This window comes from Leguminivora glycinivorella, chromosome 21 (assembly GCF_023078275.1).
Source record: "Leguminivora glycinivorella isolate SPB_JAAS2020 chromosome 21, LegGlyc_1.1, whole genome shotgun sequence".
NCBI lineage: Eukaryota > Metazoa > Arthropoda > Insecta > Lepidoptera > Tortricidae > Leguminivora > Leguminivora glycinivorella.
In genome coordinates, this window is record NC_062991.1 from 15,375,621 (window position 1) to 15,911,504 (window position 535,884).

Genomic DNA, 535,884 nt, shown 5'->3' on the forward strand with positions numbered 1-535,884 from the left:
AAAATGATATAATTTTGACGTATTCTCATAAATTTTTCGGAAATTATGTGTGAAATGTCATTTGATATTTGCCAGTTGCTTTTCGGTGAATGAAAACATCGTGAGGAAACCAGACTAATTCCATTAAGGCCTTGTTACCCTTCGGGTTGGGAGATCAGATGGCAGTCGTTTTCGTAAAACTAGTGTCTACGCCAAATCTTGGGATTAGTTGTCAAATCAGACCCCAGGCTCCCATGAGCCGTGGCAATATGCCGGAATAACGCAAGGAGGATGATGATGTAAAGCCCAAAGTGACTTTTGGATCATACTATCTTGGTAAAATACACAGGTCAAAGAAACATTGATTTAAATGTTTCATTTGATCAAAATATCTAGATGAAACGTCGGTACCCAATTTAGGTGGATATTTTACGGTGGATCGCTCTCGACTGTTGTGATATGAAACGCGATATGGTCCGTGGGTCTACAAGGGGCCAACTAGTATATAAACCAAACCAATCATAGATGGACTCATATCTAGAGCTGCCAATTTTACCCCAGGGTCTTAGCAGTCCTATCAGAGGCCATACGGGTTTTAAAAAGTGTCTGAGTATAACCCAGTCACTTAAATATTAGGGCAATCCCCTACATCTTTATTTTTGTAATAAAAACATATTCTTAACTTCTGAATCTTTTAGCTATGGCAGCTCTTCTCGTATCGAAACAGTAACGGCTTAACAGCCTAAGTATTGGCTTGAAGTAGACCCATTCTTATGTGATAGGAAAGAGGACTGTGTCAAGTATGCACTGAATTCTAAACTGTACTTCCTTTAGACTTAAATGTCAGCAGTTTTATTTGTCTAACTTTGGCTGAAAACTTGATGAGGTTGCAGTGTTTATAGTGATTTAAAATAAAATTTTCCTTAACATGGTTTTGGTAAGTCAAGTCATAATATTGTAGACCATCATACTGGTTTGAAAATATTTCGTACTTATCAAAGTGGCAATTGTTTTTTGTTTTGCAATTATCAACGAAGGTAATATCACAGTATAATAAAGAGTACTTTCGTACAGTATGGCCACTCCCGCTCCCCACTGAAAGTGCCGCCCACCCCCTCTCGGTTACCTCACAGAAAACGCGGAGAGTCGACCTGTCATATTTCACTCATACAAGCATAGTACGCGTTCACATACACGAGCTTAGACTGTGTGCTAGGAATGCGCCTCTTTCATATATTTGATCGCCAGTGTCCGAGGTGTGGTAATATTGTCTAAAGTGCTTGAGCACCCTATAGATTCTATTAATTAATTTCAATTTTTTTATATACGTATTGGTTTATTATGATTTGATATAACTAATGCAAAAGGTTGTCACAGTAACTTTCTAATGTTAGCTTACCCATCAAGTTTAAAGGCTAAAGTAAGACAACTGCTTCCAAAACTATTGATCCACCAAATATTTGTATAGAAACAAATTCCCAAATAAGACAAAAATCTCCAGACTGTTTCGTATTGAGTTATATTGTTACCGAATGTGATTTATAAAGAGAAAAATTAGGTAATTAATAATAATAGGAGTTCCAATTGTATATTATACATATATATTGCTATATCAACCATTCTAAATATCAAACAAAGTTATAACTAGAATTATCAAATAAATTATTGAACTAAATTTCTTGTTAAAAATTATACTTCCGCTGCAATTCATACTTTTCTATAAATAATTGGAAGTTTTTAATTTTTAATGATAAATTAAGTTAAATAAGGAGACCACTGTACGATTTGTAATTGTTTGTTAAGCAATTTTTTTTTAAGTATCTCGAGTGAGTGAAATTGGTTCAACATTTCTTGGCCATCTACTATCAGGGAAATGACAAATTTTACAGATTTTTATACTAATATGAAGTGGTTGTGTAAGTCATGTAATATGGCATGAGTATTACCTATATTATAAGTACAATAGATATGATAATGTTACGTTTTATGCATCAAGTCCTTAAACCAATGTGTTCAAAAATCCTTTTATGATTCAAGTATTTAAATACTGTTATTTTCACTGATAGTATTTGGCTAATTATTTGTGACATTACTGACACATTTCTTCCATCTTTCCATTTTACGTTTTCGTCTCTATCTTACTAGTCCAACACGAGAGAGACTATAGTAAAAGTTATATGTCACATTTATTGCCATACATTTTATGGCAAACATTCACCGCCTTATTCATAAACGTTCACTAAAGTTATCAAGCCGATAAAGTTCGTTTGTCCCTTTCTAACACGCCAATACGTCGGAAAGGGACAAACGAACTTTATCGGCTTGATAACTGAGTTCGTTTATGAATAGGGGGGGCTAATATTCGTCGAATAAATGCTGCTATTATAAATGTGGTAAAACACAAAATTCATATCAAACATATGAATTTGTTTGTATTATGACCATTGTGACAGGGTTCATAGTGTCACATAATTCAGTTATTTAGTACACTGCAAAATAATCTAGTCTTTCAGTTTCATACATAGGTACTAACTATCAAGGACTAAAGGTATAATGTTGGTTGCCTGGTAGTGTTGAAAATGATTTAAATGCAAGTTTCGTCAACAGGAATCAAGTTTTTGACAGAAATTTGTCGCCGAATTATTTTCAGCGATCACTTTAATTTTATCTATCTAGTTAGTTGAGAATTGCTTTTAAACATGATTCTAACATAATAATTTTGTGAATCTGGCAATTTGAATGGTGTAATGTATATATAAAGTAAGCTAGAAATTATACAAGAAAAAGCACTCTGAATTTGACAAATCCGTTACGAATCAGGCCTTACTATAGCATTTTTTTCATCCATCACCTAAAAGCAAAGTAAAAGTACAAGTGTAGTGCGAAAAAATTGCCTTCGTATTGTTATGGAAACGTACGAACGTGTCATGCTATTTCAGTCAGTCTCAGTACAAGATGTACTGACTTTGATTGAACTAGCACGACAAATAAGAACGTCTTCGGATTAATTCGAAGGAAGCTACATCTGTACATTAAACATATGTATTTTTATATGTTTAAACCAAACAAACGCATTTATATTAGTGCCTTGATATTTTAAGATCCATATTTGAAGAGAAAAATCTTCATAACACGCTTTCGTTCCTAAAACTATCATTTTAAGTGTATACTCATACTATTTAAGTTTATGAATGTATCAGTAATGTTGCAACTGCCAACGAGTTGGTATAAGGCGCTTATTTACCACCCTTCCTTAGAACTTCAACTATCTGATAAAATAAAGTATAAAGTAAGGATTCTTAGCACAATGAATTTCATACATTGACCTTTTACCTATCTTTTTCGTTCGTGTATAATTATATTGCTATCTCTATTGTTACGGTTAATGCTACAGAGTGTGATAGCAATATAATTAATTTACTCGTGCGAAAGAGTACACACACGGGTCAATGTACGAAGTTCTTGATACAGTCGATTTTATTTACATCTACACTTGAGAACAAAAATATCTGAACATGTAAGCTTATAATCAAAATCTAGAAATGACTTTGCTAATCCTCGAATTGATAATGCCCTAGTCAATCAGTGCTAACCCGTTACACTTATAGATTAGTGGGAAAAGTGTTTCCTTCGCATTTTTCCGGAAACGTTCGTGTTTGTCATGCTAGTTCAGTCAATGTCAGTACATCTTGTACTGAGAGTGACTGAAATAGCATGACACGTTCGTACGTTTCCGTAATAATACGAAGGCAAATCTTTTCGCACTAGATCTGTGTTCTGTGTTGCGTATTTTTTACGGGCAATGAATCATCATCATCATCATCATCGTCAAACAAGAAGGCTCAGTCGAAGTTTGAATAGCCTTATCCTTTATAAACCTTTGGTTTAGATATTTTTGACGTGTGTAGATGTAAACGAACTCGACTACATAAAATAGAGTCCTTAGTTAAGAAGAGTGGTAAATGAGTGTCAAAATGAGAGGTCCCGGGGTGGTAACGTAGTGTTACCGCCTACGGGCGCGTGCGGCGCAGTGAATCTGTCATGACATGTGTGTCAATTGTTTTTGTATTATCATTTGGGCTAAGATGGTAGTGATCAAAGATCTTGGAAACTTTAATTTTGCTTTTGACAAAGAGTTTCTGAGGTAAACTTGCAATTTCCTGTTTTCAAATAACACAATGTGTTTGTCACTGTCACAGGTAGATAATAATCTAAAATATTTGGATTATTGTAGCAAACTGCGATGTTGAAATATTATGTTTTGAACCTTATGTTATGTTTTTTCCCTACTTGATAGGAATGGCAGAAACATCATACTTAGGTTTCTAAATTTAAAAAAGTATGTACTTGATTTCTGTCATCTCTTTTCAAGTAATTTGGTATTTTTCTTTTCTATGATTTGAATTCAAAAAAATGTTAAATTGTGTTTATGTTAAGTGTTAACAACAAAAACTATTAAGACGTACAGTTCACTCGTTTGCTCAAGTGCTATAAATACGTGCGGTATTATTTTCGAGTTGAACTGTACACGAAAAGCCAAATTAGTTGTTATATTTGTACATATTGCATTCATGTTTGTTTATTATTATATTTTAATTTGTTTTATTCGTACTCTTTTATCTTCTTTTTTAATGTTATGTTATCTAAATAGATATTCTTGGTACAATTTCTTACCAAACTGATATAATTCATACCAGGGGTCCATTTCTCAAAACTGAAAGTTACAAGTTACAAGCGGAAGTCTCTTTCCAACTTGTCATATTAGACATTGACAACCACTTGTAAATTGTAACTTGTCACTTCGAGAAATGGGCCCCAGGATATACTAGAATTCTCTTCGAGCTCTCTTCTTCCATAATTTGTATTTCAATATTTTCTCAACTAGGTACAATCCGATGCAATGAGGTCTCTGATAGTCAGACTGTATAAAGTCCTTTCAAGTTAGACTGTGTACTTGTGTAGCAGCCCTAAAATATTAACCCCCTTATTCATAAACGTTCACTAAAATTATCAAGCCGATAAAGTTCGTTTGTCCCTTTCCGACGTATTGGTGTGATAGAAAAGGACAAACGAACTTTATCGGCATGATAACTTTAGAGTACGTTTATAAATAAGAGGGTAAGAGTCCTATGTACAGTCGACTACAAAGAGATGTATCCACTTTTTCACTTTATTACAATGTAATAAGATGAAAAAGTGGATACATCTTGTAGTCGACTGTACAGTTAGCGTGAGATCTTCAAAATGTTATATGCCTACTTTGTTTAACCTGACTTTTTAAATGTGTATAGGCACAGTCTGAAATGCCACATATAGACGGTCAACCAAATCTTGGAACTAAAATATTTTTAAAGTATACTTTTACGTAATCAGGCGAAAACAACACAGTTATGTTCTGACTTTTAAGTAAGAGGCATAAAGTTCATTGTGTCAGTGATTGATTTGACATGAAGTGAGTTCGAGTGCAATGACGTCACTACATCGCTGAGAGCGTTTTCGGTGGCCAAAATAAATAAAAAATTACACATTTTTAATCGAAAATACGTAGTCATACACTTTTAATACCTAAAATGTATAAATATTGGTTTTTATGTCAAATACTACAGAAGACAATCATTTATTGTGCCAAATTAAATATGAGTGTAGTAGCCTATTGACCGTTGAGCCCTACATGTTTCCAAGCCGCCTTTTTTACTGCTAAGAATTTGGTTGGCCGTCTCTGTGTAGTTAGAAAACACTGAGAAGGAAAGGACGCGGGCCAAATGCTGTCCGGCCCATCATGTGCTTACCTTAGGCCCACTTGCACTAACCACTTAACACTTTCGAAACCGGGCTCTACGCGGCGCTACGACATTTTCGCTACATACGGGGAAACCCATGTAATCGGCTACGCTTCTACGAGCGGTGTACCCGACAGTCGGGTTCTTGGTAGCGAAAGTGTTAACTTAAAGTTAGTGGGCTGTCAGTCAAATTCCATATGAAATGGTGGGTTGATCCTCAGGTTAATCCACCATTATTACCTATTATTAATACCGCCCTGTACACTATTGTCAGTTAACCTTACTACTGCTCAGGAATGAGGTTTAAAATAATCGTTTTGTTAATAGTATGTAAGACAGATTCACTGCGCCCTGTATAGTTGGCCTTAGAGCCGCCGCGCGCGGTCGTATAACCCGCTGAATGCCTTGCTGGACGAGCTCCGTTTTGGTAAACAAAAGCAAAATATATGTGTTTTTATTACGATATATTGTTTTATTTCCCGTCTTCGAGATAGTTACATTATTTCACATGTAAGTAGTAGTAAGTAGGTAATGAGGAGACACACACTCAAAGGTTACGACAGATGTCGCCACCTAATAAGTCCATTGCACAGATAAAGAATTTCATACGTGAGAGCGAGAAGATATTTTTTTCTCTCTCATATGAATGACAGTGACATGCCTAGACAGGCGCCGCCTGGCGGGATAAAATCTCAGTGTGCCTCCTCATTCATTGCCAACTGCTGCTATGATATTGAAAAGTCACAAAATACCTACCAGACCTACCTACTGAATTATTTTAGGATTTTAGGCTGAGTAAGAAAACTAATTTCGTTAATAAAATTTATTAATAATAAAATTACACTTCATTTATACAACATTTGTAATTGACACTTATATTTAAAATATCAGTAATGGCACTTTTGTTAGTCGCATTGTTTCGAGTTTAGGTATATTCAATATTCTATTTATAAAAAATCGACTTGAGATTCAATGTTATTATGTTACTTGCAAGTTAGGTATTTTTTAAGTTATACATTTCTGACTATACTTGCAAGTTCTCATATACTATCTTCTTGAGAAGTATAGAGACTTATTTATATTACATAAAACTACGATATAAAATGACGTTTAAAAAATTTAGCACCTTTTTGGGAAACTTTAAAAGTCAATGGCAGTTAAGATTTTTATGATAATTTTGTTATATCCATTAAATACATCCGGCAAGTCATGTTTTAGCACTTACATACTATGTTGTCAATTACATACAACTTTCATACAACAAAAAATCTTATAATGTTGACATAATTCACATGACATCCATGATGACATTTGACATCAAAAATATTCCCCATTTTTTTTAATGTTGACATTTACTTACACTAAGATTCCAAATGGCATCCACGATTAAAAATGACATCCAAGATTCCAAATGACATCATTCAACTCATTTTTTCACAAAATAATATTTAAGGTCAGTCTGACATACAAAATACTAAATGTGAAAATATTTTTTAGAAGAAATTGCCTAATTTTACGAATACCTGTCATATTTGGAAAAACTGGATGCAGCTTTAAACAGACCCAGGCCTTCTTTTGAAACGTAGGTAAAAGTTGCTTTGGTCTTCGCATTTTTTATTTAATTTTTGGGCGAATAGAGTTTATTTCCACTTGGAATCTTGATACCATTAGACTAATCAACGCCTATATTTGTTTTTACATGATGACGCAAGGCATGGCGCAGCAGAGCGGCAGGCAGATAGGCACGGCGGTTTTCTTCTCAGAGTGCTTTTCCTTGCTGCGCGCGCCGCTCTCGTACTCGTACATACCGCGGCCCGATGCGTACGCGCCGCCGCCTTGCGCTGCTGACTGTTGGTGAAAAAAACAAAAATATTTCAAATTCAAGCGGGATGACCTACCAACTGGCCGAGAGAGGCACTAGAGAGCAAGGGGCAACCTTTAAGGCCCAATAGGGAAGGCGTAATAGGGATTCACTTAAAGGAAACCGTCTTCTGTAAAAGTATGAATAATTGGCTATACTCAGGTAGGAGATGCAAGTTTCTATAGTGTTCTGTTACTGTGTTGGTAGCATCAGCATCAATTTGCTCGTTTGTTGTTATCAAAAGAAGCAAAGCAATTGACATCTCATCGTATAGAGACTAATAAATAATGGGGGAAACAAAAGAAGTCAGATAATAGACCAGCAGGTACAATCGACCACTTAGCAGCACAATTATTTCATTTCTTGTGTGCAAAATTACGCTTCCACGTATCGTCAATATGCCTTTTTAGTGACATGACATAATAGCCAGTTAGAAAAATACTTATTACTGTTTACTTTTAACAATATTGTACTTACAGCGCTTCCGCCAGCGGTATAAGCAATAGGAGCATCCTTCTTGGCGAACGGCGTGTGTCCGGGCGGGTAGTACACCGCTGGGCCGGCGACGTTCTTGCTGCCCACCGCTGGGGCCTTCGCAGTGGGCGTGGGCGGCGGGGACGAGGCTTGGTGGGACTCGCGGGTCACTTCTACCTTGCGGCGTACTACGCCGTCCGTTTGGGTTGTTGGGAATCTCTGGTAAATGAAAAAAAAAATGTTGGTTTTACAGTAGAGCCGGGTTCGTAGTACCTATTAGTTCCTCGAGAAGTATATTTATTTAAATATAAAAGTGGAAAAGTACTGCATTGGGTGAGATTTGAAATCTCGGCCACTGGATCTATATTCCAGCACTCTGCCAATTAAGCTACCAAGACCAAGACAGCGAAATTTTCCACCATATTGGTCAATGGGACCTGGTTTCAATTGCAGTGTATTTTGCTTGTCAAAAAGTTAAAATTTATACTTATTTAGTACAGAAAAAGTTGGCAAACCGCGGCTAATTATAAAAAGCCACTGCTTTGTGGAAATTGTATAAATGATAAATGTTCGACATGGTAAGATTGTAATTTCTTTTGTCAAATTTGGATAATTTTTATTTGCTTCAACTTTCTGTAACTTGGAAATATCATTCTAAAAATGTAGCGATAGAAGAATAGAATCAATATTCATTACCGCTTCAGGGAAGTCGGCCAGCAGGTCGTCGAGCCGCTTGGGGGGCTGCTGGTCGCGCTGCGGGGGCGAGGCGGGGCGCGGGAACGGGGAGGGGGAGGCGCGCTCCGTGGTGTCGTGCCGCGAGTACGTCGTCTCGCTGTACTTGTACGTCGATGGAGCCTGGAAGGAAGGACAAGTTAGTTTTTTCCATACTTTTATTTCAAGAGTAGCTATATATCACTATCACGCTAACCGAAGACAATATTACATTAATATAATAATTATTTTATATATTATTTATTTATTTATTAGTAAAAACATGTTTACATGACATTACAGTAACACCAATGCGTCACGAAACTTAGATAACATAAAAGAAAAAAACAGTATGTAAGAACATGAAAAAAAAAAAAACAATAAAGTTTAAAACTAAACAATTGATTTGGGCGATGACGTAACTGCGTGGCTCCGTTGCGTCGTTTGCCCCGGTGTAGGATTATATATTGGGGACGCCTTACACAGATCAACTTAGCCCCAAACTAAGCAAAGCTTGTACTATGGGTGCTAAGCGACGATATACATGCTTAAATAGATATAAACATAGAAAACATCCATGATTCAGGAACAAATATCTCTGTTCATCGCACAAATCAATGCCCTTACCGGGATTCGAACCCAGGACCGCGGCTTAGCAGGCAGAAGAAACGAAGAAAAAATATTGACAGTGTCTTTTAACGACATCAACGTTCTTACACTTTTTGTACGTAAACCTCGTCATTTCTAGAATCAGTAAGAAACTATCTCTTTATTTTGAATTAATCGTCTTAAATATTATCTTCTATGTGCAAGTCAGAAATATTATAAAATCACGTTAGATTCCAACTAACATCCGAGATTCCAAACAACATCCCCGATTAGACAGACGGATTGTTTGTTTGCGGACTAGGTTTGACATTGTCACGGCGATCTGTCCTGTAATCACGTTAGATTCCAACTGACATCCGATATTCCAAACAACTCCCCGATTAGACAGACGGATTGTTTGTTTGCAGACAAGGTTTGTCAAAGTCACAACGATCTATCCTGCAACTGGTCTGTTAACTTACAATTTACATTAGTATAGTGGGTAAATACATATACGTCGGATATTAAACTTACATAAGGGCCGTGTCCATTCCGCTCCGGCGTCAGATGTGTGGTGACAGGAGCGGGGGGGTTGGACGGCAGTAGCTTCACTTCGTTGGCTGGAGACGGGTACACCATACGCTCTGTCGTGTGCTCCGACACTGAAATATATAGGTACAATTTATTTAGGGATCATCCATAAATTACGTCACACTAAAAAACATGATTTTTGACCCCTCCCCCCCTCCTTGTCACAGCTAGTCACATTTGTTAGACTCCCCCTTCCCTAGTGTGACGTCACATATTTTGCAAATTTACACGTAGAAATTATTGAATGAAAACAGCGGTTTGAAATCAATCTTATTTCCATTTATGTACTTAAATTATTCTTCACCACACCAGCAGATAAAGGCTCTCTTGATAGGTACTTCAAAAACGAATGACAAATATGTATAAAACGAATGGCTTTTCATCCGGTTACCGAACATCCTGTATTTGTATATGTTTATGAGGTTTTCATAAAGTAGCAGTTTAAAGTTCGTCTTTTAACACTTAGATTATGATAGATTTTGAAATGTGACGTCACGAAATTTAGGACACCTCCCTCCCCCTTGTCACAGATTGTCACACTTCGTCGACCCCCTCCCTCCCCCTTAATGTGTGACGTAATTAATGGATGATCCCTTATTACGGCAAGCGGAACCATGGCGGTCAGCATCTGCGATATAAGGATGTGCTCAAACGGCACCTGAACGCTTGCAGCATTGACCCTGAGCGTTGGGAGGAGCTTGCTACAAATAGGTCATCTTGGCGATCAACCATATTTAAGAATATCAAAGTATTCGAGGAAAGCCGCCTCAATACTTTAGATGCCAAACGCCAGCAACGCGAAGACAGACCGAAGCCCTCCTACGTATATACACACAATACCTCTGGCCAACTCTATTGTAGCACTTGCCAAAGAGTCTTTAAGACGAAGTTCGGCCTGGTCAGCCATATTTAGAGCCCATAACAGGCGTAATCCATAGTTGCTGAGGTCGCCATCGCCGAAATCGGTGAGGACTATATACAATTTATGTTTAAATAAAGAAATATCACAAGACTTCAAACCTCCTTATGGTACTACTAGCCGTGCTTGTCATACTGATGTGCCGACGGAAAGTTTCCAAAATTATGAAATTTTCACATTGGAAAATTTTGGAAACTTTCCATACTTTGTATGGACAATTGTATGGATGGAAACTTTTCGGGTTACCCTCATCTGGTAGAATAATTTTAGTCCGAAACGCACTTCGCATAACATGTTTCGCAGAAACACTTTCAGTCGAATGGTAATTTTTCATAAAACTTAGTTGGCATTATTACTACCACACATAAGACACATTTGGCAGAATATTGTTTTACAGAACATTACTTTGGTCGACTTTGATTTAGCATAATTTTAAGGACCATAATAATCTTATAGCATAATATTACATTAGCAGAATTATTAAACGCTATCATAAAAGAAAAACTGCCCTAGAGTCACCGTTAGGTACGACGACGAGCGAAGCGAGGAGGAGTGTTAGGTATCTTGCATCCCCAACACATCCAACTCGCTATCAAATAGCAAATTGCAACTTTATGCCGCCTAAATATTATCTGCAAAAGTATTGTTCGACTAGAAGACTATTATGCTCATCAACATTATGACAACAGATGATTCGGTATTACAAAAATCTGCGAACGTGACTTCTGCCAAGAATTATTATACGAATCAAATATATGCGTAAAAATTTTCTGCCAGATAATAGTGAACCAAACTTTTCATTTCATAAATTTAAATTCCCAAAAAATTTAAGATTTTTTTGGAACTTGCACATCATTAGCTTGTCATCAAAAGGGTTGTTGTCTTGGTGCAAGGTATTTTAATCGGTATGCTGATACTTATATTGAATGCACCAGTTAGTTACTGTATGTTTTTTACTCAGTACAAGTAACTGAAGCAAAGGAAGACATAAGCTACTTGAGTACCTAATTTATTATTGTGTCTAACTAAAGCAAATGAAGACATAAGCTACTTGAGTAATTATTGTGTCTGAAATAATTTGTGTAAGGTCGTGGCTTTATCTCTTCAAGCGAAATTGTCCTTTCTGTGCGTTAGTTCTCTGTTGTGTAGTAAGTATGTACTCTTGGCTGTTGCCAGACGATGGCAGTGATGGCACTACTAGGATGTTGCTCACTACAGAGGGCGCTGTATGATGATTGTTGTTGAATTAATGAATTCATGAGTGGATTCATTTGTCAAGAGTGGTTTTACAAAAATGGTCATTAAACTATTTACAGTGTGTTATTAACTAGATGGCGTTTTACTCTTATTGTTGTAACATACCATCAGTGGCGGAATATTGATCACGGCGCACTCTGGTGCTGGTGTTGCAGTGTTGGCAGTACTGACAGCCGCCGGGAGATGGCGCTACTGGTACACCAGTTGTAGTTCGGCTCAATCTACAAACAATCAATACAATTTATTAATTTATTTAGGGATGTTGAATCTAGGAAGGATAACTGTGACGAAGGGTAAGAGAAATAGTAGATTTTTCTATAAAACTAGGCACTCAGAAGTTGTCAAGACTCTAAAATTAATAATTGATAATTGACCTATGGTTATGTGGTTATAGGCTCCGATTTCCGCACTTAGCCTCATAGAGAGAGATGATAATTGACCTATAGCGACATCTAATGAAAAAGTAGGAAAAATTATTTCCTCGCGTTACAATAGATGGCGTAAACTCACGTGCGGACGTTCTCAGTGTCGCTGACATAGGTGTGGGAGTCGTGGGTGGGGATGGGCACGGTAGTCGGGTCTTGATCGGCGGGCACTTCGTATGTGTACGTCTTCACTGTTGTCGTCACCTTGTTCATGGGCGTGCTGGAGCGAGATAGCTGTAATGTTAAGTTGATATGTCGAATCATTCGTTAACTTATTAAATTTAACTCTCACTTCAAGGTTAAGTCAAATTAAAATAATATCTTCTATTCGACTTGGTTAGCAACGGATAAGTATATTGAACTGGTAAAACGGGTATACCTAAAAAATTGGCATCTACTGGAACGAGTTTAGAAGCGTTCATACCGAAAGTTATTATTGTTATTAATTTTCGTCATCCTCATCATGACTATAAGATAGCAGTGAGTCAGTGATTGTTAGATATATTTTGCAGTTTTTGCACAGTTGCTCATACTACTTTGCATTTATATATTATAGATTATTTCTAGGTCCCTGGTCATAATATGGCTACCCTCTTATGACCAGGGACCTAGAAATAATCTTCACGTTGGCATTTTGTAAGCCTTTCACAGCAAAAACCAAGGGTTTTCCGAAGTTTTACTGCTATGCCCAAAGCAGTAAAATACAAGAATTTATTCAATAGGCTACTAGACTCATATCTAATTTGGCACAATAAATGATTGTCTTCTGTAATATTTGACATAAGCAACCAATATTTAATGATTTTGGGTATTAAATGCGTACGATGACTACGTATTTTAATTCAAAAATGTAAATATTTATTTTTTTAATTTTGGCCAACGAAAACACTGTCAGCCATTAGTGACGTCATCACAGAAAATCTATAGATGACATGGCTGATGTGGTTTTTTTCGCCTGATTACGTAAATTCTATAGATGACATGTATTCTTTAAAAATATTTTTTGCGGTTTATAAGTCATAATAAAATATAGTGATATTTTTTTCGGTTAATTGGACAGTAAGTAATAATATAAGACAAACTTTAAAAAAAAACCGGCCAAGAGCGTGTCGGGTCACGCTCAGTGTAGGGTTCCGTAGTTTTCCGTATTTTTCTCAAAAACTACTGAACCTATTAAGTTCAAAACAATTTTCCTAGAAATTATTTACAAAATTCTACTTTTGTGATTTTTTTCATATTTTTTAAACATATGGTTCAAAAGTTAGGGGGGGGACGCACTTTTTTTTCCTTTAGGAGCGATTATTTCCGAAAATATTAATATGAACAAAAAACGATCTTAATAAACCCTTATTCATTTTTAAATACCTATCCAACAATATATCACACGTTGGGGTTGGAATGAAAAAAAATATCAGCCCCCACTTTACATGTAGGGGGGGGGGTACCCTAATAAAACATTTTTGTCCATTTTTTATTTTTGCACTTTGTTGGCGTGATTGATATATTGGTACCAAATTTCAGCTTTCTAGTGCTAACGGTTACAGAGATTATCCGCGGACGGACGGACAGACAGACATGGCGAAACTATAAGGGTTCCTAGTTGACTACGGAACCCTAAAAAGGGTCAAGTAGCTTATACAGTGGGTAAAGTGTGTATGCACTTACAGTTCCTGTGGAGCTGGACTGATGGTGGCAGTGCGTGCAGCTCTGAATGGGCGCCAGCACCGGCGCGGGCACCACCTGCGGTATCACGCGGGACTCTGTGAATGCAAAGTCAGACTTGTAGTCGTAAGTTAAATCCATACTAATATTATAAATGGGAAAATGTGTGTGTCTGTTTGTTTGTCCGTCTTTTACGGCAAAACGGAGCGACAAATTGACGTGATGTTTTAAGTGGAAATAGTTGAAGGGATGGAGAGTGACATAGGCTACTTTTTGTCTCTTTCTAACCCCCCACTTCCCTAAAATGGGGGGGGGGGGGGGGGGGGGGTTATCGAACATTCCGCAATTTTAGAATTTAACGCGAGTGAAGCCGCGGAGAAAAGCTAGTAAGTAATACATTCTTAGATGGTAGCGAGCTGTGATGCTAATTGACAGTGACAAAATTTAAGAGACATCGTAAAGTCTACAGAGTTTGCCGCAGTAAAGTCTACAGGCTCTGCCATATACCCTCCTATCCTAAATCCTCCTTTTACCACTATTCGATGGTGAAAGAAAGATAAACCATGGGATTGTAACCAGGGCCAGATTTCTCGCTAAGCCTATAAGTCGCGGGCCTTGAAGCCCAGGTATTGACAATAATTTTGAGATGAAGAATGCCTCGATGGACCTTGAACACTGTACCGTACCAGGAGTCTCTAAATGATGTTCGTACCTGTTTTCTCCTCCCGGTACAGTTCCTGCCTGATCTCCGCGGCCCGAGTGGTGGTGGGGGGAGGTGGAGGACTAGAACCCCACGAGGATGTCTCCACGCGTTCGTCTCGCTTCAGGGTGGAGTACCCGCTGGATGGAGCCTTTGCTGGGGTGCTGGAAATGTAGACATTATATTAGTAAGTAAAAACTGTAATTTGAGTTACATGTACCGTATATTCAATATTCGTAATAATATTTCCGAGGTGGGCATAAATAGCTGCGACACAGTTTATACCAATGCAGCTGATTACGAACAATTTTATTACTAAATGTATGTTATTATGTTCAATAAAAGTCTTAAATCTTTAAATTTTGACATTAGTCGTGCGAAAATGCATCACATGAACAATAAACATTTGTTTAATAAACAGCGCCATCTAGCGCATTATGCATATAATGTCGTTGTCTTAATATAACAGACGGCGCCATCTAGTGAGCCATTCTAAAACTAATAATATTTAATAACAAAATAAGAAATAATTCTGATATTAATTAATTACCCGCGCTTGTAGTCGAATGATGTGCTCTCAGCTGTGTCTGAAGTGTAGCCACCTGTAAAACAAAACAGATTTAAAGTTATTGACGCAACATATATTGAGTGTTCATTTTCAAGATATTAAAATCCGTAAAATAGAATCTGTTAATTTAGCCCTTGAGCTAAGATTGCCAGTCATGTGCAATGAAAAAATTAATTATAGATATATCGTGTCTTGGTTTGAAACATTGAATATCACTAGATATGACAATAAATGGTTTACAGATGCAGTGCAAAAAGATTTTTCCCCTCACTAGCTCAGAAACACGTGTTTTGTCCTTTAATACCAGCGGGTAAAAACGCATTTTATCCACTAGTGGGTAAAGTAATTTGACCTTGAATAAAGTCTAATTAACTGCTTTAAAATTGATAAAAGTAGGTGAATCAAGTAATAAAGATGATGGAACTACTGGAAGCAGTGATAAACGCATTTTTTGCGTTGTAGTTTCCTCGCTATAGTGAGGGGAAAAGTTTTGTGTTACACTCGGGTGCAAATGTATTTTACTTCTCGTGTGTTATCAATCAATCAATCAATTATTTATTCGTGATAACTACAAAATACACAAGCCAGCAAATAAAAGAAATTAAACATATAAGTTACCACGAAATTCCCGACTAGCATAAAATGCAAATGGTCTTCCGTCGGGACCATTTTGTTGGTCACGAACGCAGCTGTATTCGCAGCGCAATTTTATAACTAAACGTATTTTCTGTCGCTAAGACGTCAAACGTTCGTTCTATTTGTCATGCTGGTTCAAATAACTATTCCTTCGGCGTTCGTGTCATGCTGGTTCAGGCAGTGTCAATACGTCTTGTACTGAGAGTGACTGAAATAACATGACAGTGATACGTTCGTACGACGTTTCCGAAGGAAAAGCTTTTCTCTCTACATCTGAAACTCACTCTTGTACAGCTGTCGCTCCTGGTCTTTTTGCAGGTCGTCGAGAAGGGAGTCCAGCTCTTCCACGTTGTGCGACAGGTCTTTGGTCACCTTGCTGCTCTTCACTTTGGAGTAACCTGCAAATATCGTTTCAGGGTTTGAATCGTTAGCAAATCATAAACTGGTAACGAAGCTGATAGGAACAAAACTGTCACACAAACCAATTCTAATTAACACAAGTCAAAATATATTCAATTGAAAATATTTCAACTTGTGCTATCTTAAAATAGTCACACCACTATACATATGAATTGAAACCGAAATAAGGGCGCTACGAGTCCTTGTATAGATTACTCATATGAGAAATAATTTCGACCTCAGCAGCTGTGACCTGGGTGGCCGAGCGGAAACAGGCATCTGCCGCAATTGCAGGTACGCTGGTTCGATTCCAGCCTCAGGCACTGGAGGCCTTGGTAACTTTTTCTTTCATATGTGTAATTTATTTCGGTTTTAATTTGTCACACAAACAAACAATAATTGTAAAATCAGTAAGAACTGAGGGTATCACCTCTCTATAGCTCGAAAATCGTGACATTTTCATAAAGGTCAAATTTGCTTAATGTGATAGCTAACGAGATGTCCTATCGCCCCTTTTCATTTTGGCATTGGTTTTGGGGACATACACTCCGCCTATTATGAATGGTCAAGACTTCCTTTCCTGTAGGGACGCATTACGCAACGTTGCAGAAGGGTAAAGAAGGCGTGAGGGTTCGACAGTCTCGACGTAGATTTCCTGTGCTTATGTCATTCATTCATTCAATCATTTATTCCTTTATAAAACATAGTTTTACATGTCAACAAAATTTTTACATCAATACAATATTAAATACTAGTTTTTGCCCGCGGCTTTGCACGCTTTAGAAAGAGACAAAAAGTAGCCTATGTCACTCTCCATCCCTTCAACTATCTCCACCTCAAAATCACGTCAATTCCTCGCTCCGTTTTGCCGTGAAATACGGACAAACAAACAGACACACACACTTTCCCATTTATAATATTAGTATGGATTACATAATATTCATTTTTGTAAGAATAAGGGTTTATTTACCTGGCGTGGAACTGGTGTTGGACTCATAGTTGTATGTCCTGGTGCCTGAGGTAATGGCGGGAAGGTCACGTTCCTCACGCTCGTAGTAGTAGCTGGCTTCTGACTTCGGCAGCGTTTTCGGTGGTACTGTGTACTCCTGAAAAGTAAAATTAAAGATCATTAGTTAAACAGGCATTTATTAATACCTACAGCACAAAAATCTCTGGACAACGAGGTCGTAAGATATCTAGTGGGGATTGCGAAATGGAGGTGAAACGATAATCTTCTTCTTCCTACCTTTATCCCACGTTGTGTGGGGTCGGTGCAACATGTCTTCCATCCATTCCATCCATCCATTTTGTCCATTCTTCTATATCTTTCGTCATCTCAGCTCTCACTTCGTTCTTTCTCATATCGTCTTTCACACGCTCCATTTATTGTGGAACGACAAAAGATTTAAGAATTCAAAGAACAACAGAAAACTGTTAACCACCTGGCTGGCTGATCTATGCAGCTTACAGAAAGGTGGGAAAGGAAAAATACGGCCGAATTCTTGAGGAAGGCTAGTTTTTCGGCTAATATTAGTAACTATACAAAATGCAAAAAATAATTTTCACCACACCAACTGATAATGGCTTACTTTGCTATTCAAAAACAGATAGCACAATTGCATTTTATCCACAAGAGTGCAAAGTAATTTCATACAAATTTTAACTTAATATCTTGAGCTGGCTGGTAGAAATTACCTATAAATGATGATTTTGAATTATAAATATTGAACAAATTGATATATTTGATTTACTTTAATGTTTTATAATCATTATTTTGTTCGTGTGTTGGTGAGGTGAAAAATTTTGTATTTCACTCGACGGCAAAGTTTGTTTAACCTTCGTGCCTTGAAACCCTCGCAACGCTCAGGATTCCACTTCTTGAACCACTCGCTACACTCGCGGTTGGAATCTTTCGCTTGCTCGGGCTTCAATATTGGCAAGTGCGGTTAAACAACAACTTTGCCCCCTTGTAAAACAAATAACTAAGTATTGTAACAAAAGGACAGATTTCACAAATTCTATCAACCTCCTTGGTAGTTAAGGTGTCGTTCATGTGCTGTTCTTAAAACAAATTAAAAATATTGGTGAAAATATGATTTTTGCTACTTCTAGGCTGTGAAACAGCGCCATCTAGTAATATCCATGAATTGTGGGCCATTTCGGAGGTACACTTTTTTGTATATTGTTAGCCCCGGTATATATCGTTGGTGCTAGTTATATCCACAATGGCCGCTATGCTACATGCTGTTCAGATATATATGCTCACCTCGACCGTGTGGAGATCTTTGCGGTCGTACTTCCCGTGCGGCAGCTTCTCCTCGCGGTACTCGTAGTGGTACTCCCGGTGGCCGCCGCCGTTGCCGACGTTCTTGAGCTTGCTGTTCGCCGGGATCAGTTCGGATTTCAACATGTCTGCGGAAAAATAAAGTCAAAATGTCTTAATTTCATGAATGTCGAAGGAAAATGATCTATCTTACTTAATATCAATCGGTTCCGTACTCAAGAAAATACATAAGACATACATACGATCATGTCTGTATCCCATAAAGGGGTGGGCAGAGCACATGAACCTACTCAAGTTTCAGTGCTACTCTTGGCAGATAAGGGGTTGAAAGAAAACGAAACTGTGACATTGCAGTGAGAGGATGCCAGCCTCTCGCCAACGCCACAATTGAACCCATATCATATCCCACAGTCGCCTTCTACGACACCCAATGGGTGCTCAAGAAAATAAATAAATAATTAAAATTCTATTTACAAGATGTTTTGCAATACATTCGAAAGGCACAATTTTTTAAGGTTTACAATAGTGATAACCGCCTGTTCAATAGATGGCGTTGCTAACGTTGTATTTAAATAAAATGATAATTTGATTTGCGAATTCATCAACAGATGGCGTTAGTAACCAATCACTATATGCTGCATTTGTGACTATTTTAGTGAAATCCCTTCGGCCGTGTTTTAATTTATCGTCAATCGTTTCCCTCTGTTCAAAATTCTACCTATAATTCTACCTACCTAACCATATATATTTAAAAGATATGTTTCCCCTTTCGCCCCGCCCGCGCGGCCCTCTAATTAGTTGTTGACACCTGACAGACTGTTATAAGACATGTGCAAAAACGGTTGTGCTTCCGTGATGAAGTTATCCTGCCTGCAGTTCCTGACTCGTTTGCATGACCACCTTGACAGATTTTTGTATTTCTATTTTGCCCCCTCTTGTCCGTTCATAAACACCCACACTCCGCACTCGTACCGTAATGTACTAATAGTTTACTAACCGAATTGTTCCCCCGCGAAGGGCGCATTGCCGCTGCTGCTGCTGGAGAACTCTTTGAACTCCTTGTGCTTGCTGTAAGACTTCGTCGTCATCTTGTCGCCAGTTTATCTGCAAATAAACAAACATATTGTTAATAACATTAATTTACTAAAACTCCTTCCACGTTGAAAAGGCTTAACCCTTAAATGCATGACCTTGACAAAGATTTATTCAAATTTGAATTTTGACATGCTGTCAATAAAGGCAAAAATGCATGATGCATATGTATACATCACTATGCATTATTATGCATTGAGTTAAAGCGTGAAATGAACTTAAGTCCTTCCCAGTAGTATTAATTTAGCATATCCTACCTATTTTACCCAGCCTCTTCCAAAAAAATCGCGGACTATTTTGACTCCCAATGTTGCCATATACCTTAAAATCGTGCAAGCAATTATAAATTCGAACCTCGATAAATATGTACCTAGAGGTATGCATTCAGTTCCTACCTACTTGAAAGAAATGGGCAAATTGCTAATTACGTTTGTAATTTAATATAACTAAAGACAGTAGAAACTATATCTAAACCTGTAACAAATTGCTCTAAACATACCTATTGCCGTATCCAAATTTACATAATTTGCTAAAGAATCGTGCCCGTCTCATTCACAAGTTATGTGTGAATTGTTTACTAGTATGTGTGTGTGTGTGTGTGTGTATTACGTAACTGCCTCTGTTCTTTCACACCTCACACCTATGGGTAATTTGAGGTGTCGGTGTTCACACTTACACGAAGCAATAAATTTTATGATAAGAACAGTAGGTATACCGTGTACATGGAACAGTATACCGACATAGATTTATATTGTTTCCCGCAATGAATAATGCGTACCTACTATACTAAGCATGTTAATTCAAGTGAAATCAAGTGTGTACTACAAGGAGTAAATATTAGGACACTTTACGAGTACTAACGCTCGGAGTTCTACCATAGATTAATAAATAGTTGCATTAAGGTAATTCCGAATGACAAAAATGTTCTGGTAATAAATTCCGAAAGGGGAATCTTAAATGATGGTGATTTTTGTGCAACTTTCGAAATTAGATGACTTTCGTAATTACCCTAGTGCACCTTACTGCGTAGGTAAGTTCTCCGACTTGCACGAGGCCATGCGCTTGGCGAGGATCAGATGCCTAATGGAGTATGGAGGGATCTAGTCTTCAACAGAATGACACGATGTCACGATCCTCAGCATGGAGGGAACGACTAAAGAAGACGAAGTTCTACGACAGATTAGAATTTCAGTTTTCAATAAGGATTTAAGGTCACTTATGTGACACCCACAATTTATTCGTAGATTTTACCATAGATTAAATATAAGAAGATCATACTATCCCATATATTAAAATGCGACCGCCTAAGAACGCGCATACACTACACCACACATAGATGGCGCTACAAAAAATGCCTTGTTGCCATCGAATATTTGTAGATTGGCGTTAAGTGTCACTTTCGAGCCAATCTATGTCAAAAGTGACACTTAACGCCATCTACAAGTATAATCTACAAAAAAGAAGCTACAAGATATTTTTTGTAGCGCCATCTATGTGTGGTGTAGTGTATGCGCGTTCTTAGGCGGTCGCATTTTGATGTATGGGACGGTATGATCTTCTTATATTTAATCTATAATTTTACTAATTATACGAGTACAATTTCATACAAAGACACATGTTACGCACGTCAATGTCGTCAATACAAATGTAAATAGAATATGATAGAATACAGGGCCCAATGTCTGGTCAGATGAAAGACCCGCTTATTAATGATATCCAGCTATAGTAATAACAGCTTAATATTCATAGAAATACACTACATATTAGCTTGTAGATGACTCCAGCTGGCCGTATCTTCATAAAGTTAGCGAGCGTGTATTTAGAACGCGAACTATATGTTATAAATACATTTATGATAATCTACCTACTTAGTTGAAATTATTTGGGGTAATTCTAAACATGTGTACGGTTTTCAGTCTGCAGTAACCTGCAAATAATTTTTCCCCTCACTAGCTCGGAAACACGTGTTTTGTCCTTAAATATCAGCGGGTAAAAACGCATTTTATCCACTAGTGGGTAAAGTAATTTGACCTTGAATAAAGTCAAATTAACTGGTTTAAAATTGACAAAAGTTGGTGAATCTAGTAATAAAGATGATTTACTACTTGTGGAACTTCTGGAAACAGTTATAAACGCATTTTTTTGCGTTGTAGTTTCCTCGCTGTAGTGAGGGGAAAAGTTTTGTGTTACACTCGGGTGCAAATGTATTTTACTTCTCGTGTGTTAAAAAACTCGCAAGTTCAGGATTCTAATCTCGAACCACTCGCTTCGCTCGTGGTTCAACTATAGAATCCTTTCACTTGCTCGTTTTTCAATTCCACACTCGGCGTTAAAATACAACTTTGCCCCCTTGTATAACAAATAACTATAACCTGCTCTAACGCGTTTCCGTTGTGGTACTGCAAATTCTTTGTGAAATTTAATCAGACTACTCCGACTCTACGAGAAGGAAAACCTACAAAAGAAAATGGATTAGGTACTAAAACGTCTAGTCATAGCTGGGCACCGTTAATCAAATAGTTAACTTCGATAATCGTTAATCAGTTAATAAAAAAGTTAACTTCGTTAATCGTTAAAGCGATACATTTGGGCAAACCTAACGGAAGTTAAAGTTAATCGATAATCCGTTAACACGTGATAAAAATTGAATTTTACTTGCATCAATAATCCACTATATTGTATTATGTTACTGTACAGTACAGCAAAGCCTCTCAAAACATCCCTAAAGGGAGGCCTAGGTCAAAGCCCGAAATGTTAACAAATGTGAGTGTGTTTATTAAAACATCCCACTTTGTCGGTTACCATTAAGGCAAGATTTACTTGTATATTTATATGAATATACTGACAACGTGGCTTTATAGCAATCAACAAAGTGGGACGTTTTCCAGTGTACACTCACAAATATCGTTTTGAACTGAATGTGGTCATAAATTGTGCTCCAATTAGGGGCCCTGACACAATCGCCACGGTAAAAACCTAGGATTTACTGAGTCAACGTTGATAAAAAGCGAAGCAAAGAGAACAATACTAGCTTAATAATTTCGTATTTTTAACGATCGACATCGGGTTTTTTCAGTAGCGTTCACAACGTGTTTTTCACTGCGCCGCTGGCGCCTGCCATGCTAGATTAACGATTAACGGACTAGGATAAATTTAACGGAAGTTAACAAATCCGTTAACATTTTTTAAAGTTAACTTAAAAGTTAATCCGTTAATCGAAATGTTAACTTCGTTAATTAACGATTAACGGATTAACGAGTTAATGCCCAGCTATGCGTCTAGTCACAGTGCTTTTACTGCCATCTCTCGACAATTTCTCCACTTTTGACAATTGATCCATATACTTAATCTCGCCATCTAACCAACTGGCGCCATCTGAACAAGCATATTTTTTTCTTACACTTTATTTATAATAATTAAGGGCAAGTCTGCCAGAGCTCAACGAGGGTTCGGTGTGCTGATGACGGGAGGACTTACGGAACTAACTTGTTCCGTCTATTGTCCTTTGAGTCGTCGGCAACCCGAACCCTCCTTGGAACTTGTGCATTCCTTTTTGCTGTGTACTTAACAAAGCAAAAGGGAGTGTACAAGTTTCTAATAGGGTGGCAACGCGCTTGTGACACTGTTTGAGTTGCAGGCGTCCATATGTTACGGTGACCGCTTTACATCAGGCGGACCGTATGCTTGTTTGCCACCGACGTAGTATAAAAAAAAAGTCAATAAATAACGTGGTCACCGTCTATTTAGATGTAGGTAATTGAATAAATCGTACAAGCGGCTACTTAGCAAGGGCCGGCCTAAGCCGTATTTGGTGGTGAAACCTTAGCCCGCGTGGGACGGGCTTTCTTGGGCCCTTCTGACGTTGCACACTTGGCTAGGATAAAATGTACATGTACACATACTTACTTCTCTTCGGGACCAATTTATCACGTTCACAAAGAAGTCTATAGATCCATACTAATCTTATAAATGGGAAAGTGCGTGTGTCTGTTTGTCCGTCTTTCGCGGCAAAATGGAGTGACGAATTGACATGATTTTATATAAGTGGAGATAGTTGAAGGGATGGAGAGTGACATCTAGGATACTTTTTGTCTCTTTCTAACCCTATTCCCTAAAATGGGGGGTGGAAGTTTGTATGGAAAATTCCGCAATTCGGGAATTTAACGCGAGCGAAGCCGCGGGCAAAGGCTTCTCAAGTGTTTTTATATTGTAGTATGGTGTACAGTCGCCATCAGATATATAAGAGCGCCCGAGGTACTCAAAAATATCTGAACACGCCTCTAACGCCTAGGCAATAGAGGCGTGTTCAGATATTTTTGAGTACCTCGGGCGCTCTTATATATCTGATGGCGACTGTACCTAGCAGTGACGGCTGGTGAAAATTTTGTTAAGCAACACTGAGCAAAAAGAAACCAAATTTTACATTAGGTACTTTACCTAGTAATCAATTTTAGGCAAGCCTGTGGAAATCGGCTTGTATCCTGGATCAGCCGCTGCTGGTATGTACCCACCTACTACCTAGCTACATATCATGAACGACTCATGTTTCGTTTTCATGTGAAACTTCCAAAAGGAAGTTTTACATGATAACATTGATAACGAAAATCAAGTATTTAATCCAAAAATTACTTCATTACAGCACCGTTATATTTGGATACCGACATAGCGTAGGAGGCAGGCCATAGCCGAAAAGCCAAATCAAGTCAAAAACGATAAAAATATTATTGATGCCAAACAGAACGACCACCGAAGGCTTGCGTGGGCGGCAGTCGTAAACACAGTTCTTGTACAGAATTTGTAAAATCTGACAAGTGCGAGACTAGCTCGCGTTTCGAGGGTTCCGTGCCATTGCAGTTAAACATTTTTTTTATAAAATCTATGTAATCTGGCTTTTGTATGTAATTTCTGTTTAAGCAACGATAGATTCGGATGGTTCGTCGTACCTTTGTTGTCAAAGGCAAAGGTACCAACACGTAGAAGCGGTTTGAACGTTTCAATAAAAAGCTACTCTGAGCCCCTACTGTGTGACATGGAATTGGACATTGGAGCGCACGCAGAGGCGAACATACTAGCAAAAATACTTAACAGTTTTGTGTAAACAGAGACAGTGAATTATTTCTTTGTTCTTTTTTTTGCGAAAATCGATGGACGACTGGTTAACCGTTGATAGCTAAGTCGCTAAGTAATTTAGTTTAATAGTAAAAGATGTCAAATCCCAAAAATATATTGTTGTTGTTGTTGTTTATTTGAAACAGCGAAATAATTAACCCAGTCCCCAAAGTACCGAAAATCCATATTGCATCGGTACCGAAAATCCCGGTTCTTTAAAACAGTACCGGTACTGCAATCCCTAATAGCTATACATAGGTGTAATGAATAATGAACTACAAGTCAGGTTATGTACAGCTTCCTACAGAACCCTAGAAACGAATATATCTTGAATACATTGAACGCAAGTTCGTTTACTTGACTTGTTATGCAAACATTTGCTCAGCCGCCAAATCTGTCCTTACTGTGTCACGGTTCTTAGTCTGCGTCGCGAAATGGCAACCAGTTTGTGGTAAAACCTTGTCGAGGTGCATTTGTGTGGGTATTACAGGTGTGACTAGAATAGTGACGTATATGGGCCGAAATACAATAAGGAATAGGAGAGGCAAGGTGTTAGAACACAGCTGATTCGGCTCGACAACTTTTTCCTGAACATTCTGAAAGGTAGTGTTGAAAAGGCGGTGAAAAGCTTAGAACCTCTGAGTGAAAAATAATGTAGGTACTTAAGGTATTGTACCTTAGGTACCTACGTTATTTTTCACCTACGAGTAAATCAAAAACCGAATTGGCCATTAGGTACTCCACCGACAAGAATAAAGTTCTAAAATGATTATCCTAGTGGTAATGGGCGGTACTTACCGACTGCAACTTGAATGGATACTCCATACCTATAAGTAATAAGTATGTATAAATAAATTTAAGTTGGGTTTTCAGTTCGTCTTATTTAATGACGAACCGAAGCCAGATTTTTTACCGAAACCGACGCGACGGTTTTGGCAGCAACATGAATTTTACGCTAAAATCTAATGCCGAAACAGAAAAAGGACGCGGCCAGCCGGCGTATCATGATGCTTCCAATTTTATCACTTATCGGCGTGGATAAAACACCTGTCCCTCTCACACTGACATAATATATACTTGCCAGAACGTGACGGATGCTTTGCGGATCCACGCAGATAAGTGATAAAATTGGAAGCATATATTACGCCGGCAAAATGATATAAATTCACTAAATTCAGCTTCTTGTGGAATCAACAACATAGTACATACAACCATTAACAATGACGTGTCATGAATATAGTTATTTTAGTTACGTAATAGTTAACAGATAAAACTTACGTATTCTTATAGCACGCGAACCGTGTGCAGAATATAAACAAAATCATACTGTCCAACAGGCATAAAAGCTGTAACAAACTGTAACCATGCGCTTATCCTAGGGGGGTGGCATGGGGGACAAGCACCCCCCTGAGCCTAGGCTGGCCATACAAATAGACCACGTGACCCCCCCGGGGGGGCCTGGGCCTTTACCACGTGACCCCCCCCTGGGCACGAAGCTGGATCCGCGCTTGACTGTAACTGTAAACTTAGGAAATAAAGTCCGAAATTAAATATATTTTTCGATGGCGGTAGGTGGAGTTTGTTAGTTTCTTCGGTGTCAGCTCTTGAACTATGTTTGCTGATTGCCAACGTTTTCGCACCTTATTTGGGGCGGGCATAGATTAGAATATTGTTATGAATGAATCATTTTGTGGCTGATATGTTAATCATATTAAGCTATTGGCTTTACTAAAATTGTATGTCAACTGCAGAAAAAAGTGAACCTCGGCTGTGCAAGTTGCAGAAACTTTCCAAAAAAATCTTAAATTTCTTGAAAAATTCACGAAACTTTCACGAAAAATAAAGGGAATTTAAATTTATGAAATGGAAAGTTTCCATCCATCCATACATACAAAGTATGGAAAGTTTCCGAAGTTTTCCTATGTGAAAGTTTCAGAATTTTGGAATCTTTCCGTCGGCACATCAGTACCGTCGGCTCGTAAACGAATAGTAATTGCAGACTGTTCCAGAGATCCAGCTAGAGACAGCTTGTTTGCTTGCTTTGTGATAGTTGTTAAAAATAAATAGTCGAATAAATAGTCTTTCTCTCATAGTAGATATAAGTTAAAAATATCTCATCTAAAGGAACAGGTGTACCACAGACACGGATAGTTCAAAAGCTCAGTTAAATATAAACCGCATCGACGGTAACCCAATTTCTCAAGCGGTTAGATGAGCGCCGCTAATTAGTTGAAATACGTTTTAATTATAAATACATTAGTATGATTTTAAAGTTTTTAGACGGCTAAAGAATAGAATAGAATAGAATAGAATAAACGTTTATTCGTGAACACAGGTAAGACAAAATACACATAATAACAACAAGACAGAAAGGAATGAAGTGCATCTCATGTTGCTGGTGACTTCCAGCGCTGATCTTCCGATGAGACCATCAAGTGAGAAAGAAAACCTAAAACGACCAAAGATCGATCTTTGAGTCTTCGTAAATATCTATCTTCTACTAAGTTTATTTGTCAAAGAAACATCATTATATTACAAACAAAACAAGAGTCATACCTATGTCATTAATTAATTATAATAAATTTAATCATCACCGGCTTTGATTCATCATAATTCATAACCACTATGACCATATGATCGATTTGTATATTTTGTATGAACTAAAACCAAAAAGCATAAAAAATACCATTCAAAATCACTCTTATGCCTTTTGGTCTACCAAACGCTCCAAGGCTCAGTAGAAGAAAGTCTTTAAATCATTTCAAAAAGTTAAGAATCGGCCATTGCAAACTAGTGTAGTAATCTAGGTAAACCACAGAGCCTTATACAGTTGTGTTGCGTCGGCGGGCCAGCGTCACCCATTCAATACGCCCACACATAAAAGGTTAAGCCTAAAAGGTCGTAACACCCTATGTAGATTGGGTAACTTATGACCTTTTAGTTCGGAGTATAATTGTACTACGGCGACGATTGACGGTGGTCGGTGGTTTATGATTGAAAATAGCGCCGGCGCATGAGACGGTCGCGTGATTCGCATGCATCCTGCAGTGTTAGGAGTGTTCCAACGCCTAAGTCCGTTTTCACATTATCCGATCCGATATCGGATGTCGGAAGGATTTCAATGGAAAGAATATAAGATGGCGCCTGTAATGTATGGGATTTCGGTCCGACATCCGATATCGGATGGGATAATGTGGAAACGCACTAAGTCCTAACAACACACGCCAATTTTGGGGTCCCGACTTTTAGCGCTAAAATATCATTGTTAGCTCCTGTGGTAGCAAGCACTCAGTTTTGATTACTTAAGTTATTAGCGTGATCGGAACTAAGGGAGTAAAACTTTAACAAAACCTTAGAGCTGACGTAAATTAAAAAAAAACAAGATTATTATTTTCAGATCTGTGTTAAATTTGATTCTATACCTGAATCCAAGATTTATAATACTTTACTACAAGGATATTAATATTTTCAGGGCTGTATGCACTCTATAATGTCCACTTAGCAAGTTTTGTTAAAGTTTTGCTCCCATATACCTCTAGTTCCGATCACTGGTTAAGGTAACTGTCCCATATTACGGGAACTTAAGACGTTTCCTACTTTGAGTGAGAATTGTACAAAAAATGCGACGTTTCTAGTCGTGTTAATTATTTTATTTTAAGGATAAGTCTTCTACGATGGATTTAAGATATTATTTTGCTTCGTAACTTCAAATTTATAGAAATTACCGTAGTTTTACTTAACCCTTAGTTTGCCCATTATTCCGGGATACAATTTTGGTATGGCTTCAATTCCGGGAGTCGTTGTACGTAATTACGGGATACCTTTAAAGTCCACGTTGTTGAAGCATAATGTAAAAAAACGAATTAAAAATATTGTTTACGTAAATATATAAATGCTCATATCGTTTTGATAGATGCTTATACAGAGTGTATTTTTTATAATTGGCAATGTTTTGATGGGTTGGGGTGGGATGGGAAATTAATATGATATTTTACGGTATAACTATTGTATGATATAATGACAGGGTGTTATAAGTTTTACTGTCTGTCTAAGGCATCGCTTTCGAATGGATGAACAGATTTAAATTAGTTTTTTTAGTTTGAAAGCTGAATTAGTCGAGAGTATTCTTAGCCATGTTTGATGAAAAACGCTTAATAATGTCGGGGTTTTTTTTTCAAAATTTAATTTCAATCCAGAAGCTATTGCCGGATATAAAAATTGCACGGCACTCGTGAAAATTTCAGTTTTTTGGTACTGGTGATCACTGAGCTACACCGTATACATATATGGTGGTGATACGTTATTCAAGTATGTATACATACATACATACATACAATCACGCCTGTATCCCATAAAGGGGTAGGCAGAACACATGAAACTACTAAAGCTTCAGTGCCACTCTTGGCAAATAAGGGGTTAAAAGAAAACGAAACTGTGACATTGCAGTGACAGGTTGCCAGCCTCTCGCCTGCGCCACAATTTAACCCATATCCCATAGTCGCCTTCTACGACACCCACGGGAAGAAAGGGGGTGGTGAAATTCTTAACCCGTCACCACACAGGCTTCAAGTATGTATATATAAATAAATAGTACTCAGTAAATAAATATTATAGGCCGTTCTTACACAGATTGACTGTCTGACTAATTTGTATTATTTTATATTTATGTATGTCTATCCTATTATGTATTATCCTCATGTAAATTTTAGCTTTCTAGTACTAATAATGATTGAGATAAATCGTAGACGGACAGACTGACTGACGGACAAACCAATATGCGGTATAAAGATTTTTAGCTAACTAAGGAAGTTGAAAAACATAATAGTCGGATCTCTATACCTTATTTTGTGTTTTTATATTTTAATATACTTTATATAGGCATACCGGAATAAGATACACTCATATAAAGTCGTGTACTTAATTACGGCAGTCAAGACGAAGGCTATGTTAAAAGACAAACAAGATTGTTTTCTTAGTACATTGGAAGATTATATAACAATTATACTCAAAACATCGAAATAAGTAACCTTTGTGCTTTAATAATTTTGTGAAATAAAACAAATTTAATGTCGATGCCACACTCCAATATTTCGCACGTATTACTCAACGAGTATACATTTCGTACTCAATTATGAGACTAAAATCTAAAAAATATATGTACCGTAATTATGTCACTATAATCTGTAATCTTTACTCATTACATCAAATATATAAATATACTTCACCGCAAATAGTAATAAAACATAAAAAACATTGCGGACTGTGTTTCCGTTATTCCGGGATACTCCCGCAATTATGTACACCGCGTCAAAATGGTGTACATTATTCCGGGAGCGGGTATTTTAATTAAAATATGCTTTAAATTAATTTGAAAAGATGATATAAATGTCTTTTAATAACTATAAGACAATTATGATACAAATTTAATATAAATAAACTTACCTGCATCACAGTAAACCCTTAAGAAGTTCCGCTGCCGCGTTAAGCTCACCGTCAAACACGCCCATAGAAACCACTGCGTGGTTGCGACTGACGCGTTTGGAGATACCTCACGGCTTCAAAAGATATGATAGATATTCGAAAATCGACTTTTTCGGTTCTATTTGATCTATAGTTAATAAAATACTGCCTTAAATTAAGATTTTACTGATAGTTTCCTTATTTTGCGACAAAAACCAAAGTATCCCGGAATAATGTACCACATTTTACTATCCCGGAATAGTGTACAGTTACCTTATTAGTAGTTTCAGGGTTCAAATACTAAATTCTGAACAAAGTTGCAAGAGCAGCTATAGTCAAATTCAACAAGATTGTCTAATAACTAAATTTAAAATATCAACTGCACGTAAGTACCTAGGTACATATAATTACAAATTCATACGTTTTTATCGCGCCGTCCCCAACTGTCAATGTTTCTGAAAAGTAACCGTGCCGTGCCCACTTCTTTCTACGAAACAGTGTAGCCATTCAGTTCTGCCATGAAGTAAGTTCCTTTTAAGGGATTAGTGGAACTAGTTAACAGCTCTACACATTCTCTATGGGAGGTGAAAGACCCGATACAAAATAAGCTTCATGAGAACCATGATACTAAAAGTTAGCAGATGTCGACAGCTACCTACTAACGTAACACATCCCTCACTTGCCCGCAAAACGACAAATACCTACGCTTTATTGAACTAATACTAATAAGTTGCTACGTAGTACGTAAAACTCAGAAGAATAGTAGGTACGTGAGACGCGACTACACAGGCGGGCGCAAGGCGCCCCTGGGCCACTTGTTCATTCGAATGAACGGCTAGCGTGTAGGTATTTAACGCGCGACCGCGACCGAGTGACATTAGCCCTGGCTATATGTTATTGTGTGAGGGGTGAAAGTCATGTGACGAGAAGGGTATTACGAATGAATGTGGAAGGAAATAACGAAAAACCGAGGAAGAGGTGGATATTCTGTATGTGACATGATATGAAACGGAAGCAAGTTAATGAGGTGACAGGTGATAGAGAAAAATGGAAGAGGAAGATATTCTGCGCTGATTCCAAGAGAATGATGATGCCCCGCTAGAAAACTTTCTTCGGAAAAATGTACGTGATTTGGATAAAGTTTAAAATGTGTTTACTTACTTTATTTTTTTAACCCCCGACGCAAAAACGACGGGGTGTTATAAGTTTGACGTGTCTGTCTGTCTGTGTGCGTGTCTGTCTGTGTATCTGTCTGTCTGTTAGTCTGTCTGTCTGTCTGTGTGTGTGTTTGTCTGTTGCATCGTAGCTCCCGAACGAATGAACCGATTTCGATTTAGTTTTTTTTTTTTGAAAGCTGAGTTACTCGGGAGTGTTCTTAGGCATGTTTCATGAAAATCGGTCTACTATGTCGCAGTCGGGGGTTTTTTCAAAATTTTAATTTTGTGGTTAGATTATTAAAGACACCATATTATTTACTGTAGTCTTTGTGAAAAGATCAGCAGGGACGTTGAATCTCACATCCATACTATCCATACTAATATTATAAATGCGAAAGTAACTCTGTCTGTCTGTCTGTTACGCTTTCCCGCTTAAACCACGCAGCCGATTTTGATGAAATTTGGAACAGACAATCTTTAGACCCTGAGACAGAACATAGGCTACTTTTTATTTCGAAAAAAGGGATGAAGGGGTTGAAAAAGAGGTTGAAAGTTTGTATGGGATTTCTTAATTTTAAAAGATAAAACCATACTAATATTATAAATGCGAAAGTAACTCTGTCTGTCTGTCTGTTACGCTTTCCCGCTTAAACCACGCAGCCGATTTTGATGAAATTTGGAACAGACAATCTTTAGACCCTGAGACAGAACATAGGCTACTTTTTATTTCGAAAAAAGGGATGAAGGGGTTGAAAAAGAGGTTGAAAGTTTGTATGGGATTTCTTAATTTTAAAAGATAAAACCATGAAACTTTATATTTTAGCACTTGATAAGAAATCATTAAACATATATTTAAAGTCACATACAGGTCGAACGCGATTAATTAACATTATTTTTACCTTTAAAATAAACATGGTGGGAAATAAACATTAACTAAAAGCGGGTAGAATATATTTATTTGTCTACCCCGAACATTTATATAAATTAATATCGGGTAGTTTTGTGTTGTTTACATCTCCGGTGACATTTTGCTGGGACGTCAGTCTTCCGCGACCACGGCCAGTGCAACCTGGCCGAAACGTTGGGAAAAAAGGTAAAAATAATGTTAATTAATCGCGTTCGACCTGTATGTGACTTTAAATATGTGTACAAAGCGCGAGAACTTAAAGTGTTATATCATTAAACATCTTGATAAGGGATAAGGATAGGGATAGGGATACTAGGGATAGGGATAGGGATAAAGCAAAAGTATTATGTGAAATCGAAATAATCGCAGATAAATATACCTACAGAGAAACCTAAGGATCCAAATGAAAATCTTAATGAATACTTTTATTACGCGGGCGAAGCCGCGGGTAAAAGCTAGTAAATACATATATCGAATATTTTTTCTCCTTTATCACAGTACCCTTGACCGCTATCCGCATGACATCATCGTCTCTCTCGACTTTTATTTTTACACTACCCCTCTCTTTCAATCCCGTTCAGGAGTTTTTTGTCTCGCTCTGTCGGTAATTAAACTCGCCATTTTTAGTGTACAATAAAAGTTTCAAGGGTTTCTTGAGGTTAATAGGATGAGCTGTTTTAAAGTCGACCGTGTGTGGGTTCATATCGTTCAGGATATATTTTAATTCATGGTCATTTAAAATAACGAAAACTTCAGCAGTTTATTACTGTTGAAAATAGAAATACCTGGAGATAAAGGAAGCTGTAGTCCATTTAACGATTATGATTGAATGCCTCTATTGAGGCTATCCTAACTTGAACTAACCTTATGATTGAGATCAATTTGACGACCGGTCTGGCTCAGTCGGTAGTGACCCTACCTGCTAAGCCGTGGTCCTGGGTTCGAATCCCGGTAAGGGCATTTATTTCTGTGATGAGCACAGATATTTGTTCCTGAGTCATGGATGTTTTCTATGTGTATATAAGTATGTATATCATCACTTAGCACCCATAGTACAAGCTTTGCTTAGTTTGGGGCTAAGTTGATCTGTGTAAGGTGTCCCCAATATTTATTTAATTACAGTGATGTTTCATTAAATTGTCAAATTCCATGTTCTGGCCAGGCCATCGTCTCCTTCATAGGAATAAAACAAGTATGAAGTTTCTGTCTAAGATACTTTATACCTGGTAAGCTGGTACTTAGTTTAGTTAGCCTTATAAATAATTGGGACTTTAATAGAGGTTATCAAGTCCAACGAATTTGCCTAGTCTACAAAGAATATATTAGAAAAGTCTAACCCTAGATTGAAAATTACACCGATCTAGACTCAAAATGCACCTAACTAATTAAAAACAATTGAAGATTACGAGGTCGGCGCAATTGGATGAAATTCGATTAAAACGTTAATGAATTTACCCTCTACTCTTGACATAGGTGGCATGGCATACGTTTAGAGTGGGATTACATAATATGACCTATGTCTCTTCTTTCTAGCTTAATTTCGGCATTGTTGCCATGGCCACAGCCCGTGAGAGTTCCATGAGTTTACGAAAGCGACTGACGACCATCTGAACATTCTGAACTTCCAGCCCAGAGGATAATATATACCCTATTGGGATTAGTCCGGTCTGCTCACGATGTCTTCCTTCACCGAAAAGCGATTGGCAAATATCAAAGTTCGGAAAAACATTGCCGACTATGTATCACGTGTATTTTATTAATATCCGGTGTTCCTAGAACTTAGATCGCGTCTCGTGCCGTAGATCGTGACTAAACTGAAAACACAGCTGTTCTGTTCTGGGATGATGAGACACGATGACATATTAAGACATAAAAAATATATAACTTAGGTACTACTTTTATTTACTTTTCCGCGAGGAGGGCTAGGATCGACAAACTCTAACGTCTTGATAGTTATAATTGTTATAAACGTCTAACCTTTAGGTTAACACTACAAGTCAGACATTACAGTGCTAAGTAAAAAAGTCGTAAAGTATTTGATAGGTCATGTTTCTTATGCTCTTTTGAAATGGTAGAGTAGTAGAGCAATGGTCGGGCAATTAGCGAAACAAACGCGCTGTTGTTAATTAAAGTCTGACTCACTCTAAATTCGATGAAAAATTTATATTGTCGGCAGGTGAGTCTAGTAAACCTTTATAGAATAGAATAGAATAGAATAAACATTCGTGAACACAGGAAAGACAAAATAAACATAATAATAACAAGACATAAAGTAATGAAGTGCCGCGAAAGGCCTCATCTCAGCGTGTTGCTGGTGACAGTGGTGACTTTCAGCGCTGATCTTCCGACCACCAAGTGAGACGAACGAAGTTATAGACGTATTTGACTTAAAATTGACTAGCTGCTAGACCGATTCTAATAACTAGGTACTTATCAGTGGTGCCTCAGTTACAAGTGTTAAAAATTTTGGTAATTTTAGGTAGTTTTCCGCTAAGTTTAGAAAATCAAGCTAATCTTTCATACTCCAAGGGTTTTACGACATACAATGAAATAGATAAGACACACTTAATTTTTTACAGAATAGGGAACTATAATCTATCTGCTGTCGATTCTGTCGTGGTAAGTTAACTGGAAAAGAATTACCTATAGGTAGGTATAGGTAGGTAAGGTACTATAGTCGTTACAAATCTCAGGGCGCGTAGACCCGTGGACGCTGCCTGTTCTGAATACCCAATTAATATCTAAATTAGCGTTGATTGATATCAGCAAAGTAACACTTTGTTAATGAATATTTTGTGCCCATTATAGTATAACGATCCAAATACCACCCTTATCTTAACTTGCTCACTAATGTTTGCAAGGAACTGCGATTATTACACTTCCTGCTCGATATCGCAACGTGTACCTAAACTAAAACTATATTAAGTATTGTTAAAATATATCTTATCCTATAGGGAATCAGATCATTTCTAAAGCTTGGAGCTAAGTTCCTAATGCTCAATTTTATATGGTTTTATACAGAACGTACGTTTTATACGACGTATACAGAACCGAGTCATCGCACGCGATTGACGATCGTATCATAACTATTATAAGTATCTAAACATTCCAAAGTATCTAAGCCCTTAGTGCGTTTTCACATTATCCGATCCGATATCAGATGTAGGAAGGATTTCAAAGGCAAATATCAAAGATGGCGGATTAAATTATATGGAATGTTGGTCCTTTACATCCGATATCGGATCTGGTAGCGTGCAATGAAAACGCACTTAAGCATGCCGTTGAGTGTTCAAAATTCGAAAATGTATTCTCAAGGGCTTTTTACGAGTAATTTTCACCCCAAGGTACTCTAGAAAAAATATTTAAAATAAATATAAGGGTAAGGACATCAAAAATAACTCTAATTTTTCGCAAGGTTTGTAAAGACACAAGGAAATTAACTGCATATATGAATACAATATAGGATTATGTATTAGCAAGAGCAAGGCAAGCAAAGGAACTGCGATAAGAACTTCCTGGCCGATATCGATCGTCGCGAAGGCTGCGCGGGCGCCGGCGCGCATCTCATTACTGATTACGTACGTCATGCTAATATTTTAACACTATTTTAATGTGTCTCCTTTTAGAGGACTGAGGAGTTTTTGAGAAAAAATATAAATAATAACCGGTTAAGTGTAGAGTCAGTCTGCGATACATTAGCAACGATTTTTAACCCCCGACGCATAAACGTCGGGCGTTATAAGTTTGACGTGTCTGTCTGTTTGTCTGTCTGCCTGTCTGTTTGTGTGTGTGTCTGTCTGTGGCATCGTAGCTCCAGAACGGATGAACCGATTTTGATTAAGTTTTTTTTTGTTTGAAAGCTGAATTAGTCGGGAGTGTGCTTAGTCATGTTTTATTAACACTTTCGCTACCAAGAACCCGACTGTCGGGTACACCGCTCGTAGAAGCGTAGCCGATTACATGGGTTTCCCCGTATGTAGCGAAAATGTCGTAGCGCCGCGTAGAGCCCGGTTTCGAAAGTGTTAAAATTGGTACACTATGTCAGGGGTTTCTCAAAATTTTGATTTTTTGGTTATGACATATTTGCTCGTGCAAATGTGTCAACTAAACTTTCCATTCTGCTTTAAGTTGAAAAAGATAATCAACCTTATAGTGGATTTACAAATTAAGCGACAAATGTCAAATAACTCTCATCTATCTCTCATCTTTCCATCAGTAGAAAGGTAGACAACAACCTTCCTACAAAATCACAAGAAACTTTTTCAACCAATCTCTCCCACTGTCATTGTTCAACGCAAGAGACACAAGGCAGAGCCATGCCACTTTATTCGCGACCAGATAAATAAAAAATGGCTATGTTAAACTTGACCTGGTTATTATATGTTATGGTCGCGCCAACCACCTGGCGACCTCGTGATGTCATTGTGATGTGATGTCTTTAACGTTCGTGCCTGAAAATTCATTTCACGGGAGGTATGAAATTAGGTCGAAGAATTTTTGGGAGGTGTGAGAAAACGTGATGAGTAAAGCACGGGGTTTTAAATTAACAAAAATCTTAGCATAGACTAGAGCTTAATGTATCAATCTGGGACTCGATTTCGTCACTAGAAAATCTCCGGAAAAGGATGAGTTTATTTTATTATTATATGGACTTACTCAGGGCCACAGACAGACTAACCGAAGGCAAAGACGTGGCCTACGGAGTGAGCTCGCCCAGAAGATGCCTGTTCACCCTAGATTTTAAGATTGCCGGGCTTGGTTTGGGCGCTAGAAATCGAGAATCTAGTGAAGTTGTAGTGGTTTGAAATCCAACAGTAGATAGGTAACAAGTATAGAATAAGTACGTATGTATTACCTTATATATAGCATTCGCGAAATAGGTATAACTTGTACAATTTCAAACCTCTGGCCCACGTTCACACATGAAAAAACAATTGCTTAAACACCTGTTTTCCAGAAAATACTAATATGTAATGGTAATAATGTCAGAATTTTCTCAAACTACGTAAAATATGCGTTCACAATTGTAAAATTTCATTCATTATTCAGCGGACGTGAATATCATATGTAACACGGCCTTGTCAACGCCTCACGTGCCTATTACATTACTTGCCTACACACATCCTACGTCTTCGCTATAGTACTACCGCTTACTCGGACGAGAATCAAAACGAGTATACTACCGATTAGTGCGTTTTGACATTATTCGATCCGATATCGGATGTAGAAACGATATCCTATAAGTACCTATGTTATAATAAAGGCGCCATTCCGCCATTTTTAACATTTGCCTTTAACATTCTTCCTATATCTGTGGCCTATTTCACAATAGTGACACTTCCCCGTTCATCAACGAGGAAATATCGACGCTGATCATTAACCCAGAATTAGGCACAGAATTGTCAGTGTCAAGTATCAATGTCACTGCCACAGTATAATAAAGAGATAAAGACAGTATCGTACAGATGGCCACTCCCTCTCCCCGCTGAAAGCGCCGCCCACCCCCTCTCGGTTACCTCACAGTTACCGCCTGTCAAAAACGCGAACAGTCAACCTGTCATATCTCACTCATACAAACATGGTACGCGTTCACCTACACGAGCTTAGAATGTGTGCTAGGAACGCGCCTCTTTCATATATTTGATTGCCAGTGTCCGAGATGTGTCACTGCGGTGAAATAGCCCACTGATATCGAATCGGATAATCACATTATTCGGACGCTATTTTTCGGATGCTTTTATTCGGACAAGGATCAAGACGAGTACTACTTAGCTACTTACTTAATACCTATTTATAAATTTAAGACCTATTGTAATACCATGGAAAAGCAATAAATGTATATGAATATGAATATTTTGCATTATGTACCATTTTATAACTCCTCTTCTTAGTTTCTGATTTTATTTTTTACTCGAGAGTATAGATAGACAAGATTTGAATTTAATTTAACCTACTTGAACGCCAACTTTCAATACATATCAAAGTAAGAATATGGGCCAAATTGTCAAAACAGGTTCAAAAGTTCTAAGCTTGTGTCGAGAGATGGCAGTCTATGCAATGTGATTACACATTTTACTTTGACAGTAATTCTCTATAATACTCGATCCTCTTTGATTCTTACTAATATTCTTGTTACCGCATGTCAAATAAACTTAAACATACAATCAAGAGAAATCCTAGCATATCGCACGAACAACCTTAGTCATTGCAATCCCTTCCCTCGGAGGCCTCGGAGAAAGTCCCTTGAAATCGAACTCGTTCCATTCAATAGTTCACATCACAAACTGTATCTCCATACAAATCCCACTAACATACGGCCTTTTGCCCAGCAGTGCATGGGCGGAGTGGGCAGAATGCCGCCCGCCCACGCGCAGCTGGCCCACATGCCCTAAACAGTACAGTCGAGAACATTTACATAATCATTGACACATTAGCGGGCAGTTTGTTGAGTTAACACATTATTGGGATCGTTTTGTTTTTTGGATGTTTTTTCTACTTTTTATCTGCGTTTAGATAAAGACGGCATATAAATGGGTAGGTATAGGTTCCAATTTGTATCACTTGTTCAGTAAATAATATTATTAAAACAGATTTATTCATCAAAAGTGAGTAAAGTGACAATTTTGAAAAGCTGATTCTAGTTTTAGGTAGAAATTAAAAACATAATTAAAAATTAGACGTGGCGTAAAATGTGCATGTGAATGAGTATACATAAAATCATTTATCATTATCATTTACAAAAATGTAAATAAATGTACATTGGTACAACCACACCACCTGGTATAACATTAGTCATTTATTGTTTTCTTATGAAAATGAAAATACAAAGTACCAAGAATATTATGCACAGGACGACCTTAACCTGCAATTATTAAGAACCGGGAAAACTTTTCATTGAAGTTTGCGGTTTGAGAAATAAGGTCATAAACATATTCACACTGTTTGCAGTACGCTCTCCAAGGTTGGCATTCCGTTCTAAATTTAATCCACAAAATCAAGCTTTCTCAATCTTACACAGATCTTTGGATTGGGTATTCGCTATATGCAAGACTGGCGCTGGCGTGATTTTATGGGCTCTTCTATATTAAATCTTATAGTCACGTTAGTTCCCAAGGCCGCCGCTCTGTGACAATCAGCGCCACTTATTCACGCACGTTGCCAATACAACCAACTTGGTTGGCCGAGCAGTAAATTTTGCTTATTTCAAATACCCTTGGTCCTAGTAGTAACAAATCTTTTGAAGGCGAGTTTGCTGTGTACGTACAACACAGTAGGTAATTATATATTTTTATTACATTTCGGAGTCTAAGTGAACTTGAATTGTTTTTTGTGACTGTGATCATGACATGCTACGCACAGCAAAGACTCAGAGCTCAGAAAGAGAAAAGTCGTGTAAATTATGGGACCCTTAACAAGTTTACATTTTGGCGCTGAATACCTCCTAAACCCATCGTAAATTTTTACCTCTAAATATTAATTGTAAAATTTATGTAATACTTACGTGTTTACCATGAATAAACTATTGAATCTGAATCTGTCACTCTGCTCCATTCGCACAGAATAACTAATTTGTTGACACGAAAAGTTTTAAATATAAATGCTGACGACATTACATTGTTTAATTATAACAGTTGTGAATGTGAAACCGGAAGTTTTCCCAACGAACCCATGTCTTTGTCAACCACCTGTGTGAGTAAGAGGATGACTAACGAAAGTGTGTTGCCAAACACTCCACACATGTGGGATTGGGTCCAGAGTGCGTAGCCAAATGTACAAACGCTCTCTAAACGAAACGCTCGTACATATCTATCTCTATCGCTCTTGCGTATTGGCGAGACAGAGCCAGACTAGCTATCGCGGGGTTTCGTTTTCGTTTCGCGTCGTAGAAATGCCATTCGGCTACGGGACCTGAAACTTGAAACTGCCTTATGGCCTGATTGTAAAGAAACAAGCCCGCCCTCACACAAAACCTGTCGACATTGTCCTGGTGTAAAATGATCTGCTATCCTTCTCTGATTCTGACATTTTCTGACTCGAAGACACCAAAATGACGCCATATGACGCGTTGTTTATTATGCATGCATATTCAAATGTGGTTACAATCTTAACTTTATGCTTTCTGCGATGGAGTTAGAAAACCTGTTCCGATAAGAAACCCGGATAATATCAGATAAAGTTGAAACTCGTAAATATGGCCGCGGCCACAATGGACTCATAAATAAGCAAACGTTATATTTATAGCCAATATTGTGAACAATCAATCGTCATTTGACATGTATGTACAATATGATTGTGTATTTTAACTTAGCAATGACTTGGTGCTAATGAATACGAGTTTACATAGAGTCGGACTGGCTAACCCTAGCTGTTAGCCTCCAAATAGACTCATGGAGAATATGGAGATGATACTGTAAAAGGTTCCCTTACGATACTTTACTCATACGTCACATTTTTAGACATAAGTAGTACATAGTACTTGGTAGTTTATGTCAATTGGTAGCTAGGTTAACAGTTTTATCCTTAAAAAGTTTAGTTAAAGATTTCTGAGATCTTTCATCTAAAACGTCTTTAATATGAAGCACAACACAATGCAGTAAATATTGTATTTGAGCAAGTAATCCTTTAACTGATGGCACTGATGCCAATTACGTAACGTCTGATGCCAATTACGTAACGTCTGTATCCGCACAGATTTTAGCTGAGAGTAAGGATAAGAGTTTTGAATATTTCATGGTTGTTTCACTTGGTGTGTTGGGTTGTGTCTAATCCCTGTTAATATAAGTCTAGCGAAGAGTAAACATATGAAATTCCACAAGAGTCTACTTTGATTATGATTAAAGATGTTTTACGTGAATGTGTTAAATTTATGACCACCAATCAAGTTCATTATATGGTTCACATAGTAGATATACGCTAGTAGAGACCGCGTAGCATATTTCTAGTGTGTCGTGTGTTAGATATGGTCCAATTTTTCTCTGTATTAGACACAAGATTGTCCTTGGACACAACTAAACTACAATTGCTTTTTTAAATTGCTGATAATTTTATTTCTGTACAGTCACCGGCATAAATATGTGATGATTTCTGTACCTTGTCATTGTCACTTTAACCACAGTATAATAAAGAGTACTATCGTACAGTATGGCCACTCCCGCTCCCCGCTGAAAGTGCCGCCCACCCCCTCTCAGTTACCTCACAGTTACCGCCTGTCAAAAACGCGAACAGTCGACCTGTCCTGTTTCACTCATACAAGCATAGTACGCGTTCATACACGAGCTTAGACTGTGTGCTAGGAACGCGCCTCTTTCATATATTTAATCGCCAGTGTCCGAGTTGTGCTTTAACGCCGTGTTTGAAATGTCATAAATTGTCAAACGATTAACAGCGACCGTACAGAAATCATCACTTATTTATGCCGGTGACTGTATGTGTTTTATAGCTACAAGGGTGAAGGGTAAGACGGGGTTAAAAGGTTCAAGGTGAAATTCAACTTACTCCCGACCCGACTAGACTGCAACACAAACCTCATTGAGCGTACCAAAATGTATTGTATACCTAGCTCTACCCTTTTGCTCAGACATAACTCGTCTGTTGTAGTCGCCAAGGTAACTATTTTTAAGAAAACCAAAATAGTCTAGCGGACGTGCGAACTCACACCCACAGTCGTGTATGTCTGACTGTCTGTGTTGGTGTCGCCGAGGGCACGAACCAAGGAGAACCGCATCGTAAAACTATGAATGAACGACGTATTAGTATTATAAGGATAATGGATTGAAAACTAATAGAATCGTTGAGATGGGTGACTTTAAGACATGTGCGATATTAGAATATGTCTAGGAAAATACTCGTGTCTACAGAGTACTGCAAAAACTATAGTCCTAGTCAAAACTAGTCTGGCAATTCCAATATAAATAATAATATTTATACCGAATATGTTATCGCGTGCTTGCATATTAATTTAGTGTATATTGACGTGGTAAGATTGGTAAGAATCGTAGACATTAGAAGCTACTTTAGCTACTCCCCGAGAATTTGTGAAGTTTTTTGCAAACACCGATTTACCTTACCTATGTAACTTTTGACAAAATGTCCATTTGCATTTTACAGGATGCTGGCATATAACTTGACTCTACTATGGAGCTGCTCCGTGATTTTGGTCCTCTACAAGACGTCACTCCTCTTAATTACATCCATTGAATTAATTAGCACTAGTGTTAATTTACGAAAATAAACAAAATAAGATGGATTGCCGTCTCGTAATTTTGGTCCTCTACAAGACGTCACTCCTCTTAATTATATCCATTGAATTAATTAGCACTAGTGTTAATTTACGAAAATAAACAAAATAAGATGGATTGCCGTCTCGTAGCCAAGGCCGCCGAAACTTGGGTCTGACCGGAATTTTAAGCAGGCTGACTGCCTGACTGGTTTAGATTCAGGTTGAATTTTTATATCGGCTTATCTTGGGAACAGAAACGCCTTGAGTTAGACGCTCTAGTCTTTTTTTAAAGTTTAGGACATTGTTTCTTAGAGCTGATTTAGAGACTTCCAAACGCTCCAAATACATAACGAATGTCGTTTTTCTTCGAAATTCATGGATAACAATCTGATAAATCTTTCTAAGAGAAGACAAAGTTTTCTTCATGTTTACCAAGCAGATGGGATCTATATTTGCGAAACCTTACCTATGTAACTTTTGACAAAATGTCCATTTGCATTTTACAGGATTCAGCTGGCATATAACTTGACTCTACTATGGAGCTGCTCCGTGATTTTGGTCCTCTACAAGACGTCACTCCTCTTAATTACATCCATTGAATTAATTAGCACTAGTGTTAATTTACGAAAATAAACAAAATAAGATGGATTGCCGTCTCGTAGCCAAGGCCGCCGAAACTTGGGTCTGACCGGAATTTTAAGCAGGCTGACTGCCTGACTGGTTTAGATTCAGGTTGAATTTTTATATCGGCTTATCTTGGGAACAGAAACGCCTTGAGTTAGACGCTCTAGTCTTTTTTTAAAGTTTAGGACATTGTTTCTTAGAGCTGATTTAGAGACTTCCAAACGCTCCAAATACATAACGAATGTCGTTTTTCTTCGAAATTCATGGATAACAATCTGATAAATCTTTCTAAGAGAAGACAAAGTTTTCTTCATGTTTACCAAGCAGATGGGATCTATATTTGCGAATGCGAAGTTCAAAAGATATTGAAAGATCGACGGTAGCTTACGTTTCGATAGATTCCTAAAGAAATAAACACCATCCAGGCTAAACTCGTACCATCTCAAATGTATAGAAGTATGGATACGTACTTCTAAGCTGTTTTTGTATATCATTACTTGAACTATGAAATGTAATATTTACATATTTAAGTAGATGAGGTTACACAAATGTTTTGATATTATTTTGTACTGTAGAGATTCAACAATACATACAAAACATACAAGATTTTTAGCTATAGAGCCTAATAGTCTAAAATGACACAGAAAGATATGTAGGTAATCATTTATTTGGTATTACAGGCCTAAAATGGTCATACAGGTACTTCTAGTGCAATAAGATAAATATACGAGTACCATGTTCATCTGAAATCCAACAGGATTTCTTCCTTATTGCCGATAAAGGATCCTTTAGACGTAGAATATCATATATTATGCAGTCTGAAACGGAAGCCAAGATAGATGGACTACTTAGTGCCATTTACATAATACATATTCTTGACTGACTGACGAGACAAGGTTCCTCGTGCACCCAAGATGACGGGTTCCGTCAGCCGACGTTCTTGGACTGGCAAGGATATTTGTGGCGTTGCATGCCCTTTGGTGCTGGATCTACAATTTTATTAGAATTTCTGTAGGAAATTGGGATGAAATGACCTTATACAGTTATACCTACACTTATAATAAAGGGACTCAAGCGCAAATATGCAGTCTGAAGCGAAAAAGTTTGGCCAAGATAGAGGGACTGGTGCAATTTACATAATATAGGATTTATAATCTTCATACTAAGAATCGTACCTCAATTTTTAGCGCCACCTATTAAATACTATCATAACTACTGATGACGCCTACAATTTTTTTTTCAAATGTGTATTGACGTGATAGCATATTATTAAAATAAAGAAGCATGTCATTTGTTCTTATGGAAAATAAAAATGCAAAAATAATAGGGGAAAATATGATTTTGGCCACTTCCAGGCTGCGAAACAGCGCCATCTAGTTTTAAGCCTAAAAGGCCCATACATTTTGGGGTCTTTTTTGTAAAAGCTTTGTATGTCCCGGTATTATATCGTCCTTGATGTACATTCATCGCGACAAACAGGAGAGACAAGGTTCCTCGGCTCTTGGGTAACTACTCTGTAACACACTTCTATGAAACTTGAGCAGTTTCATTCCTGCCTACCTCTCTTGGTAGGTAGGCGTTTATGTATGTATGTTTAAAGCGTAAATATTGTATTGTCGTGAGTCAGCCCGTGCCAGCCCAGTTGGCACGCTCAGGTGGATCGAAATAGCCGGTCGTCACTTCCGAACGAGCCCAGCCGCGTAGACAAGTAGCCAATAAGGATATGGCAGATACGGCTATGTTTTGCCGTATCTGCTATATCCATAGATTAACTTTATACGCACTAAATATGCCTTTAAGAAGTTTTTGATAAGTCCATACATTGATGCGGCAAGGCGGTTTGTTTACAGGGGGCCTACCGCAAACCATGTTTGACGTGCTCTATCCCTGTCACACTTACGTGCGAATTTTATAAGTGTGACAAAGAGGCAACGAAGGTACAAAAACACATTGAAAATAACATACATTAAGTTGTGAAGTACAAAGGCGAACTTATCCCTTAGAGGGATTTCTTCCAGTTAACCTTTGAGTAATATACCAGTGGCGCCATCTTGGCAATGTTAATTTAAGGAGTAAAATAAAGAAATATATATTTTTTCAACTCTCTTTATCGCTCTTCCATATTACTGTTACATACCTATCGCTGGCCAAGGAGTTGATTGACCATTTGCTTACGGGACTGTATCGCTAAAGGATGTTATGACACCGTTCTGCTATTATAAAACGTTACTAGTGTTCTAATTTTACGTGTTTACCTATTTGTTTCACGTGGGTGCCTTCCCTTAAGATTGTTTTGCCAAATGATGATAAATTGGTTCCTTGAGGCGAGTAAATTTGTTATTATGCGAAGGTGGAGCAAATTATCTACATAAGTATGATATTATTCCATACTTACAGTACATGTATTATTTTACTGGTGATAAATTGACAGAAGTATGCTTATCGAAATGGGTGTGCCTAAATATGTATGTATTACCTATACCTATATGATATATATCTTACTAAAAATAAGAAAGTCGGTCTAAGTCAACTTAGCATTCATTTGTTTGTGAAATTATGATACATTGATGTATTAAAAATAACACTTCCACGCTCTGTGCTATCCATCTCGCTGCATTTTCCTTTCATTTTAAACTCCTTTCATAGTAAATTAAAAATACAATTACTTTACGGATCACATCCCAGCACCTCCACCATAATTGAAGCATAATATAAAAATATGTATTTTTTTTATAAATATGCAAAAATATTTGTTTACTTATTAGATCATACTCTTAAAAGCACCTTGTTTTCAATATAGCGATGAGTCGATGACTAGACTTAAACAGAAAATCCACCATTCGGCATTGAGACTCATATATATCTCATAACGCCTTCAGAGACAGTCAACAAATGACACATCTGTATTCCTAGTACAGCTGTTCTACTATTAAAGACATTGAATATACGAATTGACCTTAACCGGTTACGATAGCCAGTTTTAGCATTTCTAAGAATCGACTATGAATAATAATAATACAGTTAAAGGGTACGTAAAACAAAAAGAGAGACACATGAAGAATTTAAATATAAAATAGACCTAGATCTAGGCCTAGATTTATATATCTTTTTGTAAAACGTATTTGTAACGTTTGTATTGGCTGTTTGTTCTGTAAATAAACTAAAAAAAATTGACACAAACTGCTTACAGCCTGACAAAAAGGTTGAAATTAAATCACCAAAGCTGTCCGTGTTGCGATGACGCGGCGTGATCGTGCGTTCCGTAAATTTAAGCGTGATCGTTGTGATGAAAATTGGTCGGCTTTTAAAGTGGCTAGGAACAGGTGTAACCAGATGGTAAGAGCAGCGAAACGGAAACATATTCATGACAACATTGCTATGTCGTCCTCAGCTGAGACTTGGAAATTTCTAAAATCTATTGGAGTGGTAAAGTCCAACAACAGCTCTAATAACTTTCCTCTTTCTACTTCTTCGTTTTCACTAAATGACTTGAACGTACATTTTGCCAAACCTTGTTCATTAGATCCTAGTACTAAAGTCAATAGTATTTCACATATTAATGCCCTGCCTTGTAGTTGTAATAATACTTTCTCTTTCGCCCCGGTCACAGATGATGAAACTCGAAAAGTAATAATGTCTATTAAATCTAATGCTGTTGGTCACGATGAGTTAAGTAGGACGATGATTCTGTGCATCTTAGAATGTATCCTCCCGGTTATAACTTATGTTATTAACCTTTCCATGTCTTCTGGGGTTTTTCCTTCATTATGGCGCAATGCCTATGTTATTCCACTAGCTAAAGTTACAAATCCCAGTACAATTAAAGATTTTCGCCCTATTTCCGTTCTCCCCTTTTTGTCAAAAATCTTAGAAGCTACAGTTCATCAACAGTTATCTCATCACATCTTCTCTAATCAGTTGCTTTCACCTCTTCAGTCTGGATTTCGTCGTGGCCACAGTACGTCTACCGCGTTGCTTAAGGTAGTTGAAGACGTGAGGGTCGGTATGGACTCTTCACTGCTCACAGTGCTGGTCCTTATCGACTTCTCTAATGCATTCAATGCGGTAGATCACGATTTACTTCTGGCTTCACTTAAGCACATGAAAATCTCATCATCTGTGACTGATTGGTTTACTTCCTATCTCCAACACCGCCATCAGTTAGTTCGTGCTGATAAATCTTCTTCGGACTGGTGTGAACTGCAATCTGGGGTTCCACAGGGCGGCATTCTCTCCCCTCTGCTTTTTTCAATATTTATAAATTTCATTACTACCAAAATCAATTGTTCTTACCATCTATATGCCGACGACTTGCAACTTTACACTCAAGCTAGCGTGGACGATCTAGATCAAGCTGTCGCCAATTTGAATGCAGACTTGGCCAACATTTCTACCTGGTCACGTTGTTTTGGCATTGCAGTGAACCCTGTTAAATGTCAGGCCATCATTCTCGGTAGCCCACGCTTGCTTTCTTTGACTGACACCAGTCAATTGACCCCTATCCAGTACGAAGAAGTAGTGATACCTTTCTTGCCGAAAGTAAAGAATCTGGGGTTGACTATGGATAGCGGTTTGACTTGGGACCCTCAGGTGTCTGATGTTTGTCGTAGAGTGACGTACACTTTAAGATCTCTCTATAGGTTTAAATACTTTCTCCCGTCCTCCACCAAGACCCTTCTGGTCCAAGCCCTTGTTCTGCCCATCCTGGATTATGCTGATGTGTGTTACAGCAATATCACCCAAGCTTACTTATCCAAGTTCGATCGGTTACTCAATAATTGCATCAGGTTTGTCTTTGGGCTCCGAAAATACGATCATATTTCAACTTTTCGCAAAAAACTGAACTGGCTTCCTATTCGTGAACGTCGATCCTTGCGCATTCTCTGTACCTTATTTTCAATATTATTTGATCCTTCAGCCCCAAATTATCTTCGATCCAATTTTAAATTTGTTACCCCGCGCTCGGGCACGGAACTCCGAACCTCCCGTAGTCTTCAACTTATTGTCCCCCGACATCGTACAGGTTTCATGTCAAATTCGTTCACCATCCAGGCAATCCGGCTGTGGAATGATCTTCCTCTCACCATTAGGCAGGCTCGGAACAAATTCGCCTTCAAGCGCATGCTGCGTAAGTATCTGTTTGATAAGGTTCGATAGTCACCCTCAATGATCTTTCACAATGGGTATATTTTATATTATATTTATGTATTGTATGGTTGACATGTGACATGACGGTGTTGCCACTTTTTTATTTCTACTTTTTCTCTTTTTTGTCAATTTATAGGTCTCTTCTAAATCTTCTAATGGTTAGGTGAACATGCAGCAGAGTAAGCATTGTTTTTTTTTTCGAAAGGCCAAGTGACTAAGATACGGAATCCAACAGGTCACTGATTTTGAAAATGCTGCAATGGACTTCATATTATTTTTAAACTTTTGAAAAGCAAAGAGGTATACCTATGTTATCTCATGAAGTAAAAGTATGGAAACGGATTATATCACGTATAATGAATTTACGATTCACCCCGACGTTTCGAACACTTTACTTTGTATTGTGGGTAGTTTTTGCACATTTTAATTTTTCCTCAGTTACCCGTTGACCACGGACGCTGTAAAGTGTTCGAAACGTCGGGACGAATTGTAAATTAATTATACGCGATATAATCCGTTTCCATAGTTTTATTTCATGAGTAGGTAACTATCGCGGTAACCGAAGACAATATTAAGTATATTACTTATCTGTATATGTTATTATCCGGCAGAAAAGGTCAACTTCCAGGTAGTTTCGGGGTCAAATTTAATCACTGTAGGACCGATTGTGTAGTACAGACAAGTTTAGTTTTAAATGTGGAAACAAGGACGCTACGAGGAAATTTTTTGGCAAATCTTCGCGATACTCGTGCGGAATACAAACATGCTAAAAGCATCAACTCATTGATTACTCAGCTCGGAAATATCTTTAACGCGAAGAGGTTAATGCAAGGACATATATTCGAGATTTATGATCAACGGTTGGACAATAAAAAATGTCCTACGTAATGTAAAATAATTAACACAACACAACATAGAATTAATAGAGGTATATCCACAATGACGCTACTTATAATATATTCAAATGCAATTAATAAATAATAAGCACAGTATATAAGCATCATAAAGTTGCAAAGTCATCGTCATAAATATATTAGTATACCTAAATCTTCTCAGGATAAACAACCTAATGGAAATATTATAATAAGAGGATTAAGAGGTATAGGTTTCATATAATAACCTAACCACAAAATTAAAATTTTGAAAAAAACACCCGACATAGTGGACCGATTTTCATAAAACATGGCTAAAAGCACTCCCGACTAACTCATCTTTCAAACAATAAAAACTAAATCTAAATCGGTTCATCCGTTCGGGAGCTACGATGCCACAGACAGACACACACACACAAAGACAGACAGACAAACATACACGTCAAACTTATAACACCCCGTGCGTCGGGGATTAAAAACAAGGTCTACAAAATTGCAAATGTCATTTGACATTTGCAATGTCATTTGTCATTTGTCAGAGCCTTGGCATTTTTTGGACCTTAAAATGTGAATTTTAAACGAAATCAGTTGAATACATACAGTTATTTTGGACATACCTACTTTAAGCTTATTAAAGTTAAAAGATAACCTTAACCACCTCAACGTCCTTGACAAGATAAGTTTATTTTTGCAAAGTTATTTGCGACGTTCATTACAAAATTACGTTTCGTCTTTACATTTTAGGTTTTCTCTTATCCTCCTACGAGAGTACCTGTTTCTTTATCCAAAGACTCTTCCACCTAAGCCTAGCTCTACTCTTGTGGGTGGGATCAGTCGAACTCTTACCTATGATATCTACACCTCCACATCAGACATCTACCTCTTCTACCTCTGTCCACATTATCCGATCCGATATCGGAAGGATTTCAATGGAAAAAATCCAAGATGGCGCCCGTAATGTATGGGATATAGGTCCTACATCCGATATCGGATCGAATAATATGAGAACGCACTAAGGTCATTGGTCGTAGCTCGGATCCTACTCTCGTGAGTGCAAATAACTCTCAGCAACTTTGATTCTCTTTAACTTCTTACACATATAATAGCAGAGAGAGACCTCTTCTATCTAAAGTCTAATGTCATTGGTCCTTGCTCTCACTTCCATGGGTGGATTGGATGGGATCTACGAAGTCTTAACCTATGTCATATCGACATATCCACAGTGCGGCGCTGATGGCGAGGCGCCAACTTTAATATTAGCTCGTCTGATGTCATCGGCCCGAGAAAACATTGTTTTTGGAGTAACAGGGATTTCGTAAAACTCTGTTTTGCGGTCAGTGATAATTGTCTGCGGTTTGTGACCACAGAAGGGAGTAGGTAACTACTGCCTCAGGACTCTCAGGAGATTTAGTACTTAAATGTCTTTATATTTTTCAAAAATCTACTTATTAAGGAAAAGGAGGAGATACAGATAACCCTGGTTTAGCATTTATTTTCGGTACCTATTTTTGCTTCACGCGCTGTAGGTTCCAACCTAAATAAAGGGTTGAGGATCATTTTCCTTGACCAATTTTATTATGGAATGGAATGGAATGGTTGATTCGAGAAGTCGAGCAAAGAAGCCTTTAAAATGCAGACTGCAAGTGATGACTCAATAATAAACATTAATTTAAGTTATTAAGTTGTACAATACTCTTAGTTGTGGCAATAAATATTTTTTTTATTTTTTTTTTTATTTTTATTTAATAATTTTCGCGTGTGGTCATTGTTTTTCGTCGTCTAACTTTTAATAAATTACCAATTGTATGACTCAAACAAATTGTAATTCTATAGATCGTTAACCACAAGCTACGAGAACCATGAAATGAAATGAAATGATTAAGTTTCTTTGAAGGAGGCAAATTTTAGCATTGTGTTGTGAGGAAATAAAATGGACAGAGTCTTTGTCCATCCAAAAATAAATTTTGGTCTTTTGAAACAGATTTACGCATGCAACAAGCATGTTTTTCTTTTGAATTGGGCAAGGTCAGTGAAGTGGCAGGCAACTGCTTCTTATCTTGTATAAGGAATACCTATCTCTAAAACACGAACGGAGACTCCAGACAGACTGAAACTTTCGAAACTCCGTTTTCTATGACAGGTGATCCTGATCGATGATCACGTGATGAGTTAGAAAACTGTAGTTTGACACCAGGACAAGCAAGGCCTATCGAAAACACTGAAGTCCACAAATTGCGAGCATCTTTCTGTTTAATCACTATCAACGTTCACAGTAGGGTATCAGACGACCATATGAAAGAGGCACGTTCCTAGCACACAGTCTAAAACTCGTGTAGGTGAACGCGTACTATGCTTTGTATGAGTGAAATATGACAGGTCGACTGTTCGCGTTTTTGACAGGCGGTAACTGTAAGGTAACCGAGAGGGGTTGGGCGACACTTTCAGCGGGGAGCGGGAGTGGCCATATTGTACGATAGTACTCTTTATTATACTGTGTTTCAACCATCCTATAGCTTGACTCATCTTTTAGAATTGAAACCGCTAAAATGTTTTCACAAAAGGGATTTATTTGTCAGTGTTGCAATAAAGTTCCTCACATTATGGGGATGAGCGCATCTCTGACGCAGCCGTTTGAGATGTTTTCTCAATCACTCGCTCACGAATAGCCGTGAGTAAGGAGCACAAGGACATTTCGATCCTGGGATGTGGCTGGTGGATTTCAAAATAATGTTGAGCTCATTCGGATTGCACATATTATCCGATCCGATTCATCCGATATTCGCGCGGACGTAGGACCGATATCCTATAGGTACTTTAAAGGCGACATCTTTGCCTTTGACATCCTTCCGACATCGGATCGGATAATGTAAAAATGCTTTTAGAGTTTCCCCAAACCAAAGAGGATCGAGTATTATAGAGAGTTACTGTCGAAGTAAAATGTGTAATCACAGTGCATAGACTGCCATCTCTTGACACAGGCTTAAAACTTTTGAACCTCAGTTTTGACAATTTGGTCCATATTCTTAGCTCGATATGTGTTAAAATGTCAGATATTAATATTAGCGCCACATCTAGCTGAGCGTACGCCAAAGGTGTAATGCCATCTAGGCTACCGTACCTTTTTCTGTATAGTACTGAGGTACGTTTTTTTCTTGGACTTTATCTGTCTATACGCGCGGAGTTATATGTCTTTGCCCAAACCCATCGACGCGAAATCGGTTCTAGTCGACCAACAATCACTCGTAACGTTAGTATGAATAAGACGCTTACGCATCGTCCTCGCTGAACGCATGTTTAATACTCATCATCATCATCATAAGCGATTTTTGGTCAGCGAAAGCTTTTCCGCGTCAGTGATACGGTAGTACGAGTTAGTGCGTGCATTGTAGGCAGTCGCCCACATTACACCTGTTAAACCAATGTTAAATAATGGGTACCCCGAGGCATTCAATCATAATACTCGTACAAAGGAAAAATTTATATGAATTACACAAAAAATAACAAATTATAATTTCAGAGTTTGAGATAATTTATAATTGAGATGTTTATGTAAGCAACTAACTACGTAATAGGTACTTTTACTACACAGCATTTATTTTTAAGTAGGTAAGTACTCATTATTCAACGTTGACGTACATTTTAAAAGTTCACTGATCTTTGAAAGCTCTACAATCTACAAGTTGGACCTTTTAGTAAACTCTGCCGTAAATCTGTCAAAATCAAGTACTTAACACTCCGTATGTCCAAACAGTGCATGTAATGTGTAAGTAAGTAAGTAAATTTAAATTGCAATAAATGTGGTTTACAAAAGGTCTTAAGACTCTTAAGTATAAAAATAATGTAAGTATATTATGTGTACCTAATTACCTATAGTCCATATAGGTACTCTGGGGTTTTTTTTATTTTTATGTCACATGACAAAACGGCTCTACAACAAAACATGTCGAGCGTGTGTAGATAGAGTAGAGACGCCAGCAATGTATTTCATTCAACAATCGATGCATTCTTCACGGAGATGACGCATCCACAGTTTCAGTGTTCTATCATAATTCGCAAACAGCCGTGAGTAAAGAGCACAACCTATCCTGGCGTGTGACTCATTATTCGAATTAAAGTCATCAATTAAAATTAATTCTCTAATTGAAAGGATGGCTATGTTATGAAAACAACCCAATTGACTTTGACATTTGCTTGATTACAAGTCTGACCAAAAAAAGTACTAAATTAAAAACCGGCCAAGAGCGTGTCGGGCCACGCTCAGTGTAGGGTTCCGTAGTTTTCCGTATTTTTCTCAAAAACTACTGAACCTATCAAGTTCAAAACAATTTTCCTAGAAAGTCTTTATAAAGTTCTACTTTTGTGATTTTTTTCATATTTTTTACACATATGGTTCAAAAGTTAGAGGGGGGGGACGCACTTTTTTTTCCTTTAGGAGCGATTATTTCCAAAAATATTAATATTATCAAAAACGATCTTAGTAAACCCTTATTCATTTTTAAATACCTATCCAACAATATATCACACGTTGGGGTTGAAATGAAAAAAAAATATCAGCCCCCACTTTACATGTAGGGGGGGGTACCTTAATAAAACATTTTTTTCCATTTTTTATTTTTGCACTTTGTTGGCGTGATTGATATACATATTCGTACCAAATTTCATCTTTCTAGTGCTAACGGTTACTGAGATTATCCGCGGACGGACGGACGGACGGACGGACGGACGGACGGACGGACAGACAGACATGGCGAAACTATAAGGGTTCCTAGTTGACTACGGAACCCTAAAAAGTGGCAACATATCTTAGTGTCGTCTCGTTTTCTCACACACTGATTCAAAAGGGATGACACTACAATGTTGCCACTTTTTCATTTCTACTCTTTTTGGTCAGATTGTACTTAGGTACCTAATTACGATGATGTTACGTCGTCACTGTCGCGATAAAAGTGTATTTTATCGGGAGCACAAAATATATAGGTATCGGGAGATTGACAGGGACTCTCTCTTAAACATTAAGGGATTTTTTTACCATTAAGGGATAAGTCCGCCTACATTGTATATTACTGACTCTGTAACTGTGTCTCTTTTGTTTCCTTTAAGTATGTATAATAAAGCTTTTAATTGCACACATACTTTTAGAGACATTAACTCGCCGTACTTTTCCCCTCTCCTAGCGAGAGGGAGGAAATGACCCTACCCCTAAACCCACTTCAGGGTTTCAACCTATTTACCGTCCGTGAGGGCTCACTGGGATTCTAGTTCATTCGATCATATAATATATGCCGCCTTCAACTGAAACTTCACTCTGAAGGTCGACGCTACCAAAAAATTTAAATACCTATGAAATTAATGCAGTAAATGCATGTAGGTAGATCCAATGGCATTGTACTACCAGTTGTAGGTACGGTTAGCGACATAACCTAAGTAGTAAGTACCTTTAATTTGTTTTATTGCTTTATTCAAGTCAAAAATTTGACATCATCTGATAAAACACCTTTGAGACATTTTCATTTTGCACATCGATCAACAAAAACACGTCGTTTAGAAAGCCAACAGAGATCCCATCAACTTAATAAGTTATTTAGTACAATACCGTATCGTGCTAGTCAGCCTCCGGCTAGAAAACTAGTATACCTAGGTACCCCAGCATCCTAGGCAGCCTAGATCGCGGCTAAGCCTTATTTGAAGATCTAACGGCGCCCAAGACGCCATACAAGGCCGATATCTAAAGAAAAACCTTTTCCGGTCGCATTTTTGGTTAAAAACACAAAAAATATCTTTAAATATGGTTTAAATCGTAAATTTGAAACATTTCAAAATTAAATTACTTACGTATCGATTATCCTTTAAATAAATGGCACAACACTAAAACTCACTTTTTAAAAACTAATCACAGACAAAATATTCCTATTTTTTTTATTTACACAGATGGCACAAGTTTTTAATTCGGCGGGTCGTCGTTCGAAAACGTTCGCGCGTGTGTTGCGCGCGCACTCGGTGGCTGCGCGGGAAAACTGAACAGAAATATCGGAGGCGGCGAGATGACGTGAATGGAGGTGGCCGGCGCTTTCTTGGAAGACAGACATGAATTTTGTTTCAAAAATAACAATTTGTTTTTTAATAGATTACACACGCTAATGTTTTGGATGGTCTTTTTCTATTATTTTATGGAGACTGGCAAACACAAGTTGTCAGTCAGTAAGAACCAGGAAAAATTGCGCTCTACCTTTCAATCTGATTTAATCTGAAAAACGAACTGTAGTTTGAATTTTAAGTTTGACGCCATAACTAAGATGTAGCCTATAAGAAGACAAAGGTAGTATGATTAATTATTATATGCTGAAAATGAGAAGCTTAGAGTCTGACGTGAGTCTGACCAAGCTAAGTTAGCAGCGATTTTGATAGCACAGGGTGAGCAACTGTTATGGCAAGTGTACACAGTTACGAACTCGTCCTACTCTATAAGTTTGAAACTATCAAAACAAAAAGTTTAACGTCTAATAGTATAATATAAGTATACCTACTGCAAAACATACATATATTATGTATTAAAAGTGGCGCTCCCCAACTCCTGTCTTAACCTTGGACGGCTTGGACATAAGAAGCTTTTGTTTTTTATGTCCGAGACGAACCCAGTCGGCAAGAACTTGATAAATTGAAACTCCCGTGGCTTCTTATCAGGCTCAATGTGGTGCAATAGGGCCCGCAATATATTTCTCATTAATACACAAAGAGGGCGCTAATTCACTACCTCTGTAGTTCGCTACGCTAGCTGAATGATGACCGGACTGCGTAGCATGGCGTACCGTACCGTCGTCGCGTCGTAGTTCGATAATCTTATGATAGATGGCGCTATACACAAGATTTAAAAAATGCAGTAAATGGTAAAGTAAAAAGAGTGGCCTTCAGAATTGCTTGTAATTAAATTGTATCTTATATTAAATTTTAATTAATTCTTTCATTAAACTATTTATCACCTGTACTGTAATTCCTGTAAAGTGAATTTCAAATGGATTTAATAGTTGTATCATAACATAATGTTGTAGTTCAACTTTCCATTTAACTTTTTCAACTTGGGATAAACTTTTAAACAATTTATAAAAGAGATATTTATGTCATACAGACCTACCTATGTCCTATTTTAGCCTGGCTGGGCCGGCATCGGCACCGCCATATATGGCAATGAAATCGTCCGGCTAACCACAAGTTGTTGTTTTGCGCATGTGTGTAAATAAATATGGTCGTATGATGTAACGCAGGCTCATCTGTAATTGCTGGACTCAAAAAGATCTCAATAATAATAAGTTGAATCTTTGTGTTAAAAGCCCCCCTTTAAACGAAATAATAAACAATGAGAATAACGAACTTTATAGTGATGTAACTAGGTGGCGCAATATTTATCGATATCGATGAAAGTTTACTACTTATTAGTAACAAATAAGATAACAATGCGTGCGTTGTATCTTAAATATGGGACACGTACCTTGGGTTAACCCCGCATTCACCACGGCTTATGGGAGTCCGCTTTGACAACTAAGATTTAGCGAAGGTAAGGTACTAGTTTTACGAAAGCGACGCGACTGTCATCTGCAACGCAAAGAGCAAAAAGACCTAATTGGGATTAGTTCAGTTTTCTCACGATTTTTTCCTTTATCTAAAAGTGACTGGCAAATATCAAATGATATTTCACACAGTCGCATAAGATCGCGAGTGAAAGTCGCACGCTCTTACCGCGAAGCCACAGCCACCAGCGCGCAGCGCTATAGATATTCCAAATAATTATTATAGTACCCAGCGCTGGGCCGAGCACTCAATTGATATACAATACAAACCAGGTATTTTTTATTGTTTGCCATTTTGGCTCCTAGAGCGGCCACTCCACTCGCTCTACTACCGTAAGTAGATGCATGCTGCGACTGGGACATTGCAAAAGTAAAAAAAGTATAAGACATTCAAGTTTTAAAACGCTTAGCGATAGAACTTTTACATGTATCAGTGAAATATAAAAAATAGGCAAAATTTTTATTTTAAACTGTCCATGATTGGGTCCGTCACCTAGTTAAATGGATGATGATCAACAATATGATAATGTATTATAAGAATAGTGGCAAAGAAAGTAAACTTTCTATGTATTTGAATGAATAGGAAAGTGCAGTATTTATTGACAAATATTTTAATGATTCACTCGATATCGATAAGATCACATCCCTAAAGTTGAATGAATCACTCACCCCATATTCCCGCAATGGTGAGATAATGCAGGCTTGTCCTTATTGGCCAGTCCGCCCATGCGGCAGCCGTATCGACCAATCACAACGCCGCCTGAGCGGCGTCGCTCCCCCGTGAAACCGTCACTATATAAGCGCGCCTAACGGATTTTTCTTCATAATTTCCGTTTGGCAAGCCTCCTTACCGGCTGCGTCAAACGAAGACAAGACTTATTTAATTAACTTATTTCTAAGTTACACAAAACTCAAATCAAAATGGTGAGTACTGCATTATTTTATCCCTATTTTCATTCCCCTTAATAATTTCTTGTGAAAATCTTATCTATTCCGTCGTATTTTCCGTTAAATGACACCGGGTGGCCACGCCGCCATTTCATGTAGGCGCCGGCAGATGAAATTTTTTATATTAATTTTCTCGTAGTTTTCTACTTTGCTTGACATTCTTCTTTCAAATAGTGTTATTCTAGTCCCTAATTAAATTGTTTGAATTGCGTTCTATAATTATAGTTGCTCTTTTGTTTCGCTAATCATGGCTACCGGCGGCCAATGGTATTTGTCACCACGAAATCTAGCGGATGCCACGCCCGTCAAATCTGCACAATTTTCTTTTCAACAACATATTTCTAATCCATCCTTTATTATTTAATGCTCTCTAAGTTACTTTTCCAATTGATTTTCGTTGAAAAACCGGTGACGTGTCCGCGACCTCATACAAGGCTATTTTGATAAATGGATGATCTCACTTGTTGACCGATAGCTGGAGCAGAAACGAATTAGCATATATCCAAAGGCTTTTCTTAGCTTAGCAACTGCAATCGATATTTGTTGGTCGTTTTATGGAAAGTAACGGAAGACGAGTAGGGCTTGATTGCTAGGTGCCTTTCACCTTTCTCTCGCGAAGGTATTATTGAAAGTAAGTGTAATGTGCTACTTTTCCCATTGTTAGTTAGTAGCATCAAACTTTCCAAGTACTGACCTTTCTTGCTGATATTACTTGATAAGATAAAGAAAGATATCATAGCGTAACATCAAATGACTGTTAAAATTATGAATAAAAATGACTGATTTGGTGTTCAAATTATCAGATGATAATTGACATCAAGCAATAACATGATCTTGTTTCTGTAAATATAAAAAAAAGTTACTTTATAGGAACTCTGTTTTAGTTCGGTCTGCCATCACTCGCTTGCTATTATCCCAAATACTTGGGGTCGGCGCAGCATGTCTTTCTTCCATACATCTCTATCGGACGTCATTTCTTCAGTCACTTGCATTAGTTCCATATGAGATTGTTAGGTCTGTAACTAATTATTAGAAACTAAAAGGAACCATTATTAAACCAAAACCTTTCTCTACAGCGTGAGTGCATCTCAGTACACGTTGGCCAAGCCGGAGTCCAGATCGGCAATGCCTGCTGGGAACTGTACTGCCTGGAGCATGGCATCCAGCCCGATGGCCAGATGCCCACCGACAAGAACATCGGAGGCGGTGATGACTCCTTCAACACCTTCTTCAGTGAGACTGGAGCCGGCAAGCACGTGCCTCGCGCAGTGTTTGTGGACTTGGAACCCACTGTAGTCGGTAAGTTTCCAAAAAAAAAACTTAAAATTTTCATGAAAAATTAACTCTGTTAATAATCTCAATTTGTGACAAAAAGTACTTCCTCAATGGTGGAATAAATCTAACAATACATTTCTAATAGATTGTATCTTTTGCCAACAGATGAGGTCCGCACTGGCACATACAGACAGTTGTTTCACCCAGAACAACTTATCACTGGTAAGGAAGATGCGGCCAACAACTACGCTCGCGGCCACTACACCATCGGCAAGGAAATCGTCGACCTAGTGCTCGACCGCATCCGCAAGCTCGCCGACCAGTGCACCGGTCTCCAGGGCTTCCTCATCTTCCACTCCTTCGGCGGTGGTACCGGCTCCGGCTTCACTTCTCTCCTCATGGAACGCCTCTCGGTCGACTACGGAAAGAAGTCCAAGCTCGAGTTCGCCATCTACCCTGCGCCCCAGGTCTCCACCGCTGTGGTAGAGCCCTACAACTCCATCCTGACCACGCACACCACCCTGGAGCACTCAGACTGTGCCTTCATGGTCGACAACGAGGCCATCTATGACATCTGCCGCCGCAACCTGGACATCGAGCGCCCACCTACACCAACCTCAACAGGCTCATCGGCCAGATCGTGTCCTCCATCACGGCCTCCCTGCGCTTCGACGGCGCCCTCAACGTCGATCTAACCGAGTTCCAGACCAACTTGGTGCCGTACCCGCGCATCCACTTCCCGCTGGTCACCTACGCGCCGGTCATCTCCGCCGAGAAAGCTTATCACGAGCAGCTCTCTGTGGCGGAAATCACCAACGCTTGCTTCGAGCCGGCCAACCAGATGGTGAAATGCGACCCTCGGCACGGCAAGTACATGGCCTGCTGCATGTTGTACCGTGGCGACGTCGTGCCCAAGGACGTAAACGCGGCTATCGCTACGATCAAGACCAAGCGTACGATTCAGTTCGTGGACTGGTGTCCTACCGGTTTCAAGGTGGGCATCAACTACCAGCCGCCTACCGTGGTGCCGGGTGGTGACTTGGCGAAGGTGCAGCGTGCCGTGTGCATGTTGTCCAACACGACGGCCATCGCTGAGGCGTGGGCCCGCTTGGACCACAAGTTCGACCTGATGTACGCGAAGCGCGCCTTCGTGCACTGGTACGTGGGAGAAGGTATGGAGGAGGGCGAGTTCTCCGAGGCCCGCGAGGACCTGGCCGCCCTGGAGAAGGACTACGAGGAGGTCGGCATGGACTCCGCCGAGGGAGAGGGCGAGGGTGCTGAGGAGTATTAAGTCAGTCCTGCACTCACACCGGATTACATTCCGGTGACATGAATAAACATAAAATTATGTGAATTTACTTTGTTTGATTCCCAATTATCCCACCACCCTATCAATTTGAAGCAAATTGCTATCTATAGAATTTATGCTTAGGTATAAAATGGCTATGAAAATAATAATCATAAATATGACAACATAGTCATCGTGATTGATAGTGTACACACTGCACACTTGCACAGGCCCTAAGTAATATCAAAATGAATAGTAAAGGGCAAACAAGTATCCAAACCAAAGGCCATATTTGACTACTAGAACTTCGAAAGATTCCAGCAAATGGGGAACTGTAGTGGTCTCAAATTATGTCTAGTTAAAAGTATCAGCGCATCAGCCTCTCTCCAATCATTCATTATTTTAAGCAATATGCATAGCATTGGTACCTAATGCAATGGTTTGCTAGGGGACCCAAATGTCCAATTTAATAAAGGAAGTCTCAAAGCTGCAAAGTAGGTTTCAGCCTGAAATTACACCTGACGCAAAACGCGATCGACCTTCGCTACTACTAGTATGTTATCTAACCAAGAAATCAATCCATCCAGTCTCATATGACAAGAAACACAACCCACGCCACATACTGAAATGAACACTAGCAAACCAATTCGTCATATCGTGTATCCTGCCTTTCAAAAGCCGTCCCACACGAGACCTTGCCTGCCTACATCCAATATGAGGTGGGTAGCTGTTTGCAATTCGACAAGTTTCGTGGCCTTATGAGTGAAGTAGTTTATACACCATCCTTATTTGGCGTGAGACTTGTAGTCGCGAGGAATAAAATAGGGTCACTTGTATTGCATTTCTCTCCAAACCTTCAAGAAAAGAGCTACACCCATCTTAAAGGCCGATAACTCACCTCCAACAGCCTTTCTGCCGTTTTGGGTGTCCATGGACGGCAGTGATAACTTACCATCAGGCGACCTGACTGCCCGTTTGCATTTTATCCCATAAAAAGTTTTGAACTGACAACTAGACTCAGTAATTAGTCACAGTGATCCGTAGTGCTGTGATAATAAGATTGGTATTTTACCCACTTTGGGTTGAATTGGAGGCATTCGAAAATTATGATTACGTAGGTATTAAAATATAGGTACTATTGACATACCTCATACCCAAGTATTTCAATTAAGTAGGTACATAACTTAACCGGCTAACAACACTGTAGTCACTTCATAATTTGGTCAAACAACTCCTAATAAAATTGGTAACGTTATGGGCCCAAGAGCGCCTACTCGCCCGATATGGCTCACTCGGAGCGGTGACATCATCGCGGTGTCACCGCCTGTGGTCGATAATGACCTCATTTTTGAGGAAGACTGGCGGATTATACGCTGAATAAATAAACTTGTATTTATATCATAGTGACCACATATATTAATAATTAGAATTTCAATCGAAGTTGACAATAATAAACGAGGTCTTCTGTTGAACTTTATTCAATTGACCTGGTTACAATTTAATTTGTTTTTTATGACTTTGGTTAAAAATATAATGAATGGTCGGTTTGGTATAAATTCTTTTTTATTGCATAATTTTTATTAAGTAACAAAAAATACAACTGGAACTAATCAAATGATTTTATTGAACATTTTTTGATTTGTTCTTTTGTGGCGGGCGGGCGGTCTAGTGGTAAAGACGTTAGCCGCGTAAGCTGAAGACCCGGGTTCGATTGCCGGCTCGGCCACCAGTGGGCCTTGACGTTTTTTCTTTCGTGTATGATATCTATTTCAATTTATACTAAAAAATATCTGAGTTTCACATTTTCCTACCCTATTTAACTTTCCAGAGTATGTTTTCCCGTAAAACAACGATTGCCACTGAAGAACTATATTGTTTAAAAATATCACCATACCACTAAAAATACGAAATACGACAACAGCTAAACTAAACTATAGTCCGGACTGATACGACTTACAACAAAAGCATTCTCCCACCTTAAAGTTCGGCAACGATTTTCAAACTTCTCTAGTGCTGCAGGTGTCCACGAGAACAGGAACTGAGTAACTGAGAGAAGGAAATTACCTTTATTACCATACCATCAGGCTATCCTTCTACTCTTAAACGGTGAAAAATAATTAAAAGTACTACCACAAAATCTTATATATCAACATCCAAAAGTAGGTTTCAAAAAGGACCTGCCATCACGGAACCGCATCCCGCCGGCATATTCCTCGACCCAGTCATCCCGCGTATTTCGGACGGCAACAGGAACAAATCTAAACTTCTCACATCAAAACAACTGAACCACTTACGACCTTCTTATGTGGATCAATGAACTCCCGTCTTGTACGGAATTAACTGAGATGAGTGACCTTTCTGGAAATATCTCGTGTCGACGGTGGCATACTGTCGTTGGACCGTCTGGGAGATTATAGTTCTATTTTGTGTACAAGGATATTTCGTACAAAAGTCAAGTGTAAAATATCTACAAAAGTTGTTCAAAAGTATATAACCCATTCGCTCTTCATTCGTCGACAACGACATATGTAAGAACAACTTTTCTTCACCCATATGTTTACACAAGACATGTCAATTAAACTAAGAGTCGTAATGAGTTGTAAATTGTCACCTCGTTGTAACTCAGACTCAGGGCCGTAAGCCAGAATTCAGTTTAAGGTAGGGTGCTGTGGGGTAAGTAGCTGTAAGTAGGTACAGGTAGGGTATAATACTGTGCAATAATGTAGTGCTTCATTATTATAGGCGATGGTGATTCTTAACGTAGGAGGTAGTCCACAATGCCCACCTTATAGTTACGGCCCTGCCCAGCCTGCCATTTACGAGTCGCCTCCAGAAATATTTTCTAAATTGCGATGCACTAAGATTTACAGATTGGTACCAATTCAATTGTACGTACAAATAGTACATCATGTACATGGGTGAATCAACTTTTTCTTGCCTGTTATTGCCATGGTTCCAGTCCCCTGAGTCACGCTGGTTTTATGCAAAATTATGCTACTGAAATTATGCAAGCATGTAGTCCATGTTTGTAGGTGGCAAATTAAGGAAAGGGCTTGTTAACACCAGAAAAATGCATGTTTGCATAGTTAAAGTACCATAATTTTTCATAAAACCAGCGTGACTCAGGGGACCGTAACCATGGCAGGCAAGAAAAAGTTGATTCTCCACGCTGTTTCTCTTCTCTTTAATGCTCTTTTTACACCTTCTTCTCCTTTATACCTCTCTGAAAAATTTACATTTCTGGCTGATGGCAGTGGCCACCGTCTGCGTTCTAGCGCGAATTTATCTCTTGCCATTCCTCCTCACAAATCTCGTGGATATCACAAGTCTTTTGCTGTCCGTGCAGTGAAACTATGGAATGAACTGCCCGTCTCGCTTAGGCAGGCACAATCGGTCGCGTCGCTCAAGGAGAGGTTAAAGAAGCTATGGGGCAAAGCAGCTGACATACAGACTATCTTTGTATTACAAAAGAGAGCCATTCGTTCTATTTACAACTTAGGAACACGTGAATCAGTAAGAGAACTCTTCAAAGAAATTAATATCTTAACTGTAGCTTCCCAATACATTTATGATAGTATAATTTATGTTGTTAAGAATTTAGACTGTTTCACTAAGAATTCTGATATCCATAATTATAACACTAGAAACAAAAATAAGCTTGCCATAAAGAAGTTTCGTGTCCGTAAAGTACAGAAGTCATTTGTTGGGCAATGCATTCATTTTTATAATAAGTTACCTGACACTGCTTTGAGATTACCCCTCCCAGCTCTTAAGAACTACTTAAAAAAATCATTGATGTTAAAGGCTTATTACAGAGTCGAGGACTATTTGACAGACAAACATGCATGGCCCGAACCAGAAACTACAAAAAACGAATAGCAATTAAAATAATTGTATTATGTATAGAGGACACAGTTCAGATAAGAAAGCACATCAAATATTTTATATTTTATGTTGTGTAGGTAAATTACATATTTAATGATATTGAGATTCATATTATCTTTTTCTTCTATGACAATTTGATATGTTTTCTCTGAAGAAGAACGACGTATTATTAAGCAATAATATAATTTATTGAAATTGATTTCCATAGAGTACCTAGTCTGTTCATATTCTTTGATGAATACTTTTGCATGTTAAATTGTATGTTGTTATTTAATGCATGTTAATTATAAGATGTAATGTTTTGAAAAGAAGTTGCCCGCCGAGTTTCTTGCCGGTCCCATAGTGGATACCCCCCTCCCAACTGAGGGGGGACTGAAATCTTCTCGAGGCTGAGGCGTAGGGTTAGAGCCGGCGTAGCTTTATTTGACGTTCATATGCGCATTGTAATATGCCTACTTGAAAAATAAATATTTCATTTTCATTTTCATTTTCATTGGTTATCTGACTGACTAATTTCCTTGTTGCTTTGTTTGTATATATTTTGTGTTCCTTGTCAACTCTTTAGTGTATCTTTCACATTCCTTTTTGTGTGATATAGTTAGGTTTATCCTATTACTGTATGTGTATTTATTAATTAATTAATTATTTATATATTATTTGCCTATTATCTTTATGGTACCATGTTGTACAAATTGCGGAATTTGTTACCCTCTTCAAGCTTTCTCTCTCATTTACTCAAAGGTTAACTGGAAGAGTTCCTCAAAGGGATAAGTTCGCCTTTGTACTTTACATCTCAATGTATGCTTTTTTATGTGTTTTTGTACAATAAAGAGTTACTACTATACGTACACGTACTACACGTACTATACGTACGTACACGTATTAGCAAAAGCAGAAAGTCGTCTGATGGTAAGCGCGATAACCGCCGCCAATGGCCACTGTAACAGCAAAAGGGTTGTAGGTGTTTGTTATTATAGGAATTTAGAAAATTGAAACCAATACCCTATCACACTGAAGTAAACTTCAAAATTAGATAAGAGTAAATACAAATATAAGTACTGTTCATTTCATTTATTCAAATAACAGCAACGCACCAAACATAACTTAATTTCACAAACTAAGCACTTCACTCTTTAATATACAGTCCATCGCTGCCATCTCTACTCATTGTCTCTCACTCGTAGTAAGAATAAGAACAAAGAACCATGTCGCACTAAAATAACCAGGATACAGTCAATATATTCAATATAGATGGTGTCACGTAGCGGCGTATTTTTCCAATAAATAAAATAATATTTTCTAGTTAATTAAATTCATGAAATTTAATTCCTATAGGTACTTTTAGTCTATTTTATAGTTACAGCATAAAGGCTTTGTTCATCTAGCTCATACAGTGAAAGCAAAGAGGATCGAGTATTATAGAGAGTTACTGTCAAAGTAAAATGTGTACTCACAGTGCATAGACTGCCATCTCTTGACACAGGCTTAAAACTTTTGATCCTCAGTTTTGACAATTTGGCCCATATTCTTGGCTTGATACGAGTTAAAATGTCTAACATTAATATTAGCGCCATCTACTTACTATTTGGGGTACGCTCTGCTGAGGTTGAATGCCATCTAGGCCACCGTACCTTTTTTTGTATGGTACTGAGGTACATTTTTTTCTTAGACTTTATCTGTCTATACGGAGTTATATATGTCTTTGCTTACGTTAAGTTTGTGGATACATATTTTGGCAGTTTGTCAGCATATATATTTTATATCTTGACTGTACCTAGCCAACGTCGCAATCCCTTACTTTTCGAAGCGTGCGTACTTGCGTAGCCCTCACTCTTCCTTAATGGCGCGACAGTGGCTTTTAGTTCGACGTGATTTTTGATGCAAACTTTTCTTTAAAACCTCATTTCTGCTGATATTGTTGAAACCTCACCTTATTGGTAAACTATGTGCAAATTGAAATCCTTAATTTAGACATACATGTTCTGTGTAAGTTTTCAAACCTGTTAAAAAGTTTATAAACATTAAACATACTATCATATGATTTGAAATGTTTTTTTTAAAGCCCCCGACGCAAAAACGACGGGGTGTATAAGTTTGTCTGTCTGTGTGTGCATCGTGGCTCCCGAATGGATGAACCGATTTAGATTTAGTTTTTTTTTTTGTTTAAAAGCTGAGTTAGTCGGGAGTGTTCTTAGCCATGTTTCATGAAAATCGGTCCACTATGTCGGAGGCTTTTTCAAAATTTTAACTTTTTAAGGTGTCCTTAGCAGAGTAAACGATGAAGTACTGTATTGTAAATCTTTTTTCTCTAATAAAACAAATCTACTGCTTATCTATAAAATTACAAACTCTTGTAAATCGCTTGAACTACGAGCAAAACAATTGATTATTCATATTTACTTAAGTTTACTTGGCTAATTAAAAAACCTACTGTTAAATATTGCGATGCAATTTTATTACATCAGATAATTAAATTAGATAAGTTTTTTATAAAATTATTCATAAGTGAACAGTATGGAAGGTTTTCCGCCACTGAGCATAATATTCCTTCTGTATAAAAACGAGATTTGGTTGCATATATTTAGTATAAACTTGAAAATTGCTACACCAGTTTTGATGTGATTTAATGGACCTCGAGATATTAAACATTGCCAAGTCTCGTTTTTACCACATTTTATATAAATAATAGCTACAATTTTTAACATGAAATAAAATCTAATGATTGGTAAAAATGGAAGCTTATGTCACTTGAGTTGTAAAGCTATTATGGCTACGCTACAAATAATACGATAATTTAACTAATATGGGTTGTTAACTTGTTACTAGACGCTATTAGAAACCCGTTAGGTCTAGGGTCACTGTAATAGTTTCCGTCCACTCGACTTACTTAATTACAATTGAAATATTTAATATTTAACTAGCTATTTGCTAAATATCATTGTTAAGTAGATTATTTAGACTTCAAGGATGCTATTATTATTACTTTTTTTTACATTTTTTCTTGTACAACGATCTGTTAGTGACCTGGGTTCTAGCAGAATTACCAGTTGCTTCGCCCGAAAGAGTGGAGCATATAACTGAGCCAGGACCCTTTTGTTTTTGCTGCAACGCACACAGCAAACCCACCCATATTTTAATGTATGCTATTGTTGTTTTTTCTGTAGTGTTAGTACTTTTTATTGTTTATTTTTGTTTTAATTGTTTAATTTTGGTGTGTATTGTAGCAAACAAATAAATGATTATCTTATCTTATCTTATCTTATCTTATCTTATTGCAGCAAGTAGGTTCACATTCAAACGTCAAACGTAAAGCCGAAAATTAGCACAATGACCCTATTATTCTTATGTTTTTTTATGTCAAAGTAAATAACTGAATTTCGATTTAATTTTGACAGTAAAAAATATAAGTAATTCTTACTGAATAAAAATATATTATCAATTAAACAAGTCAAATTTGGCATAGCATAGTATTACGATTAGGCTTGTGTCGTTCACGAACTATGAACTGTTAGGAATAAAATCCCATCAATGACCGAAATGAACTGAATCTTTCCGTGGTCTGTGAATCGGTCTTTGCTCATTTAGTTCAGTATAGGATCGGCGAGCGCGAGCGGTTTGGATCGAGAACGAATTTGTGACTGCGCCGACCGAGAGCGAGAGCTACTTAGCAGAGCAACAAAAAAAGTCAAGTTTTCATATTAAACTTCGGTTACTTACAACCTTTCGACCCGGAATGTTACTATCTGTAGACTATTCGTATCATTTTGACACTATTCGGTCCCATTCGTTCTGATCTTTCTGACCGCAGTGGTCGCTGGTCTGGCTGAACTAAATGAGCAAAAGACCTAAAAGAGCGAACTAGTTCGTGGGAGCGATTGAACGAGATCGGAGCGCTCCGATCAACGAACGAAACGGCACAAGCCTAATTACGATAGATATAAATACTTGTAGTTATACTATTAGGATTATCTTAAGCTAAAATAATAATTTGGAATAAATAATACTTTGTAACATCATAGGATATTTTTGAATAATTATTGCCGAAAAATATAAATTTAATATTTACCTAATGTAATGATGAGTTGAAATTTTTGGATAGACATAAAATAGCATAGAATGAGCGAAATTTAAAAAATTAAAAATAATTTTAATGAATAAATAAGAGGGGGCCAACCCTTACCATCAGTTTTAATATCTGTCTAGTACTAACCACCAAAAACCGTGAGTTCAAGTCTCGCAAGAACGCAAATTTTTCACATTTAAATTTGTTCAATGTGTTTTAGATTATATTGATATAAACTAACACGATCATCACTCATATTATTAAATTAAAACTAATTAATGAGTCTACCTGTAACCACGGACGTAATGTCACGTCCGAAAAGTCGGGTTAAATACAGGGTCAAAGAAAAAAAAACCGTTCAAACTTTTCATTGTGACTTTTGAGGTCATAATGAACAACTTATATTGTGTGACTAATGCTGAAATCACGAAAGAAAATTTGACCGTTCCATAGAAATGAGTGGCAACATGAGAGTCGAAATGTGTGAAACAGCCAATTTTTTTTGCGATTTCACCGTGTCTAAACGTAAGTTTTACGCGTTTAAGTCCCGCTTTAATTTAATAATATGGGTGTTTTAGATTGGCAGACATTTATGTGTAATATAATGACATTAGTGTATAAAACAAAGAAATATTCTAGCCAAACGGGTAACTTGCGGCACATCTATTAAAATACAAAACTACATCTAGCTATGCTACACTAAATGTCATATTCTAGCTATTTTTATTTGTCGATTATTACATATGTGACTATATTTATAAATTGGAAAAAAAAATCTTTTTTTAAATTAGGGTGACTCAAAATGACATTATATTATCATTATCACATATTTTTCTAAAAGTTGAAGCAATACAGGAACTATTTTAGTCTTTAATGACACATTAAGCCTTTTATTGAGTCACTATTGTTACTTATGGTAATCAGAAGATGAAATCTAATAATAATTGAAAAAGCACTAGATTTTAGTATTTTGTGTCACCCTAAAATCTAAAAAAAGTATAATAATACATACAATGAAATAAATATAGAACCGATCAAACTTTGCATAGTGACTTTTAAGGTTATAATGAACAACTTTTATTATGGGACCAATGCTTAAAATTGGCTGTTTGTAGTTCATACATTTCGGCTGTCATGATGCCGATCATTTCTATGGAATAGCCAAACCTTTTTTCGCGATTTCAGCATGGGTCCTATAATATAAATTGTTCATTATGACCTTAAAATTCACTACGTAAAGTTTGAACAGACCTTTGTATTTGATTCTGTATAATATTCGAGTGATATAATTAGAACATTTGAAAGGTCAAATAATTTAACAACAGTTTTTTTTAATAAATCCATGAAAGAAATTACAAAAATTATATTTGCGATTGGATTTTGTATGTAAAGTGTAAACACATATTTAAAGACACTTATGGAAATGGCATTATATTAATAAACGAAAAAAAAAAACGTTAAATTATTCCATAATATACAAAATAAACAAAATGGGGTCAAAAGATATATTTATTGCCATATAGATGATTTCTAACTCGGTGCTCATTTTACATAAGTTAAGTGCATAGTTATTTACAAATATTTCTAATCATAATCAACATTTCGTGTAACTTGACAATCAGATTTGGAAGTCCGATTTTGTCAGTCAGTCGCAAACATGTTCGAATTTTATTTTTCGATTTTCCTGTAAGATATAGAGTCTATGGTAAGACATTTCAGTTTGATTATATTTTTGGCTGACTGTACTGATTTAATAGATTTTATTATATTAAACATTATCGGTCCGAATAAGGTCTACTTTTGCTGTAATAACCGACTTTTTACATTCAGTAATAGCACAAGTTTGACACAAACACAAATTCACATGACTCCCAAAAGGTACATATTAGTTAACAACAGCCTTCCAAATTTGATAGCAGTATAATACAGTACAGTCTAGTATTCATACTAACAGTACTGATGACGCTTGGCTTCATGTCGCGTTGCCGTCAGGAATGTGTAGCGCGCTGGTCTCGCCATGTGATGTTTTCTGTTCAAGATTGAATGTATTAGAAATATTTATTAGTTGTATAAGGGAACAGAATTGTCAATTAATCTCTCGAGATAATATTGATATCTAAAGACTTGAAAATTCGTATATTGACCCCTGAGGATAGCGTGTGGCTCCGCGATCCGTTACATACCAGCGACATATGATCAACACACCAGCATCCTACTAGTGACGCGCCAGCAGCAGTTACTGTATAGACTAAGACCTAATACCTAGCGACATAACATCGACACATTAGCGACACAACGGCGACATACTAGCGACACGTAATGATATGTTTTATAGTAATACCTAGATGTGTATGGTGTAGACGGTCCGGCGCTAGAGCGGCGCGGCGAGTAGGGCTCCGTACTGCTGTAGGGCCTCGCGCAGGGCTCCTCGGGCTGCTGCCGCGCGCCCGCTGCACGCCAGCGACACCAGAGATGGGTATAAACCTGTGAGAAACAAGATGGTTACAAATAGCTGTGTAAACGTAAAAGTTAAAAGTGTGTACATTTCATTTAAAGAATACGCTTATTTGCGGAAGGCTTACTTACAAACTGTTTTACGTAACTACGAATTACGACTATAGCTCATTGTATTTTCGCGAAGCAATGCGCTCGCGCGCCAATCGTCCAACGTAGCCTCGGCCGAGATCTTTGCCTTGCTAGGACATTGCCTCGCGCTGTGTGTAACCCACCTATTTATAATAGTAACAGTTTATGCGCTACTTGCCCAGGTATGTAACAAGTATGATATTTTCTTTCTTGATATAAAACTATGGAAACGGATTCAATCGCGTATAATGAATTTACACTTCATCCCGACGTTTCGAACAATTTACAGCATTCGTGGTCAACGGCATAGTTTTATTTCATAAGTAACTATCGCGGTAACCGAAGACAATATTATTTTCTTTCTTTTTTGCGGAATTGAAAATTACAACGAAAATGTACCCTAAGATGGAAATATATAATCTCTACCACAATTTCGACAAAAACAATACTAATTACCTATGAGCTTTTGCCAAGCCGCGGGATCGACTTTGTTCCTCGGCGCTTGTTGCATTGATTCTGCTAACGTCGCCACGGCTTTTAGCACAAATGAGATCTCCGATAGTTGATGCCTGAAAAAGAAAGTTATAATGTAGATCTAAATTCAATTTCTTCACTTTTTGTACCAAACTAGTCTACGAATCAGTGACTTCAGTAAGTAAAACATATCATACAACACATTTTTTTTTTTTTAGTTTTTTATCATGTATGACTTGCCTAGGTAGAGGTTCGCTGTTGTCTTCGTCTCTCGAGTATTTCGATACGACTTCTTGAAACCTATCGAGTAACGCCGCTATCGCCAGAGGGTCTTGCTCATCTGCAACAAAAATATTTGTTATAATTAGTAAAGAGGATCGAGTATTATAGAGAGTTACTGTCAAAGTAAAATGTGTAATTACAGTGCATATACTGCCATCTCTCGACACAAGCTTAAAACTTTTGAACCTCAGTTTTGATAATATTTGGCCCATATTCTTAGCTTGATATTATGTGTTAAAATGTCAAATATTAATATTAGCGCCATCTAGCCGAGCGTTCCCCAAAGATGTAACGCCATTTAGGCCACCGTACGTTTTCCTCTAGGGCTATGAGGTACGTTTTTTTCTTAGACTTTATCCGTCTATACGGAGTTACATGTCTTTGTAATTAGTCACCATTTTCTGTTCAAAATGTTACTTACACTTCTAATATTAAAAACGCCGCCCAAATGCCGCGCCAGGGCTACCTGCTCCGACCCAGGCATACTTGTTTACACTGACCGTTAGCCGCGCGAGGATATTTCCTCGAGACACTATACTCACTATGTGTCGATTTGCCTATCTTTATCAACCTGGGAGTACCCTTATAACAAGCGCTTTTATGTATGCGACTAAAGTCCTTCCACCTTATATTCCAAATTAGTATAAAAAAAGCAAAATCACGTCTGTTTCCTAGAGGGGTAGGCAGAAGTCAGGGTTTTCCATTTGCTACGATCCTGACAAAATACTGTCGCTTCACGCACTTTCATAAAGTTCCTTATATATGCTCGTCGCTTTCGAGTACTTCTGACCTGGCCTTTTTGCAATATTTCCCAGATCTTTTTGCAGATTTTTTTTTTCGAATCCGGCCTTTATTACCAGTTTTTTTTTAATATGTAGCATCTTTAGACTTATATTGACCGAAATTTAAACCGTGATTACCTTTTTATTTTTATTGAGTTTCCGACATTTCGACGCAGTTGCATGTTGTCTAATGAAACTAACCGTGAATCATTAAAACTCTTATACAGGGTGTATTTTGATAGCGGGTCAGTAAGGGCAGCTATGAGATCCCGTAGTCCTACGCGAAAATGGTCTAAGGAGATTCCTTCCCTTGATTTCAAATTGATCAGAAATGGCATTTACAGATTTTGGAATAAACATACAGGGTGCGAGAAAACTGGCATTTTTGACAAACTTTTTTTTTGACGTCAATCGATCCCATTCCTACCCAGGATCAAAAGCTTGTACTTATGGGAAAACTTTTACCATACAATTTGTATGAAAAAAAAAATATTTTTCGCATGGTGTTTTTCTGATGCCAATCGATTCCATTCCTATTCAGTATCGATAGTTTCTTTGGGCTCAACTTGCGGTAATGAACTAAAGAGCCAGAGCAAGAGGTTCAGAATCCAAACATCATCATCATCCTCCTTGCGTTATCCCGGCATTTGCCGCGGCTCATGAGAGCTTGGGGTCCGCTGTGACAACTAAACCTTAGATTTGGCATAGGCACTAGTTACACGAAAGCGACTGCCATCTGACCTCCCAAAGGGTAACTAGGCCTCTTATTGGGATTAGTCCGGTTTCCTCACGATGTTTTCCTTCACCGAAAAGCGACTGGCAAATATCAAATAACGTTTCGCACATAAGTTCTGAAAAACTCATTGGTACGAGCCAGGGTTCGAACCCGCGACCTCCGGATTGAAAGTCGCACGCTCTTACCGCTAGGCCACCAGCGCTTCAGAATCCAAACAGCTACTATAATAATCAAACTTTACCTTCTACGCCAGACAGCGCGACGTCTTCGAGCATAGAGAACTGCAGTAGAGTCTCGAAGCACGCCCGCGCAAACTCTTCTCTCTCCCGAAGCTCCAATTCGTTCTCTGAAAAGACATTTTAATATCTGTAAATTATAGCTACACTATTTATTTATTTATTTAAGACTTTATTGCACGACATAAAATTGTACAAATGTGAGTCCATATTACCAAAGTAGTGAGTCCATATTACCAAAGAGGATAGAGTTTTATAGAGAGTTACTGTCAAAGTAAAATGTGTAATCACAGTGCATAGACTGCCATCTCTCGACACAGGCTTAAAACTTTTGAACTTCAGTTTTGACAAGTTGCCCCATATTGTTAGCTTGATATGTGTTAAAATGTCAAATATTAATATTAGCGCCATCTAGCCGAGCGTACCCCAAAAATGTAATGCCATCTAGGCCACCGTAACTTTTTCTGTATGGTACCATAGATTAAATATAACAAGATCATACCATCCCATACATTAAAATGCGACCGCCTAAGACCGCGCTTACACTCCACCACGCATAGATGGCGCCACAAAAAAAATGTCTTGTAGCTTTCGATTATACTTGTAGATGGCGTTAAGTGTCACTTTGACATAGATTTACGGCTCGGAATTGACACTTAGTGCCAATCTACAAATAATCGATGGCAACAAGGCATTTTTTAGTGGCGCCATCTATGTGTGGTGGAGTGTAAGCGCGTTCGTAGGCGGTCGCATTTTAATGTATGGGATGGTATGATCTTGTTATATTTAATTTATGATGGTACTGAGGTACGACTTTATCCGTCTAATACGGAGTTACACATGTGTTTGATATGACTTACGAGGCGGCGGCGGCTGCGTGTGCAGCGAGCCCGCGCGGACCAGCGCCAGCGCGGCGCGCACATGCCTCGCGGGGACCCGCGGGGAGCCTCGCAGGATCTCGTCGCGGATCACGCCGACTAACGCTCGCGCGCACCCATCTGTTCCAGTGCCACTATACAAGGAACAAAGGTTAAAATACATTGTATTGTTGTATTTTATCAAGGTGTGCAATAAAGAGTATTGTATAATATTGTATTGTATTGTACATTGAATTTTCATAGATAGGCAAAAACTTTTATAATATTGTCTTCGGTTACCGCGATAGTTACTCATGAAATAAAACTATGGAAACGGATTAAATCGCGTATAATGAATATAAAATTCATCACAAATGAATGGATGAATTTTAAATTCATTATACGCGAATAAACTGGTTCCATAGTTTTATTTCATGAAAAACTTTTATATTAAAAAAGTTTTTAATGAGGAGGCACACTGACATTTTATCCCGCCAGGCGGCGCCTATGCAAGTGTCTGTCTAGGCATGTCACTGTCATTCATATGTGTGAGAGAAAAAACATATCATCTTCTCGCTATCACGTTTGAAATTCTTTATCTGTGCAATGCAACTGCAATGGCAAAGAGTGGCGCCATCTGTCATAATCTTTGAGTGTGCCTCCTCATTGGGGAGTTTAGGAAGAACGCGATGTTTGACATGGTAAATATAAACGTCATTTATTCATTTTCTGTAAGCAAGTGATTACCATACTTAACATTTTTTTTAAATTAAGAATTAAATCGATCAAAACCTGTACATCATATTAGGCGGAAATATACAGAAATATGAACTTACGGCGCTTCAAACATGAAGGTTTCTAAAACGCCAGGCAGTGTTTCCCAGAATTCTTCGTATACGTCTGGTTGTTCCCTCGCTAGCGGCAGACCCGTCGCTAACACCTGCATTGAAATATATGAAATTACTCATTTTATTTCACAAAATCTATCTATCAATTACGTAGATCATGGCACCTTTCGAGGATACCAAGATAAGCAGCTTTCTGTAAAATTATGCCTCCTGCGAGGCATTGCCGAGTGGGTATTTGCCTTGGTCAAAACTGGTTGATAATAGCTGCTAGTGTGATGGGGACCTTTAGTGTGATGGGGACCTTTTGGGCCCGGCATGGCCCAGAACGGATTTCTATAGGCCAATTTTATAAGGCAAAGCTTAAAATATTAGGTGGTATATTACATTTTATATGTATATTATTTTAATTTTATACAATTATGTTTATTGAAATAAAATTATGTTATAAATTGTAAAAAAGTTAAAAATTAAAAACAGCTATCGCCTAAAATATTAGGAAGTATTACACAAAAATATTGTTATTTTGTTAAAGAAGGTGGTTGAAACTTACTTGTAACAATAACGTGGAGATCTGTGATGTGTCATCCGGTGTATCTACGGTCTGTCTTCTCTTATCCGCTATTGACTTCCTCACTGCTGCATGCAGGGCCTGCATAGAAAAAACAATATTTTTAAATAAATAATAAATATTGGGGGACACTTTACACAGTTAAACTTAGCCCCAAACTAAGCAAGCTTGTACTATGTAGTGCTAGCTAACGATATACTTACTTATAGAGATAAATACATACTTATATACATAGAAAACATCCATGACTTAGGAACAAATATCTGTGCTCATCACACAAATAAATGCCCTTACCGGGATTCGAACCCGGGACCGCGGCTTAGCAGGAAGGGTCACTCCGCGCTTGGCCAGACTGGTCGTCTAATATTATTGTACTTGCATGTTAAAAAGTGTCCTCCTATAAAATAAGGTGGGTCCACACAGGAGTTGCCTCGAGTGCATTTGCTTCATGGTCGTTCTATGTGTGTTCAAATTTGAACCGATCATGAAGTAAAGCATAAAGATGGAATTTCATGAAAATTATTAAATTAAATGGCTTATTGTTCTATATTGTGCCCCGTTCGTCAACGGGTAAAGAATTTCACCGTCCCTTTCCCTCTCTGGGTGTCGAGACTGGCTAGCAACTTGTTATTGCAATTTCCCTTAATTGTTATGTAAGGAACTAAAACGAACAGTTTGATGAGCTCTGCCTACTCCTTTACGTATGTATTACCTGCAGCAAGACCTTTATACTCGCGTTGACTAGTCACAGCACTGCTGCTTTTCGGGGTAGCTTCATATATCCGGCTACCAAGTGCTGGAATAACTTGCCGCCACCCTTACGTGGCTGTAATAGTACTGGGAGTTTCAGCCGTAAGTTTAGAAATCAGCAAGCGCAGTGCGCCCGAGGAAAGTGGGTCTTTATAACGGGTAACTATACCTGTAGCAAGTGTGGTGCGGCGGGTGCAGAGGCGGATGGCGCGGCCTGGTATAACTGCGCTGCGGCGGCGAGGCAGCGCGTGCGCGCGGCGCCCGAGCAGGTCCGTGCTAGCGCGGTTAGTGCGGAGAACAGGGCTGGCAGGAGCTCGTGTCGAGATAACGCTTCCTAGGAACAAAACAAGAGGTAATATCACTATGATCAGCAGTTCTTAAAAAGTTTATACCAACATTTAGTAAATAAGTAGACTTTCGTAAGATATATACAGGATAATTGTTATAATTAAAAAAATATAGATACTAGGGAACCTTAATGACGTAATAAAAAGTACTAAAATCTCAAGTCATCAAAAAAAATTTTGGTAACAAAATAGGAAAATAAAAACTAATTTAACTTTTTCCTTAATTTTTGTACAAAATTTTGAGAACTGCTGTTATACATATACATCAAGCAAAGACACACAAGGAGCTCCGGAGCACTATCTGTAACAATTCAATATGTTTTTCATTGTAACTACCAATACTAATAACTAAACAATAGACATGTATGTATATAACCACAACCTGACTTGTAAATGTATCATTTATGAATAACTAGCGACCCGCCCCGGCTACGCACGGGTACTATACCTACATGTAAACCTTCCTCTAGAATCACTCTATCTATTGAAAAAAACCGCATCAAAATCCGTTGTGTAGTTTTAAAGATTTAAGCATACATAGGGACATAGGGACAGAGAAAGCGACTTTGTTTTATACTATGTAGTGAAGCATTCATTCATTCATTCTGTTTTAGTATTTTTCGTTATAGCGACTATCACGGTAATGACAGACGGATGGTCAGTGGGGTCTTAGTAATAGTGTTCTGTTTTATCCTTCTAGTAAAGAACCCTAAAAACTCGGCCACACATGCGCGTTTTGAGAGCATAGGCGGAGCGCAATGATAGCGGTGCGCCGGACGAACGCTGGCGTTGCGCCCAGCGGACGCCAGCGGGAACTAAAAGGCGCTGAATGCGCGCGCATTCCGCTCCGCTGACGCTACGCTATCAAAACGCTTTATGTGCGGCGGAGGCTTTAAAAGTGAGCAACCCATGTTTCGACTACCGTTTCGGCTGGATTCATCATAAAAACGATCTTTTAACTATCGCAATCAAGAACCCTTGTGGTGGGCAGTGTGCACTCGTAAACATTGCTCAGATGTCGGAAAACCCGCTGAGCGGGTTCTCACCGTACAAACGGGCGGTTATATATTACGACTGGTGTCTAACGTCATAGTGCGCCATTTTTTGTCTGGTAGTGAATGTGTTAAATGAAAAACTCACCTTATGGACTGTGTCTATGGCATGTAGAGCGTGTAGACTGACGGGGGCGCACGCGGCGGGTGCCGGTAAGGAATCTAGAGCACAAGGAGCGGGCTGTACGCTGCATATGCGGCATAGGCAAGCGCCTAGTTTCTCTACGTCCGCGCCTGTGAACCTGTTGACAAAAACACACACACATCTGAAATAAAAAAAACCGGCCAAGAGCGTGTCGGGCCACGCTCAGTGTAGGGTTCTGTAGTTTTCCGTATTTTTCTCAAAAACTACTGAACATATCAAGTTCAAAACAATTTTCCTAGAAAGTCTTTATAAAGTTCTACTTTTGTGATTTTTTTCATAATTTTTAAACATATGGTTCAAAAGTTAGAGGGGGGGGACGCACTTTTTTTTCCTTTAGGAGCGATTATTTCCGAAAAAAATAATATTATCAAAAAACGATCTTAGTAAACCCTTATTCATATTTAAATACCTATCCAACAATATATCACACGTTGGGGTCGGAATGAAAAAAAAATCAGCCCCCACTTTACATGTAGGGGGGTACCCTAATAAAACATTTTTTTCCATTTTTTATTTTTGCACTTTGTTGGCGTGATTGATATACATATTGGCACCAAATTTCAGCTTTCTAGTGCTAACGGTTACTGAGATTATCCGCGGACGGACGGACGGATAAACAGACATGGCGAAACTATAAGGGTTCCTAGTTAACTACGGAACCCTAAAAATATTAAAACCATTATTATTTACGGACAATTTAAACGCGGCCATTTTCGCGCGCTAGATCGAGTGATATCTTACGTCACACGTCTGGCCGTACACACGAGAGGGAGCGAGAAAAGAATAACTCTCTCTCGCTCCCACTTACAGACGTCAAGCGTAACATGACATTGTGTTTTGAGAACATGACGGGAATTAAAAAAAAACATACATACAACATACATACAATCACGCCTGTATCCCATAAAGGGGTAGGCAGAACACATGAAACTACTAAAGCTTCAGTGCCACTCTTGGCAAATAAGGGGTTGAAAGAAAACGAAACTGTGACATTGCAGTGACAGGTTGCCAGCCTCTCGCCTACGCCACAATTTAACCCATATCCCATAGTCGCCTTCTACGACACCCACGGGAAGAAAGGAGGTGGTGAAATTCTTAACCCGTCACCACACAGGCCAAAAACACTCTATGAAAAAAAAAAACACTCTTTGAAAATTCAATTTCACTATTAAATTACGATAAATCTTAGAAGTATTTTGTATATTAACGGATGTTTTTTTAGTAATAAAGATTACTTACTTCGCTGGCTCAGTGACTCCAAGTTCTTTGGCGAAGTGGAGCAATAAAGTTTACGAATAAAAATGCGAGTGTGCACGGGAAAACGTCCCACTTTGTCGATTGCTATAAAGCCGCTTTGTCATTTTATCCATATAAAGATACAAGCAAATCTCGCCTTAATGGTAACCGACAAAGTGGAACGATTTACTAAATGCACACAAATATTTTGGCCTTTTTTGAGTTACGTGCATATGCCCTATAGTCACGGTAGTCGTTTTAAAAAAAATCGGTACAATACTCACGTTGGCCGTATGTGTTGGAAGATGAGCGGGAAGATCTGGACGAGAGTTGTGAGGAAGTTTAGCGACGGCGCGTATGTGTCCACTGGCTTGCCGTCCTCTGGCACTGTTCACGAAAAATATACATTTAACTGACAAATCGGCTTTATAGCGGCTTTATCAACACATTGGGACGTTTTCCGTGCACACTCACATCTCACATATGTTGAATGTTATAAGATAACACTTATAACTAATAATGTTTAGGTTAAGATATTTGAATTAAGGAAACTGTAGGTCTACAATATTAGTACTTTACACTGTAACAATATGAAGGTGGAGACAATGGTAGTGGAAGGGCTAAGAAAAGATTTTTTTATTTTTTTTTATTCATAATAATTAACACAGCATTACAGATAAACCAAAGCACTGTGAAAATACATATATGATCCCTATATATACATAACGGGAAAAGTTAACATACAATAAACACTAATAAGGCACAGAAGAAGGACGAACATCCATCATCTCGCTGAACCTCAGACATTCATCACGTACAACCATCCATCTACTAGCAAACACATCACATTCAGGCGCTGATGCGAGGAGTAAATTCAAGCTGTGTAATGCTCGAACAAAAGGAGAGTTCCTTCTCGACACTGTTCGGGAACTTGGCACTGACAGAAGACAGCGGTTTCGAGGCCGAAACTCAAATTTAGACGGTATCGGGACAAGCAGCCGTACTACTTGTGGTGTCAATTCGACACAGTCAGAGTCACCGCGTAGGATGGTACAAATTGCAATGAGAAGTGCCGAACTGCGTCTTACCTCGAGTGAGTTATATCCCAGCATTCCTAACAAAAATTTGGTGGGATAGAGAAATGGGTAATACCCGTACAATATCCTGTATAGGAAGCGCAAGAAAACTTTCTGCACTTTTTCAAGTTGCAAGACATATGTTGTCTCGTAGGGACTCCAAACGACAGAGGCCGTCTCAAATGGATGGAATGTGTGAACAATGATATGAGAGTGAAAGGTATTAGTATGGAAATGACGGCTGATAGAGAGGAATGGAGGAAGATGATCTGCTGTGCCGACCCCAAATAATGGGAAAAGGGCAAGGGAATGATGGTGATGACACTGTAACAATTGTCAAAATATGAGATTACTAGCTTTTGCCCGAGGTTTCGCTCGCGTTAGAAACAGACAAAAAGTAGCCTATGTCACTCTCCATCCCTTCAAGTATCTCCACTTGAAACATCACGTCAATTGTCGCTCCGTTTTGCCGTGAAAGACGGACAAACAAAAAACACACACTTTCCCATTTATAATATTACTATGGATTTGTTTCTTTAAAAAAAAGATTGAGCAGGAATGCTGACCCTGGCCCTAGGCCGGGAAAATGCTAGGTTGAAGAAGAATGTACATATAGTAGTAAGGTTAGCATAATTGACACTAACAAATCTGTTAGTAAATACCATTAGGTACTGAATTGTCAATTAATAAATTTAAGAATTATGTAAAGCGTGTACTCATTTCCAAAGCTAATACAACACAAGACTACATGAGTGATAAAACAACGTGGGATTAATTGTTATTCGAAATCACTTCGAAATGGTTCAATATTTTTTATGTTTTTATTATTGTTGATGAAATGAATATTGTATTTTTTTTGACATTAGTATTATTATATATACATATAATTAACTTTTTTGTTTACCGATTATGAGGTATATTATATGTAATGACTATTCATAAGAGCTTGTATTTAGGCCTACATGAATAAAGATATTTTTGAGTTTGAGTTTTGAATGCAAGTAGACAGTAACCTGGATCTGTGGGCACCCCCTGCGCTATCCGGCTCCAGGCACTCCAGGCGTAGCTCCACACTCTTCTGCAGCTGCAGCAGCTATCTACTGCAACATTAGAGACACTAGTCACCTGTATCTGTGGGCACCCCTTGCGCTATCCGGCTCCAGGCGCTCCAGGCGCAGCTCCACTCTCTTCTGCGGTTGCAGCAGCTGTCTACTGCAACAGTAGAGACACTAGTCACCTGTATCTGTGGGCACCCCCTGCGCTATCCGGCTCCAGGCGCTCCAGGCGCAGCTCCACACTCTCTTCTGCAGCACGCTGTCGGGGTCGGCCTCCGCGGCGCGCCCCGCTGCTGACACCACTTCTTGGAACGACTTGAGTGCTGCTACGGACACCTGGGCAGACAATGTACAGTGATGAATTTCAATTAACATTTTGAAAAAAAAAACCCCGACATAATGGACCGTTTTTTATGAAACATGGCTAAGAACATTCCCGACTAACTCAGCTTTCAAACAAAAAAAAAAATCTAAATCGGTTCATCCGTTCGGGAGCTACGATGCCACAGACAGACAGACATATCAAACGTTGTTTTTGCGTCGGGGTCGTCGTTACTTCCAATACTTTGTACAAACTTCCACCCCCCATTTTAGGGAAGTTGGGGGTGAGAAAGAGACAAAAAGTAGCATATGTCACTCTCCTTCAACTATCTCCACTTAAAAAATAACGTCAATTCGTCGCTCCGTTTTGCCGTGAAAGACGGACAAACAAACAGACACACATTCCCATTTATAATATTGATATGGATATGTGTGTATGTTTACCTCATGACTCTTCCTCAAGGAAAAGTCAGTGATATAGTCGAGCAGGGCTGCCCAAGACCTGTTGAAGTCGCCGACTGTCACTAGCAGCTGGAACCGCGAGTGGAACACCCGCGACACCCCTGATAATGTCAGCACCTAAAGAGAAATCCACAATTGTAATCATAATTAACGAGAAATGAGTAAGCACAAACACCTTTGATCAAATAAATATCGTGACTACCTACTTTGAAAAATTTCGTATCTCACACTGCTACCATACCTCGGACACTGGCGATCAAATATATGAAAGAGGCGCGTTCCGAGCATACAGTCTAAGCTCATGTAGGTGAACGCGTACCATCCTTTCAATGAAATATGACAGGCCGACTGTCCTTTTTGACAGGCGGGTAACTGTGAGGTAACCGAGAGGGGGTGGGCGTCACTTTCAGCGGGGAGCGGGAGTGGCCATACTATGCGATAGTACTCTTTATTATACTGTGCTGCTATTCAAAGTTGAAACGCAGTAACTCCATAACACTAGCTTTTGCCCGCGGGTTCGCTCGCGTTAGAAAGAGACAAAACGTAGCCTATGTCACTCTCCATTCCCTCAACTATCTGCATTTAAAAAGTCACGTCAATTCGCTCCGTTTTGCCGTGAAAGAAGGACAAACAAACAGACACACACACTTTCCCATTTATAATATTAGTATGGATTTGTGTTTTGATTGATAGAAGAAGATATGAGTTTTTTTTTTTCAAAGTAGTGACGATATCTAATATAAAAAATTATATGCCTGTTTAAAAGAATTTCATTTTATTTTTTACAATTTTCATGTCCATTGGATTGATTTAATCCATAACAATTTTTAAACATACTTATAATTTCAAACGGGGATAGAACGGCGTTGTCTGCTCCGAAACCACGAGGACAAAGTCATCCTTGAAACGTCGGAGGTTAGTTTAATACGTAACTTTTGACGACCGGTCTGGCGTAGCGTGTAGTGACCCTGCCTGCTAAGCCGCTGCCCCGGGTCGAATCCCGGTAAGGGCATTTATTTGTGTGATGAGCACAGATATTTGTTCCTGAGTCATGGATGTTTTCTATGTATATAAGTATTTGTATATTATATATATCGTTGTCTGAGTACCCGCAACACAAGCCTTCTTGAGCCTACCGTGGGACTCGGCCAATCTGTGTGTCCTATAATAATTATAAATAAAACTTAGTTGTACACGATTTAATCCCGTTTGCAACTTTAAGTACCCACAAGTCTCTACACTTATGCTATTCTAGTTTCAATTTTGATTGTAGATGTTGTTCTCTGTTATATAATATTTTCTTGCTCCGTGATAATTTCATGATATTGTAACTTAATTTATTAATTTTGTTTAGCTTGGCATGTGTATTTTCTTTCTTTGTAAATGACGATCCTTATTGGGAGACACAATTATTTTTATTTGGAATCTATTATGTAATTTTTGACGATCATGATGAGAAGATAAACATAATTTTGACATGTAGCAAATTTATAGTGTAATTTTTATCATGAAATAAAGAAATCTAATCTAATCTAAGAAAGTCTTTGTAATAACTACCTGTGTTTCAGCCCACTGCTTTTGGGCTGTATTTCTTGTGTGATGTATTAGTATATGCTCGCCGGTGTCCACTTTTTCTGAGCTCGCTATGTTCGATTGTTTTTGGACCTGTAAAAAGGTATTGCTGTAAAATATGATTTTTAACAAGTTCTTTTCGATAAAGCAGTTCATCAAATATCCATACAAAGCTATGTGACAGCAAAGACCTATATAACTTCGTATAGACAGATAAAGTCTAAGAAAAAAACGTACCCCAAAACCATACAGAAAAAGGTACGGTGAGCTAGATGGCTATACACCTTTGGGGTACGCTCGGCTAGATGGCGCTAATATTAATATTTGACATTTTAACACATATCAAGCTAAGAATATGGGCCAAATTGTCAAAACTGAGGTTCAAAAGTTTTAAGCCCGTGTCAAGAGATGGCAGTCTATGCACTCTGATTACACATTTTACTTCGACAGTAACTCTCTTTAATACTCCATCGTCTTTGGTGACAGTGACATACTTGCTCTAGCATAGGGAATAGTACTGCGAGTAGAGCTCGCCAGGCGGGTTTGCCTAGCAAGGTTCCGTGGGCGCCGATGCAGCTGAAGAGAGTTTGACTCGCTGCTCGTCTAACGGGCGCTCGAGGTTCCGTACAAAGCTCACCTAGATAGAAATAAAAAGATCCGTAGTATATCAATGGATTATAGTCAAAAGTCAACACAGAGATACTGACTGTAATTTCACACATTTTCTTGCAGTCTAACCTTTCACGTTTCCGCGCCTCTGATTGAATAGTAGCAAAGACATATATAAGAAAAAAGCGTACCTCAAAGCCATAGAGAAAAAGGTACGGTGGCCTAGATGGCGTTACACCTTTGGGGAACGCTCGGCTAGATGGCTCTAACATTGATATTTGACATTTTAACACATATCAAGCTAACAATATGGGCCAAATTGTCAAAACTAAAGTTCAAAAGTTTTAAGCTTGTGTCGAGAGATGGCAGTCTTTACACTGTGATTACACGTTTTACTTTGACAGTAACTCTCTATAATACTCGATCCTCTTTGATAACAGGAAAAACTCTTGATCGAGTATATCTTAGAGAGTTACTGTCAAATACGTGTTAAAATGTCAAAAATTAATATTAGCGCCATCTACCCGAGAGTCAACTAAATGTGTAACGCCATTTAGGCCACCGTACCTTTTTCCTGACAGCTCCGAGGTACGTTTTTTCTTAGACTTTATCTGTCTATAATACTTACTCAGTCTGATGTAGAGACACATCCACAGCTTATCCAAGGGGGGAAGTTCGGCGTGGTTCGGCACTTCGGGGCAGATGGCTGCATCGTTTGCCAACGCTGCTGTTAGTTTGTCCCGGTTGTGGTACAAATAGTCGGATATATTCCACTGTGGACAAGACACTTTAACTCGTAATTAGTTCTCTAGAATAGGCTAGTTTCTTATACTTAAAATAAAATATTTTATGCAATGCACGTAATAAATAATTAGAAGGAAAACATGGACAGTAGTTATTTTTAAACATAATTTCTATTGAAATGAATTGACCGTGACGTCACTCCTCAGTATTGCATATTATTTCCATATTATAAAATCGTTTTGACAATTGCCCGTGTGGTGACGGGTTAAGAATTTCACCACCCCCTTTCTTCCCGTGGGTGTCGTAGAAGGCGACTATGGGATATGGGGGTTAAATTGTGGCGTAGGCGAGAGGCTGGCAACCTGTCACTGCAATGTCACAGTTTCGTTTGCTTTCGGCCCCTTATTTGCCAAGAGTGGCACTGAAACTTGATTAGTTTCATGTGCTCTGCCTACACCTTCATGGGATACAGGCGTGATTGTATGTATTGTATGTATGTATGTATGTTTTGACAATTCTTAAAAAGAAGCTGATTTGACTAGTAGGATACTAGCCTATTGTCAGTTACTGAACAAATGGGGATGGAAGGCCCGGAGCATATACCAGGTCTGTGATGAAACTATATGGAAGCTAAGATGGCAAAGTGCCACAAGATCCTGGTTACAAACCCTTTATCAAGGACTTGTTTTTCTAAGTACCATGAATTTCTTGTTTCAATTAGATCTCGGTTGTAATAATAATAAGACACTGGGGCGCGGATAGTCCGACGGTTCCTCTCTCTGCAGCCCTAACCACCGGCAGCTTGGGCCCTGCCCCGCTGCTGGCGGCACCCTAGGTTAGGTTTTTTATAATATGTTTATATGTTTTTATATTGTTTTGTAAATGTTTTTATATTTTATTTTTACATACATATTGTAAAAAACCTAGTAGCCTAGAGAATGAAAATAAATACTGAGAATAAGACACTGGTACGACCACTAATGCGATTAGAGCTGATCGAACACGGTCAAACTGTACCACACTTTGATGCAAGGCCGAAAGTCAACCTGCACGAGAGTAGTTAGTGTATTTGCGACTCACCATAAGGCCAACAGCTGTGAGACTAATGTTGAGATCTCTAGTCTGCAGTGCGAAGGCCGCCGCCGCAGTTAATACCCGTCGGAGGCACCGAGGGCCGGCACAGCCTAGTAGATCGCCGGCGACCACTTGGGCACATTGGAAGGCTGAGCGGATCAGTTGCTCGCTGAAAAACGTCTTTATTAGTGTTCGAAAAGCTATTTGGCAAAAAAAATCTGTTATTCGTGACAGAAACATCGCAAAATAGTTATTAAAAATTGTTTTACAAACAATTTTGTCCGAACAGACCAGAGTATTTATCATTATTGAGGATTTCCAGAAGGAATATCCACGCCGTTGAGCCAAACTATAGCATAGTGTTTTTTTTTAACAAAATCTTATACTATTAAACGAGCAATTCTTGTATATTTATTTATTTATTTATTTATATATACCGACGATCTCGGAAACCGCTCTAACGATTTCGCTGAAATTTGTTTTGTGGGGGTTTTCGGGGGTGAAAAATCGATCTAGCGTAACCTTAGATCCCGGAAAACGCGAATTTTCGAGTTTTCATGAGTTTTTCTTTCGCATTTGTAAACGTAAAATATGGTCCTTAATTTCGCCGCGCGCGCATCGATTCCGCTTAGCTCAGTCGCACGAGGTCGGTCTAATGTACGCAGATAGATCGTAGGTGTCAGGGTTTCGAATCCCGGTCAGAAATTAAGTTTTTGTTTTTTGTCTTTTTTTTTTGTTTTTGTAATATAAGAGTTTTTTTTTATCTAAAGACGTGATATATTAAAATAGAACCGAGCGAAGCTCGGTCGCCCAGATATTCAGATATGATATGAAAAAATGTAGGTATTAGATTTTCGGAATAAGAGCATTAATACAAGGATTTGGCCCTAAAAAAATCTGGCATTTGGCTGCTAAGACGGGACTTAAATTTTACCTGTGTTGCGAAGAAATAGCAGAAATAATTTCCATCATCAGCGGCCACGCTGCTCCAAGTTGTTCTCCCCTCGAGTGGAGTAAGCGAGCTGCGCACTCTAGCTGTCTCGCTCGCACGTCACAGTGACGGACAGCGCACAGTTCTGATAGCGGTTCTAGTAGGAGACGCTCTCGGGCCTGAAGAAAAACAATCAAATGTGAACAAAACGACATCGCTACGTTATAACCTCTAGCGACCCACCATACAAACAATTTGCCAATCAAATATGAATCAATGGTACTATAAAACAGCCCTGTTCTGTTGTGAATTTATTTTTTTCGAAAATCGAACGAATCAAAACAAAAGCAACTCAATTCTATTTAGTGTAGATTCAAATTCCATCGTTGGTATTTTGTCCTAGTATTAGGACATTGAACGTTATAGATACAGGAATCCAAAGTTCAGTGATTATTCGTGACATGTGTATAAATCGTGGCTTAAATTTTACATTTACTTAGTATAGATGTAAGTGCGTTTACACATTATCCGATCCGATCGATAATAGAGTTCCGTTATCCGTCACCGGATCCAATTATCCGGTATGGTATCGGATAATGTGAACTAATGTGATTCGAACACTCCGCCCGGACAAAAGACGTCCTCTGTTTGACAATTTGTGGCTCACTTTGTCAATTTATTCATATATTATATATATAAGCCGCATTGTCAGTTTATTCGTATAAATATACAAGCAAATCTAGTCTTTAAAATCGTAAAGTGGGACGTTTTACTAAACAGACTCACATTTATATTCGCATTTTAACGTCTTTTATAAACAATGTATATTTGGAATGCATGGCTCTGGGATGCTACTAACCTCGTTGACAAGATGTGGGTTGTTGTGGTGATACTGGAACGCAGCCTGGACCAAATACGTGATGGCTTCCACGCCCCACTCTCGCATTCGTATGTGGGGGTGTTGGCATACCTGAAATATAATGTAATTGAAATACTAATATTTAACGCCACAAAATATTAATTCTACAAAATTTGAACCCTAAAATAGGATCCCCACTTAGCACAAAGTAATTTTTAAGCATGTAGGTATTTACTTTGGCTCAAGAACGGGTTTGGATTTTTTTAAGCAAAAAATAAGTATAAGGTACAGCGGGACAAATCTCGACTGGGGCGGAAAATGTAACTGGTCCATTTTTTCCATGTTTTACAATGTTTGCATTATTAAATAGAGTGTCCACCGGTTATATATTGTAGGCGTGTTCAGTGGATACATGTAGAACTCAACATCATAGTGTAATAATGGAAAAAATGGATTAGTTACAATGGCCCCCCAGTCGAGATTTGCCCCGCTGTACCTTATGCACTGAGAGTAAACCCAGACAGATAAGATACAGACACGAGCTTTTTTTTTTGACAATGTAAAATGGCAGTTCTGAATTTAGAAAAAAACTAATTTTGCCATATGTCTCACGGGAGAAAACATTAGAGATCACACAATTAATTTTATTTTATTTTATTTTTATTTCAAATACGTTACACAGTATGACAGTAAAAACCAAAGCACTGAGTAACTAATAATTTACTTACTTCTAAGAGGTGGTTGGTGATGGGTCTCCACATGACTTCTATCCTGTGCATATTGGCTAGTCCAGTTTCAAGCAGTTTGGCCACGGCGAACAGGGAAGGCTCCTGAAAACAGTAACTCAATGAGAGATAGGTCAAAATCTTCTAAAAAAACAACGAACAGAGGTTTCTGCCACATAAACAATCGCACGGACTATAACTGATGTCGCATGTGTGGCGAAGAGGAAGAGGCTGTCAGACACCCAATGTGCGAATGTCACGCCCTCGCCAGACAAAGAATGAAGAACTTTGGAGCAAGTTACTTGGAACCAAAGGACTTTAGAGAGCTCCCCTTGAGCCGGATAGCTGAAGGATCTTAAGATCGTAGGGGTAATTGCACAAAAGATCCCGATGGGTTGAAGTGTATCCGTAAGGGTCCCCGCAGATTTAAGATAAGATAAGATAGCTGACATAACTTACCCTGTTGGAATAGGCGAGCTCCATAGCCTCGTTGCTGAGCTTACAAAGCGCGTCTATCAGATGGTGAAGCGCCTCATCGTCCAGGTTCTTAGACGACTCGAACACTCCTGACAGCATTGCTGACAGCGCTGCAAACAATTTCACTATAAGAAGACATTATAACGTTCTAGAGATAACAAGGGTTGGTCTTCCATAATTAGTTGATAAATAAAGTGCTATAAAATGTGATTGGTGACAGTGCTGACAGTCCGACTTCGTCAAAGTCTTGCTATAAAAACAATACACCCGTAAAAACGGTTCGTGTAAATAGTGCACGGCATGCGCGCAGCCTATTGCTGGAACTTGGCCTGCGCACTGCCGTGCGCTTAGATTAATACATTTGATAAAATACATAGAAGACAGAACTTTTCCTTAGAAATGGTTTCTTGGTTTTATCATTATCCCAAAAAATTAATAAGAACAGTTTTTAGATTATTACAGAAAACAAAACGTAAGCATATACGGAAGCATAAATAAATAAGCTTAGCGTGTAAGAAAAAATACAGTAGAAGTAGCGAAATACAACAAAATATTCAGGTGCCTAATTGAGTATAATAGAGGAATAGATAAATTTTAAGATAGAAATCTAGTGACAAATGCCATAAATCTATCAAAAGCTAGAATTCCTGAACCAGATTGTCGTATAATGTGAAGAAAACACAAAAGTGGCGTTCCGTTCATGTGCAACAGAACCCTTCAGTCCGAATAAATAAATAAATAAATATTGTAGGACATTCTTCCACAGATTGACTGAGCCCCACGGTAAGCTCAAGAAGGCTTGTATTGTGGGTACTAAGACAGCGATATATATAATATACAAATACATATATAAAACATCCATGACTCAGGAATGAATATCGGTGCTCATCACACAAATAAATGCCCTTACCGGGATTCGAACCCAGAGAGTCCGGCAGTCAGGAATTTTTGATAGAATTTCATCTGAATAGGATTTTTCACTTGAAGCAGGGATTCTTCAATAATAAAAAGACACAAACGGCCAGCAAGCCCCACCACGGTGCGAACGGACACAAGCTAAGACCCTTTTCCGCAGGATAAAGCTACGTTTAAAGTGTTAGTACCGCTCATGACTCCAAGAGACTCGGCTACTGGCACTTGCTGACCTGCAAAATGTGGGCAATGCAAACAAAAAAGAACTGTTTTATTGTCAAAATGAGGCGATTTCCTTTTCTATTCGATTCGACTTTTTGAAGAGAATGAGAATTGCTGAAGAGTAAGGAGAACTGTTAATAGACCTTAATAAGTCAGTATTTTAAGTACAATAAATGTGAAACACATTACTACTTTATGTGCTATCACTATCATTCTCAAAATGATATTCTAAATCGCAAATAGTTCCGACAGATTCAGTTTTCTAAACACACGTCACGTCAATGTGTGTTATATGTATGTGAGTAGCGTGGTCTCCACAGAACTAAATCAAAATCTTGATTTAGTTCTGTGGTGGTCTCTCTGATGTCGGAGAAACAGATACAACTTAGACCATTCTATCTAATTATTTTATTCAAAAACTATATTTTTTTCATACTTATACTATATTTGGTCGTAGTTTAGCGAAAGGGATCCATCCCCAAAAATTGCCATTGAAATGATTGACTTTTCCTATTCACACCTCCCTCCTCTTCCTCTATTTTCCTATATTATGACAGAAAGTTCCAATTCTATTGTAATTTTTTTGTGGGTTGCATTCCTTTCCATAAACTACGTCCATTTGTTGATCTAACGCTAACGAAGCTGCAACTAAATATCAGAAACACATCTGGCAATACAAATATTTATAAAAATGACAATATACCTGGTAGGTCCGCCATTACAGCGGAGGTGCTCATAACTGCGTTGGCGTCGGCGCTTGCGCGCGATGCCTTCATGGATCCACCGGTGGAGGGTTTTAGGCCTAGGATCCAAACCTGAGGAAAGAAAAGCAAGTCAGTAACACAATCAAGCTTTAGACCGAAAATAATGTTTAGAGTCGTTTGCAATTATCCACTTATAAGTATGTAAAGATAGAATAATTCGTCTTAATTGGAACCCAGTTTACCCGTTCCGCCTAAATATTGTACACTATAATAACCAAAAAGGTATGGCAAACTTATGAGCCGTACATAGTTTAATCAACGTTCTTTTGCGAATTGTTTCAAAATAACACATCGGCTTAAGCAAAGACATATATGTGAGTGTGTTTAGTAAAATGTCCCACTTTGTCGGTTACCATTAGGGCGAGATTCACTTGTATTTTTATATGAATAAACTGACAAAAGCGGCTTTATAGCAATCGACAAAGTGAGACGTTTTCCCGTGCACACTCACATGTAACTCCGTATAGACAGATAAAGTGTAAGAAAAAAACGTACCTCAGTACCATACAAAAGAAGGTACGGTGGCCTAGATGGCATTACACCTTTGGGGTACGCTCAGCTAGATGGCGTTAATATTAATATTTGACATTATAAAACATATCAAGCTAAGAATATGTGCCAAATTGTCAAAACTGAGGTTCAAAAGTTTTAAGATAATGTCGAGAGATGGCAGTCTATCCACTGTGATTACACATTTTACTTCAACTGTAACTCTCTATAGTACTCGATACTCTTTGGCTCAAGTGTAGGTTTTTTGAGGGATCTGAAAGTTTGTAAGCTGCGGTTTGCTCTTCCTTAGACCTCGTTTTTGTCTGTCATTTCAAATCTTACCAGGTGTTGCAGAGTAGTAAGGACTGGTAGCCAGGCCTGCTGGATGCTGTCCCCGTCTCTCTGTGCTGCGTAGAGCAGCGCCTTCATAGCTGTCACGTGGCGGGAGGTTACCATCACGAACGATTGTTGTTGGCCTGTCCGAGAACACTAATGTTATAAGATAGGTCAGCCACTTCGAGAATTTAATAAATCTAAGTCTCGAACAGCCCTTTTTTTAGTGACAAGATTTGCTTGACCGTCTAAAGCTAGCTTAACAGATAGCTTTTTTTTTAGCCTGCGTTAATGTCCCACTGCTGGGCAAAGGCCTCCCCTCTCTTCTTCCACTCGACCCTATCTCTCGCATTTTCCCACCAGTTGGGATAAAAATTTTCCAGGTCGACGCACCATTTCCTCTTTGGTCTGCCTGAACCCCGACCTACACCATCTATGGTAGTCCGTGGGTCCCACTCGGTAACCATTTTGGCCCCCCTTTCAGGATTATTATTACGCTTAGTGATCTTGGCACCTACATCTACTTCGAGTTCTGGAGCGCAGACAGATAGCTACATATTAAAAAAGTTTATAACCGGGTCTACCACGAATTTATTTTGCTGCCTCTATTTGCAGACCTCTCCATACGCCCATTCGTCCTGTCTTGTAGTGTGTTCACACAGACTCCTTTAGCTTAGCCCTAGTATATAAACATGTACTCATCGTATTATTACTCAGAATATATTTTACTTCGAACCAAACATTCGTTTCCTTAACGCCCTACTACATGGTGACCTTGGCAGGATCTTAAACAAGGCTAGGCGCAGTACCTGAGGCGGGCGCGTGTTGCGGCAGGGCGTGCCCACCCACACCACCTGGTGGCGTGGTTCACTATCAGGAGCGGGCGCGCTGTCTCGCCGCCACGGGCACGGCAGGGCTCCTAGCGCAGGGACGCAGTACTGCGCGGGGAGCGCCGCGCGACAGAGCGCGGATATGCAAGCGTCGCGCCCTACTGTGTGGCCCACCTGGGGAAAGGATTTAATTAAAAATAAGACACAGAGTGAAATGTGAGTAGTGAGAATAAGGGCCGGTTGCATCGATCACATTTGATAGATACATCATCGTCGCGCAACAGACGTCTATGGAACTTCCCATACAAAAGAATTTAACGAATGCTTTAACGATGACAGACGGTTTGATGCAACCGGCTGTAAGCAAGATACTGGACAAGATATGAAAACAGGTACTTTATCGTTACATTATAGAGCGGAAATTAAATATTACAATTTTGATTAAGTGTGAATTGTCTCTAAGAATACAGTTTCTCCTTAGACAGTTTCTCTGTATCTTGTATAGTTCCCGATTTTCCCATGCTGTCCCACTTAAAAAAATACTAAGGTACAGCGAGGCAAACCTCGACAGGGGGGGGATGGGGGGTATGTACTGGTTATTAAAAAGAGTGGCCACCGGTTATACATGGTGGGCGTGTTCAGAGGATACATGTAGAACTCAACATCATAGTGTAATAATGGAAAAAATGGATCAGTTACAATTGTCCCCCAGTCGAGATTTGGGGAAAGGATATTGTACTTATGTATAAAGTTTCGTGACATATTTGATAAGATTCAATGTTTTTCATTGGCACCACTAGTAGAGACAAGTTTACATGTGAAGACAGAAGTTACCTTCCCGCTGACTCTAGCCAGAGTCTGTATGGCACGTAGAATGTTTTCTAGCTCTCCGATGCTCGCCTCCGCTAGCACTGACAGGCCCCAAACCAGACCACACCACGACGACTTTAAAAGCTGTCAAAGATAAAGATATATACAATACAATACTCTTTATTGCACACCTTGATAAAATACAACAATACAAAACAAGGAAGAAACACGAACAAAGGTAAACAACAGGCGGTCTTATCGCTAAAGAGCGATTTCTTCCGTAGCGGAAATTGATAAATTTATATAATGTCAGTAGGTGTCAGCAAATATATATATAATTTATTGAAATTAATTTCCTTAGAGAGAGTTGCATGTTAAATTGTATCTTCTTTTTTAATACATGTTAATTATAAGATGTAATGTTTTGAAAAGAAGTGGCCCGCCGAGTTTCTTGCCGGTCCCATAGTGGATACCCCCCTCCAACTGAGGAGGGACTGAAATCTTCTCAAGGCTGAGGCGTAGCCGGCGTAGCTTTATTTGAAGTTCATATGCGAATTGTAATATGCCTACTTGGAAAATATTTCATTTTATTTCAGATAAAGATTGCTATATACAAAGATACAGATGTAGTGCGAAAGGCTTTTCCTTCGTATTTTCCTGGAAACGTTCGTACTCGTCACAGAGAACCTCCTATAGAGTGGCATTCTTGTATATTTTGTTCGCGATACGAGTCACCAGTGCCAGGGGTGCGAGGAGCGGGCGGGGAATGTGTTAAGCGCGTTGTGATTGGCCGTTTCAAGGACGGCGGGCAGTCGCGCCAGATGAAAGGGACTGTCCCTCTACTGACGCGTAAGTGGCCAATGTAAGTTGACCTATGCCGGCTCTGAATAAATTATAAATATGACTTTTATGTGGAATGTAATGACGTCTGTTTTTAAATTTGAGCTTCTTGTTACCTTTCCACACTACAGGTGGACATCTTTAAGACATCAAAATACCCTTTTTCAATTTTTTTACTGCGAAAAACACGCGCTGCTTTCGGGTCTGTTACTTGGTCGCTACTGATCGGGCACGGCGAGCGCCCGCGCTTATATCAGTGCAAATACTAGGAAGGCTGGCGACCGCGAGTCGTCTTGTAATGGATGTCTATAGGGGTTGGTCTGTGGTACTCGTATTTGTCATGCTGATTCAGACAGCGTGAGTAGTCAGTACGTCTGGCTCTGGTACTGACACTGACTGAAATAGCATTTATTTCGGTGGTATTTTTTATTTAGATACAAGAACGGCTAACCAATTCCGCTTGTACATAACACGTTCGTGCGTTTCGTACTACACCTGTATTGCATTATGGCAATAATATTATAATTCCTTGGAAGTGAGGCGTAACTTTGGGATGTTGACTGCTGCCTGTTCTATTTTGCGAGGAAACTTGGATTGCCCCGAACTAGTCGCACAACTTGTTCGTCTATTCGCCCCATCAATAGCTAAGGCTAAATTTAATCTCCGACCTAGAAGCCGTCAGCTTGTCGCGATTCTTGAAACTCGCACTGTGTCCTATACCTTAACGCACTCTAGTATCAGTACCGGAATGCGATGTGTTTGCAAGCAGATGGGCGGAATTGTGTGAAGTGTGTACGAGGTTCTGTGAGGCGATGGATAAAAGGATATTGTACTCTGTTACTATTATACAAAGGCCAGGTCAGAAGTACTCGAAACCGACGAGCGTGTATGAGAAACGTTATGAAAGTGTGTGAAGCGAAAGTGATTTGTCAGGATCGTAGTAAATGGAAATCCGTGATCTCTGCCTACCCCTCTGGGAAACAGGCGTGATTGTATGTATGTATGTATGTATGTATGTATTATATAAGTGTATAGTTGTAATGAATTCTATAAAGCTTTAGTTTACCTGTTATCCTGTGTAATTTTTGGATATTAAAAATAAATCAAAATATAAATATTCTACCTTATTAATATCACTTTTGAACATACTTCATTGGCCAGTTACCGCATACACATCGCTATATAATCAACTTTATTGACAGTTCTTAAAGCTTGAAATCGCGCTAGATGCATTGGCTCGCTCGTGAGACCGAAAGTTGTGCTAGACCGCTAGTAATGGGTTAAATTACAAACGAACCTGCAACTTCAGCTGCCTCTCTTTATCTTCAACATCTTCAATAATGGGTTCCACGACGTTAGAATTCTGGTCGGCATTCTCGTTGTGAACGTTGTTCGTCAGCTCTGTGGTTTCAGTCTTTGTCTCTGAAATCACTATTACGTCAATAATTTTTTTTTTATAAATATTACAGTTTGAGTCTAGACAAATATTCAAAACCACAAATCCATACTAATATTATAAATGGGAAAGTGTGTGTATGTATGTTTGTCCGTCTTTCACGGCAAAACGGAGCGAAGAATTGACGTGATTTTTTAACTGGAGTCAGTTGAAGAGATGGAGAGAGACATAGGCTACTTTTTGTCTCTTTGTCATAAACAATAAATTTAAGAAAGTATTTTTAAGTAACTAATTTCTATTTTTTTTTCTTTTTGCTGATAGGCGTAATATTTATTAATTATTTTTTAAATACACTTCTTATTTACCTTTCTCGTGGTTGCCATTTTTATTCGAGTTTATTTCCTTCTCTTCGCTTTCGTTAGGCAATTCAGCATAGAGTTCTTGCAACCTAAAATAAATAGCAAAATGTTATACAGGCAAACATTTTCTACATTTGTTGCTAGTAAGATATTGTCCGTTGTCCCATGATAGTTATTTGTTTTACAAGGGGGCAAAGTCGTTGTTTAACCGCACGTGTTGATACCCGAGCAAGCGAAAGATTCTAATATTGAACCGCGAGCGCAGCGAGTGGGCATACCTATCTCTTTCACTCACCTGAAATATTCGTCCCCCTCGACAGTGATGGCGATAGATCTGATAATCTCCATGAGACACGCGTACGCGACTGATATGCCGTAACCGTCTTGTATTGTCGGTGCTTCATTGCGGTCTAGCATTTCTAAACTGTTGAAATACACATAGAATTAGCAGCGCTGCTCGAATCTAATGACAATTGTACTAGTAATAGCTCTGATTTGTTTTGATTAGGTTGGTTTTAGTAAGTACTAAGAGGATCGAGTATTGTAATTATAAGTAATCATAAATAGGTTTAAGTACTAACACTTTAAACGTAAGTCTAGTAACATATTGTATCAGTCATTAGTTACTCGAAATAAACAGTAGTCTTTTTGGTTTCGTCGTCAGTAGTCTTTGGTCATATGAATTGTTTTTCTATTTCTTATTTCGATTCTATGTCTTATGTGTAATCTGTGTTTCTTAGTCGTAGTCCCATATAAGGGCATTCTCAGAATTTGGGTCCCCCAATTTTAGCATAAGTTGTTAACAAAAATTAACTCGCTGTCAGTTTTGTGACGACAATTAAGCATAAAATCTGTCTAAAAATTTACTTTTTTCACATTCTGACTGCAGATTATCGCTTAAAGTTTATGTAATTAACACAAAAACAATATTTTTATTGAAATTTCATTCTTAATTATCGTCACAAAACTGACAGTGAGTTAATTTTTGTTAACAACTTTCGCTAATTGTGGGGCCCTTAATTCTGAAAATGCTCATAAACGAAGAATAGAAGATCTATGATTTATTATAGGACAAATAACGAAAGAACAAAAGAAGCCGAATTTAAGAACAAAAAACGAATGGGACGATCCAAGGCGATGCCTTTATTTTGAATACGATTTATTTGTATGATTATTATACTCACTACACCGATTTAGCAGTTCCGGGCTCAAAAGTCACGCAGAGAGGCAGCCATACTCCCTTCCAGTAGAACCCTGACTGCTGAGGTATACCCTGAGCACCTGTAACAAATTTTAAATTTATTACAACACTGAAAACTGGTTATTTTGTAGGTCTTAAAAAGGACACGCACCCATGACGGCAGAACCTGTGTGATCACGGGTCAAGAATTGGTTTCATGTGCAGTTGTGCACTGCCTGCCCCTTTAGGGAATACACGTGAGTTTATGTATGTGCATGGCGGCCAAAACAGATATATGAACCTCTTTTTTATTACAAATGGGCTTACTCTTGGCCACAGACTATATAGCCAAAGGCAAAGACGTAGCCTACGATGGACTGAGCTCGCCCAGAAGATGCCTGCAACCGAACGGCAAATGCCACCGAAACGCCGCAGAAATGTAGTCTGGCTCTGTCGCGCCAATACGCAAGAGCGACAGAGATAGATAGCTACGGAAGAGATATTATCGTGACCGTTTGTGCATTCGGGTACGCAAATAGCTGCGAGCCGCTACTCCCGTTGACTCTTGATTTGATTTTATTCTATAGTCAAGGCTCTATGGTGTTTTCAACCTCACAAATGACCTTTTTCTAAGTTACTCTACTTGGTCATGAAATGTCACATATGTTTAGACAATGAATACGGTACGCGTTTCATTGCTTCTTGTATGCGTTAGTTTCGTTTATAATGATGTATCTGATGGTGTTCTTACAGAAGATAGGCGTGTTTTAGGTAAGCAAGACGTCAAACATTATTTATTTATGTATATCACTAGCTTTTGCCAGCGGCTTCGCTCGCCTTAAATTAAAAAATTGCGCAATGCTCCATATAAACTTCCACCCCCCCCATTTTAAAGAAGTGGGAAGTTAGAAAGATACAAACAGTAGAAAGAAGAAAGTTTTAAAAAATCTCGTCAATTCGTCGCTCCGTTTTGCCGTAAAAAACGGACAAACAGACACACACACTTCCCATTTATAATATTAGTATGGATTATATGAGTCTAGATCAGTAGTAGTGGGCAAACTTTTTTTTATTGGGTGCCAAAATATGAAGGAATTTTAGAGGCGGGTCATAGATTTACACTAAAAATGCATTTTTACTACATCACGCATTACTTTGAAGGAGGACCGGTGGCGGGCCGGATGCAATATTTTCGCGGGCCGGACATGGCTATAAAGCCGCTTCGTCAGTTTATTCATATACGGGACGTTTTACTAAACACACTCACATTTATTACAAGCTTTTATTCAACTTGCCCTGTTAGTATGTTAGCGTGCGTCAAAACGTGGAAGCTAAATTTGACCCACTTCCCGGTTTCCGACTGAGCTGAAATTTTGCACACATATGTAAATCACGTGACAATGCAATATTATGGTATCATGGAGCTGATCTGATGATGGATCAGAAAGGTGGTCATATGAACTCTGTTATGAAACGTCGTATTCCCATCGTGTAAGGGGTTTTTAGAAACGTCTCGGAGAGCAGTAGATAGCTGTTGAAAGAAAGGTACAGTCGGCAATAAAAGCTTGTGCCAAAAATGAAACTTTGCAAAAAAAACTTATCTACATACTGGTACATTTCAGCACTAATGAGAGATAGGAAGCAATACCAACGCGTGCGTTGTTCGCGACGGTACACGCCTGGCTCTTGTATGGACCCAGTGCGCCCTGTGTGGACCTTTGTTGCCCCTTTACAGACTTGCACGTAAGTTGACCTTTATACAATACGCTACTTGACCCTTTTTAGGGTTCCGTAGTCAACTAGGAACCCTTATAGTTTCGCCATGTCTGGCTGTCCGTCCGTCCGTCCGTCCGCGGATAATCTCAGTAACCGTTAGCACTACAAAGCTGAAATTTGGTACCAATATGTATATCAACCACGCCGACAAAGTGCAAGAATAAAAAATGGAAAAAAATGTTTTATTAGGGTACCCCCCCTACATGTAAAGTGGGGGCTGATATTTTTTTTCATTCCAACCCCAATGTGTGATATATTGTTGGATAGGTATTTAAAAATGAATAAGGGTTTTCTAAGATCGTTTTTTGATGATATTAATATTTTCGGAAATAATCGCTCCTAAAGGAAAAAAAAGTGCGTCCCCCCCCCTCTAACTTTTGAACCATATGTTTAAAAAATATGAAAAAAAATCACAAATATAGAACTTTATGGGTGAATCAACTTTTTCTTGCTTTTTGCTAGAATTGCCCATACTTATTATTAGCTCTACTTTTGTGAGTTTTAACCTGGCCATCGTGAATAAAGATCCTTATTTTTATTTTACATTAAGGGAATAATTAAAAAAAAAACATTTACAATTAAATCTATATGTGACCCAGTGGGAGAGACACTTTTTTCATACAAAAGTGAGGGACAGCTATGGCCACTGGGTCACTGCTCGAAATAAAGTAATAAAATAGCAAATCCTATAAAAACATGATGTATTGCATAGCTTGTATATCTGTTTTTAATATAATAAGTATAAACTAATTACACTAAATACAAATTAAATTTTCTGACCACATGTAGTCGAAGTATGCGTAATTTTGCTGGCAAAGAAAAGTTGATTCACCCTTATAAAGACTTTCTAGGAAAATTGTTTTGAACTTGATAGGTTCAGTAGTTTTTGAGAAAAATACGGAAAACTACGGAACCCTACACTGAGCGTAGCCCGACACGCTCTTGGCCGGTTTTTAAAGTCTATCTTATATTATTAATTACTGTCCAATTAACCCAAAAAAAAATACCATATTTTATTACGACTTGAAAACCGCAAAAAACATTTTTGAAGTATACTTTCACTTTATCAGGCATAAACAACATTAGCCATGTTAATCTATAGATTGTCTGTGCATGAAGTCAATCGAATTAAACACAAAACTTTCTGACGTTTAAGTATGAGGCATAAAGTTCATTATGTCAGTGATTGACTCGACATGAAGTTAGGTTCTATGACGTCACTACATCGCTGACAGAGTTTTCGGCGGCCAAAGTTAAAAAAAATATAACACACATTTTTAATCGAAAATACGTAGTTACCATTCACTTTTAATACTCAAAATCTATAAATATTGGTTACTTATGTCAAATACTACAGAAAACAATAATTTCTTGTGCCAAATTCGATATGAGTCTAGTAGCCTATACAGATAATCTTTACAGTACATATAAGCCCTAGTTACCCTTTAGGCTGGAAGATCAGATGGCAGTCGCTTTCGTAAAATTAGTGTCTAAAAAATTAAATGGCCATTATGTACATACTGTAAAACGTCGTGCGATACACGTGAGAATAAGTAATTCGCAATTCTTCGTTGCGATTCGATTTAAGACTAAATTAGATTTAAGTCTGTATCTTTAGAAGGTACAGCGGGGCAAATCTCGACTAGGGGGCAATTGTAACTGATCTATTTTTTTCATTATTAGTATGATGTTGAGTTCTACATATATCCACTGAACATGCCTACCATACATAACCGGTGGACACTCTATTCAATAATGCAAACATTGTAAAACAAGGAAAAAATACCCTAAAATGTACAAATAATTTGTTTGCATATTTTTTTCAATAACTAAAAGTACAGAGTATAGGACCAATGGCCTATAACCTAACCACAAAATTAAAATTTTGAAAAAAACCCCGACCGCGACATAGTGGATCTATTTTCATGAAACATGGCTAAGAACACTCCCGACTAACTCAGCTTTCAATAAAAAAAAACTAAATCTAAACCGGTTCATCCGTTTGAGAGCTACGATGCCACAGACAGACACACACACACAGTCAGACAGACAGACAGACATACACACAGACAGACACGTCAAACTTATAACACCCCGTCGTTTTTGCGTCGGGGGTTAAAAAGTTAATTATTAATTACAGAGAGCGCCTCGGCTGCCCCTCGGGTCTTTTCGGCAATCGGTTCAACTCATTAGAGGAATGTACCAACATGTGCCGAGAACTCGTCTACCTGTATATGTATCTTCAGTCTTTGGACAACGAAACATTCCAAGTACCGGATGAAGGTTATCTTACATTTACGTCTATAGGGATACATACATACAATCACGCCTTTATCCCATAAAGGGGTAGGCAGAGCAAACGAAACTACTCAAGTTTCAGTGCCACTTTTGGCAAATAAAGACTGTATCGTGAACTTTGAGTAACCTTATTTATTTGCTATTTAATTTTTTTATTATAACAAGACATGGGCTTAATAAGTCACATAATAAGGTACGCATTTTGTCCTAGAAATTCGACGTAAAGCATATGGTTTAGACAGTATTGAAGATATATTTTAGAAAGTATTGGCGCGATGCCGGCGGGTAGAGTTTGCATTATCCGACGGATTTTTAATATTCGAATAATTCGGATAATACAATTTTTATTATTCGAATATTCGAATAATTCGGATAATTTATTAAATGGAACAAAATTAATGTTACAGGTGCGTATAAGCGTGGAATTGATAACGGCTGAGATAGATGAGCACCATAATGCAAAATTTACCTACATTTTTATTTATTTTTTGCGTAAATCAGCAAACTAGAAATTAAAACACACCTAGCTCTCTATCTTTAGTTCTATGACTAGAATCTTGCAATCAGATAGTGAGCTGTCGATATAAGACAGTTAGTAGTAGTGATTAGTTAGGTGTTAGGTATAACGAGAAGTTTTTCTGACAACACCTTTACCTTGGAAATGGATGGTAGAGAGGATGGCTTGTGTAGAGTGGAACGTGAGACAACATCATTGGATATGATGATGGTTATAGGCGATACAGCGTTGTCATATTATCCGTTCCGATATCGGATATAGGAAGGATGTCAAAGGCAAAAATCAAAGATGGCGCCTTGAATGATTTGGAGAATGTATAGGAGTCGGTCCTTCGCTCGATCGGATCGGATACTCATCTTATCTTAAATCTGCGGGGCCCTTCCGGATACACTTCGACCCATCGGGATCTTTTGTGCAATTACCCCCTTAGATCTTAAGATCCTTCAGCTATTCAGGAGCTTCTCGACCATCTCCACGTATCGGATGATGAGGCTCATGGGTAGCTCTCTGATGTCCTTTGGTACTAGGTAGCCTGCTCCAAAATTCTTCATTCTTTGTCTGGCGAGGGCGTGACATTCACACATTAGATGTCTGACGGTCTCTTCCTCTTCGCCGCACATGCGACAATCTGTGTAGTCAGCGTGTCCCATCTTGGCCAACATTCCTTTGATCCCGTAATGGCCTGTGAACACCCCCGTTATAATTTGGAGTTGTCTTTTGCCTAGCTTTCCTAGCTTTTTGCTCCATCCAGATTCTACCCTCCGCATAAAGAGCTTTGAATGCTTCAGACCTACCAGGGCATCCCACTCTTTTTGGTGATTAGCCTTTGTATGGTCCTTCATAGCCGTTTTAATGGTTCCTTGTGACGTTGTCTTCAGACCTGGCCTTGGCAAGTTCATCAGCATTTTCATTGCCAATGAAGCCTTCGTGCCCCGGTATCCATACCAGTTGCATCTTGTTTTGCCTTCCAAGCTTGTTAAGAGCTTGGATGCCGTTTAATACTCAAGAGTCACCTCTGGGCGATGTGAAGGCTTTGAGTGCCGCCTGACTGTCGCTGAGTATATAGAAATTCTTTCCTTGGGTTTGTCTTAACTATATTCTTATGTACACAGGTAATTATTGCGTATGTCTCGGCTTAAAAGACAGTGGCATAAATGGCATAATTGCCCATGCTGATACTACCACTGTAGTCACTAGTCATTTGCATAAATGCCTACGCCCATACCAGATGCCATCTTGGACCAGATCGGATACTTAATATAAAAAGTTGAAAACTCTTTTCGTAGGCTCTAAACAAAAGCGACCTGGTTAGGGTCTTAGAACAGGAATAAGCAACTGAGCATAGGTATTCCTTCAAAACAGAATAACCAAAAAAAGAGAAGACCAATTAGTCGAAGATACTTCCTATCCAGGTGTGGATCATTTTAGACCTTAGTTGCACAGTGGCTGGTACCAAAGTACCAATGGAAGGGGAGAGGCGATAAATAAGTATTGTACCACCAACATAAAATATACAAGACATAAAATTAAAAAAAAAATGAAGAAGGAGGAGGTACAAAGGCGAACTTATTTAAATATTCAAATCCAAAACGCCTCAAATTGCTCGGCAGCAATTTGATGGGTTTTAGTTTCCAAGCTGATCAGTAGATCGACTAAGATTTCAAAGTATAAGTAGTAATTAGACTTGTGAGTAATTGGACTTAAAAGGAAAATGCCTTATATTTCTTAGTGAAGTGGAGGGAATTCTGGCGTACTAAATTGCCATGGAACTGATAACAGCTAAATTCGGAGTGAGGCGCTAAATTTCAATTTCAAAAAAACAAGGGACCAGGAAATCTAGGTATAAATCTCCCTTATTAAGTACGGTTTTACAGATAACTTCACGTTAGCTATTAGCAGTAATGAAAGTAGGTTGGGGTAACGTTTTCATATTAAAAAATAATACTTGAACGTTTTTCTGTTTTTTTAAATCATCCAATTATAAGAACTGAGTGCGTGGGGTGAGGCATTCTGCTTACTTCTTGTCCACGAATGCTTTCTTTGTTTTGTAAATATTAGTTTGATTTTGAAGATAAATAGGTGTTGACTTGTTAGCAATAACATTGTCCGTATTAAGAATTGATCGAAATTGGTTTCAGTGACGTCTATCTATTAAATATATTACTTATAAATAAAAAATAATGTTTATAGAAATTATCCGTTTATCCGGATAATTTCACTTGGATTATTCGAATATTTTCGGATAAAAATATTGGCGGATATTCGAATAATTCGGATATTCGAATATCCGGATTGCAAACCCTACCGGCGGGACGCAGTCTGTTTGACGTCGTTAACCTGTTAACACATGCTACGATCGCGCCGCGCGACCGCGGTGCTGCGTCGCGCCGTGTGTTTGGCTAAGCCTTAATACTTATATAATATATAAAGATAGACTAATATATATATAACCTTCATTATTTGTCTGGCGAGGCCGTGATTTTCACACATTGAATGTACAGTTGAGTTCATAAATATGTGTACCTACATTTCTTCACCTTAATTCGTAGCAATAAGGTGAAAAAATGCTTCCATATTTATCAACTCGACTGTAGAACAGTCTGTTCCTCATCGCCACGCTTTCGACAATCGGTGTTGTCAGTGCCCCAGTTCAAAACTCTTATAGACCAAATAATCTTTGTGCCCAGTATTCGAAGAACGACACGACGAAATTTCTCTAGTGTATGTTATCTCTGATAAGGCTAGGCGCCTTTTGACCAACTCTAAGAGCGAATAATTTGTGCTTGCACCTATATGAATCCTTTGCAGGATTACGATACAGCGAGAGACATGGTCAAATTGCTCGCCCTTAGAGTTGGTCAAAAAGGCGCCTAGCCTTATCAGAGATAACATACACTAGAGAAATTTCGTCGGGTACCACGGCGGGCCGGTGGTCTAGTGGTAAACGCTAGCCGCGTTAGCTGAAGACCCGGGTTCGATTCCCAGCTCAGCCACCACTGGGCCTTGTCGTTTTTTCTTTTGTGTATGATGTTTATTTCAATTTATAATCTTATAGATTAAATGATCTTTGTGCAGTGTTCGACTCGTCGACTCGACAAGCCAGCGACATTATATACGGCGAGCTCACGCAAGACACCCCTCCGGACTCCGTCGGCGAGGGGCTTGAAGACGTCGACGCTGACAAGTGAGTTGGATATACGTGACAGCTATTATATCACGATTATATAAAACACTATTGTCACAGTATAATAAAGAGTATTATCATACAGTATGGCCACTCCCGCTCCCCGCTGAAAGTGCCGCCCACCCCCTCTCGGTTACCTCACAGTTACCGCCTGTCAAAAACGCGAACAGTCGACCTGTCATATGTCACTCATACAAGCATAGTACGCGTTCACCTACACGAGCTTAAGACTGTGTGCTAGGAACGCGCCTCTTTCATATATTTAATCGCCAGTGTCCGAGGTGTGCTATTGTGCCCAGAATTCGAGTCGACCCGACAAGCCAGCGACATTATATGAGCATTTTCAGAATTTGGGACCCCCAATTAGCGTCAGTTGTTAACAAAAATTAACTCACTGTCAAGTTTGTGACGATAATTAGGCATGAAATTTCTTTTTGTGTTAATTACATAAACTTTAAGCGATAATCTACATTCAGAACGTGAAACAAGTAAATTTTATGCTTAATTGTCGTCACAAAACTGACAGCGAGTTAATTTTTGTTAACAACTTCTGCTAATTGGGGGGGGGGGGGACCCAAATTCTGAAAATGCTCGGATATACGTAACAGTACATTATGATACAAGTGTGAAATGTTGGTCATTACACACGAGGCGATATTGGGTAATGGGTACGCGACGTACAGTCAACCAATTGGAACCCTATGCCACTGTAGAACTATGTCATAGTGACGTTATAAATGAGATTGTAAGAAATCTCTTACTGCTTGTCATTTTAACATGGTTGTAGAGTCTCATGGCCTAAGGTTCCAATTGGTTGCCTGTACACAAGCGATGAGAGTGCGCATAAGAGAGCTGATAATGCACACGTGTTTCATACGACGCCTTTCAACACATTTGCGAAAAAACAAAACTTACATATTAATTAGATTTTATTGACTAAAACAGTTAGTAAAAGTCCAAAATCTAACAACTTATCTTAGCCTTAGGGCCAGTTGCATCAACCACATTTGACAGACACATCATCATCACGCAGCAAACGTCTATGGAACTTCCCATACAATAAAATTTAACGAACGATTTAACGGTGACAGATGGTTTGATGCAACCGGCCCTTATACGAGGTTCGTTAAACCCTAAGTAAGCAGAAGATCGTACTTATTTAGTACTAAATTCCTTTCAAATTTAGTAATTTTAAAGAAAATTCAATCATTTCATATCACCTAAAAGAAATTCAGTGCTACGCTGAGTTTGAAGCCTATTTAAATTTATATTAAGTCTTGAAACAACGCTTTTATGATCATCAGTAATGTTTCCAACAGTTTTCGACGGAACTTCAAGTCCATACTAACCAATCTGCCAGAAACTGAACCGAGCTACCCGGAAGATAGAAATTACGAAGACAGCGACGATCGCCCGCCGCCGCTATCCCGCAAAGAAGTCATGCAAGACACTGCGGAGGAACTTGTAGTGCCTGATATTGACCACTTTGTGTAAGAAACTAACCTTCTGTCCTCTGGTCAAACTGCCTTTTATTTCCTTTTTTGTGTTTTCAGCTGAGGGACGTGACAACTGTAGACATTTTTCATTAGGTAGCTACATCTAGATCTATTGATATAGAACCCGAAATACCCGGAAGATCGGAATTACGAAGACAGCAACTAGACGATATTTTTCTTTTTCCTTCATAAAACATTTTTTTCCACAACAAATAGACGTACAGAGCGGCACCGTAAGGGTTCCTTTTGTACCTTTTTGGTACGGAACCCTAAAGACAATGCCTAATTTGGTGTTTCTGCCTAACATCGTGTTCTTCAAGAAACAGGTATTAAGGATCTCAATAATTGGCACCGAATAAGTGGCTCCCCTTGCGTTGCTCACATCAAAGGACGGCAGTTCGTCTACTCGTTTGCTGCCTCAAACCTACATACAAATAAATGTAATGTTGTACTTACCAGTGTTGACTTGCCACGAACACGCTCTATACAAACGCAGTTCTTACCAGTTGGACTTGGCCACGAACACGGAGTTCTGTAAAAACAATTGTACTTACAAACACATGTGTTGACTTGGCTGGCCACGAACAAGCTCTGCACATACGCGCCAGCGCGTTCACGATGTCTTGGAAGATGTTAGTAGCGTATGGCCGAAGGTCGTAGCAGGAACAGAACGATACCAGGAGTTCTGTAAAAACAATTGTACTTACCAGCACATGTGTTGACTTGGCTGGCCACGAACAAGCTCTGCACATACGCGCCCAGCGCGTTCACGATGTCTTGGAAGATGTTGGTGGCGTGTGGACGAAGGTCGTAGCAGGAACAGAACGATACCAGGAGTTCTGTAAAGAAAAAGACAGAACTTAAAATTATAGGTACAACAAAAGGAATATTTAGTCATAGTCATAGGGCTATAGATAGGAGCAAGCAGGGTATTAATATCGCTGTGATAAAATTGTGTTTCATAACACGTTTCCTCGTATAAACGCGCGACACTCGCGCTTCTTCCAATCGAAATTGAGACACATTCAGAAGGTGGATAATAGAAACTTTACAATTCGCCTCGCTTCGCTCGTCGTCGTACTACTCTGTTTTTTTTATAATTATAGTTCCGTATCGTATCAATTTGCATCCAGAGAGCATTTGTAAAAGCGACTCAAAATATCGTGCTGTGAGGTTATTTTACAACAACGGGTACAGCAGCCAAGGTTTGTTACTCGTTTAGCGCCACCCGGGGGACACGTGCAGGGTGTTGGTGGCAATTCCTGCGGACGTGCGGATAATTATAGTTGAAAGCTCGGAATAATTACTACTTAAATTGAATAAGGGCGTCAACATTATCTGACAACCGTACCCAAACCTCTTTCTCTAACTACTGTTACCGTTTGTTTTTTACAAGGAACTACTTTTTACTGCTGGCTTTAGGTACTCGTTCCACCACTATCGGTGATAGAAACGAACAAAAGATCGCTCCCGTGTTAATAAAAGAGAGAGCGAGCGATTTATAGTTCATGGCTCGGCGACAAACTATAACTCGCTCGCGCTATCCTCGCGTCTCTTTGACTTACAAGAGAGTGACTATATTTCGTTCGTTTCTATAGCCGATAGCTCATCGCTTACTCGGTTTTCGTGGGACCATCATTGGCCACGACATCTTAGCAGATGATTGTTGCAGTGATTTTATTGTGTGGTGCCGGTACATCGTCTTTGGTGGCTTAGTAGTCCGATGGCAGCCCGACACCTTTTGCCACATCTGTCACAGGTGAAACGCGAGTCAAGAGGAGGAGGAGCTCTGGAAAGTGCCTTACAATAGCATCATGTCTACTTACTGGGCTGTATAGTCATCTTGTGCAACACTTCTAGAGCCAACGCCCGCTGCCAGAGTGGTTTATCCGGGTCCAGGAACTTGATCGTCAGTGATAGGAAGATTTCGCACTCTGTTACCTGTTAATAGAGAAATATTGGTTTACTCGTAATTATTCATGAACTGATCAATTAGATTGAAAACGGTGAATTGCCATTTTTTCAACAATTTTCTGAATTCGAACGCCGTGTCCACCCCACTTTTTTTGTAACACGGGTATTTTTTACGCGATTCATACTCAGAATCGAGAGCTCTTTCGATCCTGATAGGAAAAAAAAATGTCCCAAGATTTCCATACATTTTTTCGAACCTTCCATTTCGTTGCCCCCATACAAAATGTATGAATAAATGGTAACGTGTGGTAAACGTAAATGGTTTTTTCTCCTATTAAGATTGAAAGAGCTCGCGATTCTGAGTGGAAAACGCATAAAAATTTCCAAATCCAAAAAAAAAAGGGGTGGACAACTTTGAAAAAAATGGCCCAGATATCAGTTTTAAATGAGGTAAGTAAGATATATTTCAGCATAAAATAAAATGTGATTTAACACTGAGTAACGATTAAAATCGTTAAATTGATAAATAAACACAGGTTAAGAATGGACTATGTAGAGGTTGAGTCGATGTAACTAACATAAATACACTTTGCCGATCCCAACCTTTGACACCCCCATTGAGCTCAATGGCAATCTTACCACAGTATAATAAAGAGTATTATCGTACAGTATGGCCACTTCCGCTCCCCCCTGAAGGTTACCTCACAGTTACCACCTGTCAAAAACGTGAACAGTCGACCTGTCATATTTCACTCATACAAGCATAGTACGCGTTCACCTACACGAGCTTAGACTGTGTGCTAGGAACGCGCCTCTTTCATATATTTGATCGCCAGTGTCCGAGGTGAGACCTTACTAACTATAGTATTATTAGTCTGCAATTTTCTGTTGTGTCCTGCTATAGATTAGTGCTGTGCCTTACCACATAAAATGAAATCACAATGAGAGTGCCTCTCCTTTGGGCGTAGTTTAAGGTCTGAGGAGTAGGTAGCTTGCACACTCACCAGCAAGGCATGGTACTGGTGGACCAGGACTAGCACGAGCCGCAACAGGCGCATGGTGACGGGGTAGTGCGGGCGCTCGGGGCCGCCCGGGCTGGCGGCGGCGGCGCCGGGGATGTGCAGGCCGGTGAACGCCGCCCTGTCACACAACAGTAACTTGTTTTTTCTACTCCCGAACTGTTATTCGTCATTTACAGGGTCGTGCATAGATCTTTAAAACCCTACATAATAGTACATTGTGCAACAAGGGAGGTAAGGGGGATTTTGTCGACGAGTGTTAATAACTCGCGACAGCCGCAGGCTGGAGAGAGTTATAAACACGGGTTTACAAAATCCTTACCTCCGAGTTACACACAATATTTTTCATCACATTTGAGAGGAAAACACAGAGAAAAAAAATCATAAGGCAAAACCTTCAATGAATGGCGGTGTTGTACTGCCCGTTGCTATGGCAACGCGATCAAGCGCAAATCGAGATGGCCGTCACAATTTCCTGCCAAATTGCAAATTATAACGATTTATCTACGTTAAATTTACAAAATAAATGTAAAATACACTGAAATAATTGTAAAACATAAATAAAATGCATTTTTCATACCGTATAATATTTTTTTATAGCTTAATGGTCAAATTTTAGTTGTGCAAAAAAAAAATCCTTGGCTGATTGAAACATCCTTTGCCTGAAGTATTATACGGATTGTATTAATTTTTAAAACTAAATCCATTAGTATTACTCCCTTGGGAATAAAATATGACATTATTCGTCAGTACACGTAGACGCAATGAGACCTTTAAACAGCAAATGTGATGAAAAAGTCTATTCCCCACAGCCAGCGTCCGCCGGCTTCCCGCGCACGCGCGCAGTAACGAAAAAATTGAAAACGCAATGTTTGTCTCAGTAACCATGGCAACGCATTGTTATAACGTTACTGCGCGCGTGCGCGGGAAGCCGGCTCGAGCACTGGCAGTGCAAACCGCCGCGTCAAAATACTGGAAACAGTGTGAATTTCACGAAAGTTATTCTAGAAAACTATCAAAAACTAAGTGAATGGCCGTAGAAAAACTATTGTATGCAACGGTGTTTAACTGACTCAAAAAATGCTCGTGGCGTCTTTACTAACAATTTTCGGCTTCGCCTCAAATTGTTACCCACACCACTCGCCTTTTTTGGCCTTTTGAACGGTTGCATAAAATACTATAAAAATGTTTCAAACGGGTTACTCATGTATTAATTAAGTCGGAATAACGACGACGAGTGAAGGCAGGGTCAATAAAGATCCTCGAAAATGGATCTAAACATGTCGAGCGTTATTTCAACTTAATTACGAGTAATACGAGAACAACCCGCCTAAAATATTTTGAAACATGTTTGAGTTTCACGGGAGTTTAATAGTTAAAATAAAATAAATGAGTTTAATAGTTAAAATAAATAAAAAAGTTAAAGTAAACTGTATTTGTATTCCAAATAAATACGTACATCGTAAAAAGGTTAAAGAATAATGTCTTGTGTGTATTTAACTAAGGGTCCTATGTCACTAGCGAGTTGAAAGCGAGATGACACTCGCTGCGAACTCGCGGCGTACAATTTGCGCAATTATAAAATGTTCATAAAAGTAAAGAACAAAATAGTATTACAATTACATTTACCTGTATTTTACATTTGGTGAAAACAGCCTTATTATCAGCGCGCAAACGTGTTCCTTTAGTAAAAACCTAAATTCCGCTATCTGAAACAAACATTTCAACTCTATTAACAAGACCATTAGCACGCTACTATTAGAGTCTACTCTTAACGGGCATAAAGTACTCGTAGTTACGATAAATTGAACTCTATTCCCTGACATATTATTCCCTCTGCCTTAAAAAATAAAAGCTGTTAAGCAAAATACAGTTTTTAACATTTATGATCCACTGAAAGTAAAGGGATTCAGGTAAAATGTATTACTCAAAATTTTCAATAAATAAATAAATAAATAATTATTGGGGACACCTTACACAGATCAACTTAGCCCCAAACTAAGCAAAGCTTGTACTATGGGCGCTAAGCGACGATATACATACTTAAATAGATAAATACATACTTATATACATAGAAAACATCCATGACTCAGGAATATTTGTGCTCATCACACAAATAAATGCCCTTACCGGGATTCGAACCCAGGACCGCGGCTTAGCAGACAGGGTCACTACCGACTGAGCCAGACCGGTCGTCAACCATTATTCAAAAGATCTATTGACAGTATACGACAGCTATGTAAGTCGTGTGACATCATTGGGTTACAAGAGACCTGGTTGACGCCGTGGGATATCCAGTTTCTTGACAGTATCGACGATTCCTTTGGCTACACGGGAACATCGGCAGTGGATGCGGAGGCTGGTATGCTGCAAGGGCGGCCACATGGGGGAGTAGCACTCTTATGGAGCAAAGCAGTGTTTAAAAATGTGTGTGTTGTGCAGTGTGGTAACCCGCGAGTGTGTGGCATTAATGTCACCATAGGTCAAAGGTCGTTTTTGGTGTTAAACGTCTACATGCCCACGGACAAGTTGGAAAACTTAGTTGAGTTTACGGATTGTTTAGCTGTGGTAAGTGCGATTGCTAATAATAACATAGCGGAGTCTGTGTACTTACTCGGCGATTTCAACGCGCACCCAGGCGAACTGTTTTATAAAGAACTATCGTGTTTCTGTGCGGATCAGCAATGGACTTGTGCTGACGTCGACGAGTTAGGTTTACAGTCGGGAACGTATACTTTTGTTAGTGACGCGCACGGATCCAGAAGATGGTTAGACCACTGTGTGGTAACAAAGGCTGCTGCGCGTTCTATTGTTGATATTTATGTCAAACTCGATGTAATGTGGTCCGATCATTTCCCCTTAATAATAGAATGTGATTTAAATTTTGTAAAACCTAAGCATTTGGCCCCGTCAAACAAAATAGTTAATAAAGTTGTATGGGGCGATAGAAAGCAAGAACAAATAAATATTTATAATCATGAATGTAATGAAAAGTTAAAAGTTATAGATTTTCCTGATATATTTCGCAACTGTTGTGGTAAAATGTGTAGTGATAAAAATCATAAATCTGCTATTGATAAATTGTATAGTGACATTATAAATGCCTTAAGTGAGGCCGCAACTTTAAGCTATGACCACGACCCTAAGTTTCTCAAAAGGAGAAAACCTGTATTGGGGTGGAACAAATATGTACGTGAAGCGCACATGAACGCTAAAGTTAAATTTGAATTATGGAAGTGGCATGGTCAACCCAGGTCAGGTCAGATTTATGACGAAATGTGTAATACTCGAAAAATTTTCAGGTCTCGTTTAAAATGGTGTCAGAAACACGAAGAGCAGATTAAGATGGACATCATTGCGGAACACCATTCTAAGCGTGATTTCTGTCAATTTTGGAAGGCGACCAATAAGTTGGGTGGCAGACCGGGTCTGCCTGTTAGTATCGAAGGAGTGAGCGAAAGTCAGTCTATAGCCGAACTATTTAAAGAACACTTTTCTGTTAAATCACCGTTGGGACCATCGCGGGCAGATAATGCTGGAGGCTGTGGCTCGGGTGGGCAGGAGATGAAGACCTCATTTACCGCGACGGACGTTAGGAATGCCTTAAAGTCCATGGCGCGAGGGAAGTCTCCTGGCCACGACGGCCTCAGTATCGAGCACCTTCGTCATGCCGGCCCACACCTAGCAAGGGTACTGGCGATGTTTTACACTTTTTGCGTTCAGCACACTTACTTACCCGCCGACATGATGAGGACTGTGGTGGTCCCAATAGTGAAAAATAAGACGGGCGATATTAGTGACAAAGGCAACTATAGGCCCATTTCGCTCGCTACGATAACTGCAAAGGTGCTTGACGGACTGCTTAATTGCCAAATAGACCAGCATTTTAAGGCCCACGACAACCAGTTTGGTTTTAAATCAGGGTTATCGACAGAGAGTGCTATTTTGGCGCTGAAGCAGACCGTAAAGTACTATACGGACAGACGGACGGCGATTTACGCGTGCTTCCTAGACCTATCTAGGGCATTTGACCTGGTTCATTATGACATTTTGTGGCAGAAGCTGGCAGAGTTAAAAATGCCAGCCGATGTTCAAGGTATATACTGGTACCATAACCAGGTCAATGTCGTAAGGTGGTCGGACGCGTATTCGCAGCCGTACGGGCTCGAATGCGGCGTTAGGCAGGGCGGGCTTACCTCACCGAAGCTTTTTAATATCTATGTAAACGCCCTTATTGAGGAGCTGAGCAGCACTCGTGTCGGGTGTCACATAGACGGAGTGTGCGTCAACAACTTGAGCTACGCGGACGACATGGTGCTGCTCAGCGCCTCAGCATGTGGGCTCGCCAAACTTATCTCGATTTGTGAACGATACGCGGCGAGCCATGGGTTGGGTTACAACGTCCGCAAGAGCGAATGCGTTGTCTTTAGGGTCAAGGGTAAATGTCCGCCAATGTTTCCTCAAGTGAAATTAAATGGACAACCTTTAAGTATAAATTGCCAATTTAAATACTTAGGACATTTGATAAACGCTGACCTTAAAGACGATGCCGATATTGAGCGTGAGCGCAGAGCGTTGTCCGTCAGGGCAAATATGATAGCCCGCAGGTTTGCTTGCTGCTCTAAAGAAGTCAAAGTTAGTTTGTTCAGAGCCTACTGTACTAGTTTCTACACAAGCAGCCTGTGGGCAGACTATACATATAAACGTGGCCTATACCTAAATAATTGCTGCATGACCCATGCACTTAGGAATAAGTAGATTTAAGTTAAATGTAAATAGTTACGTATACTAACACTAGACTTAAGTTGTTCTATATATTATGTTACTAACAAAAATGATCCAAGTTGGTCCTAAATAAATTAATATTATTATTATTATTATAATCAGTATCTTTAAGTACTTAAATAAATGTAAACAAAATCTACCGTCAAGTCTGCTTAGCTACTTGAAGATAAATAAAAACATTACACGACCAAATGCGAAGGTTAAAGAGAGGTTGCTCAGTCACAAATCCAATCGCTTTTGTATTTGGATGGTTAACCGACAGATGTTGTAACTACCCGAAATTATAAATACAAATTATTTGCTTGCCTATTTTTAAATACCCAAAAGTACACAGTATAAATTGTCACCATACTAATATTATAAATGGGAAAGTGTGTGTCTGTTTGTTTGTCCGTCTTTCACGGCAAAACGGAGCGACGAATTGACGTGATTTTTTAAATGGAGATAGTTGAAGGGATGGAGAGTGACATAGGCTACTTTTTGTCTCTTTCTAACGAGAGCGAAGCCGTGGGCAAAAGTTAGTATTGTTATAAAATGTCTTAAGTACCTTGAAGAAGACGGGTGAGAAGTCAGTCAACACAGTGTCTAGGAGCTCCAGCCCGAAAGTCTTTGGCACGTCCGAGATACCGACCAGCCAGTGAGGCGCATCGCCGTTCACTAACTGAATTATATCCTGAAACAAACAGGGTTACAAATCAGAAATGAAATGAAATATATTTATTTGCTTTAAGTGTGGTACATTTAGGGTCTTTTAGCATAATATAAATTTGAATCGCACACTTAGCTGTGATATGATATATAACTATAGTACATATTTACAATAATTACAACATAATGTAATTTAAAAAATTATAGCAACCGAAATAACATAATATTACAAAATGCAAATACATTGTATACATGTCAAAATCTAAAAACTTAACTAAGGAACTACATTATTCATCATCACAAGGTTCAAAAATTCATTAATTGTATAAAAATTAAAAACATTTTTCTTTCAACCATCTAAATTGAAATGTGTAGTGTCACTTTTTTTATCCCGACTATCGATCAGGGGCCCATTTTTCAAAACGGAAAGTTTCAAGTTACAAGCGGAAGTCTCTTTCCAACTTGTCATATTATACATTGAGAAGCACTTGTAAATTATAACTTGTAGCTTCGAGAATGGCCCCAGATTGTCAGATCATGTTTTCCCTTAGGGCCAGTTGCATCAACCACAATTAACACACACATCATCGTGACGCGGCAGACGTCTATGGAACTTCTCATACAATAAAATTTAACGAGCGCTTTAACGGCGACAGACGGTTTGGTGCAACCGACCCTTAGTCACCTTCAAAGACACGTAACTCCATATAGACAGATAAAGTCTAAGCAAAAAACGTACCTCAAAACCATACATAAAAAGGTACGGTGACCTAGATGGCGATACATCTTTGGGGGACGCTCGGCTAGATGGCGTTAATATCAGTATTTGACATTTTAACACATATCAAGCTAAGAATATGGGCCAAATTGTCAAAACTGAGGTTCAAAAGTTTTAAACCTGTGTCGAGAGATGGCAGTCTTATGCACTGTGATTACATATTTTACTTTGACAGTAACTCTATAAAACTCGATCCTCTTTGGTCGCCTTATACGACACGCGAGATGCGGTGGTGATATTCTTTACTAATGCCGGCACCACACGGCACAATATAGACTTCTTGGCGTCCTTTTATGGAGTAAGAGCTTAGGGTATTATTAGCTTTGGGGTGTAGACCCTACAGCCCTCTAACACGAGGATCTAATGATTAAAATCAAAAGCTGTAGGTGTGCAGGTTGAAAAGAAGGATCAACTAACGCGCGCGGCTACAGCCCGATATAACTTTTGTAATAAAAGTTGTTCAAATCTAACTTACTTGTAAAATGAGGTAGGCGTCTACCGCACAAGGCTTCATATCCTTAGGGGCTTTGCTGTTCGTCTGAGGTCTCACATCAGCTGGATTCACTTTGAGTGTTCCTGAAACCAAATAAGATGTGATTTTTTTATTCCGATCCAGGTAATAGTAATTGTAAGAGCTTGCCCTACTCTTATTCAAGTCATTGATTTAGTAAAAGTAAAGCCCGACCACAAATATATGACGAAATACACGCCTTGTTGCGGAGTTTCATAAAAACTATTTTTCTACTCATCGACTTTAATGTGTCAATTAGGACACAACAGACTAAACTATAAGTGCTGACTTTTCAGTGTTGGATAGTCTTTGACACTTAGTCAACTATAATATTTCATTACACTTCACTTTAGTTAACTGCAAAAAATTCAAACATAGACCTTCATACAAGTTCTATACTAATTTGCGATACCTGGCAAATTTTTCTGCATCTGAAACACATTTTTTTTATCTCTCGCGTTATCGACCAATCACAGACGGTTATTACAAACAATTGGTTGCCAAGTAATTCGATGTTGATACAACGGTGAGCGACGCCATTAACATTAATTTTAACTTGAATGATGATATTTTTCGTCCATTGATGATGAAGATGATGACTCATAGAAAAAGTATTGTATACAATAGTGATATAATTAAGCTTTTCACTCTCGTACCGTACTATTAGGCCACTCAGCAAGCTTCGTGGCCTAAACATGGTACTCGACTGAAAAGCTTAGTATTATATCACGATTGTATAATAGTACATTACGATACAAGTGCGTAAAAAAGGAAGTTCGAAACGAGTGGCGATAAATTAAAACACGACCGAAGGGAGTGTTTTAAATCGACACGAGTTACGAATTTCCTTTTCGCACGTGTATCGTACGACGTTTTTCAGTACAGATGAGCCTCCGAAGTTTCGACCTGGCATATAATGAACCACTTCTCGAACTAGTGCGTAAAAAACGACCATCTGTACTGAAAAATACTATTTCTTCATACTATTACTGAACTGTCACCGTATCGTATACATCAGAATAAAGCAACTCTCAGTGTAGCGCCCTCTTCACAATAGTCATTATATATCTGGTCAAGATTTAGAACAAATTACTGATCTATGAATTACTCTTTTAAGTACTATTTTTTATTTATGTTTTCCAATAAATTCTTTCTATATTGCGGTATATAGATAGTTTCCATATCAGAATCGATTCTTTGTGTTATAGTTTACAATAATAGGTTTATATTGACCGGGATATAGACTAGACTCACACCTTTTTGGTTTTTGATCAAAAAGGTAATGACGGTCTAATCAGTCTATATCCCAGTCAATATAAGTTTTTTTTATTAGTATTATAAACTGGCCAGTAATTGACCTTAGTGCTGATGGAAAGTGGCGACAAGGCCGAAGTTGTAGCTGACTGGTTCAGTAATAGCCTATTCACTCTTGACTTGAATACACCCAGATTGTATTCGGCCGGGAATACAGAAGAAAAAAAGAGAGCAGTCTAATGAAAATAACAATGAATCATTCAAAACTCTTACAATAATAGGCTTCGTAAAGGTCCCTTTAGCTTTTAAATGATTGTCTATGCCTCACCATTCGCCTCAGCTAGTGCCCGTTCGAAAACCAATGCGACCAGTTGCCGCACGGTAGCGGCGGCCGCGTGGCTCGTGCTGACGTCACGCGTCTCGCTACTCGTTACCATCCTCATGCACATCACCATTGTCTGAAAATATTGTATGTTGTAGTTGTTTTTTATTTCATTTGAGATGTGGTATTGGCGCAAAATGTTGGCTACACCAATGCGATTAGGGAATGCAATAACCGACCAACATTTCATAACCGGTTATGGTTTCGGTTACGCCCGAAAAATAACTGATAACCGGTTATAATCGGTTACGGTTATTTTCAAAAAAAAGTGATAAATTTTCATTCAAATAATCGAAAAAATACAATAAAGGGAAAGTATTAGAGAATGTAAAACCCGAAAATAAGTGAAAGTGATAATAATTATTCAAAAGTCTTCAACGTGATATAATATTCTATCAAAATTGTTCCCAAGTAAGTAAAATTTGTTATATTTTCGTTACGAAAGTACAAGAATGACAAAAGCGATAGTCACAGACAAAAAGATAGTATTTTCTAGTCACTAAAAGGTCAAATTCATCGAATTTCAGACACAAAATAATAACCGTAACCGGTTATTCGAGGTTCCTAATAAATTTGTCGAATAATCGGTTATAACCGGTTATTTCGGTTACGGTTATAACCGGTTTGCATTACCTAGCGTCGATCCAGGCGGGACTAAAAATTCACTGTTGCTTGTCTGTCATTTGCCTTTAGTGAATCCTTATTTACTTTGGATATGTGACGGATGTCCTTGAAAAACTAGTATGGTTAGCATGGTGGATGGAGGATGGAAATGGACATCCACCAACCTACGGGTGGACAGTGTTAAGGCCTGCCAGGGATTAACACAGGCGCGTATTATTAGGACTGCAGAAGACCGAAGTTATAAAAGTCGTACTAAACTTATTGAAACCAATAATAACACGATAACAGTAAGAGTTAAGACACTGGTTTCCTTCCTTCCCTTAAAGTTAATGGAAATCAATAAAAACATGTTGTATGCTTACCCTGGCCAGTGTGTCTCCATGAACAAGGTCTGAGGTAGTCATGAGCAGGGCTGCAGTCTGCAACAACTTTAGTTCCAGGACCCCAGCCTGTCCCAGAGTGTAGAGACAGTCCACCACATGTCGAGCTCCTTTAGCATCAATGCCCTGTTGGGCTATTAGCCGCTGGACAGTGCCGAGGCAGAACTAAAACAATGTCATGTCAGGTCATGTATTTGTACATCAAGAATTGGATAGTATGAAATGACAGGTAAGAGGAGAGTTTTTTTATGGGGTTACTCATGGCCACAGACTAACCAAGGTGAAGATGTGGCCAACAATGGAGCACTGGCCAGAAGGTGCCTGATCACCTTGGTTTAATGGTTGCTGGGTTATATGAGACATTTTATTTATTTATTTGCAGGAATATGTACAGATAAGGTATTTTGATATTGGTATAAATAGTCATAATATTCAGCCATGTGGCATGCAAATGTTACGAACTGAGCGATTTGATATTTGATAATGGTTTGAATGTAGGTGTAGGTGGGGAATGGATGTAATGTGGTCCTGGCATTGCCTCTATCAGCTGAAACCAGGATCATGTGCAAGTTAGATTTGCAAATAATGTAGTGGAGTTAAGGCATTTTCAATACAGGGGTATGTGTCACAGTGACAAAGCACCTTTTATTCTAATAAAGATTTAAAAAAAGGAACAAGCAAGGACCACTTACTTTGATAATCTTGAGGTCCTTGGACTCACAGCCCTGCACCAGAGGGTACAGTATCTGGTTGACCACACCGTATAGGGAGGCCTGTGGGTTGTTAGCCGCCAGCGACAGCTTCTCTATGGCTTCATCACATGCCTTAAAAAAAATAACATTATTCATAGAAGATATTAAAAAACATATTAGGGGAGGCAAATGAGAGAATATATTATCTATTATGTTTTTTTAGTGGACCCCAATATCCAAAAAGGTCTTACATTGTATGTATTTAAATATAAAAGTGATACCATAACAAACTGATACTATCAGGTAGTCTATGAAACTGCATTTTTGGATAAAAAATTAATAGAATTTTAAAGATAATTGTAGTGAATTTGATATGAAATATAAGGTTTTAGATATTGTAGTTTCAAGAACATAAAATAATAATTGCATTAATTTATTATGAATAGCATGTAATTATTTTATCAAAAAACAAATGTAAGTAGTAGTAGGCAAATTTTTAATCATAACATAAATGTGTAAGATCAAGTACAACCAAATTATTTATTAGCAATGAAATCGTATTGATTTCTGTATTTATCTAGATGTGTAGGCTGTCTTATTTACATAGCAAATGTGATAATTTAAGCTAATCACAATGTAAATTAATGGGTGGATTTTTTTCAAGATTGCAAAAGACCTATGCTTGTACGCATGTAACAACTTACAGAAATACATAGATAGATCATTCATTTAGTTATTGGGGAGTAATAAAAAGTAAAATTAAGCTTAATACCTCTCTTATCTGGGGATATTTTTTCTTCGTTTCGAAACTGAGTGTTTTGAAGTCACTTTGTAAGACTTCCATAAACTTTTTAGTGGAGTCATCACCGGTAACTGCACTCACGAAAGCCATTCTTAAAAAGGTATCTTATAATCTAATTATTCATTTCATGTTTTAATTAAAAATCATAGAAATTGAAAATATGCCATGTACACAATCGACATCACATCATAATTTGACGTTCAAAATCCTTACACGTAATCATTGTTAGAGTCAAAGTCGCAGTTCTATCGGAATCTGATATGAGTAAATAAATTAATTATATTACAATTAAATACATTATTGTATTAACTATAACTTTTTGTTTATAGAAATTTGGAAAATGACATTTAAACATACGGCGTGCAATTGAAAAATGAAAATCAAATAACAAAAAATACTAAATCGGGGCAAGTATTTGAACATACTTATATTCCGTTCCACGAAGTAACAATTCTTATATTTATTAATATTAATTTGCCTCCTATGTTTTCAGTATCTTAGGTTCAGAATGATTTTTTAAATAAGAAAATTTATAACAATAATTTGTTTAATATAGAGAAATTCTGAAAGGAATTTTTATTTTCATAAATCTATTTTAACGTTCTTAAAAGTACTAACTGTCATGTGAATTGAAATTTAAAAGTCATAGGATTTTGTTGCCGTGTTTAAATAATATAATTACAAGGACTGTTTATGAAAAAATAAAAATTTCAACATACTCAATAATATGATCATTGTGATCATTGTGAGAAATATTATATATTTTGAACTACTTATTTAATTTAATATAGGACATTAGTAAAGGAACTTGATTATCGATTTTGAGCTCCTTTGTATTATTTACGTGTAGCAACATTACTCATCTTTCAAGTCTTCAACCAACCGATTCCCTATCGATCATGACTCGAAAAAAAAGTCGAATAATCGTTGTGATCGTTGAATTAAAATAAATTGAAGATAAAACAATCAAAGAAACAAAAATAAATACTTTTAATTATACGTCAATAACCCCACACACAAGATTTCAATTTGAATTTATGTAGGGCTTTATACTCTCTGATGTCATTTTGTTCGTTGTTGCTAACACAAGGTAGGATTTCATATTTTCTTTACAAGTTTTTAAATTAAATAAACAATTTATACGAAAGTAATTAAACCACTCAACTCAATACATAAAAAGAAAAATAAGTCAATATTTATTTCTAGTTCCTAATTTTGAACTTTTTGCGAGGCATGCAATGATTCTGCCATGATACTCATTTTTTTAAATCTATAATCGTATCAGAAAATCGGTTCAATCTATGAACGATTATCATGACATTTTCGATATCGAATCGAAACGAAAAATTTCATTAGTATAGATAGATAGTAGGTATTCACATCGCGCATCTTTACAATGGTGTGATTCCAGATTTTTATTTGTAAGTATTTATAGAATCCAATATCAATTTAGTCAAAGTGCCCGTCTTAAGACGATAAAACAGTTAAATGAATCCGGTGATGTCGATCAAGAGGTAAAATACGCATACTTTGCATTGCAATTTTGCTTTGTGATCTTGACGTACTGTCATTTTCAATTTTTACTTTATTTTATTTCGCTGTACGCCATTCTTACTGCATTAAATAGAACGGCCGATGTCTGCAGATTTTAGCACGTCTTTAAATAAAGCGTGAAGACCGCGACGTGAGTGCAAGGTGCCCAGTGTCTGGATTTACGATCTTAGTTTTTCGATTGGTGACACCCGCTTTCGTGTTTTTTCACGGTACATTTTTCTTCAGTGCCGGCACGTAATGTGATTTAATTATGTTTTGGGATTATTATTCATCGTCTGTGGGCGTTTTGACGTCGTTTACTGGTGTCCCTGGGTGGTAAGGATGTGGTTTTTGTTTACGTAGCCTGTGACGACGGTAGTGAGTTATCGAATTAAATGTTCAGTCATGTAATCGAGCAACGACGATAAACAATGCGCCGTGCCCGCTCGTTTGCGTTTGTTTATACTATCTTTGTCTCTGCTACTGGTACTATACACCTGCATATCATCTGAGAATTTTATGCTTTTCTAAGTTTTCAATTGGAAAATTCCTGGATGTCATTCGCGTGTGCATAGGAATAAATCATTCTTTTAATAGAAGATGAGATGAGTCAGGGCCGTCAGATGGCAGTGATAAGCATGTTGATAGCCGCTCAACTTGTTATCAGAAGATTTCATCTTAATTACAGTTTCAGCCACAGATGTCATATATACCATAGATCAAGCAAGCGTATCTACTTAGCGTGTCAAATGAACTCAGTGAAATCCACTGAGTTGTCCGTCTTTACTCGCAGCTTGCAGCTTTCGGGCGTCAATTTTTGTAAGTTGAAGTCAACCAAAACATAAAAAATGCCTCGTTACGTGATATTCAATTGCAACAACACAAAAATTATGAACAATCAAGAGCCTGAGACATATTTAAAATTACAGGCAAGAATCAACTTCAGTACAAAATTTGACACGCTCGGCCCCTATACAAATATATGATTTTGTTTCTTCTATCTAAATTAAGTTCTGTGGTTTCAGCATTGTGTGCAATAACCTATGTTCACATAATGCATGTTCATAGATAAATATAATTATAACTAACAGTTTACATTAATGAAATTGAATGTAATATTATGGTATTAAAGTTGGGATAAGTTGCCTACTATTGATTTAGTTGAGTTACGAATCTGAATAATTTTAAGGCTATATTAATCATGAAACTTATCAATTATTTGAACTTGCATCTCTCAACAAGTGATATAATATGACAAGTAGTGGCCAACTGTTATAAAACACTTAATTTGATAGACATTAAAATTGTTAAAAAATATTCATTTATAAGTAGAAAATTGTGGACTCAGATTTCCCCGAAATCATACCAGATAGGGAACTTAACTGACTCTAAAATAATAGTACATTGTGCAACAAGGGGAGGAAGTTGAATATTACTAACGAGAGTAAGTTAAATCGCGACGGCTTGCCGGAGCGATTTAAAGACTCGAGTTAGTAATATTCATACTCCCCGAGTTACACACAATGTTTTTCATCACACTCGCAATGCAAAAAATATGTAAATAGATGTAAAAAAGTTAAGTACGGTACAAGAAATTTCATTATTCCCTTGGGAGAACGATTTTTCTATAACTCACGCTCCGCCTGCGAGCAATAGCACATTTAAAGTGCGGGTGTGATGAAAAATATTTTATACCATGCTCGAGCTAACGCTTCAGATAAATATAAGAAAAACATGGACAGTAGTTATCGGATAGAAACATATAAAGTAAATTAGTTGACTGTGATGTCTCAACTCAATTTCATATTCTATAGTATTAAATCATTCAAATTCGTTTTGACTGTTCTGAAAAAGAAGCTGATTTGACTAGAAGGAATGCAGCCTATTGATCTACTCAGTATAAGTATATTCATTAAGACCTTTTAGAAAACAAGAGCCGATTATATTCTCCTGAACAAGGCTTTGCCACACAGGTCTATTTTGAGATGGACACTATTGAATACCTATTTACAGTAACGGTTCTTATCAAGGAAATTGAAATAAGAGTAAATATAGCTCTTGTGCCGGTGGAATCTAGTTAGGGAGATAACTGATCTCGCGGTGACCTAATAAGTATGCTAAATATTGTGATTGTCAGGAGGTGCATGTTTGATTCTTACGTAAGAGTTGATAAGGGATAAGTTTACGTCGTTGCTAACCTTTTCAGTACTGCCATATCTTTGAATAAGTTGGGAAATTGACTTTCTTCTCTAAAACATTCATATTTTTTCTTATAGCTCATTGTTTTCTTTGATTAACTTATCATCCGTAAACTACCAGTGATACCTCTTTGGGGGTAAGGCACTGGTCCCACCGGCGAGCTAGTAGGCTATGAGCTATCGGCTATAAAAACGAACAAAAGATAATCACTAATATATCAATAAAAGAGACATGGCGATTTTGATAGCTCACAGCTGGGCGAGTAACTATAAACATCGCTGTGTCTCTTTTATTCGCATGGGAGTGATTATCTTTTGTTTGTCTTTATAGCCGATAGCTCATAGGTTAATAGCTCGCGGTGGGACCAGTGTCTAATTATCCTGATTGTATGCTAAATTGAATTTGGAACTCACACAAAAGTACAGAGATCCCTACACTTGGTTATTGTCGGTTGTAATATAGGCACTCATTGAAATCAACCTTATTTGGAATTGACAGCGTGGTATGTTTTGGTTGAAAATGAGTTTATTTTTCTTTTAAAGCTGAATTAGTCTGGAGTCTATGTCGTGGGTTTTTTCAATTACTTAAAATGTAAACCTCTAGGAAATATGCAAGCATTACCGGCCTCACTATATGAATGCTCTCTTTCTAACCTCACACACCTCAATGTGTGTAAAAGGGACAAACAGTTGTTGATGACTGTAGATGATGCACTACTCTGCCTTGTTTATAAACAAGTGATTTCTCCTCATTTACAAATTGTTTCTCTTTGTTTCAGATAGCAACTAACAACCCAATTAAGCAATACTTCTTTCCAAATCTTCCTAAAGACTGTTTTTAAAGTTTAGTTCCCCGCAGCAATGAGGCCAGATGTGCAGAGATGCCAACATTGAGAGAGATAAAAAAGACGGAATTAGATATTTATTTTATTAGTATTAATTAAAATACACCTTCTAGTTATCGCTTCTAGTGTTTATTAACTTTAAAAATAAATTTAAAAAAATGAAATATTCCAACTGAGATTTCGATTTTAAACGAAATGAACTTTCACGAATATAATTTTGAAACGAATGAGAAAAGGGAAATCGTTTGATGGACCAATATGGACAATATGACATCGAATGTCACTTTGAGGAACAAGCAACGGAAAGACAACTTAATTACTCGGAAACAGGACAAGAGTCCGGAGAAGAGTATCCGGGGGACCCGGGGGGCTTACCGGGCCGTGCCCTCGACTTCCAAGACTGAGGAGGAGACGGACCGGCTGGACCGCTCCAAGAAGTTCATCTCGCAGAACAAGTCGGGGTATGGGCTCGGCAAGAGACCGGAGTTTCTCAAGAACAGGAATGTGCATTTAGCCTCCTCGCGATATGGACAGGTGAGTCACTAGCATTAGCATATTTTACATTATAAAGTTAATATTTAACGTATTCAACGTTCGTACTATTATATATTCTGTGGTTCGCGTCAAGTTCAAATAGTTTCGGCTGAAATTGTGAAACATTAGGCTATGTGAAACGACTCGTTACAAATAAGGGTTTTCCCAAACCTGTCGACGTGGAATCGGTTCTAGCTGACCAAAAATGGCTCTTACTATGAAGACGCTTTACGCGTTGTTGTCGGTGAACGCATCCGTACGCATGTTGTACGGCAAAAACCGATTCCCCGTCCATATATCTGGGGATGGGGAGACCCTAAGACTCGTGAGTTCCAAGTGTCTTTTATTTGTACACAAATATTGTTTTTTCAGTACAAATAGTGTTTTTTTACGCACCAGTGCGAGAAGTGATTCATTATATGTCAGGTCGAAACTTCAGAGGGCCATCTGTACTGTACGAAAAGGAAATTCCTCTTTTTCGCACTTGTATCGTAATGTTACTATTCTTAAATGCGTAACCGACAGTTGCGAACTATTTGCAACAACAACATTATATTTTAGAACAATATGCAACATTGTATGGGTTAAATTGTGGCGTAGGCGAGAGGCTGGCAACCTGTCACTGCAATGTCACAGTTTCGTTTTCTTTCAACCCCTTATTTGCCAAGAGTGGCACTGAAGCTTTAATAGTTTCATGTGTTCTGCCTACCCCTTTATGGGATACAGGCGTGATTGTATGTATGTATGTATGTATGTATGTATGTATTATTGCATAATTGTCAAGGCAATAATGTTTATCGGGTTTACCCTTTGACATCTCTTTCCTTTTAGGTATTTGTAGGGTCAATGACCTCATGAATCATGAACTAACCATTTCCTACAGTAATTAAACTTAAGTTTATTTCGTAGATAACTACTATACGACCCGTTTAAAACATTACTCATTTGACTTGGTTTCCTTCTTTTTTTTTTCGAACCCAGAACCCGCCTGGTAATCGTGAACTTTGCTTAGATGCCGTAGAACCCGCTAGGCGGGTTGTCGCCATACAAGTCAGGCGGTTATAGATATCGTCTGGTTTCTGACTCTGACGTAGTGAGCCATTTTTTTTTCTAATAATGATATAACCTTTTATTTCCTTAATGAATGTTTCCAGTTCTGTTTTTTTGTTTTATTTTTAAACTTCTTCTTCTTCATAAGGCCCGCCCTGAGCGGTTAAAGCCTCCTCCAATGCTTTCCAGCCTTCTCTACTTTTAGCTACTTCTGGCCAGTTGTGGCCTACTATATTTTTTATGCCGTCACTCCATCACTTTTTTCTGATAGCGAATTTGTTAAGCGATGAAATGCCCTTACTGGGATTCGAACCCGGGTCCATCGCCTTCACAGGCAAGGTCAATACTCAATACCCAAGTAGCCCAGACTGGTCGTCAAATATTTATTCGATAAGTACCTATGACTGACAGTTGACAGATCTTTTAAGCTGATCATGTCGACACTATTTTTTTGCATCTTAAAAAAGTTTTTTTTACTATACTAAAAATGAGTCATATATTTTTTAAGGCCGTTGGCAGGATTATGGCATAGCTCACTACGAGAAGCTTAATATAGGATACTACGCTTACGTTTCGCGTATTATGGCATTACATTTACATGGATATACTTCCAAACCCTACAATGATACAATACCACTTTAATTAACAAGCGAATCAATAACGAATTACATTAATTTAAGTTTGAAATTGGCGTAAACAATCTAGTGCAATCGAGGTGCACAGTTTGGCAACCACCCAAATTGACCTAAGTATATTTAAAATGACGTGTTTTACATATTAATGTAAGGCAATTACGTCCTTTTATAGTTAGGGTTTTCTGAATCGTTTTTAGGGTTCCGTAACAAAAAGGTACAACAGGAACTCTTATGGTGCGACTCTGTCCGTCTGTCTGTCCGTCTGTCACATTTCTAAATATCTCGAGAACTACTAACGCTATCAACTTGAAATTTGGAATAGTTATGAACATTGTAAACCTCTACAAATAGAACGTAGATTTTTTTTAAATATATTAATTTTAATTGTAGAAAATGACCAAAATGAAAGGGGGGCAAACTGTAAATTTCAAGTTACTAGGTCAAGTGGGGAATCGTTAGAAAGAGCGACAATTGAACGTAAATAAACTATTTTTCATAATTTTTTTGTTGTGGAATAAAAAAAGAATTTTGAAGGAAAATGTAAAAAAAAAATTTTTCCCCCCCTTTTCTCCGAAGTTTACCAACGAAAAATTAAAAAATAACATTGGTTTTATACCAAATCAAACAAATATATAATTGTATTTGTATTTTAAAAACTTTTTTTTTATTCACAAAAAACTTTTCAAATTTTTACTTTCAATTTACCCACCCTTAACGGTTAACATTATAAAGAAATATCCCTGAAAATCTCAACATACTACAGGTCACGCAAATTAGTTAGCGAATTCACCGAGAGATGGCGCTTTACACAATAATGCTCATTAGTACCTATACTTTTGTCTTCTAGTCAAGTCATTAGAGTTATATGAAAAGATGAGATTATTTTAACTAGGTAGAGAAAGTTTGTACGGAACCCTCGGTGGGCGAGTCCGACTCGCACTTGGCCGGTTTTTTTCGTCAGGCGGCGATACAAGCGCCTGGCTCCTGATTCACTATTATGACAATTGTCGCCCGACAGCACTTCGCCGTTCATTGCTTGTTTAACAAGGAAATATTGACGCAAATAAATAAAATATCAACCCAGAAATAGGCACAGAAATGTCAGTGTCAATTGTCAATGTCATTATGTCACTAAGGCCCAGTTGGACCAACCACTTAACTCAGGGCACAGTATAATAAAGACTGAAAGTGCCGCCCACCCCCTCTCGGTTACCTCACAGTTAATACCGCCTGTCAAAAACGCGAACAGTCGACCTGTCATATTTCACCCATACAAGCATAGTCCGCGTTCACCTACACGAGCTTAGACTGTGTGCTAGGAACGCGCCTCTTTCATATATTTGATCGCCAGTGTCCGAGGTGTGCTCAGGGTTAGTGGGCTGTCATTAGTCATGCAAATTTGGGTTACAACATATAAAATGGTGGGTTATCCCTCGGGTTAACCCTCTATTTTCGTTGGTGCATGTGGCCCTAAGGTGAAATAGCCCACAGGTCTTTCTGACAGCCAACTTCAAAATCCACGAATCATATTAAATGGACATTTTATTTGATTGGTGAATTTTAATTTTGCTGTCAGAAAGACCTGGCGCCTCAGTATCGCCGCCTGTCGGAAAAAACGATTCAGAAAACCGTCATTGAATAGACTTGACAGATTGGCCTTGAATTTTGCGCGTAGGGTGTAACAAAAGTGCGTCAGCAGTTTTATAGAATATCTAGATCTAGGCTAATGTGATGACGTCTATTGTAGACGTCATGCAAGCCAATCAATGGATGGATTGAAAATGTAAACTACGTGGTTTGATTAGAAATTCATTCTGGTAAAAGGGCATTTTCAGAATTTGGGTCCCCCAATTAGCAAAAGTTGTTAACAAAAATTATCGCTTAAAGTTTATGTAATTAAGACAAAAACGATATTTTTATTGAAATTTCATGTTTAATTGTCGTCACAAAACTGACAGTTAGTTAATTTTTGTTAACAACTTACGCTAATTAGGGGGTCCCAAATTCTGAAATTGCCCAAAAACCTAGTGTAGGTTCTATTGAACGACTTTTCCTAAGATTTCACAAAAAGTAAAAGTCGATCTCGAATGTAAACCGCAATAAAGAATACACATCGGTCTTTAGAAAGAGACAATTAACGTCACATAAACAAGCAAGAGACAACGCTCTGCAAAGACGAAAACCCGATGTGCAATCATTATCACGCATGTGACACCCCTTGAGTTGCAGGCGTCCATAGGTTACGGTGACCGCTTTCTATCAGGCGGACCGTATATCTGTTTGCCACTGACGTGGTATAAAAAAAAACATTTTTTCCTCACTGTCACTCGGATTATGTAAGATTGATTGGCTAATCTGTGGCCAAGAGTCAGCCCATTTATAATAATGAATAAAAAAGAAATAAAGACAGGTAATTAAATTTAAACTTTGCACGAAAAGGGTAAAACTATTGATACTCCTCAAAAATGTAACTAGTGTTACTTCCTGTACCTACACACTTTAAACAATAAATATTTCTGATTTCGATGTTTATGATGTACATTTCTCCGTGTCGTCAAATAAAGCTACGCTGGCTCTAACCCTATCCCAGAGATTTAAATTGAAACCCTTATAAATTGTGTTCGGATATGCTAATTATGACTAAGTTCGCATTCTGCTCATAGCCAGACCTGCCGAATCATTTCAAAACGAAAGCGATACGCCGCTGGCAAACAAGGCGATAGGATAGATATCTACTAGCGCTTCGTTTCGTGAGCGATTGTGCCATTCGGCTAGCCACCCTGATCCAAAAGTACCAAACAGGAAGGCCATTGGCCGTATAACCCACAAACCTGGTTCCTTTCATCAGGGGTCATATGTCACTAGATTTAGACCGTATCTCAATTTACGCACCTTACACAGACGACCCAATCTCTGACTCATACAGGCAAGATATTAAATATGGACACGGACAGTGTGCCAGAAATATGTATGCACTACCTTAATATGTGGGCATGAGGTCGCGTACCTATACATATTTTTGGCACTTTAACCTGGTTTATATTTAATTAGCGGCTTTGCTCGCGTTAGAAAGAGACAAAAAGTAGCCTATGTCACTCTCCATCCCTTCAACTATCTGCACCTAAAAAATCACGTCAATTCGTCGCTCCGTTTTGCCGTGAAAGACGGACAAACAAACAGACACACACACTTTCCCATTTATAATATTAGTAAGGATACCTGTAGGCCTAGCATATGATAGATCACACGTCTTTTCGAACTGTATTAACGACATAAAGGACGGGTACTACGGGTAGTCTATCTCGCGGCGACATACTCGCGGCAATCATAGCTGGGCACCGTTAATCAAATAGTTAACTTCGTTAATCGCTAATCCGTTACTAAAAAAGTTAACTTCGTTAATCGTTAAAGCGATACATTTCGACAAATTTAACGTAAGTTAAAGTTAATCGTTAATCCGTTAACACGTGAAAAAAAATTTACTTTTCTTTAAATATTTAGTTGCATCAGTATCCACTATAACGTATTATATTTCTGTAAAAGGCCGAAGTACAGCTCGCCCATTGAACTCTAGGCTGCACGTGGAAGGCAGTGATCGCCTGAGCTACTGCCAAGAGCTGTATCAGGAGAGATGCTGGCGGTGACGGGACTATTGTGGCACTTTGGGCGGTAGAGGCTAGGGAAGCGAATGTGGTCGTAAACAGGGCTCGAATTTTCTGCCCTATCACTACAACAGTCGCCATGGTAAAGCTTAGGATTCACCGAATCAAAGTTAGTAAAAGCTAATCCACGTGAAGAATACTTTTTTAGGTAATATTTCGGACTTTTAGCAATCGACATCGGTAAAACCTAGGATTTACCGGCAAATCTTAGGATTTGCCGTACTTCGGGTTTTTATAGTAGCGTTCAGAAAGTGTTTTTCGCAGCGTAGATGGCGCCTGTGCCCTATACTAGATTAACGTTTAACGGACTCAGAGAAATTTAACGGAAGTTAACGAGTCCGTTAACATTTTTTCAAGTTAACTTAAAAGTTAATCCGTTAATCGAAATGTTAACTTCGTTAATTAACGATTAACGGATTAACGAGTTAATGCCCAGCTATGGCGGCAATCATGTGCTAACCCTGTTTGATTCACGTGGGTGCCAGGTCAATTGATCTGCCATTTTAAAAATTGCTTAAACGCCTTAGGTGTTGGAAGAAAATGTGCAGTTTTGCTTTGCAGTGTAATTTTGTTATTCTTTTTCGAAACGGCGAACTGCATAAACCAGCGAGGGATGGTTTTTGCCTCACATTTGTAAGTTTTTAACTTTTTATTCCAATGTAAGAATAAAGTGGAAATAATTATTACAATAAAATTTAATTATTAAATAATTATTATAATAATCGTAGGCCACGTCTTTGCCTTTGGCTAGTCTGTGGTCAAGAGTAAGCCCATTTATAATAAAAAAAAAAAAAAAAAAAAAATAGTTAAATTTCCAGGCATTGAGGGACGCACTTGCAATAATTTTGCATTATTTAATAGCTTGGAATAGCAGTTTGGCTGCATTTCAATTATATGAAAGTATTAAGTCTACAAGTTTTTTATTTATTAGACTAATCGGCAACTGACCCTCATCACAGTGTATAATAAAGAGTCGTACAGTATGGCCACTCCCGCTCCCTGCTGAAAGTGCCGCCCACCCCCTCTCGGTTACCTCACAGTTACCGCCTGTCAAAAACGCGAACAGTCGACCTGTCATATCTCACTCATACAAGCATGGTACGTGTAATACGTGTTCACCTACACGAGCTTAGAATGTGTGCTAGGAACGCGCCTCTTTCATATAATCCGTACAATCAGTGTCCGAGATGTGCCCTAGTCACACCTGATGGAAAGTGAAGACAGAGTCTAAAATGGATTCAGACCGATTCAGTATTAGCTTATTCACCCTTCCTTTAAAGAGACCGAGGTCGTATTTAGTAATCGCCATCAACCCATCCCATGGCTTCATTTTGAAAACTTCTTCGTAAAAAATCTATGTTGAAAGCTGTACTCATTTCACAAAAGAAGTCTGATAAATTCGTCCTGTGGCCTATTTCACAATAGTGACAATTGTCGAGTGACACCACAACGAAATATTGACGCTGACTTTACACGTCCCACAACTACTTACATTTAACCTTTCGTATGCGTCTGTCAAAAAATTGTCATTAATATATTAGTCATAATAACTACATGTTAAAGTTGAAACAATATGGAGCAGATCTGCTCCTAAGCATACGAGAGGTTAACTAGCTTTTTCCCGCGGCTTCGCTCGCGTTAAATTCGAAAATTGGCGAATGTTCCATACAAACTTCCACCCCCCAGTTAAGGGAAATGGGGGGTTAGAAAGAGACATAAAGTAGCCTATGCCACTCTATCCCTTCAACTATCTCCACTTAAATAATCACGTCAATTCATCGCTCCGTTTTGCCGTGAAAGACGGACAAACAAACAGACACACACACTTTCCCATTTATAGTATTAGTATGGATTATTATCCATTCTTTTTTTTAACCCCCGACGCAAAAACGACGGGTAAGTTTGACGTGTCTGTCTGTGTGTGTGTGTCTGTCTGTCTGTCGGTCTGTTTGTCTGTGTGTCTGTCTGTGGCATCGTAGCTCCCGAACGGATGAACCGATTTAAATTTAGTTTTTTTTGTCTGAAAGCCGAGTTAATCGGGAGTGTTCTTAGCCATGTTTCATGAAAATCGGTCTACTATGCCGCGGTCGGGGGTTTTTTCAAAATTTTAATTTTGTGGTTAGGTTAGGTTAGTTGGTAAGGAAGTCCAAAGTTATGCTGGTTCATGCGGCGATCGTAGAGCTATGACAATCACAGGGGTTAATAACAGGTACATCTAGTTATACTAGTCCTTGCCGGTCGCTTGTTACGTATTTTATTGCTGTCCGAATTTGCCGGTGTTCGGACACGCCCTGCGCGATTGGTAAGCAAATTTGAATTATTTTTTAACTAGCTACCCGCCCTGGCTTCGCTTGGGTATAATACGGTATAAAAACCTTCATCTTGAATTACTATATATAAAAACCGCATCAAAGTCTGTTGTGTAGTTATAAAGATCCCGATTTTATGTTGTATGTAGTTTAATTTTCTTGTATTACGTTACGTTATGTTGTTTTCTTATATTCATTTAGTGAACATTATTTGGTTTACAATTATGAACCTCCAGGTCTTTTGTTATTGTTTTTCTTTTTTTGCAGTACATTTTTGTATTGCCAATATGTAATGTGTTTATGTGACTGTTTGGTTTCTGAATAAAAAAAAAAAAAAAAAAAAAGATTTAAGCATACTTAGTCAGATAGACAGACAGTGGGAAGCGACTTTGTTTTATACTAATGTATTGATCTCATAGTAATAAGTAGTTTATTAATCCCTGCTGTTTCTCTCCAATAGTTATTACTCTGCAAAACAACATTTCTATCTCCACCAAATTAAATTTTTAATTTAAATATAGCAATCTTTTCGCGTCTCTTCAGAAACTGGCCAACTCGACTTTCAAAGTTTCATGAAAAGCGTTGTGTTTACATCTTGAAGGACGGCAATGCACTTACAAACTCTGAGTTCAGTCCTCCAAGGCAAGAGCGACGATATTCGTTTACCGTTAGGCGGTTTGTCTGCTCATTTGCTACCTTATATCATAAAAAAAAATCTTATTGTATTATAGACATTAGTAGGCATTTTAGAAAATTCCCAATTTTTATATCGTGATAAACTTAAAACGTAATTTTGACTAATATGATTTAGTGCCCTATACATTGTAAGCTCAATAAACTTTAAGTGAAGCTAAAGCTATCATAAAAGCGACAGTAGTCTATTGTCTGTGGCACATTGTATTTTATGAACGTTAGTACATTGCTTAATAATAGTTGAAAAATTGTCGTGCTAAGAAAAAGCAGTGGTTTTAAATATTGTTGTTTGTTTTTATGCTCGTACTTATTCTATTTCGTTGACAGAAATATGATTGTGTAAGTTTGTTTTGTTATGAATGTTATGGCGTCTGATGTTAAGCTATTACTGTCGCCCATGGATACCTGCAATACCAGACATAGGCTGGTATGTCAGTAGTAGGTCTTTAAAGAATACGCTCTTTTCGTGAATATCATATCGGTCGAGAAAAATCGCACGACATCGATCATTTTTAACCCCCGACGCAAATACGACGGGGTGTTATAAGTTTGACGTGTCTGTCTGTCTGTCTGTCTGTCCGTCTGTCCGTCTGTCTGTCTTTCTGTCTGTCTGTGTGTGTGTCTGTCTGTGGCATCGAAGCTCCCGAACGGATGAACCGATTTAGATTTAGTTTTTTTTTGTCTGAAAGCTGAGTTAGTCGGGAGTGTTCTTAGCCATGTTTCATGAAAATCGGTCTACTATGTCGCAGTCGGGGGTTTTTTCAAAATTTTAATTTTGTTGTTAAGTTATTATATTTTACAGTTTTACTGCTACTCTATAACAGCTAAGCTTAAAATGTATTTCAAATTGGAAAAGTTTGCTTTGTGTGGGACTTGAACTCACCCACGACCTCGCAGACGTTACTGCTTATTAAAAAATTTATTACTAATTTATTAGGTACTAAAATTTATTACGGCGATGTTTATAGTTACTCGCCCGGCGGTGAGCTATCAATATCGCCGTGTCTCTTTTATTTGCACGGGGGTGCTTATCTTTTGTTCGCTTTTATAGCCGATAGCTCATAGCTTACTAGCTCGCGGTGAGACAAGTGCCTAAGATAGCTGTTCTGGAAAAACGGGGAAAAATAAGTGAAGATGGAAATCTTGTCACTTACTGTTTAGTTTGCGCACTTTAGTAATACATCATACGTGTATTGTCAGCCAGTGTGACAATGTCCTTATAAGTGGTAGTTAAACTGAATAAGCAGGGTCAAGGGTCATACTATAAGTGTCTGTAGTATAGTGATTGCAGTGTTGCTGTACTGTCCGTTTATACTTTACTAGCATTTGCCCGCGGCTTCGCTCGCGTTAAATTCGAATGGCTGAATGCTCCATACAAACTTCTACCCCCCATTCTAAGGAAGTGGGGGGATATAAAGAGACAAAAAGTAGCCTATGTCACTCTCCATCCCTTCAACTATCTCCACTTAAAAAATCACGTCAATACGTCGCTCCGTTTTGCCGTGAAAGATGGACAAACAAACAGACACACACACTTTCCCATTTATAATATTAGTATCGATTTATCCTTTCGTTTGAGCATAGATTAAACATCACCTAACGCCATCTACAAGAATAATCGATGGCACCAAGGCATTTTTAGGGTTCCGTAGTCAACTAGGAACCCTTATAGTTTCGCCATGTCTGTCTGTCCGTCCGTCCGTCCGTCCGTCCGTCCGTCCGTCCGTCCGCGGATAATCTCAGCAACCGTTAGCACTAGAAAGCTGAAATTTGGTACCAATATGTATATCAATCACGCTAACAAAGTGCAAAAATAAAAAATGAGAAAATTTTTTTTATTAGGGTACCCCCCCTACATGTAAAGTGGGGGCTGATATTTTTTTTTATTCCAACCCCAACGTGTGATATATTGTTGGATAGGTATTTAAAAATGAATAAGGGTTTACTAAGATAGTTTTTTGATAATATTAACAGTTTCGGAAATAATCGCTCCTAAAGGAAAAAAAAGTGCGTCCCCCCCCCTCTAACTTTTGAACCATATGTTTAAAAAATATGAAAAAAATCACAAAAGTAGAACTTTATAAAGACTTTCTAGGAAAATTGTTTTGAACTTGATAGGTTCAGTAGTTTTTGAGAAAAATATGGAAAACTACGGAATCCTACACTGAGCGTGGCCCGACACGCTCTTGGCCGGTTTTTTTAGTGGCGCCATCTACTTTTTGCAAGTTATTAGGCGTTCGCATTTTAATGTATGGGATGGTTTAATCTTCTTATATGTAATCTATGGTTTAAGTCAAGAGAGAGCGAGAGAATTTGTATGTCTTTGTTACAGGTGTAGTGCGAAATGTTTTTGCTTCGTATTTTTACGGAAACCCACGAACGTTCATATTATTTTGGTCAGTCTCAGTATAAGAAGTACTAACGTACTAACTAGCATGACACGTTCGTGACTTTCCGTGAAAACACGAAGGAAAAAAAATTCACTACATCTGTAACGAGGATTATGCGCAGAGAGAAAGAGAGTTAAGAGAGTACACTTCATACCAATATGTTTATAAGTATCATGTGCCAATGCCAATGACCTTAAAAACGCTAGCTACTGTCTAAGCCTTACGGCCCAGCCACGACATTGGTCTAAGCGCGACAGCGGTGAGCGGCAGGCATACGTGCGAATGAAAAGCCCCATCGCGGTGTCTCGTTCCAATATATGGCCGCCGCTCACCGCTGCCGCGCTTAGACCAATGTCGTGGCTGAGCCGTTAGACAGTAGCTAGCACTCTTAGACTAAGCCCCACTCTAAGGCACTGGCCCCACCGCGAGCTAGTAAGCTATGACCTATCGGCTATAAAAAGGAACAAAAGATAATCACTCCCGCGTAAAAAAGAGACACGGCGATGTTTATAGTTACTCGCCCAGCGGTGAGCTATCAATATCGCCGTGTCTCTTTTATTTGCACGGGGTGCTTATCTTTTTTTTTTTTATACAACGTCGGTGGCAAACAAGTATACGGTCCGCCTGATGTAAAGCGGTCACCATAACCTATGGACGCCTGCAACTCAAACAGTGTCACATGCGCGTTGCCACCCCATTAGAAACTTGTACACTCCCTTTTGCTTTTTTTTTATCTTTTGTTTTTTTAACCCCCGACGCAAAAACGACGGGGTGTTATAAGTTTGACGTGTCTGTCTGTGTGTGTGTCTGTCTGTGGCATCGTAGCTCCCGAACGGATGAACCGATTTCGATTTAGTTTTTTTTGTTTAAAAGCTGAGTTAGTCGGGAGTGGGCTAAGAAGCCATGTTTCATGAAAATCGGCCCTCTGAGTCGCGGTCGGGGGTTTTTTCAAAATTTTAGTTTTGTGGTTAGGTTATAGCTTGCTCGCTTTTGGTGGGATCAGTGCCTAAGTGCGTTTTCACATTATCCGATCCGATATCGGATGTCGGACCGATATCCTATACATTACAGGCGCCATCTTGGATTTTTTCTATTGAAATCCTTCCGACATCCGATATCGGATCGGATAATGTGAAAACGCACTAAGCAGGGTCAAGGGTCATACAATAAGTGTCTGTAGTATTTTACGACTCGGAACGTGATTTGCAGGCATTACGCTGATGTTTACTTCTGTCCGTATGTCCTCTTGTCCGTGTCAAGGTTTAGGGAAACAGAAGCTGCATTCGTTAACGCAGTTAACTGACCTGTCATAAATGACATACCTACGGTCTTAGGTACTTTATTTTGTCAGTTTTTTAACAAATAACCTAACCTCAAAATTAAAATTTTGAAAAAACCCCCGACCGCGTCATAGTGGACCGATTTTTATGAAACATGGCTAACTAAGAACACTCCCGACTAACTCAGCTTTCAAACAAAAAAAAACTAAATCGAAATCGGTTCATCCGTTCGGGAGCTACGATGCCACAGACAGACAGACAACAAACAGATAGACGGACAAACAGGCAGACAGACAGACACGTCAGACTTGTAACACCCCGTCGTTTTTGCGTCGGGGGTTAAAAAAATCATGAAAATTAATATGTAATTTTGTACTAAATCAGTAACTCTTGGTAAATAGTTACTGACTTGGTACAGTCGACTACAAAGAGTGTATCCACTTTTTCACCTTATTGCATTGTAATAGGGTGAAAAAGTGGATACATCTCTTTGTAGTCGACTGTACAGTGGAGTTCATAAATATGTGTACATTTGTTCACCTTATTGCATAGAGTTAAGGTGAAGAAATGTACACACATTTATAAACTCAACTGTACTGTTTTCTTTTTCAAGGAAAAGCCACGTGCAATCAGTTTAAGGTCAAAGGCACACAATCATATTTACTACACAGAATTTACGGCCAAACGTGATGTGAGCGACACTAAACACGGCTGTGTCCACGTTTCAAACAAATTGGCATAAACGTGACGTCTGATGTGCACGCGCATAACATTTAGTTAGCCTAAGAGCTAGCACCAAAAAATTGTGTAACAAATATAATTTTTATTTTCTAAATATCACCAGTCACCAGGGTGACAATAATTGTCACCCTAGTGGCGATTAGTCATGTAATTAGTACAATTATTATCCTAATTAAGCGGAAAATATGAAAATTACAACATCATTTTCGCCCTCATTAGTACAACTGTGAACTACGGTAACGATATGCAAAAAAAAAACCGGCCAAGTGCGAGTCGGACTCGCGCACCGAGGGTTCCGTAATATGCAGCTTAAATTGCTGTTTCTTTTGATTGCGTTGACATAGAAGTTTGATTTTGTTACAGCTTAAAGGTATTATAGACCTGAGTATTTGGTATGAATTTCAATTTAATACCTCTACGCGTTTATGAGGAAATGGGTAGTAAGGTTAAAATTATTAAAAAAAAATATATTATGTGATGTAACTAAAAATTTATGGTTTTCGTAATTTTTCCTTTATCTATGCTATAAGACGTTGCTTCGTACCAAATTTCAAGATTCTGAGTTCACGGGAAGCACCCTGTAGGTTTTGATTCCCTTGCAAGTGTCGAAAATTTGCGGCATAAACGGCTCTATCTTTTGATTGCGTTGGCTTAGAAGTTTGATTTTTTCACAGCTTCAAGGGACAGTAGACCTGAGTAATTGATATAAATTTCAGCTTCATACCTCCACGCGTTCCTGAGAAAAAGGGTCTTGACAGACGGACGGACGGACAGACGGACAACAAAGTGATCCTATAAGGGTTCCGTTTTTTCCTTTTGAGGTACGGAACCCTAAAAAGGAACACAAGTTTTGTAAGCTCTTCGGACACTTGTTTGTACACTTATTTCTGATGTAACAGAACTTGATTGAGCAGACGTCGCGAAGTTTTGCCATTCTGACTCTGTGTCAACAAAATTTGTCATACCCAAATCGAGTATTTCCAATCAAAAATGAGTGTTGGTATTACAGTTAGTTGTTTGCCAGTCTTCTCCACATTCACTTTAGCTTAATTACTATCTCTGTGACTAGTTCCGTTCATTATTATATTCGACCATAGACAATTAGCTTACTAAGTATATAATTCTGTGTTCTTGCGGCCACTTTGAGGGATGCAAGTTTTCGAGTTCTGAGTCTGTACAGAAATAACGATCACATCATGCTGTGGGCTGTGGGGCTAGGGTTGCCAACTTTTTTTAGGGAAATATAGTATTTTAGAAAATTCCATCTAAAAAATATAGTACACCGAAATAAAATATAGTACGGTACACATAATCGATAACCAAGTCGTAGAGATCGTTCTTTCTGTCCACTCTAAGGGGCTCCATTCGGTTTTCATCGATTTTTGGCAAGTTTTGTGTTGCATTGGTTCTCTTATTTAAGTATCGTCGAAAGTTGTATGGCCGAATATCACTTCCCAACTCACGTTTCGCGCAATTTTATTCCGCCGAATGTTCATTTCCCAACTTATTGTTTTATTTGCCAAGCTCACATTTACCAACTTAACATTTGACCTTTTTTAAAAAAGCAAACTTTCATTTGAATCGAATTCGAATCATCATTCATCATTTCTTTCGAATGTTTTACTTAGCGTAATATATAACTAGTTTATTTATTGTATGTAATGTACCAAATGTTTTATTGAACACCAACAATATATATGGCGTATTTCGAAAAATATGCAATATTGAGTCTTCTATCACTTTCTAAATGTATTGACAGGTGTGCAATTTTTACTTACGTACCTATTAATATGTATTCTTTTAATTTCAATAGTTACCTACTTACTTTTTTTACAAGACCCATATTTAAAAAAAATACCCATATTATAATTTTTAAGTACTTATAATTTTTATGAAATTTGACATTGTTTTAAAAACATTTTTACTTCACTGAAATCTAGACTTTTATAAAAATGCAAAAGCGATTTTAATTTTAAACTAATTAAGGCAAAAATTTTGACCAAAGAACCAGTTTCGGTCCTAAAATAGTTCAACTTTGATGCTAAATATCACAGAATCAATGAGCTGTGAAGTAGGTACCTAATTATGGGATGCTAGTTTGTTTAAAGACGATTCTGTTAATATGATATGCTTCAGAAACTATCGTAATATTCATAATAGCAATGGATTCAAATCGAAGCTCATTGGAGTCGAGAATCCCCTTAAGAAATGTCGTTATTTAATATATCATGGAAAAGAATACAAATGTTTGCAAACAACGGTGGCTTTATACGTAACTGCAATATTTGCAGGACAGAACGAAGTAATGAAATGTACAGTGAAGGTTAAATATGAATAAAAGCGCGGGCGGAGCGAGCGCAAAATTTTTTTCATTATCAAAACGCCGCTCCTGGCGGTTTGACCCTAGTGTAAATTCGCCACTGGCATGGACCCCAAAAATATAGTACTTTTGCGTACTATATATGCTTCATCTAGAATATAGTACGCTGGGCCAAAATATAGTACAGTACTATATTATATAGTACGGTTGGCAACCCTATGTGGGGCTAAGATGGACGGCTGTCTTATCATTTGTCACCATGTCTGTCACGTTCTAACAAGTATGTAAGTGCGAAAGTGATGCATGATATAATTGATATGTCATGTGACAAAAGCACGACCATGATACGGCCACTGTTTATCTGTAGCTCTCAAAATCGGTGACCATTTTTCGGAACTCGCTCTCCGTGTATTTGGCTCTTTACTGGTAAAATAATGACGTTATAAGTAGTCAATAGTTATTTCTGATATTCGCTTGATGTTGGTTTTGTCTAGTATACATTAGATGTTTGTTTTTCAAATAGTTGAAGAATTTTGGGAGTCATGCATACTTTTAGTGTTGGGTAGACGTCTTTTATAATTTTATGAAGTCTCTCAATAGCCATAACATCCATACTAATATTATAAATGGGAAAGTGTGTGTGTCTGTTTGTTTGTCCGTCTTTCACGTCAAAACGGAGCGGCGAATTGACGTGATTTTTTAAGTGGAGATAGTTGAAAGGATGGAGAGTGACATAGGCTACTTTTTGTCTCTTTCTAATGCGAGCGAAGCCGCGGGCAAAAGCTAGTTGTCAATAAATTGTTTCATTAGAATAGTAACACAAGACGGTGTAACGATGGTGGCGAAAGATTCCAATATTGAACCGCGAGCGTAGCGAGTGGTTCGAGAAGTGGAATCTTGAGCGTTGTGAGAGTTTCAAGGCACTAAGGTTAAACAAACTTTGCCACTGAGTGAAACACAAAATGTTTCACCTAACACGAATAAAATCTTAACTATTAAACATCAAACTAAATCAAATCCATTAATTTATGAAATATTTATTATAATTGATTATAATCATCTTTTATAGGTAAAATATACCAGCCAGATTAAGAAATCAAGTTAAAATTTGCATGAAATTATTTTGTACTCTTGTGGATAACATACAATTTTCTACCTGTTGTCTAATAATAAGAATCAAGAGCTTTACCCGTTGGTATGGTGAAAATAACTTTCTAGAGAGAATTAAATAACTGAAGTTTTTTTTATGCACATGACGTAAAACTCTCGTTATTTTAATTAGACAAGAAACTGGAATTTCCACCATATGTCGCGTTCTCAAGCAAAAGATACCACATTCACTAAGCATTAGGACAATCTTATTAGGTTTTTTCGTATAAATATACGTGTAAGTTTAGTCCTTACGGTATCGACGAGCTAGTCAAAATCAAGGTGCTTACACGAGCATTTCTTTTTTTTTTGCCAATAAAAAAATTTTGATTGTTTTAGGGAATTTTAGGTGAATTGTACTCAGAATCACGAGTACTTTCAATCTCACTGGGAGACAAAAAGTGTCCCAGTATTTTCATACATTTTTGTTACTTTCCTCTTTTGTTACTCCATACAACATGTACGGAAAATGGTAACAAAATAAGAAAAAATCGTATGGGACAATTTTTTTAACTACTAGGATTGAAAAAGCTAGTTATTCTGAGTAGAAATAGCATTTTTTTTTTCAAAAATATCACTATCAATTTTTCTTCATAAAAGTGGCAAAAAAAAAAAGAAATGCTCACGCAGTGAAAAATGGTATTCCCCGGTAATGGTTGGCCCCAAACTAAGCAAAGCTTGTACTATGGGTGCTAGGCAACGATATACGCAGTTACGCACTTATATACATACATCCATGACAGAAACAAATATCTGTGCTCATCATACAAATAAATGACCTTACCGGGATTAGAACCCAAGTCCACGGCTTAGCAGGAAGGTTCACTGCCGACTGGGGCAGACCAATCGTCCCTCTATAAGTTCATTATTTTCATTAAATGCTAGTCGTAGCCGGCCTAGCCCTAAAATTTCTGGAGCATTGTTCTCCAGGCATGGAATAAACCAGGATAATACTGTACGATAATTTGTTTTGAACGGAAGCATAGTTGAGCCCCTCCACAGTCACATCTCGGACACTGGCGATCAAATATATGAAAGAGGTGCGTTCCTAGCACACATTCTAAACTCGTGTAGGTGAACGCGTACCATGCTTGTATGAGTGAGATATGACAGATCGACTGACGCGTTTTTGACAGACGGTAACTGTGAGGTAATCCGAGAGGGGGTGGGCGGCACTTTCAGCGGGGAGCGGGAGTGGCCATACTGTACGATAGTACTCTTTATTATACTGTGCCACGGTCATGTTACGTCGATTAGTTCGTAGGTTACGGTTTATAGCGATGTCTCCTACCTAAGAACAGTTGTAGTCGAAGTTAGTAGTACTAATGTTCGCTAATCGAGGTCTTGATGTAATAGAATAGAATAGAATAGAATTTTTATTGCTCTCATGTTGGTGTACAGATCTTACACTAGGTACAATAAATAGTTACATAGCAACCACCTTTTGAGTTGCAGGTCCTTTCGGCCAGGTGTACTTGATATTACGTGTGTTGATTGTGTTTGATATTAGCCCTACTCTAAATTACGTTAAAATTTTAGCCGACAAAAAAATCCCACCACTTCTAATGTCTATCACTGAAACATTGAATAAAGAACAAAAACCATTATTTACACTTTACTGAACATTAATAAATCTTATTATTATTGCAATATCATAAGGTACAATCATACTTTTGTAACCATTTTCATACATTATATAGCAATTTGCACATACTTAAGAAGAGCGGTTCTAAATGATCATAAGTTTTTACGTTCTCGTTCACACCATAAAAGATAATCAGATGAGTTGTCGTGAAGTAAACAATAACAAAAGTGTCCTTTAAAGGATAAATCAGTGGAAAATCACATTACGCCCGTAATCCTGAATCATAAACGCATCTAAGGAATGCAATCACGTCGACGTTGATACATTTAGGTACAGTTGAGTTTACTTACCCGAACACACTTGTACTACGTTTTTAAGGCCTGTGCAAAATGGCGGAGCGTAGCGCGTTTTTTTTAATTACATTCAGGCGGCGTGGCGCGGACGTCCGTTCCGCGCTTCAGGACATGCGTCTGTTGAGTGGGGACGGTCCCTAAAGTAACTCTGCGCCGCTTGGAAATCTCTTAGATGTTCATATATCTTTTTTATATAAATTTGATAATAATTATGACACTTCCACAGTGACATGGCATATAGCTTGCTGAGTTTACCTCCTGGTCTAGCCAATTTTTTTTTTTAAGTTTCATGACTTTTTGGTTGTATCTGTAATGTCATTGAAATATGTTTTAAAATAAATAAATATAACTAGACTGAAATTGTAATAATCTTAATTTAATTGCTGTTAAATAATTTTATTGATGAACGTTGTCTATGTCTATGTCTATATTAAATTAAATGATAATCGTTGACGCTAGACGCCGATCGAAACGCAGTCTAGCTCTGTTGCGCCAATACGGAAGCGCGAGAGAGATAGTTAGGTGCGATAACGATATTATCGTAAGCGTTTGTGCATTTGGCTACGTACCCAGATCCGATGTGACAGCAGGGGCGGCTCACTCCGCGATTCTATCGCCGCGCTACAAGTACATCCTGGCGGCCGCGAGTTCGCGGCCTACTCAGGCGTGGCGCGCGTTCTCACGGAATGCACGTTCGCACTTTCTATTGTTATTTTACGTCGCGAGGTTTTTTAAGCGATGTCCGCGTGTAGAATGGCTAATAATACTTAGTTAAATAGACATATTGAATAAAATAAATACCATAGGACATTCTTACACAGATCTACTACTGATTAAGTCCCACGGAAAAGTTCAATAAGGCTTGTGATGTTGGAACTTGAACAAAAATATATAAATACAGTATATATACCTAGAAAGTAGGTACCCAAGACTTGAATATAATAGTATAACATTTTATGTGAGTATTAATTCGTTTGAATCCATTGGTAACCCTATCACCGGACGCCGCGCACGTGCGGCTCGTTTCTTTGTAAGAATTTTGTAGGTATTTAAAAAGGCGGCATTTCGTGAACATCAAAGCAGTGGGCCTTCTGTACTTGTACTATTATATATTCTGTGGTGACAGTTAACTAATCATTTGGAAGCTTTATTGAAAATACATTACTACCAAAATCAGTGTTGGTACTAACAGCAACACTCTTAACTATCGGTAGACTTTATGCCCATGTAATAAGGATTACAAATTTACAGTCAACCAATTGGAACCCTAGGCCACTGTAGAAATTTACTATGTCATAGCAAAGAGGATGGAGTATTATAGAGATTTACTGTAGAAGTAAAATGTGTCATCACAGTGCATAGACTGCCATCTCTTGACACAGGCTTCAAACTTTTGAACCTCAGTTTTGACAATTTGGCCCATATTCTTAGCTCGATATGTTTTATAATGTCAAATATGAATATTAACGCCATCTAGCTGAGCGTACCCCAAAGTGTAATGCCATCTAGGCCATCGTACCTTTTTCTGTATGGTACTGAGGTACGTTTTTTTCTTAGACTGTATCTGTCTATACGGAGTTATATATGTCTTTGGTCATAGTGACGTTATAAATCAGATTGTAAGAAATCTCTTGCTGCTTGTCATTTTGACATGGTTGTAGTGGCCTAGGGTTCCAATTGGTTGACTGTACAGCTAACAGTGTTGCCGATGGTACTAGGACTACTAAAGTTTGTTTATGTTATACAAGTGTCAGATCATTCGTTATCCTCATTATCAATGTCATAAGGTTCAAATTAGATTATTTAGTATTCTTGTTTGAATAGAATTGTTCTTAGAACATATTACCTGTATTAAATATTGTCAAAGCGGAAAAAATGTCAGTATTGTCTTGACATAGCGTAGTTTCCTTTCATTCATTGTTTTAAAATGTGTTTATGTTGTGTTTCTGACATTTCACTGAGTGAAAATAAATTTATAATTGCCAAAAAGTAAATCGATATATTGAAACAATCCAGAATGCGTTATGTTTCCTTTCTTAGAGTGAGTTTTTTTAAATTTAATTTTAAAAAGTCCATTGAGATGATTGTCTAAGGCAAAATAGCGTTATTTTTTTCAAATACTTAATTATATTACTATTTCAGGATTTATTTAGATAATATTTTAAATTACATACATACATCAAAGTTTCTTTATAGAATACTAGCATTTGCCCGCGGCTTCGCTCGCGTTAGAAAGAGACAAAAAGTAGCCTATGTCACTCTCCGTCTCTTCAACTATCTCCCCTTAAAAAATCACGTCAATTCGTCGCTCCGTTTTGCCGTGAAAGACGGACAAACAAACAGACACACACACTTTCCCATTTATAATATTAGTATGTATGATTATTTTACTAACAAATCAGTTTGTAAACAGAAAGGAAACACACATTTATTAATTGCTAATTAAGCAACAACCTTGCCAAACCCGGCGCCTCGGCCATATGCACCTTTATCACTTATCGGATTAGTAAACAAACGTGGAATGCGTGACATCACGCGATAAGACGGATAAAACGATAAACCGTCGATATACACGTTCGATCACCCGCCGACTGCAGGCCTAGCACATGATGGCCGCGAGAGTATGTCGCCGCGAGATAGTTCACACATCTTCTAACTGTATTAATGACATAAGGACGGGTAGTCTATCTCGCGGCGGCATGCGGCGACTGCTGGTCCCACGAAAAGCGAGTAACGGATGCTGTTACGCGGGGAACACAATTGCCAGCAATTCACATACCATTGCCGCGTTTGTTCAATACGAAGCTACTAACTATGGAGCAAACGCGGCAATGGTATGTGAATTGCTGGCAATTGTGTTGCCCGTGTAGCACCTTAAGCGATGAGGTATCGGCGATAGAAACGAACAAAAGATAGTCGCTCCCTTGTAAATAAAAGAGACACGGCGATGTTTATAGTTACTCGTCCAGCGGTGAGCTATCAAAATAGCCGTGTCTCTTTTATTTGCACGGGAGTGCTTATCTTTTGTTCGTTTTTATAGCCGATAGCTCATAGCTTACTAGCTCGCGGTGGGACCAGTGCCTTACTCGCTTTTGGTGAAAACAGTGCCTAAGGTCCCTAAGGGCTCTTTACATAGGCGGCGCGCGATCTCTCATACGATTTTAGTTACATTGCGGACTGCTGCGGTTGTATAAAATTCAGCATACCAATCAAACCAGCACACTTGTGGAATAAACTTTATCGCATCGGTGCGTCCCTATCGCACTTACAAATAGTGTAAAAAGGACGGCCTGACGTTATATCGTTTATCACGCAACCATGCTAGCCTGCAAGTTTTGGCACTGTGTAAATAGGCCCTTATTATATCGTCATCTTTGAAACAAACTTTTTAATGCCGTTAGTTTTATAAAATACAAGCGAATATCAGTCTTATCACTTTGACAAAAGATAACAGTATTATTTTATTGAGCGCTTATTGAATAATACAATAAGATAAATATAAGCCAAGGTGGAATGTGACCTATTGAGTATTATTTAGGGTTTAGATTGGACAGGTTGTGTAGGTAATCGGTTTCTGAACGGAATCATGGCTGTATGAATGAAGTATCAAGCAGTGTTTATTTCCAAACGAGACGGAACGTTCGTGTTTACGTTTATAGTTCAGTTTTCCTTGTTTTACGCTTTAAAGTGATAATTTTTTTTATAATTATGTTTGTTGTGGTGAAATTATCGTTCTTGACGAGTTGTGACTTGTTTTTGTGGTGAAAATTCAGGATGTTATGCATTTTTTGAGGGACTGTTTCGGATGGTGCCGGTCGGAGGTTAGATTTTTTTATTTTATTTTGAACTATCTTTTGAACAATATATTAGTGTGTTTTTAAAATGTTTTTTTTGTTGTCTTAGTTACAATTAAAAAAAAAATAGTACACTAAGATACAAGTGCGTAAAAAAGGAAGTTCGAAACGAGTGGCGATAAATTAAAACACGACCGAAAGGAGTGTTTTAAATCGACACGAGTTACGAATTTCCTTTTTGCACGTGTATCGTACGACGTTTTTCAGTACAGATGAGCCTCCGAAGTTTCGACCTGGCATATAATGAGCAACTTCTGGCACTAGTGCGTAAAAAAAACACCATCTGTACTAAAAAATAGTTTTTTAAAAGTACTTTGCACATAAATTAGAAACGATGACATATGACATCTTAATACAATTATTATTAACTTTATGACTCCAGTGACCTTTAAGGTTATAAATTTAAATTGTAGCGGACATGACAGTTGACACTGTAGGTATCCGAGAGCTGTAAGTGTTTGTTATGAGATTCGTTAATATAAAAGTCCTTTGCGATCTGTTTGAAGGAACTTTGAAAGAGTTTTATCTAAATATATAAAAGAAGAAGCTGACTGACTGACATATCAACGCACAGCCGAAACCGCTGGTCCTAGAGATTTCAAATTTGGCACGTAGGTTCCTTATATAGTGTAGAGGAGCACTAAGAAAGGATTTTCGAAAATTCACCTCCTAAGGGGGTCAAATGGGGATTCAAAGTTTGTATGGGGAAACAAGATTAGTTTGACTATTTTATTCGAAACTTCACAGGAAGACTCCTTAAGACATATGACTGAATACGTGTTTCAGGTTTTTTGAAAAGTTAACCCCTAAAAGGGTGAAAAGGGGGTGATAAAGTCAAAAAATCGATATGGGTATCGATTTTATGGTTTGCCGGGTCGCTGATCACGATAAATACAATGTTTTTAAAATTTAACGAGGCGGAAGTGAAATACCTTCTCCCCTGTTGTGGCGCAATGGGGTTTAAATATCAAAAAAATATATAAAAGAAAATATTGACTGACTGACTGACATATCAACGCACAGCCGAAACCGCTGGTCCTAGAGATGTCAACTTTGGCACGTAGGTTCCTTATATAGTGTAGAGGAGCACTAAGAAAAGATTTTTCAAAATTCGCCTCCTGAGGGGGTCAAATGGGGGTTCAATGTTTGTATGGGGAAACAATGTTAGTTTCACTGTTTTATTCGAAACTTCACAGGAGGGATCCTAAAAACATATGACTAAAGACGTGTTTCAGGTTTTTTGAAAATTTAACCCCTAAAAGGGTGAAAAGGGGGTGATAAAGTCAAAAAAACAATATGGGTATCGTTTTTATGACTAATCGGGTCGCTGATCACGATAAATACAACGCTTTTAAAATCTAACGAGGCGGAAGTGAAATACCTTCTCCACTGTTGTAGTGCAATGGGGTTTAAATATCAAAAAATATATAAAAGAAGAAACTGACTGACTGACTAACTGACATATCAACACACAGCCGAAACCGCTGGTCCTAGAGATTTCAAATTTGGCAAATAGGTTCCTTATATGGCGTAGAGGAGCACTAAGAAAGGATTTTTCAAAATTCTCCTTTTAAAGGGTGAAATGGGGGGTTCAAAGTTTGTATGGGGAAACAAGATTAGTTTAACTATTTTATTCGAAACTTCACAGGAAGATTCCTTAAGACATATGACTGAACACGTGTTTCAGGTTTTTTGAAAATGTAACCCCCAAAAGGGTGAAAAGGGTGAAATCAATATGGGTATCGTTTTTATGGTTTATCGGGTCGCTGATCACGATAAATACAACGTTTTTAAAATCTAACGAGGCGGAATTGAAATACCTTCTCCCCTGTTGTGGTGCAATGGGGTTTAAATATCAAAAAAATATATAAAAGAAGATATTCACAGCCGAAACCGCTGGTCCTAGAGATTTCAAATTTGGCACATAGGTTCCTTATATGGCGTAGAGGAGCACTAAGAAAGGATTCTTCAAAATTCTCCTCTTAAAAGGGTGAAATGGGGGTTCAAAGTTTGTATGGGGAAACAACATTAGTTTGACTATTTTATTCGAAACTTCACAAGAGGATATAACACTTTAAGTTCTCGCGCTTTGTACACATATTTAAAGTCACACACAGGTCGAACGTTGGGAAAAAAGGTAAAAATAATGTTAATTAATCGCGTTCGACCTGTGTGTGACTTTAAATATGTTCACAAGAGGATTCCTAAAGACATATGACTAAATAAATGTTTCGGGTTTTTGAAAATTTGACCCCTAAAGGGGTGCTTAAGGGGGTAAGTCAAAAACACAATATGGGTATCGTTTTTATGGTTTATCGGGTCGCTGATCATGATAAATACAACGATTTTAAAATCTAATGAGGCGGAAAAGAAATTTTCTTCCCTGTTGTTGTGCGATGGGGTTAAAATATCCAAAATAGTCATAAGTATAGCTTTACCTTTTATCTTTACTTCTGGTTCAAGAGATTTCAAATTTGCCACGTAGGTTCCTTTGTATAAGTGTAGAGGAGCACTAAGAAAGAATTTTTCAAAGTTCACCTCCTAGCATGATAATTTGACAGGGGCAAGGACAGGGACAGAGCCAGGGACAGGGACAGGGACAGGGACAGGGACAGGGACAGGGACAGGAACGGGATAGGGTTAGGGATAGGGATAGGGATAGAAATAGGGATAGGGGTAGGGGTAGGGATAGGGATAGGTATAGGGACAGGGACAGGGACAGGGACAGGGACAGGGACAGGGACAGGGACAGGGACAGGGACAGGGACAGGAATTGGGACAGGGACAGGGATAGGGATAGCGATAGCGATAGCGATAGCGATAGCGATAGCGATAGCGATAGCGATAGCGATAGCGATAGCGATAGCGATAGGGATAGGGATAGGGATAGGGATAGGGATAGGGATAGGGATAGGGGTCGGAATAATCGGTCGGCAATCGATATCTAGGCAGTGTAAAATGCAGGTGACTCAGTGGGAATGGATTAATAAGTTGGCATCGGCGAGTATCCTGCATCCGTAATAACTATTACATTCAATGTGCTGTAAGAAGATCGTTGTTTGCTTGCCTTCAATAAGTATAAGCAAAATGGAAAAAAATTTAAGCGATAATGCAAGGAATTACTTTTTACCCTACCGACCATAGCGTCGAGATACTGGCTATGTGGGTTGTATGAAGTTTCCCCAGTATAAATATTTATATAGGTAAAATACATACGTATTCGTACTTACTACCTACATTGTGGTCGCTGTGTAACAATTCTACAATCATTGCAAGAATTTCTTTAAAAACAATAGTAATATGTGTAAGGTAGAGTAAGCCAAAAAAGTGGATTACCACTTTCCGATCAATAGAGTCGAAAAGTGGTAAACCACTTTCTTGGCTGACCGTACAACAAATAGATCAGTTACAATGGCCCCCCAGTCGAGAATTGCCCCGCTTTACCTTAATCGAAATAATCGCGGACAGATGTACCTACAAAGAAACCTACGGATCCAAATGAAAATCTTATTTTTTGTAAACGTTTCAATAACAATACTTTTATTACGCGGGCGAAGCCGCGGGTAAAAGCTAGTATGTTTATATTTACTTTATGATCCTTATATATATATATATATATATATATATAGAAAGAAAAAAAAATTGTGTTTATTTGTACTGCATCAAAATCCGCGTAGTTTATCTAATCAAAATCATACATACAAACAGAGGGAAGTTACTTTGTTTTGTAATATGTACTAGCTTTTGCCCGCGGCTTCGCTCGCGTTAGAAAGAGACAAAAACTAGCCTATGTCACTTTCCATCCCTTCAACTATCTCCACTTAAAAAAACCACAACAATTTATCTCTCCGTTTTGCCGTGAAAGACGGACAAACAAACAGACACACACTTTCCCATTTATAATATTAGTATGGATGATCCTGCAATGTTATTTACTGGTAGACGATTACTTTAGGCTTTAAGTCCGCTATTTGTAATTTGTGAAAAAACTGCATCTAAATTCGTAGTTTATCTAATCAAAATCTTACATAGGGACAGACAGAGGGAAGCGACTGTTTTATAATAAAATTATGTACTTATCTGTAGTGAGTGTGAAATAAATTATTATCAATAAATACTATCAGTAGCAGTAGGTATATAATACTAGGTATCTAATACTTAGGTAATATCAAAGAGGATCGAGTATTATAGAGAGTTACTGTCAAAGTAAAATGTGTAATCACAGTGCATAGACTGCCATCTCTCGTCACAAGCTTGAAACTTTTGAACCTCAGTTTTGACAATTTGGCCCATATTCTTAACTTGATATGTGTTAAAAGGTTAAATATTAATATTAGCGCCATCTAGCTGAGCGTACCCCAAAGGTGTAATGCCATCTAGGCCACCGTACTATATGGTACTGAGGTGCGTTTTTTTCTTAGGCTATTTGTCTATACGGAGTTATAGGTATTTATGAATGAGGGTTTACTAAAATCGTTTTTTAATCGCTCCTAAAGGAAAAAAAGTGCGCCCCCCTCTAACTTTTGGTAATATTAGGCATACATAAGTTCATAAGTATGTATACATTTTTTTCACCTTATTGCAAGGAGTTAAGGTAAAGAAATGTATACATATTATACTCGACTGTACTCGCTAGTATAAAATGATAATGACTCTTATTAAGTCAAGAACGAGATGACTCATTTTGTCGGAGACAATTAAGGAATGTGTTTTGTAGCGAAATTACTTTAAATCGCAGGAAACAAAAAACGCTTCAAGCTCGATTTGAGGCGACCTTCCGGTTTGTCAGGCTGTCGCCTTGAGCGACTGTAGCCTTAAATTTTTATAAAATCGCCGTCAATAGAAATTGTCAACAATGTAAACAAACCATTCTATAAAATATCATTATTCTAGCACAATTTTATTACTTAAAAGGTTGAGCATCATAATGTGATAAGAATTGATTAAATAACACATGGATTTAGCCAGTATCTGATGAGTTAGAACTGAAAATTAAAGACATTTTGACTACAGGTTTGTTTACATTGTTCACAAGTTCTATTGACGGCGACTTTACTAGTACGCTCGATTCTCTGTACTAGAATTTTGCACTAATACGTAGGTTTTGCTGGGACGAGTACAGTAAGTTACGGTATGCCTTACGAAATGACCATGACAGTGTCAAACTTGTGGTAAGGATACTGAGCGACCGCTCAGACCGAATTCGATGATTTTTTTAAATCTTTTTTCGATTACTAAGACTAGTTTGTACACTGTTTTGATACCAGTTTACTGCTGGCCGAAGACCTTATCTTTGTTCTGCCAATAATTACGGTGTGCGTCGTTGTTGGTGGCCGCTTTTAGCAGCTGATGCCCTTCATCTACCCCGACTTACCAGTACTGTGGTGTGCTATCAGCTGCAAAAGTGCATGGAGAAATTATGAATGAATTTCTTGATAAGTATGTGTAGTATATGCTGTATATGTATATATATATAGTTTGCTTTTCTTCTTAGTAAATCACCTTTTTGTTTTCTCTCTGCACCATTTGTATTGAATCTCTGTTTGGCCCTATGGTTGACTGGTAGAGAATGCCTTTTGGCGTTAAGTCCGCCATTTGTACATTTTTGTATATTTTGTGCAATAAAGTTTAAATAAATAAATAAATTCACCAGACACTTTTGCAGCAGATAGTACATTCAGAGCCTAATAATTATGTTGGTGTGCCGATCCAGCTACATTCGGCGCAGGTTTAATTGACCTTTTTTTTATCTTCAATTAAAAAGTGAATGTATACAGTACACAGCTTTCCCTAACCTCGGCAGACCTCGGTTGCAAGTTGATAGAGTCTGAAAAATCAATAAAATGACTTATTATACGTGCCGCACAAGTTGTTAAGTACCTACACCTGTATATTGTAGTGCAGTACCGTTACCATGGGCTGCCCAAGTGAGAGCCGTATTACTTTACTTAGAAAGTGAGTGAGTTTACGTTTGTTTACATTATATTGTACCTAACTTCACTCCAAAGAAGCTGCTTCTGTCCCTTTCTAAGTTTATGAATAAACGGAGAAAGAACTATAGACGAATGCTACGCCTCTGGTGTTTACGCGATGGAACTAAAATCATAAGTAAATGTAATTTACCCGGGGAGAATAGAGGTAAGGAGGAAAATCTGTCGAAGTAGAACAGTCGCAAAAATGACCGGCTGATGCCTTGTAATTGAGGTTACAAATCTCTCATGTCTTGCTCAATGATCAGCGACGTGACATGACATTAGACGTTCTATTCTCTAGGCTGATTTCGTTATACCGAACAAGTCAAGATGTAGTCCCGTGGTAGTGCGCTGACTTCGTATGCAGATGTTCTCAGGTTCGATCCTGTCAGCGTTCTTTTTGATTTTTTTTAAATTTTCATTTTGTGTATTTTAATTGTGTTTAATTATTGTTTTATTAATAAAAATGTCAACTTAAGCCCTCTTACATTGTTTGCCCCATCTTAGGATTCTTAGGTAATGTTGTAAGTCTTGCGAATGAAATTTCGAAAAGTTGTAACAAAACAAAATATTTTTTGATATTAAAATTATAAAATATGCCGTGTAGTGACGGGTTAAGAATTTCATCACCCCCTTTCTTCCCGTGGGTGTCGTAGAAGGCGACAGTGGGATATGGGTTAAATTGTGGCGTAGGCGAGAGGCTGGCAACCTGTCACTGCAATGTCACAATTTCGTTTTCATTCAACCCCTTATTTGCCAAAAGTGGCATTGGAACTTGAGTAGTTTCATGTGCTCTGCCTACCCCTTCATGGGATACTGGCGTGATTGTATATATGTATGTATGTAAAAATATAAAATAATCCAGGAAAAGATATTATGCAGTAGAAAAAATAAAAAGCTCTTATCAGGATTTGCACCCGGGACCTCTTGCTCCGTAGGCGGGGTCACTACCGAGAAGGCTAAGAGATTGTCAAACCCTTATGTACCTGCTATGGAATAGCTTTCACTGGAAGTGCCAACTATCTTTTCTTTTATATGTGCACTTCTGATACTTAAAGCTTTCGCTCCTTACCTCTAATCTCCATAAATTTACCTATCGAAATCTGTCAATATAGGGTCTACTGCGAATTCCGAAACATACGCATTGAGGGACTCTTCCTCTTTCACTTCATACTGATAAGAGTAAAAGAGACGCATGTCCACATTTCGATAACCGGTATTCGGTAGTAGGCCTCAAACCATAGGCCAAGTCATTCTGACGTGACATTTCTGTCAACTATGGTATACAAAAATCACACGGAATTTTCACGATTATTTTTGCAGTTTTAAATAAAATTATGACTAACATATTGTATTAATTTATAATATTACGTGAAATTCATCATAAACCAGTGAACAAATCAAATAAGGTAATGAGTTATTTTTTGCCATAATTTTGTACTATTTACAGTTGAGATGATTATATTGCTCAAAGTAGTTTTTGGTTTCAGAAAGATGATGGAGGCTATTATTGAAATCAATATTTCCGAACAAACCCGTACATGGTATTCAGTCAACATGGAAGATAGTTCAATTAATATGAATACTGTGGCACTGTGGCAGATACGCTACTCATTACCTTCGGAAGCAGTACCAATTTATAGGTGTTTTTGTTCCGCGATGCACTTAATGGTATTATTGGCCATGATCATCACAGGTATATGTAATTATGTATAGAAGTGCTCCAATAAAGGAAGGAACCTCAACTCCAAAAAAATAATCCTGTTACCAAAATAAAGTATTTCATTAATTGACTTTGTTTATTTGTGATGTTCTCGAGTAGTAAAGAAATAGAAATATTTTATTTGCAGAAAAAGGGTACATAGCATCTTATATAGAATTAGCTTTTGCCGGCGGCTTCGCCCGCGTAATAAAAGAATCCTTATTCAAACATGTACAAAAAATAAAATTTTCATTTGGATCCGTAGGTTTCTATGCAGCCGTTTGTCTGCGTTTTTTTCGATTACTCATATTACTATTGTCTTTAAAGCTAGCTAAAACTACTCTTCTCAACCTAGAAAGAGCCCAGAGAGCCGTTCTAAAGGTAGCTACTTTCCGCCCATTCCTCTTCCCATCTAACCTTCTTTACAAGTCCTTTGGGGTCCTTACTGTTAGACAATTGTTTATTTTGAACATTGTATTAAAACAGCACGCCGCAACCCCGTACAACACTGAACATACTAACAAGAGGCGCAAAGATATTGTTTGTCAACAAAACATTCATAGGAAATATGCCTTTTCTATGAGATTTTTCATCGCTCTAGGTCCTTTTTTATATAACAAGCTTAATGCAATTTTAGATTTATACTCACTTAGCTACACGAAGTGTAAGGAAACTCTCCGAAAAGCCCTCCAAAATATGACGTACGAGGCCACAGAGAATCTACTATTAGTTATAAAATGAATATATAGATAGGTAATAGGTAGGTCTAAACACACATTGAGATAAATAAGATTATTAATATATTATGTATAACAATGGTATTGATCTGCTAAAGCAAATAATAATGTAAATAGTTATATTATATAAATAACTTAAGTAGTGAAATGAATAAATGATAAATAAATACATTTTGTAAGTGAACATTAAAATTGAATTAAATTAAGTTTGAACCTTGTTTTGCCGTACCTCTCGCCTGAAACACAGGGTTTCCCTAGTTCGGGCAAATGTAAATCATCGATAATTTTAAGTATTTGTTGGATGTAATGTAAATATGCAATACTTGTTTTCAATAAAAATTATGTTTATGTTTATGTTTAAAGAAATGCTTGCAATGATTGTAGAAATGTTACACAGCGACCACAGCGTAGGTAGTAGGTACGAGTAGATATGTATTCTATATGCACTGGGGAGACTACATACAACAGAACTCACATAGCCCGTATCTCGACACTATTGTCGGTGGGTAAAAAGTTCTTTCTCGCATTATCGCTTACAATTACCGCTTGCCGACCGATTACCCCTATCCCTATCCCTAACCCTATCCCTATCCCTAACCCTATCCCTATCCCTATCCCTATCCCTAACCCTATCCCTATCCCTATTAGAGTTTGCTCACGGGAAATACCGGTACCTACCGAAAATACCGGGAATTCCCGGGATTTTCAGCCAAGCAAAGAACCGGGAAATCAACTTGAAGGCTCTTTTAAAATATCCAAAATTATACCCTGTAATTTATGAATTTATTATGCACACTATTGGCGCTTTGTAAATAATTTAGTAATTGTTCAAAAATACTTCTTTTCATTCATTAAACATTGTTTTGTGTAGTTAGTAAATACTTAGTCATAAGTTTAGCATTTCAATATGTGCAATTATTACTTTTATGTTTAACATGGTAATTGTTATTCCTGTTATTTGTATATTGTATTAAATATTGTATGTTTGAGCTGATGGCCAAGTTGCCAATGCTCCCAATAAATTAAAAAAAAAATTTGACACAAGGACTTAGCTGAAATGTCAATCGTTGACGCTAGACGCCGATCGAAATTCAGTCTAGCTCTGTCACGTCAATACGAAAAAGTGATAGAGATAGCTAAGCTACGATAACGATGTTATCATAATCGTTTGTGCATTTGGCTACGTGCCCCGCCTTAAAATGGGATATAATTCTTACTTGTTTCAAAATTCTTTTCACTATGCTCTCACTTTTGTATCAAATTATAATCTTCATATACATCACATAATGGCCTTCAAAAGTTCCATACCTTACCTTAGACTTTGTCGTTATGTCGATGTCGTTGTAATTGATGTTTGATATGTACGGAAACGCTGAATTTTAAGTTTTCGTTTCACGTCAATTTATTAAATACTTAGCCTGTTACTCAAGAATATCGCAAAATAAACAAAGTCACAGAATGATATACTTTATTTCAGTAATAGGATAATTTTTTTGAAGTTTTTTCCTTTGGTTCACTTCTAATAATATATACCCACGAGATATGGTGTTATGGTGACTATGGATGGGTACACGTATTGTGCATTGAGGAACAAAAATGCCTATGAATTGGTACTGCCTGCTGCTGTAGGTAATCAGTTGATTCGTAACTGCCTCATTCCTTATCAATTTGAACAATCTTCTACGTTGGGTTTGCTGAATACCATACGGCTTGCATGGAAATATTGTTTTCAATAATAACTTCTTTTTCTGAAAGCAAGCAATATAATCATCTCAACTGTAGCTAAACAGTACAAAATGTAAATATAACTCATTACCTTTGTAAAAGTATCAAACACTGGTTTCATCACTGGTTTATCTTTTTATCGAACTACTGACTAACTGCTACATTTAAGCTGTTCTTGAAATTCACGTAATATTATTAATTAATACATATTAGTCATAATTGTATTTAAAATTGCAAATATAATCGTGAAAATGTTGTGGGATTGTTATATAATTTGACAGTAATGACACATCGCAGTGAATTGGTGGTTTACTTTTACGCTAGTGACTGTCAATGATTACTCACGTAAAGTATTGAGTTTTCACTAGAGACTGTCAAATAGTTCTGGTTCTATTGACTTCATACAGTTAGAAAGAGAGCGCCTTAGCTGTAAAGTTAGGAACGTATTGAAAACTCGGAGTAAATACGTTAATAACTTATGGTACCGATGAAAATTTTAGTACGTGAGCGTTTCCACTTGGAGCGCTGTTCAGTTTTTCCATACATTTTCCGTAACTCTCACTTAAAACGTAACGTATTTTTTAACTCAAAAAAGTCATGGTAAGGCTACAGGTGTGCGTGCAACGGTGCGTTTCTGTGACATGGTTACGTTATCGCGAAAGCTATAGGATTGCCTCGGTGCTTCCGCAAACACTGGCTTTTGTTGTGTTATTCAGCACGTATATAGGTTAAATAGGTACCAAATATACACCATGTTCTTTTTGTTTTCCGCTAAATTCGACACGTAGCTAGGTTCATTATCAGGAACCACCCTGTATATCACTTTTGGTTAAATTCGCAAAAAAAAATTTTTTAATCATTTTCATACATAATAAATGAATTTATTAGTGTGAGAGACCCTTAAGAATAACATTCAAGTTAGTGGCAAGTGATGGACGGCACATGTCAAAACAAATAACATTAGGAATTGAATTGGTAAAGACACACGTGTTCAGTAATTATCTTTTTTTTTTAATAACTCGATAACCGTAAGAGTTAAGATGCTAGCTTCTTAGAGAAATTAATTGTATTTGATCTAAAGAACCTTCCCTTAAAGTTAACGGAATTCAATAAAAACAGGGTGTATGTAAGAAGCCAAAAATTCAAAAATATATCAACATTCACTTTATTAACTAAAACTGGATTGGTTGAATGTTTTCTTAATCATTGGATTATGTTGTCTTTTGTTACCGCACAGTTGGTATCCAATCCGCAATATTGTAACGGTCGAAAGGCTCAACCATATCTGAATGCTTTTGCTTCTTCTCAACACCCCCAAATGCTTAGACATCTGGTGGCTGCATAACGTCTAATAGCTATACAAATTTAAATTAGTCAGATGACAAGCATAAAATTCTAAATGTAATAAGGTTAAGGCCAGTTGTTGCAAACAGTTTGCAACAACAGACTCTGCTACTTTATTAGGAAGTTTCATACGGGTTCCAAAAATGTTGCCAGAACAACAGACTCCGCTGTCACAGTATAATAAAGAGTAGTATCGTACAGTATGGCCACTCCCGCTCCCCGCTGAAAGTGACGCCCACCCCCTCTCGGTTACTTCTCAGTTACCGCCTGTGAAAAACGCTAACAGTCGACCTGGCATATTTCACTCATGCAAGCATAGTACGACTTCACATACACGAGCTTAGCCTATGTGCTGGGAACGCGCCTCTTTCATATATTTGATCGCCAGTGTCCAAGGTGTGCCGCTGTTGTAGCATTCACACTCTATTTAATAATGCAAACATTGTAAAACAGGGAAAAAATGGACCAGTTACATTTGCCCCCCAGTCGAGATTTGCCCCGCTGTATTTTATCTTTGAAATCTTTGGCTAATACGTGAGTTTAATTTCAAAGTTACGGAATTTGAAATATACAATTCAAATATTTTTACCATGTGCTCGTTTCTTCATTTCACTTAACGATGACTTTGTTTCCACAGATGACGCCGGGGCTGCACGGGCACGGGATCGCTGCGCCGGCGCACCATCTCGAGCCCGCCGTGCTGCCCAAAGAAAAGACCGTCCATGGCAAAGAGAAGACCTTCAAGGTGAGCTGACAACGACATTAACGACATATTTGACGACCGGTCTGGCTCAGTCGGTAGTGACCCTGCCTGCTAAGCCGCGGTCCTGGGTTCGAATCCTGGTACGGGCATTTATTTGTGTGATGAGCACAGATATTTGTTCCTGAGTCATAGATGTGTTCTATGTATAAAAGTAGTGTGTGCTATGTATTTTATCTATTTAAGTATGTATATCGTCGCTTAGCACCCATAGTACAAGCTTTGCTTAGTTTGGGGCTAAGTTGATCTGTGTAAGGTGTCCCCAATATTTATTTATTTACATAAATAAAGTTTATCTTCACTTTCTCGACACGCGGCAAACCAAGAACACACGGACCGCTCGCTCATATTTGACCAGAACGTACTATTCTATTCTATTATTTATATTCTAATAGGGATGACGACTACATAAAAAAATGGCATTCTGTTTAGTCCGTCTGTTAGATCGTCCAAAAATACTGAACACAACACATATTTTTCGCTTTTTCTAATCAATGAAAAAATACAAAGATATAGATAGAGCATCAAAGTTCCGGAGTGGGGGCTTGTGACGTCACTTCTAAGTAAAAATTGTATCTAGGCGTGACGTCACGCGAAACTTCAACGTACTGTACTGTCGTCATTTTTCGTTTACGAGAAAAAAGAAAAATACGTGTCTAAAATTCTTTGGTAATCTAACTGACGGACTAATTAGTTTTTTTAGTCGTCTTGCCTATTGTGAAATGTATGGTATCTATTAAAATTTATAGTTTATATATAGTAGTGTTACTACTTAAAAAAAGCAAATCAAAAAAATATTTAATAAAATAATTTGATTTGTTCCTATCGATAGATGGCAGCACCATCTCTCTCGCCATATCGTAATCCTGCAAAAGCATTCATAGCAAGCACAAATTGCTCGACCTTAGATTTTACCAAAGGCGCCTAGCCTTCAGAGATAACGTACAATCGAGAAATTTCGACGGGTACCTCGGCGGTCGGGGTGGTGTAGCGGTTTATTTAAACCAATAATTATATTTGACAAATTTTCCATGTTTTTTATTCCAGGTGGTGGTCCCAGGCGAAGTCGGCGTGCTGAAGCCGGCCCTCGGGCCGCGGCCCTACAATGCCCTGGCCATCATCCACACGCAGCCCAGCAACACCTTCGACATGCTCAATTCGCTCACAACCAGCGTTGTAAGTCTCCTCTTTGCGTTATACCGGCTAGGGTTGCAAAGAAACGGTTTCTTTTCTGGCTTGAAAAAAAAAAGTGAAAAAAAGCCTTAAAGAACAGTTTTGTTTTCTGAAATATGTTTTTTTTTCTAAATTACAAAATATCAAAATTTGCAAAGCAGTTAATACTTTTATACGGTTTTTTAGACTTTATTAAACGTTTTTTATAACTTCATTTTCTGGTCGTATAACACTAACATTTACGAAATCAGCAGGGTTAGCACATGATTGCCGCGGGAGTATGTCGCCGCGAGATAGACTACCCGTCCTTATGTCATTAATACAGTTAGAAGAAGACGTGTGATCTATCTCGCGGCGACATACTCTCGCGGCCATCATGTGCTAGGCCTACTGTAGTTGGTATTTATCGCTATTTACTGTTGGTATCACCACCGTCTCCACACTCCACGCCGCATCGGGAATTCGCCAATTAACGTTCGTATACTGAATGTTAATCGTAATAAAATGTACATTATTGTTATTGAGACGTTACAACTCACAAAAACCGTTATTGTAGAATTGTTTGTTCATCTGAAATAAAAAAAAATATATTTAGAAAGAAAACAGTGAGGCTCGGTTTTTTTTCGTAATTCTGAAAAAAAAACTTTTGTTTTTTTTTTCTATTTGCAACCCTAATGTGCACGCGAGCAGACGATATTGCGTTTTATTACGCCGTGAAGGTCGTCACCACTAAATAGGCCGCGAGTACGCGGCCGCTGGTATGCACTTGTAGCTCAGCGAAAGAATCGCGGCGTGAGCCGCCCCTGATTCCTGATTAATTTCTTCTCCTTTCTCATAATGATTTTCCACCATTGTGACACTACTGGACAACGACCTCCCCCACTTTTTCTAGTCTTCCAATTTATTATGAAATGATTTTAAATGTATTATTATACATTTGCAGGCAAATCAACCAGTAGGCGTGAGCGTGGGAGGGTACCGGCGCCGCAGCTCCGGCCAGGGCGCCTGCGACCCCGAGCTGGACGACAGCGGGAACAAACTCGTGGCCCGGCTGGAGGATGACGCCTTCATCTCCGAGCAAGATCTGGTAAGTTTCTTACTATCAATATAGCCTAGCGCGTACTGACCCTGCCTGCCCGCGGTCCCGGGTCCGAATCCCGGTAAGGGCATTTATTTGTGTGATGAGCACAGATATTTGTTCCTGAGTCATGGATATTTTCTGTGTATACAACCAACAATAAAATGATTGATTGATTGTTTTTATTGAATTCCGTTAACTTTAAGGGAAGGTTCTTTAGATCAAATACAGTTAATTTGTCCAAGAAACTAGCGTCTTAACTTTTACGGTTATCGAGGTATTAAAAATATTAAGATAATTAATGAACACGTGTGTGACAGCCTTTACCAATTCCTAATGTTATTTGTTTTGACATGTGCCGTCAATCACTTGACACTAACTTGAATGTAATTCTTAAGGGTCTCTCACACTAATAAATTATGATTAAAAACGATGACAATTTTTTTGCGAATTTAACTAAAAGTGATATACTGGATGGTTCCTGATAATGAACCTAACGACGTGTCGAATTTAACGGAAAACAAAAAAAACACGGTGTATAAGTATTTTTATTTATTATTTATTTATTGTAAACATAATTTACAGCATTACAGTCGAAACCAAAGCACTGTACAATTCAGTTTAGATATTATTAGGTGATTAACAAAAGAAACAAACATATATAAAATACGATCACCTTTCGTCCATCACGCTGGAGGATGACTCCTTCATCTCGGAGCAGGACCTGGTTAGTGGGCCATTTGTTTTCAAACTTGTCCACCTCACTTTTTTTGTAACATGGGTATTTTTTACGCGATTCATACTTATTAATCGCGAGGTCCTTCGATCCTTATAGCAGAAAACAAGTGTCCCAAGATTTCCATACATTTTTCAAACCTTCCATTCCGTTACCACCATACAAAAAATGTATGAAAAAATGGTAACGGAATGGAACACTTTTTCTACTATTGAAAGAGCTCGCGATTCTGAGCGGAAATGGAGAGCATATAATTCCAAAAAAAGTGGGGTAATACAAAACATCTTTGAAAAAAATGGCCCTAATACATCCTGGAATCATGAAATGGTCAATATTTTATGATTGATGATATCGAACAAATGTATAAAATGTAGATAATATGTATAGATGTAATTACTTACGTGCAATAATCTAATATGGTATATGTTATGACCTGTAATTTTCAATACCAATAAAGAATGTCGTATGATAATGAGTTAATGACGAATGTGTGTTTACAGGAGGAGAACATCGAGATCGCGACGAAGGTTCGCCCGGAGGACGCCGAGGTGGAGGAGGAAGGCGCGGAGCCCACCAAACCCGCCAACGGTAACTCAATGTACTTTACATTATTTACTGTGACGACCCAAACCGATGACTATTGAACCTCAGCATAGATTAAATATAACAAGATCATACCATCCCATACATTAAAATGCGACCGCCTAAGACCGCGCTTACACTCCACCACACATAGATGGCGCCACAAAAAATGCCTTGTTGCCACCGATTATTTGTAGATTGGCATTAAGTGTCAATTCGGAGCCGTAAATCTATGTCAAAAGTGACACTTAACGCCATCTACAAGTATAATCGAAAGCTACAAGACATTTTTTTTGTGGCGCCATCTATATGTGGTGGAGTGTAAGCACGTTCGTAGGCGGTCGCATTTTAATGTATGGGATGGTATGATCTTGTTCTTTAATCTATGACCTCAGCTAGTCACTGCCGGGTGTATAGTGAACAAGAGTTGTGAGTTTCGAAAAAAAAAACATTAGCTGACCTATCCTGTCCATTTCTAAGAGGTTCGTGCCAATTAAATTGAAATATGTAATTGCTAACCCTTTTTTCATTGCTTACTAAATTATTTGCCAAAGCATATAGAGGCATTCTACGAGGATGTCCTTTTCGAAATAAAATTCTTCTATAATCCCATTACGAATTGAATGAAATAAACGTAAACAAACTGCTGTCACTGTCAAAGTAACACGTGCAGCTCTAGTCAGGGGTTCTCAAAGTATGGGCCGACAGAAAAACAAATAACTTTTAACCAGTTATTAACGATCACTCTATAACACACTTAAAATCGTGAATTGATTGAACGTGATGACTGTTATATTATGATATGATCCCATGCAAGTCAAAATAAAAATCGGTCCAAAATTGACGAAGTCTCGAAAGTTGCTGAAAAATAATGTTTAGCGGCCGGCTACTTGGTCGCCCAGGTACATTTCCACAGTGATACCAGTGCAATAAACAAACTATCCGACAAAAACGGCTTTTTAATTTCAATTAATATTAATAAAACGTTTCGTGTTGAAATTCATTTTTGTTTAAACAGAGTCATTATTTGTGTAATGTAATATGTAAAGATTTTTAATAAACTTGTAAAATATCGGCAATTTTAAAATCTCGAATGGTGCAAATTTTTTATAGCACCGGCCACACCTTTGTTTACAATAATTCCGGCTAATTCAAAATAGGAATATAAAGGGGGGGGGGTCGTACATAATGTGACAATTCATGTTAAAGGGATACAAAAAAAGCGTGACATAGGGGGCTGGGGAGGGGGTTCAAAAAACCGATATGTAGACGGCCCCATTACTTCTGTCTTCTGAAAACTTTAGTGGCTGACAATATTTCCTGATTTGGCTAATAAATTGGCATTTGTTAGCCTCTTTCTTCGTATCTCTGAAATAGCTAAATAGCTGCCGCGAAATCATTTCGTGGAACGCACCATTTGAGGTTAGAAATATCAACTAAAAATAAATATCGTTTCGTCTGTTAACAATCGCCTCTTTTTGATTTTATTTGTCTTTCCAATTGCTTAATTAAAACACTGAATATATTTTTCCAGGTCTAGTGTACGGGGACCTGGAGCTGGACAAGTTGGACCTGCAGAAAGACAAGCAGAAGCCCGACGAGGATGAAGAGGAGCCCATCGGAGTCTCGCCCTGCGGCAGGTAAATAATTCTATTCATAATCTTCAAGACAAAAGCAAAGTACAGTGGAAACTGGATAAGTGGAACCTGGGTAAGTGGAAAACCTCTTTAAGTGGGCCCAAGTTCTCGGTCCCAGTCCCTTAGGAGCGAATTACCTCTATAAGTGGAATTTTGGGACCTCTATAAGCGGTATCCATTTTTTCGTAAATATCTTATTTTTACCTCTGCAACTGGAAGCAGTCGTCTCCGAAACCTCTATGAGTGGAAAAGCTTGGCGTTATAAATTTTGTATTTTTAATAAACCGCTACAAGGAGGGTAGTTTATTTCGTTAACATTATGGTTTGTGTTTTAACTATATATTTTGTATGAGATTATTACACATCGTTCAGTTTGGTTTTAGCTGCGGTGCGGTGCCGCTGCCGTGCTGTTAGATAAAAAAAATAAAATAAATAAAAAATAAAAAAGCCTTTTATTTCTTGCAAAAGTAAATACATCTAGTGTTACAGTTTTTCTTTAAAGGTTCGGTTCTGTTGCAAGAACCCCAGTTTGGGTATAGGCCTCCTCCAAACGGTTCCATCTCTCTCTGTCTTGGGCCACTTGCATCCACGAAGGGCCAGCGATTTTGATGATGTCGTCTACCCACCTTGTGTGAGGTCGTGCCCTGCGACGTTTTCCTATAGGACCCCCCCAGGAAGATACTTTTCTAGTCCATCTGTTATCTTGTAGGCGTGCCACGTGTCCCGCCCACTTCCATTTCAGCTTTCGCGCATAGGGTATTACATCCATCGCTTTTGTGATTTCCCGTATTTTTGTATGACGTATTTTTTGGATTTTTCTTATGTTTAGCATGCTACGTTCTATACCCCTTTGACAAGATGTTAGTTTCCTCTTTACATTTGTGGTCATTTTCCATGTTTGGCAAGCGTATGTTAAACAAGGCAGTAGCTGTTAGATAAGCGATGCCTAAGCACACAATCAAGTGTTTATCTCTTTGGGATAAATTAAAAAAAATCGGATTTTTTTCATTAAAGTACAATCGGTATATCGATTAATTTAACCATACAGCCGGCGTATTATGATTCCAATTTTATCACTTATCCACGTGGATAAAGCATCCGTCACGCTTTGGCAAGTATGTCAGTGTGAGAGTGACAGTTGTCTTATCCACGTGGACAAGTGATAAAATTGGCAGCATGATACGCCGGCTGGTTTCTCTTGCATGAATAAATTTTAATATTAGGAGTGATTTTGTAGGTATATAAGTTACTTCATAACAAAGGAAAGATATTGTTTTTGTATAATAGTAGGTATTGTGGATTATTTACAGTATTGCTTTTTGAAGTCAGGATCACATTCCTATTTTTTGTTAATTTATATCTACATGCATATTAAATAAAATATACATATTTATTTGACCATATACGTGACCTCTATAAGCGACATTACTAGCATCGACAACCTCTATTAGCGAGAGCCTCTGTAAGTGAGAAAACATTTTATTTGAACCTGGTTAAGTGGAAAACTGGATAAATGGAAAACCTGGATAAGCGGAACTAAACAGCCGGTCCCTTGCGATTCCACTTATACAGTTTCCACTGTACTAGCAAAAACATATGTAACTCTGCGGATAAAGTCTAAGAAAAAAACGTAGGTACCTCAAAGCCATAGAGAAAAAGGTATGGTGGCCTAGATGGCGTTACACCTTTGGGGCACGCTCGGCTAGATGGCTCTAATATTAATATTTGACATTTTAACACATATCAAGCTAACAATATGGGCCAAATTGTCAAAACGGAGGTTCAAAAGTTTTAAGCTTGTGTCGAGAGATGGCAGTCTATGCACTGTGATTACAAATTTTACTTTGACAGTGACTCTACAATACTCGATCCTCTTTGGTACTAGTAAGAACCGGTTCACACTTGTCGGGTGTCGGGTAAGGATTTTATCCGGACGTTCTGGTGCCTGAGAGTAGCGCCAGTGACAGAGAATGTGAGAGGAAGCAGATTAGCATGGTATGGGCAGGTAATGCGGAGGGATGAAAGCAATTTTATCAAACGAGTAGTAAATATGAAGGAGGATGACGACAACGGTAGTACAAGGCTTAAGAAAAGATGGATGGAATGTGTGAACAATGATATGAGAGTGAAAGGTTTTAGTATGGAAATGACGGCTGATAGAGAGGAATGGAGGAAGATGATCTGCTGCGCCGGCCCCAAATAATGCGAAGAGGGCAAGAAAATGACGATGTTCTGGTGGCAGAATATGTTTAACCCCCGACCAGGGGCGGCTCACTCCGCGATTCTATCGCCGCGCTACAAGTACATCCTGGCGGCCGCGAGTTCGCGGCCTACTTAGGGGTGGCACGCGTTCTCACGGAATGCACGTTCGCACTTTCTATTGTTACTTTACGTCGCGAGGTTTTTTTAAGCGATGTCCGCGTGTGGAATGGCTAATAATACTTAGTTAAATAGACATATTGAATAAAATAAATACCATAAGACATTCTTACTTAAATAGATCTACTACTGATTAAGTCCCACGGAAAAGTTCAATAAGGCTTGTGATGTTGGAACTTGAACAAAAATATATAAATACAGTATATAAACCTAGAAAGTACCCAAGACTGGAATATAATACTATAACATTTTATGTGAGTATTAATTCGTTTGGATCCATTGGTAACCCTATCACCGGACGCCGCGCACGTGCGGCTCGTTTCTTTGTAAGAATTTTGTAGGTATTTAAAAAGGCGGCATTTCGTGAACATCAAAGCAGTGGGCCTTCTGTACTTGTACTATTATATATTCTGTGCCCCGACGCAAAAACGAAGGGGTGTTATAAGTTTGACGTGTCTGTCTGTCTGTCCGTCTGTATGTCTGTCTGTTTGTCTGTGTGTGTGTGTGTGTGTGTGTCTGTGGCATCGTAGCTCCCGAACGGATGAACCGATTTCGATTTAGTTTTTTTTTTGTTTGAAAGCTGAGTTAAGCTACTATGTCGCGGTGGGGGGTTTTTTCAAAATTTTAATTTTGTGGTTAGGTTATATATGAAGCTATTCACACTGGCACGACACCGATTTTGTGTCGGAGCCGACAAGAAATGTCGGCCGGTTTGCCAGCCGAGTGTTAGTAAAAATTAGAACCTAGTGTTGACTTTTAAGTTACACTCTTTTCAAGTATTTATTTAATTTTTTTCAGGTTCTTCAAGTATGATAAAGAAGTTGGGCGCGGGTCCTTCAAAACTGTCTACCACGGGCTCGACACGCAAACCGGTGTTGCTGTCGCTTGGTGCGAATTGCTGGTACGTAACAGTAACAACTAGTCGATAGATGGCGCTCTAAACCGAATATACCGCGCTTTCAGTTCAAAGCTTATATGCCGATTATTATATATCTGAGTGTGTTTAGTAAAACGTTTCAATTTGTCGATTGTTATACACTTTGTCAATTTATTCATATAAAGATACAAGCAAATCTCGTCTTTATGGTAAGCTCTAAAGTGTTTTACTATTACTAAACACACCCACATATCAGCTTTATTTTTAATGCGCTATATCAATATCAATTACTGCTTCGTCCGTTTCTAAAGCAGAAAATACTCAGTGACGGCTAAAATGGTCAAATATTGAAACAAGGCCTATGAACGTCGATCTAGTGCGAAAGAAAGCAATATATGTACTGTAAAATGCTTTTTTATTTTTATTTCTATTGATCATAAGTTCATATACAGTTAACAAATTTCTCTTTCCACATTTCAGGAAAAAAAACTAAACAAAACCGAGCGTCTACGCTTTCGCGAGGAAGCGGACATGTTGAAGAAACTACAACACCCCAATATTGTCCGCTTTTACAACTACTGGGAGGGCGTCGTGGCCAAGAAGAAGAACATCGTGCTTATCACCGAGCTTATGCTGTCCGGGACACTTAAAGCGTGAGTTTACTTTGATTTTTACTTTTTGATTAGTCTTAAACGACTTAACCACTCGACCGTCCGACGATAGCATAGTATCCAAAAAATGCTGCAGACCGTCTGCGGATACCTTACTATCCCAAGGAGTGGCAGTAGTAGAACATTGCGGCATTATGCTCTCCGGGACACTCAAAGCGTGAGTATACTGCTGTTACTGTCTTCATTGCTCGATATGTCAGGTATTTTACGAGTAAAAACCTAAACAAGACAGAATTAAGACACTAGAACATAGTGCGGTTCTACAACTACTGAGAGGGCGTCGTGGCCAGGAAGAAGAATATCGTTTTCGTGCTTATCACGGAGCTCATGCTGTCCGGGACACTTAAAGCACAGTATAATAAAGAGTACTACCGTACAGTGTAGCCACTCCCGCTCCCCGCTGAAAGTGCCGCCCACCCCCTCTCGGTTACCTCACAGTTACCACCTGTCAAAAACGCGAACAGTCGACCTGTCATATCTCACTCATACAAGCATGGTACGCGATCACCTACACGAGCTTAGACTGTGTGCTAGGAACGCGCCTCTTTCATATATTTGATCGCCAGTGTCCGAGGTGTGCTTTTAAAGCGTCGGTGGGCGGTTTCCAAATTAAATCCCGAATATCGGATTTCACCGGATCTGGACGTGTTTGGGCTCATTCTTCTCTGAATCACGAGCTGATTCGATCCCGACGATAAAAAACTGTGTCCGGCTGGCTCGAGAAAAGATTTAAATTTCTATACACCTTTCTATATGGCAATGTTTGGGCAGTCTTTCGATTGAATAATAGATTGACCAAACCTGGCCATAGACCGAGATGGAAGAAAGAGAAGGTGGCCTTTGCAGTGGGACACAACAGACTTTTAAATAAAATAATAAATGTATAATACACCTCGGACGTCATACCTTCAAAATTTCGCGCCAGTTTACAAATTTAACACTATTGTTGAAGCACGCACAGGTTTCCTGCTAGACGAAAAATTCAAACATATTATCATCGAACCCTGCTATTACTTGCGATTTACCAGCCGTGCCGATAGTGCCCCCATGAATGTTTTCATATCGGCTGACCAAGGACCCAAAGTCTCAACTGCGAGCGCCGCAAACTCGTAGTACTAAGCCCGCGGGCTGAGTAGTCCATATAGGGGTAAACTGGTGTCGACTAAGCCCGTGGGCTGAGTAGACCCTGTGGCAAATTAACGGGCCGAGTATCCCCCGACAAAATAAAAGGTGTCAACAGATCCCGCGGGCTGAGTCGTGTGTGGGCCGAGTTGCCCACGAAGGGCCATAAACTTATCTTTGAAATAAATTAAAACTTATTAATCTTTGCCTTCGTTTATAATTCCAGTTACCTTCGAAGATTCAAGCGAATCAACCCGAAAGTGCTCAAGTCCTGGTGCCGGCAGATCCTCAAGGGGCTCAACTTTCTACATTCTAGGACTCCTCCTATAATTCATAGGTATGATCAATATGATCATTCATCTTTGGACGACCGGTCTGGCTCAGTCGGTAGTGACCCCGCCTGCTAAACCGCGGTCCTGGGTTCGAATCCCGGTAAGGGCATCTATTTGTGTGATGAGCACAGATATTTGTTCCTGAGTCATGGATGTTTTCTATGTATATAAGTATGTATTTATCTATTTAAGTATGCATGTATATCGTCGCTTAGCACTCATAGTACAAGCTTTGCTTAGTCTGGGACTAAGTTGATCTGTGTAAGGTGTCCCCAATATTTATTTATTTATTTATATCTTTTATCTCAAATTCCGGCAACGCACTTACACCCAGCAGCAGCAGGTGTCTATGATAATCGTTTACTGTCAAGCGATTTGTCTGTTCGTTAGACTCTATCTCTTAACAATAAGAGTATTTGACTTTAATATGTACAATATTCAGGAGATCCATGTACTCGTTCGCACCCTATATCATAAACAAATCTAATTGTCCTTTATTTTAGCGATTTGTGGTGGGTGACCGAAATTCAAAGATGTCAAAAACCTTTGTGCGTTGTACACCGAGCAACTTAAAGACTCGAGTTGGCAATATGTTTGATTTACACACAATGTTTTACATCACAATTGCAATATAAAAAGATATGTAATATGATAAAAATACGGTACTAAAAATTTCATAACACCCCTGGGAAAACGATTTTTCTATAACTCCGGCTCCGCCTGCGTCCATTTACTGTGGGTGTGTGATGAAAAAAATGTAAAGGACGTAGTATCTGGCCGTAGACAGTTGAAGAGCGTAGTAGTTGTGTCTAAAGTGTAACTTTCTGTGCAGAGATCTGAAATGCGATAATATCTTCATAACTGGCACGACAGGCAGCGTCAAAATCGGCGACCTCGGCCTCGCCACGCTCAAGAACCGCAGCTTCGCCAAGTCTGTCATCGGTGAGTTACTGCTTACATTAAAAAACATTTCAATTTTGAAAAAATGTCGCGGGACATAGCGGACTGATTTCCATCAAACATAGCCCGACTAATTCAGCTTTCAAACAAAAAAAAACTGAATTGGTTCATCTGTTCTGGAGCTACGATGCACAGACAGACACACAGACAGACACATCAAACTTATAACACTCCATAATTTTTGCGTCGGGGTTAAAACATATATCCGCAACCTGCAACGAATGCTTTGTCAGGAGCGTTTACAACAACGGCAACAGGCGTCGTTGTTACATACACATATACATATAATCACACCTGTATGCCATAAAGGGGTAGACAGAGCACATGAATTACTAAGTTTCAGTGCCACTCTTGGCAAAAAGGGATTGAAAGAAATCCAAATTGTAACATTGCAGTGACCAGCCTTTCGCCTACGCCACAATTTCACCCATATCCCACAGTCGACTTCTACGACACCCACGGGAAGAAATGGGGTGGTGAAATTCTTAACCCGTCACCACACGGGGACGTTTTTACGCACAAACAATAAAACTAACCGCAACAGGTTTCGACATTTTCCCTTGTTTACTTATTAGATCAAATCATACAGGTTGTAGTGTATCCCACGCCCCACCTCTCTAGACTATATAAGCATGTTACATATGTTATTTTAGACATTATAACTCTATACTCTGAGACAGTCGTTTTATTCAACGTCCCACATCACATGGCGACCTTGCCAGGATCCTTGCCTTACCTTGCCTTGAAAAGGTCATGTTGCAGACGAAAGTTAATCATTTTTTTATTTACCAGGCACCCCCGAATTCATGGCGCCCGAGATGTACGAGGAGCACTACGACGAGTCAGTGGACGTGTACGCGTTCGGCATGTGCATGCTGGAGATGGCCACCGGAGAGTACCCCTACTCCGAGTGCAGCGGGCCCGCGCAGATATACAAGAAAGTCGTCTCGGTGAGATATAGCTTACTATTGCCGATTATAAATATTACAACCTGTATCTATAGACGTAGAATATCATGTCAGGAGCACTACGACAAGTCTGTGGACGTGTACGCGTTCGGCATGTGCATGCTGGAGATGGCCACCGGAGAGTACCCCTATTCCGAGTGCAGCGGGCCCGCGCAGATATACAAGAAAGTCGTCTCGGTGAGATATAGCTTATTATTGCCGGTTATAAATATTACAACCTGTATATACAGACGCAGGGCGCAATATCATGTGCATGCTGAAGATGGCTACCTGCGAGTACCCATCGCATCGTGAAAGTCGTCTCGGTGACGAAGCAATACATCTCCACATTTGGGACTACTGATGTGCCGACGGAAAGTTTCCAAAATTCTGAAATTTTCACATATAAAAACTTCGGAAACTTTCCATACTTTGTATGGACGGAAACTTTCCATTTCATAAATTTAAATTTCCTTTATTTTTTGTGAAAGTTTTGTGAATTTTTCAAGAAATTTAAGATTTTTTGGAAAGTTTCCGCAACTTGCACATCACTATTTGGGACACAGTAGTAACACTTCTAACAAACGCTCGCCGCGCGGTATGCATGTGTGCGCGCCGTGTTCGAACTCAACACACGTAAACGGATGAGAATGAACGAGAATGAATCTTCCTCATCCGCTGGATTGGATCCCATCGTCAAATTTGGGGTGGCCGAATGTCTCTAGCTTTGCAATACTAGGTTATACACCTTAAATTTATGTAATGTGTGATTGAAAATTAAAAACACTCTGTAATCTTCGCACCCTTAATAAGTTTTTTTTTTTGTTCGCAGGGTGTGAAGCCGCAGAGTTTGGACAAGGTGACGATACCAGAAGTTAAAGATATCATCGAATCCTGCATAAAGCCTGACAAAGGAGATCGGTTAGTATTAGAAACTTATGTATACTGTGCCTTAAACTGTTATTTAGATTAAAGGTTTGCGGTAGGCCACCACTATGTGCTACTGCTAGCAGCGCCCTCTACGCAGAGTTTGTTTTGCGCAATGTAAGATTTTCCTGTCAAAAACTAAATATCGTTACATTTTCAGGCCCAAAGTAAAAGATCTGCTGAACCACGAGTTCTTTGGCGAGGATATCGGACTGCGGCTTGAGATCGTGGGCCGGGACCTCGTCACCTCCTCCGACATCGCTAAAATACAGTTCCGCCTCAAGATCATCGACCCCAAGAAGAGGTTAGTACTCCTTGCGTAATTTAATATCTTCACCTTTTAACCGCCCTAGTCCGATATATTAGACGTACAAAATCCAGCTCGTTCGGCCAACAGCTGATATACGAGGCAAGTATTTTTCTAATTTTATACCTGTCGACGACACGCGCAAGCTCGATGATAAATTTTAAGCGGTTAAAAGGTTAAGGCGAAAATAATATAGGTCATTACGTTAAAATGAATACATTTTGCAAATATACATTGGTTTGTTATACCTATTAAACCTATTTGCTACCGAAAAAGGTCCGAAACCGAAACCCGTACCGAAAGGGAAAAGGGTCTCAGTAATGTCTAAGCATAAAAAAATTGTGAAACAAGACGAAAAAAGAGTTTTATGTTAACTTCAGAATTGAATCCTACTCATAATGTTGTGTTCAGTCTTCAGCAGTAACATGTTATTCTTCGAAGGCCGCAAAAATATGTGACACGCCCTTATGTCTCTACTAATAAGATCGTCTCAGATATTTTTTTAACCCTTCGTTGTGTAATATATGTTATTGCTTGTGAATACATACATACAACATACATACAATCACGCCTGTATCCTATAAAGGGGTAGGCAGAGCACATGAAACTACTCAAGTTTCAGTGCCACTCTTGGCAAATAAGGGGATGAAAGAAAACGAAACTGTGACATTGCAGTGACAGGTTGCCAGCCTCTCGCCTACGCCACAATTTAACCCATATCCCACAGTCGCCTTCTACGACACCCATGGGAAGAAAGGGAGTGGTGAAATTCTTAACCCGTCACCACACAGGTGCTTGTGAATAAGGAACAAAGCTTGCGTTACTGGTTAGCTAGATTTATACTTACATTCCATCTCATCCACAGATCATACACCCACAAAGAGAACGAAGCCATCCAGTTCGACTTCGATATGGAGCGCGACGACTGCCAGGACGTGGCCAACGACATGGCTAAAGCTGGTCTCATCATGGAGGAAGACGCGAGACTTGTCTTCAAGCTTCTCAAGTCACAGCTCATTAGTTTAACGAGGTAAATCATGTCTCCCACAGCCACTAGACATCACTATAGATCTCCAAGTTACTTTAGTCACAGCTGATTAGTTTAACCAGGCAGGCAATTATGGTCGCGCGATAAGTGATAAAATAGCAGGCCGTCCCTATCGCACTATTTGTTAGTGCGATAGGGACGGCCTGATATTTTATCGTCTATCAAATGTTTATACCTGACATCAACTGACATGTAACTTGGCGTTATCAATAAACTATTGTATTGTATCGCGCGAGCATGCTACCCGTGTAGATAATGAAATAACTTTCCACCACATATACTTGACTGCCAAATGGCCTATTTTACAACAGTGAGAATTGTCACCTGACAGTGACACTTATCCGTTCATTGGCTGTTCAACAAGGAACTATTGACGCCGAGTAACAATGTTACTTATCTAACCAGCAATACGCACAGAATTGACAGTGTCAATGTCACTGTGATGAAAATGTCGCGAACGACATTGTCAATGCTGGTCTCATCATGGAGGAAGACGCGAGACTTGTCTTCAAGTTGCTCAAGTCTCAGCTCATTAGTTTGACCAGGTAAGTCATGTCTCCCACAGCCACTAGTATGTCTGCACATCACGACTAAAGCAGGACGGATCTTCAAGCTAGTTTATAGTCACAGCTAAGTCTAACCAGGGTGCGCAGCCGAATGGCACAAACGTTCACGAAACGAAACGTTCGTAGATATCTATCTCTATCGCTCTTACGTATTGGTGCGACAGAGCCAGACTACTTTTCGCGGCGTTTCGTTTTCGTTTCGCGTTGGAGAAATGCCATCGGCTACGGCACCAGATGAATTATTACATTATAAATAATTCTCCAAACCAGGCTCGAAAAACAAAGAGAAATGGCTGCCAAGAGATCGCCAACGATATAGCTAAAGCTAGTCGGATCATGGAATAAGACGCGAGGTATTCAAGATGCTCAAGTCACAGCTCATAAGCTTAAACAGCGGGCGTAGCACACTAGTGCGATAAACCTTATCGAGTCGGTGCGTCCTTATCGCACATATAAATACTGCTGTAGTGTGGTAATGGGCTTTATCACGCGACCATTCTTGCCCTGCAATACAGCAATGATCAAGGATGGCAAACATGACTACATTATGGTGGAGAATGCAAATACCGCAAATGACTAAAATCACATTCAACGGAAGCTTACATCACGTATAAATCACACGATGCATGTAATCACAAATCCTTGCAACGGCTGCAATCATGTGTTGCATCAGCGGCGACCCTGACTCGCTGTTTCTAATCATGATTTGCGTGCAACGCAGCCAGCCGGAGACAAGAACGCTCCTGCAATTTTGCTTGAAAACAACGTTTTCTCAAACATGCAATGAAATATTGTCTTTACGTTCCTTAAAATGGGCTGGGAAGTATCGCTTTTTGGGCGCAACAACTCGAGAGGACTGTAAAGGGATTTCATATTATTTTTCAGGCCTAGGCCTGCAAAGTAACTATTTTTTATAAAATATTGTCCTTTAGAGCATTTTTTTTTTATTTCATTGTATGTTTGAGAAAAGCACTATACATGCCTCGACGTGAAAACGGATTCCCGGCCTCGTATCCCTATCCCTATATACCCACTTGGCCGGAAATCCTCATTTTCCCGGCCTCTGATGTAATGTACTATTCTTTAACCATTACTTAGGTAGTTGACATGTCACACGGTATTATACGAAAAGCTTCGTTACGCTCAAAGATCACTTGATTATTTCAGAACATTTAAATTCTGATGAAATGCTTCCTAGGAATGTCTTACATTTTATTATTTATTTAAACTTTATTGCACAGTAAAAAATTCACAAAAGGCGAACTTGACACCGGAAGGCATTCTCTACCAGCTAACCATTTGCATTTTCCTTTGAATATCTAACTCTTGGCCTGTTGAGAATGAGATCTTGCATGTCATTTTCATTATACTGCGAGATTTGACCGGCCGGCTGAATTAGATGTAACCTCAACTGTCCGTAATGTAACAAAAAATTGTAGGAGAGTAAGAGTGAATACATGAATAGGCTATTACTGAATCGGTGAGCTCTATCTTAGACTGACTTCACTTTCCATCATTAAACCGAAAATAGGTAAACACTTCTAACAGGTCAAAAGCTAACAGGTGAAATAAAGCTAGCACAAAACCCACAGTAGTCAGACCCAGACAAACTAAACACAGCCAATGAAAATAAATCAAAACTGAAATACAAGACTTACGTGATCAAAAAACCTAAAAACTAAAACAGTTCAATGAATGCTATAATAATATCGCAAACGGATTATACAATACCGCTTCGACTTATCCCATATACATAAATTACGACTGTAATACCTTATATTACGGTTAACTTTAGTATATCAGGTGGAATGAACTTTTCCAATGTGCTTCAGGCACGCGATATGCAAAACCCCGACCTTACAGACGTTCTTTCTATATAGATTCGTCCTTGGGGTTTGTTTAGATAGCGTTAGAACAGAACTATTAGTCAGGTACAGGTAGATATCGAGACTTATTTCACAGTCTTGCATAATGTGTAGTTTTTAAGTTTATTACGAATAAATATTTTGATTCGGACAATAATATTGTTTACAAATAAGTCAGTAACGGCATGAAATCATGGTTTCATGATGTAAGAGCCTCCGCTCCTCCCGTTACTGTATCAATTGCAATAGCACGGGTCGTTAGCAATTTTTAAATCGACTTTTATCCCTTTCAAAATCCTATCTGGGCCATTTTTTTCAAAGTTCCACTTTTTTTTTGGATTTGGAAATTTTTATGTGGTTTCCACTCAGAATCGTGAGCTCTTTCAATTCTAATAGGAGAAAAAAATTACCGTTACCATTTTTTCATACATTTTGTATGGTGGTAACGGAATGGAAGGTTCCAAAAAATGTATGGAAATCTTGGGACATTTTTTTTCTCCTACCAGGATCGAAAGAGCTCGCGATTCTGAGTAGTAATCGCGTAAAAAATACCCATGTTCCTTTTAAACCTAGCATAGTTTACACGGGCTTAGTATTTGTCATTAGTATTAGCGATTAGGGTCTTGACAGCAAAGTGACAAGTGGTAAGTAGCCTTCTACACACGGGTATTAGGGAATAGTATTAGTTACAAGTTACAAGTCATACCTACAAGGCAACATAGTATAAAAAAAGTCTAAAACAAAAACGATTGTGTGAATCGCGCCCTCGTAGTGCAATTTGAACTGCAATTAAAGACAGTAGATTGCCGCCATCGGTCAGATGAAATGAAATGAAATGAAATGAAATATTTATTTTCCAAGTAGGCATATTACAATGCGCTTATGAACGTCAAATAAAACTACGCCGGCTCTAACCCTACGCCTCAGCCTCGAGAAGATTTCAGTCCCCCCTCAGTTGGAGGAGGGTATCCACTATGGGACCGGCAAGAAACTCGGCGGGCCACTTCTTTTCAAAACATTACATCTTATATTTAACATGCATTAAAAAAAAACAAGATACAATTTAATAAGCAAAAGTATTCATAAAAAAAAATATTAACACAAGAAATTATACAAAGTACAAAGCTATTATGATTATTAATAAGAGATGTTAGAGATGTATAGAGTCTCTAAGTGTCAAAGTACATCTAAAAAAATTATACATGAAGAAAAAAACCGAATAACTAAAATAACTTTAGAGTTGTAAAAGACTCTTGTTGTCTTAAGCAAAGGAAAAAAAAATATATGTATACTTAATCTACTTTTTCCTTGGAGATGTATATGGTCTCCAAGAGTCAGAAAGAAAAATAAACAAACAAGGACCGAACAGAGTGCCTCAACGTAATCTCATTCAAAATTAATGTTACATAGAATAGCATAGCCCCTATTAGCTGAAACAGACCGGTCTTCACAAACAGCACCCGTTCACGAATATGGCGCGCATCTCAGCCATCGCCTCCCTCAACCTTCATTCGGGAAGGTGGCGACCCGATCAACGACGTCACCGTAAGCAAAGACTTTTTAGCGAGCATGACATGTTCAAGCTGTCCGGGCTGTATTAAATATTCCAATAATAAGTGAATACGGTATACCTAGATGTAAGACACAACATTCCGTGCTTGTATGTTACATAGTTTAAATTGACTTAATTGAAAACAAGATCTTGGGAGATGTAAAAGGTCCCCACAGTCAATTATAATTAATGGGATATAATAAAAAATAAAAATTTGGAGGTGTAAAGGTTCTCCAAGTGTCAAAAGAACTAGAAATAGAAAAAAAAATGCGTATGAAATACAAATTTCACGTCAAGAGACTGTTAAGCTAGCAATCTCCAACTAATTCTACAGAATACATAACTAGTATGTACTCAACAAGTCAATATATATATATACCAAATTATAATTATACAATAATAAGGATCAATAATTTAAACAGCCAGTAGCAACAGCGCCTTAAGCATGACACAATGTCTCCCCGGGACACTGCTAGCAAAACTATGACAGATTTTGAGCCTGGATAGTCGGCCATGGTGTAGTATCTCCCAGGTAATCATCAATTTTGTAGTACCCCTTTTTGAGAAGTGCACTTTTTATGTACTTCTTGAATGAAGTAAAGGGCAGATCCCATGCCTCTAAGGGTACCTTATTATAAAATGTTACACAGTTTCCCAGGAACGATTTCTTCACTTTCTGTAGACGAAACTTGGAAACCGCTAGCTTATGTTTGTTCCGTGTATTATAACTATGAATATCTGACAGTTTCTTAAAGGACTCTATATTCTTATGAGTATACATTATCACATCTAGTATGTATTGTGAAGCTACTGTAAGGATGTCTGTCTCCTTAAAGCGTTCCTTCAGTGAGTCACGTGACGCCATGTTGTAGATAGATCGTATTGCCCGTTTCTGGAGAACGAAGATGGTTTGAATATCTGCTGCTTTTCCCCAGGCCAATATGCCGTAAGACATAACACTATGAAAGTAACTGAAATAAACTAGGCGAGCTGTCTCCACATCAGTTAATTGCCTAATTCTCCTTACGGCATACGCGGCAGAGCTCAACCTTTTTGCTAGGGCAGATATATGAGGACCCCATTGCAGATTGCAATCTAAAGTAAGACCAAGAAAGAGCGTATTCTCGACAAGGTCCAGGTTTTCGCCATTCAGCGTGATGGTAGTATCTGTCTTCCTTACATTGGGTAAAGAGAATTTAACACATTTCGTCTTCTTGGCATTAAGGAGCAAGTTATTTGCTGTAAACCATTCTAGTACCTCCTTCAAAGTTTCATTCACTCAGTTGCCTATCAACTTTGAAAATTAGTGAAGTATCATCAGCAAATAAGACTATCTCACATTTGTTCTTTACAAGACATGGCAAATCATTTATATACACAAGGAAAAGAAAAGGTCCCAGAATAGAACCCTGTGGTACTCCAAGCTTTACAGTTGTACCGTTAGATTCAGTACCATTTACAACCACTTTCTGGGTTCTTTCGTTTAAGTAAGATTCAACAAGCTGTAAAGCTTTAGAGGATAGACCGTAGTGCTTCAGCTTGTGTAGTAGTGTGTCGTGCTCCACACAATCGAAAGCTTTGGAGAGATCGCAGAAAATACCGATAGCATCTAACGAGAGTTCCCAGGCATCGTATATGTGCTTGATTAGCACAGAGGCAGCATCTGTCGTCGAACGACCTCGTGTAAAACCAAATTGCTGATGCTGAAGTAATCCATTCGTGTTAAAATGTCGAAGCAACTGGTTCAATATAATTTTCTCAAACACTTTGCTGAGAACGGGAAGTATGGAAATTGGTCTAAAATTTCCAAGGTCATCCTTGCTGCCTGATTTAAACAGAGGAATAACCTTACTATACTTCATCAGATTGGGAAACACACATTCCCTAACACAAGCGTTAAACACATCGGCTAGATAAGGTGCCACGACGTCAATAATTGAATACACGACTTTCACAGATATCCCCCAAATGTCCTCACTGTTTTTAACTTTTAAGGACTTGAAAGTTTTAATAATCTCTTCGGGGTCAGTAAATTGGAAATATAATTCCATGCTGCATTTCTTAACATTGTAATTGTCCAAGTAGAGACCTGCCTTAACTACAGAGGAGTTTAAATTCCGTGTAGTATCAGTGGCTATGTTGGTGAAAAAGTGTTGAAAGGCGCCAGCAACATCGTCGTCTGCAGACAATACTTGGTCTTGAACTTTTACAAGATGGCGGTTACACGGGTGTTATTATGGGGAACTTGCGTCAATGGCTTTAGAGCGATGTTTAAGTATAGGTACTACATAAATACGAGGAAATAGTACAGTCATCGGCAAAAATAAGTGATGATTTGTGTACCTTGTCGCGTTTAATCATTTGACAACTTCGTATGACATTTCAAACAAGATGTTAATGTGACAAGGTACAGAAATTATCACTTATTCCCTAGGAGTCGGCCCGGAAAGAGATGGCGGGATGACCTGGACTCCTTTATCAACCACTGGACGGATGCTGCACTTAATCGGGAGGATGGGAAATCTAGGGGGGAGGCCTTTGCCCAGCAGTGGGACTAGGGTTGTAAATAGAAAAAAAACCAAATGTTTTTTTTCAGAATTATGAAAAAAAACATGAAAAAAAACCGAGCACCTTGGTTTTTTTTCTAAATATGGTTTTTTTTCAGATGAACAAATAATACGACAATAACGGTTTTTCGTGAGTTGTAACGTGTTTCAATAACAATAACGTACATTTTAATTCAGTATACAAACGTTTATTGGGGAATCCCCGGAGCGGCGTGTAGCGTGGAGAGGCGGTGGTGTTGCCAACAGTAAATAGTGATAACTACAAACTACAGATTTCGTAAATGTTACTTTTATAAGACCAGAAATTAAAGTTATTTGATTAAATTCGTTTAATAGTTAACATTAAGTCTAAAAAACCGTATAAAAGTATTAACTACTTTGCAAATTTTGAGATTTCGTACTTTAGAAAAAAAACATACTCCAGAAAAAAAACTGTTTTTTTTCACGGTTTTTTTTCATGTTTTTTTTCAAGCCAGAAAAAAAACCGTTTTTTTACAACCCTAAGTGGGACACTACACTACACTCTATAGGATATTAAAAAAAATCCCATATAGGTTAACTTTATAGGAGTTGTGGTTTAAAATAACTGCACTATAAAAAGCGGCAAAATGCTAATTACGTCATGCATGTGTTAATTTACAAGCACGTTGGCCTGCGAAATTAGGCCAATTAAAATTTATGTAACGATTACCTACAAAATGCGGATACATTATATTAATACGGTAACCGTAAAAAGACATTTTTTAAATTATTGTCGTGTTTTTGTCACCAGAGTCTGCCACAATATGAATACTTTAAAATAGAAAAAAACGTACCTCAGTACCATATACAGAAAAAGGTACGGTGGCCTAGATGGCATTACACCTTTAGGGTACGCTCAGCTAGATGGCGCTAATATTAATATTTGACATTTTAACACATATCAAGCTAAGAATATGGGCCAAATTGTCAAAACTGAGGTTCAAAAGTTTTAAGTCTGTGTCAAGAGATGGCAGTCTATGCACTTTGATTACACATTTTACTTTGACTCTCTATAATACTCAATCCTCTTTGATAATAGACAGGGCTTTATTGGCTGTAGTACATTCAGGTCGTTTATACATATTTTGGCACTTCTGTATCTTTCTTGCTGACTGACATGACTGTACAATTTTGAACGTTCCATGGATAAAGGTCATCATCATCCTCCTTGCGTTACCCCGGCATCTGCCACGGCTCATGGGAACCTGGGGTCCGCTTTTGACAACTAATCCCAAGATTTGGTGTATGTACTAGTTTTTACGAAAGCGACTGCCATCTGACCTTCCAACCCGAAGGGTAAACTAGACCTTATTTGAATTAGTCCGGTTTCCTCACGTTTTCCTTCACCGAAAAGCGACTAATAATATAAATGGATAAAGGTACCGTGTGGTATATAGAGTCGCACTAGTATTGAAATATTTGTATAAATAGCGTAAGCGACTAGTATTGAAATATTTGTATAAATAGCGTAAGCGCCAATCACCAATCGCCCATATTTCGGGGATCTTGATAAATAAACGCAAATAAATTTATGCCAGTTCAGATTTTCTAACACGTGTATGGAAAAGATTTGGGCTTATTCCTTGGCAATAACAATGCAAAGGTTACCCAAGTGTAATTCAGCAAAATATTTGACATACTCATCACTTTTTTGACAATAACATATATATTTCTGCGTTTGTAGTTTATTACAGCTGATTATGTTTTACTGATAATTGGAGAAAAACGAGCAGGTGAATTGCCGCCGCTCACCTATATCATCAATATCGTCATCAATACTAATATTATAAACATTTAAGCACAAACGCACAAACTTCAAGTGTTTGTCAAGAAGTCCCTCCGGTCGATCCTCCGTATCTTCTGGCCGAAAACTATAAGAAATGAGGATCTGTGGAGTATGTGCCGACAACCTCCGATTGCCCAGGAAGTGGCTCTGCGGAAATGGAGATGGATCGGTCATACCCTTCGAAGAGGAGCTACCAACAGCGCCAGTATCGCGTTTGAGTGGCGGCCTCAAGGAGGAAAGAGGGCCCGCAAACGCCCCGTACACACCTGGAGGCGGAGCGTTGAGAACGAGCTGAGGGAATATGGACAGCTGAAACGAGGCCAAGGCGGTGGCTCAAGATAGAAAGGCGTGGAAGGATCTTGTGGAGGTCCTATGCACCTATGGGGTGCCTTAGGACGTACAACAACAACAACAACTAATATTATAAATGGGAAAGTATGTGAGCCTGTTTGTTTGTCCGTCTTTCACGGCAAAACGGAGCGACGGATTGACGTGATTTTTTAGTTGAAGGGATGGAGAGTGACACAGGCTACTTTTTGTCTCTTTCTAACGCGAGCTAAGCCGCGGGAAAAAGCTAGTACTTTATAATCCTTGGAACTTAGATACTTAAATGCTTTTCTTAGAATAGTATCGTTTGCATACAATTAAAAAAATATATGGGTTCCAAATGTTATAATATATTGAATCCTGTCAATTTGTTAAGTATTTATATGTCGGATCGTGGGCGTATCATACCAGAACCGTTGTCAGGACCTACCGTAGTTGTTTATGAGGGCTTTTCAATGAAATACCATGTCCATTTCACAGAATTTACTTCACAAAACTGATTACACATTAAATCACGTTATAGAAAACATTCTGCCTATATTATTTCGAGCAAACTGCCGGATTAGACCGAAGAATCTCCAACAACGCCAGCACTCCTCAACCATTTCCACTGCAGATCGATTGGCAGCCTCCAATCATCTGTTTATCATCTGTTTTTCAATTCTGTTCTTTTAGACAATAGCGTCCTCTCTGGCGTTTTGGCAGAACTCAGTCGAATACCAGCCAGGTTGTACAAAGTTGTAAAACCCTTGTTTGCTTTATTTGTCAAATATAGCGTCATACAACGTATCTTAAACCACATTTTGGTCATTCTCCGACATATATATTATATATATCGTTGTCTGAGTACCCACAACACAAGCCTTCTTGAGCTTACCGTGGGCCTCAGTCAATCTGTGAAAGAATGATTTTATTATTTATTTAATCCTAAGTGAGCTTTCATTCGTGATTTTGTACTCTTTATCGCTCTTTATTCAAGCTCTTTAGGTGTTTAATTTCTTATATCCTAATTCGATCGATGCAAAAATCGCTCGATCGTGTATGCGTGAACGCATATCCTCACAATAATGTTTACAATACGTAATGCAAGTTGGTAAACACGCATATTAATACTGTTATTGCCTCAACGCTTGTTACCGTATGAGTAAGCAACAAAAACAGACTGTAAACAATATGCTAAGCGCATAAAATTACTCCATAATTATACCTTTCATCACATGCATAAGCATTAGCTGAAATTTATCATTCATGCTATTATAAAACGTATTAGAAAGTAATGTAATAATGCAAACAACTTCAATTTAAGCATAGTTTTGCTAACACTACGTCAAAGTATAAGAGCATATACGTTTTATAATTATAAAACTACTAAACTAAAATTATTAACTAGAATTATGTCACCTTGTTCATTCTGTTAATTGTGGGCAATGCCGCACAAGCCTTGTTTCGACACCTGATATAACTCTATATTTTTATGTGTACTTTGTACTAAATCTCTGCTTTGCCTAAAGGTTGACTGGTAGACAATGCTGTCTGGCATTAAGTCCGCCTTTTGTACTATACTTAAGTTTTTCTTTCTTTGTGTACAATAAAGATTAAATAAATAAATAAATAAATAAATGGAACTATAGGTATTTCTGTAATCTAAGAACTTAAACACTTTTGTATGTGACTGTTTGTTTCCTAAATGGAAAAAAAAAACTATAGAGATGTAGTGCAAAAAGGTTTTCCTTCATATTTACGGAAACATACGAACATGTCATGCTATTTCAGTCAGTCTCAGTACAAGACGTACTAAGACTAACACTGTCTGAACTAGCATGACAAATACGACACATACAGCAAGTAATAATAAGTTTAGATCGATTTTCATAAAACATGGCTAAGAAAACTCCCGACTAACTCAGCTTTCAAACAAAAAAAACTAAATCGAAATCGGTTCATCCGTTCGGGAGCTACGATGCCACAGACAGACAGACAGACACACACACAGACAGACACGTCAAACTTATAACACCCCGTCGTTTTTGCGTCGGGGGTTAAAAAGTATGGAGCAGCAATGTATTACATGCCCCTATTTGACATCTGGAAGACGCGGAACGAATTGACAGTTCGTCAAGTCTCAGCTATGTAACAGCGCCCTCTTCACAATGCCCATATACATATTACTGGTCAGCTTAGCCATTTGTTAAGGTTCATTTTATACTAGTCTTACCGAGCTGATACCTCGCGTCAGTAATAGCATAAGTAACTGAGTTCCATCAGTCGGTTTCCGAACGCCACGCGATTCTGTCGACTATGGACATAGGTAGCAACTTTATTTTCGTGTATAGCTAGCGATGTGTTGTGACCGGTGGTTTTGTGAACTGTGTGTGCGCAACAGGGTTTGTGTGTAAGTTTGTATGCATTCGAGATTTTTTTGGAAAGTTAGATATTAGTGCAATCGATTTTAATCAGAATTGGAAATCGAAATGAAATTTTGTTAGTCATCAAAAACGGTAACAAAAATTATCTTTCTTGAATTAATGATGCACTTTCTCTAAGCTCCGTATAGTTTTAAATATTCTGCATATGTTATTAGCAAAATGCATTTTTTTTTTATAAAAAAAGGATAAGATTTATACATCAACGAAGTGTGAGATTGTGAACGTTTCTTACGTATTTAAATGAATGTATTGTTTGCTTCGATATAAAAGCGAAATAAAACACAATAGAATGCGATTTTATCATTAAAAACAATGTTATTTATACAATTTCAATGTGGAAAGTGAAGTATCATTGTGCGCTAGCGTTTTTATGTGTTATTGAAAATTGCTCCATTTGCGAAAGTGGTTGTAAATGGAAATCCGTGATCTCTGCCTACTCCTCTACGAAACAGGCGTGAGTGTATTTATGTACTCTATTTGCCATTTGACTTGGTTTACCTGCGTGACTTTCCTTTACTAATATTTGTTTCTGTCGACATTTTCCTCGTGTAAATGAAATCGTATATTTTGGCGGAAATACTATCTTATCGCTCTTTAGTTGGCGATACTAACTCTTAATTAAGTACCAGGGCTTCCCCGCCAATTTACTTTTGTAAATTCCATGAATACCTAAATGTAACAACATGTTTGGTATTTCTTTGACGAAACTGAAAGTAAGTGGCTGACAACCTGTCACTGCAATGGCACTATTGCGTTTTCTTTCAACCCCTTAATTGCCAAGAGTGGTACTGCAACTAAGAAAGTTCCACGTGCTCTGCCTATCCCTTATAGGAATACAGGCGTAAATATTTGTATGAAAGTAAAAAAAAGATGAGTTGCTTAGGGCCGGTAGCAACAAACCATCTATCACCGTTTAAGCATTCGTTATATTTTTTTATTGTATGGGAAATTCCATAGACCTCTGCTGCAACAATGATGTGTCTGTCGAATGTGGTTGATGCAACTGGCCCTTAAACTAATTTATTTATTTTTTTATTTAATCTTTATTGCACAACAAAATAAGTTACAAATGGCGGACTTAATGCCTCAAGGCATTCTTTACAGTCAACTAATGGGCTAATCTATACACACAGTACTTTAATTGATGTAGTCATGAAATAATACGAGTATTTGTTTGTTCAACAAACACAATAAACAACAGAAAGAATGTGTATTGTATTTCAGTTGAAAATTCATTTTAACATTTCTATTGCCACAACGTGGTGCAGTTTATAAGTTTACTGATTAAATTATCCAATGAAAATGAAAGATTACGATTGTATGTTTACCTAATAACTGCCACATCGATACACATAGGTACGAGGCGCCATATTTTCCAGCTAGTATTTTTAAAACATTGTCCGATACAGCCATCAAAGAAATTACAACTTATTTATAAACTATACGCAGTATAAACATAATTTAATTTAATTATAAGTTTTAATTTATTTATAATTTAATATAGTATGGAATCAACCTGTATGAGCAATAATTGGCTTGAAATAAATGAATTTTATTTTATTTTTATTTTTTATATACCCTACGTTTAAATAATACGCACTGAACCAATACATTTAATCACAAACATAATGAACTAGCTTTTTCCGCAGCTTCGCTCGCTTTAGAAAGAGATAAAAAGTAGCCTATGTCACTCTCCATCCTTTCAACTATCTCCACTTAAAAAAGCGGACAGACACACACACACTTTCCCATTTATAATATTATTATTTAGTGATGTGCAAGTTGCGGATACTTTCCAAGAAAACCTTAAATTTCTTGAAAAATTCACGAAAAATAAAGGGAATTTAAATTTATGAAATGGAACGTTTCCATCCATACAATTGTACATTTGTAAAATTTCAGAATTTTGGAAACTTTCCGTCGGCACATCAGTAAATTTAGTTTGGATTAGTATAAAAAATTAAATTAAAATTATTTATTTCATAAAAGGTGATGGTGCCGCCCAGTAAGCAAAATGCCTGTGTTGGGAGGCGCCGCTCTTTCTTTACGTTACATAACCATTTTATTACTAATACTAATAAAAGTATGTATTACATAACATAAAAAACCAGACGTTTCTCTTCGTCTACATGTAATTTACAGTCTTCAAACATCTCAAGTAATTTCACAAAATCACGTAAGCGTTGCCACGGCAACCCTTACCTCCTTCGCTATATACCTTACCACTTTCACAGTAAGACTTGTTATAGTTTAACATTGATCGTTCGATAACTTACCGGCGACCTTGCGTGCGAAATTGAAATTATTGATTCGATATTACAATTGTTATTTATGCGAGTATGTGCATTATATTAATTATAATCAGCCTCTGAGGTATCACCTTCATGTTTTCGCTTTCTGAAGCGGTTAAGCGCACGTATGCGTTTATCATGTGTAATGTGTATACGTAGAATTATAGATAAACAGTATCAATAGGGAACTTGACTGTTCTTAAAATAAAATATTTTGTACCGTGCACTAAATAAAGCATCAGATAATTGAACTGAAATGAAATATTTATTTTCCAATTAGGCATATTACAATGCGCTTATGAACGTCAAATAAAACTACGCCGGCTCTAACCCTACGCCTCAGCCTCGAGAAGATTTCAGTCCCCCCTCAGTTGGAGGGGGGGGGGGGTATCCACTATGGGACCGGCAAGAAACTCGGCGGGCCACTTCTTTTCAAAACGTTACATCTTATAATTAACATGCAATAAAAAAAAAAAAACAAGATACAATTTAATAAGCAAAAATATTCATAAAAAAAAATAAAAAATTTAACACACAAATTATAATTCGTTTTGACAGTTCTTAAAAAGAAGCTGATTTGATTAGGAGGCAAGTAGCCTATACGATACACGTATAGTAAAGACTTAACCCTTCTTTGCATGGTGATGGAAATTTTGAATTAATTAAAGATAGTTTTGCAGGTTTATTATGAAGTTTTTAAATGTAGTTATTTAAAAAATTTAAATCTGCTTATTCTTAAAAAAATACACTTGTTTGAAAGTACTAGTAATTTGCGTGAATTGTTGACATTTTACTTACGCTTCCAAAATTGAAAATTCTTAAAAAGTTGAAAAACATCCCTTGCAACAAATATTTGGTTTAAATTCAGCTTGAAACTTCAAAACAGGTCTATATCTAGCTTATATCACATACAAAGGCTGCTAAAAACATAAGCATTTATCTATACTAATATTATAAATGGGAAAGTGTGCGTGTCTGTTTGTTTGTCCGTCTTTCACGGCAAAATGGAGCGACGAATTGACGTGATTTTTTAAGGGGAGATAGTTGAAAGGATAGCTACTTTTTATCCCTTTCTAACCCCCACTTCTCTAAAATGGGGGTGGAAGTTGTATGGAGTATTCCGCAATCTTCAAACGCGATAGAACCCCAAAAGCTAGTATGTAATTTATAATCCTTCCCTTAGTAGGATAATACATCTTAAACTATTAAAGACCTCTTAGACACTATAGGCATTATTTTCCTTACCTACTTGACTTCTAGAGGTGAATGTCATGCAATAATAACAAAGAAATGACTGAGCGCAAAGAACAGTGTTCATTATCAAAACGCATACAATAAACACTTATCCAGTTATTTAATGTGCAACACTATTGGCTAAGTAATAAGGGTATTTGGAGCTGGTGAGTGGATACAGATCATCAATGATTATAAAAACAGTTTCTACGCCCACGCATTGTACAGTAAATAGTCTGATTGTGTTTAAATAAGATAATGACAAGTTCTGACGTTTGGTAGGAAAATTTTCAATATTGTATTTTTTTTTCTCTTTAAACATTTAACAAGTTCACCATTAAAGTGCACCATTTGTATTGAATCTCTGTTTGGCCGTATGGTTGACTGGTAGAGAATGCCTTTTGGCATTAAGTCCGCCTTTTCTAAATTTTTGTGTATATTTTGTGCAATAAAGTTTAAATAAATAACTAAATAAAGTATAAGGCCTGAGTGCACCCTCATATTGGGTGTGCAGCGGCACAGTATAATAAAGAGTACTATCGTACAGTACGGCCACTCCCGCTCCCCACTGAAAGTGCCGCCCACCCGCTCTCGGCTACCTCACAGCTACCGCCTGTCAAAAACGCGAACAGTCGACCTGTCATATGTCACTTATACAAGCATAGTACGAGTTCACATACACGAGCTTAGACTGTGTGCTAGGAACGCGCCTCTTTCATATTTGAGCGCCAGTGTCATGTCAAACAATTGAAGCTCATACAAGTGCCCTGAGTCGACGCTGTCCTGGCGACGAGAATTACGCTGACTTTAGCAAATAGGCAGTCTAACTCGCGGAAGCTACTGAATAAGTGCGTTTTCACATTATCCGATCCGATATCGGATGTCGGACCGATATCCCATACATTACAGGCGCCATCTTGGATTTTTTCTATTGAAATCCTTCCGACATCCGACATCGGATCGGATAATGTGAAAACGGACTAACGGAAATAGATCATCAATGATTATAAAAACAACGGAATCCGTTCCCCGCCCACGCGTTGCGCTGTGCATACAGTAATCTATTTGATTGCGATAAGTTTAATTGATTACAATTGCAAAGTAAACATGGACGAACAGAGTTAAAGTACTTACTTCGTTAAATAACTTTCCTACTGAATGGGCATTTTCAGAATTTGGGACCCCCCAATTAGCGTAAGTTGTTAACAAAAATTAACTTATCAGTTTTGTGATGAGGATAGTGAGACTATTCTCCATAATGGCACCAACGCCGTTAAAAAGGTCTTTTGTACTGAGTTATTATAAGAAGTTTTTTTTTTTTCAATTGGTAATAACTCTGAAGCTAGGCGATATCCAGAAAAGTTTACATGACATCGTAGTCTCTAACGGCTCAGCCACGACATTGGTTTAAGCGCTACAGCGGGGAGCGGCCGCCATACATTGGAGCGAGACACAGCGATGGGACTTTTCATTCGCACGTATGGCTGCCGCTCACCGCTGTCGCGCTTAGACCAATGTCGTGGCTGAGCCGTAAAGGTCAGGAATACACTGTTAAAATCTTTCGGGTTATTCTGGCCCGTGTATAATAATTACGTCAATGAGTCTAAAGTTGTAATTGTTGTTAACAGGGAGAGGAGTGAGAAGAAGACGCAGATGCTATTCAACCAGCAGCTGATAGAGCAGGACAGACAACAACAGATGCTACTGGAGCAGCAGCTAAGGCAGGTAGGTGCGGAACACTTATGCTTCTTTAATACTTATCCTTTGGAGTGTGGTCGACTCCCGGCCGATTACGTCAATCATCATCCTCCTTGCGTTATCCCGGCATTTGCCACGACTCATGGTAGCCTGGGGTCCGCTTTGACAACTAATCCCAAGATTAGGCGTAGGCACTAGTTTTTACGAAAGCGACTGCCATCTGACCTTCCAACCCGAAGAGTAAACTAGACCTTATTGGAATTAGTCCGGTTTCCTCACGATGTTTTCCTTCACCGAAAAGCGACTGGCAAATATCAAATGACATTTCGCACCTAAATTCAACTCATTTGTGCGTGACGGGGTTCGAACCCGCGACCTCCGGAACGAAAGTCGCATGTACTTAGGCCGATTACGTCATTCAAATTTGAAAATTGATTACTTAGAATAAAATCAAAATTACAAAGACTCAAAAATCAGTCTGGCACTCGAGGAGTTAACTCTGGATAACTTATACTTTTAGACATCTTTGTAATTTAGACCTTTGCAAATCTTAATGACAAGTGGTCTGTGTAATTTACATTAAAAACCGTATTTTAGTAATTTAGAATTATTTTGCACTTATTGAAGCCTTGTTTTTAAAATGTTGTTTGGAAGAAGCTGCTAAACACATTATTATATTTTTTAAAGAACCATGTGTGTTTGTTTGTTTGTCCGTCTTTCACGGCAAAACAAAGCGGCGAATTGACGTGATTTTTTAAGCGGAGATAGTTGAATGGACGGAGAGTGTCATTCTTTCTAACCCCTCACTTCCCTAAAATGGGGGTCGAAGAAAAACTTATCGCGAGCGTAGCCGTGGGCAAATCTAGTGTTTATATGGCGCTGACTCAGTCTTGAGGAAATTTGAAAGTTAGATATAGACCAGAATCGATGTATATTTCAATTTCAGGTTAAAATGATCCAAAATCAACAAGTTGGACCGGTAGAAGTAGCATCGGGACTGCTGAACGGCGTCGGATCTCAACCATTAGCGGCTGTGCAGTAAGTTCTCTTTCTTAGAAAATAGTCATGATTATTAATTTATTAATTATCCGGGTAAAGATATAATAAGAAACGTTATAAGTAGATTCAATAAACTATTGGATACGTATTCCACTTTTGCCAATCAAATGAATAATTACAAATGTGAAGCGCCATAGCACTTACAACTGTAGTGATAGGCTAGGTCGCCACGAGATAGATCACATCTTCTTCTTCTAATTGTATTAATAACATAAGGACGGGAGGTCTATCTTGCGGCGACATACTCTCTCGCCAACCGTGTGCTACTGCTAACTCTGCTGATGCGACAAGATAGGTGTGGCGTACGTACGAAGGGGTAACTATCGACTTTATTTTAAAAGGAATAGTGTAACGAGAGAAGTAATGAAACCTTGTTATTCCAGGTTAGACCAACAATCCCAGCTCCTCCAAGCGCAGCAGCAGCTGTTCCAGCAGCAGTTCCAGCAGCAGTACAGCGAGGAGGCGATGCAGCTGCTGCAGCACAACCTGCGCCAGCAGGCGCGCCTCTCGCCCGCCGCGCAGGCCCCCGCGCCTCACCAGCTGCTTCAGCACCAGCAGGTAGTGTTGTGCAGCAGCCTGCAGCAGTGCAGCGAGGACATGCAGCTGCTGCAGCATGCAGAATGCATATTAGGTTCTAGCAGTCCCAGCTGTAATGATGCAACAACAATACCACTAGTACAGTAAGGAGTAATGTGATATCAGCTACTTATAAACAGTTGTAAACATGAAGAAAGCTACAGCGGTAATCATAAATGAATAAATTTTTATGTGCTAACAATTTAGTGAATTACCCCACAAAAAATTGTCCATTGTGAAAATATTCGCACTTCTAGTTTTGTAGTATTGCGCATGTTCCATTTTTAGATTTACGCACCTAAAACACTTGATGTTTTTGACGCACGCTTTCAATAGGAACAGCTACACAAACAACAGGTATGATGAAATCAATTAGCGAACTCATGAGCATCTGTCATGAAGATTCCATCCCTGCTAAGTATAGCTCTCCTCAGGTAAATCGTCACTTACAACCCAAGCCATACTAACATGTCCAAAAACTAATAGTTTTTTTTTACCTCCAGGTGTTGCTAGAGCAGAATATGAAGCAGCAAGTTCTAATGGAGCAGAATCTCCGCAACCAGCAGCAGATGCTGGAGCAGACGCAACAGCTAGAGAGCCAACAGCTGGAGCCTAGCAGCTTGCTGAGCCAGCAGTGCATCGCCAACGAGATCAGTAACCAGCACCAAGCGTTGCAGCAGCATATTATACAGCAGCAGCAGAATATCATTGCGCAACAGGTCTGTATTTACTGTAATCCTTTCCTCCAGGTGTTCAAGAATAGTATAGTAAGGAAATTGTAAGTCTACAATATTAGTACTTTACACTGTAATCATTGTCACAATATGTGACTTTGTTTCTTAAGAATAAAAAAATATAAAATAGAATAATGATTGATTTATTCGTAAGCAGAAGCATACAGAGAATAAACAATTTATAAGACAATCGGTGTTTTTCTGCACTTTAGCACTATTGTTTATTCTGTGCCTTCCGACTAGATGCGAGCCATGCACGGCTCAGTTAAGAAAGCAAGTGTTACACAGTTTGATTTCTTTCCTTTAACTGCGAAAGTACTCGTATACAGCCAATTCTATAATGCTAGTGAAACTCCTTGCAGGCGGTGGCAATCCAACAAAAGCAGCTAGAAGAACAACTAACACAAGACAACTTCATTGCGCCCCCTGCCGTGGCCCCCAACCAACTGGACCCCTCTCTCCAGAATCTCCAGAACGTGCTGGCGCAGATCATCCAGCGGCCCGACACTCTGCAGGCGAGGAAGGAGTCCGAGTCCGAGCAGCAGCCGCCGCCGCAGGAGGAGCTGCAGCAGGTCTGTACTGCAGGAGTTGTTATCTCTTCCAGGTGTAAGGCACTGGCCCCACCGCGAGCTAGTAAGCTATGAGCTATCTATACTAATATTATAAATGGGAAAGTGTGTGTGTCTGTTTGTTTGTCCGTCTTTCACGGCAAAACGGAGCGATGAATTGACGTGATTGTTTAAGTAGAGATAGCTGAAGGGATGGAGAGTGACATAGGCTACTTTTTATCTCTTTCTAACCTTCCACTTTCCTAAAATGGGGGGTGGAAGTTTGTATGAAGCATTCCGCAATTTTCGAATTTAACGCGAGCGAAGCCGCGGGCAACAGCTAGTCGGCTATAAAAACGAACAAAAGATAAGCACTCCCGTGCAAATAAAAGAGACACGGCGATAGCTCACCGCTGGGCGAGTAACTATATACATAGCCGCGTCTCTTTTATTTACGCGGGAGTGCTTATCTTTTGTTCATTTTTATAGCCGATAGCTCATAGCTTACTACGTCGCTTTGGGATCAGTGTCTAAGGCCTGAGTGGACGCGGAGCATCCGGCGGGGCGGGCGAGCGTGCGTACAATCTATCAGCGTGGAGTCAGGACACTTGTATGAGCTCCCATTGTTGGACATGCACGCCGTACGCCCCGCCCCGCTGCACGCTGATATGGGCATGCACGAGCGCCTTAAACTAAGTTTTCTAGGCTCTTGAACATCTACCCGTGTATTGTACTACGATCCACAACACTCTAGAACAATAGGCTAGTTTCCTATACTTAAAATAAAATAGTTTATGCAGTGCACGAAATAAAGCACCACATAATTATAAGAAATATATGGACAGTATTAAATTTATGTTTAAAGTCTCCTCTGCGACCCCAGGATACCGGTGAAGCTTAAGGGTCTTGTGTACAAAAGCATCACCCGACCAGTCTTATTATATGGTAGCGAGACCTGGCCTGCTCTCGGAAGGCATGTCCAGCAGCTACACGTCACAGAGATGAAGATGTTGCGGTGGATGTGTGGCGTTACGCGACTAGATCGCATACGAAGAAGCTTAAAAAGAAGCTGATTTGACTAGTAAGAAACTAGCATATTGATGAAACAAGAAGTTCAGTAAATAGCTATGATTTGCCACCATAATACGTCTTGCTAAGGTTCTACAAAATAATCAGTCGCTGTTTAGAACCAAACAAATCCGACATCGTATTAATAGTAGCAAAACCTAAAAAGAAACCCGATTGAGATGAAACTTCGAACCTAAAATAGAATTAAAAAAATGGTTCATTAATATCCATTGAATAATATTAATTTCGTACTATTTTTACAGCAACAACAAGAGCAGATGCTGCAAATGCAACAGAACCAGCTGTACCAGCAGCAGTACATCCCACAGAACATCCTGCAGGTGGACCCCAACATCTTAGCGCAGAGCCAGCAAGTCGCGCAGGCCCAGCAACAGGTAACTTATGGGCCATTTGTACAGCAACAACAAGAGCAGATGCTGCAAATGCAACAGAACCAGCTGTACCAGCAGCAGTACACCCCACAGAACATCCTGCAGGTGGACCCCAACATCTTAGCGCAGAGCCAGCAAGTCGCGCAGGCTCAGCAACAGGTAACTTATGGACCATTTGTACAGCAACAACAAGAGCAGATGCTGCAAATGCAACAGAACCAGCTGTACCAGCAGCAGTACATCCCACAGAACATCCTGCAGGTGGACCCCAACATCTTGGCGCAGAGCCAGCAAGTCGCGCAGGCTCAGCAACAGGTAACTTATGGACCATTTTTTTTTTTCAAAGTTGTCCACTCCACTTTTTTCTGTAGTTTGGAAATTTTTATGTGCTTTCTACTCAGAATCGTGAGCTCGTTCAATCCTAATAGGAGAAAAAAGTGTCCCAAGGTTTTTTCCCGTTCCGTTACCATTTTTACAGTGGTAACGGAATGCAAGGTTTGAAAAGTGATGGAAATCTTGGGACACAAGACCTCGCGATTCTGAGTATGAATCGCGTAAAAAATACCCATGTTATAAAAAAAGTGGGGTGGACAACTTTGAAAAAATCTGTCCCTTATATCTATTCTACATAAAACAAAGTAACATCAACGCATATTTTGTAAAAAAAAACTCAGTTATTCTTTTTTTTTAACAGAACGCGCAATACATCTCTTAGAATGGCGTTTGGGTATAATTCCTAACAAACATTTTAGTTTATACCTAAGGCACGAGCCGAAAAATGTCTCAATACAAACTAACAACTCTCGACATATTTAAAATTTAAAATCGCGTCACTCACGTAAAATTGTCGAAGATCGCTCGACATGTTTCGCTCTGTAACGAGTACTCTCTACAATACATTTTATAGATTTAAAATGGTTGTATACCCTAAAACTTTGTTATTTCCAGGTGAACCAGGCGCAGCAGCAGCTAAACATGCAGAAGCACATGGTGGCGCAGCAACAGCTAGCCCTCCAGCAGCAGATGATGACCCACCAGCAGCTGCAGATGCCAGGACAAACCCTGTCTCCTCAGCACATCCGAACCCTGCAACAGCAGCAGTACCTCGCACAGCAGGTTAGTACGATTGCATGGATGAATACTCAAAATAACCTAACATAATTTTAATTTTGAAAAAGACCCTGACATACTGGGCCGATTTCCATCAAACAGGGCTAAGAAGTGAGAACACTCCAGACTAATTCAATAATAAAAAAAAAACTAAATCTCAATCGGTTCATCCGCTCGCGAGTTACGATGCCACAGACAGATAGACACGTCAAACTTATAACGCCCCGTGGTTTTTACATGGGGGGTTAAAAAACTGGCATACAATCTACCGAAATATTCTATACAAATTTGTGATACACGTTTTTCAATAGTTTTCGTTATGTAGCAACAATATGTTGGAATAACCTTCCACCGCCAGTTGGAAACCTGAAAAACATTAAGTTTCAAATCCAGTTTTATATTTGTACATAAGAAAACACAAGAAACTGAGTAATGCGACCATAGACAATATACATATACACAATATACATATTATAGAGTCACAATATACATATTATAGAGTCTGTTCGGAAAGAGAAAGTTCATGGGATGTATTGGACCCTATACATTTTACGACTCTTCTCTTTCCGAACACACTCTATGTATTGTGTCCTTCGAGTAATAGTTAAGTTTTTTCTTATTTAATTTCAGGAACTGCAACTACAATCGCAGCAGAACCTTCTCGACCAACAGAACCTGGCTCTCTATGCTCAAAAGCAGCAATTAATGGGACAACAGCAGCTCAAAGTCGAGGAGATGCTGCGAGCACAGAGACCCATGTACCAGCGACAGGTAAAATCATACTACTGCAACCGCTGTAATGGGAATAAAGTCTCTTCAATCTGTATATTCTGGCTGCGTATGCTCAAAAACAGCAGCTGATGGGACAACAACAGCTCAAAGTCGAGGAGATGCTGCGAGCACAGAGACCCATGTACCAGCGACAGGTAAAACCGTACTACTGCAACCGCTGTAATGGCAATAAAGTTTCTTCGATCTGTAGATTCTGGCTGCGTATGCTCAAAAACAGCAGCTGATGGGACAACAACAGCTCAAAGTCGAGGAGATGCTGCGAGCACAGAGGCCCATGTACCAGCGACAGGTAAAACCATACTACTGCAACCGCTGTAATGGCAATAAAGTTTCTTCGATCTGTAGATTCTGGCTGTGTATGCTCAAAAACAGCAGCTGACGGGACAACAACAGCTCAAGGTCGAGGACATGCTGTTAGCACAGAGGCCTATGTACCAGCGACAGGTAAAACCATACTACTGTAGTAGCTGTAACTGTGCAGGAACTCACCAATCAACTAAATATTTTGCAGGTGCTGTTTTTATGCAAAACAACAGCAACAACAGCTCAAGGTCGAGATGCTATGAGCACAGAGGCCATGTAATATCAGCTGCAAAAGTGCATAGCGAATTTATCAATGAATTCATTCATAATTTCTCTATGCAATTTTCCAGCTCACTGTACCAGCGACAGGTAAAACCATACTACTGAAACCACTGTAATGGCAGTAAAGTCTCTTCAATCTGTAGATTCTGGCTGTGTATGCGCAACAACAGCAGCTCATGAGGTATTAGAAGCTTTAGGTCGAGGAGACGCTGCTAGCACAGAGGCCTATGTACCAGCGACAGGTAAAACCATACTACTGTAACCGCTGCAAGGACAGCATAACATATTCAATCTGTAGAATCTGGCTATGTATGCTCAAAAACAAGTAATGGGACAATTACAGCTAAGGTAGGAGACGCTGCGAGCGAAGATATGTAGCTGTCATAGGTAAACCGTACACCTGCAATAGCTGCAACTACACCAGATAATTGGTTGGTCAACGAAAGTGTTGTAATCTTTTTCTTTTGCTCCATTTAGTATTCCTGTTTTTTAGCCATCATAAAACACGTAATACAAAACTCACTGCATTTACTAAGCAATTTGTTTTTATTTACAGGGCTCCGAACAAAGTCAAATCAGCTCCGCGGACGTTCACGATCAACTAGTCAACGAATACCAAAAACCCCTCCAGAACCAGATGTCCGTCGAGCAATACAACCAATATGTGGAGCTGCAACAGCTGCAGAAGCCTGAGGATTATCACCAAATGCATCCCATGCAGGGGCAGTCGCTGCCTCACAATATGATGAACTTCAGGTAGGCTGGCGGGGTCGCCATGTGAAGGAACATGTAAACTCAGTCTGTAGAGCCAGTACAACCAACATCTGGAGCTGTAGAGACCTGGAAAGCAAGTATGGTCGCGCGATAAATGATAAAACATGACTGATAATGGAGCAGGAGCACGATACAGCGACAATACATTTGATGAACTTTAGGTAGGTTTCTTGTGAAGTTGTTATGTGAGAAAATAATTAGAAAACTTCTAGAAGAAATATGTCGGGTTCTACCACTCACACGCACGTCGTCGGGCCCTAAATAGCTACTATTCCACTTTTAGAGCATCGTGGCACTTTGAATAAATCAGGCAGGCAAGCACGGTCGCGTGATAAACGATATAACGTCAGGCCGTCCTTTTCGCACTATTAGTAAGTGCGATAGGGACGCACTGATTCGATAAAGTTTATCCAACTAGTGTGCTACGCCCGCAGATTCAAACCAATTAGACCGTGTTTTGAATATTTCTTATTCTTTAATTGTTACCATAATCTAATGAACATTTTCCTTGCAGTCTCGCGGGCGACCGGCAGATATCTAGTCATGAAGGCACCCCGGTGCAGAATTACGCCACGAACCCGCTCCAGATGTACCAGCCAGCTCAGTCCCAGCCCGTACACAGCGTCATGCAGTACCAGAACCAAAACACCATGGAACAGCTGGAACAAGTCGCACAGTTGGCCAGTGTGCCGCAGTCTGTGCCGCAAACAGTCCAGAGCGTACCGCAGTCTGTACAGAGTTCTGTGCCGCAGGTGCAGACTTCTGTGCCGCAAACGGTGCAGAGTTTAGTGCCGCAGTCGGTACCCAATTCAATACCACAGGTACGTATTTTTGTTCTTATAGATCTTATTCACAATAGTATTGTAGAAACTGCCGTTCTGACCTACGCCAGCCGATAACATACGTAACGTCATGTAGTACTATAACCAGAATTGCTGAAATGATGACGACATTTAAATTACTATTTAATATCATAGAAAAAAAGTTTTCGTTCGCAAGTCGTATTCGATATAGGTATTCTCAGTGATTGCCCTCGTCATCTTAGTGTACAACTAAGTTTTCAATTGTTATAGGAGCTGGCAATCCCCAACTCGTTGCCTCAAGAGATCCGACCAGCTGTCTCCGAAGCGCCCCAAGCTTTAAACCTGCCCGAGCCGGAGAATGGCGCAGGCAACGGAACACATATAGAGCAGTTCCACACACCACTCACAGAGTTCCCCTCAGGAGCCACGCATGACGCCGCTATACGGCAGCCTGACCTGGCATCTGTGGAGGAGAAGCAAGACAGTCAAGAAGGTGAGGTTTAAGTCTGCTTTAGAGAATGGAACACGCAACGGCAGTCATATAGAACAGTTCCACACACCACTCACAGCGTTCCCCTCAGGAACCACGCATGACGCCGCTATACGGCAGCCTGACCTGGCATCTGTGGAGGAGAAGCAAGACAGTCAGGAAGGTGAGGTTTAAGTCTGCTTTAGAGAATGAAACACGCAACGGCAGTCATATAGAACAGTTCCACACACCACTCACAGATTTCCCCTCGGGAACCACGCATGACGCCGCTATACGGCAGCCTGACCTGGCATCTGTGGAGGAGAAGCAAGACAGTCAGGAAGGTGAGGTTTAAGTCTGCTTTAGAGAATGAAACACGCAACGGCAGTCATATAGAACAGTTCCACACACCACTCACAGAGTTCCCCTCAGGAGCCACGCATGACGCCGCTATACGGCAGCCTGACTTGGCTTCTGTGGAGGAGAAGCAAGATGGTCAAGAAGGTAGGATAACCTTCTAAAATCGTAAGCATTAAACTTTTATGCACTAGAGAACGGAGCAGACACTAAAGTATTTGTTCTTGTCCGAGCTTTGGCCTTGCACGAAATCGTGATACGAATCCGAAAAAAAAAGAAAAACGTGTTATAAAAAATCTTCTTAAAAATTACTCAGTTTTTAGGGTTCCGTAGTCAACTAGGAACCCTTATAGTTTCGCCATGTCTGTCTGTCCGTCCGTCCGCGGATAATCTCAGTAACCGTTAGCACTAGAAAGCTGAAATTTGGTTCCAATATGTATATCAATCACGCCAACAAAGTGCAAAAAAAAAATGGAAAATAATGTTTTATTAGGGTACCCCCCCTACATGTAAAGTGGGGGCTGATATTTTTTTTTCATTCCAACCCCAACGTGTGATATATTGTTGGATAGGTATTTAAAAATGAATAAGGGTTTACTAAGATCGTTTTTTGATAATATTAATATTTTCGGAAATAATCGCTCCTAAATGAAAAAAAAAGTGCGTCCCCCCCCTCTAACTTTTGAACCATAAGTTTAAAAAATATGAAAAAAATCATAAAAGTAGAACTTTATAAAGACTTTCTAGGAAAATTGTTTTGAACTTGATAGGTTCAGTAGTTTTTGAGAAAAATACGGAAAACTACGGAACCCTACACTGAGCGTGGCCCGACACGCTCTTGGCCGGTTTTGTTTTTACAGTACACATGAAGTTATATCACCGTACTTGTTAGGTAATGAGCTTATTACGCAACTATGTCAAGAATTTAAATGGCCATATTACTGTAAAACGTTGTACGATAAAAAAAACGTATAAGTAATTCGCAACTCGTATCGATTTAAAACACTCTCTACGTTCGTGTTTTAATAGCCACTCGTTTCGAAATTCTTATTTATCGCAATTTTATCATAAATATCATAATGCACTATTATGTAACCAATCCACCCTAACTACAACTTTTACAATGTCATGGTCATATTACAAAAGTGCTATAGCAGTCTTCAGAAACTGTATCGCTTTATCAATATTCGATGTTTGTGTGTTCCAGTAGGCACGGCGATTCCATCTCCAATAACGGGCGACAAGAAGTCTCGCGGCTCCAAAAAGCGCTCGAGGGAGAAGGACAAACTGCCCAAGCTTACGGTGCTAGAGGTGAGATGTTATTTATTTATATTGTCTAAGAAATATTATAAGATCTATATGACTTCATCATAACTTCCGCAGTCCTAGTGTACAATTTTTTGTACATATTCAAAAAAATATTCTAAACTCGAAAACAAAACAATTTCTTCAGTGACTTAGGAGGTCACGCATAGCTAAAAATTTCACTGTCTCGCTCTGAATGGTAAACATTACGTCTTTGTGATAAAAAGTGGAACACTGGACAGTGAACGTGTTAACCCAACGACGGTTTTGCGTAAAAAAATAGCGTCAAAACCTGATTTTACTATTGATTAAGATTTCACCTTGATTAAGAGAATAAACTGTTTCTTGTGTGTGTTTGTCATAAAACCTTCAAGATCTGTCATAATATAATCATGAAACAATGTGTGTAGGTAAACGAGACGAACGTGGAATGTCAGCTGGAGTCTAAGTCCAAAACGGTGACGTTTAAGTTCGACGTCACCGATGTCAACCCGGAGGAAATTGCTACCAATCTGGTGAGGACTATAGACATTTTGTAACCTATACTGATTTCAGAACATTGGTATCGAAATGCTGTGAAATCCTTCATCCTTTTTTGTTATAAGTATTTTATGATGTTCAGTATAATTATTTTCACTTTAATTATTAGCCTGTGTGGTGACGGGTTAAGAATTTCACCACCCCCTTTCTTCCCATGGGTGTCGTAGAAGGCGACTGTGGGATATGGGTTAAATTGTGGCGTAGGCGAGGGGCTGGCAACCTGTCACTGCAATGTCACAGTTTCGTTTTCTTTCAACCCCTTATTTGCCAAGAGTGGTACTGAAAATTTAGTAGTTTCATGTGCTCTGCTTATCCCTTTATGGGATACAGGCGTGATTGTATGTTGTATGTATGTATTAATATTATTTTGGACAAAATTGCGCTGGAACCGTTAGAAAATTTTAAATATTTACTTCTTGTTTACATCACTGACATTCGATGACTTTCGATGACGAGTGTCAAATAGTAATTGTCAGGCTATAATTAGTACGAAAAAATAAGGAGCTTATAAAGGTACGAATTTACTTTAATTTTTTTTTAAATTAATCATGATGTTTTAAACTTATTATTTTATTATAAATAGATCATATAAATTAAAAGTATTTTTCTAGTTTGAGTGCTAGGAATGAAACTCATTAGTAATATGTGTTTTTTTTCAGGTGTCAAATAACTTACTGCCAGATTGGCAAGCGATGACATTTATGGAGTTGATAAAGGACATCGTGCAGCAAGTAATCACCAACCCTGGCTGCACGCCGGTGCTAAATCCGCAGCATTCTGCGCTGCGTTTGCAGCTCGATAAGGTACGGTATACTTTAAAATTGAACTGAACTACTCATATGAACGAAGAAGTGACTAAGGCCTCGTGTCTGAGGCTGGAATCGAATTAGCGTATTCTGCAATCGCGGCAGATGCCTATGTCCTTTCGGCAACCCAGGTCACAGTCGCTTAGGTCGAAATAACCTTTCATATGAGTAATCTACTATACAAGGACTCGTGGCGCCCTCTAATAGTACAAGTTGATATTTTTCCATTAGAAGATAATTTAACTTGTGTCAATTAGAACATATCGATGGCGAAGTGCCATGAACTCCTAACTAAGTACGAAAACCTAAGTAGTCGGGAGGAGTTCATGGTACTTCACCGTCGATATGGTATATCAGTCGAGTCCAATGCGCGCAGCGGTGCAGACGCATTGATGGTTTAATTAAATTATAATTGCGAAATCAGCGCGCGCGCTTTGCCGCGACCGGTAATCGACACGATGGCAGATTCCAAACCGAATCAAACCATCGTAAATGAATTCCTCGCTTTCCTTCAAGAGAAAGACAAGCTGTTACTGGAAGGGGCGATGGATGCGGCAGCTGCTTTCCGGATGTCTTCGCGTGCGTCGAGGTTCTCCGTGGACGACATCTGTGAAGCGAAGAGAGTGTTGTGCGAGTCCCTTGGGATTGCCGGCACCTATGTACCTCACCGGAGAGGCGACGAAACCGGGAAGAAAAGTCTCGAGGACATTAAGAAGATCCTGAAGGAGTACAAAGATCGGATTCCGGAGTTTGTTGCGACGGATATCAACGTTCCGCCGTACGATCCGGATAACGTCGACGTTCGCAGCTTGTTTAGGGAAATCGTGGCCCTAAAAACAAGTTTAGCCGCAGTTATCTCGAAGTTTGAAGCTAGCATGGAAACGATTACCGAGTTACGCAACGAAATCAAATGTTTGCGGTATGCTCCAGCTCGGTCAGCTGTTTCAGACTTAGAGTGCGATCATCGACCTATGGACACTCGTGTCGTGTCGGTTAGTTTGCACGCTGCTGACGCTGTAAAAAGTGCTGCACGTGCCGCCGCCCCGCGCGCGCCCCTCACTCCGCGCGCGAGGCCGCCTCCTGTTTCGTCGAAATCACGGTGTCAGCGTGCATACGCTGACGTCACTGCCGGCCGGTCTACTGCAACTAGCCGGGTCAATGCACCAACTACAAAGGGATGTGAAGTACGGGCACCTGCCAAGGAAAATACTTCCCGCACCAATGTGGATGAAGAGGGGTTCACATTGGTGGAAAAGAAGAGCAAGGCGCGCAGAGCGGCTCGCAAGACTATGTGTGGCTCTGCGGAACCGGTGAATTCTGGTCTACGGATTGCCACACCGAGTAGGGCGCTCTACGTGTCTCGCCTGCATTACTCCGCCATGGCCGACGAGGTGGTGGACTACGTTCGCCGGAAGACTGGCTACACGCTGAGGGTGCAACAGCTGCAGTCGCGTCACTACGTGCACTTCAGCTCGTTCGTTGTGCGCGTGCCGCGGCCGCTGCAGGACACCATCGCGAGCGCAGACTTCTGGCCGAAAGGTGTGGTTTTTCGGCGGTTCCGGGGCAACCTGCCAAATCCCACACCGGGGCAAACGACGCAACGGAGCCACGCTGTGACGTCATCGCCCAAATCAATTGTTTAATTTTATTTTTAATTTTGTTTTCTTTATTTTCTGTCTTTTTTGTTATCTAAGTTTCGTGACGCATTGGTTTTACTGTAAGGTCATGTAAACATGTTTTTACTAATAAATAAATAAATATCTCGTGGTCGTATAAGGTACTGACGTGTGTAGTGTAGCGGGCGGCCAACGTCCGGGCGTTGTGCCATCGTGGACATATCGGGATAAGTGACATATGAACGGGTTCGAAAAGCGTTTATATAATTGTTTGGTTAAATATTTGTCTGTTTTCCGTAGACTGACTACGACAGCGAGACGACGGAGCGCGAGGAGAACCTGACGGACTCGAACCAGGACAACTCGGAGTGCACCACGCCCACCGCCAGCACCGACCACCTCGCGCTCGCCGACCTCGCATTAGACCCGCCCCACGGCGCTGCGGGGCTCCCGGGCCCGCCCCAGGGCGCCGAGGCGGAACATGAAGCGCCGCCCAAGCCCACACACATAGACAATATCGCGAGGAAGATCAGCACCGCCTCGTCTATAGGTAAGTTCCACTCTAACCGGGACTACTCTGACGGCCCAGCCACGACATTGGTCTAAACGGTGAGCGGCAGCCATACGTGCGAATGAAAAGTCCCATCGCTGTGTCTCGCGCCAATATATGGCCGCCGCTCACCGCTGTCGCGCTTAGACCAATGTCGTGGCTGAGCCGTGATCGCAGCACCGACCACCTCGCCCGCGCTGGGGGGTTACCATGACGTACTAAATACGTTCAGTTTAGGTCGAGAGAAAGGGACACAGCTATAGCAGTTACATAGCTCCGTCCCTCTCTCTCAATCTAAACTGAACGGCTTTAGCACGTCATGGTAACCCCCCTGATCTCGCAATTAGACCCGCCGGCTAGCCCGGCCGGAGGGCTGCGGAGGGAGAGGTGGACCATGAAGCGCCGCCGAAGCCGAGCTATATACATACACCGCCTCGTCTATAGGTACGCTATATGCTCTGTTACTTACTGAATGGCACTGTAACTGGCGCAATCTGTATGATAATGCCTTCAGTAATTTTATGACCATCAGGATAAGGTTTTCAACTGTCGGGTAAATTCAATTAATCGAAATATTTGCAATATTTTAGACTAACTTGAACGCCATAAGATGTCGCTCGGTCTCATTGACCAATCTGCCGAATAATTTTGATGACTCGGTTGAAGTCTCGGTAGCTCAATTAGCAAAGCGCTAGAGTAACGATTCAAAGGCAGTCACTCACTCGAGACGGACATTCTTTGTGGTCAACCTGCAAACTAACTGATCTTCAAACCACCGAAGTATCGGTTAAATGAGTCTTATTATTAATTCTAACATAAACATTATTGATTTATTTCCCATTTTCAGGTTCCAATCAATCCGACGGCGGGTCCGCGCCTCCGGACCGCTCGGCCAGCTCAGAATCTCAGAACGGCGACAAGAAACCGCCCGCCTCCGCCTCCGCCTCCGCGCCCGCCCGCGCGCAAGATCTCACGCTTCGTCGTCAGCCCCGTAGTCCCCAGACCTGCTGAACGCGAGAAACAAGAGAAACTGTATTCAGAGGTCGCTAAAGAACCCAAGCCAGAAGTTAACGGACTCGATAAGGACAAAGAATTCGTTCCCACTCACCAGTACTCCGTACCTCAGCTCTCCCACGCCCCGCAAACTTTAACCGACCATAGGCCGCAGGAATTGACCAGTATACCCAATAGTATACCTAATAGCATACCTAATAGTATACCGAATGTGAGCAGTATACCGGCGCCGCAGACGATGCCGGCCCCTATGCCCGCGAGTGTGCAGTCGATCGCGCCGCCGCTGCCCGCCTTCCAGAACATAAGCCCGCTGTTGAACACGCTGCAGCCGAATTTGACGACGCCGCTGCAGATCGCGACGGATACGCCGATTTTGGGACTCAGTCAAGTGAGTTTTTGTATACATTTACTAAAAACTCAAAACTTTTTCGCATGAGAAAATTAAACTTCAAATTATTTATTGAGATACTAATGCTAAAAAATACCCTACTTATTTTTATTTATCCAGAAAACTGGTGATCGTTATTGGAGTAATTGAGTTGGCTATTATCTTATGCAAAACTGAAATTTCTGTCATTTTTTGGTATTTTATCATTAAGTTAAAAAACTGCTAATTAAAGTATTAAAATACAAATAAATAAAGTTAAATTACACTGCTAAAACAAATGTGTAGCTTGTTCACATTTTCTGGCTATGAAGTCAATGCAAAGTTGTTATCTTATGCGAACATAGTAACTTTGTTCTTTGTTTACAAGTAGCAAGGTACTTAGAGTTACAAACCGGACTTAATCGCGTAAGGCACTGGTCCCACCGCGAGCTAGTAAGCTGTGAGCTATCAGCTATAAAAACGAATAAAAGATAAGCACTCCCGTGCAAATAAAAGAGATACGGCGATATTTATAGTTCATCGCTGAGCGAGTAACTATAAACATCGCCGTGTCTCTTATTTGCACGGGAGTGCTTATCTGTTGTTCGTTTTTATAGCCGGATAGCTCATAGCTTATTAGCTCGCGGTGGGACCAGTGCCTAAAGCTATGTTTTTAACCTCTGAAGTTTCAAGGACGGCATTGTCCCCGTGATCTCGGAGCAGACTGATTTACATTACACGATTTTAAGTTCAGTTTGTAATAGGTGTAAAAATCGTGGAAGTTTAAATCAATATATATCTGTTTATCAGGTGGGCACACCAATGGCCGCCGACCTAGCTCTCAACACGGGTCTGAGCCAGCAGGAAGCTCTGGCGAACCGCCTCCCGTTCGCGCAACCGGTGGACTCGTATCCCAACGCCGAGAACATACAGCGCATGCTGCTCAAACAGAACATCATGAAGTAAGTTTTGTACAACTATTTTATAAAGAAAAATCACACAATTACGGAACTGGTCTCACCAAAAGCGTGTTAGCGAGTTAGAAACGAACAAGAGATAGTCTCTCCCGAGTAAATAAAAGAGAGGGCGCTATCATCGCGTCTCTTTTATGGGAGACTAGCTTTTTCCCGCGGCATCGCTCGCGTTCAATTGGAAATTTGCGACAGGCTTCATACAAACTGCCACCCCGTATTTTAAGGAAGTGTGTGTGTGTGGAAGTATCCACCTGCCATCACTCTGCCTGGCAAGATGCCCCGCCCAATTCCATTTGAGTTAACACACAGACTTTAAATACTGACATGTGTTGTCCTCAGCCAACAGCAGAACCTGTCGGGGCCGAACCTGCTGGGGCTGCTCAACCAGCCCGCCTACCCGCAGCCCGAGCTCATGTTGCACAACACGCTGCTCAACAACGCGCAGCCCGGTAACTACAGCTATAGCCTCGCTTACCTATCCGGCTCACTGTAGCTCGAAACATATGGCTTATTCAAGGATGCCGGTCGTCTGCCATCTTGTGGATTAAGTAGCATAAGATTGTAACTCAGCAGTCAGCACCAAAAAGTTAAGGGTATAGGCACACCTCGGACACTGGCGATCAAATATATGAAAGAGGCGCGTTCCTAGCACACAGTCTAAGCGCGTGTAGGTGAACGCGTACTATGCTTGTATGAGTGAAATATGACAGGTGGACTGTTCGCGTTTTTGACAGGCGGTAACTGTGAGGTAACCGAGAGGGGGTGGGCGGCACTTTCAGCGGGGAGCAGGAGTGACCATACTGTACAATAGTACTCTTTATTATACTGTGTTATAGGCTACTAGACATATCGAATTTGGCATAAGAAATGATTGTCTTGTGTAGTATTTAACGTAAGAAACCAATATTTTAGATTTTGGATATTAAAAGTGTTCATACACTTTTAATATCCACTGACTACGTATTTTCGATTAAAATGTGTGTAACTTTTTTTTTATTTTAGCCACCGAAAATGCTGTCAACGATGTAGTGACGTCATAGAATAAGAACCTAACTTGGTATCGAATCAATCACTGACATAATGACCTTTATGCACCATACTTAAATGTCAGGAAATGTTGTTTTCTAGTTGAATTACGTCATACACAGATAGGCTATAGATTAACATGGCTGATTTTGGTTTTGCCTGATTACGTAAAAGAATTTTTTTGGGGTTTTTAAGTCATAATAAAATATAGTTTTTTTTCGGTTAATTAGACAGTAATTAATAATATCAGCCAGATTTAAAAAAAGGGTCAAGTACACTGTTTGATTTGCTTCCTGCTGGGATTCCTCTTTATTTCTATATTTGTCTTCCAAATTCTATCTAAATACTACAGACTTTTGTTGTGTACAGTATAACATATGATATGAATCTCTTTATTCACAAAATCAGGTCCACAAGGTGGTAGACGCTTAACGCGCAAATGCCAAAAAAAATGTACGAGAAAATCTACCGGTTACGAATTTTGGTTGATCCTTGAATAACCAGGCAGGCAGGGTATACTTAATATTGTCTGAACCTTTCATCGTTTTATCAAATAGTCGTAGCCTATTGTTCTAGTTGTCATTTCACTTGAGATGATGCTTTAATCATAAACTCGCTCTGTTTGAATGCACATTACATCTATAGTATTTGTAACCTATGTCAAAACAGCACGATAAAAAAATTAAGAATATTTGTAACACCTAAAATTATCCACTGATTGTATTTTCTTCCAGTGTGTTTTCGATCTTCTGTGTCTACCTGTTTCCGCATGATGACGATGATCGTGTTTATATAGTTCGAATCGATCCGTGGACATTAGAGAACAGTCTTAGAACCCTTTGCTATGTCATAATTTAGTTCCACGAAGAAAGAGCTGCCTCGCGAGGAAATTACCGCGCGAAGTACAGGTCTGTGTAGATGGGCCATTTTTTTTTCCAAGTTGTCCCCACTTTTTTTGGATTTGGAAATTTTTATGTGGTTTCCAATCAGAATCGCGAGCTCTTTCAATCCTACTAGGATAAAAAAAGTGTCCCAAGGTTTCTTTCCCATTCCATACATTTTGTATGGTGGTAACGGAATGGAAAGTTTGAAAAATGTATGGAAATCTTGGGTCAATTTTTTTCTTTTCGAAAGACCTCGCGGTTCTGAGTATGAATCGCGTAAAAAATACCCATGTTCGAAAAAATGTGGGGTGGACAACAAAATGGCCCAGATGTGCCTCGGGCGAGGCAATACGCCTCGCCAGGCGGTTCATTTTGTGTGCCTTATCACATTAGTTATAACCACGATTATCACACGATTCCTTTATATTCCTTGTCCCTATTCTATGAAACCTGGGCTATTTCTTTTTAAGAGGCTGATGATCTGATTCTCTCAGAACATGATATTTCGGGTTCATTGAGCTCAGAATCACTAGTTGATTATAATTATAATGATGAAAAAAAAATTCTTAACAATTTTTTATAGAAATCTGTCTGTCACATTGTTTAATGGTGTGATGGAAATAGGGAATAAGGCATGATTTTTTTTATTTATTACTGAAAATAAATGTAACCCATCCAAAATATAAAAACCACTATCATTTTCGGGCAATTTTAACGCGGGCATTTTGGCGCGCTCGATCGAGTGTAATCTGACGTCAATACGTATACGTCTGGCCGTACACACGAGTGGGAGCGAGAGAATAATAACTCTTTATCGCTCCCACACACGTCAAGCGTAACATGACGTCACGTTGAGTTTTGAGAATTTGTGCGGGAATGAAAAAAAAAAAAAACACTTTGAAAATTTAATTTCACTATTAAATTACGGTAAATCTCAAAATGATGTTGTAAACCTGTGTTTTCTAGCAATAAAGATTAAAAAATGATTGATTTAATGGGGTAGGCGAGAGGCTGGCAACCTGTCACTGTAATGTCACAGTTTCGTTTTCTTTCAACCCCTTATTTGCCAAGAGTGGCACTGTAACTTTAACAGTTTCATGTGCTCTGCCTACTCCTATATGGGACACAGGCGTATGTAAAGATTAAAAATAAAAATATTTTGGCCATTTTGGAGTTACGTGCATATTCCCTATTGCTGATGATTCCGAGTAGAATGAACCCAAAACGGAGATGTGTGAGAATGATATTTGCCGAAAGCGGCCACTTACCTTACTGTGCGTGGCACCCGTGACTAACCGCACGTCTCCCCAGCGCTGACGCAGCGCCTGCCGCCCTACCCCGCCTACCAGCCCATGCTCGCCTCCGCCAACGACCTCTACGGTAAGTTCATCTACCCTGTCGCTAGCTCTCATCACTATCAACTTAGTGTAAGGCCCCTGAGTGCACGCTCGGAGCGGGGCGAGTGATCGTGCGTCCACCCCTATAGCACATCTCGGACACTGGCGATCAAATATATGAAAGAGGCGCGTTCCTAGCACACAGTCTAAGCTCGTGTAGGTGAACGCGTACTATGCTTGTATGAGTGTAATATGACAGGTCGACTGTTCGCGTTTTTGACAGGCGGTAACTGTGAGGTAACCGAGAGGGGGTGGGTGGCACTTTCAGCGGGGAGCGGGAGTGGCCATACTGTACGATAGTACTCTTTATTATACTGTGCCTATAGGCTACTAGACTCGTATCGAATTTAGCACATCAAGTTATTGTTTTCTGTAGTATTTGACTTAAGAAATCAATATTTATAGCTTGCGGGCATTAAAAGTGCGTGATGACTGCGCATTTTTAATTAAAGATGTGTGTATGTTTTTTTTTTAATTATGGACTCCGAAAACGGTGTTGGCCAATGGAGTGACGTCACATAATTCAGATCAACTATGGAAATTAGAGGTAGTAATCTGATCTCCATAGAAGCAACCTCTATTGTATTAAAATTCATAGTCGTTGACGGGTGTGACAATGTGAAATATTTTTTCTAAATATACTGACGTCATGTCATAGACATTCTATAGATTAATACGGCTGATATTGTTTTTGCCTGATCACGTAAAAGTAAACTTTAATTTTTTTTGTGGCTTTTTAAGTCGTAATAAAATATGGTACTATTTTTTTTCGTTTAATTAGACAGTAATTAATAATATAAGACAAGCGCTGGTAGCCTAGCGGTAAGTACGTGCGACTTTCGTTCCGGAGGTCGCAGGTTCGAACCCCGGCTCGCACCAATGAGTTTTTCGGAATTTATGTGCGAAATGTCATTTGATATTTGCCAGTCGCTTTTCGGTGAAGGAAAACATCGTGAGGAAACCGGACTAATTCCAAATAAGGTCTAGTTTGCCCTTCGGGTTGGAAGGTCAGATGGCAGTCGCTTTCATAAAAACTAGTGCCTACGCCAAATCTTGGGATTAGTTGTCAAAGCGGACCCCAGGCTCCCGTGAGCCGTGGCACATGCCGGGATAACGCAAAGAGGATGATGATAAACGATTTCTATTCTATTCTATAATAATATAAGACATACTTTAAAAAAGGGTCAAGTAGCCTATTCAGCATCTATTCAGGACACTTGTATGAGCTTCAATAGTTTCATATGCACGTCGCACGTTCCGCCCCGCTGCACGCTTAATATGAGCGTGCAATCAGGCCTTTCGCTTAGAATTCTATAGCGATTAAACTTCCCAAGTGTTTGCCTCGCAGGGAAGTTGCCGCGCGAGGCAGTTTAGTGGGTTAAAATTGTCGAAAGTGTGCCTGACGTCAAACAAATGTATTTTCTCAAACATGCAATGAAATATTGTCTTTACGTTCCTTAAAATGGGCTGGGAAGTATCGCTTTTTGGGCGCAACAACTCGAGAGGACTGTAAAGGGATTTCATATTATTTTTCAGGCCTAGGCCTGCAAAGTAACTTTTTTTTATAAAATATTGTCCTTTAGAGCATTTTTTTCATTTCATTGTATGTTTGAGAAAAGCACTATACATGCCTCGGCGTGAAAACGGATTCCCGGCCTCGTATCCCTATCCGGTATATACCCACTTGGCCGGAAATCCTCATTTTCCCGGTCTCTGATGTAATGTACTATTGCGGCCACTATGCCTGAGGGGAGCACGTTTTTCGTAGACCAAACGAAGACTGACAAAATCGAAAAAACGTTATCCGCTTCACTGTAGTTTTTGCATATTCGACTGCCAATCTAGGGTTTACTGGTGAAACCCGATAAGTTTAGCAAACTTACAGGCAATTATGGTCGCGCGATAAATGATAAAACATCTGGCCGTCCCTATCGCACTTACTAATAGTGCGACAGGGACGGCCTGATATTTTATCATCTATCGCGCGACCATGCTACCCGTGCTGGTTTTTGAAATTCGAACTATTCGCAATTTCCACAATGTTGTTATTTCAAGGACAAATTACCTCGATTTGTTGGGTTTCACCAGTAAACCCTCGAAATTTGGTTTTTGCTATAGGGTCTCTTAAGGCTGCTTTTCTCTGCAATTTCCCTGCGAGACGAATTTCACTGTTTGTGTCGGTTTGTAAAATACTTTTAGGCACTGGTCCCTCCAAAAGCGAGTAAGGTATGAACTATCGGCGATAGAAACGAACAAAAGATAGTCGCTCACGTGTAAATGAAAGAGAGAGCTAACGGTTTATCGTTCATCGTTTAGCGACGAATAACTCGCTCGCGCTATCATCGCGTCTCTTTTATTTACACGGGCGCGAATATTTTGTTCGTTTTAATAGCCGATAGTTCAATTACTCTTTTGGTGGGACCGATGCCTTATGGAGAATATGAACATTTTCTAGTTCCTACTTAATTTAATCGTAACTTGGGAATAGGCTAGTTTCCTACTTGTCAAATCAGTTTCTTTTTATGAACTGTCAAAACGATTTGCTAATATAGAATTACTATGAAATACTGAGGAGTGACGTCACGGTCAATTCATATACTTTATATCTTTCTTAGCACTTAGTACTTATTATTTATTTTACTTAGTATTTATTTTTTTCTTAAGCCGCTGTTATCTGGTCAAATCACGCATGTAACTGACTTCCACGATACAGGCTTAGCCTAGTGTGGGGGTCGTCGATTAATTGCATACTGTATTTTAAACAAATTCTCTTGAAATAAAACTATGGAAACGGATTAAATCGCGTATAATGAAATTCTCTTGGTTAATAAAATATATTTTTTTTTTCTCTCTGACTTATTTAAATATAAATGATGTTTAAACATAACTACTGTCCATATTTTTCTTCTAATTGTGTGCGGCTTTATTTCGTGCACCGCATAAAATATAAAAATTTTACCTTCCAATAAAATTATTATTATTTTGCCTGGTATATCCGAGGTCTTTATAGAGAGAGAGAGTACGTCGTAGACGTCGCATCGGACCGATAGATGGCGCCATCGTTCGTTGTAAGTCGCTCCGGCGTCACACCGCCGCGATGTTGGTAGTCCCGTTTTCCCCCACCTGCAACATAAGGCTCCTCGCGCCCCGACCCGCCACCAGCCACCCTCATTGTTGAGGAGAAGTGCCGACGGTATATTAAGCCTACCAGGAAGGCATCACTCAGACCTCGGATATACCAGGCAAAATAATAATAATTTTATTGGAAGGTAAAATTTTTATATTATTTGTGCCGTTTGTATATCCGAGGTCTTTATAGAGAGACCTGTTTATTATCTCCTGGTGGCGAGTCAGCTGGCGCGCAAGCCTTTGGTAGCCCTATTGGCATAGCATAGAAGAATAAGTGAATCAGTTGTTGAACCGATTTGACAGATGTATCAGTCGAAATCGCCTTCGATCCACGAATATCTCGGTGCCAGAAACGCCTAAAGAGATTTTCGTGATGACGTTTAGCTTTAGTCAGCGAATAGTTAGAGAAATGACATTATTATACATCGCAGATCAAAACCAAAAAAGATGTAGGCGAGGTTGACTTGAACAAGATACAAAAACTTTAGATACACTATTATTATTAACAGAGACGTTATTTTATCAGGTTATAAACCCAATTTCAGACACAAAGTGTGGAAATTAACTGTAAAAGTAGTGTAACTATCTGTACTGTAGCAGGGTAACGTAATTGATACTGCTTTTGTCAACCCTTCGTAAAAATTATCAAAATCAATATTAGCTTTGATATGACTATTTAAAGTCCAACGTCTTACGTCCATATCAAACACAGAAAAAGGTCATCACTCACGCGCCCAAGGGCTATTTGTTACAATACTGGTATTTTCGATCAGACTATTTCGCGTCAAGCGAGCGCGGCTGCAAGTGAGACTCCTGAACTCTGAACTCTTTTTAGTGAGGGCATTTGAGGATACTGATCGCTCGGTAAAACTAGCCTAGAAGATGAAAAGTACGAGCGCTGTCGATTGCTACTACACTGGACGGAGGTATCAGTCGATTTCTTCAAGTCAGTCATTGACTCTTAGGGTAATCCATTACCTAATCCAAAACCCGATGCGACGGATTTCTACTTCGTGCAATGAAGGTCGACAGCGTAGACTGAGAGGTGACGTCCGTGTCGCATCGCTGGTGGTTGCTGAACACGTCGTGGTAGCAGGTCAAGGGATGAATTAAAACACCGCCACACATGCGCGCTTTGAGAGCGTAGGCGGAGCGCAATAATGGCGGTGCACCGCACAAACGCTGGCGTTGCGCCCAGTGGGCGCTAGCGGGAACTAACGAGCGCGGATTGCGAGCGCAACGCGCGCGGGACGCGAGCGGAATGCGCGCGCATTCAGCGCGCTGATAGCGTAGCGTTAGCGAAGCGGAATGCGCTTTATGTGTGGCGGAGGCTTAATACGTACCATTGTACGGCGTAATGCAGGGCTCTCGCAGACGAAGAGGAACGATGACGGGCGAAGCAGAAGAAGGCGAGGTCACCGAAGATCACTTGGCTCCCAGGGGGTGCATACTGACCTCGTACGACAGTCTGTTGGAGTCAGCAGTTACTGTCGTAGTTACTCGTAACAGAAGAGATGTAGTCCTGCCATCGTACAGCATAACATAACATACAACCGAACTGTGCATAGCATATAGTGCTATGCGAACCTTAATCCGGCTGCATGTCACTTCAGTCGCCAGCGCCACCGCCTGTTGAAGATTATTTTCCATCGGAAGAGCTTTACTTCGTACAATGTTACGATTATTGAAGGTCTTATCGGGCTGCAGATGCAAGCAAAACAGGAGCGATTGGCCTACAGCTATCGGCAGCTGTACGAGGTAATGCTGGAAACTGCAGCGGTGCAACCTTCCTCCGTAGACTACGAAAGTTGTGAAATTGATGAAATCAGGTTCTACGATCGAATCAAGCACTATTAATTCAGTATAGTCGAGCCAGATGATAATGAAGTCCTCCTGAGTTTCTGGCCCCTTTCGCTTTGAGCTGGAATCTCAAGTTCACTAAGGCGAAGCGGGTTTATTTTTCCCAATTTGTTTATTAGAGGCTCGGCGAACAAGTTCATCTCTCGAATGGACAGGGGGCGCCACAAGCCTCCGGGAAATCTTCGTGTACTTGGAACCCCCGCGGCCAGATTACCGATCGGTTTTGGTGTCCGCCCGGTAAACAGACGCACGCTCAGGATGCAGGATGCTGGCTCGAATTCAGATCTGGACATTCTGAAAGAGATTTTTTTTTTTTAATTCCGCAAACCTTTACGATGTCTTTGACCTACACAATGAGCGATGTACAGGAACCACAGGGTCGTCTCGCGAGGCGCCTCTCCGATTAGATAGCTCGCGAACATCGTCAGGACACCCTCGCAGCAGTGCGGCTCCTCGTCCGGTTATTGACGTCTTACCTCGTTCAACTAAGGGTGGCCAAGCCACCTTAGGACGTAGCATCTTTAGAATTTATCTGTTCTCACTTCGGCGACGGAGGAGTCCTTGGTCAAAATAGAGTGTAAATACTGTCAAAGTACTTCACGGGAACTGGAAAGAGAAGAGTGGATACCATAGTGTACGGGATGTCAGCTGATAGCGGCGCCCGGCGTCACATTGGAGGGTAGTATCAGCCTGGTCAGCAACAGAGTCTGCAACGATACCGTAGCAGACGGAGCCTGGATAGTTGTGGTCGTGGCACCATTGTAGCGGAAGACAGTGTTCGCGGTGAGCGTGACATCAGGCGCGACGGCAGCCGCCGACATCGGCGTGGCGGCCAGCGACACCAAGGGAGCACATCAGCAATCTTACCAGCTTGTCACTGCAGCAGACGGTGTTACGTTCGGCGGTGAGATTGAGACGGCCGTCGTCAGCTCGAAAGGCGTCTTCGATGCCCCTGTCGCGTCACGCAGTATCGTTCTCGGTGGCCCTCTCGAGGTCAGCGCTGGAGGCACCGGCGCCAGCGTGGCAGTCAGCTACATCGGTGAACAGCATCAACAGAGTTCGCGGCGTCGTCACGGCAGACGCGGCAGGAAAATTAGCGACGCCTTCGCGGCAGCCGCAGTATTGCGCTCGGTGGCGCGATGAAGGTCGCCGCGTCTGCAATCTTACCTCGTGCGATCGAGGCGACATCAAGGCGCCAGCATCAGCGTGGCGGCCGACGACACCGGTGGAAAACTTCAAGTAGCTTGCGGCGTTGTCACGGCAGACGCAGCAGAAGGATTGCGACGCCTGTGCAGCGGTTAACAGTATTACGCTCCGCATCACCACTGAGGCGCCAGCATAAGCGTGGCGGCCAGCAATACTGGTGGACAGCTTCGGCAGGGTCGCGGCGTTGTCACGGCAGATGAACGCTCTACATCACCATCGAGGCGTCAGCATAAGCGTGGCGGCCAGCGATACTGGTGGACAGCTTCAGCAGGATCGCGGCGTTGTCACGGCAGATGAGCGTGCTGCATCACCATCGAGGCGCCAGCATAGGCGTGGCGGCCAGCGATACTGGTGGCCAGCGATACTGGTGGACAGCTTCAGCAGGATCGCGGAGTTGTCACGGCAGATGAGCTCGCTGCATCACCATCGAGGCGCCGGCATAAGCGTGGCGGCCAGCGATACTGGTGGACAGCTTCAGCGGGATCGCGGCGTTGTCAGCAGGCTCGCGGCGTTGTCAAGGCAGACGCACGCTCTGCATCACCATGGAGGCGCCAGCATAAGCGTGGCGGCCAGCGATACTGGTGGACAGCTTCAGCAGGATCGCGGCGTTGTCACGGCAGACGAACGCTCTGCATCACCATCGAGGCGCCAGCATAAGCGTGGCGGCCAGCGATATTGGTGGACAGCTTCAGCAGGCTCGCGGCGTTGTCAAGGCAGACGCACGCTCTGCATCACCATCGAGGCGCCAGCATAAGCGTGGCGGCCAGCGATACTGGTGGACAGCTTCAGCAGGATCGCGGCGTTGTCACGGCAGACGAACGCTCTGCATCACCATCGAGGCGCCAGCATAAGCGTGGCGGCCAGCGATATTGGTGGACAGCTTCAGCAGGCTCGCGGCGTTGTCAAGGCAGACGCACGCTCTGCATCACTATCGAGGCGCCAGCATAAGCGTGGCGGCCAGCGATATTGGTGGACAGCTTCAGCAGGCTCGCGGCGTTGTCAAGGCAGACGCACGCTCTGCATCACCATCGAGGCGCCAGCATAAGCGTGGCGGCCAGCGATACTGGTGGACAGCTTCAGCAGGATCGCGGCGTTGTCACGGCAGACGAACGCTCTGCATCACCATCGAGGCGCCAGCATAAGCGTGGCGGCCAGCGATATTGGTGGACAGCTTCAGCAGGCTCGCGGCGGAGGTGGCCGCGCTGGTAGCCTGCGTATTGACGACTGATCACTAACGGCGCGGCGCTCGCGTCGGGGCAGCAGCAGACATACTTACAGCGTCGCACGCGACGCCTATGCGGCGGCCACAACGTTATTCGGCGGCACCGCAGAGGTCGTTAACGAGGAAGCAACTTCGGCGGCGCCGATGTGGCGGACAACACTGCCGCGGTCAGTGGCGCTATCGCAGCGCTACCAGTAAGTTTCGGCGCCGACACGTGTCCGCCGTCCTCCGCACCGAATCGGAAACCGAACATGTTCTTTCTAAAATAATATGAAGCTGCTCACCCATTCGTCGGAGAAATTCAAACCTCCTTGGAGCGCGGTATTCCTTCCCGCGCCCTCCGCCCTCCGCCGCCGCCGCCGCAGCCCGCAGGTCGCGCAGCACGCGGTCGCGAAGCACGTGGTCCCCGGAGCACGTGGTCCCCGGCGGAGCAACTTACCTACGTTACCGCTTATATTCTCGCGCGAAACTTTTAATACGCGGATAACACTTCCTACTTTAGTCTCGGAAATGCGAATAGTTTAAAAAAGAAAACTGATTAACGGTAACGATTTTTGCAGCATGGAACTTTCTTACAAAAAGTGGGTAGAATCATAAAGCACCGCTCGTTCATTTCTATCGTGAGAACCCCGAAAGACGAATAGTGATCGCTAGCGAGGCATAATATATCTCATTATTCAAGACGAACGAGCGTAAATTAAAAGGGAAGAAAGAATTGACGGATGAAATTGAAATTGAAAAATTTCATAATTCCGAAATGTTATAAGCCACTTTTTAAATAAAAACACGAATAACTCTGGTTTGACCAGAAGTAACGAGGAAATAGAAACTAAAAGATTAATTTCGAGACACCATGCTGTAAAAATGTTCGAACGGAATACGCGACAACCGGTCACTTCGGCGTTCGACGAAACAAAGAGGGTGGCTGGTGGCGGGTCGGGGCGCGAGGAGCCTTATGTTGCAGGTGGGGGAAAACGGGACTACCAACATCGCGGCGGTGTGACGCCGGAGCGACTTACAACGAACGATGGCGCCATCTATCGGTCCGATGCGACGTCTACGACGTACTCTCTCTCTCTATAAAGACCTCGGATATACAAACGGCACAAATAATATTTTATTTTAAGTATAGGAAAGTAGCCTATTGAACTTTTATTTGTTTTTCTTAAATATACTAATTATACCTCATATAAGTCAAGTTTTGATCCCCAATATTTTGATAAATCACATTTTTCAAACCACCTTAATTTTGCAGCTCAACAGCAAGCTCTCCAGGCGGGCGCTTTACCCGGCTTAGCTCCAGGTCTTGCGCCGTCTTTGAATCCAGGTCTAGTGGGGCTGGGGCTCGGCGCGCCTCTGCTGCCGCCGCTCGCGCTCAACCAGAACCTCATTCAGAACCGGCAGAACCTCGGTCAGTACTGTAGCTTTACAGGTGTACACTGATAGCTCCAGGTCTAACACCAGGTCTGGTGGGCTCAGAGCACTGCTGCTGCCGCCAACCAGAACTTATTGATCTCATGTATTTGTATAATATATATGAGTACCCACAACACAAGCCTTCGAGCTTACCATGCGACTCAGTCAATCTGTGTAATGGCCGCTGTACACACATGGCCAACAGTTCCACCAACCCCCTTGGCCATGTGTGTAGAGGGCTACTTGGCCGTAAGTTGGCAGTTGGCGCTTGCGCTTGCCGGCCAACCGATTCGTGTCGGTTTTTTGTCCACACATCAAATGGCCGCTGTACACATATGGCCAACGGTTCCACCAACCCTTTGTGAAACCCCTTGGCCAAGATAAGAGTCGCTGTTTACACATTGGCGAACCAATCACTTGGCATTGGCTCTTCATGAAAGATGGACGTGGAATGGAAAAGTCTAGGAAATTCTAGGTCATAGACGTTGTCAGACAAATTTGATTAAAAAATAATAACCCCGTAGTAAAATTAAATTATTTGAAATATTAACAATTTTTTGAATATTCTGATAAGAACATTTATCTTTTTTAGGAAATACATTAAACATTTGCAAGGTTATTTTATTTCCTAAAATCTACACTATTATTGGCATAGATAAACTTATTATTTTCGTAAATATTTCACTACTGTCCTCTCTGACGGCTGACGACCAACTGAATGAAGCGCCAACGTGTAAACGCAGTTGGCCATTGGCGCCAAGATCCTTTGATGTGTAGACAAAAAACCGACACCAATCGGTTGGCCGGCAAGCGCAAGCGCCAACTGCCAACTTACGGCCAAGTAGCCCTCTACACGCTTGGCCAAGGGGGTTGGTGGAACCGTTGGCCATATGTGTACAGCGGCCAAAAGGATCTTGGCGCCAATGGCCAACTGCGTTTACACGTTGGCGCTTCATTCAGTTGGTCGTCAGCCGTCAGAGAGGACAGTAGTGATATATTTACGAAAATAATAAGTTTATCTATGCCAATAATAGTGTAGATTTTAGGAAATAAAATAACCTTGCAAATGTTTAATGTATTTCCTAAAAAAGATAAATGTTCTTATCAGAATATTAAAAAAATTGTTAATATTGCAAATAATTTAATTTTACTACGGGGTTATTATTTTTTAATATTTTTTTTCTGACAACGTCTATGACCAAGAATTTCCTAGATTTTTTCATTACACGTCCATCTTTCATGAAGAGCCAATGCCAAGTGATTGGTTCGCCAATGTGTAAACAGCGGCTCTTATCTTGGCCAAGGGGTTTCACAAAGGGCTGGTGGAACCGTTGGCCATGTGTGTACAGGGGCCATAAGAATGTCTATTTATTTATGTCCATGTTATTCCTGTGCCAGGTCTCGCGGGGCAGAAGCTGGGTCTGGGCGGGCCGGCGCTGGCGCTGGGCGGCGCGGCGCTGGCGCTGGCGCCGCTCGGCACGCTGCAGCGCGCGCGCGCCTGCTCCGCGCAGCGCCGCATACAGGACGACTTGCAAGGTGCGTTACACTGTGCCAGGTCTCGCGGGCCCTCGCTGGCGCTGGCGCCGCTCGGCACGCTGCAGCGCGCGCGCGCCTGCTCCGCGCAGCGCCGCATACAGGACGACTTGCAAGGTGCGTTACACTGTGCCAGGTCTCGCGGGCCCTCGCTGGCGCTGGCGCCGCTCGGCACGCTGCAGCGCGCGCGCGCCTGCTCCGCGCAGCGCCGCATACAGGACGACTTGCAAGGTGCGTTACACTGTGCCAGGTCTCGCGGGCCCTCGCTGGCGCTGGCGCCGCTCGGCACGCTGCAGCGCGCGCGCGCCTGCTCCGCGCAGCGCCGCATACAGGACGACTTGCAAGGTGCGTTACACTGTGCCAGGTCTCGCGGGCCCTCGCTGGCGCTGGCGCCGCTCGGCACGCTGCAGCGCGCGCGCGCCTGCTCCGCGCAGCGCCGCATACAGGACGACTTGCAAGGTGCGTTACACTGTGCCAGGTCTCGCGGGCCCTCGCTGGCGCTGGCGCCGCTCGGCACGCTGCAGCGCGCGCGCGCCTGCTCCGCGCAGCGCCGCATACAGGACGACTTGCAAGGTGCGTTACACTGTGCCAGGTCTCGCGGGCCCTCGCTGGCGCTGGCGCCGCTCGGCACGCTGCAGCGCGCGCGCGCCTGCTCCGCGCAGCGCCGCATACAGGACGACTTGCAAGGTGCGTTACACTGTGCCAGGTCTCGCGGGCCCTCGCTGGCGCTGGCGCCGCTCGGCACGCTGCAGCGCGCGCGCGCCTGCTCCGCGCAGCGCCGCATACAGGACGACTTGCAAGGTGCGTTACACTGTGCCAGGTCTCGCGGGCCCTCGCTGGCGCTGGCGCCGCTCGGCACGCTGCAGCGCGCGCGCGCCTGCTCCGCGCAGCGCCGCATACAGGACGACTTGCAAGGTGCGTTACACTGTGCCAGGTCTCGCGGGCCCTCGCTGGCGCTGGCGCCGCTCGGCACGCTGCAGCGCGCGCGCGCCTGCTCCGCGCAGCGCCGCATACAGGACGACTTGCAAGGTGCGTTACACTGTGCCAGGTCTCGCGGGCCCTCGCTGGCGCTGGCGCCGCTCGGCACGCTGCAGCGCGCGCGCGCCTGCTCCGCGCAGCGCCGCATACAGGACGACTTGCAAGGTGCGTTACACTGTGCCAGGTCTCGCGGGCCCTCGCTGGCGCTGGCGCCGCTCGGCACGCTGCAGCGCGCGCGCGCCTGCTCCGCGCAGCGCCGCATACAGGACGACTTGCAAGGTGCGTTACACTGTGCCAGGTCTCGCGGGCCCTCGCTGGCGCTGGCGCCGCTCGGCACGCTGCAGCGCGCGCGCGCCTGCTCCGCGCAGCGCCGCATACAGGACGACTTGCAAGGTGCGTTACACTGTGCCAGGTCTCGCGGGCCCTCGCTGGCGCTGGCGCCGCTCGGCACGCTGCAGCGCGCGCGCGCCTGCTCCGCGCAGCGCCGCATACAGGACGACTTGCAAGGTGCGTTACACTGTGCCAGGTCTCGCGGGCCCTCGCTGGCGCTGGCGCCGCTCGGCACGCTGCAGCGCGCGCGCGCCTGCTCCGCGCAGCGCCGCATACAGGACGACTTGCAAGGTGCGTTACACTGTGCCAGGTCTCGCGGGCCCTCGCTGGCGCTGGCGCCGCTCGGCACGCTGCAGCGCGCGCGCGCCTGCTCCGCGCAGCGCCGCATACAGGACGACTTGCAAGGTGCGTTACACTGTGCCAGGTCTCGCGGGCCCTCGCTGGCGCTGGCGCCGCTCGGCACGCTGCAGCGCGCGCGCGCCTGCTCCGCGCAGCGCCGCATACAGGACGACTTGCAAGGTGCGTTACACTGTGCCAGGTCTCGCGGGCCCTCGCTGGCGCTGGCGCCGCTCGGCACGCTGCAGCGCGCGCGCGCCTGCTCCGCGCAGCGCCGCATACAGGACGACTTGCAAGGTGCGTTACACTGTGCCAGGTCTCGCGGGCCCTCGCTGGCGCTGGCGCCGCTCGGCACGCTGCAGCGCGCGCGCGCCTGCTCCGCGCAGCGCCGCATACAGGACGACTTGCAAGGTGCGTTACACTGTGCCAGGTCTCGCGGGCCCTCGCTGGCGCTGGCGCCGCTCGGCACGCTGCAGCGCGCGCGCGCCTGCTCCGCGCAGCGCCGCATACAGGACGACTTGCAAGGTGCGTTACACTGTGCCAGGTCTCGCGGGCCCTCTGTAGTGTATACTATGTATAGTTATGTACGTAGCTGATAAGTTATATATAAGGACCAATTACTCATGTATGAGAGTAGTATTAAATCATCATTTAATCTAAACAGTCGTTTCCACTCTACTCCGAACCCTCACCTTACATGGCGACCCTGCCATATACGGTGTCGCGCGTGCGGTCAGTCACCGATCGGTATTGAGAGCGCAGTTCATTACCATGTTAACATAGCTCAAGTGGACAATTAGAACAAAAGTAAATAACGTGATGTTTTTTCTCGCAGTTAAGGTTTTCTGATTTAAAAAGGTTCACTATGGGGGCTACAAAATCAAAAGAAGAGGTAATTATTGCACAAACTGCGGCCGGAGGTGACAATAAGGCTTCTGCGAGCACCGACGAACTTCGATTCCACGCAAGTGTCACTAATATTATCTTGGGTATATTGCTCGTCATAATCGTCATCGGAGGAGGCTACGCCCTGTACAGAAGGTGTAAGAAAACCTACAAAAAATGGATGCGCCAGGAGGTCGCTCTAGCTGAGCTGCAGCGTGCTGCTCGTACGGCTCCGATAAGTGTTTGATTGAAGTGTTAACGGAAATTGTGTAATGTGCGTTTCGTTTTTTTTTTTGGTGCCAGTGTTTCAACGGACAGTAAATGAACTATTACTACGAGTAAGTGATACAGTGAACAAACATTTCGCGTGAAGTAAGTTAAGGACAATAATGTGACGTCAATGTAAGTTAAAATAGGTATGTATTAAATTAGGTACTTAGATATAATTTTGTGATGGCAGATGAATTATTGAAATGTTACAACGAGTTAATTGTCATAAAAAAATATTTAGTTAAAAAAGGGAAATCAAGGTTTGAGGGTAACATAACAAAAAGTGAATGATATTATAAATAGGTGTAACAATATTATCTCCCAATTTTCCCTGTTAAAGGACGTAAACTCAGGAGTTATCGAGGAGACCAATAAATTGTACATTAAAATTACTACTCTGCATAAAGAAATTTTAGAGTTATGTTCAAAGCCTGAGGTAGAGGAAAATACGAGTACAAGTAGCGATAGCGAATATAGTGAATGTGACACCATGGAGTTCGATTTAAAGTCAGCTTGTAGTCTTATACCTCTCATGGATGGTACTGAGGAAACAACAAAGAGATTGATCGATGCTGTTGATATGTATTCGGGTATGTTGAACGAGATAGGCAAAAAGTCGCTTATTACATTTGTGTTAAAAGGAAGGTTATCTGAAAGTGCGAAACTGCGTGTGTCAGCTACTTATTTGACCGTAGAGCAACTTATAAGTGATTTACGTAACTCACTTTTACCTAAAAAGTCTTTTACAGCAATCCATTCCCGGCTTCAGAATATAAGTCAGGGTTGGCGTAGTATAGATCAGTATGGATCCGAGATAGAAAAACTTTTTTCCGAGTTAACTATAACTCAGGCAGAAGGTAATTCGGCGAGTTATGATGTGCTAAAGCCGTTGAACGAAAAAATGTGTATTAAAAAGTTCACAGATGGTTTGAAGGACCCAAGGCTCAGCACTATCATTGCAGCGCGTAACTTCAGCAGCCTGAAGGACGCGATACAGGCAGCGCAGGACGAAGAAGTATCGAGACCGACAACGTCCAGCCAGCCGGAGATCATGGGTATGTACCGCTCACATAACTCTTTTAACAGGTACCACAGAGGATTCGCTCACAACTCGCACAGAGGTCATCGTTATCGTAAGCAAAGGGGTCCGCGACAGTTTTCTTATGGTCGATATGCTCAATTCCAAACCGCGCAAGGAAACTCGCGAGGAGGTGGCCGTGGAAACAAATCACGAGGCAGGCCGGCACGAGGGGGTTCGTATTTCGGGTCCCGTGCCCGAGGGGTCAACGCTCGTGGCAGCCTGCACGTGATATCGCACAGCGAGAATGGCTCGACCGGTCAACACCCGAGTGCACCAAATACGGAATCGCTGAATCATTTTTTTCGAGACTGATGTCATTTACACGTGCAATGATTTAAATAGAGCAACCTTAAATATAGGAAAAACCGCTTATAACTGGTTATTGGATACGGGAGCATCTTTGTGCGCGATAAAGTATGAAATTATACAAAATTGGGACATTCCGTTCCATGATAAGAAAATATATGTCACAGGCATAGGCGGACAAGTCACATCTAACGGATATGTTATATTAAAATTAAATTACAACGGTTGCGAATTCGAACATTCATTTTTTGTTTTTAAAAATTTATCATGTAACGCGGATGGTATTTTAGGGCAGGATTTCTTTGGAAAGCATAAAGCAAATATTAATTTTGAAACAAACACGTTACGACTATTATCACGACACGGACAAGTAGTTAACATAGATTTTAGAAGCTCATCAGAAATGGTAAATAGTTACCTTACTATACCCGCGCGTAGTGAAATCATACATTACATGGATACTAGTATTACGGAGGATTTTGTAGTAAATAGTCAGGAATTATGCGACGGAATATACGTTGCGAGTGCTATAGTCAAACCGATTCAAGGTAAAATACCCATTAAAATATTAAACACAAGGGATAGTGATGTAAATTTAAGCCGTTTCACAATTAATAAGAGTAGATTGAGTGATTTCTTTATTTGTGAATTTAGCAAGCCAACTATGAACGCCGAAAGGGTAAAATCGTTGTTTTCTGCATTAGATTTGAGTAAATTAAACGAAGAGGAACAGAAATCAATTGAGAATATATGCGCAAAATATCCGGATGTCTTTTTCCTACCGGGCGATAAATTAACCACTACAATGCTTTACAACCAGACGATAGAATTAAAACCGGGTAGTTCACCAGTTTATGTCAAACCTTACAGATTGCCACACTCGCAAAAGGCTGAAATTGATAGGCAAATTAAAGGAATGCTAGATGATGGAATAATTGAAGAGGCAAGAAGTGCGTGGTCGAGTCCGTTATTATTGGTTCCTAAAAAATTAGATGCTTCAAAACAAAAGAAATGGCGCGTGGTCATCGACTATAGAAAGTTAAATAATCAAATTAAAGATGATAAATTCCCACTTCCAAATATAACTGAGGTTTTAGACTCCTTATCAGGTTCTATATATTTTTCGCATCTAGACTTATATCAAGGATTTTATCAAATAAATTTAGATAAATCAAGCCGACCACTCACAGCATTTCAAACAAGTAAAAATCAATATCAAATGACCAGACTTCCCCAAGGCTGTAAAACTTCACCTAACGCTTTTTCACGCATGATGACTGTGGCCATGTCAGGCCTCAATTATGAGCAGTGTTTGGTATATCAGGATGATTTAGTTGTTTTCGGAAGAAGTTTAGCCATACACAATCAAAATTTATTAGACGTTTTCAGTAGATTAAGGAAAGTAAATTTAAAGCTTAACCCTGCCAAGTGTCAATTTTTACGAAAAGAAATATTATATTTGGGTCATGTTGTTTCAGAAAAGGGCATTTTGCCAGATCCCGAAAAAACCAAAGTTCTAAATAATTATCCGACTCCTCAGACAGCTGACGAAGTTAAACGTTTCGTGGCATTTGCAAGTTACTATCGTAAATTTATTGTCAATTTCGCAGATAAAGCTTATCCACTCAATAAATTGTGTTGTAAAGATGTACCATTTATATGGACCCATGAGTGTGAACAGTCATTTCAAACATTAAAATCTGCACTAGTTAAACCACCGGTACTGCAATATCCAAATTTTTCGGCGGAAAACCAATTTCTTTTACAATGTGATGCGTCAGGAAAAGCTTTAGGTTCAGTTTTGTGTAACGGTGATGGTCGACCAGTCGCTTACGCTAGTCGAAGTCTTAACAAGGCAGAATTAAATTACCCTACAGTTGAAAAAGAGTTATTAGCGTTAGTATGGAGCATTCGCTACTTTAGACCTTATTTATACGGTAGAAAGTTTAAAGTACAAACGGACCACCGACCACTAGTGTATTTGTTTACTATGAGAGACCCTACCAGTAGGTTATTAAAGTTCCGTTTACAATTGGAGGAGTATAACTTTACAGTTGAATACTTAAAAGGTTCTCAGAATTCCGTGGCAGACGCTCTGTCTCGCATAAATATTACGTCAGAGGATTTGAAACAAATGAATGAGCAAGTTATAAATGTGATGACACGAGCGCAAAGACGAAAGATCGAGAGTATGCAAGGTACAGACAGTACAAGTTCTTCGGTTCTTAATATACCTACTAATTCGAGGCTTGATCACCCAAGAATTGTGGATATCATTAAAAAACCGGAAAATTTTACTGAGTTGTGTATTACTTCATGTAGAGATTATAAAAAAATATGAGAGAGAATTTCGTAAAAGAGACGTCTAAATATTTTAATTACGTGCCCAGCAAATCGTGTATTTATTTTAATCCAACATCTCAATCGCTACTATCGCGAGCCGAATTAGCGAGAGATTTGGATGCAATTTGCAAGAAAATAAATATAAAAGAATTATGCGTCATAAGACATGAATTCAATAAAGATTTTATTGCGGGCTTAATACAAGAAATAAATAGCTATGACGTTTGGTCCGGACCACGAATATGTGTGTTAAGTAATGTACAAAGAATAAATGATTTACATGATAGACGCGTAATAATTAATGACTTTCACCTACTCCCCACAAGTGGCCACGCGGGGATTAGGAGGATGTCTAATAACATAAAAAAGCACTATTATTGGCCTAGTATGGAAAAAGACATACGAGATTTTGTATCAAAATGCACCCAATGTCAAAAACAAAAATATTGCGCACCAACTAAACAGCCGATGGAAATAACAACTACAGCCAATAGCGCGTTAGAAAAGATTTATTTAGACACAGTAGGACCCTTGCCAAAAGATGAACATGGTTATTGTTACGTGCTAACTTTACAGTGTGAACTGTCAAAGTTTGTGGAAGCGTATCCTTTACGTTCCAAAGATACAGTTACTGTAGCTCGATCATTTGTTGAGAACTTTGTACTGCGGTATGGAATTCCATTGGAAATAGCCACTGATCGAGGAACCGAGTTCATCAGTAACACGATGAAAGAGGTATGTGATTTATTAAAAATTACTCATTTACCCTCCACAGCGTATCACCATGAGTCAATCGGTGCTCTAGAGAATTCGCATAAAACCATGGGAGCTTATTTAAGAATACAATGCGAAAATAAACCGAATTCTTGGAGTGACTGGTTGCCTTACTGGTGCTTCACGTATAACAACACCGTGCACACGGAGACGAAGTACACACCCCATGAATTAGTTTTCGGTAAGTTATGCATGCTTCCTAGCAACTTAAGAAACAGTAACGTTAATCCCTTATATAATCATGGTAGTTATCCTTTAGAATTAAAGTATAGATTAGAGCTGGCACAGGCAGATGCGCGTACTCATTTAATAAACAGCAAACTTAAAAGGAAGGAGAAATATGATTCCCATTCAAAGCCTGTTAGCTATAGCAAAAGTAGTTACTTATGGTTAAGAAATGTATCAGACAATAAAATGCAAAGCATTTATGTAGGACCTTATTTAGTTTTAGAGGATTTAGGATGTAATGTGAAAATACTTAAAAATGGAAAAGAAGATGTCGTGCATAAAAATCGCACCAAACCTTGTATTTTATAAGTTTTTTTTTTATGTCTTAGCTTCATTTTACTATAAACTTTAAATATAATTGGAGAATATATTATTATTGTAAGAAGGTAATATTAAACAAAAATAAAAATAAAATGTTTATTATTTTTATTTTTTAACATGCGATGGATGGTGTAGTGTATACTATGTATAGTTATGTACGTAGCTGATAAGTTATATATAAGGACCAATTACTCATGTATGAGAGTAGTATTAAATCATCATTTAATCTAAACAGTCGTTTCCACTCTACTCCGAACCCTCACCTTACACCTCGCTGGCGCTGGCGCCGCTCGGCACGCTGCAGCGCGCGCGCGCCTGCTCCGCGCAGCGCCGCATACAGGACGACTTGCAAGGTGCGTTACACTGTGCCAGGTCTCGCGGGCCCTCGCTGGCGCTGGCGCCGCTCGGCACGCTGCAGCGCGCGCGCGCTGCTCCGCGCAGCGCCGCATACAGGACGACTTGCAAGGTGCGTTACACTGTGCCAGGTCTCGCGGGCCCTCGCTGGCGCTGGCGCCGCTCGGCACGCTGCAGCGCGCGCGCGCCTGCTCCGCGCAGCGCCGCATACAGGACGACTTGCAAGGTGCGTTACACTGTGCCAGGTCTCGCGGGCCCTCGCTGGCGCTGGCGCCGCTCGGCACGCTGCAGCGCGCGCGCCTGCTCCGCGCAGCGCCGCATACAGGACGACTTGCAAGGTGCGTTACACTGTGCCAGGTCTCGCGGGCCCTCGCTGGCGCTGGCGCCGCTCGGCACGCTGCAGCGCGCGCGCGCCTGCTCCGCGCAGCGCCGCATACAGGACGACTTGCAAGGTGCGTTACACTGTGCCAGGTCTCGCGGGCCCTCGCTGGCGCTGGCGCCGCTCGGCACGCTGCAGCGCGCGCGCGCCTGCTCCGCGCAGCGCCGCATACAGGACGACTTGCAAGGTGCGTTACACTGTGCCAGGTCTCGCGGGCCCTCGCTGGCGCTGGCGCCGCTCGGCACGCTGCAGCGCGCGCGCGCCTGCTCCGCGCAGCGCCGCATACAGGACGACTTGCAAGGTGCGTTACACTGTGCCAGGTCTCGCGGGCCCTCGCTGGCGCTGGCGCCGCTCGGCACGCTGCAGCGCGCGCGCGCCTGCTCCGCGCAGCGCCGCATACAGGACGACTTGCAAGGTGCGTTACACTGTGCCAGGTCTCGCGGGCCCTCGCTGGCGCTGGCGCCGCTCGGCACGCTGCAGCGCGCGCGCGCCTGCTCCGCGCAGCGCCGCATACAGGACGACTTGCAAGGTGCGTTACACTGTGCCAGGTCTCGCGGGCCCTCGCTGGCGCTGGCGCCGCTCGGCACGCTGCAGCGCGCGCGCGCCTGCTCCGCGCAGCGCCGCATACAGGACGACTTGCAAGGTGCGTTACACTGTGCCAGGTCTCGCGGGCCCTCGCTGGCGCTGGCGCCGCTCGGCACGCTGCAGCGCGCGCGCGCCTGCTCCGCGCAGCGCCGCATACAGGACGACTTGCAAGGTGCGTTACACTGTGCCAGGTCTCGCGGGCCCTCGCTGGCGCTGGCGCCGCTCGGCACGCTGCAGCGCGCGCGCGCCTGCTCCGCGCAGCGCCGCATACAGGACGACTTGCAAGGTGCGTTACACTGTGCCAGGTCTCGCGGGCCCTCGCTGGCGCTGGCGCCGCTCGGCACGCTGCAGCGCGCGCGCGCCTGCTCCGCGCAGCGCCGCATACAGGACGACTTGCAAGGTGCGTTACACTGTGCCAGGTCTCGCGGGCCCTCGCTGGCGCTGGCGCCGCTCGGCACGCTGCAGCGCGCGCGCGCTGCTCCGCGCAGCGCCGCATACAGGACGACTTGCAAGGTGCGTTACACTGTGCCAGGTCTCGCGGGCCCTCGCTGGCGCTGGCGCCGCTCGGCACGCTGCAGCGCGCGCGCGCCTGCTCCGCGCAGCGCCGCATACAGGACGACTTGCAAGGTGCGTTACACCATGCGCGGATCCAGGGGGGGTCATGGGGGTCATGACCCTCCCCTGGAGCCTAGGCTGGCCATACAAAGAGACCACGTGACCCCCCCTGGGCACGAAGCTGGATCCGCGCTTGCGTTACACTGCCCGAGTACCCACTTCAAACGATCCTATTCATTTCTACCTAATATCTTAACTTTTTAAATCGCCGTTGTAGACAAAAACATTTCATATTCTTTTGTACGAAATTGCGTCCGCGGGACTTCTAAGTTACCTTATCCTACCGCGATATAGCGTCCTCGAGAGTAAAAGAGTAATTTTTGACCGCAAGCCAGCAGCAGGTTTGTGTGGTCGAGCACATTCGTAAAATAATTACAGTACGTATTATGAAGTCTCGTGAATATCAACTGATAATCCATTAGCTGCTTATGTAAACGTGGAAAGCGTGACTGAGTTTTGGTTGAATAGTAATTTTATTAAGTGCTTTATCCCATCGAGTCCCATTATATCTGGTCATTTTACTTGGATTGGAACTTGCAAATAAAGTATTTAGTTTTGTGATAGTGATCAACCAACCATTTCATGTTATGTTGTCTAGGACGCAATAGTAGCATAATTTTCTAGAAAACAATGCTTTAGCATGTATATACCAGCGGTCAACAATTAATAGTCTCTATGGATCTAATCTCCATAATCTAATTGTAAAAGACGACCATATCGGTCCCTTCCGAACGGCAGTACCATGAAACGCGATCCACATTAGGTAGTTCGGCGGTCCGGACGCGGACCGCGATGCACCATTTGGCGACCATTGTTCTATACACATGCTTAATCCACTTACGGAGAGGCAGGTTGATTATTTAATGAAAATATATGTTTCTGTGTTTAGGTCTGGCGACAGGGTCGCAGGGCTCGTCGCAGCCCAGCACGCCCAACAAGCCGCACTCGTACAGCGAGTACATGATGACCTTGCAGCACAAGCTGGCCTCCATCTCCAACAGCGTAAGTACTTCCTTTGAGGGACCAAGATAATAAATAGGTTCCACACAGGAGATGCCTCGAGAGGAATTTACCGAAGCAGTAGTCTCGTATCCAGTAGAGGGTACCTCAGGTCAAATGGGGCACCGCTCAAACCTAACCTCGCCTATAAACCTTACCTTATGCTAGCGAGCCTCTTCTGAGATTTTAGAACTAAACGGGACTTAACCCTTAAATGCATGACCTTGACAAAGATTTATTCAAATTTGAATTTTGACATGCTGTCAATAGACTTAAAAATGCATGATGCATGTATACATCACTATGCATTTAAGGGTTAATCGCGTAAACACTTTATATTTGGCCTGACGTTTCGAACATCATATGTTCGTCGTCACGGGTAGACGCAAGGAATTGCATCAACATCTTCTAGCCGCGCGAGTTTTTCGAACTACTCGCACTTGTTCTTGATTATTCACTTTTGCGCTAGGGTTGTCACTTTGCCTACAAACTTCACTCACGATGTCAGCCGGTGTGTCCCTAGGTGTTTTTCACGCTTACATTTGCTAAATACTGGATTCCACGAAGAAGAAATTCCCTGCCCCTTATTCTGGTTGAAATTTCGATGCTTTCCAATTTCAATCGCTTCAAGTACTTCTCTGCTGTAGAACAGACGTTCCGCTGATAGAATCTGATTGAATAGAATAGAATCCGTTGGTCTCTTCTGAGACCATCGACAATTTTAGACGAGGCACGGCTCCACAGATCATAATGCCATGCGCAGCATTCTTTCGCTAGGCGGTTCTAATGAAACCTAGTTATTAGAAGTGATAAAATAAAATGAGACGAAGTTTCGGAAATTTTGAAAGGGTATTGTGTAATATATTGTTGTACTTGTCAGGGCCCGGTGTCACCGCAGTCTCCAGTGGAGTACAGCCCGGCCTTGTCGCCCACGCATCGCTTGCAGCAGCCACACAAAGTAAACTATATTCTAATTTATTATTTTATTGTTTCACCATACGAGCAACACAATTTTGAATTGCTTTTATTACTGTATTTCTTAAGATTTTATTACTTGCTTTTCGAAAAGTACGGTTTAACTCATGTAAGTTGTTATCATTAACATATGCTTATTATACGTTATAGGTATAACTAATCAAATCTGTAAGGAATTGTATAGTGTTCCGATTACATAGGGGCGCTACCGACTGCTTTTGAAGGCCGTCAAAAGTATATTTTTTTATTACCTTTCTGTTTTGTAATGTTATGTGGCATAACTAGTGGGCATTGTGCAGGTGGAAGCGGGGGCGGGGGCGGAGCCGCACAAGCGGCACGTGGCGGGCCTGGCGGAGCTCGACCACGAGCTCAGCAAGATCTCGCTGCACTACAAGCAGCCGCCGCCCAAGGTCTGTTCCCTTCCCTTAGATTCACAGACGTTGGCTCTTCAAAAGGCTATATTTCAAGCTCATCATCATATCAACCATTTACCTTACATTTATTATTTGCCCGTGTGGTGCCGGGTTTAGAATTTCACCACCCCCTTTCTTCCCGTGGGTGTCGTAGAAGCCGACTGTGGGATATGGGTTAAAATTGTGGCGTAGGCGAGAGGCTGGCAACCTGTCACTGCAATGTCACAATTTTAGTTTTCTTTCAACCCCTTTTTGCCAAGAGTGGCACTGAAACTTGAGTAGTTCATGTGCTCTGCCTACCCCTTTATGGAATACAGGCGTGATTGTATGTATGTGTTGTATGTATGTTATTATAACCCACTCTCTTTGGGACTGGGTACACCATTATTATCCTGAGCCAGACCTATCCAGGGGGGATCCCTATTCTTAAATATGTAGACATTGTCTGTCCAAGCCAACCCGAGCTTTTTTCTGGGATAGGAGGCAAACGAGCAGACAGGTCGCCTGATGGTAAGCGATCACTGCCGCCCATGGACACCCCAAACACCAGAAGTGTTGGAGGTGCGTTGCCGGGCTTTAAGATGGGTGTACGCTCTTTTCTTGAAGGTTTGAAGGTCGTATCGGAGTTTAAGCCAGGCAGGCACTCCTTTCGTCTGATAGCGGTCACCACTCCGTTAACATTTTTACAGTTCGTTTCACTAAATCCTGCAATGGATTGAAGAAAACTGATTGTTTGAGTGACACCTGCATCGGTATGCAGCATAACTGTCAAGAGCCACTATTTTGTTGGTCAATCTGTCACACATGCATGCCAGCTCTTGTGATTTGACTTGTATTTTAGTTTTTTTAAACGTCAATTTGTGCCGAATGTGACAAAACATATTAACCCATGAGAATTTTAAACCCTTTATTATTTTGGGTATTAAAATGTGTAAATAAATTCTTTAGTTACTATGTTGGCGCGATGACTCAAAATGAGGCATAGCCTCCAACACAAGAGCATGCCACTTTACGCGGTACAGAGCGACATCACGCCAGCCCTCGCCGACGTTGAATTTACGGAGATCTGCCTCCATTCTGTTCGCCCAACGATATTTAGGAGTAATAATGATAATGCAGGGTTTGTGGTAAAAGCGGATGTCTAGTTATAAGCCCATCTATACCCATAAAAGCAAGAAATAAATTAATTATGAATTAGGATGTAGGACGGCGTCCAGTTGGACGACCCAAATAGGCCCTCTAAATTCCGGTTTATAATAATATCTAATTCGCAGGACGCGTTTCCGGAGCACGGCGGCGACAGTCACTCGCTGCTCGCGGCCGCGGCGTATGACGGTAAGTACGTTTATGTCATATTAAACCGTATGTCACGTAAAATTGTCGAAGGTCGCTCGACATGTTTCGCTTCGTAACGAGGAGTATTTTGCGTCGGGATACCATCGGCATCGCGCGTGCTCAATGAAAATGCTCCTCGTTACGGAGCGAAACATGTCGAGCGACCTTCGACAATTTAACGTGAGTTACCCGATTTTACATGTTTAATATTTAAACATTTATTTCAAATAATTTACACGGCATCACAGCTTAAGCCAATACACCGAATAATTAAACTAATTACAACTATAATTACAGAATATGTATTAAACTAAGTAATAAATAAAACCTCAGACAATTTACATGCAAGTGCTGGGAATCCTATCGTCCATCTTCTCACAAAACCTCAGACACTCTCGGCACACATTCGCCCATCTGCATGCAAACAAGTCACACTCCGGTGCTGATGTCAAGAGTGCATTAAGCAGCGATAATGCGCGAAGTAAAGGCGAGTTTCTGTGAGATACAGTGCGCTATATATGTCAGTGTCTTAATACGGTAGTTTTATTGTTAAAATAGTTTTATGTCTTTTAAATATTCAATTCACTGTCAGTGTTTTTTATTTTATTGTATAATTTTAAATATTGATATTCTTTCATGATTTCAAACAGTTTTTGCAAATTAACATTTCGTCGGGATTCGTGAAAACATTTTATGTACAGTAAACGGCGATTAAGAATGCGCATTGGTTTTTGGAAAGAACGTCACATAAGTAAGAAAGACATAACGTTTTAGGAAGACGAAAAACCGATGTGCAATCATTATCGCCGGGTATCTACTGTACATTGATGACCCCGTAATACATCTTCAGACCGTTTCACTAAGGCACTTGTCCCACCGCGAGCTAGTAAGCTATTAGCTATCGGCTATAAAAACGAACAAAAGATAAACACTCCCGTGTAAATAAAAGAGACACGGCGATATTGATAGCTCACCGCTGGGCGAGTAACTATAAATAAATAAAATAAATAAAATAAAATAAATATTATAGGACATTCTTACACAGATTGACTGAGGCCCACGGTAAGCTCAAGAAGGCTTGTGCTGTGGGTACTCAGACAACGATATATATAATATATAAATACTTATATACATAGAAAACATCCATGACTCAGGAACAAATATCTGTGCTCATCACACTAATAAATGCCCTTACCGGGATTCAAACCCGGGACCGCGGCGCAGCAGATAAACATCGTCGTGTCTCTTATTTACGCGGGAGTGCTTATCTTTTGTTCGTTTTTATAGCCGATAGCTAATAGCTTACTAGCTCGCGGTGGGACCAGTGCCTAATGCGGAAGAGCGATAGAGACACAAAAGACGTTTTGTTATCGTAGCGATTGTAAACTCACTATAATGGCAGCGTTTGAAAAACTTTTTTAGGTATCGGTCCCACCAAAAGCGAGTAAGCGATGAGCTATCGGCTATACAAGGTGCTCGCGAGGAACCCGCATAACTTGAACCACGCGTTTCTGAGGCTAAAAGAAAGAAAAAAGTGTTATATGAATTTTAAAATTTTTCGCCAAAAAAAAAATGTTTGTTTTTTTTTCCTTTTTTGGACGTATTTTCACATAAAAAAAAATTTTTTATCCATAAAGTTGGCAATTAAAATGAGTTCCTTCATTTATTTTTCTAAAAACCAAATTATTTGGAAGTTTTTCTTATCACATTTTGACATCTATCAATGACTACTGTGAGACTATGCTCCACAATTGCGCATCAGCGCCGTTAAGAAACCTTTTCTACTGAGTAACAATACAGAAATGTTTTTTTAAATTGGCAATAACTCTGAAACTAGACAAAATCTAGAAAAGTTTATATGACATTTTAGTCTTAAAATGTGACCAAGAATATGCCGTTAAAGTTATATGGGTTCCTCGCGAGCACCTTGTAGAAACGAACAAAAGATAGTCGCTCCCGTGTAAATAAAAGAGAGAGAGCGAGCGGTTTGTTGTAGTTCATCTCGGCGACGGTTGTTTGTTTCTATAACCGATAGGTCACCGCTTACTCGGCTCTCGGTGGGAGTGCCTTTTGGTATAGTATGAATTTTCTGAGATGATTTTTTGGCTTTTGCCGTAATCTGTTAAACGAAAGCCTTTGTTTCTATTATTCACGGCGGCTAGCTCCCTTTTAAACGGCACGCGCTAAAGTCTCAGTGTAGTTAAAAAGCAACTATCATGATAGTAATAAGGTTCAAATCCATAAAAAGCCATTTCGGAGATAACACGTTTTGTCAAAAAGTTACCTGCATACTGCGAACTGTTTCATAAATTTCAACCTTATTGCTATCATGATAGTTGCTTTTTAACTACACTGAGACTTTAGCGCGTGCCGTTTGAACGGGAGATAGCCGCCGTGAATAATAGAAACAAAGGCTTTCGTTTAACAGATTACGGCAAAAACCAAAAAACCATCTCAGAAAATTCATACTACATAATATAAGAGTGTGGTTGCGTGGCAGGCGGCGGCGCGGGCTGGGCGCGCGCGCGGGTGGCGCGCGTGGCGCCGTGCGCGCCCTACCAGCTGTGCCGCATCCTGCAGCACGGTGAGGCTTTGTTTCTTAACACACTTATTACGTCCACCTGTAGGTATGCTACCAACTACCTATGTGATGTTACATTAAGCTCCTCGCGATGTTGCCGGCTTGTCGACTCGCGCCAAAAAGCCGATAAAATAGGGAGCGGTGAGCATGACGAGCGGCATGACTAGTAGCGCGGCTACACTATGCCTTTGCCTTCTTCCCACGCCGCTCGTCGAGTGTGTGGCAGAGATATAATGAAAATTGGCAGCTGTATGTAGTTATGATGACGATACAATGATATGGTACTGTCGAACTGAGCTGATGATGGAGCCGGAAAATATTAACTGGAACTTCATGATGGAATGAAACATCATATCATAGCTGTTTGTGGATTTCTTGGTCTTGTAATGAACTTCGACCACAATTAAACATGTACAGTTGTAATGCGAAAATAATTTCTTTCGTAATTTTACGGAAACGTACGAACGTGGCATGCTATTTGCTGAATGACAATTACTGAACGACAATAGTACATTGTGCAACAAGGGGAGAAAATTGAATATTACTAACGAGAGTAAGTTACATCGCGACGGTTTGCCGGAGCGATTGAAAGACTCGAGTTAGTAATAATCATACTCCCCGAGTTACACACAATGTTTTTCATCACAATCGCAATGTACAAAATATGTAAATAGATGTAAAAAAGTTAAGTACGGTACAAGAAATGTCATTATTCTCTTGGGAGAACGATATTTCTATAACTCACGCTCCACCTGCGTGCAATAGCACATCTAAAGTGCGGGTGTGATGAAAAATTCTTTTCTCAAACATGCAATGAAATATTGTCTTTACGTTCCTTAAAATGGGCTGGGAAGTATCGCTTTTTGGGCGCAACAACTCGAGAGGACTGTAAAGGGATTTCATATTATTTTTTAGGCCTAGGCCTGCAAAGTAACTTTTTTTTTATAAAATATTGTCCTTTAGAGCATTTTTTTTCATTTCATTGTATGTTTGAGAAAAGCACTATACATGCCTCGGCGTGAAAACGGATTCCCGGCCTCGTATCCCTATCCGGCCTCGCTCGCACGCTCGCTCGGCCGTATATACCTACTTGGCCGGAAATCCTCATTTTCCCGGCCTCTGATGTAATGTACTATTTCGCACTACATCTGTACAAAAGCTTTATTTTGCCAACTAAAACATAATCTGACACATTGACAATATGTCAAACAGGTCATAACTCATAAACTATTACCTTGGTACTGGTATATTATACGAGAAGTATTTATTGTTGCTACATAAACAATTAATCATAATAATTGCAGCGAAAGACAACCTCGCGAGCGGCTCATTCACCGGCACAGAGGAGGGGGATGCAGGCTCGCTGTGCTCGGAGACGGCGGCCGAGGCGGACGGCGAGGCCGACGCGGAGGGCGAGGAGTGCGCCACGTACGTGGTGACGGGCGGCGTGCGCGCGCGCACCGTGCGCGTCGAGGACGCGCTCGCGGACAGCGTCGTCACCGTCATCGACCCTAGTCAGGTACTGGAGCGAAGCTATATTGTGGTCCTACTGGGGTGTAAGGCTGCCAGAGCTCAACGAGAGTGCAGTGTGCTGACGACTCGAGGACCTAAGGAACTAAATTGTTCCGTCTATTGTCCTTTTAAATAAATCACATTAAATTAAATTAAATTTAAATTTACCATTGGGACTGATGTGCATGGAGGACCAGTGTCTCAAAAAGCCACTGTCCCACCTGTTCGCCACGACTGCCAGGAGGCTGTGGCGACTGCCGCGCACTCTGCTAAGCATCGCAGCACAGCGCTTGCGAAGCGAGGCATGGAAACCGTCCACGCCCGCATCCGCAAACATCCCGGACGCGCTACAGTATCGCGGCAGCCGCAACAGAACCCTGAACGCATCGTTATATTGGACTCGCAGAGCGTTCAGCGATCGCTGGGTGTACTTAGTCCAGAGGCTACACGTGTACAGCGATGTACAGTACGCTCTAAATAAGGTGATCTTCACTTGGGCTGTACATCTGCTGAACCTGCGCGCTATCATATTAGCTCTTATCGCTAAGGCTCTGCGTTCCCTCTCAATATCTGAGTCATCGCATAAATCTTCGGTAACAACATGACCAAGGTATTTAAATGATCTTACTCTATTTAGTTCAAGGCCATTAAGAAATATGGGAGGGACATATGATGGGCTTTTGGTTCCTGCTTTAAAGACCATGAATTCACTTTTGAGTGCATTATATTTTAAATTATGGTCTTGGGCATACGATTCACAAATTTTAATTAAGATATCTAACCCCCCCACCGATGGGCTCAACAACACCATGTCATCGGCGTAACTTATATTGTTAAAACAGACTCTGTCGACATGGCATCCGACATGCGTGCTGCTGAGCCGATCGATCAGGTCGTCAACATACAGGTTAAATAATTTAGGAGAGGTTATCCCCCCCTGCCTCACGCCACATTGCAATCCGTACTCGTCAGAGAGCACGTTACCCCACCGAACACTATTTCTCTGGCCACCATACCAATACCTAAATATACGCGTCAGTTCCTTGGGGAATTTGACCCTGTCAAGCTTTTTCCAAAGTAGGTCGTAGTTGACAAGGTCAAAAGCTTTGGAAAGATCCAAAAAACACGCATATATAGGCGTTTTTCTACTTGTATAATACTCAACAGCCAGCTTTAGGCAAGTGATTGCGCTCTCTGTGGATAACCCGGCTCGAAATCCGAACTGAGCATCATGTATCTGCAAACACTTGTCCAGTTGTACACTTAGCAGGCTATCAAGTACTCTAGCTATTATGGTTGCCAGAGAAATAGGCCTGTAGTTAGTTTTATCAGAAATATCCCCAGTTTTATTTTTGATTATGGGAACTACTAACGTTTTTATCATACTCTCGGGCAAATACGAATGACTTATACATAGATTAAATAACATTGATAAACATCTAGGCAAGTGAGGACCAGCCAACTGCAAATGCTCGACGCTCAAGTAATCATGGCCGGGGGACTTTCCGGCTTTCATTTCCTTTAAAACTTCAGCGATGTCTTTCGCACTAAAGTGAACTTGAAGGTCATTTTCAGTTACAGTTACATCGTCGTGCACTTGCAGCGCCATGCCCCCACCGGAGGGAGACTTTATGCAGAAATGGTCCTTGAACATATTTGCAATATCTTTTGAGTTCGAAATGCCATCTACACTAACAGAGAGGCCCGGCCTTGTCTCCATTCTTTTTGTTAGTTTCCAAAAGCCGCGGAAATCGTTCCCACTGTGATATGCAGCAAGTAAGTCCATCTTAATCTGTTCCTGGTGATTTTGAACCCACCTAAGCTTGGACTTAAATATTTTTCGACTTGTGCGCATTGCGTCAAAAATATGTCCCGCATTATGCCTGATTTAGACGGCGTGCGAACTCGCATGCGATTTTAGTTACATTGCGGGCTGTTGAGGTTACATACCATTTTGGACAGATCAAATACCGCAATGTAATAAAACTCGTATGCGAGTTCTCGTACCGTCTAAATGGGCCCTTAGGCTTACCACATAGAACCCAGTTCTGGAAGCAAAGCCTAGCCTCCCTGTGCGCCTGACCAACGTGCTTATTCCACCCTATAACCCTACTCCTCCGGGAGCCACAAGCGACTTCCCTACTGTGTACAGACGCTTTGCTTAGTGCATTAGTTATTTCATGATACAGGTCATCCAGGATCACAACATGATTAGAGTTGGTACAGGCGTGGTCGCTACAAGCTTCAAGACTAGCAGGAAAATCGATTAGTTTCAGTAATTCATTACATTTATTCGTATACCTATCGATTTCCGTAGGTGTACGCTCGCCCCATACTATCTGTTTACTCTCTGGTTTCAAGTTATAATCACAAACCTTAGATTTTACTACACCTATGTTACACTTAATTACTAATGGGTAGTGGTCAGAACAAAACACACCATAGCTAACGCAAACATCGAGTATAGTTTTCCACCCAGCTTTAGTAGTCACACAGTGATCCAGCCACCGCTTACACCCATGCGCATCACTTAGGTACGTAAACGTGTCAGATCCGATACCTAATTTATCTAGGTCCGCACATGTCCAGTTTTGATCCTGACAAAAATTTTGTAATTCATTCGAAAACAACTCGCCCGGGTGTGCATTAATGTATTCTTTCTTAGTTACAATTGGTCACGGTACATTTTTGTACGATTTTTGTGTATGACATCAAGTCTTCCATCTTTCGTTATTTGAACATTAGGAGAGATATCTTTTACTACTTTAAATTAGTGTTGAGTTCCTCACTCGTGAGGCACCTCATTTGTACCACTCATATTGTTAATTTGTCGCAGTACTTCACACGACAAAAATGTATTGCATCACACTTCAACTCACCGCACCTCATTTTACTCGCTTGTGACAGTCGCAACACAAACACCTCACGCCTCACAAAGCATTCACGTACTTCAAATGTCACAAAAACGTCAAAACTCATCATCCACACGCGCGCCTCGCGGCCCTCAAATACTCGCTCGCAACAGTAGCAACACAAACACCTCATTCCTCACAGATCATGCACATACTTCAAATGTCACAAAACGTCAAAAACTCATCATCCACTCGCGCGCCTCGCGGCAGACGCGGCCCTCAAACTCCGTCGCGAGAGTCGACACCTCAAATGAAGTGATCAACCACACGTTCAGTTACCGAACTACAGACCTTATGGCCGGGACAAAAGGTCCACCGATAAAATAAAATGTATCGTTTGACTCGTTTGTACCGGAAATCGCTTTGTACCGGAAAGACAGAAGAGGCACTGTGACAACAACACTTCAAAAATCCTTTCAAAGTGAAACAGATAGTTACGTTTACCATAAGAGGGAGTGAGACAGACACACGCGGGCTTCAAATTTGCCTCACCAAAAATACGTTACACATGACTCGAAAGAAAACAATCTTATGCGCCGCAAGTTTTCATACATTTTACGCCTTTTTGATCCCAGGATAGTTAACTTGCTCGCAAAAATCGCGCGAAAAATCAGACGATTTCGCGTGAACCACATCTTTTGTCTCTGTCGCATTTGTGAAGTCATGAATAAATGCAGCTGAGATGCAAAATGTTGTTTTTCGCGGCAGGTCTTCATTTTTGAATTTTTTGATAGCTATTATTGTGCTAACAAATTGACCAGTATAACGTGATCTACCGCAGCAATAGAGTTTGTATGGCTATTGTTATGTGTAATCAGGGAGCTCTCTTAGACTGGACGTTGAAATGGTAACTCAAGTGTTTTGAATATTCGGAATACCAAGCATACCAACACAGAGGGCCAACCACTGAGAAGATGCGTTTACGAAGCTTGCTTAAAAACAATTACAAGATTACTGACCGAAATATAATATAAATTATGTGAAGCATGGTAGTTTAATTAAGTATTTAATCAGTAATAGAAAGAATAATTCATTTCTTAATTCAATAGAATGATAAATAAATCCGACACGAAAAGTAATTCACAGGCGGTTGACGTTGACAGTAATGACAGTTTACAGAAGAAAAGTTAGTTTGTGTGTATTTGCATAAAGTTTAGTTATGTCCTACAGTGATAATACTAATAAATGAGCCAAAATGTAATAATGGTGACAACTTTTACACAATCAAATATACCTGTGATTCTGCCTTAGTGTCATTTGTGTGCAAAAAAATAGTGAAACTGAACTGAAAAGACTTACCGGCGTCGCGAATGTTGATGGTGTTTTTAATTACTATCATATTGCTTTTAAAACACATGGAGTGGTAAGTTTGTTATTTTTATGTAAAAGTGGTACTAATTATAAAACAATACGAACTTTAGTTTGTTTTAAAACATGCAGTTTTATGGTAACTATGCTAATCAAAGTATGTTATTATTAAGCTGTTAATAATATGAAACCACTGTAATTTGTAGCAGTAATTTAAATGGAACAAACTGTAAATAATATTATTCAATGGCAAAATTAGACCCACTTCCATAAAAACATCAAATTAAGTTGTTATGCAGGCCTCTATGACAGTCCTTGAAATATTTTTTAATTTTATCTATTTTCTCTTGTTAAATGTTCAAGTACTCATTATGACTAATGAAATTTAGTATGTATAAATGATATTTACCTAGTACACAACTACACATACTAGTTTTTGTTGCCGATGGATTTTGTCAAACAGCCGATGCTAGAAATTATATATATATATATACAGATCAGTACCTCACCTCATTTGAAGTAAGACATTGTAACACCTCATTTTTGGAAATGAGGTACTCATACAAACTCATTTGAAATTGATGTCCTACCCATCACTACTTTAAATGGTCCGGAATACAGCGCATCCAATTTTGTCCCTGTTTCATTTTTTACTAGTACTAAATCACCTGTTTTATATGTTATAGGATTTACATATGAATCATACTTTGTCTTTCTTATATTCTTACTTAAAAGTAAATTTTCTCGTGCTTCGCTTTGTGACAATTGCAAACGGTATTTTAATTCGCAGGGATAATTGTCAAAATTGTAAAGGGGCTCAACGTTTGATGTAATGTTACTAGGAAGTGAGCATATTTTTCCAAAAACTAATTCGTAAGGGGTAAACTTCGTTTCAGAGTGTACTGCCGTATTATAGGCAAAACACCAGAAGGGCAGCCACTGGCTCCAAGTTTCTGGGTGATTTTCGGTTTGTATCCGGAGAAAAGACTTCAAATGTTTGTGTGTTACCTCAAGTGCGCCAATTGACTGGTGGTGGTATGCTGTCGAGGACAACTTCTTAATCTCTAGCAACTTACATGTTTCTTGGAATATAGTCGACATGAATTCTTGACCTCTGTCTGTGGCTATTTCCTTTGGTACACCGTATCTAAGAATCAAATTACAAACTAGGGCTTTTGCAACTTCTGTCGCCTGTTTTGTGTATAATGGAATTGCCTCAATATATTTCGTCAGTTCACATTGCAGTGTTAGTATGTATGAGTACCTATTATCGTCTGTTTCTAACGGTCCCACTAAATCAAGGTAAACCTTTTGAAAAGATGTTTCAGCTGTAGTAGTCAGTGACATAGGTTCTTTTACTGGCAAGGAATACTTATTACGTTGGCATTGATCGCATTTTGCTACGAATTTTTTTACGTCGTTATCAATGCCGGGCCAGTAGTAATATTTTTTGATCTTATTTATCATTCTCTTTACACCCGCGTGTCCACTGCTGGGCAAAAGGTGGAAGTCATAGATAATGACACGTTGGTCATCTTTATCAAATACCTTTGTTACATTATTTAGAACACATAGCCTAAGCCCTGAATTATGTTCAGTTTTGGTCATTTCCTCTGCCAGTTTTTTAATAAAAATATCGTTGTCATTATTTTTAACTATACACAATTGACTTATGTTTTCTTTCATACACATTTCATTTAATTCCTTCACAAACTCCGCTCGCGTTATTAGCGGTAATGAGTTGTAGTGCTTTATGTAAATGGTTTGTTTATGGCGAACATAACATAATGTTTTACTTTCATTGGTAATTATACTTTTTTTCCTCATATTTTCTATGCCTATAGCGTCACTGAAAACTAACTCTACCGATTGTTTTGGCTTAAAATGAGTACTTACTACTTTTTGATTCGTGCTATCAGACCTAACATTAGCGTGCACTATATCTGACGGTGGACACATATTTGCCAACTTACGTGCCTGTGCCCTTGTCATGACGTGAATGTCATGAAATTCTTTTAATTGTTCGGATGTTACAGTAATACGAGACAACGCGTCCGCAGCCGCATTATTTGTGCCCTTTACATATTCAACTTCGAAGTCATATTCTTCTAAAACCATTCTGAATTTCATTAATCTACTAGATGGGTCTCTTAGATTAAACAGATAGATTAACGGTTTATGGTCTGTTTTTATTTTGAAAGCTCGTCCGTACAAATATGGACGGAAGTGTTTGATTGCCCATACTATAGCCAAAAGCTCTTTTTCTATAACCGGATAATTTTTTTCTGCTGGATTTAAGGTCCTACTTGCAAAAGCTACTGGTCGTCCATTTTTGTTCGACAATATAGCACCGATCGCTTTATTAGACGCATCGGTTTGCACTATAAACTGATTTTCTTCTGTTAAATTTGGATAATCAAGAACTGGTGGAGTTACTATATGTTTTTTCAATGAATCAAATGATTTCTGGCAATCGTTATCCCAAATAAATGGTGTATTTTTCTTACACAAAGCATTCAAAGGCTGCGCTATGGCTGCAAAATTATTAACAAATTTCCTGTAGTAGTTAGTGAAAGCTACAAATCTCTTTACCTCTTCTGTATTTTGTGGGCGCGGATAATTTTTCACCACATTTATTTTTTCTGGATCTGGTAATATTCCTTCGTTTGAAATGACGTGACCTAAGTAAAGTATTTTCTTTTTTAGAAAATCGCATTTTACTGGATTCAATTTTAATTTAACCTCCCGCAATCTTTCGAATACACTCTGCAAATTTTTGTTATGACTTTCTAAATTTCTACCAAATATAATTAAGTCATCGAGGTAAATTAAGCATTTTTCATAATTTAGTCCAGCTAAGGCGATGTTCATCATACGCGAGAAGGAACTGGGGCTCGATTTTAATCCTTGTGGCATACGAGTCATTTGATATTCCCCTGAGGCGAATGCTGTCAACTTTCTACTATTTTTCTCAAGATCAACATTGTAGTAACCCTGATATAAATCTAAATGGGTGAAATATATGCTTCCAGATAATGATTCCAAGATTTCAGTAATATTCGGCAGTGGAAATTTGTCATCTTCAATAGTATTATTCAGTTTTCTATAGTCTACTACTAGACGCCACTGTTTTTTGCCGTTTTCGTCCAACTTCTTAGGGACTAATAATATTGGGCTAGACCATTCGCTTTTACTGGGTTCTATTATACCTTCTTCAAGCATTTTATGTAATTGACGCCTAACTTCTGCCCTTTGAGAAAATGGTAACCTATAAGGCTTTGTGAATATTGGCTGGGTATTTGGTTTCAAAGTAATGGAGTGTTGATATATGTCTGTGGTAGTTAGAGAGTCTCCAGGTAAATGGAAAATATCCGCATATTTTGCACATATACTCTCGATTGTCAATTGTTCTTCTTTATTGAGGTGGCTTAGCTTTAGTTTTCCAAATAAATGTTTAACTCTATCAGCATTTTTTGTTACGTTACCAAAAGCGCATAAATCGTAGCCATTAAGGTTATGAATCGTGGGTGTTATGCTTTCCAATGATATATCAGTGTCAGTAACATAATATTCTTATCGGTATCACTCCATTGACGGGTGTCGCAATTGAATTTGCTACGTATATGCCTTCTTGTATTGTGTCTGAACAAACTACACAATCCTCGTTAAACTCTGTTTCTACATAGTGTACTGATTCGCATCTTTTGGGAATATTTATTGCTGTATTACAGACTGTCGTTATAGGTATGGAAATAAATGTATCAGCATTTATTTTTAATCTTAATTTATTATATTCGAAATCTATATTAGCTTTATACTTCCTTAAAAAGTCGCGACCTAATATGCCGTCCGATTCCACCGGCAATGTTCTGAATACGTGGAACTTATGTTGCACATCCCTGTCTCCCAATTTGAGAGTAAGGTAGACATATCCTATCGTTCCTGCCCTTCCACCGACTCCATTTATGACTATGCTCTCAGTGTGGATTGGAATTTTGTGTTTAGCTACATGTCTATATTTGATAGCAGACAACGATGCCCCAGAATCTGCTAGATAGGATACTGACGAAAGGTGTACGTAACAGTCGCTGTCAGTGGCTAAAATTGTATGTTCTGGTTTAGTCACGAAAAAACTGATTTGGGACTTCCGGTACGAGGTTTGCATCGTCAGAGTTATCATCCACCGGTTCGGTCATAATGTTAAGATCATGTTGAGGACGCGTTCCTTGATAGCGTTGGGTATACGTACCTCTGTTTGGGCGGGTCTGCAGATTCTGAGCTCGTGACGTAGATGGCTGTGGCTGTCGTCGCCATTCGCGACTTTGATTCGAATATTCGTAGCTGCGGCCTCTGGAACCGGAGGCAACCCTGTGGTCGCCCCCCCCGGAATCCCCTGTATCCGTTCCTATTACCTCTGCCTGGATAGAAATAGGTATTTTTATACATACCCATTATTTCTCCCGATGTGACAGTTGTGCCCATTTCTTCGTCCTGAGCGCCTTGAATCGCATCCTTGAGGGAGGTATAATTCCTTGCTGAAATTATTGTGCTTAATCTACAGTTCCGTAAGCCGTTGGCAAATTGTTTGATTGCATATTTCTCATTAATTGGTTTCAAAATATCGTAACAAGTCGTGTTCCCATCGGCTTGCGTAACCGTAAGGTCAACAAATAAGTTTGTCAACTCCTTCCCGTAGTCTAAAACCGATAAATCATTTTGTCTAATTTTTTGCATCCTACTCTGGATAGCCGTGGCTGCCTTTTTTGGCAATAATTCTGCCCTCATGTCCAAAATCAAAGTTTGTACGGTGTCATATTTAGTCTTCATTTTAAGTTTGGCAGCCTGCGACAATCTACTCTTTAAAACGAAGTTTATCAAATTTTTCTTACACCCAGAGTCAGTGAGAATTGAATCATAATATTCAATATTATCTATTAATTGCTTAGTAGCATTTTCTTCATCTGTCATGCATGGCAGAAGGCTCAAGGCCGTCTTTAAATCGAATGTCGACATGGTTATACTATTTATCTCACTGGCTCCGTTCACTGGAATATCCTTACATAAATTTACTATCTCGTCATATAATGATATTATTTTCTCGTTAAATTCCTCCAAAACGGGTAAATCTTTCCCGCTTATAATCCCTGAAGTAATTTTAGCGTCAATATCTAATAAACTCGTAGTATATCGCTCATTTATCGCGTGCGCTTCGTTAGTTTTTTTTTGTAAGATTTGACCTGTCCTTCTGGATGGTCCTATTTTAATTAGGTACGTCCTTACGTCCCTCAACTCATTAAACAGTAATTCTAAGATACTTGCCATAAATATATGATCGATATAATACTAATCAATCGAACGTCTTTAATTGAAAGACATTTAACATTACAGTGCTATATATTCCCATCGGGGTGAGTTATAAGTAACTTCCTAATCTACTTACAGTTTCTATGTTGCACTTTCATATTTACCATTTAGCACTATCACTTCACTTTATGAAAATGGAATGCAATTAAGTTCACTTAACTCCCGGATCAAATTGAAGTTCATCAAACGTTGAGCACTCAATGAATCATTCGGTGACCATTTACGGACGCGCGGCAAACATCGGGCACGAGTGGTGTCGTATGGCGGCGGTGGCGCGTGCACTGTACCTACTTTCGTAATTGCAAGTTCAATGCTCCATCCCTATGAAAAGATGTAGACTTGTAAAATGTTTCAAATTGAAATTTAGATTCCAACATTCTTATTCACTTCTTAGAATCACATTAATCACCGTATTATACCCCTGGCACTCTTGGATATAGTTTTGGCTGAACGCCGTCACTGCCTGCGGGGTCCGCTGGTGCACGGCGAAATACTGATCTCCGTAAGGTATTGCGATGAATTTCTCGCGTTATCCATCCCACGTGGCACTTCCGATACAGCTTGATAATGGAGTAGAGTAGACCCAAAATTATGGATAACACTATTATAGACAACAATATGTTAGTTGTTGTAATGTGAAATTTAAGTTCTTCAACGGAAGCGTTGTTATTGCCTCCCGCGGCGTTCTGCACCACTATTGTTTCTTCGGACTTGGATTGCTGCTTTCCCATTTTGCTGGTATATTTATCGAACGCACACACACGTTTGTCACTCTAAGATCACAAAACTGAATTTGAATCATCGTTACTTCGTAAGTGATCTATGTATCCGCCTATAGATAGAGAACGGTCTCATATCCGTATTAGGCACGACGCGTGGATCCGAGAGGGTCGACAACCTGTCACAGTCGCCATGTACGGAAGACGTTGGGAAGGATGTGAATCAAACAAACATTAGGCTCTAACTGAACTGTATTGGTCTCTCACCGCCACCGTGCTGGACCGCACGCTGGCGCTGGACCTGGACCCCGCCTGCGCGCCGCTGCGGGCCCGGCCGCACACTCCCGCCGTCGAGCACGGCGGCTCGGCTAGCGACGAGCTGGCCAGGTGGAGGAGTGGAGATTATGGTGCGTTATACATACACCCTGCTGGACCCTGTAGAGTCTCTCACCGCCACCGTGCTGGACCGCACGCTGGCGCTGGACCTGGACCCCGCCTGCGCGCCGCTGCGGGCCCGGCCGCACACTCCCGCCGTCGAGCACGGCGGCTCGGCTAGCGACGAGCTGGCCAGGTGGAGGAGTGGAGATTATGGTGCGTTATACATACACCCTGCTGGACCCTGTAGAGTCTCTCACCGCCACCGTGCTGGACCGCACGCTGGCGCTGGACCTGGACCCCGCCTGCGCGCCGCTGCGGGCCCGGCCGCACACTCCCGCCGTCGAGCACGGCGGCTCGGCTAGCGACGAGCTGGCCAGGTGGAGGAGTGGAGATTATGGTGCGTTATACATACACCCTGCTGGACCCTGTAGAGTCTCTCACCGCCACCGTGCTGGACCGCACGCTGGCGCTGGACCTGGACCCCGCCTGCGCGCCGCTGCGCGCCGCTGCGGGCCCGGCCGCAACCTGGACCCCGCCTGCGCGCCGCTGCGGGCCCGGCCGCACACTCCCGCCGTCGAGCACGGCGGCTCGGCTAGCGACGAGCTGGCCAGGTGGAGGAGTGGAGATTATGGTGCGTTATACATACACCCTGCTGGACCCTGTAGAGTCTCTCACCGCCACCGTGCTGGACCGCACGCTGGCGCTGGACCTGGACTCCCGCCGTCGAGCACGGCGGCTCGGCTAGCGACGAGCTGGCCAGGTGGAGGAGTGGAGATTATGGTGCGTTATACATACACCCTGCTGGACCCTGTAGAGTCTCTCACCGCCACCGTGCTGGACCGCACGCTGGCGCTGGACCTGGACCCCGCCTGCGCGCCGCTGCGGGCCCGGCCGCACACTCCCGCCGTCGAGCACGGCGGCTCGGCTAGCGACGAGCTGGCCAGGTGGAGGAGTGGAGATTATGGTGCGTTATACATACACCCTGCTGGACCCTGTAGAGTCTCTCACCGCCACCGTGCTGGACCGCACGCTGGCGCTGGACCTGGACCCCGCCTGCGCGCCGCTGCGGGCCCGGCCGCACACTCCCGCCGTCGAGCACGGCGGCTCGGCTAGCGACGAGCTGGCCAGGTGGAGGAGTGGAGATTATGGTACGCTACGTTACACACCCTGCTGGACCCTGTCAGTACTTCCCTGTAGAATATACTGATAGACAGAGCGAAGTCACGTGCTTTTCTGCTAGGCCATGTCTCATTTTGGGTCATCACACCACCCAAATATAGTAAATACACTGCCAAAGGGCTCTGAATCTGCCTCAGTTCTGTGTTCTGTTATATAATGGAATTTGATCTTGAAAATGTTTATTTAGCGAAATAATCTTTATATTTGTTTTTTCTCTATAACCTTATCTTTTAGTGACCATCATTTGCCGAGTGCCACCAAAGACATATGTAACTCCGTATAGACAGATAAAGTCTAAGAAAAAAACTTACTTCAGAATCAGAACTATAAAGAAAAAGGTACAGTGGCCTAGACGTTACACCTTCGGGGTACGCTCGGCTAGATGACGCTAATATTAATATTTGGCATTTTAACAATATCAAGCTAAGAATAAGAGCCAAAAACTGAGGTTCATTTAAGCCTGTGACGAGAGATGACAAATTCATGCACTGTGATTACTAATTTTATTTTGACAGTAACTGTGTTAAGTTAAAGTTCGTTATGGAATAAGCAGCGATTTTAGGATGTATGTATGTGCAGGCTGGCCCTGGGCGGAAGGCAGCATCCTGGAGGCGGAGCTGTGCGCGGAGCGCGCGCGGCGCGCGGCCACCGTCACGCGGCACGAGGCGCGCCGCGCAGAGCTCGCGGCCGACGCCGTCGTGCGCGAGACGCTCACCGACCGCGGTGTGTACACCGCCTTACATTTGCTTCATGTCTCACTACGTATTTGCGCTTCGTGTGACCAGTGGCCCGTTTCTCGAAAGGTACAAGCCTTGTATTACAAGTGTGTTTCCATGACAACCCATACGATTTGACAGTTCGCGCACTTGTAATACAAGGCTTGTACCTTTCGAGAAACGGGCCCCAGGGCCCATTTCTCGAAGTGACAAGTTACAATTTACAAGTCAATGTCAATGTCTAATATGACAAGTTGGAAAGAGACTTCCGCTTGTGACTTGAAACTTTCAGTTTTGAGAAATGGGCCCCAGGAGCGTGGCCGCGTGATAAATAATAAAACATCAGTGGCCCGTTTCTCGAAAGGTTTTCCATGACAACCCATAAGATTTGACAGTTCACGCACTTGTAATACGAGGCTTGTACCCTTCGAGAAACGGGCCCCAGCCGTTCTATCGCACTTACAAATAATTAGGTAGTTCACTAACTATATCACTATATAGGGACGGCCTGCGGGCGTAGCACACTAGTGCGATAAACTTTATCGCATCGGTGCGTCCGTACCGCACTTACAAACAGTGCGAAAAGGACGGCCTTACATTTTATCATTTATCGCGCGACCATGCTTGCCTGCCTGATGTTTTAACATTTATCACGCGACCATACTGGCCTGCCTGATATACACATATAGTTGTAAATATAAAGTGCTGGTGGCCTAGCGGTAAGAGCGTGCGACTTTCAATCCGAAGGTCGTGGGTTCGAACCCCGGCTCGTACCAGTGAGTTTCTCGGACCTTAGCTGTGAAAAATATCATTTGATATTTACCAGTCCTTTTCGGTGAAGGAAAACATCGTGAGGAAACCGAACTAATTCCAAGAAGGCCTAATTACAGTAGTTAACTTCGAGTTGGAAGGTCGGATGGCAGTCACTTTCGTAAAACCAGTACCTACTCCAAATTTCGAGATTAATTGTCAAAGCAAGGAGAATGATGATGAGTTTTGACAATGAATTTATTTCTGTTTTAAGTAAGTTGACTTTTAAATGTTAATAAATTTCCATCGTGCAACTTATTATGTTTGTTGTTTCAGCGCTTGGTCCGGCAGGTGGTGCTGCTAGCGCTGCGGCCGGCGGCGGGCTCGTTATGACCTGTGTAGTTCACACTGTACCTTATATTTATTACTGTAACATATACTACATCTATATCATTACAACTTAATTAAATATTCATATGTGATATCTAAACACTTGTATCATTCGATATCTCTATCTGACAGTTCGTATTAATTGGTAGTAGGTAGGTAAAGTTGGCTTCAAAATTAGGTGTCTTTGCTACTCCAGCCGGCGTATTAAGCTTCCAATTTTATCACTTATCCATGTGGATAACACGTCTGTCACTGTGTAAATTTCTCTCCTTTAAAATACCGGCCGGTGAATTGTCTTTATTTTCAGTACAATTTTCTGTACCGATAATAGTATCGTAATAGTATCGTACAAAAATAAGGCAGCAGATTGTGTGAGATATTTTTGCTGCCTTTTTTTCTGCGATGTTATTGCCGCTGACTGTATTTCGGCACATACTATATCTATATTATCAAAACTAAATTAAATATTCATCCATACTAATAATAAATGCATGTGAAAGTGTGTGTGTGTGTTTGTTTGTCCGTACTTCACGGCAAAACGGAGCGACGAATGGTCGCGATTTTTTAAGTGGAGATAGTTGAAGGGATGGAGAGTGACGTAGGCTACTTTTTGTCTCTTTCTAACGCGAGTGAAGCCGTGGGCAAAAGCTGGTATGTTATATCTACCTTTTCTATCTACAGTTTCTATCAATGTCCAGTTGGGGAGCATTTTTTATTTGTACTACATTTTAACTTATTATCTTGTTGTGTAATTGATAATTAAATTTCACGAAGTGTGAATCATTTTATTATAGGATATATTTGAATTTGGTTATCGTCGTGAATTGATAATTTAATTTCTTACTCAACATCGTTTTTATAGGCTCTATTTGAATTTGGTTTACGTCAAGTAGAACTTCGATCCTTACTCGCTACGCATAATATTTCAAATTAAGTTTACTGACATTCAGATTAAATAAATCGTAAAATTTTGTTTGTTTGGGCTCTGAAGTCAGCACTCGAGCAAAATCTTCGATCTCTTGTTTAACAAAAACATAACCCAACAGGAACCGAACCCAGATACCAAATTACCCCACATTGCAACTCTGCTATAAAATGACTTTAATCTTATCTTTGGATTAGCCAGAAAACAGACCTAAGCAAAGACTTCAATAGTAAGGATAAGGCAATGGATATAATTCTGAGAATATAATCGTGATGCCTCTTGCACGCGAGTTGACGAGTTCACGACACGCGCACGATTGGTCGCATATTGTAGAAGGTGTAAAAATGGCGCTAAATTCAAATTTTCGGTTCTGGTTCGTCGATGATTCCACCAACGTCAAGGGTTAAGAAGGCACGCGTTTTATGAAGACAATTGGCCGGTGAGCCCTACATTTTTAAAATTTGCCGCCTTTTATAGTGCTAAGATTTGGTTGACCGTCTGTAGCATGCACGTTTGACTTTTATTTAATCGTATGGCATACACAAAAAACAGGCAGTTATGAATGTCAGATAATACACATTAAAATACAATTACAATTTAAACTAAATGTCAACATTCAGTGAGCTCAGCCACGCAATTGCGTCGGGTGTTAGGCGCAGCAGGTCCTCTGGTGGTCCTGAGTATGAGTGCAGAGGGCATCGCTGAATTATATGCTCCATAGTTTGGACATCTTCGCCACCAGTAATTGCAGCGGCCGTGACCCGTTCTCAGTCTATTTAAGCGACACCACAATTTCCGGGGGAGGTTGAAACCTAATGGTTTAGAAGTCGGATCTATGTGGGAGCCAGCGGAAGCAGTAGTCCATTCAGTTTTCCATGCTTCAGTCACATTGAAACCATTTAGAGTTTGAGCAGCAGCATACGCAGGACTTCGGGACTTTAGGCGTTGAGGTGGTGGGTAGAAAAACTCATTGTGAATAGGCAATGCTGGGTTGGATCTGATCTTCTCAGCTTCTCTCCCGAGTGCATGTTTTCTCCTCAAATGTGGAGGTGCTATGTGGCATAGTGTTGGTAGCCAATAGGAAGGGGTGGACTTAACCGATCCTGATATACACCGCATAGTCTCATTCAGTTTGGCATCCACCTTGCCCACGTGAGCGCTTTCTGACCACACAGGGGCGCAGTATTCCGCTGCTGAGTAAACCAGTGCGATACCAGTGGTGCGCAGGTTTGACTTGCATTCGGACACTGACACCATTTTTGGTGATCGGAAATGCCGGTCCCAAATTGACCCTTACACTTTATGATAATCTGACAAGATGTAACTGGCTTAATATAACTTAGGCGCGGGTGCTACCGCTAGCTACCTAGTAAGCTATGAGCTATCGGCTATAAAAACGAACGAAAGATAAGCACTCCCGTGCAAATAAAATATACACGACGATATTGCATGATATCTCACCGCTGGGCTAGTAACTATAAACATCGCCGTGTCTCTTTTATTTACACGGGAGTGATTATCTTTTGTTCATTTTTATAGCTCATAGTTTACTAGCTCGCGGTGGAACCAGTGCCTTATACAACACAGAAGAAGAGGAAGGAAAAGACAACGATAACACCCGCACGATCCAGTTTTTGAAATTTTGTAAAATGCGGAAATTGCCAGATAAAACTTGAGTACCAGGGATATTGCGCTTGAGACTATTGTGACTTGACTGTGACGTATTTTTCACTTTTGCGTTTTCTAAGCATGTCGCGAAGGTCTAAAGCTCCCCGAGCCTCTAGTCTAAGTCCGTTTCTATATTATCCGATCCAATTTCGGATGTCGGAAGGATTTCAATGGAAAAAATCCAAGATGGCGCCTGTAATGTATGGGATATCGGTCCTACATCCGATATCAGATCGGATAATGTGAAAACGCACTAATGTTGATGATGCTGCCACGTCCTTACGGATGAATATGTAAGTGAATATCCGCAGGTGATCCCTCGATCGCAGACTGATTGTGGTTGATAACATCGATAGTGATAAGATGGTAAGTACAATATAATTCAGTCGTTGAAGCTGTGTGGTCGTTCTATTTGTGTGAGTTGTGAACATGTGGAGGTACTTCGCGCTTTTGGTTGTCGGCTGTTGCTATGGTTAGTATTTATTTAAACTTTATTGGCATTATCTTTACTGTTAAAAGTAAATAGTTTTATCAACGAATTAAGTACCTATTAGAATATTAGATCATTGTAAATAAAAATACCAACTGCCAAATTGTAACACAGGCAGACATTGTACAGATATCAATTGCAATGAAAGAATGAACGAAAATGTAAAGTTGTAAACATTAACTGTTGATTTTTTCATAGCAATTGATGTCTGCATTTATAATTTGCGAATTGTAACTCACAATAAAAAAGGAAAATATATTAGTTCATAATTACACATATGGATATATTAGAAAAACTACCAATCTACTTGGGAGGATAGTTAGCTAAATTAAGTATCGTAATAGGACTAATAGGGCTTATTTGGAAACTTAATGTGTATAAACCTAAATTAACTAAATATTATCGAGGTTTACGGATTTGATTATATTGAGAAAGTATTCTGTACCTACCTAAGGAACATTTCGAGGAATGCACCTTTTGAGCAACTAATGGTACCTATAGGGACCATTGTTAATATTAGCTGACGAATCTCCATTGATTATTTATTTATTATTACCTACCTATCTACTTACAAAAATAATATTTTTGGTAGGTAATCTATATCATTTATCATAAAGAAACGATCTTAATTATTTACGATTTCTCGTGTATTTTGCCAAAGTTCTACCTACGACTTAGGTACTAATATAAGTACTTACTCATTATTAGTCACACTTCCTACTTGGCTATTTTGAAACCGAATATACTGATATCCTGATATTGATACGTCACACTGATAATTCACATTGTTTAATTGTGATTCAGTTATACACACGCCACCGATACTTCTAATGAATGATTAAGAACAAAGAAAGGTCATTTACGAAAATTCAAACTAGTTAATGGGGACCCACGTGTAAAGTGTAATTGTTAGAATGATACCAACAGTCTAACAATATTGATAGGTTATTTCCCCTGTCCATGAAGCCACAGTCGAAAACGGTTTAGGTATTTATCTTGAAACACTGCCTTGGATTCATATCTTGGCCTGTCTTTAAAGCTCGGCCACACATGCGCGTTTTGATAGCGTAGGCGGAGCGGTAGCGGAGCGTTAGCAGAGCGCAACGATAGCGGTGCTCCGGACGAACGCTGTCGTTGCGCCCACGTTGCGCCCAGCGGACGCCGGTGGGAACTGGGAACTAACGAGCGCGGATTGCGAGCGGAACGCCAGCGTTCCGCCGACGCACCGCTATCATTGCGCTCCGCTGACTAACGCTACGCTATCAAAACGCTTTATGTGTGGCGGAGGCTTAAAGTTGAAATGATCGCCTATCTTTCAGTAAAAAGAATTACTACATTTTAGTTTAATCTAGTAAATTTTACGAAACTTGTACTAAAACCAGGCGGAAATTTCTATAAAGACGGATAATAGGTAATTACGGTAGGCATATAAACACATCCATTGCCCTATGTGCTTAGTGGGGACAAATGGACGGATCAGAATGTTGTATTAATTAGTATGTCAGTTTTTATCTAAGCATACCAGAATTAAATGAAATTAAATATTTATTTTCCAAGTAGGCTATGAACGTCAAATAAAGCTACGCCGGCTCTAACCCTACGCCTTAGCCTCGAGAAGATTTCAGTCCCCCCTCAGTTGGAGGGGGGGTATCCACTATGGGACCGGCAAGAAACTCGGCGGGCCACTTCTTTTCAAAACATTACATTTTAAAATGATCTTATCTAAATAGCTGCCCAATTTATCCTCGACTGTTCGGGGGTTACCCCCAGGTTAGGAACCACCTGGTCTTAGCCTCGAATGACGCATTATGGCTGTGACAAAAACTTGCTACGTTAAATTTTGCTAATAAATGTACAAATTGTGATATTTCCTGTTTGCCAGCGTCAGCAGCAATAGAGCACAATGTGACGATTGTGACTCTGCCAGAGAATGTACCAGAGGAGGTTGGCGCCAGCACACGTATCATCGGGGGCTCCCCGGCTCCCATCAGCCGGTACCCCTACACTGTACAGGTTAGTTTATGATGGCTCCAGGGGTGCGTCCTAAAGCACAGTTAGAATAAAAAAAATTGTACAATAAATTAAATCCTACATTTACCATTACAGTAGATTAGCTTAGAACTGTGACCCCTACACACAACGGCGCTGCTACCAGAAAAATAGGTTAGGTTAGGTTAGTACTGGACCTTAAACATATGTACCAGAAAAGTAGGTTGGTTAGGTTAGGTTAGAACTATCATCGGGGGGCTCCCATGGCTCCCATCAGCCGGTACCCCTACACTGTACAGGTTAGTTTATGATGGCTCCAGGCCCCTGGCCGGTACCCCTACAGGTCATCAGTATGTATGGACCAGAGAATGTACCAGAGGAGGTTGGCGCCGGCACACGTATCATCGGGGGCTCCCCGGCTCCCATCAGCCGGTACCCCTACACTGTACAGGTTAGTTTATGATGGCTCCAGGCCCCTGGCCGGTACCCCTACAGGTCATCAGTATGTATGGACCAGAGAATGTACCAGAGGAGGTTGGCGCCAGCACACGTATCATCGGGGGCTCCCCAACTCCCATCAGTCGATACCCCTACACTGTACAGGTCAGTTTATGATGGCTCCAGGCCCCAGGCTGGTACCCCTGCGGGTCAGTATGTATAGACCAGAGAATGCCGGCACCCGCATTATCGGGGGCTCCCCGGCTCCCATCAGTCGGTACCCCTACACTGTACAGGTCAGTTTCTACTGGTACTCTACTATAAAGAGCTTGTCACCTTCCTAATTTTTGTATCGAAATGCAAATTCACAAGGGTTAAGATTTACCCCTTTATCCATAAAAGTTCACTAAAGTTATCACACTGATAAAGTTCGTTTGTCCCTTTCCGACAATTCCGACGTATTGGTGTGATAGAAAGGGACAAATGAACTTTATCGGCTTGATAACTTTACTGAACGTTTATGAACGTCTACACAATTATTTACCTACTCTAAGCCTACTCTTAATAGTTAATTACCATTGCATGGAGGTAAAATGTAGTTAGGTACAACAGTTTAAACAACAACCAACGAGTCCGTTTTAACGATCCAATATCGGATATCGGAAACATTTCAATGGAAAAATCTAAGATGGCGCCTGTAGGCAATGTATGGGATATCGGTCCAACATCCGATATCGGATCGGATAATGTGCAAACGCACTAAGGCCTGAGTGGACGCTCGATGCGTAGCGTTCGGCGGGGCGGACGAGCGTGCGTACAGCGTACACCCTATGCAGCGTCGACTCAGGACACTTGTATAAGCTTCAATTGTTTGACATGCACGCCGCACGCCCGCCCTGCTGCACGCCCAGTCTCACTATCTATCATCACTATCTAAATGGCAACAAAGTGTACGGCCTAACGGCTCAGCCTCGACATTGGTCTAATCGCGACAGCGGTGAGCGGCGGCCATACATTGGAGCGAGACACAGCGATGGGATTTTTCATTCGCACGTATGGCTGCCGCTCACCGCTGTCTTCTTCTTCTTCTCGTGCCATGTCCCCGTCGGACGTCGGCGACCATCTCTCGGAACTTATTCCTATCCTGTGCTATTCTGCTCAGAATGGCAGCGTTTTTATTTCTCTCTCACCAATGTCGTGGCTGAGCCGTTAGGCCGTACACTTTGTTGCCATTTAGATAGTGATAGGGCGTTTGTGGGAGCCCCTTTACGAATGAGTTCTCTTGCAGGTGCTGAACAGCAACCAGCTGTCGTGTGGCGGCACCCTCATCACGCGGCGACATGTGCTTTCCGCCGCCCACTGCTTCGTCGACAGGTATGTGAGGCAATTTATTTACTTAAGGCCGGTTGCATCAAACCATTTGTCACCGTTAAAGCGTTCGTTAATAGTTATTTGTTATACAAGGGGGCAAAGTTGTATTTTAACGCCGAGTGTGGAATTGAAAAACGAGCAAGTGAAAGGATTCTATATATTGATTTAGACTAACACGATTTGCACTCATAATGTAAATGTAAGTGTTTACACGATTAAGTCCCGTTTTGTTCTAAAATTATGAAAGGATTCTATAGTTGATCCACGAGCGAAGCGAGTGGTTCGAAAATAGAATCCTGAACTTGGGAGTTTTTTTAACACACGAGAAGTAAAATACATTTTCACCCGAGTTTTCGAGCTAGTAAGGGGAAAATTGTATTGTATGGGAAGTTCCATAGACGTCTGCTGCGTGACGATGATGTGTCTGTCAAATGGGGTTGAATCAACTTGCCCTTTATCAGTCTTATATAGAATTCAGTAGTATAAACAGCGGTGGTGGCCTAACGGTAAGAGCGTGTGACTTTCGATCCGGAGGTCGCGGGTTCGAACCCCGGCTCGTACCAATGAGTTTTTCGGACTTATATGCGAAATGTCATTTGATATTTGTCAGTCGCTTTTCGGTGAAGGAAAACATCGTGAGGAAATCGGACTGATTCTTATAAGGCCTAGTTACCCAAAGTCCAAAGTGTTTTATTTGTATTTATGTCAAACAGGCCCCGTAGCCGAATGGCATTTCTCCGACGCCAAACGAAAGCGATACGCCGCTGGCTCTGTCGCGCCAATACGCAAGCGCGATAGAGATAGATATCTACTAGCGCTTCGTTTCGTGAGCGTTTCGTGAGCGATTGTGCCATTCGGCTAGCCACCCTGATTACAGTGGTGGTAAAACAATATAAACATACTCATATATATGTGGCGTACAAAACCTTCAGGTTAAACTATAAAAATAGTGCCTTAGCCCGGAGGGCTCCCATGAGCCATGACAGATGCCGGGATAACGCAAGGAGGATGATGATTTAGAATCCGGTACCTGGGTGACTTAATTCTAAAACTCGATTCCCGGGACTAAGCTACATTTTCCACGCCCGAAAATCCCCACATTACAAATTTCAGCGATCAGTAGTGTTTGTGTAGTGTCTTTCTTAATTTATAATAATACTTATCTAACTTTTAAGGCTCCGTTCAACCTGTTACCTGGAAGGATTAAACTGACAGTGTAAATAAAACCTATTTCAGCCGGAACGTGTTGTTCAGTGCCAGTCTCTTCTCCTGCCGCGTCGGCTCCGCTACTCTCAATACCGGTATGTTTTATATAACTTACTTCATCCATTTGTAAAGGCTAACCAGAAGTATATGACTAATGTAAAATACCCTATAATGGACGGTGTTGCCATTGTGGACAAAAAACACAAATCCGAAAAACTGCGTACCTCCTATGATGGACAAGGAACAATTTACAAAACCAAAATTTACACCACCTAAATTGACCACCTAAAGAGAGAAACTTAGATGAACTTTTGAAGAATTGGAGCAAACACATTTTTAAATTATAATTTTTCAGAGCAAAGGATTTGTTGTCTGTGTTTAGTTATTAGTGGATACTGTTTTAGGTCCGGATTTATTACCTATGGCAAACTTTTTGTATTCTCATGTACTGTTAGTTTCCCAAATAAAGAAAATGAACATAAAAAATTGTTTCCAGGCGGTTCCGTATACCGCGTATCCCGCATCATCAACCACGAACGCTACAACCTCGACGCGCCGCGCGACAACGACATCTCTGTATTGTTACTGTCAACCACTGTCACGTTGAGCGCCAACGTCGCTACTGCCACTATACCCACGCAGGGCAGCGTTGTGCCGGATAACGCCGTGGTGTGGGTCGTCGGGTGGGGTCAGACCACGGTAAGTTACTCCTACATTCATGTGGCTAGAGAGTATTTAGGTTAATAATTGTTTCACCTTTATCCAAAATAAGTCCTTTTTAAATAGGTCCTTACGACTGACTTATGAAAATCTTCCTTCCCTCTCAATATCCTTAGCGCCTTCATCAGATTGTGAGCTGTTGTTGGTCTCAGCAGTTGTGCTTAGGATTTTTTAACCGAAACTTTTTTTATGATCCTATACAAGCTTTTGATCCTTGATAGGAATGGGAATGAAAAAAGTTTGTGAATAATGAGCTTTTTCTCGCAGCCTGTATGTCCAAATCTGTCAAACACCAATTTTCATATTAAAAATCGAAGAAAGGTCTTTAAGACCATTTTTGAGTGGCAGCACGGGATCTGATAGACGGAACCTGCCTTTACTGACCCGCTATCAAAACACGCTCTATATACTTAGGCCTGATTTAGACGGCGAACTCGCATGCGATTTTAGTTACATTGCGGGCTCTTGAGGTTACATACAAATTTGCACATCCATCAAATACTGAAGTGTAATAAAACTCGTATGCGAGTTCTGAGAAATGGGCCCTTACGGCTCAGCCACGACATTACAGCGGTGAGCGGCGGCCATACATTGGAGCGAGACACAGCGATGGGACTATTCATTCGCACGTATGGCCGCCGCTCACCGCTGTCGCGCTTTAGACCAAAGTCGTGGCTGGACCCTTATTCTTTGCCCGTATGCTCGCAGGCTGTACCAGGCCCGACATCGACGATCCTGAATGAGGTCTGGGTGTACACGATCAACACAGCCGTCTGCGCGCAGCGCTACAGAAACCTGGAGATCGTCAACAACTCGCCCTACCCCGTCACCAGCAGCATGATGTGCAGCGGCATACTCGATGTTGGAGGTAATTTATCCATACTTTTATATATTTATATTTATAATATTATAAATGGGAAATAAAGGGAAAGTGTATGTGTCTGTTTGTTTGTCCGTCTTTCACGGCAAGACGGAGCGACGAATTGACGTATTTTTTTAGGTGGAGATAGTTGAAGGGATTAAAAGTGACATAGGCTACCTTTTGTGTCTCTCTAACTCCCCACTTCAAAAGAGCACAAGTCCCACCACGGACTTGTGACCTTTTTCACCGAGTCAATTTGAGTTATACCCTTTTTCACGAGACTCACAGAATATATCAATTACTTTTGTAACTATTGTATAGCATCTACAATTCAGGGCAGCCAGTATGATAGGAATACAGAGTCTTACCAAGCACCAAGCTACTTTCCATACCTATCCTTGTGTGGTGGTTACATAATTTTAATTGTTATAATTTCGTAGAATTTTGATGTTTAAAGGCTAACCTACCTGTTCGTATATGTTTTAATTCTGGGATAAACAGTTATCATATTTAATTAAAAGATTACATCTAGATAGAACGATCAGTAGGTAGGTAAATAACGATATTAATGATAATATTGTCTCATATAATCCATAGATAATATTAGACTTATATTGACCGGGATATAGACCGTGATTACCTTTTTGATTTTTGTCGAGCTCCCGATATTTCGACGCAGTTGCATGCATCATGATCACGGAAAACTGACGAAGGCGGGTGGATGTTACTCGTAAAGTTGTATAGACAGCGCGCGATCTACCCTTCTTCGCGCGCGTCGGCTGCGTTCACTTTCAGCGTTACCACTGGTCGCGTTCACACTCGATGGTCTGTCCAAACACACTACACTCACAGTGTCACTACGTTTGTTCAATTCTGACTTCACCGGTTTTTTACACAAACAAATCACTGGATTCCATACATTAGATAGTTTGAAGCCATCCTCACGATTGAAATTTTTATATTTGTGAATCTCAATGGCTTCTCTTACCAATCTCGGTATGTAGTGGCGCCCTCATTGAGTCGGGTGCAAATCATTGGATCGAGTTGCATAGTCCTAAGGTAATTTCGACGGAACGCCACTACATACCGAGATTGGTAAGAGAAGCCATTGAGATTCACAAATATAAAAATTTCAATCGTGAGGATGGCTTCAAACTATCTAATGTATGGAATCCAGTGATTTGTTTGTGTAAAAAACCGGTGAAGTCAGAATTGAACAAACGTAGTGACACTGTGAGTGTAGTGTGTTTGGACAGACCATCGAGTGTGAACGCGACCAGTGGTAACGCTGAAAGTGAACGCAGCCGACGCGCGCGAAGGAGGGTAGATCGCGCGCTGTCTATACAACTTTAACATCCACCCGCCTTCGTCAGTTTTCCGTGATCATGATGCATGCAACTGCGTCGAAATATCGGGAGCTCGACAAAAATCAAAAAGGTAATCACGGTCTATATCCCGGTCAATATAAGTCTAATGAAAATAACCGTGAATCATTCAAAACTCTCATAGATAATATATTCATTATTTTTTGTTACTTTCGATTAAGATATCAGGCGATCGATAACATGGCACGTCTTCCTAGTAAACATTTAAGTTTAGATAAGCATTATTATGACGCACCAAGGACGATATATACCGGGACTGACAATCTCATAAAACTTCACCTCTGAAATGGCCCACAATTCAGGGATAAAACTAGACAAGGCGCTGTTTCACAGCCTAGAAGTGGCAAAAATTTTTTACCAATATTTTTATGATATTTTAATCTTAAAAACAAACCTATTAAATTTTTTTTGATATCATGATCTCACTTAAATATAAGGACATGTTTAGGCCTCATTAGTGTACGTAGTTATGATAGTACCTATTTAATAGATTGCGCTATAAAATGGAGGTACGATGCTTAGTATGAAGATTGTCCATCCTTTATAAATCATCCTTGCTCGTATTTCCCATTTCTTTTAGCTACAAGTTACTAATTACAATTGATGGTCCCTATATTACGTAATAATGAATTTTTCAGTACAGATATTGTTTTTTTTTGCGCACTAGTGCGAGAAGTGGTTCATTACATGCCAGGTCGAAACTTCGGAGGCTTAACTGCACTGAAAAACGTCGTACGATACACGTGCGAAAAGGAGATTCGTAACTCGTGTCGATTTAAAACACTCCCTTCGGGTCGTGTTTTAATTTATCGCCACTCGTTTCGAACTTCCTTTTTTACGCACTTGTATCGTAATGTACTATTTCAAAACCGGCTTCATCATCACTACATGCACATTTTTCCGGACATAAATGTATCTATCCATTTACAGGTCGTGACGCATGCCAAGGCGACAGTGGGGGGCCAGTCATCTACTCGGGTGTGGTGGTGGGGGTGACCTCGTGGGGGGAGAGCTGCGCGCACCCCTACTACCCTGGCGTCAACGCTAGGGTGGCAGCGTATACCAACTGGATCAACTCCACGGTGAGTACTGCATTATCACACAACTAAAAATTGACGGACACTCTCTTTGTATTGTTTTCTCGGCTAGGGTTGCCAGCCATCCTTAAACTTTGAAATTTAATTTGAAAAACATTCCGACAACATTATATATAAAAATTGCCAATCTGCCACCAGCACAAAAAATACCCGAACGTAGTGATAATAAGGTATTTTATCTGTTTGCAGGTGACGCGTTACAACGGGGCGCCATCTCTCGGACAGACCAGCTTGGTGCTGTTACTTCTGTCGTTCTTCGCTTCCTCCGCGTTCAGCAACCACTTATAACTAATAATATTGATCATAGACTGATTCAGTTGCCAGCGATGGGTTGGTATATGTCAAAGGTTTTATAGATGGCGCCACCAGCATAAAGTATTCGTTTTAAGGCATTTAAGGTCACTTGCACCACCGAAAATGGAACCCTCCATTTTAACCCGAGGTTAACCCAGCATTTTACATGGACTTTGACAGCCCACTAACCTTGAATTAAGCGGGTGGTGCAAGTGCCCTAAGTCCGTTTTCACATTATCCGATCCGATATCGGATGTCGGAAGGATTTCAATAGAATAAATCCAAGATGGCGCCTGTAATGTATGGGATATTGGGCCGACATCCGATATCGGATCGGATAATGTGAAAACGCATTTAATGAGAAGATTTTTTTTTTCAATGAGGCATATTACAATGCGCTTATGAGTTATGAATGTCAAGTAAAGCTACACCGGCCGTATGCCTTAGGTTTTAGTACCTCCTCAGTTGGAGGAGGGTAACCATGGGTCCGGCAAGAAAGAGATAGCATACGGTAGTATGAATAGAAAAGAATTTATTTATTTAAAATTAATTAAATATATCACTTACAGACTAGACCAAGCTGGAAGAGATCCCTTAGAGGGATAAGCTCGCCTTTTTTATCTCTATTCCTACAAATCCATAGTAATGTTATAAATGGGAAAGTGTGTGTGTCTTTTTGTTTGTCCGTCTTTCACGGCAAAACGGAGCGACGAATTGACGTGATTTTATTTTATAAGTGGAAATTGAGAGTGACATAGGCTACTTTTCGTCTCTTTCTATCGCGAGAGAAGCCGCGGGCAAAAGTTAGTTGTATATAAACTGTTGTACACGATAAAGTGATTACTACTACTACTACTAGATCAACACATGATATATATTACATATAAAAAACACAATATTAATAATAAATAACAACACAAAAATAATAGAATTTTACAATGTACCTATACTAGCTACTTGACGGCAAAGAACATAGTTGCCGACTTGTAGTATGTGAATTCAGCCAGCGTGCAGCTAAACAGATCAATTTTAGTGGAGACTTCGTTCAATATCAGTATTGCCCTGACAATAGGTGCTTTGGCCAACAAGTTATTCGGTCGGATTGACATGAGTACAGTGGCGCTATCTGTAAAGGACAGCTTCTCTAGGCAAACCAACTGTAGCATAAGAATAACATGACATATATTTTGTAAGAAATCTTTTGTAAATATATTGTTTTGTATATAAATACAGCAGATTTTTATTTCTTATTTTAGTTTTTACTATAAGTAGTTCCTAGAAGTATTGACGCGTAGGCCACATTTTGACGCGAGAGGCAAAGCGTTCAAAAGGTTCATAAATGGATACAAGGATAGTAAAGGATACAAAGTCCATACAAAAAAGCGTACCTCTGAAATGTATGGGCCTTTTAGGCTTAAAACTAGATGGCGCTGTTTCGCAGCCTGAAAGTGGCCAAAATCATATTTTCCCCAAATATGTTTGCGTGTTTTTATTTTTTTATTAGAACAAATCACATATTTCTTTATTTTAAAATTATGATATCATGTCAATACACATTTTGAAAAAATGATAATATTAGGTGGCGCTAAAAAATAGAGGTACGATTCTTAGTATGAGTATCACGCCTGTATCCCATAAAGGGGTAGGCAGAGCACTGAACTACTAAGTTTCAGTGCCTCTCTTGGCAAAAAGGGGTTGAAAGAAATCCAAATTGTAACATTGCCAACAGGCAGGTTGGTGATTTTGAGCTAAGACTATAATTTAATTAGAAATGTGTTTGTCTACAATAACAGATTCGGTACCGTACCACCCACTATATTGATTACGTAGTCATTAACCTAAGTTGGTTCTATTAGGACATGCCTTTACAAATTATGAAATGAAACAATAAATTGTGCCATATCTTTATTTTTCAGTAAAACAAAACATGTTTTATTGCGTACATCACAACGGCATTCACAATAAAACACCGCGAGAGCGACGCACGACACGACACGACACGTCACATCACGACACGACACGGCGAGTCGTGTCGGATCGTGCGCCCCCGTCTCAGTTAGTACAAATATAAGATCCAATAATTTCGCTTTTAGATTCCAAAATACAGATCAACACTAGATAGAATAAATTATATAAAAATACACTAGGAATGTATCTGTGCAATAAATACGATAATATTGCTATAAAACTCTATGTATATAGATATAGATTCACTTGGATCGATAGAGATCTAGAAGGCTAATAACAGATTTATATAAAATTCGATAGTAATAAAGAAACATTGGGAATGTAAGAAAGTAACAAAAAAACACGATTTTGGTGACAGATTTTCTAAGGAAGATCAAAACGAGGTAATAATTCGAAAGAAGTAGAAACAGACACTGATAACTATAATTATCATAGCTGTTTGACTAAATACGATATTAAAAATACATTTTACAATAAAAGAGTTAAGTACATAGGGGTAAGGAAGTTTTTTGGCATGTATGTATGTTTGTCGTGACACTAGAGATGGCACTGGTTTTGATATTGTTCATTGACCTATTTTGGCTGTTGACTTCGTAATTAACAAATAAACATATTAAGGCAGTTTTACTTCAACAGAATAAAAAATTACGATGAAACAATCACTTATGTAATATTTTAAGTAACATTTTCAAATATTTTGTATGTAATAGAATAAATAATTTATTTCTACAGCCAAAACAAATATTGAACACAAATAATCAGTGTTCTTATCCGATATTTACCCTACGTTAGATCCAATTCCGTCATTAAACTATTTGTCATTTACTGAACAACTCTCGTCGAAAACTTTCACTTAAACTAACTTAATGACGCTAATATTGCATTTTAGCACTGACATTAGTAAAGCCATTATTATATTCACTATAGAGAATTATTTAAAAAAAACATGCGTAGCGCGCCGTAAGAACTCCAAGTGAAAAATTAAAAGTTCTCTAAAACATACTAGAGACATAATTCAGAGTTATGAACACATTTATATTGTATACATATAACAAACATTTTCCGATTTTATACGATTAATCAGAACTTATTTATCAACATTTTCACGTGTAACTTATTTATCGTCATTTTCACGTGTAACTTATTTATCGTCATTTTCACTTGTAACTTATTTATCGACATTTTCACTTGTAACTTATTTATCGACATTTTCACTTGTAACTTATTTATCGACATTTTCACTTGTAACTTATTTATCGACATTTTGACTTTTTTGTAGGCGATTTTGTACATGAGTCATACAGATCGAGATACTAAGAAACCTTAAATGTAGACCTTATATAATTTCAATAAGGTCACATATTTGTACATTAGTAAATTTATTTTTAAAACAATTTTACGTCAAGTGCTAAAAGCAGTATTAGCGACTAACAGGGTGCACACAAATTACAAACGTAAAATGAAACAACCCGTTCTTTACAATAAAATAACTAACAAAAGTACAATTCAACCACACAATACAGATCTTTACAAGATTTGAATAAAATTCAATACTCTAACTAATGTAAATAGGTAACAGATTTTGAGCTATTACTTATTGCACATCCAAAAATTGGGGAGCTTCGTTATTCGGCTACATTAGTAGATAGGTATATAATATATAGGTACCATGTATTTATAAGTATAATGCAGACTGTACTAACAGGGAAGAATAACAGTGATAACAACAAGTATTTAACCCTTTAAATACTCACTTTTAGGCCAATTATAATGTACTTTGACATCGAAAGGATATTTTAACCATTTTATTTATTTTTAGTGCTTATCGGCTGTTCAAATACATATACAATTATACATGTATCGTTAAGTACGAGCATAATATAAAACTGGTAATAAAATATGTCATTCTGATGTCTGTGTACGTTAACATTGGCCAGTTTGTTAACAATATTTAAGGCATTTTTTAAATTTCAATACTAAGACGCACTTTTAAATAAGTGCTTAAAAAATGAGTATCCAAAAGGGTAAGAAAACAGTAAAAACATTAGTAACCATACGCACACAATTCTTGTTCATTTTCCCGACATTCATATTTTTACCTCGCGAAACAGCATGCTTCTCCAGATGTTTGGAAGACGAGAGGAAAAATATCATGTTAAGTGTCTAATAAACATAAATGTTAAGAGAAACAACAATAGTTGTGCACTTGGTAGAAGTAGAAACCCTAGAGTAAGTTGGCCCTCGTAATATCATACGTAATAATCAACACTAACAACTAGCCTACTGAAAGAAAAATGGCCGTCAACTGAAGCCCCCCATAACAATTAACTCTACTCTCAACTCTAAACCAATTGGGATAGAAAAGTTTATGTTATATCATCCATACTATATAATATTTTAAATGGGAAAGAAAGCGTGTCGGTTTGTTTGTCCGTCTTTCACGGTAGAATGGAGCGACGAATGTGATTTTTAAGTGGAAAATAGTTGAAGGGATGGAGAGTGACATGGACTACTTTTTGTCTCTTTCTAATCCCCCACTTCCCTAAAATGGGGGGTGGAAGGTTTTTATAATAACATTCTGAGCATAGCAAGGATTTTGAGCGTAGCGAGGGATTCAAGCGTTAACGCGCAAGGAGAAAATAATTTTAAATAATTGACTACAGTTTTATATAGAAAACATCACGTGATCACCGACCACTCATAGAAAGGGGTGTCGGTCAGATCAAGATTTTTTACAGCGAGTCATCCTTTTTAAAGAGAGTTAAACATTCATAAGTTGTAGGTGTTCATAGATTACGGTTATCGCTTACAGGCGGGATGTTTTGTTGCCACTGCGATAAGAAAAGTTTTAAAGACAATATAGATCACGTTTTTATCTAAATTGTTAAAGACTGATAGTGAAAAAATAAACCACGATTACCACGAACAAGATTTGACGTCGATAACAATAACTTAATTAATTCTTGTAATTAATCTTATCGAGTACACAAACAATTTAGTATTACCTATTATAGATAATTCCTAAAAACATGACTTTCACATTTTAAATAGATATAAAATGATTTCCTTTCTTTCAACCCCATATCTGTTAACGGTGGCACAGAAACTGTAGTATATATGCTCTGCCTACCCCTATGGTAACACAGTGTGTATGTACCTAATAATTTTAAACAAATATAAATTCACGATAGAAAAAAATTGAATACGACACAGACTTTTCTATCCCCAATCGCATAACTAGAACGATGAAGTTTGTTCTAAATTCTTACGAACATCGGAACTAAGGTCTACCATACTTCAATACTTCCCTCAGTGGACGTTTCAGTGAAGAGGATACTCAAATGTGACATTCCATGCTTAAAGGGCCCTTTGTCTGCAATAAGGACGAAAACTCCCTTGTTGGATAAGGACCTTTATTTGGAAAGCCACAAACAGGTTTTATACAGATATGGAACGTCTAAAAATGTATTATTTTTAATGTGCTTTTAAACATTTAATAAGTAGAAATACGATTTTATATTGGATTTTATATTGACACTAGGAATAATGCCCTAAAATTGTGTTTAAATAATCAAAGCGGTTTCATATATTAAATAACAATTTCAACTGCAGATATGATCTATCACAAAATTCTGAAAGTATTTCTGCCCATCTATTTCCAAAATCAAATTTTGCCAGTGATAAAACTATTTATTTTGATTATCATTTCTGATACGATGAACCGTGTAAATAAATATTATACTTCTGTTCCATATATGTATAAAAACCTCAAGAAACCTAGAGTAAGAGTAACAAGACGTAAAAACTACTCGTATATCGAATATCATTGATCGAAGATATGTCTACGTCTACCCGCTTAGATTAAAATAGTAACTCCGCATAAGAATGATTCCAATTTAGTTTATAATAATCCCATTTGCAAGATTTCATTTAATAATGACTGCAGGCTATTGTCGACAAAGCTGACTGTCAGATTGTTAGGTACGGTCAACGAATTTTAATCCTAAGCTACTATAGATCCCTGTCTTATTAACATCATGTTCTATTTGCCATAGAAATCACATTAAAGTTTACTGTGTAAAGGTTTTACAGTGGCTTAGAAATCAAATTGGTTGCCTATACAGTCACATGCAATAATATATTAGACAAAAAAGGCCATAAAATATTTGACATGATCTTATTTATGATGGTGATTTTTTGGCCTTCAGAGAATGATATAATATAGACACTGACTCGGTGACTATACAGTCGCTGTTAGTGCATTTTCATATTATCCGATCCGATATCGGATGCAGCGAAGCAACGATGCCAAAGATAAATGCCAAATACGGCGCCTTTAATATATGGATATCGGTCCTACATCACTTGTAAAACGGACTTAAGTTCAGTATTTCTTAAATAACCTGCTATGATTTAAATATAGTTGAGATGTATATTAAAAAGTATATTAAAAAGATTTTCCAACATTTCAATCTGATGAAATTGTTTAAATACGAGAAAAGATACCTTGAAGCATCTAAGTAGCTTTATTTCCAGTTAAGATTCTTTTCTCAGAGAAGGTCACAATTAATAAGTATTGTCTAATATATCATATTGAAACTTATGCAATGGGAGTTGAAATAAATCTCTCTTTACACCATCCGTGTACAATTCATATATATCTACACTACTGCTACCTTTAGTAGTCTATACAACACCAATTTTTAGCCAATCAGAAGTTTTCTAACTCCTAACAGGCGATCACCATCCTACGTCATAAGATCTGTAGATTTTCTACGATAAATTTGACTAATATTTTCCTACTTTAGAGTTCATTTGTCATAGTCAAGTAACTTAAAATTGTCAATATACGTATTTCGGAAATTTGAATCGAATTTGATCCTTAATTTATAGACTATAATGTCTACAGTTGTGCGAGCAGTAGAGAGGTTTTATAACACATTAGAAGATTCTAACGAGTTACCTTAATTTATAAATATTGCTTTCCATGATTGAGCATATTAAATATTTTACTTTTTAGATCTGAATTATTAGACAAATACTTATTTATATACAAAATTTATGATAATAGAGAGAACATTTACAGAACCGAAAAACAAACATATTTTTCTATAAAATAATTTTCACACAGAAATCGGGTCAAAGGCAAATTTATTGGCATAATCAATTCTTCAGCAGTTAAGGATTTTTCTTTGACCCGGCAATCTATGCCCAAGACATTTTAATATATCTATTAATTTATTTAAAAAGTTTAGTCTAATAATTCATCATCCAGTACAGTTTGCAAAGAAAAAGAACATCTACCTATTCTGAATTTTCTTACTTTATACAGGGTAACCGTTGCACGGTAGGAGTGAGGACTACTCGTTTGCGATGAGGTGACGAGTCGCAATGCGCCGGCGTGGGGACTCTGGCCCAGTCTTAACAATAATTTCGAAAAAGTCACGAAATAATAAATAGGTATATAAATCGCTGAATAAATATAGGTTGAGTTCGAAGTCGCTACTTATTTTATAAACATTTTTTGCAGCATTTGTGGATATATACTTACGCGCTTGTCAGATATTTTTGACTTATTTGTTTTTATGTCAAAATGGAAAGTTTTTAACAAATATACGAAATTAAAATTTTTGTTTTGTGTAGTGAAGTCCTCTGGTCTGTGACAGAATAGTGGACTATTACTGTCACAAACAGATACTAAAAAGAAGTCACATAAAAACACGACGGTATATGCTTTATATACGTTTAGTTTTTCCCCAAATGCTGAAAAAAATAAGGTTGTGAGTTGGGGTCTCCCCAAATCTAGCGAAGACCAAAAATCGTTAGTTCGTATGAACATGCGTTCAGCGACGACGCCGCGTAAGCGTCTTCCTACTGACGAGCGATTTTCGTCGGCGAAAGCCGATTCGATCCCTTAACCTTTAAATCAGTAGTTTAAATCAGTTTATAATACCAAAAACAAAAGCGCATCTCTATAATAATAATTACAGTTCAAAAGTCAAATGACTATAAACAAACATCAAATGGTTAAGAGCTGGGTCGAATTCTGTCCAAATTACTTAAAAGGCAAAGTATAATATAGGGTGTTAGCCAAGATAGTTAAGACTGCCGGCCGCAGTCCCCACGCGGAACTGGTGCGAGCAGGCCTCACGGCGGGAGGTTCATTTGCAGAGTCTGGAGATACGCCGATGTTGAGTTCAGCAGACCGATGCGTTGCTTCTGCTTCCGCTGTTCAGTCATCTGTGGAAATTACAAATATTTCTTGCGTAATACGAAAGTGTGTTTTGTCCGTCTTTCACAGAGCAGCAACAAATTGACGTGTTTTTTAAGTGGAAATAGTTTAGGGACGGAGAGTGACAAAGGCATAGGGAACCGCGGGCAAGAGTTAGTTAGATATATTTCTTGTGTAAATTGTGTAGGTGCAAGTAAAACTAAGTACATTTTAGAGGAGTATCAACAGTTTTGCCCTTTTGGGGCATGCAATCATACATGCAAAGGGAAGTTCCGATTGACTTCAAATCAGGATGAGAGACATCTTAGCTCCATACCTATACCTACTTACCTACATACTTACCGGTCTGGCCTAGTCGGTAGTGACCCTGCCTGCTAAAAGCCTCGGACTCAGTGAATCTGTGTAAGAATATCCTGTAATATTGATGAGTAGGCTAAAATCAAGTTCTCGTTCATCCCCGCATACACACCTCACTCGGGAGGAATCTGGGAGTCTGGTGTACATATGATAAAACAAACCACTGGCCGATACCTGGTCGCGCAGGTCCGTGAGCAGGTCCGTGAGCGCGCACACAGCCGCCTGCGCGCGCTCGAGCTGCGCCTGCAGGTTGCGCAGCTCCAGCTCGCCGCCCTCGCCCTCGCCGCCGCCCATCAGCGACAGCGCGCGCAGGCGCGGAAACCACTCCAGGTTGTTCGACTGCAATATAAAATACATTGAGAATAGAGGAATAGTTATACTCCGTCAAACGAGTTTGTCAGTAAATAAGAACAAAGAAAACTATAGGTATCCTTTTCTCTAGCACCCTAAAGAAAAGGATGCATATAGTTTTCTTTGTTCTTATTTACTGACAGACTCGTTTGACAGTGTATATTTGTTATACGAGGGTGCAAAGTTGTATTTTAACGCCGAGTGTGGAATTGAAAAACGAGCAAGTGAAAGGATTCTACAGTTGAACCACGAGCGAAGCGTGCGGTTCGAGAATAGAATCCTGAACTTGCGAGTTTTTTAACACACGAGAAGTAAAATACATTTGCACCCGAGTGTAACACAAAACTTTTCCCCTCACTATAGCGAGGAAAGTACAACGCAAAAAGCGCGTTTATCACTGCTTCCAGTAGTTTCACAGGTGGTAAATCAATGTAATCACTAGATTCACTCACTTTTATCAATTTTAAAGCAGAAAAAATGACTATATTCAAAGTCAAATTACTTTATCCACTAGTGGATAAAATGCGTTTTTACCCGCTAGTATTGAAGGACAACACGTGTTTCCGACCTGGTGAGGGGAAAAAAAACTTATCTTTTAACCGTGGCTCCTAGTTCCAAGATTACAAAGACGAAAAGTAAAGATATGACACCACAAACTCCCCCAAAAATTTTCGTGACCGACGACTGACGCAAATTGTGATGCTGTATAAGGGGAATTTCAGAAATAAGGTTCAGCAATTAGCGTTAAATGTAAAATTGTTGTCAGTTTTATTACCAACGTTAAGCATGAAACATTTACAAAAAATTAAAATTTTGAAAAAACTTCCGACCGCGGCCTAGTGGACCGATTTTCATGAAACATGGCTAAGAACACTCCCGACTAACTCAGCTTTCAAATAAAAAAAATTAAATCGAAATCAGTTCATCCGTTCGGGAGCTACGATGCCACAGACAGACAGACAGACACGTTAAACTTATAACACCCCGTCGTTTTTGCGTCGGGGGTTAAAAACGAACTATTTCTACGTTTTTGTATTGTAATAATAGCTCATACTTTATGAAATGAACACCAAAACCAAATTATTGTAAATATTTAATCCTTAACGTTGGTAACAAAACTCCCCATAATTATGATTGTATGGTGGACTGTTATACAAGAGTGTTACCTTAATCATAGAGTGCACGTAACTCTCGGGCCCGGTGTACTCCGTGGGGTCCTTCACCCGCACGAGCACCATGAAGTAAAGGTAGTGCCACATGTTGTGTTCGCTTTTTATGTGTTCCTCGAACGAGACCGTTTTGTTGTCGAACGCTGATCTGTTCAATCCTGCAACAATAATAAACAACATGGTGAGGCAAGATAGTCTAACTCAATTAATAAAGTTAACTAATAATTTACGTATTAAAACTTCACTAAACAAGTAACAAGTATTAAATAAATAAAACGATGGAAACGAACATATCCATAGTTTTATTTCATGAGTAACTATCGCGGTAGCCGAAGACAATATTAACATGTATTAAACTTTGGAAAACTTTGAAGCACCTTAACGGCACAGCCAATGCAATAATGATTATTTGTATCGTAAACTAACCGCATATTGCTTGAGTATGAGCTCCTTCTGATACTAAATGATTTATTTATTTATTTTTATTTATTTAGAACACATACAGTCATTTATACATATGAAAAGGGTGCATATAAATATACGCATGCAAACTTACTCTAAAAAAGACCTGGAGGTTCATAAAATTTAGAACAGTAAAAATACATAACACTTGCAAAGCTATGCTAAGGTAAGGCTAAGGTTACATAATACAATAAGTATTGAAAATACAAAAGTATGCAAAGATGGTTACTACGTAAATCTTTATAAAGCATGTAGTAACAAGTGAATTAGAATGAAGATGTCCAAGGTGTACCATAATTATATAAACGATGAAGTTTAGCTATAATATAAAACATTTAACTTTTTAGGAAGTAAAAAAGGTTATAAAATAATTTTCCTTAATTGGTTTTTAAGACTATAAAGAGAACTATGTAAGGGATCTATCTTACTTAGATGTCTATTACAATACTTGGGCACTCTTCTGAAGAACGTATGCTGTGCAATTGTGCATATCTCTTACGATCAAAAGTAACGTTAAATAGGGGTCTGGAACGTAAGGAGCGATGCGGAACATTAAAAATAACAATAACATATTCATAGCATATTCAGGCAAAATAGTTAAGTCAATTTCTAAAGTTAACTACTAATTTACGTATTAAACTTCACTAAACAAGTAACATGTATTTGAACTTTGAATAGTAATAACCTGGCGGGGACCAATTGTGCGCTCGGGGTGGTATCCGCAACGTGTATCCCTTGCCTTTAGATTAAAGTGTCTAAAAGGGCCTCTGTGCTGTTGGCTTAGGCCCCAAGCATGCCTCCCAAACGTCCGGGAACCCATGGTCCCGAGATATGATAAGACATACAAATAATAATAACAAATGACTTGTGTTCCTGTCGGTGAGTAAGGTTGCTAGAGCTCAACGAAGGCGCGGCGTGTTAGAGTGGCAACGCGATCTGCATTCTGGAGACGATTTCTCGTCTGGAGTAACTGCGTACCATGAAAAAGATCGCTCTTTAGCGATGAGACCGCCTGTTGTTTACCTTTGTATTATTGATACTTTCTAGAGGTACAGTATTTGATTGGGGCGTACAATAATGATTATATTTTTATTGGAACTCACCGCATATAAAACAATGGTTCTTGAGTATGAGCTCCTTCTGCTGCTTCTCGCTACGCAGGTCGGCGAAGGTGTCGATGATGACGCCGAAGATGAGGTTCAGCACGATGATGATCACCACGAAGAAGAAGAGCAGGTCGTACACCACCCGCGCTACGAACAGGGGCTCCTGCGGGGGGGAGGTTCAAGGTCAGTGTTGATAACCTATGTGACGACTACCATGACACAAGGGCTGGGACGTGCGAAGGTATCAAGTGGCTATCCGGCCTTATGTTTATAGCTACCACCCGCGCTACGAACAGGGGCTTCTGTGGAGGGGAGGTTCAAGGTCAGTGTTGAAAACCTATGTAACGACTACCATGAAACAGGGGCTTCTGTGTACACGTTAGTTAAAAGACGAATGTCTTCTGTCTTACCAACGATCAACTTGTGAAGACTTAAAAACGAGGGCTTGTGTCTACGTACAAGCAATTTTGAAGTTCATTAGGTATTGAAAATCTAAACATTTTTATATTAAAGGAAAAAATGGAAAAATTTACGCTTCCGGCGGGACTTGAACCCGCACCATTTTTGCAATCCGTGCAATAAAAGCGGAAATCCGGAAGCGTAAATTTTTCCATTTTTTCCTTTAATATAAAAATGTTTAGAATCGTTAGCAGACGTTTCTGCTTAATAAAAATTAATTTAGTATGGGTTAGCACATTGTTACTGGTGAATTCTCAATATAACTTGAGACTTCAGTGCCGTTACAAGATGTAATAGTCTGTCGGTAGATGGCGCTAGACGTCACCCCAAGACGTGTGTACAAAAGGAAAGGCATGGAAAGATTTGCGAAGTCCGGCGTGGCTTCCGTAGCTCAATTGGTAAGAGCATTGCACGGATTGCAAAAATGGTGCGGGTTCAAGTCCCGCCGGAAGCGTAAATTTTTCCATTTTTTCCTTTAATATAAAAATGTTTAGAATCGTTAGCAGACGTTTCTGCTTAATAAAAATTAATTTAGTATGGGTTAGCACATTGTTACTGGTGAATTCTCAATATAACTTGAGACTCCAGTGCCGTTACAAGATGTAATAGTCTGTCGGTAGATGGCGCTAGACGTCACCCCAAGATGTGTGTACAAAAGGAAAGGCATGGAAAGATTTGCGAAGTCCGGCGTGGCTTCCGTAGCTCAATTGGTAAGAGCATTGCACGGATTGCAAAAATGGTGCGGGTTCAAGTCCCGCCGGAAGCGTAAATTTTTCCATTTTTTCCTTTAATATAAAAATGTTTAGAATCGTTAGCAGACGTTTCTGCTTAATAAAAATTAATTGAAAATCTAGTAAATGACTATCGTGAAATAGTGGTTTCCACAGACATGGCAGTTTCAAGTCTAGTGAATAAAATATTACTGTTGGGTTTTGATAACGGAGCAGCCATTCCCAACTTTGTGAATTATTTGTTTTGTTTTTATGATCTGTTTACTCTGTTATCACTAGTTTTTATAAATATAAATAAAGTATTTTCCGTTTTGATAGGTTAAAAAAAAACAGAGGTGAACTACATAGTTTCACTCGCGCCCCGGGCTTCGCTGAACTGACGATGCACGAAGTCTATCTACATAGTTCAGTTTTTAATTTTGTTTCGTAATTATAAATAATAATAGAAAAATACACATATTTTATGTCAAAATATTATAACTTATTGTTTTTTTTTGTCTCAATTTATATACATATAATAAATATTTCAATTAATGTACTTACCCAGCTAGCGGGAGCTCGGAGAACGTCCCCGATGCCGCCGCCGTTACGCAGCCCCTGCAATTCAACACACAAATATTTATTCTGCCAAACTTCATAAAACATAACAATTGTCTGAGTTGAAATAAGCTGGTTATATATTCAAATATAACGCACGTGTGCACGGGAAAACGTCCCACATTGTCGATTGCTATAAAGCCGCTTTGTCAGTTTACTCGTATAAATATATTATACAAGTAAATCTCGCCTTAATGGTAACCGACAAAGTGGGACGTTTTACTAAACACACTCACAAATGCGCTAAAATTAGGTACTCTCTGAATAGTACGGAGAAGCTTACGTACTGAGGCTATCAATTTAAGACTTACGGTTCATTCAGATAGTGTGACAGAGACGACAGTCACAACAATGCATACCAGCTCAATATTTTCGTTTGTCCGTTACATGGCGGCCCTGCCATGAGCGTAAGTAAGTATTGCTAAGACACGCCACATGGCGACCCTGTTAACGTACCTGGTTGAGCGTGCTCACTATACACATTATAAGCGAGTCACATGACCGCTCGCGTATGTCCCCGCCGACGGAGACGAAACGTCCACGCGAGCACTGCGGAGTGCCGTCGTGGAGGTATTTGTTGGCGGGGTCGTCGGAACACTTGGCCATATCGTAGCGGGGGTCGTCGTCGTCTGAAATAAACATAAACGTAAGCTTCAGGTACAAAGAAAATAGAAGAAGAATTAAGTTGAAAAAAAAATAATAGTTAAGACAGAGTGCCAAAAATACCTGCAACCTTACCGTAAGTTATAAGGCGTGTATATATATTTTTGTCACTTTGTCCCTGGCAGGCGAGCATGGTCGCACGATAAATGATAAAACATCAGGCCGTCCCTATCGCACTATTTGAAAGTGCGATAGGGACTGCCAGATGTTTTATCATTTATCGCGCGACCATACTTGCCTGCCTGGACGCTGTGATCAGTCACTTGGTGGCCCATGAGATTCACTTACCAGTACAGAGAAGATATTACGCTAGTGGTCTGTGGGGTTGGTGGTTTTTGGGTCATTTTGAGGATCCAAGAAGGCATTGTGGTTTCAAAAGCAGGAACCTTTGGTGGTGGCTGTTTTTCAAAGGTTTGTTTCTGGTCCCGGAAGATATTTCGTCTTTTTACGGACCCAAGAAGGCTAGGTTCCAAAGGAAATTTCTGCTTTGGTGATGGCTTTTTAAGGTTTTTTTCTCTGATCTAGTCTTCTTGAAGGTGCTTACCGTCGAGTCGGTCGACGTTGAGCAGGAAGTGGTCCCGGAAGAACATGTAGCCGACGATGGAGAACATGTAGACCAGGACAAGCGCCAGGACGGCCGTCAGCAGGATGGAGCGCCCGTTGCGAGTCACTGATCGCATCACGTTCAGTAGGGTCTCTTCGCGGTACACAATGTCTAGTAACTGGAATAAACAAACACATTTAAAATATATCGATCAATAAATACGCATATTTAGATATATTTTCAAGCACAAGGGGTCATATTGTCACTTAAGCAGAAGGACCCTTGTAGTGTATAGCGCTATAGATGCTTAAGTATATGTAACTCTATATATATTCCGTAGCTTAAGGCTCATATTGCAGTATCAAATCATTCTTTGAAGCGAAAAGTTGTTTCCATCAACTCTCTTCCTTACATGGCGACCTTGTCAGGATCTGCACATACATTACACCCTGATAGATCCTTTAGTTGTTGACCCATGAGATCATGTACCAGCACCGAGAAGAAGAATGGATGGCAGCAGATGCCAAGGAAGTAGAAGCCGAGATACACCTTCGACAGTGTACCCTGGTGTCTCCCATTATTGGTGGTCCATGAGAGGATGTTGTTGATCCTTTAGTTAGTAGTCTATGAGAATACGTTGTTAACTTACCAGCACCGAGAAGAAGAATGGATGGCAGGAGATGCCAAGGAAGCAGAAGCCGAGGTAAGCGCCGTGGTAGAGGAGCTCGGGGTCGCCCAGGACCCGTCGGGGCGCCTTCAACAGTGTACTCTGGTTGATCTCCCACTATTGGTGGTGCATGAGAGAATGTTGTCGATCCTTTAGTTAGTGGTATATGAGAAGATGTTGTTAACTTACCAGCACCGAGAAGAAGAATGGATGGCAGCAGATGCCAAGGAAGCAGAAGCCGAGGTAAGCGCCGTGGTAGAGGAGCTCGGGGTCGCCCAGGACCCGTCGGGGCGCCTTCGACAGTGTACTCTGGTTGATCTCCCACTATTGGTGGTGCATGAGAGAATGTTGTCGATCCTTTAGATAGTGGTATATGAGAAGATGTTGTTAACTTACCAGCACCGAGAAGAAGAATGGATGGCAGCAGATGCCAAGGAAGCAGAAGCCGAGGTAAGCGCCGTGGTAGAGGAGCTCGGGGTCGCCCAGGACCCGTCGGGGCGCCTTCAACAGTGTACTCTGGTTGATCTCCCACTATTGGTGGTGCATGAGAGAATGTTGTCGATCCTTTAGTTAGTGGTATATGAGAAGATGTTGTTAACTTACCAGCACCGAGAAGAAGAATGGATGGAAGCAGATGCCAAGGAAGCAGAAGCCGAGGTAAGCGCCGTGGTAGAGGAGCTCGGGGTCGCCCAGGACCCGTCGGGGCGCCCTCGACAGTGTCCCCTGGTTGCCCATGATGGAGACGAGGTGAACTCCCTTCACCACTATCTGGAAGCAGAAAAAAGGTTTAAGGTGCGAGTTTTTTTAACCCCGACGCAAAAAGGCGGGGTGTTATAAGTTTGACGTGTCTGTCAGTCCGTCTCTGTCTGTGTATCTGTCTTTGTAGGAACCGTGGGTGTTGTAGGAGACTGTTAAGTAAAACGTAATGCAGGAGTTTCCAGGCAGGCTTCCTTGTGTATTGAAGGAACTGGTGTCGTACCGGAATGGCATTTCTGCGACGCGAAACGAAAACGAAACGCCGCGAAAGGTAGTCTGGCTCTGTCGCGCCAATACGCAAGAGCGATAGAGATAGATATCTACGAGCGTTTCGTTTCGTAAGCGCTTCGTGAGTGTTTGTGCCATTTGGCTGCGTACCCTGGCATCTTTTAGTCCGAGGATTTGACTCACCGTGAGCATGCCGAGGGTCCACAGAGTCGGTTCAGGGCCGGCGCTGAAGATGAGCCGGACTATGCCGCTCGGTTCAGGGCCGGCGCTGAGCCAGTAAGGCTCGCACGCCGGAGGAGCGCGGCACCAGGTCACCAGGGGAGGGTCCACAGAGTCGGTTCACTACACTCACCGTGAGCATGCCGAGGGTCCACAGAGTCGGTTCAGGGCCGGCGCTGAAGATGAGCCGGACTATGCCGCTAGCCAGTAAGGCTCGCACGCCGGAGGAGCGCGGCACCAGGTCACCAGGGGACTACACTCACCGTGAGCATGCCGAGGGTCCACAGAGTCGGTTCAGGGCCGGCGCTGAAGATGAGCCGGACTATGCCGCTAGCCAGTAAGGCTCGCACGCCGGAGGAGCGCGGCAGCCAGGTCACCAGCGCGGCGGCGCTGCCCGACACGCACCATACTACCAGGGACAGGTGCTGGCCCAGTTCTGTGTATCAAGAATATGAAGGGTTTTTCCACTAAGGGCCAGTTGCACCAACCACATTTGACAGACACATCATCGTCACGCAGCAGACATCTATGGAACTTCCCATACAATAAAAATTTAACGAACGCTTTAACGGTGACAGACGGTTTGATGCAACCGGCCCTAAGTCACCGTCTGGTAAAAACTGGAATCTTTTCCTATTTTTTAACACTAAAAAAAATTTTTTCCCTTACATGTCAGTATACAATGTGTTACCAACAAGTGGGCTTTTTTAAAAGGAACGTTATCTTACAAATAGTTATTTAACTTAACCATGCCCCCAATTTAATTAATAATGAAAAATTTTGACTTTATACACTTCCTAACAAAAAAAATTATTGCCAGCAATGTACAGCACACACACTAGTCAAGTGAGGGCAATGACAGCTCATAAGTATCAGCGATGTGATTAATGACAATCAAGAAGTGCACACGTTACATTTGAATGTTGGGAATCGGAAAATTATTTTTTCAGTTGATTTAAATAACTATGATTTGCTGATATGCGCAAACGATTGCTAATTGACTGTATTATTATTGGTTTTAATAAATGCCCAAGTGGTGGTAACGCAACACACTGTATTAATGGTATTAATAAACATCAAAATAATTCCAGCTGTTGCCAGGCTTATTCCTGTAATTTGATGACAAACAGAAAATAGGTACTTATAAAATATTGGCGATTTTTGACGCTAGTAACTGTACAAGGACATCACAGAATCAAACGAATATGTATATTCAATGGGGTTAAATCACAACGACAAGTTCACGTTGTTAAAGTTTCGACAACATTATAAATTATCAGAGCGTAAACTTTTAATAAATATAGTATGCGACAGTGATAAAAATTACTAATATTGACTACAAAATATTGCTAAAATAGCGAAATAGAAAAATACAGTGAAGGTGAATAGTGCAGAAACCATGCAGGTGACTGAAACTCACTCTTAACCATCTGATAGGCTAGAAAATTACCATGCACCTAAATATAGTCTGAAAAGATAGTTTGTACAAGAGATTTAAGAAGATTAGGGAGTTTTTAACACTTAGACATAATCCTGAGAAGCAAACTGACATTTTATCGCGACAGGTGACTTTTTTTTTCAAAGAGTGTTTTTGCATGGTAACATTAAGTACTCCGTATACTTCTTTTCAAATACGAAGACACTATAGCACTTGAAACTAAACAAAACTTTGACTTATGTAATTTATTTTTTATTATTTGAATATTTAATTTAGCCTGGCAGCTTGAACATGTCATGCACACTTAAAAGTCTTTGCTGCGGTGGCGTCGTTGATCGGGTCGCCACCTTCCCGAATAAAGGTTGAGGGAGGCGATGGCTGAGATACGCGTCATACTCGTAAACGGGTGCCGTCTGTGAAGACCGGTCTGTTTAAGCTTACTGGGGCTGTTATAACTTAGTAACTTTAATTCAAATTTTTATTAAATTAGGACACTTTGTTCGGTTGTCGTTTGTTTCCGTTCTTTTAGTGAATATTTTAAATATATGATTTTGACTCATGGAGACCATATACATCTCTAAGGAGAATTAGATTAAGTAGATATACATTTTATCTTTAGTCGTGACATTTAGAGTCATTTGAACCTCTAAAGTAATTTTAGACTTTTTTTTTGTATTTGTACTTTTTATATTTAGTGTAATTCTTGGTTGTAATTCGACATTTAGAGACCTTCTACATCTCTAAATAATTGTATAGAGTTAACTTTAGTTAGAACTTAGAATTAGTATATAATAGTATCAATTGTAATTTCAACTCAATTTTAGATATTTTCTAAATATGTACATGTGACGTGTAAAAGTGCCCCTGTGGCATTTTTTATACTGAATGACTGGTACTTATCATTCCATCCAGTATAATTTACATACTTTTTTATTATTATTATAAATGGGCTTACTCTTGGCCACAGACTAGCCAAAATACTATACTTTTCAGTATCTAAAGGTTAAAAACTCTTAAAGCACAGAAATGTAATATAAGTATAGTAAATAATACTTTAATGTAGAAGAAAGTTAGTCTGAAGAAAACTACTATTTATATAAAGCACTGATTTAAATTTCACTATTTATACACCACACTTCACTGAGAGAAATTTGCATTGTGAATTTAACAAGTTCGACTTGTTGCGGTTTATCCGTTTGAACCAGCCAAACGTATGTTTAAAACAATATGCGTCAGGTTGTTTTTATAAAATCGACTTGTTCATTCAAATATATTGCCGATTCAAATGACAAGTAGCTTGTTGTTTGAACCAAAGAGCACGTAGGCGCTATTTTAACCAAAAAACTTGTTGAACGAACATGAAAACTGGTTGTAATTTTCTCTCAGTGTTCAAATGCGACTTAGTGCTAGCTGTCATCAACCACATTTCACAGACACATCATCGTCACGCAGCAGAGGTCTATGGAACTTTCAACTTCCCATACAATAAAATTTAACGAACGCTTTAACGGTGACAGACGGGTTGATGCAACCGGCCCATAATCGCGTAAAAGTTTTAGGAGCTCCGACGTCTCAAGCACTATGGTGTCCCGTGTCTTCTCTGAGGCCACGGATCTAACGAAAAATCTCGTATCTCACGCGAGTTAAAACGCAGTAAGTCTATGTGCATTCCATACATACTTACTACAATTTTCTTTTCATTGACAGACGAAGATACAAGTTTTTTTAAAAGTAGTGACGAGATGTCTTTGGTGTACGTTGAATAATGGGGTTAGTCCCGATATAATTTATTGATTTATTGTTATTATCAATATCTTCTATACGTCATATAAAAGAATTAAATCGTACGTACTGGGGGTTTCTTCTTGAAAGGGGTAGAAAAAAGCAACGATGACGTTGATCAGAACAGCGAAGTTGAATAATATCGTGCTCCATAGCGACATGTAGGAAGACACCCAGAACAGAAAGGGTTGACCTGAGAACAAATAATGGACATTAAAATAAAACTTAAATAGATTACACACTAGCTTTTGCCCGCGGCTTCGCGCTTAGAAAGAGATAAAAAGTAGCCTATTAGTAGGGGGAAATTAGCTAAAATTACGGCATAATTAATGGAAGGTTTTTTTTAATTCAAATATGTACGTTATAGACTGAAGTTATTTTTCATCAACCCTCCCCACTCCTCCCCCCTCTGCGTCACCCCTCTACCCTCCCTTAAAGTGCCGAAAATGCGGTTTTTCTCGATTTCTGACAAAACTGTTGAAGATACAGAAAAAGCGCGTAGGAACGAAGTAATCCTTAATAAATTTACTACAAATCATTCATTAACACTTTGGTTCTAGCACTTATAGATTTCGCGTGATCCGTCACGAAAGTTGGTCCTTTGCTGCAATTTTCTTTAATGAATGTTAAGTTTTCGCCCAAAATGCTTACGAAATCGTCGAAATTTGTTTGATATGACTAAAATATTGTAACCCATGACTAAAATAAAATTAAGGGGGAAAAATCACTACCATGGGTGGAATTTCCAATATGTCTTGGAATTCCAGTAACTATTTAAGACGTAATATTTTCACGGTAGTAGTCGCTAGGAGTACCATTGATCCATATAGTATATCGATGACTGGGGATGAGCTTTTGGTAGCTGTTGGTAGAGCCCTGGAGTTTCAATCCAGAAGCCGTGAGTTCAAGTTCCACCCATGGTAGCGATTTTTCCCCCTGAAATTCATTTTCAGTTTATAATATTTTAGTAATATCAAACAGATTTCGTAAGCAATTTAGGGGAAAACTTAACATTCACTAAAGAAAATTGCAGCAAAGGACCAACTTTCGTGATGGATCACGCGAAAACTATAAGTGCTAGAACCAAAGTGTCAATGAATGATTTGTAGTAAATTTATTAAGGATTACTTTGTTACTACACGCTTTTTCTGTATCTTCAACGGTTTTGTCAGAAATCGCGAAAAACCGCATTTTCGGCTATTTAAGGGGGGGAAGAGGGGTGACGCAGAGGGGGGAGAGATGGGGAGGGTTGATGAAAAATAACTTCGGCCTATAATGTACATATCCCAATCAAAAAAAATCTTCCATTAATTATGCCAATATTTTCATACATAACTTTCCAGAAGCAACGTACTATATGTCACTCTCCATCCCTTCAACTATCTCCACTTAAAAAATTACGTCAATAAGTCGCTCCGTTTTGCCGTGAAAGACGGACAAACAAACAGACACACACTTTCCCGTTTATAATATTAGTAAGTATGGATGACTCACCTCTCAACTTCTTTTGCCATTTCATCTCGTGGAACAGATTGTCGAGACGGGAAAAGAAGTCGGCAACCTGAAACGTACAAAAATATTAATTGATTATCAAAATGTTATTGTAGGTTTTTTTTTATTATTATAAATAGGCTTACTCTTGGCCACAGACTAGCCAAAGGCACAGTCGTGCCCTACGATGGAGTGAGCTCACCCAGAAGATGGCTGTTCACTCTTGATTTGAAGGTTGCCGGGTTATATGAGCTCGGAAATATAGCCGTCGCGTCGGCAAGGAATTCCACTCCTTGGCGGTGCACATAAAAAAAGAAGAAGCAAAGCGCTTCGTGCGAATTCGCGGAATATCTACCAAGTAAGGATGGAAACCGGCCTTGCATCTAAGAGTCCGAAGTTTATAACCTATTTCTATCTCCTTTTCTGTATTTGCTTTTATATTCAAGTGTTTTTCCAGGGTGTTTTATTTCACCACCGCCTTTCGGTGAGCGTCGTAGAAGTCGACTGCAGGACATTGAAGTAAAAATACTGACAAGTAACACTAAAAATACTAGTGAGTAACAAGTAAAAATACTCGTGAGTAACAAGTAAAAATACTAGTGAGTAACAAGTAAAAATATTCGTGAGCAACAAGTAAAAATACTCGCTATCTCAGTACTATCCGTGGTATATACTAGTGGGAGCAGAGACCTTGCTGCCCTGGTCGTCCCGCTCGGCCGTCTGCAGCACGCGGTGCTTACTGTCGGCGGGCAGATACTCGCAAATCTCGGGGATGGGGAATACTATCTGTTCCATGCTCCGGTCGGTGCGGACTATCTGTTGGACAACCAGAATTAAGGATTAGAGAGAATGTTTAATGATTGTATTCGAACTTATATGTAACTGTGTCAAATTTATGAATACTCTTAAACAATATGTTTAAATACTTCCCCAGTAACAAATAAAAATACTTGTATGAACACATGCAAAAAGAAAAACTTGCAAGTAATAATGTTTAGAAAGAATGTTCGTAGAATCTACAAAAGGTATTGTGACTTATCTGAAACGTTCTGAATATATACCTAGTCATAAGAAAGAAATATTTGGAAATAACAGTTTAAAATACCAGCAAAAAACAAGTACAAATACTCATACACGGTAATAAAAAAAAATACCTGCAAGTAACAATTATAAATACTCTCAAGTAGTGGGGTTCACACAGGCCGCACGCCTCGTGCGCAAAACACGCCCGAGCACAATTGCTCTGCAAGATGGCGGCCCACGGTCATCTGTTCAAAATAGTTATGCACATATTATTTCCGTGGCACGTAATGGTTTTCGCATTTTCTTTTGAATAAGAATAAAAAGAAAAATAAATCATTCACGATTCACGGCAATAAATATCTACTCTCGTGCAACTATTTTGAACCGCTGACTGAGGGCCGCCATCTTGCCGAGTAAATTAGCTCGGGCGAGGCAAACGTGCGCGCATGAGCACGGACGTTTTCCTCGCGAGGCGTGCGGCCAGTGTGGAGCCCGCTAGTAACAAGTGTAATACTCACGAGTTGAGTAGCAAGTAAAAATACCTCTATCTGCGCCGTGTGAGTACGGTAGTACTGCAGGGCGAGCGCATGCGCGCCGGCGGGCGTGGCGCGCACGAGCGCGGCCAGCTCCTTGTTGTGGCCGGCCAGCTGGTGGCAGAGGATGTAGATGTTGTGGCCCACCTGCAGAACAAACACTAGATTACAATTTACATGTTCTGGCCCACCTATGAAACAAACAGTACATTAGCTTTTGAAGTAACAAGTTCAAGTTTTTAGTCGCAAAAATTTTTTAGAGCCGCAAATGTTGGTTATCTCAGTCCTAACCTTTGAAACTGACAGTGTTAGATAATAGTGGGGAGTTAGGTAGTTGACAAGAATGTGAATCCGACGCAAACGTTGAGGATGCCTTGTAGAAGGGAATATATAGAAATTGTATTATTGGCAGTGGTTTGCTATATTTTTGCAATGTAAAGCAATTAAGGCACTTTTTTTAAAATTATACCTCTAAATTGTCCAGCAGGGTTAGCACATGATTGCCGCGAGTATGTCACCGCGAGATAGACTACCCGTCCTTATGTCATTAATACAGTTAGAAGAAGACGTGCCATCTAAGTATCTCGCGGCTATCATGTGCAAGGCCTACAGTGATTGACCTTAGTCGCACCTGATGGAAAGTAACGACAACGCCGAAGTTTTAGCTCACTGGTTCAGTAATAGCCTATTCACTATTGACAGGAAAATACCCAGATTGTTGTGGTTTTCTTGTGTAAAATCGGGACTCTTTTTGGGGCCACTGGCCTGGATGTTAGTTCCTGTGAAGGCTGAGGATACTCACTTCCTTGGGAGAGACGCCTTGCGCAGGCGCGTCGTCTTCAGAGTCGGAGTCGGCGTCAGGCGCTTGTTCCTGGTGGAAGGCAGAGCACGCCACATCTACCTGTGGAACCAATTCCTCATTAATGTTTGCTCCAACTTTAGCTGTTCAATAGGAACGCGCCAAAAATAGTCCAAGTAAATGACATTGAATATTCCAACGTTTTTATACATATGTAAAAGTATCAGTGAAACACCGTTGTCAAGTGAAAGTGTCCTTCGCTTGGGTAAACCCCCTTCAGGTTGAAGTGTTGAATACATAGATAGGTAGTTAATCTTGAGTCCTGGAAGCGTTTGTTTTGTTTTTGAGTTTGGAACCTTTTGTTACTCAAATGACATACACAATACAAGTTCAAAACAAATTTTGAAATTTGTACGTACTCGAGGACTTAGATTAAGTTTGATCTCTTCAAATGAAAATGTTACCAGCTGTCTCGGGTTCATGTTGTAGAGGATCCTCTCGGCGTTGTTCTCGGAGTCGTTCCTGGACTCCATGATGGCCAGGAGCAGCTTGCAGGCGTTGTTCTCCAGCTGGAGACCTGGCGCCACTCACCAGCTGTCTCGGGTTCATGTTGTAGAGGATCCTCTCGGCGTTGTTCTCGGAGTCGTTCCTGGACTCCATGATGGCCAGGAGCAGCTTGCAGGCGTTGTTCTCCAGCTGGAGACCTGGCGCCACTCACCAGCTGTCTCGGGTTCATGTTGTAGAGGATCCTCTCGGCGTTGTTCTCGGAGTCGTTCCTGGACTCCATGATGGCCAGGAGCAGCTTGCAGGCGTTGTTCTCCAGCTGGAGACCTGGCGCCACTCACCAGCTGTCTCGGGTTCATGTTGTAGAGGATCCTGTCGGCGTTGTTCTCGGAGTCGTTCCTGGACTCCATGATGGCCAGGAGCAGCTTGCAGGCGTTGTTCTCCAGCTGGAGACCTGGAGCCACTCACCAGCTGTCTCGGGTTCATGTTGTAGAGGATCCTCTCGGCGTTGTTCTCGGAGTCTTTCCTGGACTCCATTATGGCCTGGAGCAGCTTGCAGGCGTTGTTCTCCAGCTGGAGACCTGGCGCCACTCACCAGCTGTCTCGGGTTCATGTTGTAGAGGATCCTGTCGGCGTTGTTCTCGGAGTCGTTCCTGGACTCCATGATGGCCAGGAGCAGCTTGCAGGCGTTGTTCTGCAGCTGGAGACCTGGCGCCACTCACCAGCTGTCTCGGGTTCATGTTGTAGAGGATCCTCTCGGCGTTGTTCTCGGAGTCGTTCCTGGACTCCATGATGGCCAGGAGCAGCTTGGAGGCGTTGTTCTTCAGCTCCAGCACCAGCTCCATGCGCGTCTTGCCGAGAGGGTTGATGTCGTTGAGGATGAGCGCGGTGATGATGTCGAGACCGTTGCTCTCGTGCGTCGCTATGCAGTTTTGGTTCTCGTGGCAGGGCCCTGTAAGGAAAACAAAGATTTAGGGTAGGGTTGCACCAAACCGTCTGTCACCGTTAAATCGTTCGTTAAATTTTGTTGTATGGGAAGTTCCATAGACGTCTGCTACGTGATGATGATGTGTCTGTCAAATGTGGTTGATGCAACTGGCCGTAAGAAATGGGAATACGGATAATCTCTAACTAAACCAATCCGTAGTAGGCCAGTCACTACACTTGCTGAAACCTAACTGTAATTCTTTTAATATAATATTACTTGACCTTATTTAAAGTCACACACAGGTCGAACGCGATTAATTAACATTATTTTTACCTTTTTTCCCAACGTTTCGGCCAGGTTGCACTGGCCGTGGTCGCGGAAGACTGACGTCCCAGCAAAGTGTCACCGGAGATGTAAACAACACAAAACTACCCGATATTAATTTATATAAATGTTCGGGGTAGACAAATAAATATAATCTACCCGCTTTTAGTTATTGTTTATTTCCCACCGCACGACACACAGCACTCACAACATCCGCAATGTTAGTTAATCGCGTTCGACCTGTGTGTGACTTTAAATATGTGTACAAAGCGCGAGAACTTAAAGTGTTACTTGACCTTGTCAGTACTCCGTATTCCGTAAGGGTCTCCAAGGTCTGGTTGACGAGTGCCACGTCGTCCTCGTTGATGCAGAGCCTTAGAAGACGTAGGCCTCCGGTGGTGGACCCACAAATTCAGTCCACAAACATTAGTCTCAAAGACCAGGCTGCAGTGTTACTATAGTATGTTGTGTCTTACCTTGGCAGTACTCCGTAAGAGTTTCCAAGGTCTGGTTGATGAGTGCCACGTTCCCCTCGTTGATGTATAGGCCTAGAAGCCCTAGGCCTCCGGTGGTGGACCCACAAATGCAGTCTAGGAACATGAGGGTCTCGGAGACCAGGTTGTAGTTCGATTTGTTGTTCTGGTTGCGTAGGAGATTCTGAAATAAAAAATTGGGATGTAATAAAAATAAACAAAAGATTTAATCTTCGCGCAATTTCGCGAACTCACTTCAGCTTGATGTCATAACAGTAATATGCATTCGTCACTGACGGTGCTAATACCAAAAAGCTTTTAAGTAACAGTGGCAGTGGTAGCACGCATTTGGAGAGAAGATTTAAATAAGAGAGATTCAGAGCGCGAAAACTAGAGACTTAATTAATCTACTTTTAAGATTCTGGGTATTAAGACACAAATTATTAAATAATACCTGTAGGTCCGGGTTATGGTTTTCGCAGAGAAGTTGGAGGAATCTTAAGATTGGCTTCATGACAGCAACCTTAGCTGGCAGCACGTCCGAATTGCCAGCTTCTCTTTTCTTTTCTGCCATGATTTCTTCTAGAACCGTTGTACCTGTAAGGAAATGTACAATTTAAGATACGGGATATACTAAGAATGAGCGTCAAATAGTGAAACGTCTGTACAAATCAGTCGTAGACTCATAAGTTCTTCGTAAGAACATCTGCAGAGGAAAGGACAAAAGTTTTGATAAATTAGAAAATATCGATTTACAAATTATTATTTCAATAAAGAGCCGACTAGTAGCACTAATTTTTTACTATAAAACAAAGTTATTCTAATTGTACCTACTGGCCTTAGCGTCTATTTCAGACGATTTATGGTGCAATGTCCGAGAGACATCACTTCTGATGACTAAAGAGACCTATGCGAGAGCGACATATTTTGCCACATAGCTGACAAGGGAAGCTTGCAACCGATTGCGACGTTCCGCTATGGTGTCTTCTTTCCCTTTTGTCAGCAAGTGCCGCAAACCAGGTCTCATCGACGAACTTGCGACCACCTCCAACGCACTTTCGCCATTCCGTTCGCTTCTCCCAAGTTTTGTAAAATAAGATTTTTAGTATAATATCAATACGGGTAAGTGTATCATAAGATCATACGGGGAAGTGTGTCCAGCCTTCGCACTCGGCCTGTTTAAACCAATGATCAGTGTTTATTGAGAGTACGCAAGTTTACCACTGACTGTGAGTAGCAAGTAGCAAAAGCATGAACTAATAAAAGCTTTTTACAAAAAATACAACCGACTTCAAAAAGAACAATCATCATCATCCAGAAAACACCGAAATTACCATACATGTGCCTTTAAAAATTGAGGAGTTCCCTCAACTTTTCATGGATTCCATCATCAGAACAGCTCCAGATTAATATGGACCACCTTGGAGGTAACTCCTTTTAAACAAAAAAAAAATTAAATCGGACTACGGGTTTTGGAGTAATCGGTCAACATGTATTGTTTAAGAAATCATCATCATTATCACCAAAATCATCACATTATCACCAAAATTATCATCATTATCATCAACAAGTCCACTTTATAAAAGTGCTCGTTTTCGAGAGAAACTGCTCAAGTTTGTCTAGAAAACACCTAAATCTAACCATACATGTGCCTTTAAAATTGAGGAGTTCCCTCATCTCTTCATGGAACCCATCATCAGAACAGCTCCAGATTAATATGAGACCACCTTGGAGGTAGCTCCTTTCAAACAAAAAAAGAAATTGTTGTAATCTGACCACGGGTCTAGAAGTAATCAGGTAACATACATAAAATGAACCCGAATATATAACCTCCTTCTTTATTTTCAGTAAAGAAGTCAGTTAATAAAGAAGTCGGTTAAAAATGAGTAAAAAGTAAAAAGTGAAATGTGAAGGCCAGACACACACTTCCCCTAATGGCACACTTATCCGTGTTGGCCTTAGTTGAGTAGTCATTCTCCTGGAAATCTCCTTTTCTTGATGTGTTTTGTCAAAAGATAGAACATGTCCAGGATACACGTATTGGTCGACCATCTCTAGCGGTTCGTTCCCCACTATAACACACCCCCCTTATGACACACTTATCGGTATTGGCCTGCGTAGTTACCGTGGGACATGGTGTGTATGTCGGAGTAAGCGTGGACGGCGGTGCCGCACGCGCTCGACACCTCCTCGTCCATTTCTTCGCCGACTACCAGCGGCCCGCAAGGAGTTTTACCTGGAACAAGTACGATTCATCAAATCATAATTCAAGAACACCAGGCCCCAGCCGGCCTAGCTCAAATGACAATCATTAACGCTAGACGCCGATCAAATTGCAGTCTGGCTCTGTCGCGCCGATACAGAAAAGCGATAGAGGTAGATAGCTACGATAACGATCATCGTAAGTGATGTAATGTAATGTGGCGATGGCGATAACTAAAAATAAATAACGTACCTATTGATTGCTTACTGGCTTGAAAATGTACAGAAAATTGTCAGTCACGTGCCGACTTGATTCTAATTAGACTTTTCAAGTCGCTGATTTTTAGGGCAAAATAAATATTCAATGAAAAATCTTATAAATATCGATGTAGGGAACAAATCAAATTATTTTATTAAATATTTTTTTGATTTGTTTTTTTAAGTAGTAACACTACTATACATTTAATATATATTTTTTTTTAATATTATAGGACATTCTTACACAGATTGACTGAGCCCCACGGTAAGCTCAAGAAGGCTTGTGTTGTGGGTACTCAGACAACGATATATATAATATATATAAATACTTATATACATAGAAAACATCCATGACTCAGGAACAAATATCTGTGCTCATCACACAAATAAATGCCCTTACCGGGATTCGAACCCGGGACCGCGGCGCAGCAGGCAGGGTCACTACCGACTGCGCCAGACCGGTCGTCAAATACATATATATAAATTATAAACTGAAATAGATACCATACACTAAAGAAAAAGCGATCAAGCCCACCTGGTGGCGAAGCCGGGCGCCACCAGTACCATACTTTATCAAATGATTCGGTTATTAGTTATCAAGTTATCAAAGGCTTACTAGTAGTAGTACGTGCAACAATCATCTGTGAAGATGCTGTGGCCAACGAAGTTCACTATTATATTACCGTCAGTAATGGGTTGCTTGTTTTTGTCAGCGTGTTGCCGCTGCTTGTCACCGGTAGCCGCGGCTGATGTACTCGCCGCTAGGGATTTGATCTCCTGCTGAGCTTCTCGCATCTTATCGTAGAAGACCTGTCATATGAAATTGTTTATTGTAATAGGTTATGAATAGGAAAGGGCTGCCACATCAGGCGAACACAACACGAATGCATATAGGTATTTTTTTGCTTTTATAATGTCAAGTTTAGACAACAAGTATGCAAAAAAGCTAAAATACTTTTAAAATAAGTTAAAACATAATACTATACTTACAGTGTGAAGTTTTTTGGATGAAAAATATTTTTATAACACTAAGAAGTGATCGAGAAACAAGTATTGTCGTAATTGTACAATACCTTCAGAAAAGATTGCGAAATTTCTCCATTCTGCAGTTTGGTGAAGATACTCGATTGGATCGTAGGGTTGCCTCCTTCCAGTAACGCGATACCTAAGAAAAATAAATTGAATTGAATATACAACGACTGATTAGTGATGAACGGGCACAAGTGTACAAGTTTCTAATGGGTTGGCAACGTGCACGTGACACTCCTTGAGTTGCAGGCGTCCATAGGTGACCGCTTTCCATCAGGCGGACCGTATGCTCGTTTGCCACCGATATAGTATAAAAAAAACCTAGTATAGTACGTGAACTTAAAGGAGGCTCACCTAATATCGTGGCCCGCTATCCATATCAAAACTATTACCACGGGGCTTGGGCTTCAAAGCCCGGCTATTGTGGGCCTTCAGGGACATCTGGGCCTAACGCTGGTCCCAGCAAACAGTATGCGATGAGCTATCGTTGATAGAAACGAACAAAAGATAGTCGCTTCCGTGTAAATAAAAGAGAGCGAGCGATTTACAGTTCATCGCTCGGCGACGAACTATACTAACTCGCTCGAGCTATCATGGCGTCTCTTTTATTTGCACGAGAGCGACTGTCTTTTGTTCGTTTCTATAGCCGATAGCTCGTAGCTTACTCGCTTTTGGTGGGACCAGAGGGTGGGTGGGTGTCTAAAGGAGGGATCTTGATGCACATAAACCCATGTGGGAGGTAGGGAGGTTTATGATATTCCACTTTGTGTGGTAGGGCACAGCACAGAGGTTATCATCTCGCTCGAATCTAGAGCAGAGCCCAACTGGGGAAGTACCTCCGCCTTACAGAAGACCGCATCCAAATAGCACACCCTAGTCATACTGTTGTGTTCCTGCCGGTGAGTAAGGCTGCCAGAGCTCAACGAGGGTGCGGTGTGCTGATGATGGGAGAACCTACGGAACTTTGTTCCGTCTATTGTCCTTTAAGTAGTCGGAAACCAGTACCCTTATACACTCCCTTTTGCTGTGTATTTAACACAGCAAAAGGGAGTGTGCAGGTTTCTAATGGGTCAGCAACGCGCATGCGACAATGTGTGAAAATGTTTGTCGAAAAATGGAAGTTTCTAAAGCTTCATGTGTACTCACCAAGCTGGATAGCTTCGAGGAAGATGGCAGGCCGGTTGGTGCTCTTGATGACCAAGTCTACCACCAGATCAGAAGCCCCCTCGTGGTTCAGATGAACTTGCACCTGAGCCAGGGTCTGCCCCGTCCGCATTAGGACTTTAGCTGTACAGGAAGAAAAGTGTAAGACGACTAGGTCAAAAATAATGTCTGAATATGGCAAATTGTAACTAGAAAATTACCTATATGACATTTTTAAATTTTACAGTGTGACTGGATCTAACAGATGAGTCGATAACTCGTAAAATAACTAGTTAAGGGATATGTGTACTGAAGCCTCATGAAAGTCAGCTGTCAGTATAGATAACATACATACATACATACATACGATCACGCCTGTATCCCATAAAGGGGTAGGCTATAGATAAAAGAGTAAAAAAAAATTGTAGCTGGCCCAGGGTTTATAATGATATATTATACTATATTAACAATGCCATTAATCCATACTAATATTATAAATGGGAAAGTGTGTGTCTGTTTGTTTGTCCGTCTTTCACGGCAAAACTGAGCGAGGAATTGACGTGATTTTTTAAGTGGAGACAGTTGAAGGATGGAGAGTGACATAGGCTATTTTTTGTCTCTTTCTAACCCTCCTGTTCCCTAAAACGGGGAGTGGAATTGGTATGGAGCATTCCGCAGTTTTCGAATTTGACACAAATGCGTAATTCCGTCTGACACAAATGCGAAGCCAATCAGTCTGCGAACACGTGAAAGCAGCAATATTTGCGTAGCAGTGTTGTATATTCTTCGATAGTGATATAGGATCGGGTGTAAATACTTATGTATTTTTTTTTTCAATACAAGGTATTATTAAAATAAATAAATAAATAATAGTAAATGAGTACATGGATTTGAATTTTTAATGACCGATGATATAATTATACCTATATTTCTCTGTTATATAATATTTTCTTGCTTCGTGATAATTTCATGATATTGTAACTTAATTTATTAATTTTATTCAGCTTGGCATGTGTATTTTCTTTCTTTGTAAATGACGATCCTCATTTGGGAGACACAATTATTTTTATTTGGAATTTATTATGTAATTTTTGACGATCATGATGAGAAGATAAACATAATTTTGACATGTAGCAAATTTATAGTGTAATTTTTATCATGAAATAAAGAAATCTAATCTAATCTATTTACCTTTACATGATTGCTAGCACAATACTGCATGTGAACACAGCGTGACGGTAAGCTACTCTAACACACATGCATTTCAATAAAATGTGTACATTGGTGCTTTATGTTGCATAAGAAAGCATGGCACAGTTTTATAAATGAATTTGACACTCACATTTTTATTTATTTATGATAAAATAGTACATTACGATACAAGTGCGTAAAAAAGGAAGTTCGAAACGAGTGGCGATAAATTAAAACACGACCGAAGGGAGTGTTTTAAATCGAATCGAATAAGGTACAAGAGGGCCATCCTGATCGCGGGGTAATTTTAACTAAGGGACGGGGCAATTTAAACTACGAAATATGCTTCATGTTTTAAATTATATATTAACTTTCGAAACAACCCCAGAGTCCGAATTGCCACTTTGTTTCTTATATATTATGTATAACACAAAATATATATTACTAATTTCATCACACGATACTTCAATGTGTTTTTAAAACTGTGCCAGCATTTTTGTTTGAAGCCTGCGATGGACCCACCTGATTTCCGCATGGTCTGATGGTTTTCTGCGGCACATGCGTTAAATCAAACAAAAATCGTCTCAACTATGCGTGAAATAAGAGCCAATGTCGTGTGGCACTTATTTTGCTTTACACAGATTTCTAAACTAAGTTATCGTGGTAATTATACTAAAAAATAAAGCCACAGGCGTAAACATCTTATTTTTTTAGTAACAATAGATTTTTAACAAGAAAAAATAAATTAATAAGCTGAAAAATATTAGGCTAAAATCAGTTGGCAACAATTTAGTAGCCCCGCCTCTTCACCGTGTTTTTTTTTGTTTTCCATTCCATGGGAGCCTGGGGTCCGCTCTGACAACTAATCCCAACTTATTAACGTCAGATATTTTTATCTCGAACTTCAGTATAGTTACGCATGTGGCTTACATAGTTCTCTAATAATCATGATGTGCACGTTTTGAAAGTTATCTTTCCACAAATGTATGAAAACTAATGACCAGTAGGGTGAATCCAAGTAGAAGTAACATGAGTCACGACTTCATTGAGTGTTTATTTGAACTACAGCTGCAAATTAAAGGATCTATGCATATATCGGGAAAGTAACACTTATTTAGAGATAGATTATCCCTTGAACTTGCGTCGTGAATAAATAGAACATGCCATAAAACCGTGACTCGTGTTACTCTTGCCACGGATTGACCCAGTAAAGTATTGTTTAACTTCGTCCAGTGTTAAACAAGTAAGTCTAAGTTCTAAATAGTAACGTTTTTATTAGTAAATTCTGTGCTTTAACTGTCTATGTGCAATTTCTAAAGAAATGTTGTATTTCACAGATAAATGTTTAGGTAGCAATATTTTATTTTTGAGATGTTGAGCGTATTGTGGCTACATGTACGATAAATGTTATGGTTAACGAAGTTTCTTAAATCTGTAGCAAGAGGCGAAAAGGAAATAATATAGTGCAGTCCCACGGTAAGCTCAAGAAGGCTTGTAATGTGGGTATTTCAAGCCTTCTTGAGCTTACCGTGGGACTTAGTCGATCTGTGTAAGTCTTATTATATTATACCGAATTGACGAAAATTTGATTAGGTAATTACGGTTATAATTATATGACACCAACCACAATACGCCCACCATCGTTTGTAAGTACCCTCAGTAGAAATCCTACTAACTATAGTATGTGTATGTGTACTGTAAATAGCTTACCACCCGGGCCGTGCGCGACGGCGAGGGCGCTGGGCGGCGGCTGGATGCGGGGCTCCGACTTGCGGTTCACGAAGTATTGCGAGAGCAGCTTGTTGCGGAGTTGGTTGCCCTGTGGGGTGGTATTGTAAAATGTAAACAACTTGATCGGCAAACTTGACAGTGTGTTTAAATTTGAAGTACGATTTTTTCATTAACTTTACACATGTGCTACTATGAATGTAATTAGAGTTGCAAATAAAAAATAAACAAATGTTTTTTTTTCTGAATTATGAAAAACAAAACATGAAAACAAAACCGAGCATCATTGTGTTTTTTTTCAGATGAGCAATACGACAATAACGGTTTTCCGTGATTCGTAACGTTTCAATAACAATAACGAACATTTTAATTCGATAAACATTCAGTATACAAACGTTTCTTGGGGAATCCCCGGTGTGGCGTGGAGCGTGGAGAGGCGGTGATGTTGCCAACAGTCAATAGCGATAACTACTAACTACAGATTTCGTAAATGTTAGTTTTATAAAACCAAAAAATTAAAGTTATGAAATAAATTCGTTTAATAGTTAACATAAAGTCTAAGAAACCGTATAAAAAAAGTATGAACTGCTTTACACATTTTAAGATTTCGTACTTAAGAAAAAAAAACATACTCCAGAAAAAAAAAACTAGTTTTTTTTCACGGTTTTTTATTAAGCCGGATTAAAAACCGTTTTTTTGCAACTCTCAATGTAATGGAATTACCAGTATATGTCCCATACAAAGCTAGCTTTGGCAATATAAACTACATTTGTTATTTTTATAATAGCAAAACTCTTCAACTAAAGTATTTGAGTGACATTGATACTTTTTCGAAATTTCATTCCATGACTAAAAGGTGACGCATGCCGTGTCCGTGTAGATGAGAACATACGTTCTTTACTCAGTTTTATAAATGTTGTACCTTGTCTCCGTATTCCGGGTCGACGGCCATCATCTCTCTCAGCGTCCGCAGAACTTTGACGCAAAGCTTCTCTTCCTTCTCTTCTAGAAGCTTCTCTGTATGGCGAATCAGTCTAAAAAATTGAATATAAATATAATGATATAATAGTTATTGAACTAATTTACTTTTATTTTCTCTCAAATCCGCTGAATGTTGATTTAGGATATAACTTATTTTGCATTGTCTATTAAGCTATAAAGCTGATAGCCGTTGGAAAATCTGCTGCTCGAGGATAAATACTCAAATTAAATTCACAAACCTGATATTGACACTTCACACAAAGGTGCTGCCCTTACTGTTATATGCTTATATTGCTTATGTGATATGCCGCATTTATCGCATTACTAGGTAGTAAGAAACTTCAATGTACTTATTGAAAAAAAAAGGTCAATACGGATAAGTGTGTCATAGGGAGAAGTGTGTTTGGCCTTCACATTTGGCCTATTTAAACCAATGATCAGTGTTTATTGGGAGTTCATACGTTTATCACTAACCGTGAATAGAATAGAATAGAAAATACTTTATTCAGGACGCTTAAACGATATAAATTACAAAACTCAGCTTGGTGTCAAGGTACCTTTTGGATACTTTGACGCTGGTCTTCCGTCGCAACCCTTCCATTACATACAAACGGAACAAATATGTATAATTTACAGAATATAATAACATAAAATAATAACCATAATATAACGACAAGTTATACAGAACTAAGTAAACTAAATAGTATAGTGAGCCACGACATATAACCAAGAGAAACTGGTTTTTATTTTTACTTATTACTATTATTTTATACTTTGACACAAAAACAGAGATCTTATAGAATCGGCACTTAATTTAGATACATTTTTTGACAATTCAGGATGTGCTTTTTATACTTTTTTTTTTTAATACTACGTCGGTGGCAAACAAGCATACGGCCCGCCTGATGTAAAGCGGTCACTGTAACCTATGAACGCCTGCAACTCAAACAGTGTCACATGCGCGTTGCCACCCCATTAGAAACTTGTACATTCCCTTTTGCTGTGTTAAGTACACAGCAAAAAGGAGTGTACAAGTACCAAGGAGGGTTCGGGTTGCCGAAAACTCAAAGGACAATAGACGGAACGTTAGTTCCGTAAGTCCTCCCGTCATCAGCACACCGCACCCTCGTTGAGCTCTGGCAGCCTTACTCACCGGCAGGAACACGACACTATGAGTAGGGTCTAGTGCTATTTGGCTGCGGTCTTCTGTACGGCGGAGGTACTACCCCAGTTGGGCTCTGCTCTAGATTCGAGCGAGACGATATCCGCTGTGCTGTGCCCTACCACTCAAAGCGGAATATCATTCGCTATGCCCTACCTCAAACTTAATTTTAAAGGAAGACGCAGGATTGAATAGCAAATAGCAAAAGTATGAACACGCAAAAACACCTATGTCTATGAGTAAAAGGTTCAAATGTGAAGGCCAGACATACTTGCGCTTATGACACACTTACCCGTGTTGACCCTTAGTTTTTTTAATATACCTGGATATGAAGATGCCTCTGGTGTTTTCTTCAGCAGCCTCGCCAGGACTAGTAAACAGTAGATGTGGCTTGTACAAGATGTCTACAAGCAATGACAGTTCTGCTTGTAATACTAGTAAAGTTGTAGTTAGCTACTATTGCACATGTATAGTTTACCTAGATATGAAGATGCCTCTGGTGTTTTCTTCGGCAGCCTCGCCAGGACTAATAAACAGTAGATGTGGCTTGTACAAGATGTCTACAAGCAATGACAGTTCTGCTTGTAATAGCGGTCGAAGTTGTAGTTAGCTACTATTGCACATGTATAGTTTACCTAGATATGAAGATGCCTCTGGTGTTTTCTTCGGCAGCCTCGCCAGGACTAATAAACAGTAGATGTGGCTTGTACAAGATGTCTACAAGCAATGACAGTTCTGCTTGTAATACTAGTAAAGTTGTAGTTAGCTACTATTGCACATGTATAGTTTACCTAGATATGAAGATGCCTCTGGTGTTTTCTTCGGCAGCCTCGCCAGGACTAATAAACAGTAGATGTGGCTTGTACAAGATGTCTACAAGCAATGACAGTTCTGCTTGTAATAGCGGTCGAAGTTGTAGTTAGCTACTATTGCACATGTATAGTTTACCTAGATATGAAGATGCCTCTGGTGTTTTCTTCGGCAGCCTCGCCAGGACTAATAAACAGTAGATGTGGCTTGTACAAGATGTCTACAAGCAATGACAGTTCTGCTTGTAATACTAGTAAAGTTGTAGTTAGCTACTATTGCACATGTATAGTTTACCTGGATATGGAGATGCCTCTCGTATTTTCTTCAGCAGCCTCGCCAGGACTAGTAAACAGTAGGTGTGGCTTGTACAAGATGTCTACAAGCAATGACAGTTCTGCTTGTAACACTAGTAAAGTTGTAGTTAGCTACTATTGCACATGTATAGTTTACCTGGATATGAAGATGCCTCTCGTATTTTCTTCAGCAGCCTCGCCAGGACTAGTAAACAGTAGATGTAGCTTGTACAAGATGTCTACAAGCAATGACAGTTCTGCTTGTAACACTAGTAAAGTTGTAGTTAGCTACTATTGCACATGTATAGTTTACCTGGATATGAAGATGCCTCTCGTATTTTCTTCAGCAGCCTCGCCAGGACTAGTAAACAGTAGATGTGGCTTGTACAAAATGTCTACAAGCAATGACAGTTCTGCTTGTAATAGCGGTCGAAGTTGTTCTTCTAGTAGTGCTACTATCTCTTGAAGACCCTCCATTACTGATCTGTCGTTTTGTAGGTTTGACTGTAAGAGATTAGTATTTAGTTATACATATCGTCACTACTTTAAAAAAATCTCGTATCTCACGCTGTTCCTAAAAGTTAAAACGCAGTAAGTCTATATGCATTCCATACATACTTATAGTATGAATTTTCTGAGATAAACTTTTCGCTTTAGCCGTAATCTGTTAAACAAAGGCCTTTGTGTATATTGTTCACGGCGGCTAGCTCCCGTTTAAACGGCACGTGCTATAGTCTCAGTGTAGTTAAAAAGCAACTATCATGATAGTAATAAGGTTCAAATCCATAAAAAGCCCTTTCGGAGATAACACGTTTTGTCATCTTCAAAAAAAGTTACCTGCATACTGCAAACTGTTTAATAAATTTGAACCTTATTGCTATCATGATAGTTGCTTTTTAACTACACTGGGACTATAGCACGTGCCGTTTAAACGGGAGCTAGCCGCCGTGAACAATAGACACAAAGGCCTTTGTTTAACAGATTACGGCAAAAGCGAAACGTTCATCTCAGAAAATTCATACTATACTACAATTTTCTTTTCATTGACAGACGAAGATACAAGTTTTTTTAAAAGTAGTGACGATATTATGATTAAGAACAGCAGGGCTAGCACATGACTGATCCTATTGACTACCCATTCTTAGAGCCCATGTAGACGGTACGAGAACTCGCATACAAGTTTTATGTAACCTCAACCAGATCTCGGACACTGGCGATCAAATATATGAAAGAGGCGCGTTCCTAGCACACATTCTAAGCTCGTGTACGTGAACGCGTACCATGCTTGTATGAGTGAGATGTGACAGGTTGACGGTTCGCGTTTTTGACAGGTGGTAACTGTGAGGCAACCGAGAGGGGGTGGGCGGCGTTTTTAGCGGGGAGCGGGAGTGGCCATACTGTACGATAGTACTCTTTATTATACTGTGCCTCAATAGCCCGCAATGTAACTAAAATCGCACGCGAGTTCACACGCCGTCTAAATCAGGCCTTATGCACTGATCAGTGATCCCACCAAAAATAAGTAAGCGATGAGCGGAAGCGACTATTTATGTTCGTTTCTATTACCGCCTGCCTGTGCCTGTGTGGTGACGGGTTAAGAATTTCACCACCCCCTTTCTTCCCGTGGGTGTCGTAGAAGGCGACTATGGGATATGGGTTAAATTGTGGCGTAGGCGAGAGGCTGGCAACCTGTCACTGCAATGTCAGAGTTTCGTTTTCTTTCAACCCTTTTTGCCAAGAGTGGCACTGAAGCTTTAGTAGTTTCATGTGTTCTGCCTACCCCTTTATGGGATACATGCGTGATTGTATGTATGTATGTATGTATGTTCTATTACCGATAGCTTATAGCTTAGTCGCTTTTGGTCGCTTATGATAGCATAAGGCCGTTTTCACATTATCCGATCCGATATCGGATGTAGGAAGGATGTAAAATGTAAGATTTATGCGCTTTCAGGTCTTCATTTATGTATTTAATAGATCATTATTACTAAAAAATCGATATAAAACGCAAAAATTGCGGATTTAATGCCGATGGAACTCTCCTACAACAGTTTTTGTCCGAGGCACCATGGAACTGCCGATATCGGCAGGACGCTTCCGACATTTTTGGCATGCCGGACCCCCCGCCAGCTGTCGGCCGATAATATTTGTTTGTGTGCGTATATAATGTATATATAAGTTTGTAGTAGTGTGCGTGACAAAAATGTCGTCTATTAAACAGCTGCTAATGATCGAAATTCAAATTAGTTGAAAATTCCCATTGAAAAAAAAGGTTGTAATGCATCGGTCCGAATTGCTACTAGTTTTTTCACCTTTTAGTAGATATAGTTGAATGTAAAATTATTTATTTTGCCTGACACTCTTGAGTATTTTTTATGCTCGTTATCTTAATTTTACAATATAATATTTAGGATATACAGCTTATAATTATTAAATATAAAACATTTTTTAAATATTTTTTGATACAAAATCATACTTCATTGATTTGGAACAATGCGTTTTATCGGACCGACATCCGACACTATCGGAAGCGTTTATCGGATGTAGGATGTCGGTCCGACATTCGATATCGGATCGGATAATGTGAAAACGGCCTAAGCCACCAAAATTTATTTTGTATTAATAGTAATAGTACTATTAATACAAAAGTAAAAGACGTGTGATACTCGCGACGAGATACTGTCGCCAATCATGTGCTAGCCATACAATAAGTCACACTGAAAGGTTATGACAGATGGCGCCACCCTATTAGTCCATTGCACTTGCATTGTACAGATAAAGAATTTCATACGTGAGAGCGAGAAGATGATATGTTTTTTCTCTCTCACACATATGAATGACAGTGACATGCACAGTGTGCCTCCTCATTGTATTAAACGTTGGTCAAGGTAAGTAATACAAGTAGAAGTAAGTAATAAAACCGGCCAAGAGCGTGTCGGGCCACGCTCAATGTAGGGTTCCGTAGTTTTCCGTATTTTTCTCAAAAACTACTGAACCTATCAAGTTCAAAACAATTTTCCTAGAAAGTCTTTATAAAGTTCTACTTTTGTGATGTTTTTCATATTTTTTAAACATATGGTTCAAAAGTTGGAGGGGGGGGGGGACACACTTTTTTTTTCCTTTAGGAGCGATTATTTCCGAAAATATTAATATTATCAAAAAAACGATTTTAGTAAACCCTTATTCATTTTTAAACACCTATCCAACAATATATCACACGTTGGGGTTGGAATGAAAAAAAAAAATCTGTCCCCACTTTACATGTAGGGGGGTACCCTAACAAAACATTTTTTTCCACTTTTTACTTTACCACTTTGTCGGCGTGATCGATATACATATCGGTACCAAATTTCAGCTTTCTAGTGCTAACGGTTACTGAGATTATCCGCGGACGGACAGACGGACAGACGGACGGACGGACGGACGGACGGACGGACGGACGGACGGACGGACAGACATGGCGAAACTATAAAGGTTCCTAGTTGACTACGGAACCCTAAAAATGGTTGGTTGGTCAGGTGGATATGCAATAAAGGTTTAAGAGTGGATTTTGACATAAAGTGTAAAGAAGTACTTACTGCAATATCATCATTCGTGGTACTAAGCTACAAGAGGAAATATCGTATTGTTATATCTAAACTTTGCTATGTCATTATTCGACAATAAATATCATAATTAGGATTTAATAAGGCACTGGTCCCACCGCGAGCTAGTAAACTATGCGCTATCGGCTATAAAAACGAACAAAAGATAATCACTCCCGTGTAAATAAAAGAGACACGGCGATGTATATAGTTACTCGCCCAGCGGTGAGCTATCAATATCGCCGTGTCTCTTTTATTTGCACGGGAGTGCTTATTTTTGTTCGTTTTTTATAGCCGATAGCTCATAGCTTACTAGCTAGCGATGGGACCAGTGCCTAAATCGTTTATTTACATGAAAACTTAAAAGCTAGCTTATATTTAAAATATGCCCTATGCATTGTACATTGCTTTCAACATTTCATCACTGTATCGCAATGCTGATACGTTGTGCGAGGAAGTCACCAGCTCTTCGGTCACCAGTTAAAAATTAGGTTAGAAAAATGAATGTTTTAGTCATATGTGAAATCTAACATTTAAAAATCTCATAAAAGATTTGTAAGAGTAAAGTAATCTTACCTGAGAAGCCATTTTTTCTAGTTTGGAAGTCTTGGAAGCAAGTAGCCACTTGCTGGTCTGCCTGGAGAACTGAGCTACCTTCTCGAAAACCGTCTGGATCTTCCCTTCTAGTTCTAGAGGTATCGCTATGCTTCGGGATTTAGCTGAAAAGATAACAGGGTTTTATAAATCCACTAGCTTTTGCCCGCGGCTTCGCATGAAAATACCTATATGAAGAATGGCTCTAATTTCCAGTAATCCGAATTTTACACTAATCGAGGTGCGAGGATTATCGAGATTTTACTGTTTGTAGAATCGTCCAAAATCAACATAGAGGATAGATGCCTTACCAACTTCGCTGAGTGTCCGGATACATTTCTCCACGTTGAGTTTTTGAGGGGGAGTCAGCCAGGGACACTGGTATATCCGGAAGGTAGTCTGTAGCAGCTTCACGAAGATTGACTGCCGTGTCTGTATACAGAAATCAATGCACATAAGTATATAAGAGTTTTGAATGATTCACGGTTATTTTCGAGTTGCATAAGTCCTAAGGTAATTTCGACGGAACGCCACTACATACCGAGATTGGTAAGAGAAGCCATTGAGATTCACAAATATAAAAATTTCAATCGTGAGGATGGCTTCAAACTATCTAATGTATGGAATCCAGTGATTTGTTTGTGTAAAAAACCGGTGAAGTCAGAACTGAACAAACGTAGTGACACTGTGAGTGTAGTGTGTTTGGACAGACCATCGAGTGTGAATGCGACCAGTGGTAACGCTTAAAGTGAACGCAGCCGACGCGCGAGGAGGGTAGATCGCGCGCTGTCTATGCAACTTTAACATCCACCCGCCTTCGTCAGTTTTCCGTGATCATGATGCATGCAACTGCGTCGAAATATCGGGAGCAAAATTTTAACAAACCCTTAGTGCTGACATAAATCCATACTAATATTATAAATATTAAACTTCCAACTAGGCATAATTCTTGCATTGATCAAATTGCAAGTAATATAAAGAGTGTATCTGTGAACATTCATCATCTCGGACTTTCTGACCATGAAACTGCTCAGTCAATAACACTGCGAACTGTTAAACGGCAAAAGACCTACACTACTTGGTTCGAGTATAAGCGTGATTACAGCTTGCACAATATACGAACATTTTATAAATGTATTTCGGCTCTTTCCTTTTCTGAGGTCACAAGTGCAAACGACTCAAAGGAGGCATTCCAGCAATTCTATGATCTTATATGTCTATTTTATGATTTATGTTTCCCGACTATAAAAGTAAAAATAAATAATAGGATGAACAGAATGAGTTGGCGTACCAAGGGTTTAATAAAATCATGTGTTAGAAAAAGGACCCTGTACTTTAACTATATCAGAAATAAATTAAATAAACAATCCAACAGAAATAAATACAATAAATACTGTAAAGTACTGAAAAGATGTATATTAACTGCACAAAAAATTCAAAACTCTAAATACCTACAGAATAGTAAGAATAAGTGCAAAGCTACTTGGAACGTCATTTCGTCTACCGTAAATAACAACTGTATGGATAACAATATTGATATCATCCGACACAACAATAATATTTACTCAAACCCTCTACAAATATGTAATATTTTTAACGATCAGTTCATAGGTTCCCAAATAGCACTTGAATCTCCAAAAAACAACCAGTCTTGTAGATCTGTCTTAATTGATGCAAATCCTAGCACTATTTTCCTAAAACCAGTGGACGAAAACGAAATTTATAGGATTATTAGGTCATTGAATAACTGCAAATCAAGTGGCTATGATAATATCAACACAAAAATGCTTAAATTATGTGCCTACTATCTGTCTGTTCCTCTTGCTCATGTAATAAATCTTTCTTTTATTGACGGCAGCTTCCCACAAGAGTTAAAAGTATGTGTTGTCAAACCTTTATACAAAAAAGGAGACAAGCAAGAATCTAATAACTACAGGCCGATTACCTTAATCCCCATTATTTCAAAAATTCTAGAAAAGGCATTTTACTGTAGACTGAATGACTTTTTAACCAAATATAATATTCTTTGCCCTGAACAATTTGGTTTTCGCAAGGGGAAATCAACATCTATCGCTTGCTTTGACTTGGTTAAGTTTATTACTGAGTGTATTAATGAGAGCGTCCCCGTCATGTCCATCTTTATGGACATGACAAAAGCTTTTGACTTTGTCAGTCACTCAAGGCTTTTACTAAAGCTAGAATTATACGGTGTGCGGGGAACAGCACTTAACTGGATAAAGAGTTATTTGTAAAATAGAAAGCAATGCACAGAAATCAGCCAAATAAGGGAAACGAGACATACAATACTAAAGCAATCATACAGGTCATCTTTTAAAACCGTTAGTAAAGGTATTCCACAAGGTAGTATTCTTGGACCTTTGTTATTCGTTCTCTATATTAATGATTTGCCGAAAGCCACTTCGAATAAAAGTATAATGTTTGCAGACGATACAACTTTAGTAATAAAATGTAATGACAAAATTGATTTTGAACGCGACATAAATAATTCTTTAATGGACATTATCTCCTGGATGAAAGAGAATGAACTACAAATAAATATAAGTAAAACTAAATATATGCAATTCTCTTCATATAACTCAAGCGATATTAATAAACGTGTAATTAATGATAATGAAGAAGTCGAGAAAGTTGACACCTTTAAATTTTTAGGAATAACTATAGACAACCACTTGAATTGGAAGGAGCATATTGAACAAGTTTGTAAAAACCTTGATAGATTTGTGTTTGCACTAAAAAGGTTACGAAGTACTGTCTCATTTGAAGCTGCACTTACTGCTTATCACGGGTATGTATCGTCCGTTTTACTTTATGGCCTGATACTGTGGGGCAATGCAGTAGATATTGATAAGGTCTTTATAGTCCAGAAAAAGTGTGTCAGAGCCATCTGCAATGCATATATCGACGACTGTTGCGTCCCACTATTTAAAAGTCTGCACATTTTACCCTTGCCATGTCTATATATTATATATACGAGAAGTCTGTGTATTTGTCAAGTCGAATCCGCATTATTTTAAAACTCGGATTCAGAACATGGAAAGAAAGACAAGAGTAAGAGTATTGAATGGATTAGCCAAACCGCTTGGGAAAAAGTACATTTATAGACGAAATGCTTTTAACATGTGCATCGAAATTTACAACCACATTCCCGAAGAGATAAGACTACTGCAAGGTCCTCTCTTTAAGCGTAAACTGACGAGCTGGTTATTGGACAAATGTTATTATAGTGTTAAGGAATTTATTGAATGTAATGGAACTTTTGTATAATGTACGAGGTGCGGTCCAAAAGTGTCCGGCCTAACAAAGAAAACAAGTAGATATATTTACAAAACCTTTTTTATTTTTCGATATAGTCCCCCTCTATTTCAATGCATTTTGCAGATCTCGTGATAAGCATCTCTATCCCTTTGAAAAAATAATCTGGAGTTTTGTCCTCAAAATGGGTGAAAACCGCTTGAGCCACTTCATCATCCGAAGAAAATCGTCTTCCCCTTAAGTCTGCCTTAAGTCTCGAGAACAAATAGTAGTCGCTTGGGGCCAGGTCGGGACTGTAAGGTGGGTGGCGAATTTCCTCGAAGCCACATTTTGCTACAGCAGCTTTGGCAACTGCAGCAGTGTGAACGGGAGCATTATCGTGGAGAAGCCGAACACCTCTACTGAGTTTTCCACGTCGCTTCTGCTTGATCGCCTCTCGTAACTGTTCAATAAGGGTGGCGTAGTAACTGCCATTTACGGTGGTATTTCTTTCTTTTATGTCAATCATTAGGATTCCGTGACAATCCCAGAATACCGTTGCCATTATCTTTTTGGTGGATTGCGTGACCTTGGCCTTTCTAGGCGGCTTTTCGCCATGACGACGCCACTCCATCGATTCCCTTTTGGACAGAGGATCATAGTACAGAACCATGGTTTCGTCTCCCGTAACAATCGACTCCAAATAACTTTTTCCGTAACGCCTATACGCGTCTAAAACTTCTTGAGAACACGCTTTTCGCTCAGTTCGCTGCAAACTCGAAAGAAGTTTGGGTACCCACCTAGCACTAACTTTATTCATATGAAGATGTTCATGAAGGATCCTAAGCACTGAAGTTTTCGAAAGCCCTGTTCTTGCTGCTATTTCTTTAGTCTTAAGTCTTCGATCACTCAGAACTTCCTCTTCCACTAACTTGACACAGTCCTCGGTGAGTACTTCCACAGGCCGGCCGGAACGAGGTTCGTCGTCGATGGACTCCCGCCCTAAACGAAACTGCTTACTCCATTCTTTTACAGTGGAAAACGACGGAGAAGAATCCCCGTACACGGCATCTAACCTTTTTTTTTATTTCGGTCGGGCTGACCCCTTCCTTGGTCAGGAATTTGATCACGGAACGATATTCCAATTTGAACATTTCGAAAATTTTACGACTTCCTATTGTTAAAACGCTGTAAAATCAAAACCAGAACCAACAGAAACCCCAAAACCATACACGAAAAAGCAGAATAAATGACAATCGCGATGACATAATTTTTATTTTTTTTAAAGCCGCCAATTTTTTCCAGCCAGAAAGTTTTGGACCGTACCTCGTATAATGTATATTGGTTGATGTTAATTATTGCCGGACTTCATTTTATTGACTTGATTTATTGGTATTGAATGTATTATGTTAGATTATTAATTTAAAAATGTTTAAATGGGAAAGTGTTTGTGTTTGTTTGTCCGTCTTTCACGGCAAAACGGAGTGACGAATTAACGTGATTTTTTAAGTGGAGATAGTTGATGGGATGGAGAGTGATATAGGCTACTTTTTGTCTCTTTCTGACGCGAGCGAAGTCGCGGGATAAAGCTAGTTTAAAATAAAACCAAGATTATTATTTTCACATAAGTGTTAAATTTGATTATATACCTGAATCCAAGATTTCTAACACATTACTCATGCGCGGATCCAGGGGGGGGGGTCATGGGGGTCATGACCCCCCTGGAGCCTAGGTTGGCCATACAAATAGACCACGTGATCCCCCCCCTGGGCACGAAGCTGGATCCGCACTTGACATTACTACAAGGATATTAATATTTTCATGGCTGTAAGTACTCTAAAATGTCCACTTGGCAAGTTTTGTTACAGTTTTGCTCCCATAGTTCCGCTCATTAAAAATAATATTCCGCTCGTTTTAAAAATTTCTAGGACGTAATACAAAATTGTAGGTACATACTTACACAATTCAGTAGCAATCCGTTGGAAAGTGGGAAAAAAATACAAGAATTTAATTTTAATTATTAGGTATACATTAGCGCAGGTCTTTCCAAAACCCGGTCCGCTAAATTAAAATAAGACAGTACAGGCCCAAAAATATCGGTGGATGGCGTGAAGAATAAGGGCCCATTTAGACGGTACGAGAACTCGCATACGAGTTTTATTACATTGCCGTATTTGATGGCTGTGCAAAATTGTATGTACCCTCAACAGCCCGCAATGAAACTAAAATCGCATGCGAGTTCGCACGCCGTCTAAATCAGGCCTAAGTCAGTCGTAAGGACCGATCAAAACTGTTCTAAATTCAAATTTCAGCAAAAATATCTCGAATTATCAAGTTGTTCACGGCATCCGATATGATCGTATATCTGCATCAAAATCTTTCGCCTGTGGCTAGACCCACATCCGAGCGTCGGTCATTGTTCAATTATTAATTATTTTAAAAAGCTCTCCCACTAAATAAATAGAATGCTGTTTCAGAAAAAAAATACTTTAAGGTCAGTATTTAACATAGTTTTGAAAAGCTACAAATGAAAGGATATTTCTAGAGATGCAACGAATAGTTGTTTGGCCGGATACCGGATACCGAATATTCGGACAGCAGAATTTTACCTACAATACTTACAATTTAAGCAGGGAGCGGGCGTGTCGTGCAGGTTTTGACTTGTTTCGTAGTAAAGTTCGCGCGGAGTCCGTTTTTTTAATGTTTATTTTTTTAATAATAAAGGGCTATGATTACAAGTATTACAACCGTAACTGTTTTTTTTTACATTTAATTTGTTTACCCCAAAATCATTCAATCAATCACAGTACATCCGGTATCCGGCCGGATAGTACGTCACTATCCGGTATCCGGCCGATATTAAAATAAAGGCCGAATAGGCCGGATACCGAATAGTAACCGAATATTCGGTGCATCTCTAGATATTTCACGAATAGTATCTCTCCAAGTGTACAATACCTGCACAGTGGTGCTCTGATCACTGAAGGGAGAGTTGAAGAAAGTGCAGATTGTCTGCACCAACACATCAGTGACGTAGTTCACCCACGCCTTCTGAGCCCCGCCCACCGAAGCCGGCGGCTCTTCCGATGTGCCTGGGACTAGATCAAAATATTTAATTAGCAGCGGGCCGATTTTTGAGTCTCACGCGTTCAAATTCAGAAAATCGTCACTGAAAATAATAAGAAAATAAAGTCACCGTTTTCAACCGGTATTTTAGTGACAAAATCCCGTATGTGAGATTCAAAAATCGCCCCCCAGATGGGCATCTTCAGAATTTGGGACACCCCAATTAGCGAAAGTTGTTAAAAAATTAACTCACTGGCAGTTTTGTGACGACAACTAAGCATGAAATATCTATAAAAAAATATTGTTTTAACTTTAAGCGATAATCTACATTCGAAATATGAAAAAAATAAAGTTTTAGACAGATTGTGTGCTTAATTGTCCTCACAAATCTGACAGCGAGTTAATTTTTCTTAACAACTATAGCTAATTGGGGAGTCTCAAATTCTGAAAATTCCCAGATACATTAAAAATTGAAATAATACGTCATATATTAAACAAGAACCGCGACTTCCACTGTGACGGGGTGGCCTAGCGGTTCATGGCGTTAGCCCGGATTGCTAAAGACGCCGGTTCGAATCCGGCCTTCGCCATTGGCGGTAATATATTATATAAATAAATAAAATAAATAAATAAATATTATAGGACATTCTTACACAGATTGACTGAGGCCCACGGTAAGCTCAAGAAGGCTTGTGTTGTGGGTACTCAGACAACGATATATATAATATATAAATACTTATATACATAGAAAACATCCATGACTCAGGAACAAATATCTGTGCTCATCACACAAATAAATGCCCTTACCGGGATTCGAACCCGGGACCGCGGCGCAGCAGGCAGGGTCACTACCGACTGCGTCAGACCGGTCGTCAAATGTATATGATATCTTATTTCGATTTTTATTTTATATATAGTAGTGTGACTACTTAAAAAACTACTAAATTTTTCGTGATTTCAGTATGGGTCCATCATAAAAGTATGACCTCAAAAGTCACTATGCAAAGTTTGAACGGAACTTTTCCTTTCACCCTGTTAAGTACTCACCAGCGACTTGCAGATGCGTGTCGCCCTGTAGTATCGCCTGCATATCTTGCAGGAACGAGCGCTCGAACAAGTCCCACATATAGTTGCTGGAGTAGATCTCCTTCATTTCCACTTCCGTGTCGATGTAGCAGTGGTTTAGGAAGCCTACGTACGCTTCTTTCACCTGCAAAAATAATTATTATGTGGGCCATTTTTTTCACAGTTGTCCACCCCACTTTTTTTGTAACATGGGTATTTTTTACGCGATTCATACTCAGAGCTCTTTCGATCCTGATAGGAGAAAAAAATGTCCCAAGATTTCCATACATTTTTTCGAACCTTCCATTCCGTTACCGCCATACAAAATGTATGAAAAAATGGTAAAGGAATGGGAAAAAAACCTTGGGACACTTTTTTTCTCCTATTAGGATTGAAAGATCTCGCGATTCCGAGTGGAAAACACATAAAAAATTCCAAATACAAAAAAAAGTGGGATGGACAACTTTGAAAAAAAAAATGGCCCATGTCATTAAATAATAACCTAACCACAAAATTAAAAAAAACCCCGACATAGTGGATCTATTTTCATGAAACATGGCTAAGAACACTCCCGACTAACTCAGCTTTCAGACAAAAAAAAAACTAAATCGAAATCGGTTCATCCGTTCGGGAGCTACGATGCCACAGGCAGACAAACACACATACAGACACAAACACACATACATCTGGGTGAATTCAAGTCAAGAGTGAATAGGCTATTACTGAACCAGTGAGCTACAACCTCGGCCTTGTCACTTTCCATCAGCTGCGACTAAGGTCAATCACTGGCCAGTTTATAAAAAAAAGATAGACAGACAGACACGTCAAACTTATAACACCCCGTCGGGGGTTAAAAAAGGTTATCGGTCCTACATCTGATTTCGGATCGGGTAATGTGAATTTACCTATTATTAATGTTAATAATATATGTTTACCTCTGGTATACAGTCAGGGTGCGTGATCATGGACACGATGTCGTCGAGTGGTAACAAACTGTGGCATTTGATTTCGGTGTATACATTCTTGCCCATCGTACAACACGTCAGTAGCTTCACCAATTGAATGTGGTATCTGCAAGGAAATTATTTAATTACAATAGGCGAGACAGCTAAAAAAAACTAATTAGTCCATCAGTTAGATTATCAAAGAATTTTAGACACGTATTTTTTCTTTTTTCTCGTAAACGAAAAACGACGATGGTACAGTGCGTTGAAGTTTCGCGTAACGTCACGCCTAGGTACAATTTTTACTTAGAAGTGACGTCACAAGCCCCATTATTTCATTAATTAGAAAAAGCGAAAAATGTGTTCAGTATTTTTGGTCGATCTAACTGACGGACTAAACAGAATGCCATTTTTTATGTAGTTGTCATCCCTATTACAAAAAAAAACCGGCCAAGAGCGTGTCGGGCCACGCTCAGTGTAGGGTTCCGTAGTTTTCCGTATTTTTCTCAAAAACTACTGAACCTATCAAGTTCAAAACAATTTTCCTAGAAAGTCCTTATAAAGTTCTACTTTTGTGATTTTTTTCATATTTTTTAAACATATGGTTCAAAAGTTAGAGGGGGGGGGACGCACTTTTTTTTCTTTTAGGAGCGATTATTTCCGAAAATATTAATATTATCAAAAAACGATTTTAGTAAACCCTTATTCATTTTTAAATACCTATCCAACAATATATCACACGTTGGGGTTGGAATAAAAAAAAAATAACAACCCCCACTTTACATGTAGGGGGGGTACCCTAATAAAACATTTTTTTCCATTTTTTATTTTTGCACTTTGTTGACGTGATTGATATACATATTGGTACCAAATTTCAGCTTTCTAGTGCTAACGGTTACTGAGATTATCCGCGGACGGACGGACGGACGGACGGACGGACGGACGGACGGACGGACGGACGGACGGACGGACGGACAGACAGACATGGCGAAACTATAAGGGTTCCTAGTTGACTACGGAACCCTAAAAAAGTCCCTCCCTCAGGCCTTGGCAGACTAACAGCGTTGCAATTCACCTCTCCTGCGTCTTGCAACAACTTGCTGAGTCAAAGCCTTTTCCCTACTGCACACAAGTGTAATTTTCTGTTTGTATGTATATAATTTTCTTACGATGTTTTTGTGTATTTGTTTTTATTATCTGTTTCTTATTTTTTTTGTATTTTACCATTTTGTCCTGTGTATGTGTGATGTACTGAATAAATGTCTTTTTCTTTCTTTCAATTAAGACTATTTAAAACCGGCCAAGGGCGCGTATTGTTTTCAAAAACTGTTCAACCTATCAAGTTCAAAATAATTTTACTAGAAAGTCTTTATAAAGTTCTACTTTTGTGATTTTTTTTCATATTTTTTAAAGTCATGGTTCAAAAGTTAGAGGGGTGGGGGGGCGCATTTTTTAAACTTTTGAAGCAATTATTTCTGAAATTATTAACAATGTCAAACTAACATCCACTCCCCCGCGTACACAAACTTTACGTGTAGGGTAGGGGAGTTGTATCAACATCTTCTAGCTGTACGAGTTTTTCGAACTACCAACTCCCAGCCAGTAATAAAACATTTTTTCCACTTTTTTGCACTTCGTCGGCGTGGTTGATACTTAAACATATAGTACCAAATTTCAGGGTTCCTAGTTGACTACGAAACCCTAAAAACATCGACCGCAACGAGACAGATAAAATTATTTTAATACGTTCCAGTTCCGTCGTTTGAGTTTAAAATTATGAGCAAGATACTTACCTATAAGTACCTAATAGAAAAGCTAGAAACCTTTCAATTACTTATAAAAAAAGCACATTAGCACATTACCTCAACGCTTCAGGCATCTCGTTGGTCTGTTTGTACTGCCGCATCATCTGTATGAAGTTGTTGAAGGACACTCGATCGTTGTAGAATATCAGCACGTCTTCACCGGCGTTCACCATCTGATAACAAAAAAAATATATACATACAAAAAAACTACGTAGGTACCTAACACTAAATCCGCGATTCCAACAATCCAACAAAACGAAAAAAAAAACAAAGGATTCAATGTTTGTGCGGGTTTTCTTTTTTTTAATACTACGTCGGTGGTAAAAAAGCATACGGTCCGCCTGATGGAAAGCGGTCACCGTAACCTATGCACAGCACTAGAAACTTGTACACTCCTTTTTGCTGTGTTTTATGTGTTTAAGTACACAGCAAAAAGGCGTGTACAAGCTCTAAAGAGGGTTCGGGTTGCCGACGACTCAAAGGACAATAGACGGAACAAATAAGTTCCGTACGTAGGTCCTTCCGTCACCAGCCTTGTTGAGCTCTGGCAGCCTTATTCACCGGCAGAACACAACACTATGAGTAGGGTCTAGTGCCATTTGGCTGCGGTCTTCTGTCTTCCAGTTGGGCTCTGCTCTAGATTCGAGCGAGATGATATCCGCTCTGCTGTGCCCTACCACACAAACCGGAATATCATTCGCTATCCCTTTCAAATCAATGTGTGAGAAAACGGGACGACACTACGATGTTGCCACTTTTTAATTTCTACTCTTTTTGGACAGACTTCAATAGAAACATCTAATAATAAGAAACAAAGTTCGTCCCGACTTAATGACCTTGACATAAATTATTACAATGGCAGCCCATTTTCGATTTAAAGTATATTAAAAACTTCAATTTGACGACCGGTCTGGCGCAGTCGGTAGTGACCCTGCCTGCTGCGCCGCGGTCCCGGGTTCGAATCCCGGTAAGGGCATTTATTTGTGTGATGAGCACAGATATTTGTTCCTGAGTCATGGATGTTTTCTATGTATATAAGTATTTATATATTATATATATCGTTGTCTGAGTACCCACAACACAAGCCTTCTTGAGCTTACCGTGGGCCTCAGTCAATCTGTGTAAGAATGTCCTATAATATTTATTTATTATTTACAATTCACTTTATTCCTCAGTCAGTAACTATTGCCTAATAGTACAATGGTAATACAATTTCATTAAATAAAATGTTTCTTTCCGGCCCAAGAATCATAATATTATTATCATTCAAACCAAATAACAGCTGCGCGCCGCGCGTATACTCGTATAGATATATAAAACATGCCATGCCGGCCGGCGGCCAAAAACCGGTAGCTATGACAGGTTGACAACGCTCGCTACTGTCACTACTGTCAGTCTTGAGCGGAACGGCGCCGTGTACGTACTACGGATCACATGTTTATTTTTATTATCAAGATTCGCGGGCAGTTTTAACAGTAATTTAGAACGATATCAGTAATGTAGGTATTATTAAACTGATGTATAAGTTAGTGGGTATATCTCTTTAATAATATTTGAAACTGTGAGTGTGTTCTTTGTTTAAATATCGACGGTTTAGTTTTGATTTAAAACCGTTACTGTTCCCGTGTTGTTCATATCATAAGTTTGTGTTTGAATTTAAACTGTTTGTACGAAATGGCTTCGAAAAATGAATCAGACGAGGAATTGGCTAGCAGAATGAAATCGGAATTAAGAATTGAAAGTGGTAAGTGGTGATTTAATACAAATAAAGTTAAATTCAAGTCGAGTCATGGTTTGTCGGTAAGTTCATATTATTTCTATTTTTCGTGATTATAATGCGAAATTATTTTAAAGTTACTAAAACGAAATGATTATAGTGTTAATTGGAACTTAACCTCACTTTTGAATTATAGTTAAAACGTATAAATGTAAACATGTGAGTTTACCGGCACATTTATTTTTGCAAATAATATATTATAGACATTTTTGTGATCGTAATATTCTTATTCCTGAAACAAGTTCGAGTCGGACTCTCCCTCCGAGGATTCCATACAAAAGCTAATTTTAACCTTAGATAATTTGATTTTTATCCTGTACGTCTCAACTATTCTAGGTCAACAGCTAGTACCCTATTAATTTTGAACCCCTTGAGAGTGTAAAAATATACGTTTTCGCCACATGAACAAATCTATTTATATTCTCATTCATTGAGGCTTTGCTCTGAGTTGTGCCACCAAGTGAAACACAACATTTTTCACCACACCAACACGAACAAAATACTGACCATAAAACATCAAACTAAATCAATTCCAGCAATCTATTCAATATTTATATTTAAAATAATCATTTATAGGTAATTTACCATAAGGCATCCAGTTAAAATTTGTATGACTGTAGGCCTGAGTAATATGGTTTTAATTTCAAATGGCCTACTGAGATTAAGGGTTTTAACAGATAGACAATCGGAGGGACACAATCCCATAAGCGTTCCGTTTTTCCTTTTGATATACGGAACCTTAAAATTATATGAATTACATTAACTTAATGAATTTAATTTTTACAGTTAACGATGATTCGACGATTCAGCAAGTCAGTCGGAGGATGAGTCTGGGAGTGACTGGGAAACCATGTCGGAGAGTGACTGGAGTATAGACAGCGACTGGAGTATTGATGGTAAGGAATGTTTTATAATGTTCTGTTGCTGGTAATGATGACTCGGAGTCAGCAAGTGAGTCAGGAGAATGAGTCTGGTAGTGACTGGGAAACCATGTCGGAGAGTGACTGGAGTATAGACAGCGACTGGAGTATCAATGGTAAGCAATATAATGAACACAAAAATCAATAAATATTTTGGTTTAATTCGGTTGAATTGTGTAAGAAAAAAATATTGAAATGGTCTATAAGGATTGTGTTTCAATGCTGTGGGTACCTAGATGACTATAATATTAATACATAGATAAATACATATAAAACATTCATAACACAGTAACAAATATCTGCTAAAAACAAACAAATAAAATATGCCTTTACCGGAGCTTACTATTTGGCTAGGAGACAGTTTTATATGTACAAATAGGTGTTTTGTTTAGCTGTGGCAACTTTTATTAGTTTTATTCAATTACCACTTGACACAAAAAAAAAACAGAAAGGAACAACAAAGGTCTCCTAGCTATCTCGCTCTTGCATTGTAGAATATTCTTTATTTTATTAATCCCTGACGTAAAAACGACGGGGTGTTATAAGTTTGACGTGTCTGTCTGTCTTTCTGTGTGTGTGTGTGTCTGTCTGTGGCATCGTAGCTCCCAAACGTATGAACCAATATAGATTTAGTTTTTGTTTGAAAGCTGAATTAGTGAGGAGTGTTCTTAGCTCTGTTTCATGAAAATTGGTCCACTACTTCGGGGTTTTTTCAAAATTTCAATTTTGTGGTTAGGTTATTGAATACAATTTTAATTTTCATTACAGGTGACACAGTGAGCCCATCAGACACTGAAGACGAATGCTCAGCCTCTTCAGCGACGCCATCGTTGCTGCAATGGAGCAACGACATCCAACCCGCTAAAATATGCCCCTTCAAAATGAAGCCAGGTCTTAAGGAGAGCTGCGGCAAGACTCCCGTAGACTTCTTCAAGCTACTGTTCAATAGATCGTTATCCGAGTTTCTAGTAAATAATATAAACAATCACGCACTGAAACTCCTAAACCAGAATGTCCAGAATCAACAAGGTAGACGCTTTAAGCAGGTAACACTGAACGAGTTTTACGTTTTCCTCGGGTTACTTTTGAATGTAGGAACTATGAATGCGGATGTAATTGATGCAACGCAGCCGCTTGTTGAAGACCCCGAGGAATACATGAGCCCTGTTAGATTTATGTTCATTTTAAAATGTTTGAATTTCGAACACGAGCTGCCTGGGAAGACTGATAAGATGTCTAAAATCTCTCATATGATAGATTACTTCAATATTATGATGAAAAAAGTCGTTCATCCAACAAGGGTGTTATGTATAGAAAAGTCAATCACTGTGCTTTGTTATGAAAATGTATACATATTAACAGATGAGTTCGGATTAGCGCTAAAATTGGCAGTTTATCAATCAGAACAGAAACCCGGTCCTCACGTGGCGAAGACTTTGCTAGAAGATAAATTAGACGTCGGCCATTCCGTGTACATGAGTGAAGATTACAATTCTCTTGAATTAACCAGGTTCCTAATAAATAGAAAGACTTATGTAACAGGACCGATTAAGCGTAAAAGGTTCGGAGTTTTAAAAGAAGTTAAAGATAAAAAGTTAGAAAAGGGGGAGAAGATAGTTAAGTACAATACCGACGGGATCTGCGTAGCGAAATGGAGGGAGCGACGTGAAGTTATAATGGTGTCTTCGGAGCACAATGGGGAATGGAAAGAGTATATAGACACGTACAGACAGAAGAACAAGCGTCCTTCTTGCGTGTTGGAGTACAACAAGTACAAAGATAGCCCTGAAAAGCATGAAGAGATGCTGGGGCAGTATTACTGCAGTATCCTGTGCGGCGAGAAGACACGAGCGAATAACAGGTTCAAGATATTGGGAGTCCATATTCTGGAGATGTTGGTATTGAACGCTTACATCTTGTATAACAAGTACGGAGGGCAAGCGATGTCGTTGATAGATTTCAGAACGATTGTTGTGAAGCATCTGTTGTCGCATGGGAAGCGGGTCCGCGTTTGAGTTTTTAAAGTGTAAAGGTAGTATATAAAGAACTCGTTTTTTTTGTTTCGTAAGAAAGTTGATTATGTTACTAAAGTGTTAAGTTGTATAATTAAGTTTTATTTTCATCTTTTTAATAAATAAACATTGATATAAATGATATTCAGTTTTATTCAGTCACGCAACTGAAAGATAAATAGCCCTACCATGACTGCGAAAGTTATTTAACAAATAGGTTTGGCTAGTTAGAAAATGTACATAATAGTTAATCTTACCTCATGACAAGATCTTGACTCCTCCTTATATGTATACTGTGTGTCGATATGCACTATGGTCCTCAAGAAGTGTAGCTATGCCGGTCGTCGGTATTCGGCCCATAGACTCAATATACTGCACAAAATATACTACAACGTACACTACTTATATCTGCATGACCAGATCCTGACTCCTAATATACTGCGTATCAGCATGCACTATGGTCCTCAAGAAGTGCAAGTACGCTGGTCTTCGGCCTGTAGAGTCGACCATATACTAATCTGTAATGTAATAGTTAATCTTACCTCTTCCATCACCAGATCCTGACTCCTCCTAATATACTGTGTGTCCGCATGCACTATGGTCCTCAAGAAGTGCACGTACGCCGGTCTTCGGCGTCTAGACTCAATGATTTAAACACAATTTACCACAAAATATTGTTTTTTTTTTATGAAAGAGGCAGCAGACGAGCCGCCTGATGGGAAGCAGTCATCGCTACCCATGGACATAAGCAACATCAGGAGAGCCACTTATGCGTTGCCGACCTTTGAGAACCCTAAATACCTGCTTCTTGAAGAACCCCATATCCTCAGAAGATAGCTCATTCCACAACTTGCACGTTCTGGGCAAAAACGAGTCAAAGACCAAGTCGAAGAGTTCATCAGAACATTCCCCGTTGTACAGACGGTAGAACAAGCACAGAGAGCCAACATCTCTCCGAAGGCTAAGAGGATGTATGTAGTTATATTACTTATGTCTTACCTCTTGCATGACCAGATCCTGACTCCTCCTAATATACTGCGTATCAGCATGCACTATGGTCCTCAAGAAGTCGCGCAGACGTTTGGGCTTCGAAATCATGGACAAGATCGCATTCGCATATCTATCTTAACGCGACACTAAGTGTTCTATGTGTTGATTCAGTTAGGAGGTCGAACTAGTTTCGGTTCTACCTCAGAGATGGCCGGGAGCGCCATAAGCCTTCGGTAATTGTGTCTTATACTTGGAAATTTCGACCCTTGCTTTCGTGATCCAATGGCCGAGTGGTTTTACAGGCATCCGTCCGGTTAACGGAGTACGCTGGTTCGATTCCAGCTCGGAACACTTGGAGGCCTTGGTCACTTTTTCTTTGTATATGACATTTATTTCAGTTTATAGTTAAATAATAAACTAGTGTGTTCTTGCTGATTGCTTTAAAACCCCCACACCCCCAAGGCAAGTTAAAATATTTCCTATGAAATCTCCATTTTTGACTTTGGTCTTAAAAAATCGCATTAATTCATCGCTCTGTTTTGCCGTGAAAGACGGACAAACAAACAGACACACTTCCCATTTATAATATAGTATCGACATGTATAAGCATGGATATGTATACACGTTTATTTCGTTATCTTCTTGTTTATAAAATAAGTCATTGCTTAGAACTTGTTGTAGTACTTACCCCAGCGTTGAGGAAGAGGTCTAGGTGCTTGTGTAGAATGGCCTGATTCTGCTGGTTGCCGTGGCAGAAATGTTGGAGAAACTCGTGCGCCAACGCGAGCAGCTCATCCATGGCTGCATCGTCTTCGTCGTGGGGGACCTGCAGACAATACTCTATTATAATAAGATTAACCTATTTTAGAGCAGTACTTAGTATGGAAGATCAACTGATCTTAGCAAGAAATAGAAATACGGAAAGAGAAGTGGTAAATGTCAATTGATTCCCACATATTTCACGAATTTTGCTCCTTCCGCAAACACTTTAGTCACAGTATAATAAAGAGTATGGCCTACCTACCTACCTACTATCATACAGTCTGGCCGCTGCCCACCCGCTCTCGGTTACCTCACAGTTACCGCCTGTCAAAAACGCGAACAGTCGACCTGTCATATCTCACTCATACAAGCATGGTACGCGTTCATTCACCTACAAGAGCTTAGAATGTGTGTTAGGAACGCGCCTCTTTCATATATTTGATCGCCAGTGTACGAGGTGTGCTCTAGTTGTGACAAAATTTTAACTATTGATTAGCAGAAACGTCTGCAATTAAAATTATTTTAATTAAATTTATCTAATATTGTCTTCGGTTACCGCGATTGTTACTCATGAAATAAAACTATGGAGATACATTTCTGAAATTAAACAATGGAAACTGATTAAATCGCGTATAATGAATTTACTATTCATCTCGACGTTTCGAACACTTTACAGCGTTCGTGGTCAACGGGTAACACCCGAGTCAAGTGTTCGAAACGTCGGGATGAATTGTAAATTCATTATACGCGATTTAATCAGTTTCCATTGTTTAATTTCAGAAATTTATCTAGTCGTGATACTTCGTTACAGCTGATTTGATTATATACGAATAAACAAATTTATTGGTCTTGTTACTCGTATAGCTCATTTACAAACTATAAAATAACCGGATGTTTTTTTTTCATGGACTTTAATTTACTTAGTTTATATTTGTCCGTGGTTCCCGTAAACGCGTACCTGTAATAGATCCAGCACAATATTGTGCACGCCTATGTTTCGCAGGAGTCTTTGCTCGTGTCGTCGAGGTTTGCCGGTGGTGGCCGTCCCGCTGTTGCCGTGGGTGCAGTATTTTATCATGCGTTGTAGTATCTGTGGACGATATGGCAAATATTATACATGAAGTTTTGGGATAGCAAGTGAGAAGGGTAACATGAAAAACATCAAATACTGTGTCTAGTTATTGTGTAGGCATAGAAGGCCTGCCAATACCTATATTTTTCATTACTTAAAAATCAATCGTTTGTAATAATATCTTGAAGATTGTGCTTACGACTGACTGGATAGTCATAAAAGCTAGTATAGTAAATGAGGAAGAGTTTGCGTCATCGACACCATGGCATGCGTTGTAACGTTAATTTCTGTTAAACATCTTTTTTTCAACCCCCGACGCAAAAACGACGGGGTGTTATAAGTTTGACGTGTCTGTCTGTGGCATCGTAGCTCCTGAACGGATGAACCGATTTAGTTTTTAGGGTTCCGTAGTCAACTAGGAACCCTTGTAGTTTCGCCATGTCTGTCTGTCCGTCCGTCCGTCCGTCCGTCCGTCCGTCCGTCCGTCCGCGGATAATCTCAGTAACCGTTAGCACTAGAAAGCTGAAATTTGGTACCAATATGTATATCAATCACGCCAACAAAGTGCAAAAATAAAAAATGGAAAAAAATGTTTTATTAGGGTACCCCCCTACATGTAAAGTGGGGCTGATATTTTTTTTCATTCCAACCCCAACATGTGATATATTGTTGGATAGGTATTTAAAAATGAATAAGGGTTTACTAAGATCATTTTTTGATAATATTAATAGTTTCGGAAATAATCGCTCTATAAAGGAAAAAAAGTGCGTCCCCCCGCTCTCTAACTTTTGAACCATATGTTTAAAAAATATGAAAAAAATCACCAAAGTAGAACTTTGTAAAGACTTTCTAGGAAAATTGTTTTGAACTTGATAGGTTCAGTAGTTTTTGAGAAAAATACGAAAAACTACGGAACCCTACACTGAGCGTGGCCCGACACGCTCTTGGCCGGTTTTTCTTGTCTGAAAGCTGAGCTAGTCGGGAGTGTTTTTAGCCATGTTTCATAAAAATCGGTCAACTATGTCGCGGTCGGGGGTTTTTTCAAAATTTTAATTTTGTGGTTATTATATTGATAATGATAATTCTGCAAATGTTACTATTGTATACACTATAGTTAGATTACTGGAAACTTACATGTTTGATCTTTTTGTACTCGTTGTTGTCATGCTTCGCAGTTCGCGACGTGTCCAGAACATTGTCCATAGAAGCGTTGCGCTCAAGAATCGCTCCGCCGGGACCAACGGTGCCTGTTCCACCTGGGAAGTATATGCAAAGTTTCAATATAACCAAGCGACGCGAAATTCAAGTATCTATTTCCTACAATGTGGGAGTGTGGGTGTCGTAGAAGTCGACTGTGGGATATGGGTTAAATTGTGGCGTTGGCGAGAGGTTAGCAACTTTCGATTTCTATGAACCCCTTTTTGCCAAAAGTGGCACTGAAACTTTAGTAGTTCATGTGCTCTGCCTACCCCTTTATGGGATACAGGCGTGATTATATGTATGTATGTATTTCCTACAATTCACATTTTCGAATCGTTTTCGAATTTAATAATTATTCTTCAGTACATTTCTAAATATACATAAAGCAGCATAATTTTGTAAACAGGTTCGATAATTTTTCGATTGTTGTGGGCCATGGGAGATGAAATGAATTCTGCAGCTTACCCCATACATGACTTTTATACCTTTTTTAGTCTAAATAAACTCATTAAGAGCAAAGCACGAAATTCAGAATCCAACTTTTTTTTTAAATTTTGTATGATTCACGGTTAGTTTCACTAGACTGTATCGGAGAACGGACCAAAAGACAACACGGATAATAAGTTTACTAAAGTGAGTTTTCTTACCTCCTTCAAGAGGTTCAAGTCTGCTTTAATCTGCTTGTATGATTCCACTCCAAGTACCTACGTCTTCATTGGAGCCTATTTAAGTCTAAACTCTGCTGTACAACAGCAGCAGGGTTAGCACATGATTGCCGTGAAAGTATGTCGCGAGATAGACTACCCGTCCTTATGTCATTAATACAGTTAGAAAAAGCTAGACATACTCTCGCGGCAATTATGTGCTAGGCCTACAGGATTTAGCTGAGGTATCAACCATGACAAACGAAAAATCGAGAGACAAAAGAGGCTTACCTCCGTGGTCGTCTAGGGCGCCGGCGCGGCCCTTGTTGAAGACCCACAGCTCGGACTTCTCCACGCTCTGCCGCAAGAGGTCCAAGTCCGCTTTGATCTGCTTGTACGATTCCACGTCCGCGTCCGACACTAGGAGTTGCACCTGAAACAATCAACATGATTAGATACAGATTGACATTCAATGAGTAATAAGAGGACTATCAACCCATTCTTATTTTATTATGATGCTGTAATTTGGCTTAAAGGTGTCAAAGTAACCCAGCACTGTTTTATAGCGTATTAAATAAGAGTCAAACGCTGTAACATACCTATTTAAAAGCCACCAACACTTCTTACCGGTGGCTAAATGTGTGAACAGCAAGACAGTGGCCCATTTATCAAAGATACAAGCGGAAATCTCTTTCCAACTTGTCATATTAGACATTGACAACCACTTGTAGCTTCGAGAAATGGGCGCCAGAGCTCCAGGTACCGCAATATTTACTTTAAATCTGTCACGCTTCAGGTATCTTATAACGTAGTTATAAGAGTCATACACAGTGACATACCTGTCCTGTTTAAAACCCGCCAGCACTTCTTGACGCCGACTAAAATGTCTGAACAGCAACGCTAACGCCCCAGACACTAGGGCGGCAGACGCTCCTTGACAACACAACTGCAGTAGTACGCGTAGCACCAGACACTATTGACTCTAAATCTGTCATTTTGCAGACTATGTACCTTATAACAGTTATAACCTAATTTATAAGGGTAATACGCTGTAACATACCTGTTTAAATGCTGCCAGCACTTCTTGACGCCGACTGAAATGTCTGAACAGCAACGCTAACACCCCAGAGACCAAAGCAGCGCACGCTCCTTGGGAACACAACTGCAGTAGTACGCGTAACACCATACGATATTCTAAATCGGTCACGTTGCAGAAAGTTTTCCTTATATTAATGTAACCAGGGATAGAATAAGGGTCAAACTCTGTAACATGCCTATTTAAAGGTCGCCAACACTCTTTGACGCTGACTAAAATGTCCGAAAAACAAGGCCAGAGCCCCAGACACCGTGCTATTTACTCTAAATGTATCACGTTACAGGCTGTGTACCTTATAACTAACTATTTGTCAGATGCTGTAACATACCTGTTTAAAAGCCGCCAACACTTCTTGCCTTTGACTGAAATGTCTGAACAGCAACGCTAAGGCCCCAGACACCAACGCAGCCGAAGCTCCTTGGGAACACAACTGCAGTAGTACGCGTAACACCATACGCCCCCGCATTCGTCTAGGTCGAGTCCGTCCCTGGAATATGGACTTTGTTTTAAGTTTTGTACAAAATGTACAGCTTATTTTTTGATTGGTGGTCACATGCTTTTGGTTACAGATGTTGTGCGAAGCTTCTCCTTCGTAGTTTTACGGAAACTTACGAAAGTTTTCGGGAAAGTTGTAAGGATGATTTTTGAAATTGGATTTTTCATGTGTGATTGTTTTTGAAATGTATCGGTTTTTATACTATGATTGAAATATGTATTGTTTCGTCTTGTAGAGATGACACGACACTTTTCAATGATCTTGCAATAGGCTAGTTTACTTTCCTATACTTAAAATAAAATATTTTGTGCAGTGCACGAAATAAAGCACCATATAATTAGAAGAAAAATGTAGACACTAGTTGTGTTTAAACATAATTTATATTTAATAAGTCAAACAAAAAGATATAAAGTAAATGAATTGACCGTGACGTCATTCCTCCGTATTTCATAGTAATTCCATATTAGCAAATCGTTTTGACAGTTCTTAAAAAGAAGCTGATTTGACTAGTAGGAAACTAGCCTATTGCATGCGTTTTGAAAGGGTTATTAATTTATCAGGATTCGGTTATATTTCTAGCTGTTTTAAGCTTTTGCATGCAAATATAAATTATTGGCTTATTAGTAATTATTATATTAGTAATTAGTAACATTGGTACAGACCACACAAGGACATAACATATGAAATCAAGCATGTTAAATATTTTATGGTTACATTAAGGCGACGAAGGGTTAAATGCTTATATACGAACACGACATGATTTAATGGCATGTATACAGGTAGTTTTACCCAAATGGTACAGCAAAAATTACAAGAAATAAATAACCAGCTTTGTACTTAACTTTTCATATACTTGGAAGCAGATCTGTTCCATATATTTCTAGTTTAACATGTATTTATTATGATTTATATTTAAATGATTTCTTTTTACAGCCGCATATGAAAGCTTAAGAAACACAAAATCAATTAAAAAGAAAACAATTCTTTGTTACAGTCCCATTTGAATCAAACACCTTACTCATTGAAAAGCAATATTTTTATAGGATTATATTTATTGAGCACTTATCATCATATATCGATATACAATATACATCAATCATCAACATATGCACAGGGATGCGTCAAACCATGCGATGTACAGTTGAGCTTACTAACAAGTCTACATTTTTGGGGAGGCACCCGTCAGGTACTGTTTGAATAGCTCTGAAAGAATTTACACATTATAGAAGATCTAGATAAATTATGACAAGGAGAACTTTATCTGAAGAAGATATATAAGTAATAGCTAAGAAATCAAGATCTCCTATCATAAGAGCTATGTAGTCGTGAATTAAGCTCTAAAAATCACGAATCACTTGATGAAATAAATGATTATAAAGGTATACCTTATAAGCAGAAATCGGACAATTGGGTGTCATTTGCTTGACGAATTCGAAATAATGAATCTTATGTTAGAAATGACGCCAAGATTCCGATCACTGCTTTTAAGGAAAATTTTGCTACAACTACATGATAACTAAATAATTTAGATGATTGTGGTATTATCCCCCACCACAAGCATGCGTTAGTCACATTCTATGTTATTTCTACTTCTAAAAAATGAGTAAACTCTGTTATTTTACCAAGATAAAAATGCCTCAATAGGCACTACAAGAAATAATTTAAAATATTCTGATCTGTACTCGAAACTCAACAAAGTAACAGATTGTGTTTATAAATAAAAACTGGATTTATATTTTTTCATCGACAACATTGTTGAAGTTCAAAGTTTATGATCATACTTATTGACGAGTTTAAACGTCCATCCGACGGGCAGCTACGAGTTACAAGTTAGATATAACTTGTAACTTAATTTGCTCGAACAATTTATGACAGTATACATATAGTATAGGCATCTTACTCGCTTTGTTGAAGTTTCCAAAGTCGTCACCTCTTAGTCATGACTTAATTATGAAGTCAACTTGACTAGGATGGCCTATTCAAATTGGAAGGTTCTCACCTGCAACTGAAGATGCCTTCAGCCTGCAGCCCTATGGCTTCGACGTCGGCTCGTTCGCCGGCTTGCTCGAACTCCTTCTTGAAGATGGAGAGCAGACAGCTGATGCGGTAGTCCAGTCGGACGTCTAGGATGAACTGTTTAAGAAAAGTTGTATGTCAGGAAATAAGGCTGCCGTTTTAATGGTCACCAGTTGGTTTATGACTATCACTGTCTCTTTCAAGAAGTCATGAAAGAAAAGAGTCGCTTCTCAAACAAATCGCCTGTGGGATTGCTCCAACAGCTTGCTGGCCGATATCGCCAGTAGATTGGACAGTCCATTTGCTAGACACTGGGCGTCCCTTCATTGTCCTGTATACCAAGACCCAAAGTAGTAGGTACTAGTTTGTCAATAGGTTAATCAGGTTAGAATGTACTAACACTAGTCATGTAAGTCTGTAATTAACATTCTATGGGCAAATTGGCCTGAAATTGGCGCTGACTCCCGAGTCACAGGTTTCGACCTAGTTCGGGAGACAGAGGCATGACCCTGGTGAACTGATACAAACCTAACAATAAGTTTTTTTCTGTACCTAGAATAATATTAATATTGTAATTGTAAATAAAGCATTATTATTATTATTAAAGAGACATATGGTAAGTTCTTTTTTTAGCTTTAATCCTTCAACGGCTCGTGAAAAGAATGTTTTTGGTTGTTATTTTCAAAGACATATTAAGGTGCAGCGGGGTAATTACGATTGGGGGACAATTATCAACTACTCGATTTTTTCATGTTTTACAGTTCTTGCATTATTAAATAGAGTGTCCACTGGTCATATATGTCACATATGTTCACTGTTCAATGTATACACATAGAATTCAAGTTAATAGTGTTAAAGGGAAAAAAATGATTAGTTGAAAATTGCCCTTCAGTCACATTTGTCCCGCTGTACCTTATAGTTTAATAATAAACCAAAATTTGTTTTATTTTTAAGATTTATTCATAACATGGAAAACATTACTAAATAAAATTGTCTCATCAATGGAACCTCTCCCATACTAGTATATGGCAACACGGCAGGCACATGTGATTAACCCCTCGTATGCCCTGTCAATTTTGATCATTGAAATGGTGACCTTGACATTTAAAACGATCGATTAAAATTCCCAAACACGGATCCGTGTTTAAGCATACGAGGGGTGAATGAGTGTGGACGATATGGTACCTGCAGGATCTCGATGATCTTGAGCTTAGTGTCCATGACGAGCGGGTGCTCGCGGGCCAGCGCGGCGCTGGCGCTCCTCGGCGCCCCCGCGCCCGCTCCCACCCCCGCACCCACCCCCGCCCCCGCGCCGCCCGCCTGTTGTCAACAATAGCGGGTCACTGAGGGCAGCTACCGGATCCCGGGCTGCCACTCAAAAATGCTCTTAGAAGACCTCCCTTCGATTTTTCTGCCCGGATCCCGTGCTGCTACGCTAAAACGGTCTCAGGCGACCTTCCATCTATTTCGAATGGATAAAGATTGCCGTTTACAAATTTTGAAAAAAAACACAGGGTGCGAGAAAAAGGTAATTTTCACAAACTTTTTTTTTGATGCCGAGCGATCCCATTCCTATCGAGGATCAAAAATTTGTATAAAACCAAAAAAAATGTTGGCTAGAAATTCCACAAATCGTAAATATTTTTCCCATACAATTTGTATAAATAATGTAAGCTTTCGATCCTTAATAGATCGATTGGCGTCAAAAAAATGTTTGTGAAAGATTGCCTTTTTCTCGCACCTGTTTTTTTTTTAAATCTCTAAACGCCAATTTTCATAAATTAAAAATCTAAGAGAGGTCTTCTAAGACCATTTTTGAGTGGCAGCACGGGATATGGTAGCTGCCTTTACTACCCACTATCAAAATACACCCCGTATTCGTATTGTCAGCATTTGAAACATTTATTCTGGAATGACATGTTCAGGTAATATTACCTAATTTTGTTTTCACATCGCAAATGATTAATTACAAAAATACAAAAGTTGAAGAAGGGTACGTTACATTTCTAGTGACCGAGCCCAGTGTTATTGACGTCATGACAGCGCCCATATCACCGATGCTGCGGAGCACTCCACCTTCAGCTGTTGAAAACAATTTTAAGATTATAACAAACTGATTTTCACAAATATGAACATAATGCAAAACTTGGAGCAAAGAAAGTAATATAAGTAAGTAAGTAAATATTCTTTATTGCACCACAAGGATAACAGATTACAAATAGCAGACATTAAACATAGGTAGCAACAGGCGGTCTTATCGCTAATATACCTACTCTGTTTAAAATAAAAATACAATGAACTAACGTCCTTACCACTAACTAGACCACTCGCCCGCCCGGTCTAGTGGTAAGGACGTCAACCACGTAAGCTTCGATTCCCGGGTCTTGTAGTTTTTTCGTGTATGATATCTATTTCAGCTTCTAAATTTTATAAACTGAAATGTTTTCTGAACTTATGTGCGAAATGTCATTTGATATTTGCCAGTCGCTTTTCGGTGAAGGAAAACATCGTGAGGAAACCTGACTTATCCCTATAAGGCCTAATTACCCTTCGGTTTGCAAGGTCAGATAGCAGTCGTTTTCGTAAAAACTAGTTCCTACGCCAAATCATGGGATTAGTTGTCAAAGCGGATCCCAGGCTCCCATGAGCCGTGGCAAATTCCGGGGTAACACAAGGAGGAACCTGAATGATTTTGGTTTTGTCAAGACTTTCATCATCCTTTGTACATTCATTCTATTATAAAATACTTACGCTTCTTAATTTCCTTTTCCTGTGCTGCATGCAATTACAGTAGAATTGTATTAAAATGTGAAAATATCATTGAAAATGCATCATTATTTATATACAGAACATAATTAACATTAATGTTAATGGCAATGCACCGACAAGCGTGGAGGAATGGAGAGGAGGCCTATGTCCGAAGACGGGCGCTTTAAAGGCTGCTATAGATAGATAGACAGATAGATTTATACACAGACAGTACAACTTACACTCGACTTCTCCTGATAAGGCGTTGGTCTCATTCAATAAGTCCATAGCAGACGTCACACTGTCCAGAATACTGAGCAGCGTCTTCGTCAACCGAAGGAGATTGCTGAAGCTGCAATAAATATGTTATTTTAGTATATTCTTATGGAAAAGTTATCTGTGAAATGTAAAGCCTCACCAGACATATCACTATTGTCAAGAGGGTGTTGTTATTCTAATGTATGTGACAGTTTCTGTTTCAAATTATTTATTCCCATAAGAATACAATACATATTCACTTAAATGAGAACATACAGCTTATACTATTGTTGTAAATACATTGGTAGCAACAAGCAACATCATGCAATGAGAGAGTTGTGAATTTTTTTACAAGTTTATAGATAAGTTTCAACTATAATAATTATACATAACATGCTTCAATGATCTTTTGTACTAAGTGCCTATACAAAGTTATTGAACATATTTAAAATTATTTAGGTAATCATTGTTTTATGAAAATACAATGAATTGTTATTATTCAGTTATTATGTTTTTTCACCACACCAACTGGTGAAGACCCCCTTTGTTCTTCAAAAGCAGATGGAAAAATAGCATTTCATCCACAAGTGTGCAAGGTTATTTCATACGGTTTCATACAGACAGTTTAGTATACATAGTATGAAGATAATTCAAAATAGTTCTAATGCAATTCCGCAGCGTGGCGCGTAGCCATGTATGTATGATCAGGATTTAAATAGGGTAGCGTATTAGCATTGCTTCTTCACAGAGATTCTATAGCCACCACCAGCCTTCTATACTACCTATATCAGACCAGCTCGAGTATGCACTCGCGCGCGACAAGGCAACGTGATAAAGTGTCAGCTCAATATAATCTAACGTTTTATAGGATAGCAACAAGTGGACGGAAATTTATTTGCATATTTAATGACAACTTGAGTGTACTCGTAGTTAGAGTAGTTCTCAAATAATGTTACTTATGAACTATCTGTAACACATACCTGTAGAAACCGAAGTATATCAGCTCCCTAGCTAGTTTGACCACTTCAAACGTCAACTTATTCTGGTCATGGTCGCTAAAGTACCACGTTCTCGTGACAACGTTGCAGAGGTACTTCTAACTATATTTGACATTTATTATGACACGTAACTGTAGAAACCGAAATATCGTTGCGTCGGCGAAAGCTGGCGCGGTACCGCTCAAGACCAAGCAAAATGGCGTGCTCTTGTGTTGGAGGCCAAAATTCATTTTTAACCCCCGACGCAAAAACGACGGGGTGTTATAAGTTTGACGTGTCTGTCTGCCTGTGGCATCGTAGCTTCCGTTAGTCGGGAGTGTTATTAGACATGTTTCATGAAAATCGGTCCACTATTTCGGGGGTTTCTTCAAAAATTTAATTTTGTGTTTAGGTTATGGATTATCGTGCCAGCCACGTAAGTAAGTTGTAAGTACCTGTAGAAACCGAAGTAGATAAGCTCTCTCGCCAGTTTGACCACTTCAAACGTCAACTTATTCTGGTCATGGTCGCTGAAGTACCACGTCCTCGTGACGACGTTGCAGAGGTAGTTCTCTACGAAGCCGATGGTGGAAGCGAACTGCTGTTTGACCTTCTCGCGGTTGGCGTCGGGGCCTCCTTTCACGCATTGGTAACTGCAAAAAAAGTATTTATTGTAGATTTTTTTACTCTTTTTTTAGGCTTAGAATAAATTTAAAAGTGGAAAATGTCTGCTTTGGTTGAGACCTGAACTCCTGGACTCTGGATCGATACTACAGCGCTCTGCCAATAGTGCCAACTAAGACTTCAACCAAGCCAGCGAAATTTTCCACCACAAGGTCAACGAGACCTGAGGTGAGATGGGTTTATATTATTTGGTATTAAACTTCTTAAAAGGCAACCGGAGTTCCAAGTCATATTGGAAATTAACCAGTTACGATGCGCTAACCATGCTAAATTTTTAACTTTTGATTAGCAGAAACGTCTGCAATCGATGCCACTAGGCTTAGAATAAAAAAAGTGGAAATTTTTTGCAAGTCGCAGCTGGCAACATATTTATTACGTCTTACGTCGTATGGACGCTACGTCAGACACAATATCCCTACATGACAGGTTAACCTAGTTTAGGGCCAGGACACTATTCCAAGGCTACATATATTTACATTAATTATCTCTATTATTCATATGTACTTTTAGCAATAGCATACATCTCATGTAACAAGCTGACATTTTGATACCTAAATAAAGCATTTTTCATTTTCATTTATTTTCATTTCATTTTTTTTTTTCATTTCATTTTCAATATATTATGTGTTAAGTTATGCATAGTGTTATATATCTGTTAACGGTTACTTACTCTTTGATATGTATGTGGTCAGGCACTTCAGTCCATAGACGAGCGTATTTGACAGGCGTGACAGGCTCTTGAGGGTCGCGATCGACGTGTAAATGCAGCATTAGACGGCAGAAGGACGCCCGCAGTTCATGTGACAGCAGGTTGTTTGACATACACCTAAAAGAAAAAATTCAATATAATTTTGATGCACATAGAAAAATACATACACTTACGCCTGTTTCCCAGAGGGGTAGGCAGAGATCATGGATTTCCATTTGCTACGATCCCGACAAACCACTTTCGCTTCATGCACTTTCATAAAGTTCCTCATACATGCGCTTTAGAGTACTTCTGACCGGCCTTTTTGCAATATTTCCCCGATTTGGTCGAGAAAAGTTCGCCTAGGTCTTCCACCTCCAACTGACCCTTCCACTCATTTTTCATACACTTCCTTCGTTAATCTCCTCTCATCCATCCTCTACATGCCCGAACCATCTTAACATACCCATATATAATTTTTAAATATCAGCAAAAGAAATATTGTCATGAACAAAACAATGAAATATTTACAATGTCAACGAGATTTTATATTATTTTTTTTAATTTTATATTTTTTAAAGGAAAAATGGGAAAATTCACACCTCCGGCAGAATTTGAACCTGCGTCCTACTATAGATTGCTGGTCCAGCCGCTCTCACCAACTGAGCCACGGAGGCCTGCTGGATGTGTGCGAATTTATCTATGCCTTCTCAATTCTTATAAGCCTTATGGTGGCGAATGTATTTTATTTACAGATTATATAGTTAAACAGATTATATAGTTAGACATTAGATAGATTATAGTTAAACTAGTGCCTACACCACTTACTTGAGTATGAGCTGTATGTTGAGCTGCGGGGACAGCGTGTTGAGGGCCAGGTACTGTCTGTTGAGACACATGTTGGAGAACAGGTCGAGCTGGTGGCGGTAGTAATCCAAGATGGCGGCCGACGTGCCTGTCGGGTCTTCGCGGGCTTCGGCCGCTAGCTCCGTCAGTAGGCGGGAATTCTGTGCATCAACAATCCTGAATGTAATAGCTTAAAAGAGTTTGGCCTATTTGGTAATTCCAAATATATCTCTATAGTAGTCTCATTTGGAAAGCGAGACGACAGCGACACGTAATGCATAAATCTATATCGAATAATTTTATCCCTTAATATTCTATTTCTCTGCGGCTATTTTAAGGTATTTTTCTCAAACATGGTATGAAATATTGATGTTATGTGCCTTATAATTGGCAGCGAAGTATGACGTTGCAGGTGCGGCTAGGACGATTGATAGATAATGGAATTTCATACAAACCTTGCAGGCCAAGGCCGGCAAAGTCTTCTTTTTTAATTTCCAAACACAGATAATTGTGACATAACATCCAGGCATTTAGCCAATTAAAAAAAAACTATAAGGGGCTTTATAGACGTGCCGACTGCAACTGGTACGGGCCCTAGACAATATTTGATTTTGGGTGCGTTTTCATACAAAAAAAAATTTTTTCGTTTTTTTTTTTTTTTTTTTTTAACTTTTTGTTTTTTTATAAGCGTATACGGGATATCAAAGGGGAACGAAAATTCGATTATTTTTGCGCTACGACGCACCGTTTAGGAGATACAGCCATCCAAAGTTACTATTTTCAGTAGACTTTATTTATTTCATACCATGTTTGAGAAAAGCACTATACATACCTCGGCGGGAAATGGGGTTGCCCGCCTCAGACCTATCCGTCTATATGTCTTCGGCCGGCAACCCCCTTTGTCCCGGCCTCTGTAGTAATGTACTATTTCTGTACAGATGGTGATTTTTGGTTCATTTCTTGTCAGCTCGAAACTTCAGAGGGCCATCTGTACTGAAATTACGCATAGATTTAGAACACTCACCTCGGTAGTGTTTTAATTTTTCGGCTCTCGTTTCGAATTCCCTCTTTTCCGCACTTGTTACGTAATATACTAGTTTGTGGGACTTTACGTACCTTTTTGTTGTTCCACAGCAATATGACTTCATCCTCGACGGTGTATTGTTTCGTTTCCTCGTTGGTCTTAGGAGAGCCGCTGCTCTTCTCGTATTTTGTTGAGACAACCCTGAAACAAAAGGAATACTTTATTACTATATTCTGTCAAACAAGTCTGTCAGTAAATAAGAACTAAGAAAACTATAGGTATCCTTTTCTCTGGCACCCTAAAGAAAAGGATGCATATAGTTTTCTTTGTTCTTATTTATTGACAGATTTGGTTGACAGAGTATAACATTTATTTAATGTAACAGTCAATGTCAACATACATGTTACATGTGGAGTTGGAAGAGGGTATGTCTCGATGACTTTGTGGTGACAGGTAAGATACCGTGTGGTAACAGGTTCAGAATTTCCGCCACCCCCTTTCTTCCCGTGGGTGTCGTAGAAGTCGACTATGGGATATGGGTTAAATTGTGGCGCAGGCGGGAGGCTGGCAACCTGTCACTGCAAGGTCACAGTTTCGTTTTCTTTTAACCTATTATTTTCCAAGAGCGGCATTGAAAATTTAGTTTCACGTGCCCTGCCTACCCCTCTATAGGATACAGGCATGACGTTGTATTGTCAAACCTTGTCTCGATGAGTATGTCGGAGTTGTTAGCGCAGAGTACGCTCTTGCAGATAAGCTCTTGAGTAACGGCGATGGCTTTCTTGTTCGAGATGCAAAGATCACTTAAGTAGTCGAGGAATCGAGACTGCCACGTCTTCATATTCTTGCGGACGAGTCCTGAAAAATACAACGACTTTTGTCAACAATTGATTTGACTAGTTCCTATGTGAACGAAACAACTGTTTTACTGTTTTAAACAATAGTACATTGTACAACAAGGAAGGTGCAAGCCGTCGCGATTTAACTTACTCTCGTTAGTAATATTCATACTCCCCGAGTTACACACAATGTTTTTCATCACACTCGCAATGTAAAAAATATGTAAATAGATGTAAAAAAGTTAAGTAAGGTACAAGAAATTTCATTATTCCCTTGGGAGAACGATTTTTCTATAACTCACGCTCCGCCTGCGTGCAATAGTACATTTAAAGTGTGGGTGTGATGAAAAGTCAATTACTCCACTCAGAGCGAGGAACGTAGGGCCAGGGAGGCAAACGTTTATCGTAGCAGTGGCTCGGCCGAGGCAGGTCGATCTACCGAGGCGAACTCGAGCGCTGCCTCGGAGTAGGCTCGTCTGACATTAGACATTTTCCACGCTGTCACTGGAATCACTAAAAGCGAGTAAGCGATGAGCTATCCGCGATAGAAACGGACAAAAGATAGTCGCTCCCGTGTAAATAAAAGAGACGCCATGATAGCGCGAGCGAGTTATACACCCTGTTGTTATTGAATCTTTATATCAAATAAGGTGAATTAGGGTAATTCCGAATCACAGAAATGTTCGGGTAATTTCGAAAGGGGAATCTTGATTTAATGGAAATAATGGTGGTTTTTATACGACTTTCGGAATTACCCTCATGCACCTTACAATTAATTTCTCTAAGAAACTAGCGTCTTAACTCCACCGGTTATCGAGTTATTAAAAAAATAAAAATAATTAACTTCCCAGTGTTATTTGTTTTGACACGTGCCGTCAATCACTTGACACTAACTTGAATGTTATTTTCAAGGGTCTCTCACACTAATAAATTCATTTATTATGTATGAAAACGATGAAAAAAACTTTTTTGCGAATTTAACTAAAAGTGATATATATGGTGGTGGTGGTGGTGGTATAACGAACCTAACGACATGTCGAATTTAACGGGAAACAAAAAAACACGGTGTATTTCGTCGCCGAGCGATGAACTATATACAAACTAGCTCGCTCTCTCGTTTATTTACACGGGAGCGATTATCTTTTGTTCGCTTCTATCGTCGATAACTCATCGCTTACTCATTTTTGGTGATATTTCCCAACTAATTCAGTTTTCAAACAAAAAAACAGATATCTAAATCGGTTCATCCTATCGTGTCTTGAATGATACGCAATTAATTAAAATTTATTACTGAATAATTAAGCAACTAGGAAATACATCGAACCGTACCACAGATTATACAACAATCCAGGCTGGCACAGACAATACATCACACATCCGTTCGAAAGCTACGATGCCACAGACAGGCAGACACGTCAAACTTATAAGTCAGTCTGTCAGTCGCGCGCGCGCATCGCTCACAGGTGGTCGCGTACAATCGTTGCGGAAATGGCGGACGTGCGAGTGTTACAATGCAATTCGTGTCGTATTGTGATAAACGAGCTATTGGCTTACGTACAAAATAAGGTGTCGTTAGTGGATACGATTACACTAGTGCGAATATTAAAGTCGGCATTTAGTGGTGATGAAATTAAACAATCTAAGTCTTTATTGTTCGATTCCATTCCGACGGATGCACGTAAGATTACGAGAAAAAGTAAAGGCAAGGAAGAAAGGGATTTAATCGATATAATAAACGTATTTAAATCAACCGAACCTGACGTTATCCCTGTATTTGTGGCGCGGCAATTAGAACGCTTGCCGCCTATTCTTTTTAACAGCCTGGACTGTACTAAGTTGCTGAAGGACATACTTCGGTTACAGGGCGAACTAGATGAAATCAAAGCAACATATGCCACCCATGAGCAACTTAAGGTGCTTAAAACTGAGTTTCTAGCAGCCCAACAGGGTTGTTTACCGCCTACGCCGATATATAACGTGAATATGAAACGAGGTGCCTGGACTCTAGACACTCATGATAGCGGACCTATGGGTATTATATGTAATTCGACCCTAAAAGATAGCCATGATAAGATTGAAGAGTGTGATCAAGCCACGGGGACAGAAAACGTTTGTCAAACTGCCTTGCGAGTGGGTATGCATAAACCTACGCATGACTCAGCGATGCACCAACGGTCGCTCGTCGATAAGGTCGAGTTTGCCGCGCCGACGGCGAGTCATACGTCGGTCGAACCGAGCGGCGCACCCGAACACTCTGACACAGCGAGGCCGGCCGAACGTCATAAACAGCTGTTATCTCACGTAAACAACTCGAATATTGCAGTGAAATCGAATGCGGAGATATGTTCAATTATCAATATAAATAAAACTCAGCAAGCGACAAGTGAGCAGGAAAATGACGAGAATGAGGGATGGCAATTGGCGGGTAAACGTCGTAAACCATTGAAATATCGTTTTCAGGGCAAATATGGTGTGGCTCGAGACCCGCTATGTAATTTTAAAGCAGCGGAAAGAAAAATTCCTGTTCTGATTACGAATGTGCATAAGGGTACCACGCAGCAAGACATAATTCAATACATTTGCAGGCAAACGAAAGAAAAAGTATCCTTGCGAGAAATATACATTAAAAAACAGTGTGATTACAAAGCATATAAGTTGTACGTGTCGGAAAATAAACTGAAAATGTATTTGGACGAAAAGCTTTGGCCTGAAAATATAATTTTCAGACGTTTTATAAACGATAAGTACGAATATTCGAACAGAGGTACCTCTGACGTAAAAGATCAAATAAATATTTAATGAAAAATAACCGACTTTGTAAATTCGCAAGTTTTAATTGTAAGTCGGTAAAACGCTCCATAGATGGTGTCAGGGAATTATGCCGAAAATGTGACTTAGTTGCCTTGCAAGAATTGTGGCTGCTTCCGGAAGACCTCCCGTTTCTCGGTACCATAAACGACTCTTTTGGATATACGGGGAAGTCAGCAGTGGACACGGCAACCGGAATCTTAACAGGAAGACCTTACGGTGGTGTTGGTCTCCTATGGAGAAATGAGGTGTTCCCGGACGTATCTGTGATCGAGTGTAAAAGCAATAGAGTGTGTGCGATTAAAGTGGCGGTTAACGGTCATCCTATAATTGTTATGAGTATATACATGCCTACTAACTCGTCTGTGAATCTGCCGGAATTCACGGACTGCCTGGGTACGGTAAGTGCTATTATAGATGACTATGGAATAGAATCTGTATATATATTAGGCGATTTTAATGCTACCCCCGGAGAGTTATTTTTTAATGAATTAATAAATTTTTGTCAGGAACAACAGTGGTCGTGTGTCGATGTAGATATATTAGGCTTAAATTCTAAAACTTATACCTTTGTTAGTGACGCGCACGGCACGACTAGTTGGCTCGATCACGGTATCCTTACCCAGGCAGCGGTGTATTCTGTGCGCAATGTATATGTGCAATATGATTGTTATTGGTCTGATCATTTCCCACTTGTCATGGAGTGCGATTTGCAACTTATAATACCTAAACAATCTAGTAGAATATTTTCAAGCAATAAGGTGGTTTGGGGTGAAAGGTCAGAGGAGCAAATAGCTCTTTATGGCAAGGAGGTTCATATTAGGTTAAGAGATATTGATTTTGATAGCAACTTTTCTAAATGTGCTGATAGCTATTGTAATAATCTGGCTCATAGGCGTATTCTTGATGATGTGTATGATTGTATTGTGACAGCTTTGTCTGAGGCAGCGGTATGTGAAAGAAAGGGCGGGGGTCGGGGTGGCAAGGGGCGGCGAGTGGTAGGATGGAATGCACACGTCGCGGATGCTCACCGGGAGGCCAGGTCAAAGTTCATAGACTGGGTGGCATGTGGAAAGCCGAGGATAGGTTTGGTGTTTGACGAAATGCGTGCAAGTCGCAAGCTATTCAAGTCACGTTTAAGGTGGTGCCAAACTCACGAAGAGCAATTGAAAATGGATGCTCTGGCGGAACAACATGCCAGTGGCAACTTTCGGGGATTTTGGCGTAGTACGAAAAAAGTAAACGTGCGACCTGGCATACCGGTGAGTATCGGGGGTGTGAGTGATCCGAAAGGCATAGCAAATATTTTTAAGAACCACTTTCTAGTACAATCTCAGCTGGGTCCTAGTGGGCAGGTGATACTCGATGAGCAGACCGAGGATGAAACGTTAGGAACTTTATTTACGGCTAAGAATGTGGCGATCGCGATTAAATCCATCTCGAGAGGTAAATCCCCAGGCCATGACGGCCTGAGCATCGAGCACCTGCACCATGCCGGCCCACATATAAATAGAATACTGGCTATGTTTTATAATCTGTGCATGAGCCACTCATATATGCCTATGGACATGCTGAAGACGATAGTGGTGCCTGTAGTGAAGAACAAAACTGGCGATTTAGCTGATAAAAGTAACTACAGGCCCATTTCTCTTGCTACGATCATAGCAAAGGTATTTGACGCTATGCTTAATACACAGTTGGACAAATACCTACACTTGCACGACAACCAGTTTGGGTTTCGGCCTGGCCTGTCCACAGAAAGTGCTATACTGTGTCTTAAGCATACCGTCAGATATTATACAGATCGTGACACCCCGGTTTTTGCTTGCTTCCTCGATCTGTCGAAGGCTTTTGATCTGGTGTCCTACGAAGTGCTGTGGGAAAAGCTTAAATCAATTAAATTACCCAGGGAATTGATTAGCATCCTGCAGTACTGGTATGGACATCAGATCAACAATGTTAGATGGGCGGGGGTATTGTCTGAAGAGTATGGTTTGGAGTGCGGGGTGAGGCAGGGGGCTTAACCTCTCCCGCATTGTTCAACCTGTACATGAACGGGCTGATTGAGGCGCTCAGCAGGCAGCATGCCGGTTGTCAGGTGGACGGAGTGTGCGTAAATAATTTAAGCTACGCCGACGACATGGTCCTGCTGAGCGCGTCAGTTTGCGGTCTCAGGCGGCTGTTACGAACATGTGAGGAGTACGCTTTCAGTCATGGGTTGAAATATAACGTGAATAAAAGTAAATTCATGGTATTTGAGACCGGCAATAACAAACTGTCCAATATACCACCTGTTCTGCTTGGCGGGACTCGTTTGGAGCGTGTATATAGTTTTAAGTATCTTGGGCACGTAGTTACGGCAGATCTCAAAGATGATGAAGACATGGAGCGGGAGCGGAGGGCGTTGTGTGTGAGGGCGAACATGTTGGCTCGCAGGTTCGCGCGGTGCTCTAGCGGCGTAAAGTTAACTTTATTCAAAGCATACTGCACGTCGCTGTACACTTGTAACCTGTGGGCTAACTACACGCAGAAAGCGTACAACGCACTCCGCGTCCAATATAACAACGCCTTCAGGGCGGTGATGGGGCTGCCTCGCTACTGCAGTGCGTCGGGCATGTTTGCGGAGGCTCGCACGCCATGCTTTCATGCCACCATGCGCGTGCGCGCAGCATCTATGGTACAGCGGGTGCGGAGCAGCTCCAACGCCGTCCTGGCGATGATCGCGGCCAGACTGGACTGTCCCTATATAAAGCACTGCTGCGACAGGCATGTAAAAACTGGAATAGGCTAGATTTGTAGATAAATAGTTGTTAGTTATGTTAGAAATAGGTTAATTATTATATTAGGAATTATTATTATTTTAAATCTGTACTCTATGAGCAATTGTGCTTGAAATAAATGCATTTTATTTATTATTTATTTATAACACCCCGTCGTTTTTGCGTCGGGGGTTAAAAACAGTACATCGTAACTCACCCACAAAGGTCTCGATCTCCGAAGCCGTGATATGTTTTTCGAGTAATTTCCGGTTGTTATGCAACAATGCAGTGATGGTATCCTCGGCTAGGATGTCGTAGCCAATCTGCTTCTGCATGAACCCGAAGTGCTTCGCTATGTATTCCTGTAAAAGGCGTTTAAACAATGTCAAATTACCATTTTATAAAAAAATACTTATTTAATAAATTCATAAAATTATTTATTCAGGAAAATTTAAACTGCAGAACGTTTCCGCCAAACTGTAGAACGTTTGTTGGCAGTAATAGGCTCTTCATTATACTCTTAGTTTTGAAAGTTTTAGTAAAATTTACAAGTTTTTTTTTAATTTTAAATTACTATATCAGCTTCAAAATGTATTAAAATAAGCTTTTTTGATGGTGCTTGTTCAAATAAGATCTAGCTCTTTTAATCTTACTGCCATAAAATAAGGCATTACAAATCATTGATGATTCATTGAAAATAAAAGTCACAAGACAAAGTACGCACCTGGCCGACAGCAACTTCTTCGCATGTGAATATATTTAGATATAATATGAAGAAAGGTTCATAATCGTTCGTGCATTTTCTTTTTTTTCAGGGCATACTACATCCAAGCGTATTTTCCTTGTACATTTACCTGGTTTTTTCTGTAGTCCTGTTGACTGAGCCGCAGTATCCTGTAGCAGAGCCTGAAGATGTATTTATAAGGCGCGTAGCGAGCGTCGCAAAGCTCTTCTATCTTTAGAAAAGCTTCGCCTTCGGGAGATTCTTGAAATGGTCCCTGCAAAAATAAGCAATATTTCATATTAACAAACCACAACAAGTTTTCTCCGTCATCAAACATTTGATTTGCATATACTTAAAAAAAAAACGGCCAAGAGCGTGTCTGGCCACGCTCAGTGTAGGGTTCAGTAGTTTTCCGTATTTTTCTCAAAAACTACTGAACCTATCAAGTTCAAAACAATTTTCCTAGAAAGTCTTTATAAAGTTCTACTTAGGTGATTTTTTTCATATTTTTTAAACATACGGTTCAAAAGTTAGAGGGGGGAGACGCACTTTTTTTTCCTTTAGGAGCGATTATTTCCGAAAATATGAATATTATCAAAAAACGATCTTAGTAAACCCTTATTCATTTTTAAATACCTATCCAACAATACATCACACGTTGGGGTTGGAATGAAAAAAAATATCAGCCCCCACTTTCCATGTAGGGGGGGTACCCTAATATAACATTTTTTTCCATTTTTTATTTTTGCACTTTGTTGGCGTGATTGATATACATATTGGTACCAAATTTCAGCTTTCTAGTGCTTACGGTTACTGAGATTATCCGCGGACGGACGGACGGACAGACAGACAGACATGGCCAAAACTATAAGGGTTCCTAGTTGACTACGGAACCCTAAAAAGTACTGTATTGTCATTGTCTGAACATGTGTTTCGGGACTTTCGGCAATTTCAGGGGTTGGGCCTTTTTGGTTTATTGTTAAATAATAATAATTTCTGGAGTAAGATAAATTGTTCACTCAGAATGTAATAGAGCAGATTCTATTGAAATTCAAATCCTCAGCTTATTTGGTTCGTTATTATGAATAATCAAAACAAATTCATACAAAAGCTACGCACCTGGAGTATCCTGAATAGTTGTCTAAGGATATATTGTTCCCGCAGAAGTTTTTGTCTGTCTCTGTTCGGGTTCTCGACAATCAGTTCGAGTGCTTCGGACTTGTTTGGTTCGTTTTCAAATCCGGCTATGAAGTATACTATGTCTTGGAGAAGGCAGGTCAGTGCTCTGAAATGGAATTAATTTATAAATAAAATACATAATCTTTTGACAAACGCAAACTTTCAGTAAATCTCATTTTTCATAATCTTGTCACTTCGTCGTAAAATTAATTTACGAGGAAGTAACAAGATTATAAAAAAGGAGATTTACTGAAAGTTTGTGTTTCACAACCATTTACACTACGCCAGACCGCGAACGAGATGGCGCCACGATCTTGACAGCTTTCGAAAGATTGGAAGAAAGAGGGAGGTCTTTGCCCAGCAGTGGGACACAACAGGCTAACAAATAAATATGTAAAAATTTGACATATAGTCCAAACAAATTATCACAAAGTAGTCAGTTTTAATGTAAATGATCGCTGATCTAGTACAGCACAGAGATATTTAATATGCATATTAATTTGTGCACACAAAAAAACAACTTCTCTACACTCATATAACGTCTCCATTAGAGATAAAAACGGCTTCAAGAAAAGCTGAGAAAAACTACTTCATTCGTAGTCAAAGACATCAAGATCACTCGGTCAACAGTCGATGCTCTTAGCGAGTGTGGCCTTGGAGAGAAAGCCTTCGATTGAGGAGCTACTCTTCAGTTATTTCTGAACATTACGTAACAATAGGGAACTTGACTGTACTTAAAATAAAATATTTTATACCATGCACGAAATAAAAATAAATATAAGAAAAACATGGATAGAAGTTATTTTTAAACCCAATTTCTATTTAATTAGTCAGGTAGAAATATATAAAGTACCTGAGTTGACGTCACTCAATTCGATTTCATATTCAATTACATATAAGCAAGACGTTCAAATTCGTTTTGACAGTTCTTAAAAAGAAGCTGATTTGACTAGGAGGCAAGTAGCCTATTCAGGAAAAAATATCTGTGCTCATTACACAAATCACACACACACAAAAAGTCCTTACAGGGATTCGAACCCGGGACCGCGGCATAGCAGGCAGGGTCACTACCAAATACGCCAGACCGGTCGTCAATTGGTTATGTTCTATGTTTCCGTTCTGCAGCTTGCCCGGGAGGGCAGAAAGCACTTTGCAGGCGTCATTCGCAAAGTCCAAGTCCCGAACTTCGCTTGGAGACACTGATACCAGTGCGAAAGCTTTCACTACACGAACTAAATATAAACTTACTTTCTCTCATTGTGCTCTATGTTTCCGTTCTGCAACTTGCCAGAGAGAGCAGAAAGCACTTTGCAGGCGTCATTTGCGAAGTCCAAGTCTCGGACTTCGCTCGGAGATACTGATATCAGTGCGAAAGCTTCTTTGTCTTCTTTCACTACTGAACACCCCACCTATGGAAGAACGGGATAAACATCTAGAATAGTGCTTTGTGTATTTCATTTCGGATTTTATTTCATTTGTTAATTTTATTGTGCTTTGTGTATTCTCTATGTGTAAACTCTTTGTAAATGACGATCCTTATTGGGAGAAACTATTCATTTTATTATTTTCAATTCATAATGTAATTTTTGACGAGCATGATGAGAAGATAAACATAACTTTGGCATGTAACAAATTTATAGTGTAATTTTTATCATGAAATAAAGAAATCTAATCTAAATGGAGTCAATTGCAACACGGAAGTAGCAATAAAAAAAGCAAAAAAGGTGTAGCTAAATAAAAGGGCTTTTGGTTCAGCAATACGCTCCACTTTTTTTAGATCATCATCATCATCATCAATAGCCTGTGACATCAATATTATGATGGGTTAAGCAGCGTCTATTAGATTGCGGCACTTCCGCAAATGCGAGAGCGGCAGCCGCGACCGCAAAGCTGAAGGAGGACGTGGCCGTGTCCAGTGACAAGTTTTGGATGAAGTATTGATAATTCTGCTGGCATAGTGGAGGAATATTATTCCAGCAGTCGGTTGCGAGATATTGGAAGCAGCCCTTAAAAGCGTCGAGTCTGTATGTGTCTTTTAAAAACTGATAGCGCCAAATGATCTATTAGGTAATTTCGTTCGTTTTAAGCAAATAGTTATTCGCTAGTAGCTCTTTCTTGACAAAATTAATATCAAAATTGCATTATTTTCGTTTGAATGAAGAGAAAATAAATTTGAATGAAAGTTGATATATTACCTTCGACATAACAGGTTTTTCTTCGTCTTTATCAATAGGTATTGAAGTCGAATGCACCCATGTGTGCGTGCATAGATGTTGTAATCTAAAACAGAAAATTATTCATGTAAAATTATCCAAAAACGAGACATTTCACAAATGCACACATCATCTCTCGATTTAAGCTTTTTAAGTCCTAAGAATGTGTAGATTAAGGGATTATCAAGCATTATTTATACATATAAGGTTTACAATCTTCTAAGAGACGTACCTCAATTTTTAGTGCCACCTATTAAATACTATCATAACCATGATGCCTACAAATTTATTGTTTTCAAAATGTGTATTGACATATTGACGTATAATCATGATACTAAAATAAAGAAGCATGTCATTTGTTCTTATAAAAAATGAAAACAAGCAAAATTATTTGGGGAAAATATGATTTTCCACTTCCAGGCTGCAAAATAGCGCCATCTAGTTTTAAGCCTAAAAGGCCCATATAGTTCTAATGAGTTGGCAACATGCATGTGACGCTCCTTGTGTTGCAGGCGTCCATAGATTACGGTGACCGTTTTCCATCTGGTGGACCGCGTACTTTTTTGCCACCGTATTAAAAAAATCAGGGATAAGCTTTGTTGTATGGGCTTTGTCTGCCCCAGTATTATATCGCCCCTGGTATTATTTTATATTTTGAACAGACGTTACCTTACGTAACTACTCTGTGGTACAGGGGCGTCGGAATGAGTCATAGTGGTCGGGTCCAATTCGAACAGCGTGGCTATTTCAGAGGAATGTGCCACCGACACTAGTTGGTAGGCTGGCTCCCCTGTGTCTAATGGCGCGTCTCTGCAATGAAAAATTCAAAAATTGGTTATGAAAGTTGCGAGAACATAACAAAATTTTCATAAGTTAAGGTAAATGGGCTATAACATTCAGTAAGTTGAAAATAACAAAACTGCTGCACAGTATAATAAAGAGTACTATCATACAGTATGGACACTACCGCTCCCCGCTGAAAGTGCCCCCCACCCCCTCTCGGTTACCTCACAGTTACCGCCTGTCAAAAACACGAACAGTCGACCTGTCATATTTCACTCATACAAGCATAGTACGCGTTCACCTACACGAGCTAAGGCTGTGTGCTAGGAACGCGCCTCTTTCAATACATTTGATCGCCAGTGTCCGAGGTGTGACTGCTGTAAGCATTATTTATACTAATATACTTATACTAATATTATAAATGGGAAAATGTGTGTGTCTGTTTGTCCGTCTTTCACGGCAAAACGGATCGACGAATTGTCGTGATTTTTTAAGTGGAGATACTTAAAGGGATGGAGCTACTTTGGGCTACTTTTTGTCTCTTTCTAACGCAAGCGCAGCCGAGGGCAAAAGCTAGTTAATGATAAGTTTTTCAAAAGTGTAAAACTCAACAACATCTAGCGACAATCATGCGCAAATAGCGTAAATTATCAGTACCACTACTCGACACTAGGTGTCAACAGTGTCTCGTCTGCTAAAAATTAAATATTAGAACAGTTTACAACTTATATTATAATCAGAAGGAATTGAAAACAGAACACTGATTAATACTATTGTAAAATTAGCTAAAAATTGGTGAGCATTAGACTCTTCGTTCGTCGCGACATCTATTGACAAGTAGCAGTACTGATAATTTACGCTATTTGACGCGTGATTGTCGCTAGATGTCACTACAAATAACCCGCATTTACTGATGTATGGAGTTACAACTCTCCCCTTACTCATTCCTCTATGCTTAAAGGTGTAAACTTAAAAAATAAAACCGCCTTCAAAAATAAGCGTGTTACAAAACACGCAGAAACTAAAAAGCCAAAAATAATAAACCTTTGAATTCAGATTTCTTATCGGATTGCAATAATCTAAACATCCCAATTATAAACAAATCAATTATTTTTGGGATCAGACCCCGACTACCAAGTCGGGACCCCGAGATGGTCCCATTGGCACCAGCCAATGGGACCATCTCGGGGGTATACCCATTCGATCAAAAGAAAAATTTTGAAAATCGGTCCACGATTTTCGGAGATATCGAGTAACATACATACAAAAACAAAAAAATCTGTCGAATTGAGAACCTCCTCCTTTTTTGAAGTCGATTAAAAAAAATAGACTTACGGTGGCCTCACGCACGCTTCGGCAGCTAAGTAGTGTCCGGTAGCTAAGTGTTTGAATCGGAAGATGGAGTTCCAGTGACCCGCGCCGCCTCGGCACGGGTCGTGTTGGACCACCTGCAAGGAAACATTGAAAATAGGTCCGTTTTCACATTAGGATTTCAATGGAAACAATACACGATCGCGTGTAATGTATAGGACATCGGTCCTACATCCGATATCGAATCGGATAATCTGAAAATGCACTAAGAATCACAATCGTGAAGTAGGCCGATATTACACTATCATACAAATATGATCATAGGCAACATGCCGTCCTTTTTCTTCGCGTTGGAGAAAAAGGGAGGCATACAAACCTATGATCATGTATACGAGTATGATAGTGTAATATTCATTTGTTGAACACTTTTGAATGTTAAATTGTATCTTGTTCTTTAATGCATGTTAATTATAAAATGTAATGTTTTGAAAAGAAGTTGCCCGCCGAGTTTCTTGCCGGTCCCATAGTGGATACCCCCCTCCAACTGAGGGGGGACTGAAATCTTTTTGAGGCTGAGGCGTAGGGTTAGAGCCGGCGTAGCTTTATTTGACGTTCATATGCGCATTGTAATATGCCTACTTGAAATTAAATATTTCATTTTCATTACTTTCAGCCTTAGGGATGGCTGCTGTCGAGGACCATATTTTATACAGAATCTACTATATAATTTGTATCAAACAAATCCGCCCTTAGTTTGATATTTTTATAACGATTTCTCAAGCAGGTTTCGGATTCTTAAGGGTCGGTAACGCATCAGTGGCTCCCCTGATGTCCATGGGCGGCAATGACTGCTTCCCATCAGGCGGCTCGTCTGCTCGTTTGCTGCTTATTTCATAAAAAAAAATCTTTAGAATACTGACCTCAATCTCCCACAGTGCTTTGCTGTTGATAGCAGCCGTAACACTAGATCTTTCAGTAGTCCCCGGAACACATGCTGTCTCTCCAGGTACTCATCCATGGTCAAAAACTTCTCCTATCCAGAGTGGAAGAGTCTATTTTCTAGTGTCTATCTTTGGTGGACTGGACTTGGTCAAGATTCTTTGGATACTGACCTCAATTTCCCATAACGCCTTGCTGATGGTGGCTGCACATGCTGCCTCTTCTGGTAGTTCTCTTGTTCAGCGTGGAGAGTCTACCTTCAAGTATCTATCTTTGGTGGACTTTGTTAAAATTCTTTGATTACTGACTTCAATCTCCCATAATGTCTTGCTGCTGGTGGCTGCAGTAGCACTAGATCTTCCAGTAGTCCTCAGGAACACATGCTGTCTCTTCTGGTAGTTCTCTTGTTCAGCGTGGAGAGTCTACCTTCAAGTATCTATCTTTGGTGGACTTTGTTAAAATTCTTTGATTACTGACCTCAATCTCCCATAATGTCTTGCTGCTGGTGGCTGCAGTAGCACTAGATCTTCCAGTAGTCCTCAGGAATACATGCTGCCTCTTCTGGTAGTTCTCTTGTTCAGCATGGAGAGTCTACCTTCAAGTATCTATCTTTGGTGGACTTTGTTAAAATTCTTTGATTACTGACCTCAATCTCCCATAATGTCTTGCTGCTGGTGGCTGCAGTAGCACTAGATCTTCCAGTAGTCCTCAGGAACACATGCTGTCTCTTCTGGTAGTTCTCTTGTTCAGCGTGGAGAGTCTACCTTCAAGTATCTATCTTTGGTGAACTTTGTTAAAATTATTTGATTACTGACCTCAATCTCCCATAATGTCTTGCTGCTGGTGGCTGCAGTAGCACTAGATCTTCCAGTAGTCCTCAGGAACACATGCTGTCTCTTCTGGTAGTTCTCTTGTTCAGCGTGGAAGAGTCTACCTTCAAGTATCTATCTTTGGTGAACTTTGTTAAAATTCTTTGATTACTGACCTCAATCTCCCATAATGTCTTGCTGCTGGTGGCTGCAGTAGCACTAGATCTTCCAATAGTCCTCAGGAACACATGCTGTCTCTTCTGGCAGTTCTCTTGTTCAGCGTGGAAGAGTCTATCTTCTAGTATCTACCTTTGGTGAACTTAAAATTTCTATGATTACTGACCTCAATCTCCCATAAAGCCTTGCTGCTGGTGGCTGCAGTAGCACTAGATCTTCCAGTAGTCCTCAGGAACACATGCTGCCTCTTCTGGTACTCATCCATGGTGAGGAACTTCTCTTGTTCAGCGTGGAAGAGACGGACCACGTCTCCGCCTTTGAGGATTTCTTCCTGGTTCTCTTTGTGTTCGAGGAAGAGGGTCACCTTCCAGGAGGTTGAGGAGTTTACTACGTTCACCTGGAAGAACAAACGATTGTTTATACATATATAGATAAGTTTCTAGATCTGAATTCTGATGTAGCTAGAAAGAAACGTCGAACTGCCTAATAAGATGCTAGCGTTTAAAGCATCGAATAATGCATCCGTGGAAAGAGAAACAAGCGTCGAACTGCCTAATAAGATGTAAGCGTTTAAAGCATCGAATAATGCATCCGTGGAAAGAGAAACAAGCGTCGAACTGCCTAATAAGATGTAAGCGTTTAAAGCATCGAATAATGCATCCGTGGAAAGAGAAACAAGCGTCGAACTGCCTAATAAGATGTAAGCGTTTAAAGCATCGAATAATGCATCCGTGGAAAGAGAAACAAGCGTCGAACTGCCTAATAAGATGTAAGCGTTTAAAGCATCGAATAATGCATCCGTGGAAAGAGAAACAAGCGTCGAACTGCCTAATAATAAGTACGAGTAGCCTATAGATGCTTTCCGATCCATGTAAAAGCCCTCGAGCCATTAACAAAACTCCATGACCACTTTGACCAAAACAATCGTCCCTGGCTATAATTGCTGAATTTATTGAATAAGGCGATGTGAAATGAACCGCCGTGAACATTAGCTGCCGCTCTGTCAGCGAGTTGAGGAACGATATCCATAGACCCTCGATTGAAATATTCTCGGGTACTTTTGTGAGTAAAATAAATCGTCTAGAGCGAATAAAGTTATGTTCAATTAGATTGGTAGTTTGACAACCTGTACTTTTGATTGAAAATGATAAAAAAGTTAATAGTTATTGTCAATATATCGTTTAAAAAAGTTAAAATAAATACGTTCTTACCTCCATACAGCCAGCGTTGTCAGGTAGTTCATGGTTGGAAGACACATGTAGAACTTGCTGCCCCGCGCTCACAGGGTTCATTATTACTTTATCGCCCACCACCACGTTGTCACCTGAAAAACAAATAGACTGCAGCATCGTTCGTAATTGGTGAAAGAAATGTGGAGTGGAAGTAAACATTTTCCCACTAAATTTTCACACCTTGTGTGTCTTTTTTGTCCAGTACCAAGACCACCGAGTCCTCGTTGAAAGCATTGACACCAGGTGAGTGAGCTGCTAGAAATCTCAGTATGAATTGTTTGGTTCAACTCGCTGATGTTATGTATTGTTTGTACAATTGATTTGGGCGATGAGTCATCGCCCAAATCGCCGATGACGGAACAGTGTGGCTCCGTCGCGTCGTTTGCCCCGGTGTAGAGTTTGGCAGATTGCCCCGGAACCGCCGAAAAACCACACTTTTCGGCCAGAAGTCTGCGCTCGCGATGGTGTCGTGCAGCAGCCGCGGCACGCGCACCACGAACGAACTGAAGTGCACGTAGTGACGCGACTGCAGCTGTTGCACCCTCAGCGTGTAGCCAGTCTTCCGGCGAACGTAGTCCAGGACCACCTCGTTGGCCACGGCGGAGTAATGCAGCCGAGACACGTACAGCGCCTTACTCGGTGTTGCGACCCGTAGACCAGAATTAACCGGCTCTGCAGTGCCACACAGAGTCATCTCAGTGAGGCACTGAATCCTTGTATCTAATTGCGACTTTCGCACCTCCAGTTTACCTATTAGGACTCGCGCTTATATCCCATAGTCCTGTAAGTTGTATAGTAGGTACTCACCGGTAGATCGTAGCTTGTAGAAAGGCATCACGTAGAACCATGAGCCTTCGTTTCCGTTCGCGTCTAGGTGGACACGCATCGCGTTCTTTTCAAGCAGCGCGGGCAGTCTTTTGTTTACCTGCAAGTAACATAAATTACATAAACGTGAAAAAGATAATTAAATTAATAAAAAATTAAGATACTTCGATATTCCTACACCTAGGGAACAAATCAAATTATTTTATTGAATATTTTTTTGATTTGTTCTTTTTTCAAGTAGTCACACTACTATATATAAATTATAAATTGAAATAGATATCATACACGAAAGAAAAAACGACAAGGCCCACTGGTGGCCGAGCCGGGAATCGAACCCGGGTCTTCAGCTTACGCGGCTAACGTCTTTACCACTGGACCACCCGCCTGCCGTGGTACCCGACGAAATTTCTCTAGTGTATGTTATCTCTGATAAGGCTAGGCGCCTTTTGACCAACTCTAAGGTGTATAGATGGCAGCACCATCTCTCTCGCTATATCGTAATCCTGCAAAGGATTCATATAGGAGGTGCAAGCACTAATTGCTCGCCCTTAGAGTTGGTCAAAAGGCGCCTAGCCTTATCAGAGATAACATACACTAGAGAAATTTCGTCGGGTACCACGGCGGGCGGGTGGTCTAGTGGTAAAGACGTTAGCCGCGTAAGCTGAAGACCCGGGTTCGATTCCCGGCTCGGCCACCAGTGGGCCTTGTCGTTTTTTCTTTCGTGTATGATATCTATTTCAATTTATACTTCGATATTTTTTTGGCGTGAACGTGATCAAGCTCTCACTGAAAAATCGGATCTTGTGGAGGTGGCTCGCTATGGTTATGGTTACGTTTCTGATACTCTCCGATGGCGGTACCAGACCTCCTTACTCACATATCCCGTTTTCAATTACAGTTGCAAAAACAAAATATAACGTTTACACATAATAAATAACTGAATACCGAAAAGGTATTTTCACCACCCCAACTGTTAAAGGCTCATTTTGCTATTCGAAAACAGATAGCAAAATTGCATTTTATGTGAGTGTAAAGTAATTTCATACAAATTTTAACTTGATGTCTTAAGCTGGCTGGTAGAATTTACCTATAAATGATGATTTTGAATTTGAATTTGATGATAAAAGAAGAAGCTGACTGACTGACTGACTGACTGACTGACTGACTGACTGACATATCAACGCACAGCCGAAACCGCTGGTCCTAGAGATTTCAAATTTGGCACGTAGGTTCCTTATATAATGTAGAGGAGCACTAAGAAAGGATTTTCCAAAATTCACCTCCTAAGGGGGTCAAATGGGGGTTCAAAGTTTGTATGGGGAAACAAGATTAGTTTGACTATTTTATTCGAAACTTCACAGGAAGATTCCTTAAGACATATGACTGAATACGTGTTTCAGGTTTTTTGAAAATTTAACCCCTAAAAGGGTGAAAAGGGGGTGATAAAGTCAAAAAATCAATATGGATATCGTTTTTATGGTTTATCGGGTCGCTGATCACGATAAATACAACGTTTTTAAAATCTAACGAGGCGGAAGTGAAATACCTTCTACCCTGTTGTGGTACAATGGGGTTTAAATATCAAAAAAATATATAAAAGAAGATATTGATTGACTGATTGACATATCAACACACAGCCGAAACCGCTGGTCCTAGAGGTTTCAAATTTGGCACGTAGGTTCCTTATATAGTGTAGAGGAGCACTAAGAAAGGATTTTCCAAAATTCACCTCCTAAGGGGGTCAAATGGGGGTTCAAAGTTTGTATGGGGAAACAAGATTAGTTTAACTATTTTATTCGAAACTTCACAGGAAGATTCCTTAAGACATATGACTGAATACATGTTTCAGGTTTTTTGAAAATTTAACCCCTAAAAGGGTGAAAAGGGGGTGATAAAGTCAAAAAATCAATATGGGTATCGTTTTTATGGTTTATCGGGTCGCTGATCACGATAAATACAACGTTTTTAAAATCTAACGAGGCGGAAGTGAAATACCTTCTCCCCTGTTGTGGTGCAATGGGGTTTAAATATATAAAAGAAGATATTGACTGACTGATTGACATATCAACACACAGCCGAAACCGCTGGTCCTAGAGATTTCAAATTTGGCACATAGGTTCCTTATATGGCGTAGAGAAGCACTAAGAAAGAATTTTTCAAAATTCTCCTCTTAAAAGGGTGAAATGGGGGTTCAAAGTTTGTATGGGGAAACAAGATTAGTTTGACTATTTTATTCGAAACTTCACAGGAGGATTCCTAAAGACATATGACTAAATACATGTTTCAGGTTTTTTGAAAATTTGACCGGGTCGCTGATCACGATAAATACAACGATTTTAATTAAATCTAATGAGGTGGAAAAGAAATTTTCTCCCCTGTTGTTGTGCAATGGGGTTACAATATCCAAAATAGCCATAAGTATAGCTTTAGTTTTTATCTTTACTTCTGGTTCAAGAGATTTCAAATTGACACGGAAGTTCCTTAGAGGAGCACTAAGAAAGGATTTTTCAAAGTTCACCTCCTAGCATGATAATTTGACAGGGGCAAGGACAGGGACAGGGCCAGGGACAGGGACAGGGACAGGGACAGGGACAGGGACAGGGACATGGACAGGGACAGGGTCAGGGACAGGGACAGGAACGGGATAGGGATAGGGATAGGCGTAGGGATAGGGATAGGGATAGGGATAGGGATAGGGATAGGGATAGGGATAGGGATAGGGAAAGGGATAGAAATAGGGATAAAAATAGGGGACGGGGACGGGGATAGAGATAGGGGAGGGACGGGGACAGGGACGGGACGGGACGAGGACGGGGACGGGGACGGGGACGGGGACGGGGACGGGGACAAAGATAGAGATAGGGACGGGGATAAGAATAGGGATTGGGGTCGGAATAATCGGTCGGCAATCGATATCTAGGAAGTGTAAAATGCAGGTGGCTCAGTGGGAAGGGATTAGTAAGTAGGCATCGGCGAGTATCCTGCATCCGTAATAACTATTACATTAAATGTGCTGTAAGAAGATCGTTGTTTTGCTTGCCTTTTATATGTTTACGTTTGCAATAAGTATAAGCAAAATGGAAAAAATTGTTAGCGATAATGCAAGGAAGTACTTTTTACCCTACCGACCATAGCGTCGAGATACTGGCTATGTGGGTCGTATGAAGTTTCCCCAGTATAAATATTTATATAGGTAAAATACATACATATTCGTACCTACTACCTACGCTATGGTCGCTGTGTAACAATTCTACAATCATTGCAAGAATTTCTTTAAAAACAATAGTAATATGTGTAAGGTACAGTCAGCCAAAACCGGACCGTACAGCAAATAGATCAGTTACAATGGCCCCCCAGTCGAGAATTGCCCCGCTTTACCTTAATCGAAATAATCGCGGACAGATGTACCTACAAAGAAACCTACGGATCCAAATGAAAATCTTATTTTTTGTAAACGTTTCAATAAGAATACTTTTATTACGCGGGCGAAGCCGCGGGTAAAAGCTAGTACTTCGATATTTTTTTGGCGTGAACGTGATCAAGCTCTCACTGAAAAATCGGATCTTGTGGAGGTGGCTCGCTATGGTTATGGTTACGTTTCTGATACTCTCCGATGGCGGTACCAGACCTCCTTACTCACATATCCCGTTTTCAATTACAGTTGCAAAAACAAAATATAACGTTTACACATAATAAATAACTGAATACCGAAAAGGTATTTTCACCACCCCAACTGTTAAAGGCTCATTTTGCTATTCGAAAACAGATAGCAAAATTGCATTTTATGTGAGTGTAAAGTAATTTCATACAAATTTTAACTTGATGTCTTAAGCTGGCTGGTAGAATTTACCTATAAATGATGATTTTGAATTTGAATTTGATGAGTTTGATTTTTACAAACAAACAAACAAATAATTTATTTGAAAAAATAGGGTATGGTTTACATATGTTAAAGAAGTAAACATTCGTTGGGTTCACCGTTTTTAGCCGTGTACAAACAGCATACAAATATGTGAAGGTGTCTTAAAATAATAATTACAATTTAACACATATCAAGCTAAGAATATGGGCCAAATTGTCAAAACTGAGGTTCAAAAGTTTTAAGCCTGTGTCAAGAGATGGCAGTCTATTATGCACTGTGATTACACATTTTACTTTGACAGTAACTCTCTGTAATACTCGATCCTCTTAGATTTGAATGAATGAATGAATGAATTAATATTTTTTTATTTCGTGTAACCATAGACACATATGTTATTAGTAGGACTTACAAACTAAGGGGTTAGTTAGTGCATACAATCTTAAATTTAAAACAACACAACACTCATTGAGGAATGCAATCCCTCGCAGTGCGCTAAATAGGGACAGTCAACCCTGTCCGCTATCATTTGTAGGATGCTGTTGGGGCTGGCGCGCACCCTGCGCACCAGGGATGCTGCACGCGCACGCATGGCAGTATAGAAACAGTCGCCAGCGTCCGAGGTGTGGCGGTGCTGTGACTCACAGGCTCACAGACAGGTACATTGACTCGTGAGGCTACGGACACAGTATAATAAAGAGTACTATCGTACAGTATGGCCACTCCCGCTCCCCGCAGAAAGTGCCGCCCACCCCCACTCGGTTACCTCACAGTTACCGCCTGTCAAAAACGCGAACAGTCGACCCAGGGTTCGAGGATATATATCAAGATATATATCCGATATATATCGGATATATATCCAGCTGGGTTCGACGATATATATCAATGGATATAAATAGATAAAAAAATGTAACATTGATAAAAATATACTTTTTATGTCTTTGTTACTCTTTTTCTACTAAATGTTATGTTATTTAGTAGATTTTCCTTATCTAAAGTAGTATTCATAAATAATGCACAAAATAATAATATTCCTTCCATACAAAATGGATATATATCAAAGTTGATATATATCCGATATATATCATAAATATCCGATATTTTGATATTTATTATAAATATCGGATATTTTCGAACCCTGAGTCGACCTCATATTTCACTCATACAAGCATAGTACGCGTTTACCTACACGAACTTTTTTTTTTAAATCTTATTTTTGTCGAGGCTTTGGAAAGACTGTGTGCTAGGAACGCTCCTCTTTCATATATTTGATCGCCAGTGTCCGAGGTGTGGCGGTGCTGTGACTCACAGGCTCACAGACAGTGTACATTGACTCGTAAGGCTACGGAGTAGAAAAGCCGAGAGAACTTACGGTGAGGTACTTGTTGGACTTGACGTGGAGCAGCTGCACCACGCTGCCGTACTGCACGACGGTGCCCAGCAACTTCTTGTTCTCCAACTCATTTTGCTTCTTTTCTATCTCTGCTGCGTGCTGCAAAAGACACAATAATTAGAAATATTAGAATATTACATCTGGGCTGGGCGTACACATTGACCTCCCCTCCCCCACCCCTCCAGAACTCTTCAAAGAAATTAATATCTTAACTGTAGCTTCCCAATACATTTATGATAGTATAATTTATGTTTTTAAGAATTTAGACTGTTTCACTAAGAATTCTGATAGCCATAATTATAACACTAGAAACAAAAATAAGCTTGCCATAAAGGCGACCGGAGTGTCCGGTAGTGTCCGGGTTTCGTGTACACGGATAGACGAAATCACGGATCTTAATTACCCATTCGGTCCGATCCTTCACTCACGTCACGTGTAGCGGAGATGAACGGGTACCCGTGGATCCGTTTACCCGCCCAAAAAGTGAATTTGAGATAAATTATGAAATCACATTTTTACACATACTCGGTATTTACAGTAATAGAAAGACATAGGGTGTATACCCTACGACAAGCGCGGATCCAGCTTCGTGCCCAGGGGGGGGGTCACGTGGTAAAGGCCCAGGCCCCAGAGGAGGGGTCACGTGGTCTATTTGTATGGCCAACCTAGGCTCCAGGGAGGGGGGGCATGACCCCCATGACCCCCCCCCTGGATCCGCGCATGCCCTACGAGTATATCTACATATTAAGTTGTAAATCATAGAATAAGCGATTAAAATTAGGTAAGTACTTATGTAAACATAATAACTAATAAATAACCGCCTACAAAAGGAAGTTTGATAAAGCTATTTTTATAGATACACAATCACGTTTCCTAAAATATAGCTATCACGATGAATATATTCGTACATAATTGACGACATTTTAAATGATATCTATTATCTAGGTATGTAGGTCGAAAGGGATTTCGTTTTTTAACAGTTATTTAGAGATACTAGCTTTTACCCGCGGCTTCGCCCGCGTAATAAAAGTATTCATTAAGATTTTCATTTGGATCCGTAGGGACCGTAGGTTTCTCTGTAGGTATATTTATCTGCGATTATTTCGATTGCACATGCACATAATACTTTTGCTTGCAATGATTGTAGAAATATTACACATCGACCACAGCGTAGGTAATTCTACATACGCTGGGGAAACCTTTATAAACATCCCACATAGCCCGTATTTCGACACTATGATCGGTGGGTAAAAAGTACTTTTTTCTATTATCCCTTACAATTTTTTACATTTTGCTTATACTTATCGCAAACGTAATCTTCAAGCAAGCAAACAACGATCGTCTTAGAGCACATTGATTGTAAGAGACCGCCGACCGATTATCCGTATCCCGCTAACGATACCCATATTATCCGTATCCGTATCCGTATCGCTATCGCTATCGCTATCGCTATCGCTATCCCTATCGCTATCCCTATCGCTTTCCCTATCGCTATCCCTATCGCTATCCCTATCCCTATCCCTTATCAAGATGTTTAATGATATAACACTTTAAGTTCTCGCGCTTTGTACACATATTTAAAGTCACATACAGGTCGAACGCGATTAATTAACATTATTTTTACCTTTTTTCCCAACGTTTCGGCCAGGTTGCACTGGCCGTGGTCGCGGAAGACTGACGTCCCAGCAAAATGTCACCGGAGATGTAAACAACACAAAACTACCCGATATTAATTTATATAAATGTTCGGGGTAGACAAATAAATATAATCTACCCGCTTTTAGTTAATGTTTATTTCCCACCATGTTTATTTTAAAGCTAAAAATAATGTTAATTAATCGCGTTCGACCTGTATGTGACTTTAAATATATGTTTAATGATTTCTTATCAAGTGCTTAAATATAAAGTTTCATGGTTTTATCATTTAAAATTAAGAAATCCCATACAAACTTTCAACCTCTTTTTCAACCCCTTCATCCCTTTTTTTCGAAATAAAAAGTAGCCTATGTTCTGTCTCAGGGTCTAAAGATTGTCTGTTCCAAATTTCATCAAAATCGGTTGCGTGGTTTAAGCGGGAAAGCGTAACAGACAGACAGACAGACAGACAGACAGACAGACAGACAGACAGACAGACAGAGTTACTTTCGCATTTATAATATTAGTATGGAAGTATGGATAGTATGGAAGTATGGATTGATTGTTTTGCTCTGACACCAGGCACTTACAAATAGTGCAATAGGGACGGCCTGATGTTTTATCATTTATCGCGTGACCATGCTTGCCTGCCTGTTTTCATCATTTATTGATTTATGGGCATTGTAAAACAAAGAAGATTATGTAATGTAATTAGCTAATTTTAATTACATGTGTAAAAAAAATATACTTTGTCAGCCTTAGTTAAAGTTATAGTAATTAGTTTTACGTTTGTCTTCCAAATCCGTTCAAAACTAAAATTATATTGAATCACCTATATTATTAGAATAATACATATTCAACGCGTAACCTCAAAATGCTATAATCCCATAACCGAAGCACACATGTGTTAAATCCGAAACGAGTCACTGCATCATTCGCATTCATAAACAAACCGTTAATAATACGTAAGGTTTAACTGTTAGTGCTAATTATTGTAATAAATAAATAATAAAATAAAATAAAAAATAAAATAAAATAATATTACCGTCACCTACATATCTTATTCCATGGAAATAAAACTTACAACTGATCACTTAAATTGTGTCAAAAGGGCCTACCGCGCGCACCGTTAGTTCTTTAATCGAGGGTATATTTCTCTATCAAAGTAAAATATAAAGATTTTTTCGATTTTGGGAACTTGGGTATTCGGAGTAAGCCCTTAACTTGACTATCTTTGTACCTTATGTTCTTGAAATAAGGTATATCATTAGTCAGAGTTCACGAGGTATATTAATCCTGGACATAAACGTCTAAATGAATGAATGAATCCATTAATATCCCGAACACTCATTCTTTATCTCCTTGATTTAAAGCTCAATTTAGCCTGACGTAACTCTGATTTAGTTCAGAGAGATTTCTTTATAATGTCGGAAGGAGATGTCAGTTCATTAATTTCATTGAAAATTATTTTTTCTATCGTAAAATTTAGAAAATAAGACGTATAATAGTGTGGCGAAGGATATTTGGGTGAAATGTTGAGTAGTTTAGACCCTTTTTAGGGTTCCGTAGTCAACTAGGAACCCTTATAGTTTCGCCATGTCTGTCTGTCCGTCCGTCCGTCCGTCCGTCCGCGGATAATCTCAGTAACCGTTAGCACTAGAAAGCTGAAATTTGGTACCAATATGTATATCAATCACGCCAACAAAGTGCAAAAATAAAAAATGGAAAAAATTGTTTTATTAGGGTGCCCCCTCTACATGTAAAGTGGGGGCTGATATTTTTTTTCATTCCAACCCCAACGTGTGATATATTGTTGGATAGGTATTTAAAAATGAATAAGGGTTTACTAAGATCGTTTTTTGATAATATTAATATTTTCGGAAATAATCGCTCCTAAAGGAAAAAAAGTGCGTCCCCCCCCTCTAACTTTTGAACCATATGTTTAAAAAATATGAAAAAAATCACAAAAGTAGAACTTTATAAAGACTTTCTAGGAAAATTGTTTTGAACTTGATAGGTTCAGTAGTTTTTGAGAAAAATACTGAAAACTACGGAACCCTACACTGAGCGTGGCCCGACACGCTCTTGGCCGGTTTTTTGTGGAGTAGGGATTATATGATGGTGTGAACATCATGACATAATTAATGAAACTAAGGTTGTACTCACGTTATTATATTGCTATTGCTGCGACATGTTACAACCGACAATGTTGAGTACAACCGTAGTTTCATTAATTATGTGAATATGTCTCACGAAAGTTTAACGTGTATACATCATGACATCTTATACATTTAGTGCGTTTTCACATTATCCGATTCGATATCGGATGTCGGACCGATATCCCATACAGTATAGGCGCCATCTTGGATTTTTTCTATTGAAATTTTGAAATCCTTCCGACATCCGACATCGGATCGGATAGTGGGAAAGCGGACTTAAACGAGCAATTCTTGTATATTTATTTATCGTCGGTGTAATCGGATCTCGGAAACCGCTCTAACGATTTCGCTGAATTTTGTTATGTGGGGGTTTTCGGGGGTGAAAAATCGATTTAGCTTAGCCTTAGGTCCCAGAAAACGCGAATTTTTGAGTTTTTATTTTTTCTTTCGCGTTACTAAACGCAAAATATAGTCGCTAATTTCGTCGGCGCGCATCGACGGCGCGTAGCTCAGTCGTAAGAGAGTCGGTCTAATATTCGCACGCAGCCACATCGCAAGTGTCAGGGTTTCGAAACCCGGCCAGAAATATTTTTTTTTTGTATTTATAAGAGTTTTTATTTTATCTAAAGACGTGATATAATAAAATAGAACCGAGCGAAGCTCGGTCGCCCAGGTACTTTTATTAAAATGAGATTAAGATTTTTTTTTACCAGAATTAATTTTATAAGCGTTTATAGACTTTGTGCAATGATATACTTATTAACACATCATCCAGTCCGGTAATCTAAAATATTAAACAACTCATATAAAATATGAAAAAAAAAACAGCATTTTTATAGCATCTGCAAGTTTGATCTATTATTAGATCAAGCTGTTTACCATAACATTCAAATACAGTTATTTATTACTATTCTGAGCGACCTGACAACTCGAATTTAAATTCCATCTACTATTTTTAACTCGGTCTTATTCAAATTTAAGAAACTTATACCCAAAGACATATAAAACTCCGTATAGACAGATAAAGTCTAAGAAAAAAACGTACCTCAGTACCATACAGAAAAAGGTACAGTGGCCTAGATGGCAACAGACCTTTGGGGACGCTCAGCTAGATGGAGCTAATATTAATATTTGACATTTTAACACATATTTTTAAGCTTGTCAAGAGATGGCAGTCTATGCACTGTGATTATACATTTTACTTCGACGGTAACTATCTATAATACTCGATCCTCTTTGGATATACCTGGGTGAATCAACTTTTCTTTGCCAGCAAAATTGCGCATACTTCGACTACATGTGGTCAGAAAATTTAATTTGTATTTATTGTAATTAGTTTATACTTATTATATTAAAAACAGATATACAAGCTATGCAATACATCATGTTTTTATAGGATTTGCTATTTTATTACTTTATTTCGAGCAGTGACCCAGTGGACATAGCTGTCCCTCACTTTTGTATGAAAAAAGTGTCTCTTCCACTGGGTCACATATAGATTTAATTGTAAATGTTTGTTTTATTTTAATTATTCCCTTAATGTAAAATAAAAATAAGGATCTTTATTCACGATGGCCAGGTTAAAACTCACAAAAGTAGAGCTAATAATAAGTATGGGCAATTCTTGCAAAAAGCAAGAAAAAGTTGATTCACCCACCTAACAATCACGTTTAAATTCATGACTAATTACATTATAAACTCTTGAAAAATTTAAAAATAAAAGTTAGCCCTTATTATTGGATATCTGGGAGCACTACGAAGATGGCTTGTCTTAGCAGCAAAGCCTACCATTTCTCTAAGAGTTTCGTTGTTTTTATTGAACTGTCATAACTTGGAACTGGCTTATATGAGATAAACTAAATTGTCGGAATAATGATTTCAATAGCAAACTTTTAACCCTTTAATGCAAGAAGCAATTCTGACCGATATGATGTTGAACTGTAAGTTATGATGAAAGAACTAAGTATTAAAGTTTAAATTTCAACAAATATTTTTAATTCATGCGGTAAAGGGTTAAGACATAGAAAGTATCTATTGCATTGCCTTATAGTTTAGATTCATTAATATCTAAAAAAATATTTTTTTTTTCAATATAAAACGTATTCACGGTCTATATCTCGGTCAATATAAGTCTAATCAAACCGTATCGATGAGATTTTTAGGGTTCCGTAGTCAACTAGGAACCCTTATAGTTTCGCCATGTCCGTCCGTCCGTCCGTCCGTCCGCGGATAATCTCAGTAACCGTTAGCACTAGAAAACTGAAATTTGGTACCAATATGTATATTAATCACGCACGCCGACAAAGTGGTAAAATAAAAAGTGAAAAAAAAAAAATGTTTTGTTAGTAGTTTTTGAGAAAAATACGGAAAATTACGGAACCCTACACTGAGCGTGGCCCGACACGCTCTTGGCCAGTTTTTTTAAACTGAAATGCGGCTCCCAAACTAACAATGCCACACTCAAATCTCTTTGATCTAAAATCAACAGAAACAGACGAAATATATTAAAGAGTTGAATGAAAGAAAGGTGATAGAACTGGGTTAATAAATTAATTCCCGACGGCAGTTTAGAATAGTGAATAATGAATCTAAATCAATTCAGGTGGCCTGGTTCTGTGATTTAGAAGACAAAAAGTTACGTTTTCATAATATATTTGATGTTTGCTTTTTATACTCGTGTTGGAAAAGTAGACGAAAAAAAAAACATAACATAACATAACATTTATTCACGCCTGTATTCCCATAAAGGGGTAGGCAGACCACACGAAACTACTCAAGTTTCAGTGCCACTCTTGGCAACTAAGGGGTTGGAAAAAAAAGTGGAAAGTAAATGGACAAACTTTTAGAGCGGGGCATTATACATTTTTGACCTACGCCCTACGAATTACTACGCGGGCCAAAACTCATGGGTACTAAAATAGGAGCTTATTATCCATTGGAATACGTAAGATCTTCATTAGTTATTTACTTTGTTTATTCGGTAAATACAAAAATTGATAAACTTGCCGAATATGCCGAATACCGAATATTTACCGAATATTCGGCACATCTCTAATCGTGAGCGTTTGTACATTTGGCTACGTACCCTGCTGTTCCTGATCCAACAACCAAATTACATCACAAACAATCATATAGCCCTGTTACTTTTTTTTTATTTTGTTTATTATGAATGGGCTTACTCTTGACCACAGACTAGCCAAAGGCAAAGAAGTGGCCTACGATGGAGTGAGCTCGCCCAGAAGATGCCTGTTCACCCTAGATTTGAATAAGGTCGCCGGGTTATATGAGTTCGGAAATATATAGCCGCCGGTAAGGAATTCCATTCCTTGGCAGTGCGCATAAGGAAAGAAGAAACAAAGCGCTTCGTGCGAATTCGCGTAATATCTACCAAGAAAGGATGGAAACCGGCCGTACTACTGTTAGATTTAGAAAAAAAAATACAACAAATAACACAAACAAATTAAATTTAAATCAAATGTCAAATTAAATTAGATGTAAAATTAAAATACACATAGACAGGTGTCATAGTTGGATCTGTTTCTGATATGATAATGATCTGTCAATTACGGAATTGACATTTATAAAACAAAAAACGTCACTATTGACAGCTACAAATATGTATCAAATCTAATGAATAAAATTTGAAAGGGGACTTTAGGCTATGATTTCGATTACGTCCATAACTATCCATAGCCACCCGCTTCCGCTGCAAAATAAGGAGCTACTGCAGTAATGCAGCATTAAGAAAAAAAAAGAAAGAAAAAGCATTTACTAGCACAAAATACATACCAAAAACTATCTACAAACTAGTTACAAAAAAAATATAAGTTGCGCTAAACGGTCTACGAGTATACCCAGCTAGGTGTCACGGTATGGATGGGCCACATGGCACACTCCGCAACGCTCGATTTCTGTAAGGCCTAGATTACTATGCAGCCTCGGTTTAGTATATTCTTAGTCTAATAAATGAAATCAATATAAGCATTACATCACGTCATATTGATAACATTATACAAATTGAAACTACTTGCCCGAAAGTCCCGAAACCAATCCCGATTATATTAAAAGCATCATTACCGAATTTCCCGATAGCAAAATATCATCAGAAATAGAACTTTGAACTCTCAAACTATAGAGATAAGCTATGTATTCCTTAATCAAACTTTATGCAAATATAGTGGCAATATTAACTATGAGATCCTGGCAAACGGCGTATTGCGTTTGGTACGGATCAAAAGAAGGCCGAAATGCGGATCATTTACTTGTGTTTAGCGAAGTGTAATTTAAGAGATATTTTAATTTAAATGTTGTTGTTCGCGGTCTACGAACCTAACTTATGTTATAACTATTTCTAAATAAACATTATCTTACAAGGTTACAGTGCTGTTACATGGGCAAAACAATTGCCAGGAATTCATTCAATACGCACCCACTAACTATGGAGCAAACGCGGCAATGGTATGTGAATTGCTGGCAAGTTGGCAACGGTGTTGCCCGCTGTGTTGTAACAGTACCTTTAGGTCAGTATTTGTGACACCTGCAATACCGGAGGGGCTGCAAATGCGTTGCTGGTGTTTTTGAGTACCTACGAATTACTACGCTCTTGTGTTTAAAACGGTCCGGAAATATCGCGCACAGTTCACCCTACAGGATTTTGGCTGTGCTAACAAATTCGGCTGAGCGCACCCATCTAAATAATCGGGGCAGGAAAAACTCAAGACTAATGAATAATATCTCATCTAATCTCAGACACCTAATGTGCGAATGTCACGCCCTCGCCAGACAAAGAATAAAGAACTTTGGAGCAGGTTCCCTAGAACCAAAGGACTTCAGAGAGCTCCCCTTGAGCCTCATTACCAGACACATGGAGATGGTCGAGAAACTCCTAAATAGCTGAAAAATCTTAGGATCGTAGGGGGTAATTGCACAAAAGATCCCCCATGGGTCGAAGTGTACCCGCAGATATCTTCTATTAAAGGAGAATATAGCTTAGGTACGCACGTGTAATAAAAAGCGCTGGTGGCCTAGCGGTAAGAGCGTGCGACTTTCGATCCGGAGGTCGCGGGTTCAAACCCGGCTCGTACCAACGAGTTTTTCTGAACTTATGTGCGAAATGTCATTTGATATTTGCCAGTCGCGTTTCGGTGAAGGAAAACATCGTGAGGAAACCGGACTAATTCCAATAAGGCCTTAGTTACCCTTCGGGTTGGAAGGTCAGATGGCAGTAGCTTTCGTAAAACTAGTGCCTACGGTAAATCTTGGGATTAGTTGTCCCATGAGCCGTGGCAAATGCCGGGATATTGTAGGGTTGTAAAGAGAAAAAAAAAACCAAATGTTTTTTTCAGAAATTTGAAAAAAAAACATGAAAAAAAAAACGAGCACCTTCTTCTTCTTCCTGCCCTTAATCCCAACTTCATTTGGGGTCGGGCCTTCTTGTGCATTTGCGCCAGGCCGGTCTGTCCCGGGTTGTCAACGGCGGGATATTGTGGGTTTTTAGGTCCCTTTCGACAGTGTACCACCAAGTTGAAGGTCGTCTGCCTCTACCTCTCGATTGCTGCGTGCTATTAATGTTCAGCACAGTTTTTACGGAATAGCTATCGTCTCGCCTCATGACGTGTCCGTACCATCTTAGTCGTCCCTCCTTGACCTTCTCTGCTATCGGAGCAACTTTAAAGGAACCTCGTACATATTCGTTTCGTACTTTATCCAAGCGCGTCACGCCACCCGCCCAGCGAAGCATTTTCATCTCCGCTGTGTGGAGCTTCTGTTCGTGCTTCTTCAAAGTTGCCCAGCATTCAGAGCCATAAGTCATAGCAGGTCTGACGGCTGCCTTATATACTTTGCCTTTAGTTGTGATGCAGTGGCGGGGCGTGAAAATTTTCGTTGGTAAAGCCGGAGGGGTTTTTGGAATCTGTTTTGTATGGACTTCTACATATACTAAAGAATTTTGGGGAACCCGTTGGGAATCGAGTTGTATCGACGCTCCGCCACTGTTGTGATGGGCATTCGGGTATCACATAATATGCCGGACAGCGTTCTCCATTTAAGCCAGGCCGTATTAACTCGATGGTCTACATCTTCATCGATCTTTGCGTCATCTGTCAGCATAGAGCCGAGGTATTTAAAACGTGACTTTTTTGGGATGCTATTACCGTCTACTATAAGATTACAGCCAACCTGCTCAGTTCCACCAAAGTCGCACTCCATAAATTCTGTTTTAGTGCGGCTTACTCTTAGACCATGTTTTTCAATTTCAGCCACCCATATGTCCAGAAAAAAAAAACGAGCACCATGGTTTTTTTTTTCAGATGAACAATTAATACGACAATAACGGTTTTTCGTGAGTTGTAACGTGTTTCAATAACAATAACGTACATTTTAATTCAATTAACATTCAGTATACAAACGTTTATTGGGGAATCCCCGATGCGGCGTGTAGCGTGGAGAGGCGGTGGTGTTTCCAACAGTAAATAGTGATAACTACCAACTAAAGATTTTGTAAATGTTACTTTTATAAGACCAGAAATTAAAGTTATTTGACTAAATTCGTTTAATAGTTAACATTAAGTATAAAAAACCGTATAAAAGTATTAACTACTTTGCAAATTTTGAGATTTCTTACTTTAGAAAAAAACATACTCCAGAAAAAAACTGTTTTTTTTTCACGGTTTTTTTTTGTATTTTTTTCAAGCCAGAAAAAAAACCGTTTTTTTGCAACCCTACGCAAGGAGGATGATAGCTTACGTGTAATCTTTTCAGCAGGCCCGTGTCTGTGTTGTTGTTAGCAGACTGCTTCGCCGTGTTCCAGAATTGCTTCTGCGCCGAATAGCGGTTCATGGGACATATTTTGAACAGACAATCTGAAAAAAAAAAAAATCACTAATGTTAGAAGACAGACATGTTTAAAGTTAACTTGATAAAATATTTGGTAAAAGTAAAAGAAGTTTGGTGGTGGTTTCTATGACATGTAATCATTAATTAAATAAGCTTGCAATGACTGTAGTCTTAGGCATTTTCGCGAAAAAAGTTTCAAAAACTGTTTTTCCTAAAATAGGTATATTTAATGTTATTCCTACTCAGAATCACGAGCCCTTTCCACTAGGCGATAAAAAACGTCCCAAATTTAATTTTTCCACTTCGTTACTATTTTTCAAACACTTTGTACAGCGGTCACAAAGTGGCAAGTATGCAAAATAATAGAAAAGTTTGGGACCATTTTTTTGTCTCTTGTTTTTTGTCCTAGATCGAAAGGGCTCGTGATTCTAAGTAGGACAAACATAGAATTTACCTACCGTAGAAAAAATATTTTTGGTGATTACTTTTGAAAATGCGATACCTTGATATGGTCGGTGCTCCATGAAAAAAATATACCTACGAATAGATACTTTATACTTTGGGTCACAAGTTTACATATGTGTGCCAAACAAGTTAATCGGTTCAGTGGTTTCCTTTTTGAGGTACGGAACCTTAAAAATGAGGGGGCGAAGGTTTAATTCTCATAGAAAATTTGAATTTCGCGCCAAGATTTGGTTGATTCGTTGGTTCGAAAAAAGTTTACTAAGTTGCCAAAAAATTACACGTCATATTGGCCAGGGGGGCAGAGCGTCCTGAAAATATCACCAAAGATCACCATGGGGAGGGGAGGGGGGTCTAAAATAAGCCAAAAACGTATGACGCGATTAATGGACGCCCCCTAAACATATCGGGCTTTTGTTCGATATATATATATACCTATAGGTATAAATCATTTTAACTTTGATAAGCTCAAGATTAAGGTCTGTCGTACGAAAATATAGAGGAATAAGTAAGGGAAGAGTTGTAACTCCATACATCAGTAAATGCGAGATATTTGTATAGGCATAGTTATAGTGACATCTAGCGACAATCAGGTGCCAATCACGCATCAACTAAATTATCAGTACTTACACTTGTCAATAGATGTCACGACGAACGAAGAGTAATGCGCACCAATTTTTAGCCAATATTACAATAGTATTAATCAGTATTCTGTGTTCAATTCCTTCTGCTTGTAATACAGAGTGGGGCCTGTAACAAAGGCGAAGAATGGAACTGTAGGCTATTCTTCTTATACTGATCAACATTTGTTCAGTGACTTTTAAAAAGTATGAAGTCTTTAAATTTTTAATTTTTCATACAAAATAAATATTAGCTTCAATGTACGCCATTATTGTTGTCATTGACGTTGTCTGTCACACTTTAGACTTAACAGAATTCGCAATACATTACCTCTTAGAAAAAACTTTCAAGGGTGATAAAAATCAAAATACAAGTTATTTTTAAAAGTCGCCGAACAAATGTTGATCAGTATAAGGAGAATAGCCTAGAGTTCAATTCTTCGCCTTTGTTACAGGCCCCACTCTGTATAAGTTGTAAACTGTTCTAATATTAAATTTTTGGCAGAAGAGACACTATTGACACCTAGTATCGAGGTACTGATAATTCAGCTATTTGACGCGTGATTGTCGCTAGATGTCACTATAACTATGCCTATACAAATAACTCGCATTTACCATCATTTACTGATGTATTGAGTTACAACTCTTCCCTTACTTATTCCTCTATGTTATGAAAGGACCTGACTTCACAACTCTCGGGTGATATCAAGTTTCAATTGAAAAACTTCTCAAGGACTATTACTGGGTGGAACTTACCCCGGAACTTTTTGGGTGGGTCAGTGAGGTCGCCCGCCTCCGGGCAGACGACGCACCTGTCATCTACCAACCTGCAACAAACATATTGATTAACATTCATTATCATAGTTCATTAGTTCAAGGTGAAGGCCGAGCCTTGATTGACCGAAGTTTTGATAGCAGTATCAGTTTTCTAGTAAATATTCCAATAATTAAAGTCACTTAAGGGTCAAACGCTATAAACTAACATTGGTTTTTTTTTGAAGTGAAACTTCTAATTCGACTTCCAATTGACAGCGCGTAAAACTCAGCCATTGTTACTTTGCGTGAAATGCCGTTCATTCCATGGTAAAAAACATTCTGTCAGTGCACGTAACATTCGCTTAACGCGACTGACTCTTCCATTCAATCACTTATTCACTCAGTCAGTGACAGAACAGAATGCCTCGAATGGTTTTTAATGGCGGAATGGTTGGTCACTTGACAAAATGGTTGGAATGTGCGACTTCTGGTCCTAGCGCCATCTTAACGGTCTCGCCTAGTGAATAATTCATTTGTTTTACTCATTAACTAGCAGTCCGTGTGTGCGTGTGTTTTATATTTAGATCGAGTGCATTATTTGAGCCAATAGCAATGTAAAATATTTTTCATCATACTCGCACGCCTACATCTACAAGTTATAGAAAAATCGTACTCCCTAGGGAGTTAAGAAATTTCTGGTACTGTATTGAACTCTTTTTCACCTTTTTGCATATTTTTTATAATGCAAGTGTGATCAAAAACATTGTGTGTAACTCGGGAAGTATGAATATTACTAACTCTTTACTTAACTTACTCTCGTTAGGAATATTCAACTTCCTCCCCTTGTTGCACAATGTACTATAGAACAGTAAAAGATGTGATGGTCACTTGACAAAATGTTTTTGAGGTTATGCTATGAAGTTTCACTTCTTCCGCGCTGTTTTTCGATGTTTCGGCCAGGTTGGGACGTGGTCGAAGAGGTGGAGAAGGAGTATTTAAATGTATGTGTACAAAACGCGAGACATAATACAAATACATATATCTACGGTCTTATTTGCCCTCTCATTACTAGTGGACAAACACATATATAACTCCGTATAGACAGATAAAGTCTAAGAAAAAACGTACCTCAGTACTATACAGACCGGTCTTTGGCGCAGTCGATAGTGACCCTGCCTGCTACGTCGCGGTCCCGGGTTCGAAACCCGGTAAGGGCATTTATTTGTGTGATGAGCACAGATATTTGTTCCTGAGTCATGGATGTTTTCTATGTATATAAGTATTTATAAATATTATATATTATATATATCGTTGTCTGAGTACCCACAACACAAGCCTTCTTGAGCTTACTGTGGGGCGCAGTCAATCTGTGTAAGAATGTCCTATAATATTTATTTATTTATATTTATACAGAAAATGGTACGGTGGCCTAGATGGCAATACACCTTTGGGGTACGCTCAGCTAGATGACGCTAATATTAATATTTGACATTTTAAAACATATATCAAGTTAAGAATATGGGCCAAATTGTCAAAACTGAGGTTCAAAAGTTTTAAGCCTGTGTCAAGAGATGGCAGTCTATGCACTGTGATTACACATTTTACTTTGACAGTAACTCTCTGTAATACTCGATCCTCTTTGCTAGTGGATGATATTCACAATAAAGAACTGAGAAAGCCTGAGACTGTCCCCTCCGCGTAGACACAATGTCCCCCTGGTGATGGCTGTCCCCCATCTTGTTCCCACTAGAAGATGATATACTCACCCTAAAGTACTCAGGAAACCTGAAACAGTGCCCTCCGCGTAGAGGGACACGATGTCCCCCTGGTGCAGGAAGCTGTCCCCCATCTCGCCGCCTTGCCCCCACCATGCAACGACACCTGTGAATTAAAAAAAAAAATCCAATTTTAGTATGAAAATAAAATTGCAATGATCGTGATTTCCGCTTCACTTTGGGATGAATAATTTTTGGATAAACGACCCAATTGCAATTGGCTCGTTGGAACGAGAAATGGAGGGGCACCTCTGGATGAGACTAGCCCATGGATCGGGATATGTGGCATATACCAAGAGCAACCTGTGCTCAGCAGGGAGTGAGTAAACGCTAGAACTTTGTATAAGTACTTCAGATTTTGGTTATCAAAATTACTGTACTGTGTCAAGTCATGACTCATGACTCAAGTCATTACCAGTTAAATAGACGGTACAGCCGATAAAAGCATGTGTAATTTTGTTGACGACTTTCCTACTACTAAAGCCTCCGCCTCCGCCACACATGAAGCGTTTTGATAGCGTAGCGTTAGCGGAGCGCAGTGATAGCGGTTTGCCGGCAGAACGCTGGCGTTCCAGTCGCAATCCGGGAGCATTCCGCTCGCAATCCGCGCTCGTTAGTTCCCGCCGGCGTCCGCTGGGCGCAACGCTATCAAGGCGCTCCGCTAACGCTCCGAGTACGCTCTCAAAACGCGCATGTGTTGCCGGAGCTTCAAATCTACTCATTCATCTTTTTCATTAAAATACCTAAATCGCATAACTTTTCCAACTGCTGGCAGTTTACTTTATCTAATTCGGAATATCACTGCAGTTAAACGAAGCAAAACAAACAAACGTTCAGGAATTTTGGCAGCCACTCACAACACTATCAAAATGAACATTACACCTTTGCAATAAGGTATACATTTACAACGTATATTTTTAACAATACATATAGGCGTAGGTCAGGTTCTTTACCTATGGAAGTATAATGAAAAGTGTACTTTTATTCATTGGTTTAAAAGAGTATTTTTGAATGACAAAGGTTTAAAGTAACAAGCACAGTGTTTAGAAAAGCAAGAATAACTCATTGAGTTTTGGATATGTTCAGAAAATAGATTTATTGGGTTTTTTTAAACGGTTTTTATGGTGGGATATTCCGATTCTGCTAATGTATGTAACCGTTTAGTGCAGTATTCTTGTGGTTGATTGTTTGTATTTCGTTAGCGTTTCGACCAGTAGGCCTAGCACATTATGGCCGCGAGAGTATGTCGCCGCGAGATAGATGACACGTCTTCTTCTAACTGTATTAATGACATAAGGACGGGTAGTCTATCTTACAAATGTAAGGAATGCCTGGCATCCGTTCGCTCGTTGGGTGGATGGCATCCGGAAAATAGCGGGTCACAATTGGATGAGACTGGCCCAAGACCGGGAAAAGTGGCGTACTAGAAGAGAGGTCTATGCTCAGCAGTGGGCGATAAAGGGCTGATATGATGATGATGATGAGTCTATCTCGCGGCGACATACTCTCGCGGCAATCATGTGCTAACCCTGCAGGTGGTGGGTAAACTTTTTTCGTTGCGAGCCAAAACTTGAAAGAGGATTTTAGAGGGCCAAATTTCCACCAAAAATTACTTACAGTGCTGGCCATATAACACACTATTTATTTTTATGCTACAGGAAGCAAACGAGCAGACAGGTCGCCTGATGGTAAGCGTTCACTGCCGCCCATGGACACCCGAAACACCAGAAGTGTTGGAGGCGCGTTGCCGGCCTGTAACGCTCTTGAAGGTTTGAAGGACCGGTGCCGGGCCGGATATCGCCCGCGGGCCTTACCTTGCCCACCACTGGTTTCTTTGGCCAAGAGCTTTAGGGCACATTTCCGCCAGAGATGTGCTAAGTTGACAATATTTTATTTAAACAATAACAATCGATCTTTACTAATGAGTGAGAGAATGTTTAATGTTTTTTTCCCCTCAAAAACACGTGACTTAATCGCGTAAAACTTATCGTTTTATATTTGACCTTGACGTTTAACTGCGATTAAGTCCAATAAAGACGTTTTAATTTAATAAGCAGTATAAACGCATTTTTTGCGTTGTATATTTAATATTTTGTGTTACAGTTACTTCTCAAAAAACCAATCAGTAATATCAGTATTAAGATAATGAGTGAGAGAATGTTTAATTTTTCAGTACAGATGGTCGTTTTTTTACGCACTAGTTCGAGAAGTGGTTCATTATATGCCAGGTCGAAACTTCGGAGGCTCATCTGTACTGAAAAACGTCGTACGATACACGTGCGAAAAGGAAATTCGTAACTCGCGTCGATTTAAAACACTCCCTTCGGTCGTGTTTTAATTTATCGCCACTCGTTTCGAACTTCCTTTTTTACGCACTTGTATCGTAATGTACTATATTATAACACTTTAACATTGGTCTGAAAACTTTAACCGCTGCCTTGATAAGCTTTATTATTTTAACCCGTATTAAAATACTAATAATAACAAATGCAGCCGAATTCGGCTGAGATAAGCAGGAAAGTGGCCACACAGACTGATAGCAGGATAGCACACTCAACGAAACCTACCTCATCGGAAATAATTCGTGTATTTTAAGCGAATTTTGCTATAATTGTAGGGAATGGTGTCTTAATCCACATACTCAAAGTACTCGGGGGTGGGGGTGGAGATAACGGATGGAGGGGGGTGTAAAGGTCCCTTTTTTTTAGTTTTTCGTGAATACCTCTTAAACCACAGATGTCATATATACCATAGATCAAGCAAACGTATCTACTTAGCGTGTCAAATGAACTCAGTGAAATCCACTGAGTTGTCCGTCTTTAATGGCAGCTTGCAGCTTTCGGGCGTCAATTTTTGTAAGTTGAAGTCAACCAAAACATAAAAAATGCCTCGTTACGTGATATTCAATTGCAACAACACAAAAATTATGAACAATCAAGAGCCTGAGACATATTTAAAATTACAGGCAAGAAACAACTTCAGTACAAAATTTGACACGCTCGGCCCCTATACAAATAGATGAACTTGTTTCTTCTATCTAGTTCTGTGTCTTAAACTGTGCCACGTAGCAAAAAATGTTCTCAGAAACAAGTAATCTTCAGAAAATTCTCTACAAAAAAAGTATGTACAATTTTTATCTGGGATCAAATAGCTCACGAAATATGGAGAGGAAAAGATGGACAGAAACGATTTTTTTTTATAATGCAAGTGTAATAATGAAAAACATTGTGTATAACTCGGGAAGTATGAATATTACTAACTCGAGTCTTTAAATCGCTCCGGCAAGCCAACTTACTCTCGTTAGTATTATTCAACTTCCTCCCCTTGTTGCACACATGTACTATTATTGAATGAAAATGAAAATGAAAATTTTTTGATAACATTAGGTTACATGTCAATCGTTAAGTAAAATTTAACTTATTTAAAACATCAATAGTATTAGGCATATAAAATAACACGCTATATATTGTCCATCTTTTCCCCTCCATATTTCATGAACTATTGATCCCAGATAAAAAGTGTACATACTTTTTATGTAGAGAATTTTATGAAGATTACTTGTGTCTTAGGACATTTTTTGCTACGTGACACAGTTTAGGTATTCACGAAAAACTAAAAAAAGGGACCTTTACACCCCCCTCCACCCGTTATCTCCACCCCCACCCCCGAGTACATTGAGTATGTGAATTATGACTGTGATTAACTGGTTAACTATTCCCGTTTGGCGCATTAATTGTATTGCATAAGTGTAATTGTTTATTATGAATAAATAAATAAATAAATAATAATGACACCATTCTCTACAACTATGCCAAAATTCGCTTATACCTACACGAATTATTCCCCCGACAGGCAATTAAAAGTGTTCGTTGGGCGTGTTATGAATGAAAATATTGATAACGCGGATAAGATAGCGGGGCGAATTGGGTCAGGGGGGCACGGGTATTGAGCTAGCCAAGTCACCCCTTTACTTGTGAAACTGTGTGTTTCGGTTAGAAACAACTAGGTTTACAATTTCACCACTAAATAGAACAAAAAAGTGTCTTAAGAACCTAACCACAAAATTAAAATTTCGAAAAAACCCCCGACTGCGACATAGCAGACCGATTTTCATGAAACATGGCTAAGAACACTCCCGACTAACTCAGCTTTCAGACAAAAAAAACTAAATCTAAATCGGTTCATCCGTTCGGGAGCTACGATGCCTCAGACAGACACACACACAGGCAGGCAGACAGACAGACAGACAGACAGACAGACAGACGGACAGACGGACAGACGGACAGACAGACAGACACGTCAAACTTATAACACCCCGTCGTTTTTGCGTCGGGGGTTAAAAAGACACATTTTCAGTACAGATGGTGCTTTGTTTACGCACTAATGCGAGGAGAAGTGGTTCTTTTCTTGTCAGCTCGAAACTTCGGAGGGTCATCTATACTGAAAAACGTCGTACAATACACGTGCAAGTCGATTTAAACTTCTTTCGGTCGTGATTTTTAAGACATTTTTTTGTTTAGCTAGACGTCCCGTCCCCTTATTGATTGGCATGGGAATAGGCTAGTTTCCTACTAGTTAAATCAGCTTCTTTTTAAGAATTGTCTAATATGGAATTACTATGAAATACTGAGGAGTGACGTCACGGTCAATTCATTTACTTTATATCTTTCTCTTTGACTTATTAAATAGACATTATGTTTAAACATAACTACTGTCCATATATTTCTTCTAATTATGTGGTGCTTTATTTCGTGGACTGCATAAAATATTTTATTTTAAGTATAGGAAACTAGCCTATTCCCGCAGGGAGATAATTCTACTACCACCGTCGGCACCGTCCATAACAACACAGGACTTTAAGCTTTACGGCCCAGCCACGACATTGGTCTAAGCGCGACAGCGGTGAGCGGCAGCCGTACGTGCGAATGAAAAGTCCCATCGCTGTGTCTCGCTCCAATGTATGGCCGCCGCTCACCGCTGCCGCGCTTAGCCCAATGTCGTGGCTGGGCCGTTAGGCTATGACTATGTACGCACATTTCTAGCCTCTGTGCGGCTGGCCGCTTAATGCGTACTAGCCTTCGCCTGTAAAAGGGTTACCAATTTCTTTAATTTATAATATTTTCTCAAACATGGTATGAAATATTGATGTTATGTGCCTTATAATTGGCAGCGAAGTATGACGTTGCAGGTGCGGCTAGGTCGATTGATAGATAATGGAATTTCATACAAACCTTGCAGGCCAAGGCCGGCAAAGTCCTCTTTTTTAATTTCCAAACACAGATAATTGTGACATAACATCCAGGTATTTAGCCAATTAAAAAAAAAACTATAAGGGGCTTTATAGATGTGCCGACTGCAACTGGTACGGGCCCTAGACAATATTTGATTTTGGGTGCGTTTTCATACAAAAAAAAAATTTTTTTCGTTTTTTTTTATTTTTTTTTAACTTTTTGTTTTTTTATAAGCGTATACGGGGCATCAAAGGGGAACGAAAATTCGATTATTTTTGCGCTACGACGCTACGTTTAGGAGATACAGCCATCCAAAGTTACTATTTTCAGTAGACTTTATTTATTTCATACCATGTTTGAGAAAAGCACTATACATACCTCGGCGGGAAATGGGGTTGCCCGCCTCAGACCTATCCGGCCTCGCCTCGCTCGGCCGTCTATATGTCTTCGGCCGGTAACCCCCTTTGTCCCGGCCTCTGTAGTAATGTACTATTATCCTGAATACTACTGCCACCAAGTTTTGTGGAGCATAGCATAGTCATTATGTTGTACTTCTTGTTTTTAAATCATTAATAAATAATAATAATACTCCCGCTGTAACGGTCATAAATCTGGTGAATACCCAACGCATAATATATTTAACCGGGCATCGGACATAATTAGGCATATCTAATCTTATCATACGCACTAAAGCTATATGTCCAGATTAATGAACCGGCTTGCGTACTACCTACTCTAATTATTATCAACCTTAATGCAATACATTAAAGCAATATGAATAGTAGCATTGATTTATGTGAATATTTGAGGCATTTACAGAGGATTTCTCATATGTTACACTTTTATTTCACGATGGCAGGGTTTCTCCATTAAGAGTTGATCAATAGTTTCAGATTTCACTTTATCATTTACGAATATAAGTAGTAAGTAGCCATTTTCTTTTCAAAGTTTTCCACCCCACTTTTTTTGGATTTGGAAAATTTTAAGTATGTGGTTTCCACTCAGAATCGCGAGCTCTTTCAATCCTAATAGGAGAAAAAAAGGTTTTTTTTTCCTATTCCGTTACCATTATTTCTTACATTTTGTATGGCGGTAACGGAATGGAAGGTTTGAAAAATGTATAGAAATCTTGGGACATTTTTATTCTCCTATCAGGATCGAAAGAGCTTGCGATTCTGAGTACGAATCGCGTAAAAATACTCATGTTACAAAAAAAGTGGGGTGGACAATTTTAACAACCCATAAATAATAGGGGCCTGCCGTAGGCCGCCTACGGCATTTCTATCTAAATATACATGTGTAAAAGGTAAGGAATATTAAGAAAAACTCTTCGTAAGAGAGTTGGGAGACGCCAATAGCGCAAACAGTATACAAGTGCGCGACAGACAGACAGACACAGAGTTACATTTCAACTCACCAGTCACATATCCGTCACTCCATCCTCAATACAGCTCAACCAGCTTTATAAGTAGTTTCAGCATATCGCACACGAAGTAAAACAGGTTACACAATATCTTATACCACAGTCGCTTCACGTCTATAAGGTAGCAAGTGAACACTAGCACTATGAAGAAGGCAAAGTACCATTTCTTTTTATCACTTATAATCATCTGCAAGTCTGGGAGATCTTCCTTTAAGTAGCTTTCAGGTCGGATTTTGGCGGCATTTTACTTGGCATTCGACTAACTTAATTTACCTAGATTTAAAAAAATATGTGACTTGATAATCCAAATAGCGGCCAGACGGAACAAAGCTTGCATGCAATATTCGATACATTAGTGACTGTAGATTACAGTTGTCGGACCGTTTAGTTTTTTTGGCTAATTGTTACCAATTTTGAATACCATACCTTTTTTTGCGCCATAATCAATAAGGCCGTTTTTGGAAACTTTTGATGGGCTCTAGCGTCTTTAAACGTAAGAATATCAAAAAAATCAAAACGGTCCGACACAGATAAAAATAATAATAATCTGTTTTGAAAAATCATTGCTCTATCTTCAAAAACCAGGGAGGAAATAGTCGAGAGCGTTTGTATGGAGAATTGACCCCTCCTGTACGTCTTAAGCACCTACAATAGAGAGATCTAACGCCCTACCAATAGAGGCGTGTCCAGAACCGCGGAATCCAGATACCTAATATATGTGCGAACTTTGGCCGGTCCAATAATTTCAATAGATCAACAAAATACCGCAATGTAACGACAATCGCATGCAAGAGCTTGAACCTTGGCTACTCATAATTGCTTATGTTATGGTGGGTGAATGACAGAATCACGCATTTTTATCAGTGTACACTGATTTCTAACTAAATTTTAGCAATGGTTGCAATATGTAGGTCCGTGTGAGGGTACATACGATACATTCCTGTGTTCGATAGTTTATTTGTTATTAGAAAGAGGGAAATAATCGACATTATTTACCTGTAGTTTTAATGATGTCATTGTGCGATACTATCGGCTACTGAACTTTTTAGAGTAGTCGTAAAACTCGTAAAAGTGATTACTTTTGGACCATTTAAGAGCCCAGAGCAGCCAGACTTTCCTCATTTTCTCAAGGATGAAACTTTGGGATAATTGTAGAGTCCGTACGGACGTTCAATGTCTGCATATGACCAAGTTCGGCCCGTTGGCCATTTTTTTGCTGTAAGGTTTTTATGAAAAAACACTTTCCTTAAATTCTCTTCACATTATCCCAAAGTTTCATCCTTGAGAAAATGAGGAAGGTCTGGCGGCTGTGGGCTCTTAGTCCATTTGTATATACTTTTTAGGTTTTAAACCTATTATAAACTTTTAAAAGGTAATTCCCGCCAGAAATATGCCGAGGAAGAACATAGAATGATTTGAGCTAATGTACTTAGTAGTGGTACTTCCTCTTAGTTTATCTATAACATTAAGGAAAACCGTAATCCTAAATTTCAAGATGAATATGTACTTTATTATTACTTCACTTCCCGCTCTAATATCGAACTGTGTTGAAGTTTTTAGTTTTAATCCTGAGTCATAAATATTCAAATCGTATATATTAAATCGTAAATGCAAAGATTTTTATACGACCTTTCAATATCGATATTTTCAGGTAGCCCATTGAATCTTGAATCATAAATTCTTGAACAAATAATAAATTAATTACGGTCAAATATTTAATTTCAGTATTTTCAGTTTATTATAATGCAATAAAGATTGGTTGTGTACGTAGTATACAAAACTACTTTACTATATAAGACTGTAAACAGTTGTACACGAAAGCCGTGCAACTGCAAACAGTGTAACAGGTTTTGTCCGGAACTCCGGAAATGACGAGAAACGTTCTCATCCTGAGCCTTGGAAAATTAGGTCTCGGCCGAGATTTAGAGGGTGAGAAGGACGGTTTTAATGTGGAAGGTATTATGCGAAATTACGTCGAATTTGTAATGAAATACAACACGATTTCTGATGACAAGTATTTGAGTTAGCGTATCTGTTCAGACATCATATCATAACGTAAGGGCGTTTCAGTTATAGTCACAAATTTTACAATTATAATTATATTTTCAGAGATAGACCTGGACAGTAGCGGCTTGCCCTAAAGAGCGCTTGTGCGGTGCACTCCCAAAAATAATCACAATTAAACTATAGTAATACATCAATTTATGGTACCTCAAATTAATGTATTATACTATATAAAAACTATCGCAAAAAAGTCCAATCAAACAATTACTTACTTATATTTCTTAAAAGTTCATTGAACAGTCTATATTATAATCCGCCAATTCCCTTCTTATACAATTTCATACGCACCGCGCTCAACGGAGCGCTTTGAATTGCGCTCCTATGGAGAAATATTCAGTACATTCTCTAATACGAAATTCAGTAAGAGCGAAAGAGAAGTTTAGTCATAGCTCCGCGCGTGAGACAGAAGATTATGTATGAAATATTAGGTAAATCTGGAGCGCCGCTCCTAGGGACGTTTGACCACAGAGCTATATCAAGATAGAAAGAAAAAGTATCCTATTTAGTACCGCGAACGGCAGTCTGCTCGACGATTGGATGTCAAAATTAGTTTTCCATTGCGGTTTTAATATGACGAGCTCGATTTGGCGTGCGTTCAAAACGAGTGACCTATAAACATGAAATAAATGCTAGAATAATGTGTATGTAGTAATGAAAATAAATTGATTTGTTCTTAGAGTACGAGCGATGTAAAAATAAGCCATGAATTCAAACTGTCGAGTCAATTCACATTCGTGATATCAAGTATTTATCTATTTATTCAACAGATTAAAAAGTATGCAACACAAATTAAATTACAAATACATCCATGCAAAAATCTTAAACTAACTTATATTATAAATATTCTAAACTACATTAATAATTAACTAGGATAATCCAATCATAATAAGAACACCAATCAATGCGAAATGTTACACGATGGGTCTCCCTGTCAACCGCCAAGCTTTTTCCTTCTATCTCGATATAGGTCTGTGCGTTTGTCCTTGATTACCGTCTCGGTTGCACCGCGCAGGCGCGAAATTCGTCGCGGTCATCCGCGACCCGCGTATTTCGCGCGCTATTTTGTAAATTGTTAGTAAACACTAGATAAACAAGTTTTAAGGCACGCGCGGGAATACAATTTTGCCTTATTTTGAAACCGCATAATTAAATTGTTTTTATTGCAAGTGTGTGAGAATGGATGGATACAATGTGACATTTATAAAAGAGTGTGAAAAAACTTTTGCAACGCGATTAGAATTAAAAGCTAAAGGACCACCGCGGCCCGACCTTAAACTTACGCAAATATGTTTTTTCAAAAACCAAAACTTTTACACGTGTTTTTAAAACGGAACAGTATGAAAAAACACCGTGGTTAATGTGGATGTGAAAAAAGTGACAAACTGTTTTGCTTTCCATGTCTTTTATTTGGAGCGGGCGCGGACGGCGGAGGTGGTGAGTCTGCATGGACCGATAGTGACCGTCAGTGACTTATCACATCTTTCGATGAAAATAAAAAAAAAAACATTCACAATCCCGCATTCATTTACTGAATGAACTGCAGTTTTCGTCTATTCATTGAAATTTTAACTTATAGTTCAGGCATTTGTTGGAAAATTGAAGGAAAGAAAATAAATGCATCTCTGAGCCAATTTAATATGATTTAAATTTAATCACATTGAATAAGTACAAACAGGAACACTAGACTGTATGCCGTTGTAATAGGAATTACAAATACACAGTAAATAGTGTTCTTATGTTACTACATACATGTAGGACCTTGGACCTTACGATGATTATTTGAGTGAACACCCACAAATTACAGCCGCGAGCTACAATTAAAATTGTAAACTGGACTAAATCGCATATAAGTACTTTTCAACTAAGTTTTAAAACTGACCTCTAACGTTTTGAGGACGGCGTTCAACTTGTCCCCGAGGTCCAGCAAAAGACAAAAAACGTTTAGATGTTTATAATAACATTTTTAATCATGAAAGTTTAACTCAGTGTTACAACTATGAGGTTTCTATAAGAGGATAGAACAGTGTGAACAGATAGATGTGGTTACATAATTTTACTAAGAAAGACAATTAACAACGTGTGTGACAGCCCTAATATTTTTACAGTCGGAAGCTATGGCAATTAATTTAATAAATTGTTATCATTATAACGTGAATGGACACCATTATAGTCGAATAAAAATGGGATTTTGTTGTTTTTTAGCACTAGAAATATCTGCAGAAGTCAGCTTCATGCAATAATTTTAAGCACGATTTACCTAGATTTTTTTTTGTTTAAATTTTACCAGTTGCACACATTTTATCAGCTATTTAAATTTTTAACGAAAAGAATACTTGCTGAGAATACCGTTCTCAGAATTTGGGACCCTCAATTAGCGTAAGTTGTTAACAAAAATTAACTCGCTGTCAGTTTTGTGACGACAATTAAGCATAAAATCTGTCTAAAAATTTACTTTTTTCACATTCTGAATATAGATTATCGCTTAAAGTTGATGTAATTAACACAAAAACAATATTTTTATTGAAATTTCATGCTTAATCATACTAATTATCGTCACAAAACTGACAGTGAGTTAATTTTTGTTAACAACTTACGCTAATTGGGGGGGTCCCAAATTCTGAAAATTCCCACCTATTAACCGAAAAAGTCTAAGTACGAATTATTACTTTTAAATGTATATGTCCTTGAGTCTTCGAATTCTTTGGAATTATAGTTTCGACTATAAGCCGTGAAACTGTGATTCAAAATTGATTCTATCGATTACAAATTATAATTAAGTATCAAACCCGAATTTTTCACTTGTCTGTAGTTCTATTAACTAACGTTGAACCGTATATATATCGCAATAAGTTCAGTATGTATTTGATTCGCTTTCCGCGTTTTCTATACGGGCCTTAGATAAGCATGCAAATTTTATAACGTACTATTTTCGCTTCCTTTGTCTTATTTTCATAAGTGAGGCGAGGTTAAAACTAAGCTTTATATTTTGTATGTATTTATGACAGAACTCAATAGGACAGATATGCACTATGTAGGAAGAGGAATAAGGTCTTTTATAACATTTTTTTAAAGAAATATTCTTGAAAGCTAGCTGAATCCTTAGCTATACCCGGAATGAAACGAAATTACCTTTCGCCATTTCATAAAACTCATAACATTCAGAACAAAAGCTTTCAACAAAATGAACTGTATAAGTCGTTTCAATTGTAAACGAACTGCGTTGAAATGGAATAAAAGTTCCGAAAAACTCCATTATAATTTTATGTAGACATTCTGTATTTAGGAAACGAATTTACAAAGAACAGACTGAGGCAGTGAAACAAAAGCTCGTGGTTCTTTTATCCGATAGTCACTGCTGAACGCACGCGAGCACGGAATGTAGGAAAACTGACGTTTAGGTACTTCTTTTTACTTTGATAGGCCAAAGGTAATACAATGAAAGATGGAACAAAGAACATGTATTGCCGTGGTAGCCTAGACTAGAAATATGTAGATGTCCAGGGCCGTGTAAGCTGAAGTGAAGATTCAAGATAATAAAGATACCGTTGTGGCATTCGCCACTGAATGTTATTTTATCAGTGGTAGATAGGACATTATATTCAAAAAAGGTTCAAATTATTAAATTCAAATCATATTAACTGCTTGTGATTCTCGTAGATCAGAAGAAAACGTAGATATGCAACACGAATACTTTAGCGTAGTGCAGCGCATTGTACAATAGTTAAATCTTGAGGGCCCACGATGCAAAACGATGCTATATTTACACATATACTTCCAGCCAGCATCAGATACTGAGACATAGACAACCGTGTTGTGTTGCTGTTTTTGAACTTATGACACAGAATTTAAATGTAAGAGTCCCTCTCTATGGTCAAATCTTAAGTGCAAAATCTTCAAAAACCTTCGAAAAGCTAGCATTAGCACAATTTCTAAAGACCCAATAAAATCTTGGCACTTTAGCCCTAATGGTCTACTTTCGGTTAAGTGTACTCAGTCGGACGTTTTATTGCATTGGAAGCACAATCACATGGACAAATAAAACAGTTTCATGTGACTGAGTAGCCACAAAAACATAAAGAGAGAATAAACTTGATTTATTCATTATTGTTTTAGAAACAACAGCTGACTTAATGAGTGCACCTACTACTAACCTAACCTAACACCTAGAAAACTAGCATTAAAAGTTACTGTTAGGGTCATGTTGGGAAAATGTAAGCCCGACAGACACTTCCAATATTTTTTTATTTCTAAATACCTATTTATTTAACCGTAAACATTTAAAAACAGATAGGTAAATACCTACGTATATGCACATCTCTTTTTTCATCCCGCAAAAGGGTTTGAGTTTTGGACAACCCCAAAAGAATCACTGAACCACAACTACATATTATTTTCTGCTCAATGAATATTACGAATACTACCTACTTGTACCGGAATTTGTTACGGGTACCTATCCATTATTTTAACAAGAGTTAGACAAATCAAACATTTATAACTGACGAAAACTACCAGAGCTCCTGTGTGCGTAGCCTAATGCACAGAACGCTCTCGATAATATATCTTTCGTTGCTATCTATCTCTATATCTCTATCGCTCTTGCGTATTGGCGCGACAGAGCCAGACTACATTTCATTAGCCGATTGGCATTTTTGCATCGCATAAATGCCATTCGGCTACGGAGCCTGATCAGAAAAGAAAGCGCTTTCATCTTCTAAACCCTAAGACGGTCTTCTAACTTCATAAGTTTCATTTTACTTTAACTATTCATCAAGGTAAGTACTATTTATGTAGAAGAGCACAATTGGAATATACCTACTTGTTAAGAAACTTTTAATGTAGATTAAAAACACCACTTAGATTACAGTATCAGCTCAGATTTGATACCAGCTAAAATAATCACTGAGGAAGAGAAGCCTGTAGTTTTCGTATGTACCCTCACTGACCATCCTTCGTCACACACCAAAAAGCACTTGCAGCCAGCAAAAAAGCCAGCCTATACCTAACAAATATTAAATCCTACTAGCGTAGGTGAGATAAAAGCAATCAATATGGGGGGCTGGCTAATCAGGCGAAGGGGGGTTAAATATAACTGGCCTTTCTACCGCTCCATTTGCTGTGGGTGCTGGCCTGAGATACTGGGGTAGGTTTTATTTTTAAAATTGCTGGAAGGTTTTATAAGAACAGCCAGGGTCCTACTAAATATACTTCAAGCTCTGTTCTTACAAAGATCCAACGCTAAAGTTTCGCAGGTGATCGCGAAAAAGTAATTTCGGTATCTTGTAACTTTTTCAATCGAAAATAGTAAAGCCCAAACAAGAAAGGTCGCTTCAGTTGTCAAAACTAAATGGCAATACGAACATTACCAGTTAAGCATCTACACCACCTACAGTAACTTATTTATAATTGTTTTGTTCGTCATGGTGATAATACTGTTATATTTGACGAAAGCTAACTGCAACTTCCAAAGGACAAGCTTCATCGGATGTAACCAGCATACATCACAAGTATCGCGCTGTAGCGTTATTGCTACAAGTGACTAGATGCCTATTAAAAGGCAAATGTTACTATATATTTACTAAAGAAGATATGCCGCTGCATTAAGGCTGCTTTCAAAAAAAACGTCAAAAGACTGTAAAATTGATAGTTTTAGTCGGTGAAATACTACACTTTCCGTTATCCAATAGATTTATTTAATTCAAGTTCCAGTTAGAGCATCTTATTATCTTGATTTTTATAAGACTGGATTTTTGAAAACTAACTCACTAAATTAATTATGAATTTTTCTCTAATGCACGTTTAGAAAAACGCACGTATAGAGCTAAATTAATGATTAAACGAACTTACCTGAAGTGAAGTTCTATCATAATTATCCGAGTTGCTTCGTCGAATAGATTATAAATAAACACAATGTAGTTTCACGCAATGCTGGCCTGTAACACTGAATTTGAGAGAATAGAAAAAAGAAATATTCAAAAGCGTATTGACATATGACATTTCCATCATTTAGTTCAGAGATATAACCATATTTAATATAAGTGCATACCTGTATGCATAATTAAATATGCAGTCCACCCTTACCTATGTTAGGTGTGTTTGTGTATTGACGATATTTCACGATGGGGTTGAGAATGAACGGGAGGGCGGGATTCTAATCTATTCGACGACATTAATTATCCTCTTTGCTTCGTCTTCTAGATTATAAATAAACACAATGTAGATATTGAGAGAAATCGTGAAATATCGAACAAAAAAGGAAGGAAACAAGTCAGTAAACAACAATTAATTTACTTCGAGCACCATTTTTTGGTTTACATTAGGATAGTTACATAAGTATAAAGCCGGTCATTCATAATACATTAGACATATTTATTACAGTTTGTAGTTTTGGCAAAGGTTGAGTTATTTGTTCCATTAGTATATCTGTTACAGAATTTACCAAATATAGTTGAAGAGCCGCTCCATCCCGCGGTCTTTCTTATTAAGTCCAGGTTAAATTCTAAGCTACACGCCTTAGAGGTTGCTGCAGGTCGCATACTATGCGCGGTAAACAAGGTAATATCTATACCGCATTCTCCCAAAGTTTGTTGAATCCAACGACTTATCGTTTACGAGGTTACGGACTTAAGGGGTTTTTAAAGATTTATTAAAAGAGAATCGTGGTTGGCACGTAACAATTTGGCAAAGTTAACATGGGTTGGGCTGCGCCCGGTCTGGAGGTTTTAATGAGGTCTGGAATATTAATAGTGATTTCATTAGTATGAAATGTAACATTATTTAGAAGAAGTTTAGCCAAAGTTTGGTCTCTGTGAGCGTAAGCAAAGTGACGAGTTTCTAGTTCTTGATCTAATTGAAGATTTTGATTGGGGAACCAGGATGCTAGATTATCTAGTACTAATGAAGTGTTCCATGTTTGATTATATTTCGGTAAAGGCGGGCGTATTTTATAAACGCCTTTAAAGCAGCGTTTAATTCGATCATCGCTGCCGATGTGTGCGCCTAAAATCAGGGACAGAGCGGACCTACAGCTGTTTAAAGTATCATATTGAGCGTTAGCTTCATACAACTGAGTAAGAAAAATTAATATAGGTATTTAACAGTGGAAAATGTCTGCCTTGGGTGAGGCCTGAACTCACGGCCTTTGGATCGATACTCCAGCGCTCTGCCAACTGAGCAACCAAGACTTCAACCAAGCCAGCGAAATTTTCCACTACTAAGGTCAATGGGACCCGTAGCATACGCCCCCCCCCCCTCCGTCTTAGCGTAGCTTTTTGCTAATCAGAAAAAAAAAATCCGTTTTTGAGGAAGTAAATAAATCTAAGTTATTGATAGTGCAGAAACTGTACCATTTCTTTAAGCAAGAGTCGTATTATTTTTAGAAAATTATCAGATAGGGAGGCGACCATTATATTGATGGATGACGGGGGGGGGGGTCCCGTCTTAGTAGCGACTCCCGGACAAGATTCCGGTAACTACGGTAACTCGGTAGTGTACGCTGCGATCGTTGGAAATTTAGATATGATCAAGTCGCTGTTAGGTCCAAAATATAAAAGGATTACCATTATACCTGTAGTCTCGTCTCTTATGATTTCTTGTCGTTTTTAGAATCATCGTAAAAGTGGGGTACACGTAAAAGAAGAATTTACTCCATTGGAATGGTGAATGCATTTATGTTAAATGCTTGTGGATCCCTGTACCAAGACACGTATGCAAGACATTTTTTGTTTAAATAACTGGCAAGGAGGTCTATTTCCGGTATACCAAATGTCTTGGTAATCGTATTGAAACTGAAATTGTTTAGTTCTCATTCGAAATCTGAGTGAGAGCGACACGATTCCACGTCTGCTAAAGTGTTCTCCGAGGATTTGAAATATTCCGTGTCTCACACCATTGCCACAGATTCTTTGTTACTTGGTTGAGGTGAGGAAACTGCATACCACCCATTCGATTAATATAAGAAATTGCTGTCATGTTAACAATACGAAGTAAGATTTAGCGGTTTGACATACCTTTAGCAAAGGTTTGTAAGCCATAAAAGGCTGCCAATATTTCTAGAAAGTTAATATGGTTGTGGTTTTCTTCTATGGACCAAGGACCACCTGCAGTTTCCTCTCCACATGCAGCTCCCCATCCCGAAGTAGAGGCGTCACTAAAAATTTCCAAGCAGTAGGCGTCATATTTAATTTTGTTTTTGGGTTTGGTTATGGCGCGACACCACCAATCAAAGTCTGCTTTTAGTTACTGAGGAATATTCATATATCTTTCAAAGTCATCGGGATCGTACATTGAGCTGAGATATTTTTGTCCTTCGAATTCTTTAACATAAAGAGAGACTGTACTCTTAGTTGGGGAGTTTATTGAAAAACCTTAAATTTTTTGACCAAAGCATGAAACTTGGCACAGTTGTTCCTTATATCAAAATAAGCCGATTAAGATCGGGAGCCTTCGGGAGCCTCCCGCCTGGGGCCCGGGAGGGGGGGTCAAAGTACCGCTTCACCCGGCTTGGTTTGAAAAATTCTAACTTACCCCGTTTAGTTAATAGGTCATGTTTGGTATCGTTTTCGAGTAAATCAATAACGTAGAATTCGTTTTCAGTACTAAAATTATCATTTAATGGTAAATAAAATAAAAAAAATTAAAAAATTTGAAATTTTCATCCATGATTTACAAATTAAAGTCATCATAAATGACAAACTGTTTGCTTTTTCTATAAATAAAAAATATTAAATGATAGCCTATTTAATATAGATTATAAAAAATATAACTTTTATCCACCTTTACTAACGTTAAGTTCCACAAAAAAATTACTTTAAGACGCGCGGCGTCGGTACACCGCGAGCGTAATTTTAAGATGCCTTTATTTTAGAAACTCTATTAGACCCCGTTTAGCTATTAGGTCATGTTTGATATCGTTTTCGAGTAAATCAATAACGTAGAATTCATTTTTGGTACTAAAATTATAATTTAATGGCTAGTAAAATGAAAAAAAATTAAAAAATTTGAAATTTTCATCCATGATTTACAAATTCAAGTCATCATAAATGACAAACTGTTTGCTTTTTCTATAAATAAAAAATATGATATGAAAGCCTATTTAATATAGATTATAAAAAATATAACTTTTATTCACCTTCACAAACGTTAAGTTCGACAAAAAAGTTACTTTAAGACGCGCGGCGTCGGGACGCCGCGAGCGTAATTTTAAAACACCTCTATTTTAAAAACTCTATTAGACCCGGTTTAGCTATTAGGTCATGTTTGATATATTTTTCGAGTAAATTAATAACAAAGAATTTATTTTTGGTACTACAATTATAATTTAATGGTAAATAAATTAAAAAAAAATTCATCTATAATTTGCAAATTCAAGTCAACAAAAATGTCAACCGTTTGCTTTTTCTTTAAATAAAAAATATGATGTAAAAGCCTATGCGTATGTCACCAAACACCCAGACAAGTTTGGTGGAAACTTCCTTCACGAACTGCTTGGTGTCTGATGACCATGGTCCAAATGTTTCAAATGCAATTGCCGCAAATATGTAGTTGTTTTTTAAAAATGCATATTTGCGCGTTTAAACTGGGCGTTTTGCAGCAGCAGTCCCTGGTTTATGGGCCGAGCGTTAGACGTTGGACGGAGCCAAGGTATCCACACAGGTCACGCCCCACGCCAAGGGTCGTCCCAGAAACCAAGGCAAAAGCGAGCAACCATCAGGCCGCTTTCCGTCTGCTGCTGACAAGCCGACAGGTTCGAGGGTTGTCGGTATGTTCGCTGTGCCGAGAGCCTTGCGGATTAAATCGTTAAGTGCAGTGTGTCACAAAATTCGGCCAGCAATAGACTGGCAGTGGAGTCCGTGGTGTCCTAATGCGTCGGCAGCAAGGGTGTGGTTGGCATGTCTTTAGCCCCAGTCTTAGACAAATGGCAGTATATGATGAAGTAAGGCAGCCTCGGAAGGAGGTATGTTCTCCAAGTGTCGATCTTTTCTAGTAAAGAGGTTCTTCCGGCACTCATTCACGGTTGCGTAAGGACCCTTGATCTGAAACAATATGTGCATTGTCATTTTATTTAAACAGATTCTGCAACTATCAAATTACAACATTTTGGTGGATCACCTTCATAGATCAAGCAAACGTATCTACTTAGCGTGTCAAATGAACTCAGTGAAATCCACTGAGTTGTCCGTCTTTACTCGCAGCTTGCAGCTTTCGGGCGTCAATTTTTGTAAGTTGAAGTCAACCAAAACATAAAAAATGCCTCGTTACGTGATATTCAATTGCAACAACACAAAAATTATGAACAATCAAGAGCCTGAGACATATTTAAAATTACAGGCAAGAATCAACTTCAGTACAAAATTTGACACGCTCGGCCCCTATACAAATATATGAATTTGTTTCTTCTATCTAAATTAAGTTCTGTGCCTTCACTATTACACACTTACCTATCATACAAAATAATTACAAACTTTAGTAGAATCTGATTAGCCTATCTATGATATTGCTTCATCTCGTAATAGTTTGAAGCCTTGGGTGGCCATGTTTCTCCCTTGTTGATCGTTTCAAGCTGCGTTTATCGTACCTATCCCATACTATGTCTAATCTAGAAACGTTTTCTTTTGGCTTTGAAGCTTAGCCAGGCCACTCAAGGTGTCAAACTATTACAAGATAGAGCAATATCAGAGGCAAATCAGATTCTACTAAAGTTTGTAATAATTTTCTATGATACGTAACGTAAGTGGGTAATACTGAAGGTTACGTGATCCACCAAAAAGTTGTAATTTGATAGTTGTAGACTCTAAAATGATAATGCACATATTGTTTCAGACCAAGTCGTTGCGCAACGGTGAATGAGTGGTCGAAGTACCTACCTCTTTAGGTACTAGAAAAGATCGACAATTGGAGAACATACCTCCTTCAGAGGCTGCCTTGGATCAGCATATATTGCGCACAGTGTACCAGGGGCCCATTTCTCGAAGCTACAAGTTACAATTTTCAACTGGTTGTCAATGTCTAATATGACAAGTTGGAAAGAGACTTCCGCTTGTAACTTGTAACTTTCAGTTTTGAGAAATGGGACTCAGGGCGTTCTTGTTTGGAGTCAGGCGTTGGTGCCACACCAAAATTTGCCAAGTCCGTCTTCTTGGGGATGGAAGGAAGAAGGAGACGAATGGGTACCACACTGGTCAGACAACACTGAAGTGGCCAGTATATGCTTAGAAGTTACAAGATGTAAATGTAAATCAGGTTGCAAAAACCGATGCAACTGCATAAAGAGGGTAGAGCCTTCTTTATGCAGTTCCATATGTACCCAGCTATGTTTCTGTGAAGGGAATGTATAGTATGAGTATGAGTATGAGTAATCTGTCAATTAGGACACCACAGACTAAACTATAAGTGCTAACTTTTCAGTGTTGGATACTCTATGGCAGTTCCGACTCAATTATAATAAAATCATTATAATTGACTTTAGTTAACTATAATAATTTCAAAAATAGAACTTCATACAATTTCTATACTAATTTGCATTACCTGGCAAATTTTCCTGCATCTGAAACACATTTTTTTTATCTGTCGCGTTATCGGCCAATCAGAGACGGTTATTACAAACAATTGGTTGCTAGGTAATTCGATGTTGATACAACGGTGAACGACTCTATTGACATTAATTTTAACTTGCATGAATGGTGATATTTCCGTCCATTGATGATGAAGATGATGACTCGTAGAAAAAGTATTGTATACAATAGTGATATAATTAAGCTTTTCACTCTCGTACCGTACTACACATGGTACTCGACTGAAAAGTTTTGTATTATATCACGATTGTATAAAATACTATTATATAAATTTCTTTCAGGATTCACTACAATGAATAAATAACAGGTACAGTCGGTCTTTAGATCGTGTGGTCCGACCCGAATGTTGCCGTTGTCGACACCAGAGTCAATAATAATGAATCTTTTTCTATTTATGCATTAACACACCTCTGACACTGGCGATCAAATATATGAAAGAGGCGCGTTCCCCGCACACAGTCTAAGCTCGCGTAGGTGAACGCGTACTATCCTTTGTGAATAGGCTTTAATATCATATTTTTATAATTATAGAAAAAGCAAACCGTTTGACATTTATCGTGACTTGAATTTGCAACTCACATATTTTTTTTTTTTTAATTTCATTTAACAATCAATGGTCATTTTAGTACCAAAACTAAATTCTACGTTATTAATTTTCTCGAAAACGATACTAAACATGACCTAATAGCTAAACGGGTTCTAATAGAGTTTTTTAAAATAAAGGTATTTTAAAATTACGCTCGCGGCGTCCCAACGCCGCGCGGCTTAAAGTTTTTTGTAAGAATTTTTTTTTTAGTAAAGGTGGGCAAAAGTTATATTATTCATAATCTATATTAAATAGGCTTTCATATCTTATTTTTTATTTGTAGAAAAAGCAAACAGTTTGACATTTATGATGACTTGAATTTGTAAATCATAGATGAAAATTTCAAACTTTTAATTTTTTTTTATTTTATTTACCATTAAATTATAATTTTAGTACCAAAAATGAATTCTACGTTATTGATTTACTCGAAAACGATACCAAACATGACCTATGAACTAAACGGGCTATGTTAGAATTTTTCAAAGCAAGCCGGGTGAAGCGGTACTTTGACCCCCTCCCGAGCCCCAGGGGGAGGCTCCCGAAGGCTCCCGATCTTAATCGGCTTATTTTGATATAAGGAACAACTGTGCCAAGTTTCATGCTTTGGTCAAGAAAAAAAAGGTTTGGCCTCTTTTTGTCGATAAACGTCCCCACTATCTACCGCAGGATACGTAAAGCAAGCCGATTAAATGAGCAAAATCAATATAAAGATTTAATTATTTCTTAATTTTATGATTTTGTCATCAGGCAAAGTGACTTGGAAATGTTTAAGTGTCTATTATATAATCTAAACAGTTACACTTAATAGTACTGGGTATCATGTTACTCTTCTCCTCGTTTATAATGAATCTTAAAGATGTTAAAAGTTGTTTTGTAGCTAAAATATTTTCCAAACAAGTATTATATGTTCGTCCTATTAAGAGAAAATCATCTAAATACACAGAGGATATGTAACCACAAGTTCTAAGCAATTTCGTGACTGGATTCATTATTTTGGTGACTGGATTCATTAAATTTATACAATTTTGTATTAAATTTAAATCGGAGATATTTTCGTGAATTTCATTTACATTAAAAATAAGCGTCTTTAAGGTCTAGAGTACTCATGAAACATCTCTCAGAAAACAGTTTTAAGGCAGTCCTTAAATACTCCAGTCTAAAATGTTCTGTGCCAATGAATTTGTTAAAGTTTTTAAGATTAAGGATAAATGTATGTTTACCATTTGGTTTTGGGATTAAAAATATAGGTGATAAATATTGTCCACTAAGTACATGGTTTACATTCAAAAATAGAAGCTTTTCATTAATAGGAAAGGTTCTTTCTTTGGGAGGGTGAACTTGCACCACCGGGCGTTGTGTAATTATCTAGTATCCGGCTATCCATGATAACGTCACTGGATCTCGTGTCGGCAGTGACCATTGATAATAGAAATGGGACAGTCTCCCTGTGTGACTCACCGGTGTTCCAGCTAGCGGCGAAGCAAGTACCTGTGGCGGGACGCTCGACGCGATGTGCGCGAGCTGCTCGCGTGCTGACTCCTGGAAGAGGCAGGCTCCCTGCTCTTCTGGATCCCCTGATGCCTGTGACTTGGAGGAGAAGCCTTCCAGATTAAATTGTTTAGGTTTTGTTATATGACATGGGTAATTTCAGGTCGGCTCCCGACTTAGATATGGATTTTGCAGTCTTACATGTTTCGGAAAGTTCCGAGCCAAATAGGAATTTATCTATGTTCGTCTTTCTATTTGTACTTTCATATCTTTTTTAGTTTGTAGAGGATAACGTTTCGTCGTGTGATTGAGTCTAGGCTTTGGTTATCACAAAATAAACGGCAGGCATCCATTTGAAGTTTTATATCTGGTCTTGTCTACTTTAAAGTACTGAGAGCCTCGCCAACGAATGATATTGCTCGTCCAATTTGTTTTTGTTTTAATTGTATACCTTTGTCTCGCTTAACTGTTGCATCCGAGACCGCAGCTATTAATTGCGGATTAAGTTCTGGAGCGTCAATCAAAATGCAGTTTATAGGAGGTAAGTGTCTGTCACATAGTTCGGATCCTCACCCAGTATTTATAGAAGAGTGTTGTCTAGAGTCTCATCTCCTTGTAGCAAAGTTACTTCCGGTGTATCGCGTACAGGAACATCTGGTGCAGAAGCGGTGGCCGTTGTTTTTTTTTTTTTTGTTGCTCAATTGCTTGTGTAGATGCTTCGGATGTCTGCAGTGGTATGCCTGAAGTTGCCGGTGGGGACAGTTCCGATGATGGACGGGCCGGCGGATTAGTGGGGCTCATTGATTGTTCCGGCAAATGAAAGGTCGTTCTTATGGTTTCAAGCTAATTAGTATCCTCATCCCTTATAGAGTGAACATCGCCGCGCAACTCGCCTGTAAGTATTATATCGATAGATCATGACATAGATGACTTTTATGCACCTGATGAGAGGGTTTCATAACGGCAACAGGCTTTGACGGCAAAGTGACAACCCCACAGGTTGCCCGCAGTGCTCGTATGGGTTCACGTCAGAACGTAAAGTGACTGCCCCAGAAGCAGCCCGCATTACGAACCATACACGTGAGAAACTGTCAAACTGCAGATATTTGTCATGTCATTAAAGTTTCTTCCAGGCATAGTATTGAATTCACGTTAGTAGGCAAAGTGACAGCCCCAAAAGCTGCCCGCAGTGCCGACAATGCACGTGAGCCATGTCAAATTGTATATTTTTGTAATTTCAATTACATCCAGGTATATTTAACCACGCTAGTAAGCAAAGTGACAGCCCCATAAGCTGCCCGCAGTGCTGACCGTGTACGTGAGAATTGTATACTTTTGCACTTATTCCAATTTCATCCAAGCATAAGATTTTATATATTTTATTATTAATACATTGTAGCTAATGTATTTGTTGCTGAAATAGATGTTTATTGCTGAAATATAAAAAGACTGACCTTTTACGTTGATTGGAGATTGTATAAATTTGTGATATTGTTCTATTCTTATTTAAGTTCCATTATGTTATGCAGTGGATACTCGGGTTGCCAATCCTTTTGGTTTATATTACCCCATACTTATAGGTATAAAATTAATTTTACGCTGAAAAAAAGTTTTTAAAGAAAGAAAAAAGTGTTACGTTTAGCACTGAAAATTTGTGAATGATGGAAATGTCATATGTCAATACGCTTTTGAATATTTCTTTTTTCTATTCTCTCAAATTCAGTGTTACAGGCCAGCATTGCGTGAAACTACATTGTGTTTATTTATAATCTAGAAGACGAAGCAAAGAGGATAATCAGTCGATCTTATTTGTAAAATTTGGACAATTTTGAATATTAAAACGGGTAAATTTATAATTCGTATATCCTGTACCACAATCATTTCAGACTAGATTTTTATTTTAAGTTTTTGAAAAAGAGTAAACTAGCCTAAGGCGAATTCAATTTTTTTCAGAAATTACCTAAAATTAAGTGACAATTTCTTTGAAAATCTACATCACATCGAAGTAAGTTTTGTACTAAATTAATCTGCAACGTTTACTTAAATTGCTGTTATACCTTAGTGATTATAAATTGATATTATTGATTTTTGCCAATTTTTTGAAAACGAGCCTTCACCGGTACAATTATTACCACTTTTGGACATTTTCTCATATTTTGTTAGACCAAGTAGAAAAAGTCCTATAATGTGATATATATTTATAAACTACTCGCAAAGCCCTTTAATTTGATACCACACACGATATGATCGAGCGCTCGGTTGCGATTTCACTATTTTTAACACGAAAGCCCTCTTAAGAATTTTGTGCATCCGCCTTACACGCCTACAGACATTATTGAGATAATAACCGTAAGTCACAAAAATGGTCACAATTTCGCACTGAAACAGGAAAACTACTGGTTTCAACTATTCGCACTAGCACAATTCACGTCCGATTCTAAACTGTGGGGGAAACCATTCGAAATCCTTGGTTTATCAAATTTAGCATGTATCCAGAAATGTTTAGGTTCGCATGAGTGATTGAGGGACGTTTGTTTGGCTAACAATCCCACTTCGATATTTAGTTCGGTGGCTGGTCTCTCAATGGGCTGGTCGGGAGATGAAACGCAGACCGCTCACGTAAACGTTGATTGGGCGAGTAGTTTTCAAGAGAAACAATTTAGTGTAATCTATGTGAAACGACAAAAATCATGGCAGACTTTTAGAAGAAAGTTCCCACTGACACTAAACGCCACCCTAAAAAGATATCCTTGTAAGTGTACACAAAACGTTCTAACAATGTATATATAATGTAAGTACCTACGTCCACAATGCGGCCGAGAACTTTGTGATTAATCACCTAGCCCCCACTTCTACGCTAATTGTTTTACTGGTAAAGTTTAAACCCGCTAAATGTATTCTATCTATCAGAACAGAAGTACCAAAACAGTCACATCTGGCAGTCAAGTATGGTCGCGCGATAAACGATAAAACAGCAAGCCGTCCCTATCGCACTATTTGTAAGTGCGATAGGGACGGCCAGATGTTTTATCATTTATCGCGCGACCTTACTTGCCTGCCAGTTGCCGTAGCCGAATGGCATTTCTGCGACGCGAAATGAAAACGAAACGCTGCGAAAGGTAATCTGGCTCTGTCGCGCCAATACGCGAGAGCGATAGAGATAGATATCTACGAGCGTTTCGTTTCGTGAGCGTTTTGTGCCATTCGGCTACGCACCCAGATCAGTATAATATTGTATGTTCGATGTTTTTTGTCTACAGAAAAACGCAGGGTTTCCCAAACATTTTCTTGCATTCAACGTCGTAAGTACACAAAAGATTCGTCAAGCGTCGACGTCAAGCCATTCGTCACTCAAGAGGCGTGGCCTGCTTGACATGTTCGGAAAACTGTTGTGATACATTTCGTAAACCTTTTCAAAGTTGTTTGTGTATGGTAAACTAAGGTCGAATGTAAAGACAACAAAATGGACAATATCATCATCAAAACTGCCTTTATCATTGTAGAGAGTATGGACCCCACACAAATCCTTAATATGGGTATGGTGTCACAGCGCAGTTGCGTCAAGCAGGTGCCAATTCCGTGTCATAGAATTGACTAGACTCCGATGCGATGCTCACGAGACTCAACATTTTTCGTAGACAGAGAAACAAACATGTAATTTGAAGAAGCCACATATTTTAGGCATGAATTTTCCTCGCTTCGTGCTTTGTAGCTAAACAACTTCATTGTCTACTCCAGTTACAAGGAGACAGAACATGAAACTAATCGATTATTACTGAATACCGAAGCAGCAGCAACATTTATATATTCACTGCCTATGTGGAGGTAGACCTTATACCAACGGCGATATGATTTGTAAAAATTATTTTTCTACTCGTCGACTATAATCTGTCAATTAGGACACCACAGACTAAACTATAAGTGCTAACTTTTCAGTGTTGGATGCTCTATGTCAGTTCCAACTCAACTATAATAATCTCATTATAGTTGACTTTTAGTTAACTGTAATAATTTCAAAAATAGAACTTCATACAATTTCTGTACTAATTTGCGATACCTGGCAAATTTTTCTGCATTTGAAACACATTTTTTTTTATCTGTCGCATTATCGGCCAATCAGAGACGGTTATTACAAACAATTGGTTGCTAGGTAATTCGATGTTGATACAACGGTGAACGACGCTATTAACATTAATTTTAACTTGCATGAATATGAATGATGATATATCTGTCCATTGATGATGAAGATGATGACTCGTAGAAAAAGTATTGTATACAATAGTGATATAATTAAGCTTTTCACTCTCGTACCTTTTAGGTCACTCAGCAAGCTTCGTGGCCTAAGCATGGTACTCGACTGAAAAGCTTCGTATTATATCACGATTGTATAAAATACTATTTTATTATAAACTGAAATAGATACCATACACTAAAGAAAAAGCGATCAAGCCCACTGGCAAAAATATTTCATAAAATAATTTGATTTGTTCCCTACTATTTTATTTTTAAAAAGTAGTAGTCGAAAATATGAAATGTTGTCAATTGTCTGATAACAGTGTGGACGGTGGTATGTTAATATGGCTGTCAATAGACAGTACAAGCTTAATGTTTAGTTTGGGGCTAGGCTTAGGTTGATCTGTGTTCCCTGAGAGGTCGACCGTACTGTACGGTTCTACAGAAAACGAGGTCATGAAGGGCCTCCGGAGGTGGTGCTCTGCTTGCGGACTGGTGCTGGTGGTACTGTAGACGAAAAGCGCAAGTGTTCCTGCTACAGCGCAATGGCGGCAGATGAGGGGTAGGGGGTCGTTTAGTGGGTAGACTTGGGGCCTCATTAGCCCTTAACAAGGAGTCCCACATAACCACTTGGGTCCGTCCCAGCACCCAAGTAGTATGCGTAATTGCATTTTCCCCCCTAAACAAAAAAAGGTTGATCAGTGTAAGATGTACCCATAATATTTATTTGTTTTCCTGTAGAGCAAAAAACTGCAAACCGTATAGGATGGCTGCGTACCGTAAAAATAAACCCGCGATGGAAAACTTTGTGAATGCCACTCGTTCCAGTTTTATAACAACGTACAAACTTTAGTTTCGAGCTCCTTCGGGATTTCTTTGATAGGTTTTACAAGTTAAACATACCTACACAAGAAGGGCTTTTCTAAAGTTTTAAATATAATTGAATTTATGATTTGATGACAGCAAAAAAACTAAGACTTTGCCCTTGCAGTTTTCAAACAATGTTTTATTATTACGGTCTTGGCTTTAGCTGGAGACATGTCTCATCTCTTCTATTACACTAGACCCTACTCATAGTGTTGTGTTCCTGCCGGTGAGTAAGGCTGCCAGAGCTCAACGAGGGTGCAGTGCGATCTACGGAAATAGGTACCTTTTATGACATCTTTCAATTCTTATCTTGTAATGTAATGTAATTTAATGATAATAAATAATAATAATATACCTAGACTTGGCTCACGAGATAACCACCATGTGGGATGTTGATTCAACGATCATTGTCCCGATAGTCGTTTCAGCGAACGGTCTCATAGCGAAGAGTCTCGACCAACATCTTAAGAGACTCTCGCTCGGTGGTTGGATCAAGGGCCAGATGCAGAAGGCGGTAATTTTGGACACAGCGCGGATAGTCCGACGGTTCCTCTCTCTGCAGCCCTAACCACCGGCAGCTTGGGCCCTGTCCCGCTGCTGGCGGCACCCTAGGTCAGGTTTTTTATAATGTGTTTATATATTTTGTATTGTTTTGTATGTGGTTTTGTATTTTACTTTTATAATCATATTATAAATAACCTAACATAAGAAGAAAGATAAAGAAAGATAAATAAAGGAAATATATAATAATAATGTAATTTGATTTCTATGTAATATAATGTATTTTTTATTTATTTTTATTTAAGTTAGTGTATATATATAATTATGTTGCTATGCCCTCTCAGGGTTCATGTTGAGACTATATTATACTTAGCCTAAGATCATTATGTGTACACATGAATTGCAATAAAGCATTGAAATTTAAATTTGTTCCGTCTATTGTCTTTGAGTCGTCGGAACCCGACACGGCAAAAGGAGTGTACAAGTTTCTTATGGGTTGGCAACGCGCATGTGACACTCCTTGAGTTGCAGGCGTCTATAGGTTACGGTGACCGCTTTCCATAAGCGAACCGTATGCTTGTATGTCACCGACGTAGTATTAAAAAAAAATTATTGCCCTCTAGTAGGTACCTATTATATGTTCGTTTACCCTTTTTAGGGTTCCGTAGTCAACTAGGAACCCTTATAGTTTCGCCATGTCTGTCTGTCCGTCCGTCCGTCCGTCCGTCCGTCCGTCCGTCCGTCCGTCCGCGGATAATCTCAGTAACCGTAAGCACTAGAAAGCTGAAATTTGGTACCAATATGTATATTAATCACGCCAACAAAGTGCAAAAATAAAAAATGGAAAAAAAAAATTTATTAGGGTACCCCCCCTACATGTAAAGTGGGGGCTGATATTTTTTTTCATTCCAACCCCAACGTGTGATATATTGTTGGATAGGTATTTAAAAATGAATAAGGGTTTACTAAGATCGTTTTTTTATAATATTAATATTTTCGGAAATAATCGCTCCTAAAGGAAAAAAAGTGCTTTTTTATATAAATTACAAATACCTTCCTAATACATATTTATAGTTTCCTCTCAAGTATTTCAAATTAATGACAGGCATCAAGACTATCAACAGTCAACATTCTTATGTAGATGGAAATAACGGATTACGTGTCCATATGCTCACTGCTGAAATAATTTCCGAGAAATGCTTTCTAAGAAAGCACTCCAATATTAGAATAACTCGACAGTGACAGAGTAAAAATAACGGGTCGCGATATTCGCAGGCAGGCTTGATGTTAATCTGGATAATCTTTTTCTTATTAAAGCCAAAACTGTAAGGAAACCGGACTAATTCCAATAAGGCCTAGTTACCCTTCGGGTTGGAAGGTCAGATGGCAGTCGCTTTCGTAAAACTAGTGTCTACGCCAAATCTTGGGATTAGTTGCCAAAGCGGACCCCAGGCTCCCATGAGCCGTGGCAAATGCCGGGATAACGCAAGGAGGATGATGATGATGATTATTAAAGCCAAAATTGTAATAGCTGGGTAAGCAGGTGGGATCGAGTTCCAGGGCTCCAGGAGAAATTCACCTTCTGGGCGAGGGGGAAGGGGGGTAATAGGGGTCATGACCCCCCCCCCGGGCCTGGGCCTTTACCACGTGACCCCCCCCCCCCCCCCTGGGCACGAAGCTGGATCCGCGCTTGGTCTTGCTCTGTGGCGCCAATACGGAAGAGCGATAGTTATATGGAAACAAAGTTGACTAAGTATGCTTATACCTCCCTATCGTATCAGAGCCGGAAAGTGGTAACTTTGTTTAGCGCCGCGGCCTGAAATTTGAGGTTTTCAGGCAGGAGGACAAAAAAATTATTATCAGCAGAGAAAAAAGCATGTATGTACGTATTCATTAAAGATCAGTAATCCCAGTACATTTCACTCATTAAATCTATATTCTCAACGCCGCCTAGGGTCAAGCGGGTCAGAGCCAGAGCTTTGATAAATGGCCCGCTATCGGGAGTGTTCGCTCGTCCATCTTAGTCGCCCCACTTTACTCAATGGACGCCAGATTTGGCAGGCTTTTATACGTATACCCGGCTAACAAAAAACACGAGAGAAAAGCCGCTTTTCTGAACCTAGGTAAGTTACCACACTTGTCCAATGGGCCGCCAGATTTGGCGTGCTTTTATACGACGACGGACGACGCTAATATAATAACACTAGAGATAGGTACACGTAACATAATATCAGTAATCAGTATGTTTATTGCTTTCATAGGTTATAAAGGTGATAGTACATTATATTTGGTCAGCTATAAACCCTGAAGGGCACTGAAATTTTTACTTAAATCTAACTTAACTACTATGACTTAAGACTAAGAAATGCATATGACTTTAAACTAAAGAGAAAAAATCCGTTGTTCTAAGCATTAGAGTAACGGATTTTTAAAGTAAGCAAAAAATCGAAAAGAAGTTAGCAAAATGCAGCAATGGATTTCTGACGCCCTTTCAGAGATTCTAAAATTACAATGTCACAAAAAATACATTCTTACGAAACTTTCTCACAATTTCTTATGCGCAATGGAAATAAAACTTTCCAAAAATATTTATCGTGAAAATGAAAAGGACCCGACTCCTTCATTAAACGATCCTTATATTTAAAGAGTCCCAACTTCCGAGTAGATTTAATGGCAGTCCGGCCACGATTAAATCAAATTAGGACAGTCAACTTACCCCTAATCCCAGTCGTTTAATCAACTCAGCGTTAACAAACTTGTAAAGACGATTTACTTTTAATTTAAAATCAAATAAGTAAGGTTGTAAATAAGGGCCATATTACACGATGCAAGGATAGGTACAATAATTAATGGATAGGTGCAATAATTGCAAAACTTGTGCGGTGGAGACTGGTGCCCAAACTAGGTTGAACCTGTGTGTCAGGTCACCAGGTCTCCAATCCTCAGATGTGTATAGCAACGCAGATTACGTATAAATGTGTGTGTGTGTGTGTGTTTCTATTTCACCTTACAGGTCTCATAACGTTTTCAGCGCCAGCATAGTCTAAAGTCTAAGGTAAGAAGCCAGTTTGTGATACACCTTTTACAGGATGTTTTTGTGAGGGAATAAATAGATGCAAGAACTCGTATGCGAGTTAAATAACATTGCGGTTCTATTTGATTGAGCTGTTGAATAGTTTGTAATCTCAACAGTCCGCAATCAAGCTAAAATCGCACGCGACGTTGCGCCGTCTAAATGGGCCTTATGAGAGCAAGTTGATCGACGACCGTATTCCGTAACGCCGTGGCTTGCGTGGGCGACGGCGATGCGACGCATACGAAATCAAAGGTCGCGCGACCGTCGCCCACGCAAGACACGGCGTAACGTGTACAGTCAGCTAAAAAAGTGGTTTACCACTTTTCGAGCTTATGTGTTTTGAATAGAGTCGAAAAGTGGTAAACCACTTTCTTGGCTGACCGTACCTATACCTATAGAGATGCAATTTTGCCAATTAGAGCGCCTACGTGACTCCCGCATATATGCTGCATCTTATAATTGAACTGTTTTGTGTATACACATTGTTTACTGAAGTCCTAGTTGTACCCGTAACTTGAACCCAGAATTTTGATATAGGTACTAACTCGACCGAGAATTAGTTCATCACAACATGGACAAAACTATCAATTTATTCGTCTTCCATAATATTCCAACGATTATAAACGAATCCATTCGGAAGCGATGTATTAATACTGTTAATCATGTACTCGGGTCTCGGACACTCTTAGTTTACGCGAAGCGTGTGAAATCTCCGCGTTATCCAAACAAAACGTTCTTAAAACAAAAACGGCCCGACTTTTATCACAACTCCTTGGCTTTTACGACTTTTCGAAAATGGAACATCTGGTAGATCCAAAATGGTGGATGATAGTAGAAACGCTCAGGCGGTTAGGACTTTATAGAATGGAGCATAAGTATTAATAGTCAGTTTGTTTCGCCTAACTAGACATCTGCTTGGGAATTACTAGCAGAAACACTGACTATTCTGGGATCTTATTTCTTTGTAATAAGTTTCAGATTAGGGTAGTTAATGGTAGCAGACCTCTGGAAAGGTTATCACTCATCACAGTTGTTTACCATCAAATCTTTGGAATTACGAAAATGCGGATTATCTAGTGATTTTAACTTTAAGTATTGTAGTTTTAGAATTATGTTGGAATTATGAGTCTACCACTTACTTAGAGGTCATTGGTTGGTGTTTAGCTGATTGGTAGAAAAATGTACTGACGGATTTAATTTTAAATATTTTAATTTATTTCTAGATACCTAAGTTCTGATATTCAGTTTCACGCAGCCAGGTCATTATCTAAAATAATATTTGACCAATGTTCTCATGTGTTACATTAAGGAAGTGGTTAATTAGGTAGTTACTATAGTTGAAATATCAAAAACTTTAAATTAATCTGTAGAGAACCACCAGAAGAAAAGCAAATACAATTTTGCTCACGATGAAATGTAGAGCCTCACTTTTACTCAGTCAATTAAGTAAGAAAAGTAGTTATAATATAGTCATAACAAGATAAAATTAACATACCTACAATTTAGTAATTAGTGATAAAAATTAAGCACAATATTTTCCTACCTATACCTTTTCTTCCCCGTTTCCTCTTAGATGAAGTTGGCAACCACATGAGTTCACTGTTTTGTGCACCTAGGATTTCCATTTCTCACGATATTCAGTTGTCCCAATAATAGGCACCTATACAAGTCTTACACAATAATTCCTTTGGAACTGGGCCTTTTCAACAAAGCCTTCACCATCAGGCACACAGAATTACACAACTTCATCTAGAATAAATTAATTATAAAGTTATCAGACCAATTTCAAAAGAAGATAGATACACAACAATATTTTGCAACATAGTAATAGTCGCTATGCTTTTGCAAGGCAGATATGTACTGCTCAACGGATATCTTCAATCAAAACTTTGAAGACACAACATATTATGTAATAATTGGAACAACCTTGCACCAATACATGCATTGTTCCATCTCTAAAACTTCAACTATAAACCTTATCACCAGAACCATAAATTAGATAGTTGGTTGGTTGAGCGAGTTCATCGGCACCATACAATCAATTAGTATGGCTAGGGACCAAGTCAATTAAGATCAATGGCAATTGTATAGTAATGATCATAATTGTATGTTTGGGCATTTCGTTTAGAGCGTTTAAGGGGCAATTTATTTGTAAGGGGCCTTTATTTTGTTTGTGGATCTAAATTGTTATAGGTAGATTATTTTTCATGTAATATTGTATTATATGGGCATGTTATGCAGAGGGATGAAAGCAATGTTATAAAACGAGTGGTAAATATGAAGGTTGATGGATACAAGGGTAGTGGAAGGCCCAATACAAGAAAAGATGGATGGAATGTGTGAACAATGATATGAGAGTGAAAGGTATTAATATGGAAATGACGGCTGATAGAGAGGAATGGAGGAAGATGATCTGCTGCGCCAACCCCAAATATAAATGGGAAATGATGAAAATTGTATTATAATGTGTTTACGAAAATCAAGTAAACATACTGGACTCTCAAAGATATGTTGATATTATTTTTTTAATCAGTATATGCATAGAATTAAGTTGTACTTAATTTGAGAATTTGAGAAGTAAAGTAGGGGAATGCCATCAGGACAGTATCCTGGAGCTCCTTATTCAGGAAATTGGGCCGAGCTGAATGAAACATGCAATCTACAGCCTGCCTGTTAGCACACTGTGATTTCTATCATTGAAACCACTTTAGTGAAACTAACAATTAAATTCTGTTAAGTTTGCTATCTCCTGCAACTTCTAAACTGTAGTTTTAGATTAATAGTAAAGGAAGCAATCCTACAAAGACTGCTGCAGTCCATTACTTAGATTGCCCATTAAGTAATTATAAAAAGGCTTAGTAAACAATTAATTTATTTAAAAAGAGGTAAGTTGGATATAAAATATAATATATGAGGCTGCTATGCAACTTATGCGTTAGAGAAATATTAGCCTAGTCTTTGAAAATCATCTACTTTAAGTTTCTTAAGAAACCAAAGCTTATTTACAGTGAACCTGTTTGTTATTAAGTTTTGAGGCAAAAAAGCAACACCCAAAACTTCAAAACGACTCTATTTAATGCAAATTAATAGCAAGTAGAGTTATAACTTCCTGAGACTTTAACCTTACATTTTACAATGTTTATTTCAAGGTTGTGTCCACACAAATGTTTTATCTAGACATAATACTAAATAAACATGTTTACTTTGCATAATTAGAAACGAATATGGTTTAAAATGTATAAAGTATGATAAGATTAAATAATAATGCAGTTGACAGATTATAAACCTGCTAACGAGTTCGGTAGGTCAACAAATATTACGTTATCTCAGCATACTTAAATACTGCCAATGTCAAGCCATTGTAAATATTTGACTCCTCAAGTTATTTAATCAATTTAATATTAATGTTAAGTAAAAAAGGAAGCAGATTCTAATCAGAACTCAACAGGTGAATTTTGCGCAATAGTACCTAATAAAAATAAGACCGGTATAAAAAGTACCAAGTCATATACGATACATGAGCACATACTCAAGTAGTGTTAAAACTTGCAAATGCATAAATACATAAATTTAGTGTAAACACAAGTCCAGTACGAGGCCGAATAGGTTATTCTACATGACAAGTTAACAATTCCAATAAGAAGAATAAAGTTAACAATAAAAACACCTTTTCCGAACCACCGTCTGACATCGAGAAATAAAGTGTTTAAATAGCGGCTTACCCTTATCATACACCTCTGGCACACACTAGATGATAACACATAATCACTAGAACGACAGTTTGTGATAAATAAAGGATTTAAAGCGATAATTCGAGAAAAAACATGCAAACTTAGATTTCCGAAATACGACAGTCGTCGACAGGAGAGCCGACGGCGCGCTACTGCATGGTGTTGCCACGCTACTGACATGTCCACTCCACGAGTCAAACCACGATTACCCGAAAAAAACGATTAGATTTTTTTATGATACGTTTATTGTTTCACAAAATGTTCTGGACACAAAATACGAACAAATAAACATAAATAAACATTACAAAACACACTTAAAAATCGATTTATGACCATAGCTTTAAATATTCCTTTCATCGCATTCTCAAAAATTGCGGCAAATCTCAAATCAGTTTAGAAGGATTCGTTGATTAAATTATTTCCATTTTTGCATGAATACTGCAGCTATACCATTAAAATCCTCGGTCGCTTGTTCCTTATACTTCTCAATATTGCGTCTGATTCTTCTACAAAGTTTCATATAAATGTTATCTATAACGGAATCACTCTTTTTGTTTTTAGACTTGCTGGTTTTGGATTTTAATTTCAGCGAAAATTCTTCCATTTTCTAGCTCTAATATTAGAGCTAGAGCGGCTTTTACTTCGGATTTTGTCCGATTTTGGATTAGATCCTGTTCTGACAGATTGACAATGACATAACAAACAATACATGTGATTTTGTTGAATAGTTTATTAAAAAAAAAAGGTAAGTATTATATCAAGTTGGTATGTTTGACGAAAGTGGAGCAGGAAAACCTGCGTGAAATTACCTTTTCATAAAAACGCATTTTTCATTTATTCTTTTCCAAAAATGACCCTTAACTCTATCGCTTCAGAGTCTACTTTTGGGAAATTGGGACTACCCGAAAATTTTAGTATATATACTTTGTCAAACAAGTCTGTCAGTAAATAAGAACAAAGATAACTATATGCATCCTTTTCTTTAGGGTGCTATAGAAAGGGATACCTATAGTTTTCTTTGTTCTTATTTACTGACAGACTTGTTTGACAGAGTATATATAAGAAGGTTGACTGCCTCAAGGCGTTAAGTCCGCCATTTGTACTCTTTTTAGGGTTCCGTACCAAAAAGGTACAATAGGAACCCTTATGGTGCGACTCTGTCCGTCTGTCTGTCCGTCTGTCACATTCCTAAATATCTCGAGAACTACTAATGTTATCAACTTGAAATTTGGAATAGTTGTGAACATTGTAAACCTCTACAAATAGAAAGTATAATTTTTTTAAATACATTAATTTTAATTGTAGAAAATGGCCAAAATGAAAGGGGGCAAACTGTAAATTTCAAGTTACTAGGTCAAGTGGGGTATCGTTGGAAAGAGCTCAAATTGAACGTAAATAAGCTATTTTTTATAATTTTTTTGTTGTGGAAAAAAAATGAATTTTGAAGGAAAATGTAAAAAAAAATACCGTTCCCCCCCCTTATCTCCGAAGTTTACCAACGAAAAATTATGAAAATTTTAGTGAACATTGGTTTTATGCTAAATATTACAGGAAAAGTATAATCGTGTTTGTATTTTGAATACTTTTTTTTTTATTCACAAAAATTTACCCACCCTTGCGGATGCATATCGTACTTAAAATTAATACGAGATGTTACGTAAACCATCTTCTGTCCAATAAAGTAAAAACTGTTTAAATCGGTTAACATTATAAAGAATTATCCCTGAAAAACCAGGTCGCGCAAATTAGTTAGCAAATTGACCGAGAGATGGCGCTATACACAATAATACTCATTAGTGCTTATACTTTTGTCTTCTAGTCAAGTCATTAGAGTTATATGAAAATATGAGATTATTTTTACTAGGTAGTTAATGAAAGAAAATTTGTACGGAACCCTCGGTGGGCGAGTCCGACTCGCACTTGGCCGGTTTTTTTTTGGAAATTTGTGCAATAAAGTTTAAATAAATAAGGTAAGAGCGAAAAAAAATGTTTTTTAGGAAAGATCAGTGTTGTGTTCGAATTGCTGTAAAATAAAATAAAAAGATTTGTATTGAATAATATTTAATATAATTTTATATCATGGGCTATGACCAAATACAAGGCACACAATACACAAATTTTATACATATAGGTATCACCAAGAACCATTTAATAACCATTTATAATCGTCCTTGGTATCACATTACAAAACAGACTTTTAAAATGCGGTTCATCAACATAGCTTGAAATAAGATCGTAGATTTTTTTTCTTTCATCGAATCCTCGATAACATAGAAGGCTCCGTTGATTATCACATTTATTACCAGACAAAAAAATTCGTGAGAAACTGGTCGTTACCGCCCGCCCGCTTGTATGGCGGTAACCCGCCCAGCGGGTTGTCCGGTATCTGAGCAAAGTTCAAAGTGCCTACCAGACGGGTTCTCGGTTGCTTTCATTTCATTTTTTCATTTCATTTATTCAGTAACAATATACATTGTATTCGAATGTCTATAATATAATCCTTAATTAACAATACACTATTTTACAATAAATATAATTATATTACTTACTACTAAATTACATTAAACAAGCTACTATTCATCAAAATTTGGTTTTAACTATGTCATAACATTATTATATTTATACAATTATTGAGATCATTTAAATAAATAACAAACAATGATTTATTGAATATTAAGAAATATAGTTACTCATCTTTATCATTAATGAAGTCTATCACAGAATAGTAACACTTTTTTATAAGAACTCTTTCAGTCTTGCATTGAAAACGTGATTATTGGTAATAGTTTTATATTCCACTGGCAGTCTATTAAACAAGAGAACGCTCTGATAACATGCTGCATGTTTCACGATGTTTAGTCTTGGCACTATCCTATTCGACACATCCTTCCTTCTAGTTAACAATCTAGCATTCTGCTCATTCTGGCTTTCATAATGTAGTATATGTTTAATAAAGTCCGTTAGAAGAACGAGTATATACAAACAAGGCACTGTCAAAACCTTTAATCGCAAAAAGTGTTCCCTACATGATTGATACTGAGGAATGCGCACTATGGTTCTAATTGCCCTTTTCTGCATCTTAAACATTTCATCCACGTTATATTTGTAGCTATTTCCCCAGAGTTTTATGCTGTAACGCAATTTGGATTCGACTAAACTATGATAGACCATTTTAAGGTGTTTAGACTGGACTTCATCGCGTAGACTGCGGAGGGCATAGCAAGCAGAGCTTATAGAGTTTCGCAGTGCCTCTATCTCATGCCTCCAGTTTAGTTGGGAGTCTATCTGGATGCCTAAGAATTTGACACTATCTGTCTGTTCTATTTTTATTCCGTTAATACTAACATCCAATACATCAGCCTTATTTGCAGTCGCCGATAGGAGCATAACATTGGTTTTGCTTGTATTTAGCTTTAGTTGGTTGACCCCAAACCACTTACTAAAGGCTCGTAAGGCTGCGCTAACATTACTGTTTAGTTGCACCATGTTGTTGGCCGATATAACGGCATTTGTGTCGTCGGCAAATACAACTAGCTTGGTATTGGGAACAACGTTGCTTATATAGAAAATAAGATCGTTCAGGAATGTAATGAAAAATAAAGGACCCAAAATGGATCCTTGGGGCACTCCTCGTGTCACAGTTACTAGTCTGGACTTGACAACCTTCTCAGTACCCCCTTGAACCGATCTGAGTTCAATAAACTGTTTCCTGTTTCTCAAGTAGGACTCAAACAGTTTTAGGACCTTGTTTCGGACTCCATAATATTCCAGCTTATTTAAAAGAATCGTATGATCGACCGTGTCGAAAGCAGCGCTCAAGTCAAGGAATAGGCCTGCCACCTTGTTTCTATTATTGATTTCGATCACTGTATCATGAATTAACGTATCAATGGCTTCGCTAGTACCCACGGATTTTTGATAGCCAAATTGTCTACTATTTAATACTTTGTGTAAATTTAGGTGCCTCTGTAGTCGCACTTTCATCAACTTTTCAAAAATCTTTGATATGGTGGGTAGCAAGGAAATGGGCCTATAATTATTCGGGTCACTTTTAACCCCTTTTTGTATATGGGTAACACCTTCGCTAATTTTAACTGATCTGGGAACACACTTTGTTCATAACATTCGTTAAAGAAGTTTGCGAAAGGCACAGCTAGCAGGTCTATATTTTCTTTAATTACCGTGATAGGTATTTCGTCATGGCCCACCGAAGATTTAGGTGCCATTTCTTTTACTAGCCTTGAAACTTCTAGCGGGGTGACACTTTCGTACTCCATGCATTTTTCAATTTTAACTGCATTTTTCTGAAGTAGTTCCGTAGCTGAACTATAGTTTATCGACACGTTATCCTTACTATGGTCGAATATTTTTGAGAAAACGGCTGCCTGATCTTGTGGATTAATAATTATTCTATCCAATTTAAGTGGTACGCATTCTTTTGATTTTACTTGTGTTTTATTTCTGTGTCTGTTGACTACTTTCCAGATTTCTCTACTTGAGTCACCTGCCCTATTTATTTGAAGCTGTACTGCATTCCTTTTCGCATTTCGTATAACTCTCTTATAGAATGTAAGATACTTATTTCTATAATTTACGATCGATGAGTCACAGTTTTCCTTATCTATCGTATTCAAGAATCGCTTCATTTTACTCGAGATTCGTATACCCTTAGAAATCCAGACTGCTTTAGGATCTTGTTCTTTTACCAGCTTTTTTTTCTTTTTGAAGCAGGATTTATAGCCATCCACAAATTTCTTAAGAAACGTATTGAAGCGTTCGTTGCGAAGCTATTTCCATCTCTGCATGAAGACTGTGGCCGTAGCTACCCCAGCAATATCATCTGTTACTTTATCTTTATACTTGTCCACATTCTTTTGAATTTTTCTAAATAATTTCGCGTAAAGTCTATCTACTAGACAATCACACTTTTTGCATTTGGATTTGCTGGTTTTGGATCTCAATTTCAGTGGCAACTCTTTGAAATCTTTCATTTTTATATTAGAACTTTAATGTTTTTCAATTTTTATACTGAATTTTTCTTTGGATTTTGATTGATTACTGATTTGACAAAGACATAAATGACTTATTTTTTTGTAGAATTGATTGAAGTATCTTATGAATGAAACCTTTAATTCTATTAAAAAAGAATATATTTAAAAGTTAAGCCCTATCTCCGTGCACTATACCTACTACCAAATTTATTCAGCCTGGCCTGCACATTTTGCTGGAACACTTATGAATACCTATACGCTCAGGATTCAAAAAAACGTCCTCGACGTTATTATAACTTTGCTCCCAAGTTTTAGTTAAAAGTTAGTGTGGTTACCGGACACAGAAAATTGCAAATCCATACTAATATTGTAAATGGGAAAGTGTGTGTGTCTGTTTGTTTGACCGTCTTTCACGGCAAAACGGAGCGACGAATTGATGTGAATAAGTGGAGATAGTTGAAGGGATACGAGCGGAGCCGCGGGCAAAAGCTGGTATTATTATAAATACAACATGAAAGCACTAGAATAACATTATTATATTTTTTTTTGAGCACAGATATTTGTTCCTGAGTCATGGATGTTTTGTATGTATATAAGTATGTATTTATCTATTTAAGTATGTATATCGTCGCTTAGCACTCATAGTACAAGCTTTGTTTAGTTTGGGGCTAAGTTGATCTGTGTAAGGTGTCCCCAATATTTATTTATTTTCACCCTAATGCGTCAGTCGAATGGCTTACGGAAGGGTGCGTTCAGGGGTCGAAGCTACTGTTGAGGTATATTGTCTACAGGGATGTGACCTAGAAACCTTGGGGACACGTGTAATGAGGGTTCCGTGCTTATTTAACGATGCTAGAATATATATAGGACAGATGATGTATCACCTTGTAACTACAAGCCGATTTATAATGTCGAGCGCTCGATTTTACCCGAAAATCTGAGGCAAAAACGAAATATCTACTAGCTCGCAAAACCAGCGGTAAAAACGCATTTTATACTATTTTTGACCTTGAATAAAGTAAATTAACTGCTTTAGATGGTGTTTAATTTTGATACGCACTACTGGAAAGTGATAAACGTCTTTTTTGCGATTTCCTCACTCGTGCGTTTTTACTCTTTTTAAAAAACTCGCAAGCAGGATTCTTGTATCGTAATGTACCTACTATTTTAAATACCTACAAGTAATTGAAATGCTATTGATATTGGCGACTCTTTTTAAAATCAAAGTAGAGATGTATTGGACTTTTAAAAAAAGTAAGATGTATTGGACGAGCCTTTGAAGCCTAAAAATTTAACACTTTAAGTTCTCGCGCTTTGTACACATATTTAAAGTCACACACAGGTCGAACGCGATTAATTAACATTAAAAAAAAAAAAATTACTTAGTAAGTGCCTATTTTTGATTATGATTAGACACAGTTTGGCAAATTCGAGTAGAAATTAGAAAGTGGCAACATCGTAGTGTCGTCCCGTTTTCGCTCACTGGTTTGAAAGGGATGAGACTACAATGTTGCCAGTTTTTAATTTCTACTGACTTTGCCAGACTCATTTTGTGATGTCTGCCCTTGTAGTAAGGATTACAATTAAATGTGCTTACAGCTAAAAGTCCGTTTTCACCGGATGTCGGAAGGATTTCAATGGAAAAAATCCAAGACCCCGCCAGTAGGCCTAACACATGATTGCCGCGAGATAGACTACCCGTCCTTATGTCATTAATACAGTTAGAAGAAGACGTGTCATCTATCTCGCGGTGACATACTCTCGCGGCCATCATGAGCTAGGCCTACTGTAATGTATGGGTTATCGGTCCTACAACCGATATCGGATCGGATAATATGAAAACGCACTAACAGTGTTGCCGATGGTACAGTCAACCAATTGGAACCCTAGGCCACTGTAGAACTATGTCATAGTGACGTTATAAATTAGATTGTAAGAAATCTCTTACTGCTTGTCATTTTGACATGGTTGTAGAGTGGCCTAGTTAGTGTAAGTTCCAATTGGTTGACTGTACCTACGTTACATGATTGATTATTTTAAACTGTAAAATAAAAGGCCAATTTCAAATTAGAAAGTTTTAATATTAAACTTTGACATAATAATTTCAGTGGACATATTGCTATACTATAAACCTTACATTAAAAATTGCAATAAGTAGATACGATTTTCAAAATATTGTATTTTAGGGCGCTATTTTAGAACATTGGTATCTTTGGAAGATTTTTATATAATTTTAGACTATGTATACAAGGCAAGACAGCTTATTACAAGAGGCACATTATTATTGCAGTTCTTTATAAACTAACTCTTAAAACTTATAGAAGTAAGTATTTCATGTATACATATTTTACATATTGTCACGTATAGAAGACAACAGTGATGGTTATATAACTAATTTAATAATTAAAAACTACAATTAATCCAATCTCGGTGGTCCCGCGTTTTAAAATACATGTTCTAGATCCGTTTTCCGTAAATACTACACTAATAACTAGAATTAAGGTGCAGCGGGACAAATCTCGACTGGGGGGTAATTGTAACTAATCCATTTTTTTCCATTATTATTACACTATGATAAATTAATTTTTACTAAGCAGAAACGTCTGCTAACGATTCTAAACATTTTTATATTAAAGGAAAAAATTGAAAAATTTACGCTTCCGGCGGGACTTGAACCCGCATCCTTTTTGCAATCCGTGCAATGCTCTTAACCAATTGAGCTACGGAAGCCACGCCGGACTTCGCAAATCTCTCCATGCCTTTCCTTTTGTACACACGTCTTACACGCACACGTGCACACGTGTGTACAAAAGGAAAGGCATGGAGAGATTTGCGAAGTCCGGCGTGGCTTCCGTAGCTCAATTGGTTAAGAGCATTGCACGGATTACACTATGATGTTGAGTTCTACATGTATCCACTGAACACGCCTACCATAATATATGTAACCGGTGGAATCTCTATTTAATAACGCAAAGACTGTAACATGGAATGAACATGGAAAAAATGGACCAGTTATATTTGTCCCCCAGTCGAGATTGGCCTCGCTGTACCTTATAATAAAATAACTAAAGTACATCGGTACAGTCAATTCCATAAAACGATTACTAATTTATGTAAAAATATAAATTAAGTAAAATGATGAAAACTACTGTTGAAGACAAGAGCTGCCTTTCAGTCCATATTTATTTAAACTAAAACTACCACTAATGACAAAAAACTTATTCTTTAATACTTTAAAATGTAAATTACCTTATATGAGTTTATAATATGTCACGAACAAAAAAAAACATCAAGTTTTAACAATACAAATGTGTACAATACAAATCCATATAAAACAATGCATTAAAACATGCAACATATTGCATCTCAAAATTAATTATGTATGTAGTTATGTACATATAAATGGAGATTATAATACTAAATTCATAAATCATAATATACTGCTAGTAATATTGAAATATAATGTAACAAAGTATTCAACTTGAGCAAAGGTGACTGAACTACATTATTATAAAAATATATAAAAGCTACAAATCTACAATGAACTAGCAATACACAATTATGTAACCCCCTTATTCATAAATGTACACTAAAGTTATCAAGCCGATAAAGTTCGTTTGTCCTTTTCTATCACGCCAATACGTCGGAAAGGGACAAACGAACTTTATCAGCTTGATAACTTTAGAGTACGTTTATGAATAAGGGGGTAAATATTCAAGGATATATGTATACAACAGAAGTATAGACCCCAGACGGTCAAGCAAATCTAGTCACTAAAAAAATGGCGACATGAAAAATAAACAAGCGAAAGAATACCGTCCCATAGAAAGTTTAAAATTCGCGTCTTTAATGACAACATTTGCTTGACCGTCTATATTTTTACAGTATATTGTATTGATACAGTTAAAATACATCTCCTTGGATGATTCCCAGCACAAGTATATTATTAAAGTCACTAATATGGGCCAACTACATCAACATTTCTTGAAATCGTCAAGCATATTTAGTCAGTCAGTAAAAATTGGCATTTGATTACCATAGAAAGCAAAATTATTGATTTTTTTGTCGTCAGTCTATTGTTTATATATATTTACCGCCTTATGAAATAGCGATATTCAATAACAAGCGGCGCAACCGATGCCACTAGGCTTAGAATTAGATTGACTTTATCTAAAGGCCGTGAGTTCAAGTGCCACCCAAGGTATTTCTCACCTCATTCACTTATTTTCACTCATCTGCTTTGAGCGTATAGTATAATATAATTTCATCAGCACATATAGCAGATATAAGATATGACATGAGGATTACCTAAGCATAAAATGTTTACTTATTTACTAAAAAAAATGTATAAGCCTGCCCAAGACACTTACAAAAAAAGAATATGTAAGGCACGGTATTTACAAGTATAAAGCTTAAAAGGTATTTTGGACGGTACTTACGAATTAGCTGTAAATAGCTTAAGCTAATCAGACAACCAAAGCCTGATCAGAAATATATGAGCACGCGCCATCTTGCGGGATTCCAGTAGAACTATTTTCTTCACACTATTGTCCCGGATTTGTAAGTTCACATTTTTGACACATTTGTTTTGAAGTATGTTGCGATGTGGCTAAGACGTATCGTTTGCCAAATTTAACGATTAATGTCGAATTGGTTGAATCGATTAGGCCCTAAGTACAAGGAGGTGCTTAAATAAATATACGATTTCTATCAACTTACTGAAATGTCATTTGAATCGAAATGACAGACTCTGCCATAGCACTATTTTAAAAATAAAAATTGATTTTTTTAAATATTATTTCAGGATTTTATTTAAAATTTCATTAGGTTACGCGAGTTTACGTTTTGTGGACGCTGTCATGTGTCAAAAAGAGGTTCTTACAAATCTGGGACAATAAACTGAACTGTCACCGCATACATCAGAATAACAGCGCCTTTTCGACAATGGTGATGTATTTCTGGCCAGGCTTTGGCTTTTCACCCATTGGCAAAATCCACAACCTTCAATTTTGACTTCATCATTATAAAAAAAAAAAAACTTTAAAGCTATAATTTCATTACTGACTAAGGTTTTTATGTACCTAGTGAACAGTTTGCGTCTATTTATGACATGATGTTGTAACAAGATCTATAAGATTTAATGTATGATAATAATGTAATCGATTTTGTATAAAGAATACACGTTGATCGTAATATAATTAGGTATTTTATGTGATTACATGTAAGCATGTATAAAAAGTACAAAAATATTGGGGTGTCACATTAGGGGGCGATGCCCCATGATTGTACATTTATGGGCGCATTAAGGTGACAACTCAGGATGTAGTAGGTGAATGTTTCCCTTAGGGAGCGAGGCCCTACATCTTTTAATATTAAGGCAGACACACTCTGTGTTCTGGTGGCAACACAGTGACTGTTACTCGATGCGAGTCACCAAAGCTTGTTATCAGGGTGACTATGTTCCCCTATGGGGCAACGCCCCAAAATTGTACATTTATGGCGACAATCAATGCAAGAACCTTGAAAAACAGCAGGACCGGACAGACATATCTTGATTGTCGATGTCCCTCCACAACGCCCCAGAAGTATACATTTTATGTTGTGGCGATAAAACAATTAGCGTTATAGCTCGATTGGAGTATTTAATCAGTGCGACAACGGGGAAACCCCAGGTTTAACGTGTCAACGTCCCACAATTGTACATTTAAGATGGCTTATGCTGCTGTGGTAAAACAACAAGTTTTACCAGTCGATGATAATGTTTAATCACGACAACCTCTATAAGGAGGTAGAGGTACATTTTTCACTGGTGTGGTTGATGACGTTGGTGTCTCAGGGGGCAACGCCTACAATTGTACATTTAGGCGGCGTATGTTGTGGTGGTAAAACAGTGAGTGTTATTGCTCAATGAGAATGTTTAATTAATGCGACAACCTGAGGATGTGGCAGGTTTTTCACTGGCGTGTGTTTAATGGTTCGAACTGGTCCCCTTATGGGGCACGAACCCCCTTAAACGCCCCAAAATTGTACATTTAAGGCGGCGTGTGCTGTGGTGGTAAAACAGTGAGTGTTACCGCTCGATGAGAGTGTTTGATCAGTGCGACAACTTCGGGATGAGGCAGGTTTCTCACAGGCGTGTGGTTGATGGCCACGATGGTGTCACCTACGTGTAGCAGGCCGCAGCGGGCCGCTGGCGAGTTCGGGATCAGTTGACCTGGGGAAGTATTCAGTTATTTAACTGCGGAAAAGAGAGCGCGATAGGCGAGAAAATAGAGCACGCTATTACACAAAAATACTCGGCACTCATGGTGAACTTGTGTTATGGTGAATTTTCGCGAAAAAAGATTCAAAAACGAAAACTAAAATGCCCTTAAATGGAGTTTTGAGTTATCGGAAGACACACATGCATGACGTCCTAATAATTGCTTAAGCCCCCCCCCCCCACATCTAGCGTCTCGCAAGCGTAGTGTCGGGCCAGTTTGCCATACAGTTGGCCCTACGCTACGCTCGCGAGACGCTAATGTGTGGGAGGAGGGGGCTAAAGCAATTATTGGACGTCATACATGTGTGTCTTATCTACTATTCATTAATTATTCATCAATTCATCATCATCGTCCTTGCCCGGCTCGTGAAAGCCTGGGTCCGCTTTGATAACTATTAATTCATTAGTATGCTATATAAATGAGCTTTTACTTACCAATAGTGCTAGTAGCTTTATTGGTGGAGGAAATAACGACAAATCCGAAGCCTTCGCCTTCATTTCTTGTGACTGTGACGTCATATGGCACTGAAGACCATCCGCCTGTCGCTGTGTCGTATTGCACTCCATACCTACACATTAATATAAAGCATGGGTAAACTACCTGCATAAAAACGTGGAAATGAAGGTCATATATGAAAAGGTACCTTTATTACAGTCACGGCTCAGCCACGACATTGGGCTAAGCGCGACTGCGGTGAGCGGCGGCCATACATTGGAGCGAGACACAGCGATGGGACTTTTCATTCGCACGTATGGCTGCCGCTCACCGCTGTCGCGCTTAGACCAATGTCGTGGCTGAGCCGTTATGGCGGTCAACGCTTACGCCATTAATAAGAGCGCAAGTGCCAACCGCCATGAGGTTCCTTTACTCGTCGGACAGTCTTTGGCAATAACTTGGCATAAAAAGAAGGCCGCAAAAATATCTGACATATCAAAAACCCAAAAAAATAAAAATCAAAAAAGTAATCACGGTCTATCCTCCTAAGGGCCAAGGTCCTACCTATAGTACTTATTCAGTTCGATGAAATTTAAATCATTTTCAATTGGAACAGAGTCGCATTTGTTTTGTTTTGTTAAATTTTCAAACTAAACCAAAATAAACTCTATTTCCTGGACTAAAGGTTCATATTTCAATGGCAAATTCTGGATTTTTCATTTGTATGGCTGGGCCTTAGGAGGATCCCAGTCAACATAAGTCTAATGAAAATAACAGTGAATCACTCAAAATTCTTATCTGACATATGTTATAGGCTACTTGCCTCCTAGTCAAATTAGCTTATTTTTAAAAATTGTCGTAAACGAATTTGAACGACTTGCTAATATGGAATTTATATGAAATCGAATTGAGTGACGTCACGGTCAATTCAGAGACTTTATGAATTTCTACAGCTTTAGTAGTTTCATGAGCTCTGCCTACCCCTTTATGGGATACAGGCGTGATTGTATGTATATATGTATGAATTTCTACCCTTTTTATTAAATAGAAATTGGATTTAAAAATAACTTCTGTCCATGTTTTTCTTACAATTATCTGATGCTTTATTTCGTGCATGGTATAAAATATTTTATTTTAAGAACATTCAAGTTCCCTATTGCCCGTGACTGGACGATACATATTTCGGGATCTTGGAAACGGCGCTAATAATTTCGATGGAATTAGCTATTTAAGCATTTTCTGGGGTGAAAAATGGATCAAGCTAAGTAGGCGCGATTCTGAGTTTCTCTATGTTTTTCGAGTTTCGAGCAAAACTCGGTCGCCTTCATTTTATTTATTTGGAGCTCCAATCAATATTAACATGGGCTGATAATTTGATGTTACAGATGAGGGTTGCTAATGTGTATATGGTACTAACATGGGTCCGGGCTGGGGCTGCGGCGCTGGTGGGTACAGTGGCGCGGGGTGCAATATGTTGTAGGAGGGCTGCAGGTGTGCATGCATTGCCGGGTCAGACCTGAGGGGAGGTGCATGCAACAGAATAAATAAATATTGAGGGACACCTTACACAGATCAACCTAGCCCCAAACTAAGCAGAGCTTCTACTATGGGTTCTAGGCGATATACTTACTTATATAGATAAATACGTGATAAGATAGTGAGAAGTCAAACCTTTCAAAAAGCTAGCCTAGAGGTTTTAAAAAAAAAAAACGTTAAAACTCATTTTAAGTGCCAGTTTTATAAAGAAAATACATTCAAAAATAGTAAAAATAAATTCCAAAAAAAATATTTTTCATGTGTTTAAAAAAAACCTTTCTTTTGGCCTCAGAAATGCGTGGTTAAAATCTCTTGCAACGCTCACCGAGCACCGTGTATAAAAAGAATGTTATTATTTATTTAAGGAGTACCAACAGCTGTTTACACAGATAATACAACAAATATAAGAAACAAAGAGCCAATTACAGGAACTCACAGGTAGTGATAGAACAAAAATAAAAAGATGTACACACATTCGTGTCACCGCACACGCGAACATAAAAAGAGAAAATGGAAAAAGAAGTTATACATAAAAAAAGTTTTTGCAGGAGAAATTAAATTTCACGACTTCGACAACTAAAAAAAAATACACTTTGTGTGTAATACAGTTATTCGGACTATAACTAATTCAAAAATCTTTTAGTATTTATTTGGCTATTTCAAGTCTTGACTATTAGTGGATATAAGGTTTATGTTATCAGCTAACAATCGAATGGTACTTACGTAAGTAAGGGTTGGTGTTGAGTTGGCAATGTGGGTAACCCCAGAGATTGTATGTCCGCTCTGTTATGTCGCACACCTAACGTTACCTGTTAAAATAATAAGACATTGAAAATCTGTTCCGAAAGAGAGGAGTCGTGAAATGTATAGGGTCCATAATCCATATACAATACAAATATTCTTTATTGCTTACCAATATAACAAGATGACTTTAAAAAAATAAGCACATAACTTTAATTATCTATGGTAGACAACAGGCGGTCTTATCGCTAAAGAGCGATCTAATCCAGACAACCTTTGTAGTGGAGACAAGACACAAAAAACAACTGATTTGAGTAGGTGATATACATACGTACGTCATCTTTTTCCGCAAAGACTTTGAGCAGATTTGTAACCAAGTTAAAGTTAACTTGTAATCGTATCTACCGTCCGTTGTCTTAAAAATGTATAAAACCCTATGGAGATATTTAAAATTTAAATTGAATAACTTAATCACAAAATTAAAATTTTGAAAAAACCCCCGACCGCGACATAGTAGACCGATTTTCATGAAACATGGCTAAGAACACTCCCGACTAACTCAGCTTTCAGACAAAAATAAAACTAAATACAAATCGGTCTATCCGTTCCGGACCTACGATGCCACAGACAGACAGACAGACAAACAGACATGCAGACAGACAGACACGTCAAACTTATAACACCCCGTCGTTTTTGCGTCGGGGGTTAAAAATAGGACACTTCAATGTGAAAAGCGTTCTCGATTCTTTATTCGGGCTTTGCAATTATCTCTTTTTTCTCTCCGGAACCTTATGATTGAGGGCCGTGACCAGTCGCTGTACAAAGTTAGTAGCTGTAGTGTTGCAATTATAAATCGTAATGGTTTTCATAATCGATGAAAGTTAGCCTTACAGGCCTTACAGCTTCAAAGAAAGTCTTGATTAGAGATGGGCCGAATGTTCGATAAATATTCGGTATTCGGCATATTCGGCAAGTTTTTCAATGTTCGTATTCGGCAGAATAATTCGGTTGCTTTGCCGAATATTTACCGAACAAACAAAGTAAAAAAATAAGGAAGATCTTACGTATTCCTTTGGATAATAAGCTCCTATTTTTAAGGAACTACTAGAAAGAGATAATTGCCTATGCGTCAAAATACAAATACAAAGTTGGAAAAACCGTAGTTTAAGAGTTGAGAAGAGTTTAGAGTTGTTTTAACTAAAGTTTTAGTTAAATTCACTAAACCGTAATAACATATGTAGTTCTAGTAACATATGTGACCATTATCAATCATTTAATAGTTTTTTCTTAACATCCGCTTTCTAAATGTGGCGTAACCGAATATTCGGCCGAATGTTCGGTTCGGTAAGAGCTGAACCAAATGTTCGGCCGAATATTCGTATTCGGCAATGTCCATATTCGGCCCATCTCTAGTCTTGATTATGTTAGATAAGTTTAAATACCTATGTACATGTGACGTGTAAAAGTGCCCCTGTGGCCTATTTGCTGAATAAATTATTTTGATTTTGATTTTGATTTAAGGATGGATGGGATGGCGCAGTGTGTCAGTAGCATACTTACGTGTCCTCTAGCGGCGGCCTGGCACACATAAGCCACAGCTCGCGCATGCGTGGCGCCCGTCAGCGACACACCGTCTGCCGACGTCAGCAAGTCTCCTGGCCGGAGCAGACCGTCCGCTGGGCCACCTGGTTGCATACACAATTTAGTTGTTAACAAAAATTAACTCGCTGTCAGTTTTGTGACGACAATTAAGGGATAAGTCCGCCTACATTGTATATTACTGACTCTGTAACTGTGTCTCTTTTGTTTCCTTTATGTACAATAAAGCTTATACATACATACATACAATTAAGCATAAAATCTGTCTAAAAATTTACTTTTTTCACATTATGAATGTAGATTATCGCTTAAAGTTTATGTAATTAACACAAAAAACATATTTTTATTGAAATTTCAGGCTTAATTATCGTCACAAAACTGACAGTGAGTTAATTTTTGTTAACAACTTACGCTAATTGGGGGGTCCCACATTCTGAAAATGTTCTAGTATAAATCGTAATCCTGGTCACGCCACCAATGGAAACCCTGCTACCACCAACCTTACATTACTTAATTTTAACAATTATGTGAGCATGATTAAAATTGGAAACATGATTTAATTCAGTTGTCATAAACTGATCTCCGAAGTTATTGTCACAGTGGTCTCGAAGTTCACTTGCTACAGGTTGCATTTAGGCGCAAGAGTTTTTAATTACCCGGACTTGGTTTTGATCATTCACTTGAACCACAATCCTGGTCACGACACCAATTGTAACACGCCCCCTTGTATTCACGTTCCTAGCTTTTGCGGTATTGTAGGCTTGTGTAGGACATGTACTAATAGTATTAAATTAAAACGGGACTTAATCGCGTAAAACTTACGTTTTATATTTAACCCGACGTTTCGGACATGATGATGTTTGAGTCTACCCGTGACCACGGACGTAATGTCATGTCCGAAACGTCGGGTTAAATATAAAACGTAAGTTTTACGCGATTAAGTCCCGTTTTAATTTAATAATATGTACTAATAGTACAAAAGACACGATTCCCTTCATTGTTCTAGACCGAACTACACCCAAATGATTCTGCTCTCTAGTACATTTAGTACTGTGAGTGTACTAAATGTACTAAAGATCAAAATCATTTGGGAGTAGTTCGGTCTAGACGCACACGCAACAGAATGGGAGCGAAAGGAGCCAAGAGCCGAGGAGTGACAATGACAGCAATGCGATCCATGTGACCCGACCGCAGCCGAAATATAACTGACTGACGGACCGAGAGCGCGCGAAAACGGCCGATCAGCTCTCGGCTAGTACGAGCAAGCGTTACTGTACGCCATATGGACAATTTGTTCTCTCGCTCTCTCGGTGTACTACTGTACTAAATGTCCTAAAAGAACGAACTAGTACACTTCGGAGATCGCACTAGTTGGGAGCGATCTTTTCAGTGAACGAGCAGGCACAACTCTACGGTATTGAACTCGATACCGATAAGAATCTTGACGCGCATTCGTCATCACAACGAATTATGAGGTAGATAAATAACTTCCACTAAATACACAAGGTAATTTTTATTTGACGTTTCAGATTAGTAAATAGACAAACCCGGTACAACGTATCCGACAGCCACTCGGCTACCGTCCTCAGTGCCTCCGACGATGCGGAAGCCGAAGCCGGCCGCGCCGCGAGCTAAACGAACTAGCACGTCCGCCTCGGGGTCCGCTGCTCCGCCTGCCTCCACCTGTACGAAGAAGCATTCATTTATAAGTATGTATTGATTGCTTCATTACATCGTATATATTTTCCGTAATAGGTGGCACGACTCGATTCCTAAATGGGCACTTTCACGAGAACAATCACCAAAAATATTTTTTTCTAAGGTAGGTAAATTTTATGCTTTTCCTACTCAGAATCATGAGCCCTTTCGATCTAAGACAAAAAATGGTCCCAAAATTTTCTATTATTTTGTATACTTTCCACTTTGTAACCGCTGTACAAAGTGTTTGAAAAATGATAACAAAGTGGAAAAAATAATTTTGGGACACTTTTTTTTTACCTGGTAGGATCCAAAGGGCTCATGATTCTAAGTAGGAAAAACATTAAATTTACCTATTTTAGAAAAAAAAAGTTTTTGAATCTTTTTCCGCGAAAATGCGCAAATATAGAAGTATTAGGGCCCATTTAGACGGTACGAGTTTTATTACATTGCGGTATTTGATGGCTGTGCAAAATTGTATGTAACCTCAACAGCCCGCAATGTAACTAAAATCACACGCGAGTTCGCACGCCGTCTGAATCAGGCCTTAAAGAAACAGGACACGTGGAACACTTATAATTTCAACTCTTAGCAAAAAGTTGCAAACGAAGAATTAAAAAAAAAAGATGAAATCTTACCTGCGGGTAGTTTCCAACGTAAACTGCATTTTGCTGCGCTAAAGAGTCGTTATCGTAACAAGATGGTGATCTTCGAGACACGGGCGAGTGCATATGTCGAGGTGGGGAATTCTCTCGCATTCTGAAAAAGAAACATTACATAAATTTGACGACCGGGTTGGCCTAGTGCGTAGTGACCCTGCCTGCTACGCCGCGATCCCGGGTTCGAATCCCGGTAAGGGCATTTATTTGTGTGCTGAGCACAGATATTTGTTGCTGAGTCATGGATGTTTTTTATGTATTTAAGTTTTTGTATATTATATCAAAGACATTTCCCAAAGTTTCACATCCCAAACTATTATTCCCAAATTATCATTTCCCAAATAAACGTTTGGCAAAACAACTTATCGCAAATTGACATTTAGCAAAACTTTTTTTGGCAAGTATTTGTTTCCCAAAATATTTACTTGGTCAAATCTCATTTTACCAAATATTATTTAGTCAAATGTATTGTTAGGCAAAATTTCCATTTCCCAATATATTGTAGTTAAATGGCGCATTAGAAATTTGTTTGTTCATTTTATACTTTGTGTCCAAGATTTGTGTGAAATAATGTGTATGTCGTACTTTTTTTCCTCCTGCTGCAAATGTCAAGGATGACATTTTCACTTACATGTCCGGATACATTTTATTAAAAAGAAACCTTATGTTTTCAAGACCATTATGTTCTATTAATTTTTAATTACTTTAAAAAGCCATTTCCAGTTTGCTCACTGTCAACCTAACACGCTCCTCCTCGCTTCGCTCGTCGTCGCACCTAAACTGACCCTGTCGCACACGAGTTTTCTGTTACAATACTAATAAAATTATTACATTACATTTATGCCCTGTAATATTTATTGTCAAACGTGGTTTTGCATGGTGTAATTTGTATAAACATTTTTTGACAAAATAATTTTGTCCAGTAATTAATTTGACAAAAATAAAGTTGAGCAAACTTTTCTTGTCCAACTGAAGCCTTGGGAATAAAACTGAAATTATCATTTGACAATTTTAAGTTAAATTTGGCAAAAAAATCTTCGGTAAATTAAATTAATCCCGTAGAAATGAAAATACAAATGCCTAAATATTTTCGAAATTTGCGATGTGAAATTTTGACCAAACATGTTTTTGGGATATAAGTTTTGCCATTAAAAACGTTTGCGAAATAAAGTTTTGTCTAAATAAAATTTGACTAAGTAAAATTGTGCCAAATGATAATTTGACCAAACAAATTCATTGCGGAACATACCTTTGCCAAACAATACTTTGGGAAATGAAACTATTGCGATATGATTATTGGGAAATGAAATTTGACGAAACGTTTTTTGGCGAAACGGCAGGACACCCAGTTGATCTGTGTAAGAGTGTCCTATAATATTTATTTATTTATATTTATAAAAGAGGCTGCTTCAATTGTAGAATGCTTAATACTAAATTGGACAAACAAGATACATACTACACACAATCACGCCTGTTTCCCAGGGGGGTAGGCAGATATCACGGATGTCCATTTGCTATGATCCTGACAAACCACATTCACTTCACGCATTTTCATAAGACGTTCCTCGTACACGCTCGTCGGTTTCGAGTACTGTGTACTGTACTGCGTAGCCGAATGGCATTTCTACGACGTGAAACGAAAACGAAACGCCGCGAAAGGTAGTCTGGCTCTGTCGTGACAATATACGCAAGAGCGATAGAGATAGATATCTACGAGCGTTTCGTTTCGTGAGCGTTTGTGCTACGCACGCTGGCCTTTTTGCAATATGCGCATTTTCAGAATTTGGGACCCCCCAATTAGTATAAGTTGTTAACAAAAATTAACTCGCTGACTGTTTTGTGACGAAAATTAAGCATAAAATCAGTCTAAAAACGTATTTTTTTCACATTATGAATATAGATTATGTTTATTTAATTAAAACAAAAACAATATTTTTATAGAATTTTCATGCTTAATTATCGTCACAAAACTGACAGTTAGTTGATTTTTGTTAAAATTCTAAAAATAGAATAGAATATGCTTTATTTACATCGATCTAAACTACCTAGATGCACCATCATGGCTTAGAATGTGTCCGCAGCAAATTGTGCTTGAAAATGTTCTAAGCACAATTGGGCGGTCAGTAGCGCTTCATCCGCCGTGTCGGCAACATGCCTAAGTGCTCCGTAAAAAAGTGCAAAAATAACACCTTATATACGTTAAAAAAGGATGACGTATCGTATTTCCGGTAAGTAATTGTTAATAATTTTATAATGTTATGCATTTGTGGCCAAAATGGCTTCCTAACTTACTAAAAACATTTATTTATTTTCTAGAATAATTAAAGTAAATTCCTTGATTTGGTCTTACGCAGTTTGTCTCTTTCTCTCGCGCTATACTAGTAATGAGCGGACGGCGACAAAAGATGGATGAAGTGGAACATAGTTAAAAATGGAATGATGGAGTCGCTAATTTATATGTTTTGTAAAAGAAGCCTATTTCATATTATTAGTGTATTGTATTTATTTATTATTATGGACCAGTAAGTCTGAAATAAATGATTTCAATTCAATAATATTAATACATATCTTATAAATTACTTTAATTATAAAAAGAAACAACCCGGGAATAGCAAATTCGTTTTTAAGTAATAAAAAAGGTTTTTATTCCAGATTCCCAAAACAAGACGTTGAAAGGGAAAAATGGCGCAAGATTATAGCTGAGGAGCGGAGAGAAGATTTACCCACACAAAGCTTTGAAAGAAATTACGTAGAATAATAAATTAATGTCATCATTCAATTCTTCTTTGTTTTAATAGCTACTTAATTCATACTCTCCAAGTGCACCATCCCTCACACACACCACATACAATCCCTCAACTGTTTACCTTCACATAATCGCTACACATACACTCACTACACGCACACACACACATATGTTATATATATTAGACGACCGGTCTGGCTCAGTCGGTAGTGACCCTGCCTGCTAAGCCGCGGTCCTGGGTTCGAATCCCGGTAAGGGCATTTATTTATGTGATGAGCACAGATATTTGTTCCTGAGTCATGGATGTATCCTATGTATATAAGTATGTATTTATCTATTTAAGTATGTATATCGTCGTTTAGTACCCATAGTACAAGCTTTGCTTAGTTTGAGGCTAAGTTGATCTGTGTAAGGTGTCCCCAATATCTATTTATTTATTTATAAACATAGACACACACACACACACACACACACACACACACACACACACACACACACACACACACACACACACACACACACACACACACACACACACACACACACACACACACACACACATATATATATATATTTAAACAGTTTTTCGCAAAAATACCGCAAATTTCCTCATTCTCGCCTTTCATCTCATAGCGCGACTCCCATGATGCCTCTGTCCATCCTCGTTCCCAATTTAAAAATGGCGTTTAGATTGTTGCAGCGCGAACGAAATTAAACTTATGTTGGTTGCAATAAGACGTAGATTTGTTTAAAAATATGCACACCTGCGATCTGCGGTCATAAAATTTTATGGCTTTCGCGATGATCACATTCATTAATGTCATAACCGCCAATTGCTTGCATTTGAAATTGAACTCTAAGTACTAAGAAATAACGTTGTTTTTGTAAAAAAATTAAAGTAGTTTTTACTACATTGCGAAGTTTTCGTTTGTCAACTAGACGCACACATTTGCAACTAAGCGATCGGACACTTTTGAGTGTCGAATTTGTAGGCGATAGTGTATCTAGGGAAGTTTAAATCGATGTTTATTTAACACCAAATTGGACAAATACAAGATAGATAGGTACATACAACACAAACTCGATGCTAAATGGGATCCCACTCAGCATGTTGCCACGGCAAGCCGAGGCGCTGATTTTCAGTGGGACCCTGACTTAACAAGCTAAGCTAACAACTAAACTAAGACTAAAACGAGTGACAGCACAAACATCAGGGAACAGTTAGATATGAACTATACAAGTCAATTGACAGTGTCCACAAGATGTAACAATGACTGACAATACAATTAATGAAGGAAAAGACAGCCGATCTGAGAAATGAGCCATGTGACGAAGCATTTAAGCGCAAATTGAGAAACCTTTTGTTAGATAACCCCATGTACTCTGTAAATGAGTACATGGATTTGAATTTTTAATGACCGATGATATAATTATACCTATATTTCTCTGTTATATAATATTTTCTTGCTTCGTGATAATTTCATGATATTGTAACTTAATTTATTAATTTTATTTAGCTTGGCATGTGTATTTTCTTTCTTTGTAAATGACGATCCTCATTTGGGAGACACAATTATTTTTATTTGGAATTTATTATGTAATTTTTGACGATCATGATGAGAAGATAAACATAATTTTGACATGTAGCAAATTTATAGTGTAATTTTTATCATGAAATAAAGAAATCTAATCTAATCAGTAACACGAAACAAACACTCGACAAAAGGATACAAATGCCCATATTTCTCCATTTTGGTCCAGAAAAACAAGATAGAACAGACCTTAATGTACTGTTACAATAACTTGCGATTCGAGTTCTTACCTCATGCTGTCTTTGCTTCTAGATGGTGAGTTATTGGAAGGCGAGCGGCTGTGTAACCTTGCCGTTGGAGTGGTGCCTAAAAGGCGTTCTGACGCGCTGGCATTGCTGGGAGACTGGCTTCTCATTCGACCTGTGGAAAGAGGTTTTTGAAAGTCTGTGTCGATACATATACATACATGTAATCACGCCTGTAGTACATATAAATAAATAATAAATAAATAAATAAATATTATAAGGACATTCTTACACAGATTGACTGTGTCCCACGGTAAGCTCAAGAAGGCTTGTGTTGTGGGTACTCAGACAACGATATATATAATATATAAATACCCGGGACCGCGGCGTAGCAGGCAGGGTCACTACCGACTGCGCCAGACCGGTCGTCACATATCCCATAAAGGGGTAGGCAGAGCATATGAACTACTAAGTTTCAGTGCCACTCTTGGCAAAAAGGGGTTGAAAGAAATCCAAATTGTGACATTGCAGTGACAGGTTGCCAGCCTCTCGCCTACGCCACAATTTAACCCATATCCCACGGTCGACTTAAACACCCATGGGAAGAAAGGGGGTGGTGAAATTCTTAACCCGTCACCACACGGGAATAATAAGATAGAAATTTGGAAAGTCTATCATAAGTAAGATGATATATGTAGAAATAGGCAAATGGAACACTTGTACTGTTCTTCTCGCCCCGAGCCGAATAAACTATCTTTTCCCATACAAAATTATATGCAGGGATACGAGGTTGCAGCAGATTATTCTAAGCGGGTCGTTGAAAATGATTTAAAACCAATACACCGGCCTGCCGGTGAGTAAGGCTGCCAGAGCTTAACAAGGGTGCGGTGTGCTGATGACGGAAGGACCTACGGAACTAATTTGTTCCATCTATTGTCCTTTGAGTCGTCGGCAACCCGAACCCTCCTTGGAACTTGTACACTAATTTTTGCTGTGTAGGTACTTAACACAGCAAAATGGAGTGTACAAGTTTGTAATGGGTTGGCAACGCGCATGTGACACTCCTTGAGTTGCAGGCGTCCACAGGTTACGGTGACCGCTTTCCATCTGGCGGACCGTATGCTTGTTTGCCACCGACGTAGTGTGATAAAAAATACATTATTCAAATCACCTGGCTGACAGTGTAGAATGGTAGTCACCGAGTATAGTTTGCAAGTTGGTCGAAATAAAGTAATTTAATTTAATAGGGATTATGATAAAATGTGAAATGTCTTAAGTATCATCATCAGAATCAGAATCAGTCATTTATTTGCTAAAACGTGGTACAAAAGGTCATGCATATTCAATTTATAGATCTACATGTTTTGTCACAAAGACATGCAAATATTTATAAATGTTGTGTGCATCGCATGCATACTTATATTACTTATCAGCTACTTTATTAAATTATTATTATACATCATTAAGATACTCTTTAATACTATCATTGGCCTTAACGTCTATTGCAGACGATTTATGGTGTAATATTCGAGGAGCACCTTTTCTGATGACTTATTAGACCGATGCGAGACCGACATAGTCTACCGCAGGACTGACAAGAGAAGCTTGCGGAAATGGGCGCTGAAACACCTTGGCATCGCTTCTGTTTCTTATCAGCGAGTGCAGCAAACCATGACTCATCGCAAATTTTGCGACCCTCCACAATGCATTTGCGCCACTCCGTTCGTTGTTCTGCAACCTTCTCCCAGAGTCGGTAGTCAGTATGAAAGGCAATCATGTCCTTATTTGCGCAGTCTTAAGGGTGCTTTCGAGAAAAACGTCAAAATAATGTAAAATTGATAGTTTTAGTTTCCGTTCCGATAACGTTCCGTTATCTAATAGATATTATTTGTGCCGTTTGTATATCCGAGGTCTTTATACGTACTCTCTTTATAGAGAGTACGTCGTAGACGTCGCATCGGACCGGTAGATGGCGCCATCGTTCGTTGTAAGTCGCTCCGGCGTCACACCGCCGCGATGTTGGTAGTCCCGTTTTTCCCCACCTGCAACACAAGGCTCCCCCGCGCCCCGACCCGCCACCAGCCACCCTCATTGTTGAGGAGAAGTGCCGACGGCCGTCTCAATCTCACCGCCGAACATAACAGCGTCTGCTGCAGTGACAAGCTGGTAAGATTGCTGATGTGGGCCCTTGGTGCTGCTAGCCGCCACGCTTATAACGCCCGTCGCGCCTAAGATGTCACGCTCACCGCGAACACTGTCTTCCCCTACAATGGTGCTACGACCACGACTATCCAGGCTCCGTCTGCTACGGTATCGCTGCTGACCAGGCTGATACTACCCTCCAATGTGACGCCGGGCGCCGCTATCAGCTGACATCCCGTACACTATGGTATCCACTCTTCTCTTTCCAGTTCCCGTGAAGTACGACAGTATTTACACTCTATTTTGACCAAGGACTCCTCCGTCGCCGAAGTGAGAACAGATAAATTCTAAAGATGCTACGTCCTAACGTGGTTTGGACACCCATAGTGGAACGAGGTAAGACGTCAATAACCGGACGAGGAGCCGCACTGCTGCGAGGGTGTCCTGACGATGTTCGCGAGCTATCTAATCGGAGAGGCGCCTCGCGAGACGACCCTGTGATTCCTGTACATCGCTCATTGTGTAGGTCAAAGACATCGTAAAGGTTTGCGGAATTAAAAAAAAAAAAAATCTCTTTCAGAATGTCCAGATCTGAATTCGAGCCAGCGTCCTGCATCCTGAGCGTGCGTCTGTTTACCGGGTGGACACCAAAACCGATCGGTAATCTGGCCGCGGGGGTTCCAAGTACACGACGATTTCCCGGAGGCTTGTGGCGCCCACTGTCCATTCGAGAGATTAACTTATTCGCCGAGCCTCTAATAAACAAATTGGGAAAAATAAACCCGCTTCGCCTTAGTGAACTTGAGATTCCAGCTCAAAGCGAAAGGGGCCAGGAACTCAGGAGGACTTCAGTAGTTATCATCTGGCTCGACTATACTGAATTAATATAGTGCTTGATTCGATCGTTGAACCTGATTTCATCAATTTCACAACTTTCGTAGTCTACAGAGGAAGGTTGCACCGCTGCAGTTTCCAGCATTACCTCGTACAGCTGCCGATAGCTGTAGGCCAATCGCCCCTGTTTTGCTTGCATCTGCAGCCCGATAAGACCTTCAATAATCGGAACATAGTACGAAGTAAAGTTCTTCCGATGGAAAATAATCTTCAACAGGCGGTGGCGCTAGCGACTGAAGTGACATGCAGCCGGATTAAGGTTCGCATAGCACTATATGCTATGCACAGTTCGGTTGTATGTTATGTTATGCTGTACGATGGCAGGATTACATCTCTTCTGTTACGAGTAACTACGACAGTAACTGCTGACTCCAACAGACTGTCGTACGAGGTCAGTATGCACCCCCTGGGAGCCAAGTAAGTGACCTTCGGTGACCTCGCCTTCTTCTGCTTCGCCCGTCATCGTACTTCTTCGTCTGCGAGAGCCCTGCATTACGTCGTACAACGGTACGTATTAAGCCTCCGCCACACATAGCGCTAACGCTACGCTATCAGCGCGCTGAATGCGCGTGCATTCCGCTCGCGTCCCGCGCGCGTTGCGCTCGCAATCAGCGCTCGTTAGTTCCCGCTAGCGCCCACTGGGCGCAACGCCAGCGTTTGTGCGGTGCACCGCCATTATTGCGCTCCGCCTACGCTCTTAAAGCGCGCATGTGTGGCGGTGTTTTAATTCACCCCTTGACCTGCTACCACGACGTGTTCAGCAACCACCAGCGATGCGACACGGACTTCTCCACCTCTCAGTCTACTCTGTCGACCTTCATTGCACGAAGTAGAAATCCGTCGCATCGGGTTTTGGATTAGGTAATGGATTACCCTAAGAGTCAATGACTGACTTGAAGAAATCGACTGATACCTCCGTCCAGTGTAGTAGCAATCGACAGCGCTCGTACTTTTCATCTTCTAGGCTAGTTTTACCGAGCGATCGGTATCCTCAAATGCCCTCACTAAAAAGAGTTCAGAGTTCAGGAGTCTCGCTTGCAACCGCGCTCGCTTGACGCGAAATAGTCTGATCGAAAATACCAGTATTGTAACAAATAGCCCTTGGGCGCGTGAGTGATGACCTTTTTCTGTGTTTGATATGGACGTAAGACGTTGGACTTTAAATAGTCATATCAATGCTAATATTGATTTAGATAGTTACACTACTTTTACAGTTAATTTCCACACTCTGTGTCTGAAATTGGGTTTATAACCTGATAAAATAACGTGTCTGTTAATAATAATAGTGTATCTAAGGTTTTTGTATCTTGTTCAAGTCAGCCTCGCCTACATCTTTTTTGGTTTTGATCTGCGATGTATAATAATGTCATTTCTCTAACTATTCGCTGACTAAAGCTAAACGTCATCACGAAAATCTCTTTAGGCGTTTCTGGCACCGAGATATTCGCGGATCGAAGGGTATTTCGACTGATACATCTGTCAAATCGGTTCAACAACTGATTCACTTATTCTTCTATGCTATGCCAATAGGGCTACCAAAGGCTTGCGCGCCAGCTGACTCGCCACCAGGAGATAATAAACAGGTCTCTATAAAGACCTCGGATATACAAACGGCACAAATAATATAATAATTTTACCTTCCAATAAAATTGTTATTATTTTGCCTGGTATATCCGAGGTCTGAGTGATGCCTTCCTGGTAGGCTTAATATACCGTCGGCACTTCTCCTCAACAATGAGGGTGGCTGGTGGCGGGTCGGGGCGCGGGGAGCCTTGTGTTGCAGGTGGGGAAAAACGGGACTACCAACATCGCGGCGGTGTGACGCCGGAGCGACTTACAACGAACGATGGCGCCATCTACCGGTCCGATGCGACGTCTACGACGTACTCTCTATAAAGAGAGTACGTATAAAGACCTCGGATATACCAGGCAAAATAATAACAATTTTATTGGAAGGTAAAATTATTATATATTTAATTCAAGTTTCAGTTAGAGCATCATCATTAGAGCAGACTGGATTTTTGAAAACTAATTCACTGAATTAATTATGAATTTTTCTCTAATGCATGTTTAGAAAAACTCACATAATAATATAGAGCTGAATTTATTATAAGGTTTTGAAAAAGAGTAAACGAGGCTAAGACAAAATCAATTTTTTTCAGAAATTACCTAAAATTAAGTGACAATTTCTTTGAATATCTGCATCACATCGAAGTAATTTTTGTACTTAATTAGTCTGCAACGTTTACTTAAATTGCTGTTATGCCTTAGTGATTATAAATTGCTATTATTTATTTTTGGCAATTTTTTGAAAACGAGCCTTCACCGGTACAATTATTACCACTTTGGACATTTTCTCATATTTTGTTAGACCAAGTAGAAAAAGTCCTATAATGTGATATATATTTGTAAACTACTCGCAAAGCCCTTTAATTTGATACCACACACGGTATGATCGAGCGCTCGGTTGCGATTTCACTGTTTTTCACACGAAAGCCCTCGTAAGTAATTAATACATATGTAAGTACCTGTTGAGTTGGAAGGTGAGTGTGGCCTCATTCGACTGGTGGAGGGTGATTGAGCGTGTGGCGGCAGCCCTCCTAAAGCTGCCGTCGTGGGTGAGTGAAGCATGCCATCTTCTGGGAAACCTGCAGACAATATACGAAATGTACACTTTGTACTGATTTAATAATATGTCAAGCTTATTAGAAACACATAAGGCTCAAGGATGAGCAGTTAAAAGTTTTATTTTGTTAGGCCGATAGTACTTTATCATAATTATATAATTATGAATATGATCATAGCTCTGCATGACTGAAGGCATGTTGCTTATGATCATATTTGTATGATAGTGTACCATCAGCATTACAGTTCATTCCCGCCAACGTGAATGTGACCGATTTTGAATAGTGTTCGCCAGTGATTTGTAGTTTTGGAAATTACCTTAAAAGGTAAGCAGAGTTGAATTGATCTGTTTATAAATAAAATCATTACGCAATGAAGCATCCTATAGTTAGGTATTATTAATTCGTGGTAGCACCAGCCAAATGTCATTTGACCGCTCATCAATTTCAATATCATTTATTTCACATATAAGCTTATAGTGTAATACAACCAAAACACTTATATGGTAACACACATATTTAATAAACAGAATAAAAAAATAGCATATTGAAAACAAGACATCTCTTCAAATCAAGAGTGAACAGGCATCTTCTGGGCGAGCTCACTCCATCGTAGGCCACGTCTTTGCCTTTGGCTAGTCTGTGGCCAAGAGTAAGCCCATTTATTATTAAAAAAAAAACACACGACACACGAAACAAAATGTAAAAATCAAATAAATACAAAATTTAATAAATATTTATGTTATAAATACGTATGTTACTAAGTTCAAAGCCAGCATAGCATCCGGGATCTGAGTCTGTTGAACCTTTAAGAACAGTATTATATTCTTCTTGATCATCCCTAAAAATACTAACCTCCATTATCGCTGCTATCCGCGACACTAGCATTCCCTCTCCAATAAGCCGCATTCATATCCACATGTACAGTGGGCGTGGGCACCTCCCCCCAATTCCCATTCCATCTCTCCCCGTTCTCCCAACCGTTCCCGTTTTCCCACTTCTGCCCGTTTTGCTCCCATTTCTGACCGTTCTGCTCCCACTTTTGACCGTTCTGCTCCCACTTTTGACCGTTTTGCTCCCATTTTTGGCCGTTTTCTTCCCATTTTTGGGCGTTGTCGTCCCATTTTTGGGAGTTCTCGGCCCAGTTTCGGATGTTGTTTGAGTTGTCTACCCACGTTTCACGTTCCTGCTGAAAAACAGTATTATGTATTGCATCGCGTAAAAAAAAAAAAAAAAAAGGAACATATACTCAGATCTTTATGATTCAAGCAATCGGGGACTTATCTACCTACCAAATTTAATTATCTGTCTATCATGAGCTAGTTTTTTTAAATGGCGCTTTAATTAATTCCTTTTTTCAGAGACACTACACTTTGCAGTACAATCATCGTGTGCGGAAAGTAATCATAAACTTTGTTGAAACTTCCAAGGGTTGATATTAGCCTGTAGCCGCGTTCATCATGTGACGTCTTTTTCGGACGAAAGGTTAGAGTTTGTATCTTTATTTGGAAAAATAATATTCAATTATTACCTGCCACTGATCATTGTAGGGCTGCGCAGGCAATGTGAGCCGAGTGCCGGGGGTGCTGCTTCTGCGACGCCTCTCTATGAGACTCTCGCGTTGCTTGTGCTCAGGAACCGCGTAGGTGGCTTCCACTGCGAAGGAATATAACTTAGTCATCTACTAGAGCAACGGTTCTCAAACTTATTTTCCCATGGAACTGCTATGGAACTATTGGAAAGCAAAATATCTGACGGATTAAATTAAATAAATAAAAAAAAATAGTTTATTGCAATCTTTATTTTACTAAGTCTTAATCATAATAGTAAAATCTATTCACTAGATTCTAATGTGCGGCGAATTTTTGGTTTTATGGAAAAGAGTTGAAGTCGCATATCAGTCAACCAAAATTCACACGGAGCCCCCAGAGAGGATTTGCGGGGCCCTAGGGCTCCGCGGAGCACACTTTGGGTATCGCTGTACTAGAGTAATCCATACTAATATTATAAATGGGAAAGTCTGTGTCTGTTTGTATGTCCGTCTTTCAAGGCGAAACAAAGAGTGATGCCTGTAGGATACTTTTGATCTCTTTCTAACCCCTCACTTGCCTAAAATGGGGGTGGAAGTTTGAATAAAGCAATCCGCAATATTTGGATTTAACGCGAGCGAAGCCGCAGTCAAAAGCTAGTAAGAAAGAGAATCGAGTATTATAGAGAGATAGTGTCGAAGTAAAATGTGTAATCACCAGAGATCGGATTTTTGTGCGTCATCTCATACTAAAAGTCATTAAAATGACGTAAGTCACTAAGAATGTCGCAAATTATCCGTCCGATCTCTGGTAATCACAGTGCATAGACTGCCATCTCTTGACACAGGCTTAAAACTTTTGAACCTCAGTTTTGACAAAGAGGATCGAGTATTATAGAGAATGACTGTCAAAGTAAAATGTGTAATCACAGTGCATAGACTGCCATCTCTTGACACAGGCTTAAAACTTTTGAACCTCAGTTTTGACAATTTGGCCCATATTCTTAGCTTGATATGTGTTAAAATGCCAAATATTAGTATTGGGTTGGTAAGAAAGTAATGAGCGAATCATAACCAATATTGTAATTTTTATTTAATTTATTATTTTAATCATTTATCAAAAATATAACGGCCTTCGTTATCTACTACTTGTCTCCATCGTTCTATTAAAGAATGAATAGCATCGGCGAAGAAGTTCTTAGGTTTAGATTCAAAAAACTCAGCTATGTACTGTCGTAGATGGGCTTGATCATCGAACTTTTTTTCATTCATGGCATTGCTTAGCGATCTGAACAATGCGTAATCCGTAGGTGCCAAGTCTTGAGAGTACGGTGGATGAGGTATCACTTTCCAACCTAGCTCCAATAGCTTTAGCCGAGTCACTTTTGCAATGTGTGGGCGAGCATTGTCGTGTAAGAAAAAAACTTTAGCATGCTGTGGACGATTCTGACAGATTTTTTGGTTTAAATTTTCAAGCTGATTACAGTATACTGATGCGGTAACAGTCATTCCACTTGGTAGGAGTTCCCAGTGAATAATACCATGAATATCCCACCAAACGGACAGCATAACTTTTTTCGGGTGAGGCTCTGTTTTTAGTGCCTCTATTCCTTTTTCGTTTGGAGCTAGCCACTGACGTTTGCGTGTGTGATTTATATAAAAGACCCATTTTTCATCTCCAGTGATAAGATGGTCCAACAAGTTGAATGTGCGGCGAAAAGACAGAAGTTGTATGCAGATATCGGCACGGCCGTTTAGTTGATGTCTATCAAGTTCGTGCGGAATCCAAACACTGTATTTGTAGTTTTTTCCCAACTCGTGTAAATGTGTTTCTATGGTGACATGAGAGCAGCCTAACTCGGTAGCAAGAGTACGACTCGTTAGCCTCGGATCTCCTACAATTAAGGTTTTTAATTTGGCTACATCAATCTTCACCGGTCGACCAGACTTAGGTTGATCTGATAATGAAAAGTCGCCACTACGAAACCGCTGGAACCATCGTTTCGCCGTGGCCTCAGACACAACTTCAGGAGCAACACGCTGACATATATTACGCACTGCTTCGTCGGCTGAATGGCCAGACTGAAATTCATATAGTAAGCAATGCCTTACATGCACTTTTAATTCGTCCATTTTCTTCCTTATATTAGCTCGGCGACAGCTAGTGAATGACTGACGAGAAACTGTGCGACTCGCCCTTTATATACTTTCGAGCATAGAAGATTCTAGAACTCTCTCAAAAATTTTATGTGGAATTCAATCGATCGCTCATTACTTTCTTACCAACCCAATATTAGCGCCATCTAGCTGAGTGTACCCCAAAGGTGTAATGTCATCTAGGCCACCGTACCTTTTTCTGTATGGTACTGAGGTACGTTTTTTCTTAGACTTTATCTGTCTATACGGAGTTATATATGTCTTTGCTAGTAATAAATAAGAGTAGGACTAGCCTTTGCAGAGGATGTAAGAGACAATTGGGGTACTAGGCAAATTGACAAGTGTTTGGTGACTACAGGGATCGGGGGAAGTCAATATTGTAAATTTTAGCAAGGACAAACTACGGGGATACTGTCACTTACAGATATAATAATACAAGTGTATGGCTGGAAATAACAAACAACTATTATGTAGATTGTAGGTATATCATTCCGTCACACATAAATATTTTACGCCTTAATTATACTGACATAAATATTTATGATGGAGTAGCGTCTGGTTGACGTAACCGGTGATAGAAGAGCTGGCAACTTCCTCGTACAACGTCAGCATTGCGATAAAGCGAGGAAATGTCAACAGCATCCTTGGTACAATACCTCAACGTTCTATTTTAGATATAAGCTAGTTATTAAAATTAGGCCTAATATTTAAAATTAATACCTATAAATATTATCCATACTAATACTAATAATAGATTAGATTAGATTTTTAGTTTTAGTATTATTTTTTTTAATGCCTAGTTTATAATATTTATTGTACCAAATTTTTATTTAAGTGTTATTATCTACGACGAATGGTCGTGATTTTTTAAGTGGAGATAATTGAAGGGATGGAGAGTGACATAGGCTACTTTTTGTCTCTTTCTAACGCGAGCGAAGCCGCGGGCAAAAGCTAGTATTCAATATTTCTCATGACAAATTGTTACTCCAACCTTCGATTTTGACCTTCGATTCAGCAACCTTGTTAACTGAGCGAAACCGGTCAAGTGCGAGTCTCTGGACTCGCTCACCGAGGGTTCCGTACAAACTTTCAATAGTTGAATCATCAAAATGTTATTCATAGAACTCTACAGATTTTACTAAATCCCTCAAGACTCAATTTCCCACATAACAAGTAATATTTTAATATACAATTTTATTGGTAGACAACGTCCAAATAAAATCAAGACTATTCGACTTCAATAGTTTACGACTTACGACATGTCGCAACGACGCTCCTGAACCGACCTCATTATATCAGGAAAAACGCGATGTAGGAAATGAGCGTTCAACGTACAGCGACATCTATCGGCAAATTGAGTAAACTAATGCGCGCGAGCTAGTATGGAAGATGATTTTTATGGAATAATTGTTTATTGCGTGAACCGATTTTAACCATTTTGCCTCTATTTGAAAGCAGGTAATTTCATTGTTATTTTGTTAAAAAATACAGGTACAATAAACACCCGCAAGGGTGTTGAAATTGAAAATGTAAATCTGAAAGGTTTTTTATAAATAAATAAAAAAGTTTTCAAGATACGTGTACGATTTTATTTTTCCTGTAATATTCATTATAATACCCATGTTTGGTGAAAATTTCATACATTTATGTTGGTAAACTTCGGAGATAAGGGGGGGGGGAACGGTATTTTTTTTTACATTTTCCTTCAAAAAACATTTTTTTCCACAACCAAAAAATTATAAAAATAGTTTTGATATGTACAATTTGAGCTCTTTCTAACGATACCCCACTTGACCTAGTTACTTGAAATTTTCAGTTTGCCCCCCTTTCATTTTGGCCATTTTCTATCATTTATATTAATTAATTAAAAAAAAAATACTTTCAACTTGTAGAGGTTCACAATGTTTATAACTATTCCAAATTTCATATCGATAGCATAAGTAGTTCTCGAGATATTTAACAATGTGACAGACGGACAGACAGACGGACAGAGTCGCACCATAAGGGTTCCTGTTGTACCTTTTTGGTACGGAACACTAAAAACGACAAGGCCCACTGGTGGCCGAGCCTGGAACCGAACTCGGGTCTTCAGTTTACGCGGCCAACGTCATTACTACTAGACCACCCGCCCGCCGTGGAACAACAAATTGCACGCCCTTAGAGTTAGTCAATCCTTTTTTGTATTATTTCTTACTGTTCGTAGGAGGTACTCTAGTAGCCGAGCGGCTGCGAGGGGCTCTACCGGTGGCGTTGTTCCTTCTCCACACTCGAATTGTTGTCTCGTGCATGGCGGGACAATCTTTCAGGACCTGAAATAAGTTTCACAGTTACTGATGTTTATAAGCAAGTAGCACAATGCTTTTTAATAAAGCGGTCACCGTAACCTATGGACGCCTGCAACTCAAACAGTGTCACATGCGCGTTGCCACCCCATTAGAAACTTGTACATTCCCTTTTGCTGTGTTAAGAGGGGGTCGTACGAAATCCTCGAAAAGTGCATTCGGCGTTTAACAAATGCTGCTCACATTTCTAAATTAAATGAAATAAAATAAATGTAGTTATTATCTTAAAGAGTGTGTCTACAACTTTTGACTATTCACAATCTCCAATTATTAACGGTGTAATAACTAAACCCACACAAAGTTGACCTAAAATGAGGAAAACGTATGTCGCCGTTTAGTAAACTTTGTTAAAAAAATTCAATACTCTAGTTATAACATTATGTGATTCTGAAAGCCAGATAAATGGACTACAAGTTTTGAGGTTTTTTATATTTTTCCTCTCAAAGGCAACAAAGAAATTTTACCTTAAATTTAAACTATCGTAAAATTTCCATACATTCGCCATTGCTGTCAGAATTCTCCTTTCGATTAGATGCCGTGAGCGGCTCATCGGAGGCAGACGTGTCGCCGGTCGCTCCGCGTTGACAATTAAATTTGACAAATATTTTGACAGAAAATCGTGTACGTACACGAAAAACCATACCAGTGTAAAACTGTGCTCAAAATAAATAGGGTAAGTCGATAATGTCAGGTGGAGATCCAATCTCATTTAAAGTGTAAAGGTGCATGGCTTGTGCATCAAAAATAAATAAAAATATATCACATTATTAAAGAAAATAACGAACACAACCGAATGAGTATAAATGATTTCATTCTAGTTCGGTTAAATTGAAAAGAGTTTCATGTTTTCTTTTACTCATTGGAATAAATTTTCATTACGCTGGTATTAACAGTACGTCATTTTAAAAATATATATGACAGCACCTACGTCAAATTCTGTCAACCAGGTTGTATGTAAACAATTATAATTTAATTTATTTTTACATATTTAGATACTTATTAATCGATTCTTACTTAGAATAGAAGAAAGGGAAATGCGGGCGGGTATATAAGTACCTATTTATTAAATACAATATTCCGTATGGTGTGCTTCTGGTTCAAATTTTTATATAAAAAAGTTTTAATTTCATTAGAGATTACCCTGTGCATACCACGAACACGTAAGTAACCGTAAGTTCATCGTTGTTTAGAAAGTAACGCTCGTCTTGAATGGCACTTCTCCATTCAACTAGTCCAGATGTTCATGGAACAGTCACCAGCATACGTATATGACTATGAACGGCCGTGACAATATATCCGATTCTCTATAGAGGCCATAAGTATATGACGACATATTCCCGGCAAAAAATTGTGATGCTTCGTGACCGGCAAAAACATAGTCTCTCTTTCTAGCGTCTCGCGAGCGTAGCGTCGGGCCAACTGTATGGAAAAAGACGCCGCGTCGCGTCGGCGCGGCTTAGCCATACAGTTGGCCCGACGCTACGATCGCGAGACGGTAGATGTGGGAGGGTCCTTATTCGTATAAATATCTGATCGGGTCGCTTAAAAATATTTGTTTCCTTATAAAAATCTAAATTAAGGTAACGGGCCCAATCATGGACAGTTTAAGAAAAATTTTCGCCTCTTTTTGATATTTCACTCATAAATGTAAAAATTCTACCGCTAAGCGTGTTAAATCTTGAATGTCCAATCCTTCTTTTACATTTCAAGCGTATTGCAGTATGGATACTCCTATTGGTTTCTTCATAGTTAAAAAATTAAAAATAGGTGTTTTTTCTCCAATTATGGACGGCAGTTCTCCAGTAATGGATCCCCCATTATGGACAGTGAAATAAGTTTAAAATTTTACTTTTAAAGCCAACTGATACTCAATGAGTCAATATTATATACCATAAATGCAATTAGTTTGAGTTATTTTAACATAGGATTGTTTCTTGTAAATTTTGGTTTTGTAAATTGTTCCTTGTCCATCATAGGAGGTAGGCAGTTTTTCGGTTCCAGTAATGGACAGTCGCAAAATAACGCCATTTCTTTATATCTTTGGAGCAACAAACTAGTATGTTTTATACCTTATCTCATGCCTAATGCAGTAAGTAAATCGCATTCAAGTTTACACCGAGTATTATTTTTTTATTATTTTTTACATGAACTCAACTCTCTTAGCAACATTACTAAGAATTCGTCTTGATATTTTTTTCAGTAAACTGATGAATTTTATCTTGTCGCCAAATCCTTCAGAAATAACCGAATTAATTGAAACTTCAAAATGAAACAGCTCTACAACTCTAGTTTATGGTACATAGCCGTCAGTTTTTAGAAACTAATTTTAGATACTTATTTTTAAGGATTTGTGTTTTTTTGTCCATAATGGCATCACCGTCCATTATGGGGTATTTCACCTTACACTCTCACTCGCATAATTATCTATCCATTGTTAAAGCAAATATATATCTTACGGGCTAGAAATCATTAATATGTAATTAAAGTGCAATAACAAACCCTACCTTAGTTGCCTTAGAGCGGTAAATTGTATGAGGTGATTTGACATCTCACAAAACACGTGCAGTATTATATTGTCATTGCATATGTCTGTCTCATCTGTTCTTAAACTATGACAACTAAACTTATTACAAATCTGATATCAGAAGCCTTTTTTACAAGCTTTTATTCAATTTGCCTTGTTAGTTTGGGTCAAAACGTAGAAGCTAAATTTGACCCACTTTCCGGTTTCCGATTGAGCTGAAATTTTGCACACATATGTAAATCACGTGACAATGCAATATTATGGTATCATGGAGGTGATCTGATGATGGAGCAGAAAGGTGGTCAGAGGAACTCTGTTATGAAACGTCGTATCCCCATTGAGTAAGGGGTTTTTAGAAACATCTCGGAGAGCAAAAGATGATTGTTGAAAGAAAGGTACAGTCGGCTAAGGTAAAGCTTGTGCAAAAAATGAATTTTTTGCAAAAAAAAAATATTATAAATTGGGAGGTGTAATTTTTTATTATCTCTGCATTTCATTGAGAAGAAAAACCGGCCAAGAGCGCGTCGGGTCACTGTCAGTGTAGGGTTCCGTAGTTCCAGGGAAAATAATATATTTAGTTAGGGGCATGAAAATGTCTGTCAAAGTTGGCATTTAAATTTATTGTATTATTTACTCATTTTAACTTTATTTTTGTGTAAAATTTTGCTCAGAATTGTGTATACCTTTGTAGAGCATTGAATGTAGTGTATACCTACACTTCTAAAGTTTATGTTCCATACATACTTACTACAATTTTCTTTTCATTGACAGACGATTTCAATTTCAATTTGATGGATAAACATCCGCGGCCTGAGGGGTGAATAGGATCAGGAATGGGGGGAATCGGGTCGCAAAGGGGGTGAATAGGTGTACGAAGGGGGTGATTAGGGTCGGAAGAGGGGTGAATTGGGATGTGTGGTCAATGGTTGTCAAATTGTATAAAAGATATATAACTTACCTAAAGTGATGTTTTTATGAATGACCTCTCTGTATATGGATGCAATTTATAAGTCAAAGTATTGCTTCGTAGTTAGACTAGATACAAGAAATCAACATTTAGAAATGTTAATTACACTTCTGTCAACCTCCACGTTTCACCCATGATTGCTATAATATAAATGGATTACTTTAAAATAAAAATCATAAGTATGAAACTATACAACTATGGAAGAAATAAAATTATTTTATTGAATAATTTTTGATTTGTTCTTTTTCAAGTTTATATAAATAATAAATTCTCAATTCGCTCAAAGGTTGAAAGAGACACCTTATAGGGATAAGTTCGCCTTTGTACACCATAACTATACTGTATTTATATGTCCTAACTTGTCTTATGTACAATAAAGTGTTCACATACATACATAAATTGAAATAGATATCATACACGAAAGAAAAAACGACAAGGCCTACTGATGGCCGAGCCGGGAATCGAACCCGGGTCTTCAGCTTACGCAGCTAACGTCATTACCACTAGGCCACCCGCCCGCCGTGTGGTACCCAACGAAATTTCTCTAGTGTATATTATCTCTGATAGGCACATTTTGACCACCTCGTATATGAATCTTATAAGGTCCATTTGCACCAACCACTTAACTCAGGGTTAGTGGGCTGTCAACTGTCAAATTCCATGTAAAATAGTGGGTTAACCCTCAGGTTAATCCTCCATCTTCGTTGGTGCAAGTGGCACTTAGAGGATTACGGTATAGCGAGAGACATGGCTGGTTCGATTCCCGGCTCAGCCACCAGGGGGCCTTGTCGTTCTTACTTTCGTGCGTGATATCTATTTCAATGTATAAGCATGAAAACTATTGAAATATTTTCAAATAAGTAATTTTTACTAATAAACCTTTTTTTTGGCATTTAATTTTGTAAGGTATGCTCCCAGCCGAAGATCAGCACTGATGAAGAGGCACCAAAGAAAACCTATCCACAATCAGTCGGTGCCTATAATTACTAAACTACCCACATATGTCACAAATTTATTTCAAAAAAACTTAATGTCATTATCAGTTTGCCGTTAATATTTGTGGGGTTTGAAATTGGACCAGAAGTGATATTAAAAAAAACTATACATTTATAACCTTTTGAATTTTGGAAGTCGGTTAAAAAATCTGGCCAAATTAGAATCTTTTTTCGCACAATTGTAAAACTAAATTATCTTTACTAGTTACCTCTAAAATACTAAATGAAATGACATCTATTGCGACTTAAGTAGTTTGCATAAATTAGTAACCCAATTCATCTAGAGACGGCGCTGCAATTTGGGCTACTTAGTACATCGTTTTCTAAAGATTTTGGGTACATGGGGTCGGAACGGGTATGAACTGCCGTAATTTGTGCTGAATAAGACCAAAACCGACTTTTGAACGTCGATAGCACTTTTTTTATATGTTCCATGCTAATTTTTTACACAAAAAATCTTCCAGCGGTGTGAACTTCGGTTTGTCTTTGAAAATATGTCGTTTTATTTAGTAATTTTCGCTCACCCTAACGTTGGGGTGAATAGGGAAAAGTGCTAGGGTTGACCCTTTTGGACTACGAACAAAACCTGACTAACTAATATGTTATGAGTAGTCGGTTATGTATTAATAAAATAAATTTATCGAAATCTACACATATGATAACCTTAAACCAACCTTTATAAATAGTGCTCTGACGCAGTGAACAAGTAAGTATGGTCGTAGGCAGTGCGGATAACGTGTTAAAATATAAGCATAGTTTGTTGCTATTTTTCATGTTTAAATAACTTCTAAACTAACGTAGTGGTATTCAAGTAAAAGGTTCACAGTGAATATTAAGTAGCTTGCCAGAAACGTGTTTCTGCTTAGCTATACCTACCATTGTAAGTATTGAGTTTTGTATCATAAAGTCAAACTAGGCATTTATTACTAATGATTTACTCTGTGGGGTGCCTTTGATCACTTGCATGGGGTAACATTGACTATAATGACACATAGTTGATTATTGTCTGATTATGTCACGGTACTTGTTGAGTTGAGGCAGATAATTTGATCTCTTCGTGTGATAAATATTGAAACAATTACAAATATAGTTGGTTTTTCGAAGATGGTAGGTAATTTTTATTTTTGATCATTAACCCCAAAAAAGCGTTAAAGAGTTCTAATATTTGACTGTGCGAACCGTTTTTTTATCTTTTCTTGAGATAAAATACTTTTGCAAGGGGTTACATTCGATTACCATTTAAAAAAAACATAGGGTATCAAAGTAACCCCAATGTCAGTTTAAGTTTGATCTCATAGTTTTTTTTTCTGCGTACATTATTTTGTTACTTTTCTAGATTTTTAGCAGGAAAAGACTAAAAAAGTTGATGGCCCCATTTTTTTTCTTTCTTTACATTTAATGGATAAAAATACCCATTAAATGTAAAAGCTAGCTATAACTACCCATTACATGTAGAAGCTAGAGAAGTTTAAATTCCCAAATTGGTCAATGTAACCCCAGTTTACGGTAGACACCGTAAATCTATTCTAATAATTCTTTTTTTATTTGAAAGAAAAATCGTTACGATACTAAAATATGCAATCTAAGATAAAAATGCTTTTCATATATAGTTACAAACTTAGTTCAGAATTTTTTTTCGTACAACTTTTATAAATTGGTCTACCTATCAAGTTAAAAATAATTTTCCTAGAAAGTCTGTATAAAGTCCTGCTTTTGAGATTTTTTCATATTTGAGAAAACAGCCCTTATTGCCTGAAATACGGCAGTGATATTGACATTGACATTTGCTTTTTCGTATTTTGACTGCACTGTTGTATTTTTTGCCATGCTAATTTGAACCTTATCTCTGAGCGATGTTTTTTTAATTTTCAGTCACGTCACAGATGTTTATGACATAACATCTAGGTATTTAGCCATTTAAAAGAAACTACAAGGGACTTTACAGACGTGGCGACTGCAACTGGTACAGGGTCTAAGCTATAATTTAAAATTATATTGTGATTTTTATATGTTTTTTTGTGTTTTATTTATTACTAAGTATGAGTTTCAACATTTTCAACTCAAGAAACTGAAATTTAGAGAAGAGACTCGGAAATTGGGTAAGATAAAGAGTCTGATGCAGATGGCGATGGCGGTATTGGGATAAGATAAGATATGCGTCGATATTCCCTGTCTTTCTTTGTGTCTCTGACTTGACTGCTGCTAGCTGTACTCTATTCATTAGGTTTTTATTTTATACACATACTTTATTTTGTATCAAACTAAATGATAAAAAAACCTAACGACCAAAAAGAATAAAGAAAATATCTGATAGTCTTTAATACAACCCGCATATACGTAATGAACAGCACAGGCCTCTGAAGACCTGCAGGGCAATCATAGTCGCGCGATAAATGATAAAACATCGGACCGTCCCTATTGCACTTACAAATAGTGCGATAGGGCTGAATGTTTTATCATTTATCACGCGACCATAATTGTCTGCCTGGAGGTATCGGCCTTCACATACGACTTTGAATAATGTTTGCGGGGATAGGCAGGCTGACGATTTTTAATCTAAGTAAGTATAGAAAAGTAACGCAAAATGAAGTGCAAAGTAATTTGAAATACACCTAGATAAACAATCAACTGAGTAAGGAACGTTATCTACATATTTAGGTAAATTTAAGTCACATGAGACATGAACAGAGAAGGAAAGCTAGATGATGCGAATTTTTTCTCTGTCTTCTTGTATGCTACCTTTTTTACAGTTTAATTTCTCAAAGGAGGTAAGTAGTTGACTACAAACTCAAAATAACACTCTTGAAAAAAATTAAGGGTCACTGAACTTTCACAGTAAATTGAGGTAGTGTGAGTGAAGGGTGTCTGTGTGTGTAATGGGGTAATTTGACAGATTCTGAAAATTCTCCCTGCTCTACCCCCTCTTAAGTACACAGCGAAAAGGAGTGTACAAGCTCTAAGGAGGGTTTGGGTATTTTAGGGGAAGTATATTTTTATTCCAAAACAATTTAACATTTTTTACTAGGATTGGCACAATTTGATATACTACTGCGTGTGCTACCATGATAGATTTAACCATAGATAACATAATTATTTGGTTTTACTACTTTAATGGTTATACTCGAAAGCAAGCCATGCAATGAAAGAAACAATAGGATTTTTTGCTACCAAACTTGTGTATGAAGTTTCTTTACTGTACGTATTATTATTTTGTGATCTTAGCCATATTCTCGTCATATTTATGGTGTTTTGTATGTCGGTAATAGTAGAGAATGTGATTGATACCTGTACTACCCGTTGGTGCGGCGCGTGTCGTACGTCGGTATCTCCAATTTGTAGCAGTAAGTCCCCCTCGCGGAGCCCTGCGCCGGAGCATCGCGATCGGTCCAATACCTGTTACATAAGCGCTTTATATTCACTATCGGAAAAGTGTTAATTATGACGTCTTTATTTTCAGCGTTAGTGCGTTTTCACATTATCCGATCCGATATCGGATGTAGGACCGATATCCCATACATTTAAGCCGCCATCTTTGATTTTTACTATTGAAATCCTTCCGACATCCGATATTGGATCGGATAATGTGAAAACGCACTTAGTCATCGAGTATAGACATTTTGAAATTAGAAATAGTTTAATTTTAGTTTACTTTTATTTATTTAATAATGATAAATTACATTATAAATTATGCTATGTTAACCTATATGAATTTACATTACGACGGGATTATTAATAACGGGTCTATCGTATATTATTTAAAAATGCATACTGTAAAAATGAAACTGGACTCGATAGAAAGAATTTCGCGTCAAATTTGGAGTCGAGAAAGTTACAAACGGGATCAAAATAATATGCATACCTTTTTAACTTTCTGTCCGTGCACGCTGTCGGCGACGGTGAAGCCGAAGCCGGCGGCGCCGCGGCGCAGGCGCAGCTCCAGCTCGCGCCCCGCGCCCGCGCCCGCGCCCGCGCCGCCGGAGGACTGCGCGCTGTTGCTTAGTTGATCTGTAAACCAACACACGTTTACTATCTATTCTATCAAATTATAAATAATAATATAATAATTATATACATCATCATCATCATCCTCCTTGTGTTATCCCGGTATTTGCCACGGCTCATGGGAGTCTGGGGTCCACTTTCATAACTGATCCCGAGATTTGGCGTAGGCACTAGTTTTTACAAAAGCGACTGCCATCTGACCTTCCGACCCGAAAGGTAACTAGGCCTTATTTGAATTAGTCCGGTTTCCTCACGATGTTTTCCGTCACCTAAAAGCGACTGGCACATATCGAATAACATTTCGCACATAAGTTCAGAAAAACTCATCGGTACGAGCCGGGTTCGAACCCGCGACCTCCGGATCGAAAGTCACACGCTCCTACCGCTAGGCCACCGGCGCTTCTTTATAATAATTGTATACATTCAATTTTATTAGACAAATAGGAACCATATTATATCCCCTCGTGTGGTGACGGGTTAAGAATTTCACCATCCCCTTTCTTCCCGAGGGTGTCGTAAAAGTCGACTGTAGGATATGGGTTAATAGCCCCCGCACACTAACTGAAAAGAATGGCACTGAAACTTGAGTAGTTCCACGTGCTCTGCCTACCCCTTCATGGGATACAGGCGTGATTATATATGTTTTAATAACAAAAACAAGGATGTATGAAAGTTCTTAACTAGAAAAAACTTTGTCACAATTGTGCATAGATGACACCATCATAACTTGTCTCTGTCTCAAGTTTTAACTTTAGTGTTAACTTTATCCCTTTAACGGGCAAGACTCAAAAAAATCGTGAGTTCAAACCTCATCGCCATCCTGTAGTCTTAAAAATTCTGAACAAGAAAAAAATACAAAAAAATAGTCATACAGGGTGGTCTTTTTTGAGACCAGTGCCCTATAAAGGGTTATACCTTGTGCTTGTCCCTGGTCCCGCTGGTCACTCATAGCATCAAGGTCGAAAGAGCGAGACATCAGTCTTCTTTGTCCAGGACTAGGTGTGGCTGTGTCCGCTTCATCACGACCACAACTCGTGTTTGACGGAGAATCCAAATTGAATCTGATGAAAATACATTCCAATCAATAACTTTTAATTAGTTCCAATACGGGCAACATAAATCTTAAATTTTCAGTTATCACAAATTAATGAAATAGAGCAGTTAAAAAGAAAATAACGCAATAAACAAGCGCGAGAACCCTTAAAAAAATTACGTATTAAAATTATAGAAACGACTTATATCGCGTAATTTACAATACATCCCGACGTTTCATAATCCGTTTCCATAGCTTTATTTCATGAGTAACTATCGCGGTAACTGAAGACTATATTATACATACTACATATTTAATAGTACATTACGATACAAGTGCGTAAAAAAGGAAGTTCGGAACGAGTGGCGATAAATTAAAACACGACCGAAGGGAGTGTTTTAAATCGACACGAGTTACGAATTTCCTTTTCGCACGTGTATCGTACGACGTTTTTCAGTACAGATGGCCATCCGAAGTTTCGACCTGGCATACAATGAACCACTTCTCGCACTAGTGCGTAAAAAAAGCACCATCTGTACTAAAAAGTTTTTATTGCTTTCGGTGAATGTTCACCATTTATAATTTGAAATGAACCTTCGAATGCTACTTCCAACGGACAGTGTTAAACGTTTAACGCCCAGTGTTACCACCTTGAATTTAAAAAAAACAACACATTACGAAGTTTCACTTGTTCAGCCCGGAGAGACTCCACTCCACGCACTATTTTTTTTTAAAGGAGACTTTCCGTCGGCAACTCGACTAACTTAAATCGCTTGATTTTTAAAATGAAATAGTCTTCCTACCTTGTCCTTAAAGCCCTTGTCAGTTGTTGCATGGCCACAGCGTCTGAAGAGGCCGGTGTGCTGGCATCTACTGCCAGAGTACTGAGTACCCTGGTATTAGGGTCTTCAGAATCAAAGGAGAGAGGGTACCCTGCGAAATAAATTTACAAAATGAATCAGATATACAGATACCTATTTTGATAGTGAGGTCAGTGAGAACAGCTCCCGTGTTGCTACGCGAAAATGGTCTTAGAAGACCTTCCCTAGATTTCAAATTAAGTAAGATTGGCGTTTAAAGATTTTTTTTGTACAAACATAAAGTGTACATTCAATAGTTTCCTAGGTAGCCACTAGGTCACCTAGTTGAAACTTACGGTAAGCAAAGACATATGTAACTCCGTATAGACAGATAAAGTCTAAGAAAAAAACGTACCTCAAAGCCATAGAGAAAAATATACGGTGGCCTAGATGGCGTTACACCTTAAAACCTCCAGTATCATGTCGAGAACGGGAACTACTTAGAAAAATAATTTCCCAATATTACTTCTGTCAAAAAACCTTAATTTACTTTTTCAAAACCTATAAGATTGTTTTAGTTGTAACAATGATGCATTTACCTCTAACTAGATGTAACGCAACACTGCTCCCAGGCGCAATGTTTTGGAACATCTGTGCTACTTGCGCGTGTGACAGGCCTCGCACGCCTCGGCCGCCAACTCCGACCAGCACATCTCCGGGTCGCAGGGCACCTGGCAAATTAATAGGCAAATAAAATAAAAATAAATAAAAAATAAAAAAATAAAAAAGCCTTTTATTCTAACTGCATTATTTTTTTACAATAAATTTTATTTAATTATGCTGGTGCATTAGACCCTTTTTGGGTGAAGGCCTCCTCCATCGATTTCCACATGTCCCTATCTTTGGCAGTTTGGATCCAGTTTGGGCCAACAGATTTTTTGATATCTTCGTCCCATCTTGTGTATGGTCTGCCGCTGCGACGTTTGCCTAGAGGGCCACTCCATCTTGTGACTTCTGCTGTCCACCTGCCATCCGTGAGTCGTGCCACATGACCAGCCCATCTGAATTTCAGGCTTTTTGCGTAGCTCAGAGCATCTATATTTTTCGCAAATATAGATGCTCTGTATGCTTATAATAGGCAAATATTAGTCATGAATAGTTGAGGCGAACTGGCACCATCGACAAACTATCTTATAATGGCATATTAGGTTTAGCAGTAACATAATGGTTTACTGCGACATAACGCATACTGCTTGGTCAGCGACAACCCAAACATGTATATATAGGCACACCTTTATACAATAAATGGGATTGATTGGAACTCGTTACTTTACGCTTTACCTACTACTCGTGTCTATCATTTAACGACACCTCATCCCGTGATGCTGCCTATCCTCAACAGTAACATCATATTTTGTTATTACAATCTTCATCAGCGATAGATTTTCTTACGATATTTTACTGGACAAAAAGTAAAAACGACCGGTAAATATTATTGATCGCAAATTATAAATGCAGACCAAACGCAATGAAAAAATCAACAGCGATCGACTCTGGCCAACATGGGAGTCGATCACTGTTGATTTTTTCATTGCGATTGATGTTTGCATTTATAATTTGCGATTTATAAAGTGGTATGACAATAAAAAAGGAAAATCTACATGTTTATAATTTAAAAACATATGGATATATTAACCTTAAACATTATTGATATTCCAAATTGGCCCCAAGGTTTCCAGAAAAGACAAAAAATGAAGAGAAAGGAACGAGCCATACCATCAATCCATGCGGGACTGTTTGGCACGATACTGCGAATCTGTAGATACCCCTCCGTTTCTGGCAGACCTTCGGCACCAATCAGTGTGAAGCCCAGACCCTGAAAAATAAGAAACTAGGTTAAACATTTTGATACACACCCATACTAATATTATAAATGGGAAAGTGTGTGTGTCTGTTTGTTTGTCCGTCTTTCACGGCAAAACGGAGCGACGAATTGACATGATTTTTTAAGTGAAGATAGTTGAAGAGATGGAGAGTGATATAGGGTACTTTTTGTCTCTTTCTAACTCCCCACTTCTCTAAAATGAGTGGTGGAAGTTTGTATAGAGCATTCCACAATTTTAGAATTTAACGCGAGCGAAGCCGCAGGCAATAGCTAGTAAGATATAGGCTCATTTCGCAATTTTTGCTATCATTGCTATGTTGACGATGTCATAACGCTTTTTTGACTGACACGTGTCATTGTTTCCCGGTCAACGGTTCAAGCATTTTTGTCAAATGTACGTGAAAAAATTACGCGGAATATTGCTAATCAAGCGACGATGCCTACTAGGCTTGAGCCAGGCTCACTTTACGATCAGATCTGGCAAGCAAGCCCTTTTGCACACTGCAATGGGATGAGAAAAGCAAAAATATCCAACACTCAGAATACTCAAGACTCATCCAGATGGAGGCACACTGTAGACGGTCTATGGCACAAGGCATCAAGTTGAGTAAGCATATTTTTATGATATACATATTATTACAAATATAGGAGCCGAACACCTTGCATGGACACCAGCACGGGAAGCATGGTCGCGCGATAGACGATAAAATATCAGGCCGGCCCTATCGCACTTACAAATAGTGCGATAGGGACGGCCTGCTATTTTATCGTCTATCGCGCGACCATGCTTCCCGTGCAGGATACGTATCCGAATGGCATAAACGCTCACGAAACGAAACTTGGTCCTACGCGAAAATGGTCTAAGGAGACCTTCCTTTGATTTCAAATGAATGAGAAATGGCATTTACAGATTTTGGAAGAAATAATACAGGGTGCGAGAAAAAGGGCATTTTTGACAAACTTGTTTTTTGACGCCAATCGATCTCATTCCTATCCAGGATCAAAAGCTTGTACGGGACCAAACATACAAATTCTTTGGTTTCATACATACCACATTGCTGCCCTTACTGTTCCTCTATCAAAATATACCCTGTATAAAGGAGTAATGGTTGGCAACATCTTATGTGAGTATGGTGGTATGGTCTCTTTTTTTGAACGTTGGAAGGTCCAATCCAAAAAAATATGCCTTGTCATGGCAGGCAACTGTTTATATGTACGATTATACAATTAAACTAACCTGTGTGCTTTTCGTGAGCGTGAGAGCGAACCTTTCGCCTCGCAGCTCTCCGGAAGAACTTGATCCATTTGGTGGGCCTCCATTTCCGTTTTCGGGGCCTATTTTTTCTGCTGAAAGTGTGATAGAAATGAGATAAATTGTAAATATAAGGAAACCTTGATCATGATACACCAGGATACAATCTAAGAGGAGTGCCATTTCAAATGGGCTTATTTCGCAATGAAAAAAATCAACAGTACTATGCCTAACGGCCCAGCCACGACATTGGTCTAAGCGCGACAGCGGTGAGCGGCAGCCATACGTGCGAACGAAAAGTCCCATCGCTGTGTCTCGCTTCAACGTATGGCCGCCGCTCACCGCTGTCGCGCTTAGACCAATGTCGTGGCTGAGCCGTAACACTACTATGTGTGGTGTGGTCGGGAGGTTAGTCTTGCATCGGGCAAGTCCTCAGGATTGGCTAGGGTTGTAAACCTTGAAATGTAGATGTCGCTGGTGATGCACGACTACGTCACCGTGACGTCGCAATGGTTAAAATTCGCAGTCATGGACGGATGGTCGGCTGGCGCAATTGGTAACGCATTGGACCGGTAATCCAAGGATTACCGTCGGAGTCGAACCGTCGTAAGGAGTCGATCACTTGCGAGTTATAAAGTGGTACGTCCCACAATAAGAAAGGAAAAATCTACATGTTTATATTTAAACAAATGGATATATTAACATTGGGCTCATTTTATATTATAGAGGAATATGCCACTTTGAAAAGACTTTCCTTTTAAGGGCTTAGTCAAGGTCATTGTTTGACAACATAGCCGTATAACACACAACACATACAGAGCGTACATAATAATTGTAAGTACCCAGCAACTTTAATAAGTCTTCAAAAGATATTAATCGCGTAATTAAATAAATGAGTTGTAGTGCATCATTTACTTTTTGTGATTATCGATAATTAACCTCTGACGCAAAAACGACGGGGTGTTATAAAACTAACTACATACTAATCACGCAAATAACTGCCCTTACCGGGATTCTAACCCGGGACCGCGGCTCAGCAGGCAGGGCACTACCAACTGAGCCAGACTGGTTGTTATTCAAATTTCTACACAGCTACATGATTTGTATTTACCTCGTAACCTTCTAGCCTGCAGCACCGGGTTCTCATACTGTGTCCGCCTGTTGATATGGTCCACATAATACGACCCATATCTCTCGTCTGTGACCCTCTCCCATCCGTAGGGCAGCTCGTCCTCTCCGCATTCTCCTAGAGAGTGTTTCCGGACCCTAGCAAGTCGAGGATCGAGCCAGTGAGAAGTTCCAGTGTTGTGACTGGAATGAAATGAGAATACATAGGATTATCAGAAATATGAGAATAAGAAAGAGACATTACAGAAATGTATATCACACTGGTTTATGATTTTTTTAAGTATTTATACATATTATTTTTGTTCAGTTGAGTTCATAAATATTTTTTCACCTTAACTCGTTGGAATTAGATGAAAAAATGTACACATATTTATGAGCTCCACTGTAATTGGAATATTTGGAGCCCTTATTCACTGCAAATCAATACTACCTACTACAAATAATTGTTGGAATACAAAGATAATATTACAACTAATATTTTGGAATCCTATTATAAATTCTTATTTATTTTGAATAGCTTATTTTGTAAGGAATAGTGCACACAGTGATATATAGTGACTTTAATTACTGTCTTGTCAGTTTTCATAAGTTTCATAACTAAACAAGTGAAGGTAAGGTACTAAATAATATTACAACTAATATTTTGGAATCCTATTATAAATTCTTATTTATTTTGAATAGCTTATTTTGTAAGGAATAGTGCACACAGTGATATATAGTGACTTTAATTACTGTCTTGTCAGTTTTCATAAGTTTCATAACTAAACAAGTGAAGGTAAGGTACTGTTTCATAATAATTTTTACAAGACACATTCATTATTCTGCAAAATCTAAACAAATATATCTATAAAATATTTCACCCACTTTTCATAACACCACTTCATAGGCTATTTTGGTCCTCTTGAATAATATTTACACACATTATGTAAACAAAACCTACCAGTGTAACAATGTTAGTTTCTGTATTACATCAAAACTAAAGTATAAAAATAACTGTTTAAAACAAAAATAATTCAATAAAGTAATTTGAAAGATTTTCTGATAGGAAAATTCACTCACTCTATAAAATACGCCTCTCCTGAAGGTGTAAATGCCTTCTCCCACATCGGAGGCAAAGGTCCCAAGTTATATTCATCTTCATCCTGTCTCTTATGGCCGGCTTCACCAGGCCTGACTCCCACCACAGACCCTCCAACTGTTCCCGCTGTCCCTGAACTGTGTGTTGAAATATTTGCTGAAGACAGCCTGTCTGAATCCATTGATGTAGAACTGCTTTTTCTTGAGAATTATCAAAAATACCATATCATTTTTCAGAAAACCATAAATATTATGGCCTGGGTATACTTTTTAAAATCTTCTTTTTTAATCAGTCTGATTCCAGCCAGTAGTTTTTTTAATAGTGACGCATTCGGCACAAATGAAAACAAAACAAAATCTGCATTCCAATCAACACTTATGAGTCATTTTTGTACCTTGATGACTCCTCACAGACTTGTACGATCTCGTTCCACCTGTCTCGTAACACAAGCATGGGTAACTAACAGGATTTTCATTATTTAGTCGTTCAACCGTGTCACGATTGTTCACTCGGTGCGTTGCAGCAATCGACATAATATCTGCACTGCAGGTGCATCGTAAAGTATCAACGGAAAACGAAAACACGCTCCCACGATCCCGTATCACTGTTATAACGGTTAATTAGATAACATAAACTGTTTTTCAATTCTAGATCGACTCAATTAAGATAAGAGATTACCATTCTCACGAAAACGGGTATATTATTCAATGGGATAAAGTTTTTGAAAGTACGATAAGTGCAACAAGTGAAGTGAGTAAGCCACAGAACACCCCACTAGAAGCCAAATGCAAGCGATATTGTTTGAGACGCAACTACCATTGGTCGTTTCAAATAATGGCGCGCCTTTATGATTAGCAGTAGGGATGGGAATGGGACGTCTATTATAGACAATGGTACCGGTACCAGTACTGTGGTGAATTTGTTTTGCAACAAATTATAATATTATAATTAAATTATAATAAGGCCTAGTTACCCTTCGGGTTGGAAGGTCAGATGGCAGTCGCTTTCATAAAACTAGTGCCTACGCCAAATCTTGGTAGTAGTTTCCAAAGCGGACCCCAGGCTCCCATGAGCCGTGGCGAATGCCGATGCCGGGATAACGCAAGGAGGATGATAATTGTGATAGCATCTCAATAAAAATCATTCTAGTAACTAATAACTAAACTGTGCATTTTTACTTACGTTTACTAAGGGCCGGTTTTTCAATCGCCAGATAAATATATCTATCAGATAAAGTTATTACTATCCTTTTCATCACACGTATAAATGACAATGACAGCTAACATTTATCTGACAGATATTATTTATCTGGCGATTGAAAAACCAGCCCTTAGTTAAATAACCAACTAAATATTCTAAACTAATCAATGAACTAAATACCACTACAGACTCTACAGATTCTAGATAATTATTCACTATTACAAATCTGCTTTCTTTTATATTTCATAAAATGGTAGCACATGGTACGAACGGTAGTACGAAGTTCCCGCAACAGACATAAACTAACATGGCCCCATGCCTAGTCGTTTACGTGAAAGGGATAGCATATCACATTGTTAACTCGGTAAAGAGGGATGGACGCGCCTCGGCGCCGCTCAGCACAACCATATTGACCAGTATAAATGAACTCCGCGGACAATAAACAATATTCAACAAAATAATTAATTTGACTTATCTGTGGAATGTTGTTCCATCTTTTTTACATGTAGAAGTGTTAGAAGACTTGCCACACCACTTTATGCTGTAAGAGACCATTGTTTGCAACCAAAATTGATTATTTAAGATTTTTTCCCGAGCGGACACGGACACTGTTAGCGGGTCGTATACTTGGGCGCTACTGATCGGTGTCGCACGCGTTCAAACTTTTATAAACCTGATTTGTCGTATGCTTGGTGACCGCGAGTCGCCCTGTAAGGGCCATCTTGTTGTATTGATCTGTGGAGTAAGCACACAACTACAGCTGTTTATGTGAGAGAATTAAATTAATGACACGTTAATGAATTACGAAGTTGCTTCTTCCAAATGTTCAGTACACTGCACTTTTTGGGTTTTAGCACAAGTTTTGTTTGATTTTCACTCATAAATCTTTAAAATGCGGGCCGGAAATTCGTTTCACTTCACGGCTCAGCTTCACACCCACATACGAGTTATAATAAATATACACTTGACGTGACAGAGACAACCGTCTTTTCAAATTATGAATAAAGCGTTCGCGAGAAAGAGACAGACTACGTAGGAATGTCGTTCCGCAGGCGTATTCCTTTTACAGTTATTGTGTTATTTTCACAAAAGAGCAATAATTTCTATATTTTTATCATTAAAATAATAACCGTATAAATATGATATCTATTGAAAAACTAATTTATAACTTATTCGACAATGCTTTTCATTATGCGCTGTTAATTCAGTGTCTGAAATATACTTGCATAGTTCATCATATCCTCTATAGAGGGCGCTATTAACGGTTACAAACTGAAGAACAATGGTTTTTTATCAGGACAAAGATGATAGTTTCATGTATATTTTTGTGGCGCTAACAATTTATTACAGCCCATAATAGCTCATGGCTTGTCACCGCATTTGTTATACACAACACAATCAATATTGATTACATACACCTAGTTCTCCTATTCGCCGCTAGATGGCAGCAATACTAAATGATTTGATAGTACTGCTCGATGCTCATTCCATCAGAAAATTATTCATTTTTGATGCTGAAATTGAACTAGCCATCTATATGTATGATGCTCTGCGTAAAATAATCAGTGATCAATTTGAATATCTCAGAACAGAAACGGATCGGTAACTTAGAAATCTCAAAATACCATTTTCTATGAGATTGATATTAGGTACTTAATGTATGTGAGCTCATGAAGCTCATCATGAATGGGCTTTGCTATGATATAGCACGCAAACGTGGAAACGAATTACCCGACAGTAAAAGACTACGTTCAGTCAAGTGCAAAAATATGTATCGAAAAAATCGTCTCATATGGTACCTACTACGCTCTTATTACACCGGACTAAGGTGCTATGGGACATATTTTTAAGACTTTTAAGTGAGATGTATAATACAGAAATAGATACACCCATATATTTTTATACTTGACTATTTTCATTTATGACACATGTGCTTTGCTACCGTTTAAAATGGTGTACATGTGTGACTAGCTAACCTAGGCAGATAATAGTAATGGGCCTACTTCCTAGTCTCGGCAAAAGCTTAATCTAGATTGATGCCGCCGTTCCGGCACAACGCTGTGACGAAACTCCTGCAACCCAATTAAATGTGAAAACCCAAAAATAATTTTATGAGGTTATTATTTCCATGCAACCGGGCGCGCATGAATTATGTCTCGTATTCAAAAATATACTGCACCGCCATTTTACCCGTGCCACCTCAATTTTATACTCCAGCACGTGAGGCCTGGTCAGTCACGTATGTCCGCTGCCAGAGCAGACTCCTGCGATAAAAATTAGCCCCAGCCAAAATCCGGACGCATAAAATCGTTAACAAATTACACGAACTCGTGTCACGAATTTGTAACCCGACCGCGTGTTCCCGCCACTTTCAGAACTTTCTCGGGCTTTTTTTCCCGCCATCTTTGGGATCGCCTGATTTTTTTTCAAATACCGGAAGTAAGTGCATTGGAATTTCATAAACAATCACGTGCTTTTTTTAGTGCTGTGTCAGTGATATTTATTTTTAAATCTTCCTGAGCGGTAAGATGTTTTGTGTGGATTAGCTTGTTCGCCAGAGCTATTTAACGATGCTAATTATTACACAGAAATACATTAAATTGGGCTTGGCAGATCTGCTGGATTTCGCGCGAGATCGCCGGCCGCGTATATTAAACGCTAGACCATCGAGAAATGTCAACTTGTGACGCAATCTGTTGCCGAAATCAAGCTATTTGCGGGCTTGATCCGTTATTTTGAAATTGCGCATGATTTTTCCGTGTATGTTGACTTTTATAGATTTTATTTATAAAAAATATATGGTTGAATGGCTTATCCTCCTTGCGTTATCCTAGAATAGACCTAGAATCGGCTTTGACAACGCAAGGAGGACTTATGGTTGAATGACTAAGACCTGAGTCATCAAAGTCACTATGGTCATATTCTCCAATACCGTTTTATTAAATCTACCTATATAACCTTAACGTAGACTGCAATTTTGATGAATATCATTTGATGTTGGGACGATGTTGTCTTTATTTAGGTTTGTTGCCATCTGGTTTACTAATTAATCTGCTAGAAATAGGGCAAGGATAAATTTTCGCAACCATTATGCGGAGTTTCCTAGAAATTTCTCGGACAATCATTAATAAATGTTTAGCTGAAATAGCCACCGCATTGGAATTTCGAATGTTAAATATGAGTCACCTCTGGAAAATAAAGTTGTCTTTTGGAGTATATCTGTATTTAATGCCTATAATAAATACATACAATGTTAAGTACAAATGAATATCTTGTAGCCAGATATAATAGGGTCACTAACGATAGTTTGCGTCCATTTGACGAAATTTTGGATTTAAACATTATATAAACCTTCTTTGCTGCACTTATTGCAATCCTTATCATCTTAAACAATGTATCTATCTAAGAAAAAAACTACAAATCGTTCTCGACGATAAACCCGCATCCGTTTCCGGTTCGATTATCCGGAAGTCCCTGGATACTAATAGAAATCTAAGACCATATGAAAACTAGACTAAAGAGAGAGACAACGTAATTATGAAAGAGATACACCTATTTTGATCTAATACATATTCCAGAGGACAATGACTTAGCGAGGTGATCTTATGGCTTCCGCGGATCTCTTCCAGGCGACTGAGCGTATTTGTCACACTTCACACACGATTTCACGCACAAGCATTATTATCATGTGTCCAGCACGGGAAGCATGGTCGCGCGATAGACGATAAAATATCAGGCCGTCCCTATTGCACTTACAAATAGTGCGATAGGGACGGCCTGCTATTTTATCGTCTATCGCGCGACCATGCTTCCCGTGCAGGCTGTTAAAATATATCAATTTCTTTGTGAAAGCTTTATTCTTAGATAATTAAGGTTGAACATAACTTGGCAAATTCTGGAAGCTACGTGAAATAGGACCGGTTGTAAAATGCATTTCAGTTTCAGATGTCATTTAATAAAACTGTCAAAATACACTTTCTCATTTACCCCTAATGACGTAGAATCTACCTAGGCGGGAAGAGAGTAGGCTACTTTCCTTCTAGTCAAATCAGCTTCTTTTCAAGAACTGTCAAAACGAATTTGAACGATTTGCTAATATGGAATTAATATGAATCGTGTTGAGTGACGCTGACGTCACCGTCAACTCATTTACGTCTTTCTATCCGACTTATTAAATAGAAATTGGGTTAAAGAATAACTACTGAACAATTGAACATATTTTTCTTCTAATTATCTCATGCTTTATTTCGTGCATGATACAAAATATTTTTCCCCTCACTAGCTCGGAAACACGACGTGTTTTGTCCTTCAATACCAGCGGGTAAAAACGCATTTTATCCACTAGTGGATAAAGTAATTTGACCTTGAATATAGTCATTTTTTCTGCTTTAAAATTGATAAAAGTGAGTGAATCTAGTGATGACGATGATTTACCACCTGTAGAACTACTGGAAGCAGTGATAAACGCGCTTTTTGCATTGTACTTTCCTCGCTATATACTACTTCGTTTCTTTTAAGATTAGAATTACCTATCTGTCAAACGGGTAAACAAAGAAGCAGTGGTCGTAGACCTTCCTTCTTCGATTTCGGCCGATACGACTGATTTCTTGGAACTTATGTACATAGTATTATATAAGTTATAAGTTCCAAGAAATCAGTGGTATCGGCCGAAATCGAAGAAGGAAGGTCTACGACCACTGCTTCTTTGTTTACCCGTTTGACAGATAATTCTAATCTTAAAAGAAACGAAGTATAGTGAGGGGAAAAGTTTTGTGTTACACTCGGGTGCAAATGTATTTTACTTCTCGTGTGTTAAAAAACCACACTCGGCACACCACACTCGGCGTTAAAATACAACTTTGCACCCTTGTATAACAAATAACTATAGTTTTAAGGACAGGCAAGTTTCCAAAATCAAAAGTTACGGTTACGGAAAATAAATACAAATCGTTATCTGAATCCAATACGTCTCCAATTTTCCCTCAATTGCTCAAAGGTTAACTGGAAGAGATCTCTTAAACCAATCTCTCAAACAATCAATCAGTCTCTTAAACGGCAACCTTCAAATCAAGGGTGAACAGACATCTTCTGGGCAAGCTCACTCCATCGTAGGCCACGTCTTTGCCTTTGGCTAGTCTGTGGTCAAGAGTAAGCCCATTAATAATTTAAAAAAAGGGAGTAGTTCGCCTTTGTATTAATGCCAAGCATTTATTTTCATGTTTTGTATTTTCGTAACGTGTCCTTTTTCTACTAATAGAAATAAAATAAGCATGCGGAATCTAAAAGAAAGAAAGGAACCGGAAATGCTTGTCGACGCTTATGATTAAATTAGGCGACGTTTCAAATTACGAAATCTGCAGCATGCGACGAAACATGTACAGTCGAGTTCATAAATATCTGTAAATTTTTTCACCGTATTGCAACGAGTTAAGTTAAAGAAATGTACACATATTTACGAATTCGACTGTACAATAAATATATCCAACTTTTGGGCGCTTTTTGGAAAAAAAAATGAATTAACATTTCAGGAACAATACTTACTCTATACTATAATTTATACCCTATATTTTTTTGGATTTTTTTATATTTTGTCACATCATTTTTCGGTGAAGGAAAACGTCGTGACGAAACCGGACTAATCCCAATAAGGCCTAGTTACCCTTCGGGTTTAAAGGTCAGATGGCAGTCGCTTTCCTAAAACTAGTGTCAACGCCAAATCTTGGGATTAGTTATCAAAGTGGACCACGGGCTCCCATGAGCCATGACAAATGCCGGGATTTCTCTATATCCAACTAACCCTTTCACAGAGGGCGATGAAAGGGATAGTCCTATTCTGTTATTTAATTTCGTAAAATTACTGCTGGAACTATACTGCCAACCATGGATCCTATAGCGAAACCAGGTGGTTTTGACTTGCCACGAAAACTCTGGTGTCGAGTGAACAGACTGAGGACTGGTCACGGGCGCTGTAATTACTTCCGCCATAAGTGGGGTTGGCGGGACTCTGCGCTCTGCGAGTGTGGTGAAGAGGCTCAAACCATTGAGCACATTATACAGCGCTGCCCTCTGCATGCTTTCCCAGGCCCTCCGGAAGACCTGTTTAAATTAACACCTGACGCAATCTCGTGGCTTGGGACCCTGAATGTGGACTTATAATTCTAGCTACATATTGTTTGAAAGTTTATGTAAATGCGCCATACGAATAAATAAATAAATTTAATTTCGTAGATAAAGTCGACAACTCTAATTTAGATTAGCAAAAAAACCTTAAATAAAGAACTCATCCTTGGCGTGAACTAATTACTTGCGATATTTTTAATGATAAAAAACGAAACGTATCTAGAACAACACTTTATCTTACCTTACATCGCTGACACAAGATTAAACACAGGTTTTGGGCGTCCCTTGATGTTTTTAATTGATATTAGCAAATAAATTATCTTCATTACTTCTTCGCTATTTCTGGACGTGTAGGTATTTCCTGTGTACACATACATACCTACAACAGTCAGCGTACCTTTTTTTTATGAAAAAGTAAAAACTAAAGTACCTAGAAGTAAAGTATTGGCTGGGTGCACGATGACAGCATCACCTAGCGGTTACAACTACGGTGGACTTTGAAACGCCAAATGGCTCTCTGTCAATACGAATGAAATAGCGTAATGTTTAATTCGATCATATAAATTTTGTTGGAGTTTACAAAACTAAATCTATCACATTCTAACTAGTGTACTTTGAATACTTTCTCTTTCACTCTTAGTGACATAACTGAACTAAATACAACAGCCCTCTGTTTGTTATCTTAAGGACCTTTACTTCATAAGCTTTGTAAGTTAGTCTCTCGCTAGCTCAGTATAGAAACACACCTTAATATTATTTTGCGATAATAAATTCAATCATAGAAATCGCTGTGTGCATTTTAATTTACATAGCCCATTTCCAATAGGTTATGGGCCCAGTGACGTTAAACTAGACTTTTGTGATATGTGGTTTAGTCCATAAAAGTTATATTAAAGTGACAATGAGTAATTCAAAAATAAAAAGAAACATTGAACCTTTTAATGGCAAGGACTATAGTGTGTGGAAGTTTCGTGTGAGAAATTTATTAAGTGATTTAAAAGTGCTTTCAGTTATCGATGAAGAAACACCTGAGAATCCAAACAAAAAATGGACCAAAAAGGATCGGAAGGCTAGAAGTGCTATAATTGAATACTTAGCCGATTCTTTAATTGGAATTTCATACGACGAAAAAACTGCTAAAGGGTTATTTTCTAAATTAGACTCGATTTACCAAAGAAAAAGCATTGCGACCCAGCTAGCATTAAAAAAACGGCTTCTTAATTTAAAACTGGAAGAGGGCATGTCATTAACACAACATTTTCAAGTGTTTGATAGTTTGATATGCGAATTATTAGCAGCTGGATCTAAGTTGCAGGAAGTTGATAAAATTACATATTTATTTATGACACTGACAAAACGTTACGATGGAGTTATAACAGCAATTGAAACGATGGCAGAAAATGAGCAAAACCTAGCATTTGTGAAGACTAGACTTCTAGATCACGAAGTGAAGTCAAATGAAAAAGATCAAGATACTGGTATTAAAGTACTAAAAGCCTACATTCCAGATATGACTCGTAAACCCATACGAAAGCATACATCCAATCATTCGAAAATTAATAATAATCATTTTGATCAGGTGAGAAATGGGCAAAATAATAAATTTCCATTTCGGCACTACGAACGCAAGCGAAGATGTAGGCACTGTCATAAAGCTGGACATTTTAAAAGGAATTGTTTTTATCTTAAAAACAAAACCGCTCTAACAGCGAAGAAAACTAATACACAGAATTCCCAAATAACAGGATTTGCTTTTATGGTTACAAATTGTAATGAAAAAAACTCAAGAATACAAGATAATGATAGCAATATTACTTTTATATTGGACTCCGGCGCATCAAATCATATAATCAATAGAAAAGATTTGGCACAGCATTTTGAGGAATTAGAAAATCCTATAAACATTACTATTGCGAAAAGTGGATCATTCATATGTGCAACGAAGAAAGGAAACTTGGCAGTTACCAGTAATACCGGTGTCAAGGGTGTGTTGCACGACGTATTATTTTGTCCGGAAGTTCCGTACAATTTATTATCAGTCAAGAAAATGCAAGATGCCGGTTTGACCATCGTTTTCTGTGATGATGGATCTGTACAAATATACCGCAAGGGTGAGATGGTGCTAAGTGGTGAGTGTTTAGATAATCTTTTAGGAATACATTTCGTTTTAGATAATTATGCATTTATTGCTAAAAATTCATTAAATACAGGTATAAAAATTAATTACCAACTGTGGCATCAAAGATTGGGTCATATAGGTAAATCCAAGTTTACTGAAATCCAAAATAAGGAATTATTTTCTGACGTACAAAAAATAAGAAATGTTGCTATTGAAAATACATTATGTGAAGCTTGCATAAATGGAAAACAGGCATGTTTACCATTTAACAAATCTAAGTCAAAAATAGTTCAGCGACCTTTATTTAATATTCACACAGATGTTTGCGGCCCTATCACTCCTACAACACTTGACGGCAAAAAATACTTTGTTATCTTTATTGACGAATATACACACTACTTAGCGACATACCTAATAACCAATAAATCAGACGTTGTATCTGCATTTCGTGACTACGTGTCGAAATGTGAAGCTCATTTTAATTTAAAGATCGTTAATCTGTATTGTGATAATGGCGGTGAATATATTTCAAATGAAATGAAAGAATTTTGTAGTCATAAAGGTATTACCTACCATTTGACAGTACCGCATACACCTGCGTTAAATGGTAAGGCTGAAAGGATGATAAGGACAATTACCGAACGCAGCCGCGCTATGATTTCAGGTGCTAAATTAGATATGTCATTTTGGGGTGAGGCTGTACTTACTTGTACATATTTAATAAACATTAGCCCCACCAAAGCACTAAAAGTAGCTAAAACACCATTTGAACTATGGCATAAACAAAAACCTGAACTCAAATATTTAAAAATATTTGGAGCCACTGTTTATTTTGTAGATAAAACAAGAAAAAACAAATTTGATGAAAAGTCTAAAAAAGGTATATTAGTGGGTTACGTACCAAATGGCTATAAAGTGTGGGAAGTGTCAAGTAAAAGATTTTTCAAGGTCAGAGATGTAATAGTTGATGAAATTAATTTTTTATCTAGTAGGCCGTGTGAACTAGGCGGATATTCCAATACTGACTTTCAGAATTCTTCTGAAAAGACAAAAGTTGGACCACGTGAGTCTATAGAAAATTCCAATATTGACTTTCAGAGTTTTTCTGAAAAGACAGACGTTAGGCCATGTGAGCCGGCAGAGAATTCCAATATTGACTTTCGGAGTTTTTCCGAAAAGACAGACGTTAGGCCATGTGTGTCAAAGGATTTTTATAAGCTAATACCACATGAGTCTGAAGAAATTGGAAATTCGATTGACGTTCGGTTTTCCGAACAGTCTAAGGTTAGACCACATGAGTCTGAAGAAATTGGAAATTCGACTGATTTTCGTTTTTCTAAACAGTCTAAGATTAAGCCACGTGAGACCGAAGAATTTGGAAATAACACTGACTTGCGGGAGTTTTCCGACAAGTCTATGCCTAGTTCACATGAGTTTAAAGAAACTGAAAATTCAAATATTTCTGAGATATCAAACTCTCGACCAAATAAGGCTTTTACTGAAACTTCACTACCTCAACTAAGAAGAAGTGATAGAATTAAAAATATGCCTGTTGTATCTTATGACGAAAACGAGGACGATATTTCGAGTAGTTATTTACTGTACGCTAAATCACTCACATGTAAAATACCGACATCATACCATGAAATTCAGTCTAGACAAGATAAACATCTGTGGGAAAATGCAATGAAGGACGAAATTCAATCTCTTACAGAAAATGTAACTTGGACACTTGTACAAAAACCAGCTAACAAAAATATAGTTGATTGTAAATGGGTATTTGCACTTAAAAATGATGAGTTTGGAAAACCTGTAAAATATAAAGCACGTTTAGTTGCTCGCGGTTTCAGTCAGGAATATTTGATTGATTACAATGAAACTTTTGCCCCAGTAGCAAGAATATCTAGCTTCAGATTAATTTTAGCATTTGCGAATCAGTATAATTTGCTGGTACATCATATGGATGTAAAAACAGCTTTTTTGAATGGGACTTTAAAGGAAGAAATTTATATGAAAGTTCCAGAAGGAATACCAAATCCAAATAATTTAGTTTGCAAACTAAATAAAGCCTTATACGGATTGAAACAATCTGCGCGTTGTTGGTTTCAAACGTTTGAGCAAGCTTTGATTGAAAAGGGTTTTCGATACTCGTCAGCTGATCGATGTATTTATTTTTTAGATGCAGGTGACATTCAAAGAAATATTTATGTTGTACTTTATGTAGATGATCTATTAATAGCCACTGCAGATTTGAAAACCATGAACGAATTCAAAAATTACTTAAAGTGTAAATTTAAAATGGTAGATCTTAATGACATAAAATGTTTCTTAGGAATACGAATTGAACGTTTTGACAATAAAATTACTTTAGACCAAACTATGTACATAAATACGGTTTTAGATAAGTTCAATATGAATAACTGTAACCCGATCAGTACGCCCTTAGAGTGTAAAGTGGATTTTAAAGCATTAAGTTTAACTGAAAAAACAAAAGCGCCTTGTCGTAACGTAATCGGGTGCTTGATGTATATTATGGTGTGCACTCGGCCGGACTTAAGCTTTGTTGTTAATATTCTAAGTAGATTTGCTAACAAAGAGACTCACACACTTTGGTTATATTTAAAAAGGGTGTTACGTTACTTGAAGGGAACCAAAGACTTGAAGTTGACGTTCTCACATAGCAAGTTTACACAAGTATTAAGTGGCTTTGTTGATAGTGATTGGGGAAGTGATGAAGTGAGCCGTAAAAGTACCACTGGCTATTTATTTAAACTTTTTGAACAATGCACAATTTGCTGGCAAACAAAGAGGCAGTCGACAGTCGCAGCTTCTTCGACTGAAGCTGAATATATGGCTCTATTTGAGGCTGTCAGAGAAGCTCTTTGGTTAAAAACTTTAATTTGCAGCATAAATATTGAAATTACCGATGCTATTCCTATATATGAGGATAACAATGGGTGTATAAGTATTGCAAACAACCCAACAAGTCACAAGCGGTCAAAACATATAGACATTAAATATCACTTTTCCCGAGAACAAGTAGAGAATAATGTTATTAAAATGATTTATGTTTCAACAGGTGACCAGCTTGCTGACATATTAACAAAATCATTGCCGAATGTGCGTTTTTCCACAATGAGAGAAAAAATTGGTATTATTATGTAAATACACCAATTTAGTAAGAGTTCAAACAAATATATTTGTGTAGTAAAATTAATGAACTGTAAAATGATAAGAACTTGGATTAAAATTGTAAAAAAAAAAAAAAAAAAACTACATTGACTAAAATGTATATCACTCACTTATACATGTTATGTGTTAACTATATATTGTTATGAACAAAATAGTATTAATGTACTCCTGATAATTTTAATTAATAGTAAGAAGTATGATAGTTCTTGGCCTAGTTAGGTTTTCCTGGGTTTCCCTAACTCTTTGAACAAATGTTGGTCAATATGTTCCCAGGTGAAGACAGGTGTGTTTCTGTTGTTTCATATAGGTATATTGTATTGTATTTTATAAATGTATTAATTATAGATTTATTTTTGAGGGGGCGTGTTGGAGTTTACAAAACTAAATCTATCACATTCTAACTAGTGTACTTTGAATACTTTCTCTTTCACTCTTAGTGACATAACTGAACTAAATACAACAGCCCTCTGTTTGTTATCTTAAGGACCTTTACTTCATAAGCTTTGTAAGTTAGTCTCTCGCTAGCTCAGTATAGAAACACACCTTAATATTATTTTGCGATAATAAATTCAATCATAGAAATCGCTGTGTGCATTTTAATTTACATAGCCCATTTCCAATAAATTTATAGTGTCGATAATAACATTCACCTTTTAAAACTCCGTTTAAAATGACACAATCAATAAATTTCAGGTAAGTACCTACACACGGTTGAGTTCGCGAATTCCATCCTTACTTGGTAGTAGATATTCCGCGAATTCGCACGAAGCGCTTTGCTTCTTCTTTTCTTATGCGCACTGCTAAGGAGTGGAATTCCTTGCCGGCGGCTATATTTCCGAGCTCATATAACCCGGAAACCTTCAAATCAAGAGTGAACAGGCATCTTCTGGGCGAGCTCACTCTATCGTAGGCCACGTCTTTGCTTTTGGCTAAGTCTGTGGCCAAGAGTAAGCCCATTTATAATAATAAAAAAAGGATAGGTACGTAAATTTCGCTGTAAAAAGTGACAGTTGGTCTGCCGAGGGTTCCTTATTTGGCTACGGTGCGCGCTGCGATCGATTCGTGGTTCTCCCACCACCTACGGCACCTACTTCGCACCCAGCCAGAAATACCATACCTGATGTATTTATTAGTAATATTACTTACCTATTATGTGTGAAATAGTCCGTATAAACTTGAATTAAGTTTTGGTGTAGGTACAGTCAATGAGATCAAATTCTCTTCATATGGTAAATGTGCAAAAATTATAATTTCAATAATGCAGTGCTTCTACTGTCAAAATCAGGTGGATTCCTTTTCCTACGGTGGGAAGTCTGCACGGTGTAGGGAGTTCTTTCCTACCAACCAACCGCTTACTTACGTTTATAAAGAAATATGATGATAATCATCATCCTCCTTGCTTTATCCCGGCATTCGCCGCGGCTCATGGGAGCCTGGGGTCCGCTTTGACAATTAATCCCAAGATTTGGCATAGGCACTAGTTTTACGAAAGCGACTGCCATCTGACCTTCCAACCCGAAGGGTTACTAGGCCTTATTGGAATTAGTCCGGTTTCCTCACGATGTTTTCCTTCACCGAAAAGCGACTGGCAAATATCAAAAAATATGATGATAATAAATTTATTTTTAGCGTAAGTATTAATTTAATTTTGAAGACGTCTTCGTCAGTCCATGTGGACGTCAGCACCTTTGTTTTTGTACTTGTATCAGTATTTAATTCTACACTCAACAACCATTTAATCTATTAAAAGACGCGTTTAAATCTCATTTCATTATCCTAGTCAGCGATAAATCTGCCCCATGATTAATCATAACTGACAGGGTGACGCGACGGCGTGTGTTGATGGTTGCGTTCGTAGAATTTGAATTTGGAACTACGCTGATGTGTGGCGATGGCGACGGATACATTTCTGGGTTAGCGAGTCAAGCGCCATGGAAAACCAGAGACAAGAGCCTTGAGTTTTTGACGATGCACTGTGACGGGCACACAAAACCACATTTACACGGGCATATCAAAACCAGTGCGAAACCGTAACAAATGTTTAAATCTGAATCGGGTTCTAGTAAAGTCCGAATTTCGAATTGGGGGCCGATTTGTGAAGACCATTCGATTTCGTGAATGAGCTACCTTCTGAGGTGTTCCCCTTGCGCTACAACATGGGGTTCTTCAAGAAGCAGGTATTTTGGGTTCTCAAAGGTCGGCAACGCAAAGTGACTCCCCTAATGTTGCTCATGTCCATGGGCGGCGATGACTGCTTGCCATCAGGCGGCTCGTCTGCTGCCTATTTCATAAAAAAAAACATTTCTCCACTACTAGCGACTTAAATTCTAGTAACAGAATGGAAAACGAGTGCAGAGAAATAGCATTAATTCGCATTCCACAGACTTTCGAACGGCGAATTTGTGCGTTCGAAAATCAAAAATCGGTTCCCTAATCTGTCGTATTCGAACATTGCTTCTAGGATGTGATGTGACATGTCACTTGTCAGCGTCAAAAAATAACAAAAACATTATTTAAATCGTTCGGTCATTAACTCTTGGATCTCAACTGACGATTAACAAAAGTTAGACATTATCTGAAACTCGGCGTGAATGAAATACATAATAGCGGATACATAGGTAGCTAATATAAAATAATTGTACGCTGGCCGGGTGCCAGAGACAAAGCTCATGTTTCGCGTTTGTCGTTTAGCCGGGAATTTAGGAGCCAGGGTACTTAGGCCGATAGTCCACTACAGAGATGGGCCGAATATTCGGTAAATATTCGGTATTCGGCATATTCGGCAAGTTTTTAATTATTCGTATTCGGCCGAATTATTCGGTTGCATTGCCGAATATTTACCGAATAAACAAAGTAAATAATTAATGAAGATCTTACGTATTCTATTGGATAATAAGCTCCTATTTTAGTAGTTTTTTAAAGAACTGCTAAAAAAGAGAAACCTATGCGTCAAAATATAAATACAATTGTTTTTTAAAAAAGTAAAAAAAACCGTAGCTTAAGAGTTGAGAAGAATTCAGAGTTGTTTTAACTAAGTTTTAGGTATCCACTAAATGATAAAAAACATAGTTGTAGTGACATATGTAACGATTATCAATCATTTAATACTTTTAATTAATCCCCTTAAAAAATATTCGTATTCGGCAAAGTCCATATTCGGCCCATCTCTAGTCCACTATCATATTATTATGTTTATCATAGAAATATGATCATAGGCAACATGCCGTCCTTTTTATTCACGTTGGAGTAAAAGGGATCATATTTGTATGATAAACATATGTGACGTTATCTACGTAAAGGGACCTTATTGTCGATGGCGCTTACGGCGTTATGAACGATGTTCGTATACAAACGCTGCGGGACGTAAGCGTCACCAAGGGCTCTTTACCCAGATAATGTCACATATGAGTGTACTTTCGGCCTTAGATAACGTCACAAATGTCACAATCGCTACGTTTCGTAAGATTAACGTAGCTATCCCTATCGCTCTTATTTGTGTGACTGAGCCAGATTGCATTTTGATCGGCGTCTAGCGTCCACGATTGTCATTTTAGCTCTATCACCAAAAAAAAAAATTGCAGAAAACTCTTTATTCTGTGGGGCAAAATTGCACTTTTGGAAATGAGCCGACATTTTTTAAATTTTCCCTTGTTATAAAACTAGTAGACAATATTTTGGCACAATAATTATACACGTAGTGTAAAGATGTCTTCTGGTTGTAATTATAAGAGGATTTGAGACACATTTAATAAATAACGCGTTAGTGTCTCATTCCAACGTGTCGAGTACCTACACGTTTATTTTGATCTTAATTTTGTTTACTTTAGATCTCGTTTATGTATTGGAATGTTGAGGCTGAGTTATGTGAGCTTTTTGTATATAAAACCAGGCCCCGTAGCCGAATGGCATTTCTCCGACGCCAAACGAAAGCGATACGCCGCTGGCTCTGTCGCGCCAATACGCAAGCGCGATAGAGATAGATATCTACTAGCGCTTCGTTTCGTGAGCGTTTCGTGAGCGATTGTGCCATTCGGCTAGCCACCCAGGTATATATACTGGTACTGCGAATTGAGAATGTGAAATCTCGGTAACACGTTACGGACAGTCCGTTGAGAGACGGAAATAGGAAGCCATTATACAATACTAGCTTTTGCCTGCAGCTTCGCTCGCGTTAAATAAAAAAATTGCGGAATTTTCCATACAAACTTCTACCCCCCATTTTAGAGAAGTGAAGAGTTAGAAAGATACAAAAAGTAGCCTATGTCACTCTCCATCCTCTCAAATATCTCCACTTGAAAAACCGCGTCAATTCGTCACTCCGTTTTGCCGTGAAAGACGGACAAACAAACAGACACAGACACAATCCCACTTATAATATTATATATTAGTATCATTGATGTATCATCATAGTATTTAGTCTAAGATTAGTATCGATACATTTCTTTATTTAGTTTCATACACGTACCTATAGACACTGTACAGGGTTCTTAAAAAATGGGGGTATTTCTAATGCAGGACATAGGTGTTTTATTAATAGGTATATATTTCCCAAAAATATACATATAAGAAATTCGCGAGCACAGGAGTGCTATACATATTTTATACAAGTATCATACTTTTATAAAAGTCGTCTATAGATTATTAAAACAATTAAATCGCTTTTTACAAAATGCAGTGTTCTACCAGATCTCGGACACTGGCGATCAAATATATGAAAGAGGTGCGTTCCTAGCACACATTCTAAGCTCGTGTAGGTGAACGCGTACCATGCTTGCATGAGTGAGATATGACAGGTCGACTGTTCGCGTTTTTCACAGGCGGTAACTGTGTGGTAACCGAGAGGGGGTGGGCGGCACTTTCAGCGGGGAGCGGCAGTGGCCATACTGTACGATAGTACTCTTTATTATACTGCGGTTCTACAGACGGTTACTAAGTGTGGGATTTTATTTCCGACCACTAGTACCACTACACCGTTGTTTGTTTTCTAAACTCTAAACAATAGCTCCAGCTGGAGCCAAGGCTGAAATATTTAAAAAAGTAACGTCCATTTGCTTCATTTATGAATCAATCAGTTTTGCGATCAATTTTCAAGTGACGTTTTAGAAGGTAGCCTAGCGGTAAGTGCGTGCGACTTTCGTTCCGGAGGTCGCGGGTTCGAACCCCGGCTCGCACCAATGAGTTTTTATTTGTTCCTGAGTCATGGATGTATCCTATGTATTTAATTGTATATTATATTATTCCTGTGTTGCATGGATCATAGTTAGCTGTTATTTAGCGCTGCGCACACGCCATCATTTACTCTGCTCGGCCGCGCATGAATTATAGCCGCTGTGACACTACTCTTGTTTTTGCTGTAATTCAGCTACTTTGTATGAAGCATAGAGGGCCTACCGCAAACCCTCGACGTATTCTCTATCGCACTTGTAAATACGTACGTATGTGTGACAGAGAGAGACATTGAACGTGTGGGAAAATGTGACGAATTCAAAACGGGTTCTTTACTAACTTTAAAGAAATACGTAGGTGAAATAGAGTCTTCTGGATTTGTAATATTGTGTTTATTCTGTGCATAAATTTGTCAAGACAAGTCTACGAGGTCTATTTGGGCCATTTTTTTTCAAAGTTGTCCACTCCACTTTTTGTAACATGGGATTTTTTTACGCGATTAATACTCAGAATCGCGAGCTCTTTCGATCCTGACAGGAGAAAAAAAATGTCCCAAGATTTCTGTACATTTTTTCCTTCCATTCCGTTACCGCCATACAAAATGTATGAAAAAATGGTAACGGAGTGGGAAAAAAACCTTGGAACACTTTTTTTCTCCTATTAGAATTGAAAGAGCTCGCGATTCTGAGTGGAAACCACATAAAAATTTCCAAATCCAAAAAAAACTTTAAAAAATAGCCTATTTCCCAATTTGTGCGTACAACGCAGTATATTTTTGGCACTTAAAAACGCACTGCGCGTTTGCACCACTATTTATAACACATAATATTGCTACCAACTTAACAAACAACAAAATTAACACAATTCACCAACCCAGAAGAAAAACATAATTATGATTTTAATTATGTTTTTTCAAAATGTCAAAATCTAGTAAACAGTGTTGTATTTCAAAAAAAATTGTTATAAAAAACTATAAGCTAGTGCATGCTCATAGAAAACGTATTGTAATTTTGCATTGCATGCCTGCAACGTTGTTTAACTGAATCCAGAAATACAACGTGGCGTCTTTTATTTCAAGCTTTTATTTACTTTCACTTGTATGTTTTCTATCTGTAATCAAATCTTGCAAGTTAAATTTGACCCACTTCCTAGTTTCCGATTGAGCTGAAATTTTGCACACGTAGGTATGTAGATCACGTGACAGTGCAATATTATGGTATAATAAGGTGGCCATAGGAACTCTGTAATGAAATGTTGTATCCCCATCGAGTAAGGGGTTTTAAAAAACGTCTCGGAGAGCAGTCTGAAACTGTTGAAAGAAAAGTACAGTCGGCGATAAAAGCTTGTGCCGAAAATGAAATTTTTGCGAAAAAACGATTAAGCTTTAAATTGTTATCCACGCGCCTATAATCCTTTTTTGACCCCTCTTAAACACCAGTTGCATAAAATACTATTAAGCTTCTCACTAGACCGACTGCTCACAGATCCACTAGTATTATTTTATTATATTAATATCTAATAGTAAGTTATTTTAGGGGTGGGTGGGCATGAGTTATAGCTGCTGCAATACAACTCACAGTGTTTTTGTTGTAACAGCAACTTTGTAGGGAGCACAAAATAGCACGAACATTTGGCAAAAAACATGAACTTGTGCGTAAATAAATAAATAAATAGTAAGAATCCCACCCATTATTTTGAGAGCAATATTTTACATACAAAATAATGGGTGTGCAAACTCAGGCGATGTAAAAAAGTAATGGAACTTGAAAACCGAATGTTCCGTTGAATGCTGTTTCTATGATTCTTTTGACAGCGTCTGGCCTAGTGGTTGGTGACCCTGCCTGCTAAGCCGCGGTCCTGGGTTCGAATCCTGGTAAGGGCATTTTTTGTTTGTGTGATGAGCAAGCTCTCGAAATTCAACAATCGGCCATTTATGTTGTATAATATCTGTCTTAGTTTAATAAAGTAGGTAGTTTAATTGAAATAACAGAATAACATCCACAAATATGAAATGGGTTAGTAAAGTTCGCCAGACGTCGTAATACTTACGTATGGTATATAGACCATTTCGAACATACACTGACTTCAGAACGACATCGTAATGATGCCATTTATAGACGGTCAACCAAATCTTGGAACTAAAAAAGGCGGCAAATTTGAAAAATATCGGACTCAACGGCCAATAAAAAAAATCAAAAACATTCAGTAAGTAGGCCACAGGGGCACTTTTACATGTCAACATTACAATAAATAATATGGATTCAACAAAGTTAAAAAGCTACTATAATGAATAAGAGATGTCTTCATGAAACGTGTGCCTTCCTAAACCTTGACGTTGGCGGAATCACCGACGAGCCGAACCATACTTAAAAATTGTTTGAAAATGTAAGGGCGAAGGTTTAATTTTCATAGAAAATTTGAATGCGCGCCTTTTTTAGTGCAAAGATTTGGTTGACCATATACAGCTATCTTGCGTCTCGCTCGGTCCAATGTAGCTACGGGTAAGCACGAGTGAAATACATGTATGATATTTAAATTATATCCTTTACCTCTACATATCATAATTTGAAGGTTCGAATCGGGCTGATTAGTCACGCGAATTCACTGTCGCTTTTAGTAGCAGCGGAAATGATCTCGGCTCTAGGATGCAATCTAAATACTAAATAATGTTTGAAGATTTAAGTTGTTGCAGTGTATTAAACACTTTGCAATTAGGTCATATAGATTTACGAAATACACACAATATATCCCGTATTTCTTGTTTACGTTATGCCTTATTTACTCCTAAGTGTCATATCATGTAAACAAACGAAATGTCAAATATAATCACTGACAGTTACTGGTGATGGCAAATGTCGATAAAAAAACGTTAACGATAATTTCTCTGATAACGTCATCAGAGGATTTTCAAGTTTAGGTATATCATAATATTAAATTTGTTTTTCATCATGCAGAAACGTCTGCGAGCGATATTACATATTTTTAAATGACCTAAAGGAAAAATTCACACCTCCGGCAAGCCTCGAACCTGCGACCTCTGGCCTTGCCGCGGCCATTTCGCTCCCAACTGCGTCACGGCGGCCTGCTGGATGTGTGCCGAATTTATCCATGCCTTCCCTCAATTCTCAACCCTCTCAGGGTGGCGTTATAGCAAACATCTACCCGTAAGAATACATTTTTCCTTTAATTTAAAAATATATATCATAATATCTTTGTAAAAACCAAAAGTTAAGTATTTCATAAAGGGCCCTTTCCAACTACATTTTTCAAATATTCCGCTTTGCGCTAGACTCGTCTACTGAGTGAAATAGCTTAAAAGCCATAGACAACACTTTAAAAAAATCCGTCAGAAACGTTAATTTTATATTCTATCATTTCGTCTATTTTAAATTCACGTCTGTTTCTATTAAATGACCGCTTATAAATATACCAGGAAGATCTAGTTTTATTAGAAAAACAAACGAAAACTCAAAAAAATGCGCGTTTTCCCAGAGGTGAGATCTAGATCGATTTTTCGCCCCAAGACTCTCATACATATAGCACATCGAAATCGTTGTAAATGATTCCGGGAGATCCCCGAAATATAATGTATTAAAATGTACAAGAATTACTCGTTTAAATACATAAGACTAAAAATAAAAGGTTGTTATCGTTTTCCGTCAGGAATGCATTCAATTAAAAACGAAACTGCAGGCAATTAAATAAATCCTCTATCTTTAGTTTTTACTTCCAACTGTGTCAAATGAGATGGAGATCAAACTAATCCTGACATAATCTGGGTGTAAACTCGAATTTTCTTATAACGATGCCCGACTAGAGTATTAATAGCCGCCAACGTTCGTGATGTTGGTACCGCTGATATGATATTTTAAACATATACTACTGGTACCGTGGCGTAGACGTTTGGGTCCTTCGCGCGTATCCGGGTCCTGAAAAAAGTTGAAATAGTGTCTGTGGTTGTGATTTTGGCGCGCAGTAAGTTTTTAATTTATTTCTTTTTAATGTTTGACGTTTAGGTTCAATGTGTAGTTTGAAAAATTAAAAGCGGCAAATTTAAAAGGTATGTAGGCGCAATGGATTCTAATAATTATGTGTATTTTTCCTAGTGACAAATTTGGTTAACCATAAAGACCGTACCGTATAAGTTTGTAACTATTGTAACTAGTAATTGTTATACCTAAGGTACAACGGGACAATTACGACTGGGGGGGAAAATTTTAACTACTGTATTTTTTCCATGTTTTATTTTTTTTGCATTATTAAATAGAGTGGATGCGTTATCACTTATCAGTGGATACATATGGGGCTCAAGGTGGATAATAGTGTAAAACATGGAGAAATTCGAAAAATGCCAAGTTGTAATTGCCCCGCTGCATTGAGTATCATGTGACAATAATAACGGAAATCGACGTGCCTATTTATGCCTTCAAAGTCTAGCAACAAAGTTTCGGTCGTTTATTTCGTTTGTTCTATTTTGTCCCCATGTTATGACAGTTGTAAAGTATTTTATATGAATAGTAGGTACCTAAATACAAATGTATTGCACGTGTGTGTTAAAAATAATCAAAGTTTAAATATATCTGTGTTGAGTTAATGTAAATAATAATATGATCATAAGTCACCAAATAAATTATTTTCATTTTCATTTTCAAGTGCTTTAGTTTAGTATGTACAATTTGGAAGATATTTTTTATTCATTAATAATTTCAAGAACTTACGACAACTTCTGTCAGCTCACTTAACGTTTAATTAAAAAGGGTTATTGACCAATAAATATATTTAAACTTTTAGTCAGAAGTCATAGTTAGTCAACAAGTATCATCGACATCATTTAGCACTCATTTAAAAACAACACGGCTGTCACTGGCCATCAAATGCCGAAAAAAGAAAACTACTTTTCAACCACCATCTTATCTTTGCATGCGGAAAAAGTTGGAACTAAACTAATTACATACATATTTTCCTCTTTTGCGAAGACAGTAGCGCCACATTGAATGAAAATAATAAGTTGGAACTGAAAAAAATAAGAATACGAAATTCGGTTCGCTTCATCGGGCATGTCAGCACCTGTCAAATTAAATTTTGACAGAAGAATTTGACATTTGACTTTCACTGTTTATTACGAATTACTTTTTAGCTCTAAGTGAGTCATATGTATTTAAGTGCAGTGAACGTTATTGCAAGGACATATTCAATATAATTATCTTAAAAATTAAAGTTCGTCTCTTCCAGACAACCTATGGGTATCAATTAGTACAGTGACCATTTGTACGTCACATATTACAACATTTACAACTTAAAAACGTTGCAAAATTATTTTTGATGTCGTTTGATATTTGTCTGACAATTTATGTCGAGAATGATATATTTACAGATACATGTAGTCACTAGTGCTGTAAAATTTAAATTACATGTCGTTCTAAAACCTTGTCAAAAGTTGACAATGAGGAATATGACAAAGATTAATGTAAGATAGGACAAAAGTGCATTTAAAAATAAATCGGTAGTCTGGCAATGTCACGGTCTTTTTACACTTACGAAAAAAGTACAAAATAGTTATTTGTTTTACAAGGGGGCAAACTAGTTGTTTAACCGCACGTGCCAATATTGATACCAGAGCAAGCGAAAGATTCCAATATTGAATCTTGGGCGATGATGGAATCTTGAGCGTTGCGAGGGTATCAAGGCACGAAGGTTAAACAAACTTTGCCACCGAGTGAAACACAAAATTTTTCACCACACCAACACGAACAAAATACTGACTATAAAACATCAAAATAAATGAAATCCATCAATTTATTCAATATTTATGATTCAAAATCATCATTTATAGGTAAAATCTAGCAGCCAGATTAAGACATCGAGTTAAAATTTGTATGAAATTACTTTGCACCCTTGTGGATAAAATGCAATTTTGCTATCTGTTTTCGAATAGCAAAGAAAACCTTTACCAGTTGGTGTGGTGAAAACTAATTTATTTCACGTTTATAGTAATCTATAAATACATAGAAACTTGAAACTTGTAGGTACTATAAATCGATACTATAAAAATCTATATTTCGTATATCGATAATTAAAAAAAAAATTAGCTATTGCTTAGTAAACTTTTACTTTTCTAATTTTAAAACTCCCGTGAGACTCAAACATATTACCTATTTAAAAATATTTTAAGCGGGTTACTCAAGTGTTAAGTCGATATAACGTTCGACATGTTTCGATCCATTTCCGAAGATCTTTCACAAGAGCGGCGGGCGGGGTCGCTACTGAGTACTGGTGTCACCCGTTGACCAAGAACGCTGTAAAGTGTTCGAAACGTCGGGATGAATTGTAAATTTTTTAAAAATCGATTTAATCCGTTTCCATAATTTTATTTCATGAGTAACTATCGCGGTAACCGAAGACAATATTATTTAAATGTTTATGTTTTCTAACTTTACGTAAAAAGGTAAATTTGGTCCTTGAAAGTAATGCGGCAAACGGACTAATTCTAACTCTTGTCAAAATATCAATAAAACCACATTTTACAACAGGATAGTGACGTTATTGTCACTTTTGACTCTAAACAAATCCCCTGCGATAAAGACATAGACACAGATATACCTGAATTTAATACAGATTTAAAATTTAAATGTGTTAGCGCGATATAGATTTAGATTTTCCGAACACGCATCTTGAGCAAATTTTTGACCAAATAAAATTCAAATCAGGGGATCGATTTTTGAATTTCGAACGCACGAATTCGCCGTTCGAAAGTCTGTTCAAAACGACGTAATCACAGAACTAAATCAAGATAGAAGGAAAATGCTCGGCGATTAACAGCGAAACCGAGCGTGTAACGTTTTGTGTCGAGCCTATGACGTCACGAGTGTACTTTAGTGATGGGAACGTTGTCGCCGCGTAACCTATGCGATCGATTGTGGAGGTTGCTTGCGGGATGCCCGCCGAAGTTAAAAATATCGGATGTTCATCTTCGTTGTGAAATGAAGTAAGTATATACCTGTATTCGTGTGATGACAAACAATTCACTAGTAGGTATATAATTTGCCTAAGGCCAGGAACAAAGATTTTAGTAGGTAGGTATTAATACTAGTTAATATTTCGTAATATTTTTAAGAAAATCGACCATGTACTCACTTCATTATCCTCATGTTATTTGTTACCACTTTTAGTAATTTATAAATATAATTAACCATTAACACATTTTTAGAGTTATTTTTATTCATAATAAATATAGAGCGTATTATGTTTGTATTTGTTTTTCTGCCGACCACAAATTCAACGTTAATACCGTAACTGTAACCTATTTTAAAGTTAAATTTACTTATTACTCGTACTTTATATGTATAGTTTCATAACAATATAAAAACATAATTATAATTTCCATTGCTTCGCAAAATCTATTTAAGAGGCCTTATTCCTAAAGACGAGCGTTTTTTGCAAAATAGAACCTTTTTCATTCAAAATTATAAAGAAACTATAAATGATTATTAAAAAAATGATAATGTTCCTAAAAGTACATATCTTAAGCTAGAAAGTCAATTGGTACTACTTTAAAATATGTCTTTTTATACTTCCGAAAAATCAGTTTTTTCGGAAGACGTTTTCAATTTTCATAGTGGGATAGCTCGTTTAGAATCGTGATTGTGCTGTTAAAAATGTTATTTGGGGTAATAAATGATCACAATCCTATTTGTTATATCCTGTACGAGTTAGCTAATACTTTGACATTTTAAGATTTACTTGAAATGGTGGATAAATAACCTTCCGTATCCTCCCCATTTTTTCGATAAAAAGAGGTTTACATTATGTATTTTTCCTGCGATTCCTGCATTTTTTGTAACTCTTAAATAATATTATCCTAAACTAGAACTTCTTATTGACCTATAAGAAAAAATCATACATATAAGACATACCTTTCTGTCGATAGATATGTTTTTAAAACACCTAAAATTCGAATAAAAGACACTGTGCTAACGCGAGCCCGCTCAGTCTGCGCCGAGCGCTCGAAGACAACGGACCTGCGTTTGATCGTCCGGCGCACCTAGCTTTCGTAAGCAGCTCGATAGTTCCGAGAAGTGCCGTAAACTGCGACTAAACAAATCTTGATCCTTTTTACACCTTATGCAATTTTAGCATTCGACATGCTTTTCATATGATTTTGGATTTTAAGTTATACGTGAAGTTTGTTGAGAGTTTGAATTATTATTATATTTTGGGACCAGGATGAGGTTCTGGTTTTCATGATGATGGAGTCAGGCAGGAGATGTTCAACAGAACTGCTATTCTACTTATCATAACTCCACCATGTTTGGGCTCATTAGATTTGGGCTGATGAGCACCATCGATCTAGATGAGGTCCAAGGTCTCATGATGGAGTCAGGAGGTGGTCAACAGAACTGCTATTCTCCTCATCATAACCCCATCATGTTTGGGCTCATTAGATTTGGGCTGACGAGCACCATCGAACTAGATGAGGTCCAAGGTCTCATGACGGGGTCAGGAGGTGGCCAACAGAACTGCTATTCTCCTCATCATAACCCCATCATGTTCGGGCTCATTAGATTTGGGCTGACGAGCACCATCGAACTAGATGAGGTCCAAGGTCTCATGATGGAGTCAGGAGGTGGTCAACAGAACTGCTATTCTCCTCATCATAACCCCATCATGTTTGGGCTCATTAGATTTGGGCTGACGAGCACCATCGAACTAGATGAGGTCCAGGGTCTCATTATGGAGTCAGGAGGTGGTCAACAGAACTGCTATTCTCCTCATCATAACCCCATCATGTTTGGGCTCATTAGATTTGGGCTGACGAGCACCACCGAACTAGATGAGGTCCAAGGTCTTATGACGGGGTCAGGAGGTGGCCAACAGAACTGCTATTCTCCTCATCATAACCCCATCATGTTCGGGCTCATTAGATTTGGGCTGACGAGCACCATCGAACTAGATGAGGTCCAAGGTCTCATGATGGAGTCAGGAGGTGGTCAACAGAACTGCTATTCTCCTCATCATAAACCCATCATGTTTGGGCTCATTAGATTTGGGCTGACGAGCACCATCGAACTAGATTAGGTCCAGGGTCTCATGATGGAGTCAGGAGGTGGCCAACAGAACTGCTATTCTCCTCATCATAATCCCATCATGTTCGGGCTCATTAGATTTGGGCTGACGAGCACCATCGAACTAGACGAGGTCCAAGTTCTCATGATAGAGTCAGGAGGTGGTCAACAGAACTGCTATTCTCCTCATCATAACCCCATCATGTTTGGGCTCATTATAAATATGTGGAAGGTCGTTAATAATAATAAATGTTTTATTAGGGTACCCCTACATGTAAAGAGGGGGCAGATATGTTTTTTCATTTCAACCCCAACGTGTGATATATTGTTAGATAGGTATTTAAAAATGAATTAGGTTTTACTAAGATCGATTTTTGATAATTTTCATATTTTCGGAAATAATCGCTATAACTTTTGAACCATATGTTTAAAAATATGAAAAAAATCACAAAAGTAGAACTTTACAAAGACTTTCTTTGAAAATTTGTTTTGAACTTTATAGGTTAGTTTTTGAGAAAAATACGGAAAACTACGGAACCCTACACTGAGCGTGGCCCGACACGCTTTTGGCCGGTTTTTATTTTATTTTAATACTTTTCTGTGCTATTCATACAGCCACCCTAGGGGATTCAGTATTGACAGCTTCTTTTTTTTCTTTCTGCATATATTTGTTTCCGCTTTTAAGTTTATTGTGAATAAGACTGCTTGCACTTACATTGAGATTATAATTACATAATGCTATTAAATTAAATCTAATGAACCGTTGTTTTATTTCCTAAATCTCAAAACCCTTTAAATCGAATATGTATAGTAATGAGCAAAAATTTTACCGCAGGCTTTCCAAACCGACGATGCTTGATCAGCTACTTTTAGAACGAACATGTACACCGTGTCCAATAAGTCCGAATACTCACATTTTACCTCAGTTCTAAAGATATAGGGATCACAGGCCATCAAATTCTTATTTAAACTGAAGAGTATATTCCTTTTAATAAAATACAAGCACAAAGTTCATGAAATTTCCGAAGTGTCTAAGAAAAACAAAGAGGTAAAGTGCCAACAAAATACTTGCTCGGCACGCAGGTGACGAGTTATTTTTTATAAGCAGAATCTGTATGTGATAAAACAGACGCCACGTGTCCAAAATAAACTATTATGGGTACCGAGGATAGATAACGTTCCGGGCAACTAGAAAAATGTGCCTAGGTTCCAGAGCTCACCATCGGCCCAGGTGTGGGATGCAGTATGTAAGCGAGGTAAACTACCTTCAGTACTTACAGATAAAAGCGTTAAAATCAACGTATTTTTCTTTAAAACCAAGGTTTTGGAGAAAAAAATGCCTTAAAGTTAAAAAGGATGCTTGGTAATGAGTATCATGTGTCCCAACAAGACGCACCTCCAGCACATTCGGCAAATGGTATTCTAGCGTAGTTTCAGACTAATTTGGCAGTTTTTTATCCGAAACATGAGTGGCCACCCAGGCCTCCAGGTTTAGGCGTATTAGACTACTTTGTATGGTCATACATGCTTTGAAGACTAAATTTTTATAAAATCATAAACCTAGATCATTTCAAAAAGATTATTGAGAGTATTTGGGATGAAATGTGAAGAAAACGGTGCGTGCCGCGTGTGATCCGTTTGAGAAGCGTTTGAGGCTGGTAAACAAGTTAATGCTGGAGTTATTCCAAAACATTTGTTGTGAATGTAGTAAATAAGAGTGCCATTCATAAAATATAATAATAATGTAGTGACTATTTGTTCATTTTGTTTTATTGGCTATTTGTGCTGTATTCAAACTTATTGGACACGGTGTACATATTTTGATTTTCACCCTTTAAAATGTTTCTAAGACGCAACGTTTTGCAAATTTGGTCACGTCATGCACAGTTAAACTGTGGAATGAATTGTCGCCAGCGGTATTTCCGGACCAATGCGACCATCAAACCTTCAAGAAAAGAGCGTACATCCATCTTAAAGGCCGGCAACCCACCTCCAACACTTCTGGTGCTTCTGGTGTCCATGGGCGGCAGTGATCGCTTACCATCAGGCAGCCTATCTGCTCGTTTGCCTCCTATCCCATAAAAAAACGTTTAATATTAAAAAAAAAAAAAACCGCCGCCTTTCGGGTTGTGGTGAAAGCTACTTGCGAATGTTGGATTATGTAGAAATGTGTAGGTATTTTTTAAAACTGCTTTTAATGCTTTAATTATTTGATGGCAACACAAATCAATATACGTATAACGCTAAGGTTTGAGGAGTTTCTTAATTCCTCATGAATCCGATTATAAGAAATCGAAGCTTGACAAACTTTGACTTGAAAACTCAATAATTATGCTTAACAAACATAACTAAATAAATGTCACTGTTCTGAACTTAAATGCATGCTTTTCTTACAAAAATACCAAAGTCACTATGAGTGTGCCGTTCAGATTTGAGGAGTTCGGTTCTGACCATCATCAGCAGTTCCACTGCACCAAATGTCACTGTTCCGGACGTAAGTGCATGCTGTTCTTATAAAAATACCAAAGTCACTATAAGCGTGCCGTTCAGATTTGAAGAGTTTGGTTCTGAGTGTTCTGACCATCATCAGCAGTTCCACTGCACCAAATATCACTGTTCTGGACTGGACGTAAGTGCATGATGTTCTTATAAGAATACCAAAGTCACTATAAGTGTTCCGTTCAGATTTGAGAAGATCGGTTCTGATCTGACCATCATCAGCAGTTCCACTGCACCAAATGTCACTGTTCTGGACGAAAGTGCATGCTGTTCTTATAAAAATACCAAAGTCACTATAAGCGTGCCGTTCAGATTTGAGAAGTTCCGTTCTGGCCATCATCAGCAGTTCCACTGCACCAAATGTCACTGTTCCGTACCTAAATGCATGCTGTTCCTTTAAAAACACAAAAATCACCATACGTATGCCTTTCAGATTCGAGGAGTTCCCTCGATTACTCCAGGATCCCATCATCAGAACTGGGTTCTGAGAAAAATGGGACCAATCTGTATTCATATACATTCAATATTTTTTTTAATCGGTCCAGTAACAACGGAGATATCGAGGAACAAAAATAAAAAAATGAAAAAAATAAATAAACATACAGACGAATTGAGAACCTCGCCTCAAATCTCTCAGATTTGAGGCGACGGTTAAAAAGTGACACATCATGAGCAGTTCCAATGCACCAAATGTCACTGTTCTGGACGTAAGTGCATGCTGTTCTTATAAAAATATGAAAGTCAGTATAACTGTGATAATTTCCGAAAATATTAATATTATCAAAAAACGATCTTAGTAAACCCTTATTCATTTTTAAATACCTATCCAAAAATATATCACACGTTGGGGTTGGAATGAAAAAAAAAATCAGCCCCCACTTTACACTTTACACTAATAAAACATTTTTTTTCATTTTTGCACTTTGTTGACGTGATTGATATACATATTGTTACTAAATTTCAGCTTTCTAGTGCTTACGGTTACCTACTGAGATTATCCGCGGACGGACGGACGGACGGACGGACGGACGGACGGACGGACGGACGGACGGACGGACGGACGGATGGACAGACAGACATGGCGAAACTATAAGAGTTCCTAGTTGACTACGGAACCCTAAAAAACAGAAATCACTATTAAACTATTCTCTAATTTCAAGTTCCTAACTAAAATTTTCCTAATAAAAAAAAAAAACAAATTGATCCCGCTACAAACTTTCACCCCCTTTTTCCCTCTACTAGGGGTGTAAATTTTCATAATCGATTCTTATCTCTTCGAAATTTTGTTAATGCAATCTATACAAATTTCGACTTTCTAGCTTTCGTGTCAGCGGTGTTGGTTGTTGAATCAATCAATTAGGAAACCTGAATTTATATATGTACATGTAGACTACTACTATACTTTTACTACATTCATATACCTTATTTACTACTACCATACCATGAATATGAAATTAAATAAAGAGTCCCCATATAAAATTGAAAATTATGTTATTAGCAATTTAATTCAAAACTATCAAGATTATTCGTGTCTGCGTTGAAACGCGCGTTGAGTTGCCGGTGCTCACGTACCGAGCGCCAACGCCATCTATCGATGGCCGTTTCGTGAAATTGATGAGCGCTCTAAGGAGTAAGGGGTCTTAAATCGAATAAGGAAATCGCAGCATACATGACGATATAGTTCCGTGGTGCACCACTATTCTTAAGTTCGACGGACAAAATAACAAATCTACCTTCACTTTGTCTCGACAGTTTGAATAGCCTATTTTTATATCGCTTGTTTTAAACGCACGCCAAGTCGGACTCGTCAAATTAAAGCCGCAATGGAAAACTAGTTTGACGGCCGTACGTCAGCTAATGTTTTGATGATAAAAATAGGAAAATCGTGTTTTTTATTTAATAAAAAATATTTTAGGACAAATGGTACTTACCGATGATAGGAAACACTTTGTTTAACACTCTTGCTTTTATTGGTGGTGTTTGAACAGTTAATTATCGAATACCGACCCATTTTGTATTTTTCACTGTATGTCACTCGCGGGCAGCGGTCGGGAGCAGACTGACTTGCGCGGCGAACAATGTCGCTCGCTATTTAACTTTTCCGCACGCGAAGTAGATACACTTTTTCCTTCTATCTTGATTTAGTTCTGTGGACGTAATGCTATTTTTGAAAAATAACGGCTAGTAATTTTAAAACTAGTGGTAATGACTACTCGTTTTCGATTCTGTTAGTAGAATTAAAATCGCTAGTAGTGGAGATATTATTGAACGAATTCCACGAAATCGAATGGCCAAGATTCAACACACCTAGATACACATGTATATCTCGGCGGTGACGTCACGACGAGGTACAGACACCTAGATATACATGTATACCTCGGCTGTGACGTCACGATGAGGTACAGACACCTAGATATACATGTATACCTCCCCTGTGACGTCACTCGGGCCTACGACCTCGGCCTTGGTCCAAGGACGGCCTTGAGCGGCCTTCGTCGAGGTCCTGTGAAGGCTGCGGCCGTGGCGCGAAGGCCGAAGTTTGGGGGTGAAGGTCGTTGTACAAGGCGGTAGGGAAATCGATAATTTAGGAGTTGATCCTGAAAGATAAGACTGAGTAACATGAATATTTTGTTAATATTTACGACCCAAATTTCAAATAAGTTTTAGTTATGATATTGATTGGATGTGTCAATGCCAATAGGTTACGTCTCTTATAACAAAATTACACTTTGACATTGAAATATCCGATTCATATAGTATTTTATAGCGAATTTTTGACGTTAAAATCGGGTAACTATTTAATATTTAGGACTTGCGAATTATACCGGGTGTGGGTTGTAGGAGCAAAAAGGAGCAAATTGAACTGTAGCTTGTACTCGTCAAACTGATCGACATAATTTAGTTCAGCGACTTTTATAAATTAGGTACTTGTATTTTAATTATTAACATACTTTAAAGTTTATTTTAACACGCAATGTACTGCGAATTTTGTCATGTTCATAGCGTGACAGGCAAAGAGGATCGAGTATTATAGAGTTACTCTCAAAGTAAAATGTGTAATCACAGTGCATAGACTGTCATCTCTCGACACAGGCTTTAAACTTTTGAACCTCAGTTTTGACAATTTGGCCCATTTTCTAAGCTTGATATGTTTTAAAATGTCAAATGTTGATATTAGCGCCATCTAGCTGAGCGTACCCCAAAGGTGTAATGCCATCTAGGCTAGGCCACCGTACCTTTTTCTGTATGGTACCGAGGTACGTTTTTTTCTTAGACTTTATCTGTCTATTATACAGGTAACGTCAACTAAATTGATGACGGCGTACATTGATGGTAATATTTAATTTGTATGAAAAAAGGGAAATCTGTGGTTCTCAAAATTTTTAAAGGTTATTCAATGAAATCTCAAGACGGCACAACGAGATACGAGATCTATTTGCTGAACTATGTCACCAAGCATGGAACAACGTCACAATAGAACCAATAATAACAGAAGGACCTTGGATTACGCGGTGACTTATCTTGCCGTGGCGTTTGGAATGCTCAGAGGGAGGCGATTTTTGACATGTGTCGTTGACACCGACGCTTCCTCTTACATTTCACTCCATGTCACTTCTGTTCTGAAATCTGCTGAGACTGAAAAACAAAACAAATATTCTGCTGCCTGCGAAGCGAAACATTCTACCTTCACCCCTCTCGTGACTTCCGTCGATGGAGTATTCGCACCACAAATGAACTCCTTCGTCAAACATTTAGGCGAAGCCCTCGCGGACCGTTGGAATAAATCGCTAAGTACGATACTCGGTTGGCTTAGAACAAGGATATGCACTGCTATAATTCGAGTCACCAGCATGTGCATACGAGGCACACGTCACAAATTCAAACATGGGGGCCGATTTTTGAGTCTCACTGTCACTAAAATACCGGTTGAAAACGGTGAATTGCCTATTATTTTCAGTGACAATTTTCTGAATTCGAACGCCGTGAGACTCAAAAATCGGCCCCCTGCAGCGAAACTGTTGGGTATTGATAACGGGGCAGCCATTCCCAACTCCAGCTACTGCGAAGATGTGAATTATTTGTTTTGTTTTTATTATCTGTTTACTCTATTATCACTAGTTTTTAACTTTTTATAAATAAAGTATTATTCAATAAAATTGACATTGTTAGTCCATTTTTAAATTATTTGCTCCTATTACAAGCCACATCCTGTATATGGTGTCTCTACTTAAAGAGACTTGATATGAAACGAAAGCAAGTTAATGATGAGATGACGGGTGATAGAGATATATGGAAGAGGGAGACATACCGCGCCGACTTAAAGACAACTGACATAAGATATAAAATTACAATAAGAAATATTACTTTTTGCTTTCCAAAAAAATACTAAGTGAAATATGATTTAAAATACACATATAATAGTAAAGAGACATATGTTTTCCATCGCGCGCGTTGAGGCGTGAAATAACAAGCGATTACAGCAGAAATTCGTCTTCGCCCCGATAATATAGAACAATTTGTTATAATGTTTCACTGAGATGAATCACGTACGAATTTGTATCGGCGGCATGTGGGCGGCATTTAGTTTTACTTTATTAATAACTAACTTTTGCCCGCAGCTTCGCTTCCGTTTAATTCAAAAATTGCGGAATGTTCCATACAAACTCCCCTCCCCTATTTTCGCGAAGTGGGGTGTTATAAAGAGACAAAAAATAAATAAATAAATAAATAAAATAAATATTATAGGACATTCTTACACAGATTGACTGAGGCCCACGGTAAGCTTCAAGAAGGCTTGTGTATCTAAATATATAAAAGAAGAAGCTGACTGACTGACTGACTGACATATCAACGCACAGCCGAAACCGCTGGTCCTAGAGATTTCAAATTTGGCACGTAGGTTCCTTATATAGTGTAGAGGAGCACTAAGAAAGGATTTTCGAAAATTCACCTCCTAAGGGGGTCAAATGGGGGTTCAAAGTTTGTATGGGGAAACAAGATTAGTTTGACTATTTTATTCGAAACTTCACAGGAAGATTCCTTAAGACATCTGACTGAATACGTGTTTCAGGTTTTTTGAAAATTTAACCCCTAAAAGGGTGAAAAGGGGGTGATAAAGTCAAAAAATCGATATGGGTATCGTTTTTATGGTTCGCCGGGTCGCTGATCACGATAAATACAACGTTTTTAAAATCTAACGAGGCGGAATTGAAATACCTTGTCCCCTGTTGTGGTGCAATGGGGTTTAAATATCAAATAAATATATAAAAGAAGATATTGACTGACTGTCTGACATATCAACACACAGCCGAAACCGCTGGTCCTAGAGATTTCAAATTTAGCACATACGTTCCTTATATGGCGTAGAGGAGCACTAAGAAAGGATTTTTCAAAATTCTCCTCTTAAAAGGGTGAAATGGGGGTTCAAAGTTTGTATGGGGAAACAAGATTAGTTTGACTATTTTATTCGAAACTGCACAAGGGGATTCCTAAAGACATATGACTAAATACATGTTTCAGGTTTTTTGAAAATTTGACCCCTAAAAGGGTGCAAAGGGGGTAAAGTCAAAAACACAATATGGGTATCGTTTTTATGGTTTATCGGGTCGCTGATCATGATAAATACAACGATTTTAAAATCTAATGAGGCGGAAAAGAAATTTTCTCCCCTGTTGTTGTGCGATGGGATTAAAATATCCAAAATAGCTATAAGTATAGCTTTACCTTTTATCTTTACTTCTGGTTCAAGAGATTTCAAATTTGCCACGTAGGTTCCTTATATAGTGTAGAGGAGCACTAAGAAAGGATTTTTCAAAGTTCACCTCCTAGCATGATAATTTGACAGGGGCAAGGACAGGGACAGGGCCAGGGACAGGGACAGGGACGGGGACGGGGACGGGAACGGGATAGGGTTAGGGATAGGGATAGGGATAGGGATAGGGATAGGGATAGGGATAGGGATAGGGATAGGGATAGGGATAGGGATAGGGATAGGGATAGGGATAGGGATAGGGATAGGGATAGGGATAGGGATAGGGATAGGGATAGGGATAGGTATAGGGATAGGGATAGGGTAGGGATAGGGATAGGGATAGGGATAGAAATACAGATAAAAATAGGGGTCGGGGAAAATAGGGGAGGGACGGGGACAGGGACGGGACGGGGACGGGGACATAGATAGAGATAGGGACGGGGATAAGAATAGGGATTGGGGTCGGAATAATCGGTCGGCAATCGATATCTAGGCAGTGTTAAATGCAGGTAGCTCAGTGGGAATGTATTAGTAAGTAGGCATCGGCGAGTATTCTGCATCCGTAATAACTATTACATTCAATGTGCTGTAAGAAGATCGTTGTTTGCTTGCCTTTTATATGTTTACGTTTGGAATAAGTATAAGCAAAATGGAAAAAAATCTAAGCGATAATGCAAGGAATTACTTTTTACCCTACCGACCATAGTGTCGAGATACTGGCAATACAATACAATACAAATACTCTTTATTGCACACCTCAATACACGAAACAACATAGCAAGTATAAACAACAACTTAAGAGGTAAAACAAGAGGCGGTCTTATCGCTAAAGAGCGATCTCTTCCAGACAACCTAGGTAGTGGAGAATAATAAATTTAACCTTGTAAGTAGGTGTACTAAATGTAGACTTAGAGGAAATCTAGCACAAACTATACTACGCAAAACAATATACTACACACATAAAAATAAAATACAATACATAAACATACAAATACATAAATAAATGTGGCAATGTGGGTTGCATGAAGTTTCCCCAGTATAAATATTTATATAGGTAAAATCACAGAATTAGATTTAGATAGAAGAAACGAGTTCATTTATTTGTATGGCGGCCGAGCGTGTCAGATTTTGTACTGAAGTTGTTACTTGCCTGTGATTTTAAATATGTCTCAGGCCCTTGAGTGTTGATAAGTTTTATGTTGTTGCAATTAAATATCATGTAACGAGGCATTTTTAATGTTTTTGTTGACTTCAACTTACAAAAATTGACGCCCGAAAGCTGCAAGCTGCGATTAAAGACGGACAACTCAGTGGATTTCACTGAGTTCATTTGACACGCTAAGTAGATACGTTTGCTTGATCTATGGTTTATATGACATCTGTGGGTAAAATACATACATATTCGTACCTACTACCTACGCTGTGGTCGCTGTGTAACAATTCTACAATCATTGCAAGAATTTTTTTTAAAAACAATAGTAATATGTGTAAGGTACAGTCAGCCAAAAAAGTGGCTTACCACTTTCCTATCAATAGAGTCTAAAAGTGGTAAACCACTTTCTTGGCTGACCGTACAACAAATAGATCAGTTACAATGGCCCCCCAGTCGAGAATTGCCCCGCTTTACCTTAATCGAAATAATCGCGGACAGATGTACCTACAAAGAAACCTACGGATCCAAATGAAAATCTTATTTTTTGTAAACGTTTCAATAAGAATACTTTTATTACGCGGGCGAAGCCGCGGGTAAAGGCTAGTAATATATAAATACTTATATACATAGAAAACATCCATGACTCAGGAACAAATATCTGTGCTCATCACACAAATAAATGCCCTTACCGGGAATCGAACCCAGGACCTAGCCTAGCTAGCTAGGAGGAATAGCCTATGTAACTCTCCATCAAATAAAAATCACGTCAATTCGTTGTTCCGTTTTGCCGTGAAAGACGGACAAACAAACAGACACACACACTTTCCTATTAATAATATTAGTACGGATTATCATTGTTCTTTGACAATCTCTTTTGCTAATTAAAAGCAACGGCCAAATAAACAACACTATTGAATATTATTATACCCACATACATAAACATATAACAAAACGGAGCGACAAATTGACGTGATTTTTTAAGTGGAGATAGTTGAAGGGATGCAGAGTGACATAGGCTACTTTTTGTCTCTTTCTAATGCGTGCGAAGAAGAAATAGAAATGTTCAGTGATTTTATATCCACTAGTATTCATTAGTTCTTCTTAGTCGTATACTCTTGTCAGAATAGTCGTGGTCATTGGGGTCGTTGTGCTGCCTTTTTAATGGTTTCCCGCTGTTTCTCCATTTGTAATGCCCCGCATGCACAGAAGTAGTACTTCTATGCTATGTTCATGCTTCTATGCTATGTAGTATTAGTTGCGTGTTATTATAGCAGCAATACATTAAAGGTGAGCAAATGGAATCACATCACAGCTGTAAGATAAATATTAGTGTTGGATCGAAAGGCTCTCAGGAGTTACTGAACAGATTTATGATCGCAGGTTAGCTGATGCTGACGGTGTAATGGGATTCTGATCTTACAATTTGATACATCCGACTAGGGTTTAGATGGAGCAAAATAGGAATTGAATTGGATTTGTCTGGCAAAAGTTTAACGTCTAGAATAGAATATCTTTTCATTCGTGATCACGACGACAAATTTGTCATTATAACAGAAACAAAAGGAATGAAGTCACATCTTAGCATAATGTTGCTGGTGATTTGCAGCGCTGACCATCAAGTGAGAAAAACTGTATTTCTGCTTGTGCTTTGTTATAGCTACCAAACACTGTCTTATTTTGTTTACATTTACTTATTTAAATACCTAAAGATACAGACTATAGTGTCTTCCATTGATTGGAGTATTTGTAGCAAGCTAGCTCAAGGTTGTATCAAAATAAGATGAAAGATAATTTAAATTGTGAAAACAGAATCTGTCTAACATAAATTATGTTTTATCATGTTCTTATGAAGTGGTTATTTGGTTTTCGCTATGATGTTACTAAAGATCGATGATGAAAAATAGCTGCCAATTTGGTTAAGATATTTATATGAGATGATTTTATATGCATTTTTATAGGCCTGAGGGAAGCACATGAAGATGATGTCTCGCCCTTGTGATAGTCTACCCGTCCTTTTTTAGACATACCATCCTGTAATTATTTTTAAAATCGGGACTTAATCGCGTATAACTACATATTAAACTGACCTCCAACGTTTCAAGGACGGCGTTGTCCCCGTGGTCTCGGAGAAGACTGGCTTGAAATGACATCAACACCTGACAGCCGCGCGAGTTTTTCGAACTACCCGCACTTGGTTTTGATTATCAACTTGAACTGTTTGCGCACTAGGGATGTTACTCTGTCGACATACAACACTGACGATATTCGATTTAACGACTGTCGATATTATTTTCCGCTTACACTTATTTTATTAATGACAGGATTCTATGTGGATGAGATCCTAAAACCTTCGTCCCGATTGAAATTGCGATGTTTTTTGATTTCAATGGCTTCACGCACTTTTCTACTGTGATTTTAAAAATAATTATGTGTAATAATCGTGAAAGTTTAAATCAGTGTTATATACCATCCTGTATTCGCAAACGGAGTAGGCAGAGCACATGATACTACTTAAGTTTTAGTGCTACTCTTGATAATGAGGTTTAATACTAAATTGGATAACTGTGTTGCCACTGTTGCCGGCCCATCGCCCACACTATGGCACAGGAAACGACACCCCACGACAGAAAAAAGGGGGTAGTGAAATTCTTAATCCGCCAGACGCCACCAAATGGGGTGGGCATTTTCGCGAGAACAATCACCAAAAATATTTTTTCTAAGGTAGCTAAATTTTATGTTTTTCCTACTCAGAATCATGAGCCCTTTCAATCTATGACAAAAAACAAGAATCCCAAAATGTTCTGTTATTTTGCATACATTCCACTTTGTAACCGCTGTACAGTGTTTGAAAAGTGGTAACGAAGTGGAAAAATTAAATTTGGGTCGCTTTTATTTACCTTGTAGGGTCGAAAGGGCTCGTGATTCTGAGTAGGAAAAACATTAAATTTACCTATTTTTTTTAATAAATAGCAGCGTTTTACCTTACAATAAAACGCATATTAAGCGAAGTACCTTATTTGAAGCCTATTTTATTATATTTGAGAGAGCAATCCTGTTAACAGATGACGTAGCGGTTCACATATTAGCTGACAGTAGTCGCCATTATCCCCACCACCAGTTTTACCCTTCCAGTTTTATCCCCTCACCACCGGGCGGTGGCGCCTATGGGCGCCGTTTGCCTCATTGGTTCTCAAATTATAACCAAAACAAAGTTGCAACAAGTGTACAATTTACTAAAAAGGTTGCAATAATTATTTTAATTATGTACATTTTAAATAAAAACAGGGACATATCAGTATACATTGGAGTGTATAGGTGTTGGATTTTGCAACCTGAATGGTGAAGGTGATAAAATACATTAGTGAGTTAAACCTACCCTCCATGGGTGTAATAAAAGTAAAGTGGTGTATTGCAACGGAGTACTTTAGCCACTGGCGGCCTAAAAACTATAGGCTTCAAATAAGGTACTTCGCTTAATATGCGTTTTATTGTAAGGTAAAACGCTGCTATTAAGCTTCCTACCGTTATTTGAAGCCTATTTTATTATATTTGAGACCTGTCTGTGATCGCCTGGTGGCCAGCATAACGCCAATGTGATTAATTCCTCATCATTAGTGAAACTGGTGGAAACAACTAGTGCACTTAATAATCTGCGTGTGTGGGTGAATTATTTCAATTCAACCAACTAAGTGGAATCTGCAGTGATACATGTTACTATTTTTGTGAATACTGTATTTTTAATAAATCAATGTGAATCAAGTTATAAGATTAAATCTTATTTCTAAAAGCGAGTTCATATTTTTATTTCATTTCACCCATCAAATCATAATTTTCGGTTTTGTCTGTTTCTATTAATTTCAGGATCCTTTATCATTATGCATCGATCTACTTCGCAAAAAGAAAGTGAAATCTTGTTGAGGCATTACAAGCCACAATGCTATTTGTCTTTATCACAGCAAAGCATATATATTAGATCTATAGATCTCAGTATAACTAAGGCATAATACTGTTTAGGTTACGTTACAGACACAAAATTATCTTCATGGCTTATTCCTTTGTATTAATATTTATTTGAAAGTTCTTATAGTCTTTATGAGGAATCAAGTGCACTTATACAACATTTTACAAAAACAACGGGATCTCCCTTGAAGATATATAAAATCGACTACAATATTTCCTTACTTTGTTGTTAGCATATAATGGCTAAACAATGTCAAGTGTGTACGTACAAATTTGAACAAAGGTGATCATTGCGTGATGTCACAGTATGTACATGCATTGTATTTCCAGGCCGATTTAAGTTGGCATATACGAACAAAAGACGAATTTCATGTGCCCACCTAAAGGTGAATAATAGTAGTATACAGAGCGCAGCTATTTAGGCAATAAATTATCTTTTAATCTATAAGATTTTCGTTTCAGTCCATTTTTAATATGTACCACCCTATAAGTGGTTTCATTTTGTTGTACATATACGTATTTGCAATTAGTTGGGTTGATATGGTAAGCAGCACTACCTTTGCTAATAAGTTGTAGTATAGCTAGAAAAACACTGGTTTTCACTTATCATTGTAATATATAAGTACCAACTATATCTGCTGGATACCCATCATGGTAAGATAAATAAATAACTTGGACTGTAGGCCTAACTAAAAGTTTTAGTTATATTTGAAACAAGACTAAAAATAGTTCCAAAATAGATTTTAGCATTGATTTGGCCCCATAAATTAGTTATGTCACAGGCGCATAGCTCTAATATTAGTACATTTTATGTATTTTAGACGAGTAGCCAAGCATGACACTAAATAATTCATAACTTATTTTTGTCAAAAACAAGGGAAGAATGTAGGCAGACTCGGCGATCAGTTCTTGTTGAACATTGGTAATATTCTTGCAGCAATAACCTTCGCGGTTATTTGCCTGAATGAAGCTCCCAGAATAATTAGTGTTTGATACTAAAAATCTTAAAGAGCCGTCTTTTAGCGTTAGGAGCAGATTCAAGCTAATGAAGAGGTACATGTTGTATGTACATTCTTCTAACGTCACATTTAGGATTACGGCGCATCCCTTTTCTCGAAAAGAACTTTGGCCTCCTTCTTACCCAGAGAGCGGGTTTCTGCGGGATGTTAGACAAGTTGTCTAGGAAATCTAGAAGGTTCTTGATTTGGAATAGATATCAATCATTTGATTTAAAAGCCTTGTATAGCATGGCTTATTGTCGTTCGGACAGGTACCGTACAGATAAATTTTATTCATCTCTGATCATATCATACCCTATGTGGGTCATAGGTATTTACATACGGTAAACATCCAAATTGTTCTTATATATATTATACGTGGAAGGTTAAAGAATTCCAACGTTATATTCACATACAGCGGGGTACAACCTTATATATTATTATGTCCACAGAAGGAAGTGAAGTGTCTAACTCATAGGAAATTAATAAAGGGTTAAAGATCTGAGTCTTTGATGACGTGAATTTGATAGTTAACACAAATTGTCAGGTTTTTGCAAGCCAATTACTCAGTTCCAGTATAGATTACCACAATCTTAGATATAGGAACAATTTGGTTATTTACCACTTTTACCAGGCAAGCTGGATTACGAAGATCGAAGATCACTTAGAGATAAGTTTAAGGACATTAATATAATGACAGTGCATTGTCAATATACACGGTGTTTCCGGTACCACTCAAAACCTCAGACACCCCAACTGATTTTTATTTTTTTAAACTCATCTAGAGTATTCATCTTTTAATCTGATCGTTACTTTTTTTTTATTGAATTTTTAATTTTCTGTACAGCTCTACTTGACTTTTAGCTCTACACTCAATAAAGTAATTGCTAACTACCATCATAAACCATAACACTATTTATTTGTGTACGTTACTGCAACGACATAAGGTTTACCAATAGACAGCTAAGATGTCACTGTAAAACACTTTAAAGCTTTGTCACAGTAAACTTCAAATTGGACAGGTAATCGCAGTAAGCAAATAAACTCAATATTCAAAATGACAAGGTTGTAATTAGGTACGAGTTCAATTTGTTATGACTTATGATAAACATTAAGATTAAACTGACAAACAACGTCAAACTAGTAGCGGAAAAAAAATCGTCCAAGTAACCAGCCAGTATTAATACCCCTAAATACTGAAAAAAGGTAAACAACCTCTTAGCAATGCGATATACACAATGTTGTATTACGAGTACAATAGAATGGGCACGTAAAAAATAATTAATAATACTAATTTAAATAAAAATATTACCCCCATCAAGATATAGCTCAATCGATTCTACTCTCGATTCTGAACAAACTGTTTTCAGGTTTTTAGTGTTAAGTGAAACACGGTGTATTTATGAGAATATTATGTATGTACATAAAAACATTTGTAAATTTAAGAAAAACTGTGATGTACATAATATAAACACTAGAAATAAGCATAAGCTTGCAGTGCCCTTCACTCGGCTCCATAAAATTAAAAAATCATTCATGGGTAATTGTGTAAGATTTTATAACAAACTTCCTAATGCCATCACTGAACTGTCTTTTAATCGATTTAAACATTATGTAAAGCGTATACTGATCTCTAAAGCCTACTATAGCACACAAGACTACATGAATGATGAAACACTGTGGGATACAAGTATTGCTGAAAACCATTAATTATATAGCTTATTAATGATGATATTGATAATTCAATGTATTTTTACACAATTTTTTTGACATTTAGAATTTATTCTAGAAGTTTTTATACTAGTATTTTTTTATACAATTTAGATTGATATCATTTTATTAAATCAATGTAGTTTTAAAACAATATTGTTTATTGCACCAATAAATTGCTCTGATATTTAGAATAAGATGAATATTGTACACTGTTGACAATTTAAAAGTGCTTTTTGTAAGCCTATTTGAATAAAGAATATTTTAAAAAAAAAAAAAGAAGATTACACCCACTAATCCAACCTTTATTTAATAAGGAACTAGGCTCATCCCGTTCCACGTGACTTGTATTCAAAGTCATTGATTTGGTGCTGGCACAGAATATATAAAAGTACAAGTACAGAAGGCTCACTGTCAACAACCTTTCAATGGACTGCATACGACATTGAGTTCTATTGCGCAGCGACAAGGTCGTCAAACTTTATGAGCCGCGAACTCGCGGCCGCCGGAATGTATGGAAGAAATGCGGAGTGAGCCGCCCCTGGTGCTGGTTTCAGCGCTAGTGCGAGCTTCACGCTGCTAGCGGAGCCGGCAATACATATGTGGTTGAAAGGAGCCATTGACCGGTAAGTTCGCTTAGCTAGTCGCTGGCGGCTGAATAGGTTAGGTTAGGTTAGATATTTCATGAATATGATGATTTGTATTTGAAATGTATATTTACTTAATAGCATGAGTTTTCGTGGTAGTAGCCCGATACGCAATAATACACAGTATATGACTTGTGGTTGCTTTGCGGAAGCATATATTTATGTTATTGTAATATGGCCAGACGCTTAATTAACCACTTTGCGGGTCTTCCCTATACGCAGGGGCTATGCTAATTTCTGTCATTCCAATTTAAGTATATGTACTGCCGAAGCAAATACTACTTGCATTATCAAAGCACTTGTTTAGCGATATGTAACAGGCTAATACATATGTTTTATCATATCTTGCTTACCTACTTAAACCCTGCAAAAACAGTTTAAGAATGCTGTTTACATTAATTTAAGAATATCCGGTTCCTGATAGTTCTAGCAGAGAGCTGAGTTGTAAGTTTAACACGCCCTGCGGAGGCTATAGCCGTGACGGCCAAAATCTCTTCAGAGATTATGTTTCGTTGGCTGAATATGAACACAATATATTCATAATATTCACACGCCTTACGCAGGCAAATTATGAATATTATGGAATGGCAGATAAAATTTTATAAAAAGGCAAGTTCTATGATCACGCTACATTGCGCAGGCCAGGACGGACCTTTCTTTTATTTCGTCTGCTAGTGTAACAGTCAAATAACAAAAAATAACAAACAAAGGCCTTGCGCAGGCTTGTTATTTGTTGGGTAAGTAGAAATACTTACACGTCTTGCGCAGACGGAAGTACGAGTAATTAAGATTAGATACATAGGCTTGGCGGAAACTTTCCTATTTACACGGATTTCCCGCTAACATTTGCCCAGCCTCGCAAATGGTCTCAATGGATATCCCAAGCAACAATGTTATTATAATGATGTCTCTTTACGCCTTGCGCAAGCGGAAATTATTAGAGTAGGTATTCGAATAAAAAACAAATTTCGGGTCTTTTCTTTGTAACGCCAAATCTAGGATATGAGCTGATACAAATACTGCATAGTCAACACATCTGCTTGCGCAGCAGAATAATAATAAATTTATTGCACAACAACTTGTGTACTTAAATCAGCAGACAGCTACTTACTATTTATTTATAAATCCTATTTGGATAGAAGCAAAAGATCAATAGTGACTCTCCTGTATGTAGTAATTTACAACAGAGTAGGTACCTACTTTAAATAATAATGGTTATTCTGGTAAATCTCAGACCTCACACTATAGCTGAAATAGCCATTTTTTAGACATAGAAAAGCATGTATATCACATTACAATTTTATATCACATACGGGGATTTCACTCAAAATCTTTTACTTTAGCTAGAGTAGCAAACTTCCAGTAAGTCTATTATTATTATTAGTACCGGAATTTTATTCAACGCTTACACTTAGAACGATGCATCAATAGTAGGCACTCTTTAATTAAGAATGAAGAAAATAACATAAAAGACCGGACCCCAATAGGGAATCCAATATGACACTAGAACCTTTACAAGTTGATACAACAAGGTTTTAAACGTGTCCTAGGTTTTATCTACTTAATCGTTAATGAATTGCATCTTAGCTTCTTGCGAGACTATCAAAATTTTGAAAGCAATCACTGTTACACGCCATAGCCTGCATAGTAATAATACTGTGGATATGCACGGAAAATATCAGGTCATAAAAATTTAAGCGTTCCTCACAAAATAGTAATCAAGTATCCTAATAGGATGCACTTTATCCTTGCGCAGGCTTGTGCAAAAAGTTTAATTACTTAGCAACCGTTAAGAACGTAAACTTTGCATCAAACAGACATTTCTGCAAAATATGCTCATTCAGGAATGAGACCGCGACCATTTAACAACTTATAAATTATGACGACAAAGATGCGCCTTTCTTTTTATAACTAACGAACGATTTATGAAATCGTGGTCTAATTTAAACTGTCTCAATTCTCAATGACCTGATCCGTGCTTATGGCGAACCCATTCACTGTAAATAAAGTAAAACAAATGCTCGTCGCTTACTTACCGCGACGCCTTCGCTGCGCTCGAAATGTCAGCTTATCTAAAAATATTGCGACGGACAAGGAATGTCCGTCACGTTTTATTATTTATAATCGAACGGTAAAACCGTTAAAATATGAAATATTTTGTAAAATATTACATATTTTTTACTTACAAAAAATTCTAAGAATCTCAGAAATTCTAAGAATTTTTTGTAGTGAACCGTACGCTCCGAAGAACAGAACGCCAATGAGGCAAACGGCGCCCGTAGGCGCCACCGCCCGGTGGTGAGGGGATAAAACTGGAAGGGTAAAACTGGTGGTGGGGATAATGGCGACTACTGTCAGCTAATATGTGAACCGCTACGTCATCTGTTAACAGGATTGCTCTCTCAAATATAATAAAATAGGCTTCAAATAACGGTAGGAAGCTTAATAGCTTTTGAATCTTTTTTTGCGAAAATTACCGGGTAGTAGAGTACGTTATCCCGCGCGCGAGATAACCCATGTGCTTTTCCTGCTAGACGATTTGACGTTAACCTACGTGGTAGCGTGGGTAGTATTACAAGGACCAAAGTATTATTAGATCATTGATCAAGATAGTGGTAGCAGTTTAATTGAGGAAGTTTTTGCCGCGTCCGTCCGTCCATGTAAACAGCATTCCTTTATAAACGGGGGCGAAGGCACTGGTCCCACCAAAAGTTAGTATGCTATGAACTATTGGTGATAAAAAACCGGCCAAGTGCGAGTCGGGCTCGCGCACAAAGGGTTCCGTAGCAGCAAATATAATAAACCAATAACTTAACCAAAATTACAGTTAAATCAACCTATCTCAAAAACTATAAGAGATACTTTGATCAAACCAAAAATCGTTGAAAGAGTTAATTAGCATGCATCACCTCTATTTTTTTTAGAATTTTATACCCCGTAGTTATAAAAATAGAGGGGGGGGGACATACTTTTTACGACTTTGAGAGCTGATATCTCAAAAACCGTTCACTTTAAGAAAAATGTTTTTTAGAAAACTTTATATCATTTTAAAAGACCTTTCCATTGATACCCCACACGGGTATGTACATCGAAAAAAAAATTTTCATCCCTCAGTTACATGTATGGGGGGCCCCACCCCCAATTCTTTTTTTTACTATTTAGTGTCATAATTTTGTAGCGGTTCATACAACACATATTCCCATCAAATTTCATCACTGTAGTACTTATAGTTTCCGAGTAAATCGGCTGTGACAGACGGACAGACGGACAGACGGACAGACGGACAGACGGACATGACGAAACTATAAGGGTTCCGTTTTTGCCATTTTGGCTACGGAACCCTAAAAAACGAACGAAAGATGTCGCTCCCGTGTATATGTAGTCCGTCGCCGAGCTATGAACTACGAGTACATCGTGTTTTTTTTGTTTTCCGTTAAATTCGACACGCAGTTTTAGATACTATTGGCTATAAATCTTAGTGGGAATTGTCTCAGGATGTAGGTTGTAGGTACCTATTATTGTGTATTTCAATATCTTCTTATCTGTATGACCTTCCTATGTCTGTTTTTTTCCCAATAAAGAAAATAAAATAAAATAAAATAAAATTCGAAAAAAAAATTTTTTTCGTTTCCATACCTAATAAATGGATTAATTAGTGTGAGAGGACCTTAATCATAACAATAAAGATATTGTCAAGTGTTTGACGGCACATGTCAAAACAAATAACATTAGGAAGTGGTAAGGGATGCCACACACGTGTTCAGTAATTCAATTATTTTGAATAATTCGATAACCGTAAGAGTTAAGAGGCTAGTTTCTTAGAGAAATTGATTAAATTTGACCTAAAGAATCTTCCCTTAAAGCACAGTATAATAAAGAGTACTATCGTACAGTATGGCTACTCCCGCTCCCCGCTGAAAGGGCCGCGCACCCCCTCTCGGTTGCCTCACAGTCATCGCCAGGCAAAAACGCGAACAGTCGACCTGTCATATCTCACTCGTACAAGCATAGTACGCGTTCACCTACACGAGCTTAGACTGTGTGCTAGGAACGCGCCTCTTTCATAATTATATTTGATCGCCAGTGTCCGAGTTGTGCTTAAAGTTAACGGAATTCAATAAAAACAGGGCGAAAAATCGCACGCTCTCTCTTTTATGTTTCTATCGCCTATTGATAACTCATCTTACTCGCTTTTAGTGATGGTGGGACCGGCGCCTAAAAACCGCTAACAGACTAGAGACTAAGATAGTTATTTTGAGAATTTCCTCATTTCCTGTTACTACCCCTATTCCACACCTCGGACACTGGCGATCAAATATATGAAAGAGGCGCGTTCCTAGCACACAGTCTAAGCTCGTGTAGGTGAACGCGTACCATACTTGTATGAGTGAAATATGACAGGTCGACTGTTCGCGTTTTTGACCGGCGGTAACTGTGAGGTAACCGAGAGGGGGTGGGCGGCACTTTCAGCGGGGAGCAGGAGTGGCCATAGTGTACGATAGTACTCTTTATTACACTGTGGCTATACTACATAATACTACATATCTCCTCCTGCTCATCTCGGTGCCCGATAATATCACTGACGTTTCGTTTTAAGTTCCATATATTTTTTTACAGATTTTCAATGGGGTTTTACTATTTATTTTTAATATTTTTGTTTATTTATGTTAGCCCTCATTAATTCATCGCGCTGATTGGTAAAATTAAATCGTCAAGGTGGTATCTTAACTATTTCAAAACAATAAAATACGGCTTAAACAGAATCAGGCTTCTGATATATTTTACTAATTATGAAAATAACCTTTCAAAAAATACATAATTGCTAGATTCGTTAGAGCCTATCTTGTTTAGTCTATATTCGTAATGCAGAAAATCGTCACTGCTTTGTAAAAATCTCGTATCTCACGCTGCTCCTCAAAGTTAAAACGCAGTAAGTCTATATGCATTCCATACATACTTACTACAGTTTTCTTTTCTTTGACAGACGAAGATACAAGTTTTTTAAAAGTAGTGACGAAATATATTTTTGCTGATAAATCACTTACAATATTCCCCTAAAACCCACATGTAGTGCGCAAGAGTAAGTGCGCAGAATATCAACATTCCTTCAAGTCATTAATACGCACTTTAACAAAACGGTACTACTACGGGCGAGTGGTCTAGTGGTAAAGACGTTAGCCGCGTAAGCTGAAGACCCGGGTTCGATTCCCGGCTCGGCCACCAGTGGGCCTTGCCGTTTTTTCTTTCGTGTATGATATCTATTTCAATTTATAATATATATATAGTAGTGTGACTACTTGAAAAAAGAACAAATCAAAAAATATTCAATAAAATAATTTGATTTGTTCCCCAGTTGTAAAACGATACTCTTCACTATAAACATCTACACATTACGTCTTACGTCTGATTCAAAATTGTTTACTTACGCGCGGGCACTTAGTAATTTAGTACCCACTACCTTATGCCCGTGGCTTCACTCGCGTTAAATCCGAAAATTGTGGAAAGGTGATTGCTCCATACAAACTTCCACTTCCCAATTTAGGTTATTTAGAAATACTTAGACAAAAAGTAGCCTATGTCACTCTCCATCCCTTCAACTAACGCCACTTAAAAAATCACGTCATTTGTCGATCCGTTTTGCAGTGAAAGACGGACAAACAAACAGACGCACACTTTCCCATTTATATTATTAGAATGGATACTGTTGGTCCTGAATTCAGTAGGTACGTATTGTTCTCTTTACGATCTAATACCAATATAAGTTGGACTCAATACCAGTAGTAGTTTAATCAGGTCAGAGGTCATATTTATACTGGTTTTAGTAAAATTGGTTGGATAAATTGAGAACTTGTGCTAATATATCTGAGGTTTAGAAGATTAATGGTGGATTCAAATACTTTATTGTTTCAGTTGTTAAGTATGTAATTTTGTAAGTGTTTGAGATTTATTAGAGTACAGCCAAAAAAGTGGTTTACCACTTTTCGACCTTATGTGTTTAACATAGAGTCGAAAAGTGGTAAACCACTTTCTTGGCTGACCGTACCTATCTATTTAAATTTGCATTCATTAAAAATGAATTGTACAGAAACCAGAGGGATTTTGTCCAACTCGATTAGCAAATATCGTCATATCTAGGGTTGCAAAAAAACGTTTTTTTTTCTGGCTTGAAAAAAAAAACATGAAAAAAAAACCGTGAAAAAAAACAGTTTTTTTTCTGGAATATGTTTTTTTTCTAAAGTACGAAATCTCAAAATTTGCAAAGTAGTTAATACTTTTATACGGTTTTTTAGACTTAATGTTAACTATTAAACGAATTTAATCAAATAACTTTAATTTCTGGTCTTATAAAAGTAACATTTACGAAATCTGTAGTTGGTAGTTATCACTATTTACTGTTGGCAACACCACCGCCTCTCCACGCTACACGCAGCATCGGAAATTCCCCAATAAACGTTTGTATACTGAATGTTAATTGAATTTAAATGTACGTTATTGTTATTGAAACACGTTACAACTCACGAAAAACCGTATTATTTGTTCATCTGAAAAAAAAACCATATTTAGAAAAAAAACCATGGTGCTCGGTTTTTTTTCATGTTTTTTTTTCACAATTCTGAAAAAAAAACATTTGTTTTTTTTTCTATTTACAACCCTAGTCATATCCAATCAATTCACACAAAATCATTAAAAGTATATACTTAAACCTTCCTCAGAAACCACTCTATTCGTAAGTGAAAACCGCATGAAAATCCGTTCAGTAGATTTTGAGTTCATCATCAAAAACCGAGACACCGAATCTGCGCTATAAAAATAAACCCACTTTTCCTCAGATCACTAACCATATATAAACACCACATCTCTAAATCACACTCCATTGTTACACAGTTAATAAAGTAGAAAGTAACCGGAAAATTAGATAATAAAGATCGTTCAACTCTTCGTTTTATTTCGAGCGTCTCATTCTGTTATTTCTGGAGTTAGAATTGTATCACATCGATTACATTCCATTGAGTGTGATTTCCTAGTTATTAGATAGTCACGGCCCCACGGCAAGCCTCTACTCGCATTATGACGACCGGTCTGGTTCAATCGGTAGTGACCCTGCCTGCTGAGCCGCGGTCCTGGGTTCGAATCCCGGTAAGGGCATTTATTTGTGTGATGAGCACAGATATTTGTTCCTGAGTCATGGATGTTTTCTATGTATATAAGTATGTATTTATCTATTTAAGTATGTATATCGTCGCTTAGCACCCCATAGTACAAGCTTTGCTTAGTTTGGGGCTAAGTTGATCTGTGTAAGGTGTCCCCAATATTTATTTATTTTATTTTTATTACAAAGTAGTAAGGATATCCGTACAGTGGGCGTGTTATCATCGAGAGAGATTCTGACAAATTTAATATTATAGTCTAGAACCTTGATAAAAGTACGCCATAAGTCTCTTCGAATAATTTCCAAAAATATTTTTTTATGCTTTTTTATAGGCATATTTATTTAACGAAAAATTATTCGAGTTTCCTTTAAAACTATAAAATCTATCAGTAAATAGATAGTATATACCTCACATAATGCAGAAGGCAAAATAGCATTTTTCATTGATTATAACTAACACAACTCTAAAACAATACCAGTTTCAGGAATTTGCATCTCCATTTAAAATAAAACACATTTTAAAAATTTCGGATACCTGTTTCGATAGTTTGAATAAATAACTCTTATACATAGGTAGATATTTGGTTTATCATGCTTCTGAATTACATTAAAATGAGTAAATATTGGTTGCCACCAGAACATACATGCCCACAAGGATATACTCAATCGACATTTGAAGACACATATCCAATAAACATCCAGAGAACTGCCTTGTCAGCACAATTACCCCAGTTCCTCCACCTGTCTAACCTAACCGCTTAACAGTCCAACATATGATTATTACCTCTTTATTTATGCCTATTCCTGTGACACGCGGAAGCCCGGATTTAGAGTAATCCTTATTAAAACACGGTGTATAAATACGCAGGAATTCTCCAGTTTCGACATTAGTGGACGATAAATCCTCGTCTTTGACGCCATTTTTCAGCGCTGAATTAAACTTGGTTTTGGTAAGGCTGTGGTTATTTTCAAGCGGGATGTTAATTAGACTGCGAGTTGAAAGTGTCAGGTATCTTTGATGGTTTTAACATTGTCTTTATATTGACTACATAAGAATTGCAGATTTCATCATCATCACAGTTTCTAGTAGCTTTGTACTTTATATAATTTCTTGAAATTAATTTCCATAGAGTGTAATTTTTTTTTATGAATATTTTTGCTTATTAAATTGTACCTTGTTTTTAATGCATGTTAATTATAAGATGTAATGTTTTGAAAAGAAGTGGCCCGCCGAGTTTCTCGCCGGTCCCATAGTGGATACCCCCCTCCAACTGAGGGGGGACTGAAATCTTTTCGAGGCTGAGGCGTAGGGCTAGTCGGCGTAGCTTTATTTGACGTTCATAAGCGCATTGTAATATGCCTACTTGGAAAATAAATATTTCATTTCATTTCCCATCATCATCATTTCAGCCATTAATCGCCCACTGCTGAGCATAGGCCTCCCTTCGTGTACGCCACTTATCCCGGTCCTGGGCTAATCTCATCCAGAAGTGCCCCACAGTTTTTCGAAGCAATTTGCAGATTTAAGCAATTTTACTTATATAAGGATAGATTTTTGTGTGTGTGTGTGTAGTATTTCAGACGATTTATGGTGCAATGTCCGAGAAACATCGCTTTTGGTGGCTAAACAGACCTGTGCGAGAGCGACATACTTTGCCACATAGCTGACAAGGAAGGCTTGCAACCGATTGCGACGTTTCGCTACGATGCCTTCTTTCCCTTTTGTCTGCAAGTGCCGTAAATGGTCTCATCGACCATTTCCAATGCACTAACGCCACTCCATCCGCTTCTCCGCAAGCTTCTCCCAGTTTCGGTAGTCCATCTGATAGGCTGCCATGCTATAGGAGTGAAAATTAGTGAAAATGGAGGAGTGAAAATAGGAGTCCATGGATTGATTCATTTTTAAAATAACTCAGGCTTGATATTATAAGTAATTAATTCGTAGGAATCGAATTAATTACTTATCTATCAAATCGAAGCTTTTATTCTGCTAATGTGGCTATTCAAAACGACTAACTTATAGTTTATTTTTACCTGAGAATAAAATAAAAATCATGATATTTAAACCTACAGTGTAAACTCTAGTTTCGGAGCCACAGCCTTACAACTATAGGACGGGAATAAAATTAAAACAAACATGAGTTTGAACACAAACATCGTATTAGAGATTTATGAAAGTTACCAGATATGTTTTCATTGGGCTAGATTTTTCTGGTTTTCACTGTAATTTCCACTGATGTTGCCACGCCGTTTATACTACTTACAGACATTAGCTAAGGATATACGAATAGTCGCCATCAAATATATCGGAGCTGCCAAAGCTTTCATAAATATCGGAACATGCCTGCGTGACGACCGGTCTGGCCTAGCGCGTAGTGACCCTACCTGCTACGCCGCGGTCCCGGGTTCGAATCTTGGTAAGGGCATTTATTTGTGTGATGAGCACATATATTTGTTCCTGAAACATGGATGTTTTATATGTATATAAGTATTTGTATATTATATATATCGTTGTCCGAGTGTGAGTAGGTACCCACAACACAAGCCTTCTTGAGCTTACCGTGGGACTCAGTCGATTGACTGTGTAAGAATATCCTATAATAATACCTATTTATTTATTTATGCCTCTATTGTCAAGACAGTAGTGTCTGTTCCGATATTTATGAGGGCTTTGGCAGCTCCGGTGTACCTGATGGCATCAGTGCAATGTTTCCCGAAGATATTTATTGAAAATACAAATACAAAATAAAAAAATAATAAAAACATAATTGTATAGTGATTGCTCTTAAAGACTAACCACTTATTCATAAACGTACTCTACAGTTATCAAGCCGATAAAGTTTGTTTGTCCCTTTCCGACGTATTAGTGTGATAGAAAGGGACAAACGAACTTTATCGGCTTGATAACTTTAGTTAACTTAAAACTTAATTGAACGTTGATAACTTAAAAATAAATAACTTTAGTGTACGTTTATGAATATTAAGAGGGTAAGAATTGTTATACATATAAGAGATGATTACCTGACAAATGCCTGAGCTAGGATAGTTCCTGTGTTTCAGGCAAAGGAAGAACTACTTAAATTGGTGACGTGCATGAAAAATAAAAATAGCAATATGATTTAAATGATTGATGTAGCTCATCGTAACAGGTGAAGAGTCTACGGCAGGTGATCCATGTGCTCGTCATAACTATAACTATGGCGGCGTTTGAACTGGCCACAAATTATGTGGCATATGACAAGCAATATGACGGGTTAAATGTTTGACTGGTAATTTGTTTATAGGCCATTTACTTGTCGCAAAGACATGTAACTTCGTATAGACAGATAAAGTCTAAGAAAAAAACGTACCTCAATATCATTCGGAAAAAGGTACGGTGACCTAGATGGCGATACACCTTTGGGGGACGCTCGGCTAGATGGCGCTAATATTAATATTTGACATTTTACCACATATCAAGCAAAGAATGTGGGCCAAATTGTCAAAGCGGAGGTCCAAAAGTTTTAAGCCTATGTCGATCGATGGCAGTCTATGCACTATGATTACACATTTTATTTTGACAGTAATAACTATCAATAATACTCGATCCTCTTTGCTTGTCGGAACTACATATGTAAGGTAAAGGTAACAGTGATCGACAGTGACCCAGTAGATGCCAGTTTTAATCTTAATTTAATTGTCAATAAATGTGACAGAAATCTATTGAGCATTAGGCACTAGTCCGATCTCGTTCAATCGTGCTATTTGAAGACCATTTTTGTAGTTCAAAACCTCCTCTTCTTAGTACTTCTGTTAATTGACGTTTTGCTTCTATTGCGGTTTCTTCTGTATCTTCCCCTGATAGTACATCGTCCATGTAGAAAGAGTGGTTGATAATCTCTCGAGCTTGGGCATATTCTTCTGTGTTTGCCTCATCAATTGCTATTTGTCTCAAGGTTTTGATAGCTAAAAATGGCGTACATGCTGTTCCAAATGTGACTGTTAGCATTCTGTATTCTCTTATGTCTTCATCAGGGCTGAATCTCCAAAGTATTCTCTGAAAGTCTGTGTCTTCTCTTCTTACAAGGATCTGGCGATACATTTTGATGACATCAGCCACAAAACAGACTTTATGTGTTCTCCATCTCATAAGAATGTCTCGAAGATCTCCCAGAAGTGACGGACCAACTAACAGTTCTGAGTTGAGGCTCACTCCGTTGCTTCCTTTGCATGAAGCGTCATAGACTATGCGATACTTGGTAGTTTCTCTATCTTCACGGATCACAGGGTGATGTGACAAATATACTCGTTTGTCAGTTTCTTTGACAGACTCATCTCGTTCGATCAATTCCATACGTTGAAGTGTTATGTACTCTCTCATGACCTCGTTGTAGGCTTCTCTCAATTTTTTGTTTGCTTCTAATCTTCTCTCAGTGCTCATGAATCTTCTCAGTGGTTTTAGGTCTTTTGCTCATTTACTTCAGCCAGACCAGCGACCACTACGGTCGGAAAGATCAGAACGAATGGGAACGAATAGTGTCAAAATGATACGAATAGTAAACAGATAATAACATTCCGGGCCGAAAGGTTGTAAGTAACCGAAGCCTAATATGAAAACTTGACGTTTTTGTGTTGCTCTGCTAAGTAGCTCTCGCTCCCGGTCGGCGCAGTCGCACTCGTTCTCGTTCCGAACCGCTCGCGCTCGTCGATCCTATACTGCCGGCGTACCATGCTTCCAATTTTATCACTTATCCACGTGGATAAAGCATCCGTCACGCTTTAGCAAGTATGTCAGTGTGAGAGTGACAGATGTCTTATCACGTGGATAAGTGATAAAATTGGCAGCATGATACGCCGGCTGAACTAAATGAGCAAAGACCGATTCACAGAGCACGGAAAGATTCAGTTCATTTCGGTCATTGATGGGATTTTATTCCTAACAGTTCATAGTTCTTGAACGACACAAACCTACTATGAGCTATTGGCGATAGATACGAGAGATGGGTAAAATATTCGGTATTCGGCATATTCGGCAAGTTTTTCAATGTTTGTATTCGGCCGAATAATTCGGTTGCATTGCCGAATATTTACCGAATAAACAAAGTAAATAACTAATGTAAATCTTACGTATTCCATTGGATAATACGCTCCTATTTTAGTAGCTTTTTAAGGAACTGCTAAAAAGAGAGAAACCTGTGCGTCGATAATCTAACTGACGGACTAATTAGTTTTTTTTAGTCGTCTCGCCTATTGTTAACGCTAGATGCCGAGTGAAACGCACACGCAGTCTGGCTCTATCGTGCCGATCTGCCGAACAGAAGAGCGATAGGGATAGCTAGCTACGGTTACATTATCGTAATCGTTTGTGCATTTGTCTACGCACCCTGTTAAGCAGTTTGTCATAACTACAGCACTTGAATTGATCACAAATCATGGCGGCACTCTGACAGGTTAATGTCTGACTGAGAATTTGTTTATAGGCCATTGCGAGTCGGAACTACATGTGTTAGTAACTGTAAATGTGCTATTGTCATAAGTAGCTTCAGTGCTACTGATTCTTCTGACTTTTCATGCGCGGATCCGTGGAGCCTAGCTTGGCCATACAAACTGACCACGTGATCCCCCCCCTGGGGCCTGGGCCTTTACCACGTGACCCCCCCCCCTGGGCACGAAGCTTGATCCGCGCTTTTGACTTTTATCATTCAGCGTTTCATAGGTCATAGGACTTTCTGATGTAGGAAGAATATCTAAGGCAAAAATAAAAGATGGCGGCTTAAATGTATGGGATATCGGTCCTACGTCCGATATCGGATCGGATAATGTGAAAATGCTAAAAACCCGAGTTTTACCGGAACACTATACCTCAGTAAAATAAAGAGTACTATCGTACAGTATGACCACTCCCGCACCCCGCTGAAATTGCCGCCCACCCCCTCTCGGTTACCTCACAGTTACCGCCTGTCAAAATCGCGAACAGTCGGCCTGTCATATTTCACTCATACAAGCATAGTACGCGTTCACCTACACGAGCTTAGACTGTGTGCTAGGAACGCGCCTCTTTCATATATTTGATCGCCAGTTTCCGAGGTGTGACTATACTTTGGGAATTTAAAATACCGGTCATACCTTTGGTATAAATATTACCTAGGGATAATATAATTATTAGGATATCACTATAAAATACGGATAAATCAATAAAATCATTCAAGTATCACAAAATGTATTTAAGTACTCAATTTTGTTTTGTCACAATCTAAATAGAGCGTATTTCTCGCTTGCCATAAAAATATTTTTAGAAAATACTCTAATTCTTGAATCAATGTGATACAATGTGCGCGCGCGCCGACAGCTGTTTATATGCTATTCCGATCGCTTACCGAGGATTTGAATCTGTGAACTAGTATTTCCGAAGAGATATGAGGAATTTAGAGATTTGTTTTGATTTTGAACTGGATTTGATACGACTTTGCCAATCAGAATCACAGACATAATTTTTCAAGAAAAAAGACTGAGGGGTCTTATATCAAAATAAGATAAAAGAAAAAAAAACCGTATGTCTCCAAAACCGTGGCTCCTAGGACTAAGGTTCTAAGGGACATTTCTTTTTTTTTGCCACTTTTATGAAGTGCGATATTTTTGAAAAAAAAAAAAATGCTATTTCTACTCTTTTTGAATACTAGTAGTTAAAAAAATTGTCCCATACGATTTTTTCTTATTTTGTTACCATTTTCCGTACATGTTGTATGGGGTAACAAAAGAGGAAACTAACAAAAATGTATGGAAATTCTGGGACACTTTGTCTCCCAGTGAGATTGAGGGTACTCGTGATTCTGAGTACAATTGACCTAATTTAATTATTATTATCCATTTTAAAAATTCCCTAAAACAATCAAAACAATTTTATTGGCAAAAAAAAAAAGAAATGCTCAAGGACGAAAAGGAAGGAAATGACACCCCCCAACAAAATTTGTCAGGTCATGTGCCAAACACCCTGTAATTAAGTATATCTGAAAATGCACAAAGCTACTTAGGTTGAGAGAAAGGGACACAGCTGCAGAGTTACATAGCTCCCCCTCTCTCTCATACAACATTTGTATGGCAAGGGGTCTCCTTTTCTCTGCAGCTGACTGTATATACCATAAGCTGGTTATCCAAAAACTATCGCTAAAAAACAATGAAAATAACAATTGGCGCTGCGCCCGCGCTCCCCAAACCATCATCAACAATCTACAAAATACAAAATCATTTATTCAGCAAATAGGCCACGGGGGCACTTTTACATGTCATTCCAATACCTACCTTACCATTTAAACAATAAAGTTTATATTTAATTGATAATTTAAATGAGATAAGTGGTTATAGAATTAAGCGTCCGCTTTGAAGTATTGTCACATGAGCGTAACCTAACACGCCCTCTCGATGTTTGTTTTGTACGTAATTGCGAACATTCGTTACATTGGCAATTAGTTGATCGTTTTAAAACATTTTATTGGTTGCAAATAATTAATTTCTCACATATTAGCTTTTGCCCGCGGCTTCGCTCGCGTTAGAAAGAGACAAAAAGTAGCCTATGTCACTCTCCATCCCTTCGACTATCTTCACTTAAAAAATCACGTCAATCTGTCGCTCCGTTTTGCCGTGAAAGACGGTCAAACAAACAGACACACACACTTTCCCATTTATAATATTAGTATGGATAATTTCAATCAAGTTTTAGACTATTCATTTGTGGGGACGTGTTCTCATTATCAAATTTCTTTCTCGGGTGCAAATGTATTTTACTTCTCGTGTGTTAAAAAACTCGCAAGTTCAGGATTCTATTCTCGAACCACTCGCTTTGCTCGTGGTTCAACTATAGAATCCTTTCACTTGCTCGTTTTTCAATTCCATACTCGACGTTAAAATACAACTTTGCCCCCTTGTATAACAAATAACTATTATTGTTTTCGTAAATTCATTAGAAAAATCCTGTATCTCTGACGACAAAATTAAATACATAAATATTGGGCGACAGTGGGGACACCTTACACAGATCAACCTAGACCCAAACTTAGCAAAGCTTTTAATAGTTTTACTATGGGTGCTAGGCCATGATATACAATCATACTTAATATATACATACATATAAAACATCTATGACTCAGGAACAAATTGTGTTCATCACAAAAATAAATGCCCTCACCGGGATTCGAACCCAGGACCATCGGCTTAGCAGGCAGGGTACCCTCTAGGATAGGATAGCCTGGAGGCAGATAGCATGTATAGAAGCATGATATCATATTATGCTTTCAGTAAACGTCATAATTTCGTGAAAGCTCGAAGATTAAAACACCGTTTGGGAACACAGTATAATAAAGGGGTGCGCCAAAGTTCATATAAAATTGTTATATAGATTATTGGTAGTCCGAAAATGTTTCTCATACAATTTTACATTATAACGATCATTATTTATAACAATTTTATGTTAATAACTATCGTAACTTCGAATGACTTATGTTCATAATGTCATTCATCATAAATACGTTTTATACTAATGTTTATGTTTATATACTTATTGATCATAACGATTGCGAGTAATATAATTTATCCACGGGCCAATTGCTACAAAATGTCAAGACAATACTAAAAGAAGACTACGAAATAAACGTCGAAGACTACGAAGTAAACAAGATACACCGCATCGGAAAGGACACTAAAGGCGAAAAATCCAGGCCAATACTCCTAGGTCTTGTTAGCAACAGAAAAAAAGGAGAGATCATGAGGAACAAAAAGAAGTCGAAGAAATTGTCCATGTCGGAAGATTACCCAAGAGAAGTTATGGAAAAAAGAAAGGAACTACAACCCAAGTTAATAGAGGAACGAAATAAAGGAAACATTGCTTATTTACTACAAGATCAACTCGTCATAAAGGACAACCCAAACAATAAGGGAAAATACGACAAACGGAAAAGGGACCCATCTACCTCACCACAAACAGTACAACAACCAAGGAAACAACCAACTTTAAACATACCAAAGACCGGCAAAACAAATGCTTATGATGTGCTGCGAGGCACGACCCCGCATCCCTCAACAAGCGGACTGGGCACAAAACCAAAGCAATTAACCAATAACAAAATAACATACACACGGAAAACAAAAACAAACGAAAATATAACAACCAACCTACCAAAAAACCAAACAAAACCAATATTCCCCAACCCGGCTGGTCCCCGTGGGGAATTAGACCAATACCCTCCAAGCAAAAGCAGAATAAACAACAGTCACAGTATAAAAATATGCAGTTACAATGTGAGGTCACTAGCAACTCCAACAAGACTGTTAGAGCTGAATATAGCTATAGATAAGCTAGACTGGGACATTATCGGGCTTGCGGAAGTACGAAGAATGGGCTGTAGCATACAAGAACATCAAAATTATATTTTCTGCTTTATAGGACAGACAAAGGGACTTCATGGAGTGGGGTTCCTGATAAAGAAGAACCTCAGCAGGAACATTGTCAACTTCTCAGGAATATCCGACAGGGTAGCCATTTTGGACCTAAAATTCGAAAACCTACCATTATCACTTATTCAAGTCTACGCACCAACGGAAAGTGCCACACCAGAAGAAATAAACAAATTCTATGATGACCTGAACAAAGCACATAAGCTAGCAAATAAAAACCTAGTGGTAATGGGGGATTTTAATGCTAAAGTAGTAAATCCATTACCCCACGAAAAGGATACCAAAATTATGGGAAACTATGGCTACGGCAAGCGAAACGCAAGAGGAGAACGCCTCATATTACATGCACAGGAACACAGGTTGTCCATAATGAACTCGTTCTTCAAGAAAAAAATGACAAGAAAATGGACATGGAAATCACCTGATCAAAAGACAAGGAATGAAATTGATTTTGTTCTAAGTGGCAACCGCAAACTTATTACCAACCTGGAAGTACTAAATGGGATAAACTTTCCATCTGACCACAGGATGCTCAGATGCACATTAAAACTAGACACCCCAAAAATCAATCGAACATCATTCAAATGTCTGCCTAAAGCCCTGAAAACGGAAGAAGAGAAAACTGCGTATATTGAAAACCTGAAAGAAAACTTCACGCAGATAACCAAGCCCAACCAAACAACAGACATACAAACTTACAGCAATATACTGGAAGATAATATTACGAAAAGTTTAAAGCCAAAAAAATGTACGAATAATAATCAACAAAGAATACTAACAGACGACACACTTAAGTTGATATCTAGACGAGCGGAACTAGTATCGATAAAAGAAAAATCTAGGGAAAATAGAGAAGAACTGAAACAAATATTCAAACAAACAAACAAAGCAATAAGGCACGACTATGAGGCCCATAGAAGGAAAATTATTGAAAAAAACATAACAACATTCAGGAGCTCGAAGCGAGCCTATAAAAAACTTACAACACATAAGAACTGGATTGAAAAACTCACAGACAAACAAGACGAAACCAAAACAAGAGAAGACATCATCAAGCGAGCTACAACCTTCTACCAGGAACTATATAGGAAACCATCAATAGAAATAGAAACAGAAATCGAAGACCAACAAGAAAATATGGCAGAAGCAGAAACAGTAGTCGAGGCAATAAGTGAGAGGGAAACAATGAGACATATAAAGAAACTGAAGCCTGAAAAAAGCCCAGGACCAGACAATCTAACTAATGAATGCCTGAAAATTGGAGCACCGATACTAGGTACACACTTGACTTCACTTTTTAACATGGCACTAGAATTAGAACAAGTTCCAACCCAATGGTGTCAATCACATATTATACTGCTTTACAAAAAAGGCAGCCCACTGGACATTGGGAACTATAGACCTATCAGCCTGCTATCAGCAACATACAAACTGTTTGCGTCAATACTGTTGAGCAGAATGGCACCAGATATTGATAAAAACCAACTAACTGAACAGGCAGGGTTCAGGCCTGGCTACTCTACAAACGACCACATACAGGCCACAGAACAAATAATAGAAAAGTACAAAGAATTCAACAAACCGCTGTATGTGGCGTTCGTAGACTACATGAAAGCATTTGACAGTATAATACACTCATCAATCTGGAGAGCATTAAGAAACAATAATATAAATGGAAAATACATAACAATTATAAAGAAGATATACGCTAAAAGTGTGAGCAAAGTCAAACTGGAACGAGAAGGAGAAGAAATTACAATAGGACGCGGCTTGAGGCAAGGCGACCCCCTCTCTCCCAAATTGTTCATAGCCGTTCTAGAAGATATTTTTCAAAATATAGATTGGAAAAACGAGGGTGTGTGGCTGAAAAATAGACAACTCACACACTTAAGGTTTGCAGACGATATAGTCCTTTTTAATGAAACAGCTACTGGAATAAGAAACATGCTGCAAGCCCTAAACACAGAGAGTCAGAAAATAGGACTACAAATGAACGCAACAAAAACAAAAGTGATGACTAACAGCTACGAGCAACCAATAAATATAGAAGGAAGTAAAATAGACTATGTTCAAGAGTATGTATACTTGGGAAAACTGATATCCTTTAACAAAAACAGTAACGACAATGAAATTGACAGAAGAGTTAACATAGCGTGGTCCAAATACTGGGCTCAAAAAGAGATTTTAAAGGGAAACTATGGCCTGAAACTGAAGAAAATTATAATGGACTCCTGCATCCTACCCAGCCTCACTTACGCCAGCCAAACATGGGTGTACACCAAGAGGGTAAAGAGCAAAATTCTCGCATGCCAACATGCAATGGAAAGGAGCATCTTGAAGTTAAGGAGGATCCAGAAAACTAGAAATGAAAAAATAAGGAAGAAAACTAAGCTGACAGATGCTCTTCAACATGCACTATCGCAAAAATGGAAATGGGCTGGACATTTGGCGAGATACCAAGATAAGAGATGGACTCTACATGCAACCAGATGGCCAGGCCCCACTGGTAAGAGGAAGGATGGGAAACCACGCAAAAGATGGGTTGACGACATTGTAAAGGTAGCAGGAAGGAACTGGATGGACACCGCTCAGAATAGAGAAAAATGGCAAAGCTTGGAGGAGGCCTTTACCCTATCAGGGACCACAAATAACTAAAAGACAAATTAAATGAAAAGTAAAAAGACAAAAATGTGGAAAGAAGGCTAAATAAATAAATAAATAAATAAAATAATTTATCGTTATATTATTGTTAACTAAAAGTGCCGCCCACCCCCTCTCGGTTACCTCACAGTTACCGCCTGTCAAAAACGCGACCAGTCGACCTGTCATATCTCACGCATACAAGCTTGGTACGCGTTCACCTACACGAGCTTAATGTGTGCTAGGAACGCCCCTCTTTCATATATTTGATCGCCAGTGTCCGAGTTGTGGTTTGCGCTATCAAAATCGCAGCCAACTTATGTTGGTCTCGACTCTAGCATATTTATGCACTATTACTTCAAATCTAAAAGGTACGCGCATGACAAATCGTATGCTAAGTGTAACTGAACAACTTCATCTAGCTATAAATAAGAAACATAATAAAAGAACAAATGGTTTAAATTGATGATTAAATGTAACTTTGTATCTATTTATTCATATAAAAGTATGTCAGAATTCGAATGAATTAAATGGTTACACAAAAATAATCAGCGTGTTATCGTCTATTGAAATTAGCGCCATCTTTCAGCAAATACTAAACATTAAGAACTACTGAGAGACGTACATGAATAGCGAATAGCGAGCGAAGTTATTGAGCGGGCGAGCGATTGTAAAACGATTCCGCTAGATGGCGCATGTTCAACAAAACATCTTATACAACGTGTTTTTGCCATTACTCAAAACCTCACACTACATTTAATAAAATAATTGCTAATTGCCATCATGAACTATAAAACTGTTTATTTGGGTGCGTCATTGTAAAACACTTTGAGGCTTTGTCACGGTGGATTTCGCAGTCGTAGTGGGCGGGTTTGAGCCAATATTGGGAGTGGCAGGGTTGTGATTGGGTGCGAGTTTAGTTTGTAGTGACTTATGATAAGCATTAGGATTGGAATGACAAACAACGTCAGGCTCGTAGCGGGAAGGAGAGTTCGCCCAGGAAACTGGCCAGTATTGACAACCCTAAATATTGAAAGGGGTGAGCAGCCTCTGGCGGTGCAATGTGTACATTGTTGTGTTGCAGGTACGGTGGAATAGACTTGTAAAAAGATGATTAATCATGTTGATTTGAATGGAAATATTACTTCCATCGGGATATGGTTCAGTCGATTCTGCTCTCGATTCTGAATAGGCGGTTTTCATATTTTTAGTGTTAAATGGAACACGGTGTATTTCAAGTATTTCAACTATTGCGCAATGCAATAAGTAGTTTAATTAGGTATAAACAATGATATATCTGTCTCTCTCTAAGTCAGGTGTGGAAATACCTGTGATAGGAAGCATCTTTTGCTGAGAAAACGTGGACTTTAATTCGTAGAGCGTATGGGTGTAAACAAAGCACTTATGATCTTTTTATTTTGGATATCGGCGTGTCCAGATAAAATGTCTAGAAATAATTTCACAGGTGCGTGTCCAGAAAAAAATGTCCAGATTCGTGTCCTATAAATAGCTCCGGGAGCTTTGTTTTGATTCATTATTTTTCAAGCATCGTGGACCGACAGTCGACTCTGGTTTAAAGTGTAAATTGTTTTAAATAGTGAGGAACCTCTGCCCAAATTTCTAAGTGTTTGATTTTATTGTGAATAAAATCTATGTTTTATTCTCGTAAAGTCAGCATTTGGGATAAGTGCTTAGAGTTGTTTAGCTCTGGTACTAATGGGTAGTGATTTCTGCTAAGTTTAAGTTATGTTTTACTAGAAGTATTGAAAGTTAGTGAGTGTTTATTTTATTCATGCCGTCTATTGTTTGGTTTTGTGGGGAACATATGTTCTTTTCAGAGCTTGATTTTGGATGGTAGATTCCGATTCGGTGGTGCAGGTTTATTGTCTTGTGCTATTGAGTTGGAGTTTATATGAGTGAAGTGAGCCGCTAACGATTCGGTTCTTCTTGTCAGAAGTTTCATTGTTATTGTGATAATCAAATTTAATGGTTAAAGTAAATAATACCTAATCAGTTCAAATTAAGTGAAGAATATTTAATTATAAAGCCAGATCGCTGCCCAGACAGACAGTTTGTTTAGCCTTGCATCGATTAACCTAGCGGCTGTTAAACTATTGATGCAAGGAGGTCCGTAGTTTTACCAATACAGAGGGTTAAATTGGCATTTTTCTCTTTACCAACATAGAAAAATGAAAAAAATCTCTCCCTCCCTGGTTCTTCAATGCCCAGCTGTTAGCCAAGAGCGAGGACATTATATGTGTCATTTGGAGTAATCCAAGCTCGCTCGAAGTTGCAGTATTTGAAGGCCTTGTATATTTATTGTCATAAGTATATATCATATACACAATAGGGAACTATCCTACCCGATTGCCTCCCTGTCCACGGACGCCTGCATCGGGGGGGGATAAATACACAGACTTATAGGGTTTGCTTTCTTCAGTCTAGTCTGCTGAACTCTAGCGTAGTCAGTTTAGGTATACACCGCGTATGTCCTAAAACTCTGGGTCCATGGTGAGTACGAACAGAGTTTTTATCGTTTAGAGTAGGGAACTTTCAGTCTAGTAGGGTAGAATCACACACATTGATAGGTAGGGAAATAAAATAAAGTTCTGTATAAAAACCTATCTTATTTAATAACTAAAAATAAATTAAATTCAAGATCTAAAATCATTGTGAACAAAATTACTGGGTGTTAGAAGGTATTTTATAAATAATATCGTGTGTTTATTCTTGGTATAATGAAACTTCAATATCATATTTATTATCGAAGTGTGAAAAAGCTTTGAGTTATTACTGTTTAATTCATCTAAGTGTAATTTATAATTGTGGTAGCAATTTCTGATTCTTCATGTGACAGCGATCATTGAGTGTTAGCTGGGGTTTGTTTAGGGACCAGTGGCATGCGGGCGCCGTCCACTGATGGAAAGCCGAAAGCTCCGAGGAGTGATTAAGCTTACTTTTCTTGGGTTTTCAATCGGAAGCTTCTTACTCGGTGTATCGTTGAAACAGTGAAAGGGTCGAGAAGTTATGGTCTATTAGCAGTATTGGGGTAAAGGGGGGTTAGCTAGGAAAAATGAAACAAAATAAAAAGGGGGGGTTAGTTCATAGATAGATAGCCCTTCTGGTTTGGCATAGGATTCTCAACAGAGCAGTTTGGTTGAGATGAGGAGTTTCAAACCACAACGCAAGCTTCGAGCCCAATTGAAACTACTAATAGGGCGTAGTGGATGATTACTAAAATATTTTTTATATTATTTACCATTTATAAGCCAAAATTATGAATAAAATGTCTGGCGCCTATAGGTTTTTTCCTGTTCAAGTTCGTATGTTACTTTGCTCGCACATCTTTCACAGGCGTTATTTAGCGTTAACATAATCTCCACGTCTTTTGCCTATTCGTCCAAGTTAACGTAATTTTCACAAAATTATGCTGAGTTTTAATTAGTGGGTTAAGTTATAATTAATCATATGAGTCCAATAGTCGTATCTACTTCGCATTAAAGAGTTTGGGTTGCTATGGTTCATATCGAGGGGTCCTTCTACTACCATTAGACAATCACAAGGCCAAATCTACGGGTTATTTTTAAAGGGTGGTTAGTTGTAAGTATGTTTATTCAAGTAAGTAAGTAAATAAGTATGTGGGTGTAGAAGTTCGGTACAATTTTGGTGCCGTGACCAGGATGTGAGGTATTACCATAGGGTTTCTTTTAATTACATAACATTGAGATATATTTCATATATATTACAATACTAAACAGTAGCTTTTTTAGTTATAATTGTGAGTGTGTTTGGTGGGGCGTCTCGCGTTGTCGTTTGGTGGGACGCTTTGCTGAAGACACTCACATTTTGTTGTTCGTGAAGCGGAGTGCGTGTGACTTTGACTATTGGACTCTAATTCTTTATTAAATACTTGTTAGATAGTCAATCACAAAGTATTGACATGCCTTGAAGTGCAAACTCTGACAAATATCATCTAACTCATGCAGTTGAGGGTTGAGTGAAAAGCAAACACTTGCATACCTTTAATTAAAAATAAACATAATTATATATGAAATCCACATTATTATTTTACAACTTAAACTTTTATTATATATTCAATATTCTAGTCTTAATAATGTAAGGTAGTGCTTTGGTCATATTGCTATTCGAAGTACATCTGTTGTCTGTCTTTTGCTGGCATAGTCTTCTTCATCGGTCATCAAAAGTTAGTCGGCCATTGTAAAACTCCGGAACCATTCTTTATTCTTCTAACTGCTTCTAGTTATCTGAAAATAGAGATAAATATGCATTAGTTCGTTGTAGGAACCTTTTACATTTCAATTTAAGTGGTTTTATCTAAGTAGGCATAGATATAAGTAGGTATAGGCACAGAATATTTACAATAGTACAACTATAGGTTAGCAATATCTGTAGAATGCCATATACCTAAAAATCAGTCATGTACATACATGAGTTCCTTATTTTAAATAGCAGGGGGTGAGGCATTTCAAAACATTAGTACAATTTGCCAAAGTAGGAAATGGTTACAAGTAGATCAGCGGTAAACAAGATATGTCTAGTGGTCTAAAGACATGGGGGTGAAAGTCTACCTTATTAACAGCTGTAATGTCCTAGTGGCATTATATTTCATATTTAAATACTTAATGTCATATTTATCATAGCTAGGAAACAATTGAATGGGGGCGAACATTTCCATAATCATTACACAGATTATTTTGGAAATTTACTACAGGAGCGTCAATATATCATAATTTCAACTAGTTCTGTTATTGTTATGGAGTAGTATTCACAATAATACTTCATTTCTACCTTTGCCCAAACAAGAAAGATAGGATGTGTACATACACACATGTGTAGTAAGCCATACTGTGACTTAGGGCTTTTTCATACAATTTTTATGTCATTTCTCTAACAGTAGGCTATACATGTACTTATCTACGGCTATAATAAGCTAAAGTAAGAGTAGTTTTAGTCTAAGGAAGTATTTAAGTACCTAATATTAAGCTTTGCAACACATTTGTAATTTTCCTTGTATCGGGGTAGACAACGGTAGACAGTTCTCATGATGATCATATGGGCCGGTAATATGGCAGCATTCTTCACATTCTAGAAGTGGAAGGGGTTCATCTTGTAGTCTGTAAAGCAAAACAGAGTAGGATATTAGATTATAGAAAGAATAGGCTAGATAGTTATAAGATTTTTAAGAATTTCAATTTTTTAGTATGAAGTTTCCGAGGAACTATTGATGATCAGTCAATGAGACATCTTGACTTGGGTTTTGGGTATCCACTCAAAGGAATTAATCTTAGCACCATTTTCAACACTATTTCAACTATACATTTATAGAAATACACAGGAAGTATTAAATTTCATGGAATATGAGTAAGCCATATGTACCAAACTTTTCACCGAGTCTGTCTGAGTAACTTTGATTTCTAAAAATATACCTGGGTGTTTAATTAGATTATATGTTATCTAGATTTAATTTAACTGGTTTAGAGTAGAATAATGTTAGCTGACAGGATTAGAATATGATATTTAATGCTGAAAATATTACTCTTAGGAAGATATCCGTCTGTCTTGAGCGGCAAACATGAGTAAAAAACTTATATAGATATACACAGTTAAAATAAGGATTAGTGATATATAAAGGTCAGGTCTAAGCATAAGTTTAGTATAAAAGTAGGTACTTACTTTGAAAGTTAGTCATCATTCATCGCCATCAGGAATATCTTTATCACATTGTAATATTGCCAGTTTCATTCCATAATCCCATCAAGTACCAAGAGAACATTTTAGTGGGTAGTAAACTTGCTGAAAAACAAACAAACTTGTAAATATCATTCATTGAAACAGAGCAAAGTAGGTTCACTTAGTATCCATTATTTTAGAAGCATAAAGAGTAAGTTTAAGTAACAGGTTTTATAGATAATCGGTCTTAGGGGAAAGTAGTGCAAATAATAGTCTGTTACTATAAGTTCCAAGTAGGTCTGGGATCTTACCTTCCTTGCAAAGTTGCTTTTCGAGTAGGCAACTTAATTCACTTTGTCAGTGGAGGCATTGCTCATAAAGACATCTTTTGTATGGCTGTATGTTCATTAGATTGTGAATTTGAGCACTAGATTTTCTATTATCGTTATGAGAAACACAGTAAAACACATGTCAAGGTTCCAATGCATTCATATCCTCCAACGCGGTCGTTCATATTGTTTATAAATAGAGTTATGTCCATTTCATAACCTCAATTTCGAAGATCACAATTTACATTATAATTCGGATTTTCAGTTTGATAAAACAGAATCACTTTGTCGTCAGCATCATTTGAGAGCAACGAGTATCTAGGGCAATGATTTCTTTGCATTTTTTTTATATCGTCTTGCATTTTTTTTGCAAAAAAAAGACAAAATGGCGTATGTTACACTGTATGAATGGCGGATGATCTGCGTCTGCGCTGTTTTGTTTGTCATTTGTTTAAGCAGATTTAAAAATGACGCGGTTATTTAAGTAATTCTAATTTAAGATCACGCGATTAATGACGAGTTTAAAGAAGAACAAAAGCAATGTCGTGCCAAGAAAATATTATTAAGACACATTTAAGTCAACGGAAGTTAGTACCGATCTGATATTGCCATAAGTCAAATTGTGTCCCATTAATCTGGCGAAAAATTAAATATTTATTCATTGTAGAAATTAGAAATCATATTTTGTCATAATCTTATTAAAGTCGACATACCATAACGAGAAGTACCTAATTTCGAAAAGTATTTGCCTATTTCACCTTTTTCGATTGAAAACATTAACTTCCGCAATCGAAACTACTTTTTAACTACGGATGTCTGACATAGATGGCGCGCAACAATGATTTCTTTTCTTCGATATAGATGTCGCTAATAGTCACGAAAAATGTCGATAACTACGTAGTTTGACGTTTTCAAAACAATCAAAAGCCGGCTAATTTGAGGTTAGTTTGGATAAATTACGGTTTTGTGAAAGAAAGTAATGTAATTTAGTTCAAATTCAGTGAATATGCGTTTATTTTATCCATACAAATGGTTGGTAGCGTTATTTCCCTGTCGAGAGAGGCAAAAGTGTGTGTAAAGAGTGTGAAGTGACGACCGTGATCGTTTACAACCAAAAATTGTGTTTACGATTGTTCAAAAGAAAAATGCAGTTTATGTGTTTAAAATAATTATTATTTAGCATCGGTGAAGTGCAATGGTTAATAGTGGTGTTCAGTGTCTAAAATTCTGCAAGAAAAATGCATAAAGCAAGTGAGTACAAATACAAACAAATATTACCTAGTATTTAGTCGAAACAGTGATTGATTTGGTATGCTTTTTAGAAACTGATTGTATATGATATTTTATTACATATTATTCCTTCTTATTACATACAATTTTAGGGAAAAAGTGCGCTGAAATCACTTCAAATTTCAACAATATTGATTATTTTAGATTTCGATTGTGTTTTGTATCTTAGAAAAGTTTAAATCGTGATATGAGTATTCATTACATATTATTTCATGTTCGTGAATTAAGTAAAACAAAATGTTTTGAGTAAACATTAGTAACGTAATAATAATTGGGAGTTTAATACCTTCGTCCGTTAGTTCTATTTGATTGCTAAATTCGGTCCTTTTCGTAACTCGTTCGTAGCTCAGGTAGTATAGGGGTGGACTAATGTATGGGACTGTTCATGCAAGGGTGGGTGTTCGAATCTTACTTTTGCTTCACTTTTTGTAATTTTTATTTTGAAATCCTATTCTATAATATTTTGTTTTTATAGTTACGACTTTGATTTGTTTATTGTTTTGAAAAAAAAAATAGATAGTGATTTTTTTTTGTAAATTATGTTAAAAAATTGAATGAAGGTGGTTTGCACAACAAGTTTTAGCGAGTAGTTAATGTTACTAATGTGGTATTCATTAGTCATTAGTTACAATTCAAGAAAGAAATAATTTTGGAAAACTGGAAGTAGGTATTGCTCAAAAACTTGCCATTGATTGGATAAATAAGGACTAGTCAACTTTGGAGATGAAGAAAATATTGATTGGTTTGAAGTTGCTTGCTGTGTTCAAGAGTAAATGACTGGATCTTCTGCGGTTATCTTAATTGTGTTCAAGTTTGCAGCATGTCTTCAAGAAGAGATTCATGTTTTCCTGAGTTATGACATCGACTGAGAAGAGAATAGATAGGAAAAAGTTGAAATACCTACTTATCTGGAACCAGGAGCACTAGAAATTCTTTCTAAGAGCCGTATGCCTCTAATGAAGACTAACAGGATCTAATCATCATCATCATAACTATCTACTCAAGAATGTAAGAAGGAAAAAAAAATGGGTAAGAAGATAAGTTAGCTGGTCTCCTAGCTGCATGCTGTATCTATTCAAGATAAATGACTGGATTTCATGTTGTAACATTTAAATCTACAGCATACATTCGAAAAGGACTACACAATTTCTTGGACTATGGATATCATCTGAAGAAATTTATAAGTAGGTACTTATGTACTTAGGTAGTTGTATTGTTCTCCTATGCTAATAAATAATAGAATAATATTGATCCTAACGGGTGGGCAACGCGCATACGACCTCGGGCGGACCGTTTGCCTATTTGCCACCAACGGGATATGAATATATATATGTAATTAATCTGTTGTTTTTTATAACCTATCTCTGCCATTTTTAGTTTCTTTTTCATTCGGTCCATTGTTTGCTGGGAGTGATACTGGGACTGGGCTGGTTTCGTGTGCTCGGCCTACCCCTTTTTATGAAGTGCGGGTGTGATTGCATGTATGTATGTTGACCCAAATTTATCCTCTTCACAATATATTTATAGCAAATATTTCACGTATCTTAAATTTCGAATCATACCGCTTATCTTTACTTAAAAGTTTCATGTCATGTTTATAGTTTCATGTTGTATTTAGAATCTTTTCCACATTATTGGAAAAAAAAATTATAATTAAGTATGTATGCATGTTAATTCAGTCTTTTGGTGTATTAAATATTATTTGACCGAGTATTGACTTGTGATATTTGTTGACGAATAAGAGACAATTTAGTTAAGCATATTATTATAATTGGTTCATATTGGTTGAGGCGTCCGTCCGGTTAACGGAGTACGTTGGTTCGAATCCAGCTTGGAACACTTGTAGGCATTGGTATTTTTTTCTTTGTATATGACATTTATTTAATGTTTATAGGCTTATTGCTATTGCTTATTTTTGACATTATGTTGAATACGTAAAATCAAGATCATGATAAATATTAAGTATCCTTCATTAAATTACTGTTTAGATATTCATTTGTATGCCTTAAAAAAAAAGGGGGGGAAATAGAGACAACAGTCTAGATATTAGTAGGTAGGGAACTATGTTATTCCCTTTGTGTATTGGAATACTTTTATTTATTTGATATTTTGCAATTAGTGTTTTTGTAGTTAACCAAATTGGACCTTCATATATTTCATACTTTTTCTTTGGGACTATACTTTCACCTTGGCAAGATAATGATTACATTTTTTACAGTTTTTTTTATTACCTTTCCTGCAAATTAAATTAACTGTGTAGTTTTCGTCATGTTTCCATAGTACTTAGGTACAGTTGCGCACGGGCATAGGGGAAGATGTGGAGGAATAGTCCTGCCTGGGGATTAACAGAGTTTTTGGTGACATATTTTACTTCTATCTTTTACATTTATTTTTATATGTTTGTGTGTCTATATATGTGTGTAACTCGGGCCATGAGAGCGTTGCGGGCTCGAGTATTTTGATTTCTTTGGCAGAACGTCGCGATTTGACTTAAACCAGTTGGCGATATTTGATTTCGCCCCACGTTGCACAAAAGTATTTAAATGTTTTAATGAAATAACAGCAGCGGGGAATTCGAAACTTGTAATTGGATAACTTGCATTTAGTAATTATAAAAAAAAAAATAATAGAAGACCACATAAAGTTAGATTCTTCTTATTTTATGACAGGGTAGAATGGGGTAGGATGGGATAGGTAAACTTTTAAAAATATTATGTAGTAATTTATTTCCATTTTATTATTTATTTTGATTACTTTTAAAGGTTCTGGCTGTCTTTAGAAGTCGTGTGAAAGCGTGAATGAGGAGGATTGATTGTGTGTATGTGTACAAGTTAGAGATGATGAATGCTTACAGGTGTATGAGTGTTTGTGAATGGCTGGATTTGATGGATGTTAGATAAGAAGGATGTCTCCAATTTATTTTTATGGTATGAGTGGATTGATAGAGACAGACAGGGCTGGAAAGTGGTCAAAACTAGGTTGGTCGGAATTTGCAGGGGAAAATACAACGGGGGAATTCTGGGAACACATTAGCCATAAAATTCTTATTGGTTAGGTTAAAATCCAATGGATTCGACCCATTTCAAAGGGTAGTATTTTGTGGTTACTACTTCACAAGGTATGACAACTCGAACGAAATCCACACACCTCATCTTGAATGGGATGCATTTGACATCTGACATATTTAAGAGCCATAATCGTCTGGTGAGAACGAGGCTCGTATTACTAATTGTTTATCTGTTAACTGTTTAAAAATGTGAAGTTTAGTATCATCAAATAATTTTGTCGTTTGTTCCAATAATCCTATAGCTATGGCTTCGACAAAAGTATTATTGTACCATATTGAGGTACGTGCTTGTCATTTAAGGTTTGTTTTATATATAAAAAAAAAACACACTCTAACAAACCTTAAGTCGATTTATCTTATTCAAGTATGAGACATGCGCCAAAACATGTGACTGGGGGTGGTTAAGTAGAGAAATTGGTTTGAGTTTCGACAATGGAAATTGAAGGCTTTGGTCTTACAAGGAAGGATCAAAAGGTTTCTTCGTATCTGCATGGGAAGTTTTTGTGATTCTCATTGAAATTACTAGCAGGAGGGTAATAATTCTGGTCCAACAGTGTGGATGGAAGGAAAATTCGCCGCGACCAGGGGATGAGCTAGCAAAAACGGGTTAATAGGACCTAACAGATTCACAACCTGTTATCTCTGGCAGAGAGAAGTGGCTGGGATCATGGTTCTCAGGGTTCATTGTCGAGATTCTGATAGACTGATTTTAAAACTGAGTCATTGGCAGTCGCATAGTATTGGAAAACACACTACATGTTTAGAAAGGGAGGGACACTTTCGACCAAACTAGAGATAGTTATATATTTTTATTTTTCAATTACATTCATAGTATTAGGTTTTTATATACAAGAAGCTGATTTATAGAATAGATTAAGTTTATTTCATGGATGACGCTTGTGATCCATTAAATTAACTGAATCGGGGGTGAAACTGTAACTGAACAACTTCATCTAGCTATAAATAAGAAACATAATAAAAGAACAAATGGTTTAAATTGATGATTAAATGTAACTTTGTATCTATTTATTCATATAAAAGTATGTCAGAATTCGAATGAATTAAATGGTTACACAAAAATAATCAGCGTGTTATCGTCTATTGAAATTAGCGCCATCTTTCAGCAAATACTAAACATTAAGAACTACTGAGAGACGTACATGAATAGCGAATAGCGAGCGAAGTTATTGAGCGGGCGAGCGATTGTAAAACGATTCCGCTAGATGGCGCATGTTCAACAAAACATCTTATACAACGTGTTTTTGCCATTACTCAAAACCTCACACTACATTTAATAAAATAATTGCTAATTGCCATCATGAACTATAAAACTGTTTATTTGGGTGCGTCATTGTAAAACACTTTGAGGCTTTGTCACGGTGGATTTCGCAGTCGTAGTGGGCGGGTTTGAGCCAATATTGGGAGTGGCAGGGTTGTGATTGGGTGCGAGTTTAGTTTGTAGTGACTTATGATAAGCATTAGGATTGGAATGACAAACAACGTCAGGCTCGTAGCGGGAAGGAGAGTTCGCCCAGGAAACTGGCCAGTATTGACAACCCTAAATATTGAAAGGGGTGAGCAGCCTCTGGCGGTGCAATGTGTACATTGTTGTGTTGCAGGTACGGTGGAATAGACTTGTAAAAAGATGATTAATCATGTTGATTTGAATGGAAATATTACTTCCATCGGGATATGGTTCAGTCGATTCTGCTCTCGATTCTGAATAGGCGGTTTTCATATTTTTAGTGTTAAATGGAACACGGTGTATTTCAAGTATTTCAACTATTGCGCAATGCAATAAGTAGTTTAATTAGGTATAAACAATGATATATCTGTCTCTCTCTAAGTCAGGTGTGGAAACACCTGTGATAGGAAGCATCTTTTGCTGAGAAAACGTGGACTTTAATTCGTAGAGCGTATGGGTGTAAACAAAGCACTTATGATCTTTTTATTTTGGATATCGGCGTGTCCAGATAAAATGTCTAGAAATAATTTCACAGGTGCGTGTCCAGAAAAAATGTCCAGATTCGTGTCCTATAAATAGCTCCGGGAGCTTTGTTTTGATTCATTATTTTTCAAGCATCGTGGACCGACAGTCGACTCTGGTTTAAAGTGTAAATTGTTTTAAATAGTGAGGAACCTCTGCCCAAATTTCTAAGTGTTTGATTTTATTGTGAATAAAATCTATGTTTTATTCTCGTAAAGTCAGCATTTGGGATAAGTGCTTAGAGTTGTTTAGCTCTGGTACTAATGGGTAGTGATTTCTGCTAAGTTTAAGTTATGTTTTACTAGAAGTATTGAAAGTTAGTGAGTGTTTATTTTATTCATGCCGTCTATTGTTTGGTTTTGTGGGGAACATATGTTCTTTTCAGAGCTTGATTTTGGATGGTAGATTCCGATTCGGTGGTGCAGGTTTATTGTCTTGTGCTATTGAGTTGGAGTTTATATGAGTGAAGTGAGCCGCTAACGATTCGGTTCTTCTTGTCAGAAGTTTCATTGTTATTGTGATAATCAAATTTAATGGTTAAAGTAAATAATACCTAATCAGTTCAAATTAAGTGAAGAATATTTAATTATAAAGCCAGATCGCTGCCCAGACAGACAGTTTGTTTAGCCTTGCATCGATTAACCTAGCGGCTGTTAAACTATTGATGCAAGGAGGTCCGTAGTTTTACCAATACAGAGGGTTAAATTGGCATTTTTCTCTTTACCAACATAGAAAAATGAAAAAATCTCTCCCTCCCTGGTTCTTCAATGCCCAGCTGTTAGCCTAGAGCGAGGACATTATATGTGTCATTTGGAGTAATCCAAGCTCGCTCGAAGTTGCAGTATTTGAAGGCCTTGTATATTTATTGTCATAAGTATATATCATATACACAATAGGGAACTATCCTACCCGATTGCCTCCCTGTCCACGGACGCCTGCATCGGGGGGGATAAATACACAGACTTATAGGGTTTGCTTTCTTCAGTCTAGTCTGCTGAACTCTAGCGTAGTCAGTTTAGGTATACACCGCGTATGTCCTAAAACTCTGGGTCCATGGTGAGTACGAACAGAGTTTTTATCGTTTAGAGTAGGGAACTTTCAGTCTAGTAGGGTAGAATCACACACATTGATAGGTAGGGAAATAAAATAAAGTTCTGTATAAAAACCTATCTTATTTAATAACTAAAAATAAATTAAATTCAAGATCTAAAATCATTGTGAACAAAATTACTGGGTGTTAGAAGGTATTTTATAAATAATATCGTGTGTTTATTCTTGGTATAATGAAACTTCAATATCATATTTATTATCGAAGTGTGAAAAAGCTTTGAGTTATTACTGTTTAATTCATCTAAGTGTAATTTATAATTGTGGTAGCAATTTCTGATTCTTCATGTGACAGCGATCATTGAGTGTTAGCTGGGGTTTGTTTAGGGACCAGTGGCATGCGGGCGCCGTCCACTGATGGAAAGCCGAAAGCTCCGAGGAGTGATTAAGCTTACTTTTCTTGGGTTTTCAATCGGAAGCTTCTTACTCGGTGTATCGTTGAAACAGTGAAAGGGTCGAGAAGTTATGGTCTATTAGCAGTATTGGGGTAAAGGGGGGTTAGCTAGGAAAAATGAAACAAAATAAAAAGGGGGGTTAGTTCATAGATAGATAGCCCTTCTGGTTTGGCATAGGATTCTCAACAGAGCAGTTTGGTTGAGATGAGGAGTTTCAAACCACAACGCAAGCTTCGAGCCCAATTGAAACTACTAATAGGGCGTAGTGGATGATTACTAAAATATTTTTTATATTATTTACCATTTATAAGCCAAAATTATGAATAAAATGTCTGGCGCCTATAGGTTTTTTCCTGTTCAAGTTCGTATGTTACTTTGCTCGCACATCTTTCACAGGCGTTATTTAGCGTTAACATAATCTCCACGTCTTTTGCCTATTCGTCCAAGTTAACGTAATTTTCACAAAATTATGCTGAGTTTTAATTAGTGGGTTAAGTTATAATTAATCATATGAGTCCAATAGTCGTATCTACTTCGCATTAAAGAGTTTGGGTTGCTATGGTTCATATCGAGGGGTCCTTCTACTACCATTAGACAATCACAAGGCCAAATCTACGGGTTATTTTTAAAGGGTGGTTAGTTGTAAGTATGTTTATTCAAGTAAGTAAGTAAATAAGTATGTGGGTGTAGAAGTTCGGTACATAAGCTTTGCGATTTATCCTGATACCTGATACGATTTGTCATTTCAGCAGCGAAGAGACAAAGATAAACCTATAACAGACTAACCCTATTCATAAACGTATACTAAAGTTAATAAGTTACGGGCGTGCTAAGCAGTGGTTTTTAAGTGATTTTTCTGTTGTTATTACGGGTCTTTTTAGATTATTTTTGAAACTCTACTGGAATAATGGTAAAAAATAACGGAAAGGTTAAAACTTCCAAACATTGACGTGATTGAAAAATTGGCAAATAAGGACTCCAGTTTTCTACCATACAGATTATCTCGAGGTCTGATTTTGTAAAATGGTTTAACAACAAATTAAACCGCAGTCGAGAAATTGATTAAAAATGTCCGATTCCGTAAAATAAAATACCACATCAAAAAAAAAACCGGCCAAAAGCGTGTCGGGCCACGCTCAGTGTAGGGTTCCGTAGTTTTCTGTATTTTTCTCAAAAACTACTGAACCTATCAAGTTCAAAACAATTTTCCTAGAAAATCCTTATAAAGTTCTACTTTTGTGATTTTTTCATATTTTTTAAACATATGGTTAAAAAGTTAGAGGGGGGGGGACGCATTTTTTTTCCTTTAGGAGCTATTATTTCCGAAAATATTAATATTATCAAAAAACGATCTTAGTAAACCCTTATTCATTTTTAAATACCTATCCAACAATATATCACATGTTGGGGTTGGAATGAAACAAAAATATCATCCCCCACTTTACATGTAGGGGGGGGGGGAAGTACCCTAATAAAACATTTTTTCCATTTTTTATTTTTGCACTTTGTTGGCGTGATTGATATAAATATTGGTACCAAATTTCAGCTTTCTAGTGCTAACGGTTACTGAGATTATCCGCGGACGGACGGACGGACGGACGGACGGACGGACAGACAGACATGGCGAAACTATAAGGGTTCCTAGTTGACTACGGAACCCTAAAAATTGGCAAATAAGGACTTCAGTTTTCTACCATACAGATGGGTTATCTCGAGGTCTCATTTTGTAAAATGGTTTACCAACAAAACTAAACCGTTGACTTGATATGAGCACGGAACCCCTTAAAACATCAAAAAGGTGGGTTAATTAGCACACTTAATCCCTCGAACGCCTTGTTCCAGATCTGTCACAGACAATTTAAACTGTAATTAACAAATTTAATAAGGTTATTAATTCAGTAGCAAATTTTTTGACATCGGCGTTCCAGGGGTTAAATAACACCAGGGATCTATTCGAATTTTAAGATACGTTGAATATTAGCTCTGGATGCGATATGGATCGGATATGTCAATGTCGAAAGGAACGTTTTTGTTTGAAGAAACATCCATACGGCCAATAGCCTCTAAGATGCTCACAGGTACAAAACTACTCAATCTAATGATATTAATTAATATCTATTTGTCTGCCTGAATAATTACCCGCTGTCACGTTAGCATAACCAATTATATTTATTTTGTCAATTCTCATTGTGAATTAGTTGGCTATTATTGTGTGTACGTTTTGTGTGACATATTGTCGGGAGGCATGGCACGTTGGCAGGAGTTCATTTGTCTTTGTTGAAATAAGTTTTGAATTTAACTGGAAGGTATAGCGGCCCGCCTTGGCTAAGCACGGGGGTTATCATTAAAAATGGTTATACAGTAATAAGTCCCAACAAACTGCCAACAAACTGCTGTGCAGTTTGGCAGATAAGTACAAAACTTTATTGTATGTTTTCTTTTCTTATAACGAAAAAAAAAAAAAAGTTATACGTAAATGATAGTTAAGTAAGTTATCCGTGAATGATATGCCAATGCGGACTTTTTTGTCGATCTATGACAGATACACAATTTCGCCATACAATGAATGATCTACGGGCATGTTTCTGAATAAGATAATTAAATACAAATTTTACAAGATTTGATTTTTAACACCATCTAGCGGCGAATAGA

General features: G+C 38.9%; 13 protein-coding genes, 1 long non-coding RNA gene and 1 other non-coding gene across 22 annotated transcripts; 7 read left to right on the forward strand and 8 right to left on the reverse strand.

Moving 5' to 3' along the window:
• Positions 1 to 6,567: 6,567 nt before the first annotated feature.
• Positions 6,568 to 55,444, reverse strand: LOC125237360 (TRIO and F-actin-binding protein). Its single transcript, XM_048144364.1, has 14 exons — positions 55,255 to 55,444; positions 19,832 to 19,938; positions 18,817 to 18,962; positions 17,521 to 17,656; positions 16,436 to 16,549; positions 15,498 to 15,549; positions 14,960 to 15,111; positions 14,251 to 14,345; positions 12,671 to 12,819; positions 12,266 to 12,381; positions 9,928 to 10,055; positions 8,791 to 8,949; positions 8,098 to 8,313; positions 6,568 to 7,607 (listed from the first exon to the last, which is right to left on the reverse strand). The coding sequence occupies exons 2-14, from the start codon at positions 19,920 to 19,922 to the stop codon at positions 7,455 to 7,457; spliced, it is 1,707 nt and encodes a 568-aa protein (XP_048000321.1). The 5' UTR covers positions 19,923 to 19,938; positions 55,255 to 55,444; the 3' UTR covers positions 6,568 to 7,454.
• A 2,333-nt stretch (positions 55,445 to 57,777) lies between these two features.
• Positions 57,778 to 60,561, forward strand: LOC125237361 (tubulin alpha chain-like). Its single transcript, XM_048144365.1, is given in 4 exon segments — positions 57,778 to 57,908; positions 59,009 to 59,231; positions 59,373 to 59,804; positions 59,807 to 60,561. Coding segments are annotated over 4 exon segments (1,350 nt in total). The 5' UTR covers positions 57,778 to 57,905; the 3' UTR covers positions 60,499 to 60,561.
• A 7,757-nt stretch (positions 60,562 to 68,318) lies between these two features.
• LOC125237413 (protein MON2 homolog) lies at positions 68,319 to 120,636 on the reverse strand. The gene is given in 41 exon segments (XM_048144461.1): positions 68,319 to 70,472; positions 70,785 to 70,927; positions 71,486 to 71,598; positions 71,744 to 71,843; positions 73,545 to 73,649; positions 74,400 to 74,551; positions 75,233 to 75,336; positions 75,795 to 75,893; positions 76,732 to 76,896; positions 78,050 to 78,203; positions 79,627 to 79,729; positions 81,656 to 81,809; positions 82,239 to 82,373; positions 83,814 to 83,921; positions 84,323 to 84,465; positions 85,066 to 85,210; positions 86,262 to 86,424; positions 87,190 to 87,365; positions 88,046 to 88,156; positions 88,774 to 88,875; positions 89,230 to 89,357; positions 90,351 to 90,392; positions 91,085 to 91,196; positions 91,977 to 92,110; positions 92,777 to 92,800; positions 92,803 to 92,971; positions 93,632 to 93,751; positions 95,745 to 95,878; positions 96,209 to 96,291; positions 96,498 to 96,626; positions 97,387 to 97,483; positions 107,361 to 107,492; positions 108,480 to 108,594; positions 109,572 to 109,707; positions 111,216 to 111,295; positions 114,919 to 115,044; positions 116,273 to 116,373; positions 117,891 to 118,020; positions 118,931 to 119,113; positions 119,641 to 119,772; positions 120,413 to 120,636. Coding segments are annotated over 40 exon segments (4,872 nt in total). The 5' UTR covers positions 120,533 to 120,636; the 3' UTR covers positions 68,319 to 70,472; positions 70,785 to 70,814.
• LOC125237414 lies at positions 98,102 to 106,687 on the forward strand. Of its 2 annotated transcripts, none has more exons than XM_048144463.1 (4): positions 98,102 to 98,153; positions 101,299 to 101,441; positions 105,049 to 105,157; positions 106,477 to 106,687. In XM_048144463.1, the coding sequence occupies exons 2-4, from the start codon at positions 101,366 to 101,368 to the stop codon at positions 106,649 to 106,651; spliced, it is 360 nt and encodes a 119-aa protein (XP_048000420.1). In that variant the 5' UTR covers positions 98,102 to 98,153; positions 101,299 to 101,365; the 3' UTR covers positions 106,652 to 106,687. The 2 variants fall into 2 exon arrangements, with proteins under 2 accessions (XP_048000420.1, XP_048000419.1); XM_048144462.1 differs by lacking the exon at positions 98,102 to 98,153 and adding an exon at positions 98,944 to 99,125.
• Positions 120,637 to 121,813: 1,177 nt separating the features above from the next.
• LOC125237536 (serine/threonine-protein kinase WNK1) lies at positions 121,814 to 206,165 on the forward strand. Of its 3 annotated transcripts, XM_048144658.1 has the most exons (31): positions 121,814 to 121,863; positions 124,953 to 125,552; positions 159,691 to 159,798; positions 160,861 to 160,989; positions 161,930 to 162,073; positions 163,301 to 163,388; positions 164,917 to 165,022; positions 168,197 to 168,299; positions 168,756 to 168,928; positions 170,295 to 170,405; positions 171,233 to 171,342; positions 172,153 to 172,310; positions 173,140 to 173,228; positions 173,395 to 173,538; positions 174,407 to 174,571; positions 190,852 to 190,948; positions 191,868 to 191,959; positions 192,364 to 192,538; positions 193,060 to 193,275; positions 193,653 to 193,862; positions 195,170 to 195,301; positions 196,247 to 196,414; positions 197,039 to 197,179; positions 198,342 to 198,541; positions 199,074 to 199,380; positions 199,633 to 199,855; positions 201,396 to 201,499; positions 201,904 to 202,008; positions 202,693 to 202,836; positions 204,756 to 205,005; positions 205,853 to 206,165. In XM_048144658.1, exons 2-31 carry the CDS (start codon positions 125,277 to 125,279, stop codon positions 206,014 to 206,016), a joined length of 4,632 nt encoding a protein of 1,543 aa, XP_048000615.1. In that variant the 5' UTR covers positions 121,814 to 121,863; positions 124,953 to 125,276; the 3' UTR covers positions 206,017 to 206,165. The 3 variants fall into 3 exon arrangements, with proteins under 3 accessions (XP_048000615.1, XP_048000616.1, XP_048000617.1); XM_048144659.1 differs by lacking the exon at positions 121,814 to 121,863 and having other exon boundaries at positions 201,399 to 201,499; XM_048144660.1 differs by lacking the exons at positions 121,814 to 121,863; positions 124,953 to 125,552 and adding an exon at positions 147,341 to 147,540.
• Positions 206,166 to 206,257: 92 nt separating this feature from the next.
• On the forward strand, positions 206,258 to 249,319 carry LOC125237338. The gene is made up of 14 exons (XM_048144332.1): positions 206,258 to 206,407; positions 207,197 to 207,348; positions 207,700 to 207,809; positions 210,582 to 210,650; positions 219,340 to 219,495; positions 220,899 to 223,202; positions 229,352 to 230,830; positions 231,708 to 231,820; positions 232,698 to 232,775; positions 233,092 to 233,202; positions 234,480 to 234,540; positions 237,041 to 237,124; positions 238,426 to 238,575; positions 249,199 to 249,319. The coding sequence occupies exons 1-14, from the start codon at positions 206,258 to 206,260 to the stop codon at positions 249,306 to 249,308; spliced, it is 5,127 nt and encodes a 1,708-aa protein (XP_048000289.1). The 3' UTR covers positions 249,309 to 249,319.
• A 714-nt stretch (positions 249,320 to 250,033) lies between these two features.
• Positions 250,034 to 252,449, forward strand: LOC125237537. Its single transcript, XM_048144661.1, has 3 exons — positions 250,034 to 250,462; positions 251,073 to 251,216; positions 252,296 to 252,449. Exons 1-3 carry the CDS (start codon positions 250,276 to 250,278, stop codon positions 252,421 to 252,423), a joined length of 459 nt encoding a protein of 152 aa, XP_048000618.1. The 5' UTR covers positions 250,034 to 250,275; the 3' UTR covers positions 252,424 to 252,449.
• A 2,867-nt stretch (positions 252,450 to 255,316) lies between these two features.
• LOC125237446 (trypsin, alkaline B-like) lies at positions 255,317 to 264,963 on the forward strand. 3 transcript variants are annotated; one of them, XM_048144520.1, is made up of 8 exons: positions 255,317 to 255,414; positions 257,315 to 257,445; positions 259,148 to 259,233; positions 260,467 to 260,531; positions 260,933 to 261,135; positions 261,865 to 262,024; positions 264,334 to 264,485; positions 264,690 to 264,963. In XM_048144520.1, the coding sequence occupies exons 1-8, from the start codon at positions 255,372 to 255,374 to the stop codon at positions 264,786 to 264,788; spliced, it is 939 nt and encodes a 312-aa protein (XP_048000477.1). In that variant the 5' UTR covers positions 255,317 to 255,371; the 3' UTR covers positions 264,789 to 264,963. The 3 variants fall into 3 exon arrangements, with proteins under 3 accessions (XP_048000477.1, XP_048000479.1, XP_048000478.1); XM_048144522.1 differs by lacking the exons at positions 255,317 to 255,414; positions 257,315 to 257,445 and adding an exon at positions 257,746 to 257,872; XM_048144521.1 differs by lacking the exons at positions 255,317 to 255,414; positions 257,315 to 257,445 and adding an exon at positions 258,021 to 258,155.
• Positions 264,964 to 270,310: 5,347 nt separating this feature from the next.
• LOC125237462 (inositol 1,4,5-trisphosphate receptor) lies at positions 270,311 to 406,779 on the reverse strand. Its single transcript, XM_048144561.1, is given in 62 exon segments — positions 270,311 to 273,002; positions 273,526 to 273,690; positions 274,869 to 275,029; positions 276,437 to 276,602; positions 278,173 to 278,226; positions 278,683 to 278,855; positions 279,434 to 279,611; positions 280,704 to 280,868; positions 281,567 to 281,739; positions 284,594 to 284,716; positions 286,018 to 286,084; positions 286,705 to 286,830; positions 287,580 to 287,717; positions 288,373 to 288,471; positions 289,596 to 289,825; positions 290,602 to 290,782; positions 291,053 to 291,195; positions 292,724 to 292,834; positions 293,742 to 293,868; positions 294,132 to 294,223; positions 295,234 to 295,374; positions 298,132 to 298,240; positions 299,072 to 299,183; positions 301,709 to 301,899; positions 305,556 to 305,698; positions 305,885 to 306,005; positions 311,784 to 311,923; positions 312,939 to 313,101; positions 313,892 to 314,027; positions 315,763 to 315,878; positions 320,957 to 321,126; positions 322,089 to 322,230; positions 323,125 to 323,256; positions 324,373 to 324,494; positions 325,374 to 325,515; positions 326,507 to 326,634; positions 326,637 to 326,665; positions 327,830 to 327,877; positions 328,674 to 328,807; positions 329,876 to 330,010; positions 330,693 to 330,772; positions 331,681 to 331,790; positions 333,129 to 333,326; positions 334,028 to 334,183; positions 334,874 to 335,052; positions 336,008 to 336,116; positions 336,617 to 336,773; positions 342,539 to 342,683; positions 343,176 to 343,319; positions 344,165 to 344,330; positions 345,473 to 345,633; positions 346,420 to 346,504; positions 347,107 to 347,247; positions 348,556 to 348,668; positions 350,623 to 350,853; positions 351,668 to 351,780; positions 352,496 to 352,613; positions 357,745 to 357,864; positions 368,304 to 368,419; positions 370,232 to 370,302; positions 371,998 to 372,112; positions 406,768 to 406,779. Coding segments are annotated over 61 exon segments (8,115 nt in total). The 5' UTR covers positions 372,081 to 372,112; positions 406,768 to 406,779; the 3' UTR covers positions 270,311 to 272,909.
• LOC125237461 lies at positions 317,115 to 320,475 on the forward strand. Its single transcript, XM_048144560.1, has 3 exons — positions 317,115 to 317,204; positions 318,269 to 318,378; positions 319,171 to 320,475. Exons 2-3 carry the CDS (start codon positions 318,333 to 318,335, stop codon positions 320,415 to 320,417), a joined length of 1,293 nt encoding a protein of 430 aa, XP_048000517.1. The 5' UTR covers positions 317,115 to 317,204; positions 318,269 to 318,332; the 3' UTR covers positions 320,418 to 320,475.
• Trnaa-agc lies at positions 334,645 to 334,722 on the reverse strand. The gene has a single exon. It is a non-coding gene; the product is annotated as a tRNA-Ala (tRNA).
• Positions 406,780 to 417,785: 11,006 nt separating the features above from the next.
• LOC125237459 (membrane-associated guanylate kinase, WW and PDZ domain-containing protein 1-like) lies at positions 417,786 to 436,577 on the reverse strand. 2 transcript variants are annotated; one of them, XM_048144557.1, is made up of 11 exons: positions 436,413 to 436,577; positions 435,737 to 436,067; positions 434,786 to 434,905; positions 429,267 to 429,396; positions 424,678 to 424,798; positions 423,889 to 424,024; positions 422,303 to 422,427; positions 420,725 to 420,810; positions 419,883 to 419,981; positions 418,465 to 418,598; positions 417,786 to 417,981 (listed from the first exon to the last, which is right to left on the reverse strand). In XM_048144557.1, exons 1-11 carry the CDS (start codon positions 436,560 to 436,562, stop codon positions 417,800 to 417,802), a joined length of 1,614 nt encoding a protein of 537 aa, XP_048000514.1. In that variant the 5' UTR covers positions 436,563 to 436,577; the 3' UTR covers positions 417,786 to 417,799. The 2 variants fall into 2 exon arrangements, with proteins under 2 accessions (XP_048000514.1, XP_048000513.1); XM_048144556.1 differs by having other exon boundaries at positions 435,737 to 436,070.
• A 4,151-nt stretch (positions 436,578 to 440,728) lies between these two features.
• On the reverse strand, positions 440,729 to 457,326 carry LOC125237460 (membrane-associated guanylate kinase, WW and PDZ domain-containing protein 2-like). 2 transcript variants are annotated; one of them, XM_048144558.1, is made up of 11 exons: positions 456,967 to 457,326; positions 456,554 to 456,772; positions 455,478 to 455,677; positions 454,352 to 454,461; positions 453,006 to 453,105; positions 451,829 to 451,960; positions 451,233 to 451,362; positions 450,312 to 450,457; positions 449,254 to 449,399; positions 448,680 to 448,787; positions 440,729 to 440,875 (listed from the first exon to the last, which is right to left on the reverse strand). In XM_048144558.1, exons 1-11 carry the CDS (start codon positions 457,023 to 457,025, stop codon positions 440,750 to 440,752), a joined length of 1,476 nt encoding a protein of 491 aa, XP_048000515.1. In that variant the 5' UTR covers positions 457,026 to 457,326; the 3' UTR covers positions 440,729 to 440,749. The 2 variants fall into 2 exon arrangements, with proteins under 2 accessions (XP_048000515.1, XP_048000516.1); XM_048144559.1 differs by having other exon boundaries at positions 457,251 to 457,311.
• A 53,683-nt stretch (positions 457,327 to 511,009) lies between these two features.
• Positions 511,010 to 511,720, reverse strand: LOC125237339. The gene has a single exon (XM_048144333.1). The coding sequence runs from the start codon at positions 511,718 to 511,720 to the stop codon at positions 511,010 to 511,012; it is 711 nt and encodes a 236-aa protein (XP_048000290.1).
• Positions 511,721 to 523,370: 11,650 nt separating this feature from the next.
• LOC125237441 lies at positions 523,371 to 525,508 on the reverse strand. The gene is made up of 4 exons (XR_007178329.1): positions 525,369 to 525,508; positions 525,061 to 525,180; positions 524,360 to 524,501; positions 523,371 to 523,631 (listed from the first exon to the last, which is right to left on the reverse strand). It is a non-coding gene; the product is annotated as an uncharacterized LOC125237441 (long non-coding RNA).
• Positions 525,509 to 535,884: the final 10,376 nt, after the last annotated feature.

Coding starts and splice junctions, on each gene's coding strand:
- LOC125237360 (XM_048144364.1), bottom strand. CDS start 19,922: ATGACGACGAAGTCTTACAGCAAGCACAAGGAGTTCAAAGAGTTCTCC. Junction 8,950..9,927: donor GGAATGGACACGGCCCTTAT/GTAAGTTTAATA, acceptor CCTTCCTTCCAG/GCTCCATCGACGTACAAGTA. Junction 8,314..8,790: donor TGGCCGACTTCCCTGAAGCG/GTAATGAATATT, acceptor TTCATTTACCAG/AGATTCCCAACAACCCAAAC.
- LOC125237414 (XM_048144462.1), top strand. CDS start 98,959: ATGAAACTTTGCAAAAAAAACTTATCTACATACTGGTACATTTCAGCA. Junction 99,126..101,298: donor GCCCCTTTACAGACTTGCAC/GTAAGTTGACCT, acceptor TATTAATTACAG/AGAGCGCCTCGGCTGCCCCT. Junction 101,442..105,048: donor ATTCCAAGTACCGGATGAAG/GTTATCTTACAT, acceptor ATCTTTGTGCAG/TGTTCGACTCGTCGACTCGA.
- LOC125237536 (XM_048144658.1), top strand. CDS start 125,277: ATGGACAATATGACATCGAATGTCACTTTGAGGAACAAGCAACGGAAA. Junction 171,343..172,152: donor CTTCGCCAAGTCTGTCATCG/GTGAGTTACTGC, acceptor TTTATTTACCAG/GCACCCCCGAATTCATGGCG. Junction 202,837..204,755: donor TGCGTTTGCAGCTCGATAAG/GTACGGTATACT, acceptor TGTTTTCCGTAG/ACTGACTACGACAGCGAGAC.
- LOC125237338 (XM_048144332.1), top strand. CDS start 206,258: ATGCCGGCCCCTATGCCCGCGAGTGTGCAGTCGATCGCGCCGCCGCTG. Junction 223,203..229,351: donor CATACAGGACGACTTGCAAG/GTGCGTTACACT, acceptor ACGACTTGCAAG/GTGCGTTACACTGTGCCAGG. Junction 238,576..249,198: donor GGTGACGGGCGGCGTGCGCG/CGCGCACCGTGC, acceptor CTGTATTGGTCT/CTCACCGCCACCGTGCTGGA.
- LOC125237537 (XM_048144661.1), top strand. CDS start 250,276: ATGGTGCGTTATACATACACCCTGCTGGACCCTGTAGAGTCTCTCACC. Junction 250,463..251,072: donor GTGGAGGAGTGGAGATTATG/GTACGCTACGTT, acceptor ATGTATGTGCAG/GCTGGCCCTGGGCGGAAGGC. Junction 251,217..252,295: donor CGAGACGCTCACCGACCGCG/GTGTGTACACCG, acceptor TTGTTGTTTCAG/CGCTTGGTCCGGCAGGTGGT.
- LOC125237446 (XM_048144520.1), top strand. CDS start 255,372: ATGTGGAGGTACTTCGCGCTTTTGGTTGTCGGCTGTTGCTATG. Junction 262,025..264,333: donor CGGCATACTCGATGTTGGAG/GTAATTTATCCA, acceptor ATCCATTTACAG/GTCGTGACGCATGCCAAGGC. Junction 264,486..264,689: donor CCAACTGGATCAACTCCACG/GTGAGTACTGCA, acceptor ATCTGTTTGCAG/GTGACGCGTTACAACGGGGC.
- LOC125237461 (XM_048144560.1), top strand. CDS start 318,333: ATGTCGGAGAGTGACTGGAGTATAGACAGCGACTGGAGTATTGATG. Junction 318,379..319,170: donor CAGCGACTGGAGTATTGATG/GTAAGGAATGTT, acceptor TTTTCATTACAG/GTGACACAGTGAGCCCATCA.
- LOC125237459 (XM_048144556.1), bottom strand. CDS start 436,562: ATGACTAAGTTATATTCCTTCGCAGTGGAAGCCACCTACGCGGTTCCT. Junction 434,906..435,736: donor GGATAGCAGCGATAATGGAG/GTTAGTATTTTT, acceptor TATTGTCTGCAG/GTTTCCCAGAAGATGGCATG. Junction 424,025..424,677: donor ACGTTGGAAACTACCCGCAG/GTAAGATTTCAT, acceptor TTCTTCGTACAG/GTGGAGGCAGGCGGAGCAGC.
- LOC125237460 (XM_048144558.1), bottom strand. CDS start 457,025: ATGCTTGTGTTACGAGACAGGTGGAACGAGATCGTACAAGTCTGTGAG. Junction 456,773..456,966: donor GTCTGTGAGGAGTCATCAAG/GTACAAAAATGA, acceptor ATAATTCTCAAG/AAAAAGCAGTTCTACATCAA. Junction 450,458..451,232: donor ACAAGGGCTTTAAGGACAAG/GTAGGAAGACTA, acceptor TATTTTCATCAG/ATTCAATTTGGATTCTCCGT.
- LOC125237339 (XM_048144333.1), bottom strand. CDS start 511,720: ATGAGCACTGAGAGAAGATTAGAAGCAAACAAAAAATTGAGAGAAGCC.